Here is a 521,316-nt window from a genome sequence, read left to right as displayed (position 1 = left end):
TTATGTACACTGAGAGCATATGCACCAAGACAAATTCCTTGTGTGTCCAATCACACTTGGCCAATAAAATTCTATTCTATTCTATTCTATTCTTTAAAAGAAAGTGAGAAAGGAATGAGGGAACGCATTTGCTCTCTATCCTTCCTTTAGCAGTTGAGTTAAGACTACATTGGAAAAATTGCTTTCAAGACTAATTTTCTCTTCCTATCAGAGGCAATAAATTTGAAAAAGAAGTTGAAAGAATCAACCAGATGTAAACATTATAAATAAAATATTTCAAGAATAATTATGATGCCCTTTTTCTTAAAAAAACCCCTGTCCTTTAGAGGTACTGTATGCTGATTGTATACTGTTGATGTAACAGTAACATAAATTGCAGGGGTGCTATTCAGCAGGTTCTGACAGGTTCTGGAGAACCGGTAGGGGAAATTTTGAGTAGTTTGAAGAACCAGCAAGTACCACCTCTGGCTGACCCCAGAGTGGGGTGGGAATGGAGATTTTGCAATATCCTTCCCCCAGGAGAAGGGAGGAAATAGGGATTTTACAGTATCCTTCCCCTGGAGTGGGGTGGGAATGGAGATTTTGCAATATCCTTCCCCTGCCATGCCCACCAAGCCACACCACGCCCACCAAGCCATGCCCACAGAACCAGTTGTAAAAATTTTTGAATTCCACCACTGATAAATTGCACATCTGTTGCAACTGCCTCATGGCCTCTTTGAGTAGCTATTGTCAAAGTGTCCCATAAAAGCTAAAAACAAATGAAAAATTAAAAGTGGCCATATCTTTTTCTTTGACAAACCTAAGAGCTTAAGAGACTTCAAAAGCTAAGAAAATGGAAAACTATTTTTTTTTAAAATAATTTCTATCGTTGCCCACCCAGTGACTCTGGGTATGGCATTATAATTTATAAATACCTTATAATTGAATATTATAGAATATTATAAGGGAGAGGAAACTGAATAATTGGCTTTCCTATACATAAACTCAAAATGGTAGCTACTACATTATAACTTAAAAGAATTTTTTTAATGAGATGATGATGTGCCATAGTCATTTAACACCTGAAAAATTGTCAAAGATATACAAGGGTATGTCAAATATATGTAGGAAATGTAAACAATCTAAAGATACTTTTTATGAGCTCTGGTGGTCATGTAAGCAAGCTAAGACTTATTGGAATCAGATACAGTATTGAAGAATTCAGAGAATTATTAAATTGGAATGTACAACTGAAGCCAGAGACTTTTTTTTTGGTTTGATGGACAGGTTGGAAAAAAAAAATCATGGGACATCGTTGTTATATATGACAACAGCAGCAAGGCTTCTCCGTACTCGGAGATGGAAAAACTTCCATTATATCCACAACGGAAGGATGGATGGTAAAATTAATGGAGTTGGTAGAAATGGTGAAATTGACTGCTTTGATTAAAAAAGAGACTTTGTCTAGCTTTGTTTTTATCTGAAAACCATTCTTGGATGTATTTTTTTTTACTTGAAACTGAAAGAAATGAAATTTTAACCTTGGATTTTGATGACTTGTTTATGATGATAGAAGTATTGTTATGCCTATTGTTATGGTTTATTTGAATTCAAAGAATTATTGATTTTTAGACGTTTATCTGTACTGAAAAAAGACTGAAGATTTTTTTCTATAGCTTTTTTCCCATTTGTTTGCGCTCCCCAATTCTGCTTTTTCCCTATCCTTCCCTCTTTCTTTTTAATTTGCTTTTTTGTATTTTATATTTTTCTGAAATTTAATAAAGTTTACACAAGACCCAAAAGTAAAATAAATTAAATTCATCAGTTCAATCTGATGGGATCCTTCCACAATAAGACCATGCAGCACAACTTTGCGGTCTAATCCTAAAGATTTTTATTCAGAACTAAGACCGAGTTCAGATCATTAGATACAATCCTTAGGACTCAGGATTGCGTCCCAATTCTTTTGAGAGGAGCCATAATAGCTCAATTGTAGAGAGAAAAAATGTATCTATAGAAGGTACCAGCCTTGGCATCTTCTGTTAATAGCACCTAGAACTGTGATGGCGAACCTATGGGACGCATGCCACAGGGTGCACATGTATTCATATCAGTGGGCACGCAAGCTCAGTTCCGGCTTCAGAATGAAAGTTGGCAAATGGGCTGTTTTCGGCCTCTGGGGGGCCTCCAGGGCATGGGGAAGGCCATTTTTACCCTCCCCAGACTCCTAGAAAGGCTCTGGAGCCAGGTGAGAGAGAAAAATGGGCATACCCGGCTATCGCATGCCAGGAGCCGGGGGGGGGGGAGTGTCACATGGGCAGGGGCGGGGCACATAGAATTATGGGTGTGGGCAAGTGTGCATGTGACCACCACCCCGGCACGCAATGGCAAAAAGGTTAGCCACCACTGACCTAGAACATACTCCCTATTTGAGATAGTAACAATATAATACGGGTTTAAATAGAGGAAAGTCCTCATTAAATTAAATTAGTTTCTTTTGGCAAGCATATTGGAAAGTGTCATGCTTGCAATAGCTTAACGATATGGGAAGAATGAAAGTCATAAGACATTTGAGTTCCATTTGGCAATTCCAGTAGAAAAAAAACATCTCTTATATAATACTTATGTAATAGAGCAGAGACTCAAGGCCTGATTTATTGTTGCTGTTTCCAGTCCGATACAAAATGTTAGATGTTGTATTATCACTCTCAGACTCGGTCGGCAGCTCTGGGCACTTCTCGTCTTGTAATGGATTTAGAGGCATCCCACTGAGGGTTTGCAAAGAGGCCAGTTTAAAAAAACAACAACCCACAAGAGACCAGAGAAATGAGAAAAAAGCTACAAGGATGTAATTTAGTTGGTGCATATATTAACCATTTGGCATCCAAAGGCTTTATCTCAATGTATGAATAATGACATTCAACATTTCCCCAGGGTTTATTACTGAAATTGTTTGCTATCGCAAAAAGCAAACTGTAACCTACTATTTTCCCAGATGCAAGGCCATTGGAAAACTAGGCCAAGGGATCCAGTATAAATATTTATTGTTCCTGCCAAAACTTTTGCAGCCATCCATCTCATTTAAAGTAATAAGTGCTACAGAAATGGGTGAAGAAAAATCCTTGTTTTGAGCCTCCACAAATACTTTGCATTTTGCAAAGCGAGTTCTGTTTTTGCTGCTTGTAACACAGAGACTGTAAATGCTGTCTCACTGCAACAGGACAAACCAGAGAATTCAATTTTGATAGCCTCATTCAAACAATTTGGAAGAATAGTGTGGAGTTGGTGGGGGGGAGAAGGGGGAACTGTCATCTCTAGTACCCTGTTTCCCCGAAAATAAGACCCAACCGGAAAATAAGTCCTAGCATGATTTTTCAGGATGTTCATAATATAAACCCTACCTCCAAAATAAGCCCCAGTTAAGATTGTCAGTCAGATGGATGCATTTAGTACCGCATTTCCCCAAAAATAAAACCTAACCAGAAAATAAGCCCTAATGCATCTTTCAGAGCAAAAATTAATATAAGACCCGGTTTTATTTTCAGGGAAACACAGTTTTGAAAATAAAATATCTTGTCCAGAAGACTGTGAATAAAAATTTGACTGCTATATATGCTTGAAGAACAGTTCCCTCTCGGTTAGCACTCGTGTAGTTTGGAGGATGACCCAATGAAGAACATAGATTTGAGTATGTTTCATGTATGTTGACTTGGAGACTTTTCACCTCTCAGCATATGTTAAAAGAGGGCAGAACTGAGACACAAAGGAAACAATTTGTATTTGGGGAAAAAAAAGAATTTGTATCTTCATCTCCAACTTGTGTGTAGGCTCGTTACCTTTGGAACTGCAGAACTGCAGAGTAAATAAATAATATGAAACAAAAGTGAAGAAGGTTGTAGCCCTGTTATCTGAGATACCCTGAAGATCCAAATTCTTCCTCTGATATCTCACATTTTTCTTTAATAATGTGATAATGACGTCAGAATAGAAATACACTAAATGTGAGTAAACTGGTATATATCTTCCTACAAGTACACACTTGTAAACGTAGTGCTTTCAGATGCTTTGAGAGCTACTTTTTGAAGATACTTTATTCATTTCTAAAAATTGAGGCTGTCCAACTAAAAAACAAAATTGCTTGGAGAGAACAAAAAAACCTCCTTCACATCAGCCCAATTCTCCCCACAGGACTGTTGTGGGGAAAATAGGAGCAGAAAGATATGTTGGGTATGTTTGCCACCTGGAGTTATTTGTAACTCCAGGTGGCAAACCTGTAACAGGAAGCAGCAGGTGAAGCTAAACACGATTACATCAGATACCTGTGCAATTAGCAAAGGGGCCCCCCAAGGCTATGTGCTCTCCCCACTTCTCTCTGTGTACCAATGACTGCATCTCCAATAATCCATCTGTTAAAGTACTGAAGTTCACAGATGACACAACAGTGATTGGTCTCATTTGAGATAATGACGAATCCGCATATAGACGAGAGGTCGAACGACTAGCCTCGTGGTGCGACCGAAACAATCTGGAACTGAACACACTCAAAATTGTAGAAATGGTGGTAGACTTTAGGAGAAACCCTTCCATACTTCCACCTCTCACAATATTAGACAGCACAGCATCAACAGTAGAAACATTCGAATTTCTAGGTTCTATCATATCGCAAGATCTAAAATGGACAGCTAACATCAAAAACATCATCAAAAAAGGACAGCAAAGAATGTTCTTTATGCGCCAACTCAGAAAGTTCAAACTGCCCAAGGAGCTGCTGATCCAGTTCTACAGCGGAATTATTGAGTCTGTCATTTGCACCTCTATAACTGTCTGGTTTGGTTCTGCAACCCAACAAGACAGACACAGACTTTAGAGGATCATTAGAACTGCAGAAAAAACAATGGCTACCAACCTGCCTTCCATTGAGGACCTGTATACTGCACGAATCAAAAAGAGAGCCGTGAAAATATTTACAGACCACTCACATCCTGGACATAAACTGTTTCAACTCCTACTCTCAAAAAGACGCTATAGAGCACTGCCAACAGAACAACTAGACATAAGAACAGTTTTTTCCTGAAGGCCATCACTCTGCTAAACAAATAATTCCCTCAACACTGTCAAGCTATTTACTAAGTCTGCACTACTTTTAATCTTCTCATCGTTCCCTCACCTATCTTTTTCAACTTATGACTGTATGACTGTAACTTTGTTGCTGGTAATCCTTATGATTTATATTGATATTGATTGTTCCTGATTGCTTATTATGTACCCTATGATTATCATTAAGTGTTGTATCATTAAGTGTTAAATTGTACCCTATAATCATCATTTGTGTTGTAAATGTTGTATCTTGATGAAGGTATCTTTTCTTTTATGTACACTGAGAGCATATGCACCAAGACAAATTCCTTGTGTGTCCAATCACACTTGGCCAATAAAAAAATATATTCTATTCTATTCTATTCTATTCTATTCTATTCTATTCTATTCTATTCTATTCTATTCTATTCTATTCTAAAACTAATAAAGATGGAATAAGTACAAATGAATAGGATAAAAAATAAAAATATCCTTATCCCCCAAGTTAAAGGGGTCCACTATAACTTAAGACCTCAGAGAAGAGACGGGTTTTAAAGGCTTGTTTAAAAGGCCAGTAACTGTTTTGTATTACGTTCTGGAGAAGGAAATGAAACATTATTTGAAGTGCATCCTGTAGCTAATAATTACATACTTGTTACGGAAACATGTTATACAATAGTTTTGGATATTCACTGTGCTCCCTTATCTCTTGAGGGCATTTCTCCAAAATCTGTCCCACTGGCTGAACCTGTATAGCCCAGGGATGCAGCTGAGGTCAGGCCCCTTCATAAATCCCCACACCACAATCCTCACAATTGTCTTGTTTTACCCATGTCTTATTTTTTTTCTTCCATTATCTCATTTCACCGCTGCTTTATCCCAGAGGACCTGAAGTGCAGTGAAATAAAGTAGCAGTGCGCAGAGCAGTCTTGCAGCTTGGCTCCTAGAGCTGTTTTAGTCTACCTAGTGCACATCTCCCTTGAGACAGCCATAAAAGAAATCAGTGTTTGTCAAACTTGGCAACTTTTAAGATGGCTCGGCTGACTGGGAAATCCTGGGAGTTGAAGCCCTCCCACCTTAAAAGTTGCCAAGTTTGAAAAACATTGAAATAAATGGAGACAAAAGAGAACCTTAGGCAGATATTACAGAATGGTGTTAATAAAATCTGTTACCTGCCCTGCTGGTAAGTGGATCTTACTGCTTTGAGGGAATGCAGTTCTCCATCTTGAAAGCAAGCATTAAGAGTGCTTTGTTTTGTCTTTGGTTATTCGGGTTTTCTCCCACGTAAAATTGGAAGTGTCTTGGTGACGTTTCGATGAAATCCCATTCGTCATCATCAGGCTAGGTCCTTACAGCTTCCTATTTCTAGGAAAAAATCTAGCTTCCTATTTCTATTTCTCCTAGAAATAGGAAGCTGTAAGCACCTAGCCTGATGATGACGAATGGGATTTCGTCGAAACGTCGCCAAGACACTTCCAATTTTACGCGGGAGAAAACCCGAATAACCAAAGACCTACATACAAACACCCGCGAAAACCTCAGAAAACACACACACACACACACACACACACATATATATATATATATATATATATATATATATGTATATAGGTCTTTGGTTGTTCGGGTTTTCTCCCGTGTAAAATTGGAAGTGTCTTGGCGACGTTTCGATGAAGTCTCATTCGTCATCTTCAGGCTTCAGCTTCGTGCTTCTGGGAGCAATGTGTGATCGCAGCTATTTTACACGGGAGAAAACCCGAACAACCAAAGACCTATATACAAACACCCGTGAAAACCTCAGAAAACATATATATATATATGTACTTTACAAAATAAATAAATAAAAATAAAATAAAATAAATATCGCTACAGTTCAGACTACAGTTTCTTTTAGGACAAGGAGCACTCTTCAGAAACAGATCTAAATTATGGACCACTCTTCAGCCTCCATTACTCTCAACCAGGGGTGAAATGCCACAGGTTCGCACCAATTCGAGCGAACCGGTAGTAATAAAAGCTACTGGTTCAAATGAACTGCTAGTAAAAAAAAAGCTACTGGTTCATGTGAACCAGTATTTCTGACAATCAGCTATGCCGCGCAATTTATATTCGCTAGAAAGCAGGAAATCAGCACAGCTGTTCCCCCCTTGCTGTTCTACTTACCTTCTTAAGCCTCTGTTTTCCACACACAGTGTGCGTTTGGTGCACAGTGCACTTGTGCACAGAGTGAACCAGTGGCAAACTGTGGAGGATTTCACCACTGCTCTCAACTATCGTCATTACTGGCTAGGAGCAGGGGTGAAATGTAAAATTTGTTCTGTGGGCGTGGCTTGGTGGTGGGGGATAATGTGATGGTGGGTATGACCAACTTTTGTTTTTTTTACTTTTAAAAGCATTTTTTCTACAACCTCTTCGGCTGAAGAGGTTGTAAAAATATGCTTTTAAAAGCCTCTGATGATCAGGCAACTCAGCTGGGATCATCAAAGGAGCCTTTTAAAAGCATTTTCTTACAATCTCTTCGGCCAAAGAGTTTGTAGAAAAAATGCTTTTAAAGAGTTCTGACGATCCCAGCTGAGTTGCCTGATCGTCAGAACCTTTTAAAAACATTTTTTTTACAACCTCTTTGGCTGAAGAGGTTGTAGAAAAAATGCTTTTAAAAGGCTCTGACAATCCCAGCTGAGCCGCGCGATTATCAGAGCCTTTTTTTTTTAACTTTTAAAAGCATTTTTTCTGCCGACGAAAAAATGCTTTTAAAAGTAAAAAAAAACAAACCTCTGATGATCACGCTGTTCAGCTGGGCATTGGGGAGAGGCAGGAATTTTTGCTACCAGTTCTCCGAACCACCTGCTGCCATCGCTACCAGATCGGGTGATCCGATCCGAACTGGTAGCATTTCACCCCTGGCTAGGAGTTGATGGAATTTCTATTTCATACTGATTGAAAGGCATCCAGTGTTTCTCTTTTTGTTTATTGCAGCTTCAATGCATTTTGTTTGTTGCATATTATGTTTATTTCAAAAGGCAGGTCTCCACTCCTGAATAATTTCATCCACTTATTTGCAATGAGTTGCACTGGTTTTATGTTCCAGTATCTTAATTTTAGAAAGCAATGTTAGTAATTATTAGTAATAATTATTACAATGTTAGTAATTATTAGTAATTTCTGAAAATGAATCCAGTTATTTTTCCATTTAATACTGAATACCCATCTCTTAAAACAGTGTTTTCCCGTCTTATAAATGAATTGTTTGTCTCTTCAGCCAAGCCTGCCTTGTTTATTGAACTTGACTCTCTTTTTTTTTTTTTGCCTTGGTTATAAAATATGCTTATGCAATTCAAACCACCAGACTGCTTGTATCCTGTTCAAACTTGTTGTGTTTGTGAAGCTCTTGCTGTTGTCATCTAATTTTCACTATGTTCCTGCCAAGTATTTCAAATATAGGGCATGGGTCTTATATCCTAACATGACAAAAATGCCTATTCTGCCACACATATTAGCAGCATTATATCGCTCAAAACTTTTTACTTAGTGATGCCGCAAAAATAGTTGAATTGACATGTTGTTCTTCTCTCAAAGTATCCACACAAATAAAAAAATAAATTTACAAGGTTGGGGTGGGACGGAAGTACAAAAAAGCTATTCATCCCATGTTTTAGATCATAAAAATGACAAAATTCCATTCTGGTTCTGCTTTGACCATTTTGTTCAGAGGATTAAAAATAAGATGTTCTCTGTAGATATTGACAGAGAAAACAATTTACTTGGGAACCAACATCTTATCTGGAACTGAACACACCCAAAACCGTAGAAATGGTGGTAGGCTTTAGGAGAAACCCTTCCATACTTCCACCTCTCACAATACTAGACAACACAGTATCAACAGTAGAAACCTTCGAATTTCTAGATTCTACCATATTGCAAGATCTAAAATGGACAGATAACATCAAAAACATCATCCAAAAAGGGCAATAAAGAATGTTCTTTCTGCGCCAACTCAGTAAGCTCAAACTGCCTAAGGAGCTGCTAATCCACTTCTACAGAGGAATTATTGAGTCTGTCATTTGCACCTCTATAACTGTCTGGTTCGGTTCTGCAACCCAACAAGAAAGACACAGACTTCAGAGGATAATTAGAACTGCAGAAAAAATAATTGCTACCAACCTGCCTTCCATTGAGGACCTGTATACTGCACGAATCAAGAAGTGGGCCGTGAAAATATTTACAGATCCCTCACATCCAGGACATAAACTGTTTCAACTCTTACCTTCAAAACGACGCTATAGAGTACTGCACACCAGAACAACTAGACACAAGAACAGTTTTTTCCCCGAAGGCCATCACTCTGCTAAACAAATAATTCCCTCAACTATTTACTAAATCTGCACTACTATTAATCTTCTCATAGTTCCCATCACCAATCTCTTTCCACTTATGACTGTATGACTGTAACTTTGTTGCTGGCAATCCGTATGATTTATATTGATATATTGACCATCAATTGTGTTGTAAATGTTGTACCTTGATGAACCTATCTTTTCTTTTATGTACACTGAGAGCATTCCTTGTGTGTCCAATCACACTTGGCCAATAAAAATTCTATTCTATTCTATATTCTATTCTTAGTATGATCGGGTGACCAGCTCTTGGAAGAGTCTTGGTTGAAGAAAAAAACTGAAATATCATAGTGGCATAAATATTCAGACTCTTTGCAACAGCACTTGAAATTTGTCAGGATGAGAAAACCTTAAAAAGATTTGCTCTACAGAGATTTATAAAAGACATTCTGCTAAATTCTAGGATTCTGTGCATGTTATCTAGAATTTCTTTTGTGGGTTTAGTTCAGTGGTAGGATTCAGCCAGTTGTGCGAACTTCGGGAAAACCAGTTGTTAACTTTCTGAGCAGTTTGGTGAACTGGTTGTTGGAAGAAATCATTAGGGCAGAGAACTGGTTGTTAAATTATTTGAATCCCACCACTGGTTTAGTTGTCTAACCCAGTGGTCATCAACCTTTCGGACCTCAAGCACCACTAAATTCATAATTTTCAATCTCGCGGACCACTAATATGATCTGCCTAATGACCGGCTGGGGGGGCATGGCTAAGCGGTCATGGCCAACTCGATGCCATTCATATCAAGGGGTGCCTCACCAGCCTCTACTCGCCCCTCCCTTCCCAGCCACTCCTCACCTGCCTGCTCGGGCTCCTTAGGGCACCAACAGGTAGCAGTTGTTGGAACTAAGCAGTCACCATGAGAAAGAGTCCATAGTTTGAGGACCCCTGATTTCATGCAATATAAAAAATGCAAATAATTTTTCTGCGGACCACCAAAATTTTCTCATGGACCACCGGTGGTCCACGGACTACCAGTTGGTGACCACTGATCTAACCTAATACAGTCATCCCTAATCATATGGCTGTTGATTTATTCTCTTCTATTGCCAAACACCAACGCACCAGTTGTAGCTGAGCCACCACCAGAAATTCAAACAAAGCTGGAACAATTGCCAACACACCAATGTCTCAGGACTATTTACGATGTCTTTCTAATCTTATAATTACTCACTACTGTAACTATATTAGCCTGTTGTAGCAACTGGAACAATAAACCTGGTGGCAGTTTAGAAATTAGAAAAGAGATTGATAACACTGTTCTCTCTGGAGTGAGACAATGCCTAGAGATAGTTCCTTTCCCTAACTGGTTTTAAAGTCTGTTTTATTTTAAATGTTTTGAAGTATGTTTGTTTTAAAAAATAACTAGAGGAGTCTGGCAAGCTGTAAAAATGAAACCGTAACCCAGTGATGGCTAACCTTTTTGTCGCTGAGTGCTGAAAGCGCGCACGTACACCCATAATGCAATGTGTGCATGCCCCCTGCCCCCCGTGCATGTGCGGTCGACCCCACCCTGCGTGCACCCTGCCCCCCGGATGCACACGTGTCTCTCGCATGTGTCCCTCCCCCCCGTGCATGCGCAGCAGAGACCTGAAAAACATCTGGCTGGCAGGAGGCATGCGTGCATGTACGGTAGAGCTGAGCTGGAGTGACAGCTCGTGTGCCCACAGAGGACTCTGCTTGCCACCTGTGGCACTCGCCATCATGGCTCTAGCCTCTATAACAGGGATCACCAATCTTGTCAACTTTAAGACTTGTGGACTTCAACTCCCAGAGTACCTCAGCCAGCTTTGCTGGCTGAGGAACTCTGGGAGTTGAACTCCACAAGTCTTAAAGTTGACAAGGTTGGAGACCCCTGCTCTAGAATTATCTTTGTTTTCCAAAATACATCTTTGGTCTATCTAAGGCATAGAAGAATTGGAAAATAAACAGAGATGGGTAGTTGCCACAATTGCTTTATTTGTGCTTTATTAAAGCAAAATCAAATCAAATCAAATCAAATTAAATCAAATTAAATCAATCAAATTAAATCAAATTAAATCAAGAAGAGGGCCGTGAAAATATTTACAGATCCCTCACATCCTGGACATAAACTGGTTCAACTCCTACCATCAAAACGACGCTACAGAGCACTGCACACCAAAACAACTAGACACAAGAACAGTTTCTTCCCGAACGCCATCACTCTGCTAAACAAATAATTTCCTCAACACTGTCAAACTATTTACTAAATCTATACCACTATTAATCTTCTCATAGTTCCCATCACCAATCTCTTTCCACTTATGACTGTATGACTGTAACTTTTTGTTGCTATCATTAAGGTTAAATTGTACCCTATGACCATCATTTGTGTTGTAAATGTACCTTGATGAAGGTATTTTTTTTTCTTTTCTTTTCTTTTTCTTTTATGTACACTGAGAGCATATGCACCAAAACAAATTCCTTGTGTGTCCAATCACACTTGGCCAATAAAAAAAAAAAGAGAGAGACAATAGTAAATTGGGGTCTTAGAAGGCCAGAGGTATAGCAAGGAGCACTAATAGGATGACAAGGATGATGTAATATCCATAATTCTTCTACAGTAATGTTTGGATTACTTATTTACATTTCCTAAACTAAAGGCTTAAATTATAATCCTTATGATTTATATTGATATATTGACCATCATTTGTGTTGTAAATGTTGTACCTTGATGACTGTATCTTTTCTTTTATGTACACTGAGAGCATATGCACCAAGACAAATTCCTTGTGTGTCCAATCACACTTGGCCAATAAAGAATTCTCTTCTCTTCTCTTCTCTTCTCTTCTCTACTCTACTCTACTCTTTTCTTCTCTTCTCTTCTCTTCTTTTCTCTTCTCTTCTCTTCTCTTCTCTTCTCTTCTCTTCTCTTCTCTTCTCTTCTCTTCTCTTCTCTTCTAATTCCTTTCTAACTGGAAATCCAGCTTTCTACCATGTTTCCATAATATATATTTCTACCCATCTCTTAATCTTCATTATGAATTTAAATTTATTAATTAGAATATTTGGATTGTGCCTTGTGTCAGTGGATCTCCAAGTAGGATAATCATGAATGGAACAGTGAAAAATGATCCACACACAATAACGTAGTAAAGGATTGCGTATCAAACTAAGATGGAAAGTTACTACTGAGCTACAGTCAAGAATAGGTAAATAGGTTTTTACACATAGCATTGAAATGAAATAAATGTTGGTATTGAAAGGAAATAAATGTTGGCATTGAAATGAAAGAATAGAATAGAATAGAATTTTTTATTGGCCAAGTGTGATTGGACAGACAAGGAATTTGTCTTGGTGCATATGCTCTCAGTGTACATAAAAGAAAAGATATGTTCATCAAGAATTCTAAGGTACAACACTTAATGATAGTCATAGGGTACAAATAAGCAATCAATAACAATATAAATCGTAAGGATACAAGCATGTTGGCCTGTGAGAAGAGAGCATTCCATAGTCAAGATGCCATAGTCAAGAAAACATTCTTGGGTCTCCAACGTACTGTAGCCTATGTTGGGACACAGAGCACAGCCTCTAAATGGATCTTCATATCTGAGCAGTTGTAGAGAGATACTTAAGTGTATTTCCCCCTCCCTATATATTTCCAGATGTACTAGGATAAAATTGCTTAGCTAGTGGTGAACCCTGCTCTTCCAACACTTTGGTTGATATTGATGTAGGGCTTAAAACATGTCATAACATAACATAACATAATATAACATAACATAACATCAGAGTTGGAAGGGACCTTGGAGGCCTTCTAGTCCAACCCCCTGCCCAGGCAGGAAACCCTACACCATCTCAGTCGTCATCAGTATGAAATGAAATGTCATCAGTAACATTTCAACTCAGTTCAGCAGGTCTTTGTTTTACATTCCTGAGCATAACTGGGATCTTTTTCAGTCCGAAATCATACTAGCAGCAGTATTCTTCACTTCTATGGATTCATCATACCAGCAGCCTAAGCTATTTTGATGATTAATGACTGAGTTAGACTGCAACACTCTCATGGGTTACAAAACCGTAGATAAAAGCTTTTATTCATGAGGAAATAAGAAGTAAAATTACTCTGCCAGCTGTCTCATTTCCAATTTTTCCTGTGCTGTGACGCATCATAAATGGCGAGCAGAACCCTGTTTACTTCTTTCAAACACAAGCAGGGCTTGTGACATCGAGCAGAACCAAAGGGTTTTAAATGTGTTTCAAAGTCTCTGATGAGAAGGTGAGGTGTGCTTAGGCCACATCTGATGTGACATAATAGAAATACATGGTCTCCTTTTCAGAAAACTAGCTTTTGCCATAGGCCCGTGATGGCAAACCTATGGCATGCGTGCCACAGGTGGCACACAGAACCCTTTCTGTGGGCATGCCAGCTGTCGCCCCATCCCAGCTCCACCGTGAATGCACACGCACCTCCCTCCAGCCAGCTGATCTTCGAGTCTCTGCAATGCATGCACGGGGGGACAGGGTGCATATGGGCGACGCTCGCATTGCATTTGGGACAGGGGTGAAATGCTCCCGGATCGGACGGGATCGTGCGATCCAGTAGCGATGGCGGCTGCTGGTTTGGAGGACCGGTAGCAAAAATCCCTGGCCCCGCCCCCCCTGCCTCTGCTGAGCCGCCGGTTTTGCTTCAGCCAAAACAGGCCTTTAAAAGTAAAAAACAGCAGAACCTTACTTGTACTCTTACTTGTAGAAAACATGTTTGCTACAAGTAAGAGTAGAGATTCTAAGGCACTTACCTGATTACTGATGAACACATGGCTCTCTTTCCAGCCCGAAAGCAGTTTCCGTTTCAGCCAGACAGAATCAATCGCTCAGCTAATCTATTTCCTCGGTGATCAACTGGCTGGCTTTGCTGGCTGAGGAACTCTGGGATTTGAAGTCCACAATAAAATAAAATATAATAAAATAATAAAATAAAATATTTGTGCAGCTTTCTGAGATTTGGTGTGTTTCTGAAGTGTTTCACTCTAACTACACAAACACACAAAATCTCAGAAAGCTGTATGTGGCATATTGTGTGTGTGTGTTAGTTGTGTGTGTGTAAAGTGTGAATGTTGGTTTTTGAGCTTTTTGTGGCTGTGTGAAGTGTGAAGTGCAGCTGCTTTTACTTTGTGTGTGAGTCAGTTGTGTGTGTGCAAAGTGTGAAAGTTGGTTTTTGAGCTTTTTGTGGCTATGTGAAGTGTGAAGTGCAGCTGCTTTTACATTGTGTGTGTGTCAGTTGTGTTGTGTGTGTGTAAAGTGTGAAAGTTGGTTTTTGGTACCTCTTATTGTTTTTTTATATTTTGTTTGTTATTTTTATTATTTATTGTTATTGGCCACGCCCACCAAGCCATCTGACCACCAAGCCACACCCACCAATTAAGCCACGCCCACAGAACCAGTAGGGAAAATTTTTAGATTTCACCCCTGATTTGGGGGGGGGGTTGTGCGCGGGCCCCCTCGTGCCCTATTTTGGGCCTGGAAGGCCTTCTGCACCAACCTGGAAGCCAAAACAGGGCACCGGGGGAGGGGGGGCACATGCACGGGGGTGCTGGGGCGCATGCGTGGGGGCGGGGTGATTTCCCAAAGAAATCGAAGCTTCTTTGAAAATGTTGCTGACAACTTTTGTAATGTCACTGTTGTGTTGTCAGCTAGTATGAAATGAAAATAATTTCCCAGGAATGACTAGTCCAAAGTCGCTCAGTGAGCTTCTTCCGCAGTGGTGATGATTTGGCCAAATGTCTTCACTGGTAGTTATTTTATTTTATTATTGTATATAAGATAGTCTTTTTCAAATCAAGCTCAACCCCTGTTTGTTTGTTTTCTTTCCGATCTACTTTGCAGCCCCGCCCAGGCCTGGAACTGTTTTGTTTTCACAATTTAACCAAGGTTGTCTAGAAGTCTATGACTGCTACAGATTTATAAATATACAAAGGATTTTTCTCTTTTACCTAGAGATTAAAGATGTATCGAACTCTTTCAAGAAATGATCAAGTAAGTTAATGAAAAGATGAATCTTTTAAATCAAATATACAAATAGCTATAAGGATATTCATAAGCATCTTGGAGGAGCAGTTTGGTGTAGCAATAAAGGCAGGCTAGAAACCAGGAGACCATGAGTTCTAGTCTCACTTTAGGCATAAAGCCACCTGGGTGACCTTGAACCATTTACTTTCACTCAGTCCCAAGTATTAGATTGTGGCAAAGCACTTCTTTGCAGTCACCAGGACTTAAGATTGACTTGAAGAGATACACACATGTACACACTTGCACAGTGGACACACACGCACACAAACACAGACACAAAGACAGAGAACAAACGTTTAATGTTGTATCTTTCTTCATTTATGGAATTTTGTATAAGGAAAGGATCCATTTACTATCACGCACCATTTGTAATCCTGTCAATTTCCCACCTTCTGCCATTCTCTTCTACAGAAAACCCACTGGATGTTGTATAATGGAAAGGAATTGAATGGAATAGAAGAGAAGAGAATGAGAAGAGAAGACGAGACGAGACGAGACGAGACGAGAAGAGAAGAGAAGAGACGAGACGAGACGAGACGAGACGAGACGAGAAGAGAAGAGAAGAGACGAGACGAGACGAGACGAGACGAGACGAGAAGAGAAGAGAAGAACAGACTTGGAAGAGACCTTGGAGGTCTTCTAGTCTAATCTCCTGCTTAAGGTAGGAGATCTTATACCATCCTGGAAGAATGGCTGTCCAATATTTTCTTAAATACCTCCAACACCCACAACTCCCAAGAGGCAGTCTATTCCATTGATTAATTGTTTATGCCGTCAGGAAATATTTCCTTAGTTGCAGATTGGACTTCCCTCTGACACGTTTCCATGCATTGCTGTTTTCAGGTGCTTTGGAGATTAAATAAAACCTCTTCTTCCCTTGAACAGTCCTTCATGTAATGGAAGATGGCTACCATGTCACCCCTAAGTTTTCTCTTCATTCAGCTAAACATATCTAATTCCCTTAGACTAGTCCTTTTTAGTCCCTTGAACTAAAAAACATCCAAAGTCCCTTTCAGTAGCCCTATGGTCTACGGTTCTATGAAATTTCTACACTGTCCTCTCACCTATGTGACTCTGGGTAGTTTAAAACAATATAATAATATAAAAACATGATTAAAAGCATAGTTAAAGACAACTGTAAAAACAAGGTTAAAATTTACAAGTTAAAAGTAAGAATCAAAGCTTAAAAGCTTGCACAAAACGTATGTAAAATATAATCTGCAGGCAATGGTTTCAGAGCTGATGAAGGCAGGATAGAGGGGAAGAGTGAAGATCAAAGCAGTGTTGCAGCATTGGCACATGGCAGCCCCAAAGGGGGTGGAGCTTACCCAGTGGCGAAATGTAAAATTTATTGCTATAGGTTGTTGCCAACTTTTTTTTTTCTTTTTTAAAGCATTTTTTTACTACCAATTCGGGTGAATAGGTAGCAAAAAAATGCTTTAAAAAAGTAAAAAAAAAAGGTTCTGATAATCACAGCTGTGCCGTGCGATCGGCGGAACCTTTTTTTTTTTTTAACCTTTTTAAAGCATTTTTTTTTACTACCGGTTCATTCAAACCAGTAGTTTTTATCATTACCGGTTCTCCCCAACCGGAGTGAACCTGTAACATTTTAGCCCTGAGCTTACCTTATGTCTGTTGACACTCTGAAGAAAGCTTGAAGGATCCGTTTCCATGGAAAGCAGCCATTGGATGTAATAGGGTGGCTAATCTTTTGTCACAGGGATAACACTGTCATAAATGATTTCAATATAATAAATAATGTTTGTTTCCTTACTGCAAACCAGGGTTGAAATTCAAAAGGTTCTGACAGGTTCTGGAGAACCGGTAGCGAAAATTTTGAGCAGTTCGGAGAACCGGCAAATACCACCTCTGACTGGCCCCAGAGTGGGGTGGGAATGAAGATTTTGTAATACCCTTCCCCCAGGAGTGGGAGGAAATGGGGATTTTGCAGTATCCTTCCCCCGGAGTGGGGTGGGAATGGAGATTTTGCAGTATCCTTTCCCTGCCATGCCCACCAAACCACACCACACCCGCCACGCCACACCCACAGAACCGGTAGTAAAAAATTTGAATTCCACCACTGATAAATCGCACATCTGTTGCAACTGCCTCGTGGCCTCTTTGAGTAGCTGTTGTCAAAGTGTCCCATAAAAGCTAAAAACAAATGAAAAATTAAAAGTGGCCATATCTTTTTCTTTGACAAACCTAAGAGCTTAGGAGACTTCAAAAGCTAAGAAAATGGAAAGCTATTTTTTTTTAAAAAAATAATTTCTATAGTTGCCAACCCAGTGACTCCGGGTATGGCATTACAATTTATAAATACCTTATAACTGAATATTATAGAATATTATAAGGGAGAGGAAACTGAATAATTGGCTTTCCTAGGCATAAACTCAATATGGTAGCTACTACATTATAACTTAAATGCCCACAGAACCGGTAGTAAAAAAAATTGAATTTCACCACTGTTGCAAACTAATGATGCATCAACTAGTTTTTCCACTTTGTTCTTTTGTGCCACTTTCATTCCGGCTTATCCGTGGAAGTGCTGTCACCTAGTGGCAAATATCCTTTTAAAAAAGAAGCAAGCCGGTAATGGGAAAGCTGCTCTAAAATTCAGTAAATGCTGATGAATCTAGGATATAATTCCATTCTGTCTAAGCTGGAGGATGTTCTTGGAATTTACCCTCCTCCTGATCCCACAGAGGTAAATGGAAAGATAATTAAATTATTGTTGGTTTTCAGCAATCACACATATAGATAATTATCTCATTGGTTTGTTCGATTTGCATCCATAATATGATTCTCACAGAAATTCGGAACAGGAAGTCCACTATTAAACCCAAAATTTCTGTTGCTAAGTGAGACATTTGTTACGTGAGTTTTGCCCATTTTACGACCTTTCTTGCTACAGTGGCTAAGTGAATCACTGCAATTCTTAGTTATATAATTGTTAAGTGAATCTGGCTTTCCCCATTGGCTTTGCTTCTCAGAAGATTGCAATAGGGCCATGATGTAAAACCTAGGGCATGCGTGCCACAGGTGGCACACGGAGCCAGTGTGCATGTGTGCGCCTGCCAGCTGATTTTCGGGCCTTTTGGGCCCACCGGAAGTTGGAAGTTTCTGGCCTTCCGACGGCCTGCAGATGGCCAGGGAAGGCCGTATTCGCCCTCCCCAGGCTCCTAGAAAGCCTCTGGAGCCTGGGGAGAGCAAAAAACGGGCCTTCCAATCCCACTGGAAGTCAGGAAACAGGCCATTTCCAGCCTCCGGGGGGGTAGGGAAGGCCATTTTTGCCCTCCCCAGGCTCCTAGAAAGCCTCTGGAGGCTGGGGAGGGCAAAAAACAGGCCTACCGGGCCCACCATGCCATCGCGTGCCAAAAGCGGGAGGAGTGTTGGGGTTGCACATGCATGCATGGGGGGCAGGGGTGCATTGAATTATGGCCGCGTGTGTATGACCCCCCCCACTCCCCCTGCTTTTGGCACATAACGGCAAAAAGGTTAGCCATCATTGCAATAGGGGATCATATGACCCCAGAACACTGCAGTCGTAGAAATATGAGTCAGTTACCAAGGACTACTTGCATTTACAATTTATTAAACACTATTTGTAGATGGCTGTTACATAATTTAACTTTGTAAAATGACAATTTCTCTTTTTAAAAAATAAATAAATAAAACCTGAATAAATGCTGAACTGAAAGGAAGCCTCCACCAAATCTGACTGGTTAAATACACTGATATCCACAGTGTTAATATTTATAAAAGGCTTGCTGAGTGTCTGAAAAAAAAAATCATACATATTTTATCTTTGCAATCTTTAAAATATTCATGAAAGGTTTGCCAATATTACTAATTCCAGGTTCGATGGAGGAAGCTGAGACATTATCATCTGTTTAAGGTCACTGCTGAATTAATGACTGATGAGAAGTTTGAATCGGGGATTTTCTGACTCATATTTTTTTGCATTATTTGTAAAGATACCCAATCCCATATCATGGTTTTCTAATTCTATAAATGTCCTTCAGAAGAGTTAAACAAGCAGTGATACTTAAACTATGATCTGGGAACCATCAGATGATCCACTTTTGGTATTCATTGACTGTAACTGGCTGGCCAGAGCTCACTTACCAGATTCTTATGTCCAAATGATAATAGCAAAAGCAATAGCACTTAGACTTATATACCACTTCACAATACTTTCCAGCCCTAAGCGGTTTACAGAGGGCTATAATATTGCCCTCCCCCCAACAATCTGGCTCCTCATTTTACCGACCTCAGAAGGATGGAAGGCTGAGTCAACCTTGAGCCTGGTGAGATTTGAACTGCCAAATTGTAGGCAGCCGGCAGAAGTAACCTGAAGTACTGCATTCTAATCACAGCGCCACTATGGTGCAATAATACAAGAAGTGATATGAATATGAATATTTGGAAAACTGATAATAGTGAACAGGCCTTGAGTCTGCCCTAAGTCTGCATGTGCTATGCGAGGGAAATTTGTGAACTCTTATTTGCACTCAAATAATTATAAAAAAATAATTACTAAATTAATATTTAAAAACAGGACTTAATTGGATTGGAGATCCATTTACCCAGGGGTGAAATGCTCCTGGTTCAGACCGGATCGCCCAATCCGGTAGTGATCTTGGCTGGTGGTTCGGAGAACCTGTGGCAATCGCGGTGTGAGGCTCTGCCCACCCACCTGGCTGTCGTTACTTCCAGGTTTTAACCAGGAAGTAATGTGTTTTGTACCTTCTACACATGTGCAGAAAGGTTTTCCGCATGCACAGAGGGTATATGTGCCCATGTGATGCGCGTGTATGAGCACTTCCGAACCAGTAAGGAAGGTAAGTAGATTTCACCCTTGCACTTACCCCTAGCTTCTTACTACCGTAGCTTACTACTGAATAATATTTTTAACCAGCATGTTTGCATCAAGAGCGGTTATTATTTTGTTGTTAAGATAATTTGAGAGGTAAAGAAATGCTTAATTTTGGATTATTTTTAAAATTCAAACTAAATTAAATTTACTTGTAAAAGACATTTAAAAACAGGGAAACACACAGAAATGCAGTTATAATCATGTTCTTATTCTCCAAAACCAATTGATAGACAAAAATGTACAAGAGTAGATGTCTCATTGAATGGGCCTCTCCATTTTCTCATTGGTCCACAATGTAGAATTAACCACAGGCAGTGGGATTCAGCCAGTTCGCACCACTTCGGGAGAACCGGTTGTTAATTTTCTGAGCAGTTTGGCAAACTGGTCGTTGGAAGAAATCATTAGGGCAGAGAACCGGTTGTTAAATTATTTGAATCCCACCACTGATCATAGGGCATTCTGAATGTCCATATCCAACATTTCTGGATGTCTGGATATTTTGATGCATCATCCCCTGTCTAATAGCAGATTCTGCAACTGGTTACTAGTCATATTGAGTTGCATACAGGTAGCCATCAAATTATATCCGAAATTTAAGCTGGAACTAGGGTTGTAAATCATGCCACTTCTTAAGTAGAACACCCTGTGATCACGCCTGAGTTTATGAGCTTTTTTTGCAATGGTTGTTAAATGAATCACCATGGCTGTTAAGTGAATTTTGACAGAATAGTCTGCAATGACTGGTTTTTTGCCAGAAACTGGATGTGGTAACTTTGGAGAGTTAACTAAGCAGCCGGCCATAAGTCAAAGACTACCTATATTGTAGATACTTCTGAGTGATTGCAAACCATGCCTCATATAGTTTTGGCTTCTATAAAATGTCTTGTGATCATGACATTCACACAGAATATTTCATCTCTTAAAGCAAGGAGGTATTTTTATCATTTATGAATTATATCAGGAATACATGTATTGTACCTTGAATCAAAAGTGTTTCTTTTTAGTTTTGGCAGCTTTAAGACTCTGGATTGCAGGGTAATCCTTATCACGTATCTGATAAGGGAAAAAGAAAGAAAGAAAGAAAGAAAGAAAGGAAGGAAGGAAGGAAGGAAGGAAGGAAGGAAGGAAGGTGTTGTGTCTTGCCCGCTTTCACCGCAGCCGGGGCCTTCTTATCTGCTTCCGAACGCTGAGGAATGTCCTAGTATGCCTCCCGGCCCCAGCCCTGGCTCCATGCCCAGACAGGCTGAGGAGGAGGAAGCACCTCCAGCCCCCAGCTCTGGCTCCATGCCCAGGCAAACGGAGCAACTAGACCCCTCCCCCTCCCCCACAGCATGTAAGCCTGAGGGAGGTCAATTACCAACAGCTGCCGACTGGAGTGACACTCGCTTCAGAAGAATTGATAGGTGGCGGCGACAGAAGGAAGGGAGGGGCAGGCCTGGATAAGTGTTGAGTCATGGAGCCACACCCCATGGCCTATATAAAGGATCTGATTTCTGGCAGTCTCTGAGTCAGGCAAAGTCGAACATATCTTGCTGAAGTCACTTTCTGGTCTCCTGCCTGCCTTGAGAACTTTGCTAGGACTTTGGCAGAGCTGCAGAGGCACGCCTGATTCGGATTTCCCTGACCCGGCCGTCAGCGGAGGAGTGGGACACGACAGAAGGAAGGAAGGAAGGAACCAGAATGTGGCCTGAAATGGGTGTGGGGAAAAGTGTTGAAGAATGGTGTTAGAAGAATAATTTGGTGTTTCAACTCGAGCCAGGGTTATGCAAGAATAAATAAAAATGAGATCCAGACATCTGTGAGGAAAGAAGAAATATTGATTCCTAAAAGCAAACAGTTTGCTTTTAGGAGCGGCTGCATAAGTGGGGTACAGCAACAGATATTTATAGGGGAGCTTGTCCTGGTGTGGAACTGTCTATGTGCTGATTCTAGGGTGACACATGAGGTGTGTGTGTGTGTAGATATGTATTCTTGTGACCATGCAGTTCTGCTGGGAGATTCTGTTTGTGTTTACAGACCTTATCTTTTGATATGTAAATTAGGTGTGAGTAACTTATTTGGGCTTTTGAAGACCTTTAAGTAACCTTTGCTATTTTAGTTTCAGCTTGACTGTCAATTATCTAGTGGAGACACAATTCTCAGTCCACTGTGGATTCTGTTAATGTTTTTTAAGGGAAGATGGAAACAGTATAAAGAATAAAATATATTTTGATATAAAACTTCTCAGAATGACCACGAGGCATCCTGTTTATCTGAACTTGATAGGGAGAAATATTCTTATTTCTGAAAACCAACATGTGTCACTCGCATAAAATTGCTGTTGCAAAAATTGCAATTCAGATAAAATTGGAAAAATTGTAAACTGTTCCATTGCAACACACTAATTCATGAGTATGGTTAGACAGGAAGCCCAAATACATTTTTTTTTAAAAAAATGAGCTCTATCTCTTCTTTACAGCCCTGAGCTGAGGGCGGATTTAAATTAGCAAAACGAATCATCAAATAATCTTCAAGATGTCTTTTTCTTCAAAAATAAGATGTTGCTGCCTCTGCAATGTGACCCCGTGTTTAAAAATGCTTGTTAGCCTTTCAAACAGTATTTTAAAACCACTTTATCCTTGACTGCTTGTGTGATCTTTGAAAGTTGACTCAGAAAGGATGAATCAGTGAGCTTCGCCACTGGTGGTCTTGGAGATAAGGAGCGAAAGGAGCGTTGGGAGAAATGTCCTTCTTGGTTCAGTTCCAAGTGGGGGAAAAAAGACACTAGAAACATGGAGACTGCTTGGAAAGATGGTTTAACGGTGGACAGAATCGCATGGTTTGAGTTCCTGAACAGAAAAGGGCAGAGATGCTGAGAATCCCTGGCTTTTATACCCTCTCTGGCTTTGAACTTCCTGGGGCACAGGAAGAGTATCCTGATTGGTTGCTGTCAGAGGTCATAGCTAGCAGTGGTGGGTTTCAATTTTTTTTACTACCCGATTCTGTGGGTTTGGCTTGGTGGGCGTGGCAGGGGAAGGATACTGTAAAATCTCCATTCCCTCCCCAATCCAGGGGAAGGATACTGCAAAATCCCCATTTCCTCCCGATCAGCTGGGACTTGGGAGGCAGAGAATAGATGGGGGCGGGGTCAATCAGAATTTTTACTACCGGTTCTCCAAACTACTCAAAATTTCTGCTACCGGTTCTCCAGAACTGGTCAGAACCTGCTGAAACCCACCTCTGATAGCTAGTCTTGCTGGCTGATTATAATCTCCCCAGGTGCCATATGGGGAGTTTCTGTTGCTAGATGGGTCCTATTGTGTTGCAGATGATGGTCTATTGACAAAGGTGGGGGGAGGGGAGGCAGGAAGATGGGAGCTGCTTTGTCTTTAAAACATGTTTCTTCATTTCTCATCCAGGGAAATATATTCTGCCTTTTTAATATTTCCTAAAATATTTCATTCTCCTAGGAGAGGGGTGGGTAACTTCCTACAGAAGGATGTCTACATTGTGACATGCAGTCTAATGACCAGAGGCAGAATTAACAGAAGAAAAATGTTTTGACCATAAGTGTTTGACGAATTACATTATATGCAGCATGCGCTGCCGTCTGTGATTTAGAGATTTAGAATAGAATAGAATAGAATTTTTATTGGCCAAGTGTGATTGGACACACAAGGAATTTGTCTTGGTGCATATGCTCTCAGTGTACATAAAAGAAAAGATACGTTCATCAAGGTACAACATGTTGGAAGAAATATCCATCTGGGTTCAGTTCCAAGTGGGGACAAAGACACTGGAAACGTGGAGGCTGCTTGGAAAGATGGTTTAATGGTGGTCAGGATCACATGGCTTGAGTTCCTGAACAGAAAAGGGCCTGAGATCCTGTGTGCTCCCTGGTTTTATGATTTTTCTGAGCTTTGACCTTTCTGGGGCACAGGAAGAGTATCCTGATTGGTTGTCAGACTCCCAGGGGGTGGGGGTCTTAGCTAGCCTTGCTGGCTGTCTCTCAAGCTTGCTTGAGCCTTGCCATGTGGTGAGTTTCAGTTGTATTGTGTTGCAAATCATGGGGGGATTGAGTGAGCTTGGTTGAAGCCTTAATTGCCCATTGACAAAGGTGGGGAGAATGAGTGAGCTTAGCTGAGGCTTTTAATGGCCCATTGACAAAGGTGGGGGGGAGTCAGGAAGTTGCAGGGAGCTCCTTTGTCTTTAAAATATGTTTCTCCATTTCTCATCCAGGAAGGTATAATATTCTGCTTTTTAAAATATTTCCTAGAATATTTCATTCTTCTAGGAGGGGGGTGGGTGCTAAATTCCTACAAACATTTACAACACAATTGATGGTCAATATATCAATATAAATCATAAGGATTGCCAGCAACAAGTTAGAGTCATACGGTCATAAGTGGAAAGAGATTGGCGATGGGAACTATGAAACGATTAATAGTAGTGCAGATTCAGTAAATAGTCTGACAGTGTTGAGGGAATTATTTGTTTAGCAGAGTGATGGCCTTCGGGAAAAAACTGTTCTTGTGTCTAGTTGTTCTGGTGTGCAGTGCTCTATAGCTGCTTTGAGGGTAGGAGTTGAAACAGTTTATGTCCAGGATGCGAGGGATCTGCAAATATTTTCACGGCCCTCTTCTTGATTCGTGCAGTATACAGGTCCTCAATGGAAGGCAGGTTGGTAGCAATTATTTTTTCTAAATTATTCTTCCATTTTTATTTAATAATGGGGCGGGCAGGGGTACTGAGAATGAGAAGAGGACACTTAAGTCTTCCCTCTTGGTGAAGATTCTTCCTCCCAACCTAACCATACAGGTAGCCCTTGACTTGCAACACTTTGTTTAGTGACCGTTCCAAGTAATAACGGCACCGACAAAAGTGACTTATGACCGTTTTCCACACTCATGACCACTGCAGCATCCCCGTGATCATACGATCAAAATTCAGGCTCTTGACAACTGACTCATATTTATGACGGTTGCAATGTCCCGGGGTCACGTGATCCAGGGGTGGGTTCTACTTACCTTTACTACTGGTTCTCAACAGGACATTGTTTGTTTCAAATGGGATGCTTGTTTCGCTCGCGCTTGCTTGCTTCTATGCATGCGCAGAAGCTTTCTGATGATGTCAGGGTCGGTGGGCGGAGCCTCCCCCCTGGTTTTACTACCAGTTTGCAAGAACCGGTTTGAACAGGGGGCAACCCACCACTGACGTGATCCCCTTTTGCGACATTCTGACAAACATAGTCAGGGGGAAGCCAGATTCATTTAACAACCGCGTTACTAACAATTGCAGCGATTCGCTTAGCAACTGTGGCAAGAAAAATTGTAAAATGGGGCAAAACTCACTCAACAAATGCTTTACTTAGCAAGAGAAATTTTGGCTTCAATTGTTGGTTGTATGTCGAGGACTACCTATATGTGGAAAAGAAAACCTTGCTGCTACCAATAATAAATATTTCTGTTTTGTATTTTTATCCTCTTAAAAGTAATTTCCACGCTAGAGATAAATGTGAGGAATTTTCCCGAAAGATATAGCTTGGCAAAAAAGAATGACATGTCCAAAAAGATATATAGTATGACTTTTTAGAATGCATAGTACAGATAATTCCTTATTTTCAGTTTTAAATGCATACTAGCTGTACAGCATCTTGCGAATTATGTTATGATGATGTTATTAATATTATTGTTTATTAACACAACAATATTATTGTTTATTAATACAACAACATTATAATAGCAACAGCAATAGCACTGAGACTTATATATTGCTTCACAGTGCTTTACAGCCCTCTCTAAGCAGTTTACAGAGTCAGCATATTGCCCCCAATAATCTGAGTCCTCATTTTACTGACCTCGGAAGGATGAAAGGTTGAGTCAACCTTGAGCAAGTCAGGATTGAACTCCTGGCAGTCAGCAGAATTAGCCTGCAATACCGCATTCTAACTGTTGTGCCACCACGGCTCTAATAATCAATGTAAGACATTTGCAAGATATTTATTAATACACTATCATCAATATAAGCAGTTCCTGGCTCAATTTTTAGATTATATTAAATAACACAAAAGCAGATGTTTCCGGCACCATAAATATCCTGCAAAAAATAATATTTCAATGAGATGGCAATTAGACCATAAGGAAAAACAAATTAATCTTGGTTGCGTTACTGAGGTGAGCAAAGCGGAGCATGAATTGTAATCACGTTTTTCATCTCATCGGGCATGTCTCTGTGCACATGTCTGAAGATCACCACCAACAATTTGAACTGACTACATGCCCAAAATTTACTATAACAGATAGTGATATATCAAGAGATTAACCCATAATTGATTAGCATCTTAACAAATTTAACCTTCCAACCAAATTGAATCTCAAAATACAAGGAACCTTAACCATACTTCCATCTTAAAATGGATCCTGGCAGACAATCTACACTGAAGATTCGTTACCACTAAACAAAAACTCACCGCAAGGCTATCCTACCATTAAAATTAACCAATGCTTTCCTGAAATCCAAATCTCAACCCTAACTCTTATTTTCTCCTACTACCAAAGGAAATATTCTGCTTAAAAGTTCTCCTGGGACAATATTATACTGTAAAATGAATGTAATACAACCAGTAATTAAAAAAAAAACTCATCCAAAACTTACAGCCAGGGGTGAAATTCACTTCCCTTCCCTACCAATTTGCAAACGTGCATGCGCCATGGTCCACGCATGTGCAGAAGCTTAAAATGTCATAAAAAATTGACATCATGATGTCCATGGGGGTGGGCAGAGCCTCCCGCACCCTCCGCTACCGGTTCATCTGAGCCGGAGAGAACTGGCTGAATTTCACCTCTGCCCACAGCTAAATTTTCCTATACACTTCATGTAAAACTAACCCTAAACACAAATTCATCAAGTACCAATGAGTTACTTTATATTGACCTAAACAGTATTTCTGGGGACGCGATGGCTCAGGGGCTAAGATGCTGAGCTTGTCGATCGAAAGGTGAAAGGCAGTTCAGCAGTTCGAATCCCTAGTGCTGCCGTGTAACGGGGTGAGCTCCTGTTACTTGTCCCAGCTTCTGCCAACCTAGCAGTTTGAAAGCATGTAAAAAAAATGCAAGTAGAAAAATAGGGACAACCTTTGGTGGTAAGGTAACAGCGTTCCGTGCGCCTTTGGCATTTAGTCATGCCAGCCACATGACCACAGAGATGTCTTTGCACAGCGCTGGCTCTTTGGCTTTGAAATGGAGATGAGCACCGCCCACTAGAGTTGGGAACGACTAGCACATATGTGCGAGGGGAACCTTTACCTTTTAAACAGTATTTCTAAAATATCCCAAATATATGACTATCACTAACCGCAAAACTCCACACAGATTAAATCTCACAACAACTGAACATCAGACCCCATAAAAACTTATGTGTAATATTATTTTATCCTTATAATAAAAGTTCCATTTTTATCTCATATGTTAACCTGGCAGGCAATGGCTACAGTAGGATGACGAGATGACAATAATTAATGATAAAAAAATCAAAAACTCATCCTTCTCTTAAATTTAACCTTAGATATCAAAGAAGCCTAATTTCACAGTTCTCCTAATGTACTTTTTTTATTTACCAGAAATGTTTGCTAGGAATCCTCTCTATACCAGGGGTCTCCAACCTTGGTCCCTTTAAGACTTGTGGACTTCAACTCCCAGAGTCCCCCAGCCAGCAAAGCTGACTGAGGAACTCTGGGAGTTGAAGTCCACAAGTCTTAAAGGGACCAAGGTTGGAGACCCCTGCTCTATACAGCACACTAATGTGAATTGCATGCATATCAATTACTGAATTTCTAAAAATACTATTTAAAAATACTATCTGTCCTAATATGTGCCGATACCTTCTTGATTCTTTTTCATTTAGATATTGCTTTTATGATTCTCACATTGATTTCAAAAAAGAACTATTTTATTTAAAAAAAAATAGATTAAAAAAGGCAATCCTTTTCTGTAACTGTGTTTGCATTTGCCATTTATTCATTTATTAACCCTTCCTATGTGCATGCCACCATTCCACAGCAGTGTTTAAAACAGACAAATTAAAACATCGCCGGAAAAAAATTATTTAAACTGGAACAATAGGAAATCCGAAAAAGAAAAAAAATGAAAAGGAACTGTGTTTCCCTCACATTTTATAAAGTAGGTAAGGGTGCAAATCTGTTTAACTGCTGTCCTTTTCACTACGTTTTTCTCTTTATTATACTGCAGAAAAAGAATAGAATTTTTTATAGAATAGAATTTTTTTATTGGCCAAGTGTGATTGGACACACAAGGAATTTGTTTTGGTGCATATGCTCTCAGTGTACATAAAAGAAAAGATACGTTCATCAAGGTACAACATTTACAACACAATTGATGGTCAATATATCAATATAAATCATAAGGATTGCCAGCAACAAGTTATAGTCATATAGTCATAAGTGGAAAGAGATTGGTGATGGGAACGATGAAACGATTAATAGTAGTGCAGATTCAGTAAATAGTCTGACAGTGTTGAGGGAATTATTTGTTTAGCAGAGTGATGGCCTTCGGGAAAAAACTGTTCTTGTGTCTAGTTGTTCTGGTGTGCAGTGCTCTATAGCGTCGTTTTGAAGGTAGGAGTTGAAACAGTTTATGTCCAGGATGCGAGGGATCTGCAAATATTTTCACGGCCCTCTTCTTGATTCGTGCAGTATACAGGTCCTCAATGGAAGGCAGGTTGGTAGCAATTATTTTTTTCTGCAGTTCTAATTATCCTCTGAAGTCTGTGTCTTTCTTGTTGGGTTGCAGAACCGAACCAGACAGTTATAGAGATGCAAATGACAGACTCAATAATTCCTCTGTAGAATTGGATCAGCAGCTCCTTGGGCAGTTTGAGCTTACTGAGTTGGCGCAGAAAGAACATTCTTTGTTGTCCTTTTTTAATGATGTTTTTGATGTTAGCTGTCCATTTGAGATCTTGCGATATGATAGAACCCAGAAATTTGAAGGTTTCTACTGTTGATACTGTGTTGTCAAGTATTGTGAGAGGTGGGAGTATGGAAGGGTTTCTCCTAAAGTCTACCACCATTTCTACGGTTTTGAGTGTGTTCAGTTCCAGATTGACGGAACATTCCCCCCCACCCTGTGCATTTTCCCTTTGAAATTAACCAGCCCTGGCATCATTAAAAAGAAGAATCTACTTGTTGTCATTCATTAGCTCCAGCCTCAGCTGCTTCTGTCTCAGCATTCCTTTGTGGAGTATTTCTGCTCAGATATAAACCACGAAATCTAACTGCAACTCCCTGCTAGGCCCTCTTTTTAAAATGTATATTTTTAAGCCTAAAAAAACCTTGGGAAATTTGAAAACTCCCTTACTCTCCTATTATAGGGTAGATTAAGTTTGAGTTATGCAAGGCTCAAATAATGAATGTGTTCAGGAGCCCAGTTTATAATGACCATTTATTTATTGATTTATTCATTGATGGCCTTCAAAGGAAGCAGGGAGATGAAACCAATTGCATTTGTTCCTGTTCTTTTCTTAGCCCACGGCTGGCCATCGCCAACAAGTAGTTTAGAATGAGCTGAGACAACACACCGGTTAATTTTAATTTGCCATCTACGTTAAGGACGGTTGTTACTGCATTGTGGGATGCCGTACCCAATAGAATGCAAATCCTATTCAAAAAAGGTTGGCAGTAAACCGCCGGACATCTACTGTGTCAAACTGTTGGAAGAAATATCCATCTGGGTTCAGTTCCAAGTGGGGACAAAGACACTGGAAACATGGAGGCTGCTTGGAAAGATGGTTTAATGGTGGTCAGGATCACATGGCTTGAGTTCCTGAACAGAAAAGGGCTGAGATCCTGTGTGCTCCCTGGCTTTATGCTTTCTCTGAGCTTTGAACTTTCTGGGGCACAGGAAGAGTATCCTGATTGGTTGTCAAACTCCCAGGTGGTCTAGGGATCTTAGCTAACATTGTAGCTAACATTGTAGGTTGTCCCTCAAGCTTGCCTGAGCCTTGCCATGTGGTGAGTTTCTGTTCTATTGTGTTGCAAATGATGGTCCATTGAGGAAGGTGGGGGGATTGAGTGAGCTTGGCTGAAGCTTTAATGGCCCATTGACAAAGATGGGGGGGAATCAGGAAGCTGCTTTGTCTTTAAAACATGTTTCTCCATTTCTCATCCAGGGAAATATATTCTCCCTTTTAAAATATTTTCTAAAATATCATTCTTCTAGGAGGGGGGTGGGTGCTAAATTCCTACAAACTAAAGTTTAATGTATGGTAAATAGCAGGCAAACAAGGGAGGTAAGATATGGAAATAGGGCTAGTAGGAGTTATAGCAGTCTAGCTAAAAGGAAACTGGCGGGGAGGGGGGGGAATACCATACAATTGGCACAAAGTTGGGGCAAAGGTTACTAAATTGAAATGATATTAGTAACATTTGCCAATTATATCATAGTGAAGGGGTTCAACTATATAACTAAATTTTATAATTTTTGCCAGAGGCTTTTTCCACATCTAATGGTGCCGATAGAAATTGACCTTTCTGTTTATGGTATTACTTCCACAACTAATTTGATGTTGCATGCCGCCTGCTTCGTTTTTTATAAACCCTGCACTATCATTTTGAATAATGAACATATAGCTTTTATATCAGGGGTGAAATGTAAAATTTGTTACTACTGGTTCTGTGGGCGTGGCTTGGTGGGGAGGGGTGTAATGTGACTGGGTGGGTGTGGCAACTTTTTTTTTTTACTTTTAAAAGCATTTTTTCTACAACCTCTTCGGCTGAAGAGGTTGTGATAAAATGCTTTTAAAAGGCTCTAACGATCCCAGCTGAGTTGCCTGATTGTCAGAGACTTTTCTTTTCTTTTAAAAGCATTTTTTTGCCTTTAAAAGAAAAAAAAAGCCTCTGACGATCAGGCAACTCAGCTGGGATCACCAGAGCCTTTAAAAAGTATTTTTCCTACAACCTCTTCGGCCAAAGAGGTTGTAGAAAAAATGCTTTTAAAAGGCTCTGATGATCCCAGCTGAGCTCCGCAATCAGAGGCTTTTTTTTTACTTTTAAAGCATTTTTTCGGTCGAAGAAAAAATGCTTTTAAAACTAAAAAAAAAACCTCTGATGATTGCGCGGCTCAGCTGGGCATGGAGAGGGGAGGGATTTTTACTATGGGTTCTCCAAACCACCCGCCGCCATCGCTACCGGATTGGATGATCCGGTCTGAACCCATCAAGGTAATGTCATAGGCATCAAGCAGGTTATTAATGTTTCTTCCTCCAACTTTTAAATCCTAGTCCTAATCCCAGTGGAACCATTAGTTTTACTTAGGGAGTGAAGGTTAAACAAATTGTTTTACTGTTTTGGGGGGTTCTGATATTATAAGATTGAAGAAAGGATTCATGCTTTGATACTCGGGTTTCTAGTTTAGCATATTGTGTGAACCCAGTCATATCTAAGCAACTTGTTATATTTGTTTGGACAAGGACTTTGTCTCTCCCTAGTTCCCTAAAATTGTTTATGGGAACAATCTACATCTGGAAGAGTAATCCAATGTTTCTTAAATATAGGAAGAATTCCCATTTGAGGAAATGTATCTCAAGTCTTTCTTTAGCAATCATGTGTAATATTTTTCTTGGAGGGAGGGAAAGAATCAAGACAAAAATCATTCTTCTATAAGCCAATTAAATAATGATTCTCATGCCAAAGTGGATAGGGATAGGGAGCTAACACCTGTGGAGTTTGTAATATTATACTGGATAAATTTCAGCGGGCTTAATACCTCTGAAAACAGCAGTTGCCTTAGCAACTCTCTGTAATAAATGGTGTTCATTAATAACATTTCCCCCCAAAGAATTCTTCTAATTCTCCAGAAACAGCACTCTTTGTTTCTCATTTATTCTTGTCATACGTTTTATTTTTTCATTTTGTAGATCTTGCAAACAGGAGACAATACAAAGAATCTTTCAGAAAACCAGAACACTGTTAAACATCCAATTTCATATATTCTGTTGTGAATGCTCTCTTTTTAAAGTCGCTGGCTTCCTTACCTGGTCTTGTAATTCTCCTGATTTTTATGTTGTTTATGAATTATACTGCTTCAGTACAGTATCATCATTATTATACGGTATCTATAATTTCAGAATTAACAGACACCAGTAGGAAGGTCCTTCCGTATCCAGGTCTTGCTAGCTTTTAGAAGCTGTAGGGTGACTCTTGGAGAACATTAATATTGGGCTAGACAGACCTTTGGGTCTGATAACTCTTCTTACACTGTTAACCGGGGGCTTATTTTTCCATAAAGAACTCCCCAAATGTGTAGGCTTCTTGCCAGAGGTGGGATTCACGTACCTTCCTTACCGGTTTGCAAATGTAAGCACGCCCACTTTCTGTGCATGCTTGGCCTTCTGTGGATGTTCTTTGCTCGGGTGCGTGCCTTCCACACATGCGCACGGCCTCCAAAACGTGGCATTACGTCAGAGGGGGTGGGCAGGGCCTACCGCAGTCGCCGTTACCGGTTCGCCCAAACCGGCTGATTCCCACCACTGCTTCTTGCTATAAACTAGCAACATGCAGCAGTTTAGGTCCAAAGTTGAAAAGGTGCTCCAGAGTGGATGTGCAATGTTGTACCTTGATGAACGTATCTTTTCTTTTATGTACACTGAGAGCATATGCACCAAGACAAATTCCTTGTGTGTCCAATCACACTTGGCCAATAAAATTCTATTCTATTCTATTCTATGTGTACATCCTATCTGACACCTTACAGAAACTGTGTCTTTTCCTTGCATCTCGTGCTGGCTGTGCAATCCAAAGAAAATGGGTGTTTGAGTTGAGAAGGTGCTGACAAAGTATGAGACATACAAGATACTTTGAAGCAAGTGGGGGGCATTCATTTCACATGCTGATGCCTCTTTAACTCCAATACATATTTTTTTGGGGGGTGGTGGTTTCTTACCTATACTCAGAATAGAATAGAATAGAATAGAATAGAATAGAATAGAATAGAATAGAATAGAATAGAATTTATTGGCCAAGTGTGATTGGACACACAAGGAATTTGTCTTGGTGCATATGCTCTCAGTGTACATAAAAGAAAAGATACCTTCATCAAGGTACAACACTTACAACACAATTGATGGTCAATATATCAATATAAATCATAAGGATTGCCAGCAACAAGTTATAGTCATACAGTCATAAATGGAAAGAGATTGGTGATGGGAACTATGAGAAGATTAATAGTAGTGCAGATTCAGTAAATAGTTTGACAGTGTTGATGGAATTATTTGTTTAGCAGAGTGATGGCCTTTGGGAAAAAACTGTTCTTGTGTCTAGTTGTTCTGGTGTGCAGTGCTCTATAGCGTCGTTTTGAGGGTAGGAGTTGAAACAGTTTATGTCCAGGATGCGAGGGGTCTGTAAATATTTTCACGGCCCTCTTCTTGATTCGTGCAGTATACAGATCCTCAACGGAAGGCAGGTTGGTAGCAATTATTTTTTCTGCAGTTCTAATTATCCTCTGAAGTCTGTGTTTTTCTTGTTGGGTTAAAAGATAAAAAAAAAGATAAAAGCCTTCCTTCCAATCTGCCAGCAAAAGTTAATATCAACTTGCAAATACGGGTAGCCCTCGACTTTACGACCACAATTCAGCCCAAAATTTCTGTTGCTCAGTGAAACATTTGTCAAGTGACTTTTGACCCATTTTACCACCTTCCTTGCCACAGTTGTGAAGTGAATCACAGCCGTTATTCCGTTAGTTGCTTCTAGCCATGGCAGAGAGGGTGAGAAAGGGCGATCTTAACCAGAGATATTTTGAACGTACCATGACTCCATGCTTTGCTGCCACTCTTACGAGAAATCAGAGAGCTACTATTTTTTTATTCCCCTTGGATGGCAGCCCTCCAAATTGAATATTATTCCACAGAAATTGAATCTAAAGGTTGGACGTGCCGCTTCGGTAAGCACAGATCCATTGTAACTTCATAATCTATTGGCTACTAGAGGAAATACCGTACTTTTCGGAGTATAAGAAGCACTTCCCCCCCATAAAAGTGGATGGAAATGTCTGTGTGTCTTATACACCAAATGTTGCTGAAGCCCCGCCTACCCAATGGCCCCCATCTTTCTGCCATTTTTTGCCTCCGCACGTTGCCTTTTCAGCCTCCGCACACTCCATTTTAGACCCGTTCCAGGCTGCGGAGATCGCCACAGCACATCACCACCGATTGCCGCCTCTATGCGTCGCATTTTCGGCATCTGCACATCATGTTTTCGGCCTCCGCATGCCCTGTTTTTGGCCTCCGCGCATCTCATTTTCGGCCAGTTCCAGGCATGGAACTGGCCAAAAATGCAATACGCAGAGGCCAAAAACGGGGCATGCGGTGGCCAAAAACACGAAGCGTGGAGGCGGTGATGGTCTGTGGTGATCCCCGCAGCCCCGGAACAGCTGATTGGTGGTATTCCAGGTGGCTGAGCCAGATGGGGACTCCTGGGAGGGGCGAGGTGGGGCCAGCCAGGAATGGGATTTGGAGGTTCTCTGAACTGCACAGAATTTTAGCTAAAGGTTCTAGCGAACCCCCAGCAGCCCAACCCTGGTTTAATGATGCAAGCAGTCTGCCTTAGTTTGGCAAGATTTCTGTGTATAGGTGAGGAACAATAAAGGAAACTGCTTAGAAGAACCTCCAAAGTGTCTTTCTTGGGTTTTTTGATCCTGACAGTGAACATAAACTGATTGCATGGGGCAGAGGGGGGTGTCAAATGGATCAGATTGCTGAAAGTAGCACAAGTCTGGGGACACTAGGGACGTTACTTTCATATTCTGATGAGGAAAGGGACAGTGAAGGAGTGAGAGATCACCTTACCAATTGAAAAATAAGATAGAAGCAGAAGTGGTATTCAGCCGGTTTGGACCGATTCAGGCGAACCGTTAGTGGCAACCTGCGGGTGGGCCCGCTCACCCACCCGGACAAAATCCTGTCTTATATCGCTGTGTTTTTGACGGTGCATGCATGTGTGAATGGTGTGCACAAGCCAATTGCTGTTGTTGTGACCCAGGCCCAAGTAGGTAGTAGTAGAACGCAATCAGTTCAAAAACAAACAGACTTTATTAGAACAGCTGAGAATTAACTCATTCTCAGCATAGTCCAAATTAAATCAAAGCAAATTCTTCATAACACAATTCTTCAGTCTTATCACCAACCTTGGTCTAATTAGGCAAACCGCCAAAGGCTTTTCTTGGCAAAAGTTCAAAAGCAGAAGATGCCGACAAGAAATAAAAGCAGCAAGACAAGGAGCAAGGCTATCTATGTTGTTTTCAGGCAAAGAGCCCAACAGCCGTTGCTCGTCTTTTAAACCTTATGGGAGGGGCCAATCATCTCTTGGCCCTACTCCGAGTCGTCCTCTTTGCTTTAGCTGCTCTTGCCTTCTGGCAGCTCTTCTCATGCATGCACTAGGAACAGGCTCCTCCTGTTCCTCTGCCTCACTACTGTCAGCCTCTGGAGGCTCTGGAGTCCGCACATCACTCCGATGGCCCTGGGCCCACCTCAGCCTCTGACACAGAGCCCTCATCCGGGCCTTCCCCAGCCTCCAGGACTGGCCCATGTTCTTATTTATTTATTTATTTATTTATTTCGTCATAACAGTATACATAAGCATTAACATGAAATAACTATATAATATATAAGCATATATATGAGCATAAGTATGTAATAACTATATTAATTGGATATAATGAAGAGGAACAATAGGACAGGGAACGGTAGGCACATTTGTGCTCTTATGCACGCCCCTTATAGACCTCTTAGGAATGGGGTGAGGTCAATAGTAGATAGTTTTTGGTTAAAGATTTTGGGATTTTGAGAAGAGACCACAGAGTCAGGTAATGTGCTCCAGGCATTAATAACTCTGTTACGGAAGCCATGTTTTCTGCACTCAAGATTGAAGCGGTTCCTCAGCCTCATCGCTGTCCGACTCCATTGCCATCTCCACAGACTGCTGGCAGACCACAACAGCCGTGTTTTGTGATGCCACACGCATGTGTGGACGGCATGTGCGAGTGAAGCGAGTGTGTGCATGCGCGCGCTCACATTTTTGATGCTGGGTGAACCGGTATGCTATGGTATGTGAATCCCACCTCTGGGTAGAAGTCTCTTCCTTAACCAAGAAAAGAACGTAGCGTATCTGTTAGTGTATCTTTAAAAGTTAGCATATCTTTAAAAGTTTAGCATATCTTTTTAAAAGAAAAGAAAAAGCTGACTGAGATACTCTGGGAGTTGAAGTCCACAAGACTTAAAGTTGACAGGGTTGGAGACCCCTGGATTAGACTGATATGTCCATGTTCGTAATCATTTCCAATTTCTCCTTATTCCCAAAACTTCCTTTCCCCGGCTTTGGTACTCTGAAGTTGATAAAATTGTCAGCTTCCTCTGGTCTAGCACAATACATGGTCTTTCATTCTTTTCTTTCTTAAAATACTAAACCTAGCTGTATTCAGTTGAAACATAATTTCCTCACAAAATGTTCTTTAAAAAAAAATATCTAATAAATTCCACTTTCCAAAAATCCTTCTGCAATTTACTTCATTAATTTTATTCCTTTTCGCAGGCATATTCAACGACCCAAAAGTATTCCCACATTAAATATACTTCAGATTTTCAGTTTTAATTCTTAAGAATTCATATTCCTTCACTGATTTTTAATTTGTCATAACTTGCAAGGATTACAATTCCCAGAATTCCCACCAATGATAAAATATCAACTTCAGTCAGCTTAGAAATATGACTGCTTTGCTAAAATTGCTTTGTTTATTAGTTGAAATTATTTTTATATCACTTCTCACTACAGAGAACAACAATCATCGTTCCCATCATCCATCTCCTCCCATTTATGACTGTAACTTTGTTGTTTGTATCCTTACAATTTATATTGATATTGTTTCCTGATTGCTTATTTGCACCCTATGACTATCATTAAGTGTTGTACCTTATGATTCTTGATGAAGGTATCTTTTCTTTTATGTACACTGAGAGCATATGTACCAAGACAAATTCCTTGTGTGTCCAATCACACTTGGCCATAAAAATTCTATTCTATTCTATTCTATTCTATTCTATTCTATTCTATTCTATTCTATTCTATTCTATTCTATTCTATAGTTGTGTTGTGCTCACAGAAGAGAAGTTGAAGTCAGTGGTTACAACAATTTTATTGTTTTCAGAGAAACTAGTTAGCCTCTTTTTTAGGAATAACATATTATCATAGGGTCCAACTGTAGGAAATTAGCACCCATCCCTCTTCTAGGAAAATGAGGTATTGTAGGAAATATTAAAAGGGCAGAATATTTCCCCTAAAAGGGAGCAGAAACTCAGCACCTCACCTTTGTCAATGGGCCATTAAGGCCTGGGCCAGTCTATTCTACATAACAAAGATCTACCTCCTGCAGGCAGAGCCCTAGTAGGAATTGAAAGGATTCCTACTAAAGGATGTAAAGCCTTTTCATTACATCATCACCCAGCAAGAGTCAACCAAGCCTGGGACTCAAAAGACAACCTACAGATCACCCATTAATATATATGATTTATAATCCCAAAATACTATTCTTTTATGTAAAAACTTGAAAAAATTTTCTTGTTGTTGATTCGGAGCATAAACTCCTATTAATAATGTCTTCTTTCCCTCCAACAAAAGTTCAATAGCAATGTATCTTCCTTGCTTATCCACCTCAATTAATTTTGCTGATATATCCTTCTTTATATATATAACTAAACCATTTTTTTCTCCAAAGAGGAGGCAACAAAATGTACTCCCAGTTTTGAATTTATCAAATATTTCTGGTCTAAAGATCTAATATGTGTTTCTTGTAAACAATCAGAACACAAGCTCAAATTCAAAGCCCAACAGAGGGCATACAACCCAAGGCACTCTCAGCATCTCTGCCCTTTTCTGCCCAGGATCTCAAGCCATGTGGTCCTGTCCACCATTATACCACCTTTCTAAACAGCCACCATGTTTCCAGTGTCTTTCTCCCCACTTGGAACTGAACCCAGATGTACATTTCTTTCAACACAACCTTAAGGATATGGAAGAAGTTGTGAGTGCTCCAACACTGGAAGTTTTTAAGACGATGTTGGATAACCATTTGTCTGAAGTGGTGTAGTGTTTCCTGCCTAAGTAGGGAGTTGGACTAGAAGACCTCCAAGGTCCCTTCTAACTGTGTAATTCTAAACTTCTGAATATTCCTCCTTCTTACCTGGTACATCTTCTTTTCAGAGGTGATGTAATTTTTTTAAAATTTGCATTTATATCCCACCCTTCTCTGAAGACTCAGGGCGGCTTACACTATGTTAGCAATAGTCTTCATCCTATCTGTATATTTATATACAAAGTCAACTTATTGCCCCCAACAATCTGGGTCCTCATTTTACCTACCTTATAAAGGATGGAAGGCTGAGTCAACCTTGGGCCTGGTGGGACTAGAACCTGCAGTAATTGCAAGCAGCTGCTGTTAATAACAGACTGCATTAGCAGTCTGAGCCACAGAGGCCCCTATTGCAGCATCTTACTGAGTACTGTAAAGTAGTTTTATAAATAGCCTCAGGAAGTACCTGTGTTGAGGGGAAAACAAACCACAGAATTTCTCCAGGACCTTAACTAAACAAATATCAATGTTCCACTCAAACCTAATTTTGCATAGCTTCTTTTCCAAAAACACCACACTACTAACCAGAGCATATAAAACATTTGCTAGACCAATTCTAGAATACAGCTCACCTGTTTGGAACCCTCACCACATCTCTGACATCAATACAATTGAACGTGTCCAGAAATATTTTACAAGAAGAGTTCTCCATTCCTCTGAAAACAACAAAATACCTTATCCCACCAGACTTGAAATCCTAGGCTTAGAAAACTTGGAACTCCGTCGCCTTCGACAAGACCTAAGTTTAACTCACAGAATCATCTATTGTAATGTCCTTCCTGTCAAAGACTACTTCAGCTTTAATTGCAATAATACAAGGGCAACCAATAGATATAAACTTAATGTAAACCGCTTTAATCTAGATTGCAGAAAATATGACTTCTGCAACAGAATCATCAGTGCTTGGAATACTTTACCTGACTCTGTGGTCTCTTCCCATAATCCTAAAAGCTTTAACCAAAAACTTTCTACTATTGACCTCACCCCATTCCTAAGAGGACCATAAGGCGTATAAGCGCGCAAAGCGTGCCTACCGTTCCTGTCCTATTGTTTTTCTTTTCTTCTTCCTATATATGTTTATATGTGTATATACTATATAATCTTTTTGTATGATATTGTGACAAAATAAATAAATAAATACGTAGCCTACAGTGTTAATGTAAGTAATGTTTTCTATCTCGGTACAGTTACTGAAGTATTTTAATATACTTGGCATATTTTTGTCCTGTTGCCAAACCCTAATAGTTTCATGTTGCATTTCTCCCAAAAGAAAAGACCTTCTCTTTGTGTCACATGATGTGCTTTCTAACTGTTGTGTAAGACACATCTGTGGATCTGCTGAGATTTGTCACTCAGTCAGTGTGTTCAAAACTGATGGAAATTTTTCTTCAGAGCACAATTAGGCTCTAGCTTATGATAAGAAACAAGCAATGCTGTTCTCTTTCTTTTGTTAGAACAGCTGCTATGATTTTCCCTAACACAGGAGATCTTGCCAAAATACCGCAATGGGTGAGGAGAACGATGGACCTAAGACAATTGACATTTTTCTTTAAAAAATCTTGAACAACTGAATGTCCCTCAAGTGAGCATAATTGGAGCTTCTCATAAAAAAACTAAAGAAATCTGTAATTATCATTTGTCTCTTCCATAAGCTGTCAGCATCATGTATATGTATGTACTATGCAAGGCAATTTGTGGGAAAATTTGTTGGCCAGGGTCTGATTATAGTTTAATAAAGAATAAATATTCTATTCTGTTCTATTCTATTCTATTCTATTCTATTCTATTCTATTCTATTCTATTCTATTCTATTCTATTCTATTCTATTCTATTCTATTCTTTATTTACAGATCCCTCACATCCTGGACATAAACTGTTTCAACTCCTACCCTCAAAAGGACGCTACAGAGCACTGCACACCACAACAACTAGACACAAGAACAGTTTTTTCCCCAAACACCATCTCTCTGCTAAACAAATAATTCCCTCAACACTATCAAACTATTTACTAAATCTGCTCTACTATTAATCTTCTCATCGTTCCCATCACCCATCTCCTTCCACTTATGACTGTATGACTGTAACTTTGATGCTTGTATCCTTACGATTTATAATGATATTGATTGTTTCCTGATTGCTTAATTGTACCCTATGACTATCATTAAGTGTTGTAAGTGTTGTACCTTGATGAAGGTATCTTCTCTTTTATGTACAACTGAGAGCATATGCACCAAGACAAATTCCTTGTGTGTCCAATCACACTTGGCCAATAAAAAATTCAATTCAATTCAATTCTATTCTATTCTATTCTATTCTATTCTATTCTATTCTATTCTATTCTATTCTATTCTACTCTACCCTACCCTACCCTACCCTACCCTACTCTACTCTACTTTACCCTTCCCATTCCCATTCCCATTCTATTAAATGCAAATTGCTCTTGATAGTCCCTTATAGATATTGATGTACATCTATTGATGTACAGATAATCCCTTATTGAGTTACATCAATGTTATTCAGCTTTTGCCCTGTATTATTTTGGAAAAAGCAATATAGCCATTAATTTACTGTTATTTGAAAGGAACCCTGAAATATGATGGGAATATGAAACCTGGGAGGCAATGCTGGTCATACAGGGTCTTATTTAAGCCTGGTCCAATAAGGAGTCAAGGTTGAAAACTTAAACCTAGCTCCATTTAAAAAATATTGCTTTTCCACAAGTCTCTATGAATGGTCCAAGCAACAGAGAATAGATACACAAGGCCACATGACATCAGGGATGTTCATACAGTATTGTTCATATTGCATTCAGTTTTGGTCACCACGATGTAAAAAGGATGTTGAGACTCTAGAAAGAGTGCAGAGAAGAGCAACAAAGATGATTAGGGGACTGGAGGCTAAAACATATGAAGAACAGTTGCAGGAATTGGTATGTCTAGTTTAATGAAAAGAAGGACTAGGGGAGACATGATAGCAGTCTTCCAATATCTCAGGGGTTGCCACAAAGAAGAGGGAGTCAAACTATTCTCCAAAACACCTGAAGGCAGGACAAGAAGCAATGGGTGAAAACTAATCAAGGACAGAAGGAACCTAGAACTAAGGAGAAATTTCCTGACAGTTAGAACAATTAATCAGTGGAACAACTTGTCTGCAGAAATTGTAAACACTGGAAATTTTTAAGAAAATGTTGGATAGCCATTTGTCTGAAATGGTGTAGGGTTTCCTGCCTGGGCAGGGGGTTGGACTAGAAGACCTCCAAGGTCCCTTCCAACTCTGATATTATTATTATTAGTATGATTAAAAAAAGAAGTCAAGACGGTGAGTGTGATGGTGACATCAAAACTCCGTGACACACAAAAAAACCCAGGGTGCGCTTCAATCACCACTGCCGCAGCCACCATCTTGATTTTTCTAGGACAAAACAGTGGAGGGAATGGACAATCACAGTTGGATTCAGAGCTCAAAGCAACACAAGCTTGACACATCGAAACCAGATGAGGGTTCAAGTCAGGTCAAAAAGTGCAGGCGAATGAACTCAACCGAAAGGCATTTCCAATCCTGATCTGTTGTAGTGCAGTTTTGCATTCCAGAGCTGTCACACCTTTGAGGACAGGATCTGCTCCGTTGGGAAGAATGTAAAGAATGCAGGAAGTCTGTAGCTCCAAGAGAACAGTCTTCCAGAAGTCCTGGGACCCCAATGTGGGTGCTAATTAGCCTGAGGCCCCAAAGAAGTTATGGCATTTTGCAGGTAGCTAATGGAACAGATAGCACCCCACCTCTTCCTTCTGCGTATTTTGCTCCCTCCCTCTCCATCTTTGTCAATCTTATTTTACCTGAATTTTAAATTTAAGATCCCTATTTATTTTTTTTAATTTTTTTTATAGGGCATTTCAATCAATGTCTAGAGTTGCTGTGATGATATGAGTGGTGTATAAGTTTGGCAAATAAATAAATGAAATACAATGGCTTAAGCCACTATTCTGTCGCCAGGCCTTAAGATAGGATCTTAGATATGCTGCATATCTTTGAGGACATGCTGGAACAATAACTCGGCAGCAGATTTCCAGATTGTGGCATTGGGTGCCCGAAGCTCAGTTAAATGTAACTGCTTTTAAACTACTGTATGACATAGAATAGAATATAATTTTATTGGCCAAATGTGATTGGACACACAAGGAATTTGTTTTGGTGCATATGCTCTCAGTGTACATAAAAGAAAAAGAAAAAGAAAAAAAAATACATCAAAGGTACAACATTTACAACACAAATGATGGTCATAGGTTGCAATTTAACCCTTAATGATAGCAACAAAAAGTTACAGTCATACAGTCATAAGCGGAAGAGATGGGTGATGGAAATGATGAGAAGGTTAATAGTAGTGTAGATTTAGTAAATAGTTTGACACTGTTGAGGGAATTATTTGTTTAGCAGAGTGATGGCCTTCGGGAAAAAAATGTTCTTGTGTCTAGTTGTTCTGGTGTGCAATGCTCTGTAGCGTCGTTTTGATGGTAGGAGTTGAAACAGTTTATGTCCAGAATGTGAGGGATCTATAATATATAGGTTTTCGCGGGTGTTTGTATGTAGGTCTTTGGTTATTCGGGTTTTCTCCCGCGTAAAATTGGAAGTGTCTTGGCGACGTTTCGACGAAGTCTCATTTGTCATCTTCAGGCTTCAGCTTCGTGCTTCTGGGAGCAAACCAGAATAACCAGAATACGTGGGAGAAAACCCGAATAACCAAAGACCCATATATACGTTCGGGTCTTTTCCTGTGTAAGATTGGAAGTATTTAGGGAATGTTTCGATGAGATCTCACTCATCATCTTCAGGCTTTGCTTTGTTCTTATGTGAGCATATGTCATATATATGTCATATATATATATATATATATATATATATATATATATATATATATATATATATATATATATATATATATATGTAATATGTATATGACATATGGTGACAGGTGGTAAGAACACCTTAAATAAACAAACTAGTTGGACGTTGGGGTTATATATCATTTGGTACTAAAAGATTTGCCAGATCCGATAGAGAGGCAAGTAATTGCATTTTAGTATTGAATGTTAATATAATATATATATATACAATTATACAATTATTCTCCTAAGCTCCTGAAAGCAGGATGAAAAGTAATGGATGGAAACCAGTGGTGAAGTCCAATTTTTTTTACTATCGGTTCTGTGGGTGTGCTTGGTGGGTGTGGCGTGGCGGGCATGGCATAGCTTGGCGGGCATGGCTTGGTGGGTGTGGCAGGGGAAGGATACTGCAAAATCTCCATTCCCTCCCCACTCCAGGGGAAGGATACTGCAAAATCCCTATTCCCTCCCTGCTCCTGGGGGAAGGATATTGCAAAATCTCCATTCCCACCCTACTCTGGGGCCAGCCGGAGGTGGTATTTGTTGGTTCTCCGAACTGCTCAACATTTCTGCTACCGGTTCTCCAGAAACTGTCAGAACCTGCTGGATTTCCCCCCTGATGGAAACTAATCAAGGAGAGAAGCAACCTAGAACTAAGGAGACAGTTAGAAGAATTAATCAGTGGAATGAGTTGCTTTAAGAAGTTGTGGGAGCTCCAACATTGGAGATTTTAAAGAAGAGATCAGTCAACCATTTGTCTGAAATTGTATAGGGTTTCCTGACTGAGCAGGGAGTTGAACTAGAAGACGTCCAAGGCCTCTTCCAACTCTGTTATTCTGTTGGGACCCAGTATGAGTTTGCTTTGGAAGACTGATAAGATGCTTCAATGGATGCAGTACAAAACATCTGGTTAATTGCAGTAATTAGCATTAATTAGTAATTAACTAATTAATTAATTAGTAATGCAGTAATTAGTAATTCAGTGGTTCGAATCCCTAGTGCTGTGTAACGGGGTGAGCTCCCGTTACTTGTCCCAGCTTCTGCCAAAACAAAGAAAACAAACAAACAAAAAAACCAACAACAGAAGATATCCTCTGAGCATCTGTAACTATAACAATGTGATTTGCTTCAAAGATGAAGTTGGCACTTTTGCTACCCCTGTAATTTTTAAGAGTATTCATCAGTGATGTATCTATCCGGGATGCAGTGGCTCAGTGGCTAAGATGCTAAGCTTGTCGATCGAAAGGTCGGCAGTTCAGCGGTTCGAATCCCTAGTGCCACGTAACAGGATGAGCTCCCGTTACTTGTCCCAGCTTCTGTCAACCGAGCATTTCAAAAGCACGTAAAAAAGGCAAGTAGAAAAATAGGGACCACCTTTGGTGGGAAGGTAACAGCTTTCCCTGCGCCTTCTGCGTTTAGTCATGCCAGCCACATGACCACGGAGACTTCTTCGGACAGCGCTGGCTCTTTGGCTTTGAAACGGAGATGAGCACCGCCCCCTAGAGTCGGGAACGACTAGCACATACGTGCGAGGGAAACCTTTACCTTTAGCTCCAAGGAGGGCATTGCAACTTTGTTCATTGTTCAAACAGCTTTGCCAGGTCTCCATTTATTTTCAAGCTCAGTTTGGAAGGATGGGTTTAATCTTTAAAATCTACAAAACTCTGTGTCATTTGTGAGCAGGAACTTCAGCCATGATTCCTTTCAGTACACATATTTCTTAATATTCTGTTGGCACCACCTTGGCTAAGGAATTATTCATCCCTCTCTCTTTTCACTCTGGGGAAGTAGCTCTCCTTCTGTTCTGCCCACTGAGTTAAGGCAAGACTCTGGGATGCCTAATCAATCCTGCTACCTCTTCTGCTTTTTTGGTTTCTTTCTTAAAAAAGAAATGCCTGCGACCTCCTGTGACCTAAGAGACCTTAGTACTTTTATGGTGTACTAAGCCCCACAGGAGATGAAAAATTTAAATGGCTGCAGGAAAAGCAGGAAAGGTGATGAGTTTGGAAAGCTAGTTGGTTCTCCAGGTGAATACTGGATTAAAAAGAAGCTTTTATTTTGCTCTCTCTCCAGAGATTACCATCTCTAGCCCTACAGGGTTCTTATAAAACATTCTTGTATAATTCCTTTCTGGTATTCAGAGCACGTTGGCAAGTCAGTAAGTGCCAAAGGTCTTTTTTGAAATAGCTTTTCTTTTAACATCCAAAGAGGATTTCCCCCCCGCCTTTTTCTGAAAAGTGAATGTTTAAAGATGGAAAAGCCTGTGTAAACCAGAGGTTTGCTACTAAAATTTGGATGAACGTCTTTCCTTAAGGCAGTGCTTCTCAATTATTTTCTGTCATGCCCCCCTAGGAAGAAGAAAACATTTTTCGCGCCCCCCCGCGCGACTGTAAACACGGGGCTTAGCTTGTTATGACAGTGTTTGCCGAGGTCAAACGCGCCCCCCTTTATGGAGCCTCGTGCCCCCCCTGGGGGCCCCGCCCCACTATTTGAGAAGCACTGCCTTAAGGGGACAATCTTCTGCTCTTTAATTAATCAAATGCTCCTCTTTTATATACTAGTTATTTTGAAGGAGCATGACATATCCTGAGGCACATTTATTTATTTATTAAATTTATTTGCTGCCTATCCAGTGGTGGGATTCAACAACCGGTTTGCTGAGCACGTGCTTTGCGCGTACCTGCTGGTTCACTCACACGCACACCAAACACGAGCTCCGCGCGTGCTCCGTGCGTTTGAAAACAGCGCTAAAGCTTACTTTCTACTGCAGCCCCGGTGAGTAAAACAGCTGAGGTGTGGCAATCCGCTCTGCCGCGTCTATCAGTTGGGTGTTCTGTCCCCCCTCAACCACCCCCCAGAAGACACACGAGCTGACTGTATTTGCCAGCAATTTATTCTTGCTACAGATATCAGCTCTGGCAACGAACCTGCGATTGCCAGCCAAGTCCTCCTTATCTCTTCAATGCTACTGCGTTCTGTTGCTGGAGCAACCCAGAGTTTAGAAGTAAACAGAAATCTGAAAAGCCAATTCCTGAGTTTCGCAATAAAGCAGCCAAAGTTTCCAAAAGTCAGTTTTTGTCCATCACGGAGCTCAAAGGCAGCTCCACCCACTTTTATACCCTGTGGGGTGTGGCTCCGTGACTCAGCACTCCCTGGGCCAGCCCCTTCCTTTCTTTCACTGCGCACACTTCACTCGGCGTTGCTGCCTTGCATCTAGCCACAATTGATCCTCCTCAGCTGGCTTTTGGGGCGTTGCCAGGGGGAAGGAAGGGTCAGGGGAAAGAGGCCGTGTCAGCTCCTCCTTCTCCTCCTGGCCTGCCTCTGGAATCTGGAGCGGATCCAGAGAGGAAGTTTCTGCAGAAGGAAGCCCTGACAGCTCTTCCCCTTCACTCTCTGAGTTACTCTCTGCCAGGAAGCCTGGGTCAGGGCCCGCAGACACAACACTGGGCTTCAAACAAAGGAAATATAGGCCCAGCTCAGTGGTGAAATATGAACTGGTTTACTACCGGTTCTCTGGCTGCGCAGGTGCGCTGCGCATGCATGTGCACTGAGCACCACCCACCAAATGCAAGGTGGGTGCGCATGTATGCATGCAGTGCACACCAAAAGGAGGCATGGGATAAGTATAAGTATATACTTATACTATAAGTATAAGTATAGCGCGCAGAGGGGGTTATCAACTGTGGCATGCGATCTTTTTAGGTTGTAAAAAAATGCTTTCAAAAGGTAAAAAAAAAAAGAAGAATCCTTGGTGAATATTGGAAGATGGAACGTTGTTTTGGTACTGATTGATGAAGGTTGGATATTAAAAACTATGTACTTTAATGAAGAACAAATACGAACTCAATTGGAAATTTCTGAGATCGGGGAGTTGAGGTTTTAAGGAGTGACTATGGATTATGATTTATGTTATATTTTAATTTTTGATTGTTAGTTTTATACCCTGTATTCGGTTCTGGGAAGTCCTGGGGGGTGGGGGGAGGGAGGGGAAGGGAGGGGAAGGGGGGATGAGGTAGAAAATGGATTGATGGTTAATGTACAGAGATGATTGAAGATGTATAATCAATGTAAGATCGGAGCTGCCTGGCTATCATTTCAGAATGATGAGAAGGAAGGAAGTAGAAGAGAGAAGGAGGTAGGAAAGAGAAGAGGAGGAAGAGGAAAGGAAGGAAGAGGGATAGAAGAGGGAGAAGAAAAGAGTAGGGAGGAAGGAGGAGAGGAGGTAGATAAGAGAAGGGGAGGATGGTCGTGGAAAGTAGAAGAAGGTAGAGAAGGGAAGAGAGTAGGAAAGGGGTGGTGACCGGGCAGGTCCGATTAATTGTATATGATGGTACATTAAATATGTTATTGGATATGAATGTTAAAATAAAACTTTTTATAAAAAAAAAAGGTAAAAAAAAGGCTCTGATGATCACAGCTGAGCCGTGCGATCGTCAGAGCCTTTTTTTTTACATTTTAAAAGCATTTTTTTAAAAAGAAGCGGCAAGCGGGGAAGCAGGCGACTGGGCATTGGGTAGGCATGGGTGGGGTGGGGGCCAGAGATTTTTGCTACCGATTCTCTGAACCACCCGCTGCCATCGCTACCAGATTGGCTGATCCAGTCCAAACTGGGAGCATTTCACCCCTGGCCCAGCTGATCGTCGGAGTGAACCAGTTCACTCTCAGCTGATTGTCGGAGCTACCGGTTTGCCTGAACTGGCTGAATACCACTCCTGTAGCCTATCTCACCATAAGTGGAAAAAAATGAAAGGTGTAAACAGAATAAACAATAGAATAGAATAAAACAATGGCAAAGGAATAGAAAGAGAATAAATACATCAATATCATAACCAAAGAGATGGATGGCTGGAGAGCAGAGAGCAAGAAGGGGGATGGGGAGTCTGCCATCAATCCCGCAGCCACTGTCTCCTTCAATACCAAAAACCCATTTTTTTGTTCTCTGCATCTGAGATATTGCTTATATTGTTCTTTTCCTGGTGCTTCACTCTAGGATCAAACCTTGTTTTGCTACCACAGAAACAAATACATTGGTTTTCCCTTTCCGAAAGATTTGAGTTTAACTCACCTGGGCCATGACCTTTGGGTATTATGTCTTTCATCTTTTGATCTTTGGCTTCACCTCTCTTTAGTTGTGATGGACTACTTATGGCTACTTCATCAAATGCTTCTAATATTGTTTCCTTGGCAGCAGATATTTTAGACGTGTAGAAAACTGAGTACTTAGAGACTGTCACCACCCCTGGAATGTGTTGTGTCTCGCCCGCTTTCACCGCAGCCGGGGCCTTCTTATCTGCTTCCGAACGCTGAGGAATGTCCTAGTATACCTCCAGCCCCCAGCTCTGGCTCCATGCCCAGACAGGCTGAGGAGGAAGAAGTACCTCCAGCCCCCAGCTCTGGCTCCACGCCCAGGCAAACGGAGCAACTAGACCCCTCCCCCTCCCCCACAGCATGTGAGCCTGAGGAAGGTCAATTGCCAACAGCTGCAGACTGGAGTGACCCTCATTTCAGAAGAATTGATACACGGCGGCGACAGAAGGAAGGGAGGGGCAGGCCTGGATAAGTGCTGAGTCATGGAGCCACACCCCATGGCCTATATAAAGGATCTGCTTTCTGGCATTCTCTGAGTCACGCAAAGTCTAATATATCTTGCTGAAGTCACTTTCTGGTCTCCTGCCTGCCTTGAGAACTTTGCTAGGATATTGGCAGAGCTGCAGAGGCACGCCTGATTCGGATTTCCCTGACCCGGTCGTCAGCGGAGGAGTGGGACACAACAGAATGCTTCAAATCAATGGAGAAAACCTAAAGAAGGTGGACATTTTTTGGTATCTGGGATCCCACCTCAAAGGCAATGGAAAGATCCATGGCGAGGTGTGAGCAACGGTGAAGCCTGGATGCGTTGGCGGGAACTCACTGGTGTCTTACGTGGCAGACAAATGCCAACCCGTCTTAAATCTGAGATTTACAAGACAACCATCAGTCCGGTTGCCAACAAGTGTATTTGCTTGGCATGCGCGGAAGCCTGTTACATGTTTTTCATCTGTGGGCCCCCCTGAAATAATCCTAGGTGTTTCGGGGGACCATATGATGTCCAGGTGAGAAGGGTTGTGCTAGACCTTGAATACATTAGTTTCAGAGGTTCAGCATCCAGCTGGAACTATCTGAATTTTTTTTTTTTTATTGAAAGAGTTTTTAAAAAAACGAAGACATTTTCCCCCTTTTTCCCCCCTCCCTCCCAAAAAACCCCCTTCCCCCATCCCTTCCCCCCACCCCGGCTTCCCAGGTCAATCACAAGGTATTGTTATACATAAACCAAACATAGAATAAAATTTTCCCTTCCAATCCAATTAACCACATCCAAAGCTTTTCATCTCCCAACCCCCTCCCCATTACATAAAATAACTTTCTAATTATTCAAAGGCAATCTGATATTTCTTAATCTGATATCTATTTTGTAGATAATCAATCCATTTTTTCCATTCAATTAAATATCTTTCCTGCGTATTGTCTTTTAAAAAAGCTGAGATTTTAGCCATCTCAGCCAAATTAATGACTTTCAGTATCCATTCTTCTATTGTAGGTACCTCTTCTTTCTTCCAGTATTGTTTTCCATATATCTCTAAACTCAAAGTCTTCCATCATTTCAAAAAAGGATTTTGGTAGTTTTGCATGTATAGGTATCTTCTAGGAAGAGGTTCTCTTATCACTTCTTGTATCAATTACTCCATTCCAGTCTCCTAATAAAATAAACGAACTATAATCCCAGAGGATCAACCTCTCGTGTAACATTTTATAAAACTTTTCTTGTTGCTGATTAGGTGCATAAATACCTATCAGCAAAGTCTTTTTTGCATCTATCACCAGTTCAATAGCAATAAATCTTCCTTGAATATCTGCCTCAATTAACTTAGCTGGTATATCCTTCCTGATATATACAACAATTCCATGCTTCTTTTCCAAAGCTGATGCAACAAAATGTTTACCTAATTTTGAGTTAATTAAGTATTTTTGGTCTGATAATTTTATATGTGTCTCTTGCAGGCAAATCACATCATTTTTGGAACTATCTGAATTTTGATTACCAAGTTAATTAAGTAGAACTTAAATCTTCAAAATCCAATTCCTCGAAATATCTTTCTAGTCTTTCCTACAGGAGTGAAATGCTCCCGGTTTGGACCGGATTGCCCGATCCGGTAGCGATGGCGGCGGGTGGTTCGGAGAACCAGTAGCAAAAATCCTTGCCCCCCCCCCATGCCCAGCTGAGCTGCGTGATCATCAGAAGTTTTTTTTTTTACTTTTAAAAGCAAATGCTTTTAAAAGTAAAAAAAAGCCTCTAATGATCGCGTGGCTAAGCTGGGTGCTAGCCAAAAAACGGGTGTGTGTGTGTCAATTTTTCCTCCCAGCAGGCTTCAGGGAAACCAAAAACGGGGGGGGGGGCGGAGTCCGTTTTTCCTCCTAACAGGCTTCCCATCCCCCCATTTTTTGGTTTGGCTAGCAGGCTTCAGGGAAGCCTGCTGGGAGGAAAAACAGACTCCCCCCTTTTTTTGGGTTTCCCTGAAGCCTGCTGGGAGGAAAAACTGTGTGTGTGGGGGGGTTCATTTGAAAGAGAGAGAGAGAGAGAGAGAAAGGAGGCAGGGAGGCAAGGAAGGAAGGAAGGAAGGAGGAGAGGAAGGAAGGACTACAAACCTGGCACTAGACGCAGCTTCAGAGGATAATCCAGGAAGGGGTCTGGAGGTCATCTAGTCCAACCCTGCTCCAGCAGGACATTGCTAGTGAGTTTCTGTATTTTGATCCCCAGTCACATGGTTACATAGCCACGCCCACCCAGTCATATGACCACCACCAGGCCACGCCCACCAGGCCACGCCCACAGAACCAGTAGTAAAAAAATTAGATTTCACCCCTGCTTTCCTCCCTGTTGTGACTCGTCCTCCCTCCTCTCCTCAGCCGGGCCCTTCCTGTCTCCAACCGGGTCTTTTATCAGACTCTGAGTCTGATAATGAAGATGAACAGCCTGTCATGCCTCCAGCCCCCGGCCCTGGCCCCATGCCCGGAGAGGATTCCAGGAGTGAAAGGAAAAGCCCGATAAACCTCATTCATACAGCGTGTGTTCCTTTGGCTCAGCCATCAGAGCAGGAAGCCAGCCAGGTGCTGGAATTACTCGGCCCTACTCCCTCTGACCCCTCCCTTTCCCTGACAGCAGATCCAGCTGAAGACAATTCAAAATAGGAGGACCCTCGCTTTCGGAGATCAGAGAGGCGACGCCAGCAGAAGGAGGGGTGGGGCATGCCTGGATAAATGCTGAGTCATGGAGCCACACCCCACAGCCTATATAAAGGACCTGCTTTTGGCATTCCAACCTTGAGTCAAGCAAAGTCTTATCTAGTTTGCTGATATCGGACTCTATCGCTGAAGTCACAACTTGGACTCCTGCCTGCCCTGATAAACCTCGAAGGAACTTGGCAAGCTGCAAAGGCATCGTTGCCAAGTTTGTTATGGACTTCCTTGACTTGTTCGTCGGAGTGGGAGTGGGACACGACACTTCCCTTCTTTTTGCTCATTGGCTACATACCAGGGGTAAAATTCACTTACCTTCCCTTCTGATTCGCAAATATGCACGCGCCATGTACATGCACACTACGCTTGCATGCGCAATCACCCGCGCATGCACAAAGCCTTCTGCACATGAATAAAGCCTTCTGTGCATGCGCAGAGGCTAAAAATCATCCCAAAAAAGGGACGTCATGACATCTGCCTGGGTGGGTGGGGCTTTGCTCAGTCAGCCCTACCGTATCACGTGATCCAGAAAGAAGTGGCTGAATTTCACCCCTGCTACATGCATTTTTGTGACTGCATTCATAACGTCAGTTTATGAATTTTCTTACGAAAATTCCCTGAATCAGAAAACATTGCTTTGGGCTCAATGAACCTCTTAAAGAATGTTCAAAAAGGGATGGACTAATAACGTTAGTTGGTTGATAATACAAGAATACAAGAATACAAGTAGGTTGATAATACAAGAAACTTGTCTTTTTTAAAAAAAATCTTGAATATTGTTTACTATTTATTGCTACGGTTTTGTTTGAGCTCCAAAGAAAAGCAGCCCTTCTCATTTGCTTTCCTTTGAGGATTGCTGAGCTGGTGAAGACAAGGCGGCGGTTTTTTCCCCCCACAATGGGCCGGCAGTTAGACAATTATTTATTATATGTTCAAAGGAAAATCTGTGGGGATTCAGAAAAAGTGCACTACCCAGCGTTGGTCTCCATTTTATGGAATTATTTCTCTCCACAGATCAGGCAGGCACCCCTCACTGGTAGTTTTTCAAAAAGCTGCCAAGATGATGTGCCAATGTGTTTCTGAGAATTGATGTTGCTCTCTGCGTTTTATAAAGTTTCCTATGGATCTAAATTGTCTGTTGAATTTGTTGTGTGCGTGTGCGTGTAATTTGTGTGATGGGTTTATGATTGTAATTTGCCAGGAGATCTACGATGTGGAGGCACAGTGTGTGAATGAAATTAAATTAATACCGCTTTGACCTCAAATGCTACTGGGACAAACACAAAAGTCTATGTTTTGAAAAAGATGGATTGAATGAACCTCTTTAATGCCATTCTTATTATAAATATTAGCATACCTTTTCTGGTGCTTAAAATTAATTATTTCAGAAATAAATGCACAGGGTAACTTGGCTCTTTAAAGAACGGGGCCAGTCAGTTTCAGACAACATAATTCATATTTTTGTACTCCTTTGTGATTTTTATGGACCAACTATTTAGCTTTCATAATGCTAGAACATATGAGTCATGCCTTTTCAAACCATTTCTTCATATAATTAGGTTCATAATTCCTAGTGCCAAATAAAGGATGTAATTAAAGAAGCACATTTTACAAGCATTTGAACTCTATTAACCTTCCAACTTTGTTAGAAAAAGGACCATATTAAGAAAGAAATATATGACAACAGAGCGAATTGCATTAACGATTGCATTAAGCTTGCATAACAGACTGATGGGAGGCAGGGGTAACATTTACATCTTGCATATCTTGAAGAGACCAAGGCTGAGGAACACTGATTTGGATGTTCATGAATCCATTCATTTTGGATGATCCTGGTAGATCCAATTGATTTAGAAAAGCTGGTATGATTTATTGGGGACAAACTCTCAGCCATGCAGGAAGACTCATGAGAATAGAAGAGAAGGCCTCAAACATTAATGGTTAGGAAGGTAGCATGAGGACTTGCCTATGGACCAACCCTGAAACCTTTTCCTACATTGATCCAGAAGTCCCTAATGAATGAAAACTTCATTAATGAAAATGAATGAAAAAAATGTAGGATGTAATGTCATGGTATAAGATGGTAGTGCAATGATAGTACTGCCTAGTAGTAAGGTATGTCACTAAGCAAACATTTATTAAATAAAAAAAATATTCCTGTGAAACAGCTACTTTACTTTGGCTAGTTAGCTGACTGAATTTTCCTTAATTTAATTTAAGTATGCATATTTGGTTTTATTACCAGGTCAAGAGGCACTATTTTTTTTTTAATAGTTTGACTAGTCTAGCATATAATCCAGGAAACCCACTAAAAGCTGCCCAAACCTTGTCTTCTCTCCCCATTCTTAGTGAGTAGAGAGTTATTTCTTTCCTTTGGTTGTTTTTTTTTTGCCTGTTTGTATGTTGCTTTCACTACTCTTCTCCCCTTGTGTGGAATCCATCCGTCCGTCCATCCATTCATCCATCCATCCATCCACCCATCCACCCACCCATCCATCTATCTATCCTTCTTATCTACCTACTTACCTACATACCACAAACTTGCTTGCTACTTCATTGTTTTTCCCCCTTTCTTGCCTGGCAGACTCTCATAGCGGGGCACTGAGATCTTAGGATCTGTCTTTTCTCTCCCTTAAACTGCCTCAACCCCTTGATCCATCATCCCTGACCAAAACCTCACTTCTCCATTACCCTTATCTGGAGCCACCTCTGAAGGGTGAGTGATACGTGTACAAATATTACACAGGGGTGCTATTCAGCAGGTTCTGACAGGTTCTGGAGAACCAGTAGCAGAAATTTTGAGTAGTTTGGAGAACCGGCAAATACCACTTCTGGCTGGCCCCAGAGTGGGGTGGGAATGGAGATTTTGCAATATCCTTCCCCCAGGAGTGGGGAGGGAATGGGGATTTTGCAGTATCCTTCCCCCAGGAGTGGGGTGGGAATGGAGATTTTGCAGCAGCCTGCCCTTGCTACGCCCACCAAGCCACGCCCACAGAACCGGTAGTAAAAAAACCTGAATTCCACCACTGATATTACATCTACATATTTACAAGATAATAATATATAACACAGATGAAGCAGTCTGAATATAACAAATACATATGTTATATATTTAGTCTGTTATAAAAAATATAACAATTCTGAGCTATTCTTTTTATGAAGGGATTTTTTAGAAAACAGTTAAACTAGGGACACACTAATGCTGTTGATGGAAAAGAACTAGAATTGATAACCAGTAGGAGGGTATAAAAAGTATTTTAGGAACTGTACATAATGTTTAGTTGAATTAAATGCTGCAAATACATTGACTTAAATCAGCAGGTAAAACCTTTGCTCTTAGCATTATGCAGCTACAAAAATTTGAATATGTTTATAATTTCAATGATTTGCAACAGTGGTGAAATCTGAACCGGTTTACTACCGGTTTGCTGGCTGCACATGCACCATGTGCAAATGTGAGGTGCATGCGAGGTGCAGTGCATGCGAACAGGATGGATGGGGTAAGTAGAACAGCACATGGGTATGTGTGTGTGATCAGCTGTGGTGCACAATCTTCGGAGCCTTTTTTTATTTTTAAAAGCATTTTTTTACAACCTATTTGAGCAAATATTACACCAGCTGTGGCATGCAAGAGCCTTTTTTTTAACCTTTTAAAAAAGGCTATTTGGGTGAATAGGTTGTAAAACAATGCTTTTAAAAGATAAAAAAGAGGTTCTGACAATCAGAGCTGTGGCACACGATCGTCAGAGTCTTTTTTTAACTTTTTAAAAGCATTTTTAACAACCTATTCGGGCGAAAATGTTGGATAACCATCTGACTGAGATGGTGTAGGGTTTCCTGCCTGGGCAGGGGGTTGGACTAGAAGGCCTCCAAGGTCCCTTCCAACTCTGTTGTTATGTTATGTTATGTTATGTTATGTTATGTTATGTTATGTTATGTTATGTTATGTTATGTTATGTTATGTTATGTTATGTTATGTTATGAATAGTTTGTAAAAAATGCTTTTAAAAGGTTAAAAAAAGGCTCTGACAATCACGTGCCACAGCTGTGATTGTCAGAGCCTCTTTTTTTACTTTTTAAAAGCATTTTTACTACTGGTTCCAGAGAAGCGGTAGTAAAAAAATACCTAAAACATAAAAAAAAAAGTTCTGACAATCGTGTGTCACTCACCTGACCGTTGGAATTTTTTTTTTACTAGTGGTTTGGTGAACCAGTAGCCTTCTTTACTACCGGTTCAGGCGAACTGGACCGAACCGGGAGCATTTCACCCCTGCTTTGCAAGAAATATGTGTTTGAATGGATTGACCAGATTGAAATCATTCCCGCCAAAGATTGGAATAAGACGTTGTTACAGAATCAAAACGCTTCGTGTTTCACACAAAACAGTGAATGTTGCCTTGTTAGAGTCAGAAGGATTTTCTCCGCAGGGTTTTGGTATTATATGAGGAAGTAAAATAATTTATTAACTGCAACTGCTCAACAGAAAAACCGGTTGTATCTGAAGAAAAAACAGATGCCTGTTATGCACCCTTGATTATAATGGGGAGTGCCAAAATACAGATAGCTAGAAGTGTTAGGTAGTTCTCTTTTAGTACTAAATCTAAGGAAATTCAATGAGACTTAATGCCTAAGAAATTCATTTAAAATTACATTTTCTCTTCTTACACTGACTGAGAAGGTTCAAAGCAATCATCTGGAACAAATCATCCAAGTGGCTTTCTGTCATTTGTAACTTCTACACACACATATTCTATAGATTTTCAGGCAAGTAGCTACTATTAGAAATGACATAAAATAAGTCCTTCATTAACGATTAAACCCCCAGGTATTCTGAACTCCCATGTTGATTCATACAGCCTGCAGATGACGTCAAACCAACATACTGAAGCTGCCTTTATTTGATTTCAATCTGGCTTTTCCAACTAAAGAAGTTCAACTAAATGAGGGTTTAAGAAGCATTGCATGGACAAAATTGCTAAAGCATACACTTCCCTCATTCTTTTTCTTCAATAATGCCACCACACATTGCTCTTGCTGACCCATTTTCAGTGATGGGCTTGCTCTGCTAGAAAACAGGTAACAGATTAACAGAGTTGGAAGGGACCTTATAGGTCATGTAGTCCAACCCCCCGCCTAAGCTACATCATTTCTGACAAATGGCAGTCCAATCTTTTCTTGAAAGTCTCAAGTGATGAAGCTCCTACAACTTCCGAAGGCAACTTCTGTTCCACTGGTTGATTGTTCTGACTGGCAGAAAGTTCCTCCTTATTTCCAGGTTGAATCTCTTCTTGATCAGTTTCCATCCATTATTCCTTGTCTGGTCCTCAGGGTGCTTTGGACAATAGCTTGACTGCCCCTCCTCTCTGTGGCAGCCCCTCAAACATTAGAAGACTGCTATCAGGTCTCCCCTGGTCCTTCTCTTCACTTAGACTCGCCATGCCCAGTTCCTGTAACCGTTCTTCATATGTTTTAGTCTCCAGTCCCCTAATCATCCTGGTTGCTCTCCTCTGCACTTTTTGTAGAGTCTCAACATCTTTTTTTATAGTGTGGATGCTGTACTCTAGGTGTGGTCTTACTAAGGCTTTATAGAGTGGTATTAGTACCTTACTTGATCTGGATTGTATTCCTCTGTTAATGCAATTTAGGATTCCATTGGCTTTTTGGGCTGCTGCTGCACACTGCTGGCTCATATTTAGTTGGTGGTCCACTAAGACTTCTAGATCCCTCTCACAGTGAGCCTCTTTACAGGGCAGACTTGCCAATCCAACTAGCAGTCGTCCAGTGTGCTAGCTGCAAACATAAAACATAAAATGAGCACTATTTCTCCGCAGCAGCATGTTCCATTATTCTCCCAGATTCTGGGAGGTGGTGGCTATACAACGAGAAAGAGTGCAGAGAAGAGCAACAAAGATGATGAGGGGACTGGAAGCTAAAACATATGAAGAACGGTTGCAGGAACTGGGTATGTCTAGTTTAATGAAAAGAAGAACTAGGGGAGACACGATAGCAGTGTTCCAATATCTCAGGGGCTGCCACAAAGAAGAGGGAGTCAAGCAGGGATAAAATTCAGCAGATTCTGACAGGTTCTGGAGAACCGGTAGTGGAAATTTTGAGTAGTTCGGAGAACGAGGAAGTGTCACCTCTGGCTGGCCTCAGGAGTGGGGAGGGAATGAGGATTTTGCAGTATCCTTCCCCTGAATTGGTGTGGGAATGGGGATTTTGCAGTATCCTTCCCCTGACAAGCCCACCACGCCCACCAAGCCACGCCCACAGAACTGCTAGTAAAAAGATATGGATTTCATCAGTAGAGTCAAGCTATTCTCCAAAGCACCTGAGGGTAGGACAGGAAGCAATGGGTGTAAACTAATTAAAGAGAGAACCAACCTAGAAATGAGGAGGAATTTCCTGACAGTGAGAACAATTAATCAGTGGAACGACTTGCCTCCAGAAGTTGAGGGTTTTTAAGAAGAGACTGGACAACCATTTGCCTGAAATGAAGTACAGGGTTTCCTATATCCAGGTCCCTTCCAACTCTGCTATTCTGTTAAAAGAGAGCAAATCGCATCAACTTTTGCCTACCGTGAAAATAGCGTGAAGAAAATTCCACATTAACTCCAGAGTTTCTAACTTTTTTGCAAGTCCTATAATGAAAGAGTGTGGTGCCAATGGAACAGGGGAGAGAAAATAGCTTCAAAGGATAAAATTTGCAGTTCTGTTACATCATCATGGGATATTCAGCCAGCAACCCTGAGAAGCTGCCCTAAGAATGTGAACCAAAGTAGACAAACAGTTGGGAAGCTGTGACTTAATTTCCTTTAAATTTATTTTCACAGCCATCGTGGATACAACACAATGGACTGGAGCCATAACTCTAGGAAATCCATACGTTTCCTCCATATCCTTCTTCTTCAGCTTGCTCTGAGAGCTCAGCAGCTTGAAAAATAAAGAGAGAATGTTTTGACTCACCGTTTTTCATTATCTTACCAGATAACAGAAGAGCAGAATAGCAGAACAGCAGACTTGGAAGGGACGTTGGAGGTCTTCTAGTCCAACCCCCTGCACGAGCAGGAAACTTTACACCATTCTGGGCAAATTGCTGTCCAATCTCTTCTTCAAAATCTCCAGTGATAAGAGTACCCACAACTTCTGAAGGCAACCAAGTTCCTCTGGTTAGTTAGTAAAGGCTTCTAGGGAATGCAGATTTCAGTGTAGCCAATTAGTTTCGGAGTAGCTTTGCAAACCTAAACAGCAGCGGTGAAATTCAATTTTTTTTTTACTACCAGTTCTGTGGGTGTGGCTTGGTGGGTGTAACAGGGGAAGGATACCGCAAAACCTCCATTCCCTCCCCACTCCTGAGGGAAGGATACTGCAAAACCTCCATTCCCACCCCACTCCAGGGGAAGGATACTGAAAAATCCCCATTCCCTCCCCACTCCTGAGGGAAGGATACTGCAAAACCTCCATTCCCACCCCACTCCAGGGGAAGGATACTGCAAAACCTCCATTCCCACCCCACTCCAGGGGAAGGACACTGCAAAACCTCCATTCCCACCTCACTCCAAGGGAAGGATACTGCAAAATCCCCATTCCCTCCCCACTCCTGAGGGAAGGATACTGCAAAACCGCCATTCCCACCCCTCTCCAGGGGAAGGACACTGCAAAACCGCCATTCCCACCCCACTCCAAGGGAAGGATACTGCAAAGTCTCCATTCCCACCCCACCCTGGGGCCAGCCGGAGGTGCCATTTGCCGGATCTTCGAAGTACTCAAAATTTCTCCAACTGGTTCTCCAGAACCTGTCAGAACCTACTGGATTTTACTCCTGCTAAACTGGAAGGGACAGCAATTCTTAACACCAACAAATGAGGAAATTTCACTAGGGTTGGTTTGTTTTGATGTTTTGGCAGTTGGATTGAATTTGTCCCCTCTCCAGGGTCACCAGATTAATGGTGCAGACCAGGGCTGTGGTCTTGACAATTTTAAATCCTGTGGACTTTAATTCCCAACATTCCCCAGCCAGTCATGCCCCGATCTAGACTTCAGATAGGTTGAGTTCCAAATTAAAGGACTGTTGCTGTAACACACTTTATGCATCTGTGTTAATACAATTTTGAATGATTAGACAAATCAAGTATTTACAGGTTTCCTGAATAACAAATACAGCCACCATAAAGGGTGTAAATGCACTTTTTTCCCCCCCACAGGAGAGATTTTTCTTACTTTTCTTCAGGATTCATTTTCTCCAACGTGGCTTTGCATATTTACTGAATCATGAAAATACAAGAGCCCTCGCTTCACTGGTTAAGTATATTGGTTCTGGGGTTATCGGTAAAAAGAAATCCCTATAATACCACAAGTTTTTGCAAACCTAGACAGAAAGCATGCAAACTAGAAAAGCTTAATATCTGCTTCAAGAGAGGATTGGCTCACAATCTCCCGAAACCTGTATTTTTAAAGAAACAATAAAGGACCCTCTAGTCAGCAATAGGGATGCGGTGGCTCAGTAGCTAAGACGCTGAGCTTTTCGATCGAAAGGTCGGCAGTTCAGTGGTTCAAATCCCTAGTGCTGCGTAACAGGGTGAGCTCTCGCTACTTGTTCCAGCTTCTGCCAACCTAGCAGTTCGAAAGCATGTAAAAAAAAATACGCAAGTAGAAAAATAGGGACCACCTTTAGTGGGAAGGTAACAGCGTTCTGTGCACCTTTGACGTTTAGTTATGTCGGCCACATGACCACGGAGACGTCTTCGGACAGCACTGGCTCTTCAGCTTTGAAACGGAGATGAGCACTGCCCCCTAGAGTCGGGAACGACTAGCATGTATGTGCGAGGGGAACCTTTACCTTTTAGTCAGCAGGAGGCATGGGGTAAGTAGAACAGCGAAGGAGATTGATCAGTTGTGGCATGCAATCTTTTTTTTTTTACTTTTAAAAGCATTTCTTTACAACCTATTTGGCCGAATAGGTTGTAAAAAAATACTTTTAAAAGTAAAAAAAAAAGGCTCTGATGATCGCACAGCTCAGCTTTTTAAAAAATCTTTTAAAAGCATTTTTTAGAAGAAGCAGCAAGCGGGGAAGCGGGGAAGCGGGCAACTGGGCATTGGGTGGGCATGGGCGGGGTATTAGTGGTGTCAGGGATTTTTGCTACCGGTTCTCCAAACCACCTGCCACCATTGCTACCGGATCGGTTGATCCGGTCCGAACCGGGAGCATTTCACTCCTGGGTGGGACTTGAACTCATAGTCTCCCACTTTCTAGCCTTTCTAGACCAAACTGGCTCTCTCTCTATTGTGTACCTGAAGAAAGAAACAGGATTTAAATCTTTAAGTAATAAATAAAGGACCCCGATGGATATAAAGCACATCAAGGAGGCTCTCTCCATCCAAATATTGCTGGGTCAGAATTCTTGCATCTCATCCTTTTCCATGTTGTCTGGAGCAGCTGGAAAACCAAGTTCTACACCAGCGGTTCTCAACCTGTGGGTCGCGACCCCATTGGGGGTTGAATGATGATTTGCCAGGGGTCACCTAAGACCATTGGAAATATGGGAAGTATACTTGCGAGTTGAAGAATCATGCTCCAATAGTTGACTCCACAAGCCAGCTGCAGGCTCTTCAAATAGCTATCCGAATTCGGCTTCAGGCCCAATGAATTAAAAAAGAGAGAAATGTTTGCTCTGATGTCTCCCTCTCAAGCCAGCTGTAATACCTCCGTCCTCAAGGCAATCGCAAGCAGTTCAGATCGCTAGCCAATACGGCTTCAGGTGCGATAAATTCAAAACGAAAATAATTTTATGGTTGGGGTCGCCACATCATGGGGAATTGTATTAAAGGGGTCGGAGCACTATAAAGGTTGAGGACCACTGTTCTACACCATAGAAAAGGCCACAACTTCCTCATTTCTGCTTTAAAGGGAAATCGGGCAACGTCCTCTCCACGCAAGTGGTTAGATCACATCCAGCTTAGCCTACAGAGATCAGGCACAGATCCTCCAGCCCGACACCTAACGGGTTAATCTGTAAATAATCCTAAACCCTCTGACTTTCTGATTAGCTCTCTGCTGAAACGAACCAAAGGCAGGTCAAATGAATAAGAGCTCTTAATCATGTACATAAAAAGGCATGCTGGCAGCAGCTATAATCATCCTTACATTATTTATAGCACAGGAAGCGAAGCTTGTTAACATCTCTTCCGTCGTCCCTGTTATGCAAGAAAACGGGGCTAGGTTTCAGTTCCTTGGGTATCTGGGAAATGGCACTTGATATCTTATTTAAGAACGGAAGTTATTTTTAATCCACAAGCTCCTTTTGTGCATCTGCTGACTGCCGGCTGCCAGCAGTTTGGCAGATTGAATCTCACCAGGCTCGAGGTTGACTCAGCCTTCCATCCTTCCAAGATGGGTGCAATGAGGACCCAGATTGTTTGGGGCCAATATGCTGACCCTGTAAACCGCTTAGAGAGGGCTGTAAAAGCACTGTGAAGCGGTATATAAGTCTAAGTGCTATTGCTATTTTGAGCTGACACTTGCTCACAAGGATATCAAAGTAAGCGATAGCAACTGGCAAGAGGGTTGATCTTGAAAAAGCTAGTCGGTTCTGTCGTGTCCCACTCCTCCGCTGACGGCCGGGTCAGGGAAATCCGAATCAGGCGTGCCTCTGCAGCTCTGCCAAAGTCCTAGCAAAGTCCTCAGGGCAGGCAGGAGACCAGAAAGTGACTTCAGCAAGATATGTTTAGACTTTGCCTGACTCAGAGAATGCCAGAAAGCAGATCCTTTATATAGGCCATGGGGTGTGGCTCCATGACTCAGCACTTATCCAGGCCTGCCCCTCCCTTCCTTCTGTTGCCTCTGCCTATCAAGTCTTCTGACGCGAGGGTCACTCCAGTCGGCAGCTGTTGGCAATAGACCTCCCTCAGGCTCACATGCTGTGGAGGAAGGGGAGGGGTCTAGTTGCTCCGTTTGCCTGGGCATGGAGCCAGAGCTGGGGACTGGAGATATTTCCTCCTCTTCAGCCTGTCTGGGCATGGAGCCAGGGCTGGGGCGGGAGGCATACTAGAACATTCCTCCGTGTTCGGAAGCAGATAAGAAGACCCGGCTGTGGTGAGATTGGGCGAGACACAACAGGTTCTTAGGTAGGGTCCTCTGGTCCAGGGTCTCTAACCTTGGCATCTTTAAGACTTGTGGACTTCAACTCCTAGAATTCCTCAGCCAGCTTGAAGTCCACAGTTCTTAAAGTTGCCAAGGTTGGCGACCCCTACTCTGGTCTGTAGGCTACATTGGGAGATTGTACATTGGGAGATAAAACTGTCTACCATTGACCTCACCCCAATCCTAAAAGGACTATAAGGGGCGTGCATAGGTGCACAAAGTGCCTACCGTTCCTGTCCTATTGTTTTCTTTTTTCTTTCATTAAAAACTGTGCCTTCATAGAAAACAATTGAAGCTGACTTTATTACAGCCACAGGACAACCATCTCAAAAATAAAATAAAGCGCGAAGCAACATGAGAAGCCCAATAATTATAACTGTGTGATGTATTTTACAAATGATAAAAGAAAGTCTAGTCAGTTTAGGAGAAATCATGTTGATTGGATAGTAGCAGCCGTAAATAAACCAATCTGGATGACTTGGAAACCCAATCCAATGTGTGTGATTAAGTACACTGGACATCTTTGAAATAGGAGCAATATGACAAGATAATGAATTGGGGTTTCAGGAATACCTTCACCACAAGGGGAGTCTTTCTTCAAATTAGACATTCTACAAATTAGACCCTTGTATTTGGAAAGCAATGACAAATTACACCCATTATCGCCATGGATTAATTTGGATGCAATATGTCAGAGGTCAACTTTGACTTTCCTATACACATTTCTCTGCTCGGGATAATTTTCAAAATATTGAACCAATTTAGGGAGCCATGCTGCTTCTAATGCTCCTGTGTACGTATGAATGTACACCTGTGAAGTTCTACGGTATGTGCTGGCCCTATAGACAGCATCCTGTGGGTACCAATACTGTTCCCAAAGCAACTGCTTCTCTTTCTTAATCTCAGAGGTTACTGAGGGTAGAGATGAGGATTAAATTCTTACTTAATTGAAAGTCAGGGTAGATCACAAGAAGGAGATCTGACTGCTCAACATGAACAGAAGTATCTGTAGTGTATTGTCAAAAAAAGGTGTGACACACCTAAAAACAGGCAGTTTCCTTGACCTTGGCACTGATTAGTCCCTCTTCTTCTGCCCACCATATTTCAAAATCCATCCAGCAAGTTCCAACAAACTATGAAGTCGTTGCTAGGTCTACTGTTTACAAATGAACCATTCATTGTGCCCACTTGGTTGGCATCAACAACCTTGTTAAATATTAGCTGAATGATCAAGAAACTATGGCAGCTAGAAGCTACCTGAAGGTAACATATGAGCTATTTGCTTTTATTGTGTATTAAGTTTATGACCTCTTTTCTTTGCTGGGGCTTGCTCAGAATAGAAACATAGTAGGAACCCAATGGGAATTCTGGAGAAGATATTGACTTTTGGTTTGTGACTCCATCCCCTTTCTGACCCAGAATTCAGCTTATTGTTTTGTCCTGCTAACCCAATGAGACCTATTATTGTAAGAAGCAAACTTCACATTTCCTTTATGTGAAAGCAAGAAGTATCCTGCTGGATCTTTTGAAGTCTATTGAATCCAACATTCTGTTCCTATAGCAGCCAACTATGTGTTGAAAGAAAGCCAACACTAGCAATGAACACAATAGCAATGGCCTGCTTATGCTTCCCAGCAATTATCTGTTTGTATGTGCAAATAAGGGACATGGTGGCTCAGTGGCTAAGGCGCTGAGTTTGTTGATCAAAAGGTTGGTAGTTCAGTGTTCGAATCCCTAGAGCCGCATAACAGGGTGAGCTCCTGTTATTTGTCCCAGCTTCTGCCAACCTAGCAGTTCGAAAGCACATAAAAAAATGCAAATAGAAAAATAGGGACCACCTTTGGTGGGAAGGTAACAGCGTTCCGTGCGCCTTTGGCGTTGAGTCATGCCGGCCACATGACCACGGAGACTTCTTCGGACAGCGCTGGCTCTTCGGCTTTGAAACGGAGATGAGCACCGCCCCCTAGAGTCGGGAACAACTAGCAAATATGTGCGAGGGGAACCTTTATCTTTATCTGCAAATAATACGGACATGGGCACTACGTGATTATATTCAAAGCATATACAGGCAGTCCTTGACTTACAACCACAATTGAGCCCATAATTTGTGTTGCTAAGTGAGTCAGATGTTAAGTGAATTTTGCCCCATTTGTATGACCTTTCTTGACTCAATTGTTAAGTGAATGACTGCAATTATTAAGTGGGTAACACCGTTGTTAAATGAATCTGGCTTCCCCATTGACTTTGCTTGCCAAAAGATCACAAAAAGATGATCACATAATCCTGAGACAACTACAATTGTCATAAGTACGAGTCAAGCTTCTGAATTTGATCACGTGACCACGGAGAACCTGCAATGGTCATAAATATGAAAATCTCTTTTGTTACTTTTTTTGTGAGGTTGTAACTTTGAATGGTCACTAAATGAACTGTTTTAAGTCGCGGACTACCTGTACCACAACACTGGATACTGGATACTCTTGGAGTGGATTAAAAAAAAACTATATCAGTTTCAAAGTTGAAAAGAAGGAAAGATTTTCTTATTGGAAAAGTCTAGGGCAATACGAGCAATTCAACTGAAAACACTGACGGATTAGCCCAACCTTCTCACTGTTTTTCCCTCCACTTTTTCCTTCCGCATTGAAGTTCATTCTTTCCTTTGGCCTTTCATGTGCTTTCAGTCCATTTCGCCTGCGTAAATGAAATTAATCTGGATCAAACCATCCCTAGCTGTAAGGCCAAACTGCAAAACAAAAAGAATGGGAGACAGCAAGGAAATTCTGGCTAACATAAGGTGTTACAGTTTTACCTTGTGCTAATATTTTATCAGATTTTTCATCTTGTGTTTATTAGACTAAAATAGAATAAAATGGAATGGAATGGAATAGAATAGAATCTGGAAGGGACCTTGAAGGTCTTCTAGTCCAGCCCCCTGCTCAAGCAGGAGAACCTATACCCATGATGGCGAACCTATGGCACACGTGCCACAGGTGGCACACAGGAGACATATCTATGGGCACGTGAGCGTTGCCCTAGCTCAGCTCCAGTGCGCATGTGTGGGCCGGCCAGCTGATTTTCAGGCCTTCCGGGCCCACTGGAAGACGGGAAACGGGCCATTTCCAGCCTCCGGAGGGCCTCCAAGAGTGGGTGGGGAAGGCCGTTTTCGCCCTCCCCAGGCTCCAAGAAAGCCTCTGGAGCCTGGGGAGAGCGAAAAACGGGCCCACCGTGCCATTGCATGCCAAAAGCGAGGGGAGCACGGGGTGTGTGTGGTCCTGTACATATGTGTACAATGTGTGGGGGAGAGGGGCTCATTGAATTATGGGTGTGGACACACATGCACGTGACCCCCCCCCCCGCATTTCCGTTTTTGGCATGCGACGGCAAAAAGGTTAGCCCTCACTGACATATACTATCTCAGATAAGTGTCTAGTCTCTTCTTAAAAACTTGCAACGATGGAGCACCTACAACAGGGGTGTCAAATTCACGTCTTCACGTGACATATTGGGACTTTTTCCCCCTCCGCTAAACCGAGCGGGGGTGAGGCCAGCATGTGACTCACGTGGCCCACAGCCCACGAGTTTGATACCCCTGACCTACAATGTCTGAAGGCAACTTCTGTTCCACTGGTCAATTGTCCTCACTGTTAAGAAGTTTCTCCTTCATTCCAGTATGCTTCGTAACTCAGACGGGTGACTATACCTAATAGTCCTTCCTTCTGCTATTTTCCCCACAACAATATGAAGTAAGTTTACGGTCTCCTATTTATCGTTTTGAGGGGACATGCAATGTGTTTAATTTGATCTTGGATTGTATTGTATTTTTTGGGCTGAACTGTAATAGTAACCTTTGGCCGCTCCCAATTCATCTTGAAAAACCTCTCGGGAGTCAGATGTCATAGGATGAACCACCACCAGGAAATCTATGGAAGGCAAGGAAGAACCATCTGGAAGAAAAGAGGCCCAAGCTTATTGCTACCCAGAAACTAATATGTAACCATCAAAGTCCACAGAATATGGTAAAAAAAGTGAAGATGTATCTGAGCTTGCTTGTCTTTCTACTTATACAGGTGATTCTTGAGTTTCAACACTTTGTTTAGTGATTGTTCAGTTACAACAGCACTGAAAAATGTGACTTACGACCATTTTTCACACTTATGACCTTTGCAGTATCCCTATGAACATGGGATCAAAATTGGCAACCAATTCACACTTATGACCGTTTGGTGCGTCCCAAGGTCATCTGATCAACTTTTGCAACCTTCTGACAAGTAAAGTCAATGGGGAAGCCAGATTCCCTTAACAATCAGGTTACTAATCTATCATTTCACCACCCAGTTGTTAAGTGAATCACTGCAGTTAAGTTAATTACATGGTTGTTGACTTCGCTTGTCAGGTCGCAAAAGGGGACCGCACGACCCCTGCAACGGTCATAAATAGGAATCAGTTGCCAAGTGCCTGAATGTGGATCCCCGTCACCACGCCGATGCCGCAAAGGTCGTAAGTCTGGAAAAACGGCCATCAGTCCCTTTTCGCAGTGCCGTTGTCACTTTGAAATGGTCACTAAATGAACTGTTGTAAGTCGGGGGCTACCTGAGGTGCCAGCAGCCGGGCTTGCTAGAGACTGCTACTCTCCTCCTGGTCTTTTGAGAGGGTAGAAAACTGGGACTTGGACTTTTTTCTCTCTCCAAGCCTTGTATCTCTCCAGGGCAAACGCAGGACCGTGTGAACCCGCAGGATTTCAAGCCAGAAGTTGCACCTTAATGTGAATGGAAGGTGGGGGTGGGATCTTTCCCACGGTTCCTGGTCCCGGTCCCGTTCTCGCTCCTCTTCTTTCAGGGAATACCCACCGCTTCCCCTCCCTTCCCATTTCTGTCACGCGGGCTCATCCCCCCCCCCACCCTCACCCCACCTCCCCTCCAGCCGGCCGAGACCTTCCCGACGCTCCGCGCGCGCCCGACTTTCTCCGACCAAGGCAAACGCCGGGCGGACGAGGTGGGGGGTGGGTGGGAAGCGCGTGCGCGCGCACACTGCAACCCCCCCCCCCCCCCACTCCCTCTTTCGCGCGCGGCTTTCCCTGCCGGCGTCGCCGCCGCCGCCGCCGCCGCAGGAGGCCGAGAGTAAGAAGGGGCCGCGGGCTGTGCGACGGCAGCCCCTCACCGGCAGCCGCTCCGGGTCAGGTACCACCTCCTCCTTCTCCCCCACCCCAACCCAGACGGGATGCGGCAGCAGCGACTGGCAACCGGCAGCCTGCGGCGCACGAGGGGCGGATGAGGCGGGCTCCGCCCTGCCTCCTACTGGCCGGTGCAGGTAAAGGTGGGAAAAAATAATAATACAATCGTGGTGTTTCCCCCCCACCCCCAGCGATGCTTTTGAATACCTACCACGTCCGTTTGCGGCTCTGCTAGGTGGTTTACGGTACCCAGTCGGTCTCTCGTATGGCGCGGTCTCTTTATGGGAAGGGTTGACAGACTTGCTGCGCGTTATGGGTACGGGGGGGAGGGCTGCGCGTTATGGGTACCCCCACCACCACCACCACCTCAAAGCCTTCTTGCTGAAGAAAAGCTTCCTGATGCCTGATGGAGGAATTCCTTTGGGATCCAGGCTGCGAAAATTAGCCTGACCACGATTTATGGGGTTTTACTACTGTTCTCTTCCACTTATTCTTGCACAACAAAATAATCCCGAAGTTTGTCGCTTTTCCTTTGCCTGTCTCCTAAATCTTGATGAGCCTTTTTTTAAATCGGATCCTCCCAACAACTTCTCCCTCTGGGGTTTTAATTCATTCCTCCACTGGCTCTCCATTTCTATTTTGGGAAATGAAAAAAAAGAAAGAAAGAAAGAAAGAAAGAAAGAAAGAAAGAAAGAAAGAATTCTCTATTGATGCCTGGCATATCCTCCCCCCCCCCTCCATCCTTTGATCCACGGGGTTTGTTTTGCAGGCTGCCAAAATCTTAAAATAGCTCCCAGCTTTGGGTTGGGGCTGGACTTTCTTGTCTTATTGGCAGCTTCAATTCTGAAAGAAGCTTTTTCAGCATCCTTTTGGTTAGAGGCGTTTTTTTTGCTGCTCTGCCTGTTTACCTTCAGGATCGCTTGCTGGCTTGGAAAACTTCCATTCCCAGCCTTGCAAGATTGCCAGTTGCTTTACAAGTTGATTTCTTTGGCCGTCCATTACAGTAATGGGTGAAACGGAGCTTGCTTCCTCAATGCTAAAATCCATCCAGATAGATAGATAGATAGATAGATAGATAGATAGATAGATAGATAGATAGATAGATAGATATAGATATTGATATAGATATTATTTCAGAATGGAAAAAGTGAGACAATAAATGCCAATCCTTGTATAGCTGTAACAGTTCTTGAATAGCTTCCCTTTTAGCCTATCATGCTGGGTTTTTACCCCCGAAAAGGGAGATTCCCTCCTTTGACCAAAACTACAAAATATATTAGCCCCAAGTAATAAGTAATAATTGCCCGTGTGTGGCTTTTCTCTGCCTCATTTTCTTCCATCGCATTGTTTACAGTTTGTTCTTTCCTTCCCATGAGACATTATATGCATTGGCAATGTGAGACTGGACAAATTCAGAATGCAGAAATGAACAAATTAACACTAGCAATTAAGGAGAAAGAACAAACTGAATATTATATGATATGAGAAATATTCTATCAATTTTTTTCGAGAGTAAAAAGGGAAACTGGAAATAAAAGAAGAAGATTAAAGAAGAATAGAAAATAGGTTAAGATAGAGGTTTAAATAAGATAATAATTGTTACTATTAGGATGATACTATTAGGATAGGTTAAGATAGAGGTTTAAATAAGATAATAATTGTTACTATTAGGATGAGGAGGATAATTATGTGTAATATTACTATTATTGTATTTTTACTAGAAGACGTGTTAAGAGGAAAAACAAATAGGCTTATAATGTTTAACTGTTTAACATAGTATAAATTTAAAATTAGAGAATTATATTAAGTGAATGATGTTGTAAATGTTGAAGATTGGCGCACAGAGATATTTGAACCCAGATGATACACTACTTAAGGAAAGATGGAATGTTTATATTTTGAAAAATAAAAAATAAAAAACTTAAAAAAAAAAGACTGGAAGAATTAGATTATAATCCATAAAAGCCTAGGCTAGCAAGTATCTTGGTTTTTTTAACAGGCCATTTGTTGTGCTAAGGGACCGCAAATTTGGTAGAGTTGGTGAGATGCATAAATTCATCCTGGTCCAATTCTACAGAAGAATTTCATATCCCTCCCCAACAAAGGGAATGAAATGTAAACTTGTTTGCCAAAAAGGTAGCTGGCTTCCCACGAATGCCATGTTCTCCTTTTGCTTGTTTTCACCTTTTTTTTAAAAAAAATGCCTTGATGCCTTTGAGAATCTGTCTTGATTCCTGGCAATTGCCTGGAATTGCCTACAAGTCCCTGCAGTTTTCTTGGCAAGGTTTTTCAGAAGTGATTTGCCATTTCCTCCTTCTGCGTGCTGAGAAAGAGTGACTGGTCCTAAGTCACCCAGCTGGCTTCGTGCCTAAGCTGTGTCTGGTATTCACAGTCTCCTGGTTTCTAGCCTGTCGCCTTAACCGTTACCCTAAACTGGCTCTGTATTTGTTTAACTAACCCAGCATTTTTTCCAGCTGGACAGCATCTTTTCAAGGCTGCTGGAATGTCCCTTACACATCAGTTCTAGTGTGATCCTTTTAACTGGGAATAGAAGGAAGGAACCTGGACATCAGGTGCACAACTGCTGTCCAGTTACTGATGCTATATTAGAATTTTGTAGAACTTCCTCCCTTGTTACATGAAGTTCTGAAGGTTTAGACCAGTGATGGCTAACCTTTTTGCGGTCGCATGCCAAAAGCGGGGGGAGTGCAGGGGATCACGTGCGTGCGTGCCCACACCCATAATTCAATGCACCCTGCCACCCTGTGCATGCCCACATGCTCCCCTGTGCTCCCCCCGCTTTTGGCACACAATGGCATGATGGGCCCGGTAGGCCCATTTTTGTTTTTGTTTTTTATTTTTTTTAATTTATTTATTTTGTCACAACATTATATACAAGCACATATATTGAAAGGAAACAATAGGACAGGAATGGTAGGCACTTTTGTGCTCTTATGCACGCCCCTTATAGTCCTCTTAGGAATGGGGTGAGCTCAATGGTAGACAGTTTTTGGTTAAAGCTTTTGGGAGTTTGAGAAAAGACCACAGTCAGGTAGTGTATTCCAAGCGTTAACAACTCTGTTACAAAAGTCATATTTTCTTCAATCAAGATTGAAGCGGTTAACATTAAGTTTGAATCTATTGTTTGCTCTTGTATTATTGCTATTGAAGCTGAAGTAGTCTTTAACAGGAAGGACATTGCAATAAATGATTCTGTGTGTTAAACACAGGTCTTGTCGGAGTCGGCGGAGTTCTAAGTTTTCTTAGGATTTCAAGTCTGGTGGAATATGGTATTTTGTTGTTTACAGAGGAGCGGAGAACTCTTCTTTTTTTTAATTTATTTTTATTTGCATTTATATCCCGCCCTTCTCCGAAGACTCAGGGCGGCTTACACTATGTCAGGCAATAGTCTTCATCCAATTGTATACTATATACAAAGTCAACTTATTGCTCCCCAACAATCTGGGTCCTCATTTTACCTACCTTATAAAGGATGGAAGGCTGAGTCAACCTTGGGCCTGGTGGGACTTGAACCTGCAATATTGCAGGCAGTTGCTGTTAATAACAGGCTGCATTAGCCTGATGAGCCACCAGAGGCCCTTGTAAAATATTTCTGGACTCGTTCAATTGTATTAATGTCAGAGATGTGGTATGGGTTCCAGACAGGTGAGTTGTATTCAAGAATGGGTCTGGCAAATGTTTTGAATGCTCTGGTTAGTAGTGTAGAATTTTTGGAAAAGAAGTTACGCAGAATTAGGTTTACAACTCTTAGAGCCTTTTTTGCTATGTAGTTGCAGTGGGCTTTGGCACTTAGATCATCTGATATGAAAACTCCAAGGTCTTTAACAGGGTGGGGGTCATCTGTGAGGTAATGTCCATTAAGCTTGTACTTAGTGTTTGGGTTCTTTTTTCCAATATGTAAGACTGAGCATTTGCTGGTTGGGATTTGGAGTTGCCAAGTTTTAGACCAGTCGGATACAAAGTCAAGGTCTTTTTGAAGGGTAGTAGTATTGTTGGTGGTGTTAAATAGTTTGACATCGTCAGCAAAGAGAACACAATAACTTGAGATATGGTCACAAAGATCATTTATGTATGGTATGAAGAGCGTTGGACCAAGAACGCTGCCTTGAGGAACGCCACTTTTGACAGGGACAGGATTTGATAGAGCATTGCCAATTTTGACCACTTGATGTCTGTTTGACAGGAAAGCTCTCCCCAGGCTCCAGAGAGTTTCTAGGAGCCTGGGGAAGACGAAAACGGCCTCCACCCCCTCCGGAGGCCGGAAATGGTCCGTTTACCAATTTCCGGTTGGCCTGGAAAATCAGCTGGCTGGCACGTGCATGCGCGCTGGAGCTGAGCTAGGGCAACGCTTGCGTGCCCACAGATATGGTTCCGCGTGCCATAGGTTCGCCATCACAGGTTTAGACATTATTCAGGTATTTGGTTATCATCAAATTTTATAGCTACCTTTCTTCCCTTTCTCTTTAGAAAAGGAAAACGACTCCAGTTGTTGCTTCCCATTTTGCTACTGGAAACCAGTTTTTCCCTCCCGTTGTCCTGAAGGAAGCCTACTCATTGCTTCCAGTGTTTTGCCCACTGAACTGATCACCGAACCCTTTAGACACTAGCCCTTGTATTGCATGAAAATTACAGGATTTTAAATATGAGGCCCAAAGTATTTAGAATGTTGTTTTTCAGTGGCGTAGAATATGCTGCAAAGAATTCTTCTGCCCAATTATTTCCTCTTTTATTTTTATTTTTTTGCTTGCTTTCGGCATTATGTAACAGAAATGTATGAACCATCCGAAGACAGAAAGGCTGTTCTGTTTTGCAGCAACACAGAGTGCCTTTAAATATCCTGCCAAATTAGGTCATTTGTTCTTTTACGGTTTGCAAAGAAAGAGATAAGCAGAAAAAGATGAGTACTGTTCTACACGGGATAAGCGGCCACAGGACAACATTCTGCCTGAACATTTCATTCTGCCGACTCTGCTTGGCAGTGATGGAAAACTGTCTTTAAGTATGCACATCTCTAGGATTTTAGGACAGACATTTGCAGGAGTAAGGAGGCTAGCGATGCACACAAGCATTATGCAAAAAGCTTTGCATGAAAATCACCAGTACTTTTCTATGATTGCTTATGCTCTATTCTGAAAATAAACCCCAGAAGAATTGTGGTAAGATCAGGGGTGAAATGCAGCCTTTTCTAGCTGGCTCGGGCGAACTGGTAGTGCTGGGGCAGGAGCTCCGCCCACCCGCCCAGACGTCCCACACATCCCGCTTTTGATGTTCTGTGCATGTGCAGAAGGTCCTGCGTACGTACAGAGGGTTCCCATTTGTCAACCTGTAGCAAAGGAAAAGTAAATTTTCGAATCCCTAGTGCTGCCATGTAATGGGGTGAGCTCCCGTTATTTGTCCCAGCTTCTGCCAACCTAGCAGTTTCGAAAGCACGTAAAAATGCAAGTAGAAAAAATAAGGACCACTTTTGGTGGGAAGGTAACAGCATTCCGTGCACCTTTGGCGTTGAGTCATGCCGGCCACATGACCACAGAGACGTCTTCGGACAGCGCTGGCTCTTCGGCTTTGAAACAGAGATGAGCACCGCCCCCTAGAGTCGACAACGACTAGCACATATGTGCGAGGGGAACCTTTACCTTTACCTTAGCGAAGGAAAGTGGATTTTACCCTTGGGTAAGATATTCACCTTGTTTAACCTGGAGTCTTACAGTCATGCTTAACTTCAGCTTTCTATTTCCCAACTCCACATGTCTCAGGATGGGCTGCTTTGGATTCTGTCCCTAAATCTCTCGGAGCTCGGTTTGACTCCAGGTGGCTCCAAAGATCAATCCAATCAGTTTTCTTGGGACCAGTATGTAAGTTTAATCTATACCCTTTCTGGTCTCCCATTCTAACCAGGTCTAGCCCCTTTTATTTTTGGTCCTGATAACATGTCCTGCCACCTGGCAAATACTATTCGTTAGTAGCAATAGCAATAGCACTTAAGACTTATATACCACTTAACAGTGCTTTACAGCCCTCTTTAAGAAATTTACAGAGTCAGCATATTGCCCCCAACAATCTGGGATCTCATTTTACCGACCTGGGAAAGATGGAAGGCTGAGTCAATCTTGAGCTGGTGAGAATCGAACTGCTGGCAATTGGCAGAGTTATCCTGCAATACTGCATTCTAAGCACTACACCATCAGGGCTCTTGATTGTATGCCTTATTGTAACTTGAGGACAAATCGTGTCAAATTTGGTATTCGACGTGTTTTAACTCTACAATTCAATATGTTTTTTAACATAAATTTTTATTAAATTTTTTTACAAAGATCATAAAAACTAGAAGAAACTAATAAAAAGAAAACAGCAGAAAAGGGAAAGGAAGGGAAAAAAAACCCAAATGTGTAGAAAGAAAGAAGAAAAAAAGTAGAAACAAAACACTTCAGATTTTCTTTCTAACAAATATAACTACAATTAAAAATTTATCTCTTACTCTATACTTACTTTTATCTGTTATCCATTTTTTTAAATCAAAATCACGAATCATAAGTGCATTTTTTTCATTTTATGTATAGGTCTCTAGTCATCCATAAATGTAGCTATTGTTTTCTCTTTAAGCAAAGGAGTTAATTTATCTCTTCAAGTTCCATCATGTTAACCAACCCTTTCTCCATTGTGGGTATTGTTGAAATTGTCCACTTTTGAGCATATAGTAGTCTTGCTGAAACTTATCATATCACAAAGTTCCATGGTTTTTTCAAATTGCTTATCCATTAGTTCAGAGGCTGTGATTTCAATTATATACATTACAACATGTAGAACTGGGCCTGTTAGTGTAAAGATTTGCAAGAGATATTTCTTAGATTACCATTTAATTATGCTGACATGAAGATGGGAGTTTGTGATGACTTCCCCCTGGACGCTTCCCCAGATATCTCTCCAGATGTCAGCTCAGAGGAAGATGAACCAATTCCAGGCACATCTGGAGGGGAGTTGGCCAATGGCTCCAAGCATCTATCTGAGAGGGATTTGGCTGAAGCACAGCTGTAGCAGGACAGCCGTAAGGCTTTAGGTGGGGAAAGCATGCAGATGGAGCCATTCAGCGATGAGGAAGAGGAACTGCCTTCTGTAGTTGATCCAAGAACACATAGGGTAGAGAAAAGGCTGGAGCAGAGAAGGTCAGCCAGATTACTTGCGAGGAGGCAGCCTCACCCTTCTTGATGGGATGCACCAGAAGCTGGCTATTTAGCACAGCAGACAGATGGATGCTGGGAACAACACATTCATTTCCTAGCTGTTGTGTTTTCTGGCTGTTTGCGATTCTTGCCTTGTTTTGGATTGACACTGTAGGTTGACTTTGGAACAGGCCGTGGAACTCTGGAGTCACCTCGTGAACTCTTTTGTATTGTAGATTTAATTTTGCCTGGTGGGTTTATTTTGATTGGGACTCTTTCAAGTGCCTTGTGGACTTATTGGCCATAGTTCTGGGAACTAGTATTGGTCTGTTTGTGTCTGGAGTTAACGTAATTGGGACAGTTCTGGGTTTTTGGTGCAGGGAGTTGCAGGGGAATATTAATAAACTCACTAAACCACAGTTACGTGTGTGTGTGTGTGTGTGAGAGAGAGAGAGAGAGAGAGAGGGAGGAAGGAAGAGAGGGAGGGAGGGAGAGAGAGGGAGGGAGAGAGAAAGAAAGGGAGAGAGAGATAGGGAGGGAGAGAGAGGAAGGGAGAGAGGGAGGGAGAGAGGGAGGGAGGGAGAGAGAGAGAGGGAGAGAGGGAGGGAGAGAGAGGGAGGGAGGAAGAGAGGGGGAAGGAGGGAGGAAGAGCGAGAGCAGGACATTACAGTTTTTGGGAGATTATCATATCCAGAATGATATCCAAGAATAGTTTATTATAGGAGAGACTTAGAAAATGATATATTTCTTGTCATCTACAGCTGTAATTAAAATAATACAGCATCCTCAGTGATCTATAACTCATCCCAAATCTGTGCTTGTCTCCAACTGCATCTCTACTAAAATAATCTTAAGGTTTGTAATATAATGAAATCTCCCTCAGCTTGGAAGTTGTGATGGATACTTCAAAGGATGAATCATATCCAAAAGAAAGTAGATCAATTCATATTTAAAAAAGAAAGAAAGAACCAAATGGCAGCAAATGCACTTTTAATTAGTCTGGTAGAATTAACATATAATCACATCCTGTGAAGAGGATGACATTTTGGAAGGGAAAAAGTACAGACTATTTTTGCTGCTTTTTATAAAATATATAATTGCTACTTGACCTTCAAAGTGCAGACTGTAATTGTTGCTTTATATAAAATACCATCAATACAGCAGTTCATCATGTTTAATAATATAGAACATGTCACAGCCTTAATCATCTCAATGGAAGTTTAGGTCAAATTCCCCCAGCTTGGTGCTTTTCCAGGGATTTGGGCTTCATCCTCTGTAATCTTCAACCAAAATGCCTCTTGGTCATGTTGTTTTAGAATTATGAAAATTCCAAAAAATTTGAGAGACTTGTTTGGAAAGGGCTGCCTGAAAACTTCATGAAATGCCCCTCTGGTATGTTGATAAAACCTCTACTCAATTTCCAAATTTATGTTTGGTAAAAAGATTTCTTTATGTGGCTGGTGGAGAACCAGTTTCAATCTGCCACCTTGGCATGCCATACATGCTTTTAAAAAGCGAATGACTGGCAAAAATGGAACGGTCCGATCAAGCTATATTTCTGTTTCTGAACTCACTTTGTCCAAGGCACAGAATTCTATCACACATGCCAGAGCTGGGAGAATGCTGTGTGGATAATTGAAAGTTATGCTTCAAACTGTTGCTGGGACATCTATGTTGGCAGAGTGATCAGAATAGGGGTTTTTTTCCTCAAGACAACAGCACCTCACTATTCTAGAGAGACTGGACTTTTCTCTATATAATAATAATAATAATAATAATAATAATAATAATAATAATAATAATAATAATAATAATAATTATTATTATTATTATTATTATTATTATTATTATTATTATTATTATTATTATTATTATTATTATTATTATTATTATTATTTAATTTCTATACCGCCCTTCTCCTGAAGGACTCAGGGTGGTTTACAGCCAGGTAAAAACAACAATAAATAAATACAATACAGTTAAAACCAATGTTAAAAAGCTTATTCAATTTGGCCCATAATTAAAATAATAAAATAAAAAATAAAATTAAAATAAAAAAAATAAATTAAAATAAAAATAAATTAAAATACATTACAATCATAAAAACCCCATTAAAATTAACAATAATAATAATTATTATTATAAGAAGGAGGGAGGGAGGGAGAAAGGAAGGAAGGAAAAGGAAGGAAGGAATGAGCCTTATTATATAGTTGAGTGAGCTCAGCAGGGATGGGCTTCAGAAATTTTAGCAAGGGGTTCTCTGCCCGGTTGCTGGGTGGGTGTGGCCATAGTGGGTGTGGTCTAGTCGGCCTTCTGCACCATGGCAGCTGGGGGCGAGGTCATTTTTGCCCTCCCCGGGCTCTGGAGGTTTTCTTCGAGCCTCCGGGAGGGCGAAAATGGCCTGCCCAGGCCATTTTCTGGAGGCCCTCTGGAGACTGGAAACGGGCCCATTTCTGGAACTTCCAGTAGGCTCATTTTTTGCCCTCCCCGAGCCTCCGTGCACGCCCTGCACTTATCTGCATCCAAAACGGGCCGTGTGGGGATTTGTGGGAGGGGAGGGGCAGGGGGGGCGGGGCGGGGCGGGGCCAGCCAGGAGTGGGATTTGGGGGTTCTCCGAACTGCACAGAATCTTAGCTAGAGGTTCTCCCGAACTCCTGAGAACCCCTAGCAGCCCATCCCTGGAGCTCAGCCTACTGTAGAAAATGCAAACATCATTTAATGAAGGGCAAAGAATTGACATTAATTTGTTAATATGAAGCATGTTTGTGTATTTGTATGTTGGAATGACTTTGGGGGGACTGGCATTAAGAGACATGGAGTAGTCAGATCAGAGACAGCATGGCCCAGATGCATTGTGGGTAGAGCAAAAAGCTCAGGAAGAGCACTCCTTATGTTATTGAGTTGTAAAGATGATGGCAGAAAAACTGTACTTTCAAACTTGTAAGATTTTGTTAATGTAGTTTTACAATAAAGTCAAATTAGCTTAACAGGCCATGTTTCCTATTTGGTTTACCCTGTAAGACTGACAGTTTGTCAATAATTGGAAAGAGCTCACTTGGAACAGAAGGAGACATCACTAATATGATGCATGTCAGACTTTATAAACAAATCTGTTTTGAATAATTTTCACCTAATATTCTAACAGACAACTATTGCCTTCAGAAGTGTCTAATCAAGGACCTTCCTATTAGTTGTCCCTTACCTATGCACTAGGGACGCGGTGGTTCAGCGGCTAAAACGCTGAGTTTGTCGATCGAAAGGGTGGCAGTTCAGCGGTTCGAATCCTTAGTGCAGCGTAATGGGGTGAGCTCCTGATACTTGTCCCAGCTTCTGCCAACCTAGCAGTTCGAAAGCACGTAAAAAATGCAAGTAGAAGAATAGGGTCCACCTTTGTTGGGAAGGTAACAGCGTTCCGTACGCCTTTGGCGTTTAGTCATGCCGGCCACATGACCACAGAGACATCTTCGGACAGTGCTGGCTTTTTGGCTTTGAAAGGGAGATGAGCATCGCCCCCTAGAGTCAGGAACGACTAGCACATATATGCGAGAGGAACCTTTACCTGTACCTGTTCTTCATGACTGTGGTTTATACTACAATGCCTATCAATTCCAGCCAGTGTGTCATTTAATTAATCTGGAGCATGGCTGTCCAATCTTTTGGTTTGCCTGGGCCACTTTTGAGTGAACAGGAATTGTCTTGGACTACATGTAAATATATATAATATAGTTAATGTATAGAAAAAAACAATCTTCCTTTATTATTTTTTTACATTTTTTATTATCTTGTGGGGCCACATTATTATTTGTCCGGGGTTACATGTGGCCATGAGCCATAGGTTGGACATGCCTGATCTATAGGCAAGTGGGGAAGACCTTGAGTTTGGAGATTCCTATTTACTTCTGAAATCAACCACGCTTATCTCATATACTGTATTAATCTGTATAGTTTTTGGTGTATCAGAACTGCAACACTGAAGTCATGTAACAACTGTTGTGACCCAGGCCCAAGGAGGTAGTAGGAAACTCAGTCCGTGAAAAAACAAACAAACTTTATTCGAACAGCCGAGAATTACTTCATTCCCAGCGTTGTTCAACTCAAATTAAAACAAATTCCTCCCAACACAAATTCTTCAGTCCTATCGCAAACTTGGTCCAATTAGGCAAACTGCCAAAGGCCTTTCTTGGCAAACGTTCAGAAGTCACAAAAATAAATGCAAGACGTAGACGAAGCAGAAGATGAAGCTACCAACGTTGTTTTCCGGCAAAGCATTTCATTCCCCGATGGCCCTGGCCTCACCTCAGCCTCATCGCTGTCCAACTCCGTTGCCAGATCCGCAGGCTGCTGGCGGACAACAACAACAGCAATTCTTGTTTTCCCATTGCTGCCACACTATTATGGAAATTCTGCCTTGCTTGGTATAAATTGAGTGGAATAGAATTTAGAATTTTTTTTTTTATTGGCCAAGTGTGATTGGACACACAAGGAATTGGTCTTGGTGCATATGCTCTCAGTGTACATAAAAGAAAAGATACGTTCATCAAGGTACGACATTTACAACACGATGGTCAATATATCAATATAAATCATAAGGATTGCCAGCAACAAGTTATAGTCATACAGTCATAAGGTGAAAGAGATTGGTGATGGGAACTATGAAACGATTAATAGTAGTGCAGATTCAGTAAATAGTCTGACAGTGTTGATGGAATTATTTGTTTAGCAGAGTGATGGCCTTCGGGGAAAAACTGTTCTTGTGTCTAGTTGTTCTGGTGTGCAGTGCTCTATAGCGTCGTTTTGAGGGTAGGGGTTGAAACAGTTTATGTCCAGGATGTGAGGGATCTGTAAATATTTTCACGGCCCTCTTCTTGATTCGTGCAGTATACAGGTCCTCAATGGAAGGCAGGTTGGTAGCAATTGTTTTTTCTGCAGTTCTAATTATCCTCTGAAGTCTGTGTTTTTCTTGTTGGGTTGCAGAACCGAACCAGACAGTTATAGAGGTGCAAATGACAGACTCAATAATTCCTCTCAATATGTAAGCAGAAATGACAACCCCAGATTTAGTCACTTCCCCCTCCCATCCCAATCCAAGGAAGATGGGTTTTGCTTCCAGCACCTTCTAATAATATTTGCAAGCAATCTTGATTTGAAAATGTTAACTGGATTAAGGGAAGTTTCTTGCCTGGCACTGGAAATTCACTTGATTTTTGTGCTTGCTTGATTTTTACCAGACTTTGTTCTTCAAGAGTGACAGCAGAGTCTCCATCTGTCTTGAAGCTTGAAATTAGATGACTTGGTATACCGTATTTTTCAGAGTATAAGACGCACCTTTTTTCCCCAAAAAAAGAGGGTGAAAATCTGGGGGTGTCTTATACTCCGAACGTAGCCCTGCCCAGCTTCTCAAATGGAGATTTCAGAGGCTGAAAAAAGCATCAGAAAAGAAGCTTCAGAAAAGAAGCCTCCAAACAGAGCTTCAGAAAAAAGCCTCCAAACAGAGCTTCAGAAAAAAAGCCTCAAAACAGAGCTTCAGAAAAAAAGCCCCCAAACAGAACTTCAGAGGCTTTTTTCTGAAGCTGTTTCAAAGGCTTTCAGAGGTAGAAACAGTTTCAGAAGTTTCAGAGGCAGGAAAAAAAAAGCAAAAAAAAAAAAAAGCAAGGCACAGAGCTTACAACCAAGGAACCCATTGCTAAAATTCACCTCTGGGAACAGCTGATTGGGAGTATTCCGGGAGGCCAATCCACCTGCCAATCAGCTTTTTTCTTATTTTCCTCCCCAAAAACTTATACTTTGAAAAATACAGTAATGGTACTTTTCCTGAAACCTCTGTAGAAAGTAGATAGTTGGTTGCTTGGCTAGTAAAATAACCTTGAGTTCATAAAAAAAAGGGAAAGGTTTGTGGACTTTTCTTGTTCAGACTAATTTTCCATCAGGAAAACTTTGTTCCAAATCTTTTAGTACAAATAGTTCTGCAATAAAGAGATTTGATGCACATTCTTGGGATTTTGTCATGGAAAGGGGAAAAGAAGAAGAGATTATAGAAGAAAAAGACTCTGGAGAATTGCTATGCATCGAGAGAAAAGAGTCATCCATCTAAATCTGAAGGGAAGATTTACGGTTGGGCAAAGAGAAGCTATATTCATCTTCATCTTGAATTCTTAATTTTTGTGAAAATGTACTGGGAGCATTTTGAATTTTAATTTGAAACCCAGTTTCCTATCATTCATCCACAGTTAACCTTATTTATTCCGAAGGACTCTCAGCTACATGGTGACTTTTGCCCTTGATAACTTATTCATATCCATGTTTGAACAAACCTGGACTTAGAGCAGAAGATAAGCAGTCTCAACTGAGTTACTCCTGGGAGCAAACCTTCGCTCCTTCTTTTGCTAACCAATAACATTGTAATGTAATGGATGAATTAAGCTAGCACTTCCCCAGCGTATATCTAATTTGATAGAATACGTGACAAATTTTGAAAGCTGAAAAATTTATAGGCCCAACCCAAAAAAATGGATATCCTGCACTGATTTTTAAAAATATCCTAAAGTTGGTGTGTGTTGAATGTATGCAGGTGGGGAAATTGCAAATCTGTGTACACATATTTATTTTATTGTTACCCTGTTTCTCCAAAAATAAGATCCAACTGGAAAATAAATCCTACCATGATTTTTCAGGATGCTGGTAATATAAGCCTTACCCTCAAAATAAGCCCCAGTTAAGATTGTCAGCCAGATGGATGCATTTAGTACCATACCTGTATTTCCCCCAAAATAAGGCCTAACCAGAAAATAAGCCCTAATGCATCTTTTGGAGCAAAAATTAATATAAAACCTGGTCTTATTTTTGGGGAACACAATAGAAAAAGATTAAACCTGACATTCTGAAAAGAGTATGAAATGTAGGTATCTCAGAAGTTTTGGAAATTCCTTGCTGATTTTTCCCCCTATAGTAATACGTAGAAGTTGTATGGGATTGAGGGATATGTGTGAGAATAAGAGAAAGAACGCAACAGTCATTCTTTAACTTTCCAGCTGGACCAATTCCTTTTTTTTTTAAAGTTTTTTCTTTTTTCTTTTTTCTTTTCTTATACACATGTTGTAAATGTACATTCTCTTGTCCATAAATACTCATACATATTTTCTCTGAAGAAAGCACGAAGATTCAGCTGGACCAATTCCTGCAGTGGCTCCTGGCAAAGGTTGCTGCCATGCAGACTTAAGTCCAGATTCAACTAGCCTCATATCCTGAAAGCTTCATGTGGATTTTCACCCCCAGTGGCCAGATGGTAGCTTTTGTTCATTCCGCATCCCTGACGGGAATCAGAAAATCAATTTATTGATCAAATTATGTTTTCTTCCTACTGCGGTGGCCTTTGGACAGACTGCTGATATTATTTTGATGTCATGGTTGATGCCAGATGACAAGAATCTCATCATCATAGGGTGGCCCAAACTATCTGGGATAGAAGCCAATATCCTTGCCATGCTCTCTAAGAGGTATAGAGAAAATTTTTCTAAATGGGAGCTGGCCCAATTAATTGGGCTCTGTTAATTTAGAAATCTTCAAAAGTATGTAGGTTACTCTACTTGGAACGTCCTTTTCTGTGCTCTTTGACCAAGTAGATTGAAAGTTGATCTGCCACAGAGGTCATGTAAACCTTTCTCTTCGGTTTGGTCCTTAAGTACTAAGCCATCTTTTTTTTAAAGATGGAATTCCAAGCTTCTCTTCCTTGTCTAAAATGCTGATTGATATTTCCTGATTTTTTTTTTTGTTTAAAGATAATGGTTTGTTAACTGAACTTCAGTGACTGAATTCATAATTTAATCTAAGGAATAGGAACCAGGTCCATAAACACTGCCATAAACTGCAAATGAAATGGCTGATGATGATGACTTGGTGTTATGTGTGGACCAGTTCTGCACATCCTTTAGCAATACAAACAATTATTTAAGCATGTTACTTATATCTGGGGTTCCTAAATAGCCTAGGGCTGCTCTTTATTTCAGTATCTATTGAATCGCACTTCACATGCTACCTATTTATCCAGAATTTTTTCGGGCATCCACGTCAACCACTGAAGAATCCCTAGAACAGGATCTGCAGCCTTAAACACTCAAAGAGCCATTTGGACCTGTTTCCCACAGAAAAAAAAATACCAGGAGCCACAAAACCCTTCCTGTGCTGACTATTTCTTGAGCCGCCACAAAACTAGCATGTAGTTGAATTAAACGTTCTGTTTTCTTCTGAAACTTTTCTTTTCTTGGATTTATCCATGGTTGGCCTACTGGGGTTTGAAAAGCTCAATAAATCGCATGCCAGCGGGTGTCACATATTGGCGGTTGTGACAGGGAGCCGCAGAAGAGGGGTGAAAGAGCCACATGCGGCTCCAGAGCCACAGGTTGCTGACTCCTGCCCTAGAAAAAGTTTGTGTTGACTTTGGGCTTTGACCGAAGACTTTGGTTTTGATTTTCAGCCAAGAAAATATAATGCACTTTTGGCATTGGCTGGCAATTCTCTAAAGTGGTTTGAATTCAATGTGAGGGGCAGTTTGTTCCAGGGAGTAGAAGAAAATATTTCCAGAGCACAGAAAAGGATACTTGGATGGTTCTTTATGAACTATTCAAGCAGCTTACAGGAAAGCTTTGAAGAGTCTTACTTGTATTGAACCCCCCACTATCAGCTGTTCAAGGTAACTAAGTTATGAAAGATATGAAAAGAAACATTAGAAGTCTGTTTTATTGAGACTGCTATCTAGGGTATAGTACAGAGGTGGGTTTCAGCGGATTCTGACCAGTTCTGGAGAACCGGTAGCGGAAATTTTGAGTAGTTCAAAGAACCGGTAGTAAAAATTCTGACTGGCCCCGCCCCCATCTAGTCTCTGCCTTCCAAGTCCCAGCTGATCGGGAGGAAATGGGGATTTTGCAGTATCCTTCCCCTGGAGTGGGGAGGGAATGGAGATTTTACAGTATCCTTCCCCTATCATGTCCACCAAGCCACGCCCACCAAGCCATGCCATGGCCATCAAGCCACACCCACAGAACCAGTAGTAAAAATTTTTGAAACCCACCACTGGCATAGTATCAATATAGAGTAGATCCGTGATGGCAAACCTATGGCATGTGTGCCAGAGGTGACACACAGAACCATCTCTCTGGGTATGCGAGCTGTTGCCTGTTGCTGTTCTGGGTTCCGGTGCACCAGCCAGCTGGTCTTCACGTGTGCAGGAGCACGGGAAACTGGACGAGCAGGCACCCGGTATGCCTGTGCGGGCTGGGTTGCTGCAATTCTGGTTTCCAGCACGTATATGCACAAAGACCAGCTGGCCAGTGTGCATGTGCACGCTGGAAACCGGAAGATCATCTTCCCAGCGCGTGCATGCGCACCAGGCGCCTGCTCTTCCGGTTTCTTCTGGCACCTGCTGTTCTGGTTTCCGGCACACATGCGTGTACATGTGCACTCCCATTTCGGCACTCAGTGCCTAAAATGTTCCCCAACACTGGAGTAGGTTATAATAATATAATCAGTTTACAGTCAGAATAGAGCTGGAAGGGACCTTGGAGGTCTTCTAGACCAGGGGTCTCCAACCTTAGCAACTTTAAGCCTGGCGGAATTCTGGGAGTTGAAGTCCGCCAGGCTTAAAGTTGCCAAGGTTGGAGACCCCTGTTCTAGACCAACCCGCTGCTCAAACAGGAGACCCTACATCATTTCAGACAAGTGGCTGTCCAGTCTTCTCTTAAAAACCTCCAGTGATGAAGCATTCACAACGTCTGACGGCAAGACCTTCCACTGGCTAATTGTTAACTGTTATGGAAATTTCTCCTTAGATACAGTTTTTTTTCCCCCCAAGGCCCTCTCCATTCCTCTTGTGTAGCGACAAATCAGGACTGCAGTGAGACAAGTCAAGTGTCCCACTGCAGTATGAAGAATGGTTGCAGGAACTCGGTATGCCTAGTTTAATGAAAAGAAGGACTAGGGGAAGACATGATAGCAGTGTTCCAATATCTCAGGGGTTGCCACAAAGAAGAGGGAGTCAAACTATTCTCCAAAGCACCTGAGGGTAGAACAAGAAGCAATGGGTGGAAACTAATCAAGGAGAGAAGCAACTTAGAACTGAGGAGAAATTTCCTGACAGAACAATTAATAAGTGGAACGACTTGCCTGCAGAAGTTGTGAATGCTCCAACACTGGAAATTTTTAAGAAAATGTTGGATAACCATCTGACTGAGATGGTGTAGGGTTCCTGCCTAGGCAGGGGGTTGGACTAGAAGGCCTCCAAGGTCCCTTCCAACTCTGTCATTATGTTATTAAGTGGCTCACTTGCAAGATGCAGTCGATGTAGATGGGATGAAGATTGCAATTGGCCAATTATTAGGTTCCCTTTGAGAGGAGGAAAAAAAAAAAAAGGACCAATTGCATTCAGGGGATGCAAGTTGTTCATCCTGATATAACGGATCGACCGTTATTATTATTCCCGTGTTTCTAGAAATTAAGCACAGTCTGTAGATTTGTTGCTGTTTTAACACATTACTCAGTCTTTGGTTTCTTGTAGAATGGAACACGAGGCCTTCCAGCTGGAAAAACAGCATGTCCATCAAGTCTATGAAAGCACAGCCTCTTATTTCAGTGACTTGGAAGGCAAAGCCTGGCCTCGCGTCCGGCAGTTTTTACTTGAACAGAAGCCTGGCAGCCTGATTGCAGATATTGGTAAGTTCTGGAGTTTTTGATTATAATTTTTTTTTAAATAAAGCTCTTCCATCTCTCTGAATGAGATGGGAGGAAAAGAAATGACAAGAGCATCTCAACTGTGTGAAGAGCTGATAGGCAGGATGGCAGGTTGGGATGTGGGGTGGAGAACGATTGGAAAAACCTCCTAATTCCTTGTTCTGAATTATATTCAGATCACCAGAAGGTAAATATTACTTAACTAGATTTTTCTTAATTGGTCTCCTCAGATGTAGAAAGGCAGAATGTTGTTCCTATGGTTCAAACTCTCTCTGAGGAAATGAACTTATTATCTGTGTACTTTAGATCAGGGGTCTCCAACCTTGGCAACTTGAAGACTTGTGGACTTCAACTCCCAGAATCCCTCAGCCAGCAAAGCTGAGCTGAGGGATTCTGGGAGTTGAAGTCCACAAGTCTTCAAGTTGCCAAGGTTGGAGACCCCTGCTCTATAGTACATTTTACAGATAGTCCTTGATTTACAATCAAGCAAATCAAAGCTGGCTGAGGAACTCTGGGAGTTGAAGTCCACAAGTCTTCAAGTTGCCAAGGTTGGAGACCCCTGCTCTATAGTACATTTTACAGATAGTCCTTGATTTACAATCAAGCAAAGCAAAGCTGGCTGAGGAACTCTGGGAGTTGAAGTCCACAAGTCTTCAAGTTGCCAAGGTTGGAGACCCCTGCTCTATAGTACATTTTACAGATAGTCCTTGATTTACAATCAAGCAAATCAAAGCTGGCTGAGGAACTCTGGGAGTTGAAGTCCACAAGTCTTCAAGTTGCCAAGGTTGGAGACCCCTGCTCTATAGTACATTTTACAGATAGTCCTTGATTTACAATCAAGCAAAGCAAAGCTGGCTGAGGAACTCTGGGAGTTGAAGTCCACAAGTCTTCAAGTTGCCAAGGTTGGAGACCCCTGCTCTATAGTACATTTTAGAGATAGTCCTTGATTTACAATCAAGCAAAGCAAAGCTGGCTGAGGAACTCTGGGAGTTGAAGTCCACAAATCTTCAAGTTGCCAAGGCTGGAGACCCCTGCTCTATAGTACATTTTACAGATAGTCCTTGATTTACAATCAAGCAAAGCAAAGCTGGCTGAGGAACTCTGGGAGTTCAAGTCCACAAATCTTCAAGTTGCCAAGGCTGGAGACCCCTGTTTTAGATCTTACAGGATCTACATTGTCTAAAGCACAGGAATCTACCTCTCCTTGAGGAGCAGAAGTGGAAGTCATATAACATCCCTCCTCCTTTGTCTTGAGGGCCCATTTTTGAACCCTCTGGGGGCCTCTGGTGGCTCAGCAGACTAAGTCTGTCTGTTATTAACACAGCTGCTTGCAATTACTGCAGGTTCAAGTCCCACCAGGCCCAAGGTTGACTCAGCCTTCCATCCTTTATAAGGTAGGTAAAATGAGGACCCAGATTGTTGGGGGCAATAAATTGACTTTGTATATAATATACAAATGGATGAAGACTATTGCTTAACACAGTGTAAGCCGCCCTGAGTCTTCGGAGAAGGGCGGGATATAAATTCAAATAAAAACAAAAAACAAAAACAAACCCTACATTCTTCACACAGAAAGATCTGATGATGGAAACCGATCCAAAACAACCCTACTGTTGAATGTCTGTCAGGCCTCCTTTTCATTGGCAAGTCTCTGGTCCATTTCCAGCAGGGAGGGGTGTCTTAAGTTCTTTTCCCAGCATCCCCCACCCCCGATGTTAGAAAACCCATCATTATTCCTGATGTTCAAATGAAAGTGGAGAAATCCTGGGACAACTGGCCAAGTTTTAGGTTTCAAAGATGTTCAAGGGGGAGCTAAGCAGGACTCTGTGGTGTTGGCCCTGGTCATCTTCCTAATTTCTTGGTTTCTTTTTGTATATATAAAAAAATTGTCACGAATGAAGGCAATCAATTTCACACACAAATTCTCTTTTTGTTTGGTTTAAGGTTGTGGGACTGGAAAATACCTTGACGTCAACCACCTAGTGTATAATCTTGGATGCGATTATTGTGGCCCCTTAATCGAGATTGCAAGGAACAAAGGCTGTGAAGTGATGATCTGCGATAACCTACACCTCCCTTTTCGGGATCTGTGCTTCAACGCCATCATCTCGGTGGGAGGTAAGAGATTTGAATAGCTGAGATAGGAGGAAACACTTTCAATATGCGCCACGTGACACTACATTAATATGTCCTAATTTAATTATTATAGGAAGATTAGATCAGGGGTCCCCAACCTTTCGGACCTCAGGGACCACTAAATTCATAATTTTAAATCCCACAGACCACTAATATGATCTGCCTAATGACTGGCTGGGTGGGCGTGGTTAGGTGGTCATGTGACTGGGTGGGTGTGGCCAACTCGATGTCACTCACATCAAGGGGTTCCTTGCCGGCCTCTGCTCACCCCTCGCCTGCCTGCCCGGGCTCCTTAGAGTCCCACAGGAAGCAGTTGTCAGAGTTAAGCAGCCACCACGAGAAAGTGTTGGCCAAACAGCTCAGTTCAAATTGGATCTGACCAAGAAGGCGGCTCAGCAGAAGCACCTCACTGAGGACTCGGAGCATAGGCTTTCCAAGCAGAGGGAAGACCTGCAGGAGTGAAAGGCCAGGTACCGGCATCTGGAGGATCAGCGGGCTGAGATGGTCAGCCAGTTCCAGGCCATGAGGCCGTCCCATTAGAACAAGGCCCTCCGCCTCCTTGCCACCAGTGGAACTTCCCTCCAGCCTTCGTCCAAAGCCCCACAGCAGGAGGCTGAAGCAGACTCCATGTTGGAATTTCTGCTCCCCTCCAACCCACACAAAAAGACCCTGAAGGGGGAGACTTTCTGCAGCAATGTTAATTGCACGTATCGGGCCCAAGAGCCGTAGTTTGAGGACCCCTGATTTAGGGCAATATAAAAAATGCAAATATTTTTTCAGCGAACCGCCAAAATTTTCTCACAGACCACCAGTGGTCCACAGACCACCAGTTGGTGACCGCTGGATTAGATAATAGGAAGTCGGGCTTTTTGTCAGTCCAATTCAGGGATTTTATATAAACCCGTGATGGCGAATCTATGGCACACATGCCAGAAGTGTTACTCTTCCAGGTTCTGGGTTCCGGCGCACCGGCCAGCTGGTCTTCCTAGCATGCGCACGCTGGGAAGAAGATGATCTTCTGCAGATATTCATGTGCGGTGGGCGGCTGCTCTTCCGGTTCCCGGCACATGCACGTGTGTGCGTTCCCATTTTGGCACTCGGTGCTGAAAAGGTTCACCAACACTGATTTAAACATTCTTGAAAAAACAAGAAGGTGCATGGCTACAGAGGAAAAAAAAACCCCAAAGAATATTCTGAGGGTATCATTTTCTCTGGGTAGCTTATCTATGAATCAGTCAATTTTTCCCCATTGAGAGCGCATCCAGGGACACACCCTACACCTCGTTCCTGGAATTGCCAGTTGAGAAAAGTTGCCCTACCCCAGTAGGCTGAAAAGAACTGATGTTTGGAAATTTTAAGCAGGAATGTTTGTCAGGTTTTGTTTTTTTTTTGCAGCACAAACAAGCAGACTATTAAGCGGGATTCAAATGTCTTTATATCAGTGGTGGAATTCAATTTTTTTGTGTGGGCGTGGCTTGTTGGGCGTGGCAGGGAAAGGATACTGCAACATCCCCATTCCCTCCCCACTCTCGGGGGGAAGGATATTGCAAAATCTCCATTCCCACCCCATTCTGGGGCCAGCCATAGGTGGGAATGGAGTTCTCTGAAGTACTCAAAATTTCCGCTACCAGTTCCCCAGAACCTGTCAGAACCTGCTGAATAGAATCCCTGCTTTATATACATAACAACACATAAGGCATACAATACCCTTGTACGTTTTTCCACGTTGTAGAGAAGAGAAATAGCAAGTACAAACACAGCACAAAATGGAAGCACAAAACCAGTGGTAAGATTCAAGTAATTTAACAACCGGTTCTCTGCCCTAATGATTTCTTCCAACAACCAGTTTGCCAAACTGCTCAGAAAGTTAACAACCGGTTCTCCCGAAGTGGTGCGAACTGGCTGAATCCCATCACTGCACAAAACGGAGAAGGCAAAATGGAGGAGGGAGAAGCTAGCGCCCTCAAGCTTATATACGGAACAGTTAAGCCACGCCCAGGCTCCTTGCTGTCTGAATGAGCAGACAGCCGCCATTGGCTGACCTTGTTGCTGTGTCCTATTCCAGTTCATGAATATACTCTGACAATGTTTCTCTTCATTTTATTACCAATCTTTTTTAACTGACCTTATTTAGGTATAAGCAAACTCACAATCTTGCAAAATAAACATCCATAAAATGATTCCCCTACGCTTAGAAATAGGGAAGGGGGCACAGAATAATTTGCTTGGGCTTGGAAGGAGCAAGAGGATGCAAAGTTTTGTTGATTAGAGAGCGTGATATATCAGTAAGTTATAGAGGTGAACTGCCCGGGTACATCGCGGGCAGAACTGAATTAGAAACAGCTTTAGTTGTAAAGCTGCAACAGCATGGGAAAATGAGAAAAATGGGGAGTGGGAAAATGGGTTATCCATGACAAAGGGGAAAAAAGGTTGTTAAGGAATCTAAGCTACAATATGCATTTTTGCCCCATGCCCCGTGCCCTATGCACGGTCACTCACGCACTCGTGACGTCTCGTCTGGATTACTGCAATGCTCTCTACATGGGGCTCCCCTTGAAGGGCATCCGGAGGCTGCAGTTAGTCCAGAATGCGGCTGCGCGGGTGATAGATGGAGCCCCCCGTGGCTCCCGTATAACACCCATCCTGCGCAGGCTGCACTGGCTACCTGTGGCTTTCCGGGTGCGCTTCAAGGTTTTGGTGACCACCTTTAAAGCGCTCCATGGCATTGGGCCGGGTTACTTACGGGACCGCCTACTGCTACCGAGTACCTCTCACCGACCCGTCCGCTCTCACAGAGAGGGTCTCCTCAGGGTGCCGTCGGCGCGGCAATGTCGTCTGGCGACACCCAGGGGAAGGGCCTTCTCTGTGGGGGCCCCCACCCTCTGGAATGAACTACCCCCCGGACTTCGTCAGCTCTCGGACCTCCGGACCTTCCGCCGCGGGCTTAAAACGTATTTATTTAATTGTGCAGGGCTGAGCTAGATTTTAAATTATTGGTTTTAAATTGGGTTTTATTTGATATTTTAATTCTAAATTTACGGGCTTTTTAGAATCAGTTTTTTAATTGTTTTATATTGTATTTATATGTCTTTTAAATGCCTGTACACCGCCCTGAGTCCTTCGGGAGATAGGGCGGTATATAAATTTGAATAAATAAATAAATAAATAAATAAATAAAAACTGGCATCTGCAAAGATGAAAAGTGATTATAGTGCATTAGACATGGTCATCTGAACTGTGGTGGCGCAGTGGTTAGAATGCAGCATTGCAGGCTAACTCTGCCCACTGCCAGCAGTTCAATTCTGACCGGCTCAAGGTTGACTCAGCCTTTCATCCTTCCGAGGTCAGTGCAATGGGGACCCAGATTGTTGGAGGCAATAGGCTGACTCTGTAAACTGCTTAGAGAGGGCTGTAAAAAAGCACTGTGAAGTGATATATAAGTCTAAGCGCTATTGCTGTTGCTATCAGGTAAAATCTCAGAAAACAGGTGACATGAAGTCTTGCTTTCGGCCTTTGAATTAGCTTTGCAATGAAAAAGAGGCAAGAAAGAAGAGGATAATAAGGTTCTGTATAGTATCTACCGGTATGTTCAGTGCTTTGTTCCAAAATGGGGAGCAAATTTAAGAGAATTAAATCGTTCCCATAGCCTGAATTTTAAACCTTAAATATAATTGGGATGTATTTTGCATGTCTATGTTTTTAGTTCTGTTTAGTTTCCTGTTTAAAGTTTTTTATTTTATTTATTTTCATTTTCATTTTTCCATTAGTTTAACATGAATTTTTTTTCACCCTATAGGTTTTTCTATACAGTGGCTTTCCAATTTGAAATATATAGTTTTTAATACAACAGATACATACATATTTTGTTTATATATAATATCACATATTAATAGCTAGCATTTTTCCCCGCAAGAAATGTTAATCTTTTAAAAATTTAATTTTAAAAAAAGTTTAAAAAGATAAAGTCTCTTTTGATTCAAGCTTGCTCTGGTAGCCACACAGACATACCAGTAATATTATTATGATGGTTAGTCACTCAGCCAGCCAGATGTTTTGACTGGATTTGGCATTTTTATCCACCTACCGTATTTTTCGGAGTATAAGATGTACCTTAGTTTTTGGGGAGGAAAATAAAAAAAAATGCTGATTGGCAGGTGGATCGGCCTCCTGGAATACCCCCAATCGGCTCTTCCCGGAGGTGAATTTTAGCAACAGATTCCTTGGTTGTGAGCTCTGTGCCTTGCCTTTTTTTTTTTTGCTTTTTTTTTCTGCCTTTGAAACTTCTGAAACTCTGTTTCAGGAAAAACTTTTTTTTTGCCTCTGAAAGCCTCCGAAACAGAGCTTCAGAAAAAAAGCCTCTGAATCTCTGTTTGGGGGCTTCTTTTCTGAAGCTTCGTTTCTGATGCTTTTTTCAGCCTCTGAAGCCTCTATTTGAAAAGCTGGGCAGGGATACATTTGGAGTATAAGACGCACCCAGATTTTCACCCTCTTTTGGGTGAAACTCTGAAAAATCAAGTTTTTCCCAAGGACTTTAGATAGGCAGATGTTCTTATTTGATGGTATTAAAGGTATTGTAGGAATTTAGCACCCACCCCCCTCCTAGAAGAATGAAATATTTTAGAAAATATTTAAAAAGGCAGAATATATTTCCCTGGATGAGAAATGGAGAAACATGTTTTAAAGACAAAGCAACTCCCCCCCCCACCTTTGTCCATGGGCCATTAAGGCCTGAGCCAGTCCATTGTCTACATGACAAAGATAGGATTAGCCCCTACCCATCTAGCAACAGAATCTTACCACATGGCAAGGCTCAAGCAAGCTTGAGAGACAACCTACAACATTAGCTAAGACCCCCACCCCCTGGGAGTCTGACAGCCAATCAGGGTACTCTTCTTGTGCCCCAGAAAGTTCAAAGCTCAGAAAAAGCATAAAGCCAGGGAGCACACAGGATCTCAGCCCTTTTCTGTTCAGGATCTCAAGCCATGTGATCCTGACCACCATTAAACCATCTTTCCAAGCAGCCTCCATGTTTCCAGTGTCTTTGTCCCCACTTGGAACTGAACCCAGATGGACATTTCTTCCAACAGTATAATTGCAGGATGTAAGCTGTTCCAAGTAAAGTTGCCTTCTGCAATTGACTGATGGTGATATTAACTATGCCAATGGTGTATTATTAATGTTTTCGTAATAATATTAATAGTAGTATTGCTGTTGCTACTGCTGCTAGTGGTAACAGATGGAAGCCATCTGCTATTATCTTCTTACAGTTTTATTTTCTTTCTCCTTTTTTTTTTTTTTTTTACTTTCCAGTCTGGTCCCTAGTGGCATTTCTGTAGATCTCCCATAAACCGAAAATAGAAGAGTTAAACAAATTTTATGAGATGGTTATTTTTTTTTTCGCCCTCTAATATCGGTCAAGGTTATTCTTCCTTTTTATCATGCAACATCGTAGAACCAAGATTTAATTTTGAAAATACCGAAAACGCTACCTAATGAACAATGCCTCGGGTACATGATTATAAAGACATTTAATTTAAGATACGCATATCCCTAACGGACATGTTTCCTCTTCTTTTTTCAGTGATTCATCATTTCTCCACAAAACAAAGACGAATCCAGGCGATCCAAGAAATGGTCAGGGTGCTGGAGCCAGGTGGCCAAATGATGATTTACGTCTGGGCCATGGAGCAAAAAACCCGACATTTTGAGAAACAGGATGTATTTGTTCCTTGGAACAAAGCTTTGTGTTCCCGTTTGCTTTCAGAATCCAATAAATCCGGGCCCAAAACTAATACTGCACCCCCTATAGAATCTCATACGACACACTCAAAACCCTCGATGGGTTCAAAATGTGGCCAGCCCGGTCCCTTTGATCAAAACCCCCCTCTGAGATTGGGTAACTGCCTCTCTGGATCCTGCTGCGTGAAAATTTCTGAAGACGAAGAAAAAAGATTCTACGGTGCCGTGGGGAGATCTTTTCGTTCCTGGTTTTCCTCCCGATCTCTTGATGAGTCTGCCTTAAGAAAGCAAAATGAAAAGATGGAACCCTTGAAGGATGCGGTGGGATGGACAAGCAACGCCATTTCCGTTCAGCCCCTCAGGCATTGCAGCGTAGACTTAGGGTGTCAGTCGGCACTGCTGGAAGGACGACAGCTAGATCACTATGACGATGTGTTTACAAAGTGTGTGGCCTGTAAACAAATCCAATGGTTGGCAGCTTCCGGGTCCCTGAGGGGTTTTGACGGGGAGCCGGCTACCTTAGTCCAACACCGCAACGGGGAAACCTCGTTTCTAAGGAGTTCTGTGGAAAATGTCAAGAATAGCTGTAGCCATCAAAGCAATAGTCACTCCTTTGCAGGAAAGCCCTTCAAAAGGATTTCATCCGTTGGCTCTAGCGAGTCTGTGGTAGAATCAGCGGTGGCGGTAGGAGACTGTGCGGTTAATGGACAGGACACCAGAGCCTTTATGCGCTATTACCATGTTTTTCGCGAAGGGGAGCTGTGCTCTCTGCTGGAAGAAAACGTTCCTGAGGTTCGCATAGTAAGTTCAAGCTACGACCATGGTAACTGGTGCATTATTGTGAAGAAAACAATACGCAACCGCTGAAAAGTTAGGCTTTCCGAAGCTGCCATCGAAGGAACGTTATACATTTTGCCAGCCTTTTATCACCTATTCTGCGTGCACTGGTGCAGTTTGCATACAAAGATGCCACTATGAAAGAATAGCACTTAACGGTTTGTTGAAAAACAAGCTTTTCTTTTCTTTTCTTTTTTTTTTTACAAATACCCATCCTCAGTTGCTTTTTAAGAAATTTGGGAGTGAGGTGTTTTTTTGTTTGTTTTGTTTTTTAAAAACCATTTTATAAATAAAACTTTTTACAAGTGAAGGAAGGAGACATTTCTTCATTTCCCCTCCTCCCCCATCCCCTGAAAATACAGGTAGTCCTCGACTTAGAACCACAATCGAGCCCAACATTTTTGTTGCTAAGTAAAACATTTGTTAAGTGAATTTTGCCTGGTTCTACGACCTTTCTTGCCTCAGTTGTTAAGTCACTGCGGTTGTTAAAACGAGTAAGCGAAGCTGGCTTTCTCCCATTGACTTTGCTTGTCAGGTGGTTGTAAAAGAGGATCATGTGATCTTAGGACACTGACTCCGTCATAAGTATGAATCAGTTGCCAAGCATCTGAATTCTGATCATGTGTCCGTGGGGATGCTGCAAACGGTCATAAGTGTGAAAACCGGTTGTAAGTCACATTTTTCAGCGCCGTTGTAACTTTGAATGGTCATTAAATGAACTGTTGTGAGTTGACGGTTACCTGTAGTATCTTCCCAAAGAAATGGCAGTACAGTTTGTACTTGTGGTTTACCGTCTGAGCCTTTTTTGATTGGGAATTTGGTGAAATACACTTCTAATTTTTAAAATGCTCTTTTAAGGAAATCTTATTATCTAAATTGGGCGTCAGCAACCTGCGGCTCCAGAGCCACATGCAGCTCTTTGGGCCCTCTGCTATGGCTCCCTGTCGGGTGATCCCACCACTGGCTGGCCCCACCCCTCGCCCTCCCTTCCCAGTCATTCCTCACTTGGCCTGATAAGGTAAGGGCAATGGCGGGGGATGGAGAAGTGGCCAGGACAGAGAGATACAGAGAGAGAGAGAGAGACATAGAGATACAGAGAGAGGGGATGAGGGTGGGAAGGAGGGAGAGATAGAGAGATGTCAAAAAGGTTTTGTGGTTCCTGGTGTTTTTTAACAACCGGTTCTCTGCCCTAATGACCAGCTGGGTAGGCGTGACTGGGGGGGGCTCATGTGAATGGTGGAAGTGAGTAACTTGGAGTTGGCCACACCCACCCAGTTTTTTTGGCTCCCAGTGTTTTCTTTTCTGTGGGAAACGGATCCAAATGGCTCTTTGAGTGTTTAAGGTTGCAGAGCCCTGATCTAAATAGATTGCAGAGAACTAACAGTGCAAAAGGCACTAAAAAATAAAAGCTACTTCCTGTGGAATTTTTAAAGAGGTGAGGCAGAAAAGGCCCAGATACCAAAAGAGGGCAAAAAGAACCGTCCAGAAAATATCTCCAGGAAAAACAAGCAATTAATCTCCGTAGAAGAGTTGCTGATGGCAAATACTCAGCAAGAACGTGATTTCTAATCTGTAACTGGAGTGTCACAACAGCCATAGATAGTCCCTGTTTAACAACAGTTCAGTTATGATGTTGATGAAAAAGTAACTTTATGACCAATGCCTGCATTAACAAACTTTGCAGGTCTGTAAAGCAAAGGGAAGCCGAAATAAGATCATAAACACTGTCGCAGTTTCACTTAGCGACCACTTTGCTTAAGGACCGAGTTGCCAGTCCCAATTGTGGCTGCTATTGGAGATCTGAGCAAATTTGGTGAATGTTTCTTGTCTAAAGCAGAGGTCTCCAACCTTGGAAACTTTAAGACTTGTGGACTTCAACTCCCAGAATTCCTCAGCCAGCTTTGCACTGTTATTGGATGAGCTGCAATATTTCAAACACTCCAAAAACTTAAATTTTCCATGTCCATCATTCAGCAACAATTTTCTTTGTGTTTCCAACTTCAAGCCATATTCTATTATCCTTGTTTTCCCCAAACCTTACTTTTAGTGCCAAACGCTGTGGCTTAAACTCTGCTACCTAAAAATGGAAGTAAAAAAGTTCCCATCTTCCCTGTGATGCCAACTCAAAAAATTAGAGCTAGAGGAAGAAACGATTCTATGTCTGTATTGCTAAATCATTGTTTAGTATTAAGCTCAAATAGTGTCTTTCCTTGCAGTGAGTTAACTGAGTCTTAGACTATCCAAACCATTATCATTGAATGTCTCTTTTAGATTTAGTTGTTGCATCTGGTCCTTCAGTGTATTCAATAACAAGTTACCGTATATACTCGAATATAAGCCGATCCGAGTATAAGCCGAGGTCCCCAATTTTACCCCAAAAACTGGGGTAAACTGGGGACTCGAGTATAAGCCGAGGGTGGGAAATGAGGCACCTACCGGTTGGGGAAACCCTCCCTCCCTCAGCTGAGAAGGCTGGCGGCTCCCCCGCCCCGCCCTCTCACTGCACCGGCAGGGCTTCCCCGCGCCGTCCGGTAAAATGTGAAAAAAAGAAAAGAAAAAAAAACTCGAGTATAAGCCGTATATACTCGAGTATAAGCCGAGGGGCTTAAAAAAAAAAAAACTCGAGTATAAGCCGTATAGACCCGAGTATAAGCCGAGGGGACGTTTTTCAGCACAAAAAACGTGCTGAAAAACTCGGCTTATACTCGAGTATATACGGTAATCTGAAAAAAAGGGGAAAAATCTGTTTCATATGAGGTCTTGATAAACTATCTAGAACAGGGGTCTCCAACTAAGCCTGGAGGACTTCAATTCCCAGAATCCCCCAGCCAGCTAAGCTGGCTGGGGAATTCTGGGAGCTGAAGTCTGCCAGGCTTAAAGTTGCCAAGGTTGGAGACCCCTGATCTAGAAGAAGCAGTTACTTAAATTCACAGGATAAAACTAGTGATTTTTTGTTATCTGATAGCATGTCATCAAATAATACCTGGTTTTATCTGATATATAAGAACATTAATTAGAGATAAGCAGTTCCTAAAACCTTAGTTTAATACTGGAATTTTGTACCCTTTGAAAATAATTGTTTATTTGGAAGGTTGCTATTTCAAATAGAATGGGGTTTTTTCCCTCCTGGGTAAAGATGGTGAACATTCTAATTCAAAGAAAAGAATAAATAGAGGTTTACAAATACATTTTTAGTTTCAATTGGAACTATTTTCCCCCTCTGGTACACCAATAAGATGGCCAGAGTCACGTGATAGTGAAATGGGTGGCATATAAATTAAATAAATATATAATCTCTACTTTTATAATAGGGGAAATTGCTTTCTGCTGTATAATAATACCGATTTATTAACATTTTTGACTTCTATTGAGAACAAACCCAACTTCTTCAGCATAAATTTCAATTTATGAAAAGCTGAAAACACAATTGATGCTTAAAGTGTCTAATTCTAATCCAAACTCTGGAGGTTAGCTTTAAAGGGCAAGCGGCTGTAAGCTATTGAGTTTGTGAGGACTTTCCAACAGACAGGATCCCACGTACGTTAAAATCAGCGTGGGAAAAGACAGAAGTTCAAAATTAGGCTGAATGTTGAATCCTTAAACTTTGTATTTTTAAAGTTCAGTTATAACTGAGACAATCGTCGGAACGCAAAGCAGGTCAAAGGAAGGTGGCACCAGCTAAGCACCCAATTTGTAATCATCCCAGTCTCTTATTTCAGATAATCTGGAAACGCTCTGATTGATTCCAAGAAAGGTACCAACCAAATGTGGTTTGTGGGATGAAGTGATCTCCCAATTATCTCCCAAGATCATTACAACCATGGTTGCTTTGTCTAGACTAGGGGTGTCCAGCCTTGGCAATTATAAGACCTGTGGACTTCAGCTCCCAGAATTCCCCAGCCAAGGGAAGTCTTGAAGTTGAAGTCCACACGTCTTAAAGTTGCAAAGGTTGGACCACTCTAGAGTCTAGAATTTACTCAGCGGTGTTAACTACATTCTGGGGTTTTTTTGTCAGAGTGTCCTGGGTCTTAGCTCACACTACAGTTGGCAGAGTGTCACTCACCGTTCAGCCACACGACAAGCTGAAAGAGATGATCCATGTTCTTTTTTCAAAGGGAGGTTTGGAATTGAGTTCCATTCCCTGGCGAGGGCAAGAAAGTGGTTCATCATTGCCTTCTACTGGATGTTTTCTCAAATCACCAATCTAGGGTAGAATCCAGGGATTTCATGAGGGGTTCTCACCTAGGTCCTCACTATTATGACCCCCCTGTTTGGCTTTTTCAAGATCAGATGATCAGGCTTGGATAAGTGGTATGAGACCATTTTATTTATTCTACAAAATCAGTTTTGTAGAATTTTGAAAGGCTTTGTTGGATCTTCAATATTGCATTGCCATTCTTTATTGTGTTTTCTTCCTCATAGTAACCTATCTTGATGCATTTTAAAAAAAATCCAATTCATGCCATTTTTTCCCCTCTCTGAATAGAATTCCATTAGAACGTGCCTTGTTTTTGAGGCATCATTGAAGTCAGGAGTGAAATCCAGCAGGTTTTGACAGGTTCTGGAGAACCAGTAGCAGAAATTTTGAGCAGTTCAGAGAACCGGCAAATACCACCTCTGGCTGGCCCCAAAGTGGGGTGGGAATGGAGGTTTTGCAATATTCTTCTCCCAGGAGTGGGGAAGGAATGGAGATTTTGCAGTATCCTTCCCCTGCCACACCCTCCCAGCCATACCACGGCCACCAAACCACACCCACAGAACCGGTAGTAAAAAAAATTGGATTTCAACACGGATTGCAGCGGGTTATTTCCCCCTACTTCTACATCACAAATGAACATGTTGAGGAAAAATCTACTCGGAGCACAATCAACGGAACCTCATAAATAACAGTGCTGTAATTGCAGGATTTCTTGGAGGAATTCAAAAAGTTGTGTACATTACTTGTAGTAGTAGGTTGATTGCACGTTACAAGTCAAACACGGGGCTCCAAAGATGGAAGAAGACTCCAGTCTTACTGCTTACTCATGTTAACTTTAAAAATGAAATCTGGTCAATATATGTGTGCCAAAGTAAAAAGATGTTTTGAATCTGTTCACAGCTGGCCAGTTATGAAAGCATTTAATCTCAAAACCAAGAAAACAAAACTGAGTTGACTACGTCACCTGTTAAAGGAGGACAGATGCAAAACAATCCTAGATTTCCTGTCTACCAATTCTTCCCTTCCCTATCAGCTCAGTTAAGTGGAAGGAGCCAAAAAAGAATAAAAAAAAGATTCAAAACAGGTTCTGCTGTTTTGAAACCATTTGAGTTGGCCCTTAGATGCAACATTGCTTGGTTAGGACACATCTAAGTCATTAGCACTCAGAAATCCTGAAACTCAGAAAAGCCACAAATTGCAAGGGTGGGGGGAAACACTGGGTTTTAGAAATTGGCATCGTATAAGGATAATAAGCTGGTAAGGTGTTCAGTGCCTGGCAGTGGCCCAGATATTTACTGAACGGGAAAGAATCCCTAATACACATTTAGTCAGGAAATATTCTATACCAGGGGACTCCAGCCTTGGTCCCTGTAAGACTTGTGGACTTCAACTCCCAAAGTTCCTCAGCCAGCTTTGCTGGCTGAGGGACTCTGGGAGTTGAAGTCCATAAGTCTTAAAGGGACCAAGGTTGGAGACCCCTGTTCTATACCCTCTGATATTTAGTCAGGGGATACTTTTGCCTTACAGGTAGTCCTTGACTTATAATCACAATTGGGGCCGGAATTGGGAGTTATTGAGGTCATAAATCTGGACTTATGACCTCAATAACCTCACTGACCACCTGACTGGACTTGATTATGCAATTGTTTTTACAAATGTCATTAAATAAGTTATAGTTGTTAAGAAGACCATGTGGTTATTAAGTGAACCTCGTGGTTATAAGTGCCAACCCATTGCATCCACTGGACAGTCACTTGTCTGAAATGGTATAGGACAGGCATGGCAAACCTTTTCAACACTGAGTGCCAAAAAGGTTGTGTGGAAATGTTGCGCGCGCAGTCACATGCTCGTCGGGGGCAGGCAAAGCCAAAATACGAGTTCTAGCGTGCATGCGGACCTGACAATCAGCTGGCTGGTATGTATGTGCAGGTCAGTTTTCGGCACTGCCACACGCACGAAGGGATCGCACTCCGGAAATGCCGAACTTCTGGATTCTAGTGTGCATGCGCACCCAACGATTAACTGACGGGCGCACATGCGCACAGTAGTTTTCTGCACTACCGTGCGTGCAAAGAACAGCTGATTGTCACGCATGCATGCGCACCAGAAATCTGAAAGACAGGCAACGCCTCACGTGCCGGGCGACATGGCTTCGTATGCCGTTTTTGGGCACACTTGCCATAGGTTTGCCATCATGGGTATAGGATCTCCTGCTTGAGCAAGAGGCTCAGCTAGAAGACCTTTAAGGTCCTTTTCAGCTCTATTCTGATTCTGATTTTATCCAATGATTATTTTTTGTTGGAAAATGCCAAAAAATGTCATGACATATGGCACATCTAAAAAGGGAAGGGGCTTTAATCATGCAGTCACATCTGCAACCTCAACTTTTTTGACGTCCTCTTGCAAACCCCACTTTCTGTTTGCTAGATTATCAGCAACACTTACAATTTATTTTAGAATGATGTATAGAGCTTGCTGTTTTTTATGTGCATTGCAAACATTTCTGATTTTAGGTTATAGATCCTTATTTTAAGTATCTTCCGTGAACTTCTAAGCCAATGATAAGCGTTTCATACAATGATTCCAATAATTCTACGAAATCAAAGTAATGATCCTTCCAGCTCTTTTGGCTGGAAGGATGTTACAATTGCTGCTCTTCATCTAGAACAGGGGTCTCCAACCTTGGCAACTTTAAGACTTGTGGACTTCAACTCCCAGAGTTCCTCAGCCAGCAAAGCTGGCTAAGGAACTCTGGGAGTTGAAGTCCACAAGTCTTAAAGTTGCCAAGGTTGGAGACCCCGTGATCTAGAACTCACAGTGATCCCAGGACCAAAGTATGGAGCTGAATTATTTTATGATTTACCCCTTGATGAGTTGGGTGTTGAGACTTTAGGGAAACCCCATTTCTCTGGTAGACAGACTAGGAGGACAGGACTTCCAAAGTAAAGGGAGTGGAGAATGGAATATCTTTTCTCTTTTGCAAGACAATCATCCTCAGCATTCTGCAGAGGGAAAAATCTCCAATATGCAATTACTGTTCCTTTGTAACCCACTTTTGCAATCTGGGTGCAGAAGATTGGACAGCACCTTTGGATAAATAGACCCAAGTACCAGAGGTGGTATTCAGCAAGTTCTGACCAGTTCTGGAGAACTGGTAGCGGAAATTTTGAGTAGTTCAGAGAACCGGTAAATACCGCCTCTGTCTGGCCCCTCCCCCATCTATTCTCTGCCTCCCGAGTCCCAGCTGATCGGGAGGAAATGAGGGTTTTGCAGTATCCTTCCCCTGGAGTGGGGAGGGAATGGAGATTTTACAGTATCCTTCCCCTGGAGTGGGGAGGGAATGGAGATTTTACAGTATCCTTTCTCTGGTGTGGGGTGGGAATGGAGATTTTACAGTATCCTTCCCCTGGAGTGGGGTGGGAATGGAGATTTTACAGTATCCTTCCTCTGGAGTGGGGTGGGAATGGAGATTTTACAGTATCCTTCCTCTGGAGTGGGGTGGGAATGGAGATTTTACAGTATCCTTCCTCTGGAGTGGGGTGGGAATGGAGATTTTACCGTATCCTTCCTCTGGAGTGGGGTGGGAATGGAGATTTTACAGTATCCTTCCTCTGGTTTGGGGTGGGAATGGAGATTTTACAGTATCCTTCCCCTGCCACGCCCACCAAGCCACACCCACCAAGTCATGCCCCCAGAACCGGTAGTAAAAATATTTGAATCCGATCACTGCCAAGTACACTTGACTCCTGATTTAATGGATACAGTATTCCATGTTGGAATACCGTTAGGCAACACCATGGAAATGGTTGGCCACCTCCGCCTCCCAGGATATTTTTTAGCTTCCCAGTCCAGCCAAAACTCATGACATTTAATTGTTGGCAAGTAACAACAATGCTTAGCTTTCTGAGATCAGCCAAGTTCAGCCCGATGTCACCACCAGCTGTGTAAATAAAGCCCTACGCAACTAAGTTTAGATGGAAGTTAATATTTATTAACTATAAATATTACACACATACACACACGCCTACAGTAGCAAGCTTAGAGAGTAAAACTTAGCAATAATTTTAGGCTTGTGTGTTTTCACCTGTCTTTTCTACCATATAAGAAGAAAGGCGAAGAATATAAATATTTGCTTCCATTTGTTGCTATGTATAAATTTAGGATTATGACTTTTCTGAAGTAAGATATATGGAAACAAATCTGGACCAGAAACCAGAATTTAAAAGATACCGTCAGTCAAAAAAACAAGCCATGTTCAAAGCCATATAAACTCTGTTTTGTCCTAATTACCACAACAGTTTATCCATTCTCATAGTAGAAAATATGTAGAATTCTGTTTTTTTTCTTGTATTGAATTAAGAAGAGATTTAAAAAAAAATCAAGATGGCAGCCATGATGGGATACTTGAAGAGCCGTTTATTACATATATGTTGCCTAGGTTGTCTTAAATTTTTAACCATAAACTTGGGAAAATCCTGGTTGAATTGTTTTGTTAAATTGTTTTCTTTTAGACTGAAGACTAAATTTAACATTTGATTTTTCTTTTTCCATTTAGTTCCTCACTAAACCAAAACCCTAACCTCATGTCTACATATCAATTGCCTTTTTCACCTGGTCTTTTTTTCCATAGGGTAGTTATGAAATAAAAAGATTTGAGAGAAATTGATCCATTCGGTACATAAAGTTGGAGATGGCAATGTTGTATGTTTGTGGGTGGATTTGATTTTTAAACAAGGATAATGTTTTCTTTGTTTAGTTATTCCGTAGATAATGACTCTCCTTCTGGGGTGCTAAAATTACAATTAGGATAAATATAAGAGGACTACTTTACACTCAAGATTGCCAGTGCTTTTCTATCCAAAAACAAATTTCTTAAAATAATTTTGTTGAAATTATGTCTATACCTCAAAGGATGTGCTTCTCGGCTTTGTAATCAAAATGGGAGTTCTTGCTTTTTTTGTGAACTGCATGATACGTCAGCTAATTGTGAGATGCAAGATTTCTGTATCTTTTACAAATGGCCATTTATAATGACAGAAGTGTATTCTAGTTGCTATTGCTTGCTTGTGTAAATGTGTGTCCTCCGATACCACCATTGACTTCACCTGTTGCATTTGAGCTGTGCTGGCGTTGACTCCATATCCTGACTCACAAAACATGCCCGTGAATGTCAGAAAACCATCTTACCTCCCTGAATGAAAGGAATTTGCTAAGAAAAACTCAAAAGGAAAATATTGAAATCTCATATTAGACCTTGCTGAAGTTTAAAAGATACAAAATTTTGGTACAGAAATAGAACACAAATCAGAATACAAGTGTGGAAAAGATGCCGTCCACTGTGTTAAATTTTTAAAAAAAATAATCCTGGGTTTGTAGTTTTTGGCTTGGCAGAACATGAAAATGTGGAAATTATCACCCTGCCTTAGGAATTGTGATCTTAAGACAGACAAATTGAGACTGACTGACTTCATTTTATGGGCAAACCAGGCCATCGTGTGTTACCCTGCCAACCCATCAAATATTTTTGTATACTTCTTCATGGCAACTAGGCCATGTCTAGCAAACCATTTTTATGGGGTGACACAACGATGATACTTAACTGTTTTAAATATTTTTTCTTTAGCTTCTGATGCTATTTCAGTAGCATGGGGTGGAGATTCTACTTATTCCTGACATCACCATGTATGTGTACGCATGTATAGCACTCATGGTCACACGCTTCCAGGAGATGGACCATTTCAGGATTTAATGCCTTCCAGCTTTTAGAAGTCGGTAGCAATAGCAATTAGACTTACAGTATATACTGCTTCACAGTCCTTTACAACCCTCTCTAAGCAGTTTACAGAGTCAGCATATTTGCCCCCAACCATCTGGCTCCTCATTTTACTGACCTCAGAAGGACGGAAGGCTGAGTCAACCTTGAGACGGTCAGGATTGAACTCCTGGAGTGAACAATGAGTTAGCCTGTAGTACTGCATTCTAACCACTGCACCACGGCTCTTAGTGATGATATTCCTGAAGCATTCTTTTTCACATCCTAACAGATCTAGTTTGGCTTAGTTATCGTGGCAAACAATAGTTATTCTAGCATACAATAATCTGGCATAGATATATATTTTTTAAAAATGGAGCCCCACCTGTAAAGACCCACTTTTTAAAAAAAAAAATCTATTAACTTGTGCTGCCTGTAAAAATGGAGTAAATTTTGTCTGCCATCTTGTTTTTTTTCCCTCACACTACTTTCCCCTGCATGTAAGAGTATATTTCTGGGCTAGTTTTTAAAAAAATTACAGTAAAACACAATAATGGGAATAATGGCTGAGATCTTTAGTCTTTGTAGGCTATTATCAGCATTTAAAGTTGGGCTCAGGAAGTAACATTTTCCCAAACAGCCTCCCTCTCTCTCAATGATCCATCTTGATTGAGTCATCTCCTTCTGTTCTGTCCTGCTACTTCAATAAATACAACACACCATTGGTCAGAGTGAACAAATTTTAACTTTTGGAATCTTTCTTCCACATGATTGCCTTTGATGAAACGAGAATAGTGATATTTATTCTGTAAGCAGGAGGCTGGATTGGCTTTCTGCAAACAGTATTGACAAGGGGCCATGAGGATTCAAGTTGGTGGCACCGGTTGGTGGCCCGTCAAAACTATAGTTGCTTTTTGTGGCAAATGTTCTCAATCATTCTTCATCATGTGTCTGCTTTGTGCATCTTTTAATATGGAGATAATTGGCACCTTTTGTGAAGAATTAGACTTCTTATTTTATCCAAATGATAGGCAACTATTCTTGAAATTGCATTTGTAGTGATGAATTCATATAGTCCAAATTCACTGGATACCACACTATAAGATACTGCTGTGCACCTCAGAATGACAGAAATATCATCGCACATTTCATCCAAGCTATTAAAAATTTAGAACTCAAATGCCAGTTCATTACTGGGTAACTTCTTGCCATGTATTTTGAGTAGCAATTCTCAATAGCTTAATTGCCAACTTCGTACCAAATATTATTCTGTGACTGTCTTAACTGTCATTTAAAAGTTAAACATCATTTCATTCAAAATGTCCAGATTTTCAGTGATTCTATGGTAACTAATAAAATGTATATATTAGACTGATCATGAATGTCTGTATTTTGTATTTTGTTTCATTAAAATACAACAAAGCTTCAATTTTTTAAAAAACATGTATCTAAGAAATTCTTAAGTCTACAGGTCAGAAAATGGGGTTGAAATTCAAACACAATTGGAAGACTCCCACTGAATAATTCTGCATTGTCATCATAAAAAAAAAATTGGCTGGTGCACTAAAAGTTGCAAATTAGGAATGACAGTGACCGAAATATGTCTAGAGCTATAAATGTTCAAGAAGCTGATTTTAGAGGGCCCTCTTCTGGACTATAAAGACCCAACATTACTTGATTTTACAAATTCCTATTCACTAAGATCTTAACCTAAAAAATATAGGAGACGCACATAAGGTCTAAATTGCAACTAAAAATACAGACAAAATATTGTCCTAGGTCAGTGGGGAAATGTGGATTATTTGTACCCTATGACTATCATTAAGTGTTGTACCTTAGGATTCTTGATGAAGGTATCTTTTCTTTTATGTACACTGAGAGCATATGCACCAAGACAAATTCCTTGTGTGTCCAATCACACTTGGTACTTTCCTTTTAATGTGACACATCTACTAGCCAACCCAATCTCAAGGTTACCTTTTGCCTTGTCGATTGCCAGTCAAAACAGCTGCAAAGACCTACCTATGTTAAGTGTATCTAGTGAAGTTGATATTGTATGCCATGCCTATGCAAGAGTGACATATCCCAACACAGTCTTTGAATGCTTGCTCCTTTGAAATCTGGGCATAGGAGTAGGCTGTATATACTTCAAATGAATAAACAGCACACATGATTTAAAATATAACTGCTCTCTTGCTGTGGCCTCTGTTGGTCCTTTCCCACCTGATCTCTTTGCATTTAAGATTATTATGAGGTAAAATTTAAAATGTAGAGGTAGCCCTCAACTTACAATCACAACTGAACCCCAAATTTCCATGAATAAACAAGGATGTTACTGAGTTTTGCCTCACTTTATGGCCTTATTTTTTTTTTGCAAATCAAGGACTATCTTATTTTGTGAATACAGTATAGCAGGGGTCTCCAATGTTGGCAACTTTAAGCCTGGTGGACTTCAACTCCCAGAATTCCCCAGACAGCTTTGCTCAGAAAATATCCTAAGAGAAAGACTTTGTTCCTAAAGTAAATTAACCAAAATTGGGTAAAAGTTTTTTTTTTGGGGGTGGGGTGGTTAATGTCACACAAACCTATTATCCAATAACTACAGGGATATTTAGACCCGTGGTGGCACAGTGATTAGAGTGCAGTACTGCAGGCTACTTCTCCTGACTGCCAATTGCCAGCAGTTTGGCAGTTCGAATCTCACCAGGCTCAAGGTTGACCCGTCTTCCATCCTTCTGAGGTGGGTAAAATGAGGACCCAGATTGTTGGGGGCAAGAGGCTGACTCTGTAAACTGCTTAGAGAGGGCTATGAAACGGTATATAAGTCAAAGTTCTACTGCTATTAAAATAAGGATTTTAACTTTGACTGTAACTTTGTTGCTGGCAATCCTTATGATTTATATTGATATATTGACCATCAATTGTGTTGTAAATGTTGTACCTTGATGAACGTATCTTTTCTTTTATGTACACTGAGAGATGTTTTTTTTAAGGGTTGTTTTTTAGTATTGTATGTATTGTTTCTTTTGTATTTTATTTTGGCTGTTCACCGCCCTGAGTCCTTCGGGAGAAGGGCGGTATACAAATTAAAATATTATTATTATTATTATTATTATTATTATTATTATTATTATTATTATTATTATTATTATTATTATTATTATTATTATTATTATTATATGCACCAAGACAAATTCCTTGTGTGTCCAATCACACTTGGCCAATAAAAAATTCTATTCTATTCTAGGCAACGAAGGAGAAAGTTGGAAAGCACTGGTCTAACCACTCAATGCATTTGGTGAAGTCAACTGCTCACAAAATACTCCTTTTAACAAAATTTGAGAACCAGCGTTTCTCTTTCTGCTCATAGACACGTTTGCTGATTTTATTTCTGTTTATAACATCCAGGGGCAATTATTCAGGCATCGAACAATTCCACACAAGAGTTATGAAATGGCGAGTAAACGTTTCAGAAAGGTTGGGTGGCTTGTTTTCCACTAGAGGGCACTCAGTCTATTGAGGAAGAGCAGTGGATTGTGCACCATATTAGCTACAGCATAAAAAAAACCAGGCCTGACAGACAGCCAATTTTCTAGTGAATTTCCTTCAGAAGATATGATACTTGGCAGGAAAACATAACGAGTAATCATCCCGGTCAAGAAGTCAGTACAAATGGACAGATGTTTCTTTTGCGGATCATTTGCTAGTGAAATTCCTATCATCTGATTTGAGGATAGGCGATGCAACGTGGTACATCTAGCTACCTTGGAGTGCAATGCTTATACCGCGTTTTCCCGAAAATAAGACCCTGTCTTATATTTTTTTGAACCCTGAAAGAAGCGCTTGGCCTTATTGCCATGCGTTCGAAAAGCCCGATTGGGCTTATTATCAGGGGATGTCTTATTTTGAAGGAAACAGGGTATGTTTGGAACTGGCCAGCATGGCAAGGGGTATGAACGTGGCAATCCAAATGCATGTAGACAGCATCAGTTTGGATCCTTTTATTCTGTCTTTCTTGGTTGACAGAATTGTCAGTTGCTTCTGGTACGAATAACACACCATTCAGGACTCCCAATTATTGACAATATGAAAGATGGGGGCTATCATATTTCTTACCTGACTCATTCCATCTTCTTTGTGAAAGCAAAATTACAGCACAGCATACACTGGAAAATTGTTGTTTTACAGACTGAGTGCTGGTTTTACAGAAGGCCTCAGCCTGTCGGTACTGAGGGTTAAAAATCAGCGTCCCTTGGATGCCTGTTATTTCTACATCTATTTTCATTGGCAAAATTGTTCTCAAAGGCCTTTGAAATACAACTGAGGCTCGGCCTCCTTAAGAATCCTAATTAGACAATAGAATAGAATAGAATTTTTATTGGCCAAGTGTGATTGGACACACAAGGAATTTGTCTTTGGTGCATGTGCTCTCAGTGTACATAAAAGAAAAGATACGTTCATCAAGGTACAACATTTACAACACAATTGATGATCAATATATCAATATAAATCATAAGGATTGCCAGCAACAAAGTTACAGTCATACAGTCATAAGCGGAAAGGGATTGGTGATGGTGAAGAGGAGCTAGTTAGAAGTGAATAAACAAATACAGATATTCTTGTTAGTTACTGTTATCTTCAGCCTAGTTTGTGTCTTCACCTAAGGGATTAAATCCGCTAAAAGTCTAAATGCAGGTCAACAGAACTGGAGGAAAGGAACTTCTTAGAATCTTACGATTTTATTTTTTTACCTTCACCCTAATTAAAAAAAAGAGGCAGGGCTATAATCACCTAGCCATAGCTGTCTTGACTTTTTGGATTTCCCCCGCTTGAATCTTCCTCCAATGATGTGTAAGCATGTGACTGTGGCTATATATGATTTTTTTTTTAAAAAAAAATAACCAGAATGTCCCAAATGGAACTTATTTCCAGGGCACAAAAAACGGTTGTTCTCTCTAGTGATTGCTTTCTAACATTTTGTAGTTGACCTTCCTCAATACCGTACTTCTACCCCGTTGAGAATGACAAAGACCAAAGCTCTGCTTTTGGCTTCCTTCCTTTGCTTTCACCAGTTTAGCGCTGGGGGGACTTCCCCCTGCTTTTTGTCTTTTGTTTTGAAGGAACCTTCGCATTTCCTGGACAGACCAGCAGCATTTCCTTTGTGCTTTTGAACAATTTTTGTTTAAACAGCTCTTACATTATTATTCTGATGAACTAAAAAAAAAATGAGGATGTAGCCTGCTTATCTGGGTCTTTATGCAATTGGATAAACTGAAAACCCTGCACGGACAGCCCTAAATTGTTCAAGTGGAGGCCTTAAGAGCTGTTTTTACAAGCTTGTTCGCCTGTTCAAACCTCTGCATGGGATTATACTTCAAGAGGGGTTTTGTTCCTTTAAAGTTTGGAAAGGACTTTGCTAGTTAAAAGAGGATGTGATTACAGGAAGCTGAACAACACTAGAAATATCTACAACAAACTGTGTGTTCCAACATCAGGATTAAAAAAACAACAACAACGTACATTGACACGATCTGCATGTATGGTAAGACACATTTGAGACATCTGGTCCATGGATCAAATGCCACTTTTTTTCCTTCTTGGGTAGACTCTACAGTTGCAAAAGGCCACAGAAAATGGAGAAGAATTCAATATATCACACAAACACAAACACTTAATAGTGCATTTATTGACTATGTTCTGTACGGGCATATAATAGCAAGCTATAAACCTTTTCTTCTTTTATCTTTTTTTTTTCTTCAGTTGTGTAGAACATATTTACACTGGAGGAAAGGACAGCCAAACTTAAGATTACAAACACCCTGCCTCTCCTTCAAAGAATATCTGAGGTATAAATACAAGTACATCTTAAATAATTATCTCCATGCTTTATCTATGCTGGACAATAAAGTGTGAACACGTTTACAACAGAATGGTATGTACAACATATTTTTTTTTACATATTTAAAGAAATGAAAAGTATACAAAGAATACACAATTCACCTATTGATGAGAACTGTAAATGGCACAATACCTAAAACCTTCACCTGGCAACACATTTTACAAGGACATCAGTGGAATGACTGCCAGGGTCTTTAGCTAGGAATAAGGCTGCCTTTATTCACCTGTTGCCCTCCAGATGCAAATGGCAATTGAAGGGCATCAGATCAAGGAGCCTTACAGCCTAAGACTACGCTTCATGTTTGAAGTACAAAACATTTGGAAAGCAGGTAGTCCTCAACTTACAACTGGTTGCTTAGCAATTATTCGAAGTTACCATGGACACCCCCCAAAAAAAAGATAACTTACGACCCAGTTCTGAAGCATTTTGGGCAATCGGCCACATGGCTGTTTGCAGTGTCCTGCAATCAGGTGACTGTAATTTATGACTTTTTTTTTCTGGAAACAGGAATTTACTTGCAGTTTCCAGGAAAAAAAATTGCCCACAGAGAACAACAGATTCGCTTAATGCCTGCAAGCATTTGCTATGTGGCTCCCAGGTCCCATCACTTGCGGTTTACAATTGTAATTGGCAGGCACAACTATGTTTATAAGTCAAGGATTACCTGTAATGGGAAGATATAACCTAGGACACTTCCTGTCTCACCCCCATTGCACTCCCCCTTCCTGTTTCCCTGAAACAGTCAGTACCAGTCTATTTTTGATTCTGGTGATGGTGTCCCTTGTAATTATAATTTATTTCTTTGAACAGAGCAGCATGCTTGTCCCAAGAACAGGAAGATCTTGAAGGACACTGTCTTCTGAAACAGGGGTCTCCAACCTTGGCAACTTGAAGACTTGTGGACTCCAACTCAATTCTGGGAGTTGAAGTCCACAAGTCTTCAAGTTGCCAAGGTTGGAGATCCCTGTTTTGAAGCGTATACAAGGAAGAATTCTAACCTACCATATAGTCCCTCTCTTGACATAACACTGCTTATAGACTGAACACCGAGACCAAAGCTACCCAAGGCATAGTACAGGTGAAGAATTAGGAAGAGCTCTTCCCAATACTCTCAAAAGTAATCTCAAACACTCTATGAAAATAATAATAATAATAATACTGTCAATGGTATCTAAGAGCTTCTTCTAAATATGCCACAGTCCCAAGGCTGGGAAAGAAGACCAGGTGAAAATTGCACAGGTCTTTTCTGAATGAACAAAGCACGCCAAGTGCCAATTTCCACATAATCTTTGGTGACAACATACATCTTGGCAGTAATTTAAAGCTATGAGGGGCTGGTTTTAGTTATCCAAATGGATCCATACAATGATTTTATTCCAAATATACAGATAAATAATCTTTCGTTTTAGTTCATAGCATTCACACCTGAGACTTGCATCCGTCAATCAGAGTGTGATTTTTGTAGTGGGGCACCATAGCAGATTTGGAAAGGGGTAAGGGCTGGATTCACAACAAGACATGAAGTCCTGCTTTTTACCCTTGAATTACATGACAGAAATGTTATTTAACAGCATGGATTACAATGATTTTTTAGTCTTCATATCAGCCAATGCACTGGAATAAAATACATATATTCTGTAACAAGGAAGGAAGGACAATATTTATCTTCCCTGTGCTTTGTTGTATTTACAGTAAAATCTATTACTGAAACAGTGTCATTCTCTAAAATCTTTTTAAAAAGATTCCTTACTAATAATGCTCATTAAGATGTGCAGAAACTGTTGACAAATACTACATGCAAAATAATAATTTGACTCCCTTCCATTCCCCCCCAAACATTGGATAACTAATCTGTAGTTTTTAGACTGGTAAAATGACAACATTCTACATGTATCTTCCTATTTTCATTTACTACTGCTACCACAGCTCTGCTCTAGCTTATACTTCTGGGATGTCTTATACAAAGGTCACCAGAGAACCCTTGGTCATTTTAATCCGTTTATCTTATCCTGCAGTTCTTTGCATTATGTCCTATAATTTTGTGGCACGAATATTTGTTTTTACCCAACTACATTGCTTCTAATTTTGGGGGATAATTTCCTCCAAACCTTGTCGATAAATGAGGTTATATGATTACAATGGAATGGGTTATATGAATAACTCCTAGGAGTATCTGCTATGCGGAAACATTTTAGAACTTTATAATGTTCCAGTTATGAATATTTTTCAGTGTTGTCCTTTCCAGCTACAGAAAGGAGTTTTGGCCCTGTTGTCAAACTACAAGCATTTATTCCTATGTTAATTAAACCAAGATGTTGCTTAGGTTTCTATTTGTTATCTTAACATATGAACGGATATTAAAAGAATAAGCGGTAGGAAAAGTGACTTCATTCACATTTTCTTGAGATGCTCTTTACAGATTGTTAAGAAAGTATTCCAAGCAATATGAAGTCTGGGCGTGGCCAACGCGTGGCCAGTATTCTCCTGGGGCAGCTATGAAAAGCTGAGACCTTTCAACTGGAAGCACATACAAAATTACTGCCATACAAAAGACACACACTGAAATATATCTGGCATTTTTAAAATAAGTTTCAAGTGTTCTGCTTTTCACCATTCTTTGACCTGGCTGATGTAGACCACACTTTTCAATTTTTAGAAACACATATGAATAATAAGAACTCAGCGGAATGAAGAGTTGATGCTCGTAATGGGTCTCTCAGTCAAATTCTAGGCCGATTCTCTTCCCACCTGCTAAATTCTTCCCAATGCCTTCCAAGTGTACCAGACACTCTGTTTCTGCCATTTTGGCTCTTCATACTCCAGTCAACAAGTTAGACAATCATTCACACCTTCACCTTCGTGCAAACCTTCCTTCACTTACTCTCGCGAAAATCCACTTGAGGAACACACCAAATCCAGTGGCTGCTGCAGTCCCTCCACAAATGACATACAGATACATAGATAAAAAGCTAACGTAATATAGGAATGAATAATTTTCACTATATTTCAGAAATATATTTCAGTCTTAGAGCTTTGCTTCTCAGAAGCAATTCACAGCACCTAAGCAAACATTAATCTTACCTTTAAAAAAAAAAAGTTGCACCATCCAAAATTTTCCAGTTAAGATCTACACTATAGGCCTAACACAGACAAAAAAAAAGCAGCTTTAAAAAACACTAGGGATTGTCACTGGATTTTGATGGACAATCTCAAACCCATTCCAGAATGTTTCTCTTCAGGACCTAATGGATATCTGTTCCGTCCTAGGGTGGATAATCAACCTTCCCTCAAAATCTCTAGATAGGCTGGTGCTGTGCTGGTCCACTTGATCCATCACCTGGATGTTGCTTCCTTAGCTTCAAGATTTTGATTAAGGAAAGAGTCTCTAATCCTCACAACCTCAGCTGCGCACAAGTGCCCAAATGCTTTTGTGTACCAGTCAGGCTTGTGTCCCCTGTTTCAAAGAAAGAAAAGATGGGATTTAGATAGGTTTTCTCCAAATATCCTGGACATAAATTGCTACAACTTCTACCCTCAAAAAGACGGTTTAGGGCAGAGGTCTCCAACCTTGGACACTTTAAAATTTGTGGACGTCAATTCCCAGAGTTCCTCAGCCAGAAAAGCTGGCTGAGGAACTCTGGGAGTTGAAGTCCACAAATCTTAAAGTGGCCAAGGTTGGAGACCCCTGGTTTAGGGCACTGCGCACCAAAACGATTAGACACAAGGACAGTTTTTCCTTGAATGCCATCATTCTGCTTAACAACTAATTCCCATAACACTGTCAAATAATTTACTAAGATTGTATTACTATTATTCATCTCTTCCTTTCTAGTATCTATCTTTTCCCACTTATTACTATAACCATGTTGCATGTATCTTTCAATTATACTGTTTTTGTTTCCTAGTAAGATTTGATAGCTTATTAGTAACCTTGACTATCGCTAAGTTTTGTATCTTTTTATTCTTGATGAATGTATTTTATTCTCCTTATGTATACTGAGAGCTTATGCACCAAAAACAAATTCCTTGTGTGTCCAATCACACTTGGCCAATAAAGAATTCTATTCTATTCTATTCTATTCTATTCTATTCTATTCTATTCTATTCTATTCTATTCTATTCTATTCTATTCTATTCTATTCTTTTTTCCTACTCTACTCTACTCTACTCTATTCTAAACAAGTATGGAATAGAAACAACCAAAGGGGTAGGTAGTAAGGCTGAGTTAAGGAAAGATTGCCTTTTAGAATATTATGTATTTCCCCAAAAATCTCCATTTAGGTTCCCAAAGAGACCTCGAAAAGCACAATTTGCAAAAACTGACTAAACCATCTTTTTGTAAGCAAATCTTTTGAGCTGATTTGAAAGCATGCTGTGGGCACTCAAATAAAAAGGCAGCCGTGGTACAGTAAGCAGGTAAACAAATTAATTGCAAACAAAAGAAGGCAACAAGCAAGGTTGCTCTGTTCCATCTGCTCTTGTTCCCAAGGAACGTGTTGCCCTTGTTAAAGGAACATCTACAATACTACCTCTGGCCTGACTTTGGCCCCAAATGCATTCTTCAAAAACAGAAGCATGGTTTCTGTTGTTTAAGGCATTTAAACAACATTAAACAACATTTAATTTTATTCAAAGGTTCTTAAAAAAAGTAAATTGCCAAGTCAGGTAACAAGGGATATTTCTTTGGAACCATTAGTATCAATAAGCCAACAATGCTGATTAGTAATCAAAAGTAACCAAATTAGTTTTAATTGGCTTTTTTACCATGGAGTGGCAAGTGCCCTTCAGAAGTGGGGGTCTTTAATATACACAATCCCTTGCCAATGACCATATAGAGAATTATGATTATCCAAGATATCTGGAGGTCACTGTTGTTTATGCTGTCTTACAATATACAATAATTAGTTTTGGGCACTGTAACTTTTTGTTCCCCAAACAATTCTAGAGCAGGTGTCAGCAACCTGCAGCTCTTTGGACCCTCTGCTGTGGCTCCCTGAAAAGTGTTCCCACCACTGGCTGGCCTCGCCCTTCACCGTCCCCTCCCAGTCACTCCTTGTCTGGCCTGAGAAGCTAAGAGTGACCGCGGGGGATAGAGAAGCAGCCTGGGCAGAGACAGAGAGATATAGAGAGAGGAGGAGAGAGAGACATAGAGAGATACGGGGGGTGGGGAGAGGGGGGGAGGAAGGGGGAAAGAGAGAGAGATGTCAGAAGGGTTTTGTGGTTCCCGGTGTTTTTTAACAACCGGTTCTCTTCCCTAATGACCGGCTGGGTAGGTGTGGCTAGGGGGGGGTCATGTGATTGGTGGAAGTGAGTGACATCGAGTTGGCCACGCCCACCCAGGTTTTGCGGCTCCCAGTGTTTTCTTTTCTGTGAGAAATGGGTCCAAATGGCTCTTTTGAGTGCTTAAGGTTGTAGACCCCTGTTCTAGAGATCGAACTTCCCGCCCAACCTAAGGAAAATAGAGGACAAAATTTACCTTAAATCAATTCGGCACATATATGTGAGTTTGGATTTTCCTATCCCGCAAGGTTCAATAAGATATCTGGACAACAGCACATTCACTCTGACACCAAGGATGGGCGCACGGTCATGTTCCACTGAGAAACCTAAGAGCGCGCATGCTCCCTTAGAGAGATTGGTTCTCCAAGTCCTGTTAGAATCAAGCACAACTTCTGTAAGAATGGATGAGGGTGAAAGGAAGATGAGCAAGTTTATCCAGATGCGTTTTTATTCCCAGCTGCTGAATGTTAAGAAAGATGTTTTATGGATACAGTCTGTATAGTTTACCTGAGGATGACAAAGTCTCTTGCTGGGTGTGGCGCCATATTGTTTTGTACAAATTGATAAACATCCGTCTGGCTATCCAAAGTCTCAATGACTTTAGCGTCTAAAAGATCTTCATCCCAAAGATGCTGTTCTTTGGCGATACGGTTTAATACTTCTTCAGGCGTCGCAGGGATTTCAACCACGGATTTCCACAGCCGTAGAGGTGGACCTTCACAAACCTGCAAGTACATCGTTGCTAAAGAGTTTAATCATCTTTATTGCAACAGTCCTTTTCTTGAATGATCATGATTATGGATAAATGGAACCGCACTGACTCAAAACAAAATATCAAGTCATTTCTGATTGTTCTATATTGCAATGAAAATTTTGGGCCAGCCAGTTTGGAGAACAGAGTGCACAAAATGATACCAACAACAGCCTTATTTAGCGAGAGAGAGCGAGAGAGAGCGAGAGAGAGCGAGAGAGAGAGAGAGAGAGAGAGAGAGAGAGGGAGAGAGAGATTGTCATATTTATGGATTAGAATATTTTATTTGGCCAAGTGTGATTATAATAATAATAATAACAGAGTTGAAAGGGACCTTGGAGGCCTTCTAGTCCAACCCCCTGTCCAGGCAAGAAACCCTACACCATTTCAGACAAATGGTTATCCAACATCTTCTTAAAAATTTCCAGTGTTGGAGCATTCACTCACAACTTCTGCAGGCAAGTTGTTCCACTGATTAATTGTTCTAACTGTCAGGAAATTTCTCCTTAGTTCTAAGTTGCTTCTTTCTTTGATCAGTTTCCACCCATTGCTTCTTGTTCTACCCTCAGGTGCTTTGGTGAACAGTCTGACTCCCTCTTCTTTGTGGCAGCCCCTAAGATATTGGAACACAGCTATCATGTCTCCCCTAGTCCTTCTTTTCATTAAACTAGACATACCCAGTTCCTGCAACCGTTCTTCATATGTTTTAGCCTCCAGTCCCCTAATCATCTTTGTTGCTCTTCTCTGCACTCTTTCTAGAGTCTCCACATCTTTTTTACATTGTGGCGACCAAAACTGAATGCAATATTCCAAGTGTGGCCTTACCAAGGCATTAGATTAGATACACAAATAATTTGTCTCCGGTGCAGAAGCTCTCAGTGTACATGCACACCAAAAGAATGTGATGATGATGACAACAACAACAACAAGAGGGGGTAGCAAGGAAGATAATAAGGAGGATAATGTTAATACTACAGCCATACTACAAGGGTAAATATGCCCAGACATTAGACAGCACTGTGAGAATTAGATATTCAGCAGAGTGATGGTCCAAGGGAAAAAAATGCCTTTGTGTCTAGTTGTTTTGGTCTGGAGAAGATGAAAAGTTTATGTCCAGGATGTGAGGGTCTATAGATATTTCTCAGCTCTCCTTCTGACCTGTGCAATGGAAGTCAGGCTGGTTGCAATTGTTGTTGTTTTTTGCAATCCATTTGAGTCTGTGCCTGGTACCAAACCAGACTGTTATAGAAGGTATATATGACACACTCAACAATTCCTCTGTAAAACTGTATCAGCAGTTCTTGGGGCAGCCTGAATTTCCTGAGTGGGACCAGGAATGGAAGTCAGGCTGGTTGCAATTGTTGTTGTTTTTTGCAATCCATTTGAGTTTGCAAATTGAGGAAGAACATTCTTTGTTGTGCCTTTTTAATGAGTTGTAACTGTGCCTTTCCAATCCTGGGAATCCCAAAATCTGATGGACTCTGCTGCTGATACTATGATGTCCAATGTGACAAGAGGTGGTAAAACACAAGAGTTTCTCCTAAAATGGGCCTCTGGTGGCTCAACAGACTAAAACAGTCTGTTATTAACACAGCTGCTTGCAATTACTGCAAGTTCAAGTCCCACCAGGCCCAAGGTTGACTCAGCCTTCCATCCTTTATAAGGTAGGTAAAATGAGGACCCAGATTGTTGGGGGCAATAAAAGTTGACTTTGTATATAATATACAAATGGATGAAGACTATTGCTTAACACAGTGTAAGCCGCCCTGAGTCTTCGGAGAAGGGCAGGATATAAATTCAAATAAAAAAAAAATCCACTCTCATCTCTACGGTTTCAAGCTCCAGATTGTTACAGCTGCACCACAGGACCAGTGGCTTAACCTCTCATCTGTATGCAGGTTCATCACCATCTCGAATGAGGCCGACAACTGTTGCATCATCTCCAAATTTCAGAACTTTAACAGAGGTTTCCTTGGTAGTCATTGGTAGAAGGAAAAGACCAATGGTGAGAACACACAGCCTTGAGGGACACTTATACTCTCTGTTCGGGTACTAGATGTAATTTTCAGCCTCATCTGTTGCTTCCTATCTGTCAAAAAAACTGATTATTCACCTACAAATATGAGCAGATATAGTAAGCTAGATCAATTTAGAGAATTTCTGAGATGGTGGTATTGGATGCTGAGCTAAAGTCCTCAAAAAAAGGCCCTGGGGATTGGTCACCAAATACAGGACACAGAGGTTTTGTCATTACAAACAATGGTTTATATACATGACTTCTATATGCAAACATACACATGGTAGGCATACCAGAGAAGCAATCAGTCTTCTCAACTCTACACGGAGAACTACAATGCAGGTACACGACGAGAGAGAGAGAGAGAGAGAGAGAGAGAGAGAGAGAGAGAGAGGCAAACTGACAGGCAAACTGAAGGGGTCTATCAGTGGATCTGTGACGAGTTTCAGGTGGGCCAGCAATAGCATCTCGAAGGTCTTCATGAATACGGAGGTAAGAGCAACCAGTCTGTAGTCATTTAGCTCCCTGATGGGACATTTCTTAGGAACCTGGATGATGGTAGAGCGTTTAAAGCAAGAAGGGATATAGATCACCGCCACTGATTTATTAAAAATCTAAGTAAAGACAGTGGCCAGCTGTTTAGCACAGGCTTTCCGTCAAGAATGTCTATGGAGAGTCTCAATCATCCAGGTCAGGGGTCTCCAACCTTGGTCACTTTAAGACTTGTGGACTTCAACTCCCAGCTTTGCTGGCTGAGGAACTCTGGGAGTTGAAGTCCACAAGCCTTAAAGTGACCAAGGTTGGAGACTTCTGATCCAGGTCATAGTTGTCCCAAAGGTGCTTTTTCAAGAGGCAACTGGACTTTCTTATTTTTTCTTTGAAGACGTTTCGTTTCTCATCCAAGAAGCTTCTTCAGGAATGGAAGAGTTTCCGTCACTGCATCTGGCCCTGGAGCTTTTCTGATCTTTTGCCTATTGATTAGACCTTCCACATTTTTTTCTGGAATTGCCAGAGGGATTGAGTTAGGTATCAGAGAATGGTCTACTGTTGGTGGTGTATTGGATTACTTTATAGATGTAATATTTAAGTCAGTGGTGGACTCATGACAACCACAAATCAAAATGTTAGGATTTGCCACAACCTTCATTTTTCATTCAGTTCTTCTAATGAAGAATGATAGAAAAGTCTTAAAATAAAACATGCCATGTCTTAGAATGCATGCATTACACAAACATCTATGCATGATCTAAGATTACAGAAAGACAATGCATGAGACTGAAGGAATATTAACCATTTACATTAAATTTGGTCTGTTAAAATCTATGCACAAACGCTAGAAATATGCCAATGTACCATACCTTTTTATAGGCAAGTTCTGCTGGTTCTGGCGTGGCACAACTGACCCAGCCCTTAAATTTATCCTTTATTTCCTTGAAAAAATCATCCATACAGTCCTGGATATAAGAATGGTAACTAGCAGACTCCGAGTTGTTAGTTTGTCCCAGGTCCTCAAAGCTGAGAGGTCTAAGATCTTGTTCCGTATAAGAATTCCGACATCTGCTCATTTCTTCTGGGATCTAAGAGTTAGGAAACGAATAGAACAGGGAGTAAATAACTGGAGGTTCACATGATGAGCCAACATTTGCTTTCTTTTCTTTGTTCTGAAAGTGGCTGTAATTAATATTGTAGCATTTCAGTGACAGCAGGACCATATCTAATCTCCCCAGAAATATGATGTACCGTATTTTTCGGCATATAAGACGCACTGGAGTATAAGATGCACTTTAGTTTTTGGGGAGGAAAATAAGAAAAAAGCTGATTGGCAGGTGGATTGGCCTCCCAGAATTCCCCCAATCAGCTGTTCCCAGAGGTGAATTTTAGCAACAGGTTCCTTGGTTGTGAACTCTGTGCCTTGCTTTTTTTTTTTTTTTGCTTTTTTTTTTCTGCCTCTGAAACTCCATTTCAGAAAAAACTTTTTTCTGCCTCTGAAAGCCTCCAAAACAGCTGCAGAAAAAAAGCTCCATTTGGGGCTTTTTTTTTCTTAAGCTCCGTTTCTCATGCTTTTTTCAGCCTCTGAAACCTCCGTTTGAGAAGCTGGACGGGCTACATTTGGAGTATAAGACACACCCAGATTTTCACTCTCTTTTTTGGGGGGAGAAAAGGTGCGTCTTATACTCTGAAAAATACGGTAGTTCTACCATCACCAAAGTGCAAGCACAGAAACCCAAACTCACATACACAGACAGATACACACACACAGAGTTCACAAATTATTTTGAAGTGGGAATAGTGCAGATTTTGACGGTTGCCCGTTGTAAGTCCTTATGTTGCTTTCCAGCAGGGGCAACAGCCAGAAAAAAACATTAGGTGCCAAGAACAAAGATACAACCTCTACAGAATACTAGTTCAAGATGTTAAAATGAACAAATAGACAAATATTCACCTGGAAAAGCTTCTTACACTCAGCAATCATGTGGCCTAGGCCTTGAGTTGCAGCCAAATTCTCATTTAGGTCTTTCTGATCTGGTTTTCCCAGACTCTGTTTCCTCTGCATTACCCTGTCAAAGAATGAACAAGACTAATCAATAAAAGGAGATCAGAATGCACTAATAGTCTGGGATGTAAATGAATAATTAAAGCAAAAGCTAAGGACTGCATCGAAAACCTATTTTTATATCTGATTTTCTGCATCCAAGTGTATTTATTTTCAGCTTGTCTCATGGATTTCTACTTGTCATGGGTAGTATAACTGATGGAAATGACCCTGATTAATGTTCTCATAATCCACATCTATATGTACTGAAATAGAAGTAAGCTCCATTGATCTCCTTTGCAATCTTATATGGACATTAAAAACCACCTACAGTAGTGGCCAAAATTGTGGAAACCTTTTGGGGAAAGTGTATTTTTGAGGTTTGATGGCTAATAACACCACTCTTTTTTTGGGGAGTTTTAAGATAATTATATTCCACTGCTGGAATGGTCTGGGAATAGCCCAGACCTTAACCCAATTGAAAATCTATAGAGCCGACTAAAGAAACTTGATAGTCAGAAGTGACCCAGCAATAAAACCCAGTTAATAGAAACCATCATTCAATCTTGGTTTCACATGATAACAGTTACAGAACTAAAAGACTTGGTTAACTTCATGGGAAGACGTTGTAAGGCTGTAATTCATGCTAAAGGTTACCCAACTATTAACTGATGTGATAATTTTTGTATATCTCGTTTTTTCTATGGGGATAATTTTTGTATATCTCATTTTTTCTATGTGTTTCATTTTTCTTTTTTATACTGTAACTGCTGTTCTAATAGCAAATCCTTCATAAAAGTTATTGCATTACATTCTTGATTAAATTATCATTCCATTGATACATAATTTTATGGTACTACTAAAAAAAAAAGTGGCGTTATTAGCTAGTTTTAGAAAATACACTTTTCCTAAAAGGTTTCCACAATTTTGGCCACTACTGTACAACCACCTATCAAACACCACTCACGACAATGAGACTTCCTTCAAGTTTTTATTCATCGGACTATATTGTTGTTTATTTTTATATAACATTAAGATAATTCACGAGCCAAAACCAACCTCTTTGATCAGGCTTTGATCAATTTTTGAAATATCAATGTAGACTGGATAACCATTTGACTGGGATGGAATAAGCCTCCTGTCTTGAACAGGGGCTGGACTAGAAGACCTCTGAGGTCCCGTCCAGCTCTACAATTCTAAAACCTTCACATACAGATGCTGGGTAAATTTCTTTGGTAAAAGAACTGAGAGATGACATAGGGGAATGATAACATGCAATGCTCAGGCTCTGAAATTAGGTAAAGGTTCCTTTCGAACATATGTGCTAGTCGTTCCTGACTCTAGGGGGTGGTGCTCATCTCCGTTTCAAAGCCAGAGAGCTAGGGGGCTCTAGGGGGCGGTGCTCATCTCCCGACTCTAGGGGGCAGTGCTCATCTCTGTTTCAAAGCTGAAGAGCCAGCACTGTCCGAAGACGTCTCCGTGGTCATGTGGCCGGCATGACTCAATGCCAAAGGCACACGGAATGCTGTTACCTTTCCACTAAAGGTGGTCCCTGTTTTTCTACTTGGATTTTCTATGTGCTTTCAAACTGCTAGGTTGGCAGAAACTGGGACGAGTAACGGGAGCTCACCCTGTTACGCAGCACTGGGGATTCGAACCGCTGAACTGCCGACCTTTCGATCGACAAGCTCAGCGTCTTAGCCACTGAGCCACCTGTATCCCCAATCTCTGCAATTGGTGGCTTACAAATCATAGCCCTACATAAATAAAACCAATTATCTTATAATTTTTTTCAGGATGGAAAATTAAATACAAAGCAGTTTAATAGATACATTCCCCCCACCCCCCACCCCAAAAAGAGCCACAGAGTTAAAAGCAAAAGCTTCTTCAACGGGGTAGCAACCCGCTAGTTTTGGAACCCGGGTAGAACCAATAAGGAGACTCACCTTGGAGAAGAATTTTCTCTTTTAAGGGTGTTCAGGTGGAAAAGAGAAGGTGCTAAACACACCGCCAGGTTTGTTGGCGTCATCTGGTTTTCTTTCACAGCAGCTGTGACGTCACTCAGAAAATACAGAAGAATCTGTAGGACTTCTCTGTTCTCATCTGGTAGAAGCATAATGGCCGCTTTGATTGCCTGGAGGCGCTGGTCTTTTGGCACATCTGCACAAAATTAGCAGTCCTCTCATCAGCTCACTGATTTTCCACCCATGCAGCATGAATGCATCCCAAAACAAACTCTTTAACTTTGGCTATTTTTGACTTTAGTCTCAAGCAATTTCCTTTAGTGTGCTACATACCATTCATGGTCAATGAAAGAATGTTCATATTTTTTTTTTTGGGGGTCAACAGCATAACTGCCCTCAGGTATTTCCTGCTTAGCCAGAGACTCAAGGGTAAAACAAAGCCCTGAATATGCCAGAGTTAAATTTAGAATTTAATTTGGGAGAGCAGCAGAACGGCTAAAAAAGGGATTTCACAAATTAGATTGTTCAGTTTATGAACCAGGCGTAGCAACAGATACTTTTATCATTATAAACTCCATCGAACAAGAACTGAAATCAAAGATACAGCAGTGAATTATATTCCTCAACTGGAAAGCCAGTTAAAATAAGTAGCCCTTAAATCAGGGGTGAAATCCAGCAGGTTCTGGAGAACCGGTAGCAGAAATTTTGAGTAGTTCGAAGAACTGGCAAATACCACCTCTGGTTGGCCCCAGAGTAGGGTGGGAATGGAGATTTTGCAATATCCTTCCCCTGGAGAGGGGAGGGAATGGGGATTTTGCAGTATCCTTCCCCTGCCACGCCTACCAAGCCACGCCCACAGAACCGGTAGTAAAAAAAAATTGGATTTCACCACTGCCTTAAATCTATTCCTTATTTGACCAGACAAAATATTCAGGCTGCACTTCAACAAACAGATGAACTATGACAGAGCAAAGAAAAGAATCTGTAGTTGTAGATATGACCATCACACAATGCTTTGGTTACAGGGCACAACAAATACTCTAATGCCACACTTTGCCTTGGTTTACTGCATAAAATTCGATAAAAGGGAACTAAGTTGGAAGAGAAGCTGATATATTTCGGTACACTTTAATGTACACTAAAGGAAAGATATGTTATGGCTTGCCAGCAGACCTGGCAGTAGATTCAGACAGTGAGGAGGTTGGGGAGAAACATGGGCCAGTCCTGGAGTCTGGGGAAGACTCTGATGAGGGCTCTGCATCTGAGTCAGAGAGGGGGCTAGTGCGGTATGCCAGTTATCAGTTGGCTTCAGAGTCAGACATCAGTAAGGCAAATGAACAGCTGGAGCCTGTTCCCCGTGTGCACATGCACAGAGTTGCCAGACGAAAGGAACAGCTAAAGAACAAGGGTCGACTTGGGAGTAAGGCCACAGGTGGACGATGAACGGCCCCTCCCAAAAGAAATAAAAGAGGAGCAAAAGGGGAGTGGAGTTTTCAGGAGACAATTAGTTCGCTTAATTGGTTCGTGACTCCTTGCCAAGTTTTGAAAATATCGGCCTGGCAGCTCTCCAAGCCAGATAAGGTCTGTGACTGTAAATTCTCCCTTGAAAGACTTTGCTGGATGTGAATGAGAGGAATTCATAATAACTTAATAAAAAGTTTCTTTTTTGCCGGGACAAGGAGTCTGCTTCATGCTCAGTTACCTTCAGTTACAAACCCCCATAGTAAAGTCTTCTTGGAGGTGGGAAATACTTACAGAGGGGAACGTAAATCCACGGGAATATATATTCTTGGAAATGATAATGTCTCCATCAATCAATGGATTAAAGTTACCTATTAAAACAGCAACACTGGCTGACCTGATAAGGACTTATTTATTCATCCCTTTTGTACAGCTGCCCATCTCTCATAGTGACTCTGGGCAATGTATATAATCAAACAAAATGCATAAAAGTAAAAACCCATAAAACCCAATAAAACTACAAGTTATGTTAAAAATAATTCCTCTGCCTGGGCCAGAGGAAAGGGGAGTTATTTGGGAACGACTGAAACGACGAACATGAGTGACTTACACTGGTAGATTTGTAAGAATGTCTCTGAAAGTTTGTTGGTCATTAGAGGTTCCGACAGGTTGCGGAAATACTGTTTGAGCATGTCGGCCACATCGTAAGCAGACTGGCCTTCATAGTTCACTTTGCCTATTGCATTCTCGTTCATCTGTCGTAATGCCTGGATTCTTGACTTGACTCCAGATTTTCGGAAAAGGCCAACCTGCGCGACAAAAGGAAAGCGCTCGCGTTACACAAAACAGGAAGCTGTTACCAATCACACTTTTACCTATGGCACTGGGATTAGATTCAAGATCTGATTTTGGTGAGTAAATAACGTATTTTTCGGAGTATAAGACGCACCTTTTTCCCAAATAGGTTGTAAAAAAATGCTTTTAAAAGTTTTTTAAAAAAGGCTCTGATGATTGCGCGGCTTTTTTTAACCTTTTAAAAGCATTTTCTACAACCTATTTGGGTGAATAGGTTGGTAAAAATACTTTTAAAAGTAAAAAAAAAAAGGCTCTGACGATCAGCTGTGATCATCAGAGCCTTTTTTTAACCTTTTAAAAGCATTTTTACCAACCTATTTGGGCGAATAGGTTGTAAAAAATGCTTTTAAAAGTAAAAAAAGAGGCTCTGACGATCGTGCGGCTCAGCTGTGATCGTCAGAGCCTTTTTTTTTAACCTTTTAAAAGCATTTTTTAAAGAAGCAGCAAATTGGCAATCAAGTGATTGGTTGGGCATGGGCGAGGGATTTTTGCTACCGATTCTCCAAACCACCCGCCGCCATCGCTACCAAATCGGCTGATCCGGTCCAAACCGGGAGCATTTCACCCCTGAAATGAACATCTCTATCAGTGGAAGATCTCAATCCTAGACCAATGCAAAGACACTCACCTGATCCAAACAGTTGTTACGAAGGTATCTCATAGCTTGCTGTATGTTCTGTGGAAGAGGTTGCCCGGTACGCTGAACATTAATTATTAGGGGAACGCCAAACACATTTCTGTCTTTATAATCTGGGACTTTTATCCTTTTCATGAACTTTGGCACAGCCCTGTGGAAGATCAGAAATAATCTCATAAACAAACTTGGTGTTTTTATAGTCTCCTCTTAAAAATCTCCAGTGATGGATGCCCACAATTTCTTGGTTCTCTCAAATGTGTTGCTTCTCTCAAATATGCCCCATTTGGTTCTGTTCCCAACTCTTTGGCTGTGGGTTAAAAAATGTGCCAGAAAACATTTCACACGACTGAAAATAGCAGCACAGAAAACCTGATTAAGGCACTGAAATTTTCAACATTCTGCAATCTTCAGAGAAAGGCATGGGGGGGAAAAAACCCTTAAAACGTAAGTATACTATTAGGGAGAAAAACCGTGAACCCTTTTAAATTATTTTCACAAGTGTGAAGTAATTACTTTATTAGTATAGGTAGTCCTTGACTTACAACAGTTCATTGTTACAACGGCATTGAAAAAAGTGACTTATGACCGTTTTTCACACACTTATGACCGTTGCAGCTTCTCCATGGTCACATGATCAAAAGTAAGATGCTTGGGAACTGACTCACATTTATGATTCTTGTATGGTCTTTGGGTCACGTGGTCTCCTTTTGTGACCTTCTGACAAGCAAAGTCAATGGGAAAACCAAATTCATTTAATACTTAAGTGAATTTATTAATTTAAGAACTGCCATGATTCACTTAACAACTGTGGCAAGGAAGATTGTAAAAATGGGGCAAAATTCACTTAACAAATGCCTCACTTGGGCAACTAAAATTTGGGGCTCAATTGTGGTCATAAGTCGAGGGCTATCTGTACTTTAATCAGTGCTGTTATTGTTGTTAACTTATATTGTGTGAGTAATCTACACTTAGATTAACAGTTAAAACAGATGGAAATTTTTTATTATTATTATTATTATTATTATTATTTATTAGATTTATAAACCGCCCTTCTCCCGAAGGACTCAGGGCGGTGTACAGCCAAAGTAAAAAGAAACAATGTACAGTTAAAATAAAATTAAAAAACTTATTATACAGTGTGGCCGAAATTAAAATAGTTAAAAATCTAGAAAACCCCAATTAAAACCAGAGAGAAATTTAAAATTTAAAACTAAACAATTTAAGAAAGCCCCGCACGAACAAACAGATACGTTTTCAGTTCGCGGCGAAAAGTCCGAAGGTCAGGTATTTGACGTAAACCAGGGGGAAGTTCATTCCAAAGAGTGGGGGCCCCCACAGAGAAGGATCTTCCCCTGGGGGCCGCCAGCCGACATTGTCTGGCGGACGGCACCCTGAGAAGGCCCTCTCTGTGCGAGCGTACGGGTCGGTGGGAGGCATGCGGTAACAGAAGGCGGTCCCGTAAGTACCCAGGTCCCAAGCCATGGAGCGCTTTAAAGGTGGTAACCAGAACCTTGAAATGCAAGGTTTTACTAATTCAAACCAGCATCTAAGAATATAAACAATTCCAAGAATGATGGTTTTGTTTAAAGTTAGGATATTCAGGTCTCATAAATGCAATATTTCCAGATACTGTGGGAATCCTTTAGGTCACGGGTCTCCAACCTTGGCAACTTTAAGCCTGGCGGACTTCAACTCCCAGAATTCTGGGAGTTGTAGTCCGCCAGGCTTAAAGTTGCCAAGGTTGGAGACCCCTGCTTTAGGTATTACTTTGAAGTCTTCTATCATCATCATCATCATCATCATCATCATGCAATCTAGTTAGATTCAGTCTAAGATTGAGGTAGAAATTATTATTACAAGTTGTCCTTGACTTGCAACAGTTCATTTAGTGACCGTTTGAAGTTACAACTGCACTTATGACCATTTTTCACACTTATGACTGTTGCAACATCCCCATGGTCATGACAACTGATTCATATTTACGACAGTGGCCACTTTGATCCCTTTTGCGACCTTCTGACAAGCAAAGTCAATGAGGAAGCCAGATTCATTTACCAACCGTGTTACTAAATTTAGCAACTGCAGCGATTCACTTAACAAACGTGGCAAGAAAAATGTTTAAATCGGGCAAAACTCACTTAACGGATTTCTCACTTAGCAATATATATTCAGGGCTCAATTGTGGTCGTAAGTTCGAGGACTACCTGTATTGGCAACAAGGATTTTTTGGCTCTGCATTTCCACAATATTTCAATATTAGCCACACAGGGCAGTAGAAATTTGCAATAACTGGAGAGTCAGCACTTTCATTCGTTTTCAAAAATCCAGCAGCAGAGCTTTGAAAAGCAAGCAAATATACTCTTCATTTGCATCATCACCGTCCGAACTAAAGCTGTTGTATTTTCCATGAGTTTCCCTCAACACTGTCGAACTATTTACTAAATCTGCACTATTATTAATCTTCTCATCATTCCCATCTCCTTCCACTTATGACTGTATTACTGTAACTTTATTGCTTGTATCCTTATGATTTATATTGATTGTTTCCTGACTGCTTAGTTGTAGCCTATGACTATCATTAAGTGTTGTATCATTAAGTGTTAAATTTGTACCCTATGACTATCATTAAGTGTTGTAAGAAGGTAACTTTTCTTTTATGTACACTGAGAGCGTATGCACCAAGACAAATTCCTTGTGTGTCCAATCACACTTGGCCAATAAAAAAAAAGTTTTATTGACTGCCTTTCCTTTGAAATCCATCCATTCACTTAGCAAATCATTTCTCTCCCCTATGCCAAATCAGTACAGACTTTTTTTTTTAAAAAAAGCAAAAAGCAAAATCCATTTTGAATTTCGGGGCCACACCAGGACAAATTAGCTGCTCACATTTAAAAAAAACAAAATAGTCTTAAGAGCTTACCAGAGAATAAATCAATGAATATAGTAGTAATTGCTCAGTTAATCTGCCAGGTCAATAGGTAGAGGAGAAAATGAGGGTGGCCATGACAACACAAATAAGAATCAAATACAGATCTAGCAGTCAATGACCCTTTATAATCTTGCTTGTTCAGGACTCTTGAGAGAAGACGGACACGTGAACAATGAAGTTTCTGTGTACTAAATGGTTTGCTTTAGAAAGCCCTCAAACATGTTCTACCACCCACCAGCTCGTGTCACAGCAGGAAATTGATGTAATACATGGGTGTTTGCCAGAAATAAACTTCATTTCGACAAATGGCCTTTTCAGACACAGCCCCCCCCTTCGACCTCCCCCCCCCCCCGCCTCTTCCTTTCCAACCACCTCTTTCTTACCCACTTGGGTAAAAAGGCCTTTCCGATCGCTTTCAACTATCCAATAAATCAGAACCTTGCTATTTTACTTAAATCATTTAAGGATTTTTAGTGGAGAGCAACCAAAAAGCTTTTGCCACACGGCAGACCTGGGAATGTCAAAAGCCAAAGGAATTCTAACTCAATGGCATGATTATTTTTAGGTCTATGAACGACTAGTTCACATGCGAGCACCCCGCCTCATTTATATTTCCACAGTTTGAAAGCGTGTTATTGATACAAGCCTATGCGTAGCTTTCATTTTGTTAAAATGCACAGGGGTGGAATGCAATGGAAAATGAAACAGACGCATATTACGATGCCCGCCGAGAATCTCAAGCATGCAAACTGCTCAGCGCTTATTTCGGTCCGTCAGGACAAACAACTTCTGAATTTAGCACAGGATCCCTTAATAACAGCATTTGAATAGGAAGAGCTTTGATGATGGACTTAAAATACTCAGTCCTAGACAAAGTGGGTGGGGGGAGGGGAAGAGAAGGGGTCAGCCAGATGTTGAAGTAGCAATTAAATTTGATACCCCCCTGCAAAAATTCTTTGTACTTTTTGGGTGCTACGAATGGAAATTATGAAGTGATTTTTTTTTAAAACAAACATTTTTTATCTGGAGTGCACTATTTAGCCAATGGACATAAATGTTTGTATATTCTAATGTAATCCTTAAGGTCAGGTAAAAATGGTAAAGGTAAAGATTCCCCTTGCACATATGTGCTAGTCGTTCCCGACTCTAGAGGGCAGTGCTCATCTCTGTTTCAAAGCCAAAGAGCCAGCGCTGTCTGAAGACGTCTCCGTGGTCATGTGACCGGCATGACTAAATGCCAAAGGCGCAAGGAACGCTTTTACTTTCCCACCAAAGATGGTCCCTATTTTTCTACTTGCATTTTTTACATGCTTTCGAACTGCTAGGTTGGCAGAAGCTGGGACAAGTAACGGGAGCTCACCCCGTTAGGCGGCTCTAGGGATTTGAACTGCTGAACTGCCGACCTTTCAATCAACAAGCTCAGCGCCTTAGCCATTGAGCCACCACCTCCCTGTTAAGGCCAAGTAGTGCCTGTCAAATGTTCTGGATTTTATCCTATTTTCATGGCCATTGGTAAAAGACTTGGGAACGGTAAATAAAATATCTAGAGAGCATCAGCCTGTCCATTTCCGTTTTAAGGTAATGATCATGCATTTATCAGCAAGTTGGAGTTCCAATAGGATACAGATAGATTTATTAACAACTGATACCTTTTAGTTGTGAAATTCTTCCCTTTAGGTATTTAAAAAAACAATACTTAACCTTCAGAGCCAATGCACTTCCCCCCTTTGGAAAAAAAAAAATCAGTTGGGTTGGATAGGAATTTAGACTCAAGAATTATCAGTAGATGGGGAGGGGGTTGGGAGATGAAAAGCTGTGGATGTGGTTATTTGGATTGGAAGGGAAAATTTTATTCTATGTTTGGTTTATGTATAACAATACCTTGTGATTGACCCGGGAAGCCAGAGGGTTTTTGGGAGGAGGGGAAAAAGGGAAAAATGTTTTTGTTTTTTAAAACTCTTTCAATAAAAAAAAAAGAATTATCAGTAGGTCTTGTGATTCGTATTTCCTATTATTTGTAGGTTCTGACTAGTCAAAGGCTTGCTAAAGATGCACACAGCTCCTTACCAGCTGAAACCATGTTTGTTGGAAGGTGTGTATTTCTCCAAGAGTGCAGTTAATTTCAGAAGGGAATACTTCTGCAGCAAGTTCATCTGTGCGACGGACTGACAGTCAATCTGTAAGGCAACGGAACTTAAGCTGGGCCGATGGGAACTCTGAAAGCTATGCCACCTCATTCTTTGCCTTTAAAAACAGAAAGAAACAACACTGAATGACTGTGAACCACAAAGATGGGTTTAAACATAGAGAAAGCCGAAGCAACCGAGTGGTTTGGCATCGTATCCCAATACAGGCAGTCCTTGAATTACAACAGGTCATTTAGCAACCGCTCAAAGTTAAAATGGCATGGAAAAAAGTGACTTATGACTTTAACAGTTATGACCTTTACAGCATCCCTACGATCACGCGATCAAGATTCAGACGCTGAGCAAGTGGTTCATATTTATGACGGCTGCAGTGTCCCGGGATCACGCGATCACCTTTTGAGACCTTCTGATGAGCAAAGTCAATAAGGAAGCCAGATTCACTTAACGAGCGGGTTACTAACTTATCAACTGCAGTGATTAACTTAACAACCATGGCAAGAAAGGTCGTAAAATGGGGCAAAACTCACTTAACACAGGTCTCACTTAGCAACAGCAATTTTGGGCTCAGTTGTGGTCATAAGTCGAGGACTACCTGTATAGATTTTTCCTATGGGAACTATGACACTCTTGCTTCAGAATCTCAGATTTCTATGATATTAATTTTTTTTAATTTGTGCAGAATGTATGGTACTAGAGTTTGTTTGAATTGTCAAATGTTTGAATATTTACTGTACTTAAGGCACTATTTATACTGTAAGAATTTTATCTGTACTGACCCCATTGAAAGTATGCATGTTGATAAACCAAATGTAGAAAATTTAAATTTGATTGTTCACCTGAACACAAACATCTGAACAAAGAATTCATATAACATAACATAACATCAGAGTTGGAAGGGACCTTGGAGGCCTTCTAGTCCATCCCCCTGCCCAGGCAGGAAACCCTACACCATCTCAGTCAGATGGTTATCCAACATTTTCTTAAATTTTTCCAGTGTTGGAGCATTCACAACTTCTGCAGGCAAGTCGTTCCACTTATTAATTGTTCTAACTGTCAGGAAATTTCTCCTTAGTTCTAAGTTGCTTCTTTCTTTGATCAGTTTCCACCCATTGCTTCTTGTTCTACCCTCAGGTGCTCTGGAGAACAGCCCAACTCCCACTTCTCTGTGGCAGCCCCTGAGATATTGGAACACAGCTATCATGTCTCCCCTAGTCCTTCTTTTTGTTAAACTAGACATGCCCAGTTCCTGCAACCGTTCTTCATATGTTTTATCCTCCAGTCCCCTAATCATGATCAATTTGATCCAGATCGAATTTTGATCCAGATCAAAATTTTCTCAAAGGATTTTGTAATAAAATGACAGAGTGGAGGAAGAGCTATCTAGACATTCAACGAACATGAAAACAACTTAGCATAACCTAGGTCTCCTTGTGTTCCGTGTTTCTCAGATAATCCCCGACACAGAACATAACCGAAAAAAATAATTTGGCATTCAGCGATAACATAATCAGCAATATTAGCCAGCTACACACCACCGTACTTGGATAATTGATCTTTTCTTATTCTATGGAAAGTAATTAAGAATTATTTTGTGTCACTCTTACTACAGAATCTGCTCATCCCTTTTTATAGAGAATTTTGTAGCTTAAGGAAAAGGCAATTAATTTCTATATAGCTTCTGCAACATAATCGCCAAGTATAAAAATCTTGTTGTCTAAAACAGGGGTCTCCAATCTTGGCAACTTTAAGGCTTGTGGACTTCAACTCCCAGAATTCCTCAGCCAGCTTTGCTGGGAGTTGAAGTCCACAAATCTTAAAGTTGCCAATGTTGGAGACTCCTGGTCTAAAAAATTACCAGTTTGATTATTTTAGAAAAATCAAAACATCACAGTTGTAATGTAAAGAATATATTGCGCTATCCTTTATCAAGCCAAAAATATTTTGATGTGAACCATTTCCAACCCAGCAGATGACTTCTGGCTGCATCGATCTGTAGCTTTTCAAGAACATGCCTACAAGTATTCATCTTCTTTTTTGGAGAACATGAATACTGAAAACTTTTCTCGATGCCTCCCATCACCGCATATTTTAAAATTATATTTGGAAGGCATCTCCCACAGAAGAAACAAGGATGAACAAGCGGATTTCATGGCGTTGTTTCCAATTACCCTTTTCCCCTGCCTCGTCTGTTTATTTATTTAGTAACTATGAAAGGTATTTTGAATTTACTTTTCATTTCATAAAGTCCTGAAGCTTCCTTCAAACAATCTCGAGAGTTATGCACGGCAGGCGGCTGACCTAAGTTGATTCTTGACCTTGAACTTTTCTACCTTCTGGCGTAAAAAGCAGGATAATAACTTTTCTACGCCCGACACCCACCTTTGATTAATAAAATCAAACATTAAAAACATGCATGCGCTAATGAATAAACAAACGTGTACTTTACTCTGATACATGCTACTCTTCTTAAGACTAAAATCTCTGTCCACTGACCTGTTGGAGCGGGTCAGTGATGCCCCCACCCCAGAATCCCTTCTCTCTGGGATTCCTACAGCCTCCTCAGTTTCATTCAACGAATTTCCCGTGCTGTCCAGATCACTAGGGATGGTCCTATCATTGTCCACATCTAGCAGGATTTGCTTGGGAGACGAAGGGCATGGAGAAATGGAGTCCAAAGCTGAATCAGAGTCCCCTTCGTCAGAAAATTTCTCTGACCACTGGTTCACAATTTTCTGCATGCCTTTGACATGATACAGGATGTCGTCGAGTTCAGGGAAGAGGTCCTCATTCTCCAGATCGGCCAGATTTCCTGTGCTGGAATACAATATGGAACCTGGCACGTTGTCATAAATGCTGAGCCGACTGCACACCGAACTGGAGGAGTTGCGTCTCCTTCCGATGCTCATATCTTTGGAGCTGTCGGAACTGTTCTCACGCCGGAGCGAAAGATGTCCGTGCCCATGGAAGCTTCCCGTTCTCCAGTTCACCGAACTATTCTTTGGTGGTGCAAAATTGCCATTGGAGAGGGCTTTGGGAAACGTTCCAGGTTTGTGATCTTCAGGGATGAAAAAGACCGTCTCTTCTGCAAAGCTATCCCTGTTTTTAAAGTTCTGTTCCATGACATCATTAAATGTCGATTGGTTGAAAGGATCAAAGCCTTCTAGGTACATCCCCACGCGCTTATTGTAGGCGCCCAGGCTCCGGGTCCTTGTGATGGGGCTGGGAGTGCTAACCACACTGCTCGTCTCCGATTGGCTGCTGCTACTGCTGGTCTGCGTGGAATTGGAAACGCTTCTTTTGCGAACCATCGGGAAATTGATGTGGTTGCCGTTGAGAGTGGAGATCTCCACACAATTGAGTTGCTTCAGTTTCTCTTCGCCCATACCTTCTTGCAAGATCGGACCACTGATTATCAAGCCGAGTTTTGAAGGAGCTTTGCTTTTCCCAGGATGGGATCCTTTTATCTTCAGACTTTCCATCCTCTTTAACAGGCTCCTTGTTTTGGATTTGGTGTTCTTCTCGCTGGCTTTCATGCGGCAACTGAAACTCGATAACTCTTTGGTGGAGGGCAGCCTGCCCTCGTTTTCCACAAGTTTTCCCGAAGAGGTGATGCTAATGACGGAGTTTGTCCTGGTGGTGACTGCATCGCTCTGGGAGGTAGTCGGCTGGCTGTTGTTGCTGCTCATGCTATGGATGGAAGCTACCTCCAGATGTTCACTCTGCTCCATCAGCATGCTCTCATGACTGGTGGCATTGCTAAGATGAGCCACTTCCAGGGATGTGGAATTCATATCAAATTTTGGAGGGAAAATGTTAAATTCTTCCAGTCTGGACCATCTCTTGCTCTCTCTCTGGAACATCCACTTCCCACTGATTGCACAAGGCTCATCTTCATCTGAATCTTCACTCTGCAACGAAATAGGGTACCATGAATAAGCTCAATCGCTTGCTAAGGGATTGCAACCGGCATGGCTGAACTAAGTGAGAATTCTAGGAACTGGTCCGGCTACAAAATTAGGTATACATTTGTTCTCGTGGATCCTATACTTTCTTGAAAATCAACTCGGCTAAGAACTAAAGGGATTCATTTAGTTTCAGTCATGAACCATTACTGCACATCTAGTCCCCATATTCCACTTATCGCACCCAAGTGGGTGGTTGATTATGTATTTCAGATTTTTTTTAAAAAAAGTTATCCATGTGGCATTATAGAGGTCACAATGTCACTGACTCTCAATCCTTTGAGAACAATTTAAAGTGCTGATCATTATCTATAAAACACTAAAGTTCTTAGAATCTGGGTGTGCCTAACCACACAAACATGCCACAAAATTCTTCAGTTCCCGTCACCGCCAAGACTTTTCAGATGGAGAAATATCTGAAATGTCCTTCAAGAAATCTTAATCAGAAGCTAGCCATCCCTATGTGGAACTCCAGGTTAACTAATGACTATTGTAACTTGAGCTGTTTTTGAAAAAGACATCCAGCAATTGGAACTAAATGCTTCTGCTAAGTATTGGCTCAAATAAGGCCACTGGAATGTATCCTGCATTGATTTTTATATGTATTTGTTTATTTCTGGTTTCTGACCTAGATAACTTAAGGCAGTGGTCTCCAACCTTGGCAACTTTAAGACTTCAAGCAAAGCTGGCTGAGGAATTCTGGGAGTTGAAGTCCACAAGTTTTTTACCGTTTTAGTGATTTGGCGGTTATAATATTTTGTTTTAATTGGGTTTTAAATGGCTTATTTATTATTGTTGTATTTTTAATATGCCTGTGAACCGCCCTGAGTCCTACGGGAGATGGTGCGGTATAAAAGTATAAAAATAAATAAATTAAATAAATAAGTCTTAAAGTTGCCAAGGTTGGAGACCACTGCCTTAAGGGGTGGCTGCCTGTTCTCCCTTCTTTCATGTAATAACATTTCTCACCTGTCGAATAATCAACTTCTATAAATATACAACCAGCCTACTACGACCGTATTCAGTTCATTTTTCGATAGGCTTTTGCCTTTATATTCTGTTCATCATCTGAGCTCCCATACTAGTTTCTTTGATTGATAACTTATTAGATAGCAACTAAGCACTGAGATGAAGAGCAGAGATTCCTATCCTAGAGGATTTTAGGTGGTTGGACCAATGGGATTTTCATTAAAACATAGTAACACATTAAAAATTCCTTCCTTCCTTCCTTCCAGAGGTGGGTTTCAGCAGGTTCTGAAAGGTTCTGGAGAACTGGCAGGGGAACTTTTGAGTAGTTCGAAGAACTGGCCAATACCAACTCTGGCTGGCCCCAGAGTGGGGAAGGGAATGGAGATTTTGTAATATCCTTCCCCTGCCATGACCGCCACACCAAGCCACGCCCACAGAACCAGTAGTAAAAAAAAACCTGAATTTCACCACTGCTGTAAAGCATTATGAAGTGATATATAAGTCTGCTATTGCTATTGCTACTGTGGTATGTTTGCCACCTTGAGTTATTTATGAATATAATAAAGGCAGGGGGGGAAACTTTTTTAAAAGTATGACTAATAAGACCAAAGAGAGATTTTTCTTGAAGCTAAGGCCTTGTAGTCTTTCCTTTCCCTATTCCAGTTTTGTCCATAGCAATATAAAATTGTGCTTTTCAAGCTTCACTTCAGATGTTTAAAAAATATTTCACTTGACTGCATTGGGAGAAGCAGACACAGTATCCACATTACATTCCAGGAAGCCCCCCCCTCCCACCCACCCCAATTATTTATTTAGAGACTGAAAAAAAAGAGAGGCATTTTAAAACACGAGGATCTGACTGACTTTTAAATTAGAAAATTAAAGCACAAACTTTTCAGAACTGATAAGCTTGGCTTTCCATTTGCATACGTTTTCCTAAGGGTGGGGAAGAGCTATGTGGATGGCCTGGTCAGGCTTCTTCCTTTAGGGCATAGTTTTATTCCCCAGTCCCTGAAAACGTGCTTGCTAAAACGTGTTGCTTCCATTGGCAATACCTGCACTGTGACAACATCAGACATGTAAATGGTATTGTCTTGGGTTACAGAGCAGGGGTCTCCAACTCTGGGGAATTCTGGGAGTTGAAGTCTGCCAGGCTCAAAGTTGCCAAGGTTGGAGATCCCTGCTTTAGAGGACTCACTGAGGACAGAGAGAAGTGAATTAACCTGGCTTTGCTTCTCTCTTCTCTTATAGAACAACCACAAACCAGTCTCCTAAATGTGGAATTGGTTCCAGGGAAGGAGAAGAGTTCTGAAAGACGATCAAACCAGGGGGGAGTTTTGGCCGGCAATTCAGAGTGAGCTTTGCTCTAGCTCAGGGGTCGGCAACCTTAAACACTCAAAGAGCCACAAATCAGAAAGCCCCCTTTCAATTCTAGAGCAGACTGGGAGTCCGGTTCCCCCACCATAGAGTCTCCTCCTAGCGCGGTGTCTTTTTTCCCCTCTGCTGACTCGAAGTACAGATTCCAGGAACGAACAAACAAACCTGATAAACCTCACTCCTACAGCGTGTGAGCAGGAAGCCAGCCACATGCTGGAATTACTGACAGCAGATCCAGCTGAAGAGAATTCAAAGTGGGAGGATCTTTGCTTCCGGAGATCTGAGAGGCGATGCCAGCAGAAGGAAGGGAGGGGCAGGCCTGGATAAATGATGAGTCATGGAGCCACACCCCACAGCCTATATAAAGGACCTGCTTGTGGCATTCCAACCTTGAGTCAAGCAAAGTCTCATCTAGTTTGCTGATATCGGACTCTATCACTGAAGTCACAACTTGAACTCCTGCCTGCCCTGATAAACCTCGAAGGAATGTGACAAGCTGCAGAGGCTTCGTTGCCACGTTTGATACGGACTTCCTAGACCCGGTCGTCGGAGGGGGAGGGGGACACAACACTAATTGTCTGAGTGGTGCTTCCTCTAAAAGGAGACCAATTGTGCTTCTATGTCAGGGTTGTCAAACTCGATTTCATTGAGGGCCGCATCAGGGTTGTGTTTGATCTCGGGGGCGGGGGGGGGGCGGGGGGGGGGGATGGGCATGGCCGGTGCAGCCAGGGTGGGCGTGGTCAGTCTATGTCACTTATGTTGGGGGCACCTGTGGTGGCCAAGTGCTAAGGCAGGACTTCATTCAGATTCTCCCTCACTTCCTTCCTTCTTCCTTCCCCTCTTTCCTTATTTTTCCTTCCTTGCTCTCTTCCCATCTTTTTCTTTGTCTTTCCTCTTTCCTTTTCTCCTTTCCTATCCCTTCTTGCATGCTCAAATGCAAAAGGGGAAAGATTTCTCCTTTTGTTTTGTTTTTAGTTTGTTTTCCTAGTCCTCTGCCAGCGAAAATGGATCACGGGGGTGCGCGAGCTCCGTTTTTGCTGGCAGAGGCACCGCGGGCTGGTTTTTTGCTGTTTCTAGGGTGGCCTGGTGTGCCAGATCTAAGCATCCTGCGGGTTGGATCCGGCCCGCGGGCCTTGAGTTTGACACCCCTGCTCTATGTCAATATATAAAGATGTGGCTTAGAAGAACGTTTTCAGGGTCATTCCCATCAACTACGTACAATATTGCAATAGTTTTGTCAAGTACACTTACCCGTTTCCTGTGTGGGCTGATTTCTAGTTTCATCATTGCACACTTGTTTAAAGTATTTAAACGCCTACGGAGAAAAAACAACAACAACCAAATAAACATGATGAACGGTAAATAACTCACTGAGTGCTACCTGCTCTTCCAACTAAAGGATTACCGCAGAAGCTGTCGCTAAGGTTATTTACATAGAAATTAGGGAAAGAAGATCCTAAAAAAAGTAACATTTCTGTTTAATTAACTCCATGATACATCAGCTGGAGACCAGATTTGGCGGAGTGGGTGGGACAGAGAGGCAAAAACAGAAACATCCTTACTACATCAGATTCCTTCTGAATCAAAGCCATAAAGGAGAACTTGTTCAATCAACCAGAAGTCATTACACTGGAATAGCTGCAATGCAGTAAATATAAGGTTCTTGTTCCCATCGTGGAAAACTACTAGTGCCTTTCAGGGACAGAAAACTTCAGCAATGCTGCACTTGATATTCATGATGATAGTAAATTATTCTGCAATAAACATCCTGCTTTCGTATACGACTAAGAGGAATTGAAATAGAATGACAATGAATTTCAAGGCACTTCAAGAATTGTTAGTGCTATTGAACCAACAGAAATCCAGTCCCCTGGGGGTTTTAGTTACATCGAGCTATTCTATATCAATGTAGGACGTGGTGGCTCAGTGACTAGGACGCTGAGCTTGTCAATCAAAAGGTCGGCAGTTCAGCGGTTCGAATCCCTAGTGCTGCGTAATGGGGTGAGCTCCCGTTACTTGTCCCAGCTTCTGCCAACCTAGCAGTTCGAAAATAGGTAAAAAATGTAAGTAGAAAAATAGGGACCAACTTTGGTGAGAAGGGAACAGCGTTCCGTGCGCCTTTGGCATTTAGGCTGGCCACATGACCATGGAGACATCTTCGGACAGCGCTGACTCTTTGGCTTTGAAACGGAGATAAGCACCGCCCCCTAGAGTCAGGAACGACTAGCAAATATGTGCGAGGGAAACCTTTACTTTTACGTTATTCTATATCAGCACTCCATCACATGCAAAAACAGTACACAATTGATTTTACAGGGCCACAGATATACCTGATCTGCACTATTTTATGTTTTAGGAACCCTTTTCTTTCTTCCCTTCAAGAAAGCTGGACGGATGTTAGATTCTGGAAGTAGTAGTAGTTGAGCAGCTCACTCAAACAATTCCATATTTGGTTGTGTGTTTGATGTGAACCATTTGCTGGATTATACGCTGAATCATCAAGAAAAATAAATATTTTCTAACAACCAAAGGATAAGTCCCTTTGTTAAGTGAACTCTCAAAATACCAAAAATCGTAACTCAACACCAGTATGATTTTTATTTACATAATACAACTTGCCGGCAAGGCAAAGGCACAACTTTTGTTTTTCTGGGGACATCACACAGAAAAGAACTACTTCCCATCAGTGGGTGTCACAGCTTTTATTGATTGTCCTATACCTGTGATGACGAACCTATGGCATGCATGCCAGAGGAGGCATGCAGAGCTCTCTCTTTGGGCATGTGAGCCATCGGCCCAGTTCAGCTGCACTGCGCATGGGTGTGCGCTGCTCGCCGCCCAGCTGGTTTTCAAGTCTGCGGGGGGCTGGCTGCATGCGGAGGTGTGCAAGCGCAGGGAGGGATGTGCGGGGCCCATGCATGCATATGCTGGGGTTGGGGCTGCATGCATGGGGCCGTGCACGATTGCATTTTGGGGGCTTTGGGGCACACACATGCAGTCATGTGTGCACGAGCTTTGGGCACTCGGTCCAGAAAAAGTTAGCCATCACTAACCTATACCAGCAAAACTCAAAAAAGGAAAATTCATTTTCTAGACAAAAGGCATTCATATTGTTCTTTATATGTGTTATTACCTTGTCTAATACAATTATTTTCACTATAGCTCCAGGTGAAAAAGGTAAAGGTTCCCCTCGCACATACGTGCTAGTCGTTCCCGACTCTAGGGGGCGGTGCTCATCTCCGTTTCTAAGCCTAAGAGCCAGTGCTGTCTGATGACAATTCCGTGGTCATGTGCACCAAAGGCGCACCAAACGCTGTTACCTTCCCACCAAAGGTGGTCTCTATTTTTCTACTTGCATTTTTATGTACTTTCGAACTGCTAGGTTGGCAGAAGCTGGGACAAGTAATGGGAACTCACCCCGTTACGTGGCATTAGGGATTCGAACTGCCGAACTGCCGACCTATCTGATCGACAAGCTTAGCGTTTTAGCTACTGAGCCACTGTGTCCCCTATAGCTCCAGGATACTCCTGCTAATTTGTCAAAAGAAAGGAAAACAAACCCATCACACCCTCTCCAAGCTTGGTCATTTTCTCATATTCTCTTACAACATGTGTACAAGCTGTATGTTTCTATCTCTGTATTATCTCTGCATATTGAAACTACTATTTAGCTACAATGCTGAGGTTTTTTATTTTAATCTAGAGTGGTTCAGCGAAATATATATTTCTGGGGATCTTAATTTAAAAAGTAGGATAAATATGCATTCCATCTGTATGTGAATGATATTATTTCCTATAGCAACTATTAAACAAACACAGCTTATCTTAATTTTGATTTATTGAAAACAAAAAGTAATCTGAAAAGAATAGTGTAGATTGGCCTTTACACCCCCCCCCCTTCCTTAACTACAGTTAGATGAATCATAGATAGGTTCAGACTGAATGAATAGCTGTGGTTAATAATAAATAAAAGCAAAAGCTTTTGAATTCTTTCTTGTCGCTGCAAAATAGTTTAGTACAAAGTCCTAAATAGGCCAGGGACTTGACACACCATCCAGGATATTATTCCGAGTATTATATTACAGTTTTCATTTGACTCACCTCCTAGAAAAATACTATTTTTTATTTATTTATTTATTTACATTTATATCCCGCCCTTCTCCGAAGACTCAGGGCGGCTTACAGTGTATAAGGCAATAGTCTCATTCTATTTGTATATTTACAAAGTCAACTTATTGCCCCCCCCAACAATCTGGGTCCTCATTTTACCTACCTTATAAAGGATGGAAGGCTGAGTCAACCTTGGGCCGGGCTTGAACCTGCAGTAATTGCAGGCTGCTGTGTTCTAATAACAGGCTTCTTACCAGCCTGAGCTACCACGGCCCATTGTTAGTGTCACTACTACACAGTCCTCAATTACTGACCTTTTGAAGTTACTTAGGACCAGTCCTTGAAGTTTCAACCAACCAATATCCCCCCCTCAGTCACATTATTGAGATCTGGACACTTGTCAACTGATTCATACTTAAAACAGCTACAGCATCCTGCAGTCACATGATCGCCATTTGCAATCTTCCCCACTAGCTTCCCACAAGCAAAGAGAATGGAGATGTTGGCAAACTCTCTCCTTTCACTTTTTCTCCCAAGGAGCGCCTTGTTGTGGTCCGCCAGCAACCCGCGGAGCTAGCAGCGGAGTCTGACAGTGAGGACACTGGGGAAGATAATGGGGCAGTCTTGGAGTCAGGGGAAGACCCAAACGAGGGCTCTGCGTCGGAGGCAGAGATGGGGCCAGGACCATCTGGGAGCGATGCATGGACTCCGGAACCTCCAGAAGCGGACAGCAAAGAGGCAGAGGAACAGAAGGAGCCTGTTCCTAGTGCATGCATGCGAAGAGCTGCCAGAAGGCAAGAGCAGCTAAAGCAAAAAGGACGACTCGGGAGTAAGGCCAGGAGATGATTGGCCCCTCTCATAAGGCTTAAAAGAGCAGCAATGGCTCTTGGGTTCTTTGTAGGAAAGCAACGTTGCTGCAATTGTTTCTTATCTCCCGTTTCTGAACTTCATGGGGTTCTTGCCAAAGAAGACAAAGGTTTGTGATAAGGCCAAAGGACTTTTTCTGAAGGACTTTGTTTTGGACTTAATTTGGACGAAGCTGAGAATGAAGTAGTTCTCAGCTGTTCTAATAAAATATGTTTAGGACTGATTATGCCTGGTAATAAATACTTGTGCCCCTCCATACATTTTGCATTTCTGCTTTGCAGCAGCATCCTCTCCTCAGCCCACACCATCTCACTTGCACTTGCCTCAACCCCCCCCCCCCGCTTCACCTCATCATACTCACCTGCCCGCCTGCCTGCTTGTAAGCTGGCTATAATTTGTGAATTCCTGTTGGCTTTCCCAGTGACTTTCTGGAAAGCCAGCAGGAAATCGCAAGTTGCTGCAAAGCGAGGCATTTGCTTAAAGGCAAGAACAGGAATTGGGGAGATTGTTGATGCTAAGCGATGAGATCAAATGATACCGTGCTTTACCACAGCATTGTTCAACGATGGAAATTCTGGTTTCCATTGCTGTCGTTAAACAAGGACTACCTGTGCTGCTATTCTTTCCATAACTCGAAGCATTCATTTGAGCTGCTAAAAAGGTATATACTGACTTCAACATTTGAATTACACACCAGGAGCTCTATTAAAAAAAAAAAGCATGAAAGAAAAAGCATGGCCTTCACATCAAATTAAAGACTTAATTTAGTTGCAATTAAATGAAAAGTAGGCCCATTAAATACAGCCAATACTATATGAATTTTATAATCTTCCACTGCCACCTTTTCATCATTATCAGTGGTCCCTTAGATTCATTTAACAAATGTGCTACTCACTCAAACAACTGCAATAATTCACTTAACAACTGTGGCAAGAAAGGTCATAAAATAGGGCAAAACTCACTTAACAAACGTCTTACTTAGCAACATAAATTTCAGGCTCAATTGTGGTTGTAAGTAAAGGACTATCTGTATAGATAAAGCAGGAGATCTTACACTGGTCTGAAGACAGAAATCAGAGTTAATCTTACAAATGTACCAATCCAGAATTTCCCATTTCATTTTTTCCTGAAAGTTATAAGAATTAAATGGTTGGATCAAGGAAAACCATCTCATCACTCCAGAAGTACATTCTGCCTTGCTCCCTTACTAACTTCGGACTAGTTTACAATTAATTAAATTTCCAGTAAAGGGAATAAAAAAGTAAGCCATTTGTTTCGGGAGGAGGTGATATTTGATTACAATATTGTGAGTATCGTAATTAACTTCCGATAATTAAAAACTGCTCTTCCATCCTTTCTGTACAAATGATCTCTGGTAAATCTGGATTTCCAGATTGCTTTAAACCAATAAACACGCAGACATTTTACAATATTAGTGTCTCTCTTCAAGTTTATCTAATTCCAGCCTGTTGCATTCAACCAGGCCAAACTCTTTGATCTGTTGGAGAAACAAGTTTCCGGTTGGCCTGATAAGGGAGCAAAATATAATCTGTTTTAGAAGAAATCCTTTTTTAAAAAAAAGACTGTTGTGCAACTGAGCCAGAAAAGCGGATACTCTAAAGACAATTTCCACCGAACTGTCTTTACAAATAAATTGTACACCATAAAGAACATTTTAACAGAAAGACAGAGAAAAAAATATGCACTAAGAAGAAAAGAAAAAGGCTTTTTAAAAAACCTATCACAAAGTAAAGTCTTTGAGGTTCAAACAGCTTACTTACATTTACTTTTAATGACCACTTGAAATTACAACTGTCTTGGAAAGGGTGCTTTATGGCCAACTTTCCCAAAATGTTGTGTCATTCCTCCCGCGATGGTATGATTGCAGTCTAGGCACTTGGCAACCTGTTCGCTCGTATGACTGGGTAACAAGTATCCCAAAATTGTGATCACTATTTGTAATTTGCCCTGCTGGATTCCCCTGAGAGTCACTACTTTTTTTACATAATTTACATAGACTTCTGCAAAGCCTTTGATTCAGTGGTACACGACAAACTACTGTTAAAACTAAACTCTTACGGCATTTCCGGATCCCTGCATAAGTGGATAGCTGCGTTCTTATCAAACAGACAAGTAGTCAAAATAGGGAGCGCCCTACCAAACCCTGCATCAGTTAACAGCGGTGTCCCCCAAGGCAGCATTTTAGGACCCACACTCTTTATACTTTACATAAATGACATTTGCGACCTTATTATAAGCAGCTGCGTCCCCTTCGCTGACAACGTAACACTATTTAACACCACCGACAATGCTGCTACCCTACAAAGTGACCTTGACTATGTGTCAGAATGATCAAATTTTGGCAACTCCAAACCTCAACCAACAAATGCTGTCTTACACATTGGCAAAAAAAATCAGAACACCAAATACAAGCTGGACGGATACAACCTCGTAGACGACCCTCATTCTGTCAAGGACCTTGGAGTACTCATCTCAAACGATCTAAGGGCCAGAGCTCACTGTAACAGCATTGCCAAAAAGGCATTAAGAGTTGTTAACACAATTTGACATTACCTACATATTTGAGGCAGGGTGCTATTCAGCAGGTTCTGGAGAACCGGTAGCGGAAATTTTGAGTAGTTCGGAGAACTGGCAAATACCACCTCTGGCTGGCCCCAGAGTGGGGTGGGAATGGATATTTTGCAATATTCTTCCCCCAGGAGTGGGGTGGGAATGGAGATTTTGCGGTATGCTTACCCTGCCATGCCCACCAAGCCACACCCACAGAACCGGTAGTAAAAAAAATTGAATTCCACCATTGATTTGAGGGCTCAGTTCACATTAGCTCCTTAATCATCCTTAGAATTCTTATTATTTTGAAGCATTTGCTCCCTTTGGTCTTACATCAGTTTTCGCACTCCGACTACAGTATATATTTCTAATAGCAACACACGAGAAGAAGACAGAGTTACAATGGATTTTCATTACAATTAGTAGAGGTATTACTACAGTACTGTGGTGCCTGCAATCATCATATACCATTGAAAACCATACTTTCAGTTGCTATCTAGAAAACTTGAGATACACAAAGTTTATAAAGTTACTAGCCTATGTTTGGCAGCTCAAAAATTAAACCATGTTCCCTTTTGATAACATTGCACAATCAATCAATTTCTATCCTTTCCTGTAATACAAAAAAGACACCAGAGTACAGAGCACCTGTCCCGTAAATAATAGGCTCCAATCTTGTTTTCTTCACTTGGTGTTAAAATTTCTGCCGGAAAAGGTAACCTGAATCTGTGCAAGAAGCAACAGTTTTATACAGAACAGTAAATGTTTAGCACAAGAACGAACAGGTTGCTTACCTGTAACAGAATAAATGTGATTCTTCAAGCGTTCAATTGTGCATTCACGCTCATTGGTTTCATGCTTGCTGAAAGTCTCAATCAAGAACTTGCCATATTTGAGGCAGGTTTGAAGGACAGTGCGTTGAATGCATTTTGAGTCACTTTTCTTTAGTTTCCATCAACCAATGGAGCAAAATATAGACTTCAATGTACTTACCAAGATAGGCACTTAAGAGAAGAAACGTGAATGGATTTAGTTCATTCATATATAATAACCACCTGAAGAACCACAATTACAGGTTAGCTGCCTGTTCCTCGTCTCGGCGGCATGTATGGATAAGAAGCAATCTTACCTAACGGTTGAGGGATGAATGACCATTTATGCCAACAAGGACAAATCAGACCATCCCAAGAAGCATCTCTTCTGGCTTCAAAGTCCACATAATTGTGCTTAAGAAATGTCATCAGCCAGAACTGAAAATCTGTCGAGCACAGCCACGGATGTTGACACTGTCCTCATGGAATGTGCTCAAAGAAATTCAGCAACAGCTGCTTTGCCAAGGCATTATGGAAGAGTATTGGTTTCCATCACCCACTTAGCTACTTGTTAAGTGGAAACTGGAAGTCCTTTCTTATCACCTCCATAGCATATAAATAGTCTTTGAAACTGACAAATCTGATCGAGATTGAAGAACAAAGCGTTATGAATACCAAACAAATGCAGCAAATCCTCCAGCAGGATTATTGGAGATAAAAAAAAAAGGTGGAGAGGAAGGAAACAGCGATTAACTTAAAATTTAGGCATGAAGACAATCTTTGGGGAAAGTGTAAGGTTTCAAAATGAGCACATGGAAATGAAATTGAGCATATAGGTAATCAATGTGAAGGATACCTGCCTGATCTGCTTAAGTTATTGCCATTAAGGATACCACTTGGGGTTAGTAATTTAAATTCTGGAAAAAGTTTCACATGATATCCAATGGGCTTTGAGAATTAGATCAACGATCCATTTCATAAAGCATTCACTATAGAGATCTAGGAGAAAATGTTGGTCCAATTAGTGATTCTGGTCCACCCTCAATGGGTTGCATGCAAGGGTGAAATCTATTTTTTGCTACCGGTTCTGTGGGCGTGGCTTGGTGGGGGTCATATGACTGGGTGGGCGTGGCTATGTAACTGGTGATCAAAAGACAGAAACTCACTAGTAATGTCCAGCTGGAGCAGGGTTGAACTAGATGACCTTCAGGTCCCTTCCAGCACTGGATTATCTTCTGAAGCTGTGTCTAGTGCCAGGTTTATACTCCTTCCTTCCTCTCCTCCTTTCTCTCTCTCTCAAAAACGAACCCCCCCATATACACCCCGTTTTTCCTCCCAGCAGGCTCTGCTAGGCAAACCCAAAAACGGGAGTGGGGGAAGTCCATTTCCTCCCAGCAGGCTCTGCTAGGCAAGCCAAAAAACAGGGGGTGGGGAGTCTGTTTTTCCTCTCAGCAAGCTTCAGGGGAACTTCAGGGAAGTTGGGAGGAAAAATTGACTCTCCCCCCCACCCACCCCCTGTTTTTTGGCTAGCACCCAGCTGAGCTGCACGATCATCAGAGGCTTTTTTTTACTTTTAAAAGCATTTTTTCTTTGGCCGAAAAAATGCTTTTAAAATTTTTTAAAAAGCCTCTGATGATCGCGTGGCTCAGCTGGGCATGGGGGGAGCAGGAATTTTTGCTACCGGTTCTCCAAACCACCCGCCGCCATCGCTACTGGATCAGGCGATCCGGTCTGAACCGGGAGCATTTCACCCCTGGTTGCATGGATATCTAAAAAGATGGGAACACTTGAAGGCCTGATTTTTTCCCCCCCCAAAACATCGTATCTGAACTGAACTCTACCTTGATGGATGGGCAGTTCTCATAAACATTATCAGAATTCTTATGAGTCTACTCAGAGTCAAGATGGGAGGATTTGGGATGGAAAGCCTAGGGCAAATAGCAGAATGTTCTTGTTCTTATGTTGGGATGGTTTATAATCTGAAAGTATGCAACTCTATTGATGCATGTATGTTCACCCGGTGGACTAGGAAGTTGATGTGCTTGACTAAAACAGACGGAATCATTATGCACTTTAGGCAGGTATCTTGTTATAGCAGTACATATATTTCACCTCTTGATCCAAAGAATCTGGATCAATGTTGGTCAAACTTTGAAAGACACTGAGTTCCACTGTTGGAAAAACAGCCTGTTATAGCCTGTTAGAGATCAGAATAAACATTCACGTTTTGATGAAGATGGGCTCCTATGAGCTTCCAACATGAATCAAGAAACCATGAACAAAAGGCAGAATGTATAAACCTATAGCTGGGTCAAAGGTACCACCTGGAAGAATTTCCAAATTTTGTCTTACAGGATGACTTTGTTCAAGAAGGAGGAAAGATCTGGAGTTTGAGGAATCAAAAATTGAGAGGACGGTAGAGAATTAATATTAATTCTGAATATATAGGCGCTCTGACAAGAGTTTATTTTTTTGCTGTGTCATTACCTTGATATAGTAAACCTTCCTGAGAAAGACTGGCTGATCACAACCAATTAACCTAACTCTGTTGTATATCTGGCTATGTTGATATTTGTTTTGACAAATCTATAGATAAGAGATGGGACAGAGGATGAAGAGATAAATATTTGTAACTTTAGAGAGGATAAAGAGTTACCAAATAGTGATAAAAGTGGAAAGACACTTCTTTATATATATTTACTTTTTTCTTTCATTTTTACTCCTTCCATTTTCCAATTTTTTTCTTTAAATTTGGCTTACATTAGATTTTATAATTTTATTCATAAACACTTTTGAATACAGTGTAGTCAGAGTATACCATTTACAAGAAAAAAAAGGCCAAATAGAAAATAGTAATAAATATTAACACATGAACTACCCTGTTTCCCCCAAAATAAGTCATCCCCTGATAATAAGCCAAATTGGGCTTTTGAGCACATGCGCTAAAATAAGCCACCCCCCGAAAATAAGCCCTACTCGAAAATATTTAAACACAGAGCTGGAAATCAGGTAAGATGGCAAGAGGAGCCCCATCTTGCTCCATGCACCCCAATATAAATAAGACCTCCCTGAAAATAAGGCCAAACACTTATTTCAGGGTTCAAAAAAATATAAGACAGGGTGTTATTTTCCGGAAAACAGAGTAATAACAGCAATAATAATATAATAACACATGTACTGAGAATAACAGTAATAATATAACCAAATAATTTTAACTAGGTTTCTTTATATATTGGCTAATTTACATTTTTCTTAATTATGATGATTGCAGTTATAAGCCATCTCTATTGTTAATATAAACATCCATAGTCTTTCCTCCAATTTCTACCTCTATCTCCCTCTAAGAGGTAGATTTTACTATTCTGGGAAGTGACTCAACAGGCTAATGCAGTCTGTTATTAACACACACAGCTGCCTGCAGTTACAATTACTGCAGGCTCGAGTCCCACCAGGCCCAAGGTTGACTCAGCCTTCCATCCTTTATAAGGTAGGTAAAATGAGGATCCAGATTGTTGGGGGGGGGCAATACAAGTTGATTTTGTATATAATATACAAATGGATGAAGACTATTGCCTTACACAATGTAAGCCGCCCTGAGTCTTCGGAGAAGGGCGGGATATAAATTCAAATTAAAAAAAACCTATTTTAATCCGAAGGCAGCACACAGTAAAACTGTGTGAGGTTATACAAAGCTACAATTACAAAAGACAGCGCTGGCTTCAGAAGGATGGGAAAAAAGTAAGAAACATCGCCAGAGTAGCCTGGCTGCAAAGCATGAGGAGCTGGGAAAGGAGGGTAATGGCTAAATGATTGCTTGCTGGCACTTGCTGGACTAAGCAGGGGCAGTTGAGGCTTTTTGGGGACTGACAAATAGCCCTGGGGCTGCTTGTCGTCCCACAGGGGAGGATGCTCTAAGGCTGAGACAGGCAGCTGGGGGAAACTGGAGGCAGTCCCTTACCTTGTTGAGGCTTAAAGTTGGAGGGAACCAAGCCTGGAATGGCTTAGATTGGGGTAGTTAGTCATTTAATGACCTGCAATTCTTGGTTAATAACTGCACAGGGAAAGCTGCGATTGTTGTCATAAGTCACTGAGGTCACATCTCACTTTACAATTGCAATTCTCTCAATTGTGGTCATAAATTGAAGACTACCGATTAGGTATGTTTGGTACTAAGGAGACAGCTGGTATATCTCTGCTACCAAGGAGAGACATATCTAGTTTTATTCATGATGGGCGCACAAACATTCATTTATCATTTCTGAGACCACAAAATTTGAACGTTCTGAGTGTTTCCTACATTCATCTTAGTCCCAAATACGCTCGCCTTGTAAACTATCACTACACAAAGCCCGTAATCCTGTACCAGATGTGGGTTTCAGCAGGTTCTGACCAGTTCTGGAGAACCAGTAGCGGAAATTTTGAGTAGTTCGGAGAACCAGTAAATACCACCTCTGACTAACCCCGCCCCCATCTATTCTCTGCCTCCTGAGTCCCAGCTGATTGGATTTTGCAATATTCTTCCCCTGCCATGCCCACCAAACAATGGGCACCAAGCCATGCCACGCCCACCAAGCCACGCCCACAGAACCAGTAGTAAAATAAATTTGAAACCCACCACTGTCCTGTACCACAATATTAACAAAGTTACAAAGCAGGGGTGAAATGTATAATTTGTTACTATCAGTTCTGTGGGTGTGGCTTGATGGGTGTGTGTGTAATGTGATGGGTGGGTGTGGCCAACTTTTTTTTTTTTTACTTCTAAAAGCATTTTTTCTACAACCTCTTCGGCCGAAGAGCTTGTAGAAAAAATGCTTTGAAAGGGTTCTGACAATCCCAGCTGAACCGCGTGATCATCAGAGGCTTTTTAAAAAAAAACTTTTAAAAGCATTTGTTCGGCCAAAGAAAAAATGCTTTTAAAAGAAAAAAAAAACCCTCTGATGATCGCGCGGCTCAGCTGGGCATACGGGGGGGGGGGGGCAGGGATTTTTGCTACCGGTTCTCTGAACCACCTGCTACCATTGCTACTGGATCGAGTGGTCCGGGTCCGAACCGGGAGCATTTCACCCCTGTTACAAAGTCAATTGCAAATAGCAATTCCACTAGACTAACATGTAAATTACATTTTATAAACAACAGCTAATGAGGTGACTGTAGAAAAACAATAAATAACAATGGCTGATTTTTGAAAATAAAACCATGTCTCCAGGATTTTGTTTCTTTAATTAGAAAAGTCTCCCAACAGATTTTTTTCCCCCTTCAAGTTTGTAGAGCATGCAAAAAAAATCACATCTGCATTTATGGATTTTGTTCTTGTCCTGAAGGGTAAAACATCCTCTTTCTCTTTTTCCAGGACACAAAGACATGTAACTTCAATAAGAATACAATATTTACATTTCAGGTAAAAATTTAACTAAGGTTTAGGCGGATAACCTTTTCCGAGGCAATGAAGTATTAGTTTTCAATCATGGCTCTACATTTAATAAAACATTCATTTAATAAAATATTAAGTTTTGAATTCTGGGTATTACAATCAGCTGGAGGAATTGGAAATTGGAAGGAAAAGGAAAGAACAAGAGACACAGGGATTTCTTCAAATATGTCACATAATCTTGGTTATCGAATGTCTTCAAATTGTTGTGGTCCACCAGCAGCCTGCGGAGCTGGCAGTGGAGTCGGACAGTGAGGAGGCTGGGGAGGACAATGGGTCAGTCCTGGGTCAGGGGAAGGCCTGGACAAGGGCTCTGCATCGGAGGCAGAGATGGGGCCGGGCCAGGGCCATCTGGGAGTGACGCGCGGACTCCGGAGCCTCCAGAGGCAGACAACAGAGAGGCAGAGGAACAGGAGGAGCCTGTTCCTAATGCACGCATGCAAAGAGCTGCCACAAGGCAAGAGTAGCTAAAGCAAAAAGGACAACTCGGGAGTAAGGTCAGGAAATGATTGGACCTTCCCGTAAGGCTTAAAAGAGCAGCAATGGCTCTTGGGCTCTTTGTAGGAAAGCAACGTTGCTACATCTGCTTTGAGTTGGTGTCTCTTGTTTCAGAAGCTTCTTGTTCAGAAACTTCGTGGGGCTTTGCCAAGAAAGGCCTTTGGCAGGGTGCCAAAGAAGATAAAGGTTTGTGATAAGCCTGAAGGACTTGTTTTGGAATTAATTTGGACTAAGCTGAGAATGAAGTAATTCTCAGCTGTTCTAATAAAATATGTTTGTTTAGGACTGATTGTGTCTGGTAATAACTACTTGGGCCAGAGTCACAACACAAAGAGGAAAGGAACAAGGATATACATATATATTATTATAGTAATATACATTTAATCCAAAATAAATTCTCCTGGTAGCATATTGGCAGATAGGTGTTATATGCACATGCCAAATCTCATCTAAGAGATTTTTATTTTCCTTACAGATGCATAAATCAGCTTTTTAGAGGGCTGGCTTACTATACGTATTTAATTATGAAGTATAGTCTACATCTAACTTAGAAATTTTCTTGTTAAATATATTTTTATTTCTCCATACTTCAGATCACGTAACAGGTTTTTTTTAAAAAAAATCATGAATGCTTTCTACAGATAAAGAAATTTGCACTTATTTAGAATTGTTTACTTAGATATTTCCGGATTTAAGAATTTAGGGAAAAGAAATTCACATGCTAAGCCTTTATGGTTGAAGAAACATGGAGAGTGACCATGTATAACAAAATGTGCGTAGAGAATAACTGAAATGTATTATGTACACATATACATGTGCATTGTACTTTGGAGCGGCTTGTGTGCAATCCACAAAGTTAAAAGATTAGCTTAAATTTAACTCAAAGCTTATTTAAGCAATGCATTCAATGCAATGCTATTTTAAACAGCTTTATCTGCTCAGCAGATTGAATGTGATAGCAGAGTTAAGTCAATGTTAAATTATACTAGAGAGCAACCTGGATATGCCAGATCTAAGTCAACCCAAATTAAAATGCACAAAACCACTTAAATATGATCCTGCTACAAACAGCTTATTTAATTTTATCCCTTCCACAGACTTGTGATAACCTTCCTTTACTGCTTTTTCTTCACATGTGCACCTCTGGAACTTAAAACGTGATGAAAGCTACCAAATTACGATGCTTTTAAGATTAAACCCAAGCACAGAAGATACAGTTAGCCGTCATGAGCGTTATGCTTCTGAAATATCTAGAGTAAATAATGCGGAATTGCCAGCATTTGTCAAATTATTATTCCATTCCAAATACACGATGGACTTATGACCATTCATGGAATGGCAATTCGAAGTTACGACAGAGCTGAAAAATACTCGCAGCTGTGACCAGCACAGTGTCCCTGTAGCCACATGATCAAAATTTGAGCACTTGGCAACCGGCATGTATTTATATTTGCAGTGTCCTGGAGTCATGTAATCACCATTGATCACATGACTTTACTATATCACATTAATTCAGTGTAAGTAAAGGTAAAGGTTCCCCTCGCACATATGTGCTAGTCATTCCCAACTCTAGGGGGTGGTGCTCATCTCCATTTTTAAGCCGAAGAGCCAGCGCTGTCCAAAGACGTCTCCGTGGTCATGTGGCCGGCATGATTAAGAGCCAAAGGTGCACGGAATGCTGTTACCTTCCCACCAAAGGTGGTCCCTATTTTTCTACTTGCATTTTTTACCTGCTTTCGAACTGCTAGGTTGGCAGAAGCTGGGACAAGTAACAGGAACTCATCCCATTACGCGGCACTAGGGATTCGAACCGCTGAGCTGCCGACCTTTCGATCGACAAGCTCAGCGTCTTAGCCACCGCGTCCCATTAATTCAGTACACTGTTCTTCAAATGATCAGAAAAAGCCTGTCAACAAGTCAGTGGGGGAAGCTTGATTAGCGTAACATCCACATAATTCACTTAACGACCATGACAAAAAACAACAACACCACCACCTTGTGTTCCTACCTGCAGGAAGTTCCTAAAGCAGCCTTTTTTACATACCTGCACAAGGCTTCAATGGCATCTTTGTCCAGAAAATCATGTTCTCTCTTCACTGCAGTGATGTCAATGGGAAAGATAAGATCTGTAAAAGTCAAGATGGAAGAGCAATCAGGAAAAAAATGTTCTTCCCATAGATAACTTCTTTCAAAGAAACCATCTCTCCAAGATGCAAGTAACCAACTGCGACAATAAAAATTTCTACCCCCTTGGGTGAAACGTAAGAGGAGATTGAACATCTCCATGTGTTACAGCAGCGGTTCTCAACCAGTGGGTCGGGACCCCGCTGGGGGTCAAATGACGATTTGCCAGGGGTCGCCTAAGACCATCGGAAATATGGGAAGTATACTTGCGAGTCGAAGAATCGCGCTCCAATGATTGACTCCACAAGCCAGCTGCAGGCTCTTCAAATCGCTAGCCGAATTCGGCTTCAGGCGCGATGAATTAAAAAAGAGAGAAATCTTTGCTCTGATGTCTCCCTCTCAAGCCAGCTGCAATCACTCCCAATCGCTAGCCTAATCTGGCTTCAGGCGCGATAAACTTAATAGGGGAGGAGTCTCCGCTTTAATGCCTCCGTCCTCAAGGCGATCGCAAGCAGTTCAGATCGCTAGCCAATACGGCTTCAGGCGCGATAAATTCAAAACGAAAATAATTTTATGGTTGGGGATCACCACATCGTGGGGAATTGTATTAAAGGGGTCGCAGCACTATAAAGGTTGAGAACCACTTTGTTACAGGAAGGAAAAGTCAAAGGGAAAGGAAGGTATAGTGTAGGAAGCCATATGCAGAATAGGGTGAGCTGTGAAAATCCAAGCTGGCCCTTAAAACAAATAATTAACATTATGAAGAAACCTTCCAGGGGTCTGGATGTACCGGAGGTGGGCGGCATATGAATTAACAACCAGTTCGCTCCAGCACCAAAAATGTGAGCATGCGCGCTCCCATGCTTGCTTTGCTTGCGCCCCTTCCACGCGGCCTTTTGCGCATGCGCTTTGTTCGCGTGCGTGCTTGAATTGAATCCCGCCCCTGGTATGTACAGCATTTAGGTAGTAGATTTGCAGTTCCAGCAACACTGAAAAGCAACAAAGCAAACATTTAAAAAAAACAAAGTTTATCAAGGCAAGAAACAAATAAGTATTTTAAAATACAGTTGTCCTCGACTTATGACCACAACTGAGCCCAGAATTTATGCAGCTCGGTGAGAAATTTGTTGAGTTGACATCTTTCCTTGCCACATTTGTTAAGCGAACCTCTGTAGCTGTTAAATTAATAACGCGTTTGTTAAGTGACTCTGGTTTCCCCCGCTGCCTTTGCTTGTCAGAAGGTCGCAAAAGATAAGTCACATGACCCTGGGACACTGCAACCATCATAAATACGAACCAGTTGTCGAGCTGTAAATCCTGAGACCGCCGGGATGCTGCAACAGTCGTAAGTGTGAAACATGGTTGTAAAAATCACTTTTTTCAGTGCTGTTGTAACTTTGAACGGTCACTAAACAAACTACCTATAGACCGATAGTAGCGTCCTGAATAAAAGGATCAACTGCTATCAGTTTTATGTTCTCTCCTGGGGGTGGTCGACCCATCAAGCAAAAGGCAGTCTTACTAGCCTGTGTGTGGTAATTCCACATGGGTTTAGTTAAGTCTATTCTTTGTGTTGCCTGCCCAGGCTGCAAAAACAACGGGCTTGACAAACACCTGCTTGGCCACCATGCACGAGGGACAAGCATTTGCTTTGCCAGTTGTGCAAACCTGCCTTAGGTAAACACTTGGAAGAGAGCAAGAACGAAGCAACAACAGTGACAATCTGAAAAGAAGCCTGGAAATTTACCAGTAACCCCACAGTGGTAAATAGAGGATAGTAGGATTTTCCACCAGCTGCAGATCACTGAGTGGCAGATGGCCCTTGATCCTGTATTCTACAGAACTGACAACAGCTCTAAATCACAGATTACAGATGTGTATTTGGCTTCTCTAGCTTTCCTCCAGGAGCTTGAGGCAGTTGGCAAAGTTCTCCCCTAGCAGCTTTGCCAATTAAGTTAAACTGACACAATTACGGGAGGAAGAGTCAACCAAAAAGCAAAATTAACTGAACCTGGTCTCCCTTGTTACCAGCTTCTATGCTCCTTGGTGAATTCTAGCACGTTCTTTTGAAAACGTGTCATTTATTGTCGCCCCACCACAAGACTTTTGGATTACTGCACAATCTGCATTTTATCAAAGCCAGATGGAGCATGGGCCCATGTCAAAAGCTTAGTGAATGTCCTGGTTTGCTGCCCTTCATGAGGTACTTTGGCGTTACCATTGTTATGCCTTTTCTTTAACAATAGCCCAAGACTTACATATTGCTTCAATCCTTTATATCCCTCTCTACATATTTCCTCCCAACAAGCTGCGTCCTCATTTTACTGACTTTGGAAGGATGGAAGGCTAAGTCAACCTTGAGCTGGTGAGAATCGAACTGCTGCCAGTCGGCAGAATTAGCCTGCAATATTACATTCTAACCACTGAGCCACCACGGCTCCTATCTTGATTTTCTTATCTTAGCATTCTATCTCGGCATACGAAAAACTAGTTTCCCTATCTTGGTATCCTTCAGATGAGTGGGAACTACACATTCTCCTCAATTTTTTGGCAAACAATCGCCATATTGACGAAAAAATATTTGGAGTTCTAAATCTCCTTACGTTTTGCTCCGCAGTATTGATGACTGCGGCAGCAACTTGGCTTCTATCATGGCATCGTAGGAAGATTCTTATTTGCAGAAATTGTGAAAAAAAAAGCAAAAAGTTCACGCTTGTTTTGAAGGAAAACTTCCTAGAAATTTTGGCAAGAGCAACAAAATCAAAGCCAAATATAGAACGTTGAAAAAAAAAAAAAAAGAGAGATTGACAATAGCTAGAGCTATCCTGCTGAGATATTCTATATTAATGTTATTATTACTTTAATTTTCTAAAATTGACCCTCCTTGGTTTGGTCTTTGGCCCAAATCTAAAGAATATAATAGGCAGAAACTCATTTCTTAAACAGATAAACAAAAGAGCTGCCAAACATCTCTGGGAGTGCCATTATTCTCTACGATTGCCAATGCAGCTGTGAGTTAAAGCCTTAAATCAATCATTTCTTAAGAACACTCTGCTTAGCTGTGCTAAGTTGTCCAACAGTAAATAGTGAAACATCTCTATTCAGTTAACCAAACAGCTGTGATGAGATGCTGATCCCGAAGTTTTCTTCCAACTACAAGAAAACTTCTGATCTCTGCTGTAGATTTTTAGAGAGCGAAAGACAATGAAAAAGCTTTCCGAGTCACACTGACGTTAACCAACGCTAGCATAGTTTTAAAATAGTTTATCTCTTCTTAAATCTTGCATGGTCTGGCAAGTATAACTCACCCTGAACATTCTAGCTGTAAATTCTCAATAGAAACTCACCTCTAAATTTCTATGTTCAAGCTTTTAACAGGGTTACCAGGTCAATACAGAAATATCTAGATGTTGCAACGTTTAAAGAACTTTAAAACTAAGAAGCTTTACAACAATCAGGAAGAATTACTCGTAACAAAAGAGCGGAGTATATAGGGATGCAGGAAAATACAAATTACAGTATCCATTACTTTATTTTCAGACTTAAAGCTTAGAAATGTTTTAAGGTGCAGGTTGCAAGATGATCCAGAATTAAACTAGGAAATGAATTTTAAAAAGATTTCCGTTACATATAAAAAAAAGTTAAATCAGTATAGAATAGAATTGTGACAGGACTGGAAGCTCAACACGCAGCTTCCGTCTCTGTCTTCCCAATTTTTCCCCATTCTTTTTGTGTCTGCATAATAACTCTTAAACCAGATTTTTCCTCCCATAGAAAATTCCCACTCCAGAAAGCTTCAAGGAAAAACGACTCTATAGCCATTTGAGTGTGTGTGTGTGTGTGTGTGTGTGTGTGTGTGTGTATGTCTGTCTGTCTGTCTTTGGTTATTCGGGTTTTCTCCGGCATAAAATTGGAAGTGTCTTGGTGACGTTTCGACGAAATCCCATTCGTCATCTTCAGGCTAGGTGTTTACAGCTTCGTGCTTCTAGGAGAAATGTGTGATCGCAGCTGTTTCTTCCTTTTAACTGCTAGTGGGGGTTTGAACTGATTGGTTGAGAGCTTGGCTGTGTTCTGATTGGTTGGGGGTTTGGCTGTGCTCTGATTGGATGGTGGGGTTGGCTGTGCTCTGATTGGCTGGGGGTGTGTCGCCAAGACACTTCCAATTTTCCGTGGGAGAAAACCCGAATAACCAAAGACCTACATACAAACACCCACGAAAACCTCAGAAAACATATATATATATATATACATACAACCAAAGACATATATATATATATATATATATATATATATATATATATATATATATATATATATATATATATAACCTTTTCATTCTTATGTTAAGGGCATCAGCAGTTTTATATGGTTAATTATTGGAAAAGAGAAGGCTTTATTGGCCCTTAATCCTTATCTTACAGCTTCTGGGATTCCTGGTTGTGAATTCAATGCTTGTCTTAGAATAAGGGTAGATTTTTTTTTCAATGAGAAATCAGTTATTTTTTAAAAAATGAGCTGGCCACTCATGAACCATGATCAGAAGTGGAATTCAGCCGGTTCAGGGGAACCGGTAGCGCCAAAGATCAGTTGGCCCCGCCCACCCACCCCCACTCTATCCTATCCTTTATTTCCTGCTTTGTAGCTCATCTCAATCGTGCAGCACAGCTGATTCTCCCCCTTACTGTTCTACTTACCGTTGCTGAGCTTCTAAATGCTCCATTTTCACGTGTGCGCGCATGCAAAACGCGTGCTCGCCAAACTGGTTGTTAAACCGGCATTCCACCACTGACTAATGTAACTCAAATGGAGAAGTGAAAATTCTCAAACCTGGTTTTTTGGTGCACCACCTCTTTTTAATATTTAGAATAGGTAAGTACAGGTAGTTCTCAATTTACAACACTTCATTTAGTGATTGTTCAAACTTACAACGCCACTGGGAAAAAAACAACTTATGACCATTTTTCACACCTACTATTGTTGCAGTATCCCCATGGTTACGTGATCAAAATTCAGACCCTTGGCAACTGGTTCATATTTATGACCGTTGCAGTGTCTTGGAGGTCATGTGATCCTATCTGGTGACCTTGAGATAAGCAGAGTCAATGGGGAAGCTAGATTCACTTAACGACCGTGTTGCTAACTTTAACAACTGCAGTGATTCATTTAACAACTGTGGTAAGGAAGGTTGTAAAATGGGGCAAACTGCACTTAACAAATGTCTCACCTAGCAACAGAAATTTTGGGCTCAATTGTGGTCGTACGTCGAGGACTACCTATCGTATTTGGCACTCTATTTCACTTACCACCCCCCAAAAAAGGAATACTTTACCGTTAACATCCAGCCTGCATCACAATACTGCAGTCTGTCTGCCAGTCTAAATACCAAGACATTTTATGAGTTTGAGTATCTACTTTTTCTCAGGCAAGGAATATACATGGTTTCCTTCAATCCCTTCCCACCAGACCAGGGGTCTGCAACCTTAAGGCAGGAAGGTGAGTCCAAAGAGAAAACCCCCAAAGGGCTTCTAGAGAAAAAAAGGCATCCTCCAGCCTTTTATCCTATATATAGAAAGTCATGCTGTTATATATGTTTGTTACATTTAGGGTGTAAGGAATATGCCTTTGATGGAGACATGCAGACTTGGTTGCCAAGGTGACTGGGATGAAAGCATTTTTAAATCCAGAAAATTCAGGTTAACGTTAAGAAGCCGTCTCCATAATCTGGGCAGCCATTTGTCTGGAATGGTCTCCTGCTTGAGCAGGGGGTTGGATTAGAAGCAGGGGTGTCATACTCATGTTGTCATGGCAGCATCATGTGACGTATCAGGACTTTCCCCCCCCTTTGCTAAACTGGGCGTGAGCAGCGCATGATGCATCTGGCTTGTGGGCCGCGAGTTTGACAGCCCTGGACTTGAGGATCTTATTGTGTCTGCGCCCCCCGAGCCGGCCCTGCTGCCAGAAAGTGACTTGGAAAGTGAGGGGGAAGGGCTGTCAGGACTTACCTCAGGAGCACCGACTCCCCTGGCTCAGCTCCAGGAGCCAGAAGCAGGCCAGGTGGAAGAGATAACGAGGCCTCCGTCACCTGACTCTTCCCCCCCCCCCAAGCCACGCCTGCAGACCCAGCTGACAGTAATCAGGCTTGGTTGAATCCTAGGTTTCATAGGCAGGAGAGGAGGGAACAACAGAAGCAAGGGTGGGGCAGGCCTAGGAAGTGCTGAGTCATGGAGCCACACCCCACAGGATATAAAAGGCAGCAAGAGCTGCTGTGTCTCTTTGTAACAGGCAAATCCACTGACAGACTAGAGCTGAAGTTTGTGACTCAACAGTGTCATGGAAGATAACAAGGGCTCTTGGCAGACGCTGGCTCTTTTGCCGCCAGAGCTGAGGCAGAGGAGGACAGAACAGATCTCTAAATCTCTTCAAACCCTATTATTCAATGTTCTCTATGGAATAAAAGGTACTGCAAAACCAGTCACTGAAGATTCTGTATAAGACAACCTCAACAGTAGTTGGAAACATCCTGTAGAACTGATTTCATGGTCTAATCTATCTAGTGTTATTATCATTTTGCTGCTGACTTTTGGCAGCATACTCTTGGTAAACGGCGGGGTTGTATAAAGTCCTTACTTAGGACAAAAGAACAACATGAATTAAGACAACATGAATTAAGAGGTCTTCAAACTTGGCAGCTTTAAGACTTGTGGACTTCAACTTCAATTAACTTAACTTAACTAACTGTTCAACTAACTTAAAGCTGACAAGTTTGAAGACCCCTGAATTAAGATATCACTTAAAATAATTCCAAAATCTTTAATCTGTTTACCTTATCAGCAGTCTGTCTGAAGTCTGTCATCTAACACAACAGGGATGTTAATTTTATCGAATACACAGAGATCATAGATGGAAATTAACATTGATACCATGACTTTCTAACTTGTCTACAATTATGATCTATTCTATGTAAAATAGTAATGATGATACAATCATACCATTATTAGGAATATTATTATAGAATAATATAATAATAGGAATAATAGGAATAATAATATTCCTATTATTATAGAATGGTGAATTGCATCGTTACCTACCCTCATAAAGCTGAACATACTGGGGGAATCCTGCTGCTTGCAGCCAATCGCATGCTTCTTTCGCTTCAATCTCTGAAAAAGAAAAAGAAAAAAACTTCCAAGTTGGTAACTATGAAAGCAAACTTTAAATACATATATATCTTAAAACACTACATGTGGAAAATGTGCACCTATAATAATAGCTATAGCACTTAGATTTATATACCACTCCAAAGTGCTTTAAGCACTCTCTGAGAAATTTGCATTGTCAGCATATTGCCCCCAACAATCTGGCTCCTCATTTTACTGGCCTCAGAAGGATGAAAGGCTGAGTCAACCTTGAGACGGTCAGGATTGAACTCCTGGCTGTGGGCAGAGTTCTCAATACTTCATTTTAACCATCGTGCCACCAGGGCTCCTATACAGCATAATGGTTTGAACTGAAATGCAACTTATTGTCCAAGTGTAATTATTTTAACTTTTGATTACACTTCTGCTTTTTCACAGCTTTATAGAATGACGTAATTCTACTACTCTGTGACCAAGTCAAATTAAGCCAAGCTTTGCAACGTTCTTCATATTAAATAGCTACAATCCAGTGAAGAGCGATTTATGCACGTGGTGTTTTTGCTGCAAGGTGTGGTAAAGGAAGCTTCTCGTTTTAGAGGCTAGTCCTTGAGACTTACAACCATTCATTTAGTGACTGTTTGAAGTCACTAAAGGAGATAAAAAATGACTTGTGACCGTTTTCGCAGTTACGACTGTCACAGCATTTCCATGGTCAAATGATCAAAATACGAAACCTCGGCAATTGGCCTGTATTTATGATTGTCGCAGTGCCCCTGGGTCATGTGATCACCTTTTGTGAACTTTGGACAAACAAAGTAAATGGGGAAGTCGTATTCACTAATCAACTGTGTTAGTAACTTTACAACTGCAGTGATTCACTTATCTGTGGCAAGAAAGGTCATAAAATGGAGGGAAACTCTTAACAACTATCTTGCTCAGCAATGGAATATTTGGACTCCATTGCGATTGCATATTAAGGATTGCCTGTAATTGTTATATATACTTTAACCCAATAACAGGCCATTCTCTGAACATAAGTGAAAATCAAAACAAAAGATATTAAAACACATAGGAAAAGTGCATAATGTATAAAGTACAAAAAACTCACTGGAACAGAGTAGTTACTCAAAACAATAAAACAGACTATTAAAAAGTATCCAAAATGGAAGAAAAAAAAAAAAGCATCTAACTAGCACCAAGAAGAAAGCAAGTTGTATTTGCCTTGGAATTGTATTTTTTTTAAAGGTGTTATAAACAAGAAGTAATCTTCCATGGAAATGCCTGAGACAAATTGCTTTCTTTTAAATGCAAAGCTCAACATATGTCTCTTTGTGCTTTCACAAGTCTTATAAAAAACCTTCCAACCATTCGTGAGTATTAGTAAATGATGTTTTTTTGATACACAATAATCTACTTGCAAAGTGAAATACTGCATCTAATAAAGGTAACACCCACTTTTTATAGCATGTAAATAACACTAATTGACTCTGATCCTTAGAACTAAGGCATTGTGTTACGTTCAATCAAGAATGTGTTTACTATTCGGGTTAACAGTAAAAAGAGTCATGTAACACTACAACATTTAAGAATTATTCCATCTACATCCAGCTTATTCGCTTCAACTCTGCTTTCCCTTGTTCAAAATACTGCTTGGTACAAGGGGCCAGGAGAAAGGGAACATGTAAAAATCTTTTGATTTTCTTATCAAGTGTGCCAACATTGCTAAATTATTTGGGTACTGATCCCAGAAAACAGATTGAGGTTGGCAGGAAAACTAAAAAAAACTAAAAAAAAAATATATTGCTCGAAGAAATTTAAAAGCTCTTTTCACAGCCTCACATTTCCAAGCTAAAATGAAAATATACATTTATTTTCAGCCTAAGGAACATATGCATTGACAGAAGAAGGCAACAGACAAATAGCTTTTCTATTCTTATCATATGGACTTGTCCATGAATTCATGAAGAGCTGAGCTTAATTTGAAGATTAGACCTTCCAACTCAACTTCAAAGAGCTATGTGGCATGATATAAAGTTGATTATTGAAGATATAGGTATCGATCCTTAAGCCTAACTTTGCCCTCAGACTCAACTTAGGCTACAAAAAGGCAACTGCAGGAATTCTAACCCCTAAGGATAATCTAACTCTTGTATAATAGCTTCATTCTTGCTCCTTTGCTGCCTTTTCTTCATACTATTTGCATATCTGAGGACAAACTGGGCACCTGAGGCCAAAGAATTGAATCAAGATTTTTCATGCCCCAGAAAGAATTTGGTGACGGGATTAATCCAATGAGCAGCCAAGCAAACCAATGGGTAGTTAAAAGAATTCCTCAGCAGAATGTTACCATCCCATTCAAGGCTTTTCTTCTCTTTAATGACAGTTCAAATTTTTTCCCCTCCCATCAAGATTTTAGCTGATTGAATAATTGTGGCCAGCAGTCAATTTTTACTGTTTATAAGACTTTGTCCATATCTAATCTTTTTTAAGACTAGGATAGAAAACCTCAAAAACAACTCAACCATTTTGAAAGCTACTTCAATCTAAGGATGCGATTTCCCTCACGTTTTTCTGAAAGTGCAATTATGATGCGTAAGGCAATTTCAGAAATATTAATTACAGCAGTTTTGTTTTCTGTCATTCATTCATTCTCAACTGGACCTGATGGACATAATTTCTTCTATCAGTATCTGCTTCTTCTGAGCTCTTACAAGGGTCTGATTGTGTCATCAGTGATAATATTTAGACACCAAGTCTTTGGTCATCTTCTTTTCCCATAGCCTTTTTAATTTCTCAAACATCAGGGTCTTTGAGCAGGCTTGACTTGAGGTAATTTAATGAAGGCCTTATTAGTTTTCTTCACAACAGTACAAAAGTGGTTTGTCATTGCTTTATTTGAGAATTGCTTTCCTACTTGCCAGGCTATCCTAAGGTTTCTTATTAGTCACCTATCCAGGTATAACTCAGGTTATCTGACCTTTAGCTTTCTGAGATAAGATAGTCAAGATGTTCCCACAAGGCAAGGAGGTTGGCTATTCTTGGCTTAGCACAGCAGTTAGCAACCTGCGGCTCTGGAGCCGCATATGGCTCTTTCAACCCTCTGCTGCGGCTCCCTGTTCCTGGTGGGCTCCACAATAGATAGGGCTTTCGGTTAGGACAGGTAGAGGAAAAGGGATGCCGAGCTGGGAGGAGACTTTATGGTGGGGAAACTGGACTTCTGGTCAACAGAAAAAAAGGACGCCACGCTAGGAGGAGACTATGTTGTGGGAACCGGACTTCTGGTCGGCTCCAGAATTGAATGGGGGCTTCCGGTTAGGACCTTTGTGGCTCTGAATGTTTAAGGTTGCCGACCCCTGGCTTAGCATTTACACATCAGGTGAGCTGCAATATTAGGTTTCATTCATTCTGTTACATTTTATGCTAGGTATATATATTTGTGTAATATCTCTGTCATACACATATTTTGCAATCATTCTATTTCAGAATATTGCAGAATCAAGTCAGCAGAACACCTTGCTCCCTTCCATATGAGAGGTACATAGACATCAAACTAAGTAGAACCTGCTAAATTTCATACTACTATCTTGAGGTGTACCAATGTAACACTGTATAGGACAGTCATGGTGAACCTTTCACTCACCGAGTGCCAAACAGGTACACACTTCGTGCACATGCCATCCGCACTAACGTGTGGCTCCTCTCCCGTGCGCTGTGCACACAACTGCACCATCTGCGCATGCACATGGTTTTTGCATCCGCACCCCTGTGCGATGCACATGCAAGGCTTGGGACCTGGGTACTTACGGGACCGCCTGCTGTTACCTCATGCCTCCCACCGTCCCGTACGCTCTCACAGAGAGGGACTTCTCAGGGTGCCGTCAGCCAAACAATGTCGGCTGGCGGCCCCCAGAGGAAGATCCTTCTCTGTGGGGGCTCCCACACTCTGGAACGAACTTCCCCCGGGTTTACGCCAAATACCTGACCTTCGGACCTTTCGCCGCGAATTGAAAACATATTTGTTTATTCGCGCAGGGCTAGCTTAAACGTTTTTAAACTGTTTTAGCTTTTAAATTTTAAATTCTATTTATATTTTAAATTGGGGTTTTTTAGATTTTAATTATTTTAATTTTTTCGGCCAGTTGTGTAATAAGTGTCTTAATTTAGTTTTTTTAATATTGTATATTGTGTATGTTTTTTAGCTTGGCTGTACACCGCCCTGAGTCCTTCGGGAGAAGGGCGGTCTAGAAATTCAATAAATAAAAATAAAAAATAAATAAACCACACCACCTGCATATGCACACGAGTTTCACGCGGCTCCCCCCGTACTCTATGCATGCAATTGCAGCATCTGCGCATGCAAGTACTCTCGTGAGCATGGGCAAAATGCAAATGCATGCATATGTGCACGAGAGCTTCAAAGACCAGCTAGGTCCTCTGAATACCAGGGACGTGGTAGCTCAGGCTGGTAAGAAGCCTGTTATTAGAACACAGCAGTCTGCAATTACTGCAGGTTCAAGCCCGGCCCAAGGTTGACTCAGCCTTCCATCCTTTATAAGGTAGGTAAAATGAGGACCCAGATTGTTGGGGGGGCAATAAGTTGACTTTGTAAATATACAAATAGAATGAGACTATTGCCTTATACACTGTAAGCCGCCCTGAGTCTTCAGAGAAGGGCGGGATATAAATGTAAATAAAAAAAATAATTGCGCGAACACCAGCTGGGGCGCACACGCATGTGCAGCTGCAGGTGAGTTGGGCGACAGCTCACGTGCCTGGGAAGATGGCTCTGCGTGCCACCTCAGGTATGCATGCTATAGGTTCGCCATCACGGGCATAGGAGCTCTGCACACATGCGCTAAGCATTAAAGAACAAGGTATTTATGAAAGTACGGAAACACTCAACAAGAAAAACCTATCATGCATTCCAGCATCAAATTCGTAATTCATTTCACCCCAAAACCAACCCTGGTTTCTCTGCAACCATTCCCCTTCCTCCCCTTTTTTGCTTATTCAACTTATTTGATGGAGGGAACGTTTTTACTGTTTTAGCCAAGAGGAAACCATAAATACACTGATTCATTGCAAATTAACAAGAAATCTGTCACTCAGCCCCCAGAGTCCTTTATAAACATTGGAGTAGAGAGCGAGACACTCCAATTCTACAAAGGCCTGTATTTTGAACCAAGCTTGACTTGAACAGGCTAATTAAATGCATCCAAAGCATGGTTTAACTTCATATAAAATGCAATTATTCACACATAAAGAACCATATAGAACAGGGGGTGGGCTGGCTCAGAAATCCTGGGAGTTGAAGTCCACAAGTCATAAAAAGGCCATCGTTCCCCACTCCTGATCTAGAAAAACCCAGGTAATTATAAAGGAAATCCTAAACCAGTGATGGCGAACCTTTTCAGCACCGAGTGCCCAAACCGGAGCGTGTGTTCACGTGCATGCGCCAGAGCACAGGAAACCTGAAGACCAGCTGGCCGGCGCACACATGCCTGCTTTTCGGACCGTTTTCAGGCTGTTTTTCAGGCCGTTTTCAGGCTGGTTTTGCCTGAAAAATGGCCCGAAAAAGATTTGTTTTTTGGCTGTATTCTGGCCAGTTTTTCAGCCTGAAAAACAGCTGGAAAATGCCCCAAAAAAGCCCCTCCCCCCCAAAAAAAACAGCCTGAAAAAGGCCCAGAAATGGCCCGAAAAAACAGCCTGGTTTTTGGCCATTTTCCGGCACTCCGGTGCCCGTGAAAACCAGCTGGCTTGCGTGCATGTGTGCGCAGGAAACCAGAACAGCAAGTGGCAATGGCACGCATGCCCACAGAGGGGGCTTTGCGTGCCACCTCTGGCACACGTGCCATAGGTCTGCAATGATACTACTAATTATTACAGGCCGACGGAAAATCCGCTCAATAGCAACAGAGAGCAATGAAGTAAAGAGAAAGAAGGCCAAGTTTTTTTTTAAAGTTTAATTTTTTTTATTTTAAACACATTAAAACGAAAGACAAAACATACAATATTTATATAGATATCACTGTTTATCAGCTATTCAAGACAGTCCATTCCTATTATTTATACATATTTTAATTCTATCTTATTCTATTTTTATTTATCTACCGTTCTTTATTTCATCTACATTTTACCTTGTTCAATTTTCTTATCTTACCTATTTTCTAACCATTCATACAATTTGCACCAGACCTTATAATATTCTGTGTCCTCTTTCTTTTGTAAGTTTGTCCATCTCTGCAAATTCTAGTATTTTTTTAATTCTTCCTCTGTTGGTGGATTTTCCGAAGGCCAAGTTTTTTTCCAGCCTATTTCTGTGCTGGTTGCTAAATCCTTCCCCTTTATAAATTAAAAAAAAGACAAAGAAATAGTTCAGGTATCTAGCTGTCTATTTCCACCCTTGGGCTATGGCTGAACAACCTGAGGAGAGATCAGATGTACTTGTAGACAATCAAATGTGGCTTTATCTTGTATTCAAAATTCAGATTTTAAAAGAAGCAATATTATGAGCTGGGTGTGTGATAACCAGAGGCCTAGAGGGTTATGTAATTGCTTCCTCTGCTTCAGTCCTCAGGAAAAAAAATCTACTTTGATGGGATCTGATTCATTTGGAAAGGATAGGGATATTTTCCCCAAAGAGATCTCTTAAGGCTGCGCTGCATTCTTCCTTCACATCTGCAGCATCCATAAAGATTAGTCCTTTGAGTTGATGTTATTTGATTTTTTTTTAAAAAAAGCTCATGTAATAAAGTAATAATGTGTTTAAAATTACGCTGAGCCTGGTTGCTTGACTGCAAACTCAAGAGCACAAGAAAATATTGTGCATTTTATTCATTCATTCACTTTAGCGATCACCCTACTCCAGATACTGTGTTGATCATTTTGCTCAGTATTTAAATGGCGGAATGGGACTTTTCGCCTCAAACTCTTGGTTCTGCCTGTTTCTCCACCAGGGTTTCGCCTCCATGTTATTACGCCTTGGCACTTCGGGCCACGGCCCTTCCGTCCCAGTACCTTCGCCGTGGCCCATTCGTCGCAGTACAATTCGTGTTGGGCTTTTGGGCACCCAGGACAGTTCAAAGACAGCCAATTGGTGCAGGGCTTTGGGGGCTTTGGGAATAGAGCAGGGGCTGCAGTTCAGAGGGAGGGTCTGTCAGTTTGAGCCTCCCAAGGCGGTGGTGAGCAGCGCAGGGGAGGGATCCAGCCACAAAAGACTGAGGGGTGGGGGCTGTAGAGGAAAATTCCCAGAAAAGGGAAGGAGTTTACTAGGACAAGGCCAAACAGCCTCAGTCGCTTGTTAGGAGAAGGAAGTGGGGGGGGTGGAAGCTCCCCTATACCTGATCCTGCCTCCCTGACACCTAACGGGAAGAGAAGAGCAGGTGTGGGGTGGGGGGAGAGAAAGAAAAAGAAAGAAAAAGAAAAAAAGCCCCTGAGCCACCGATTGGCTGGCTTCAAACTGTCCAGTCCGCCCAAAAGCCCGGCGCGAACTGTACTGCAACGAATGGGCAGCCACAAAGAACTGGGACAGAGGGGCCATGGTCCAAAGTGCCAATGCGTGATAACGCGGAGGCGAAACTCTGGTGGAGAAACAGGCAGCACCGAGAGTTCGAGGCGAAAAGTCCTAGATTCTTTAAACGGAGTCAGAAATGTGAATATTGTGCCTCGCTCGACCCCCTCTCCACAGCCGGGCCCCTCTCATCTCCTGCCAGACACTGAAGACGAATGGCCTGACATGCCTCCAGCCCCCAGTCCTGGCACCATGCCCGGACAAACGGAGCAGCTGGGCCCCTCCCCCACAGCATGTGAGCCTGGGGAATGTGAAGCCAGTCACGAGCTGGAATTGCCGACAGCTGGAGGCTGGAGGGACCCACGCTTCCGGAGAGTGGAGAGGCGACGTCAGCAAAAGGAAGGGAGGGGCAGGCCTGGATAAGTGCTGAGTCATGGAGCCACACCCCATGGCCTACATAAAGGATCTGCTTTCTGGCATTCTTTGAGTCAGGAAAAGTCTAACTTGGATTGCTGAAGTCACATCCTGGTCTCCTGCCTGCCCTGAGAACTCTGACAGAACTTTGGCAAAGCTGCAGAGGCTTTGCAGCCACGCTTGATATGGACTTCCCCGACCTGGTCGTCAGAGGAGGAGTGGGACACGACAGTGAATCTATCTCAGACCTTTATGCAGTTAGGTTATGTCAGACAACACTAACATATACAGACAATTATGACAGCAGCCTGCAAACATTCATAAACTAAAAATACACAGTAGGCAAATATCTGAATGTTGAAACCTAAGGAGTATTAAATTTTAGCTCTTTTATGAAGTTGAAAATTATACCATTTTTAAGGGAAACTTCCTAAACAATTTCCAAAAATATAAATTAAACTGCAGGAACACTTTAAGTCAGCGGTCACCAACTGGTGGTCCATGGACCACTGGTGGTCCACAAGAAAATTTTGGTGGTCCTAAAAAAAATTATTTGCATTTTTTTTATATTGCACTAAATCGGGGTTCCTCAAACTATGGCCCCTGGGCCAGATACGTGTAATGAACGGTTGAATTGCTGCAGAGACTCTTCCCCTTGTGTGGGTCAGAAATTCCAACTTGGGGTCTGCTTCAGCCTCCTGGGGTGGGGCTTTGGGTGAAGGCTGGAGGGAAGTGCCGCTGGTGGCAAACAGCCGGAGGGCCTTGTTCCAGTGGGACTGCCTCATGGCCTGGAACTGGCTGACCATCTCAGCCCGCTGAGCCAACAGGCGCCAGTACCTGGCTTTGCACTCCTGAAAGTCTTCCTTCTGTTTGGAAAGCCTATGCTCCTAGTCCTCAGTGAAGTGCTTCTGCTGAGCCTCCTTCTTGGTCAGATCCAATTTGAACTGAACCAGCTGTTTTGCCAACTCTTTCTCATGGTGGCTGCTTAGCTCCGACAACTGTTTCCTGTTGGGGCCCTAAGGAGCCCGGGCGGGCAGGTGAAGAGTGGCTGGGAGGGGAGGGGTGAGTAGAGGCTGGTGAGGCACCCCTCCATGTGAATGACATTGAGTTGGCCACACCCACCCAGTCACATGAGCACCTAGCCACGCCCACCCAGCTGGTCATTAGGCAGATCATATTAGTGGTCCACGGGATTTAAAATTATGAATTTAGTGGTCCCTGAGGTCCGAAAGGTTGGTGACCCCTGCTTTAAGTGATTCACATATCCTTGGGATATAACTATCTGAATTAAGCAACTTTCAAGTTAAGACCTGCAATCTGGAGACCAGCTTCTCGAGTCAAATGAAATCAATAAACGTATCAAGTGAAATGGATTGAGATACACACACACACACACACACACAAAACTGGTGATTAAACTGGTTTGTCCTTAAGGGACCACATGATTCTTAGTATTTGATTCCAAGGGCATCTGCAGAGAGTAAAAATAAATAAATAATTTCTTTTAAAAAAATAATCAAGATTACAGGTAATCCTTGATTTACAACAGTTCCTTTAGTGATTGTTCAAAGCTACACCAGTGTTGAAAAAAGTGACTTATGACCATTTTTCACACTTACGACCATTGTAGCATCCCCATGATCATTCAGACTCTTGGCAGATGACTCATATTTATGACGGCTATAGTGTCCCGGGGTCATGGAATCGCCTTTTGCGACCTTCTGACAAGCAAAGTCAATGGAAAAGCCAGATTCGCTTAACAACCGTATTACTAATTTAACACCCGCAGTGATTCACTTAACAACGGTGGCAAGAAAGGTCATAAAACGGGTCAAAATTCATTTAATAAACGTTTCACTTAGCAACGTAAAAATTTTGGGCTCAGTTGTGGTGGTAACCCGAAGACGTAACTCGAGGACATCACCCTATAAAATCCAATCCCCTTACCGAAATGTCTGACAGATAAGAAGAGTGGGGCTTTAATCACAGCTGCCAACTGTGATGCTGACTGAGATTCTGCGTAAACTTTGCATAATTCAATGGTTAAGTCAGATTAATCCATTGAGGCATTAAATATCAACTTCTTTTCCATTCTATCTTGCCAAAACATCATTAGACACATTTGTCACTAGCAAGCAGAGCACAGGCCTTTCCAGGACCAAAACACGCTTTCTAGAAAGCAAGCTTCAACAGCAAAAAATAAAAACAAAAGAAGGTTGCCAAAAATAACGAGAGCGTCTCCGAATGATATAATCATGTAATGGAGGGGAGAGGAAACAATAGAAATTAGCATTTAGTAAGCTACAAATGAATAGAAGCTGGAGTTGTAGTAGAGACTTGCAGATTTTCTGTCTCATGGGGATTGAAGGCAAAGAAAATACGATAAAAATCTCAAAATGGAGTTTATTGCTAGTTTAAAGCAAAGAAGGCTTCCAACATAAAAAGAATCATGTTTCCTTGAAAATGAAAAAAAATTCTGCTACGAAGGATCTGTCCTCTCCCTATCAAAATTTGAGCACTTGGCAACTAAGGTCCACTTACAATAGTTCACTTAGTGACCATTCAAAGTCACAACGGCCCTGGAAAAAGTGAGTTGCGATCATTTTTCACCCTGACGACCACTGCAACATGATCATGTGATCAAAATTCAGATGGTTGGCAACTGACTCATACTTATGACCGTTGCAGTGTCCTGGCGTCGTGTGATCAGCTTTTTTGCGACCTTCTGACATGCAAAGTCCGTGAGAAAGCCAGGTTCACTTTAACAACTGCGGCAAGAAAGGTTGTTAAAAAAGGCAACATTTACTTAACGAATGTCTCACTTAGCAACAGAAATTTTGGGCTCAATTGCAAGGACTACCTGTATTTACCGATGGTTGTAGCATCCCAGGGTTACATTTGAAATTTTCCTAACCAGTTTTTGATAAGCAGTCAATTGGGAAAGCTGGATTTGCTTAATAACTGCTTGATTTATTTAATAAATACAGTGATTGTGTTAACTTTGTTGTTTAACTTTGTTGCTTGTATCCTTATGATTTATACTGATATTGATTGTTTCCTGATTGCTTATTTGTAGCCTATGACTCTCATTAAGTGTTGTATCATTAAGTGTTAAATTTGTATCCTATGACTATCAATAAGTGTTGTACCTTATAATTCTTGATGAAGATATCTTTTCTTTTATGTACACTGAGAGCATATGCACCAAGACAAATTCCTTGTGTGTCCAATCACACTTGGCCAATAAAAGAATTCTATTCTATTCCATTCCATTCCATTCCATTCTATTTGCTTAGCCACTGTGGAAAAAAGGGTTGTAAAATCAGGTGCGACACAGTTACCCTGCTTAACAATGAAAAAATTCTGGTCCCAATTGTGGTTGAAAATTGAAGGCTTCCTGTACACCCTTCTTCACAATCCAGTCTAAAGTGTGTAATCTTTTTCCTACTTATACTGCCCTATCTTGCTCTTCATATGTCAATTGCAAGCTAGTAATTGTGTACAGAATTCTACAGAGAAAGCAATTATTCAAGCACTGGAAGGTCTTTTGATATGAATTAAAGAGACTGACCCATGCAATCACAATCACATCTGAAAGCCAGCCTCAATCATTACAGAGTAGGTAACACATTGCATGGAATTATACATATTACATCATACCATTTGAAGCAAGTTGTAGAATTACATGAAGTCAACAGTTAAATAATATAGGTACTTCAATTAGTCATGAAGTTGCCACAAAGATAAACTGCACTGTACGTCGATCGGGTCATCATGAAGTCAGAATGCAATTTTTTGTACTATGCCGTTCATCCAGCCCAGAGGTGGGTTTCAGCAGGTTCTGACCAGTTCTGGAGAATCGACAGCGGAAATTTTGCGTAGTTCGGAGAACCAGTAAATACCACCTCTGACTGGCCCCGCCCCTATCTATTCTCTGCCTCCTGAGTCCCAGCTGATCGGGAGGAAATGGGGATTTTGTAGTAACCTTCCCCTGGAGTAGGATGGGAATGGAGATTTTACAGTCCCCTGCTATGCCCACCAAGCCCACCAAGTCACGCCCACAGAACCAGTAGTAAAAATTTTGAATCCCACCACTGATCCAGCCCCAGATACCTATGTGCAATTATTTAATAACCATTAATTCTGGAGAAGAACTTACACAAGGATCATGAACTTTCTTAGTATATCTGATTTTTGAGAACCAACTTTTACTATCATTTGATGGAACCAACCTGAGAACTAAGAGTTTGAAGAAAGAATGAGTAGAATCATTAAGAAAGCAAGATTCCTTTTGTAGGACTGTGGTTAGAACAATTGAAAAATCCAAGATGGGCAGGGATATCACAATGAGATCAGAAGTTGAAATAATAATAAAAAAAAAAACCTTGGAAAACTGGATGCAGAAGCAGCTGAGTATGGAAGGTTCTGAAAAGCAATTCCAACTATCTGACAAACACACATAAACACTGCATGGATAGAAAGAGGGCTTAGCAAATTAGCAAAATATTAGCAAAGCAAATATTCTAAAATGCTCTGAATATTAATCTGCCTTGGTGACAGTTTGCTCAATAGTAAAGGACTGTGGCAATTGTCCAAAATATCTGCAGAACAACAGCCTCCATTTCTGCCTCTTTTGTCTTGAAATTTGTCAATATTTTAAAAGTGTCAGAAGCCTGGAATAAGGAACCAGAAAAGGAAACTGATCTTCTAAGGAATCAAGGAACAGGAGCTAAAAATGAGAACTAAAACCAGAGGATTGAGCAATTCTAGGAATATAATGATTTGATTGTATTCTCTTGTTGTCCCAACATAAACTCAGCAATGTGAATTCAAACATATTTTTTAACAAAACTTGGCTCTTCACTCCTACTAAAAATTGACCTAAAAAACCAATTGTCCCTCAAACTTATTAGAGAAAGAAACAGATCAGGAACAAAGTTTACATTCTCTATAATGGTGGTTATGACTTTGACTCTGTGACACTACAACCATCAAAAATACAGGCCAGTGGTACATTTAAAAGAGTCAGTAATCTTATTTGTACCTTCCTGTCTTGATTACTAAAAAAATATAAAAATAACCTAGTCTCTATTAAGTAGTATAAATAGTAGTTTCCCTTTCTAAATGGTCTGAATACACAGAGGTTAGCCAAGTACCAACTAGGATCATATCCACCGGCTGAGTTTCAACAAACACTAGCAGATTTAAGAGAAAATCATATTGGGCAAATTTCATAGTTAGCATTCATGACACTTCATAAAGAATTTATTTGGCCGAGTCCCAAGGATTCAAATGTTGCATTTATTATAAGACCAAAACAAAATACTGCCATCACAGCTACTTTTGCTGAAATCATGTAGACTTTCAAGTAGATGTGTTGATGACTAAGATACATGGCAAGCTGTCAGATTCTCAGTCAGCAAGTTAAGAGAAGGAGACAGTACATCATCACTTGCAAAAGGTTAGGCAGAATCATTCCTTCTACCCTTCCGTTACAGGCAGTGGTGGAATTCAATTTCTTTTACTACCGGTTCTGTGGGCGTGGCTTGGTGGGCGTGGCGTGGCAGGTGTGGTTTGATGGATGTCGCAGGGGAAGGATACTGCAAAATCTCCATTCTGACCCCACTCTGGGGGAAGGGTACTGCAAACTCCCCATTCCCACCCCACTCCCGGGGAAGGATATTGCAAAATCTCCATTCCCACCTCACCAGATGTGGTATTTGCCGGTTCTCCGAACTACTCAAAATTTCTGCTATCCGTTCTCCAGAACCTGTCAGAACCTGCTGAATAGCACCCTTCTGCCGGACATGTTGATTCTCCAGTAATCCTAGTTTATTCCTACAGGTGAGATTTATGTACAGCACTCATATCCAGTAACCTCTAGAACAGATTGTCCCCTATGGTGTACCCTAAATAGCATGCAAGTGTGAACCAAATGGACTAGCAATAATAGACAACAACTACTCTCTACTAATAGTAATGTACCGTCGCCATGCACTAACTAACTAACTCACTCACTCACTCACTTACTCAAACAAACAAACAAACTCTAGAACAGAGTTCCTGGTCACTGCCTAGGCGGTGTTGTGACCTAGGCTCCTTGTATCATTAAACCTCTTTTATTGCAACAGCTGTGAATTATGTTCATTCACAGCTGTATCCTAATTAATTGCAAAAAGTCCTTCGAGCGAAGTCCTTTGGGGTAATCACCAACCTTTATCTCCCTTGACACACTGCCAAAGTCCTACTTGGCAAAGCCACATGGAGTCTAGAATCAAACAGAGATGCTGACTGGGAACAGAATTAACAACGTTGCTTTCCTGCAAAGGGCCCACATGCATTTGCTCCTCTTTTAAACCTTATGGGAGGGGCCAATCATCTCCAGGCCTTACTCCCGAGTTGTCCCTTTTGTTTTAACTGTTCTTGCCTTCTGGCAGCTCTGCGCATGCACACACTAGCAACAGACTCCTCCTGTTCCTCTGCCTCTCTGCTGTCCGACTCTGGAGGCTCCGGAGTCCGTTCATAACACCCAGATGGCCCTGGCCCCATCTCTGCTTCCATTGCAGAGCCCTCATCCGGGCCTTCCCCTGACTCCAGGACTCGCCCATTGTCCTCCCCAGCCTCCTCACTGTCTGACTCTGCTGCTAGCTCTGCAGGCTGCCGGCGGACCACAACAGACGGCATAAAGAATACAGCAATGTCTTCATTATGGCTGTTGCAGAACTTGAAACCCCGGATAAATTCTAACCCAGTTGGTCAAACCCCCCACTGCTATCCATCCAGAAATTGTGCAAGCTCTGCACATCCACTCACGGCTGGGTCTTTGGTGGGTGCATTTTAGCAGATTTCAGCAGCAGCCTGAGATCAAGGTGCCCAAAATTTGAAAAGAAGCAACTTAGACCAATGTGCAAGTCCCACTTCTATTGTCCTCCTTCCTTTGCTCTTCACTGTCTCCTATCCCTAAGCCCTGGCTGCTGGATTCCACCTATTTATGATCTGCAAGCTGGGTCCCACCTAGGGGTACTATTCAGCAGATTCTGACAGGTTCTGGAGAACCAGTAGCGGAAATTTTGAATAGTTCGGAGAACCGGCCAATGCCACCTCTGGCTGGCCCCAGAACGGGGTGGGAATGGAGATTTTGCAATATCCTTCCCCTGGAGTGGGGTGGGAATGGAGATTTTGCAGTATCCTTTCCCAGGAGTGGGGAAGGAACGGGGATTTTGCAGTATCCTTCTCCTGTCATGCACACCAAGCCACACCCATAGAACTGGTAGTAAAAAAAATTGAATTCCACCACTGGTCCCACCTATTTATGATCTGCAACCTGCAAGACTGCAAGCTTTCTAAACCCCACATCTATCAAAAAACAGCAGCACACCTTTTGCCTCATCATCTATCTCCCCACTCTGAATGCATAACCCCAATACACACCCACACACACTCTTCCAGAAGGATCTTATATAGAACATTCCTCTGCCATGGTACACTATAGTTAATAATTCTACTTCTAAAGGTACACATTATCTTATTCCATTATTGCTGGAAAGATGAAATTTCCTGAAGGATGAGAGTAAACACATCAAAAATTATATGTGTAAACTTGGCTTAAATAGCATAACCCATCCTACTAATCTACCATTCTTCCTGCTGGAAAAAAGAGCAGCCTTCACATTCCTTGATATTTATCAGCCATAGAATCAAAAATAAACAAAGTCAGGTCGACATTCTTCACCGCACAGATTTATTTTAGTCACTGCGACCCTGTGAGCACAAAAAAATAAGGTAAGAATCATGACTGGAATGGTGTAACTTAATGAGATTAATTGGGCCAAACTGAACACTCAGTTCATGAATTCTAAGCTTTAAAATATCTAGCAAATCATGAATGCTCAGCAAATATTGTTTGTGCGTGTTGTGTGTGTATAAATACACAATGCAGAGCTGCCGCAACTCACAGCTGACTGGGAGCGAAAGACTTTCTAGGCAGGCTAGCAAAACACTGCACCATCTCCGAGGTGTGTTTAAGAGACCACTTGAATGTTCACAGAAAAATTTAGGCTGGCATGGCATAGCCCCCTGATGGTAAACCTATGGCATATGTGCCACAGGTGGCACGCAGAGCCTTCTCTGCGGGCACATGAGCTGTCGCCCAGCTCAGCTCCACCACGCATGTATGCGCGCCTCCCACAGGCCACTGATTTTCTGGTCTCTGGCGCGGGGCGCATGTGGGAGATGCGTGTGCATGCATGGTGGGAGCATGGGGGTGCGGTGTGCCTCTCCATGGCCCTTGTTTGGTCCCAGGAGGCTTCAGGGAGGCCTACTAGGCCCAAAACGGGCAGTTGGGGGTTGCGCGGTGGGAGCATGGGAGGGTTGTGCACGCATGCGCAGGGACGGGGGGAGCATGAGGGGGTCACACACGCATGCGTGGGAGGGCAGGGTGCACAGGGGAACATTGCGTTATGGGTGTGGGCACGCGTGAGTGCTATCCCCCCGCGTTCCCCTCGCTTTTGTCACGCGATGGCAAAAAGATTTGCCATCACTGGCATAGCCTGTTGCGGCCTAACAGAATAGCCTATTCTTGATGATTTCTTCCTTGATGACCAAGGTGATTGTAAATTGTACTATTACAGAAAGAAAACAGATGACTAAAAAGCTTTTTTCCATGGTTACCCAAGAAAGGATTAGGAAACTTTTCTGAGCAAAGCCAGCACTTTTGTATCTTGCTGTGTGTAATTATCTAGTCCAAACGTTCATGTGGAAAGCCGAAGCAAAGATGGCAAGATACAGTAGGGGCCAAAATTGTGGAAACCTTTTAGGGAAAAGTGTATTTTCTAAAACTAGCTAATAACACCACTTTTTTTTGGAGTAGTGCCATAAAATTATAGATCAATGGAAAGATAATTTAATCAAGAATGTAATGCAATAACATCTATGAGGGATTTGCTATTAGTACAGCAGTTACAATATAAAGAAGAAAAGTGAAACACGTAGAAAAAAATGAGAGATACAAAAATTATCACCATAGAAAAAACAAGATATACAAAAATGTCAGTTAACTGGGTAACCTTTAGCATGAATTACGGCTGTTATAATGTGAAACCAAGATTGAATGATTGCTTCTATTAACTGGGTTTTATTGCTGGGTCGCTTCTGACTAACAAGTTTCTTTAGTCAGCTCCATAGATTTTCAATTGGGTTAAGGTTTGGGCTATTCCCAGGCCATTCAAGCAGTGGAATAAGATTATCTTGGGGGAAAAAAGTGATGTTATTAGCCACCAAACATCAAAAATATATTTTTCCCAAAAGGTTTCCACAATTTTGGCCATTGCTGTACAATAAACGCAGACGTGAAAAATGTCCAGTTAAGACCCGGATGCTGCATTTGATTGTACAAAATGACACCTCCTGATCCAAAAAGTCGATGCTGCGAAAAAAACATTAGTATGATGATGATAACTCTGTGTGTAATTATCTGCTGGTCTCACCTGGATTACAGAAGAAAAGTGACACGGTAACAATTACTTGGTTTCTTATTATTACAATTGTCCCAATAAATTGAGGGTCCCCACAGTATGTAGTTCTTGGGCCCACTTCAAAACTTATTAGTTCTGAAAATGGATAGCTTTTATTTTGAGATAGAAAACACACAACCATTCTAATACCTAGCCCTAGTATAATCTTCATGAAGTTAAAAGAAGAAGAAAAAAGCTAAGTCCTTTTTACATCAACCAAAAGAAAGCAATGGCAAGTTTCACCCAACCTGAATCATTCTGAATCATCCTCCCCCCCCCCCCAAATAAAATTGTGTCTCTCATTCGCTTTTAAAAATGCTAAGTGGTCTCAATACTGTAGGTTGTTCATCCCAATGTTGTATACCAAACTGGAAGCCAATAGGATGCTACACACTGGCCTTTGGTAATACTTTTGAAATAAGCTTAAAGAGGAAGGGGAAACATCTGAAGTTATTTTTGTGCCTTTAGGTCTTTGGTGATCCACTAAAAATGTTAGGGTGGGTCTTGCATTGTCTGGAGCCTGTCAGTTCTGTTGCATAGTCTCATTTCCTTCTTCCTGTTGCTAGAGAAACTTTTGTTTACAGTACAGGACCATCCTGTTTAACCTTCGTATATTACAGATTGCGGGACCACGCAACTGAAGTGAGACACAAAACTGCACATAATAGTCTTGGCCCACAAGCAATACAAGAACTTTTCCTGGTACTGATTGCTTCACGCTAGAGATTAGGAAGATTTTCAATTTGTTGTTAGTTGCAAAGTCATGTCTGACCCATCGCAACCCCATGGACGATGTTTCTCCAGGCCTTCCTGTCCTCTACCATCTTCTGGAGTCCATTTAAGCTCATGCCAACTGCTTCAGTGACTCCATCCAGCCACCTCATTCTCTGTCGTCCCTTTCTTCTTTTGCCCTCAATCTTTCCCAGCATTAGGCTCTTCTCCAGTGAGTTCTTCCTTCTCATTAGGTGGCCAAAGTATTTGAGTTTCATCTTCAGGATCTGGCCTTCTAAAGAGCAGTCATGGTTGATCTCCTCTAGGACTGACCGGTTTGATCGCCTTGCGGTCCAAGGGACTTGCAGGAGTCTTCTCCAGCACCAAAGGCTTCAATTCTTTGGCGCTCAGCCTTCCCTATGGTCCAACTTTCACAACCATACATTTGAGCTGGGAGCACCATAGCCCTGACTATACGCACTTTTGTTGGCAGGGTGATGTCTCTGCTTTTTAGTATGCTGTCTCGATTTGCCTTAGCTTTCCTCCCCAGGAGCAAGGGTCTTTTAATTTCTTGGCTGTAATATAACCTTTTCTTTTCCCCCACTATGTTTTTAATGTAAAAAAGTTTAATAAATTTATAAAAAAAAATAATTTCTTGGTTGTAATCCCCATCTGCAGAGATATCAAACTCGATTTTATTGAAGGCCGCAGCAGGGTTGTGTTTGACCTCAAACCGGGTGGGGGGGTAGTGGGGGCTGGCGTGGCCATGATGGGTGTTACACGGGACTCGTGTCAGGGGAACCTGTGGTGGCCAAGTGCTCCTACAGCCCTCGGTAAGTGACAACGGAGAGTGGCCCTACTGAGCTCTACTTTCACTAGCAGAGGCACCGTGGGCCAGGGGTCTCCAACCTTGGTCCCTTTAAGACTTGTGGACTTCAACTCCCAGAGTTCCTCAGCCAGCTTTGTTGGCTGAGGGACTCTGGGAGTTGAAGTCCACAAGTCTTAAAAGGACCAAGATTGGAGACCCCTGCCATGGGCTATTACCTTTGCTGCAGGCCTTGAGTATGACACCCCTGCTCTAAAGTATATCTCCTAACTAAATTACATGCATTCTGAACATTATGCTCTTTTTCCATGTGCTGTCTGGGCAACTCAGTATAGAATTTTGTGGGCCTTGGGAAATGTTTTGGCCCTGTTGTACATTTTAGCACCTGAGGAAAATATTTATATCACCACTTGTAGGAAATGTATACATTTTCCTCCAAATTGCACAATGATTTTTGCACTTATGGCTCCAAAATTGGGAGAAGGCGGCTGATGCCGTTTGGCCTGTGAATTGCCAGAGAGAAGTTCAGCCAGACTTGATTTCTTTAAAGTATCTAGGACATACAAATATTTTTGAAAGGAAGATAATATCACAAGCAAATGTCCAGGTTTTCTTTTTTCAAATCACTTTCTTTCTCTCAGGTATTTATTTGATAGGCTTTAAAAAAAGGCTCTGGTCATACTTAAAGTCTATGTGTACCAGGCTGCCATAAAATAACTTGAAATATCCTTATTAAGATCATCCCAGTACCGCATTTCATTTTAAATCCATGAACTTTAACAGTGGCTTTGCATGAATATCAAAGATTAAGAACCATTCCAGACATCAGAAGCCTCAGCAAATATTGAGATTGAAATATTCAAGCATAAAAACATTTTTAATAATAATAATAATAATAATAATAATAATAATAATAATAATAATAATAATAATAATAATAACAACAACAACAACAGAGTTGGAAGGGACCTTGGAGGTCTTCTAGTCCAACCCTCTGCCCAGGCAGGAAACTCTACACCATTTCAGACAAATGGTTATCCAACATTTTCTTAAAAATTTCCAGTGTTGGAGCATTTACAACTTCTGCAGGCAAGTTGTTCCACTGATTAATTGTTCTAACTGTCAGGAAATTTCTCCTTAGTTCTAAGTTGCTTCTCTCCTTGATTAGTTTCCACCCATTGCTTTTTGTCCTGCCCTCAGGTGCTTTGGAGAATAGTTCGACTCCCTCTTCTTTGTGGCAGCCCCTGAGATATTGGAACACTAATATTATGTCTCCCCAGCCCTTCTTTTCATTAAACTAGACATACCGAGTTCCTGCAAACGTTCTTCATATGTTTTAGCCTACAGTCCCCTGATCATCTTTGTTGCTCTTCTCTGCACTCTTTCTAGAGTCTCAACATCTTTTTTACATCGTGGCGACCAAAACTGAATGCAATATTCCAAGTGTGGCCTCACCAAGGCATTATAAAGTGGTATTAACACTTCACGTGATCTTGATTCTATCCCTCTGTTTATGCAGCCCAGAACTGTGTTGGCTTTTTTAGCAGCTGCTGCACACTGCTGGCTCATATCTAAATGGTTATCCACTAGGACTCCAAGATCCCTCTCTCAGTTACTACTATTGCGCAAGGTACCACATATACAGTATCTGTGCATTTTGTTTTTTTGGCCTAAATGTAGAACCTTACTTTTTTCACTGTTGAATTTTCCTTCAAGATTTTTCATCACATGTATTTCTGAAATAAATCTGAAACAAGACATCCCAAACGTCTTGCAAAATCTTCTTGGCAAGAGTTTTTCTTGCTTTCTCTTGTGGGAAACCACTTGGAAAAAGCCACATAATCCAGGATTATAACAATCTGGTCACTGGTCACAGCTATCAATTGCTTCCAGGCAAATGCATCGTCTGTATTTTCTTCCTTTTAGTAACAAAGCCTCAATTTGTGGAATATTTTCAAAGCTGTCAATTCACAGCTGAACTTTCTCCTGGATTTTTTTTTTTTTAAAAAAACTTCCTAGGTAGGTCAAATATGTCCCTTCCATCTGAACCAACAAAAAAGACAACAGGGTAAGCTCCAAGCAGAAAGTTAAACCACAAAGACAATTGACTTCAGTTTGAAATATAGTTGATCAACACATTTACAGGCCAGATGGACGCTTAAACTAATCCAGCTCTGAACAGTGGATACACTTACACCCAAACACACAACTTCTCAATCTGTTTGGCTATTATATTCTTTCTAGTTCATTACAAATAACGTTGCAAATGTAACGAGAGCTTCAGCATCTTTCCTCTTAGGGGAATTTCTCCATCCATCTGAGACTCCCCATAGCTCAAGATAGAAAATCCATCTGTAACTGATGTCTGGGATAAAGTTACAGCCTGACAAACCACAAATGCTGCACTTAGGGAGGGGGAAAAAGAGAATAGAGAGAGGGGGGAAAAACGACCATTACTGAGAGATAAGATGGAAGCCAAAAGCTGGGGTATACTCCTAACAGGCAAAACCTTCTGCTCTAGGGCCTGAAATTTCATCTTCACGGGTAAGGTGAGGCAGGGCTGGGGGCTGCATTATCTGGACAAAGTCATTTATCTTGAAAATGCTTTGCTTGCCTGGGGCACAAAACAGTCTAACCCCTTCTTGTCGATCGAAAGGTCGGCAGTTCAGCGGTTCGAATCCCTAGTGCCGCGTAACGGGGTGAGCTCCCGTTACTTGTCCCAGCTTCTGCCAACCTAGCAGTTCGAAAGCAGGTAAAAAATGCAAGTAGAAAAATAGGGACTATCTTTGGTGGGAAGGTAACAGCGTTCCGTGCGCCTTTGGCATTGAGTCATGCCGGCTACATGACCACGGAGACGTTTTCGGACAGCGCTGGCTCTTCGGCTTTGAAACGGAGATGAGCACCGCCCCCTAGAGTTGGGAACGGCTAGCACATATGTGCAAGGGGACATATGTTTACCTTAACTGAATTATGAGAGGCAGTTTGGTGTAGTGGTTAAGGCTTAAGGCTGAAAACTGGGAGACCTTGAGTTCTAGGCAGAAAGCTAGCTGGGTGACTTTGAACCAGTCACTTTCTCTCAGCCCTAGGAAGGGAAGCAGTGGCAAGCCACTTCTGAAACACTTGCTAAGAAAAGTGCAGGAGCTTGTCTGGGCAGCTGCTGAGAACTGGACATGACTGAAAATAATAATAATAATAATAATAATAATAATAATAATAATAATAATAATAATAATAATAATAATAGTAGAGTTCAAAAACTCTGAACCATAGGTAGCAAACTTAGTTTGGAATTGAAGGAGGTACATGCATACATCTCAGTGCTTATATTAATCTACATCAGGGCTGTCAAACTTGCGGCCCATGGGCCGGATGCATCATGCAATGGCCACACCCACGCCTGGTTTAGCAAAGGGAAAAAAAGTCGCGATACGTCATGTGACAATGTGAGTTTGACACCCCTGGGTCCAGATCTTCCATCTTAAAAGATCTCCCTCTCACCCCCTAGGTACTTTTCAACTCCTTGGAAGAATTATGGTAACTATTGTGAGGAATGAGGGAATAAATTAAAAAACCACTAAACGGAAAAGCCAGTTGCTATGTGCATTGGCTCATTCTATGCCTCTCTTGAGGTGGGGCTTATGTGGATTATCTATAGTTTCTTGCTATGTGCATTTTTGCTGAAAACTCACTAGCAAAATGCACAAAACCTAACTTTAAGGTTTCACAATGCATGACTAGGATCATATCTCAACGTGCCAGGAAAACAAAACATTTTATGTTATTAGTCCTGGGGCCAGAAAAAGCATGGTTTTTGACAATTCACACAAACTTATAAATGCAGGGAGTGTGGCTGCTCACTGCCTTTCCTGGCCATGCAACTCATAGCTTTGAAAGGAACTGAAAATGAATGAAATTAAAAGTAAGCGGACCTACTGTACTTTGAAGTATTCAACTGATAAATTTCAAATTCAATCCTGGGCACCTACATTTAAATGTCTCAAGAAAGTACAGTTGGAAAACCCAGGACATGCAACAAGCAAAACCGCAGATTAGATGGAACAATGATCCATTTCACCTAAAAGCAGCCTTGAAAATATCTTTCTGGATCGAACCCAGAATCTATCTAGTCTTAACACTTTGCATCCAGATGCCAGGAAAAGTTCAAGAACATTACCTACGTGCAAAAAGACCTCTTTGCAGTAACTTCACAAACAGTATTCAAAACTTGTGATAACAGAGGAAATCCGAAGCAGCATTTCATTTACTTTTCCTCTAAGCCTCTCTTTTTGCATATTTCAGAGTCCTGGAAGGCTGCTGAAAACTTTTAATGACTGGACCACTAAATATTTGTAGTATAACCATTAAAAACTGGTATTGTACTTTCATGTTGTTTTGAGATGGGGAAAATGCAAAAAGCCACTGAAAGCCTGAAAATAAATCTGATACTGTTAAGGACGGTCCCCTCCTCACAGGAGCATACTTCAAAAACTGTTTTCACATCATATATCCTAACTTTGTTTCACTGTCCTGTCTACTGCCATCCTCCTTCGCTTAAATGTTAAGAATGGGCTGGACTCTTAAAAAAGAGTCTTATTAGGGGCAAACGACCTCAAGGATATTTATTTGTTGCTTTCTGCGTATAACCATTATGAAAATAACGGAACAAATAACTTAAAAGATTTTTTGTTAGAATAGAATAGAATAGAATAGAATAGAATAGAATAGAATAGAATAGAATAGAATTTTATTGGCCAAGTGTAATTGGACACACAAGGAATTTGTCTTGGTGCATATGCTCTCAGTGTACATAAAAGAAAAGATACGTTCATCATACGTTATAACCTGGTGGTCACCCTTCTAAGTGCTAATGAGGCTTGATAGTGCCTTACTTTCAAATACAGACAAAGTGCGGCAAAGTGCTGCCACCTACTGAAAAGTAAATCTATTGGACAATTAAGTAGCTCTTCAATCTCTTGAGCTAGCTAGACCAAACTTATGCTGAGTTAAGACTTTTCCAACTTGGTGCAATGCACCAACAGCCATGTCCTCTCACTAAATGAGAATTCTGGAAACTGTAATCGCAAGACATCTAACACAAAACCAGGTTAAGAAATACTAGTTAACCAGTGCACTAGGATGATATTCATAACTAAGTCATCAGTTTGGACAAGCTTCTAGTCAAATAAAAATGCATAGAATTTTGCTTCTGCTTTGAAAAACCCCATAATCTCTTGCTCATTTTTAAAAGCAAAATTATCAGAATAACTTCCAACTTTAAACTCATCTCCAAATGCTTTATTTTGTCATTCGGGGTTTACTATTTCAAAAGGGAGACCAGGAGAGAGAGAGAGAGAACAAAATGTGAGAGTTAATGTAAATATATCATCTCCAATTTACTGCTATTAGGGATGATCTTCATTAGCTCAATGGAATCATTTTGCTTACAATGATGCCACAAGTATGTAATTGACATGTTTTTGTGATAATAAAAAGCAGAAATGAAGGTGGTACTGAAACACTGGAGAACAAAAAGAATTTGTTTTCTGTTTGTGCTGGAAATACAAGGCATTGTTTACTACTGGCAGGGGGTGTTACTCCTTGAAAGAGATCAAAGGCTCCTAAAATGACATCAGGAGCTTGGGCACCAGAGGGGGGGGGCTCTGGCTCCTAGAAGCCACCAGACTAATTACTGGAAAACTTCAAAAGGGAACTGTAAGCTTTCCGTTCTTTGGCACTTAACACCCACCCACCCAAATTTAACCCTTTCTCCTTTTAAATATCTACCCACTATCCTTTCCAGTTGCTTGAGACTTGATGAATGGCACGTTGGAAAGTATTGTGGCTGGAAACTGGGGAGAAAAAAAAAACCCTACTAATTTAAAACACATTTCAAGGAGAAGCGGCCACATGGTTTCAACCAAGCAAGGATTCCTTCCTTTTTCCTGTTTCTTTAAGCAGCCTTAGGCTGCTAATGTTAAATATAGAAGGGAAGTTTTTTCCTCCTTATGCTCAGATTGCTGGACTACAAGGCCTGTAATTCCCAGCCGGTATGACTGATGGCTATAGAAATGCTTGAAATTATACATCTGGTTGATGTATACTAGATTGAGTGGATTGACTGTCTTCTATCTATCTATCTATCTATCTATCTATCTATCTATCTATCTATCTATCTATCTATCTATCTATCTCATTAAATAAATCAGGAGTTGGAGGAAAGAAAGTATGTTAAATAACAGTATGCATCTCAGCCTTAATTACTACTACTACTACTATTATTACCCTTATTTTCTCACTTGGCTCATTGAACACTCTTTAATTCTTTTTTTTATTGAGTTTTATTGGATTTTAACAATTAAACAATTTTCATTCAATTCTTGTGCATGACTGTGACCATTTTACATATCATCCCATTAGTGTTCTCCTATAGTCTATATAATATTACTAAATTATATTACTAATTCTAATTAGAATTACTAGTTCTACTATCTGTTATTTCCCCTATTTTCCTGTTTTTGACCCAATTATACCATTTGCACAATGTTGGCGAAGCTCAAATACACCCTCTGAAGAGTTAATAATTAGAAAAATATTGGATTGCGCCCGTGATGGACAAAAATGACACTTGAACTGAAAAGGACAGATGGATTCGGATTTTTATGTAACATGGGAGAAACGGGAACACTTTTTAATTCTATCCTAGCGGTGACCTTTGCAAGAAAGGCCAGAACTCAACAAAACCATTCAGAATGCTCAAAAAGCACAGCAGTGAACAAAATCCTGCAGAATATTAAAAATATTCACAGGCGGGCCTTCCACGTTTGCATGAGATAAAATGGGACAGCTAATAAAGAGCAACAGCTCAACGAAGCCCCAAGGAACGACAGGGCAACGTTGCATTAGTGAGGGGAAAAAAGCAAACCGCAAAATAGGTTTACAACCGAGAAGCCAGAGGAGGTTTAAGCGGGAGCAGACGTGGGGTGTGTGTGCGCGTGTGAAATAAACCAGACCCGTCGAGAAATGCAGATCGAGGGAAGCCTTTGCAAAGCCGCTTGCCTACGTGCGGAAGGGAAGGTCGCCCTTTCGACTCTGCAACTCTCCGGAGAAACCCACGCTTCAGACTCGCGTGCGCAAAAATGAAGAGGGATCCCTCCTTCGCAAGAGCTTCTCCATTCGAGAGATCCCCGTGCAAAAAGGATCCCCGGGCGCCAGGGGAAAAAAAACAAAACACCAACCCATGGAGGATCCTAAATGCAGCCGAGTTGTCACTCATTACAGGACAAGTTTCCTCTCGCCAACAACTCCCTTAATAATTGAACCTCGCCGTCTCCGCTCTGCATGGTTGCACCAGCTTGGTTCAACTACCATGGTTCGGGATCGTGCCCCCCCTTTTTTTCCTCCCCCTCCGAGCATGTGCAGAGTGCCAAAACAAAAAACAAAAAAAACCCAACAGCGAAGTTTCTCTCCACCACCCCCACTCGCCTCCCAGCATCCTTATCCCCAACTTGTCTTCCAAAAGAGGCAAGGCGGCTGGGAGAAGCCACTTCAAACCCGAGCCCCGCCGCCTTACGTGTGAGGATCATGATCCGCCGCCGCTTGGCTGCCCACGCCCGGGAGAAGAAGGTCGCCGTCGGCGCCAGCTGCATGCAAAGAGCGGGCTCCGTCCGTCCCCCCAGGATCTCGCTTCCCTCCGCCGGCTCCGCGGGGCAGCGCCTTCTCAGCTCATCTTTCCTCTCGCTCCCGCGCGCGATTCACTCGACGGCCGCCGAGCGTGCGAAACCCTTCAGGCGCCAAGCAGGCAAAGGCGGCGCCGGGCCGGCAAAAGCCCATCGCCCCACCTCCTTTCGCTCCAGCTTTCCTTCCCGTCAAGGAAGCGGCGCGGCGGCCGCCTCCGGGCCCATCCCGCCGCCCACCCAACCAACCCACCCACCCACCCTCCGCAGGGGGCTCCGCCGAGGAAAGACGGCGGGGCGCCTCTCGTGCGGTGGGGTCGGCCTCGGAAACCGCCGTCGCTGCGGCCCGTTCCCTCTACGGACCAGAGTGGGAGACGCGGCAGCTGCGCTCCCAATGTTTCATAACAACAGTGACTAGACTTGGAAGGGGCCTTGGAGGTCATCTAACCTCCAGCAGGGGGTTGGACTAGATGACCTACCAAGGTCCCATCTAACTCTTGTTATTCTGTTATATACAATAAACACCCCTTGGCGAGACCCTCTGGCTCTCCTTGCACATTCAAAGGAATTCCCACCGATCCGGAAAGTCGCCTTCTTTCCAATATAGCTACTCCTTGTATATAATAGAATTTATTGGCCAAGTGTGATTGGACACACAAGGAATTTGTCTTGGTGCATATGCTCTCAGTGTACATAAAAGAAAAGATACGTTCATCAAGGTACAACATTTACAACACAATTGATGGTCAATATATCAATATAAATCATAAGGATTGCCAGCAACAAGTCATAGTCATACAGTCATAAATGGAAAGTGAATACTGAATAATAGAATATTGGAACAGTTGGAAAGGGCCAGTGGTGGGATTCAAATAATTTAACAACCGGTTCTCTGTCCTAATGATTTCTTAACATAACATAATAACATAACTAGACATAACTAGACTTGGAAGGGGCCTTGGAGGTCATCTAACCTCCAGCAGGGGGTTGGACTAGATGACCTACAAGGTCCCATCCAACTCTGTTATTATGTTATATACAATAAACACCAGTGGCCCACCCCACAAACCCCCGCGTGGGCTCCACTGAGGAGATCCAGGCAGAAAGACGGTGGGGCGCCTTGGCTTCGGAAACCGCCCTCACTGTGGCCCGTTCCCTCCACGGAAGAGGAGGACCAGGGTGGGAGATGCGGCAGCTGCGCGCCCAATGTTTCATAACAACAGTGACTAGACTTGGAAGGGGCCTTGGAGGTCATCTAACCTCCAGCAGGGGGTTGGACTAGATGACCTACCAAGGTCCCATCCAACTCTTGTTATTCTGTTATATACAATAAACACCCCTTGGCGAGACCCTCTGGCTCTCCTTGCACATTCAAAGGAATTCCCACCGATCAGGAAAGTTGCCTTCTTTCCAATATAGCTACTCCTTGTATATAATAGAATATTGGAACAGTTGGAAAGGGCCAGTGGTGGGATTCAAATAATTTAACAACCGGTTCTCTGCCCTAATGATTTCTTAACATAATAACATAACTAGATATAACTAGACTTGGAAGGGGCCTTGGAGGTCATCTAACCTCCAGCAGGGGGTTGGACTAGATGACCTACAAGGTCCCATCCAACTCTGTTATTATGTTATATACAATAAACACCAGTGGCCCACCCCACAAACCCCCGCGTGGGCTCCACAGAGGAGATCCAGGCAGAAAGACGGTGGGGCGCCTTGGCCTCGGAAACCGCCCTCGCTGTGGCCCGTTCCCTCCACGGAAGAGGAGGACCAGGGTGGGAGACGCGGCAGCTGCGCTCCCAATGTTTCATAACAACAGTGACTAGACTTGGAAGGGGCCTTGGAGGCCATCTAACCTCCAGCAGGGGGTTGGACTAGATGACCTACCAAGGTCCCATCCAACTCTTGTTATTCTGTTATATACAATAAACACCCCTTGGCGAGACCCTCTGGCTCTCCTTGCACATTCAAAGGAATTCCCACCTACCCCGGAAAGTCGCCTTCTTTCCAATATAGCTACTCCTTGTATATAATAGAATTTATTGGCCAAGTGTGATTGGACACACAAGGAATTTGTCTTGGTGCATATGCTCTCAGTGTACATAAAAGAAAAGATACGTTCATCAAGGTACAACATTTACAACACAATTGATGGTCAATATATCAATATAAATCATAAGGATTGCCAGCAACAAGTCATAGTCATACAGTCATAAATGGAAAGTGAATACTGAATAATAGAATATTGGAACAGTTGGAAAGGGCCAGTGGTGGGATTCAAATAATTTAACAACCGGTTCTCTGTCCTAATGATTTCTTAACATAACATAATAACATAACTAGACATAACTAGACTTGGAAGGGGCCTTGGAGGTCATCTAACCTCCAGCAGGGGGTTGGACTAGATGACCTACAAGGTCCCATCCAACTCTGTTATTATGTTATATACAATAAACACCAGTGGCCCACCCCACAAACCCCCGCGTGGGCTCCACTGAGGAGATCCAGGCAGAAAGACGGTGGGGCGCCTTGGCTTCGGAAACCGCCCTCACTGTGGCCCGTTCCCTCCACGGAAGAGGAGGACCAGGGTGGGAGATGCGGCAGCTGCGCGCCCAATGTTTCATAACAACAGTGACTAGACTTGGAAGGGGCCTTGGAGGTCATCTAACCTCCAGCAGGGGGTTGGACTAGATGACCTACCAAGGTCCCATCCAACTCTTGTTATTCTGTTATATACAATAAACACCCCTTGGCGAGACCCTCTGGCTCTCCTTGCACATTCAAAGGAATTCCCACCGATCAGGAAAGTTGCCTTCTTTCCAATATAGCTACTCCTTGTATATAATAGAATATTGGAACAGTTGGAAAGGGCCAGTGGTGGGATTCAAATAATTTAACAACCGGTTCTCTGCCCTAATGATTTCTTAACATAACTAGATATAACTAGACTTGGAAGGGGCCTTGGAGGTCATCTAACCTCCAGCAGGGGGTTGGACTAGATGACCTACAAGGTCCCATCCAACTCTGTTATTATGTTATATACAATAAACACCAGTGGCCCACCCCACAAACCCCCGCGTGGGCTCCACAGAGGAGATCCAGGCAGAAAGACGGTGGGGCGCCTTGGCCTCGGAAACCGCCCTCGCTGTGGCCCGTTCCCTCCACGGAAGAGGAGGACCAGGGTGGGAGACGCGGCAGCTGCGCTCCCAATGTTTCATAACAACAGTGACTAGACTTGGAAGGGGCCTTGGAGGCCATCTAACCTCCAGCAGGGGGTTGGACTAGATGACCTACCAAGGTCCCATCCAACTCTTGTTATTCTGTTATATACAATAAACACCCCTTGGCGAGACCCTCTGGCTCTCCTTGCACATTCAAAGGAATTCCCACCTACCCCGGAAAGTCGCCTTCTTTCCAATATAGCTACTCCTTGAATATAATAGAATATTGGAACAGTTGGAAAGGGCCAGTGGTGGGATTCAAATAATTTAACAACCGGTTCTCTGCCCTAATGATTTCTTAACATAACATAATAACAGATTTGGAAGGAACCTTGGAGGTCTTCTAGTCCAACCCCCTGCCCAGGCAGGAAACTCTATACCATTTCAGAAAAATGGCTATCCAACATTTTCTTAAAAATTTCCAGTGTTGGAGCATTCACAACTTCTGCAGGCAAGTTGTTCCACTTACTGATTGTTCTAACTGTCAGGAAATTTCTCCTTAGTTCTAAGTTGCTTCTCTCCTTGATTAGTTTCTACCCATTGCTTTTTGTCCTGCCCTCAGGTGCTTTGGAGAATTTCTGACTCCCTCTTCTTTGTGGCAACCCCTGAGATATTGGAGCACTGCTATCATGTCTCCCCCAATCCTTCTTTTCATTAAACTAGACATACCGAGTTCCTGCAACCGTTCATATGTTTTAGCCTCCAGTCCCGTAATCATTTTTGTTGCTCTTCTCTGCACTCTTTCTAGAGTCTCAACATCTTTTTTACATCGTGGCGACCAAAACTGAATGCAATATTCCAAGTGTGGCCTTACCAAGGCATTATAAAGTGGCACTAACACTTCACGTGATCTTGATTCTGTCCCTCTGTTTATGCAGCCCAGAACTGTGTTGGCTTTTTTAGCAGCTGCTGCACACTGCTGGCTCATATCTAAATGGTTGTCCACTAGGACTCCAAGATCCCTCTCACAGGTACTACTATTGAGTCCCTTGGGAGATAGGGCGGTATATAAATACGATTAAATAAATAAATAAATAAATAATAAATATTGAGCAAGGTACAGTACCTGTGCATTTTGGTTTTTTTTTTTGCCTAAATGAATGCTTACCTTACTTTTTTCACTGTTGAATTTCATTTTGTTAGTTAGCGCCCAATGTTCAAGTCTTCTTCCAACAATCAGTTCACCAAACTGCTCAGAAAGTTAACAACTGGCTCTCCCGAAGTTGTGCGAACTGGCTGAATCCCATCGCTGGAAAGGACCTTGTAGGCCATCTAGTCCAACCCCCTGCTCAAGCAGGAGACCCTACACCATTTCTGACAGATGGCAGCCCAATCTCTTCTTGAAAACCTCCCGTGATGAAGCTCCCACAACTTCTGAAGGCAACTTCTGTTCCACGGGTTGATTGTCCTCATTGTCAGAAAAATTCTCCTTATTTCTACACCCAATCTCTCCTTTGATTAGTTTCCATCCATTATTCCTTGTCTGGGCCTTCAGGTGCTTTGGAAAATAGGCTGAACCCCCACTTCCTTTCTCTGGCAGCCCCTCGACTTACAACAGTTCTTTGAGTGACTGTTGTAAGTCGAGGGCTGTTGTAAGTCGAAGTGACAACAGCGCTGGGGAAAGTGACTCATGACCATTTTTCACACTTAGGACCCTCGCGGCATCCCCATAGTCGCGTGATTTGCGTTTGGATTCTTGACAACTGACTCATATTTATGACGGTTGCAGTGTCCCAGAGTCATGTGATCCCCTTTTACGACCTTCTGACGAGCAAAGTCAAGGGGAAAACCAGGTCCGCTTAACAACCGTGTTACTAATTTAACAACTGAAGTGATTCGCTTAACAACGTGGTGAGAAAAGTCGTAAAATGGGGCAAAACTCACTTAACATATTTCTCACCTAGCAACATACACTTTGGGCTCAATTGTGGTTGTAAGTTGAGGACTACCTCTACTGGAACCTGACAGCTTTCGGCGGTGGGAGCAGCACCCATCCTCCCTGTTGGCCTGACTACAGATAGTCCTCAACAACCATTCCTTCCGTGACTGTTTGAAGTTAAAATGGCACTGAGAAAAATGACTTTTAACTGGTTTTCACACAAACCGCAACTGCATATTCCCATGGTCATGTGATCCAAATTTGGACACCGGGCAACTGGCATGTACTTATGACAGTTGTACTATCCAGGGGTTATGTAATCACCATTTGTAACCTTCCCAGCCGGCTTCCAAGAAGCAAAGTCAATGGAGGAAGGCAGATTCACTTAATGACCGTATGATTCACTTAATAGCTGTAGAGATTTTACTTCACTGTGGCCCATAAAGTTGTAAAATTTAACACGTGTGGACTTCAACAGTCACTTAACAACTGCCTTGCTTAGCAACAACAGTGTTGAGCTGAGTTGTGGTCATAAGCTAAGGACTATTTGTATTTTTTACATGGGATTAGTCGTCGTTTTCTAGGTGAGGTCCCGAAAACCATTTTCTCCAGCCACATCTGAAGGTACTGGTCCAGGAGTGGGTTTTACATATTGTTGCCACTTCGCTCATGCATGCGCCTTCCGCGCATATACCTGGCCTCAAAAACATGACTAAATTGGACAGCATTACATCCGGGTGAGTGGATGGTCGCCGCTACCAGTTCGCCCGAACCGATCAGATCCGAACTGACTGAATACCACCTCTGTACTGGCCGCAACAACTGAATTTGTTGGAGTGATAATTAAATGGGAAAGGTTTTCTAGTTTGCAAGTCCCAAAGCAACCATAGCCGACTATGTTTTGATTTCTTACGTCTTGTGTACTTGCTCCTTACCCCTAATTTATGATTTATTGGGTTATGCAAACTCAGAATTACTGGGATAGTTGTGTTCACCTTTGCATAGAGACAAGGCTACAGTTCAGTGTTGTCAACACTATAGACTCTTTTTTATCCTGCACCACCCATATTAATTCGCACAGTGACTCATGAACGACAGTGCACACCTGGTGCAGGCTACCTCCAATGTTTCTTCTGTTTCATTAGCACCTTTGAAGGGCAAAACGTAACGTGTGGACTTTAGCCACTCGTAACGTGTGGACTTCAACTCCCAGAATTCCAAGCTGGCTGGGGAATTCTGGGAGTTGGTCCATACATTTTCGTTGTATGGTCTACACAGGTCACTTGCAATGCATATTACAAGTTGGCAAGTTGAGAAACACTGCAAAAGGAGTTCCAGGTGATGGAGAAGACCTCCTTCCCTACGGCTTAGATCAGCGGTCACCAACTGGTGGTCTGCGAGAAAAGGTTGGTGGTCTGCAGATAAATAATTTGCATTTTTTATATTGCACTAAATCAGGGGTCCTCAAACTATGGCCGGATACATGCAATGAACATTTGTGTTGTTGCAGAGAGTCTCCCCCTTCGGGGTGTTTTTGTGTGGATTGGAGGGGGACAGAAATTGCAACTTAGGGTCTGCTTCAGCCTCTTGGTGTGGGGCTTTGGGCGAAGGCTGGAGGGAAGCGCCGCTGATGGCAAAGAGCTGGAGGGCCTTATTCCAGTGGGACTGCATCATGGCCTGGAACTGGCTGACCATCTCAGCCTGCTGAGCCTCCAGGCGCCGGTACCTGACCTTGCACTCTGGCAGGTTTTCCCTCTGTTTGGAAAGTCTATGCGTGCATAAGAGCACAAGCGTGCCTACCGTTCCTGTCCTATTGTTTCCTTTCGTTATATCCAATTAATATAGTCATTACATACTCATACTTATATATATGCTTATATATTGTATAGTTATTACATGCTTATGCTTATATATACTGTGTGACAAAATAAATAAATAAAATAAAGTAGGTGCTTCTGCTGAGCCTCCTTCAAGGTCAGATCCAATTTGAACTGAGCCAGCTGTTTTGCCAACTCTTTCTCATGGTGGCTATGTAGCTCCAACAACTGCTTCCTGTTGGGGCCCTAAGGAGCCCAGGCGGGCAGGCAAGGAGTGGCTGGGAGGGGAGGGGCAAGTAGAGGCTGGCGAGGTGCCCCTCAACGTGAGTGACATCAAGTTGGCCATGCCCACCCAGTCACATGCCCACCTAGCCACACCCACCCAGCCGGTCATTAGGAAGATCATGTTAGTAGTCCACGAGATTTAAAATTATGAATTTAGTGGTCCCTGAAGTCTGAAAGGTTGGGGACCCCTGGTTTAGATATTGGTCTTAAAATTTTTTTATTTTCTGTAATTCAGAATAATGGCTGAACCATGCAAAGAGGAAGTTGAACCGATGAGTGTGTTTATTCCTCCACACACCCTGTCTCTTGTGACCCATTATTCTGAGTCACAGAAAGTAGAAAAGCTTAATATCTAAGCAGTAGGGATAGAGATCTTCTTCATTAGCCTGAACCCTTTGTAGTGTTTATCAACCTTAGGAAATTTAACATGCGTGGACTTCAACTCCACTCCTCCACACATCCCATCTCCTGAGGGATCAAATTTATATCTCATAAAGGACCATGATGTCATGATATTTCAAGCTTTGGTTGTTGAGAACAAGGCCTGCCAAATGAATGCTTGTTCTGTGCCCAGGCGTCACTATTTGATTTATAATGTATGTTTTCTCTGTTCACAATTTTCTCTTCAGTGCCATCCTGCTAAAAGGTAGCAATGCACATCAACGGGCAGTTTTGATTGGATTGTCGCAGTGGCCATTTTACTTTTTATGACCACACCCTGCATACATCTCTGCTTCTTGGTATCAGCGGGGGTGGGGGTGGGGGGGAGAGGGAGGGAGGGAGAGAAAGAGAGAAGGAGAGAGGGAGAAGGGGAGGGAGATGGAGAAAGAGAGGGAGGGAGAGAGAGAGAGAGAGGGAGAAGGAGACGGAGAAGGAGAAAGAAAGAGAGGGAGGGAGGGAGAGAGAGAGGGAGAAGGAGATGGAGATGGAGAAAGAGAAAGGGAGGGAGAGAGAGAGAGAGAGGGAGAAGGAGATGGAGAAGGAGAAGGAGAAAGAGAAAGAGAAAGAGAGGGAGGGAGGGAGAGAGAGAGATGTAAACCTCAACTTACAACCACAATTGAGGCCAAAAATCATGTTACCAAGTGAGGCATTTGTTAAGTAAATTTTGTCTCATTTTACAACTTTTCTTGCCACCGTTGTTAAGTGAATCAGTTCAGTGGTTAAATTAACAACACTGTTGTTTTAAGTGAATCTGGCTTTCCTAGGGACTTTCCTTATCAGGATTTCCCAAAAGTTGATCACATGACCGTGGGACATTGCAACCGTCATAAACATGAGTAAGTTGGGAAGCATCCACATGTAAATATGTGTGTGTGTGTATATATATATATATATATATATCTGAAGATGACGAATGAGACTTCGTCGAAACGTCGCCAAGACACTTCCAATTTTACGCGGGAGAAAACCCGAATAACCAAAGACCTACATACAAACACCCGCGAAAACCTCAGAAAACATATATATGGGGTTTTTTTTGGGGGGGGGGGTTGTGCTCTGGTTGGCTGGGGGTGTGTCCCCACCCAAACAGGACACACCCCCAGCCAAGCTCCCACCCAATCAGTTCAAACCCCCACTAGCAGTTAAAAAGGAAGAAACAGCTGCAATCACACATTGCTCCCAGAAGCACGAAGCTGAAGCCTGAAGATGACGAATGAGACTTCGTATATATATATGTATATATATATATAATATATATATACATATATATATGTATATATGTATGTATATATGTATATATGTATATATATATATATATATATATATACACACACACACACACACACACACACACACATATAAATATGTATATACAATTATATAATTATATAAAATCCAAAAGAATACAGCTGTCTATGAACACATTTTCCTCCCACTTCTGGAATAGAATTCAGGGAGGATCTACTAGGCAGCTTAAAATTTCATACAGATCTCTGTGAGTCACATAAAAGTACTTTGGGACCAGTTGAAGCTGACTGGTGCTCTTCATTTGCCCTAGCTTAATGCCACTGGCATCTATAACAGCGGAATAGATGTATCTTTCCCTTGAAACTAAACCTACTTGTCCTCAATTTAAGTTTAAAAACTTCACGATCAAACCCAAAACCTAAATGTATGTGATAAAACAAACACATCAGGAATCAAAACACAAACATAATCATGGTTCAACTACATTGTCGTCCCTTAATAATAGAAAAAGACCCCAAAAGTATTTTACATGAAATAGTTTATATTGGTTACACAGGAGCAAGTGATGTTAAAAATCCACACCTTAATTTTTGCAGCATGTCTCACTTAAGATTTTTGTTTTTGGAAAGGTATGTTGTACTCACAGGCCCACCTGCTTTTTTAGACTTGTGTCTAAGGCAATCATTCCTGTGCTTCGGAAGTGTATGAAGCATTGATGCTACTTTCCCAAATGCTGTTCTGATTCATACTAGGGCTTCTGCACTGAAGATCTGGGAGGTGGAGGGTGGGGGGGTGTTAGATCTGATTCACTACGAAAACGTTTGTTTTTGGTTGTTTAACTGAATACTTTTAGCATAACTCAGCTTTCAGGGATTTGGTAGTGCTAATCTGACATGTAAAGACCAATAAGGCATGCCACCCTGCGCAAGTGAAGCAAACTTTATTCCTTCTGACATGCCTTCTTACTTAGATGGATTGCGACCTATTTGTTTTAAATAGAGGAAATTGCAGCTTCGTTCTCACCTTAATTCTTCAATGGCTGACTCTGCAGCATTAGTCACAGGATCACTATATTCTTAAAATTGATTTCCCTAATACTGCGTAGTCAGTGGTGGGATTCAAGTAATTTAACAACCGGTTCTCTGCCCTAATGATTTCTTTCAACAACCAGTTTGCCAAACTGCTCAGAAAGTTAACAACCGGTTCTCCCGAAGTGGTGCGAACTGGCTGAATCCCACCACTGTGCGTAGTGTTAGCAATGAGAGAGCACCGCTTGGCGTAATTCATAGTTGGCTCAGGATTTTCAATCTTCCTCCGAAATTTTTGCTTTATTCTCAACAGGGCTGTCTTGCTCATTGTGCTGACATATATATCAGTGATGGTGGGGGGGGGGTGCAAGGTGTGTGTGTCACACATGTGTGTGCTCACACCATAATTATATGCGCCCTGCCCCCATGCATGGGTGTGCGCTCCCCCCCGCTTTTGGCACACAATGGCACAGTGGGCCCAGTAGGCCCTTTTTTTGCTCTCTCCAGGCTCCAGAGCCTCTCTAGGAGCTTGGGGAGAGCAAAAAAAAAATGGGCCTTCTGGTCCCACCAGAAGTTGGCAAGTGGGCTGTTTCCAGCCTCCAGAGGGCCTCCAGGGGGGTGGGGAAGGCTGCTTTCGCCCTCCCCAGACTCCTAGAGAGGCTCTGGAACCTGGGGACAGCAAAACCTGGGCCTTCCCTACCCCACCCCAGGCCCTCTGGAGGCAGGAAACAGCCTGTTTCCCTACTTCTGGTGGGCCCAGAAGGCCCGAAAATCAGCTGGCTCGCGTCCCCACCAATATGGTTTCACGTGCCACCTGTGGCACGCGTGTCATAGGTTCGCCATCACGGATATATATACTGAGGGTGCCATTCAGGGGTGAAATCTACTTACCTTCCATACCAATTCGGAAGTGCACGCGCCCCGCGCGCGTGCTCGCAACCCTCTGCGCATGCGCAAAGGGTACAAAACACATTACTTCCCGGTTAAAACCAGGAAGTAACGACAGCCGGGCCAGTGGGCAGAGCCTCACACCGCGATTGCTACCAGTTTTCTGAACCACCGACCAAGATTGCTACCGGATTGACCGATCCGGTCTGAACCGGGAGCATTTCACCCCTGATGCTATTATATGAACAATACATGATTTTACTGCCCTCTAGTAATTATAGTTTAAGGCCTTAACACAGAAGGTGGTAAATCAAGATGGTATCCTTTGTTTTGTGATCTATTGCCTAAGACACATATTAATCACTCATGCGCTCGTTACCTCTCGCTTGGATTACTGTAATGCTCTCTACATGGGGCTCCCCTTGAAGTGCACTCGGAGGCTTCAGTTAGTCCAGAATGCAGCTGCGCGGGTGATAGAGGGAGCTACACGTAGCTCCCATGTAACACCACTCCTGCGCAGACTGCACTGGCTGCCTGTGGCCTTCCGAGTGCACTTTAAGGTGTTGGTTATGACCTTTAAAGCGCTCCATGGCTTAGGACCTGGGTACTTACGGGACCGCCTGCTGCTACCACACGCCTCCCACCGACCCGTACGCTCCCACAGAGAGGGACTTCTCAGGGTGCCGTCTGCCAAACAATGCTGGCTGGCGGCCCCCAGGGGAAGGGCCTTCTCTGTGGGGGCGCCCACACTCTGGAATGAGCTTCCCCCGGGTCTACGTCAAATACCTGACCTTCGGACATTTCGTCGCGAACTGAAAACACATCTCTTTATCCGCGCGGGGCTGGCTTAAATTGGGTTTAATGTGAAATTTTATCAATTTTTAAACGGGGTTTTTAGTTTACGGAAATTTTTAATTTCAGGCTAATTTAAATAAGTTTTTAAATGGTATTTTAATCTGTATATTGTATTGTTTTTATCTTGCCTGTACACCGCCCTGAGTCCTTCGGGAGAAGGGCGGTATAAAAATCAAATAAATAAATAAATAAATAAATAAAATAAAAAGTGAAAACTTTTTAATATGGATATTAGATCTGGGCTACAAAAATCTGCATATCTAGTAAAAGGTAAAGGTTCCCCCACACATGCGTGCTAGTTTTTTCTGGCTCTAGGAGTGGTGCCAGAACTGTCAGAAGACGTCTCCGTGGTCATGTGGCTAAACATCATGTGACTAAACGCAAAGCAGTGGTGGGATTCAAATTTTTTTACTACCGGTTCTGTGGCTGTGGCTTGATGGGCCTGGCATGGCATGGCATGGCATGGCTTGGTGGGTGTGGCTTGGTGGGCGTGGCAGGGGAAGGATACTGTAAAATCTCCAGAAGATAGATGGAGTCTGGGTCAGTCAGAGGTGGTATTTACCGGTTCTCCAAACTACTCAAAATTTCCGCTACCGGTTCTCCAGAACAGGTCAGAACCTGCTGAATACCACCCCTGAGGCAAAGCCACTTAACAACCATGCTGCTAACTTAACAACTGCAGTGATTCCCTTCACAACTGTGGCAAGAAAAGTCGTAAAATCGGGCAAAGTTCACTTAACAAATTTCTCACTTAGCAACATAAATTTGGACTCAATTGTGGTCATATGTTGAGGACTATCTGTACTATCCTGATTGATACAGCCTTGCTCTGTAAGTGATGAGAGAGATGCTTCTTAAGATACATGCTACGTTTTTCGTATTTATGCATTATGGCTTGATTTGAAAAAGGCATTATTGTGCAATCTGAATAAGCCATTTTCTGACAAAAATGCAGACCTTACTCCATCTGTGCTGGCAGGTTACATTATCGTTCCTGGAAACCCTTGGAAGTAACATAACATAATAACAGAGTTGGAAGGGACCTTGGAGGTCTTCTAATCCAACCCCCTGCCCAGGCAGGAAAACCTACATCATTTCAGACAAATGGCTATCCAATTTTCTTAACAATTTCCAGTGGTGGAGCATTTACAACTTCTGCAGGCAAGTTGTTCCATTGATTAATTGTTCTGTCAGGAAATTTCTCCTTAGTTCTAAATTGCTTCTCTCCTTGATTAGTTTCCACTCATTGCTTCTTGTTCTACCCTCAGGTGCTTTGGAGAATAGTTTGACTCCCTCTTCTTTGTGGCAGCCCCTGAGATATTGGAACACTGCTATCATGTCTCCCCTAGTCCTTCTTTTCATTAAACTAGACATACCGAGTTCCTGCAACCGTTCTTCATATGTTTTAGCCTCCAGTCCCCTAATCAACTTTGTTGCTCTTCTCTGCACTCTTTCTAGAGTCTCAACATCTTTTTTACATCGTGGCGACCAAAACTGAATGTAGTATTCCAAGTGTGGCCTCACCAAGGCATTATAAAGTGGCACTAACACTTCACATGATCTTGATTCTATCCCTCTGTTTATGCAGCCCAGAACTGTGTTGGCTTCCCAGATCATTAGTTTGCTTTAATAGATAACAAGAGAATGAAACCCAAAGTTTATCTTTTCATGGATTATTGTGTCTGCCAATTATCTTTGTCATGTTTTTAGTGGTTTAGCTATATTTGCCTATTGTTGACAATTATTCAGAATAGTTGAGGTTTAGGATTTAGCTGACCGACGGGAGAAAAACGTTCCTAGGGGTCTACGTAATACCCTATCATAATAGTTGGTGTGCTGTCTTAATTTGTAAGGGGAGATGTTGGGTACTTGAGCTGCCAGCATTATATTTCAGCAGAAAGGCAAGGGTTTGGGGTTTTTTTGAGTCAATGTATCCTGGTGACGAGGGACGCGGTGGCTCAGTGCTAAGATGCTGAGCTTGTCGATCAAAAGGTCGACAGTTCAGTGGCTCGAATCCCTAGTGCTGTGTAATGGGGTGAGCTCCCGTTACTTGCCCCAGCTTCTGCTAACCTAGCAGTTCGAAAGCATGTACAAAATGCAAGTAGAAAAATAGGGACCACCTTTAGTGGGAAGGTAACAGCATTCCATACGCCTTTGGCGTTTAGTCATGCCGGCCACATGACCACGGAGACTTCTTCGGATAGTGCTGGCTCTTCAGCTTTGAAATGGAGATGAATACCGCCCCCTAGAGTCGGGAACGACTAGCACCTATGTGCGAGGGGAACCTTTACCTTTACCTATCCTGGTGACTGCCATTTCAGAAGTTTTCTTAGGAAAATTTTCAGAAGTGGTTTATCATTGCCTGCTTTCTAGGGCTGAGACAGAGTGACTGGCTCAAGATCACCCAATTGCCTTTATGTGGGATTCAGTGTCTTCTGATTTCCAGCCTGATGTATTTAGACCAGGGGTCTCCAATCTTGGTCCCTTTAAGACTTGTGGACTTCAACTCCCAGAGTCCCTCAGCAAAGCTGGCTGAGGAACTCTGGGAGTTGAAGTCCACAAGTCTTAAAGGGACCAAGATTGGAGACCCCTGCTTTAGACTATGCCAAAGTGGCTCACAAGGAGGCAAGTTACAGTTGTTAACTATATCAACTGAGACCAAATAAACCTCTCTTTTAGGGGTTCATCTTAGGAGAGGTTCATGCAGGGGTGAAATGCTACCGGTTTGCACTGGTTTGTGTGAACCGGTAGTGATAAAAGCTACTAGTTCGGGTGAACCGGTAGTTAAAAAAAAGCTACCAGTTCATCCAAACTGGTATTTCCGATTATCAGCTGTGCCGCGCGATTTATATTCTAAATTTAAATCTAAATCACACAGCACAACTCACTCATTCAGCTCACTAAATGAATGAAGTCCAGGACTACCTGTATTTTAAAGTGTATTGATTGTTTATTTTAGGGTGTGTTTTTTTGCGTGGGAAATAAACCTGCTGCATATATACAACTGAATCTTAAGTTTTTTATGATTAAGTTGTGTGTTGTCCATCTCAGCAATGTTATAATTCTTTATTAAGAAGTAATTTCTCTTTCTTAATTGTTCTCAATAATTTGGTTTGATAATAAAAAGTAGGTACGGAAGATAAGTAGAAAAACTTTACACAGAAGCAAGTAGTAGTTTTTGCTTCAAAAATATAGCACTTGTAGTGGTGATTATTTGTGTCACATTATTTCCACATTATCTTTGTTCTTGGGGACATCTAGCCTGACTTGGGCACAGCTCTGGCACAACCCCAGCAAATCTCAAAGTCACAAAAACTTCCATTTCAGATTACAAAAAAAAAACCAACCCCAAACCAAAACAAAAAAACACAACCCTTTCGAGAAGTTGTCTCTTTAGACTGAGAATGTTTTAAAGACCAAAACAGCAATAGCAGCAATGTTGCCTTTGTTCTGAGTGTGAACGATGCTATGAATCGAGACACTATTTCTTTTGTATTCAGGGATTTTAATATTATTAAGTGGCCTGCCCCGTGGAAAATAGTTAACGATCATGTACTGATTTGTAGGTCATGCCTATTGACAAAAGGGCGATCCCTTCAAAGGGCCGTAGCAGTGTGTTTAATGGAGTCACAAAAGTTCACGAAGGATGGCAGAGTATTTACGAAAGTGCCCTATAGGCACGTTAATTCCCTCTGAGGTACATTGTATTTTCGGTAGCCCTTGCAGGATGGAAAATTGATAATAAGGACTGCATTGTATCCTCCTTTCCCTTTAAGGCCCAAGTGCCCCCCCACTTTCCTCCCCATTGCTAAATGCATGCTTCTAATCATTGCATCTTTTAAACACCGGCTTCAGAGGGGTAGCAGTTGGTAGCAGACCTTATGATTCCCTATCATTAATGTGGAGTTGTGAAAGATATTAGTCCATTTCCACAAATATAGTATAAACATCTTCCAAGCATAAAGTGGGTTTGATGAGGTCTCATGAGACTTCGGGCTGTGTTTTTTTGGTTTGGTTAGGCTGTGTCTTTGCCGATGACACGCTGCATACTCAGAATTTCTCTTTCTTAATTGTTCTCAATAATTGTTCTCAATAACTCCTTTGATAATACAAATGTAGGTGTGGAAGATAAGTAGAGAAAGTTTATACAGAAGCAAGTAGTTGGTTTTGCTTCAAAAATATGATGTGGCAGTGATGATCATTATTTGCACCACATCATATTTTTCTTCCAGAAGCTCAAAGCATTTCTTTTTTGTTCCATTGATTGATTGATTGATTGATTTTGTCAATCATATATAAGATAACAGGTAAAAGTATAAACATAATTTGGATATATGAAACAAATAAGTAAAAAGGAATATTAGGACAGGGACGGTAGGCACGCAGGTGCACTTATGCATGCCCCTTACAGACCTCTTAGGAATGGGGTGAAGTCCAGCAGGGGGTTTCCCTCCATCTGATCCTTCTCTTCTTCTCTTCTATGTTCCTTCATCTCTTCTATGATCCCTTCCCACCATCTGATCCTTCTCTTCATCTCTTCTGTGTTCCTTTATCTCTTCTATGATCCCTTCCCACCATCTGATCCTTCTCTTCATCTCTTCTGTGTTCCTTCATCTCTTCTATGACGCTTCACCTCTTCTATCTTCCCTTCCCACCATCTGATCCTCATAGCAATTGTAAAAACTTAATAAGACCACAGATGGAATACTACTGTGTCCAGTTTTAATCACTACATTACAAAAAGATGTTGAAACTTTGGAAACTTTGGAAAAAATGCAAAAGAAGAGCAACTAAGACGATTAAAGGCCTGGAGACTAAAACGTAACAACAGAACGGTTGTAGGATTTGGGTATGGTTAGTCAAGAGAAAAGAAGAACTAGGGAGGATATGATAGCAGTATTCCAGTATTTGAGGGGCTGCCACAAAGAAGAAGGGGGGGGTGTCAACTTATTTTGCAGAGCACCAGGGTGCAGGACAAGAAACAGTGGAGGGAAACTAATCAAGGAGAGAAGCAGCCTGGAATTAAGGAGAAACTTCCTAACAGTGAGGACAATTAACCAGTGGAACAGAAGTTGCCTTCAGAAGTTGTAGGGACTTAATCACTGGAGGTTTTTAGAATAGAATAGAATAGAATAGAATTTTATTGGCCAAGTGTGATTGGACACACAAGGAATTTGTCTTGGTGCATATGCTCTCAGTGTACATAAAAGAAAAGATACGTTCATCAAGGTACAACATTTACAACACAATTGATGATCAATATATCAATATAAATCATAAGGATTGCCAGCAACAAGTTATAGTCATACAGTCATAAGTGGAAAGAGATTGGTGATGGGAACTATGAGACGATTAATAGTAGTGCAGATTCAGTAAATAGTCTGACAGTGTTGAGGGAATTATTTGTTTAGCAGAGTGATGGCCTTCGGGAAAAAACTGTTCTTGTGTCTAGTTGTTCTGGTGTGCAGTGCTCTATAGCGTCGTTTTGAGGGTAGGAGTTGAAACAGTTTATGTCCAGGATGCGAGGGATCTGCAAATATTTTCACGGCCCTCTTCTTGATTCGTGCAGTATACAGGTCCTCAATGGAAGGCAAGTTGGTAGCAATTATTTTTTCTGCAGTTCTAATTATCCTCTGAAGTCTGTGTTTTTCTTGTTGGGTTGCAGAACCGAACCAGACAGTTATAGAGGTGCAAATGACAGACTCAATAATTCCTCTGTAGAATTGGATCAGCAGCTCCTTGGGCAGTTTGAGCTTACTGAGTTGGCGCAGAAAGAACATTCTTTGTTGTCCTTTTTTAATGATGTTTTTGATGTTAGCTGTCCATTTGAGATCTTGCGATATGATAGAACCCAGAAATTTGAAGGTTTCTACTGTTGATACTATGTTGTCAAGTATTGTGAGAGGTGGAAGTATGGAAGGGTTTTTCCTAAAGTCTACCACCATTTCTACGGTTTTGAGTGTGTTCAGTTTTAAAAAGAGACTGGACAGCCACCTATCTGAAATGCTATAGGGTCTCCTGCTTGAGCAGGGGGTTGGACTAGAAGACCTCCAAGATCCCTTCCAGCTCTATTCTTATTGGACTGGGGATAATCCAAGGGATAATTGTGACTGTGTGATGGTGACAGTTTGAAAATTGGCTGATCTCCATCATCATTTAAACTTGACTCGCCCCGATTTTAATCTTAACTAATATGAGAGATTGAAATTCAGAAGGCAAAGAGGAACCAGAGTGAAAAAGATACATCAGGTAGGATATATCAAGGCCGTTCTAATCACGTGAAAAACGTGAAAGGACATTCAATTAAAAAAAGTTCTTGGAAGATTGGCTTTATATAACTAACTGCAGCAAAGTCATATGCACAAAGATGCACAAAGACTACAGAAACACAAATAATTTAACAGATTAACAGAGTTGGAAGGGACCTAATTGGTTATTTAGTCCAACCTCCCGCTCAAGCAGAAGACCCTATACCATTTCTGACAAATGGCAGTCCAATCTTTTCTTGAAAGTCTCAAATGATGAAGCTCCCACAACTTCGGAAGGCAACTTCTGTTCCACTGGTTGATTGTTCTCACTTTCAGAAAGTTCCCCCTCATTTCTAGGTTGAATCTCTCCTTGGTCAGTTTCCATCCATTATTCCTTGTCTGCCCTTCAGGTGCTCTGGAAAACAGCTTGGCCCCCTCCTCTTTGTGGCAGCCCCTCAAGTATTGGAACAGTTCTCTTCACTAGACTAGCCATGCCCAGTTCATGTAATCGTTCTTCATATGTTTTATTCTCCGGTCCCCTAATCATCCTGGTTGCTCTTCTCTGCACTTTTTCAAGTTTCTCAACATCTTTTTTATAGTGTGGTGACCAAAACTGGATGAAATACTCTGGGTGTGGTCTTATTAGGGCTTTATAGAGTGGTATTAGTACCTCACTTGACCTTGATTGTATCCCTCTGTTAATGCAATTTAGGATTGAGTTAGATTTTTAAGCTGCCATTGCACATTTTTGACTCATATTTAGCTGATTGTCCACTAAGACTCCAAGATCCCTCTCACAGTCACTGCTATTAAGCCTGGTTTCCCCCAGTTTATATGTGTGCATTTGGTTTTTCTTACCTAAGTGTAAGACTTTACTTTTCTCTACATTGAATTTCATTTTGTTAGATAGGGCCCAGTATTTAAGTCTGTCAAGATTTATTTTTATTTTATTTATTTATTTTGTCACAACATTATATATAAACACATATAATGAAAGAAAACAATAGGACAGGAACGGTAGGCACTTTTGTGCACTTATGCATGCCCCTTATAGTCCTCTTAGGAATGGGGTGAGGTCAATGGTAGAGAGTTTTTGGTTAAAGATTTTGGGAGTTTGAGAAGAGACCACAGAGTCAGGTAGTACATTCCAAGCATTAACAACTCTGTTACAGAAGTCATATTTTCTGCAATCAAGATTGAAGCGGTTAACATTAAGTTTGAATCTATTGTTTGCTCTTGTATTATTGCGATTGAAGCTGAAGTAGTCTTTAACAGGAAGGACATTGCAATAGATGATTCTATGAATTAAACACATTAATTCTATGAATTAAACACATGAATTAAACACAAACACCTGTCGGAGGCGGCGGAGTTCTAAGTTTTCTAATCCCAGGATTTCAAGTCTGGAGGTATAAGGTATTTTGTTGTTTACAGAGGAGTGGAGGACTCTTGTAAAATATTTCTGGACTTGTTCAATTGTATTAATGTCAGAGATGTGGTATGGGTTCATCAGGATCCATCTGGATCCTGAGCCTATCTTCTAGGATGTTAGCTATTCCTGCCAGCTTAGTATCATCTGCAAATTTGGTGAGTTCCCCTTCTATTCCCTCATCTAAGTCGTTTATAAAGACATTGAAGAGTATTGGGCCTAAAATGGAACTTTGTGGCACCCCACTGCTTACTTCCCTCCATGTAGATGTAGTTCCATTAAGGACTACTCGTTGAGTACTGTTTGTCAGCCAGTTGTGAATCCATCTGGTGGTGAAGCTATCTATCCCACTTTTTTCTAGCTTATGAAGAAATAGGTTGTGGTCTACTTGGTTGAATGCCTTGCTGAAGTCCAAGTATATTATGTCCACAGTATTTCGCTGGTCTACTAATTTAGTCACTATGTTGAAGAATGAGATAAGGTTGGTTTGGCATGATCTGTTTTTAACAAACCCGTGCTGACTGCTAGTTATTATTTTACTCATTTCTAGGTGTTGGCAGATCTGGGTTTTTATTATCTTTTCCAGTATCTTCCTGGGTATTCATGTTAGGCTGATTGGTCTGTAGTTTCCTGGGTCTGTTTTTGGAGAAATGAATTTGTGAAGATGACTGAGTTTGCAAAAATGGCTATATTGAGGAGAGAACTACCATTATTTTTAAATCATTGTGGAAAATGAATGAATTCTTCCTTATCAATATTGTACTCTGTACATTGTAAAACACCAGAGCGACTATTTTTCATTTAAATGTAACCAAGATAGGAAGTTAATCCATCTCTTTCAAGGTGTCTTGAAGAGAATCAGTACTTAGATAAATAAGTTTTTCAATGAGAATGAAATTTGCCTGCAGAAAATTAGCAGGTAGCAATTTTGCTCCTTGTAAGAGAACAGTCTTGATCTGAAAAATGCCACATAAGATACAGTCAATCTTCTTCAAGGTGCCAATTTTCACCATTCTTATGATAGTCGTGTTACTAAATCACAGTTGATTCAGGGAGCAAGTCATAACTTCTCCCAATTTTTCCTTTGGGTCTTTTCTTCCATTTCCTTTATTGAGTGTGACAAATAGACAAGAAATTAGATAGAGAGGAATAGCTTTACTTCTCAATATATGGCCAATTTCCAGGCAACCTTAGAAAAGGTTTTGGCATAGTTAATCCATTATGAAAAAGAAATATTGAAGCCTTTCATACATGAACTCTGTAATAATACTAATTAAAGCTTATAGCGAAAAACAGACACAATCGATAAAAAAGCTACAAGTAGCACAAAGAGCCACAGAAAGATACATGCTTGGCATCACAAGGCTAGGTAGAAAGACCTGCACATGGATTAGAAAACAAACGAAAATGTACAATACCATCAAGAGTAAAAGAATTGATATGGAAATGGGCTGGTCCCATAACAAGAGCAGCTGATGGCAAATGGACAAAGGCAGTTACGGAATGGATCCTACTTGATAAAAAGCATCCACAAAAGATGATGGATTGATTGACACCAGCAAGTATTGCGGGCTCAACTGGCAAAGGAAAGCTCAAGACCGTATTGGTTGGAAACATGCGGAAGAGGCAGGGGTGGGCTGCCGGGGGTTTGCAGGGGTTCGGGAGAACCTCTAGCTAAGATTCTACGCAGTTCAGACAAACCCCAAATCCCACTCTTGGCTGGCCCCGCCCTGCCCACTCCTCCCCTCCCAGGAGTCCCGGTGCGGCCTGTTTTGGATGCAGGTAAGTGCAGGGCACGTGCAGAGGCTTGGGGAGGGTGAAAAACAGGCCTTCTGAAAGTTCAGGAACTTCCAGAGGGCCTCCAGAGCCTGGGGAGGCCGTGTTTGCCCTCCTGGAGGCTTGAGGAAAGCCTCCGGAGCCCGGGGAAGGCAAAAACTCTCCCTGCACCGTGGTTCAGGAGGCCGACTAGGCCGCGCCATGGCCATGCACACCCAGCAACCGGGCAGAGAACCCCTTGCTGAAATTTTTGAAGCCCACCCCTGGGAAGAGGCTTCATTCCTCAGTGGATAAAACAATGGCTAGAATGATGATGATGATGATGATGATGGTGATGAATCCATTATGATAAAGGAATACAGAAGCATTTTTTTTTAATTCGCATTTATACCCCGCCCTTCTCCGAAGACTCAGGGCGGCTTACACTATGTTAGCAATAGTCTTCATCCTATTTGTATATTTATATACAAAGTCAATTTATTGCCCCCAACAATCTGGGTACTCATTTTACCTACCTTATAAAGGATGGAAGGCTGAGTCAACCTTGGGCCTGGTGGGACTAGAACCTGCAGTAATTGCAGGCAGCTGTGTTAATAACAGACTGCATTAATCTGTTGAGCCACAAGAGGCCCATTCATACATGAATCCTGTAATAATGCTAATAAAAGCTTATATCTTTTCTCTTCTCTTCTCTTCTCTTCTCTTCTCTTCTCTTCTCTTCTCTTCTCTTCTCTTCTCTTCTGTAATGTACATCGAGAGCATATGCACCAAAGACAAATTCCTTGTGTGTCCAATCACACTTGGCCAATAAAAAATTCTATTCTATTTGTGCTGAGCTAGGGTTCATTTGGAGTAATACAGCCTAGCTATTCACCAAGGCATTCAACATCCAATATAAAGCTCCACACTAATGGAATTTACTGCAGATCCAAGATTCTGAACAGCTAACAGTATCTACGGTATTATTAGCAATCACAGAGATCTTAGCCATTTGATTTTTTTCTTGATGGAGGACCCAATGCTTTGTAGTCCAGTGATTTTCCCCCCTCCCACCTCAACCATTAAGGTTATTTCCTCTGGAGGAAATAGGAATAAGCATTACCTAGCATAGCTGGCCAATTATAGGAAAGGCTGCTGCTCATTTGGACCCCCCGGGGTGAAACTGTAGGATAGAGGAAATCATTTTAAACCGATAACTCAATAAAGCCCAATCACTATGATAATTGAAACAAGTTCCCCTTCGTAGCTACTTTCATCACAGTTTTAAACAAAGCTTGTTTTGTGTGTGTGTGTTTTCTATTGGGGAGAATAAGATGTAATATTTAAAATTAGCTCATGGATTCAAGGATATGGAATACTATTAGGACAAAACGACCCAAAAAAATAAAAATAAAAACAAAACTCCCCCACAACTCACAGAAATACTTGAGAGAATGTATATGAATGAGCTTGATCTGCATTTACCGGATGAATAAATGAATAGGAGCTTATTCTTCCTCTGGCTTTTACATTTCTTCAGTGACATTCTTAGCTAGAAATGAATGTATATAATCGTATAAAATAAAACGTATAAAATAATTTTTTTTAGCAAGGGGTTCTCTGCCCGGTGGCTGGGTGGGTATGGCCATGGTGGGTGTGGCTTAGTCGGCCTCCTGCACCATGTTGGTGTGTGTATGTGTTGCCCTCCCAGGGCTCCACAGGCTTCCTCCGAGCCTCTGGGAGGGCAAAAACGGCCTCCCCAGGCTCTGGAGGCGTTCCTGAACTTTCGGTAGGCCTGTTTTTTGCCCTCCAGAGCCTCTGCATGCACCCTGCACCTAGGTAAAGGTAAAGGTTCCCCTCGCACATATGTGCTAGTCATTCCCAACTCTAGGGGGTGGTGTTCATTTCCGTTTCAAAGCCGAAGAGCCAGCACTGTCCAAAGACATCTCTGTGGTCATATGGCCGGCATGACTCAATGCCAAAGGCGCAAGGAACGCTGTTACCTTCCCACCAAAGGTTGTCCCTATTTTTCTACTTGCATTTTTACGTGCTTTCAAACTGCTAGGTTGGCAGAAGCTGGGACAAGTAACGGGAGCTCACCCCGTTACACGGCACTAGGGATTCAAACCGCTGAACTGCTGACCTTTCGATTGACAAGCTCAGAATCTTACCCACTAAGCCACCACATCCTGCACTTACCTGCATCCAAAACGGGCTGCATGGGGACTCCTGGGAGGGGAGGTGTGAGGTGCGCGTGGCCAGCCAGGAGTGGGATTTGGGTGGTTCTCCAAACTGCACAAAATCTTAGCTAGAGGTTCTCCCGAACCCCTGCGAACGCCCGGCATCCCACCCCTGTATATAATTCTAAATTGTTACAGCTTCAGAAATGCTGCATTTTGTAATTTTGGTGGGACAAATTAATATAGAAACAGTAGGGAAAAGAATTGTGGATGAATGGGCATAACAGTGACACAAATTCAAGTCAACTGATTGTTCTGTTTCTGCCATATACGGCTTTCCCTTCTGAACCAGGAACACGAGTATCAAAGCATGTTCCTGTTATAATGTTAGCATTTGCGAAGATTGTGGTTGTACCATGTTTAAGATGTTCCAGCCAGATAATCTGAGAATTGGGCCGTAGTGTATATACAGTTTAGTCTGGTACTTTAAGCCCACCCACACTTAAAATCAAGCCCTTGTATTCATTCTTTTGCATTTCTAAAATTTGCTCCTCTCCTAAAAGTGTTGCAATTGATGGACAGTCAAGACAACTAATAGATTATTCAATAGAGCTTCCAGAAAGAATTCATATGTGGAATGGAAATCCTGGAGGCAAAATTGCAAGCTCAAGAGGGAGACATTCCCACTGGACATAAAATGAGTCTTACATGAAGACTGTCCAATTTGCATCATGCCAATGAAGTTCATATGAGCCTTTATCTGTATATGATGGTATACAGCTGGACCTTAACTTACAACCGTTCATTTATTTCACATTCAAAGTTACAACAGCTCTGAAAAAGTGGCTTGTGACTGCTACTTAGAGTTATGACCAGGGGTGAAATCTAAATTTTCTGCTACCGGATCTGTGGGCGTGGCTTGGTGGGCGTGGTTTTGTGGGGGGGGGTCATGTGACTGGATGGGCGTGGCTATGTGACTGGGGGATCAAACTCACTAGCTATGTCCTGCTGGAGCAGGGTTCGACTAGATGACCTCCAGGTCCCTTCCAGCCCTGGATTATCCTCTGAAATTGCATCTAGCGCCAGGTTTGTACTCCTTCCTTCCTCTCCTGCTTCCTTCCTTCCTTGCCTTCTTTCTTTCTTTCTTTCTTTCTTTCTTTCTTTCTTTCTTTCTTTCTTTCTTTCTTTCTTTCTTTTTCTTTCTCTCTCTCTCTCTCTCTCTCTCTCTCTCTCTCTCTCTCTCTCTCAAAAACAACCCCCCCACAGCCTGTTTTTCCTCCCAGCAGGCTTCCCTGATAGCCAAACCAAAAAAAAAGGGGGGGGAGTCTATTTTTCCTCCCAGCAGGCTTCAGGGAAACTTCAGGGAAGCCTGCTGAAAGGAAAAACCGCCTCCAGCCTCCTGTTTTTTGGTCTGGCTAGCAGAGCCTGCTGGGAGAAAAAACGGACTCTCCCCCAACCCCCGTCTTTTGGCTAGCACCCAGCTGAGCTGTGCAATCATCAGAGGCTTTTTTTAAACTTTTAAAAGCATTTTTTCGGCCGAAGAAAAAATGCTTTTAAAAGTAAAAAAACCCGCCACCTCTGATGATCACATGGCTGAGCTGGGGCGGGCAGGGATTTTTGCTACCGGTTCTCCGAACCACCCGCCGCCATTGCTACCGGATCAGGTGATTCGGTTCGAACCGGGAGCATTTCACCTCTGGTTATGATTATTGCAGCATCTTAACGGTCATGTGATTAAAATTTGGGCCCTTGGCAAGTAATGCTAATGATTCCTGTAGTCTGCAATTGGGAAGAACGCTTTTCGAATGATAAATCATACGAACAGATTTCCAAAGAAGGAAAAAATTGCAGACTGCAGGAACCAGGAACACTACTCAGGTGACCCTGAGGACACAGACAAACCTCCAAGTGCTTCAAGGACCCTCTAAAAGGATACCAATGACCAGCTGTCTGCAAGGAATATAAATCCTTCCATTCCCCACCATCCAGTCAGAGTTGAAGAAGCTTCTTGGATGAGAAGTGAAACATCTTCAAAGAAAAAACAAAACAAGAAAGTCACTTGCCTCTTAAAAAAAGCACCTTTGGGATTGTTGTAGACTACTTGTGTATAGAAGTATCTTGACCGACACGGTACTTTTCAAATGAGGTGGACTTCAGTTCCCATAATTCCATTGATTTAGCATGGGATGTGTATGCCAAGGTCATAGGCAAATAAACCTGCGACTCTTTTTGTTCCTGGTTATGTTTACTTCCTGATTTCTGCTTTAGTGCCTGAATCAAGCATGCCTTAGCAGTGAGATGTCCTTTCATTATTGCTTTTTGGAAAAACAGAAGTATTCTTGAAGCTTCTCTGACAGCTAATTTGGAGTACAAATGGGTAGAAAATAATGGCGCCCGGTGCCAAGATGAAAGAAATAATAATAATAATAATAATAATAATAATAATAATAATAATAATAATAATAATAATAATAATAATAATAATTTAATTTTTATACCGCCCTTCTCCCGAAGGACTCAGGGCGGTGAACAGGCATATATTACAATAAAAACACTCTTTAAAAAACTTATTCAATATGGCCTAAAATTTAAAATACAATACAAAATATAAAATAAACCCCAATAAAATCCATATATAAAAAACCCTATTTAAGCCAGTCCTGCTCGGAAGAATAGATACGTCTTCAGCTCGCGGCGAAAGGTCTGGAGGTCAGGAAGTTGTCGAAGTCCTGGGGGAAGCTCAACCATTGCTACCAACCTGCCTTCCATTGAGGACCTGTATACTGCACGAATCAAGAAGATGGCCGTGAAAATATTTACAGACCCCTCACATCCTGGACATAAACTGTTTCAACTCCTACCGTCAAAACGACGCTATAGAGCACTGCACACCAGAACAACTAGACACAAAAACAGTTTTTTTCCTGAACTGCCATCACTCTGCTAAACAAATAATTCCCTCAACACTGTCAAACTATTCACTAAGTCTGCACTACTATTAATCTTCCCATCGTTTTCATCACCAATCTCTTTCCACTTATGACTGTATGACTATAACTTGTTGCTGGCAATCCTTATGATTTATATTGATATATTGATCATCAATTGTGTTGTAAATGTTGTACCTTGATGAACGTATCTTTTCTTTTATGTACACTGAGAGCATATGCACCAAGACAAATTCCTTGTGTGTCCAATCACACTTGGCCAATAAAATTCTATTCTATTCTATTCTATTCTATTCTCTGCTAAACAAATAATTCCCTCAACACTGTCAAACTATTCACTAAGTCTGCACTACTATTAATCTTCCCATCGTTTTCATCACCAATCTCTTTCCACTTATGACTGTATGACTAACTTTTTGTTGCTATCATTAAGGGCTAAATTGCAACATATGACCATCATTTGTATTGTTAATGTTAATTGTTGTCCCGTGATGAAGATATCTTTTCTTTTATGTACACTGAGAACATATGCACCAAGACAAATTCCTTGTGTGTCCAAACACCCTTTGCCAATAAATTCTATTCTATTCTAGTCTAGTCTAGTCTAAAAGAATGGAAAGCACACAATTTTAATTTTGTTATTGTTATTAATAACAAAAAAAGAGAAAAAAGCAAAACACAAAGATAAAAAGTGATGGAGATGCATCCATTATCAAAGAGAAGAAACAAACCCAAAAAGTGCTTTAACAAAAAAGTGAAAGAAACACGACAAAAAGGGGGAAAATGTTACAGAATGGAAATTAAGTTAATACTTAATTTTTTTTAAAAACCATTCCATCAGAGGCAAAACGAAAACAATCCAAAATCAAGGCTGATTTTTTTTTTCACAGCTGGATAAGATTTATCATAGTTTTCCCATTTTTCTTTTGTACATGTGTTACATTCTATTTTGATAGCTCAAGGTGGCTGCCACAAAGAAGAGGGAGACAACCTATTCTCTAAAGCACCTGAGGGCAAGACAAAAAGTAATGGATGGAATTGTATCAAAGAGAGATTCAACCTAGAATTAAGAAAAATGTTCTGACAGTGAGAACCATTAATCAATGGAACAATTTGCCTCCAGAGATTGTGGGTGCTTCCGCACTGGTGGTTTTTCAGAAGAGATTTGACAACCATTTGTCTGAAATAGATTCAAACTTAATAACTTAATAACTTCAATAGATTCAAACTTAATGTTAATCACTTCAATCTTGATTGCAGAAAATATGATTTTTGTAACAGAGTTGTTAACGCTTGGAACACACTGCCTGACTCTTCTCAAACTCCCAAAAGCTTTAACCAAAAACTGTCTACCATTGACCTCACCCCATTCCTATGAGAACTATAAGGGGTGTACATAAGAGCACAAAAGTGCCTACCGTCCCTGTCCTAATATTTCCTTTCATTATATCAAATTAATACAATTATTACATACTTTTGCTCATATATATGCTTATATGATATTTTGCCGATTTATGTTGATGCTTGTATATGCTGTTGTGACACAATAAAAAAAATGTTATAGGGTTTCCTGCCTGAGCAGGGAGTTGAACTAGAAGATCTCCAAGGTCCTTTCCAACTCTATTCTGTATTCTGTATGGTCTTCAATTTCATCCACACAACAGCTACCCAATTTTGAACTACATACTATAGAATATAGACAATCTTTTAAACTTTATCGCCTTTCCCCACAATTACCACACATCATGCATGTATTCTTAGAGCTAAACAGCTTTCATGTTACTTGCTTGATAGCAAGAAAATTATACTTGCTTGGTAGCAAGAAAATAAAATTGGTTCTGCAACCCAACAAGACAGACACAGACTTCAGGGGATAATTAGAATTGTAGAAAAAACTACCAACCTGCCTTCCATTGAGGACCTGTATACTGCATGAGTCAAAAAAGGGCTGTGAAAATATTTACAGACCCCTCACATCCTGGACATAAACTGTTTCAACTCCTACCCTCAAAATGACACTATAGAGCATTGCATACCAGAACAACTAGACACAAGAACAGTTTTTTCCCGAACGCCATCACTCTGCTAAACAAATAATTCCCTCAACACTGTCAAACTATTCACTAAATCTACACTACTATTAATCTTCTCATCATTTCCATCACCCATCTCCTTCCGCTTATGACTATATGACTGTAACATTGTTGCTGGTATTCTTACAATTTATATTAACTGTTTCCTAATATGATTTGATTGCTTATTTGTTCCCTATGACTATCGTTAAGTGTTGTACCTTATGATTCTTGACTAATGTATATTTTCTTTTATGTACACTGAGAGCATCTGCACCAAGACAAATTCCTTGTGTGTCCAATCACACTTCGCCAATAAAGAATTCTATTCTATTCTATTCTATTCTATTCTATTCTATTCTATTCTATTCTATTCTATTCTATTCTATTTTCTATTCCATTCCGTTCCGTTCCGTTCCGTTCCGTTCCATTCCATTCCATTTTCTATTCTATTCTATTCTATTCTATTCTATTCTATTCTATTCTATTTTCTATTCCATTCCGTTCCGTTCCATTCCGTTCCGTTCCGTTCCGTTCCATTCCATTCCATTCCGTTCCGTTCCATTTTCTATTCTATTCTATTCTATTCTATTCTATTCTATTCTATTCTATTCTATTCTATTCTATCGCCCCCTTTGAGCTTATATACATTTGAAAGATCAGTGAGATGTATGGATTATTCAGTTAATGCAAAGAATCTCCAGAGCCCATATAGCGAGGGATACTGTATATTGAGTGTACGGAATTCTTTAATCAATCTGGGGCCAATTGTGTTTCCAAAGATAAACCTAAAAGTCAGGTGTGCTTCCTGAATTGTCTTCTCCTTAGTCAGATCATGCCAATACGTCCTGAACATAACACATTAACTTATCCAAGTTGGCTTTTAAAAGACAGTTTGATGTAATGGTTAATAGAATAGAATAGAATAGAATTTTTTATTGGCCAAGTGTGATTGGACACACAAGGATTTTGTCTTGGTGCATATGCTCTCAGTGTACATAAAAGAAAAGATACGTTCATCAAGGTACAACATTTACAACACAATTGATGGTCAATATATCAATATAAATCATAAGGATTGCCAGCAACAAAGTTATAGTCATACAGTCATAAGTGGAAAGAGATTGGTGATGGGAACGATGAGAAGATTAATAGTAGTGCATATTTAGGAAATAGTTTGTCAGTGTTGAGGGAATTATTTGTTTAGCAGAGTGATGGCCTTCGGGAAAAAACTGTTCTTGTGTCTAGTTGTTCTGGTGTGCAGTGCTCTATAGCATCATTTTGAGGGTAGGAGTTGAAATAGTTTATGTCCTGGATGTGAGGGATCTGTAAATATTTTCACGGCCCTCTTCTTGATTCGTGCAGCATACAGGTCCTCAATGGAAGGCAGGTTGGTAGCAATTATTTTTTCTGCAGTTCTAATTATCCTCTGAAGTCTGTGTTTTTCTTGTTGGGTTGCAGAACCGAACCAGACAGTTATAGAGGTACAAATGACAGACTCAATAATTCCTCTGTAGAACTGAATCAGCAGCTCCTTGGGCAGTTTGAGCTTACTGAGTTGGCGCAGAAAGAACATTAGTTAAGTTAAGGTGGTAGTTAAGGTGGTAGCCTAGAAATCAGGAGACCCTATTAGTTCTAGGGTTCCCTCAGGTATGAAAGCTAGCTTGGTGACTTTGGGACAGGCCCTCTCATCCACTTTATTTTACTACATTGTTATGAGGGAAGGAGGAAGCAGGAGCATTAAATACGAGTGGTGCCTTGGCTTGACCAAATAGAAGAAGAAGAAGAAGAAGAGGAAGAGGAAGAGGAAGAAGAAGAAGAAGAAGAAGAAGAAGAAGAAGAAGAAGAAGAAGAAGAAGAAGAAGAAGAAGATCGTTAAAGCAGAGATATCCAACCTTGGCAACTTTAAGACTTGTGGACTTCAATTCCCAGAATTCCTCAACCAGCTTTCATGCCTGAAAGTTGCCAAGATTGGACACTCCTGCTTTAGCCTATTGGAAAAATCATGCCATAGCATACCAAGGGAGTAGTGAAGTAGCTTAAGCAGAGGCATATGCCAAATGGGCCCTAACTCCTAATCTTGCTGCTAATTATGTGAAAAACTTCTTTATGGACCTGGACCAGATAGTGCAGGATGGTAGATCAAACTATCTTTCTGTGTTGGAAATTCTGTAGTCTTAGAAGAGCTGTAGCACATAGGCTTATATACCACTTCATAGTGCTTTATAGCACACTCTGAGCGGTTTACAATGTCAGCATATTGCACTCTCCCCCCCCCCCGCCATCTGTGTCTTCATCTTACTGGTCTCGGAAGGATGGGAAGGCTGAGTCAACCTTAAACCTATCAAGATCGAACTCCAGGCTGTGGGCAGAGTTAGCCTGCAGTACTGCATTCTAATCATTGCGCCACCAGGGCTTCAAGGCCCAAGATTCTGGGGGGAAAAAACCACCACATTTAACAGTGCAATTTGACTTGAAGACCAGGAAGGATCAAAAGGATCAAAAAGGCCAGGAAGGATCAAAATGGGCCTCTGGTGGCTCAACAGGCTAATGCAGCCTGTTATTAATAGCAACTGCTTGCAATATTGCAGGTTCAAGTCCCACCAGGCCCAAGGTTGACTCAGCCTTCCATCCTTTATAAGGTAGGTAAAATGAGGACCCAGATTGTTGTGGGGCAATAAGTTGACTTTGTATATAGTATACAAAATGGATGAAGACTATTGCCTGACATAGTGTAAGCCGCCCTGAGTCTTTGGAGAAGGGCGGGATATAAATGCAAATAAAATAAAATAAAAAAATAAAAATAAATAAAAAGACCCAGAAAGCAAAAACTGGTGCTGGTTTGCATATTTGCTTAATCAATTTAAAGAATTAAAATATGTTGCACAGACTTTTGCTTAAGGTCATTGTGCAGACAATTACCCATGGTCATTTGATGTTGACAGCAATCTTACATCACTGTATGAAAAACTAAATGTCACTTTCTCTAATCAGGTTTTTGTTTGTTTGTTTGTTCTTCTTTGCAATAAATTGATCCCTATTTCAAAAAGCCACCGGGGATGTGTAAGAAATTTTAGAGCTTCTGTTGAGAGTTCTTCTGTCCACCCAGCAAAGGGACTATTAGTATCTTCAAAAAACAATACAGACTTGAACCGAGATCTGATTTCTAGACAGGAAGTATAAACAATGACTTGAAAGGTATGTATATAGACCTTTCGGACTGATTTAGTGGTACCTTTCTAGAATCTGTCATGCGTGCCACATTGACCTCACAAACTTAATTACTGTAAGATGGAAGAGAAAGAAAATAAGCCTCCCAGCCCACTGACATGGACATCAAAGGACAGGTTATGGAAGGATAAGCAGATCAACTGGAGAAAAGCCATCCCCTCCCCCAATTCAAGATTTGTAGAGATCTTACACCTGGAGAACAATATAGACCTTGAATATGTTGAAGCAGAAGGTCCCAGGAGAGAAATTTTGATTATTCTCCATCTTTTACTTTTTTTTTTTTTTGGTAGAAGAAAAAAAAAAATACAGGTCACTCAGTGGCATAGGTCTTTGCTTTGAATACTTGAGGAAAACAGTCCCAAAGTCTCCAGTAACAGAACTAGGAAGGCCTAAGTTGAGTAATGAAATGGATTGGATCAATGGTGATTTTTTTTAAATTACTAGTTCTGTGGGCAGGGTTTGATGGGTGTGCCAGGGGAAGGATACTGCAAAACCTCCATTCCCAGCCCACTCTGGGACCAGCCAGAGATGGCGTTTGCCGGTTCTCCACTACTGGTTCTCCAGAACCTGTCAGAACCTGTTGGGTTTCACCCCTGGATTGGATGCTTAAAATTTTGCCCATCACCAACCTTTTAAAATAATTGCATTTTGAAAATTGAAGGAAGCATGAAATATTCAGAAAATATTTTTTAGTTTTTATCCATCTTTATCCAACCATTTCTAACACGTGGGCTGTCAGACATATAATTATTTGAATGTAGTCTAGTTAAAGGTAGGGAAGGATGGTTTAGAACAGGGGTGTAAAACCTGATTTCATTGAGGGCTGCATTGGAGTTGTGTTTGACCTCGGAGGCGGGATAGGTGTGGCCAGGGTAGGCATGGCCAGCTTGATGGCACTTGTGTTGGGGACGTCTGTTGTGAATCAAGTGCTCTGCCAGTGAAAACGGTTTTTCAGCTGCAACTGTTGTGGCCCAGGCCCAAGTAGGTAGTAATAAACTTAGTCCGTGAAAAAACAAACTTTATTCGAACAGCTGGGAATTACTTCATTCCCAGTGTCGTTCAACTCGAAGCAACACAAATTCCTCAGTTATCTCACAAACCTTAGCCCAATTAGGCAAACTGCCAAAGGCCCTTCCTGGCAAATGTCCAGAAACCCCAAAAACAAAGACGTACATGAAGCAGAGGACGCAGCTACAATGTTGTTTTCTGGCAAACCTGAAAAACCAGTGCTGGTCTGTTTTAAGCCTTATGGGAGGGGCCAATCATCTCTTAGCCTTATTCCTGAGTTGTCCTCTCTGCTTGAGCTGCTCTTGCCTTCTGGCAGCTCTTCTCATGTGTGCATTAGGAACAGGTTCCTCCTGTTCCTCTGCCTCACTACTATCAGTCTCTGGAGGCTCTAGAGTCTGCACCTCACTTCCGATGGCCCTGGTCTCACCTCAGCCTCATCGCTGTCCAATTCCGTTGCCAGTTCTGTAGGCTTTTGACAGACCACAACAGCAACGGCCTCTTGCTGCCCTCTGCCAGTGAAAATGGAGATCCATTTTTGCTGGCAGAGGCATCATGGGCCGGTCCTTTGCTGTTTCTAGGGCGGCCCTGCGGGTCAGATCTAAGCACCCTGCAGGCCAGATCCAGCCCCCGGGCCTTGAGTTTGACACCCCTGGTCTAGAACACAAATAGCCCACCAAATAAAAGTGTGCCTAAATTTTCTTCCATTTAAATTTGAACGATTTACAATTAAATCCAAATAACTACTGTCGGTGGCTAGTTAGGATGTGTTTGTGTCTGCATGAAACATCTTAGAATGGACAATACATTTCCCCCCCCCCCTTCCTTGTAGCATTCTTGAAAGTTTGCTGACACTACCAGCCACATTTCTTCCAGCACAACTTTTGTTTTTCCCCCTAGGGAAGAAGAAGGAAAACTGATGTCTTATTCTCCGGGCAGCTATTTTTTTGCTATTTCGTTCCTGCTTGATAATGCCAGGAATCAAAGCACATCTTGAGAACAGTAAGGCTTTTCATCGTGGCCTTTTATCCCTGCACGGCAAGTCACCACATCAGCTGAGAAATGAATTTCTAATAAAGGCTGGCTTGGAATCAGTGAATTCTCTCAAAAAAGCCTTGCGGAGTGTGCCCAGTTTTCTGCGGAGCGTATAACACTGAAACAGGCTTCATCTATTTGAACATCTCTAACCTCAGTGAACCTTCAAGTGGAATGCTGACATTGAGTGGCTCTCAGAAATGCTAAACCCAACCACTGGGAGGAATTTTCTTCTATATACCCCAAAGTATAAGGCAATCCTATTATTTGTACAAGCTGTGCACAAATTGAAAATTCACCCATGCTTTAAAAGCCTTCTGGGGCTTTTCCTAAAATTGCCGCCAAAGAAAGATTTTAAATGTGATGGCAGGGAGAAAAAAAAAAAAAGACAGGGAATAAAATAGTAGAGTTGTGTAAATCCCACGGAAGAGGTTTTTGGGTTAGGTGCATCCAGTGTGGGATTCATATAATTTAACAACCGGTTCTCTGCCCTAATAACCAGCTGGGTAGGTGTGGCTCAGTGGTCATGTGACCATGTGGGCATGGCCAAGTCAACGTCACTCACGTCGATGGGCGCTTTGCCTTGGCTGTTACAATGTAGTAAGGATTAAGCAGAGAGGCAGTTTCTGTAAGCAGGGCAATAAAGATTAGGCTAGAAACAACACCAGAATGTTTCCTTCCTGCCTTCCTTACAGGATTAGCCCTGTAAAGTGGGGGAAAAAAAACAAAATAAGATTTTTTCCAACAACCGGTTCTCCAAACTTCTTTGAAAGTTAACCACCGGTTCTTCCGAATAGGTACGAACTGGCTGAATCCTACCCCGGGTGCGTCTCTTTCAAAGTAGTTGTGTCTTTTTTTCTGAGTTTGTTGACCTACTTTGGAATCTGATGGCAGCCATCTTGAAATAAAGCGATGTATACTTCAGCGGCACTTATTTTTTTGGATGCAGAGAAAGCCTTTGATCGATTGCATTGGGATTTTTTATTTAAATTAATAGAGAAAATGCAATTTGGAGACTGTTTTATTAGAATAATTAAAGCGATTTATGGAGAGCAAACAGCACAGATTATAGTAAATGGTAGTTTGACAGAAGTTATTAAGATTGCGAAAGGAACAAGACAGGGATGTCCCTTATCACCATTATTGTTTGTTTTGACTCTGGAACCATTATTAGATAAAATACGAGAATTAATGAAAATAGAGGGAATTAAGATTAGACAATATGAGTACAAAGTTAGAGCTTTTGCAGATGATGTAGTGGTTACGTTAATGAATCCTATAAATTCAAGTAGATTTTTGTTGGAAGTAATTGATAAATATGGAAAGGTATCAGGATTTAAAATAAATCAGAATAAAACAAAAGTGATAATTAAAAATATGTCTATACAACAGAAACAAAAACTAGAGGAAATGACAGGATTTGAGGTAGTAAAAAAGGTTAAATATTTAGGGGTCTATATTAGCTCATCGAACAAGAAACTTTATAAGAATAATTATGACTTGCTATGGCAAAAAGTTCAGAATGATATGAGTGGCTGGAAGAAATTGCAGTTATCCCTATTGGGAAGGATTGCGGCTATTAAAATGAATGTGTTACCTAGATTTTTGTTTCTGTTCCAGATGATACCTATAATTAAAAAGGATAAAAATTTGGAAGATTGGCAGAGTGGGATTAATAAATTTATATGGCAGGGTAAAAAGGCGAGGGTTAAAATGAAAATAATACAGGATTCACGGGAAAGAGGTGGTTTAAGAATGCCTAACTTTAAACTATATTATGAAGCAGTAACCCTTTCAGTAATAAGTGACTGGTTTAACTTAACAGAGGAAAGAATTTTGAATATAGAAGGTTATGACTTGTTATATGGATGGCATGCGTACTTATTTTATGGAAAAAAGTGGATAGGGCTTTTAAGAATCATGTGTTGAGAAGTGCTCTTTTTGGTCTGGAATAAATATTCCTATAAATTAGATTACAAGATTCCTATATGGGCGAGCCCTAGACATGCAATAGAGAATATAAATATAGAACAGAAACAGGAAATGATTACATATAAAGAACTTTTGTATGCTGAAGGAGGTAGATTGCAATTAAAATCATTACAGGTATTAAATGAAGAAGGGAGGAATTATACTTGGTTTCAATATGGGCAAATAAGTGCTAGATGGAAAGAAGATCAAAAATTGGTATAATGCAAAGGAGGAAAATTTAATAAAGCAAATTAGAAATCAGACCCAGGAGCATATAAAGAGATTGTATAATGTGTTGCTTGAAATAGATTCGGAAAAGGATTTGGTAAAGGATTGTATGATAAAATGGGCACAGAATATTCAGGAACCAATAATGTTGGAAACATGGGAGAAAATTTGGGTTAGAAATGTTAAGTTTACACAAGCACAAGGGAAAATTTTTATAAAATGTTTTATAGATGGCACTTAGATCCCAAAAAATTATCATGTATGTATCCTAATATCCAAGCGAAATGTTGGAGGTGTGATTGTGATGATGCTACATATTTTCATATTTGGTGGACTTGCAAGAAAATTAAGGTCTTTTGGATAAGAATTTGGTGGATTATTCAAAATGTACTGAAGAAGAAGATAAAGTTCCTGCCACAATTTTTCCTTTTGGGAATTATAATGGATTGTACAGGGATTGAGACTAAATTGATTTTGAACTTAATAACAGCAGCAAGACTGTTGATTGGACAATACTGGAAGAAAGAAGAGATACCTACAATAGAAGAATGGATATTGAAAGTTATTAATTTGGCTGAGATGGCTAAAATCTCAGCGTTTTTAAAAGACAATACGCAGGAAAGATATTTAATTGAATGGAAAAAATGGATTGATTATCTACAAAACAGATATCAGATTAAGAAATATCAGATTGCCTTTGAATAATTAGAAAGTTATTTTATGTAATGGGGAGGGGGTTGGGAGACGAAAAGCTTTGGATGTGGTTATTTGGATTGGACTTTACCTTGTGATTGACCCGGGAAGCCGGGGGGTGGGGGAGGGAGGGGGGTGTTTTGTTTTTTTTTGGGAGGGAGGGGGAAAAAAGTTTTTGTTTTTTTAAAACTCTTTCAATAAAAAAAAAAAAAAGAAATAAAGCGATGTGGTATGTGGGCCTACGTGAAGCACAGTGGTGGGTTGCGCCCGGTTCGGACTGGTTCTATAGAACCGGTAGTTAACCGGTGGGAGGCTCCGCCCACTGACCCGAACGTCATCAAAAGTGATCTGCGCATACGGGCACGATGAGAACCAGTAGTGAAAGTAAGTAGAACCCACCTCTGGCGAAGCAGCCATAGAAGTCAAGACAAATGCATGGTTGCTCTAACAATATGAAAAGAGCTCTTTTATATGGGCTGTTCTGCTTTCGGAGGCATTTGTTTCAAAGAAATTGCACATGCCACAACGAACTGTACTTGGTTCATTTAATTTAGGTTAAATATAAACAAAAATTAAATCACATCGGAAATATAGACAGAATTCCTTATCTGATCTGCGTGGTATAAGAACAATATGTGACATAATAACAGCCGCAAGACTTTTGATTGCTCAATATTGGAAGAAAGAAGAAGTACCTACAATTGAAGAATGGATACTTAAAGTATCAAATTTGGCAGAAATGGCAAACATTTCTGCATATTTGAAAGACTATACACAAGAAAAATATATTTCAGAATGGAAAATGTGGATTGACTATATTCAAAATAAGTATCAGATAAAAAAAAATCAAATAGGATATGAGTAAAATTAGGAATTGTTTTGTATTAGATATATATATTAGATATATGTTCAGAGGAGAGGGGAACTGAGAATGTGATGATGGGTAGAGTGGCTAGAGTATATAATTTAAGATTTATTCTGGATTATGATTGTTAGTTTTGATACCCCGCATTTTGTTCTGGGAAGTTTCGGGGGGGGGGGCTAGGGGAGGGTAATAAAGGGGGGGGGGGAATGAGGTTATTAATGGATTGATGGTTAATGTACAGGGATGATTGAAGATATATAATTAATGTAAGGTCGGGTCTGCCTGGCTACCATTTCAGAATGGTGGAAAGGGAGAAAGGAGAAGAGAGAAGGAGGTAGGAAAGAGAAGAGGAGGAAGAGAGGATAAGAGGAGGAAAGGGAAAGAGAAAGGAAGAAAGAGAAATAGAAGAGGGAGAAGAAAGGAGTAGGGGGGAAGGAGGAGAGGATGTAGATAAGAGAAGGTGAGGAAGGTTGTGGAAAGTAGAAGAAGGTAGAGAAGGGAAGAGAGTTAAAAGAAGGGGGGGGGGCGGGCAGACCCGATTGATTGATTGTGTATGACTGTACATTGAATATTATTGGATACGAATGTAAAAATAAATCTTTTTCATACAAAAAAAAAGAACAGTATGTGACTACCGTAACAAATGTGCTATTGTCACAAAATGATTTTTTTTAAAAAAATTGTGAAACCAATAATTGCTTGAAGCTTTGTATACAGAGTTAGAAAACAAGCAATCAAATAATTAAAAGGTGCCAAAGAGGGAATCAATATTGGATTTGGAATGGGGAACTTTTCAAGGTGTTTTCCAGAACTCCGGAGAGTTTTTCCCCATATTTCCCACCTCATAAAGTACTTACAGTCAATATTTACCAAGACTTCCTTCCTTCTATCAGTGGGCAAGACAGGAAGTAGCTTGGATGGGTGGAATGTAATGCTGTGCAACCATGCACAATATTTAGCTACACAAATTAGCAAAACAAACAAGCCTCCTCCCATTTAAATAAATTTAAAAAAACAACAACTATCATTATCTTGTGCCTCAAATAAATATTTTCCTGCTCCTTATTATGCTGGTTTTCAGAATGTGATAACATAACGTGCAGACTGCTGCTGGTACGCCTTTCACTTCCTAAAGCTTATTCCTGAGCTGCATCTGTGGACCAGAGGCAGTGTTTTTTTTGTGACAGTGGCTCAGGAAATGATGTTGAGATAGCGAATTCCATTGAAGTCAATGGAGTCTATTTCCAAATCATATTTTACAGACCTTGCCAATAATTTCTTTGCTTTTCCAGGAACGTTATGTTTTAAAGAAACCGAACAATTAGATGTTCCTAAGAGAGCTAAATAAAGTCCTCAAGTCTAGGATGCTTCTTTTTTAAGGTAAACATGAGTCACACTTCTGACCACTGGAAAAGAAGAGTGCAAAGTCATAATTTCCCCCCCCCTGGATTAAGCCTGGTTAATTATACCCACAGGGTTTAGCAAGGAAAGCTCTACAGATTGTTTTTAAACTGAAGGTTCACCCACCTTATAATGGTGGCCAGTAATGGCAGTTCTATTGTTCCTGTTATGAAACTACAGCTGCCATGCTACACAAATTGATCATTATGCTGGATTCAATAGATGCACTGTCAGAACTGAGCAGCCGATTGTGAAACTGAGTGACAAGAAACAAAGGAACCTCAAAAGAAAACCCCAAGACATTGGACCTCTTGTTCATAGACGGAAATCTACTGTCTCCGACCAACTCTCATGTGCTTGTGCTTTGATCTGCCTTTTCCAATAGTCAGAGATAAAATATTGATGTAATGTTTTTCATTTCAAAGTTCATTCAGTAACATTATGCATCGTTCCATAGCAACGAAATACATGGTTATGGCTTATGTAATAAATTCTATGTAAACTACTTCACTGACACCAAAGTAAACATGGACAAGCTGTATCCAGAAAAGATTCAGCGCTCACTCCTGAATCTTGAAAGGGAAAAATGTAAGCTATATGTTCCATTATACTAAAGTGACCAACAATGAGAAGGAGGACACAAATAATATTTATTTTTATCATGTCATGTTTCGGTAAGAAGTAAACAAAGCCACTTGCATGCGGCACACTCTCTCAAAACAATTCTCCTGTGCAGAGCGCCTGTGTCTCATAATCGCGTCTCGCTGCACTGTACCGAGCCTTCAGGAATCGTCATGTCAAATACAAATACGTCACATCACACGCAATAAGCAGCTCGGCATCAATCGAATAGGGAGATTTACAGATTAGTCTTCAAATATCGAAAAGGAGGACATGTAGGAGGACACTTTTCGAGAGAGGACAGAACTTACAAAAGAAGGACTGTCCTCCCTAAAGGAGGATGATTGGTCACCTTAATTATACCTAATAATTTAAATGCTATAGTGGTATTTTGTACTGACAATTCATTTGTAAGCATGGAAAATCAACAAGGATCAAACTTTTAAATGTGCCTTTTCCTAGAGATAAAAAATACTAAAATTGAATGGTATTTTTGTAGCCTTTGTTTATTTCACCCTTGAGTACAGGAGAAAAGGAAGGAAGGAAGGAAGGAAGGAAGGAAGGAAGGAAGGAAGGAAGGAAGGAAGGAAGGTCATTTTAAAAGCAACTATATATTTTCTGTCAGCTTTCAAAATTCAGATCCCTTTTCTTTTGATCAATATTTGCAAAAATATTCCTTTTAGTGTTTATCAAAGATTTGGGACATTTCCAGAATATTGTACCAATCAACAGTCACAAGACTATTAAGCCTACATCAACAAATAAAAAAGTCTAGAGCATGGTGAATATATATCTTCCATTAACCACTTATTTATTTTTAATCCCACTTTTAAGTGGCATTAAAGCATTTTTTGAGGTGTTATGCGGCACTCCATTACTGAAGTCTGTCTGTCTGTAAATCTCAAACATGCAGAGAGCAAGGAAGAAAGAATAAGAATATTTCTGGGCTGTTAAGAGTTCTCCAAGAAAGATTAGGAAAAATGGCAAAAGCAAATAAACAAATAACAAAAAGCCAGAACAGAATAGAATGACTTTTAGCTGGCTATTTGGAAGCCATTATATTTTGCCAAAGAAGATATTACAAAATACTGAATGAAATGAGGTCAAACTCCTGTACCTGCCATATTTATTATTTTCTTGCTTTGAATCTATTGGTAACTATGTCTTCATATTTGGGGAACAATGTTGTGTTTAGCTTTGGACCATGTTAGTTACTGATTACTTATAGATTCATTGAAACATACAGTTAACTGGGGTATCTAAACTATGGCATACAACTTTTTGGATAAGGAAAACTTTGTGATCCAAGTTTACTATGTTTGTATTTCTAAAAATGTTCTCTCCACTGTATAATTGCAGAGAAATCTCTCTCTTTCTCTCTCTCTCTCCTCCCCTCTCTTCTGTCTGTCTGTCTGTCTGTCTGTCTGTCTATCTATCTATCTATCTATCTATCTATCTATCTATCTATCTATCTATCTATCTATCTATCTATACATACATACATACATACATACATACATACATACATCATTATCTATCCATCCATCCATCCATCCATCCATCCATCATCTCTCTCTCTCTTACTGCCCGAATAATTTTCATCTTCTAATACTATACGAAACCTTTATTTCTCTGTTAAATCCAATAGTGTTTGGAATAAAAGCAGATGTATTTGGAGAGGTGGGAATAATGTTTATTTCTGTGGGTGGAATACTATGAAGACACAGGAAAGGATTGCAAAACTTGTGTAGTGCTACACTAGAGAATCAAACAAATGCCCTGTTCATCAGCAATAGTGGTTCATACCCGACTCAAGAGGTGTAACATTATTCTTTCATTTAATCTAAAAGATTTAACCAGGCTGGAATTGCAAGAATTATGTGCTGGAGACAGGGATTCACAATTCATTACAAAAAAGATTTGTTGCCCTTTCTTATATTTGATAAAAGAAAAGAATAAGTACCCACAACCATTACAACCTTATACTCTTTTTTTTTTATAGAAAGTTTTGTTTGGCCTCTTCACTTTTAATGAGACAGCTAATTTTCAAAGAAAGAAATTCAAAGAAGTTATTTCCTGGGTTTTGCTAAAACAAGGTATCAGAGGCAGACCAAAAATGAAGATTCTGCAGTACTGACTTCTACGTTGGACTAATCCAAAATACTATAAAAGTTCCAGTGTCTCATATAACTACAGATTTATTCCAATTGGCTTAACACCTGGAAGCAAGATGAGGATGGAATTAAAGAAAAACAAATCAAAGTGAAATGAACTCCTTTGAACTCTAAAGTCAAGACTTGTTGGTTCACTCAGAGTTCAGTTTAATTTCTTCACAAGAAGATCCGTAAAAGAATCTTATACACAAACCAGTAGAAAGTCTGTTGATTTTTCCAAAGAAACATGAAGTTTCCCTTCCCTCCCTTTCCCCCCAAAAATCTCCTTATTTGATTTTAATGAGATAAATTTGAGTTTAATGAGAAACTCAGAGCAGAAAATGATGAAAGTGTCTGGAATATTATTTTAAGGTGTAGTGTAGCGGATAAGATACTAGACCAAAAGCTAGGAATCCAGCAGTCCTAATCCTGCCTTGGAGATTAAACCAACTGGGTGACTTTGGCCCAGTCACTCTCTCTCAACCCTAAGAGGAAGGCAATGGCAGATCACTTGTGAAAATGCTGCCAAGAAAACGGCAGGGATTATTAGTTCAGGCAATCGCCAAGAATCAACATTGAAAAGCATCGGTGTGCATGCACATACACACAGCGAAAAAGATCTTTAAAGCCCTTAACAAGGTCCTTCACTGAATCTGTGGCAGATGCCCATCTGAAGACGGTTATGCTGCTGGAAACTTAACAATTGGTACATGGGAAATGACTACGTTCTTCACCGGAGATATTTGATGGGATAAGACCACCTCAGGAAATTCAAATGCTACAGGAGAAGACAGACTGGTGTTGTGGCTGAATAGTAAGTACTTTACTATTTAATCCATTGTTATTTTATTTATTTACTTATTTTATTTATTTATTTATTTTGTCAAGCATATATAAGACAACAGGTAAAAGTATAAACATAATTTGAATACATGAAAAGAGTAAGTAAAAAGGAACATTAGGACAGGGACGGTAGGCATGCTGGTGCGCTTATGCACGTCCCTTACAGACCTCTTAGGAATGGGGTGAAGTCAACAGTAGACAGTTTACGCTAAAAGTTTTGGGGGTTTGAGGATGTAACAACAGAATCAGGTAGTGCATTCCAGGCATTGACCACTCTGTTGCTGAAGTCGTATTTTCTGCAATCAAGTTTGGAGCACTTTACCTTGAGTTTGTATCTATTATTTGCTTGTGTATTGTTGTGGTTGAAGCTGAAGTACTCACTGACAGGTAGGACATCGTGGCAGATAATTTTATGTATTATGCTTAGGTCAGACTGAAGTCGACGTAGTTTTAAGTTGTCTTTGGAGTCTGGTGGCATAAGGTATTTTATTACGGATAGAGGAATGGAGGACTTCATTGTTTGATAATAATAGTAGCAGCACTGTACATGAACGTTTTGACATTTTTAAAAAAGAATTTGGAGTGTAATCTGATTATTCTAAATTTTTTGGAAAGCAACGTGGTAGACACAAATGGAAGCATCAGAAATGAATTCAGGACCCAGGAAATTTTCACTTAGCATCTCACCTCAGCCCTCTATGTATTCTCTACAAGCTGTATAAAAATTTCCTTCAATATATATGCTTAGTGTATCTCTATTTTTTTTTAAAAAAAAAAATTCAAATCAAATCAAAAAAAATTAAAGGCTTTTAGGTCAGGGAGCAGAAAAATAAAATACATAAACCTCTAATTATTATGAATAAAACTTAAGAAGAAAAAAGGGGTTAAATAAATAAAACAGAGAGGAGAGCAGAATAGAGCAGAGGAGAATAGCATAGCTAAGGTACAGCAGAGTAGAATAAATATTTTGTACAGTCATCTTCTCAAGAGTAGGACTTTTATATTTTCTCTAGGAAATCACTGCAGTATATAGTCTTCTGCTTGAGCAGGGGTTTGGACTAGAACAGAGATCTCCAACCTTGACAACTTTCAGCCTGGCGGACTTCGACTCCCAGAATTCCCCAGCCAGCTTTGAGTCGAAGTCCGCCAGGCTGAAAGTTGCCAAGGTTGGAGACCTCTGGACTAGAAGACTCTTTCAAACTTATTATTCTATGTTCTATGACCGTGATGGCGAACCTATGGCACGCATGCCCAAAGCGGCACGGGGACCCATGTTGCTTGGCATGCGAGGCGTTGCCCATTCCTCTTCTGGGTTTCTGTTATGCATGTGCTTGAGATGATCAGCTGGCCTTTTGGCATGAGGCAGTGCCAGAAACTAGAAAATCTTCTAGCTGGTCTTCCATTTTCCTGTGTGAGCATGCGCGCCAGCCAGCTGATCGTTGTGTGCACATGTGCGCCAGAAACCCGGAAGAGTAGCTGGCTGAAACCGGAGGTTCAGTAACTGAAACAGGAAGTTCCTTTTCAGGCACGTGCATGCAGCTCCTTGCCATCACTGTTCTATGAATTAGGGTTCATTCTGACCACAAAGATGGCTTCTGTCAGTGAATCAGAGATGCTATTCAGCCAGTTCTGACAGGTTCTGGAGAACCGGTAGTGGAAATTTTGAGTAGTTCGGAGAACCGGTAAATACCACCTCTGCCCCAACTATTTGTTGCCTCCCGAGTTCCAGCTGATTGGAGTCCCAGCTGATTGGTCTTCTTTTGTTGCCCTACACAGGAGAACGAAACTGGAAAGCAGGTTAGTGGGGTGGGGAGGGAATGGGGATTTTACAGTATCCTTCCCTTGGAGTGGGGTGGAAATGGAGATTTTGCAGTATATCCTTCCCCTGGAGTGGAGTGGAAATGGGGATTTTACAGTATCCTTCCCCTGCCATGCCCACCAAGCCACACCCACCAAGCCACACCCACAGAACTGGTAGTAAAAAAAAATTGAATACCACCACTGCAGTGAACGGGATTCTACCGTAGCTTCCATCTAGTAGCACAGAGAGTAAAGCCTTGATATGATACAAATGGAAAGCTTAAGATGATGCTGCACAACCAAGATTGAACATGTAAGTATAAAGAGTCTCCAAGTCAGAAGGCACCATTAAAAATTGTCCACAACACCCAACTCCGTCTCTAATAGATCTCAGCTTTAGAGTTGTCCCTAAGCCCAGGGGAATAGCAGAGTGCATAGGGAGGGAGGCTGCAATAATAGCATAGATTGGCTACATTTTTTACTTTCTTCTTGGGTGAAAAATCATTAAGGAGAATTAATAAAACTAGTAGAACACTGAAAAAAAATGAGAATTTAACTTAGTAAAAGAGGCAGGGCCAGATGGTGAAAACACAGACAATTTCCAGGACGTGGGTTTTTTTCCCGACCCATAGCTTTCTATCCTGCAGATCCATCTGGATTCATTACACAAACCAACAATCTCTCTCTCTCTTTTTTTCCCACTTCTTTAAGTCCCACAGCAATATCACTGATACGTTCCAAAAAGCCCCGAGTATCCTTAGACGTATACATGAAATATAGAATGAATCATATTAATGCTTTTTTCTGTCTCAACGTTTAATCCTTTTCAGAATCCTTACCCAACTTTTATGCCCTTTATATGTTCGGAACTTAAACCCCACCATCCATCATAAGCATTGCTGTCTTGGGACTCTAGGAATGCATTGCAATCCATCTGAAGTTTGTCAGGCTGAAGAAGGGCTGCCCAAAAGAGTGACTTTGGACAAGGAGGTTTGGACAAAGAAGTACAGATACAGACACCCCCCCACACAATGTAATTACAGCACGTGCTGCCATCAAAGACGGTTGTCTGTTGACACTTGCAATGTCGCATTTGTTCCTTTAGCACTGCTGCTGTAGAATGCTAGGCTAAATAGATTTTGCCATCCTGCTGTTTTATTCAGTGAAAATAGAGGTGTATGCTGTTCCAATAATAGAATTATTATTATTATTTATTTATTATTATTATTATTTATTCACATTTTTATACCGCCCTTCTCCAGAGACTCAGGGTGGTGTACAGCAAGTAAAACGACAATAATCCAAAAACCATTTAAAATACCATAACAAAATTAAAAATCTAATTAAACTGCTGTATACTTAAAACTATTAAGTAAAAAATACAAAAGATAAAAACCCCTGTTAAAAAAACCCGCTAAAATCCCCAAATATTAAAATCAATCAATCAGGCCAGCCCCGCTTGGTGAAAAAAGAAAGTCCTGAGCTCGTGTTTAAAGGTCCGAAGATCAGGGAGAAGACGGGGTCCCTCCGGCAGCTCGTTCCACAGAGCCGGCCCCCCCACAGAGAACGCTCTTCCCCTGGGGGCCGCCAGCCGACATTGACTAGCCGACAGCACCCTAAGAAGACCCTCCCTGTGAGAGTGCCCTGGACGCACCGGACAATGGGAGGTAACTGGCGGCAGCAGGCGGTCCCGTAAATAGAATAGAATAGAATAGAATAGAATAGAATAGAATAGAATAGAATAGAATTTTTATTGGCCAAGTGTGATTGGACACACAAGGAATTTGTCTTGGTGCATATGCTCCCAGTGTACATAAAAGAAAAGATACGTTCATCAAGGTACAACATTTACAACACAAATGATGGTCAATATAAATGGAATCTTATGCATTCTGTCTAACATGAACTTCCACATTCGTTGAAAGAACTCATAGCTATAATACTACGGTTGAACACAAGTTTTATGAGAAGTGCCTGAGAGCCATTGACAACAAGAGGCTGACTTTGCTGTCTATACTATTTGTTATGTATTCTTGTATGTACCTTTAAATATTTGGGCGGGAAATCAGCACGATGCTGATTGGACGAAGCCGCCAGTAGAACTGTATAAAAGGAGAGGTTTTTCCCCAGCCTGTTGCTGGGTTCACCATATATTAAAGAGCTGTTGTCACTACCCTGGTCTCCAGCCTCGTTACTTCCAGAACTTAACACTGGCGACGAAGGTGGGATCTCGAGGCTAAGGAGAACCAGAACCGAGCTGAAGCACGATGGGCCGAACCCAGCAAACACAGGGCAGAAAAGCGGAGATGGCCAGTTACACTCCGCCCGCACCGTTTGACCCGGCTAAAGAGAAATGGGGAACGATATGACCCGTTTGAGCTTTCTAAAGCCAACGAACTGCAAGGAGTTCCAGATAACCGCAAAGGGCTTATTTCTTAAGCCACTGTGGTCCGGAGGTCATTGATATCGCGGAAGCCCTGGCAGAGCCAACGCCGATACAATCGGTATCGTGGCCAACTCTGCAGACCTTACTAAAAACCATTTCGCGCCAACGCCGTCCAAATCGTGCGGTTTGAATTCGGAGGCGAAGGCAGATGGAGGCGAATCCATCGGTGACTACATGGCCGCCCTAAGGAAGCGTCCAAGGACTGCGGATACCGTGACCTGGGCGAGGTGCTCCTCGAGCAACTCATCCGAGGTCAGAGACATCCGTTTGCGGCGGCTGCTAGCAAGAGCAACCTAACGTTGGCCAACGCTCTGGGCGAAGCCAGAGCACATGAAATGTCCACCCAAGCGGCAGAGACACTGCAAAAGCCTCTCCACCAAAGGCGAGCACAAAGCCAACTCCAGTGCACCAGGAGGAGGTTCAGACCGAATCCGGCGGTGAAGATGAGGAAGGGTCTGCCGAACCGAGAAACGCGACAAAGAGGACCGAGGCGAATCACGGAAGCTGCGGAGGTCAACACCAGCGCCAACGCTGCAAGTTTAAGGACGCAACATGTCGGTGCGGAAGAAAGGGCACCTAGCTCAAGTTTGTCGAGCGGCCCAACCTTCCCGCCGAAAATTCAAATCGGCCAATCAGAGCGCGGAATCGGCAAGGCGACCCGCGATTGGCTCAAACAAAAAAGGCGCGGATTCAAACCAAACGACTGTGGTCATAGGCCGCGCCTCGACCCGAGTGGAGAAGAAGATCTTCACCAAACCCAAAATAGAAGGAGTACGGTGCCGGCTCGAAGTAGACACGGGATCAGCGATCACCATCATGTTCTGGGACACTTTGGCGAAGTCACTGCCGTCAGTCGCAAAGCGCCACCTGCAAGCACAACGGATACGAGTCCACGACTACCAAGGGAATCGCATCCCTGTTCGAGGGACCACCTCCGTCCGAGTCGAGTACGGACCACACAAGAAGACCCTGCCCATCACGATCGTCGAAGGGACCCTGCCCAGCCTGTTGGGACTAGACTGGTTTCGTGCCCTGGGCATGGGAGTGACTGGCATCTACAGAAGTGACTGTAACCTGAAAGACATTCTCTTTAACGAGTTCGAAGATGTCTTCAAGGACTGCCTGGGCAAGTACAAGGGGACCCCTATTTCCTTCAACTTAGACCCCAGGTAGCTCCCATTAGGCTAAGGCGAGGAGGTCCCTTTTGCCCTAAAACCAAAAATTGACAAGGAGCTAGATAAGCTCATAAACCAGGGGATTTTGGTGCCAGTCGATCACGCAAAGTGGGAGACGCCAATCGTCACCCCAATAAAATCAGACGGGTCAATTAGAATTTGCGCTGACTACAAGGCGACGCTTAACAAAGCCTTACAGAAAAGCGCTTACCGGTTCCGTGGTGCAACACTTGCTGCACTCTTTGGGGCGAGGGCAAGTCTTTGCAAAGTTAGACTTGGCTCAAGCCTACCAACAACTGCCCGTGAGCGCCCGCTGGCGAAGCCCAAGCGATTGTAACTCACAGGGGGGCCTTCAAGTGTACCCGATTGCAATTTGGGGTGAGTGTGGCACCAGGGCTGTTCCAAAACCTAATGGAACGACTTCTGCAAGGGCTCCCAGGGCTAGTTCCCTACTTCGATGATGTCTTGATTTCAGCAGAAAACGTAGAGGAATTGGGGGAGCGTTTGAGAAAGGTTCTGGGCATTTTCCGGACAGCCGGATTAAAATTCAAGGTAAACAAATGCCAAATAGGGGTCGAATCCGTCGAATTCTTGGGCTACCGGATAGACAAGAAAGGAATTCACCCCACTGAGAGCAAGGTCAAGGCAATTAGAAAGGCTCCAGCGCCCAAAAACAAAGCAGAGCTACAGGCATTCCTGGGGCTAGTGAATTTTTACGCGGTCTTTTTAAAAAACAAAGCGACCGTTGCTGAAACGCTGCATAGGCTTCTAGGGAAAAATACTGTTTGGTCTTGGGGAAAGTCGGAGAACAGGGCTTTCGAAGCAGTAAAAAACCTGCTCTCGAGCGATAGCCTGCTCATCCAATATCATAACTCATTGCCCCTAGTGCTGGTTTGCGATGCCTCCCCTTACGGGGTGGGGGCTGTACTCAGCCACAGACTTCCAAACGGTACAGAAGCCCCTATAGCCTTCTACTCTAGAACAATGTCCTCCCCAGAGAGGAACTATAGCCAATTAGATAAGGAAGCGCTAGCAATTGTGTCAGGGGTAAAAAAATTCCACGAATATGTTTTTGGGCGGGATTTTGAAATTGTGACTGACCACAGACCGCTGTTGGGAATACTAGCCGGCGACCGCCCAACGCCTGTGGCACTGTCGCCACGCTTGACTCGATGGACTATTTTCTTAGCCGCTTATTCTTACAAGCTACAGCATCGACCAGGGAAAGAAGTGGGGCATGCGGACGCGTTAAGCAGATGCCCACTACCAGGGGCGATCGAAGACCCCACTCCGGGGACGCCCATCCTGCTTATTGACTCTTTGGACTCTGGCCCAGTCACATCTAAGGAAGTGGCTCGGGCATCATACCGGGACATTATGTTGAGGACTGTACTCGGTTGGGTACAAAGAGGGTGGCCCGCTGCGCCGGGCGAACGTTTTAAGGAATTTGTTAAAAAACGTGATGAGCTCTCAGCTCAAGGGGGGTGCCTGTTATGGGGCGATCGTGTGGTAATTCCGGATAAATTAAGGGGAAAGGTACTGGACCTCCTCCACGAGGGTCACCCAGGGATCGTAAGGATGAAGGGGCTGGCAAGAAGCTATGTGTGGTGGCCACTCATGGACTCAGAGATTGCTGAGAGGGTAGGGAAGTGCCAGGCTTGCCAAGAGTCCAGACCTCTACCCGCAACGGCCCCAGTCAGGGAATGGGAAAAACCCCAAGGGCCCTGGTCAAGAATCCACATTGATTTTGCTGGCCCTTTCCATGGCCAAACTTTCCTAGTGGTTGTCGACGCATTCTCTAAATGGTTGGAGATCATACTTATGAAATCCACTACGGCCGAGGCAGTAATCGCAGCCCTGCGCCACCTATTCGCAACCCATGGGTTACCTGACACTCTGGTGTCCGACAACGGCCCGCAATTCACGGCAGCCCAGTTCGAAGAATACTTGGCAGAGGAGGGCATCCGACATGCCCTCTCTGCGCCTTTCCACCCTGCGTCGAATGGCCTTGCAGAGCGTTCCGTCCGGGCGCTAAGGAGGCATTGTCCAGGCTCAAGCCAGGTGACTGGCAAACAAAGATAGATTTCTTTCTGGCGGTTCAGCACAGAACCCCAAGCACTGCTACCGGCAGAAGCCCAGCGAATTATTGATGGGGCGGAAACTCCGGTGCCCACTTGACCGTTTGAATCCCATTACACACCAGAGGGTTACAAGGGAAATAGACAAAACAAGGGAATTGGGCATAGGCGACCGAGTGTGGGCCCGCAACTATGGGGACGGCCCAAGTTGGCTCGCAGGGCAAATCATAAAAGCAACCGGCCCAAAGTCATACTTGGTCGAATTACAAGACAACCGAGTATGGAGGCGCCACATAGATCAGATAAGGAGACGAATAACTGAACAAACCGAGCCACATAAAACAAATCATGACCACTCCTTATTTAAACCCACAGCTGACCATGACCCGGGGGAGGCGCAAGACTTAGCTGAGGTCCCGGAGGTCCAGCGACGCCATCAGGTTCCCGAGGGAAACGACAGGGAAAATTACAAAAGTAATCCAGGGCCGGATGGCCAAGAAAAAGAGTCTGCAAATAATCCAGGGCCCGATGGCCTAGAGAAAGAGCTGGGAGGAGAAAACAGACCCTCCGAACAGCTCAAAACACCACCCAGGACTGAACCGCGCAGGTCCGAAAGAACTAGGAGACGACCAGGTTATTTGCGTGACTACGTCGAAAAATAACATGTAAATAATATGTAGATAGAGGCAGAGTGTTTTCTGGGAGGGGAGGAGTGTTATGTATTCTTGTATGTACCTTTAAATATTTGGGCGGGAAATCAGCACGATGCTGATTGGACGAAGCCGCCAGTAGAACTGTATAAAAGGAGAGGTTTTTCCCCAGCCTGTTGCTGGGTTCACCATATATTAAAGAGCTGTTGTCACTACCCTGGTCTCCAGCCTCGTTACTTCCAGAACTTAACACTATTCATTATGGTCACTCTTATAAATGGCCAGACAATCAGTTTTGGAAAACTGAATAATGTTGCATAACTTCTTTTGTTAGATATTACTACGGTAGATCAGGAGGAGAAACTAGATTGATTTTTTAGCAGTCAACAGTGTGCCCTCCCCACTGCAAAATTTGATTCCAACCTTAAAGTTTCCTTATAATTTTAAGAAAAGTAGAATAGAATAGAACAGAACAGAACAGAACAGAACAGAATAGAATAGAATAGAATAACAGAGTTGGAAGAGACTTTGGAGGTCTTCTAATCCAACCCCCTGCTTAGGCAGGAAACCCTACACCACTTCAGACAAATGGTTATCCAACATCTTCTTAAAAACTTTCAGCGTTGGAGCATTCACAACTTCTGCAGGCAAGTTGTTCCACTGATTAATTGTTCTAACTGTCAGGAAATTTCTCCTTAGTTCTAGGTTGCTTCTCTCCTTAATTAGTTTCCACCAGTGATGGGTTGGGAGAACCGGTAGCCGTGGCGGCAGGAGGCTCCGCCCACCTGCCCGGCCACTTCTGCGCATGTGCAGAAGTGTTGTGCGCACGCATGCACATGACCAAACCAGTAGCAAATTAAATTGAAACCCACTACTGGTTTCCACCCATTGCTTCTTGTTCTACCCTCGGGTGCGTTGGAGAATAGCTTGACTCCGTCTTCTTTGTGGCAACCCCTGAGATATTGGAACACTGCTATCATGTCTCCCTTAGTCCTTCTTTTCATTAAACTAGACATATCCAGTTCCTGCAACTGTTCTTCATATGTTTTAGCCTCCAGTCCCCTAATCATCTTTGTTGATCTTCTCTGCACTCTTTCTAGAGTCTCAATATTGCTGCTGATATTCTACATAAAAAAGGAGGAAGTCTTAAGCAGTTGATACTGGACATATTTAACATGTTACCGGTTACTAAAGCAAATACCATTTGTTATCTAAAATCGTGATACAGTCTACAGCTGTTGGAAATGGCATCTCAATTCCAAATGAGTCAGAACGTCCTTGGCTAACAGCCAGCTACAATTTTAGAAGAACACCTTCCTTCTTAGGAGCCACTGTTTCAGATAAACTTTCCAATCCACAACCATAGCTGTGCAAAAATAAAACATTAGCTTTAGAATTGTTTTTTTTTTTGGGAGGGGGGAGGGAGGAGAGCAACCCAGGATATTATTCATCTCTTCATCTTTGAGCACGTTGAAAATCTGGAATAAGACACAAAAACAGCTCTATGTATTTCATAAAGAATGTCAGGCTGTTTCAGATACTCCCAGGACAATAATTGAATAGCTTTGTACTTTGGGCTGGAATAACTCCAATATTCTACAAATACTGATCAGCATGAGTCAACACACCTGATCTTCAATTCTGGCTGTATTCAGAAAGCATTGATGTAATTATTCACACACACACACACACATATGCAGGTATTATAGAAAGTTAAAACCCACCCCTCTCCTAGAAAAATGAAATATTTTAGGAAATATTAAAAGGGCAGAATATTTCCCCTAAAAGGTAGGCAGAAACTCAGCCCCCCCCTTTGTTAATGGGCCATTAAGGCCTGAGCCAGTCCATTCTACATAACAAAGATCTACCTCCTTCAGGCAGAGCCATTTAATTGCCCTTCATTGCATCAACCAGCAAGATTCAACTAAACTTAACACACAGACAACCTGAAAAGTTAGCTATGACCTCTGACAGCAACCAATCAGGATACTCTTCCTGTGCCCCAGGAAGTTCAAAGCCAGAGGGTATAAAACTATTTACTATCCAACTATTTACTAAATCTGCACTATTAATCTTCTCATCGTTCCCATCACCCATCTCTTTCCATTTATGACTGTATGACTGTAACTTTGTTGCTGGCAATCCTTATGATTTATATTGATATATTGACCATCAATTGTGTTGTAAATGTTGTACCTTGATGGAGGTATCTTTTCTTTTATGTACACTGAGAGTATATGCACCAAGACAAATTCCTTGTGTATCCAATCACATTTGGCCAATAAAAAAATTCTATTCTATTCTATTCTATTCTATTCTATTCTATTCTATTCTATTCTATTCTATTCTATTCTATTCTATTACCCAGGGACTTTCAGCATCTCTTCCCTTTTTCCACCCAAGATCTCCAAGGCATGTGATCCTGTTCATCAATAAACCTTCTTTCCAAACAACTTCCATGAATCCAGTATCTTTCCCCCCACTTGGAACTGAACCCAGAAGGACATTTCTTCCAACAGTATGTATATAGGTATGAATGAATTTCATTTGAAAATGTATCTTTAACACATTTGTTATCAGATTTAGCGCCATGCTTGGCTTTGAGACCATATCTATATCCAGATTTGGAATTTCCCCCCCCCTTCCATTGGGGTTCTCTGACATTTGTTATGGTTGCTGAGAACAGAGATGGAGAAGACAGAATGTCCTGATCTGTAGACTATACAAAACGAATGGCCAAACCCAAGATATTGTACCACTCTGGTTAATTCCATGTTGTTTGTCAGTTGAAGAGACTAATGTTGCACAATAATGTTTTCTTCCAATACCTGGAGGAGTTCTGTGGTCTGAACCCACACAATACTAGGTAGTGCCTCAACCACAAGAGGGACAAGCTCTTATTTCAAGTGACTAAATCCCACACAAGAATACAAATCCCATTTAGAATACAATTTTTCTATTATTAGAAGCACTGTGGCATAAAGAAAGGAAATTAGGTCCTGAAATTATTTAAAAAGCAATAGCATTTAGACCAGGGGTGAAATGTAAATTTTTTTACTACCGGTTCTGTGGATGTGGCTTGGTGGGGGTGGGGGTAATGTGACTGGGTAGGTGTGGCCAACTTTTTTTTTTTTTTTACTTTTAAAAGCATTTTTTTCTACAACCTCTTCGGCCAAAGAGCTTGTAGGAAAAGATGCTTTGAAAGGGTTCTGACAATCCCAGCTGAGCCGCGCGATCATCAGAGGCTTTTTTTTTAACTTTTAAAAGCATTTTTTCAACCGAAGAGAAAATGCTTTTAAAATAAAAAAACCTCTGATGATTGTGTGGCTCAGCTGGGCTTGCGGGAGGGAAGGGGGGGGGCAGAGATTTTTGCTACCGGTTTGCTGCCACCCACCGCCATCGCTACTGGATCGGGCGATCCAGTCCGAACCGGGAGCATTTCATCCGATTTAGACTTATATATCCCTTTCATAGTGCTTTATAGCAGTCTCTAAGCGCTTTATAGAGTCAGCATATTTCCCCCAATAATCTGGGCCCTCATTTTACCGACCTTGGAAGGATGGAAGGCGGAGTCAACCTTGAGCTGGTCAGGATTGAATTCTTGGCTGTGCGCCGAGTTAGCCTGCAATACTGCATTCTAGCCACTGCGCCATTACTGCTCAACAGCTAAATAGTGATAGTAGTATTGTTTTTTAAATTGGCATGGATATAGATGCAGTAAATGTACTATCTACACAGTGTAATCTGCAAATCAATTAAACATAGCTACTTTCCCCCCCACCCCCGATCTTAGGTTACTGAGTAACATTTAAGAATGGGGAAAAATTGTCTGACAGAACAATCATGGTTTCTTCAAAACGAAAGGACAATATTTAGTCTTTAATACCTCGCGTCTGTTAATAACCACAATAAACTTAACTAAGTAAGTCTTTAATACCACCAATTTAATACACGGTAAAAGGTTCCAAACTAGATTCAACATTCAGAATTTGTAACTAGATAATACTTTTATAAAACTATACCAACTAAGAACATACAAACACAGCAACATGGGTGTATTTCTTATGCGCTCTGATGTAAGGCGATTTCCCATGTTCCTATCTCATTGTTGTTGTTTTTTTGAATATTTTTTTTTATTTTATAAACAAACAAACATTTAATACATCAGTCATTCCTTCCGTGTGACATCTCGGTGTTTTCTTCGTGGCTCCATCTTTTTTATTGTTTTTTCTTGCTTTCTTTTAATTTAATCTATTACAATTTTTTCACAAGTACAATATTCTAATTATACCATTTTCTTACATAACTATCAATTTGCTTATCAATATCTTTTTTCTAACCCATGGTAAAATTGATCCCATATCTTAAAATATTCTGAATCCTCTCTTTCTTTGATCATCAAAGTTAATCTATTCATTTCTACACAATCTAATTTTTGCCTTTTTTCTCCTTCCAGAGGCTTGGCGCGTAACCACAGTATCTTTCCATAGATGCAACATACTCAAAATTAATCTGGTTCTCTATGAAACCAAGGTAATAAGCAAAACAAAAATAAAAAGCACTTGTGGTTAGGGTTAATCGGGAAAAAAAAGTGCCTAGTTTCTTTCTTCAATAATATATATATGCTTATATAAGGTAAAGGTAAAGGTTTCCCTCGCACATATGTGCTAGTCGTTGCCGACTCTAGGGGGCAGTGCTCATCTCCATTTCAAAGCCGAAGAGCCAGCGCTGTCCAAAGACGTCTCCATGGTCATGTGGCCGGCATGATTCAATGCCAAAGGCGCACGGAACGCTGTTACCTTCCCACCAAAGGTGGTCCCTATTTTTTCTACTTGCATTTTTACGTGCTTTCAAAACTTCTAGGTTGGCAGAAGCTGGGACAAGTAACAGGAGCTCACCCCGTTACACGGCAGCACTAGGGATTCGAACCGCTGAGCTGCCGAGCTGCATATATATATGCTTATATATCGTATAGTTATTTCATGCTTATGCCTATATATACAGTTGTGACAAATAAATAAATGAGTAAAAATAAATAAATATATGTGACTAGACAAGTTTCTAGTCGGTAGTAATCTTCAAAAAAGACTTACTTTAGTTGTTTATGACTCCATTGGCACGTTAAGAACAGAGCAACATAGATGTTAAATGATAGCACTGTGGGGGACAGGATGCAGCTATAAGTACATAAGAACGATAGTCAGTGTGTTTTAATCAACTTGCCCATTTGTTGTTGTAAATAAAATGCTAAGGAGAAACAGGATACATTTGAGAAAACAACGAAAAAGGAATGCTCAGAGAAAATGTACAGGGCTAATCTATCAAGCAGAAGATGAAGAGCTAAAGACATGAAGACTGGATCATAGACATTAAGTGTGAACTTACAGTAAATACAAGCCTTGAAGAAAGCACATTCTCTAAGAGGAATTTACAATCAAATATTTGACAGCAGGCAGAAGTGGAGTCTAGGCAGACAGCAGAGCAGAGCAGAGCAGAGCAGAGCACTACAAGCTAGGAAGGTAAGCAAAAGCAGATGTCACCAGAATGCACAAAAATCCACATAAAATAACACTTTAAGAAAAAAAACAACCCCAATATCCTGGAATGGGATGAATTGTCTGAAGAGAGCGAAGGTATCGCTTGACCTTAAGCTTTTGAAAAGACCGGCTCAGAGTATACAAGGACACTTGGAATCCACTTCAATCTCCCTCCGCCCTAAGAAGCCTGCAGGCATGTTATTAAACAAGAGGATAAACATGTCTCGAATGCTGAGAAACAAAGCTATTTATACAGAGCAAGAAAACTCAGGTTGATGATCAGGAAGTTAACAAAGGTAGAGAAGTAACAAAAAGGTCAGGGGGCTCATAAAGCTAGCAAAGAAAATTAGATAATGTGTGTTTCAACAGATGTAGGTCTGTGGAATCTACGTCAGCGCTGATGTCAGGAACAAGATATTTTACATGTATGGATGGATTCACATATAAATGTGGGTTGTAGTAGCTATCCCATTAATATTGTAACTTTAAATACAAGCCTACAACTGAAGTGCTGTAGATCATAGAATAGAATAGAATAGAATAGAATAGAATAGAATAGAATAGAATAGAATATTCAAAATATTCTTCTCCTAAAACTAAAATCCTACGGCATTTCAGGACCTCTTCACAATTGGATAACTGCTTTCCTGTCAAACAGACGAGTGGTCAAAATTGGCAATGCTCTAGCAAATCCTGTCCCTGTCAAAAGTGGCGTTCCTCAAGGCAGCGTTCTTGGACCAACGCTCTTCAAACTATACATAAATGATCTCTGTAACCATATCTCAAGTTATTGCGTTCTCTTTGCTGATGATGTCAAACTATTTAACACCACCAACAATACTACTACCCTTCAAAAAGACCTTGACTTTGTAACCGATTGGTCTAAAATGTGGCAACTCCAAATCTCAACCAGCAAATGCTTACATATTGGAAAAAAGAACCCAAACACTAAGTACAAGCTTGATGGACATTACCTTACAGATGACCCCCACCCTGTTAAAGACCTTGGAGTTTTCATATCAAATGATCTAAGTGCCAAAGCCCACTGCAACTACATAGCAAAAAAGGCTCTAAGAGTTGTAAACCTAATTTTGCATAGCTTCTTTTCCAAAAACTCTACACTACTAACCAGCGCATACAAAACATTTGCTAGACCTATCCTTGAATACAGCTCATCTGTACCCATACCACATCTCTGACATTAATACAATTGAACGAGTCCAGAAATATTTTACAAGAAGAATTCTCCGCTCCTCTGTAAACAACAAAATACCTTATACCACCAGACTTGAAATCCTGGGACTAGAAAACTTAGTACTCGGCCGACTCCGACAAGACCTGTGTTTAACACACAGAATCATCTACTGCAATGTCCTTACTGTTAAAGACTACTTCAGCTTCAATCGCAATAATACAAGAGCAAACAATAGATTCAAACTTAATGTTAACCGCTTCAATCTTGATTGCAGAAAATATGACTTTTGTAACAGAGTTGTGAATGCCTGGAATACACTACCTGACTCTGTGGTCTCTTCTCAAACTCCCAAAAGCTTTAACCAAAAACTGTCTACCATTGACCTCACCCCATTCCTAAGAGGACTATAAGGGGCGTGCATAAGTGCACAAAAGTGCCTACCGTTCCTGTCATATTGTTTCCTTTCATTGTATGTGCTTGTATATAATGTTATGACAAAATAAAATAAAATAAAAAGAATAGAATAGAATTCTATTCTATTGGCCAAGTGTGATTGGACACACAAGGAATTTGTCTTTGGTGTATATGCTCTCAGTATACATAAAGAGAATAAAATAAGTGAAATTCTGTATAATATTAAAATATGATTGTTTTGTCCCCTAAGAAGTATTTGCTGGTCCCATTTCTTTAGAAACAGGCAGTTATTCTTAATTAAGGGAGGTGGACTGAATAGAGCACACAGCCCTTGGCATAATTGAAGTTTTGTTCTCCTGCTATCAGATAAATACAACAGAACATGTTGACCTGTCAACCCTCCATGACTAAACTGTTTGCAAGGTTAAAAGGGAAAGGGAAAGGAGAATCTGTGTTAATCTCTTGCAGTCCTAATTTTAATAAAAAGTAAATATTTTTGTAAAACCATTTCAAAGTCTTCCACTTTCAACTCTGCGGCAGGTTGAGATTAGCAAAAAGCCCCAAGCGGCTCTTAAGCTTAAACATGCTATTTGTTTCTGTCTTTCAAACATCTGAGTGTGTTTTGCAGATAAGTATAAACCGGGCAAAGCTCAAACTCCTTCCCTTTGACTTTTTACCTAGAAATAAAAAGCAGTGGGTGAAAAAAAAATTAGCAGTAATCCCCCTTCACATATTATTAATTGTGGTCTTCTCCCGTTTCCAAAACCAATCAAGCATTTTATTTTGCTAAGGAAGCAGATTCTCAAAATTCTCATTCCAGTTGCTGCCAAGATGCTTATAAACTAAAGCAAATAATTGGTCACTGATACTAGGTAATTCCAACCTAATTTTGTAGGATTCACCACATTTTCGTTGGGGTGGTTAACTGTTTCTTTTTGTTTTATACCTCACACAAAGAAGAAATTATATGTTCAGATATGTAAAGCCATCAGCTATGAAGTATCATGAATCTTAGACAGATTTGAGTTTATTAAGTCTTGGCAAACATAGCACTGAATTTCAGTAACAAATAATGGTTGCCACACAACCTGTTTAACCCAGTGCAAAGAAGTCCCACGTTGTCTGCTAAGGAATGTCCACACATTGTGGCTTCCATCTCATAGACCAGGGGTTTCCAACCTTGGCAACTTTTAAGACTTGTGGACTTCAACTCCCAGAATTCCTCAGCCAGCTTTGCAAACATTCTGGTGTTCTTTCTAGCCTAATCTTTATCGCCTTGCTTACAGAAACTGTCTCTCTGGTTAACCCTTATTACATTGTAACAGTTAAGGCGAAGCGCCCATCGACGTAAGTGACGTTGAGCTGCCCACGCCCACATGGTCACATGACCACCGAGCCATGCCTACCCAGCTGGTGATTAGGGCAGAGAACCGGTTGTTAAATTATTTGAATCCCACCACTGCCTACCGTAGATAATCTGAGACAAATGGCTGTCCAGTCTCTTCTTAAAAACCTCCAGTGGTGAAGCACCCACAACTTCCGAAGGCAACTTCTGTTCCACTGGTTAATTGTCCTCACTGTTAGGAAGTTTCTCCTTAATTTCAGATTGCTTCTCTCTTTGATCAATTTCCATCCATTGTTTCTTGTCCTGCCCTCTGGGGCTTTGGAAAATAAGCTGATTGGAAAATCAATATGACAGCGATGTTGGCTTCTGCATATTAAGCCTCCATATTAAAAAGAGTGGGAGGAGGAGTCTTTCATATATTTTACATCTACATGAGCTCCTGGCAGGAAAAAACAATCCTATGTGTATCTCAACAGTCTTTGAGCTTTAAGGAAGATTAGAATAGAACAAATTTTTTTTAACATGGTCCGGATTTTTTGTTTCTGTAATCTCCATACAGCTGGAGAAGTATTGAGTTAGAAAAAGAGGAGTTAATACAGAGTAACTCCTGCATGATGCAAGAGAGTTAGCTCAATGTTAAAGGGGATTGTTAGGAGTGATATTTAATACTTCAGTTACCATTAAATGCTGCGCATCATCAATCAATCAGAATAAAGCTGGAAGGGACCTTGGAGGTCTTCTAGTCCAACCTCTTGCTCAAGCAGGAGACCTACCGTCAGTGGTGGGATTCAGTCAGTTCGCACCTATTCGAGAGAACCGGTTGTTAACTTTCAAAGCAGTTCGGAGAACCGGTTGTTGGAACAAGTCTTATTTTGTTTTTTCCCCACTTTACAGGGCTAATCCTGTAAGGAACTGAAACATTCTGGTGTTCTTTCTAGCCTAATCTTTATCACCTTGCTTACAGAAACTGTCTCTCTGGTTAACCCTTATTACATTGTAACAGTTAAGGCGAAGCGCCCATCGACGTAAGTGACGTTGAGCTGCCCACGCCCACATGGTCACATGACCACCGAGCCATGCCTACCCAGCTGGTGATTAGGGCAGAGAACCGGTTGTTAAATTATTTGAATCCCACCACTGCCTACCATAGATAATCTGAGACAAATGGCTGTCCAGTCTCTTCTTAAAAACCTCCAGTGGTGAAGCACCCACAACTTCCGAAGGCAACTTCTGTTCCACTGGTTAATTGTCCTCACTGTTAGGAAGTTTCTCCTTAATTTCAGATTGCTTCTCTCTTTGATCAATTTCCATCCATTGTTTCTTGTCCTGCCCTCTGGGGCTTTGGAAAATAAGCTGATTGGAAAATCAATATGACAGCGATGTTGGCTTCTGCATATTAAGCCTCCATATTAAAAAGAGTGGGAGGAGGAGTCTTTCATATATTTTACATCTACATGAGCTCCTGGCAGGAAAAAACAATCCTATGTGTATCTCAACAGTCTTTGAGCTTTAAGGAAGATTAGAATAGAACAAATTTTTTTTTTATTGGACACGTGTGATTGGAAACACAAGGAATTTGTCTTGATGCATATGCTCTCAGTGTACATAAAAGAAAAGATACCTTCATCAAGGTACAACACTTACAAGACTTAATGATAGTCATAGGGTACAAATAAGCAATCAGGAAACAATCAATATCAATATAAATTGTAAGGATACAAGCAACAAAGTTACAGTCATAAGTGGAAGGAGATGGGTGATGGGAACGATGAGAAGATTAACAGTAGTGCAGACTTAGTAAATAGTTTGACAGTGTTGAGAGAATTATTTGTTTAGCAGAGTGATGGTGGTCGGGAAAAAACTGTTCTTGTGTCTAGTTGTTCTGGTGTGCAGTGCTCTATAGCGTCGTTTGAGGGTAGGAGTTGAAACAGTTTATGTCCAGGATTTGAGGGGTCTGTAAATATTTTCACAGCCCTCTTCTTGATTTGTGCAGTATACAGGTCCTCAATGGAAGGCAGGTTGGTAGCAATTGTTTTTTCTACAGTTCTAATTATCCTCTGAAGTCTGTGTCTGTCTTGTTGGGTTGCAGAACCAAACCAGATAGTTACATATTAAATGTTGCCTAGCTAACGCGAGGAAACTATATAGTTTTAAAAAAATATTATTTGCATGGACAACAAACCATAAAGTCCATTCATGTGAACAGCTGCACTGTGGATGAAAAACTACACATAGCTCTTCTCCTTCTGATTACAGAAACTACGTACATAAATATACCAGACACAATTCCTGACTAGCAACTTAGATCATAGCTAAACAATGCAAAGAATGCAAATTGCATTTGTTATACAAATGTAATAGGCAGGACTCTTTGCTGACATGGATTTCTGTGAGATATCCCATTCTTCTTTGGGTGATGTCTTTTCGTTGGAACAGAAAATGGTCATAATTAACTAACTTTTAGGCCTCAATGTGATTTGATGGTTGAAGACTTATCTGTTGATTTACTGAAATTTATGGCCCAGTAGCATGCAGACTAGATTAAGCCTTATATTAGCCTTACTGAAAATATTTATGGAAAGAAGATAGTTATAGAGCTCAGATGTCCAAATTAAAATCTTGTAAATCCATAATAAAACTAAGAATGGAAAGGAATTTCCTTCCTCTGTATATTTTACAAAAGTCAACACTACGACGAGACCGATTTAAATTTAACCAGGAGAGAATATCACCAAGGACAAGCTAATTTTTTTTTTGTTTGTTTGTTTACATTTATACCCCGCCCTTCTCCGAAGACTCAGGGCGGCTTACAGTGTATAAGGCAATAGTCTCATTCTATTTGTATATTTTTACAAAGTCAACTTATTGCCCCCCCAACAATCTGGGTCCTCAGAATGACAATATTCTGATTTGTTTCAACTGATAAAGGTTACCATTGGTACGGTTTAACAAGGTCTTCACAGCTTGTCAAAGCTTTTCATTGTGGCCTCAGGATGGGATGGAAATTATGTAATGGTGTTTCTTAAGGGAGATCTTTTAAAGAGACCATGTATTTCAGAAATACCTGAGTGAGTTCACTATAATGGACTTTTTTAAACCAGAGTGGGCAAGGCTTCAGACTTGCAGAACCTACTTCATTTTTAATTAGCATCTTAAGATTCATCCATAAAGTCTTTTATGTACAGGCGCATTCTAGAATTAAGATACAGGAATTTATGACAAATAACTAGAACCAAACATGCAAGCCCTTAAAATCTGAGAAAGTAACTTATTTATTTATTTGTTTGTTTGTTTGTCAAGCATATATAAGAAAACAGATAAAAGTATAAACATGATGAATATAGGATAATGATACAAATACATGGGGACAGTAGGACAGGGACGGTAGGCATGTTGGTGCGCTTATGCACGCCCTTTACAGACCTCTTAGGAATGGGGTGAGGTCAACACTAGACAGTCTAAGGTTAAAGTTTTGGGGGTTTGGGGAAGTAACCACAGAGACAGCTAGTGCATTCTAGGCTTTGACCACTCTGTTGCTGAAGTCATATTTTCTGCAATCGAGTTTGGAGTTTGGTTTACCTTAAGTTTGTATCTATTGTATGCTCGTGTATTATTGCGGTTGAAGCTGAAGTAGTCATTGACAGGTAGCTGGGACTTGGGAGGCAGAGAATAGATGGGGGCAGGGCCAATCAGAATTTTTACTATGGGTTCTCTAAACTACTCAAAATTTCCACTACTGGTTCTCCAGAACTGGTCAGAACCTGCTGAAACTCACCTCTGGTTCATATCTGAAAGATTCATTTTTATAAACTTTATTAAATGAAGTGAGTTAAACATCATTGCCTCTGAATTCAGCTGCATTTCAGCTTTTCATCTACACCCCCATCCAAACATTTATTATTTAAGATATCACCAGAAATGAAATAAGGCATCCATTCTTTTTATAGCCTTTTCTGATTGAGTGTGCTGTAAATGGTTTGGGATTGCAACTCCCCAAATTTCCAACCAAAGAGCTAACTGGGAATGTGAGGGGTTGCGGTCCCAGCAGCCTTGTGGGGTGACAGGTTGAAGAAGACCACTCCATTACAGCATAGATGGGAAGTCAGCGTGCAAATCCTTCCCACACTAATTGGTAAGGGTGAGAAGAGCAGCTAAGAGTAACCACCGAGGGGTAAGCCTAAGGTGTGCTTGATAATGTCCGTGAGACCACATGGGGGTGGGGGTGGGGGTGAAGTGCTGAAATGCAGAATGGCATCCAAGGGTGTTGGCTGATCTCTCCTGAAACTGAACAGTGCAGCATTCACCAAGGAGAGAAAAAATCCCACCCAAGTCAGTTCCGGATCCATTCCAACAAAGAAGGATTACTGGGAGTGCTAAATGCTCAGGCAACTTAATGCAAAATGCCCAAGATTTTTTTGAGGATTTGAATATGTTCTGCTGATATCTGCTGATGTCTGTGTATTTGCCCACAAATGTTACAACACTACTTTACTATTTCATTATAAAAAGAGTATATCTCTCTCTCTCTCAAACACACACACATCTCTCATCCATCCATCCATCCATCCATCCATCCATCCATCCATCCATCCATCTATCTATCTATCTATCTATCTATCTATCTATCTATCTATCTATCTATCTATCTATCTATCTATTTATCTATCTATTGACACAGTGAGAGCAATCAACCAAAGGAAGAAGCTTGCCTTCAGAAGTTGTGGGAGCTTCATCACTGGAAGCTTTCAAGAAGAGACTGGACTGCCATCTGTCAGAAATGGTGGGTTCTCCTTGGGCAGGGATTGGACTAGATGACTGACAAGGTCCCTTCCGACTCTGTTAATCTGTTATCTGTTATCTATTTCTCTGCCTCTATCTCTCTATGCCTAGTTTAGCTCAGCATTCCTGCAGCAAATGGCATCCCATTACTTTTTTAATTTTATAACGTATAATACCCATCCCGTTTGTCTTATGAAAATTCATCACAAAGAGAGGCTGTGCATCTCTAGACGATGAATCTCTAATTTCTTTCACATTAAAATGGAGAAAAAAAGGCATAAGGAATATAGAAGTGTTTCCCCTAACTTTCCAGAATTAATGCTTGATATTTTGAATAACAAAATCATGATTGAACATTTTCAGGTAATGATAAATTCATAATAGATTTCAGAAATAAAGGTTGTCATACCGTTTCAACTGCAAACTAATCTATCGGCTTGGTAGGTTCAGTAACTTGGTAGGTTTAGCAGTATGGTTCAGATTTTTATTGTGTGATCCACTTATATCCAACTATGCAAGCCTTTTATGCCCACTAAGTGAACTTCTGCTGATGATGTCAAACAAGAACCTAGGTCTCCCCCTCCAAGTCTACATTTTGACCACATTAGACCAGTGGTGGGTTTCAATTTTTTTTTACTACTGGTTCTGTGGCCGTGGCTTGGTGGGCGTGGCAGGGGAAGGTTACTGCAAAATCCCCATTTCTTCCTGATCAGTTGAGACCTGGGAGGCAGAGAATAGATGGGGGCCGGGCCAGGCAGAATTTTTACAACCGGTTCTCCAGAACTGGTCAGAACCTGCTGAAACCCACCTCTGCATTAGACCTCCTAATATTATTTTTACAAACTTATGTTGCTTTTACCTGCTCTCTTGTATTTGCATACCACGTAACCAAGGATGAGCTGCAGTACTATAGTGTTTTATTTGAACAGCCAGAAGTATTTTCAGTCTTTTCCAAACCCACATTTGCCTCAAATTTCATACATGAAGATCTATTTTTAATTCCATTTCTTTAAAACAATATTAACAATGTACAAGGGCATGCCTCTTTGGGAGGATCATATGAAAGGAACACGATCAGTTTGTATGATGAACCCTGCCCCCATCAGCATTTTAAACCTCTGTTTTTAAATTTCTGCAGCAGCTATTATAAGGTTGACTCAGCCTTCCATCCTTCCGAAGTGGGTAAAATGAAGACCCAAATTGTTGGGGGCCATAGGCTGACTCCAGGGGTGAAATGTAAAATTTGTTAGTACTGGTTTTGTGGGTGTGGCTTGGTGGGTGGGATAATGCGACTGGATGGGCGTGACCATCTTTTTTTTTTACTTTTAAAAGCATTTTTTTACCACCTTTTTGGCCGAAGAGGTTGTAGAAAAAAATGCTTTTAAAAGGCTCCTCTGATGATCCCAGCTGAGTTGCCTGATCGTCAGAGACTTTTTTCTTTTAAAGACAAAAAAAATGCTTTTAAAAGAAAAGAAAAGCCTCTGATGATCAGCTAACTCAGCTGGGATCGTCAGAGGAGCCTTTTAAAAGCATTTTTTTCTACAACCTCTTCGGCCAAAAAGGTGGTTAAAAAATGCTTTTAAAAGCCTCTGATAACCCCAGCTGAGCTGTGCTCAGAGGCTTTTTTTTAAACTTTTAAAAGCATTTTTTTGGCGGAAGAGATTGTAGAAAAAATACTTTTAAAAAGCTCCTCTGACGATCCCAGCTGAGTTGCCCATTGGGGGGGGGCAGGGATTTTTGCTACCAGTTCTCTGAACTACCCGCCGCCATCGCTACCAGATTGGCTGATCCGGTTCAAACCCTGGGGATTTCACCCCTGGCTGACTCTGTAAAGTGCTTAGAGAGGGATGTTGTTGTTGTTGCTGTTGTTGTTAGTTGTAAAGTCATGTCCAACCCACCGCGACCCCATGGACTACATTCCTCCAGGCCTTCCTGTTCTCTACCATCCCCTGGAGTCAATTTAAGCTCATGCCTACTGCTTCAATGACTCCATCCAGCCACCTCATTCTATGCCGTCCCATTCTTCTTTTGCCCTCAATCTTTCCCAGCATTAGGCTCTTCTCCAGTGAATAGAGAGGTAAAGCCGTACATAAGTCTAAGTGCTATTGCTATTCCTATTGAAAAATAGGAAAATGACATCATTAACTGGATCAATTTAAGCTGCTCCAACACCACTATTGAATAACATAAGGCATATCAAGCAAAACACCCTCACCTTTTCTACACTCTTGTTTACAGTTAACATTATCTTTACTTCATTTGATCATTTTACTTTACTCCATTTGATCATTTAAGGCAGGGGTCTCCAACCTTGGTCCCTTTAAGACTTGTGGACTTCAACTCCCAGAGTCCCTCAGCCAGCAAAGCTGGCTGAGGAACTCTAAGAGTTGAAGTCCACAAGTCTTAAAGGGACCAAGGTTGGAGACCCCCGATTTAAGGGAACCTTACAGTCTGACACAGAATTCAGATCACCAGCTAGATGCCACCAAAACACCAGCATCTATTTACATGAAGCTCCACAGGCGGCCCTCATGTCCTGCAAAGCTGAATATCTCTGGGGCAATTTAAGCAAAACAAAGGACGTATTCTACTCTCACTTTCACAGCCTAAACCAAGTACAACCAATTCTTCCAAAGGTCAGAGGGGAAATATATAGAAAACCAGCACATGATTTTGTCTAAAGAACACGAGACGCTAAATCGCCCAGCTGTAGGCCATAATACGTGTGGAGAGTAACTGTTTCAATCGTGAAAAGCTACCGATAGTTCTTACAATAAACTAACTATTAGTCTTGGAAAACATTCTGTGTGCTTATTCTATAGCCAGTTCAGGGCAATCTCCAAGCAGGAATTCCAGCCTAGTTTGTGGATCAGGGCCAATACAAGTATGCCTTTGTCTGCTGCTACCCTATACTCACCATCTGTCACCTGAGGCAGTCAGTCTGAAGGGTCAACTCTGTATGTTTATGTATGCATTTGGGGTTTTTTGGGGGCGGGGTGGGTCTTTGACAATTTTTCATGGAAACTTTAACCCACACTGAGTCATCGGCTCAAGAGGAAAAAGGACACTGTAGAACACATCCACAGAAGGATAGCATCAAGATCATGAGAAGTGATAATACCAGGGGTGAAATGTAAAATTTGTTACTACCGGTTCTGTGGGCGTGGCTTGGGGGGAGTAAGGTGACTGGGTGGGCGTGGCCAACTTTTTTTTTACTTTTAAAAGCATTTTTTCTACAACCTCTTCGGCCGAAGAGGTTGTAAAACAATGCTTTGAAAAGCCTGCGATGATCAGGCAACTCAGCTGGGATCACCAGAGGGGAAAAAGCTTTTAAACGGTTCTGACGATCCCAGCTGAGTTGCCCGATCGCCAGAACCCTTTCAAAGCTTTTTTTTTTCCAGCCTCTTCAGCCGAAGAGCTTGTAGAAAAAATGCTTTGAAAGGGTTCTGACAATCCCAGCTGAGCCCCGGGATCATCAGAGGCTTTTTAAAAAACTTTTAAAAGCATTTTTTTGGCTGAAGAAAAATGCTTTTAAAAGTAAAAAAACCTCTGATGATCGTGCAGTTCAGCTGAACATGCTGGGGGCGGGAATGGGGGGGGCAGGGATTTTTGCTACCGGTTCTCTGAACCACCCGCCGCCATCACTACCGGATCAAGCGATCCGGTCTGAACCAGGATCATTTCATCCCGGATAATATTTTTATTTTTTTATTTTTATTTTATTAAATTTTTATACCGCCCTTCTCCCGAAGGACTCAGGGCGGTGTACAGCCAAAATAAAATACAGAATATATACAATTAAAAGAATTTAAAATGAACTATTACTAAACGGCCGATAATTTAAAAAAATTAAAATTTAAAATATTACTAAAATACCACTTTATACCACACTAATGAGGCCACACTTTGAACAGTCCGGCTTCCGACCCGGATACAGCACGGAGACAGCTTTGGTCGCATTGGTGGATGATCTCTGGAGGGCCAGGGATAGGGGTTACTCCTCTGCCCTGGTCCTATTAGACCTCTCAGCGGCTTTTGATACCATCGACCATGGTATCTTGCTGCGCCGGTTGGGGGGATTGGGAGTGGGAGGCACCGTGTATCGGTGGTTCTCCTCCTATCTCTCCGACCGGTCGCAGACGGTGTTGACAGGGGGGCAGAGGTCGATCGCGAGGTGCCTCACTTGTGGGGTGCCACAGGGGTCGATTCTCTCGCCCCTTCTGTTCAACATCTATATGAAGCCATTGGGTGAGATCATCAGTGGCTTCGGGGTGAGATACCAGCTCACCCTGATGACACCCAGCTGTACTTTTCCACCCTGGGCCACCCCAATGAAGTTGTTGAAGTGCTGTCCCGGTGTTTGGAAGCCGTACGGGTCTGGATGGGGAGAAACAGGCTCAAGCTTAATCCCTCCAAGACGGAGTGGCTGTGGATGCCGGCATCCCGATTCAGTCAGCTGCAGCCGCAGCTGACTGTTGGAGGCGAGTTATTGGCCCCAAAAGATAGGGTGCGCAACTTAGGTGTCCTCCTGGATGAATGGCTGTCGTTTGAGGATCATTTGACGGCCGTCTCCAGGAGGGCCTTCCACCAGGTTCGCCTGGTTCGGCAGTTGCGCCCCTTCCTTGATCGGGATGCCTTGTGCACAGTCACTCATGCGCTCGTTACCTCTCACTTGGATTATTGTAATGCTCTCTACATGGGGCTCCCCTTGAGGTGCACTCGGAGGCTTCAGTTAGTCCAGAATGCAGCTGCGCGGGTGATAGAGGGAGCTACGCATAGCTCCCACGTAACACCGCTCCTGCGCAGACTGCACTGGCTACCTGTGGCCTTTCGAGTGCACTTTAAGGTTTTGGTTACGACCTTTAAAGCGCTCCATGGCTTAGGGCCTGGGTACTTACGGGACCGCCTGCTGTTACTGCATGCCTCCCACCGACCCGTACGCTCTCACAGAGAGGGACTTCTCAGGGTGCCGTCCGCCAAGCAATGTCGGCTGGCGGCCCCAGGAAGGTCCTTCTCTGTGGGGCTCCCACACTCTGGAACGAGCTTCCCCCGGGTTTACGCCAAATACCTGACCTTCGGACCTTCCGTCGCGAACTGAGGACACATCTTTTCATTCGCGCGGGGCTGGCTTAAATTTTATCGATTTTAAATTTTCTATTAATAATTTTAAATGGGGTTTTAGTTTATTATATATTTTAAACTTTTTAGGCTAATTATAAAATAAGTTTTTTAATTTGCATTTTAAATTGTACATTGTATTGCCTGTTTTATTTTTTTGCCTGTACACCGCCCTGAGTCCTTCGGGAGAAGGGCGGTATAAAAATCAAAATAATAAATAAATAAATAAATAATAAAACACTACACCCATTTCTGCTGAGCATGAAAATGTGACCAGAAATGCTGAAACCTTACTAAGTTTGCAGAGAAAAACAACAAAGATCATAATGAGTCTGGAGATTGTATAATGAGCCTGGAAATTGTATAATGAATGGTTGAAGGAGCTCGATAAATCTATCAAAGAGATAGATTTATCATCACCTGGTGTCAAATCATCACACCAGGGATGATGTGATAGCTGCCTTATAATATCTGAGGAGGTGCTGTGACAGAGAAGATGGAGCATAATTATTCTCCAAAGCACCAAATAGCAGGACAAGAAGAAGAAACTGGATAACCACTTGACTGGGATGGTATAAAGTCTCCAGTGTTGAACAGGAGGTTGGATTAGAAGCAGAGGTGGGTTTCAGCAAGTTCTGAACAGTTCTGGAGAACCGGTAGCAGAAATTTTGAGTAGCTCTGGAGAACCGGTAAATACCACCTCTGACTGGCCTCGCCCCCATCTATTCTCTGCCTCCTGAGTCCCAGCTGATCGGGAGGAAATGGGGATTTTGCAGTAAACTTCCCCTGGAGTGGGGAGGGAATGGAGATTTTACAGTATCCTTCTCCTGCCATGCCCACCAAGCCACAGAACTGGTAGTAACATTTTTTGAAACCCACCACTCATTAGAACAAGGGTCTCCAATCCTGGTCCCTTTAAGATTTGTGGACTTCAACTCCCAGAGTCCCTCAGCCAGCAAAGCTGGCTGAGGAACTCTGGGAGTTGAAGTCCACAAGTCTTAAAGGGACCAAGGTTGGAGACCCCTGGATTAGAAGACCTCTGACATCCCTACCACTCCTATGATTCTATGTTCTATATTCTAGATAGGGACCTTCCCATGAACAAACAATCAAAACAATTGAGAAGCCTCCTGCTGCTGCTCCAATTTGGATTGCTGAAAAACTGCCCAAGGGGAAAACCAAGAGTTGAGGGTGTGTGAAACACGCCTGCTTCATTTTAGTATTGTTCATAAATTTGTGGACCAACTTTAAACTGTCTGACATTGTATCTAAAACTGTACACTGGAATTGGATGGGATCCTAAAACAGGATTGTCTTAAAGGCATTTGGGAGATGGATTATTAATCTAAAACAAAAACGAAGGTTTGGATTTAATTTGGCAACTGGCTTTGTGTTAATCTGGGTTTCATTTCTCAAATATGAAGGAAACAATTTTAACAGTAGGTCATAAATTCGAAAATCAATTTCATACAGATGTAGTGGTTTTGTAAAAGGATTGCTATTTAGGGGGGGATATCAGCCTTCTGATCTGAAATAAAGTTACTAACAAGCAAATGGCACTATTGGTTTTGCTACAAATTTGACGAATACCTTATAGCCCATTTATTTATTTCTCGGTATGTTATTGTCTTGTGTGATGTGGGTGGTTCAGATGTTTTAACAAAGTTTAGCAAATTGCAGTAATAAAAATGATTATCTCTATTTTTTAATTTTTGTTATTTTACGAAGATGATTTTTGATAGAAAATCGATCATGAACTGATATACATTTACCTAAATTATAACGGTTACAACTTGAAGTGGCTCAGAAGTTCATGACCATCATTGGACCTGTGCCAAGTCATTGAGGGCTTAATGCATTGTGGGAATCACATGCTAGATCTGGTGTTTGTCTTGGGGGAAGTGGAGATATGATTTGGAGTTGAGGGATATTGTGTATTATGTTATCATGGACAGATTACTTTTGATTGCTTTGTAGTTCTCATGGGAAGATGTACACATTTGATTGATTCATTCAAGACACCTCATGGACCATATCAGTGGTGGGATTCAAATTTTTTTACTACTGGTTCTGTGGCCATGGTTTGGTGGGCATGGCAGGGGAAGGATACTGTAAAATCTCCATTCCCACCCCACTCCAGGGGAAGGTTACTGCAAAATCACCATTTCCTTCCGATTAGCTGGGACTCTGGAGGCAGAGAATAGATCGAATCAGGGCCAGTCAAAGGTAGTATTTACCGGTTCTCTGAACTACTCAAAATTTCCTCTACCGGTTCTCCAGAACTGGTCAGAACCTGCCAAATACCACTTCTGGACCATATCCAATTTCAGAGGGGACTTGGAGAAGCCCCTGAGGATCTGGGATGTAGTTCCACTGAGATGTGTCACTTCTTGGAAGGAGAAGGTGGTAATTAAATATTCTTCTGTACTTACTACATTCACAAATTGCATTGGTGACTGTTTAAAGTGACGTAGTGCCTTTTAAGGAAAGTTAGTTTGATGTGGTGGTTAACATAATTGGCTAAACGCTGGGAGATCATGTCCCACCTTTGACAAGTCACTCAACCTCAGCCCTAGGAAGGAGCAATGGCAAATCATTTCTGAAAACACTGCCAAGAAAACTGCAGGGACATCTCCTGGCAACACTGTCTTGAAGGCACCACCATCCAGTGGTGGGTTTCAATTTTTTTTACTACCGATTCTGTGGGCGTGGCTTGGTAGGCATAGCAGGGGAAATCTCCATTCCCACCTCACTCCAGGGGAAGGATACTGCAAAATCCCCATTTCCTCCCAATCAGCTGGGAGGCAGAGAATAGATGGGGACAGGGCCAGTCAGAATTTTTACTACCGGTTCTCCGAACTACTCAAAATTTCCGCTACCGGTTCTCCAGAACTGGGCAGAACCTGCTGCAACCCATCTCTGCCACCATCAAAAACAAAGATGTGCCACTTAGGGAAGGATGGGTCAGAAAATAATCTGAAAAGCCATGGTGATGATTATCCAAGGCATCTGTTAAAGTTGCTTAGATCTGAAATGAACGCTAGATATGCATAGCTAAGTAAGGCATAGTTAAATAAGTCTGGCAAAGTTCAACATTTTGAAGTAAACAGTGGTCACAAAGCTGTTAGCATGGCCACCTGTATTTTAGTTTAATGAACCTTCTGGTTAGAGCTGAGGTGGTGCAGTGGTTAAAGTGCAGTACTGCAGGCTCCTTCAGCTGACTGCTAGCTGCAGTTTGGCAGTTCAAATCTCACCAGCTCAAGGTTGACTCAGCCTTCTATCCTTCCGAGGTGGGTAAAATGAGGACCCTGATTGTTGGGGGCAATATAAACTGCTCTATATTGCCTCTATAAACTGCTTAGAGAGGGCTGTAAAACACTGTGAAGCGGTATATAAATCTAAGTATTATTGCTATTGCTATTGGTTGGCCAAGGCCTCCTGAGAGTTGATGTGTTGGTTGTAATATGTTGTTCCAAGCAGTGATGAATTCATCCTTGAGTTAGGGGATGCTTCTCCCTGCCCTTAGGGACATAGTGGTGCTCCCGTTATTCAAGAAGACATCATTAGACCCAACTATTGGACACCTTTAAACACATTCTATTTTGGGGGAAGTAATTGGGCTTTAACTTCAAAAGGCTATGGAGGAAATGGATTATTGGATGTTTTTCTGTTTGGTTTCAGGCCTGGATAATCAGAACCTGTAGCTGCTCAGAAAACAGCAAGGTAAAAATACTATTAGGAGCATTTGAGTGTGTCCATGTGTCACTGCTACTTCCAGGTGTGATTTAAGTTGGGGGTTGTTTCTCTTCATGGCATAAGCCCTGTTTTATAATTTACCTATCTCTGTTTATTTCTCCTGTCCAAGAAGATCTGATCTTATAACTTAGGTCTTGGTTGGACCCAAGAGATAAACCTTCACTCTTGCTGTGCCTACTGTGGGAAGCATTTTAATATGGGTCTGATCTGCTCTGCCTTTTGGAAGTATCTGAAGATCTGGGTCTTATTAGATGGGTCTTATGTCCATCTTGATTATTTGTTGTTGTTAGTTGCGAAGTCATGTCCAACCCATCGCAACCTCATGGACAACTTTCCTCCAGGCCTTCCGGTCCTCTACCATCCCCAGGAGACCATTTAAGCTCACGACAACTGCTTCAGTGACTCCATCCAGCCACCTCATTCTCTGTTGTCCTCTTCTTCTTTTGCCCTCAATCTTTCCCAGCATTAGGCTCTTCTCCAGTGAGTCCTTCCTTCTCATTAGGTGGCCAAAGTATTTGAGTTTCCTCTTCAGGATCTGGCCTTCTAAAGAGCAGTCAGGGTTGATCTCCTCTTGGACTGACGGTTTGATCACCATGCAGACCAAGGGACTCGCAGAAGTCTTTTTTTTATTTAATTTTGTCATAACAGTATACATAAACATTGTCATAAGTAAAAAACATATCATGAATATATATATGTGTGTGTGTGTGTGTGTGTGTGTGTGTGTGTGTGTGTGTAAAGAATATGCATTAGCTATATTAATTAGATATAATAAAGGGAACAATAGGACAGGAACGGTAGGCACTTTTGTGCTCTTATGCATGCCCCTTATAGTCCTCTTAGGAATGGGGTGAGGTCAATAGTAGACAGTTTTTGGTTGAAGATTTTGGGATTTTGAGTAGAGACTATGGAGTCAGGTAATAAGTTCCAAGCATTAACAACTCTTTTGCAGAAGTCATATTTTCTGCAATCAAGTTTGAAGCGGTTGACATTAAGCTTGAATCTATTTTTTGCTCTTGTAATATTGCGATTGAAGCTGAAGTAGTCATTTACAGGAAGGATATTGCAATAGATGATTTTGTGAGTTAAACACAGGTCATGTCAAAGTCAACGGAGTTATAAGTTTTCTAATCCCAGGATTTCAAGCCTGGTGGTATAAGGTATTTTGTTGTTTTCGGAGGAGTGAAGAACTCTTCTACTAAAATATTTCTGGACGCGTTCTATTGTATTTATGTCAGAGATGTGGTGTGGGTTCCAGACTGATGAGCAGTATTCAAGAATAGGTCTGGCAAATGTTTTGTATGCTCTAGTTAGTAGTGTAGAGTTTTTGGAAAAGAAGCTGCGTAAAATTAAGTTTACTACTTTTAGAGCCTTTTTTGCTATGTAGTTGCAGTGGGCTTTGGCATTTAGGTCATTTGATATGAGAACTCCAAGATCTTTGACAGGGTGGGGGTCATCAGTAAGGTAATGACCATCAAGTTTGTACTTGTTGATAGGATTCTTTTTTCCAATATGTAAGACTGAGCATTTGCTGGTAGAGATTTGGAGTTGCCAAGTTTTAGACCAATCGGAAACTAAGTCGAGGTCTTCTTGAAGGGTAGAAGTATTATTAGTGGTATTAAATAGTTTGACATCGTCAGCAAAGAGAACACAATAACTTGAGATGAGGTCACAGAGATCATTTATGTATAGTATGAAGAGCATTGGACCAAGAACACTACCTTGGGGAACGCCACTTTTGACAGGAACAGGATTTGATATAGCGTTACCAATTTTGACCACTTGTTGTCTGTTTGACAGGAAGGCGTTTATCCAATTGTGAAGAGGTCCCGAAATGCCGTAGGATTTTAGTTTGAGGAGTAGTTTATCATGTAACACATAGTTCAAAGACCTCAATTCTTCATTATATCTGGATTGTTTGGTTGTTTGAAATTGTTTCTGATGGAATATGATTTATTACATTTAGTTTCTAGTTTTTTCGCACTAATTTTAATTGCATGTTGACTTGGCACCTAGATAAATTGGTATCATCATCATCACCATCACCATCACCAAATGATCTATATCATCATTTAAGGGAAAGTTAATTTGTGGGTAAATAGGTGATTCAGAAGGTTTTGTTTTTTATCACTTTCCTTTTATCCCTTTAACTTAATGCAGTTTGCTTAGTATTTTTAAAAATTATAATTATGTGATGGCTCTTATCCAAGATAGTATCTACCAACAGACAAAGCAGAAACTGTTTTGGCTGAGGTCTTTTGATAATCCCTAGATATGGTTTTCTGTAACACTTATATATTTATTCTTATATTACCCTATGCACATCTATTTTAAAAAAAAAATTGCTTTGTGAGCAGCCAGAACCCAGTATTTTTTGTCTCTATGGGTGGTTAATCTTGGGATTCTAGTAAAAATAAAAGTAAATCCTACAGGCTTGAAATAACGTTCAGGCTACATCTTGAATTTATATATTTGAAGAAGTGGAAAAACGGTTGCCTTGGCATATGCTTTAGCTCTGGAAATTTACGTATAGATAAAAAGCATAACTTGGTTATCTCCATCAGAGGTATATTTTCTTGTCTTTTCTCCACTAGGCTAAATGTTTATTTTAATAATCTAGTTATTTAATAATCTAGTTATTGAACATAACACTATTTAAATGATAACATAATACTTGATGGAATCACTCACTCAGTGCAAATTAAATATTTTTAATATAAATTTATCTGACTGACATTGCTTTTGTTTTTGATGCATTTAATCTAGGAGCAGGGGATCTTTTTAGCTAGGAGGGCAGCATTGCCATTTTTTAATTTAAAAATATTTTGGCCTCCAAAAACTGCAAGGGTACTTGAGAACGGGACATTAATAGAGACTAGGTAGGATGAAAAATTTAGCTCTCTCTCTTTTTAAGTTGAGGAAGTTCTCTCTCTCTCTCTCTCTTTGAATGGAGGTGGATCCAATTTGTTTAACATGTTAATTCTCATTTTTACTGTGATTTTTAAAAAGCCGAAATCTGTTTCTACTGAAAATTGACTGTTTTCTTGCCAAATTCTAGCAGTAGGATCTGGGGTGGTAAATACATTAGAAAATGGGGAGTGGGAATGCAAACTTCACACTCATGATTTAATCAATCCCAGATAATTCATCATGAGCTAGCAAACATTATTTTATGCCAACATTAAACATTCCATCTTTGCCCAGTCACTGACTGGTATATCACTTCTGGTCTTATTAATAACAGTGACTGTGAGAGGGATGTTGGAGTCTTAGTGGACAACCAGCTAAATATGAGCCAGCAGTGTGCAGCGGCAGTCAAAAAAGCCAATGCAATCCTAAATTGCATTAACAGAGGGATACAATCAAGATCATGTGGGGTACTAATACCACTCTATAAAGCCCTAGTAAGACCACACCTAGAGTACTGCATCCAGTTTTGGTCAACACCCTATAAAAAAGATGTTTAGACTCTAGAAAGAGTGCAGAGAAGAGCAACCAAGATGAATAGAGGACTGGAGGCTAAAAGATACATGAACGGTTGCAGGAACTGGGCATGACTAGCCTAGTGAAGAGAAGAAGCAGGGGAGACATGATAGGAGTCTTCCAATATTTGAGGGGCTGCCACAAAGAGGAGGGGATCAAGCTGTTTTCTCAAGCACCTGAAGGCCAGACAAAGAATAATGGATGGAAACTGACCAAGGAGAGATTCAACCTAGAAATGAGGAGGAACTTTCTGACAGTGAGAACAATCAACCAATGGAACAGAAGTTGCCTTCGGAAGTTGTGGGAGCTTCATCACTTGAGACTTTCAAGAAGAGACTGGACTGCCATTTGTCAGAAATGGCATAGGGTCTTCTGCTTGAGCTGGGGTTGGACTAGATGACCTATAAGGCCCCTTCCAACTCTGTTAATCTTTCTGTGTTAATCACTATTTTGAAGAAGGAGAGACTGAATGAAGTCTTTTGCTTCAAATCATCCAAAGAGATGATTTGTGTAAACGAGTCAATTTCTATAACACCTTTATGCTTTGGCCCTTGCTTGGAGAATCATAAGGATGCAGCATACTTCCAATATATGGAGAGCTAAAGAACAGTATTTAATTTTTTTATAAACTAATTATCTGCTCAGTATGAAAAGGTAGGGGAAGAAAAAAAAGTTCCAGAGAGATGTTAACAACATTGGAAGAAATCAGCTTTAATAAGTAGCTGTGCCCGGAGAACAGTTGGGAGGTTATTTCCTTCTGCATCGAATTTAGCCCAAATTCCCATGAACTTTATATTATGTAATCCTTGGAATAGTTTCAGGCGAAGAAGACGTATGAAATATTTCACACATGAAAACAACTTTGTCCTGGAAACATTAGCAAATACAAGGGGGAGGTCAGCCAATGTACAAAAGGAAGAAGGGAAGTAGATATGAATCTTGAAGAGAACTTATAAAGCTTCTACAGAAATATCCTTATTTCCTATCCATGGTTATCAAAATTCACCAAGAAATGTGGGGGAATATCATAAAAAGGGACAAACAACTTTGATTACAGTTCATCGCCTTCTTTCTTTTTAAGGGTACTTATACAAAGCCAATGGCCACACCCTTCTGGAGCACTGTTGCGTTGTTATGTGAATGTCCTTACTACTAAGAAAAAGGAAGATGGAAAGTCCATCTAATTATGAATGAAAGGACAGAAAAAAATGGTGTTCCCGTCAGCATCCTGGCTCCAGCCATATTGTTGCTGCTTGGCAGCGACGGGAGGAAAAAAATAGGAATGACTCTTTCCACAGTAATGGGGAAACTGACCCTCTAATCCAGGGCTTTCAAACTACACTCACTCTCTCTCTCTCTCACACACACACACGATGGCTCAGTGGCTAAGATGCTGAGCTTGTTGATAGAAAAGTTGGCAGTTCAGAGGTTCGAATCCTTAGTGCCACATAATGGGATGAGCTCCTGTTACTTGTCCCAGCTTCTGCCAACCTAGCAGTTTGAAAGCACGTAAAAAATGCAAGTAGAAAAATAGGGACCACCTTTGATGGGAAGGTAACAGCGTTCCGGGCACTTTTGGCATTTAGTCATGTCAGCCACATGACCATGGAGATGTCTTTGGACAGGGCTGGCTCTTCGGCTTTGAAACGGAGATGAGCACCACCCCCTAGAGTCGGGAACGACTAGCACATATGTGCAAGGGGAACTTTTACCTTTATGGGCCAGATGTGGCCCACGGGATGCTTAAATCTGGCGGGGCCGGCTTGAAAATAGCAAAGGACTAGCCCGTGGTGTCTCTGGCAGCCAAAATGGGGCATATGGCCCCCAGTGCTCCATTTTGGCCAGCAGCATGCTGCAGGAGGTGTGCATCCCATCTCCCCTAGCCACCCCCACCAGCCGACAAGAACTGCAATGCTGATCTGGCCCCCGAAGAAATCCAGTGTGAGACCCCTACCCTAATCCTAATCAAAATAATGGGGATGATGCTTTGGTTTGAGGAAGAATGAGCTCTCTGAAGTTGAGAGATTGCACAAGGCAGGTGTAAGAGTTGGTTCCCGGATTGAAGATTCAGGAGATTATTCTAAGTACAGCCATCTGCAAGCTTCTTCATATTTGTGAGAAGAATTTCACAAATGGAACACAGCTAGAAAGAAATTGAAGAAGTCTTCAACCCAATGTACATTACAGCAGATTGTTTCTAGATATGATATAATTCAATTGCTGGAATTTTTGAAGCACCACTCACCTCTTTTCAATAAATCTTGCCGTGAAAGTATCATGCTTGGAAAGCATCACTTTTTGGTTTTAGGTAGATGCCAACTAGCCTAACAGCAGGAATTCTCATTAATCAAACACCTCCCACAGCAAATTCTGCAAAATTGTTTTTAGAGTCTTTCCTTTGGAGTAAGAGCTGAGTCGGAAGACTTCTCCAAGTTGGACACCTTTGTAGGGGTCAATGCAGCTTGGCACCGATACCAGACTGGGGAAGCTCTTGTGTGTAGAAATGGTGTACGTTTTCTCGTGAGCGAAATATTTGCCTTGTCAAGGAAGAAGGCCCTGATAATCCTTCATTATCAGTTGCTCGGTGAAATGCATCACTTTTTGCTTGAAGCTAATGAAAAAATATGGCACCCAAATTTTCATTCCACATACCAAAGCTGACTGGAATGGCAGATAAATCTTATTTCAAGAAGAATAGTAGGACAGCGTTCTTCCACAAACCTGAATTTATGGGAAAGATGCTTCCCCAAAGGTACTTCTCCTCTCCAGCAGAGAAGACCATAATTATAGGGTCTACTTCCTCCGAAACTTGCCCCCAACCATCTGCGTCCTCATTTTACCCACCTCGGAAGGATGGAAGGCCGAGTCAACCTTGAGCTGGTGAGATTTGAACTGCTGAATCAGCTAGCTAAATTAGTTCAGAAAAATGGACCATTGCTTCCTCTTTCTTTCGCCATATCTCCCCATTTAAACAAAACAAAACCTTCTTGGATCTGGATATCACCCAGTTCTTCCAAGAGATACTTGTCACGTATTCACAGAGCTTATTATGATTGCTAATGTCGGAATGCCATAAATGCCAGTGGTCTGAATTTCAGACATGTCCTCATGGCTATGTATTAAGGAAGGCAGGCTGAGGCATGTATGATCTGTGTTTTGCAGTTAAAATTAATGATGCAGTGACTACATCATAGGATGGCCTTAGGTTACAAGCTGCTATACTTAGAAGACGCTAATTTGTTTATGCACTGCTCTTTTTCCTTCCTTAACTGAAGGGATTTCCTTCAGAACAGAAGTTTGCTTAGTTACAAGCCAACCTGGAAAGTTCCAGGCAAGTTATCAGCAGTTTCCATAAGTGGCACAAGGATCTCTGGATTTCCGACTCCATCTTCTTCAACTTCTCGAAAAGTGCTGAACTCAGAATTCAAATACATGGCTCAGGAAAAGCTGTTGCGTTCAAAACAGGTTTGCCAGAATCATCAATCTGCAGAGGTTTTTATTAAAAGAACAACTGGCATCGACAAAATCTGATCTACCACTATGAACAAAAAAACACAAAAAAACAAGTCACTGAATCACAGAACTGCAAAGGAACTAGTAAAATCTGGCAGCCCTTGCTTGTACTTACAAGTAAGGTGAAGAAAGGATAAAAGGTTTTACTGCAATAAAAATCTTGTTTAAACATTTAGGTCATAATATAACATATTATCGACAAAATATTTTCAACATATTCATATTGTGGTCTTGATTTGAATAACAGTAAGATACAAAATATGGTGCTAAGATTCTGGCCTTTGTCCAACTCTATTCTCAGTACAGGACTCAAGATAGAGAATATCTTCAATAGATATTCAGCCAATCTCTCCAACAATCTGTCAGATATCCCTTACACTTAAAACGTGTTTTTTTCCCCCCTGAAGTTCCACCCAAATTTATCCTGCTCCAGCTAAAATAGATTAAATTTAATTCAACCATTGGGTCAGGAGGGAACTTGTTTTCTTCACTCTTCTGGTATCTGAAGATTGATCTCGTGTCCCAGATGCCTTGATGATGTGAGCTGAAGCTTATGACAGCTTGTGACTTTTAATAACATTTCTCAGTTGGCAAAAGGGCCAACCCAACTCCTCCTGATTTGATTTTTCTTTACCATTGTAGACTAACAGAACACTTCTTCTAAAAACCAGCCTTCATGTCTGTACGTCTTTTAAATTTCTCCTCATGGTTTTCCATAGATCAGAACTTATGCCACATTTTTCTCTTCAACTGAACGTGACTCACATTTATTGTCCCTGGAGCCACTGTTTATCTGTCACTGAGATTTGGCAATGCTGAATTTTAATAGCAATCAAGCCGTATCTGTTCAGATGATCCTTGTTTAATACTCATTCAGCAACTTAAATTATAACAATGTTGAACGTGGTAGTTATGACTAAAGCTGGTACTTATGGCCAGCACAGTATTCTGAGGTCACATCAGGGGTGAAATCCAGCAGGTTCTGACAGGTTCTGGAAAACCAGTAGAGGAAATTTTGAGCAGTTCGGAGAACCGGTAGCAGAAATTTTGAGTAGTTTGGAGAACCGGCAAATATCACCTCTGGCTGGCCCCAGGAGTGGAGAGGAAATGGGGATTCACCTTAAAATGTACAGCTGTCTAGTTTGCTGAACTGTAGAGAGCAATATTTCATTTCCTCCAGGGTACTGAGATGTCATTTCATGAAAGTTCCAAAATATATAATTTTGAGACATAATCATCTGTTTATGGGACAATAAACAAATATTTTTTTCCATGAGCAATGAACTTCTCCCACTTGCTAATTGTATTTGATTTAAAGCTCTGAATTAAATTTGTAACTCACTATGTGGCAAAAGGAAAAATGCTGTGGGGAACAAACAGATTTAACACAGGAACAGCTAGATTAGTTAACATTCTTTCCTGTTTTCCTGTTGACCTTTATCTAAACACAGAGTTCTTTGGATTCTCAATTTCCATTACCAGGTTTCAAATATTTTGGAAAAGTAAAAGAAGACCTAAATAATCAGCTATGGTTTCCTTCTTCCTACTTGTATTCTTCCCACATCTGAAAAAGGTAGATTTAGATGGAGCAATTTTTAGCTTCAAAATTTAATGGTGGGGGGATGTAAACGGTCTGGCTCCAGTGAGACCAGCATTTTAGCCACCATAACATTTCCACAAATGGAAAGAATGGGGTGAAATGTTTCCCTCCTGCCATTCTAGCTGTAGCATGTCACTTAAGAACATCTTAAGTGTTCTTAGGTTCTCAGATTCCTAGGAATCGGAAACACCATAATGCAGAGGCCAGGTTTGGCCAAAGCCTGAAGATGACGAATGAGACTTCGTCGAAACGTCGCCAAGACACTTCCAATTTTACGCGGGAGAAAACCCGAATAACCAAAGACCTACATACAAACACCCGCGAAAACCTCAGAAAACATATATATAAATCAACACATTACAAATAAATTTTTAAAGTGTTAGATATACAGGTAGTTTTCAGTCTACGACCACAACTGAGCCCAAAATTTCTGTCGCTAAGCAAAACATTTGTTTAGTGAATTTCGCTCAATTTTACAACTTTCCTTGCCACAGTGGTTAAGTGAATCACTGCCATTGTTATGTTAGTAACACAGATGTCAGATGAATTTGGACTCCCCACTGACTTTGTTTATCAAAAGGCTGCAAAAGGTGATCACACCACCATACTAGGACACTGCAATTGTCATAAATACATGCCAAGCTGGGGTGAAATGCTACCCGATCGGACCAGATCGTGCGATCTAGTAGCGATCGTGGCTGGTAGCAATCCATAGCAATGGGGGAGCAAAGCTCCGCCCAGCCACCTGGGTGTCATTACTTCCTTGTTTTTACCAGGAAGTAATATGTTTTTTACCTTCTGCGCATGCAGAAGGTAATATGTTTTTATGTTTTTTAATATAATGTGTTAATATGTTTTTATGTTAATATGTTAATATGTTTTTTACCTTCTGTGCATGCAGAAAAAGAATCACTTTTTTCCATGCTGTTGTAACTTTGAACGGTCACTAAACAAACTGTTGTAAGTCAAGGACTACCTGTTTAATCCAGGCTCATCACATCTACTTTTCTAATGAAAGTCAGTGTACTTCAGGAGCATAGAAGAAGTTAGAACCTGCATGCAGCTCCCAGACTGTTTATTATTGGTCTCAGTGTGGCATAATCTTGGCAATTTCCTTTCAGAATGTTTATATGAGTTTACAGAAAGTCTGACTCCAATAAATTTTATATCTTCTACAAAGAAGATATTTGTATCTTAAGCAACATACAAATGTGCTGTAAATTGCACAACAGCTAATAATGTTGAAGTCTTAAATGTACTAAATATTAAGTAAAGGTAAAGGTTCCCCTCGCACATATGTGCTAGTCATTCCCGACTCTAGGGAGTGGTGCTCATCTCCGTTTCAAAGCTGAAGAGCCAGCGCTGTCCGAAGACGTCTCCATGGTCATGTGGCCGACATGACTAAATGCCAAAAGCGCACGGAACGCTGTTACCTTCCCACCATAGCTGGTGCCTATTTTTCTACTTGCATTTTTTACGTGCTTTCGAACTGCTAGGTTGGCAGAAGCTGGGACAAGTAATGGAAGCTCACCCCATTACGCGGCACTAGGGATTCGAACCGCTGAACTGTCGACCTTTCGATCAACAAGCTCAGCGTCTTAGCCACTGAGCCACCGTGTCCCCGTACTAAATATTATATGCTATTAAATGGCTCAGCTGTTATTGCTAAGTAAAACAAGTTCAGGACTGCAGGACAACTCTCATCAGTAAGAGTTTAAATACTATAAAATAAAGTTGAAAATACCATAAATAAATGCATGGAAGTAATTTTCCTATTATAAACTAGGAAAGCATTTAGGTAGATAAGTGGGTAGAGAACGAGAAGAATGTGTTGATATTAGACAGAGAAGTAGGATATTTCCATTCCTTGCACTTCTCATCTGCCTTTATGAAATGCTCTTCTGTAGAAGCTTCTATGTATACATCAGAAAACTGTTGTCTTTTTTTTCCTCCCCTAGAGCATGAAGCAATAGATAAAATGGCCTATGGCTTACACAACTATACATTCACCTTATTTGCTACCACTTTTCCCTACCCCAAAACTTTGCCTTCTGTTCCAATCTCACACGCCCTCTTCAAGTATGGAAGGAATTTTCTTGGCATGTGAATCCATTCCTTGGAGATAGCATGTGGCAACTGTAACTTGTTCAAGATACTATCAATGTCTGAGTAAGACAAATCTTAAAGTTGACAGACGTCACAGGAAGCAGGCAAGAAGTATTTAGCCACAATCACTTTGGCCGTTCCCCCCCCCCTTCACTATCTGAAATTAAACTTATTTGAGTGATGCCTCTGCTGTGGGAAGTCTATTTAAAGCCACTTTTCTGCTTTTATAACTCTCTAGTGCTCTAATTCTAGACACTAATAATTATCTATTCTCCACACGGCATAATTCTGGCACCTCATTCATTTCCTGAAATCCACCCTACAGAGACAATTTAAGACTACTGGCATTGCAAACTCCTGAGAGGGCAAATGTTTCCAGACAAGACCGCCCCCCCCTCACCAAATAGTTGTTTTTAATGTTTCCTACTGGTCAATCTGACTCAGTACTTACTGTGCAACCTGAATTGCCTCATATTTCACACATCATCCAGAACAGGGGTCTCCAACCTTGGTCCCTTTAAGACTTGTGGACTTCAACTCCTAGAGTTCCTCAGCCAGCTTTGCTGGGAGTTGAAGTCCACAAGTCTTAAAGGGACCAAGGTTGGAGACCCCTGATCCAGAAGATGACATTAAAGAAGCTAAAATATTGTTCCCTTGACTGACAACGGACATTCAGAACAACAACCTTTTAAAGATTAAAGATTCTTTAATACCATGTTCTGGATGATGACAAATTGTTCCACTCCTACCGCCTCCACTTGAAAATAACCCTCGGTTAGTTTGAGAATCAACAAACCCTTCTTGTTATTTGAATATATATGAAGGCCAGGTGGAAATTAACTCTAAGCTAACCCTTATAAGCAGGCAACACTCATTTCTCTACAAGGAGTGCCATTCTCTAGGGCCATTCAGAGTTTCAGATCTGATTTCCAGAAGGTGTTGTGGAGTGTGTGGGATTGTAAACACTAAAGGCTGCTGTGGGTGTATTTACTCAAGTCCATGGCAGGAAAATGCAGGAGTTTACAACAGATGGCAGAGGGAAAAAATCCAAAATGTTATATATCAATTTAATAACAACGGATTTGGTGGAGAAATTAATGAATCTTTAAAAAGGTAAAGGTTCCCCTCACTCATATGTGTTAGTCGTTGCCGACTCTAGGGGGCGGTGCTCATCTCCGTTTCAAAGCCGAAGAGCCAGCGCTGTCCGAAGACGTCTCTGTGGTCATGTGGCCGGCATGACTAAACGGCAAAGGCGCACGGAACGCTGTTACCTTCCCACCATAGCTGGTGCCTATTTTTCTACTTGCATTTTTTACGTGCTTTCAAACTGCTAGGTTGGCAGAAGCTGGGACAAGGAACGGGAGCTCACCCCATTATGCGGCACTAGGGATTCGAACTGCTGAACTGCCGACCTTTCGATCGACAAGCTCAGTGGTCTTAGCCACTGAGCCAATTTAGAAGCTCCCATCACCCTATCCTTATTACAAGCAAATTGTCATTCCTTTTGAATTCAATGTCAATTAGGCTTAAGTTTTGAATTCAAAGTTTAATTATGCTTGATAATTGGCCAACCTTACCATCAGTTGTTAAAACATTCATAATTGGATGGTTAAAATCTGCTGCACTCTCTGTTGAAATCTCTCTTCAGATGTCAGTCAATCAATCAATTTTTATTTGGACATAGATCAGCAAATAAAACAAGAAAATCACAATTAATTAAAATAAAAAAGATAAAAAATGAATTGTTTTAAAATATTAATTACTAATATTACAGTGCATTGTACAAATTATAGAACCTTACAGGTTCTAATACAATTACAACTATAGTTGAACCTGGAATTACGGTTGTAAGTCATTGCCATCATAAGTTGAAGCATCACATGAGTTGATCTGACACTATGACTGGCTTTTATGATAGTCAGTAAGTGAAACCTGCAGTCATTAAGTGAATGTGATGGTTGTTAAGCAAATCTGTTTTCCCCAATGGACTTTTTTTTCGCTGGAAATGAGAAATGAACATTAGAAAATGTCAAAAAAAAATATATGTCACAATAGGGAGCAGAGTGCAAAGCGCCCAAAATCCAATTATGTGACCATGAATATGTGTTATAAATAGCTCTGAGGAGGTCTGTTGTTAAGTGACCAGTGGTAAATTGAGTACCAGTTGTACTTTGCTATGGTCAAAGAATTAATATCAGATCATCTGATAATAAGATAAAACAAGCCCAAACAATCACGCCCTCGTCACTTCCCGCCTGGACTATTGCAATGCTCTACTACATGGGGCTCCCTTTGAAGAGCACCCGGAGGCTCCAGTTAGTCCAGAATGCGGCCGCGCGGGTGATAGAGGGAGCACCGCGTTGCTCCCATATAACACCTATCCTGCGCGGCCTACACTGGCTACCGGTAGTCTTCCGGGTGCAATTCAAGGTTTTGGTTACCATCTTTAAAGCGCTCCATGGCTTAGGACCGGGATACCTTCGAGACCGCCTTCTGCCGCCGATTGCCTCCCAACGACCCGTGCGCTCCCACAGAGTGGGCCTCCTCAGGGTGCCGTCGACCAAACAATGTAGGTTGGCGACCCCCGGGGGGAGGGCCTTCTCTGTGGCGGCACCAGCCCTGTGGAATGAGCTTCCTCCGGGATTACGACAACTCCCTGACCTCCGGATCTTCAGACGTGAACTGAAGACTCTATTATTTCAGCGTGCGGGACTAGCCTAAGAACAAAATGTTTTAGCTAAATTTTAATGGGGGTTTTATTGGTTTTTACTGTTTTAGTGATCAGGCTATGATAATATTTAGTTTTAATCTGGGTTTTAAGGTTTATTTATTATATTGTTTTTATATTGTTTTAATATGCCTGTGAACCGCCCTGAGTCCTACGGGAGATGGTGTGGTATATAAGTTTGATAAATAAATAAATAAATAAATAAATCAAGGTGTTTAGTGATGACCAAATTATTCCTCTGCCACATGGACACATACTTTATGCTGGAAGGAAGGAAGGAAGGAAGGAAGGAAGGAAGGAAGGAAGGAAGGAAGGAAGGAAGATCTCTACAGTTTTTGGCAAGTTATTTATGCATAGTTCCAGATATTTAAAACGAGGATCCATGGAAGGCAGATCAGATCTAGACAATAGATCTATTATTTATTCCATAGAGTATACTGCTGAAAAAACAATGCTTGAGAAAAATCTCTTTTTCTAACAACATTCCTAAGCTACTCTAGGCTTTTCTAATTACTCATTTCTAAAGATCTAAGTGGCAGAGCCCACTGTAACAGCATTGCCAAAAAGGCATTAAAAGTTGTTAACCTACTTGTGTAGCTTCTTCTCTTGTAATATTGTACTACTAACTAGAGCATACAAAACCTTTGCTAGACCAATTCTCGAATATAGCTCATCTGTCTGGAACTCACACTGCATATCGGACATAAATACAATTGATGGAGTCCAGAGATATTTCAATAGAATACCTTATGCCACCAGACTTGAAATTTTGTGCTTAGATAACTTAGAACTATGCCACCTTCGGTCTGACCTAAGTGTAGTATATAAAATTATCTGCTACAATGTCCTACCTGTCAATGACTACTTCAGCTTCAACCACAACAACACACGTGCACACAATAGATACAAACTCAAGGTAAACCGCTCCAAACTTGATTGCAGAAAATACGACTTCAGCAACAGAGTGGGCAATGGCTAGAATGCACTACCTGACTCTATGGTTTGTTCCCCAAACCCCCAAAACTTTAACCTTAGACTGTCTACTGTTGACCTCACCCCATTCCTAAGAGGTCTGTAAGGGGCGTGCATAAGCGCACCAACGTGCCTACCGTCCCTGTCCTACTGTCCCCATGAATTTGTATCCTTATCCTATATTCAAAATCATGTTTATACTTTTATCTATTTTCTTATATATGCTTGACAAACAAACAAACAAGTTACTTTCTAAGACTTTAAGGGCTTGCATATTTGATACTAGTTATTTGTCATAAATTCCTATATCTTAATTCTAGAATGCACCTGTCCATAAAAGACTTTATGGATGAATCTTAAGATGCTAATTAAAAATGAAGTAGGTTCTGCAAGTCTGAAGCCTTGCCCACTCTGGTTTAAAAAAAGTCCACTATAGTAAATTCACTTTCCAGATCAAAAAGAAAATGAATGGTAGAGTACTTCACGAATTCCTTTTCTATTAAATCATTATTACTAATAGTCATTTAGCAGCGGTTTTAATGATGTTTTTATAACTAAGCATACTATAAACCAAAATTAATACTAAACAACTTTGCAACAAACCATTCTGTTTTAACTGATTTCAAGTCAGTCTATTTTTGTAACGCTACTAGGCTAATTTAAGGAAATCCTATTTCTCTCCAATTCTTTCTCACACAAAAGCCAAACAGAACAACTCCATCTGTATGGAGAATTTCATCCAGCTGTTCGGTATGAAAAGGCAACGCTTGAGCGATCAAATCTTTCTATGTAAGCTCAATAAAATGCATTATCACCACCCATCAGGCTAGTCAGAGTAAGCTGCCGTAAACAGCTGACTCTGTTCATTAAGCAGGCCGGTCTCATATACAAAAAGGGGAAACAAATAATTGTCCAATGCTTTAGGACAGGGGTCTCCAACCTTGTCAACTTTAAGACTTGTGGACCTCAACTCCCAAGGCTGCCGGCATGACTAAACTCCAAAGGCGTATGGAATGCTGTTACCTTCCCACCAAAGGTGGTCCCTGTTTTTGTACTTGCATTTTTTACGTGCTTTCCAACTGCTAGGTTGGCAGAAGCTGGGAAAAGTAATGGGAGCTCACCCGGTTACGCAGCACTAGGGATTCGAACCGCTGAACTGCCGACCTTTCGATTGACAAGCTCAGCATCTTAGCCACTGAGCCAACCTGTCCTTCTTTCATAATCTTTTGCAAACAAGGAAGGAAGGCGGGTAAAGATGCTCATTGATGAACTTCTCACATGATAAATTATTACAGGAAATGCAAACAAAATGGGGAAGAAAGATCCCGTGATGAAGGTGGTATTACCATGTGAATACTGCAATAGATAGTAGTACATACCCTACTTTCTGACTTCATCAAATCGTGTTGATAGGATATCAAGAATAGACATGGGATGTCTCTTGTTTGGATGATTGGAAACTAAATTTAAGAAGTGATAAAATACTAAAGGGTATTGTCAAGACTCGGAGACTTAGGGTGGCTCAGTGGCTAGGATGCTGAGCTTGTCGATCAAAAGGTCGGCAGTTCAGCGGTTCGAATCCCTAGTGCCGTGTAACAGGGTGAGCTCCCGTTACTTGTCCCAGCTTCTGCCAACCTAGCAGTTGGAAAGCACGTAAAAAATGCAAGTAGAAAAATAGGGACCACCTTTGGTGGGAAGGGAACAGCATTCCATGCACCTTTGGTATTTAGTCATGCTGACCACATGACCACAGAGACATCTTTGGACAGCGCTGGCTCTTTGGCTTTGAAACAGAGATGAGCACCGCCCCCTAGAGTCGGGAACGACTAGCATGTATGTGCGAGGGGAACCTTTACCTTTAAGCCTCAGAGAAATCAGAAGATTCAGGCAGTTCAAACAAATATCAAGGTTTTTTGCAAGCTTAAGCTCTACAAGAATCAGACCAACCAGCAGTCAAGGAATGCACAGGAAATAAGAAGGTGGGCTGGACTTAGATCTCTTACAGGTGCACAAGGAGTCATGACACATTTTACTCCTTCCTTGAGCTCAACCCCATCATCTCCTACAGGTACTTATCCAAAGGTGTCCCATGCATATCTTGCTAAAATATTCAAAGGCCAAAGACAAAATTCTTTTAATATTTTGAACTGTATTGCTCTCTAAAGCTGAATATATTTAAGGTTATGCTTTTCAACCTCAGTAACTCTACAATTTGAGGATTTTAACTGCCCAGGATTCCCCGGACAGTGTATTTAGTGAGAAAATTACCTTTCCAGTGGTGAAATTCAATTTTTTTTACTATCAGTTCTGTGGGTGTGGCTTTGTGGGCGTGGCAGGGGAAGGATACTGCAAAATCTCCATTCCCACCCCACTCCTGGGGGAAGGATATTGCAAAATCTGCATTCTCTCCCCACTCAGGGGCCAGCCAGAGGTGATATTTGCCGGTTCTCCAAACTACTCAAAATTTCTGCTATCGGTTCTCCAGAACCTGTCAGAACCTGCACCTTTCCTATCAAATGTCATAGACTTCAAGTAAATTGATCATGGCAAAAGAAGCAACATGATTTGGTAACACTCTTCTCCTATCTTGTCCTTCTTTGTGTGCAATAATTCTCAAGCTAGATCAGTGTTTCTCAACCTTGGGAACTTGAAGATGTGTGGACTTCAACTCCCAGAATTCCCCAGCCAATCATGCTGGCTGGAGAATTCTGGGACTCGAAGTCCCCACAACCTCAAGTTCCCAAGGTTGAGAAACATTGACTTAGATGATTAGAAAGGATAATAATGCAAATAATGAAGTAGATCTTCAATATGAAATGGAATACAAAGAGACAACTTTTGTGCCAATGAAATCTGATGGCCTCTTCATTGAATTATTGTGGTGGGCGCCGCTTGAAATGCCCGCATCCCTCAAATCCATCTCTGATTTTTTTTCAAACAAAACCACTCACTTATATATATGAACGGGAGGTTGAATGAATATTGACCTGTGTGATAAATCAGCTGAACAAAAGCTAAGATTGTCATTGGGCGTTATTTTGCTTTTTTGTCTACAATAGAGATGCTAAGTTAACTTCCACAAGTTTATAATCAAGTCATTTGATCATAGCTCAGTTATTAATCATGACATAGAAAGAATCTAGATCCATGTTTTTCAACCTTGTCAACTTTAAGATGTGGGGACTTCCACTCCCAGTATACCAGTGGTGAAATGTAAAATTTGTTACTACTGGTTCTATGGGCGTGGCTTGGTGGTGGTGAGTAATTTGACTGGGTGGGCGTGGCCAACATTTTTTTATTTTTAAAAGCATTTTTTCTACAACCTCTTCAGCCGAATGCTTTTAAAATGCTTTTAAAAGGCAAAAACAAAAATGCTTTTAAAAGATAAGAAAAGCCTCTGACGATCAGGCAACTCGGATGGGATCATCAGAGTCTTTTAAAAGCATTTTTTCTACAACCTCTGCTGAAGAGGTTGTAAAAAAATGCTTTTAAAAGGCTCTGACGATCCCAGCTGAGCCGCGCGATCATCAGAGGCTTTTTTTTTTACTTTTAAAAGCATTTTTTTGGCCGAAGAAAAAATGCTTTTAAAAGTAAAAAAAAACCCAACCTCTGATGATCGCATGGCTCAGCTGGGCATGGGGTTGTGTATGAAGGGATTTTTGCTACTGGTTCTCCGAACCACCCGCCACCATCCCTACCAGATCGGACGATCCGGTCCGAAATGGGAGCATTTCACCTCTGCAGTATACCCCAAATAGCATGCTAGCTGGAGAATTTTGGGAACTGACGTCCATGCATTTTAACGTTGTCAAGGTTGAGAAACGTTGATTTAGATCAGAGGTGTCAAACTCAAGGCCCACGGGCCGGATATGGCCAGTGGGGTGCTTAGATATGGCTTGTGGGGCCGCCCTAGAAACAGCAAAGGACCGGCCCCAAGTGCCTCTGCCAGTGAAAATGGAACAGAAGGTTGCAGAAGGCCACCACAACCAAAAACAGAGCTCAGGAGCCGGTTTTCGGTGGCAGACCGCTTGGGCTACCACAGGTGTCCCTAACATGAGTGACATCGAGCTGGCCACACCCACTCGGGTCACATTCCCCCCCCCCGCAAGGTCATACACAATCCTGATATAGCCCTCAATGAAATCGAATTTGACACCCCTGATCTAGACTATAACTTATGTGTAAATGATTGGCCACTTTCTGTTTAATCTCACACACACACTTGCCAAGACCAAGCACAATGATTGGCTGATCTTCACATGATTTGGCATCAGTCTTTAAATGTCTAAGCTACTTTTAGAAATTTTAGCTGAACTGTACAGAATTTCCCATTTTTATACAATTCAAATTCACTACAAATATTTTAGAAAACATTCCCCCATCCTGGGGCCAAGACTTACATTTCTATAATCCTCAGTTCATAAAATTTATCTAGAAAAATTTGACCATGGAAGACTGAAATTGAAGATCGGAGAATACAGAACAATTCTTTAACTGCTAATTCTTCTAAATATTTTGCCAGAAAATTGCTCCAAGCTTTGCCCAGATTGGGAGGGGAAGAAAACCTGAAAAAAAAATACTATTGAAATAAACTATTAATAAAAGCAAATTATCACAGCATTGGCGCTATTCAAACTAAATGCGTAAAGAAAACAATGTGTTTTTCCATTTATTGCATCACATAACAATCCTCCCAGGTATATATAGGAAGTTACTATCAGAGTAAGAGTTATGCAACTGTTCTCACAATGTACTTTTTTAAAAAACTCCATTGTTTTCCAGATCTGGAAGGCATCCATTAGAGGAACAATTATTTTCCAGTATGTTTTTTTAAAAAAATCAGAAATACGTTCATTGTTCATTTAATGGATTAATTCCCCTTTCTGAATTCCTTATTCCTTGCTTCTATACAACAGTTATAATTTTCAAAATATATACATACTGTACTACATTTTCACAATTCAGATAATAGATTTAGTTTCTTAAACTGTTTCAATTTTAGTTAAGCATTTAAAAAATAATTAGATTTCCAGAGCTTGTGTAAAATAAACTGGGGGCATGATGGCCTAGGGCAAGGGTGTCAAACTCGTGTTGTCATGGCATCATCATGTGACGTATTGTGAATTTCTCCCCCTTCACTAAACCAGGCGTGGCATGGGCAGCACTTGATGCATTTGGCCTGTGGGCCGCAAGTTTGATAGCCCTGGCCTTGGGGTTAAAGCAGTCGTGGTATTTAGTCTGTTATAGCCGGTTCGGGCGAACCAGTAGCAGCAGATGCAGGAAGCTCCGCCTGGATGTCATCACATCCCATTTATCCACATTTTTGACGCTCTGCACATGAACGGAAGGCCCTGCACATGTGCGGAGGTGGCCTGTGCGAGCGAAGCACGTGCTCACATTTGCAAATTAGTAACAAAGGTAAATGAATAACACCCCTGGGTTAAAGACACTGAGCTTGTCAGCTGGAAAGCTGACACTCTGGGTTTGAGACCCGAGTACTGCATGACAGGGTGAGCTCCCGTTATTTGCCCCAGCTCCTGCTCACCTAGCAGTCTGAAAGAATGCAAATGCAAGTAGATAAATAGGTACCACTTTGGTGGGAAAGGAACAACATTCTATGCACTTTGGTGTATAGCCATGCTGGTCACGTGACCACGGAAATGTCTTCGGACAACACTGGCTCCCTCAGCTAAGAAACAGAGATGAGCACATCCTGGTGTCAGACACGACTGGATAGGGGAAACCTTTACCTTTATAGCATAAATTAGATGCAGAGTGTAACCCAAGAGCCATTCGGTGGAAATTTTGTGAATCAACTTCAATTTTGGATATTGCCTTCATGTACTTCGGATCATTGTGGGGTTGATAGATGGTTGCTTGACCTAGGTTTTTGTAATAAGACTAAGTCTTTTTAAAGTCAGTTTAGATAGCTTGATTACTGTATGCAGTTAAACACAAACATTATCATGTAAGATGAAAAATGAAGTCATGCTTAATCAACTGGCTATCAAGAAATTATTAAATTTGCAAGGGGTTCTTTTGCCACAATGAGTAACGACATCTGTGTTTGCAATACTCTGATGCAAATATAAACAGAGAGAACTGTTTATTGTGGCACGATGACCATCATTTTACTATTACTGTTGTTATGAACAAATTTCTATACTGAAAGAGGCACATGCTTTGTACAAACTCCTACTCCATCTCACTTTTGCAGAAGTCCTGATAAAAATCACTCCTCATAAACCAGGGGTCTCCAACCTTGGTCCCTTTAAGATTTGTGGACTTCAACTCCCAGAGTCCCTCAGCCAGCAATGGAATTCTGGGAGATAACAACAACAACAACAACAACAACAACAACAACAACAGAGTTGGAAGGGACGTTGGAGGCCTTCTAGTCCACCTCCCTGCCCAGGCAGGAACCCTATCCCATCTCAGACAGATGGTTAGCCAACATTTTCTTAAAATTTCCAGTGTTGGAACATTTACAACTTCTGCAGGCAAGTTGTTCCACTGATTAATTGTTCTGTCAGGAAATTTCTTCTTAGTTCTAAGTTGCTTCTTTTCTTGATTAGTTTCCACCCATTGCTTCTTGTTCTACCCTCAGGTGCTTTGGAGAATCGTTTGACTCCCTCTTCTTTGTGGCAACCCCTGAGATATTGGAACACTGCTATCGTGTCTCCTCTAGTCCTTCTTTTCATTAAAATAGACATACCGAGTTCCTGCAAATGTTCTTCATATGTTTTAGCCTCCAGTCCCCTAATCATCCTTGTTGCTCTTCTCTGCACTCTTTCTACAGTCTCAGCATCTTTTTTACATCGTGGCGACCAAAACTGAATGCAATATTCCAAGTGTGGCCTTACCAAGGCATTATAAAGTGGTATTAACACTTCAGGTGATCTTGATTCTATCCCTCTGTTTATGCAGAAAAAGTTGAAGTCGACAAGTCTTAAAGTGACCAAGGTTGGAGACCCCTGTCCTAAACTATTGGCATTGGGGGGAAAAATCCTCATTGGGATTAGGAAATTAAGCTTTTCATATTCCCTGACTGATTCTTCTCTAGCATTTGCATGCCAGGTATTGCTGCAGTCCAAGTTTAAGCTTACCTGAGCGACAAAAGGTGAATTGGGTTTAAAACACCTACTTTCAAACATCCAAAATTTTACTTCGTGTTGCCATTATCCTTTGAAAAGTCTTTGCTTGCTTGAATGGGAGGATTTATTTACTTATTTGTCATTTCTTTGCTTGTCTACTGTGGTAGTTTACAAGCTGTTTTATTTCTGACGACTCCAAGTAGTTTAGGAATAAGAACATAAAAATCAATATATAAGAAGGGCCAGGCATTGTGGCCACTCACAGCAGCAGTAATCTTCAGTTGTTTCCAAATGCCTTTTTGCAAAGACAGATTTTATAGCTAGAAATCCCCGTGACACCATTCCACAATGTTTCCGCAACCAGCGATTTAATTAGAAAATAAGAAATAAGCACATGACTTGCCTTCAGTAATTAAATTTCAGTTTCCACACGCATCTGGTTCCCTAACAGTAGAATGAGAACAGGTTGTGAAAGTGACCCTGCTCTAAATATGCAACCCCTCCAAAATTTCTGACTCCCCCCCCCTCAAATTTTCTTAGGGTCTTGGAACAACAACTGAGGAGCTCCTTTTATCCATCCACAATAGAAAGCATCCTCACTTATTCAGTGGTGAAATCCAATTTTTTTTTACTATCGGTTCTGTGGGCGTGGCTTGGTGGCAGGTGAAGTCTAAAAATTTTTCCTACTGGTTCTGTGGGCGTGGCTTAATTGGTGGGTGTGGCTTGGTGGTCAAGTGACTGAATGGGCATGGTCAATAATAATAAATAATAAAAACAATAAAGTATACAAAACTTGGGAGGCACCCGTCTACCTTCTTTAAAAATAGAGGCCCCAGTCTACCAATTGCCTTTTACTGAGAGGCTCTGGTCTACCAAGTGCCTTTTTTTTGGAAGGCACCAGTCTACCTTCTTTAAAAATAGAGGCACCGGTCTACTAGCTGCCTACAGCACTGATCAGCTCTTTGAAGTGCTGCGGCAGTCATTTAAGGCCGTTTGCAGCTATATCATCACTGAGCGCTTCAGGGGCAGAGAAGAGGAACAGCGAGGCATGGCAGAAGGGGGGGCAGGGATTTTTATTAGCGATTCTCCGAACTACCTGCCCCCATCGCTACCGGATCGCGCAATCCGGTCCAAACCGGGAGCATTTCATCCCTGCTTGGTGGGTATGAAGTGGCTTGGTGGGTGTGGCAGGGAAAGGATACTGCAAAATCTCCATTCCCTCCCCACTCCAGGGGAAAGATACTGAAAAATCCACATTCCCACCCACTCTGGGGCCAGCCAGAGGTGGCATTTGCTGGTTCTCCAAACTACTCAAAATTTCCACTACCGGTTCTCCAGAACCTGTCAGAACCTGCTGGATTTCACCCCTGCACTTACTTAATCATGGTATGGCATGCCGGTCTGACAGCTGCGAATAGAAAAACATTACAGAGGGTGGTGAGCACAACACAAAACATCGTGGGCTGATACCACTAGATGAGATCACTAGGACTCGCTGCCTTAGAAGAGTGAGGAAAATTCTCAGGGACGACTCTCACCCTGATCACCACTTCTTTACCTTCCTACCATCTGGAAGAAGCTATAGAAACATAGCCAGCTGCACAAACAGGCTGAAGAACAGTTTTTATCCATGGGCTGTCAGACTCCTGAATGAGAAATAACATTATAACTACATAGTATGATGGACTGCAGGGCCAGTGCAACGTGTAACATGTTCACACTGGTGCAATAGGACTGGGTGTTTTGTTAATATGATTTATCGGGTTAGGGATTTTCTGTCTTCACTGTGAGTTGTATTGTGTTGGTGGGGGGCGCACTGAGGGAGCTCAACCAATCTCATTGTACATATGTTGTGCACTGACAATAAAGATTTTAATTTGAAATTTGCTCATAACCCCATAAGAAACCCTATCATCTATCTCCAGTCTTACAGGACACAGTCCTTTCAACAGTTCCAAGAAGGCTCCACACCCATTTGCACCACTCAGGTGACTCTGATGGCACAGATAAACTTCAAAGTGACTTTAACGACCCACTTAACTGACCATCAATTGTGTTTTAAATGTTGTACCTTGATGAACGTATCTTTTCTTTTATGTACACTGAGAGCATATGCACCAAGACAAATTCCTTGTGTGTCCAATCACACTTGGCTCTGGAAATCCAGAAACGGACCCATTTCCAGTCTCCGGAGTGCCTCCAGAGCCTGGTAGAGGCCATTTTTGCCTTCCCGGAGGCATAAGAAAAACTTCCAGTGCTTGGGGAGGGCAAAAATGCCCTCCCTCCACCGTGGTGCAGGAGGACAAGTAGGCCATGCCCACCCAGCAACCGGGCAGAGAACTGGTTGCTAAAATTTTTGAACTCCACCCCTGATCTGTACCTGGGAGACAATTCCAGGCATTAGCAGCCAAAGAAAGCAGACATTCTTAATGGAGCTTGGTGTAGCCGATAGCATTCTTGGAAACGTTTGTCATAATTTTCTCATAAATGTCCTCTCCATAGGAAGAAGTTTTAGGAAGACAAGGAGTGAAACAATCATTAGAATGCAACCTATTCCGGTTCTTCTCATTCTTTTGCTTCCTGCTGTCTGGATAGCTTAGCGTTCAATGCTTCATCTTAGGCGGAATTAGCTAATTATTCTGCAGCTCCTTTTAACCGAATGTAGTATTTCATTAAAAATTTCTCCTTATCTCAGAACCAACCTTCTCACAGACTGCACATCCTGTAGCAGGCTGAACCTGCTGATGATAACAGGAAAAGTTCAGCTAGGCCTGGCTGGATGCCAAAGACTAATTTTATTTCCCACTCTCTTCCAATAACACTCATGTGCAGAAGAAGTTGGATGCAGCGCACGAAACAGAGAGACCCGTGCTGCTTGGAAGTTAATCAAAACATCAATAAGTCATACACATCTGGAAACCATCACCCAACAAGTGACGTCAGCAAACCATCAGAAGTTTGCCGCCGGTAGTGTGTGTTGTAGTATCTGTTGAATTTGGTTCTTTCATAAGCTTTCCCTTTCAAAAAGACTGAAAGAAATCTAACAGCAAAAGGTAAAGCGATTCAATTTAGGTAGGGGGGAGTTAGATTGTTTCCCATGCCAGGCCAAATGCATTCCTGAACTTTTGTTTGCCAAAATAGCTCAAACGAAGGAAATGAAGGTGAAACGGTTTAGCAGGAGAAAAAGAGCGGAAGAGAGAAGTTCTGATGATTCTTCTCTTTAAATCATTTATTTGAAATACCTCCATTCTGTCTTCTAAAATGAACTTCGGTGGCGCAGTGGTTAGAGTGCAGTACTGCAGGCTACTTCTGCTAACTGCCGGCTGCCTGCAATTTGACTGTTCGACTCTCACCAGGCTCAAGGTTGACTCAGCCTTCTATCCTTCTGAGGTCGATAAAATGAGAATCCAGATTGTTGGGGGCAATATGCTGACTCTGTAACCCATTTAGAGAGCGCTGTAAAGCGGTATATAAGTCTAAGTGCTATTGCTAGTATTTCATAGGTGCTTATTTTTTTAAAAAATAAATATATAGATGGTCTTTGACTTATGACAACAATTGAGCCCAAAATTTATGTTGCTAAGTGGTTGGTTAAGTGAATTTTACCCTGTTTTACGACATTTCCTGCCACAGGAAGTTAAGTGGATTGGTGAAGTTAAGTTAGTGACACGGTTGTTAAGTGAATCTGGCTTTCCCATTGACTTTGCTTGTCAGAAGGTCGCAAAAGGGAGTCACGTGACCCCGGAAATGGCAACCATCATAAGTATGAATCAGTTGCTAAGCATCTGAACTTTGATCATGTGACCCTTGGGATGTTGCAATGGGCATAGGTGTGAAAAACAGTCACAGTCCTGAGTGCTCCATCACTGGAAGCCTTTAAAAAGAGACTGGATAGCCATTTTTTTTGAAATGGAATAGGGTCTCCTGCTGGATTAGAAGACCTCCAAGGTTCCTTACAACTCTGTTTTTCTGTCATTTTGTTAAGATCATTCAGACTAGTATTAGCTTAAGAGTTATTTTTCTATCCCTGTTCTGCTGTTGGAATTCCCTTGAACATGGAGCTGTTACTTATTCTGGCCCATTTTATGCCTCTGTTATGGTAAGTATAGTTTTTGGAGGGTTGGATGATAAAAGATATTAAATAAAAATATACACTATTTCTTGCATTGTTTTCGAGATGGATTGGTTTTATCTGTATTGGCAATAATTGACTCAAGGTTGACTCAGCCTTCCATCCTTTATAAGGTAGGTAAAATGAGGACCCAGATTGTTGGGGGGGGCAATAAGTTGACTTTGTAAATATACAAATAGAATGAGACTATTGCCTTACACACTGTAAGCCGCCCTGAGTCTTCGGAGAAGAGCGGGATATAAATGTAAATAAATAAAATAAAATAAATAAATAATTGCTGTTCGCATAGAGAGCATCTCTGCCTTCATTATATATTTATCATATACTTCTCATCGTTCCCATCACCAATCTCTTTCCACTTATGACTGTATGACTGTAACTTTGTTGCTGGTAATCCTTATGATTTATATTGATATTGATTGTTCCTGATTGCTTATTTGTACCCTATGCTTATCATTAAGTGTTGTATCATTAAGTGTTAAATTTGTACCCTAAGACCATCATTTGTGTTGTAAATGTTGTATCTTGATGAAGGTATCTTTTCTTTTATGTACACTGAGAGCATATGCACCAAGACAAATTCCTTGTGTGTCCAACCACACTTGGCCAATAAAGAATTCTATTCTATTCTATTCTCTCTTCTCTCTTCTCTCTTCTCTCTTCTCTCTTCTCTCTTCTCTTCTCTTCTCTTCTCTTCTCTTTTATTCTATTCTTCTATTCTATCATATATTTAATTCTTCATCATATACTTAATGCCCAAAGGGTATCTTCTCTCCAGTCAGAAATGTTTCCTCTTTTAAGGTAACGGGGGAACAATTCAGATTTTTCACATAAGCTTCTTGCTTTTCCTGCCATTTTCTTAAGAGACAATTATCATTATATTTTAAAGTAAGCTTTACTGTTCCAGAATGCGTTTCTGCTGAAATTTTTATTCCGGCCTCCATGCTCTTGTATTAATGGAAATGTTTATTATTCATTTAAAGAACTTATATGACTGTCTATTTCATATAAGGAGCATTGGTGGCTAATGATCCTAGGCTCATTTTTAGAATTTTATTTTTGTCACAATTTTTGGAACACCGTTGAGGAAAAAAAAATGTGTGTTTTGAATACACGGTTTCAGAACTTCTCTGAACTTGGTATGGAAGAACAGGAAGTACAAATGCCTCATTTTTCTTATCCCTCCTCTATCTTCAGCTCATCAAAGGAACAATGCTTGGCATCCCATATGGAAATGCAGAAATTGTATACTATCTATGTAGCCAGAGGCCTGTGGCCAAACAGTGTTGAAAGAAAAGGATGTCCAAAACTATTTCAAAATATTGTGAAAATTGAATACATTGATCGTTTTAGAATTCTCTTCTTGATCTAAGGCAGTGGTTCTCAACCTTTATAGTGCTGCGACCCATTTAATACAATTCCCCACGATGTGGCGACCCCTTTAATACAATTCCCCATGATGTGGTGACCGCAACCATAAAATTATTTTCGTTTTGAATTTATCGCGCCTGAAGCCGTATTGTCTAGCGATCTGAACTGCTTGCGATTGCCTTGAGGATGGAGGCATTAAAGCGGAGACTCCTCCCCTATTAAGTTTATCGTGCCTGAAGCCAGATTAGGCTAGCGATTGGGAGTGATTGTAGCTGGCTTGAGAGGGAGACATCAGAGCAAAGATTTCTCTCTTTTTTAATTCATTGTGCCTGAAGCCGAATTCGACTAGCGATTAGAAGAGCCTGCAGCTGGCTTGTGGAGTCAACCATTGGAGCGTGATTCTTCGACTCGCAAGTATACTTCCCATATTTCCGATGGTCTTAGGCGACCCCTGGCAAATCGTCATTCGACCCCCCAATGGGGTCGTGACCCACAGGTTGAGAACCGCTGTTGTATACTATCTATGTAGCCAGAGGCCTGTGGCCAAACAGTGTTGAAAGAAAAGGATGTCCAAAACTATTTCAAAATATTTTGAAAGTTGAATACATTAACATAACATAACATAACATCAGAGTTGGAAGGGACCTTGGAGGCCTTCTAGTCCAACCCCCTGCCCAGGCAGGAAACCCTATACCATCTCAGTCAGATGGTTATCCAACATTTTCTTAAAAATTTCCAGTGTTGGAGCATTCACAACTTCTGAAGGCAAGTCGTTCCACTTATTATTGTTATTATTATCATTGATCATCTTAGAATTCTCTTCTTGATCTGAGGGAACATTTCATACATTACACCAGGGGTCTCCAACCTTGGTCCCTTTAAGCTGGCTGAGGAACTCTGGGAGTTGAAGTCCACAAGTCTTAAAGGGATCAAAGTTGGAGACTCCCTGCATTACACTATGTGTGCGTGTATACACAAGACATTGACAAAATGACAAAATTAGTAGACCAGAGGAATGCTGTCGATATAATTTACTTGGATTTCAGTAAAGCATTTGATAAAGTAGACCATAACCTACTACTAGATAAAGTAGAAAAATGTGGGTTAGACAGCACCACCACCAGATGGATTTGTAACTGGCTGACCAACCGCACTCAACGTGTAGTCCTCAACGGAACTACATCTACATGGAGGGAAGTATGCAGTGGAGTACCCCAAGGCTCTGTTTTAGGCCCAGTACTCTTCAACATCTTCATCAATGACTTGGACGAGGGGATAGATGGGGAACTCATCAAATTTGCAGATGACACCAAGCTGGCAGGAATAGCCAACACTCCAGAAGATAGGCTCAAGTTACAGAAAGATCTTGACAGACTTGAACATTGGGCGCTATCTAACAAAATGAAATTCAACAGTGAAAAAAGTAAGGTTCTACATTTAGGCCAAAAAACCAAAATGCACCAGTACCGTATATGTGGTACCTTGCTCAATAGTAGTACCTGTGAGAGGGATCTTGGAGTCCTAGTGGATAACCATTTAGATATGAGCCAGCAGTGTGCAGCAGCTGTTAAAAAAGCCAACACAGTTCTGGGCTGCATAAACAGAGGGATAGAATCAAGATCACGTGAAGTGTTAGTACCACTTTATAATGCCTTGGTAAGGCCACACTTGGAATATTGCATCCAGTTTTGGTCACCACGATGTAAAAAAGATGTTGAGACTCTAGAAAGAGTGCAGAGAAGAGCAACAAAGATGATTAGGGGACTGGAGGCTAAAACATATGAAGAACGGTTGCAGGAACTGGGTATGTCTAGTTTAACGAAAAGAAGGACTAGGGGAGACATGATAGCTGTGTTCCAATATCTCAGGGGCTGCCACAAAGAAGAGGGAGTCGGGCTGTTCTCCAAAGCACCTGAGGGTAGAACAAGAAGCAATGGGTGGAAACTGATCAAAGAAAGAAGCAACTTAGAACTAAGGAGAATTTTCCTGACAGTTAGAACAATTAATCAGTGGAATAACTTGCCTGCAGAAGTTGTGAATGCTCCAACACTGGAAATTTTTAAGAAAATGTTGGATAACCATCTGACTGAGATGGTGTAGGGTTTTCTGCATGGGCAGGGGGTTGGACTAGAAGGCCTCCAAGGTCCCTTCCAACTCTGTTGTTATGTTATGTTATGTTACACACAAAATGCATACATGCAATGCCAAAACTTTTGCTGGCAGCAAACATGTGTCTGAAGACTAGGAGGGAAGAATTGTTTTATTTAGGCTGGTAATAATTTTTACTGATTACTGTTTGTTTTTACTGGATATTCCTGAGACATATATCGAATAGGGCACTATTTAAAAATTGGAAAGAAATCAATCAATTTTCATTTACAAAGCGATATAATAATATATGGCATTCAAAGACAACAAAACATACTTTGCCATTAAGTAAAACAGGGTTGTTATTTTTTTTAAAAAAATCAACATTGGAAGTGGTGCGGTGAAAAAAAAAATAGGTCTGCAAAATTTACGTTTCTCCAATAAGTGAGCGGAGATATATTGTGACCCACTAAGTGCTTGAAACATATATACCCTGTTTTTACAATCCCAAACAGTCATCAAACCAAGACATTTATCATACGGGGTATCATACTTGTCTGGTGTATTTGGTTTGGTAGGCCAGAAGCACCGTAGGTCAATATATTTAAAAGAAAGAGCCAACGCTGCCATGAACAGTAAAGGCAGAAAGCTTGAGGTTTTGCCATTAGTCACTGCCAGAATAAATGTTTTGAATGGGAGTGTGATTAATGTGCTGTGTATACTGTAGCTCACCAATATAATTAGCAGACCTGATTACAGCCAATGATGTATTCTTGTTCTCATGGCCTTCTGCAAAAATAACAATAATAATTTTGGCAACCTGCGCTAAATGTAATTGTTGTGGTAACCATCCACTTTTCCTCCGCTCCTTTGCAAACAGAAATTCAAAACACAACCGAGCACTTCGTCCTTCCATCAATAAAAACTGACAGCATGATCATATTTCTGTCTGTGCCTACCCAGGCATTGGCAGAGTGACATGCAAAATTAATTATACAGAGAAGCATCAGGCTATATATCCTGGAGGTTTTTAAAAAAAACCTTTTTCAATTATAAACCACGTTTCCATGGAGATAATCTATTGGGAGATGCATAATGGAAATGGCCTAAATAAGTATTGTAGGCCAGAGTGAGTGGGGACCACCTATGCTCATGTAATATTTTCCTCTCCTCTTTGATATCCCTTCTTTGCTCTCTCTTCCAAGTTACAGGCTGCTGAGAAACCAGAGTGGTCTACCAGAGGTCTACCTGACTCAATGCTAAGTTGATGTCTAATGGAGTTGAAAATGGCAGGTTGCCTATCGCTAATTTAGGCAAATTTAAACAGGTTCAGTGTAGTGGAGGGAAGATTATTAATGGTTGTAGGCGAAGAAGAGGCAGAACCTGAGGTGGAGTTAAGAGAGGACTCAGCTTAGAGTCGTTACGTGTCCATAAATGGTCCACATCCAGCCCACCTTTGAATTCTGTTAACTCTTATGCAGTGCATCTTCTAAACTGGAACTTATGTGTGATTCTGATTCTTTACGCCTGACAATGGTATTCAAAACTGGAACTACACATATTGAGTCAAGAGAGAAGGCTGAGGAGCCAAGTGATGTTACTTTTTAAATATTTGGAAACCTCTTAAAAAGGAGAGAGAAAATATTTGCTTTCTGCTCCTATAGAGGGCAGGTTTCAGCAAATTCTAAGGTAATGGTAAAAGTCCCCTTGCACATACGTGCTAGTTGTTCCTGACTCTAGGGGGCGGTGCTCATCTCTGTTTCAAAGCCAAAGAGCCAGCGCTGTCCGAAGACGTCTCCGGTGGTCATATGGCTGGCATGACTCAATGACAAAGGCACATGGAACGCTGTTACCTTCCCACCAAAGGTGGTCCCTATTTTTCTACTTGCATTTTTTACTTGCTTTCGAACTGCTAGGTTGGCAGAAGCTGGGGCAAGTAACGGGAGCTCACCTCACTACACAGCACTAGGGATTCGAACTGCTGAACTGCCGACCTTTCGACTGACAAGCTCACTGTCTTAGCCACTGAGCCACCGCATATTAGGAATTATTATTACTATTATTATTAGGAAGTATTAGGAAAACTGTAATGGCCATATGAATTTAACAATGGAACCAATTTCCTAAAGGTTAGTGATTTCTCCCTTACTGAAGGATTTCTTGATAGGTATCTTTTAAATACATTTAAGCATAAAATTTTATCCGGTTATCCCTAAATATGACATTCTCAATATGGAAAATTAACAGATTTATTCTATGGTTGTTCGGCCTCAGTGATTAATCAGCCACAAATTTGGGGATTTCTGTGATGTTTGTGGAACTAGAAAAGATTCCTTTTTGAAAACAATAACGCAGTATTCTAGTATGTTGATGATTTAAATGTTTCAAAAATCTGAAACAACAACAACAACAACAGAAAATCTTCCTTGTTTTGAAAGCCACTGTCTGATACATTTGGGCTGAATATTCATTTACAAGATTCATGATAAAACGAGTATACTACCAGTTGTAGGGTGGCAGGGCTGTTGGAAAGTTCACATATCAGCCTTCAGTTGAGAAGGCCAAGGGTGTTGAAAAAGAAAACATTCCAAGAGCTGAAGATAAACAGCACTAGATTTGCACCACAACCTCTTCAGAGAAAAATGTGAAGGAGTATTGGAAAGCATTGAAGAGTGACAATTTCAAGGGAAGGCATTAAGGCAAGGATACTGGCTGATTTTTATTTCAAGCTGGCTGGACATTTTGGTGAAACCTCTGACTGCAGTCATTCTTACACATTTAGTATGAACTATAAGGAGTCATTAAGGCAGCGGTTCTCAACCTGTGGGTTGCGACCCTGTTGTGGGTTGAATGACGATTTGCCAGGGGTCGCCTAAGACCATTGGAAATATGGGAAGTATACTTGCGAGTCGAAGAATCGCGCTCCAATGGTTGACTCCATAAGCCAGCTGCAGGCTCTTCTAATCGCTAGTTGAATTCGGCTTCAGGCGCGATGAATTAAAAAAGAGAGAAATCTTTGCTCTGATGTCTCCCTCTCAAGCCAGCTGCAATCACTCCCAATCGCTAGCCTAATCTGGCTTCAGGCGCCATAAACTTAATAGGGGAGGAGTCTCTGCTTTAATGCCTCCGTCCTCAAGGCAATCGCAAGCAGTTCAGATCGCTAGACAATACGGCTTCAGGTGCGATAAATTCAAAACGAAAATAATTTTATGGTTGGGGTCGCCACATCATGGGGAATTGTATTAAATGGGTCGCAGCACTATAAAGGTTGAGAACCACTGCTCTAAAGGGACGCGGTGGCTCAGGGGCTAGGACGTTGAGCTTGTCGATCGAAAGGTCGGCAGCTCAGCAGTTCGAATCCCTAGTGCTGCTGTGTAACGGGGTGAGCTCCTGTTACTTGTCCCAGCTTCTGCCAACCTAGCAGTTTCGAAAGCATGTAAAAATGCAAGTAGAAAAAATAGGGACCACCTTGGTGGGAAGGTAACAGCGTTCCGTGCGCCTTTGGCATTGAGTCATGCCGGCCACATGACCACAGAGACGTTTTTGGACAGCGCTGGCTCTTCAGCTTTGAAACGGAGATGAGCACCACCCCCTAGAGTCGGCAATGACTAGCATGTATGCGCGAGGGGAACCTTTACCTTTACCTTTTATAAGGAGTCTCTAGTCATAGCTCCTCCAATATCACTGAGGGCCTCCTGTTTTGTTCTACTCTGTATCTAGCCTTTTTGAGTTCTCTCCAGCTCTCTTTGAAATGCTTTTCCTGATGTGTTGGGATAGCAACTCTTAGTTATACGGACATGAAATTCTGGGAACTCTAGTACCAAAATATCAGGAGAACATCAGATTGGGAAAGTAGCAGGGGTGAAATGCTCCCAGATCGGACCGGATCGCACGATCCGGTAGCGATCATGGCCGATAGTTCGGCGATCGGGTAGCAATGGCGGAGTGAAGTTTTGTCCACCCACTCGGGTGTCATTACTTCCTGGTTTTTAACCAGGAAGTAATGCATTTTTTACCTTCTGCACATGCATGTGACACCTGCACATCTGTGAGCAAAGTAAGCGCATGCGCATGGTGCGTGCACTTCCGGACCGGTAAGGAAGGTAAGTAGATTTCACCCCTGGAAAGTAGGTAGTTTTCTATTGTGCTGTTGACAAGAAGCAATGGAGGGAAAACTAACCAAGGAGAGAAGCAAATTGGAACTAAGGAGAAATTTCCTAACATTGAGAACAATTAACCAGTGAAACAGCTTGCCTTCAGAAATTGTGGGCGCTCCATTACTGGAGGCTTTTAAGAAGAGACTAGACAGCCATTTGCAAGAAATGGTATAGAGTCTCCTACTTGAGCAAGGGGTTGGAGTAGATGACCTCCAAGGTCCCATCCAACTCAGATGATGATGATGATGAAAGCATAGATCAAGTGTTGCTGTACTAGATAGCAATAGCACTCAGACCTATATACCGCTTTACAGTGCTTTACAGTCCTCTTTAAGTGGTTTACAGAGTCAGCATATTGCCTCCAACAATCTTGGTCCTCATTTTACCGACCTCAGAAGGATGGAAGACTGAGTCAACCTTGAGCCTGGTGAGATTTGAACTGCCAAATTGCAGGCAGCCGGCAGTCAGCAGAAATAGCCTTCAGTACTGCACTCACAGTATGAAATATGAAAATATTATTTGCTTTTTTAGTTGTCTCTTGACCTAGGTTTTTCCTATAGGTGAATGAATGCTATGTATATAGTATAGATGAACGTATATTTTCTTTTCTGTACACTGAGAGCATATGCACCAAGATAAATTCCTGGTGTGTCCAATCACACTTGGCCAATAAAAAATTCTATTCTATTCTATTCTATTCTATTCTATTCTACTCTACTCTACTCTACTCTACTCTACTCTACTCTACTCTACTCTACTCTACTCTACTCTACTCTATTCTATTCTAATTGCCTCGTATGAATAAGTCCATCTGATTTTTAAACTAAGAAATTATATTCTACTAAATCAGGACAGCATCCCACGTATCTTGAGATTTCAACTGCACCCTGGCAGAAATTTCCCAGGAGATTCAGGCATAGTATCTTGCTACTCGAGATCGTAAGGATTCAATCTGGGACTTTCTGCAGGCACAGAATGTACTGTATGCAGAGTTTTTAATTTTTACCTTGTTGTCTTTTGCCTGCAAAAAAAAAAAAGCTAACCCTCTTATACTAGAAAACTTTACTGTTTAAAAAATGTTCAGAGGCATCTACCCAAATCCATGAAAAAAAAGGTATGAGGTGCTAATATTGCAGAGGGCAAGAACTTATAGCATGTTAAGCGTACGAGTTGTAATGTTGGAAAATGTTTTGCTTATCTCTTAAGCTATTTTTTAAAGCATTAGATTCAAGGAAAGACAACTTGCCTACTAACGAAAGATCTACTAACACTAAGCATTCCGAAAATGTTTGAACTGAATGGGGCAATCCCTCTTCCCACAGGTACACAAAATCTCCTCAAATAAACACACAGAGGTGTGAAGAGTAGGCATGCATCTCTCAACACATCCAGCAGCTACACAGTGATACATATAATTCCATGTATATGCCCCAGCATTTTTTTTATTTATTTATTTATTTTTATAAATTTTTAACGTTACAAACAAAAAAAGAAAATACATTTTCCACCCTTGTGCTATACATAAAAAAAAAGGAAGATTTGGGTCTTCGGATATATCCTCATGATTGCCAAAATCCACGTTCTCGAGGTACAGGTACCGAAGCGTCCAATGTTCCAAGCGCATAGTCCACAAATGGTTTCCAAGTCTTCCAGAAAATATCTTCTTTATACACACCACTTCTAATTTTAATATCACATGTCATTTTATCATTTAAAGCTAATTTCCACATTTCAGAATTCCACTCTTCTATTCTAAAAATCACATCTAGTTTCCAATATCTAGCTATTATAATTCTACCTATTATAATCATAATTCTAATCAATTCTTTTTCATATTTTGTTAATTCTATTTCCTTAATTACCAACAATAATATAGTTTCCACTCTCAATGTTATTACTTTCCCCATCATTTCAAATATCATTTTCTCCAATTGTTGCCAAAACTTTTTAACCTTATCACATTTATACCACATATGTTCATAAGTCCCCAATTCCATTTCACATCTCCAACATTTTTTACTAATTTTTTTATCCATTTGTGACAATCTTACTGGAGTCAAATACCATTTCCAAACAACTTTATAATTATGCTCTTTATAATTATGCTCTTTCAGATTGGAATGTGAATTGGAATAGTAGAATTATGGGAACCTTATCTATAAGGATTAAAGATGCCCCAGCATTTGAAGATTAGCATTATTCTTTCACATTTTTTTTGTTTTGTAGCACAACAAACTCCAATGAAACACTAAGGTAAGGATAAACATGATCATATACAATACAGGGACGCTGACTTACAACAGTTCATTTAGTGACCATTCAAAGTTTCTTTCATCACTGAAAGAAAAGTGACTTATGACCATTTTATCATACTTACAACCACTGCGACATCCCCATGGTCACATGATCAAAATTCAGGCAGTTGGTAACTGGTTCATATTTATTAAATATTTCATATTTATGACAGCTGCAGTGTCCCAGGGTCACATGATCCCCTTTTGTGACCTTCTGACAAGCAAAGTCAATGGAGAAGCCAGATTCACTTAACAACCGTGTTGCTAATTTATCAACTGTGACAAGAAAGGTAAAATAGGGCAAAACTTGCTTAACAATTGTCTCACTTAGCAACATAAATTTTGGGCTCCATTGTGGTCGTAAACTGAGGACTACTTGCAATTCTGAACCCTAAAGATCAAAATAGTTTCTAGCGTTCATTAATTCACATCAAAAACTGTTACATGGAAGGAATATATAGATTATATTTTGGCAGGACCTTCCCTCAACAAATATCCTCCATGTAGCTCTACAAACAAATAATAATTTCTACAGTATCAGATTAAAAACAGAATGACGATTTAATCCCAGTTTGTTAGTGCCTCTTTTGTTTTAACTTCGTGCACACCATGGCTCAGTGGCTAAGATGCTGAGCTTGTCGATCGAAAGGTCGGCAGTTCAGCGGTTCGAATCCCTAGTGTCGCATAACGGGGTGAGCTCCCGTTACTTGTCCCAGCTTCTGCCAACCTAGCAGTTCGAAAGCACGTAAAAAAATGCAAGTAGAAAAATAGGGACCACCTTTGGTGGGAAGGTAACAGCGTTCCGTGCGCCTTTGGCGTTTAGTCATGCCGGCCACATGACCACAGAGACATCTTCGGACAGCGCCGGCTCTTTGGCTTTGAAACGGAGATGAGCACCGCCCCTTAGAATCGGGAACGACTGGCACATATGTGCGAGAGGAACCTTTATCTTTGTGCAACTACTAAACTTTGAAGAAACAGGATAGGAAGAATATTGGTGCTTTTGAACTTTGATCTGGAGGAAGACTCCTGTGGCCAGCTAAGAGAACAGATAGATAGATCACTGAACAAATCGACCCCAAATTCTCAATTGATGATCAAGCTTAAATTTAAGGTGTTGGTTACGACCTTTAAAGCGCTCCATGGCTTAGGGCCTGGGTACCTACGGGACCGTCTGCTGTTACCACATGCCTCCCACCGACCTGTACGCTCTCACAGAGAGGGACTTCTCAGGGTGCCGTCCGCCAAACAATGTCGGCTGGCGGCCCCCAGGGGAAGGGCCTTCTCTGTGGGGGCTCCCACACTCTGGAACGAGCTTCCCCCAGGTTTACGCCAAATACCTGACCTTCGGACTTTTTGCCGCGAACTGAAGACATCCGCGCGGGGCTGGCTTAAATTGAATTTTAAATGTCAAATTTTATTAATTTTAAATGGGGTTTTTTAGTGTATGGTAAATTTTTAAATTGTCAGGCTAATTTAAATAAGTTTTTTAAATTGCATTTTAATTGTATTTTGTATTGTTTGTTTTATTCTGCCTGTACATTGCCCTGAGTCCTTCGGGAGAAGGGCGGTATAAAAATCAAATCAATAAATAAATAAAATAAATAAATAAATTGTCCTTTGCATGGACACATTATGCAAAGATCTAGGTTTCTGGAGAAGGGGAGAGGTAGAAAGAAAGTGGAGAAGAGGATTTTCAGCAACAAGGTGTATGGACTTAGTTGCAGTAGTGATAAGTGAGCCATTGGAAGATTTGAAGCGTCATGCAGGAAATATGTGGTGCTAGGAGTAAAAACTAACTTGACGGCATCTAATCAAAATCAGTCAATCAAAACTGCTAAGTACAATGTAAATTTAAAAACAATCATATAAATTTGGCTTCTTTGGTAAGTAACATAGGAAATGGTCCGTTCATACATAATATTGCATCTGTTTTAAAATAGTGGCACCATCTCACCCACCATAGAAAGTGCTCAGAAAGCATTAATATTCCTAATATCTGTAAGAATTCAACTGTAAATTGAATCTGTAAGAATTCAACTGTAAATTGTCAACAAGAACTTTTGAAGAAAAAAAAAACACCTACAATCTTGTAGGCTCCAGTACATTTACATACAGTAAAGTCACCAAATCAGTGGGGGTTGAACTCTTAAATTAGACAAGCTTGAATCAAATTGCCATTTGACCATGCAACAGACTATAATAATAACAACAGAGTTGGAAGGGACCTTGGAGGCCTTCTAGTCCAACCCCCTGCCCAGGCAGGAAACCCTACACCATCTCAGTCAGATGGTTATCCAACATTTTCTTAAAAATTTCCAGTGTTGGAGCATTCACAACTTCTGCAGGCAAGTCGTTCCACTTATTAATTGTTCTAACTGTCAGGAAATTTCTCCTTAGTTCTAAGTTGCTTCTTTCCTTGATCAGTTTCCACCCATTGGTGGAACCCATTCTTGTTCTACCCTCAGGTGCTTTGGAGAACAGCCCGACTCCCTCTTCTTTGTGGCAACCCCTGAGAAATTGGAACACTGCTATCATGTCTCCCCTAGTCCTACATTTTATTAAATTAGACATACCGAGTTCCTGCAACCGTTCTTCATATGTTTTAGCCTCCAGTCCCCTAATCATCTTTGTTGCTCTTCTCTGCACTCTTTCTAGAGTCTCAGCATCTTTTTTACATCGCGGCGACCAAAACTGAATGCAATATTCCAAGTGTGGCCTTACCAAGGCATTATAAAGTGGCACTAACACTTCACGTGATCTTGATTCTATCCCTCTGTTTATGTAGCCCAGAACTGTGTTGGTTTTTTTAGCAGCTGCTGCACACTGCTGGCTCATATCTAAATGGTTATCCACTAGGACTCCAAGATCCCTCTCACAGGTACTACTATTGAGGAAGGTACCACATATATGGTACCTATGCATTTTGTGTTTTTTTTGCCTAAATGTAGAACCTTACTTTTTTCACTGTTGAATTTCATTTTGTTAGATAGCGCCCTGAATGACTGTTTAGCCTATTATTTCTCAAGTCTGCAGTGAAGACAAAAACTGGATAATTCCATGTGTTTTTTTAAAAAAAGCATAAAAATAAACAATTAAAAGTAAGCGTTTTTTTTTTTTTTTAGAAAAAGGAAGACATACAGTTTCTTTCTTTTTTAATTTTCATTTCCAGAATTTCAGAGGGCACTGAAAATCCCTCCTTCTTTTAAAAATAGATTTCAGACAAAATTTAGATGCTGGATTGGGTGCGGCCACAGGTTGATGAATGATGGCTACATTGCTAAATGAAAACCAGGCAGATTATTATTGTACCTGTCAACTTTAGAGCTCTGCCTGACTCTGGAAAATCCAATGCTCACTGGTTTTTTTTTGTTTTTTTTTTGTTTTTTACAGTCCTCCAACATCTAATCTCTCAGGAGAGGAGGCTTTTTGAAAGAAGAAGAAAAAGAAAGAAACCCCCCCCCCAACTGATTGTAAATGTCTACCATCAAGAATATAAATGTCCATCCTTATCAGTATACACCAAGAGGCCTGGGGAGGATGGCTCTGGTTTCATTCTAGGAATGTAGAAGTCTCTGTAACAAGCAGTCTTAATACTTTCCAGCCTAAATTGTTGGCTTTTTTTTTTTAAGAAGGGAAAGAAGAAATATGCAGACTTTGACACTTGTTTTGCTTTGATAACACCTACCTTGTTTCAAAAGTATGTCATGGAAGGTTCAAAGGTACCGATTGCAAATACCTTTACATATCTCTCTGCAAAGAACTGAGGAAAAGCAAGGTACAAAGATTTGCCTAGAGAAGAGTGTTAGTGGAGGTTGGGCAGATGTTCCTGGAAGCTGCTGACATCAGCGGCCAATGAAACTGAGCTGTGAACAGCTTTTACTCAAGCACCTCCTGGAAGGATCTCCAACTAGGTGGATACAGAAGCAGAAATTGACCTAATCATTGTCTGCGGAATAGTCTGCTATTCCCTGTGCTCCATGTTTTATTCCATTAACTTAGTCATAAGAATTGATCTCAGGCAAGCATAGGCAGAATATTTATCATACACGATCATTTATGACTTTGATTAGAGAAAGGACAATGTCTATGTTTATTGGTTACTAGAAACCCTTATTGAGGGTTTGTTTGTTTGTTGCAAATAAATACATGTAATGATTGCAATTTTGAGGCAGGACAGTATAGACCATAGAAAGAAGAGTGTTATGGTGTAAGTTTAGAGAGAGAGGTTAAAATACCATTTTACTTACAACTGTTATAAAGGATATGGGAAACTATTTCTTTATTATCTTTCTCTTTTTATATTTTCTTTTTTCTCTTACTGTCACTTAGCCTTTTCGGGTTATTTCTCTTTCTATTTCATTTTCTCTGTTCTATTTTAATTTGCATAAGATATTATAATTGCTGTTAAAGGAATTATAATATCTAATGTTAAAGGAATTATAATATCTTCACTTACCTTTGCTACCGGTTTGCAAATGTGAGCATGCGTGCCTCCTCCCTGCATGCACAGAGCCTTCCGCGCATGCGCAGAGGGTCAAAAACAGGATGTGATGGTGGGTGGGCAGACCCTGCTGCCGCCAGCGTTACAAGGTCGTACGATCCGGATAGATCCGCCTGAATTTCACCATTGGTGTGTGTGTGTGTGTGTGTGTGTGTGTGTATGCTTTAACAGAAAAACACTTTGTCTGTGTGTGTCTCTGTGTGTGTATGTGTAAATATATATGTATATATATATTTTTCTGAGGTTTTCGTGGGTATAGATGTCTTTGGTTATTGGGTTCTTAATGGAGGTATGGCGACGACTTTTGACATTATTCATCATCTTGAGCCGTGCTTCTGGGAGCAATTGCTGAAGCACGAAGAAGCAATTGACAGAAGCACGAAGCTGAAGCCTGAAGATGATGAATGAGAATTTGTCGAAACGTCGCCAAGACACTTCCAATTTTATGTGGGAGAAAACCCGAATAACCAAAGACCTACATATACATACATACATACATACATACATACATACATACATACATACATATATATATAAAACAAATGCTCATTCTTGTCCTATAGAATTCACCTGCAAAGGATATCCTAGAAAAAAATATTATCCCAATCTGATCTTTTCAAAATATGTTGGGCTATCTCAGATGGCGAAAATCTCAGCCTTTTTGAAAGACAATACGCAAGAAAGATACTTAAAGGAATGGAAAAAATGGATTGACTATATTCAAAGTAGATATCAGACTAAGAGTTATCAGACTGCCTTTGAATGATTAGGATGTATTATTTCTGATTGTTTTGGGGGAAGTTAGGAACTGTTGAGAATTGTAGGAGTATAATTGAGTTGGGAGGGAAATTTTTTTTTAGCATATGTTTGTTTTATTTTTAACTATACCTTGTGTTTGTTCTGGGAAGTTGGGGGAGGGGAGGGGGTTTGTGAAGGGAGGGGGGAGGAGGGGAGGGGGGGTTGGGGGGAAGGGTGGGAAAATTTTGTAAAACTTTTTCAATTAAAAAAAAATATGTTGGGCTACACATCTAATTACTGTTGACCCACATATGATACTGATAGAATCATATGAAAATATAAGAACAGAGTTCTGGGCAGCTTATATGAAGGGCATACTATATCTAAGAAAATAATTCTATTTACAATACAGTTTAACAGGTTTTGATCCAACAAGATTCGAAAGCAGGTAAAATATAAAAATCATCCGGAAAATGCAGAACGGCTTACTTACAGCTATTCTCCTGCTGTATCTCAAATGCCATTTAAATAGTATTTTAACTGTCTTAAATTTTACAATCATTGTTTTCTCTTTATTTATCTAAAAGAAAAAATAATTGCTACCAACCTGCCTTCCATTGAGGACCTGTATACTGCACGAATCAAGAAGAGGGCCGTGAAAATATTTGCAGATCCCTCGCATCCTGGACATAAACTGTTTCAACTCCTACCCTCAAAACGACGCTATAGAGCACTGCACACCAGAACAACTAGACACAAGAACAGTTTTTTCCCGAAGGCCATCACTCTGCTAAACAAATAATTCCCTCAACACTGTCAGACTATTTACTGAATCTGCACTACTATTAATCGTTTCATAGTTCCCATCACCAATCTCTTTCCACTTATGACTGTATGACTATAACTTGTTGCTGGCAATCCTTATGATTTATATTGATATATTGATCATCAATTGTGTTGTAAATGTTGTACCTTGATGAACGTATCTTTTCTTTTATGTACACTGAGAGCATATACACCAAGACAAATTCCTTGTGTGTCCAATCACACTTGGCCAATAAAATTCTATTCTATTCTATTCTATTCTATTACTATTATTTTAAACTTTTAAGACATCTTAAGGCAATAAACAAGGATATATACTTAATTTGTACAGATCTACCGTGCATATAATTTGTATTAGATGGCACAAACCCTTAGGTTGAGGGTGTCTAACTTTGGCAACTTTAAGACTTGTGGAGTTCAGCTCCCAGAATTCCCCAGTCACCCGTGTAATAAAAGAGGAATTCTGGCTGGGAAAATCTGGAAGTTGAAGTCCGCAAGTCTTAAATTGCCAAGATTGAATACCCCCGCTTGAGATAATGATTGGTTCAAACTGCTATGGAAGTATTGAATATTGGAGCTGGGAGGGTCTAGGGTCTTCAAACTCGACAGCTTTAAGACTTGTGGACTTCAACTCCCAGAATTCCTGAGCGAACATGACTGGAGGAGGAATTCTGGGAGTTGAAGTCAAGTTCGAAGACCCCTGGTCTAGGGGGACAGAATAAACAAATTGCAATTAATATCTTATGTGGAAGGATGAATGACCTCCTCTGTGAAATAGAGAAGAACTACACAACTTAGAGGATAGCAGTATCCAAATACTGAATAGATTGAGAAAAGAACCCAAAGGAAAAAATAGCTTAATAATGTACTTTGAAAAGAGGGATAGAATTTAGGAAAAAGAAATACAGGCAAAAAAGAGCTGTTCACACAAGAATCCTGGAGAAAACCTCACAGTTTTTAAGATTGGGGATATTACTTCAATGTTCACTGGAGTGCAGGAATTGGGTATGTCTAATCTAGTGAAAAGAAAGACTAGGGGAGACATGACAGCAGTATTTCAATATTTGAGAGGCTGCCACAAAGAAGAGGAGGCCTTCGTATTTACTAAAGCACTAGAAGGCAGGATAAGAAGCAATGGGTGGAAGCTAATCAAGGAAAGAAGCAACCTGAAATTAAGGAGAACCTTCCTAACAGTGAGAACAATTAACCAGGGGAACAGTTTGCCTTCAGAAGTTGTGGTTGCTCCATCAACGGAGGCTTTGAAGAAGAGACTGGACAGCCATTTGTCTGAACTGGTCTCCTGCTTGAGCCGGGGGCTGGACTAGAGGTCCCTTCCAAATTTGTTATTTTATGTTATATGATACGAAACCAGTGGTGGGTTTCAAAATTTTTTACTACCAGTTCTGTGGGCATAGTTTGGTGGGCGTGGCATGGCTTGGTAGGTGTGGCTTGGTGGGCGTGGCAAGGGAAGGATACTGCAAAATCCCCATTTCCTCCCGATCAGCTGGGACTCGGGAGGCAGAGAATAGATGGGGGCGGGGCCAGTCAGAGGTGGTATTTACCGGTTCTCCGAACTACTTAAAATTTCCGCTACCGGTTCTCCAGAACTGGTCAGAACCTGATGAATACCACCTCTGTATGAAACATATTAAGGAAGCAAGCAGACGGGAATCCCAGCTGGCTGATTTTCTGCCATGAAATCCCATGGCTTCATTGAGTTTATTGATATACTGCCAAACAAATGAAAAGCATTTCAGAGCAGCCTGTCTAGCTTTCAAAAACCAGCAGGACAAATTGGATAACAACAAAACCTAACTACTTTCCACCCAACTCCCACAAGTCTCAGATTTTTAGTCTTGCGGCATGACAGATCTTCTCCTCCTCCATCCCTCACTTTATCTTTATCAATAATAAACCAAGAGTAGATAAGCTGCATCCCTACAGATGATATGAATCAGTGGTGGTATTCAGTCGGTTTTATCCGGTTCGGGAGAACCGGTAGCGGTGGCTGCAGGAGGCTCCACCCACCAACCTCGATGTCAGCATGTCCCGTTTTTGACGCTCTGCGCATGCATGGAAAGCTCTGTGTATGCACGGAGGTGGCTCACATTCATATGCGCATGCTCACATTTGCGAACCGGTAGAGAAGGTAAGTCAATACCACCGGTTCTCTACCCTAATGATTTCTTCCAACAACCAGTTTGCCAAACTGCTCAGAAAGTTAACAACCGGTTCTCTCGAAGTGGTGCGAACTGGCTGAATCCCTGGTCTGAATTCTCAACATCACCCTCCATTGTGGACAATAGCAAGGGACACCAGGAATTGCAGCGCAAAAGTTAATATAATCAATCAGCTGTTAAATTGTACAAAAAATTAGAGAATATATGAAGATGGAACATCAACCTTTCCTGCTTCTAGAAAGTAATTAAACCGTATTCTCAAAATGATATGACGATTTATTTTATTCGTATGAACACCCATCTCATCTATGTAACTCCTGGCTTAATAACAAGTAAAATCAACAGAGAAATGGCATACAAATTTAATAAATAAAATAAAAATAAGTAAAAACCATCCAATAAAAACAAGGTAACAAGATTTTTGCGAAGACTAAAGGACAATTGAATGCTTGTTTCGTCACTGCAAGATGAAGGCCAAATTTACATAATTAAAATATGTATTATTTTACATTCATTTCCCTGTCATCATTTCTGTCTGCCACAACAGCGCAAAGATCTGAATCTGAAAGGATACGGAGACTCCTTTGTTACAGATTCTTAAGCCGCCAACCCAACTTCATAGTATTATAAGTTGATTATAGAACGGAACATTTATCTTAGAAGAACAAGAGTAGGCTACATGAAACAAGCTACAGACCTAATTTCTGTAAGCAATAAGATCAGAAATTTGGCAAGAGTAAACTATGCCTCCCTGAAAACATGATGGGTGGGAAGGAAAAGAGAGGGGGCCAAAAAGAAAGGGAAAAAAGGGAGTGATAGTAAAAGAAGAAGGGATACCTTGCTCATAATTCCTTCTGACCCTTCCCACTTATGGCATGCTAGTAAATTACTCCCAAGGAAATATGGCTCCCAAACAGAAAGATAGGCTTCTCAGCCTTCTCCCCCTTGCAAATTTATAAGTTTCAATGTTTGGCAGATGTCCAGCAAGACACCCCATGTCTCTGAAAAGAAATATACTCATAATGCATTGAACTCTCTTACTCAATGTATTTTCACAATCCATCCACAATCCATCACAATTCTATCCTCTTTTCCATACAACAGTGTTGGGGAACCTTTTTGGCACAGAGTGCCAAAACGGGAGTATGAACGTGCTGGAAACCAGAAGGTCAGCCGCCCGGTGCTCAAGCATGCACTGGGAAGGTAATCTTCTGGTTTCCGGCACACACACACACACACACATTGGCCACCTGGTCTTCCAGATTCTGGTGTGCATACCGTGCAAAGACCAGGTAGCCGGTGTGCATGCATGTGCCGGAAACTGGAAGAATCACCTTCCCGGTGCGTGCATGCATACTGGGCAGCTGCTCTTCCGGTTTCCGGTGCTCCCATGCATGTGAAGACCAGCTGGCCAGCGTGCCAAAACCTGGAAGAGCAACAGGCAACAGCTCACGTGCCATAGGTTTGCCATCACGGCTATAGAGCAGGGGTGAAATCCAGCAGGTTCTGACAGGTTCCGGAGAACCGGTAGCGGAAATTTTGAGTAGTTCGGAGAACTGGTAAATATCACTTCTGACTGGCCCCAGAGTGGAGTGAGAATGGAGATTTTGCAATATCCTTCTCCCAAGAGTGAGGAGGGAATGGGGATTTTGCAGTGTCCTTCCCCTGGAGGGGGGTGGGAATGGGGATTTTGCAATATCCTTCCCCCAAGAGTGGGGAGGGAATGGGGATTTTGCAGTATCCTTCCCCTGCTAAGCCACGCCCACCAAGCCACAGCACACCCACCAAGCCACGCCCATAGAACCGGTAGTAAAAAAAAATTGGATTTCACCACTGTTATAGAGGCTTATATTTCAGCAAATTCAGATTGACTTCCGGTATACATCTACTGATCCTATAGAGGAAAATTTTACACCCTAAAATTTACTTTTAAAGAAGCCAGCATAGATAGGTATCTGCTCTTAGAATTACTTCAGAAGTTTAAACCTCTCCATGCAGTAATTTTTTCCATTCATTTTAAATATAACATGGAAATTAGTTAGCAGCTTAAAATGATGCTAGAGGGAGGGAGGGAAGGAGGAGGAGGAACTATTTAGTCATACTAGTTACTGACTGAATACTTACAAACAATTTGTAGGAGAAAAATTGAGGCTATCTAGTTCAGGAAGAAACTAGCACAGCTATAAAAAGAGTTTGCCTTGTTGGCCTCTCCCTATTTGGTTGAAATTAAAGAGAATTCACATTTTCTTTATAATATTCAGCTTGCTGTCTTGTATCAGGAATAATTTCTCAGCTTTTCTGCTTAAAAAAATCCTGACAATATATCCAAATAACATGTCGTCTCCTAATGCTATTAGATCTGGGTTGCAAACTACCGGATGACCATTAGATAGTAGCAATGAGATAAGGAATTTGTGACTTTTCTGGTTTTTCTTCTGGATTGTGGTCTCAAATCTCACCAACAACTTCCATGAGATTGTCAACACAATCTAATTTGCATATTAAGTGTCTGCTAGTGTCATCAAGGACATCTGTTTGCATATCATTGGGGCGGGGGGGGGGGGAACTAGCTCCCAGTCTCAAAATATTCTGCCCAGAGACTTTTATCTCACTATTGGCAAGGGACAACCATTCTTAAGGCAATCCAATGAAGCAAGCAATTTCAATATAAGGCACATGGGGCATGTGTTCTTTGCAATGAAAAAAAAAATGCTAGGACAAAATCCGAGGGCATAAGATGTGGAATTCTTTGCTAATATTTTTTCTTATTTTCAAGAAAGCATTTTTTTTTTAAACAAGCCCACCACTGCTGAACCTTGCAACAGATAAATCACAATCCCGAATGCTTGGACGCAGGAGGGCCCAGGAGAAACTGCCGGGATCAACATCTTCTCACTTCTGTCCGGTTGCATCTCTTACTATCACTTAGGGAAACACGATTCCCTTGGTAAAAAGAAAAACCCGTTTCCAATCAACCTCCTCACCTGCCAGACGTCGGTCTCTGGTGCTCTTCCAGATAGTATCCAAGGCTCTAGTAGTGGAGTTCTTGATATGATCACTGAATGATCTTCTCAAAGTGGGTCTTATTGCGTGGTGATCCATAACGCCAGACAGGAAAAAAAATAAAATCTCACATCCACAATACTAAAACAAGTCAGGCCTTGTGAGAAAAAGGTATGTTTGTTGGTGCTGTTGTTTCCTGGATAATTTCTGTGTGAGGTGTGGGTTCATGACAGGGGGGGAGAGCTTTGCCATCAGCTGTGTTTTCTTTCAAGATCCGAGCATTGCAGCTCTCCTCACTGCAGATACAGAGAAGCAGAGAGACTGCAGGCAATCTGTTGGCAGGCTGCCAAAACGTAAGGCTGCTGCCCGTCACATCTGGAAAGGCTTATCAATGTGCAGTCTCTCGTTTAGCTCTGGAGCCCAAGCACGGAGAATCGCAATTGACTTCAGGCTTGCTGGTTCAGCGAAGTAAAACACTAGATCTCCCCTCCGTTCACACATGACCCTTTCCCCGAAAAGCAACATGCCCTTGCTGTGCTGACATTTGGTGATTTCTCTTTTCGTTCTTTTTTTTAAAGAAAAGACAGGCACTGAAACAGAGCAACCCCAGACCCCCAGGCCCAAATTGGAGAACTGCCTTTTCCTGATATGGCTTGTTTGTTTTGCTTCCCATCATTTCTCTCTCCTTTCTCCCTCCCTCACACATGCTATCAATGGACCCTCAGAAAGAGGCTTCATTCTTCAGCTCCTTCTGTCAAAGGAAAGAATGATTTGCAGTACTTCATGCTAAGACGGTGACACATCACCAGGAATCTGGACAGCTGGTCTGTACAACTTTAACTTGTGGATATCCAGGGTGATATTGCTGATGACTTCTTTTCCCAACATATAGATATCCAGCGCTTATTCAGACTATGGTTCAAACTATGGCACAGATTAGGTAAAACTAGGGGTGAAATGCTCCAGATTCAGACCAGATCTCCCCTCCCATCCCCAGCTGAGCCGCTTGATCATCAGAGGTTTTTTTTTTTTTTTAATACTTTCAAAAGCATTTTTTCTTCGGCCGGAAAAAATGCTTTTAAAGTAAAAAAAAAAAGCTTCTGATGATTGCGTGGCTCAGCTGGGATCGTCAGAACCTTTTAAAACTATTTTTTTCTACAACCTCTTCAGCAAAAAATGCTTTTAAAAGGTTCTGGCGATCAGGCAAGTCAGCTGGGATCGTCAGAGCCCTTTAAAAGCTTTTAAAAGGCTCCTCTGGCGACCCCAGTTGAGTTGCCTGATCACCAGAGCCTTTTAAAAGCATTTTTTTACAACCTCTTCAGCCAAAAAGGTTGTAGAAAAAATGCTTTTAAAAGTAAAAAAAAAAAAAAAGTTGGCCATGCTCACCCAGTCACATTACCCACCCACCCCAAAACCATGCCCACAGAACCAGTAGTAACAAATTTTACATTTCACCCCTGGATGAAACGTGTCTCAACAGCAATAACTGTGAAAAGGACTTTGGAATCCCAGTGGACAATCACTTAAATATGAGCCAGCGGTGTGCTGCAGCTGCCAAAAAAGCCAACACAATCCTATGTATTAGCACTATCCCTCTGCTATGCAATGCATTAGCAGAGGGATAGAATCAAAATCAGGAAAAGTGATACTATCACTTTATAATGCCTTCGTAAGACCACACTTGGAATATTACACCCAATTTTGGTCACGACAATATAAAAAAGGATGTAGAGACTCTGGGAAGAGGGCAGAGAAGAACGACAAAGATGATGGGGAGGGGGGAAATGAAGGTTAAAACGTATGAAGAACGGTGGCAGGAATTGGGCCTCTGTGGCTCAGACTGCTAATGCAGTCTGTTATTAACAGCAGATGCCTGCAATTACTGCAGGTTCTAGTCCCACCAGGCCCAAGGTTGACTCAGCCTTCCATCCTTTATAAGCTAGATAAAATGAGGACCCAGATTGTTGGGGGCAATAAGCTGACTTTGTATATAAATATACAAATAGAATGAAGACTATTGCTAACATAGTGTAAGCCGCCCTGAGTCTTCGGAGAAGGGCGGGATATAAATGCAAATAAAAAAAAAAAGTCTAGTCTAGCAAAAAGAAGAATGAGTGGTGACATGACAGCAGTGTTCCAATACTTGAGGGGCTACCATAAAGAAGAGGTGGTCAACCTATTTTCCAAAACATCAGAAGGCAAGATGCAATGGATGGAAACTGAACAAAGAGAGAAGCAACCTAGAAATAAGGAGAAATTTCCTGACAGTAAGAACAATCAACCAGTGAAGCAGCTTTCCTTCAGAAGTTGTGGGTACTTCAACACTGGAGGCTTTTAAGAAGAGACTGGGCAACCATTTGTTTGAAACGGTATATGGCAGGGGTGTCAAACTCATGTCGTCACGGCCGCGTCATGTGACATATTGGGACTTGCCCCCCTTCGCTAAACCGGGCATGGGCGTGGCCAGCGCATGACATATCCAGCCCATGGGCCAAAAGTTTGACAGTCCTGGTTTTTGTCGTCCTGCTTGAGCAGGGGGGTTAGACTAAAAGACTTCCGGGGTCCCTTCCAACTCTATTATACTGTTATTTTGAGAAATACGAAAGCAAAAAGTAAGTGGCTGACCCATCTATAGGACTCTATAGGCAATGTCAGCTCAGTGGCATGTGAAAGTTATTGTGGACTGATTTATACGGCAGTATTTAACAGGAGTATTCAGACAACAATCACTATTACCTCATGGCCATAGCCCAGCCCTGCCATTTGAAACTGAGAAAGGAAAAGCAATTGGGACGTCCGACTGGGTGGCTCAGCGGCTATGACGCTGAGCTTGTCGATCAGAAAGGCTGGCGGGTCGAATCCCCAATATAGGTCTCCTGTGTGAGCAGGGGGTTGGACTAGATGACCTCCAAGGTCCCGTTCAACTCTGTTACTGTTATTTATTTATTAATAGAAGTGTGCTTTCCAGCTTCAGAGCCAGGTGCACCAGAGTTTTGATAATGTATACGACAGGTAGGTACTAAGAGCCTCTCGATGTGGCTGAAGAAGGAGAGTGCAAAAGTTGGCTTGAAACTCAACATTAAGAAAACTAAGATCATGTTATCTGGCCCTCTCAATTCCTAGCAAATAGATGGGGAAGAAATGGAGGTAGTGACAGATTTTATATTCCTGGGCTCCAAGATCATCGCAGATGGGGACTGCAGCCAAGAAATTAAAAGATGCTTGCTCCTGGGGAGGAAAGCTATGGCATACTAAAAGCAGAGACATCACCCTGCCAACAAAAGTGCATATAGTCAAGGCTACGATGTTCCCAGTTGCAATGTATGGCTGTGAAAGTTGGACCATAAGGAAGGCTGAGCGCCCAAAGAATTGAGGCCTTTGAATTCTGGTGCTGGAGAAGACTCCTGCGAGTCCCTTGGACTGCAAGGCGATCAAACCGGTCAGTCCTAGAGGAGATCAACCCTGACTGCTCTTTAGAAGGCCAGATCCTGAAGATGAAACTCAAATACTTTGGCCACCTAATGAGAAGGAAGGACTCACTGGAGAAGAGCCTAATGCTGGGAATGATGGAGGTCAAAAGAAGAAGGGGACGGCAGAGAATGAGGTGGCTGGATGGAGTCACTGAAACAGTTGGCGTGAGCTTAAATGGATTCCAGAGGATGATAGACGACAGGAAGGAGTGTTGTCCATGGAGTCATGATGGGTCAGACACAACTTCACAACTAACAACAATGAAGACAGGTAGCGTTAATTTAGCATGAATTGGTGAAAAGTTGTGATGGTTGGGCTGAAATTATTGTGCAAATATTATGTGGAATTCTTCAGTCGATTCTTGGGTTTGGAAAAGAGGGACAGCATTAATGCAAAGAGGAAGCACTGAGCTTCCTTCTGAACATGCTCAGTAGTTGTGTACTCATGATTAACAATCAATTAAACACAGTCCAAAGACTCAAATGTTGCACTAATTATTACTTCACACATTCCAGAGCCAAAGTCTTTGTTAGAATGAGCAAAGGTTTGCTTATCATCGAGGGGCTAAACAGAAACCTGATATTTGCACAGACAGTGGACCTTGCTCAATGACAAATATATAGTTTGGGGAGATTAGGAGCGAAATAAGGAACAAGTTGTAAATAATTTCTTTGTCTCTTCAGGTATTTTCCTTCCATTTTTAAGTTGGTTGCTTTTTTCAAAAGGAGAACTTTTATGTATCCAAAATTTTGGACTCAGTAACAATGATATAAAAGTCATATGAGAGAGAGAGAGAGAGAGAGAGAGAGAGAGAGAGAGAGAGAGAGACACACAGAAAGAGAAAGAAGAGGAATATATCATTTGTTGATCCTATTGAATATTTTTATAGAACACTAGACCTATAAAAGACATTTTATGAACTTTTGCTGAAAACAGAATAAAGTAAAATGACAATTGGTGGATTTGCTGATTGAAAAAGGAGGTCAATAAAGGGCAGAAGAAATCTCTTTTTGTTAAGTTCGGGAAGTAATGAGGCTGGAGACCAGGGTAGTGACAACAGCTCTTTAATATAGGGTGAACCCAGCAACAGGCTGGGGGAAAAACCTCTCCTTTTATACAGTTCTGCTGGAGGTCTCGACCAATCAGCAACGTGCTGATTTCCCGCTCAAATATTTAAAGGTACAACACTAATACATAACACTCCTCCCCTCCCAGAAAACACTTGCCTCTATTTACATAAATATTTACATGTTATTTTTCGACGTAGTCACGCAAATAACCTGGGCGTCTCCTAGTCCTTTCTGACCTGCGCGGTTCAGTTCTGGGTGGTGTTTTGAGCTGGTCGGAGGGGCTGTTTTCTCCTCCCAGCACTTTCTCTGGGCCAACGGGCTCCGGATTATTGGCCGACTCTTTTTCTTGGCCATCGGGCCTTGGATTACTTTTTTCAATTTCCCTGCCGCTTTCCTCGAACCTGATGGCGTCGCTGGAACTCTGGGATCTCAGCTAAGTCTTGCGCCTCCGGGGTCATTGTTGGCTGTGGAATCAAATTGGTATTGATCATGATATGTTTCGTTTGGTTCAATTTGGTCGGTTATTCGTTTCCTTAACTGGTCTATGTGGCGCCTCCACACTCTGTTGTCGGGTAGCTCTACCACGTATGATTTTGGGCCAGTTACTTTAATTATTTGTCCTGTGAGCCAACTAGGGCCGTCCCCATAGTTTCGGCCCACACCGGTCGCCTATGCTCATTTCCTGGTCTTTTCTAGTTTTCCCTTGTAACCCTCTGGTGTGTAATGGGGATTCAAGTCCAGTGGGCACCGGAGTTTCCGTCCCATTAGCAATTCGGCTGGGCTTTCGGTGGCCGTGCTTGGGGTTCTGTGCTGGATGGCTAGGAAAAGTCTATTTTGTTTGCCAGTCACCTGGCTTGAGCCTGGACAATGCCTCCTTAGCGCCCGGACGGAACGCCTGCAAGGCCATTCGACGCAGGGTGGAAAGGCGCAGAGAGGGCATGTCGGATGCCTTCCTCTGCCAGGTATTCTTCAAACTGGGCTGCCGTGAATTGAGGCTCATTGTCGGACACCAGAGTGTCCGCAACCCGTGAGTTGCGAATAGGTGGCGAGGGTTGCGATTACTGCTTCGGCCGTAGTGGATTTCATGAGTATGACCTCCAACCATTTAGAAAAGGCATCCACAACTAGGAATGTTTGGCCGTGAAAGGGCCAGCAAAATCAATGTGGATTCTTGACCAGGCCCTTGGGGCTTTTCCCATTCTCTGACTGGGGCTGTTGGGGTAGAGGTCTGGACTCTTGGCAAGCCTTGGCATTTCCCTACCCTCTCAGCAATCTCTGCCCATGAGTGGCCACCATACATAGCTTCTAGCTAACCCTTCATCCTTACGATCCCTGGGTGACCTCGTGGAGGAGGTCCAATACCTTTCCCTTAACTTTTCAGGAATTATTACACGATCACCCCATAACAGGCACCCCTTGAGCCGAGAGCTCATCACGCTTAACAAATTCTTTGAACTGCTCGCCCGCGCAGCGGCCACCCTCTCTGTACCCAACCGAGTACAGTCCTTAACACAATGTCCCGCATGATGCCCGAGCCACTTCCTTAGATGTGACTGGGCCAGAGTCCAACGAGTCAATAAGTAGGATGGGTGTCCCGGAGTGGGGTCTTCGGTCGCCCCTGGTAGTGGGCATCGGCTTAACGCGTCCGCATGCCCCACTTCTTTTCCTGGTCGATGCTGCAGCTTGTACGAATAAGCTGCTAAGAATATAGTCCAGCGGGTCAAACGCGGCGAAAGTGCCACAGGCGTTGGGCGGTCGCCAGCCAGTATTCCTAGTAGCGGTCTGTGGTCAGTCACGATTTCAAAATTCCGCCCAAAAACATATTCGTGGAATTTTTTAACCCCTGACACAATGGCTAGTGCTTCTTTATCTAATTGGCTGTAGTTCCTCTCTGGGAGGACATCGTTCTAGAGTAGAACGCTATGGGGCTTCTGTGCCGCTTTGGAAGTCTATGGCTGAGTACAGCCCCACCCCATAAGGGAGGCGATCGCAAACCAGCACTAGGGTAATGAGTCGTGATATTGGATGAGCAGGCTATCACTTGAGAGCAGGTTCTTTACTGCTTCAAAAGCCCTATTTTCTGACTTTCCCAAGACCAAACAGTATTTTTCCTAAGAGCCTATGCAGCGGTTCCAACGGTTGCTTTGTTCTTTAAAAAGACCGCGTAAAATTAACCAATCCCAGGAATGCCTGCAGCTCTGCTTTGTTTTTGGGCGCTGGAGCCTTCCTAATTGCCTTAACCTTGCTCTCAGTAGGGTGAATTCTTCTTGTCTATCCGTAGCCCAAGAAATCGACGATTCGACCCTATCTGGCATTTGTTTGTCTTGACTTTTAACCGCTGTCCGGAAAATGCTCAAGACCTTTCTTAACCGCCCCCAGTTCCTCCATGTTTTCCCTGAAATTAGGACATCATCAAGTAGGAACTACCCTGGGAGCCCTGCAGTAGTCGCTCCATCAGGTTTTGAACAGCCCTGGTGCCACACTGACCCCAAATTGCAATCGGTGCACTTGAATGCCCCCGGCCACAATCGCTTGGGCTTCGCTGTGCGGGCGCTCACTGGCAGTTGTTGGTAGGCTTGGGCCAAGTCTAATTTCGCAAAGACTTGCCCTTGCCCCAAAGAGTGCAATAAGTGTTGCACCACGGGAACCGGGTAAGCTTTTCTGTAAGGCTTTGTTAAGCGTCGCCTTGTAGTCAGCGCAAATTCTAATTGACCCGTCCGGTTTTATGGGGGTGACGATTGGCGTCTCCCACTTTGCGTGATCGACTGGCACCAGATCCCTTGATTAATGAGCTTATCCAGCTCCTTATCAATTTTGGTTTTAGGGCAAAAGGGACTCTCCTCGCCTTAAGCCTAATGGGGGCTACCTGGGGTCTAAGTTGAAGGAAATAGGGGTCCCTTGTACTTGCCCAGGCAGTCCTTGAAGACATCTTGAACTCGTTAAAGAGAATGTCTTTCAGGTTACAGTCACTTGTAGATGCCAGTCACTCCCATGCCCAGGGCACGAAACCAGTCTAGTCCCAACAGACTGGGCAGAGTTCCTTCGACGATCGTGATGGGCAGGGTCTTTTATGGGACCATACACGACTCGGACGGAGGTGGTCCTCGAACAGGGATGCGATTCCTGGTAGTCGTGCACTGTGAGTTGTGCTTGCAGGTGGCGTCGACGGACGGCAGCGACTTCGCCAAAGTGTCCCAGGACATGATGGTGATCGCTGATCCCGTGTCTACTTCAAGCCTGCACCGTACTCCTCTATCTTGGGCTTTGTGAAGATCTTCTTTCCACTTTGGTTGAGGCGCGCCTATAATGACAGTCGTTTGGTTAGACTGCGCTTTCTTGTTTGAACCAATCGCGGGCCGCCTTTCCGGTTCCGCTCTGATTGGCCGATTTGAATTTTCGCGGAAGGTTGGGCCGCCTCTGCAGACCTGAGCTAGGTGCCCTTTCTTCCCACACCCGGCATGTTGCGCCTTTAAACCTGCAGCGTTGGCGCTGGTGCTGCCCTCCGCAGCTTCCGCACTGCCACGGTCCTCAATGTCGCTTTCGGTCCGCAGACCCTTCCTCATCTCGCCTCACCGCCGGATTCGGACTGAATCTCCTCCTGGTGTACTGGCTTGGCTTTGCGCCGCCTTTGGATTGAAGAGGCTTTTGCAGGGTCTCTGCTGCTTTAGTAGACATTTCGATGTGCTCTGGCTTCGCCCAGAGCGTGGCTAGTGTCAGGTTGCTCTTGGCTAGCAGCCGCCGCCAGGCGGATGTCTTGACCGGATGAGTTGCTCGAGTAGCACCTCGCCCAGGTCTCGTATCCGCAGTCCTTGACGCCTTCTTAGGGCGCCATGTAGTCACCGATGGACTCGCCTCCATCTGTCTCCGCTCCTCGAATTCAAACCGCTGCACGTATTTGGACGGCGCCGGCGCGAAATGGTTCTTCAGCAAAGTCTGCAGAGTCGGCCACGATACCGATTGTATCGGCGTTGGCTCTGCCAGAGCTTCCGCAATCTCGATGACCTCCGCCCACAATGGCTTAAGAAGTAAGCCCGCTTTTCGGTTATCAGGGATCCCCTGCAGTTCGTTGGCTTTAGAAAGCTTTCAAACGGGTCATATACGTTCCCATTTCTCCTTGACCGGGTTGTACGGTGCGGTGGCGTGTTTGCCATTTCCGCTTCTGCCCTGAGTTTGCTGGGTTCGAACCATCGCTTCAGCTCGGTTCTGGTTCTCCTTAGCCTCGAGATCCCACCTTCGTCGCCAATGTTAAGTTCGGGAAGTAATGAGGCTGGAGACCAGGGTAGTGACAACAGCTCTTTAATATAGGGTGAACCCAGCAACAGGCTGGGGGAAAAACCTCTCCTTTTATACAGTTCTGCTGGAGGTCTCGACCAATCAGCAACGTGCTGATTTCCCGCTCAAATATTTAAAGGTACAACACTAATACATAACACTTTTAATGTAACTTGAGGGAGGGAGGAAGAAGGATTTTTTTCTTGGTAACAATCAAAAACAAGATCAGAAGTCACTTCTTTAATTATCTTTTTCTTTCTTCAACTATATTGCTTTCTTCACTTTATAAACCTTTTTTCTTTCTTTAAATTTATATATTTTGATATAAATTTATTTATATATTTATATATTTATATTAATTTATATATTTTAATATAAATATATTTTATATAAACAGTTTCAAGAAAAATTATACACACAGAGATATATATTTGTATGTGTGTGTGTATTATCTGTGTATCTGTCTGTCTATCTATCTCGATCATCTATCTATCTATCCATCCATCCATCCATCCATCCATCCATCCATCCATCCATCCATCCCTATCTATCTATCTATCTATCTATCTATCTATCTATCTATCTATCTATCTATCTATCTATCTATCTATCCTACTTTAATGCAGAATTCTATTTGTCACTGTAGCCAATTGGATTGCTGTGAGATGCACATAACAGGAAATCAAGATATACAGTAGAACCTCAGGTCACAAACGCTTCTGACTACGACCAAATCGGGTTCCGCTCAAAAAGTTCACATATTTTTTTCGCGGCCAATTTCCTCTTCCGCGCCATTTTTTTTGTAAGCGCCAAATTTTCAAAATTAGGTTCGGATCACGATCAAATCGGTTTGTGACCAAAGTTATGGAACGAATTATGGTCATGACCAGAGGTTCTACTGTACTCTTCTCTTGCCATTGTTTACCTGAAATGCCCAAGTTTACCTGGACTACTTCAGGAAGAAATATTGTTAGCTGGAATGTCTTGCCTTCAGGAATTGTTGGTGCCCATTACTGGAGTCTTTTAAGAAGATACTGGACAGCCACTTGTCTGAAAGGGTATAGGGTCTCCTGCTCGAGCAGGGGGTTGGACTAGAAGATCTTCAAGGTCCCTTCCGATTCTGTTATTCTATATTCTATGTTCCCTACATTGTATTGGTCACTTCACAAATGAACAGGTGCTCAAAACTTCTGGACCAATGGAGAGAACACTTCCGCAGAGAGAAGAAATTCAAGCAGACCACAATATATTTCTCCATCCTCAACCCTACTTGTCTGCAATCCTAGCCTATCACACAATAACCCATCAGAATTGACTACTCTTGTCACCCTCTGTCAGAACTCCATGATACAACCAGTAGTTTCAACCAGGATTAAATTCTGAATAGCAGATGTCTTATCAGCACTCAGATGATGTAATTTTGAACAACAGATTGGGTTGGAACACCAGACTGTGGTCTACTTGCTAGGCAAAAGTTTCAGATAATTATAGCAGCAATATATACCTACACAGTGGTAGGATTCATCTGCTTCAGGCCGGTTCGTGTGAACCGGTAGTTAAATTGCTTGCTGGCTCTGCCCCTCCCCACCCCTCCCCTTCCAGGAGTCCCCACGCACCCGATTTTGCCTCCCAGGTAAGTGCAGGGAGGCCTCCTAAGCCTAAAATGGGGCATGAGAGAGTGTGGTGCGCCCCCCGCAGCCCGTTTTCACTCCCAGGAGGCATCAGGGAGGCCTCCTAGGCCCAAAACAGGGCGTGGGGATGGTGGTGCCCCTCTGCAGCCCGTTTTTGCTCCCAGGAGGTTTCAGGGAGGCCTAATAGGCCCAAGTGCTGCCTGTCACACCCCCTGGCCATGCCCGCCATGACCATGACCACCCAGCCGGTCATTAGGTGGAGAACCGGTTGTTGAATTATTTGAATCCCATCACTGCACCCACAGGATTCATTGCCTGAACTAAAAAGAGGCACTGTGAAGGTCAGGAAAAATACATTTTTGTCATTTTGAATAAGAAATAACCTGATTCTTGCCTCGGTTGTGTGAGAGTATACAGAGCAAAAACTTTCTAATTATGAAATACGAGATAAATGTACCATGCAACCAAAACTGGTGAGGTTTTTTTGCCACCAATACCTTGTAGCAGCACTAAAAATCCATCCATCTATCCATTCATCCAGCCATCCAGCCATCCATCCATGCACCCACCGACAGACAGACAGACAGACAGACAGACAGACACACATGAATTTACTACCCAATTTCCCAATACTTTCTGTTGATCTGAAAGAGAACATAGTTGCTGTGATATTTTCAGATTTCTCTGAAAAACCAAAACAGGCCCTTCTTCCTCTTCTCCTTGTCCACATTCATTCAGCAATCAAGAACGCTCAAGATATTTACACTGACTACTTCATTCCATGGAGTTGGCTCATCTTGCAAATTTCATAAGCCCTTGTAAAGAAGCAAAATGTTTATGCCACTCTGTTGTTTTTCCCCTTCTCCTGTTCCTGCAGCAACATGCTGCCCTTTAGGAATGTGCTCCTATTCCCAAGAATGGGAATCCTTGGGTATTGCACAGATCCTTCTACGTGACGCACAGTTAAGGCTTTATTTCTCTTCCTTGCAAACGCTAGAGATTATCTGTCTCTTAAGGGCTGAATACAAAAAAATTACTCTGCAAAATAACAATGCTGAGATTATTCAATTTCTCAGTTGCTTGTGGTGGGCTGTAAGCCTGTTATATAAGCTGTGGTTTGTTTTTTGCTTTCAAATTTTTTCTGCTGTCTTCAGACAGCCTCACTTCTCTTGGCAAAAAGTTCACTCTCTCAATCCATTTTGTATGCTTCACCTGGACATGGAAGAAAATTGCCTTTTGTCTGTTAAATCCCAATGGTGCCTTTATCCCATTACGAGTACACATTCTTCCCCAAAATGCCAAGGCAGCAGGAGCAGAAGAGCACAATCTGCTTGTTATGGATTGTGCATTATAGTGCCAGTTCAACACATTGACAAGGAGAAAGATGAGCTCCAATTATTAAAACCATCACCGCCACCACAACCAAATCCACATCGTTGAGAGAAAAATGTGGCCTGTGTCTTAAGTGCTCTTCTGGATCGCTGCCTGAATTTGAATCTGATACACAGAACGAGTAACAAGCACTGTTGACTCCTTAGGTGAAGGTGAAAGGAAAGTCACCTTCTCAGACCTAAGCAAGACTAGCACCACAAACACGCAAAAGAAAATCAGTCAGGCATCAACTCTGCAGGGAAAACAGGCATCTTATTTACTTACTCCTTACATCTTACTTACATTTTATCTTACTTACTCCTTCATGGTAGGAGAGAACAGGCATAAAATGTCAGCCTGCATCTTCAGGCTGGTTTCACCTGTTAGGTTCAAGCCATCAGCCGTAAGCCATCCTCATAGAATTAGCCCTTGCCCAAATTGTTGGTAGTCACTTTTGAAGTTGTATGCATTAGCACAGGGGTCTCCAATCTTGGCAACTTTAAGACTTGTGGACTTCCACTCCCACAAAGCTTTGCTGGCTGAGGAATTATGGGAGTTGAAGTCCACAAGTCTTAAAGTTGCCAAGATGGAGACCCTTGCATTAGTGAAAGGAAATAAGACCAGGGGTGGGCTTCAAATCCTTTAGCAGTGGGTTCGCTGCCCTGTTGCTGGGTGGGCATGGCCATGGTGGGTGTGGTCTAGCCCACCACTTGCACCATGGGGGGGCATTTTTCGCCCTCCCCAGGCTCTGGAGGCTTTCCTCAAGCCTCCGGGAGGGTGAAAACTGCTTCTCCTGGGGTCCGGAGGCCTGCCGGAGGCTGGAAACAGGCCTGTTTCTGGACTTCTGGAACCTCTGGTAGGCCCGTTTTTTGCCCTCTCAGACCCTTCATGTGGCCCCTGCACTTACCTGGAATGATGAACAGGCCGCATGGAGGGCTGGGGTGGGGTGAGATTGTCTAGCCAGGGGTGGCACTTGAGGGTTCTAGCTTCCTTGGCTAGAGGATCGCCCAAACCCTGCCGAACCCCCAGGAGCCCACCCCTGAATAAGACAGGTATTGAAAACTGTGCCATGGTTCCAGACAAGGTCCTAGAAACCGTAAGAAAGTTATTAAAGCTCCATTCATCTGAACCAATGTGGGCCAGAGCTGACTTCTGTGGAATCAGACAGCGGTGATCAACAGAAGCAGTTTTAGACTAGATCCATTGAGTTCCAGGCAGGGGATAATGCAACCATCTCAGACCCTCAAGAACTTTTCTGCTTATAATTTCTGGAATTCTTCAATGGGTCTTGACAAAGCCACTCCCACAAACCATGGAGCTTAACTTTAAGTCATTTACAATGGGTTGTGCTGCATGTCTTTCTTCATCAGTATCTAAAGCTGGATATCCATCTTGTTTTCAAGTAAAAACCTGTAAAAAGCTTGGAGACTAAAACATATGATGAACCATTGGAGGATTTGGGTTTGGCTAGTCTAGAGCAAAGAAGGACCAGGAGTGACACGATTACAGTATTCCAGGATTTGAGAGGCTGTCACAAAGAAGAGGAAGTCAACTTATTTTCTATAAAGCACCAGAAAGCAAGACAAGAAGCAATGGATGGAAACGAATCAAGGAGAGAAGCAACCTGGAATTAAGGAGCAACTTCCTAATAGTGAGGACCATTAACCAGTGGAACAGGTAATCAAAATGCTTGTCTTAGAGTTAGAACCTCCATAACTCTCTTGGTCAAATATAGTTGCTAACAGGGGTGGGTTCTACTTACCTTTACTACCGGTTTGCAATGAGAGCACATGCGTGCTTGCGCTTCTGTGTATGCGCAGATCATCAAATGTGATGTCAGGGCGGGTAGGCGGAGCCTCCCACCATTTTTATTTTATTTTTATTTTATTTTTTTATTTTGTCACAACAGTATATATAAGCATAAGCATGAAAATAACTAGATAACATATAAGCATATATATAAGCATAAGTATGTAATAACTATATTAATTGGATATAATGAAAGGAAACAATAGGACAGGAACGGTAGGCACGTTTGTGCTCTTATGCACGCCCCTTATGGTCCTCTTAGGAATGGGGTGAGGTCAATAGTAGATATTTTTTGGTTAAAGCTTTGGGGATTCTGAGAAGAGACCACAGAGTCAGGTAGTGTGTTCCAAGCATTAATAACTCTATTACAGAAGTCATATTTTCTGCAATCAAGATTGAAGCGGTTAACATTAAGTTTAAATCTATTGTTTGCTCTTGTATTGTTGTGATTGAAGCTGAAGTAGTCTTCAACAGGAAGGACATTGCTATACCCATTCTCCAGAACTGCACAGAACCGGGAGCAACCCACTACTGGTTGATTACCAATAGGAATCTTCTTTCTTTCTATGGACTCAGATATATGTTTCTTCCAGGTGTTCTCCCTAAAAATTTAACTACATACACCAAGATGAATTTGCTTCTCACTGTATTACAATGTCTCGCTCCATATACATGACACTTTGCTGCATTTCAAATCTGGTCCTGAATAAAATTTTGTCAACCATACTATGCTTCTTTTCAATATTTATATCAATAATCCAGCTGCAATTTGGGCAGGTTCCCTGCATATATCCAATGTTCACATCCGTTAAACAGCATCAGTTTACAAAATGGCGCCATTTATAATAATAATAATAAGTGTGTGTGTGTGTGTGTGTGTGTATGAGAAGGGCATAGCTGTTAAGAATGCAAACTCACTGAATTTCAAAATAGTCCACCATGAAAAAAAAATCAGGCTATATAATTGTCTTACAGAAAGCTGTTTGATAAGATTGTATACAGTTTGAATTTGGAGCAGTGGTGGATTTCAAATTTTTTTACTACCGGTTCTGTGGGGATGGTTTGGTGGGTGTGGCATGGTTTGGTGGGCGTGGCTTGGTGGGCGTGGCAGGGGAAGGATACTGCAAAATCCCCATTTCCTCCCTATCAGCTGGGACTCTGGAGGCAGAGAATAGATGGCCAGTCAGAATTTTTACTACCGGTTCTCCGAACTCCTCAAAATTTCCGCTATCGGTTCTCCAGAACTGGTCAGAACCTGCTGAAACCCACCTCTGATTTGGAGTTATATTAGATGAATAGAAGATGAATATAAGATATATTAGATGAACACTAAATGTTCATCTTTGTTATTAGTCTTTTACTCTTCCAGTTTTTCCAACAAAAATTTGTACTAACTGCTTAAAAATTACAAGTTCCAGAAACTTGTTTTAAAGATAAACAATATCTGCCCCCCCCCATTTTCATGTCAGTTTATTCCAGCAAGGGTAGAAGCTGAATCATTAAAAGTCAGACACAATTATCCCAAAATGACTAAAGCAATTATTGCATTAGCTAAAAACATACTTATGCAACCCACAATAAAGACCCTGTGAACAATGATGTATCAAACATTCATGGAATACATCCAACCATTGTTTCTATGAAGATAAATTCAAGATGATTCAGATATTATGACTTTAAAACACTGACAGTGCTTCCATACAGGAAAAAAAAAAGGTAGAAATTGCATGTACAATTGTCATAAAAAATCTAGGCACAAAATCTCATGTTTTTCCCCACATGAAAGCATATTAGAGAATTTTTCAAGTTATCCTAAAATTCAGCCCTTACAAGAGCAAACAATTAATCTTTTCTAATATAGTCTATGAATAATGATCTATATTCAATTATAGAACATAGGACATAGAATAATAGAGTTGGAAGAGACCAGGGAGGTCTTCAAGTCGAACCCCCTGCTTGAACAGGAGACCCTATACCAGGGGTCTGTAAACTTGGCTCTTTTAAGACTTGTGGACTTCAACTCCCAGAGTTCCTCAGCCAGCTTTGCTGGCTGAGGAACTCTGGGAGTTGAAGTCCACAAGTCTTAAAAGAGCCAAGTTTGCAGATCCCTGCTCTATACCATTTCGGATAAATGGTTGTCTAGTCTCTTTTAGAAAGCCTCCGGTGATGGAGCACCCACAACTTCTGAAGGCAACTTCTGTTCCATTGGTTAATTGCTCTCATCATTAGGAAATTTCTCCTTAATTCTAATTTGCTTTTCTCCTTGGATTATTTCTATCCATTGTTTCTTGTCTTGCCTTCTAGTATTTGTGGAAATAGTTTGATCCCCTCATCTTTGTAGGATCCCCTCAAATATTAGAATACTGCTATCATGTCTCCCCTAGTCCTTCTTTTCATTAGACTAGAGATACCCAATTCCTGTATCCATTTTTCATATGTTTTAGCTTTCAGCCCATTAATCATTCTTGTTGTTCTTCAGAATCTCAAATCTTTTTTTTATATTGTGGCAACCAGAACTTGATGCAATATTCTAAGTGTGGGCTTACTAAGGCTTTTTTTTTTTGTTTGTTTACATTTATACCCCGCCCTTCTCCGAAGACTCAGGGCGGCTTACAGTGTATAGGGCAATAGTCTCATTCTATTTGTATATATTTTTACAAAGTCAACCCCCCAACAATCTGGGTCCTCATTTTACCTACCTTATAAAGGATGGAAGGCTGAGTCAACCTTGGGCCGGGCTTGAACCTGCAGTAATTGCAGGTTTTGTGTTCTTAATAACAGGTCTTAATAACAGGCCTTACCAGCCTGAGCTATCCGGCCCTGAAAAGAGATATTAGAAAAGCTATCCGGCTTTGAAAAGAGATATTAGAACTTCTATCTGGAATTGATTCTATTCCTCCATTAATGCAGTCTAGGATTGCATTGGCTTTTTTTGGCTGCCGCTGCACACCACTGGCTCATATTTAAGTGATTGTCCACTAGGACTCCAAGATCCCTCTCACAATTACTGCTATTGACCCAACATCTGCGCGGGACTGGATTAGATTTTAAAGTTATGGGTTTTAAGGGGTTTTTATTATTTATACTATTTTTAAATTTGGCAATAGAATAAGTTTTTTAATTGTCGTTTTTAATCTGTATTTATATGTATTTTAACTGCCTGTGAACCGCCCTGAGTCCTTAGGGAGATAGGGCGGTATATAAATTTGAAAAATAAATAAATAATAATAAATAAATAAACTTTCCACCTAATCTGTACATCTACATTGGTTTTTCTTGCCTATGTGGAAAACCTTACTTTTATCTATGTTGAATGTCATTTTCTTAGATAGGGCCCAGTGTTTTAAGTCTGTCAATATTCAGTATTGTCACTTATTGAAATTGTCAGTATTCAGGTATGTCAATATACAGTAAATGTTATTTACACATAGATGAAAGATTAAATTCAATTATTTAAACCTGAAAGATGAAAGCTTCACAACAAACTGCATTTCACTGATAGAGGAGTTGTAGAATACATCATGATATAAGCAAACTCTGCCCTGGATTCTCCCCATTCCTTACAATCCACATCCCACCTCTTGTAATTTGACCAAGTTCCATATCTTTACCATTGTTTGCATTCTTCTCAGTAATAAAAGTTTAGCCCAGAGAAGCAAAGTTCTCAATCTTATTCTGTCAGGTATAGTACTAAGTTACAGTAGTTTTCACGTTGTACTTCTGTTTATGACAGGATATTATAAATAAATTCAGAGGTAATCAAGTAAAGATTATTGATAAGCATATTATTTCATACTAGTAATTGTATATTTTAGTATTTTGCAACTTTGAGATGTGTGGATTGCAACTCCCAGAATTTCCCAGCCAGTATGATTCCTTCTTGACCATAAACATCCCTTTGCATCATCATGTTTTTACTTTACAGACATTCCAAAGTTTATTCAAGGATATTTAAAAGAGATAACCCTAACCTTAAGCCCAACAGCCAGAGGATTAAAAAGGTAAAGGTAAAGGTTCTCCTTGCATAAATGTGCTAGTCATTCCTGACTCAAGGGGGAGGTGCTCATCTCTGTTTCAAAGCCAAAGAGCCAGAGCTATCCAAAGACGTCTCCGTGGTCATGTGGCCGGCATGACTAAACGGCAAAGGTGCACGGAACGCTGTTACCTTCCCACCAAAGGTGGTTCCTATTTTTCTACTTGCATTTTTTATGTGCTTTTGAACTGCTAGGTTGGCAGAAGCTGGGACAAGTAACGGGAGCTTCACCTCATTATGTGGCACTAGGGATTCGAACCGCTGAACTGCCAACCTTTCGATCGACAAGCTCAGCGTCTTAGCCACTGAACATAGATGGATTCCTACCTCATCATACAGTTTTAGGCTCTTCAGTGCTACAAAGAAGTCCGGAGGATAGAAAGGATTTGGATAACAGCAACATAAATTATTGAAAAGTAGATGAGATTGGTTTACCCAGAAATACTGAAGCAGCTAAATATAAATCCAGCTTAACCACATGACGGCTAATGGAGTTACAAGGTGAGGATACATGATAAGTTTTTCCAGATATTTTGGGATATCCATCTCTAAGGAGAAGAAGTGTCTAACTTTGAGGGAAGGGAGATGGGTGGTCAAGAAATACAGAATACAAATAAATAAATAAATAAATTATTTAAATTATTTAACAAGAGAGCAAGAATAGGAATAAGGAGGGAGGAAAAAAAAACACCCAAGAGGTAAATTCACGTTCTGGAGGGATTTTTTTTTTTTTTTTTGTAGTGAATACCTGTGAACGGAGCAGGAAAACAATTGAATAAAATAATGGAATAGAAAAACCAGAATAGAAAAGGAAGTCCATTAACCCTAATAATTCATATATAGCAATGATGGCTAACCTTTTCCGGACCAAGTGCCCAAAGCATGCACGCGCCTGAACCCCCAAAATGCAACAAGTGTGTGGCCCCAGCGCATGCGCCCTGCCCCCATGCATGCGCATGTGGCTCAGTGGATGTGCCCCACCCCCATACATGTGCATGCATCCCCCCACACACCCCACCCCCCCCACATGCACGTGTGCCCCCGCACGCGCCCCACCCCACGCGCATGTGCGGCAGAGACCTGAAGACCAGGTGGCCAGCAGGAGCTGTGCAAGCATGCGCAGCAGAGCTGAACTGGAGTGTCAGCTAACGTGCCCACAGAGGGGGAACTGCATGCCATCTCGGGCACACGTGTCATAGGTACGTCATCATGGATATGTAGTATATTCACCAAATATATAATTTTTGGCATATCAAAAAATGGAAAAGTGATAAAAAATAGCATATGATGCACCTTACTATTTGACCCATTGGCCTTTATACAACTTCCCTTTTCCATGAATGAATACTACTGTATATTACCTTTTGCTACCCTTGATCTAATTCTGAATATCATTTTTCTCACCTTTTCACTCTGGGAATCATTGCGATGTTGCACCTTTATAGGTGGGAAGATTTTTCAAGTTTATACTCTTGTTCAGCCATAAAAGAGCTTGAACAAAGCTTTGTATCTATTATCCTGGATAGATAGAATTTTTAGGAAAATAGAAGCAGAATCTCACATGGTATCATAAATGTAAATGGAATTACAAAGTGATAGGCAGCTTTTAAAAATGGCTTTACAAATTCCTGGCCTAAGGCATAAAAAGACAAATTTGTGGCATAGGCAAAGTTTTCAAATTTTTCCAGGCCACCAAAAATATTACTTAATTTCCCCCAGAAATTTGACCAAAAGTCCTAGTGATAGAAAACTGGCTGTTGGTGTGTATTTTTTCCTTCCCATTTAATCTGTCCTGGGAACTTATTAAGTCCCATGAAAAAACTTGTTCTAGATGGGCCCAATGACCAAAAATTAGACCCATCATGATGTCAATGAAAAGGAATATGCCTTCTAACTTTAGAACGCTGGGTTGAATTCAATGAGTTCTGCAGTTACCTAATGTCATTTTCTACAAAATTTATTTTGATATTCTCCCCATAATTTTTTCTGCCCCATATCCTAAATTTGTTCTAGGCCATTGGAGAATGGCCAGATGCAGATCAGTAGGCCATAGTCTATAAAGAAGAACAACTGGCTGTCCTGTTGCACAAATTATATTTATTTTACCGTATGAAAATAAATATAACATTGTAGAATTCTTTATTACTATATGCATAGTGGATTGAAGTCAACTAATTCAGTGCAGCATGGCCACATGAACCTTTTTTATAGTATTTTTTAAAAAAGGTTTTTCAGTGGCTGGGCCAATTTTTTTTTTTACAACTGAATATTAACAGCAGTATTTCTCATTTTATAATGTACAAAGCTGCAATGAAACCCTTCCCTGGTAATGAAATAAATGAAAAATGATCCCACTTATTTAATGTGAATTGACTTCATCACTCCACCCTCTGTGACTGCTAACTGCTGGCAATCATAGAGAAAGGGTATAGCTAAGGCTGCTTGCCTCAGTCTATTTAGAAATTTGCAGCAGCTTGAAAAACCATGAGTACATCACCATGTACAGACTTTGCAATCAAATCCAAGATAGCATTCAGCTGTTTATCGAGCAGGAAGATAAATTTCTGCTAATATGTTGTGTATCTTACCATGTGCAAAATGAATATATGAAAGATGACAGAATGCTTACCTCTAGATGTCTGAAAAATGAGGTCAGAATTAATTGTGTACAGGTACCCAGAAACACGGTGGCTTAGTGGGTAAGACACTGAGCTTATCAATCGAAAGGTTGGCAGTTAAGCGGTTTGAATCCCTAGTGCCGCGTAACGGAGTGAGCTCCCATTACTTGTCCCAGCTTCTGCCAACCGAGCAGTTCGAAAGCACGTAAAAAATGCAAGTAGGAAAATAGGGGCCACCTTTGGTGGGAAGGTAACAGCGTTCTCTGAGCCTTTGGCATTTAGTCAAGCCAGCCACATGACCATGGAGACGTCTTCGGACAGTGCTGGCTCTTCGGCTTTGAAACGGAGATGAGCACCGCCCCCTTGAGTCGGGAATGACTAGCACATATGTGCGAGGGGAACTTTTATCTTTACCTTTACCCAGAAACACTGGGTAAATATACATCCAGCTTAACCACATGACAGCTGATGAAGTTGCAAGGAAAGGATAAATGATAAGTGTCCCCAGATATTTTGGTAACGTCCATCTCTAAGAAGTGTCTTACTTTGAGGGACCTGTTTCCTAATCCTAGACTTACAACAATTCATTTAGTGACCGTTTGAAGTTACTACAGCACTGCAAAAAGGAATTATGGCCATGTTTCATACTTATGACAATTGCAGCATCCCCATGGCCATGTGATCAAAATTCAGATACTTGACAGCTGGTTCATATTTAGGACAGTTACAGTGTCTCAGTGTCATGTGATCCTTTTTTGCAAAACTTCTGACAAGCAAAATCTATGGGGAAACCAGATTCACTTAGCAGCTGTGTTACTAATTTAATAACTGCAGGGATTCACTTAACAAATGTAGCAAGAAAGGTCATGAAATGGGACAAATCTCACTTAACAAATGTTTCATTTAGCAAGAGAAATTTTGATCTCAATTGTGGTCATAAGTCAAGGACTATCTGTATAATAACATCTTTTAAAAGACTAGAAAAGGTTAACAATGTAAAGAAGCTGGAATCTGTGCCCAGAAAAATACGGTACTTCATTCACACAACCATGCATAACAATGAACAATACCAGCTATGTTAAATATTTCATTTATGTATGTGATGGTATTTGTGATATACAGCTACATTGCTCTAACTTTAGAAGCCATAATCAGCCAAGATTCATCTAAGCTCGTTTGGATCATTAATTCAAATAATGAATTGTGCTAAAAATTGAATAAATCATCTGAAATATCTAGTGCTGATCGGGACAGTTTCTGAAAGACCAACACAACTTAGATGAGATTGGTGGTTTATGAATGTCATCTAGTCAGCGTGCTTCATACAACTATTTTAAGTCTTTGAAATTCATCCAGAAACTGAAACACTTCTGGAGATTACATTAAGACGTCTCCAACCATTGAGCGCAGCCATGCTCTATGCATTTTCCTACAACTGCTGAGCAATGGATTGCTCAGCTGGTGTTTTGGACGAGGGCTGTGTTTCCTTTTCCTTTATTAAATGCACAATAGAAGGAAAAATAGAAGCTGTATAATACAATCCAGGTGAGTTGACCACCTGGGTCTCTCTCTCAAGTCAAAACAAAACCACCATTTAGTTCTGATAAAACAAAACAAAGCAAAATAAACTAGACAAGCAGAAGGGATTTCTTGTTTAGAGAATTAGAAGTTACAAAATTCTGGCTTGGTATTGCTTTAAGTATTGCCGAGTATAGAATAGAATAAAAGAGTTGGAAGGGACTTTGGAGGTCTTCTAGTCCAACCCATTGCTCAGGCAGGAGACCTTATAACATTTCAGACAAATGGTTGTCCAAACTCTTCTTAAAAATTTCCAGTGTTGGAGAATTCACAATTTCTGGAGGCAAGTTATTCCACTGATTAATTGTTCTAACTGTCAGGAAATTTCTCCTTAGTTCTAGACTGCTTCTCTGATAGATTAGTTTCCACCCATTGCTTCTTGTCCTGCTTTCAGGTGCTCTGGAGAATAGCTTGACTCTCTCTTCTTTGTGGCAGCCCCTGAGATATTGGAACACTGCTATCATGTCACCCCTAGCCCTTCTTTTCATCAAACTAGACACACCCAATTCCAGCAACCATTCTTTATATGTTTCAGTCACCTAATCCAGTCCCCTAAAATCATGTATGAGATACATGATTTTGTAGTTTGAGACAACTACATTGTATATTCTTGTAAAAATAATTTTATCAAGTAGTCATTTCAAGTGTTAAGACCATTCATAAAGAGAACAATTCCATAATCTCTGAGCTTTAACTCTCTCAACCCAGGGGTGAGCTGCTGGGGGTTCTCAGGGGTTCGGGAGAACCTCTAACTAAGATTCTGTGCAGTTCGGAGAACTCCCAAATCCCACTCCTGGCTGGCCCCGCCCACCCCTCCCCTCCCAGGAGTCCTCAAAAATCCCATTTTGGATGCAGGTAAGTGCAGGGTGGGCACAGAGGCTCAGGGATGGCGAAAAACAGACCTATCGGAAGTTCGGGAAGGCTAGAAACATGCCTGTTTCCGGCCTCCAGAGGGCCTCGGGAGTTTGGGGAGGCCATTTTTGCCCTCCCAGAGGCTCGAGGAAAATCTCCGGAGCCCAGGGAGGGTAAAAACGCCTCACCTGCTGTGGTGCAGGAGGCCATTTAGGCCACACCCACCATGGCCACACCCCACCCAGCAACCGGGCAGAGAACCCCTTGCTAAAATTTTTGAACCCCACCCCATCTCAGTCCCTCAAGTTATTTGGCAATCTGAAAACTTCATGGCCAAATGACTGTTATTTATCAAGGTGTAAGAATATTTGCTCTTATTATCTAAGGGTCAATCAGTATACATTAGTTTAATTTATTTCATTTTGCATTGTGAGATCTTGAAATATGCTCTTCTATTTCTGGAAAGGGAAGGAAGGAAGCGGCATCTCTCCCTAAATGGATTTAAATATCAGCAAGGAGAGTAAGTAACAGAATCCCAGGAAATGAAATGATTCTGCTATATTTAGTTGCATTAGATGAGTGTATCTCAGAAACCAAATGTTTTTTTTTTCCTGTTAAGAAAACAGGATAAAGGTAAAAGAATGATTGGAACTGGTGAAGAAAGCAACAACAACCACCAAAACAAATATTCAAACATAGATGTAATATGAGATTTTCCAGATGTTGAATTCAATTTCTTAGAATCAAGTCATCCAACTTGGCTTGCATAAACTGTAATTTTTAATTTAGCGGAGAAACTAATTCGCACAGATTTTTAAATCTAATAGTAATTGACTTTCTTAACTTTTTTTTTATAGCATAACAACATTTATAAAAATAAGCATGTCCCTCATTCCAGTAATTTCTTTCCCTTTCATAGATTTTCAATGTGCTAATTAGCACCACCAGCTAAATTTCCCACAATGCATCTGGCAAAATGTATTTCTTTTGACTCTAAATAAATTGGAATGATGACTCCAGGAGATTCCATTCTCTGTCCCTGCTACTGTTATCACCTTTAAGGGTTGAAATCCAGTAGGTTCTGACAGGTTCTGGAGAACTGGTAGCGGAAATTTTGAGTAGTTCGGAGAACCAGCAAATACCACTTCTGGCTGGCCTTAGAGTGGGGAGGGAATGGGGATTTTGCAGTATCCTTCCCTTGCCACACCCACCAAGCCATGCCCACAGAACCAGTAGTAAAAATTTTTGAATTCCACCACTGGATGAAATGCACTACGAAGCACTTCATTAAAGAACACTCTCAGATGAATATACAGTAATCTTGGATTACTCCAAGTTCTAGATATAGCTATTTTTTGGAGCTTTTAATAACTTGCTTTGAGTATTCATAAAATAATAACTAGACTTGGCTATTTTATTTAGTTCCTATTATTTTAAATCTCATAAACAAAGAAGTCCCTTTCTTGATTGTGCATCATCAGTTCAGTATTGACTCTTAGCAACTGCATAGATGGATTTTATACAGGGTGATTTGTCCCTAACTTTGTCCTTCAAGTTTTTCACTGATGTACCAATTGCCACTGAATGCCACTGAATCCATCCACCTTGCTACAAATTGTCTTCTTCTTTTCTTTCCTTCCACCTTTCTTAGCATTACAGACTCCTCTCTTCTCCCCTCCCTTCTACCATACCATACCATACCCTACTCTACCTTAATCTACCCCATCTAACCTAATTGTTTTTACTTTTTAAATTGTAAGATGTCCAGAGTCATCAGAAATTGGAAGGCCTCTGACTATACAAATCCTTAAATAAATATATTTGTCACCATATTTAAAAGCTTCTGTGAAGAAACTATTGTGTGATTGAAAGACAAGTAATTAATTCCCCCTTCATGTATTCCCTGATCGTTTTATTTATTTGTCAATCATATATAAGATAACAGGTAAAAGTATAAACATAATTTAGATACATGAAAAGAGTAAGTAAAAAGGACAACAAAGAATGTTCTTTCTGCGCCAACTCAGTAAGCTCAAACTGCCCAAGGAGCTGCTGATCCAATTCTACAGAGGAATTATTGAGTCTGTCATTTGCACCTCTATAACTATCTGGTTCGGTTCTGCAACCCAACAAGAGAAACACAGACTTCAGAGGATAATTAGAACTGCAGAAAAAATAATTGCTACCAACTTGCCTTCCATTGAGGACCTGTATACTGCACGAATCAAGAAGAGGGCCGTGAAAATATTTGCAGATCCCTCGCATCCTGGACATAAACTGTTTCAACTCCTACCCTCAAAACGACGCTATAGAGCACTGCACACCAGAACAACTAGACACAAGAACAGTTTTTTCCCGAAGGCCATCACTCTGCTAAACAAATAATTCCCTCAACACTGTCAGACTATTTACTGAATCTCCACTACTATTAATCGTTTCGTAGTTCCCATCACCAATCTCTTTCCACTTAGGACTGTATGACTATAACTTGTTGCTGGCAATCCTTATGATTTATATTGATATATTGATCATCAATTGTGTTGTAAATGTTGTACCTTGATGAACGTATCTTTTCTTTTATGTACACTGAGAGTATATGCACCAAGACAAATTCCTTGTGTGTCCAATCACACTTGGCCAATAAAATTCTATTCTATTCTATTCTATTCTATTCTAAAAAAGAATATTAAAACAGGGACGGTAGGCATGCAGGTCCACTTATGCACGCCCCTTACAGACCTCTTAGGAATGGGGTGAGGTCAACAGTAGACAGTTTAAGCTTAAAGTTTTGGGGGTTTGGGGAAGAAACTACAGAGTCAAGTAGTGCATTCCAGGCATTGACCACTCTGTTACTGAAGTCACATTTTCTGCAATCAAGTTTGGAGCGGTTTACCTTGAGTTTGTATCTATTATTTGCTCGTGTATTGATGTGGTTGAAGCTGAAGTAGTCATTGACAGGTAGGACATTGTAGCAGATAATTTTATGTACTACACTTAGGTCAGATCAAAGTCGGCGTAATTCTAAGTTATCTAAGCCTAAAATTTCAAGTCTGGTGGCATAAGGTATTCTATTGTGAGCAGAGGAGTAGAGGACTCTTCTTGTGAAATATCTCTGGACTCTCTCAATTGTATTAATGTCCAATATGCAGTGCGGGTTCCAGACAGATGAGCTGTATTCATCTTGACTTTAGCAAACTGAGGAGGGTAGAATCAATTTTAAAAAAAGAAAAGGTATGTATGCTTTGAATCTCATGCGTATACCAAGGAACAGAAAATCCTTCTAAGTGTTGCATTACTTAAAGTTGCATTCCATCTAAGATATTTCTAGACACCAGCCATCTACAAGAATTAACATACCAAAGAAAAGCAGAATTATGCTTCGCTAAGTCAAAGTATTAAATACTTTTTCTTACATTTTGTTTTTAAATCCTGCCTTTATTATTTTTATAGAACAACTCAAGGGGGAAAACATATCTAATATTCCTTTCTCCTCTTATTTCCCCCACAACAACAACTCTGCAAAATGAGTCGGGCTGAGAGAGAATTACTGTCCCAAAGTTACCCAGCCAGCTTTCGTGAGTAAGGCTGGACTAGAACTCCCAAACTCCTGGTTTTTAGCCTTAATGACTAGACCAGGGGTCTCCAACCTTGGTCCCTTTAAGACTTGTGGACTTCAACTCCCAGAGTTCCTCAGCCAGCTTTGCTGGCTGAGGGACTCTGGGAGTTAAAGTCCACAAGTCTTAAAGGGACCAAGGTTGGAGACCGCTGGACAAGACCTCCTAATCCAGGCCCTGATGTTATATAAAGACAGTCATGATGTCTGTACGTTAGCTGTTGATTCTGCAAAGGATCTATATTATCTGAAATAATATGCACCTTGTGGGTCCAATCACACTTGGCCAATAAAGAATTCTATTCTATTCTATTCTATTCTATTCTATTCTATTCTATTCTATTCTATTCTATTCTATTCTATTCTGAGAAAGTTTCATTTATGTCAGGTACATAACAGGTATCAATTTGCTAACAGACATTTTCCTTGATATCAGCAAGGATTCCACTCCATATAACTTTATAAAAAAAAAACCTTTTGTTTCATTAAATGGAAGCTTGGGAAATCAGAAAGCATGATTTTTATTTCTGAGAACGTCATCACAAAAGCCCTGCAGGTATTCATAGAAAACAGTTTGAATGGGCAGAGTGAGGAGAGTAAATAAGGGGAACATTGCAGTACTTTATTTGAAAATAAGACTTCCTGTCTATCAAAAAAAAAAAATGAATGTAATGAGGAGGTTGTCTTTAAATGATAAAATGGCTGTGTTGCAATTGTCACTCCTGTTGTGGAAGTCATATTCGATGAGATACTTCACAATATTATACAGTAGTAAGATCATTGCCTACTGCTCTGTGAATGATGTGAACCTTTTGCAATTTTTAGCCTTATGGTTTGCATAACTCTTTGCCCCTAGCATGTCCTACTCTCTAGCTTACTAGTATTTTTTAAAAAGGTTTTTTAGAGAGACGTGTTATGGTCTGCCAGCAGCCTGCGGAACTGGTAATGGAGTCAGACAGCAATGAGGCTGAAGAAGAGCATGGGCCAGTCCTGGAGTCAGGGGAAGGCCTGGATGAGGGCTCTGCATCGGAGGCAGAGGTGGGGCCAGAGCCATCGGGGAGTGATGTGCAGACTCCAGAGCCTCCAGAGGCTGATAGTAGTGAGGCAGAGGAACAGGAGGAGCCTGTTCCTAATTCACGCATGAGAAGAGCTACTAGAAGGCAAGAGCAGCTAAAGCAAAGAGGACGACTCGGGAATAGGGCCAAGAGATGATTGGCCCCTCCCATAAGGATTAAAAGACCAGCAACGGCATTTGGACTCTGCCGAAAAACAACGTTGATAGTTTTGTCTTGTTGCATTTGTTTCGTATTGGTGTCTTCTGAACTTTTGCCAAGGAAGGCCTTTGGCAGTTTGCCTAATTGGACCAAGGTTGGTGATAGGACTGAGGAGTTGTGTTGGGAGGAATTTGCTTTAATTTAGTTGGACTACAGTGAGAACGAAGTAATTCTCAGCTGTTCTAATAAAGTTTGTTTGTTTGTTTTTACACTGACTAAGTTTCCTACTACCTACTTGGGCCTGGGTCACAACAAGAAGATCAATTCGTACTGTCTTACTGATTGCAAAAAAAGATTGGCTTTGTCTTGTTGAGGTGCCATGATTTGCCTCATCAAGGGAGGAGGCAATGTGATTCTTCTTATTGAGGTTCTCCACATCGTCTCCTCAGCTCTGGAACGCCAGATAAAATTTTGGCACTCCAGGCAAATCTGAAATGAAGGGACTTTGCTTTCACTAGGACAATGTTTATGGAAGAAATCCAAAGGGATTCTTCACAAAAATCTTCATTGAAGCCAAGTCTTCCTTTGAAGCTTTGCAGAAATTATCTAATAATGTTACTGTCACACAACACATTTGATATTATCAAGTTTCAAGCTGACTTGAAGAATAAAAGTGTATACAAAATGAAACTAACACAGAAAGTGCTTTGCAAATAAAATTCCACTTCCAACAGAGTTTGAAATTATTTCCAGGTGATTGGCAGTTTTTTATTCCCCTTCAGGAATCTAATTTATCAATAGATGAGCAGGTTAGTAGGAATTTTTTAAAAGTGTTCCATTTGAGAGCTCACACACTGAACACAACCACTCTTGTTATCACTCAGTCACTTCGTAGACTTAGTTCCTCTCACCATGTGAGGGCACAGTTGGTTCATAGGTCATTGGGATTGTGTGACTGAAAAAAAGCTCGACAGAGTTTAAATCACATTTAATTATCTCTTTATTTTAATTCTTGCCAATCGAAGGTGCCACAGAAAATGACTGGCTTAAGATTTCAGTGCTGACTAAAGACTAATATGAAATATTGAGTGGCTGTTGGGGGGAAAAATCACTTTCAAAGGCAGATTCTAGTGGAGATAGAATTCCATTTTATGAAGAAATTAAATTTTATTGATGGATTGAAGAGCTAAAGTATTATGTGTAGAGTTCACTGAAGATAAATGACCTGAAATCAATGGAATCCCGACATCCAAATGATGTCATTGTGTCTTAAAACCTAAGAAATTGATTCTGTGATAAACTTCTGTGACTTCCCATCTACTTCATTAGATAAATGAAGTAGTCCTTCGGGAGAAGGGCGGTATAAAAATCAAATAAAATAAATAAATAAATAAATAAATAAATGAGGATTATCACATGTTAAGCCTGTCAGACTGATTGGTAAATCTAAGTATTTTTTTCCTCCACGGAGAGATAAGAGATGAAAGAATGAGAAGTGAATGGAAGAAGTTTTTTTTCCAGCTTGCAGATAGTTGTCATAATAGTAGCAACACAATAGGAGTTAATTTATTCACTGGGCTTGGGACTCAGGTAGCCATTTTTAATTATATATTTAAAAATATTAATTAGAAACTCCCAAAATGAAGAATCATAGATTCATCTGGAATGGGAGTAAGAACAAGAAAGGTTAGTTTTTGAAAACATCATGCACTTCAAATTTATAATCTTAGATCACTAACATGTTTGTTTTCCATTTATCAATTGGATAAATGGAATCATTTTATTTGAATGAAATTAAATAAATTTAAATAAAAAAAGAAATCAATAAAATTCTGCGCGTACTCAAAATTTGGCAATATGTTTGAAAACAAGGCTCCATGATTTATGAAATTTAACATTGATTTCCTTGGAAATGAATTCTCTCCTTTTCAGCTCTGTATATTAAAGCGATTTAAAAAAGAGTATGTAGAATAACCCAATAACCCATGAGATGAGCCACAAAGCAGGAAATAAAGGACAGGATAGAGCAGGGGCAGGTGAGCAGGGCCAACTGATTGTTGGAGCTACCGGTTCTTCCAAACCCGTCTGAACCAGCTGAATACCATCTCTGCATTTAAGGGTCTACCGCACAAAATGTAGTTCTACTCCTTCTTCAACCGTTTATTGAGCACAATCAACCCTTTATTGAAGTAGCCAAATCATAATCGATTTGAACTTGGAAAAATGTTATAAAGTAGCAATCTAAAACACTACCAAACTGGATAATATTTTCTTTTCAAAAGTCATCCATCATAATAAAGTTACACTAAGTTCTTAGTGAAAGAGAATTTTTTTCAATAATGAAGAGGCTTTAAAGTGTAATTTCCAACTATGTGCAGAATGCCTGATGATCCATCAAAAGCCATTTAGCTATCTGCATATGGGTTCCAAATTGCTATTACATGCTTTCTAGACAAAAGTACCAACAATAAAATGATCCAGAAGACAATTATTTCTTTGTTACTGAACATTAAGAAAGCAAGATCCCAGCCTATTATATCAGATTTTGTCTTTCTGACTGATCATTGGCCATATTGCTTCAGGCCAAATTTAGCTTTTACCAGGACTGATCTTTCAACTTTGTGAAAAGCTTTACCACCAATGTATACCACTGTTTTCCACAGTGGAGTGAAAACACAGATTATTAACAGCAAACACTTAATATTTGTTAAGTTCGAAATTTGCACCTTCTGCTGAAACTGTAGTTCAAGCCTACTTGTTTCTTTAGGGATATGTAAAGTAATATTGCACAAAATCAGTTGAAGAAGAGCAAAAGAAATATGCCTTTATTCACTCACCAGCCTTCACCTTTTCTGTAATAATTGGAACAGCCTGGAAAAAAAAATAACATTGTTAAATTTTGTACCTCCTTATTTAACACTTTTTAATAAATGTTTCCTATTGTTTCTAAGATTCTACATGACCGTGAGATAACAATGAGATCTCTTTGCAGTAAGTGCACATAATTTCCTAGAACCCAGCAGACAAGTAATCCATCTTGAAGTAAGAGCGTAACAACAAATTTAAGAATGAAAAGGTTAAAACATTCATAGACACTGGTAGCACACATTTTAGGAACTATCCAGGGGTGAGCGTCAAAAATTTTAGCAAGCGGTTCTCTGCCCGGTTGCTGGGTGGGCATGGCTATGGTGGGCGTGGCCTAGTCGGCCTCCTGCACCACGGCGGGTGTGTGTGTGTGTTTTTTTTCCCTTCCTGGGCTCCGGAGGCTTTCCTCAAGCCTCCAGAAGGGCGAAAACGGCCTCCCCAGGCTCCGTAGGCCCTCTAGAGGCTTTTTTCCAGCCTTCACAAACTTCTGGTAGTGTCGTGTCCCACTCCTCCGCTGACAGCCGGGTCAGGGAAATCCGAATCAGGCGTGCCTCTGCAGCTCTGCCAAAGTCCTAGCAAAGTCCTCAGGGCAGGCAGGAGACCAGAAAGTGACTTCAGCAAGATATGTTTAGACTTTGCCTGACTCAGAGAATGCCAGAAAGCAGATCCTTTATATAGGCCATGGGGTGTGGCTCCATGACTCAGCACTTATCCAGGCCTGCCCCTCCCTTCCTTCTGTTGCCTCCGCCTATCAACTCTTCTGACGCGAGGGTCACTCCAGTCGGCAGCTGTTGGCAATTGACCTCCCTCAGGCTCACATGCTGTGGAGGAGGGGGAGGGGTCTAGTTGCTCCGTTTGCCTGGACATGGAGCCAGAGCTGGGGGCTGGAGGTATTTCCTCCTCTTCAGCCTGTCTGGGCATGGAGCCAGGGCTGGGGCCGGGAGGCATACTAGGACATTCCTCCGTGTTCGGAAGCAGATTAGAAGGCCCCAGCTGTGGTGAGATCGGACGAGACACAACAGGTAGGCCCGTTTCTCACCCTCCCTGAGCCTGCACTTACCTGTATCCAAAACAGGCCACGTGGGGACTCCTGGGAGGGGCGGGGCGGGGCCAGCCAGGAATGGGATTTGGGGATTCTCCAAACTGCACAGAATCTTAGCGGTTTTCCCAAACCCCTGCTAACCCCCAGCAGCCCACCCCTTGAACTATCCTTAGATACATCCTTAGAAGTGTCCTTAGATTCTGATTCTAAATTGTGCTTATTTGGCATGTTTTTTTTAAAGTTGAAAATTTGCTCCCTCTGCAGCTTCTGATATTTGACATTTGTTCTCTACTTACTTGATGTTTGCTGCTATTTACCTCTCAATAGCTTTGACTGGTATCCCTATCCTACGGATCTTCCAGCTATATTACATATCTCCCATAATTCAATTCTACAGGGAATTAGGAGAACTGTAGCCAACATAATGGAAAGTCAAAAGAACAAGCTTAGGGCTTGTTTGCATAGCAGCTCTCAGCTCTTGTCTCCTCTACTTGGTTACTCCTCTACTTAGTTACTTGGTTACTCCTCTACTTAGTTACGTCTCGCTTGGATTATTGTAATGCTCTCTACATGGGGCTCCCCTTGAGGTGCACTCGGAGGCTTCAGTTAGTCCAGAATGCAGCTGCGCGGGTGATAGAGGGAGCTACACGTAGCTCCCACGTAACACCGCTCCTGCGCAGACTGCACTGGCTACCTGTGGCCTTTCGAGTGCACTTTAAGGTTTTGGTTACGACCTTTAAAGCGCTCCATGGCTTAGGGCCTGGGTACTTACGGGACCGCCTGCTGTTACCGCATGCCTCCCACCGACCCGTACGCTCCCACAGAGAGGGACTTCTCAGGGTGCCGTCCGCCAAGCAATGTCGGCTGGCGGCCCCCAGGGGAAGGTCCTTCTCTGTGGGGGCTCCCACATTCTGGAACAAGCTTCCCCCGGGTTTACGCCAAATACCTGACCTTCGGACCTTCCGTCGCGAACTGAAGACACATCTTTTCATTCGCGCGGGGCTGGCTTAAATTTTATTGATTTTAAATTTTCTATTAATAATTTTAAATGGGGTTTTAGTCTATTATATATTTTAAATTTTTAGGCCAATTATAAAATAAGTTTTTTAATTTGCATTTTAAATTGTATATTGTATTGCCTGTTTTTACTTTGCCTGTACACCGCCCTGAGTCCTTCGGGAGAAGGGCGGTATAAAAATCAAATAAATAATAATAATAATAATAATAATAATAATAATAATAATAATAATAATAATAATAATAATAATAATAATACTGAAAAGGGCTAATAAAACCAGTTTAAAAAAACTGGTGTTGCGTTTTAATATGTTTTTCAGATTTGGCAAATGCACACCATCAGTTAATATATCTTGACCAGTTAACAGATTAACAGAGTTGGAAGAGACCTTGTAAGACATCGAGTCCAATCCCGCCCCCCAAGCAGCAGACCCTGCACCATTTCTGACAGAGGACAGTCTAGTCTCTTCTTGAAAGCTTCCAGTGATGAAGCTTCCACAACTTCTAAAGGCAACTTCTGTTCCAAGAGTTGATTGCTCTCACTGTCAGAAAATTTCTCCTTATTTCCAGGTTGCATCTTTCCATGTTCAGTTTCCATCCATTATTCCTTGTCTGGCCTTCAGGTGCTTTGGACAATAGATTGACCCTCTCCTCTCTGTAGCAACCCCAAAAATATTGGAACACTGCTATCATGCCTCCCTTGGACCTTCTCTTCACTAGACTAGCCATGCCCAGTTCCTGCAACCGTTCATCATATGTTTTAGTCTCTAGTCCCCTAATCATCCTGATTGCTCATCTCTGCATTCTTTCTAGAGTCTCAACATCTTTTTGATAGTGTGGTGACCAAAACTGGATGCAATATTCAAGGCGTGGTCTTACTAAGGCTTTATAGAATGGTATTAGTACCTCACTTGATCTTGATTGTATCCCTCTATTAATGCAAGTTAGGATTACATGGGTGAACTGCCATGTCTTTAACTCTCTCCCCAGTGGAAAGCAAGGACCACTTAGTTTCCTTCCAATCATGGGTCTTTAATACCATGTGATTTCCATCAATATAGCTCTTGTACAAGCCCCCACTATAATTGACATCTGTCTATTCATCTCTCTGGATTGAAAAGAAAACAACTATAGTTTTGCAATATTCCTATTACTTGAAGTGGAAAAGGAATTTCAGAATTCACTTGCTTAAAAAATAGAGTGCCAAGAAGAAAATGAAGTGTAGCTGCTGGGCCACACAACATCACTATGCAGCAGAAAATAGAAAACACTGCTCTTAAGATGAAGTGAGAAGGATGGTGAGAAGTTCCCTTTGCAGCAGACCTGGGTGGCTTGAGGACAACATACATTCTTACAAAACTCCTTGAGTTGGGAGAAATAGGACATACAAGCAAGCCTTTAGTCAATTATATTTCAGTTGCCAACATACAATGCAGAGAGCATTGTCTCATACATTCTTCAAACAATGTGATATCAGTCCAAGCACCCAATATTACTTAATTATCAAATATACAAAAATATGTCCGCCATATTCTATTATTATCAGCAGTGTTAGAACTCCGAGACTGTCACATTGCATTTCAGTAGCATATTCCTGTCCTGTTTCATAGCTCATGTGGAAATATCACCTGGAAACTATTACTTGCATTAAAGACCAAACAGCCAAACAGAACTCTGATCACATCATCTTGATCAACTGTCTATATATTTGCCAGTAGTTCCAGCCAACTTCTGAAATTTCAGAGAATTATTGAAGAAAGATGCTTTCTGGAGTCAGAAAAGCTATCCCCAAGTGTTGTGACCCAGGCCCAAATAGGTAGTAGTAAATGCAATCAGTTCAAAAACAAACAGACTTTATTAGAATTAACTCGTTCTCAGCATAGTCCAAACTAAATCAAAGCAAATTCTTAATAACACAATTCTTCAGTCTTATCACCAATCTTGGTCTAATTAGGCAAACTGCCAAAGGCTTTTCTTGGCAAAAGTTCAAAAGCAGAAGACGTCAACAAGAAATAAATGCAGCAAGACAAGGAGCAAGGCTATCAATGTTGTTTTCCACCAAAGAGCCCAAACGCCATTGCTGGTCTTTTAAACCTTATGGGAGGGGCCAATCATCTCTTGGCCCTACTCCCAAGTCATCCTCTTTGCTTTAGCAACTCTTGCCTTCTGGCAGCTCTTCTCATGTGTGCATTAGGAACAGGCTCCTCCTGTTCCTCTGCCTCACTACTGTCAGCCTCTGGAGGTTCCAGAGTCCACACATCACTCCCAAATGGCTCTGTCCCCATTTCTGCCTCCGACGCAGAGTCCTCATCCATGCCTTCCCCAGCCTCCAGGACTGGCCCATGTTCTTCCTCAGCCTCATCGCTGTCCAACTCAGTTGCCAGCTCCGCAGGCTGCTGGCGGCCCACAACACCATGGTCTGCTTGTCCAAAGAGCATTTGGACAGATAAAATACTTTAATCCATACAGCAGTTGACCTGGAGCATTCATGATGACAAAATGTCTAACAATCTGATCTAGAAGAATCGAAAGAACCAACTGAAATAAAATTCATGGCAAAATTAGGCTGGAATCAACATTTTCCAGAGGGGAACCACAAAACAGAACCAGTATAATTTTGCTGAGAAGTGCAATTTGTCTGCTCTGTTATGCAGGATTAAATGAAGTATACAAATGGTGATTTCCCCCCCAACCCCAAAGTTCAACCCTACCTAACCGTGGTAGTAGTGGTGGGTAAACAGTACAAACCTATTGTAAACCTATGGTCAACATGGTTCTGGCCTGGAGAAAGACTTGGTGATCTATTCTAGTCCCCCACCCCACCAAAAAAAAGCCCAAAACCCTATATGGATCAGCTCAAAGATGTGGAAGGTATGGTATGGAGCAGCGAGTTTCCCTTGCTGGGACATACCAATAAAGATGTAGGGGAAGAGCCAAAAGAGACTATCATAGTAGCAAGAGCATCCACGACATGGATGGGGTAAATCCTAATGCGCCCCCACCAGCTGTTGCTGCAGCTCCTAGTGAAAAGAGTCCTGTCCCGAGTCCCGTAAATATTGGCTTAAAATTAAAATCTGGCTACAGGAAATTACTAACGAACAAATAGACTTAGAACTGGAACACTTTCTACTCGGGATCTTCAAAAAAATAAAAAAATGTGAAGAGCACAAAATATCTAGTACTACACATATTAACTGCCGCCAGGATGGCCTTCGGTCATTGTTGGAAACAGCCATGTATACCTACAGAGAAGCTTGTTATACAAAAGGTCATGAACTGTGCAGAAATGGACAAATTAACGCTGAGTTTAAAAGATAAAGAGACATCGGTATTTTATAATGTAAGGGAACAGTGGTATAAATCAGGGGTCTCCAACCTTGGTCCCTTTAAGACTTGTGGCTGGCTGAGGAACTCTGGGAGTTGAAATCCACAAGTCTTAAAGCAGCGGTTCTCAACCTGTGGGTCGGAACCCGTTGGGGGTCGAATGACGATTTGCCAGGGGTCGCCTAAGACCATCGGAAATATGGGAAGTATACTTGCGAGTCGAAGAATCGCGCTCCAATGGTTGACTCCACAAGCCAGCTGCAGGCTCTTCAAATCGCTAGCCAAATTCAGCTTCAGGCGCGGTGAATTAAAAGAGAGAAATCTTTGCTCTGATGTCTCCCTCTCAAGCCAGCTGCAATCATTCCCAATTGCTAGCCTAATCTGGCTTCAGGTGCGATAAACTTAATAGGGGAGGAGTCTTTAATGCCTCCGTCGCAAGCAGTTCAGATCGCTAGCCAATACAGCTTCAGGCGTGATAAATTCAAAACGAAAATAATTTTATGGTTGGGGTCGCCACATCATAGGGAATTGTATTAAAGGGGTCACCACATCGTGGGGAATTGTATTAAAGGGGTCGCAGCACTATAAAGGTTGAGAACCACTGTCTTAAAGGGACCAAGGTTGGAGACCCCTGGTATAAATGGATAGAATGGAGACAGATTAAAAATAGTTAATTATTAAATATAAGCAAAAGATAAAACGAGAATGTAAATACACACAATTTAATTTTTGTAAATAATGCACGGAGTATTGTTATAAGAAAAACACCACAAATAGCTGTTAAGGGATATAATTTTTTATGTTTTTAATGTAATAAAAGTTCAATAAAAAAAGGATGGTAAAACAAAAGGTATTGTTGATTTCTTCTGACAAGCTCCATATGACTTAAGGTTCAGGGGTGGAGTTCAGACATACTTTGTTAATTCTCAGCCCGTTAGGACATCATGCCTTACCATTACTTATGAAAAATGGCTACATCTAACAAAAAAAATCTTTGAATTCACAGTGGACCTTCTCCAGTGCTTTCCATATGTTTTATATTAATTGCATTCCCAGGAAGTGATATAACCTTTTTGGCAAAAGAGCAATTAAGTGGGATTTTCCTGAACAGTCAGATGGGTCTAATACAGTTTCAGATTATTCCTAACTCCTTAAACATGATGAAACAAAAGAACAATTCTAATACCTTCCATATGATTAAACAATACACTATCAGTTTTTCCCCGTTTCATATTGTCCATATTGTATGATTAGAAAAATAAAATAAAATTACTAGTTATGTCATTCTCACACACTTTTTGTTTCCTAATAAAATTCACTACCATACTATAACTAATAAAGCTGTCTATGGTTTTAAAATAATAATTTGCCTGTGTAATAATCATTTAACAAGAGATATGGTTTTTCGAGTCAAGGATCACAATATAAGGTCACCTAATATTTTAACAAAAAAGAACACATTAAAAGGAATGGGCAACTTGGACAGCAGCATTCCAATATTTGAGGGGCTGCTACAAAGAACAGGGTAATTGTCAACCTGTTCTCCAAAGCAGTGGTCACAAACCGGTGGTCCGTGGACCACTGGTGGTCCGCGAGAAAATGTTGGTGGTCCGCAGAAAAATCTTTGCATTTTTGCATTTTTTAATATTGCACTAAGTCAGAGATTCTCAAACTATGGCCCCTGGGCTGGATACAGCCTGCCAAAGCAATTAATCCCGCTTGCTGATGGGATGGAGTCCTTCAGGCATTTAGCTTGGCTGCCTGTTTATTAGTTCCAGCTTCTCCCTCCCTCCTTGGGAGTCCAGGTGCTTCAGTCCGTGGTGCACAAAACGTCAGCTGGGCTCCTCGAGAGACAGAGTTTGCAGGAGGGGGGAACAATCTAGCGCCCGGGTTGGCTACAAGACAAACATTCATTCTTAGTCATATTTGAGATTTCTAGCTGCAATGGACAGCAAAGCTAGGGTTGACCCCGGGTGCTTCTCTTTGCTAACAGGCGGCCACACTAAGTGCCTGAAGGACCCCGTCCCATCACTAATTCATATTAGTAGTCCATGGGATTTAAAGTTATGAATTTAGTGGTCCCTGAGGTCTGAAAGGTTGATGACCCCTGCTCCAAAGCACCTGAAGGTAGGACAAGAAATAATGGACGGAAACTAATCAAGGAGAGAAGCAACTAAGAACTTCCTAACAGTGAAAAAATATTGACCAGTGGAACAGCTTGCCTTCAGAAGTTGTGGGTGCTTCATCAGCTGGAGGTTTTAAGAAAAGACTGGACAGCAGCTTGTCTGGAATGATATAGGGCAGTGACGGTTAACCTTTTCGGCACTGACTGCTGAAACTGGAGTGTGCGCGCATGTGCACGTGCTGGAGCGCCGGAACCTGGAAGAACAGGTGGCGATGGCACACATGCCTACAGAGAGGGCTCTGCGTGCCACCTCTGGCACGTGTGTCATAGGTTCGCCATCATGGAAATAGGGACTCCTGCCGGAGCAGGGATTGGACTAGAAGATCTCTAAGGTCCTTTCCAATTTTGTTATTCTGTTCTGCTATTCTGACAAATATCAATTTTAAAATAATCCTCCGTGAGTTGGTGTTCACTCACCCGGTATTCAATATTTTGTCCAATTCACCGCTTCCAGCACAGTCTTATGTGGCCGTCCTGACTTTGGCAGCTTGTAATGGCTGCGAGTCCTCATTGCTGGGTTGAAGGCTAAAGGCTGGTGCTGCAGGGAATTTGCAACTTCCCTGTTTGCTTCGGTGGCTCCTTCTGTCTTCACTGTCCCTGCAGGACAGCTATGGTCTGTTACGGACCCCCATAACGATGGGGATATCGGTGCTCCCACCGGAGCTCCCAGGATTCATGACCGTCTCGTCGTGACGCTGGCCACGCCTCTGCTATTCTGTTAGTATATAGATAACATAATCAAGATCCCTATCTGAGTTTTGTACAACCAGTTTTGTACGGATCTTTCTCAATGCCAGGGGTCTACAAATTTGGCTCTTTTAAGACTTGTGGACTTCAACTCCCAGAGTTCCTCAGCCAGCTTTGCAAGTCCACAAGACTTAAAAGAGCCAAGTTTGCAGACCCCCCTGCTCTATGCTGTTGCTCTGCAAACTAAGCCCAGGCGACACTAACATTATTTTTATATCTCTAATTTACCAAAGCATATTGTAGTTGCTGTTAAGGGTTTTTGAAGTCACTGAGTTATCCTTCCATTTAAAAACTTCTTGCAAGCACTGAATTGCTAGCATATATGCACTCGCATATCAAATTTATGTAGCAGTAGCTTGAAAAAAAACAACCCTAAATCAGCAGCCTAGCCTTTGGAAACTAGCTGAGCTTTTACTGGAAAGGAAGAAGAAATAACTTTTCTATTTCACTTAAAGTCCCTTCAGCTGGGGTATTGGAGTGTTCAGTGAATGATGGACTATTAGCTACAAGGATACACGAAGAGTCAAAACAGCTTGGACCAATCAAACTTTTTAGCTTGGAATCAACAGGATGGCATGCACTTGTCTGGATGCATTTCAATTTTTTCCCCAAAAAACATTAAGTGGTCTCCTTGAAGGAGGACCTGGGAAGCCATTAAGATATTTTTTTCCTCTAGGGACCCATGGACAGAATGTTACACCAGCTGAAGTCCAGCAGCCAGGAAGTGGAGTGTAGCAAGAGTTCCCACCACTGGGAAAACAGACCATATAGCTCTGCATATTTTCATTATTACAAACAGAAAAAACTGTTGTTGTAATTGTGGATGTACCACAGCTGAATCAGAAATTAATCTGCTCAATTGCTGAACGTAGACAGTAGCCGGTTTTGAAATTCATCCTGGAGAAATGCAGAATTCCTAGGTAAAAATGCTTTTTAGAATAAGCAGAAGAGCCACACAACTCCCAAGGTGCCTTTATTTAAGGGAAGTTTGCATTTGAATCTGTTGAAATCCTTTGCTCCTGAAACCAAGATAATCTCCACCTTTTAGCACAGAGGTGGGGAACAATGGCCCCCTTTATGACTTGTGGACTTCAACTCCCAGAATTTCTGAGCCAGCATGCAAATAGGCCAGATCCTGTGATATCTGCAACATCCATACAATCCATATTGATATGGTATCATATGAACCCCTAAGGAGCCGTATCAATCAGAGGTGGGTTTCAGCAGGTTCTGACCAGTTCTGGAGAACTGGTAGCAGAAATTTTGAGTAGTTTGGAGAACTGGTAGTAAAAATTCTGACTGGCCCCACCCCCATCTATTCTCTGCCTCCTGAGTCCCAGCTGATCGGGACTCAGGAAATGGGGATTGGGGTGGGAATGGAGATTTTACAGTATCCTTCCCCTGGAGTGGGGTGGGAATGGAGATTTTACAGTATCCTTCCCATGCCACGCCCACCAAGCCATGCCATGCCCACCAAGCCACACCCACAGAACCGGTAGTAAAAAAATTTGAAATCCACCACTGGTATCAATCGAGCGACCAACCAACAATGGCATGGACCATCTCTCCACTTGGTGACCTTCACACATAATGACCAGTTATATGTGGTCACCATGTCACATAGTGTGACGAGCTGGTTACATGATCCACTGATCACATGAGATCAATACAAGCGGAGAAAAACAGAAAAAATTCTCGAATACAGCTCATCTGCCTGGAACCTGCACTGCATATTGGACATTAATACAATTAAGCGAGTCCAGAGATCTTTCACGAGAAGAGTCCTCCACTCCTCTGCTCACAACAGAATATCTTATGCCACCAGACTTGAGAATTTTTTGGCTTAGACAACTTAGAACTTCAGTCTGACCTAAGAGTAGTACATAAAATTATCTGCTACAATATCCTACCTGTCAATGACTACTTCAGCTTCAGCTACAACAACACACAAGCACACAATCGATACAAACTCAAGGTAAACCGCTCCAAACTTGATTGCAAAAAATACGACTTCAGCAACAGAGTGGTCATTGCCTGGAATGCGCTACCTGACTCTGGTTACATCCCCAAACCTCCCAACTTTAAAATTGAATCATCTATTGCAATGTCCTTCCTATTAAAGACTACTTCAGCTTCAATCACAACAATTCAAGAGCAAACAATAGATTTAATTAATATTAACCGCTTCAATCTTGATTGCAGAAAATATGACTTCTGTAACAGAGTTATTAATACTTGGAACATACTACCTGACTCTGTGGTCTCTTCTCAAAATCCCAAAAGCTTTAACCAAAAACTATCTACTATTGACCTCACCCCATTCCTAAGAGGTCTGTAAGGGGCGTGCATAAGAGCACAAACGTGCCTACCGTTCCTGTCCTATTGTTTCCTTTCATTATATCCAATTAATATAGTTATTACATACTTATGCTTATATATATGCTTATACATTATATAGTTATTTTCATGCTTATGCTTAAATATACTGTTGTGACAAAATAAATAAATACAAATAAAATAAATAAATAAAACTTTAATCTTAGACTGTCTACTGTTGACCTCACCCCATTCCTAAGAGGTCTGTAAGGGGCGTGCATAAGCGCACCAACGTGCCTATCGTCCCTGTCCTAATGTCCCCATTTATTCGTATCCATTTCCTGTATTCATAATCATGTTTATACTTATATCTGTTACCTTATACAGCACATGTTTGACAAATACAATAAATAAACAAATAAACAAAATACTTCAACTAACAGAGGATCCTCACAAAAAGATCCCATCTTCTCACAGATTCCTTCCACTTGTCAGAGGCACCATATTGCCATTCTCATTGTGATTGTTGCTACTGGAATTCCAGGGGGAGGTCAAAGTTAAAAAAAAAACACCATCCATGATTGCCTCCCCCCCATTTCCTGGTTAGATTTCCATAGGGACTAAATGACCCCAGAGAGTCCTGTGTTTGCATTCTCACTGCTGATATCCTCAATCTTCTTTTCTTTCTGAACATTTTCTTTGTAAGCTTTGCTTTCAGAGGTCACCCGCAATTGTCAGTAGAGAGGGTAAGATTCAATAGGCAGAGATATACCCTCATAGATGATCTATGGGCCAGGAGTTTCACCCTGTAGATTTATAGACTTTCCTTCTTCCACAGAGAATTCATAACAGCAAAAACAAAGCTAACTGTGTATCTTTGAAGATCAACCAGCTGTATAACCTTAGGATTTTTTAAAGGGTATTTAATTAACCATCTAAAGCTCTAGTTAATTCTTGACAAAATCTAACATTTTAATTAACTAAAACATTTTAGCCTAATTAAAGCCACCTTTCCAGGGCTTTGAACTGTTTATGTGACAGGCAGAAAATATGCAGGCGCAGGCTTTATGGCAACACGTCATTATTGTGCTGAATAAAGCTTTGCCTGCTAAGGAGTAGTTTACGAAGTCTCATCCAAAGAAGCCGTCTTAGTTGTAGAGGAAAGACAGTTCCCTATTTAGCTGCTTGTAAAACAGGACCATTAAGTGACTTTCTATACTCAAAACGCTAAATAAAACCGACGAAACACGATAATAAAAACAAGAACAAAACACATTGTAAAACAAAAGTACGGAGCACAAAAGACAACCTTAAAATAGAAAGATGAACAATAGAACTATATTTGCAACAGGACTATTAAGTTGCAGCAGAAGCCTTCTGAAAAAGGAGGCTTCGCCGTGGCCCAAGTACAGCTGGAATATATGACGCCACTGACAGAGCTTCTTAGTGACCAAAACAAAGCCCTTTCCAGTAATCTTAAGCAATAACAGAGAAAGATTGAAGCCTTCTTCCAAAAAGCTATAGGTCTGATAGTTTAATAGTAGTATTAAACACAGTTACTACTCAATAGTAGTAACTGTGAGAGGGATCTTGGAGTCCTAGTGGACAACCACTATATGAGCCAGCCGTGTGCAGCAGCTGCCAAAAAAGCCAACACCGTTCTGGGCTGCATAAACAGAGCGATAGAATCAAGAACACGTGACGTGTTAATACCACTTTATCATGCCTTGGTAAGGCCACACTTGAAATACTGCATTCAGTTTTGGTTGCCACAGTGTAAAAAAGATGTTGAGACTCTAGAAAGAGTGCAGAGAAAAGCAACAAAGATGATTAGGGGACTGGAGGCTAAAACATATGAAGAATGGTTGCAGGAACTGGGTATGTCTAGTTTAATGAAAAGAACGATGGGGTGACATGATAGCAGTGTTCCAATATCTCAGGGGTTGCTACAAAGAAGAGGGAATCAAACTATTCTCCAAAGCACCTGAGGGTAGAACAAGAAGCAATGGGTGGAAACTCATCAAGGAGAGAAGCAACTTAGAACTAAAGAGAAATTTCCTGACAGTTAGAACAATTAATCAGTGGAACAACTTGCCTCCAGATGTTGCGAATGCTCCAACACTGGAAGTTTTTAAGAAGATGTTGGATAACCATTTGTCTGAAGTGATGTAGGGTTTCCTGCCTGGGCAGGGGGTTGGACTAGAAGACCTCCAAGGACCCTTCCAACTCTGTTGTTGTTGTTGCTGTTGTTGTTATTAGTTTAGAATTCCAAACATTTAAATTAATACTTTGAGCTATGCCTCTGACCACACAGCTAAACATGCAATTATTTGGAAACAGGGATTATAAATTTTTATTATTTTTATTAGAATGACAAATGTCATGACATACGTGCTGTTCCTTATGTCCCTGTATGCAGCTTCAGAATGCACGCATCACAGGAATAGATCTTGGATCACAATGTCACAGCATTCATTTTGTTATTTACTCCATTCCATGGAGTCACAGGTGGGAAACTAAGGCCCCTTTACTACCTGTGGACTTCAACTCCCAGAATTCCTGAGCCAGCCTGCTCAGGAATTCTCTTATGTGTGGAGAAATAGTTCTTTACTTTTAACAGACAAAACTGATCAAGATTACAGAAGAAGACAAAAATCTCGCACTGATCTTTTGTATTATTTTGTCTTGTTTTTTCTTTGATGCCTGTCACTTTGTGTAGTCATAAATACACAAGTACACATGAACATTACGCTTTGACTTAAACTACACATGAACATCACACTTTTACTAAATAAATGTGATTTCTCACCCCAAAATGTTCAAATGTTGGAATGAGGCCAAGTTCAAAAATGACGCCATAGAACACTGCACACCAGAAAAACTAGACACAAGGACAGTTTTTCCCCAATGCCATCTCTCTGCTAAACAACTAATTCCCACAACACTGTCAAATTATTTACTAAGGCTGTATTACTATTCTTCTTCTCATCCTTCCTAGAACCTATCTCTTCCCACTTATGACTATAACCATGTTGCTTGTATCTTTACAATTTATATTGTTTTATTTGTTTCCTAGTATGCTTTGATTGCTTATTAGTAACCTACGACTATCACTAAGTGTTGTATCTTATGATTCTTGATGAATGTATTTTATTTTTCTTTATGTACACTGAGAGCATATGCACCAAGGACAAAATCCTGCATCCAATCACACTTGGCCAATAAAGATTTCTATTCTATTCTATTCTATTCTATTCTATTCTATTCTATTCTATTCTATTCTATTCTATTCTATTCTATTCTAGACTCAAGATACAGAAGGATCTTGACAGACTTCAACATTGGGAGCTATCTAACAAAATGAAATTCAACAGTGAAAAAAGTAAGGTTCTACATTTAGGCAAGAAAAACAAAATGCACAGGTACTGGATATGTGGTACCTTGCTCAATAGTAGTAACTGTGAGAGGGATCTTGGAGTCCTAGTGGACAACCATTTAGATATGAGCCAGCAATGTGCAGCAGCTGCCAAAAAAGCCAACACAGTTCTGGGCTGCATAAACAGAGGGATAGAATCAAGAAATTGTGAAGTGTTAATACCACTTTATAATGCCTTGGTAAGGCCACACTTGGAATATTGCATTCAGTTTTGGTCGCCATGATGTAAAAAAGATGTTGAGATTCTAGAAACAGTGCAGAGAAGAGCAACAAAGATGATTAGGGGGCCGGAGGCTAAAACATATGAAGAATGGTTGCAGGAACTTGGTATGTTTAGTTTAATGAAAAGAAGGACTAGGGAGACATGATAGCAGTGTTCCAATATCTCAGGGGTTGCCCCAAAGAAGAGGGAGTCAAACTATTCTCCAAAGCACCTGAGGGTAGAACAAGAAGCAATGGGTGGAAACTCATCAAGGAGAGAAGCAACTTAGAACTAAGGAGAAATTTCCTGACAGTTAGAACAATTGATCAGTGGAACAACTTGCCTGCAGAAGTTGTGAATGCTCCAATACTGGAAATTTTAAGGAAAATGTTGGATAACCATCTGACTGAGATGGTGTAGGGTTTCCTGCCTGGGCAGGGGGTTGGACTAGAAGGCCTCCAAGGTCCCTTCCAACTCTGTTGTTGTTGTTGTTGTTGTTATTGTTGTTGTTGTTATTATTCTATTCTATATATATTTCAAGATTTTCTTGAAATTCTTGAGATTTGGCCTTTTGTCATAATCTGATTGTTCCCATAGATTCTTGACTCTAAAAATACATTTGGTTTGTATCATTTCAGGTGGCCTTCACATTAGTGCCTTAAGTACAATTCCTTTTGGATTTATGGCCAAGCAGCTTCCATAAAACAGCTGCAATTTACCTCTTTTCAACATCTCAAACTTTTAAAATATAAATACAGAATCTGTTTTGCCTAGCTAGCCTGTAAATACCATGAAGAAGTGGCAGATATAATATATTAAATAATAGTGGGACACCCAAAACACAAAATCTCACTGGATGGCTTTCGGCTGCTCCCATGTTCAGCCGACCCTACCCTCAAAGGTTTGCTGTAAAGACAAATGGAGGAAGGAATGTTATGTATGCCAATAGTCATAAATGCATAGAAATATCATATGAGAATGTCATAGGTATGTTTAATAACATATAAAGACTGTAAGTTTTCTGAATGGAAATTTCTCAAGTAACTGTAATTTGAGAAGATTAGGTTATAGTATATTACATGCATCGCTGTATCTCTCACTGGCCACGAGTTATTTTAGTTTTTACTTTATCATTATTGGATTATTCAGTGGAACCAGTATGAAGCATGGCTTTGTTTTAATCTTCACTCTATCAGAAATACGATGACGACCAGCTAGCCAGCATTAGGAAAACAGAACTGAACTAGACATGATATGAAAACCATTTAACAGCTTTCATGGTTTCTGTGGGAACTAGCACATGAAGAAACCCAAGGCAGTTATGGAGGAATTTCTCTTATGCTTTGAAAACAAAGTCCATATACCACAAGGGTTTATGCAATGTGAATTATTGAGAGCAGTGTGGCCACCTGTCATTCTGGAAGATGATCCTGTGGAATTTAATGCTCTAATGGTTGATCATATTATTAGCGCACAAGACAGGAGGGAATGCAAATGTGTGAGAGTTTTTACCCTTGCTTTATTTATTTATTCACTTTACGTTTTATTTATCTTTTGTTTAAAATATATATTCCTAATTTTCACACACACATGCACACACACACAAATAAACAAGCACACACACGGTATGAGAATATCTAACTTCCCAGAAAAATCTAAGTAACATTTTCAGAGGAATTTATGAGATATCATTCTGCTTATAAGCAGAAAGTGATGAAACAGGAAATACTCTATATTTAATACTCTATATCTTATAAGCAGAAGAACAGCGACATTGGCATCCCCTTAAATTCCACTGAAGATGTTACCTAGCCTGGTAATGAATGTTCGGAAACCAACCCATAAGCTCAGAGAACGAACCTCCATCCTCAATTTAGAATTATTAAGGTCAAAGTTTCTGCCTTGAATAAAATCTAGAAATGTACAGGTCCATATGAACCTGCCCATGACTTGAGACCAGCATCTGAAATCCTATTAGCTTACCTTTCAAATTATCAGATACTATGAGCCAAGTCTACTCACTGTAACATTTTTCCTAAATGCCTTTTGTCTAGTCCTTTTACTCTTGGCTTTTTAGAAAATAAGAGTATTTCCTATTTCATCGCTTTTAATTGCTACATTTTAACATTTTTTAAAGCTAATAGCAACTTGTTTGTACGATGGAATTATATTTAATGTACTGTTTGTCTTATTATTGTAAAATTTGTGTTTATATTATTGGTTACAAGATTTAATATGTCCAAAAGGACAGTTCGTTATTATCAACATCATCACCTGTCACACAGTCTCTAGGAAAAATCCAAAGGTAAATTCAGATATCTGTTGTTTGTGATGATATACCCTGTTTCCCCAAAAATAAGACATCCCCTCACAATAAGCCCAATCGGGCTTTTGAGAGCATGCGCTAAAATAAGCCCTCCCTGAAAATATTTAAATGTATGTGCAGGTCCCCACCATTTCCTCTGTTTAGGATTAGGGAGACAGAGTTGAAAATAGGTAAGATGGCAAGAAGAGCCCTATCTTGCTCCACACGCCCCAAAATAATAAGACCTCCCCGAAAATAAGACCAAGCGCTTATTTCGGGGTTCAAAAAATTATAAGGCAGGGTCTTATTTTCAGGGAAACACGGGTAGTCTTCTAAGGTGTCTCGCTACTTCATATTTCATATGTATCTTTCATGAGTGGCAGGTTTATCACACCAAGATCTTGGCACCAAATGGGAGATACATGTTCTGCAAAAAACACATCTATTTTCGCCCTTAGTAATGTGAGCTTTTAATGCAACTCATAATTTGGTGTGGGCGGGAGTATGACACAATTGATCCTTTTTCATGAAATATAAGAAGATGATACAAGCATATCAGAGAGCAGAACCATGCCACAGAATAATGATTGTAAATCATCTTTAAATCATTTATTTGACATGCCATCTGGCCCCATTAGAAATGTGCACCCTTTAAATGATTATTCTTGAAGATTATTACCATTAGCGACATGACTCAAGGACATGTATTTAAATTGAGAACTCTATAACTTAATACCTCTTGATCATTAGTTCCTGTCAAAACAGTCCTGGTGAGATGATCTTTAGCTGAGTGTGACTTTTGCCTTAAATAAACCAAATTAATCTTAAAGTTTGCAATGCTTTCCCAGCTTTTGAGATTCTGAGTTCAGGAATTTCCTGTATACCTCAGAAGCCCACGAGTGTTTTTTTTTTTTTTGAAGTGTTAAGTATCAGTAAATAGGGACGGAAAGATATTTCTTCAATTTTGTAGATTTGAACCAATTTGTAAAATGAAATGGAGCTGTTCTTCACAATGCAGTCTTCTTGTTTAAAATCTATGTGTATTTTAATCATTTTTTCCAACCATGTGTGGATTCTAGTCCAGAAGTTTTTTTATTGGGGATCATACCCGAAACCTATAATAGAGAATTGAGATATTTGATTGTGAATGTTGTAACAGTGGCTGGGATTGTGTTTGCTAAAAATTGGAAAAATGAAAAAATACCAACGCAAGATGAAATTATTAAGAAAATAATGGAATGTGCAGAAATGAGTAAATTGACATTTGAAATTAGAGAGTGGGAAGATAAACAATATTACAAGACATGGGATTTATTTTATCATTGGTTAGAAGGAAAAACATGTTAATGAAGTCTGAGAGAGGTTTTTACAATGGAAAAATGGTTGAAATACATATTGATTTAAGAAGAATGAATGATATAATATGATTTATATAAAACCGAGAATACTTTACATGAAATGAGGGAAAATACTTATATTTAAGCAATGATTAAACCAATATATTTGGAACATATCAGATTGATAAAATGTAAAACTAGATAAATCTTATGTTATACATTTGCTGAAATTGCACAAAAGATTTGTAATCAACCAACCAACACATATTTGTATTGAAGATGTTTTTATGTTTGTTTAAAAAATAATTTTTTTCAAAAAAACAAACAAAAAAAATACACTCTTCTTCAGGTTTTACAATTCAGTTCTCCAATAAAAAATGTGTACGTAAACACTGAAAACAATGCAAATAAATGTGTATTAGGAAAAATAGCTATGGAAACTTGCATTCAAGTGCATGCAAATCCTTGTAAAAAGTTAAAAAAATGTTTTAACTTATAAAATGGAACCAGTAGTTGGTGAAGGTTGCAAAAATGAGAAATGGAAGGATAGCAAAATGGTAGAGTCTTTCATACATATTATTCATCGAAAAGGGGGGAAATAAAAGAATTGGCATTATAGATTAGTCAAACTCTGTTTTCTGGCATAATCAAGACATGCTGGAGAAACAAATATTTGTATAAATCTCAACCCATTGGAACAATCTGCTGAGAATCTACCCTGGCTTTTATTTCTTTTCAGATAGCACGGTGTGTATACTTGATCCTCATTCTGCAAAAATGCCTATTTTACATTTCTTACGGACTATTAAAATTATTCCAGAAATCTATATTGTGTTCCTGGAATCTTGAAATATCTTGATGTTGCTGATCTAGCTCAGATCCTGTAGGTGGGACTGAAGTTGTACTCTTCCACATAACATCCATGTGCATGACTGGAAGATAAAATTAGCAGACAATTCATACAAACCAGTAGTGGGTTCCACTGACCTTCACCACCGATTTGGAACCGGGAGAGTTCATGTGCGGTGCTTCTGCGCATGCCTCGCCACTACCGCCACTACCGTTTCACCCAAACCGGGGCAAACCAGTAGAAACCCACCACCGATTCAAAGTGCTAAAAACTGAAATATGATAAAGTTGTAGGAAGTACAACTTCATTGTACTTCTGTCTGCTGGAGTGCATTGTATTACATTGTAATGTATTGTTTACAATACATGTAAAATATATTGTTTCATATAAGGCAAGCTATACACTTTGCAAATATCTGACAGGCGTCCAAGGACATATTCCAGCACAATCTTTGAACAGAACCCAGACAAGAAGATTGGGTAAGGGATAAGGGAGGACTGGAACATGTTAAGCTACCTAGACTAAATAGGGAGCAAAAGTTCAGGTGCTTCCTTATGAAGCTGGCAGTTCTCCTGTCTTGGAACAAAAGGCATGATAATCTCAGCTTGACTGGGTATAGTTGCTGGGTATCCCAACTGCCTTCATCCAGACAGCAAGATCTACCTGGCTTAATCATTTAACACTTCGTGCCAATCACAATCTCTCCAAGATAGCAGGACAAAGGAGAGGGAAGAACTATGCAGTTTTGTGCCATTGGATTGATGACACGCTATTGGGGAAATGGGAAACTACACTTTACATTGATTTTCTCTCATAATAATGCTCTTCTTTTTTGGTGGTGGTGGGGGGAAGAATGCACAAATCCTTGACAATGTGGAAGTTAAAGCTGTGAGATGTAAGAGATTTGAATAAAGTCTGCCCCTGGAGTTGATAAACATATGTAGGAAAATAAAAGATAGAATTATGAATGTGGCTTAAAATATAAGTCAGAAAGTATGAATTGGTTCCCTTCTTTCTTAAACTAATACATAATAATTCCTAACTTCACTCAAAAACTAATTGATATTTTTTAATCTGATACTTATTTTGAATATAATCAATCCACTTCCTCCATTCCAATATATATTTTTCTTGTGTACAGTCTTTCAAGTAGGCAGAAATTTTTGCCATTTCTGCTAAATTTGATACTTTACTAATCCATTCTCCAATTGTAGGTAAGTCTTCTTTCTTCCAATATTGTGCAATCAATAATCTTGCAGCAGTTATTAAATTCAGAATCAGTTTTGTCTCTATAACAGTGCAATCTGAGATTATTCCTAATAAAAAGAACTGTGGAACAAACTTGATCTTCTTTTTCAAAATGTTCTGCATAATCCACCATATTTTTAATCCAAAAGGCTTTAACTTTTTGCAAGTCCACCATATATGATAATAGGTAGCATCCTCACAATCACATCTCCAACATTTTGCTTTCACATTTGGATACATACATGACAGTTTTTAGGATCTAAATGCCATCTATAAAACATTTTATAAAATTTTCTCTTAAATTTTGTGCTTGAATTTAACATTCCTCACCCAAATTTTTCCCATGTTTCTAACATTATAGGTTGTTGAAAATTTTGTGCCCATTTTACCATACAATCTTTAACCAACTCCATTTCTGAATCAATTTCAACCAATACATTATATAATCTCTTTATATGCTGTTGACCTTGATCTTTTATTTGTTTTACCAGATTATCATCACTTTGCCTTATACCAATTTTCTGATCTATTTTCCATCTAGATTGCAATTGTCCATACTGGAACCATGTATAATTTCTTCCTTCATCCTCAATTTCTCCTAGATTTCAACTGTAATTCCCCTTTTCCATAGTCAAAAGCTCTTTGTAAGTGATAACTTCCATTTTTTGTAATATATTTATATTCTCTATCATATGTCTGGGGATGGTCCATATTGGTATCTTTCCATCTAACTTATATTGATATTTTTTCCAAATCCTCAACAACGCACTTCTGACCATATTATTCTTAAATGTCTTATCAATTTTCTTGTCATATATTACATATGCGTGCCATCCATATAACAAACCATAACCTTCTATATTCAAAATCCTTTCCTCTGTTAAATTAATCCAATCAGAAATTAAAGTTAAAACAACTGCATCATAGTACAATTTCAAATTAGGCATTTTAAACCCCTCTTTCCTAACGTCTTGCATTATTTTAACTTTATCCTCGGTTTTTACCCTTCCATACAAATTTATTAATCCCTTTTGCCATTCTTGTAAATTTGCATCTTTCTTCAAAATTGGAATCATTTGAAACAAAAATAAAATCTAGGCAAAACATTCATTTTATAGCTGCCACTCTTCCCAACAATGATAATTGTAACTTCTTCCATTTCTCCATTTCTTTAATTACTTTTCCCCACAATACCTCATAATTGTTTTATATAATTTTACATTCGATGCTGTAATGTATACTCCTAAGTATTTAACCTTTTTAACTACTTCATATCCAGTTATTCTTTCTAATTCTTCCCTCTGATGTGTATTCATATTTTTACTTATCATTTTTGTCTTCTGTTGATTCACTTTAAACCCAGATACCTTACTATACTGATCAATTGTCTCCATCAAATATACAGCTGAATGTATTGGTTGAGATAAAGAAACAACCAAATCATCTGCAAACGCTCTTAATTTATAATCTTGATTTTTAATTCTAATTCCTTTTATTCGATCTAAACCACGTATCTTACTCAATAATATTTCCAAAGTTAGAATGAATAATAATGGTGACAAGGGACATCCTTGTCTAGTCCCTTTCTCAATCTTGAAAGATTCTGTTAATCCACCATTTACTATTATTTGAGCTGTTTGCTTTTGATATATAGCCTTAATTGCTTGAATAAAATAATCCCCAAATTGCATTTTTCTATTACTTTAAACAAAACTGCCAATCCAATCTATCAAAAGCTTTTCGGCATCCAAAAAGAGGAATGCTGCTGAAACCTGGCTGTTTCCTTCCAAATATTCAAGTAAATTTACAATTTGTCTCATATTATATCTCATCTGTCTCCCCTTAATAAATCCTGATTGGTCATTATGAATTAATTGATTCATCAGTGGCATCAATCTATTCGCTAGTATCTTAGCAAATATCTTATAATCAGTATTTAAAAGCGATATTGGCCTATAATTCTCTGGTTTAACACCATCTCGATCTTCTTTAGGTATTAATGAAATAAAAGCTGTCCTCCATGAAGGAGGAGCTTCTCCTCCCCTTTGTATTCTGTTAAATAACTCCTTAAGTGGTACAATCATCTCATTTTGTAAATTTTTATAATAAGTAGTTGTCAAGCCATCTGTACCTGGTGCTTTATTCGCTTTAAGCTGCTTAATTGCAAACACTATTTCCTCTGAAGAAATTAATTGATTCAACTCTTCCCTTTGATCTACTGTAATTTCTAAAATACCGTGGTCCTGTAAATATCTATCTATATCTTTATCACTAATCACATCTCTAGAATATAACTTAGTATAATATTCTAAAAAAGCTTTTTTAATCAAATTTTGCTGATATACTTCCTTACCTCTATATTCTATTTTATCAATTATCGTCGTTTCTGTTTCTTTCTTAATAAATATGCTAACCACCTTCCAGGTTTATTAGAATTATTAAACAAATTATGTCTTACATATTGTAAATTAGTTGCCACCTGATCTGCCATTAACATATTAAATTGACCTCTTAATATATTTATTGACTCTTTTGTTTTACTATCTCCTGGATTGCCTACCAATAACTGCTCCTTCCTTTTAATTTCCTCTTCTAGTTCTTTTCGCCTTTTGTGCAGTCTATTTCTATATTTATTATTCATCTCTAATAAAATTCCCCTCATATAAGCTTTACTGGTGTCCCAAACTATCTCTATAGGTGTCCCTTTATCCATGTTCAAAGAAAAAAATTCCTTCATTAGAGTTTTACATTCATTTACATTTTGTTCATATTTAAACAAGTTCTCATTCATCCTCCACGACCTCCTGGCCTCTTTTTCCCGATCTAACTCAATCCATACCGGCTATGATCAGACAAGGTTCTAGAACAAATTTTTGTCTTCTTCACTCTGAAAAACAAATCATTAGTAATTAAAATGAAATCAATCCTAGAAAAAGATTGATGTCTGTCAGAAAAAAATGTAAAATCTCTCTCTTTTTCATTGCGTTCTCGCCATACATCTCTCAATTCTAAATCTTCCATCAAATCAAAGAATGCCTTTGGCAGTTTTACACGATTGGAAATATTTCTAAGACTTCTTTTATCTTTCTGGGTATCCATCACTCCATTCCAATCACCCATTAATATATAAGTTTTATAATCCCAAGATGTTATTCTTTTATGTAAAAACTTATAAAAATTTTCTTGTTGTTGATTTGGTGCATAAACTCCTATTAAAAGTATTTTCTCCTTCAATAAAAGTTCAATAGCAATATATCTTCCTTGATTATCCGCTTCAATTAATGTTGCAGATAAATTACTCTTTATATAAACAACTAGTCCATTCTTCTTTTCTGTAGCAGATGCAACAAAATGTATTCCCAATTTCGAATTTATCAAATATTTCTGGTCTAATGTTCTAATATGTGTTTCTTGTAAACATACAATGTCATTTATAAATTGCTTCAAATAATGAAATATCTTTCTTCTCTTTTGTGGTGAGTTTAATCCATTGACATTCCAAGATAAAAGTCTAATTGCCATTATCAGCAATCGAAACTTTTGAAGCACCAGCCGCAAATCATATCTTTCTTTGGGCCTTGCTCCTCCCACTGTTTCCGTCTTGGTAATAGCAGATTGAGCCTGTTGAGCCTTTTCTTCTTGTTCCTTGCGTTTGACAGCTGCTCTTGTCATCCTTGGCTCTTTTGGAATCTCTGATCCCATCTTAGACACATCCAACGCTTGTAAATGGTCTTCTTCCATTACTATCACTTCTTTTTCTTTAATTTCACCTTCCTTTCTCCTACCATCCGGAGATGGTGGACTTCAGCCTTAAGCACATAAGCATAAAACTCTTGTGCTTTACTGACTGTATTAAGACGATGTGCTTTCCTTCATAGTAAACTATTATACCAATTGGGATGTCCCATCTATACTCAATCTGACGTTTTTAAGTTCGTTCACCAAAAGCAAACTCCTTCCTACCTCTCAACATTTTGGGGAATTTCCTTTAGTATTAAAATATCTTGGCCGCTTGAATCTTGTCTCCTTTAAAAAAGCTTGTAAAATCTCATTTCTCACTGTTCTAGTAGTAAAATAAATAACAATGTCTCTGGGAAGATTTCTTTGTCTTGCTATCCAGGAATTCACACGATAAATTTTATCAATATAAAAGGCCACATCTGCTGGCGAACTGCCAAAATCTCTGCAAAGGCCTCCGAAAAATTTGCTTCAAATTCTCATTTTACATTCTTTAAGTCCACGGATTTGTAAAGCAAGTTCCATTGCTCTATATTGTACCAAAACAATTTCATCATCAACTTTATCCATTTTACTTTGAACTGCCTCAATCTTATTTTCCAATTTTAAATTAACTTTCTTTATTTCTTCTACTTCCTGCTCCAATAAAATCACATTTGATGCCAGACCCTGTACTGCTGACACCAAACCTTCTTTAACTTCTTTATTTCCAGTTTGAATTTCTAACATCTGTTTTTCATCTCTGACATTTCTTCTGTAATTAATTTAAACTTATCCTCTATCTGGGAAGTTTGCCAATTCATAGCATCGTTAAGAGATTCTTTCACAATTTCTTTGGTATTATCTAACTTTTGTCCCGTGGCAAGTTGTTCCGTGGCAAGCTGGCTGCAGCAAGATGGCTGTGGCAAATTGGCCACAGTGAGTTGGCAGCGGTGAGTTCTCCCCGCTTCAAACCAAAAAAGGAAAGGAGGCCGGTTGCCATGATTAAACGTTCAGACAGCTCTAACTGGTTGACTGAGAATATTTATTGACAGGGGTGTAAATCGGCAGAGGTGGGCTTCAAAAATTTTAGCAAAGGGTTCTCTGCCCGGTTGCTGGGTGGGTGTGGCCATGGTGGGTGTGGCCTAGTTGGCCTCCTGGACCAGGGCATTTTTGCCCTCTCCGGGCTCTGGAGGCTTTCTTCGAGGCTCCGGGAGGCCTCCCCAGGCTCCAGAAGCCCTCCTGGTAGGTAGGCCCATTTTTTTTTGCCCTTCCTGAGCCTCCACATGCGTCCTGCACTTACCTGCATCCAAAATGGGCCGCCTGGGGACTCCTGGGAGGGGTGGGGTGGGCGGGGCCAGCCAGGAGTAGGATTTGGGGGTTCTCCGAACTGCACAGAATCTTAGCTAGAGGTTCTCCCGAACCTCTGCGAACCCCCAGCAGCCCATCCCTGGGTCTATGAAAAAGATTCCAACAACCTATCTACTGATTAAGGCCTAAAAGTTGATCCCCCGGGAACCATAAAAATTTCAAAACCTTTAATTCTTCACACAAATACAGGTAGTCCTTGACTTACAAGAGTTAGTTTAGTGACTTACAAGAGTTTAGTTTAGTTTGGAAATTGCAGCAGCACTGAAAAAAGTGACCATGATGCTATATTTCTGAAATCTCTATTGTAAATTGCAATAAAAGAGTACATGCCTGACTGTTTCTATTCTCTAGAATTGCAGGTACATACTCTTTCATGTATAGGTATTTTATGATATCTTTCATAGAGAAGGGCAGAAAGTAACACAGTAAGTCTCACTCTGAAAAATTCTTTCCTTAGGTTGGAAAGAGAGAATATGTTCAGGTAATTCATAGGTTTCCAGATATTCAGGGTGATGAGTAGTGCCAGAAAAGTTACACTTTTAGATGCCACCAGATCCCACTTGGTAGTACTTTAATTCATGGGTTAATTCTGCAAACAGAGGTTTTCCTCCAAGAAACTAAAATGTGCATTGCTTGGCTGGAAAATAATTTCTTTGCCTTTTGTTTTCAAAATTCTAGAACACTATTACACAAAAGTAATGTTTTCCAGCATTGTTGCATATTAATTTCTACTATACCCCAGTCATCATAGTCATGTTGATTGGTGTATAATTGAACTGAACTCTAACATATTGGGAGGAGATCAGATTGAAATACAAATCCTTCCATCCCCCCCTATCCAGTCTCAACTGTCAGTACCTATCCTTCCATCTCTCCACCATCAGAATTAAAGAAGCTTCTTGGATGAGAAGCAAACTATTTTTTCCTTCCTCAAAGAAAAAATAATCCAACTGCCTTTTGAGACACCTTTGAGACAACTATGACCTGGATGACTGAGACTCTCCCCAGACATCAACACTGTACCATCAGCCTAATCTTTTCATCTGGTTTTATTTGTTCAAACAAATTAGTTTATACCACTAAATAGACAGATATATAAAGGTAAAGGTAAAGGTTCCCTCGCACATATGTGCTAGTCATTCCCGACTCTAGGGGGCGGTGCTCATCTCCGTTTCAAAGCCGAAGAGCCAGCGCTGTCAGAAGACCTCTCTGTGGTCATGTGGCCGGCATGACTCAACGCCAAAGGCGCACGGAACGCTGTTATCTTCCCAAGAATAACTGTTTGTTCTTTTGTAGAGAATTATGGAAGAATTATGTTTATGAAGTTATTGATAGCAAGTGGTTTGGTACTATCTTCTCCTTGGAGGTTTTTTAAAATTCTCAATCTGACCTATAGTTACAGACTTCCTTAGTAATCTTTCTAAATTGCTTGCTCCAACTGATTTTATTAGCCAGAGGATTTTGAAAAGGAGGAAAATCTTCCAACTTATTTCTTGTGAAACAGAAATATGAATATAAAGCAGAATGAAATATTTACTAAATATTTACTTCCAGTAAAACTATTTAAATGTCATAGACTTACCATCCTTATATTTGGCAAATAAAATTTCTATGTAAACCAAAGAGATAATTATTTAGAGTTAGAAGAATTTAACTTGCATACTGTTGTGACATTTTCCGTATAACTTTATACTCAGTTGCTCTTTCATACAGCAAAATAGCCATTTAGATTATTTAAAGCTAAGATAAATGCCACTTGTTTCCAACTTAAAGCCATTAATTCTATGTATGTGTTTAGCTAAAAAGTAATATATTCAACTGTATGTAATAAATGCACAAATAAATGTGAACAGCTTATAAACAATATAATTAACATTACTCTGGATAAAGTAATCTTTGAAGATCCTAGCAGGTTTGCTCTTCTAATTAACACCTTTAGGCAGTAGATGGCACCATTCTGTGAACAACTGAAAACGTGGAATTACTCATATGTTACAGCAAGACTAAATATTCAATATGAATAGAATAGAATAGAATAGAATAGAATAGAATAGAATAGAATAGAATAGAATAGCTAGAAGGGACCTTGGAGGTCTTCTAGTTCAACCCCCTGCTCAAGCAGGAGAACCTATAACCATGATGGTGAACCTACGGCATGCGTGCCACCAGTTGGCACATGGAGTCGTATCTTCGGGTACGCGAGCCGTTGCCCTGCCTCAGCTCTAGCTGATTTTTGGCTGGCCCCAACCGCACTGCCCCTCCCCTCCCAGGAGTCCCCATGCAGCCAGTTTTGGATGATAGGTAATTACAGGGTTCGTGTGGAGGTTCTGGGAGGGTGTTTTTGACTCCAAAGGACCTCTGGGTGATGGTGGTGGGAGAGGCTGTTTTTACCCTCCCCAGGCTCCAGGAAAGCTTCTGGAGCTTGGGGAGGGCAAAAACCAGACCTACCAGGCCTACCAGAAGTCTGAAAATGGGCCGTTTCCGGCCTCCAAGGCTTCAGGTAGGTCTGCTAGGCCCAAAATTGGGTGCAGGGGGTCGTGCACATGGGAGCATAGGGGGGGGTTGCATGTGCATGCATGGGGGATTGCGGGGGGAGTGGGGCATTGAATGCACATGCACGACATCTCCCTGCGCTCCCCCCGCTTTGTTAGCCATCACTCTCCTATACCATCTCAGACAAGTGACTACCTAGTGTCTTCTAAAAAACTTCCGCTAATGGAGTGCCCGCGATTTCTGGAAGCTATTCCACTGATTAATTGTCCTCACTATTAGGAAGTTTCTCCTTAATTCCAGGTTGCTTCTCTGTTTGATTAGTTTCCAACCATTATTTCTTGCCCTGCTTTCTGGTGCTTTGGAGAATAATTTGACCCCCTCATTTTTGTGGCAGCCCCTCAAATACTGATATACTACTATCATGTCACTCCAATTCTTCTTTTCTTTAGACTAGCCCGACTCAAGCAACATTGAAAACTTTACTGAAAATGTAATATCTCTTAATTGTGGCAAGTCACTTCAAAGAAGTTCTTTCTTGTCTCTTTTTAAATTGATACTTGTATGATTCAGAAGATATTAAAAATGTACCGTGCTAAATTAGTGTGCCAGTGCTATTAGCTGTAAAGAATGTATTAAAGTATTCTCTGTAATAAGGTCAAAATAATGCCATGTTTTCAGATATTTGAAGGGGGAATGAGTTCATTACAACTGTACTGCAGGGATCAAATAAAATTATCAGATCAAAAATATGCAACCTCGTCAATATTGCATATGATTATAGAATAGAATAGAAGAATAGAATACTTTATTTGGCCAAGTGTGATTAGACCCACAAGGAATTTGTTCAAAATCTCTGCAAGTAAAGAAATCAAACACATTATGGTAAGAGATGGATTTCTGAGTGAAGTCAGGGCCTCTGGTGGCTCAACAGGCTAAGTCTGTCTGTTATTAACACAGCTGCTTGCAATTACTGCAAGTTCAAGTCCCACCAGGCCCAAGGTTGACTCAGCCTTCCATCCTTTATAAGGTAGGTAAAATGAAGATCCAGATTGTTGGGGGCAATAAAAGTTGACTTTGTATATAATATACAAATGGATGAGACTATTGCTTAACACAATGTAAGCCGCCCTGAGTCTTCGGAGAAGGGCGGGATATAAATTCAAATTAAAAAAAAAGTCTCTCTCCCTCCCACTCTCTTCTCTCTCTCCCTCCCTCCATCTCCATCTCCATCTCCATCTCCATCTCCATCTCCATCTCCATCTCCATCTCCATCTCCATCCCTGTCTCTTCCTCCCTCTCTCTCCTTTTCCCTCTCCCTCTCCCTCCCTCCCTCCCTCTCCCTCCCTCTCTCTCTCTCCCTCCATCTCTGTCTCCATCTCCATCATCTCTCTCTCTCTTCCTCTTTCTCTCTTCCTCTGAAAGGAAATGCTCTACTGCCAACTTGCAATGAGAGAGTGGGGGAGGACTACTTGGATTAGGACAAAATCTTCCTTAATAAGATGTGAAAAATAAGCACCTTGGGGCTTTGGCAAACACTGTGTTCTGCATTGCTAACAATCATCACTTAGACGGACACCCAAAATTGTGACTGGAAAATTACAAGGTGTCTTTTTTATAGGCATTTCTCATCTGTCCGTTGAAAAATTGGCACTGAGCCCTAAGCTTCTGAAATCAATAGGCATTACATCCTGTGTATATATTTATTTGTAGGACCGAAATGCTCCCGTAGTGTGAAAAGTTGAAGACTTATGATGATTTCAAAAATGTTTAAGAATATTGAATTATGAAATAACAATCACTATTAAGAGAACAGAATAGAATTCTTTATGGAATTCTTTATTGGCCAAGTGTGATTGGACACACAAGGAATTTGTCTTTGGTGCACATGCTCTCAGTGTACATAAAAAGAGAAGATACATTCGTCAAGAATCATAAGATACAACACTTAATGATAGCCATAGGGTACAAATAAGCGATCAAATCATACTAGGAAACAAACAATATAAATCGTAAGGATACAGCAACAAGTTTTCTTGTGTTATCATCTTTAAAGCGCTCCATGGCTTAGGACCGGGGTATCTACGGGACCGCCTACTGCCACCAGTAGCCTCCCACCGACCAGTGCGCTCTCACAGAGAGGGCCTCCTTCGGATACCGTCAGCCAAACAATGTCGGCTGGCGACCTCCAGGGGGAGGGCCTTCTCTGTGGGGGCTCTGCCTCTGGAACGAGCTGCCTCGGCCAACTCCCGACCTCCAGACCTTCCGCGCATGAGCTGAAGACGTTGTTGTTTCCACGTGCAGGACTAGCTTAAACATAGTTTTAAATTGGGGTTTAAAATTGGGGTTTTTAAATGGGCTTTTTAATCGTATTTAAAATTTTTAGGCCATATATCGAATTAGTTTTTTATACTGTTTTTTAATCTGTATTGCGGTTTTTATTGGCTGTGAACTGCCCTGAGTCCTTCGGGAGAAGGGCGGTATACAAATGTAATTAATAAATAAATAAATAAATAAATAAATAAATAAATAAATAAATAAATAAATAAATAAATAAATAAATAAATAAATAAATAAATACAGTCATAAGTGGGGGGAGATGGGTGATAGGAACAATGAGAAGATTAATAGTAATAGTAATGCAGAGAAGAAGAGCGAATGCAATGCAAATTATAAATATGGAATACAGAAAGCTTTTGTTGTTGTTGCCATTCAAATTTGGGCAAGTTTCTCTTTCCATTTGCCAATGCTTTCATGGCTTCTTTTTTTCCCATCCATATAAACATCACAGTCAAATTTCTACTGCCAGTTCAGAGGCAGGGATTTTGTGGTTGCTTTGAACCCTGCTTTTTTTTGTCTTAAAAAGTTTTATTTTGACATTCTTATCCAATAACATATCCAATAACATATTTAATGTACCCTCATATACAATTAATCGGATCTGCCTGGTCACCACCCCCTTCCTTTTCCTTTTACTCTCCTTCTTTACCTTCTTCTACTTTCCATAACCATCCTCCCCCTCTCTTATCTACATCCTCTCCTCTTTCCTCCCTATTCCTTTCTTCTCCCTCTTCCCTCTTCCTTCCTTCCTTTCCTCCTCCTCCTCTTCTCTTCCTCCTTCTCTCTTCTACTCCTTCTTTCCCTTCATTCTAAAGTAGTAACCAGGCAGGTCCGATCTTACATTAATTATACATCTTCAATCATCTTTGTACATTAACTATCAATCCATTTTCTACCCCTCCCTCCCTTCCTTCCTCCCCACCCCCAGGACTTCCGAGAACCGAGTACAGGGTATAAAACTAACAACAAAAATTAAAATCTAGCACAAATCATAATCCATAGTCGTTCCTTAAAACCTCCACTCCCCTTCCAAAGACAAAGAAGATACTTTTCTTCCACTCCATTATATATCAGACCATTCCACTCCTAGAATTCTCAAAAGTTTCCGATTGAGTTAGTGTTTATTCTTGAATAAAGTACGTATCCAACCTTCATCAATCAATATCAAAACAACGTTCCATCTTCCAATATTCACCAAGGTTTCTTCTAAAATGTCTTTCTTCCCTTAGCAATCTCTCAAAAATAGTTCATATTTCCAACTTAGTTTCTTTAATTTTTCTGTCCAACCTTCAGGGGTAAGCAATAGTCCATCTTTTCACATCTTTAACATTTATATATACAACAAATAATATTACAAATATCCAAAGTGTCAATTGTAATAATTAAAATCTTCACTTTACCTTACTTATGTCAAATAACATTGTTAAAATTACACCTATATCATCCAAAATATATCTATTATAACAATTACATTCTAATTAACATTACATGAACCCTGCTTGATGCTATCTCTAATGTACTGTAGTAGACTGCAAAAAGGATAACTGTAGTTTTACAGTCACATAGACTATACATTTCGCTAAATGCAAGGAAGAGCTATGGTAGTTGCCCGGAGCTGTGTGACATGTTTCTTCATCAGACAGTGACATGTGGCGTATTTATCTCCTTTCCCCTTGTCCTTGTTAACTTTGCTTTCTTAAACTTTCTCATGCTTACTGGGGCAAAAGACTGCTGACTCTTGTGTTTTCCAGACTGATACACATTCCTTTGTGGCTTAGAATTGCCAAATGCATAGTTAAACGTTTAGAAATCGGCGTCTGTGTCATAGGCTGGCAAATAAAAGCCTAAAGTGATTAAATCAATAACATACAGATGACCCTGAAAGCACATACCAGGCTAAACAACTATCTTGTGGTGAACCTCTTTCACAGCTACAGTAAGATACATCTTGGCTTACCAGATATGGGCAAAATGGAATACATCAAAATTAAATGTGTAATGTGGTGGTTAAACAAGAGGTGGAGAAAGCCAGTCCATGTTCAGTTGTGAAAATCATTAAGTGACCGTAGAACAGTCACTTAACAGAATAACAGAGTTGGAGAGTGTTAGATCGGGTGAGTGAGGAGGCTTGAGACAAGTGAGTGACAACAGCTCTTTTATTTAGTGTGAGACTTCAGCGAAAGTACATACGTTAATACGTTACGTTAAAGTGTTAATACCACTTTATAATGCCCTGGTAAGGCCACACTTGGAATACTGCATTCAGTTTTGGTCACCACGATGTAAAAAGGATGTTGAGACTCTAGAAAGAGTGCAGAGAAGAGCAACAAAGATGATTAGGGGACTGGAGGCTAAAACATATGAAGAATGGTTGCAGGAACTCGGTATGCCTAGTTTAATGAAAAGAAAGACTAGGGGAGACATGATAGCAGTGTTCCAATATCTCAGGGGTTGCCACAAAGAAGAGGGAGTCAAACTATTCTCCAAAGGGTAGAACAAGAAGCAATGGGTGGAAACTAATCAAGGAGAGATGCAACCTAGAACTAAGGAGAACTTTCCTGACAGTTAGAACAATTAATCAGTGGAACAACTTGCCTGCAGAAGTTGTGAATGCTCCAACACTGGAAATTTTTAAGAAAATGTTGGATAGCCATTTGTCTGAAATGGTGTAGGGTTTCCTGCCTGGGCAGGGGGTTCGACTAGAAGACCTCCAAGGTCCCTTCCAACTCTGATATTATTATTATTATTATTATTATTATTATTATTATTATTATTATTATTATTATTATTATTATTATTATTATTATTATTATTATACAGGCAGAAGGGTCCCCCTTTTATACACACCTAGCTCAGGTACCAGCCAATAGGATTTGAATGTTTTCCCGCTGGAAATTCCCACCAATAGGATCATACACAACGGAGAGCTTCTAGTCCAACCACTTGCAGAAGCAGGAGACCTTTTACCATTCTGGACGAATGGCTGTCCAATCTCTTCTTAAAAACCTCCAGTGATGGAGCACCCAGAACATCTGAAAGCAAGCTATTCCACTGGTTACTTGTCTTCACCATCAGGAAATTTCTCCTTTGTTCTAGGGTTGCTTCTCTCCTTGATTAGTTTCCATCCATTGCTTCTTATCTTGCCTTCTGGTGCTTTGGTAAATAGGTTGACCAGCCTCTTTTTTGTGAGAGCGCCTCAAATATCAGTACACTGCGATCATGTCACCTCTGCTCCTTCTTTTCATTAAACTAGCCATGCCCAGTTCCTGCAAACATTTTTCATATGTTTTAGCCTCCAGTCCCCTAATCATCTTTGTTGCTCTTCTCTGCACTCTTTCTACAGTCTCAGCATCTTTTTTACATCGTGGCGACCAAAACTGAATGCAATATTCCAAGTGTGGCCTTACCAAGGCATTATAAAGTGGTATTAACACTTCACGTGATCTTGATTCTATCCCTCTGTTTATGCAGCCTAGAACTGTGTTGGCTTTTTTGGCAGCTACTGCACACTGCTGGCTCATATCTAAATGGTTGTCCACTAGAACTCCAAGATCCCTCTCACAGTTGCTACTATTGAGTGAGGTACCACATATATCGTACCTGTACATTTTGTTTTTCTTGCCTAAATGTAGAATCTTACTTTTTTCACAGTTGAATTTCACTTTGTGAGATAGCGCCCAATGTTCAAGTCTGTCAAGATCCTTCTGTATGTTTTATCTGCACATTTGCTGAGTTCCCTTTCTACTCAGCCCAACATTTCACAGTGTTTTTATTGTAAAGAGGACATGACATAGCAATTCCTCTTGCAATTGACATCCATAATGATTTTTTTTTAAAAAGCGAAAGCCAATGAGTGATATAATTTCCTTTAATATATGAAATGGGTACTGTAGTTTTATAACTTGAATAAATTTATAAGTTTCCTAACCTATAGTAAATCTAATGGAGATTGATGGCTGCCTGGGATTAAGTCTAGGAGGTATAGAAAAACCACTACTTTTTATTGAACTCCTTTTCCTGGTGTTATTTTCGCAATTCCAATTTTTAAAAAATTGTCAGTCCCGTAAACCTATTATTTCAATTAGTAGTGCATCCATCTGGGATTGTGTCTTTCATTTTTAATCTGAATATGCCTGAGTACCAGTTGTTAATAGCAAGAAATAATTAATGATCATGAACTATGGCCTTTAAACAATGAGTGCTTTTTAAAGGGGGGTTGATATGGTTGATGAGCTTTTCAAGCAGGCATTGTGCTTTTCTACTGTGAGACTAAAGAGAGCTGCTATGGTCACCATTTAAAAATGTCCTTATCTGTGCTTTGAAAGCGGTGCTGATACACAATGACCTGATGATTTGTGCATGGTGAAATGCAGATATCCATCTAGATCAGATGTACATTTTCTTATCCAGCAAAATGTTTATTTGGGAAGTTAAGTTCACAGCAACAGTTATTGGTTTCTTAATCAATGTTCACAGATGGAAAAGACTTGGGATGCTTCCAGGCAAAGTTTTATTATGAAGCCATCATACTTAAATCATGCAATTTTGCAAGCAATTCAGATATCATATTCCATTTGTAATTCTTATTTTTCCCATAACTTCTTCCAAATTGGATTGATATTACTAAGAGTTACCTGAAAGGCCTTTGTCTCTGGATGTTCCTTTCCTCACTTAGGCATATGCATGCTTCCAGATGCCTGGACGTTGAGTCATGACAACCTGGACTTCTTTTCTTGTTGGTTTGAAACATTTTGCTGCTTTATCCAAGTAGCTTCTTCAATCTGAACCTAGCCAACTCATACAGACTGAAGAAGCTACTTGGATATGGAGTGAAACATTTTGAACCTGTTAAGTTTGGGCAATAACGAGGCAGGAGACCAGGGTAGTGACAACAGCTCTTTAATATACAGTGAACCCAGCAACCAGTACTGGGGCAAACCTCTCTTTATATACAGTTCGGCCGGTGGCCTCAACCAACCAGCAACGTGCTAATTCCCGCCAAAACTTTTAAAGATACATTACACTCCTTCCCTCCCAGAAAACACTTTACTCATATTTGCATACATTTAGCATATTATTTCTCGTGTAGGCCGCGAGTGGCTGGGCGTTTCCTAACTCTCCGGACCTCGCGGTTCATTTTCTGGGAGTGAGTCGAGCTGACGGGAGGGACTGCTCGTTCCTCTCAGCTCCTCCTCCAGGCCATCCGGCCTTGGATTACTTGCCGAGTCGTGCCTGCTGTCCTCAGGAAGGACCGGATGGTGTCGCTGGACCTCGTCTGAACCAGATAAGTCCCCCGTTTTTTCTCGGCTTGAGTCAGCTGTGGGTTCAATCAATGAGTAGTCAGGGCCCGTCCCATCTATCTCTGGTCGAGTGTTAATTCTATTTCTTAGCTGATCTATGTGGCTCCACACCCGGCCGTCCTCTATCTCCACGAGGTACGACTTGGGGCCCGTGGTGTCTATGATTGTTCCCTTTAGCCAGTTTGGGCCATCACCGTAATTGTGTGCCCATACATAGCTTCCTATGGCCAGTTCTCTTGTTTTGCCTGGTGTTGTTTTGTACCCGTCTGGCGTGTAATTCGGGTTTAAACGGTCTAATGGGCATCTTAGTTTTCGTCCCATCAGTAGTTCTGCTGGGCTGCGGCCAGTGGCCACACAAGGGGTTCTGTGTTGTACCGTTAGGAATGCATCAATTTGTGATTGCCAATCGCCTGGGCCACTTCTGGACAATGCCTCTTTCGCGCTCCGGACGAAACGTTCAGCAAGGCCGTTCGTCGCAGGGTGGAAAGGCGCCGAGAGGGCATGTCGGATGCCCTCTTCTGCCAAGTACCCCTCAAAAAGTGTCGCAGTGAACTGTGGCCCATTGTCTGACACTAGAGTGTCCGGCAACCCGTGCGTTGCGAAAAGGTGCCTTAGTGCTGAAATGACAGCTTCAGCGGTTGTGGATTTCATTAGGATGATCTCCAACCATTTGGAGAATGCATCCACCACTATTAGAAACGTTTGGCCGTGGAAGGGGCCGGCGAAGTCTATATGTATACGGGACCATGGGCCTTGGGGTTTCTCCCACTCCCGGATTGGGGCCGTAGGTGGTAGTGGTCTGGACTCCTGGCACACTTGGCATCTGCCAACCTTGTCGCTAATCTCTTTGTCCATTAGGGGCCACCACACATAGCTCCTAGCTAAACCCTTCATTCTCACGATCCCAGGGTGACCTTCGTGCAGAAGTTCCAGAACTTTTCCCCTCAGTTTCTCTGGAACAACCACCCTATCTCCCAGAGCAGGCAACCCCTTGCACTGATAATTCCCGCTTTTCTTAACAAATTCTTTGAAAGCTCGCGGCCAGAGCCACCCTCTTTGAACCCAACCAATTACAGTTCTCAAAGTAATGTCGGTATGAAGCCGAGCCACCTCCTTAGGCGTGACTGGGCCAGAGTCCAGAGAGTCAATTAACAGTATGGGTGTCCCGGAGTGGGGTCTCGATCGCCCCTGGCAGTGGGCATCTGCTTAATCGTCCGCATGCCCCAACTCCTTTCCTGGCCGATGCCGCGGTTTATAGGAGTAGGCAGCTAGAAAGATAGTCCATCGGGTCAATCGGGCGAGAGTGCCACGGGTGTTGGCGGTCGCCAGCCAGCAACCCTAACAGTGGTCTATGGTCTGTAACAATTTCAAAGTCTCGACCAAAAGCGTATTCGTGAAATTTTTCACTCCTGAAACTATGGCTAGGGCTTCCTATCCAACTGACTATAGTTCCTCTCTGCCGAGGACATTGTTCTGGAGTAGAAGGCTATTGGGGCTTCTGTGCCATTTGGAGTCTATGGCTGAGCACAGCCCCCACCCCATAGGGGATGCATAAACTAACACCAATGGCATTGTGCTATTGTACTGGATCAGTAAACTATCGTTCGATAGTAGGTTTTTACTGCCTCGAATGCTCTAGCTTCTGCCTTTCCCCAAGACCAAACAGCATTCTTTCCCAGTAACTTATGTAGCGGCTCGGCAACAGTTGCCTTATTTTTAAAAAGACCGCGTAAAGTTCAATAGACCCAGAAATGCCTGTAGCTCTGTTTTGTTTCTGGGGCTGGGGCCTTTTTATTGCCTTGATTTTGCTCTCTGTGGGGTGAATTCCTTCCTTGTCTATTCGGTAGCCCAAGAAATCTACGGATTCTACCCCTATTTGGCATTTGTTCAATTTAACTTTTAGACCGGCTGACCGGAAAATGCCCAAAACTTTTCTCAAACGCTCCCCTAGTTCTTCCAAATTCTCGGCGGATACTAACACATCATCAAAATATGGTACCACCCCCGGGAGCCCTTGCAGAAGTCGCTCCATTAAATTTTGAAAAAGGCCAGGTGCCACACTCACCCCAAACTGTAATCTGGTACATTTAAAGGCACCTCTGTGTGTTACAATTGTCTGGGCTTCGGCTGTGTTGGCATCTACGGGCAGCTGTTGATAGGCTTGGGCCAAATCTAATTTGGCAAAAATGTGCCCTTGCCCCAGCGAGTGCAGCAAGTGTTGCACCACTGGAACCGGGTAAGCGCTTTTTTGCAAGGCTTTGTTTAAGGTCGCCTTGTAGTCAGCGCAAATTCGAACTGACCCATCTGGTTTTACTGGGGTGACGATTGGCGTCTCCCATTTTGCATGATCGACTGGTACTAGTATCCCTTGACTAACTAGTTTGTCTATTTCCCGGTCAATCTTGGGCTTAAGGGCGAAAGGAACCCTCCTCGCTTTTAACCGTATGGGGGCTACCTGAGGATCTAAGTTGAAAGAAATAGGGGTCCCCTTGTACTTGCCCAGGCAGTCTTTGAAAACATCTTCGAATTCTTCCATGAGGGCGTCCTTTAGGTTAAAGTCGTTTCTGTAGATGCCAGTCACTCCCATGCCCAATGCTCGAAACCAGTCTAGTCCCAACAAGCTTGGCAGGGTCCCCTCGACTATCGTGATGGGCAGGGTTTTCTTGTGTGGTCCGTACTCGACGCGGACGGATGTTGTCCCTCGAACAGGGATGCGATTCCCTTGGTAGTCTTGAACTTTTAGCCGCTGTGTTCGCAGTTTGCGCTTGGCGATGTTCGGCAAAGCTTTCGCAAAAGTGTCCCAGGACATGATTGTGATCGCTGACCCTGTGTCCACCTCCAGTCGGCACGGCACTCCTTCGATTTTCGGTTTTGTGAAGATTTTCTTCTCTACGCGGGTCGCTGCCCGACCCACTACCACGGTCGTTCGATTTGACTTCGCGCCCTTTTTGTTTTGACCAATCACGGGTCGCCTTGCCGATCCCGCGCTCTGATTGGTTGGTTTGAATTTTCGGCGGGAAGGTTGGGGTGCTCGACAGACTTGAGCCAGGTGCCCCTTCTTCTCGCACCGCCGACATGTAGCGTCCTTGAACTTGCATTGTTGACGCTGGTGTTGCCCTCCGCAACTTCCGCATTCATCGGTCTTCTTTCTCGGTCTCGGTGTGGAAAACTCCTTCCTCATCCTCGCCGTCTGATTCGGTCTGGATTTCTTCGTTGTGGACGGAGTTGATTTCGCTCGCCATTGGTGTGGCGGCTTTTGTAGGGTTTCCGCTGCTTGGGTGGACATCTCATGAGCTCTGGCTTCGTCCAGAGCGTTTGCCAGCGATAGGTTGCTCTTGGATAGCAGCCGCCTCCATAACGAATGTCCCTGACCCCACGGATGAGTTGCTCCAACAGTTCCTCATCCAAATCTCGGTACCCACAATATTTAGAGGCTTTCCTTAGGCGGCCATGTATTCGCTGATGGACTCGCCCTCTTGCTGTCTCGCTCTCCAAATTCAAAGCGTTGCACGTATTTGGACGGTGTTGGCGAAATGGTTCTTCAATAGGTTCTGCAGAGTTTGCCACGATACCGATTGTACCGGCGTTGGCTCTGCCAGGGCTTCTGCGATGTCGATGACCTCGGGACCGCAGTGGCTCAGGAAATATGCCCTTTTTCTGTTGTCTGGAACTCCTTGCAGTTCGTTCGCCTCGAGGAAACTCTCGAAACGGGTCATGTATGTCCCCCATTTCTCCTTGGATGGGTCAAACGGCGCGGGAGGTGTGTAGCTGGCCATCGCTGCGTTTCCGCCCTGAATTTGCTGGGTTCGGTCCTTGTCGTGCGTTCAGCTCTTTCCTGGTGCTTTTAGCCTCGGGATCCCACCTTCGTCGCCAGTGTTAAGTTTGGGCAATAACGAGGCAGGAGACCAGGGTAGTGACAACAGCTCTTTAATATACAGTGAACCCAGCAACCAGTACTGGGGCAAACCTCTCTTTATATACAGTTCGGCCGGTGGCCTCAACCAATCAGCAACGTGCTAATTCCCGCCAAAACTTTTAAAGATACATTACAGTTAGCACGATGGTTTCAAGGCAAGAAATCCAGAGAGGCAAAAGATCAAGGCAGCAATAAGGCAATGAGTCCAATGGGGCAAAGGAACGAGGCAGCAATAAAGCAAGAAGTCCAGCAAACTCCAGACATTGGCAACGGCACACAAAACTCCATGAATTCAGCGATTCTTCCCAACAGACACCCCTCCCCACAGCATCTCCTTAAGTCTCAGTCCCCAGGTGTGCCTTGTGAAACAGGGTGCAGTGTTCTCCTCCCGAGTCGTCGAGCCGGCCTATGCTACTCCCGCCTCTTCTCCACTCTCCGTGCTCAGGGATCAGGAGGGGCGATCCTTGCTGGTTGCCTGAGCTCTGTTATTCCTCATCTCCATTGCCTGTCCTCTCTTCCCCATGCTCTCGGTCATCCTGCCCCCATTCTTCCCTGCTGGCAGGCCATCCCAGGCCTGAGGGACCCAGGGCTACCTTGTCCTGCTCCTCCCCACTTTCCTCCGGAGACAAAGAGGTTGCCCCCTTGACCTCTGGCTCATCCTCCTCCGCGGACTCAGGCTATGACGGGGCCATGATAGCTTCCTTTGCTTTCCTCACCTGTCCCCACAGTATTGCAATTTTGTCCCCTTCTCTGTTCAAATCTTTTCAATCTAGTCATGTTGAAATGGAAGTACAAGTTTCACTGAACAGTTTTATCACTGAACTATAGGTTATTTATTCACCCATTCATTCTATTTATGTAGTCATCCATCTCAGAACAAGTGACTTTAGACAATTTCCCTTCCTTGCAAGAAAGTTTCTATGGAAGTACATGAAACGTAGGAATGAAGGAGCAACCTGTTCCTTTTGTTTTAATCACTGTAGCATCAGAGCAACAATGGTACAATACGGTGGGTGTGGGGAAAGAAGGAGTCTGTAAATATTCTGTGTAAGAAAAAGCGAATGGGGTGTGAAAGGAAGAAGGAAACAGTGCCTAAAAGAAAACTACAGGCAGATTCATCCAAACTGGAGCCACAGAGCCAGCAAAGTTTCCCTTCTCCGCATGTATGAGAAGGAAAAAGAAACAGGAAAGAGCCCCTCAAAACCTGCACTAGTGATAAATTCAAATTCAAAATCAGAATAGAGCTGGAAGGGACCCTTGAGGTTTTCTAGTCCAACCTCCTGCTCAAACAGGAGACCCCCATACCCGTGATGGTGAACCTATGGCACACGTGCCACCAGTTGGCACATGGAGTCGTATCTTCGGGTACGCGAGCCGTTGCCCTGCCTCAGCTCTAGCTGATTTTTGGCTGGCCCCAACCGCACTGCCCCTCCCCTCCCAGGAGTCCCCATGCAGCCAGTTTTGGATGATAGGTAATTACAGGGTTCGTGTGGAGGTTCTGGGAGGGTGTTTTTGACTCCAAAGGACCTCTGGGTGATGGTGGTGGGAGAGGCTGTTTTTACCCTCCCCAGGCTCCAGGAAAGCTTCTGGAGCTTGGGGAGGGCAAAAACCAGACCTACCAGGCCTACCAGAAGTCTGAAAATGGGCCGTTTCCGGCCTCCAAGGCTTCAGGTAGGTCTGCTAGGCCCAAAATTGGGTGCAGGGGGTCGTGCACATGGGAGCATAGGGGGGGGTTGCATGTGCATGCATGGGGGATTGCGGGGGGAGTGGGGCATTGAATGCACATGCACGACATCTCCCTGCGCTCCCCCCGCTTTGTTAGCCATCACTCTCCTATACCATCTCAGACAAGTGACTACCTAGTGTCTTCTAAAAAACTTCCGCTAATGGAGTGCCCGCGATTTCTGGAAGCTATTCCACTGATTAATTGTCCTCACTATTAGGAAGTTTCTCCTTAATTCCAGGTTGCTTCTCTGTTTGATTAGTTTCCAACCATTATTTCTTGCCCTGCTTTCTGGTGCTTTGGAGAATAATTTGACCCCCTCATTTTTGTGGCAGCCCCTCAAATACTGATATACTACTATCATGTCACTCCAATTCTTCTTTTCTTTAGACTAGCCCGACTCAAGCAACATTGAAAACTTTACTGAAAATGTAATATCTCTTAATTGTGGCAAGTCACTTCAAAAGAAGTTCTTTCTTGTCTCTTTTTTTAAATTGATACTTGTATGATTCAGAAGATATTAAAAATGTACCGTGCTAAATTAGTGTGCCAGTGCTATTAGCTGTAAAGAATGTATTAAAGTATTCTCTGTAATAAGGTCAAAATAATGCCATGTTTTCAGATATTTGAAGGGGGAATGAGTTCATTACAACTGTACTGCAGGGATCAAATAAAATTATCAGATCAAAAATATGCAACCTCGTCAATATTGCATATGATTATAGAATAGAATAGAAGAATAGAATACTTTATTTGGCCAAGTGTGATTAGACCCACAAGGAATTTGTTCAAAATCTCTGCAAGTAAAGAAATCAAACACATTATGGTAAGAGATGGATTTCTGAGTGAAGTCAGGGCCTCTGGTGGCTCAACAGGCTAAGTCTGTCTGTTATTAACACAGCTGCTTGCAATTACTGCAAGTTCAAGTCCCACCAGGCCCAAGGTTGACTCAGCCTTCCATCCTTTATAAGGTAGGTAAAATGAAGATCCAGATTGTTGGGGGCAATAAAAGTTGACTTTGTATATAATATACAAATGGATGAGACTATTGCTTAACACAATGTAAGCCGCCCTGAGTCTTCGGAGAAGGGCGGGATATAAATTCAAATTAAAAAAAAAGTCTCTCTCCCTCCATCTCTGTCTCCATCTCCATCTCCATCTCCATCTCCATCTCCATCTCCATCTCCATCTCCATCTCCATCTCCATCTCCATCCCTGTCTCTTCCTCCTCTCTCCTTTTCCTCTCCTCCCTCCCTCCCTCCCTCCCTCTCCTCCTCTCTCTCTCTCCCTCCATCTCTGTCTCCATCTCCATCATCTCTCTCTCTCTCTCTTCCTCTTTCTCTCTTCCTCTGAAAGGAAATGCTCTACTGCCAACTTGCAATGAGAGAGTGGGGGAGGACTACTTGGATTAGGACAAAATCTTCCTTAATAAGATGTGAAAAATAAGCACCTTGGGGCTTTGGCAAACACTGTGTTCTGCATTGCTAACAATCATCACTTAGACGGACACCCAAAATTGTGACTGGAAAATTACAAGGTGTCTTTTTTATAGGCATTTCTCATCTGTCCGTTGAAAAATTGGCACTGAGCCCTAAGCTTCTGAAATCAATAGGCATTACATCCTGTGTATATATTTATTTGTAGGACCGAAATGCTCCCGTAGTGTGAAAAGTTGAAGACTTATGATGATTTCAAAAATGTTTAAGAATATTGAATTATGAAATAACAATCACTATTAAGAGAACAGAATAGAATTCTTTATGGAATTCTTTATTATTAAGTGTGATTGGACACACAAGGAATTTGTCTTTGGTGCACATGCTCTCAGTGTACATAAAAAGAGAAGATACATTCGTCAAGAATCATAAGATACAACACTTAATGATAGCCATAGGGTACAAATAAGCGATCAAATCATACTAGGAAACAAACAATATAAATCGTAAGGATACAGCAACAAGTTTTCTTGTGTTATCATCTTTAAAGCGCTCCATGGCTTAGGACCGGGGTATCTACGGGACCGCCTACTGCCACCAGTAGCCTCCCACCGACCAGTGCGCTCTCACAGAGAGGGCCTCCTTCGGATACCGTCAGCCAAACAATGTCGGCTGGCGACCTCCAGGGGGAGGGCCTTCTCTGTGGGGGCTCCTGCCCTCTGGAACGAGCTGCCTCCGGGGCTTCGTCAACTCCCCGACCTCCGGACCTTCCGCGCGAGCTGAAGACGTTGTTGTTTCGACGTGCAGGACTAGCTTGAACATAGTTTTAAATCGGGGTTTTGAATTAGGGGTTTTTAAATGGGCTTTTTAATCGTATTTAAAATTTTTAGGCCATATATCGAATTAGTTTTTTATACTGTTTTTTAATCTGTATTGCGGTTTTTATTGGCTGTGAACTGCCCTGAGTCCTTCGGGAGAAGGGCGGGATATAAATTCAAATTAAAAAAAAAGTCTCTCTCCCTCCCTCTCTCCCTCCCTCCCTCCCTCCATCTCCATCTCCCTCTCCTTCTCCCTCTCCATCTCCATCTCCATCTCCATCTCCATCCCTGTCTCTTCCTCCCTCTCTCTCCTTTTCCCTCTCCCTCTCCCTCCCTCCCTCCCTCTCCCTCCCTCTCTCTCTCTCCCTCCATCTCTGTCTCCATCTCCATCATCTCTCTTTCTCTCTCTCTTCCTCTTTCTCTCTTCCTCTGAAAGGAAATGCTCTACTGCCAACTTGCAATGAGAGAGTGGGGGAGGACTACTTGGATTAGGACAAAATCTTCCTTAATAAGATGTGAAAAATAAGCACCTTGGGGCTTTGGCAAACACTGTGTTCTGCATTGCTAACAATCATCACTTAGACGGACACCCAAAATTGTGACTGGAAAATTACAAGGTGTCTTTTTTATAGGCATTTCTCATCTGTCCGTTGAAAAATTGGCACTGAGCCCTAAGCTTCTGAAATCAATAGGCATTACATCCTGTGTATATATTTATTTGTAGGACCGAAATGCTCCCGTAGTGTGAAAAGTTGAAGACTTATGATGATTTCAAAAATGTTTAAGAATATTGAATTATGAAATAACAATCACTATTAAGAGAACAGAATAGAATTCTTTATGGAATTCTTTATTGGCCAAGTGTGATTGGACACACAAGGAATTTGTCTTTGGTGCACATGCTCTCAGTGTACATAAAAAGAGAAGATACATTCGTCAAGAATCATAAGATACAACACTTAATGATAGCCATAGGGTACAAATAAGCGATCAAATCATACTAGGAAACAAACAATATAAATCGTAAGGATACAGCAACAAGTTTTCTTGTGTTATCATCTTTAAAGCGCTCCATGGCTTAGGACCGGGGTATCTACGGGACCGCCTACTGCCACCAGTAGCCTCCCACCGACCAGTGCGCTCTCACAGAGAGGGCCTCCTTCGGATACCGTCAGCCAAACAATGTCGGCTGGCGACCTCCAGGGGGAGGGCCTTCTCTGTGGGGGCTCCTGCCCTCTGGAACGAGCTGCCTCCGGGGCTTCGTCAACTCCCCGACCTCCAGACCTTCCGCCGCGAGCTGAAGACGTTGTTGTTTCCACGTGCAGGACTAGCTTAAACATAGTTTTAAATTGGGGTTTAAAATTGGGGTTTTTAAATGGGCTTTTTAATCGTATTTAAAATTTTTAGGCCATATATCGAATTAGTTTTTTATACTGTTTTTTAATCTGTATTGCGGTTTTTATTGGCTGTGAACTGCCCTGAGTCCTTCGGGAGAAGGGCGGTATACAAATGTAATAAATAAATAAATAAATAAATAAATAAATAAATAAATAAATAAATAAATAAATAAATAAACAAATAAATAAACAAATAAATAAATACAGTCATAAGTGGGGGGAGATGGGTGATAGGAACAATGAGAAGATTAATAGTAATAGTAATGCAGAGAAGAAGAGCGAATGCAATGCAAATTATAAATATGGAATACAGAAAGCTTTTGTTGTTGTTGCCATTCAAATTTGGGTAAGTTTCTCTTTCCATTTGTCAATGCTTTCATGGCTTCTTTTTTTCCCATCCATATAAACATCACAGTCAAATTTCTACTGCCAGTTCAGAGGCAGGGATTTTGTGGTTGCTTTGAACCCTGCTTGATGCAGCAAAAAGGATAACTATAGTTTTACAGTCACATAGACTATACATTTCGCTAAATGCAAGGAAGAGCTATGGTAGTTGCCCGGAGCTGTGTGACATGTTTCTTCATCAGACAGTGACATGTGGCGTATTTATCTCCTTTCCCCTTGTCCTTGTTAACTTTGCTTTCTTAAACTTTCTCATGCTTACTGGGGCAAAAGACTGCTGACTCTTGTGTTTTTCAGACTGATACACATTCCTTTGTGGCTTAGAATTGCCAAATGCATAGTTAAACGTTTAGAAATCGGCGTCTGTGTCATAGGCTGGCAAATAAAAGCCTAAAGTGATTAAATCAATAACATACAGATGACCCTGAAAGCACATACCAGGCTAAACAACTATCTTGTGGTGAACCTCTTTCACAGCTACAGTAAGATACATCTTGGCTTACCAGATATGGGCAAAATGGAATACATCAAAATTAAATGTGTAATGTGGTGGTTAAACAAGAGGTGGAGAAAGCCAGTCCATGTTCAGTTGTGAAAATCATTAAGTGACCGTAGAACAGTCACTTAACAGAATAACAGAGTTGGAGAGTGTTAGATCGGGTGAGTGAGGAGGCTTGAGACAAGTGAGTGACAACAGCTTTTTTATTTAGTGTGAGACTTCAGCGAAAGTACATACGTTAATACGTTACGTTAAAGTGTTAATACCACTTTATAATGCCCTGGTAAGGCCACACTTGGAATACTGCATTCAGTTTTGGTCGCCACGATGTAAAAAGGATGTTGAGACTCTAGAAAGAGTGCAGAGAAGAGCAACAAAGATGATTAGGGGACTGGAGGCTAAAACATATGAAGAATGGTTGCAGGAACTCGGTATGCCTAGTTTAATGAAAAGAAGGACTAGGGGAGACATGATAGCAGTGTTCCAATATCTCAGGGGTTGCCACAAAGAAGAGGGAGTCAAACTATTCTCCAAAGGGTAGAACAAGAAGCAATGGGTGGAAACTAATCAAGGAGAGATGCAACCTAGAACTAAGGAGAACTTTCCTGACAGTTAGAACAATTAATCAGTGGAACAACTTGCCTGCAGAAGTTGTGAATGCTCCAACACTGGAAATTTTTAAGAAAATGTTGGATAGCCATTTGTCTGAAATGGTGTAGGGTTTCCTGCCTGGGCAGGGGGTTGGACTAGAAGACCTCCAAGGTCCCTTCCAACTCTGATATTATTATTATTATTATTATTATTATTATTATTATTATTATTATTATTATTATTATTATTATTATTATACAGGCAGAAGGGTCCCCCTTTTATACACACCTGGCTCAGGTACCAGCCAATAGGATTTGAATGTTTTCCCGCTGGAAATTCCCACCAATAGGATCATACACAACAGAGAGCTTCTAGTCCAACCACTTGCAGAAGCAGGAGACCTTTTACCATTCTGGACGAATGGCTGTCCAATCTCTTCTTAAAAACCTCCAGTGATGGAGCACCCAGAACATCTGAAAGCAAGCTATTCCACTGGTTACTTGTCTTCACCATCAGGAAATTTCTCCTTCGTTCTAGGGTTGCTTCTCTCCTTGATTAGTTTCCATCCATTGCTTCTTATCTTGCCTTCTGGTGCTTTGGTAAATAGGTTGACCAGCCTCTTTTTTGTGAGAGCGCCTCAAATATCAGTACACTGCGATCATGTCACCTTTGCTCCTTCTTTTCATTAAACTAGCCATGCCCAGTTCCTGCAAACATTTTCATATGTTTTAGCCTCCAATCCCCTAATCATCTTTGTTGCTCTTCTCTGCACTCTTTTCTAGAGTCTCAACATCTTTTTTACATTGTGGTGACCAAAACTGAATGCAATATTCCAAGTGTGGCCTTACCAAGTCATTATAGAGTGGTATTAACACTTCACGTGATCTTGATTCTATCCTTCTGTTTATGCAGCCTAGAACTGTGTTGGCTTTTTTGGCAGCTACTGCACACTGCTGGCTCATATCTAAATGGTTGTCCACTAGAACTCCAAGATCCCTCTCACAGTTGCTACTATTGAGTGAGGTACCACATATATCGTACCTGTACATTTTGTTTTTCTTGCCTAAATGTAGAACCTTACTTTTTTCACAGTTGAATTTCACTTTGTGAGATAGCGCCCAATGTTCAAGTCTGTCAAGATCCTTCTGTATGTTTTATCTGCACATTTGCTGAGTTCCCTTTCTACTCAGCCCAACATTTCACAGTGTTTTTATTGTAAAGAGGACATAGCAATTCCTCTTGCAATTGACATCCATAATGATTTTTTTTTTAAAAGCGAAAGCCAATGAGTGATATAATTTCCTTTAATATATGAAATGATAGAAAGATTACAGCTGTGTTGGATTTTATTCCAACATTAAGTACTGTATTGACTATGATATCTTTCTGCACTTACAGTGGAACTAATTAAATCCATGTTTGCTGAATTTTGCTATAACAGAATCATAGATTTTTAGTAATTTCTACTTTGAGTTTGGAATAGTTATAAAAAATACATCTGTCCAAATTGATCATAGAGTTGACTGTCCATCTCCAATAGACAGTGATGTCTACTTCAATGGATGGCCTGAAGTGCCTCTTTCCCTTTTAGTGAAGTCTCAACTTCAGTTGGGTCTAGCATTTGGTTGGGTTTCCTCTCCTTCAACTACAGTATTTCATCCTGCTAAGAGTGGAAAGGAGGCGGGAATAGTTGTCCACTGATCAACAGCTGCCATTTTTATTATCTTGCAGTTGATACAAAAATGGCCCATTAAGTCAATTAACTTTTCCTTGCTCATGTTTTCACACGTGTCTTAAAGCTCATTACTTCCTTCAACTTTTTACCGGATGGAAGTTTTTAAGAAGAGGTTAGGCAATCATTTGTCTGATTTCATTTGTAGGTTTCTTGCTTAAGCACGCGGTTGCACAGGTTCCAACTCTGTTATTCTGTGATGACCCAGGGCAAGGCATGGAGGCAACACAGCCAGTTGATCGTTCAAACTCCACTTTATTGCACAAACTTTTCTTTAAACACTTCTACATTTATGGGAAGTCCCAGAGCAAAGTGTTCACACACACCTCCAGCAGCCTCTGGCTACGAGTAGTCCAGCAAAACAGTTAGCACAATGGTTTCAAGGCAAGAAATCCAGAGAGGCAAAAGATCAAGGCAGCAATAAGGCAATGAGTCCAATGGGGCAAAGGAACGAGGCAGCAATAAAGCAAGAAGTCCAGCAAACTCCAGACATCGGCAACGGCACACAAAACTCCATGAATTCAGCGATTCTTCCCAACGGACACCCCTCCCCACAGCATCTCCTTAAGTCTCAGTCCCCAGGTGTGCCTTGTGAAACAGGGTGGGGCGTTCTCCTCCCGAGTCGTCGGGCCGGCCTATGCTACTCCCAGCCCTATACCATTTCAGACACGTGTCTGTCCAGTCTCTTCTTAAAAACCTTAATCCAGAATAAGCACTACCATGGGCGTCTTGAGCCAACATACTGCAATTCAGACCAGCAGGTAGTCTGTACAGGTAGTCCTTGACTTACAACAGTTCGTTTAGGGACCGTTCAAAGTTACAATGGCACTGAAAAAAAACTGACTTATGACCATTTCTCACACTTACGACTGTTACAGCATCCCCATGATCATGTGTTCTACATTCAGATGCTTGACAACTGGTTTATATTTATGATGGTTGCTGGGTCACTTGATCCCCTTTTGTGACCTTCTGATAAGCAAAGTCAGTGGGGAAACCAGGTTCACTTAACAACCGTGTTACTAACTTAACAACTGCAGTGGTTCACTTAACAAATGCGGCAAGAAAAATTGTAAAATGGGGCAAAACTCACAAATTTCTCATTCAGCGACATAAATTTTTGGCTCAAATTGAGGTCGTAAATTGAGGTCTATCTGTATCTCACATTGGATTATGATTTGGGCAGACAGCCACTCTATGAAACAAGGAAACGTTAGCCTTTGCTTCCTCGCTATTAATTCCTAAATTAGCCCAATCTGCAGTTTATATGATGCCTGAAAACAATTGGGACGTGCAGTTTTGACTATGTGGGGAATGTGCTTCCATTGGACTGAAGCAAGAACCGGATCATCTGGTAACCGCTATTTTTTGTGGGGGTGTGGGATGAGGACAGTGGCAGCTAAAGTATGTGGGACACAGACAATTTTGGTCACATGAACCGTCACCCTGCAATTCTGAATAATTATACCATGCATCTGGTACACGCAGATATTTTTCCAGGAGGAGAATGAGATGCAGTGATTTTTGTACCGTGTTTCACAGCATAACAGAATACTGAACTACTGTCAGGTTTCTAGCTGAAGGATGACAACATGATATCTGGAAATCTTCCAAGATGTGTTTTGTTACCTAAAAGTAGACATGTCTGTGTATGTTAATGGAGGTAATGTGAGGTGAGTGATTGTTTGGGAGACTGAAAGGCAGACGGGGATGCTCAGCTGGTCTGAGGAGAGGCAACACACTCCAGATGTGACATCTGTGGGAAGGAAGCATTTCAAAGAGACTCTGCTTTAATTAACTCATTATAAGCCTGGCTGGAATTTTCCATTTTTAAGCCTTTTCTATTGCTTTTGAGGATTTTATGTTGGCTTTTGATGCTATAAATAGGAGTAGACTTTGGCAAAAGCTTCCGTGGATTGTTGTGGTTTTATTCTTATCAGAAGCCTTTATAGGAAAGGAACTAGATGTGAGGAATATTTTTTCCAGAGATATTTGATTAAAAAGATACCCATTCAATATCCAAACAGAATTTCAATTCTGACTTCATTTTGGTTCAGTTTTTATGTTGATTCTCTAATTTCATCCTGAAATGAAGCTAACTTCCATTCCCCAAAGATACCCTGTTTCCCCTAAAATAAGACATTCCCTGATAATAAACCCAATTGGGTTTTTGAGTGCATGCGCTAAAATAAGCCCCCCCGCCAAAATAAACCCTCCCCAAAAATATTTAATAGCCGGTCCCCGCCATTTCCTCTGGTTAGGGTTAGGGAGACAGAGCTGGAAATCAGGTAAGACGGCAAGAGGAGCCCCGTCTTGCTCCTTGTGCCCCAAAGTAATAAGACATTCCCGAAAATAAGGCCAAGCACTTATTCCGAGGTTCAAAAAATATAAGATAGGGTCTTATTTTCAGGGAAACACATTAGCTGAATAATTTTTTCCCCAACTCTACTGGATAATACAATGATTCTTTCTTTTACTGAAAATGGCTTCCCTAGCGGTTTGAATTTTTCTCTTAGGAAAAAGGCTAAATTTCTCATCTTCCAAAGACGTTATAAGGCATATACAGTAATTAGTGAATTATTGGACAATGAATAGAACAGAGCAAACTTGTCAGTAAATATTATGTACTACCTCAGATTGCAATATCAAACTGCTTGGCTTTATCCTTCTGAATCTCCATGATACCACAGTCTACCTGTCAAGCTGAATATACGCAGTGAAAATAGCTAATAAATTTCTACAGTCATCAACCTTATCTACTATCAGTGAAGGCAAGGGCCGCCTTCTTTCTTCTAAGGCAACATAAATGGTTAAATAGTGTGTGTGAGACATGGCTGTCCAGACTGATGAGGACTTAGGAAAAGGTCATGACCCATTGGCAGAATTCTTGTAAGTTGGCAAACTATTAATGTGGACTTTGCCATAAAAGCGAGGATGGCACTTTTATCGAACCTCTGTGGGCATTTCTTTCTCTGAATGGCATTATCCATGTGGCTTCAGAGAGGTGGGATAAATTGAAAATTTCCTAATATCCTGCCAATACTATAGAGATGTACGTTTATCACTTGATATTTCAATTCTTGTATGTCATCCCAGCATATATGCTGTATACACTTGGAATATTGCATTCAGTTTTGGTCGCCACAATGTATAAAAGATGCTGAGACTCTAGAAAGAGTGCAGAGAAGAGCAACAAAAATGATTAGGGGACTGGAGGCTAAAACATATGAAGAACGGTTGCAGGAACTCGGTATGTCTAGTTTAACGAAAAGAAGGATGGAGTGACATGATAGCAGTGTTCCAATATCTCAGGGGCTGCCACAAAGAAGAGGGAGTCGGGCTGTTCTCCAAAGCACTTGAGGGTAGAACAAGAAGCAACGGGTGGAAACTAATCAAGGAGAGAAGCAACTTAGAACTAAGGAGAAATTTCTTGACAGTTAGAACAATTAATCAGTGGAACAACTTGCCTGCAGAAGTTGTGAATGCTCCAACACTGGAAATTTTTAAGAAGATGTTGCATAACCATTTGTCTGAAGTGGTGTAGGGTTTCCTGCCTGGGCAGGGGGTTGGACTAGAAGACCTCCAAGGTCCCTTCGAACTCTGTTATTATTATTCTTTCTTTCTTTCTTTCTTTCTTTCTTTCTTTCTTTCTTTCTTTCTTTCTTTCTTTCTTTCTTTCTTTCTTTCTTTCTCCCTCTCTCTCTCTTTCTCTCTCTCTCTCTCTCTCTCTCTCTCTCTTTCTTTCTTTCTTATTTATTTATTTATTTATTTTGTTCCTGCCTGATACAAACCATGAAATAACACTTTAGGGTATAGCATTTTGCTATCTTGAGTTTATTAGAGTTTTAATTTGTATTTAGGGTCTTTATAAAGGGACATGGTGGCTCAGTGGCTAAGATGCTGAGCTTGTCAATCAAAAAGTAGGTAGTTTAGTGGTTCGAATCCCTAGTGCTGCATAACGGGATGAACCCCTGTTACTTGTCTCAGCTTCTGCCAACCTAGCAGTTTGAAAGCACGTGAAAAATGCAAGTAGAAAAATAGGGACCACCTTTGGTGGGAAGGTAACAGCGTTCTGTCTACCTTTGGCATTTAGTCATGACCACAAAGACATCTTTGGACAGTGCTGGCTCTTCAGCTTTGAAATGGAGATGAGCATCACCCCCTAGAGTTGGGAATGACTAGCACATATGTGCGAGGGGAACCTTTACCTTTACCTTTACTAAGGGTCTTTATTTACATTTCAATTTATATTTTGTACCAAATGGTCAGACGCAGAGCCTTCATCTGGGCCTTCCGCAGCCTCCAGGACTGGCTGGGGAAGGCCCGGATGAAGGCTCTGTGTCGGAGGCAGAGATGGGGCCGGGGCCATCTGGGAGTGATGTGCGGACTCCAGAGCCTCCAGAGGCTGACAGTAGTGAGGCAGAGGAACAGGAGGGGCCTGTTCCTAATGCACGCATGAGAAGAGCTGCCAGAAGGCAAGAACAGCTCAACCAAAGAGGACGACTCAGGAGTAGGGCCAAAAGATGATTGGCCCCTCCCATAAGGCTTAAAAGACCAGCAATGGCATTTGGGCTCTTTGCCGGAAAACAGTGTTGATAGTTTTGTCTTGTTGCATTTGTTTTGTATTGGTGTCTTCTGAACTTTTCCCAAGAAAGGCCTTTGGCAGTTTGCCTAATTGGACCAAGGTTGGTGATAGGACTGAGGAATTGCATTGGGAAGAATTTGCTTTAATTTAGTTGGACTGTGCTGAGAATGAATTAATTCTCAGCTGCTCTAATAAAGTTTGTTTGTTTTTACACTGACTGAGTTTCCTACTAGCTACTTGGGCTTTGGATCACAACATTACTGCACAGTTGAATAGACTTGTTTATACCCAGTCAAGGTCAACTGTCCTAGAATAGCAGATGGATGAAAACACCTGAAGGTGTGCCCCATATGACACCATATGGGTTGGAGATTGAACATTCAGCCTGGCTCCTTGGGAGGAGGGATTTGGGGATACTTTCAATATGTAACTTTTGCGCTTTTTGCTTCAGATCTTTTCTTTCATTGCTATCATTTCAAACTCAGTAGAAGTACCTCTTCTCTACAACCATGGAGTCGAGGGTTTTCTTTTTGGGGTTTTGAATGGAGACACGCCTGACACCTATACCTGCCCAGCCCATAGAATTGCTATATAGGCATTTTCTGTTCAGAAGGTTCATAGAATATCTGGAATTTCCAGCATTAGCTTTTTTGAGGAATATTTCCCCAAACAATGGATTGAACCATATAGGTAGATAGTCCTTGACTTAATAACTGCAACATTTGCTTTATGATTGACATGTTTGCTTAACTACCATCACACAAAAAAAGTCATAAAAACAGGTTCAGGCATGTAGTGACCCACTTTACGACTGTCATGACTATCATAAAGGCCAGGGTCAATTACCATTGTAAGTCAAGGACTATCTGTATTGAAAGATAACGATCGCCACCCACCCACACTATTGTGTGGGCAATTGTATTTATTCAACCTATTAGTCAATTGTACTTGAATTATGTTGAACAAGAAATCGCTGCAACAAACATATATGAAATATATCATAATTCAATATTTAACAACTAAAATGTTCAAATAAAAAATGATTAAATTTTTCTTGGTTAGGGCATCCAGTACAAAAAAAGCAGGAAAATCTCCCTTTAAGCATTCACCACTGATTGCAATGGAAGATTTATCACAATGCTGTTTTAAAATAATGGACAAGCCTTCTTTCTAAAGCCCAAGTACAATGGGTAATTTAATAGATAATGAATGCATTATTCCACGTTACTGCAGTCAAATACAAAGAGTAATTGTTTTGGAGGAATGTAAGAATAGTATCCTGTTACAAGGGTAGAGAACCCTACATATTAGAAACCCTTTTAATTTCAGGTTAAGATAGAAACTGAGAAGAGCCTATGATATAGTTACATTTCTTTATGCATATAGCTTGAATAATTGAAAAAGTAGTTTATTCCAGTATGTCTGATTATTATGTTCATTTATGTTCATTTATATAATTACCAGCCTTGTGAGGTGGTCAAGACAAGAAGCATACCCAAGGGGAGAGACAAGTTAAGGGACTAGAAGACAAGCTATTGTCTTCTAACCACTGAGCCGTGGTGGCGCAGTAGTTAGAATGCAGTCTAATTTCAGCTCACTGTTCAATTCTGACTGGCTCAAGGTTGACTCAGCCTTCCATCCTTCCGAGGTCGGCAAAGTGAGGATCCAGATTGTTGGGGGAAATAGGCTGACTTTGTAAACTGCTTAGAGAGGGCTGTAAAGCACTGTGCAGCGCAGTGGTGAAGTTTGCTACCAGTTCTGTGAGTCCACTACTGAATGAGTGCTAAAAAAGGAACATTCAGAGTCTGCAAAGGTAAGTAGAACAGCAAGGGGGGGGGGGAGAATCCACTGTGCCACACGATTTAGATTAGCTAGAAAGCAGGAAATCTGACAATTCTAGCTAATATAAATCACACGTCACAGCTGATCGTCGCCCAGCTGATCATTGAAAATACCGGTTTGCCTGAACTAGTAGCATTTTTTACTACTGCTTTGGGACAACCGGTATGAACCGGTAGCATTTCACCCCTGGTGTAGAGGTATATAAATGCTATATGAGTGCTATTAGTAGCGCTAAATGCTATTATAGTTAAAAACCCAGACTATCTTCTGAAAAAATATGGGTAAAATAAGGAACTGATTTTATGACTTACTAGTTATTATATTTAATAAATAATCTACATCCCCAAGATAATAAGAGCTGTGTGGAACATAATGCCTGTGATAGTGTTTCGTATTTACCAAAGAGTAAATACAATCATTACTTTCTATGTGCACTGACTGCCAGCTTTCCAAATACTTTGATTTTTTTAAAAAAACAAACTCCTTCTCCATCTCGTTCTGAATCAGGCAGGGAAAAAGAACCTTAGCTGCACCACAGATTTTGACAGTTTCTTCAAAAATAAACTATACAAATGTATAAAAACTATAGGACGGAACCATGGTTTGAGATCCCTTTCCAAGCACACACATATACATTAAAAGTTGTTTTTTTTTTTAGCTCACCCCAGTCTTTGGTTTTGCTCCAGAACCAGCCATTGGAATAGGAAATACTTTATCTGCACCATAGAGAGTAGGAGGAAGAGGAGGTGTTGGTGAGTTCATTTGCTGGCTGTTGATGTCAACTGTGCCTCTAGGAAGTGATTCTGAATCCTTTAAAAGAGAAGTCAAATTCTTTATGCTGTGTAACTTTGTGGAATACATTAAAGCATATTCATTTCTTTCCCCCGCCTAACAGCGCTGCCCATCTCTGCTCTTCTGTTCCTGAAAAGTACTTTAAAGATCAAAGCTTTGGTGTCCTACAAGAAGAAAAGAATAAATGTAGTTTCGTTCAGGAGTTTGGAGTTTCAAAATTCTGGCATATTTCCTCTTGATAATTCCTGTGCGTATCATGTTATATCTTCATCTTTTGTCTTTGGAAGCATTTGAAACCTTTTGTAACATCTGGAAATCTTTAGCCAGTTGGAGTGACATCATCAGAGGGAACCTTCGTGCAGGTGAACTCTCTTGTTGCTTCTTTTTTTCCCTATTTAAAATGCGAAGCAACATCTGATAATGTTCATTCCCCACCCCCCCAAGGTTTTAAGCCCTCTGTACTGTTTACAGGAAGGACCACAAGCCAACACACATCCATTGCATACAATGAAGTCCCTTTGAATAAAGCAGGACATGCACATCAAACTGTATATTGCAAGGGTCTCCAACCTTGGTCCCTTTAAGACTTGTGGACTTCAACTCCCAGAGTCCCTCAGCCAACTCTGGGAGTTGAAGTCCACAAGTCTTAAAGGGACCAAGGTTGGAGTACCCTGCTGTATTGGGTTATAGGGGGTACTTATGAAGTAGAATGGGCTATATTCAGGGGTGGGCTTCAAAAATTTTAGCAAGGGGTTCTCTGCCTGGTTGCTGGGTGGGCGTGACCATGGTGGGTGTGGCCTAGTTGGCCTCCTGCATTGTGGTGGTGGGGAACATTTTTTCCTTCCCTGGGCTCCGGAGAATTTTTTTGAGCCTCCAGGAGGGCGAAAACAGCCTCCCCAGGCTCCGGAGGCTATCTGGAGGCCCGTTCGTGGCCTTCCCAAACTTCCTGTAGGCCCATTTTTCAGCCTCTCCTGCACTTACCTGCATCCAAAACAGGCTGAGTGGGGACTCCTGGGAGGGGTGGGATGGGCGGGGCCAGCCAGGAGTGGGATTTGGGGGTTCTTTGAATTGCACAGAATCTTAGCAAGAGGTTCTCCTGAACCCCTGCGAACCCGTGTGAACCCCCAGCAGCCCACCCCTGGCTATATGCCGTTTCAAATTGATGCATTTTTTATGATGCAAATCAATGCATTTTTTAAAAAAAAGATATGATAATTAAATACGTTTCCAGCTGCATAAGATAAGACAAAAATTCTTGTAGGGAATCATTCAAAATATGCCAAGATCTTGAATTTTACAAATGATTAGGTCATTTTCTTCCCGCTTAGTCTTAGCAATATGCATATGTCATTCAATTATCTTGCTTTATATATAAAGTTAGCTTTTGTAGCCTTTACTGGGAGGACTTTATAGCGAAAGATGTCATGTAAATGCTTTAAAGAACCCAATAAACAAGTATTGTATGTAGTTGAATCTCTGCAATACCACATTTTCCGCAATCTAAAGAAATCTAATTTAATCAATTTAAATAGCACCTGACTTAATCCAATCCCTAAATATTATTGAATATTATAGAAATAATTACTTATCCTTTCTCTATAATCCTTTGGGCACAATAAATCCGGGTGGACTTATTTGGGACCAGACACTGAAATTCTATTTAGAAAGGCAGGATTTTAAAGCAGGATTTTAAAACTTAATTTCAAATGTATAATAGGTAAACTGAGGAAAGCTGCATCTATACTTCTGAAGCATTTCGAATTCAGCACCAACCACATCAGATGATGTGATTGGTTTGACTTTAATTCCACCTTTAAAGATAGAGAAGCTCTGGCAAGTTTGGAAAGCTTAGACAAGATTTGGTCTAAGGGTCTTATCATTCCTTATCTGCTAAACAAATAATTCCCTCAACACTGTCAAACTATTCACTAAGTCTGCATTACTAATACTATTAATCTTCTCATCATTCCTGTCACCCATCTCCTCCCACTTATGACTGTATGACTGTAACTTGTTGCTGTATCCTTACAATTTATATTGATTGTTTCTAATATGATTTGATTGCTTATTTGTACCCTATGACTATCGTTACGTGTTGTACCTTATGATTCTTAATGAATGTATCTTGTCTTTTTATGTACACTGAGAGCATATGCACCAAAGACAAATTCCTTGTGTGTCCAATCACACTTGGCCAATAAAGAATTCTATAAAGAATTCTATTCTATTCTCTTAATAGTGATTGTTATTTCATAATTCAATATTCTTAAACATTTTTGAAATCATCATAAGTCTTCAACTTTTCACACTACGGAAGCATTTAGGTCCTACAAATAAATATATACACAGGATGTAATGCCTATTGATTTCAGAAGCTTAGGGCTCAGTCCCAATTTTTCAACGGACAGATGAGAAATGCCTATAAAAAAGGCACCTTGTAAGTCACAATTTTGGGTGTCCGTTTATTGTTAGCAATGCAGAACACAGTGTTTGCCAAAGCCCCAAGGTGCTTATTTTTCACATCTTATTAAGGAAGATCTTGTCCTAATCCAAGTAGTCCTCCCCCACTCTCTCTTTGCAAGTTGGCAGTAGAGCATTTCCTTTCAGAGGAAGAGAGAAAGAGGAAGAGAGAGAGAAAGCTTTATTATTAGCCAATAAAGAATTCTAATCTAATCTAATCTAATCTAATCTAATCTAATCTAATCTAATCTAATCTAATCTAATCTAATCCAATCCAATCCAATCTAATCCCTCAAGCATGGAGAAAGACCAAAGGCAGTAACAGAAGCTAGGTCTGTCTTGTTGTCTCCAGATATTCGAGACGACGTGTCTCCAACCTTGGCAACTTTAAGACCTGTGGACTTCAATGTCCAGAACTCTGGAAACTGAAGTCCACAAGTCTTAAAGTTGCCAAGGTTGGAGACCCCTGTTCGAGACTATAACTCCCAGAAGGCACAATGAGAACAATAATTCTGTGCCTCTGGAAGACAGAGCTAGATCTAAGAAACAGGACAAGGAATCTGTCTTGGTGTTTAGAGGTTTTGGAAAACTGCAGATATTTCAGCTGAAAGGACAGTGGGAGAGGGTGGGTGGGTGAGAAAAGTAAAAGAAGCAACAACAAAAAAACATGGCAAGTAAATATAAACAACTGGGGGGAAAAAAGAAGAAAGTCGAGCAACCAGACTTACAGGGATGGGCTTTTGTGGTTGTGTCAATGTGCTGGAAGGCGAAGAGCTTTCGCTGAGAGCATTTTCAATATCCTGATCGAGCTGATCCAGTTTCAGAATGAGTAGTACCATGGAGTCCAGTCGTGGCTGATCTTGGTCTCTGGCTTCCTGGGGATTAGAACACGCAGTTACAGAATCCGAAAGGGCACTTCTGGGAAGGAATAAAAAACTCTCTGTTCTCTAATTTAACAAAACAGGGTTGAATAATAGGCAACAAGCTCACATTTGGGGAGAAAAGGAGGAGGAGGAGGAAAGGGGTGGAGGCAGCACTGTGCTGCATTCTCTCATCAGTGCATTCTTCACTCCAAGCCTTGACTTCACTGAGGAGTATTTTCCCTCCATTTTGCATCTCTGCCTGGAACTTGACAGGAACTAAGCTAGCTTAGCTGAGACCAATACCTGTAGCCTGATGCTTCCTTTCCTTATTATTTCCCCCTCCCTTGTTCTTGCTATCTGAACACCTGCCCGTTTTGATCAGGCAAGGCACAGGTAGGGAGCAGCAGACTCACCACTGATGTTGTGTCTGCGCCCCCCGAGCCAGCCCTGCTGCCAGAAAGTGCCTTGGAGCCGGGCCTCCTGCCAGAAAGTGACTTGGACAGTGAGAGGGAAGGGCTGTCAGGACTTATCTTGGGAGCACCGGCTTCCCTGGCTCAGTTGCAGGAGCCAGAAGCAGGCCAGGTGAAAGAGATAACGAGGCCTCCATCCCCTGACTCTTTCCCACCCAGGCTACGCATGCAGACCCAGCTGACAGCAATCAGGCATGGTTGAATCCTAGGTTTCATAGGCAGGAGAGGAGGGAACAACAGAAGCAAGGGTGGGGCAGGCCTAGGAAGTGCTGAGTCATGGAGCCACACCCCACAGGATATAAAAGGCAGCCAGAGCTGGTGTGTCTCTTTGTAACAGGCAAATCCACTGATTGACTAGAGCTGAAGTTTGTGACTCACCAGCGTCGTGGAAAATAACGAGGGCTCTTGGCAGACGCTGGCTCTTTTGTCGCCAGAGCTGATAGTGTCGGCTAATTAAGCCATCATTCGTACGGAGGCAGAGGAGGACAGAACAACTGAGTCCTGCGGATTCATTGGAGAACTCGGAATTAGGTATTCTGAATTCTGGCATGAAATAGGAACGGTGCCTTATTTTGACTGCAGTCCGCCTGGTCTCATTCTATAAGGGAATCATCCCGCACGAAACATCCCATTCTAAGGCCAAGGCATAACTGATGAAGACTTGAATCATAATTTAGCAGACGGATATTACAGTCCAATATGGCTAAAGCCTATGTCGTTCATTCCAGAGGAGTCAATGCTACAAGACCATGTTTATTAAGATAGCAATAGCAACAGCACTTAGACATATATACCGCTTCATAGTGCTTTTACAGCCCTCTCTAAGTGGTTTACAGAGTCAGCCTATTACCCCCAACAATCTGGATCCTCATTTTACTTCGGAAGGATGCAAGGCTGAGTCAACCTTGAGCCTGGTGAGATTTGAACTGCCGAACTGCAGCTAGCAGTCAGCTGAAGTAGCCTGGAGTACTGCATTCTAACCACTGCGCCACCTCGGCTGTAGATCAACCTGGACTTAATTCTGACCAGGAACATACAAATTCCTTGTGTGTCCAATCACACTAGGCCAATAAAGAATTTCTATTCTATTCTATTCTATTCTATTCCAAGGATACATTATGCCTGATAATATGGGGACATTGAAATATCATGTAATAGCTGCTATTCTGCTAGCCAAGCTTCGCAAGCCTGACATTAGCAACTGGAGGGAGGGAAGAGAGGATTGGAATGTAGGGAGGAAGTGGGGGGGGGATGGAAATCGAGCCATGCTGGTCCAAGATGTGAGAAGCACCAGCCAGCCCAAGGTCAACCATCAGAATGCAGAACTGGAAAGCCCGCAAACTGAGGGTCCGTTACTCAAACACCTAATTGGACATTAACTGATAATAGGGACATTAACTGGTAACTGGAGAAAAGGAAAATTTAATTGCATCATTTGCTTGCAAATCGCCAGATCCAGCTTCGCTACTTCTGTAGCCACTTAAGCTTCAGTGAAGTCTACCCTTGGTAAAACAATGGGCCAGGAGTCTTTCTTTGCTAGATGATGGAGTGGGATGGTTGACATATCAACTTTCTCGCAAGGCTTCGTTGGAAAGGATGAGTGTCTCAAAAACATCCTTTTGCTTCAATTGGTAAACTATGCAAAGAGAACAAGGTAGGGAAACATGTAGAGCTTGGCATCTGGAAATGCTGCCATCCCCTTTTTAGCTGCTATCATAGGAGGCAACTGTATTTCCTTTTGAATAATATCTCACATCTGTTTCTACATGTACACATTCTCTTACCAGGGACTATCACCAAGGCATGTGTATAAGTTCATATAGCTGGCATATGCAAGTATGAGAAAATTCCTAAAAGTAATTTCCAGTTTAATTTCCACCCAGCACATTCCCAGTCAATCCAGATCAGAGCAGGCATGCAGGCCACTCAGTGCAGCTAGCCAAAAATATAGCTTGGTGTTTATTTATCTACAAACATCAAAAACAGTTCATTGCCAAAAAAAGGAACAACAGCAACAACAAAAAACACAGGCAAAAGTAGGGACAGAGACATGAACAATAAGCAAGAGATAAAAAAGGGATTTAATGTCAATCTCTGAAAATCTATATATCAATTTATCTCAAACCTATATGTCAAAAGGACAGAACTTTCCAGAGTCACTGAAAAAATACTGGAATATTTACACAGTCCCAAAGAGAGAGATACAAAGTCTGAAAGTTGGCATCACACACTGCCCAGAGCCTACCATACGAGGACAAATCAAGCATTGCAAAGATTGCTTGGAGGTAGAAGATATTTCCAATGTAATCTACTGGATCCCCTGCATAGATTGGCCCTTTGACTATGTAGGATAGACAGGAAGTTGCTAAACACTGAATTGCAAGAACACAAGTGAGCAGTCAGATGAGGAGAGCCATTGGTAGCCACACATTGCAATGAACAAGGACGTACATTCAATTTCACAGCTACTTAGATTGTTGGCTGAGCAAATACAAAAATAGCCAGGGAAGTCATCAGTCAACAGGAATGCTGATTTACCACTAGCTTATCAAGTACTTATGAACTCAGGACTCAGCAGCAGAAGGAAACAACAATCAATGACATAATAGCCAGCCATCAACACCCCAAAAAGAAGCCACACCCAACCAGATACCACATAAATATTACACATAGAATAGGCCAACACACACTTTGGAGAGAAGTTTCCTGAGTTCAGCACGAGTCCGAAAACTTGGAAGGCTAAATCTCTGTTCCTGGTAACTGCTCCAGACTGGATTCTAGAATTCCGAACTTTAAAGTATCAAGCTGCACATTATTTCTTACAGAGCTGTGCAGCCTTTACTCAAAACATGGTGGTGATAATAATTGAGATGATGCTAATGCCAATACAAGAGAAGTGGAGATTTCAACTTCTCTTCATAGCCTGATTCCTCTAAGGTAGAATTATCAACAAGGGTAAAATTTTGTCAAACTTTCACTGCTTTACAGAAGATCATGCATTTGGGGAAGGGCAGTATTGAACTTCATGTCCTTCACCTTTATTAACATTGCTTCCCTCTTTAATTTTTATTTTAAAAAAATATTGTAGGATATGCTATATATTCGGGGGTGGGATTCTACTGGTTTGGACTGGTTCAGGAGAACCGGTAGCTCCGACGATCAGCTGGGAGAGAACCGGTTCGCTCTGACAATCAGCTCGGCCTGCCCATCTGCCCCTGCGCTTTACTTACTTTTATCTTCTCAGCTGACTGGCGCGGCAGAATGGATTGCCATGCCTCAGCTGTGTTGCTCCCAAGTGGTAACACAGAAGGTTAGTATTTGTAAAACTGTGCACACGTGTGACGCAAGCGATCACCGAACCGGTTGTTAAACAGGCAGCATCCCATCACTGTATATATTTAATGCAAAGTATAATTGGACACTTATTGTTCTAGTTCACATGTTATTCAGATCTCATAATATTCTGGAAAAGTGTTGTGGTCCGCCAGCAGCCTGCGGAGCTGGCAAAGGAGTCAGACAGTGATGAAGCTGAGGAAGAACATGGGCCAGTCCTGGACGCTGGGGAAGGCCTGGATGAGGGCTCTGCGTTGGAGGCAGAAGTGGGGCCAGGGCCATCTGGGAGTGATGTGCGGACTCCGGAGCCTCCAGAGGCTGACAGTAATGAGGCAGAGGAACAGGAGGAGCCTGTTCCTAGTGCACGCATGAGAAGAGCTGCCAGAAGGCAAGAGCAGCTAAAGTAAAGAAGACAACTCGGGAGTAGGCCAAGAGATGATTGGCCCCTCCCATAAGGCTTAAAAGACCAGCAATGGCATTTGGGCTCTTTGGTGGAAAACAACATTGATAGCCTTGCTCCTTGTCTTGCTGCATTTATTTCTTGTCGGCGTCTTCTGCTTTTGAACTTTTGCCAAGAAAAGCCTTTGGCAGTTTGCCTTATTAGACCAAGGTAGGTGATAAGACTAAAGAATTGTGTTATGAAGAATTTGCTTTGATTTAGTTTGGACTATGCTGAGAATGAGTTAATTCTCAGCTATTCTAATAGTTTGTTTTTGAACTGATTGCGTCTACTACTATTTACTTGGGCCTTTGTCACAACAAAAAGCTTATTTCTGCCCCGTGTCACCTCAACAGAATTTCTATTTCCAATTTCTCTGCTTGTCCCTAATTTTCCCTTTGTTGAAACAAAACATCAAGAATAGAGGGGGGGGGAAGGGCCATCAGCTGGTGAGTAGCTTTGAACCAAGGAGACTAAATTTGAGAGTTCTCCAGGTTGCAGACTGTTGAGCAGAGTCTTCTTTGCTTATGAACATCATGGACCAGCTTTCAGAACTGATGATCCCAATTTCATTATCATACCAAATTCTCTTTTTCTCCATGATAAATACAGGCCATATTGTTTGCTCCACTATATACATTCCTGCATATAGAACAGGAAACTCCGCATGCTTTTCCTCACATATTTTTCGATGCATTCCAGTCTGGAGGAAAAAGGAAATATACTTCTTTGGAATAAGCAAAGCATTCTACTGAAACATATTTTTTTTTGCTGTATGCCCCAAATTCCATATAAGAGCTTTGTTTTTCCATGGTAGACTCAGGAAGTCCACATAAAAAAATTTGAGGTTTAGCCTTTCATAGTTGAAGCACAAGAAAATGTCTTGACTTTCTTTTGATCACATGTTGCCTGCGTTGAGTACTATTTGCAACCCTTGAAGCTTTTTGGTGCTATGGAAATATTTATTCAGACATAATGTAAATCACGAAGTCCAGAGTGGAATTTATTCCGCAATTGGACAGTGAGAATTAAGAAGAAGGATTCACCAGTGTTGCTAGCTACAATGGGAATCTTAGTAAAATTTATGTGTAATGTTATTGCCATATTCATTGCTTTGATGCTCTTGAGCTCAATATATCCCAGCCAAGCAGACTGGGGATTATGGTAGTTGCAGTCCAACACAGATTTCCCAGTAAAAAGTTGGGACTCTTGTCCTTAAAATTATGTACAGGACCTTCATAAAATGAACTAAATCTTAAAATCAATGAAATATATGTTTTTCATTTTTACATACAGTGGATTTAAAATCAGGAGAGTGACACCACAATAGTAAGCATGCTTTACATTTATATTGTGTATTGTAGGTTCATAAGGGGTGCAGTGGCTCAGAAACTAAGATGCTGAGCTTGTTGATCGAAAGGTCGGCAGTTCAGGAGTTCAAATCCCTAGTGCCATGTAATGAAGTGAGCTCCTGTTACTTGTCCCAGCTTCTGCCAACCTACCAGTTTGAAAGCACATAAAAAATGCAAGTAGAAAAATAGGGACCACTTTGGTGGGAAGGTTTTCCATGCGCATTTGGCATTTGTCCGGAGACGTCTTCGGACAGCGCTGGCTCTTTGGCTTTGAAATGGAGATGACCACTGTCCCTTAGAGTCGGGAACCACTAGCACATATGTGCGAGGAAAACCTTTACCTTTACTGTAGGTTCATAATGCTTGAAACAGCTTCTACGGTTAGGTGTCCAGGAATTCTTCCATATACTATAATCAGGAATTTTGCTTTCCACATAAAAATAACTTTTTATGTGAGGCACTATACAGACAGTAAATTAAATGCATGCATGTTAGAAATGATCCTGCTGAACCCCTTCATAAGCACAGATATGAATTGACTACACGGAAGAAGCTAATTATGTTTCTGTTTCTTTTTATTATATTAGGAACTGTAATGATGAGAGATTTGGCCCAAGTTATCATTTCTTAATAAATGAAGACAGGATTGTTCTCCTCTACTCAGAGAAATATATGAGAAACCATTGGATCTATCCAGTGGTGGTTTTTTACCAATTTGCCCCAGTTTGGGCGAACCAGTAGTGGCGGTGGCAGCAGCAGGAGGCTCTGCCCACCCGCCCGGACGTCACCACGGATGCTCTGCGCATGTGCAGAAGTGCTGCGTGCATGCTCCCGGTTTGGAACTGGTAGCAAAGGTAAGTGGAACCTACTACTGGATCTGTCCCACCTTCTTGAAAATGGCCACCAATGTGCTTGGGTGAATATATGTGAGCTTAAAGTGCAGAAGGATACACAGCTGTTCCTGCACACAAGTTCCACACATCCAGGTTTCACTTCCACTTTGCTTGTGTTCATGATTAGTTAAAGAGAAGAACTGATTGAAACTTAGAATGTAGAATAATAGAGTTGGAAGGGACCCCAGAGGTCTTCTAGTCCAACCACCTTCTTGTACAGGAGACCCTAAACCAGGGGTGCCAAACTTGATTTCATTAAGGGCCGCATCAGGGTTGTGTTTAACCTCAAAGAAAAGGGAGAGGGTGGGGCATGGCCAGAGGGCATGGTGTGACATGGGACTTGTGTTGGGAGCACCTATGGTGGCCAAGTGCTAAGGCTAAGGCAGGACTTCTCTGGAAACAGCAAAGGACCAGCCAGTGGTTCCTTTGCTATTGAAAATGGAACTTGGGGAGGCGGGGGGGCATGCATGGCCTCCCTGAGCTCCATTTTTAATAGCAGAGGCACTGCGGGCCAGTCCTTTGCTGTTTTCAGGCTGGCCCCACAGGCCAGATCTAAGAACCCTGCAGGCCGAATCCGGCCCGCAGGCCTTGAGTTTGACACTCCTGCCCTATATCATTTCAGACAAATGATTGTCCAATTTGTTTTTCAAAGCCTCCAGTGATGGATCGCCTACAACTTCTGAGGACAAGCTATTCCATTGGTTGATTGCTCACACCGTTAGGAAATTTCTCCTACCCTGTTTTCCTGAAAATAAGACCCAATCGGAAAATAAGGCCTAGCATGATTTTTCAGGATGCTCATAATATAAGCCCTACCCCCAAAATAAGCCCCACTTAAGATTGTCAGTCAGATGGATGCATGTAGTACTGTATTTCCCTCAAAATAAGACCTAACCAGAAAATAAGCCCTAATGCATCTTTTGGAGCATAAATTAATATAAGACCCAGTCTTATTTTGGGGCAAACATGGTAAGTTCTAGGTTGCTTCACTCCTTGGTTACTTTCCAACTATTGTTGTATTGTTTCACTTGCTCAGCATCACATAGATTAGCTTGCTCATCTCACAGAAATTCTTTGATGTTGCTGTTGTTGAAGTACAACTTGTTTGCCAGTAAGTTCATTGGAGAGGTTGCCATTTTGTCTTTTATCTTAGGCAGCAAAATACCTCAGGATATCCTAAAGAGTTGAGCAGAACCTTTTTTTCAGAAATCCCTACAGTACTGCACACAGAAGGAGAAATACTCACATTCAAGAATTTGGCTAAAGGCACGTTCAGAAATTCAGGTCTCTGATCGCCAAGTATGCTGTGAAATACTTTGGTTTTTATTTGAATTCTACTTCAGGCATTAAAACAAATATTTTGCATTTATTACTTTTCCACATGGTATACTGCAGAGTTTTAAACAGCTAGTAAATGCACTCGTAAAAAATTAGAAGCTGATACACATAAAAACCTATGTAGAAAATCTTGACCAGAATGTTGAAAGGGACAGCATTCATATCTGTTTATATGCTATGTCGATGTTGCCATATTTGAATCTGGTAAAGCATAGAAAACTAAATCATGATTTACTGTGTCACACTGATTGGAACCAGTGGTTTCACGTAGAACTAAATCTAAATCCAGCTGTTATCTCCTAGTGAGACAAATATTTCTTTTCTGTTCTCAGGACCAGTTTCTAATTTGAAGCTGCCTTTATTTCCACACACAAAACACTTCACAAATTCAAATGATTGACTTCTACTCAGTTACATTTGGAGTGACATAATACGTGTGATATGGAAAGATAGTTCTGGCGACCATGGTTTTCTGGGAAATATTATACGGTGCATATTTTCTGACATGGAAGATCTGATGTAAGATTAAAATGGTAATATTATAAATGCCACAGTTGATTAGCATCAAAGTTGAGTCTGGGTTGGTCACAGTTACCCTGAGATTTTCAACATTCCTTTATTTAAATGTAAATTCTGCTTCTGATGTAACACTTGGCAATTTCCACTATTTTCAGTAATGATCCCATATAAGCATGTGGAGAAAACCAATTGCGTAATGGATTGTGTGTGTTCTTCTTGAGGCTAGGGATAAAGAGAAATCTAGAAAATGTGCTGAAAATACATTCTTTACAGGAAGCCAAAGAGATTTTTAATAACACTAGTGCCTCAAATATACTATTTTGTATTTTCCATTATCAAAGTCAGTTGATGAGAGAATTTCCAGTATCACAAGCAGCTCCTGAAGTTTTCTGGTATAAGGATGACTTGTTATTGTTGTATTTCCAGACATATTCAAGGGCAGCTTAAACACACAGGCAGGAAGCAGGTGTGTTGAATTTAGGCCAAGAGCACCTGAGTTCTAAACTTCAGTCATTAGGTGGCCTGAAGCCAGTAACTCCCCTGCAATCCAACCTATTTAGTAAGAAGTCTTCTAAAATAGACCTTCTACAAATTATTCATGCTCCTTGGAGGAAAAGCAAGAGCAAAATATAGTTCTACAAAAGCCAAAATAAATAAATAAATAAATAAATAAAAATCAACAAAATAGCTTAGCAATTATAGAGTTATTTTCATTTTCATGAATCCCAATGAAATAAACACACAAACAGATGCACAAACAAATAGCCTTACAAATCTTAACCATTTCATTGAAAGCAAATTCATTTGAAACACTGCAATGTGATGAACTCTGATGCTTTGGTTCTTATGTCGCAGATGTGCTGTATATGTACAAGTAGCATAGGGGCCTTCTCTGATTCTTGGATGTGTGTGTGTGTGTGTGTGTGTGTGTGTGTGTGTGTGTGTGAGAGAGAGAGAGAGAGAGAATTAATTAATTATGAATGAATTAGGGCATCTTTTGGAAACTTCACAGCCTTTCAGTTAGTATTGATTCCTTGCAACTGTGTGTACCAGTTCCTACAGTTTTCTTGGCACGTTTTCGGAAGTGGTTTGGCATTGCTTCCTTCCTAGGATTTTTTCAAGAGGCAACTGGACTTTCTGGTTTTTCTTTGAAGACGCTTCTCATCTCATCCAAGAAGCTTCTTCAGCTCAGACATGAAGAAGCTTCTTGGATGAGAAGTGAAACGTCTTCAAAGACAAATCAGAAAGTCCAATTGCCTCTTGCAAAAAGCACCTTTGGGACAACTATGACCTGGATGACTGAGAATCTCCATAGATATTCCTTCCTAGGGCTAAGAGAGAATAACTGGTCCAAGGTCACTCAGCTTTCTTTGTGCCTAAAGTGGGATTAGAACACACAGACTCCTAATGTCTAGTCTGATAGCATGATCTCCATATCAGATTGGCTCTCTGTCATCTGCAGCCCCAATATGTGAACTATGTTTATGATGGCACTGACCCAATGGATTTTTCCCACCTAAGTATCATTTGACTACAAGAGAGTATCCAGATGGTATTGGAATTTGTGCCCAACTTGATGACTCATCACATGTGCAACTGGTGGTTCTCATTCCATTGTAGCTGTCTATGAGAAATTGGATCAAGTATTCAGACCTGTAATATAACGTCTTTGGTATCTAGCAAGCTTTATATTTTCTTATTCGTAACCAGGAGTCTCCAAACTTGGTGACTTTAAGCCATGGAGGATTCTGGGAGTTGAAGAACCTTCGCGGCGAAGGTTGTAGAGAGTATGGTGGCATATCAGTTTCCCCTGCACCTGGATGAAACTGTCTATCTAGACCCGTTTCAGTCCGGTTTCCGGCCCGGTTACAGCACTGAGACGGCTTTGGTCGCGTTGGTGGATGATCTCTGGAGGGCCAGGGATAGGGGTTGTTCCTCTGCCCTGGTCCTATTAGACCTCTCAGCGGCTTTTGATACCATCGACCATGGTATCCTGCTGCGCCGGTTGGAGGGATTGGGAGTGAGAGGCACCGTTTATCGGTGGTTCTCCTCCTATCTCTCTGACCGGTCACAGACGGTGTTGACGGGGGGGCAGAGGTCGACCCCAAGGCGCCTCACTTGTGGGGTGCCGCAGGGCCGATTCTCTCGCCTTCTGTTCAACATCTATATGAAGCCGCTGGGTGAGATCATCAGTGGTTTCGTGTGAGGTACCAGCTGTACGCTGATGACATCCAGCTGTACTTTTCCACACCGGGCCACCCCAACGAAGCCATCGAAGTGCTGTCCCGTGTTTGGAAGCCGACGGGTCTGGATGGGGAGAAACAGGCTCAAGCTCAATCCTCCAAGACAGAGTGGCTGTGGATGCCGGCATCCCGGTACAGTCAGCTGAGTCCACGGCTGACTGTTGGGAGCGAGTCATTGGCCCGATGGAGAGGGTGCGCAACTTGGGCGTTCTCCTGGATGAACGGCTGTCTTTGAAGATCATTTGACGGCCGCCTCCAGGAGAGCTTTCCACCAGGTTCGCCTGGTGCGCCAGTTGCGCCTTTCTAGACCGGGATGCCTATGCACGGTCACCACGCCTCGTGACGCCTCGCCTGGATTACTGCAATGCTCTCTACATGGGGCTCCCTTGAGGGCATCCGGAGGCTTCAGTTAGTCCAGAATGCGGCTGTGCGGGTGATAGAGGGAGCCCCTCGTGGCTCCCGTGTGACACCTATCCTGCGCAGACTGCACTGGCTACCTGTGGCCTTCCGGGTGCGCTTCAAGGTTTTGGTGACCATCTTCAAAGCGCTCCATGGCATAGGGCCGGGCTACCTACGGGACCGCCTACTGCTACCGAATACCTCTCACCGACCCGTGCGCTCTCACAGAGAGGGACTCCCCAGGGTGCCGCCAGCGAGACAGTGTCGTCTGGCGACACCCAGGGGAAGGGCCTTCTCTGTGGGGGCTCCCGCCCTCTGGAACGAACTCCCCCCAGGACTTCGTCAACTTCCGGACCTCCGAACCTTCCGTCGCGAGCTTAAAACACATTTATTCATCTGCGCAGGACTGGACTAGATTTTAAATTTATAGGGGTTTTAATTGGTTTTAATATTTATACTATTTTTAATAATTTGGCTTTTAGAATAAGTTTTTTAATGGTTATCTTAATTTGTACATATATGTTTTTATTTGCCTGTGAACCGCCCTGAGTCCTCCGGGAGATAGGGCGGTATACAAATACGAATAAATAAATAAATAAATAAATAAATAAATATTTCTTAAAATTTGGAGACTCCCTTCAAGACCAAAAACAATACAGAAAACTGCTAGTAGATAATAGCCATACCAGAGATTCAGACCGGTTCGGGCAAACCGGTAGCTCCGATGTTCAGCTTGCCCCTACCCACCTGCCCCTGTCCTATCGTGTCCTATTTTTCCTGCTTCCTAGCTCATCTCAATTGAGTGGCACAGCTGATTCCCCCACCCCCTCACTGTTCTATTACTGTTGCTGACTTGGAAGGTAAGCAGCTGAGCTTCTAAATGCTCCATTTTCAGCACGAAGTGCGCACTCCCCGAACTGGTTGTTAAACCGACAGCATTCCATCACTGAGCCATTCTATTTTTGATATGGTAAACAGCAAGTGGAAGATACTGCGTAATACCAGGCACTGTCTTGCGGAAAGTTTACAAAGTGCACTATAAGTTCTAAGTCTTAATGAAACCGATTTCTAAAAAAAATGCATAAAGGTTTATACTGTACTATAAGCCTTCAGTTCTACCAGCAGTCACTTTTCTGGATTGGCAAAGCAGTCCTTGCTTACCCATCCTCAGAAGAAAGAGCTCTTTTACAAAGATTGTTGGCAAAAAAAATCCTTGAACATCTTTAATCTGGTGCCAGTTGGACTCGATTTAAATTTTGCACTAATATTATACATTGCATAAAATGTGGATTTTTCTCATCCCTGTCTTGCTTTGCTTAATGTTGGGTTACTCCAGCAGAACTAGAGAGTTATGCAAGTTTTTCTTCAACTGAACTGACAAGAGAGACAAGCAAAAGACAACACTCTTCATCCCAATTCAGAGCTATCTGCCCTTTTCTGCAAACAATCATATAAATCAGATGAGGTTGATTTTAAATTCTTTCTTCACGGAACAACCACCATCTTTAAGCTGAGAAACTGATCTGGGTGTTTTGTCTCTCTCTGATAAAAGGATAGAAGGGGGTTACCTTTCATTAGATTCCACAGTAATAATGATGTTGTATGTGACAAGAACAAAAGTAAGCTTTTAAGAGTCACGACATAAGCCTTTTTACATGTTAAAAGAATTGTGCAGGTATCACGCTGTATTTTCTACTTCACAAAGGCTATATAATCAACTCCAGTCTTTCCACAAACTTTTAGCCTGATACCTAGAACTGGAATAAACCAAAGTTTCTCAAGAGAAGTTGAGTTTTTCATTCCCTTTGTGTCACAAATGATAATGTGCTCTGTAGAATATTTGCAGTCTTCTAAATTATTATTTCAATCCGGCACGGGAAAGCTGAGAATTACCAGCAGCCATCATCAGCACAAACAATGGAGAGAAGTGTTACACATTGTTCTTCTGCGGGTGCATCCCCCCACAGCCCGTTTTTGCTCCCAGAGGGGTGCAGGAGGCCCAGTGCTGCCTGTTGCACCCCTGGTCACATCCACCAGCCATGCCCACAGAACCGGTAGTAAAAACTTTTGAATCCCACCACTGGGGTTGGCCCTACTCAGAGAGATCAGGTGTACAACTTGAGGGTTCTTCTCGACTTGCAGCTTCTGCTCAAAAACCAGGTGTGCAATCGTGGCCAAGCGAGCCATTGCATAACTTTGTGCGGTGCATCAATTGTGCTATTTTCTGGACTGTGAGGCCTTGTCATTCAGGCACTGATCATCTCCCACTTGGATTATTGCAACATACTCCTACATGGGACTTCCTGGAAGAGTATTTGGAAGGTACAATTGATCCAGAACACAGTGGCATGAACAGTGTTGGAGGCTCCTAGGATGGCACATGAAGTGCCACTGCTGAGTGAGCTGCACTGACTTCCAGTCTGCTTCCAAGTTTACCTTTATTTGCCTTTAAAGCCATTTATGGTCTGGGTCCAGGATATCTAAGGAACCGTCTTTTGCCAAAGGGACTGGCTTATCACACTCATGTTGGCAGAAGGGGGCTACTGGGGATCCCATTAGCCAAGGAATTTTGGCTGGTGGGATACAGGACAATCTTTTCTGCCATGGATCCTTTCTTCTCATTCAAAACCATAGAAATGGTGATAGACTTTAGGAGAACCCCTCCCATATTACCACCTCTTCCAATACTAGACAACACAGTATCAACAGTAGAGACTTTCAAATTTCTAGGTTCTATCCTATCTCAAGACCTAAAATGGACAGCTAACATCAAAAACATCATTAAAAAAGGACAACAAAGAATGTTCTTTCTGTGCCAACTCAGGAAGCTCAAACTGCCCAAGGAGCTGCTGATCCACTTCTACAGAGGAATTATTGAGTCTGTCATCTGCACCTCTATAACTGTCTGGTTTGGCTCCGCAATCCAACAAGACAGACACAGACTTCAGAGGATAATTAGAGCTGCAGAAAAAACAATGGCTACCAACCTGCCTTTCATTGAGGACCTGTATACTGCATGAGTCAAAAAGAGGGCTGTGAAAATATTTACAGATCCCTCACATCCTGGACAAAACAGTTTTAACTTCTCCCCTCAAAATGACACTATAGAGTACTGCACACCAGAACAACTAGACACAAGAACAGTTTTTCCCCGAAAGCCATCAATCTGCTAAACAAATAATTCCCTCGACACCGTCAAACTATTTACTAAATCTGCAGTACTATTACTATTAATCTTCTCATCATTCCTATCACCCATCTCCTTCCACTTATGACTGTATGACTGTAACTTTGTTGCTTGTATCCTTACGATTTATATTGATTGTTTCCTAGTATGATTAGATCGCTTATTTGTACCCTATGACCATCATTAAGGATTGTACCTTATGATTCTTGACAAATGTATCCTTTCTTTTTATGTACACTGAGAGCCTATGTACCAAAGACAAATTCCTTGTGTGTCCAATCACACTTGGCCAATAAAGAATTCCATCTATCTATCTATCCTGGAACATCTTGCCACAAGAGGTAAGAACTACTCCCTCTCTTTTAGCCTTCAGGAGAAACTGGCTTTGCTGGCTGGCATGGAATCCTGCAGGAGAAGCTGAGATCTAGTGCAGTAGCAGACAAGGCAGCACCATGCCTCTACCCGAACCCATATTTTTTAGTTTGTTTTAATTTTTTATAATTTTAATATGCTTTTATATTTATAATTATTTATAATTATAATTATCACTGTAAGCTGCTTAGAGTCACCTTGAGTTACAAGATGGGTGGCATATAAATTTAATAATAAGTAAGTAAGTAAGTAAGTAAATAAATAAATAAAATAATGTGTCCTATATTGTTCTCTATTATGAACTATATCATAATTGATTAAAACATCTTAAATTCTTTTCCTCCCCCCTCCTCCTCCACTTCTCCTTCTCCTTCTCCTCCTCCCTCCTTCCCTCTTCAGAAAAAGAGGATGGGTGAGAGGGAAGAGAAGTTTAATGAGGTCCTAAGAGAGGGGGATATGGGCAGTGGTGAAATCCAATTTTTTTTTACTACTGGTTCTGTGGGCATGGCTTGGTGAGCATCGGCGTGGCTTGGTGGGCATGGCAGGGGAAGGATACTGCAAAAACTCCATTCCCTTCCCACTCCTGAGGGAAGGATATTGCAAAATCTCCATTCCCACCCCCACCTTGGGACTAGCCAGAGGTGGTATTTACCGGTTCTCGGAACTACTCAGAATTCCGCTATCAGTTCTCCAGAACCTGTCAGAACCTGCTGGATTTCACCCCTGGATATGGGTACTAGTGACACTACATGCTAAGCTTCTCCTGATTATGCATCAAACAACCAGAAGGCTATCCAAAAAAGGAGAAGAAACAATATTAGAGAGTCCCCATGGTTTTTTTTGCAATTGCAGTTGCTATCATCAGCAATGTAGGTTGTGAGAAAGTACAGGATACAAACCAGTAAACTGAGTACTGAGTACATAACTCTGTAATCAAAATCCTCCAAGCAATATGTCAGTAGAATCTGTTGTCAACCATGTGAATATGTGTATATCTGTGTGGCTTTCCTTTATGGTTCTCCTGAATTGAGTTATGAAACTGGTTATACAATCAATTCTTTTATTACATTTTATTAGGGATTTGATCTCTGTCCCATGATTATTAGCCTTTTAATGTTAGCCTTTTAATGTCAGATTCCAGAAAACTCTTGGCATAGATCCATGCTTGTTTGATGTTATGTGCAGAGTGAAAAGTGATCAACAATCAGAAGCATTCTTGTAAATCTAATTTCATGAGCGGTTTCCAACTTTGTCCATTTCCACTTAAATCACTGTTCTAAGACAATTGAAACCAACTGCATAATAATGAGAAAGTCACAGTATATTCAAGTTTGAAAACTGAAGGTGAAACTGACTGGGAAATGAGAAAGGGAACTACGTTTCAAGACACAGAACAAAACAAAATAGTTATTTAGTTCGGCATTTGCAATCATACTTGATCATTAAGAATTTTGCTAAGCCTCCAAGATAAGCACAGTTTTGTCTCGATCAGGAGAATTGTAGCCAACAATCATTCATAATGGAAACTGAAAAGAAATAAAAAGCCAACTCTGTCCGGATTGATCCTCAGCCAAGGACACATCAGTGTGGGCAGCTGCTCATGAAAATCGCAGATTTTACATAGAGATATAATTTTATTACAATTACTACACTATAAAAGAAACTATTAAGATAGCGTCCAATAGATTTGATAGGATTTCTTGCATCGTCAAAAAATAGAATTGGGAACAGAAAAGAAGCTTGACACCTACACTTGTTCATCTGTGGTGTTTATTTCAATAACCACCTTCAATATTATGTTTGTGTGCTTTGTAACACAAGTTGGAAATCTTGAAAAGTTGCAGATACAATATTCGGCTGCTGAATTTATCTCTCAGTGTGATTCCTAATTTGTCATAGCCAATGACAAATTATTCTTATGTAGGATTAAGAATAAGGCAATTCATTTGCCAATTATGTGTTGTTTGTGAACAACCAGAATATTTTACTACAACTATAAGGCATAGAGTAATCTTCTCCCACCTTGTGCCCTTCATAAAAGTTAATCAACAAATCCCAACATTTTCCAACTTAGTGCACATTGGGAAAGTTAATACTACAGGACACTTTTTAAAAAATAATAATAATAGTTGTTTAATGATGTTCTTGTCTGGGATAGTTTATCACATTCAGATCATTCTAATCTAGAACCAAAAATATTCATCTGAAAAAAATCAGGTGCCTAAATCGAAGTGAATCTGTTCAAAGTGGAACACCTGAATTCTAACTCTCCTGAAGCCCATATTTTTGGGAGTGTAAGATGCACTCCCCCCCTTTCACCTTTCAAAAGAGGGTGAAAATTTGGGTGCGTCTTATACACTGAATGTAGCCAAAAATGCGATGCATGGAGGTGGCGATATTCTGTGGCAATCCCTGCAGCCTGGAACAGCTGATTGGGGGTATTCTGGGTGGCCGATCCATCCGCCAATCAGCTGCTTGTGCTGAATCAGGCTGCAATAATGTGCTGAAGCTGACCTGCCTGTTTGCTATTTGCTGCAAGGACTGTCAGAGTTTGCAGCAGCATTCACATCCAGAAAGCACACACAAGTAACTGATTCAGCAGGATTCAATAGCTTCTCTTTATATATAATACAACACAAAGTAAATATACAATACCAAAAGCAGGTTTTCCAACGTGGTAGTAAATACAAGCAAAACACAAGCAGAGGAGAGGAGTTTCAGTTTCAGTTTTAGTTTCAGAGCTCAGCACAACCTGCAGCTTTAGTAGGAGAACAGTTGAGGTAAGCCACAGCCAGGCTCCTTGCTATCTCCTTGTTGCTCACACAGCAAATACTGTTTCAGTTTCCAAACAGCTCTCAACTCTCACACACTGACAGGACGCTAGCCATATGAATAACAATGGATGCTGGTAGGCAGAGGTGGAATTTTTTTTCTTATTTTCCTCCCCAAAAACTAAGGTACGTCTTATAATCTGGAGCATCTTATACTCCGAAAAATACAGAAGAAATCTCTTTCAGACATACAGTCCTTGACTTACAACTATTCATTTAGTGACTGAAGTTACATGGGCATTGAAAAAAGTGACTTATAACCAGTCCACACACTTATGACCATCACAGCATTTCCCCACAGTCATGTGACCAAAATTCAGATGTTTAGCAATGGGCAGCATCCTGGGGTCATGTGATTGCCATTTGGGATCTTCCTAGGGGGCTTCTGACAAGCAAAATCAATGGGCCAGAATTGCTTTACGACCATGTGATTCACTTAATAACTGCAGTGATTTGCCTAACAACCGTTTTCCATCTGTTAATTTGCTTGATAGTTGTACAGGGGTGTGTGTGTATGTGGGTGGGATAAAGTGGAAGAAAATTTCCCTCACGACCCTCTCATAGCTATTCTCCTTCTTGCCTTATTCTTGTTGTGACTCGTCCTCCCTCCTCTCCTCAGCCGGGCCCCTCCCGTCTCCAACCGGGCCTTTTATCAGACTCTGAGTCTGATAATGAAGATGAATGGCCTGTCATGACTCCAGCCCCCGGCCCGGCCCCATGCCCGGAGAGGATTCAAGGAGTGAAAGGAGAAGCCCAATAAACCTCACTCATACAGCGTGTGTTCCTTTGGCTCAGCCTTCAGAGCAGGAAGCCAGCCAAGTGGTGGAATTACCCGGGCCTACTCCCTCTGACCCCTCCCTTTCCCAGACGCTGACAGCAGATCCAGCTGAAGACAATTCAGAGTAGGTAGACCCTCGCTTCTGGAGATCTGAGAGGCGACGCTAGCAGAAGGAACGGTGGGGCTGGCCTGGAAAAATGCTGAGTCATAGAGCCACACCCCACAGCATATATAAAGGACCTGCTTTTGGCATTCCAACCTTGAGTCAAGCAAAGTCTTATCTAGTTTGCTGATATCGGACTCTATCGCTGAAGTCACAACTTGGACTCCGGCCTGCCCTGATAAACCTCGAAGGAACTTGGCAAGCTGCAGAGGCTTCGTTGCCAAGTTTGTTACGGACTTCCTTGACTTATTCGTCGGAGTGGGAGTGGGACATGACAATTCTTCTTTTTGCCTTGTGATCTGTCAATTGGGTTATTTCTGAACCAGGAATTTATTTTTATTTATTTATTTTTGTCAAGCATGTATTTTATAACAGATACAGGTGTAAACATAATTATAAATACATGTAAAGGGTATGAATAAAAGAAAACATTAGGACAGGGACGGTAGGCACACAGGTGCTCTTATGCACGCCCCTTACAGACCACTTAGAAATGGGGTGAGGTCTACAGTAGACAGTCTAAGGTAAAAGTTTTGGGGGTTCGGGGAAGAAATCACTGAGTCAGGTAGTGCATTCCAGGCATTCACAACTCTATTACTGTAGTCGTATTTTCTGCAGTCTAGTTTGGATCGGTTTACCATGAGTTTGTATCTATTGTATGTTCTTGTATTGTTTTGCTTGAAGCTGCAGCATTCATTGGCTGGTAGGACATTGTAGCAGATTATTTTATGCTTCAGTCAGACTGAAGAGGGCGAAGTTCTAAGTTGTCTAAGCCCAAAATTTCGAGTCTGGTGGCATAAGGTATTTTGTTGAGAGCAGAGAAGTGGGGGATTCTTCTTGTGAAATATCTCTGGACTCTCTCAATTGTATTAATTTCCAATATGCAGTGCAGGTTCCAGGCAGATGAGCTGTAACTCTGAGTCAGGTAGATTCCTTAAAGAATTGGATACATCATATTGGCACAACTGGTGAAAACCGACTCTGAACGTTCCTGCAGTTTTCACTTAATTAAAAAGTGAAAGTTTCCCCCTTTCCCCAAATCATCAGTTACATTGTTCAATAGAGGTGCTGGCCGGTTGCTTGGTTACTTCACTCCTCCTTTCCCAGCCACCTGTTGGAATGACCTTGGTTCCCACAAGAAAACTTTTTGTTTTGACTGTAAAGCCCCAGCCAACTATTCCCCCTCCCTGTCCCCTTTTCTGCCTTGTGGCAACCCTGAAGTCACAAAGAGGGCCTGAGCCAGGTTTCTCTTCAGGGTTGGATAATATTTAGTGCCACCAAAGATAAAATGATAAAGCCCACTCCCCAAATTCCCACTAAGAGTAACAAGACTTGCCACATAAAGACCCTTGATGGCATAAAAAGCAGAAAACCTGCCATGCACCCAATGATGACAGAGCCAACAACAAGCAGTTGGTAGCATCTAGATGTCTTTCTTTCTTTAACTCAGTCCTCAGTGTATTTCAGAATGAGTGTAATTTCTGTTTTTAAATACAGCCTTCAAAAGATTGCAACACCTGCTTTTCCAAACAGGTCTAGCATTTTTTCCCCCCAAAGAGCACTAAAACTCTATTTATGAGACGCCCGCAGAAGAATTGACAAGTGCTATGGAAAGTGTTGGTCAGGCATTACAGGCAAATGTCTCTGTAGAAGCCAAGCATCCATTCTTGCCAACAACCACAACATTGATGAAGTGTTTTAAACTCCTATCCATGGTTGGGGGGGTTGGGGTTGGGGAGGGGATAAATGGAAAACACTATTGAAAACTAGAACTAGAAAACTAGAAAAACAGCTATTTATGAGTTTAAATGGCCTCTATGGGCTGGGAAATAAGAAGAAAGCAATATTCTGGGGACATGACAGAAGGCATAACAGTTTCGCTTCTAACAGAGGAAGGCAGGGAAGAGCCCTAAGCAGGGGTGGGCTGCTGGGAGTTCGCAGGGGTTCGGGAGAACCTCTAGCTAAGATTCTGTGCAGTTTGGAGAACCCCCAAATCCCACTCCTGGCTGGCCCCTCCCACCCCACCCTGCCCCTCCCAGGAGTCCTCACGTGGCCCCACCCTGCCCCTCCCAGGAGTCCTCACGTGGTCCTCTGGATGCAGGTAAGTGCAGGGTGTGTGAGGAGGCTTGAGGAAGGCGAAACACGGGCCTACCAGAAGTTTAGGAAGGCCTGTTCTGGCCTCCAGAGGGCCTCCGGAGCGACTGATTTCACATTTCCAGAGGCTCAAGAAAAACCTCCGGAACCTGGGGAGGGCAAAAATGCCCACCCCCCACGGTGCAGGAGACCAACTAGGCTATCCCCACCATGCCGACATCCACCCAGCAAGAGGGCAGAGAACCCCTTGCTAATATTTTTGAAACCCACCCCAGCCCTAAGTAAGTCTGGATGCATTTCTTTCCAGCTCTCTCTATAACGATAACACCAGATTGGAGAAGAGCGAGAGAAATATACCATAGTGCTATCATCGGAACCCTTGCTGAATAAATTTACTAGGTCTCTCTTATATGTGTAGGTATTGAAATTATACGTTGAAAGTTTGCTCCAGTACATTGAAGTCTTTGTTCTCTCCCTTAGGAGTAAACAGCACTCCCTTAGGAGTGAAACAGGGTTTCAAATTTTTTTACTACCGCTTCTGTGGGCGTGGCTTGCTGGGCATGGCATGGCTTGCTGGGCGTGGCTTGCTGGGCGTGGCAGGGGAAGGATACTGTAAAATCTCCATTCCCACACCATTCCAAGGGAAGGTTACCGCAAAATCCCCATTTCCTCCCGATCAGCTGGGGCTCAAGAGGCAGAGAATAGATGCGGGGCAGGGCCAGTCAGAATTTTTACTACCGGTTCTCCAAACTATTCAAAATTTCCACTACCGGTTCTCCAGAACTGGGCAGAACCTGCTGAAACCCGCCTCTGGCAGTAAGGATATTGAAAGAAGGTTGGTGGAGTTTCTACGACCATGGAGCATTATGAACGAAAAGCCTACTTGGAAAAGGCTAAATATGACGTCCTTTTGCCTCCATATTCTCCATTTTTTCCCTTGCATTTTCTACATGTTAACCGTATACCAATGCTTCCAATTGAGTTGGAAGAAAACAAAACAAAACGCCTTTTCTGCTTTGGTTTATCTTCAGAACTTCTTGAACATCCTTGCATTTATCAGGGAGGGAGGGAAGGAAGGAAGGAAGGAAGGAAGGAAGGAAGGAAGGAAGGAAGGAAGGAAGGAAGGAAGGAAGGAAATCACCAGGGGTGATATTCTCTTACTTTTCCTACTGGTTTGCAAATGTCCATGCATGCGCCCGTCCTTCCACGCATGTGCTTTGCTGACGCATGCGCCTTCTGTGCATGCGCCCGGTTTCAAAAACGTGCTTAAATAGGATGGCATAGAGCCAGGACAGGTGGGCTGGCCCACCCATGATTTCTGCTACTGGTTTGGGTGAACTGGTCCAAACTTGCTGAATACCAGCTCTGGAAATCACCCTCCCGTGCAAATTTAACAACTAGCGTTCCTGAAAATAGAACATATATTTATTTGCTCTTGGGAGTGTTTAGGATTTTTAGTCACATTTATTTCAATGCTATTTTTCAATAAGTTCAAAGGCTTTGGGGTTTTTGGGTTTTGTTTTGTTTTGCAGTTATAGTAAGGCAAGACAGATATTTGGATTTCTGAACTGAATGTTCAGATTTAGTCCCTAAGTGGAATTACACAGCACCCAAATTGATCTGAGGTGAATTAAGATGCATGTGACATCACAGTGTAGTAAATAGGATGAGATTTTGTTTCCAAAATGCTCAGATACTGAAAGAGTTAAAAGAGAGAAGCTGGTTTGTCAATCCACATCATGGAGAAAACAAATCCAGTGAATGTAGACATCAGAGTAGATCAGTGAATCTAGTTATGGTGTAGGAGATCCTATTTTATTTTATGAGCTGGGATCTGGTTGGGTGAATTTGTTTGGATGCAAAGATTTTTTGCATATTTGTTCCGATTTTGTTCGGAATTTGTTTGGATGTATGTCAATGCCTGGAACGCACTACCAGACTCTGTGGTCTCTTCCCAAAATCCCCAAAGCTTTAACCAAAAACTATCTACTATTGACCTCACCCCATTCCTAAGAGGTCTGTAAGGGGTGTGCTAAGAGCACAAGCGTGCCTACCGTTCCTGTCCTATTGTTCCCTTTGATTGTATCCAATTTCTTATAGTTATTACATACTTATGCTTATATATATGCTTATATATCGTATAGTTATTTCATGCTTATGCTTATATATACTGTTGTGACAAATAAATAAATAAAATAAAATAAATAAATAAATTTCTATGAAGTTTGGATGGAGAGACCAGAGGACCAAAACCAACCTTTTCCAAAAACAATTTATTCCTTCTCCTTTTTTTGGTCTGCTCTTGATAAATATAATAGGCATTTAAAATCCTGCCTTTAAAAAAAAATCAGTGTTGTGTGGGTAGAAATACAAAAATAGGAGGAAAAAACCCATCAAGATTAAAAATTGCTACAGTTTGATTTTTTTAAAACACAGTTAAGAAAAAGACTTTGTACTGATACAATCCCCCCACTTTCCATTCTGATTGTTTCCTCAACCACTAGCCGCAGTTTAAATATTTAAACTTTGCATCAAAGATTAGTAATTGTTGTTAACTCCTACTTAAGCCCTACAAACCATATTCCAGATGTCTAATTGAGCTTTGCTCTGTGATATATTGTGTACAAGGGAGCTATTCCTGCTTGGATTTTGTTAAACTTCTATTGGGGATATATATATATATATATATATATATATATATATATATATATATATATATATATATATATATATATATGTCTTGGCAACGTTTAAGTCTCATTCGTCATCTTCAGGCTTCAACTTCGTGCTTCTTCGTCGAAACGTCGCCAAGACACTTCCAATTTTACACGGGAGAAAACCCGAACAACCAAAGATCTACATACAAACACCCGTGAAAACCTCAGAAAACATATATATATATATACATATATATATATATATATATATATATATATATATATATATATATATATATATATTTCTTCCTTTTAACTGCTAGTGGGGGTTTGAACTGATTGGGTTGGCTCAGAAAACAAATCTAAATATATATATATATATATATATATATATATATATATATATACACACACACACACACACACACACACACACACACACATAAAGGGACGCGGTGGCTTAGTGGGTAAGACGCTGAGCTTGTCAATCAAAAGGTCAGCAGTTCAGCGGTTCGAATCCCTAGTGCCATGTAATGGGGTGAGCTCCTGTTACTTGTCCCAGCTTCTGCCAACCTAGCAGTTTGAAAGCACGTAAAAAATGCAAATAGAAAAATAGGGACCACCTTTGGTGAGAACACCTTTGGCGTTCCGTGCGCCTTTGGCATTGAATCCACAAGCCACAAGACCACGGAGACGTCTTCAGACAGGACTGGCTGTTCAGCTTTGAAACGGAGATGAGCACTGCCCCTTAGAGTCGGGAACGACTTGCACATATGTGCGAGGGGAACCTTTACCTGTATGTGTATATATGTGTGTGTGTGTGTGTGTGTATCAATTTTAAGCTTAAATGGACTCCAGAGGGTGGTAGAGGACAGGAAGGAACATTGTTCATGGGGTCGTGATGGGTTGGACATGACTTTGCAACTAACAACAACAATAACTGTCAATTTCGCCTTGCAGTGTATTTTCCAATGTTAGTCGCTCACTCTGAAATCATAGGCAAGGTATCTCTTTTCCAGCATTGTGCTAGATTTATTCAATGAACCAGCGGTGCTCATTCTAGAAAAGGATTACTCCCACAATTAATATATGCCAAATAAAGATAAGTTAATTGCACAGAGGCTTTCTGGGAGAGGGGGGAAATATATGGCAGCAGCATATACCAAATGAAGCAGGATTATGAGAGGAGTTTTGGAGTCCCTACAAGGTAGTTGGGGTGGCATGGTGACTTAGCAGTTAAGATGCTAGGCTTGCTGTTAGGAAACCTGACAGCCTAGGTTTGATACCTGAGTTCCATGCGATGGGGTGAGCTCCTATCCTCGTCCCATCTCCTGCAACCCTAGCAGTTCGAAAGCATGCAAATGTGAGTAGATAAATAGGTACCACTTCAATGGGAAGGTAACAGTGGTCCATGAGGTCATGCTGGCCATATGATATGTAAATGTTTTCAGACAGTGCTGGTTTAATGGCCTTGAAATGGAGATGAGCACCATCCACTATAGTTGACCATGACTAGTAAAGTCTGCAGGGACTCCTTTATCTTTACCTTTTACAATGGAGCTAAATCTACTTTATAGTAGTGTCCAAAATTGTGGAAACCTTTTGGGAAAAGTGTATTTTTGAGGTTTGATGGCTAATAACAGTACCTTTTTTTGGAGTTTCAAAATAATCATATTCCACTGCTGGAATGGCCTGGGAATAGCCCAGACCTTAACCCAATTGAAAAATCTATGGTGCCGACTAAAGAAACTTCTTAGTCAGAAGCAACCCAGCAGTAAAACCCAGTTAATAGAAGCTATCATTGAATCTTGGTTTCAATTTATAACAGCTGCAGAACTAGAAGACTTGGTTCATTCCATGGGAAGACATTGTAAAGCTGTCATTCATGCTAAAGGTACCCAACTATTAACTGATGTGATAATTTTTGTATATCTCATTTTTCCTATGGTGATAATTTTTGTGTATCTCAATTTTTCTACGTGTTTCACTTTTCTTCTTTATACTGTAACTGCTATTCTAATAGCAAATCCTCCATAAAAGTTATTGCATTACATTCTTGATTAAATTATCTTTCCATTGATATATAATTATATGGTATTACTCCACCCCAAAAAAGTGGTGTTATTAGCTAGTTTTAGAAAATACACTTTTCCCAAAAGGTTTCCATAATTTTGGCCACTACTGTAACCTCTGTGCAGCTACTCTGTTACTAAAGAAATGAGGGTAAAAATTAAATCATGTGGTCATTAGGTATCCTTATTAGAAATTTAAAACATCTTTCTATTTCCCATAAGTGCTACCGTGAGTTGACATCTCAGCGGCTTTTGTTGGCTAGCAAGATAACTTTTGTGAGGGGAATCACAGCTGGATGCTGGCTTCAAGCTGGCATAATTTCCCTGGAGAAAAGGAAATAACTTTAAGCTGCTTCTCCTGAGTAGACCATGGAAACTGCTGTTTTTATAGTTGGCTAATGAGCAGAGTGACTAGGAGTTGGGAATTACATCAAGTTCGCACTTGCAAAGCAACCATTAAACTTTGCCAAGCCTTATACCTTAGTTACTTTTTGGGGTTTTTTAAAATTTCTTTCTATATTAGAAAGATTATGACCGTTTGAACTGGGAAGGTTTTACTGTATTTATTTGGTGAGTCTGCACCTCCTTTTAAAAGGCAATGCTGTAAATTTTATTTTAAACATTTTAAAAATATATGATTTCAACTCTGCAGCAAAAGGAGGCTTAGCATGTGGATTTTGAAAAGTTAACCATGGATTAAGGCAGGGTGTGACAAACTCGATTTCATTGAGGTCTGACCTCAGGGGGGGCAGGGGGCGTGGCCAGGGTGGGTGTGGCCAGCTCAATGTCACTCATGTCAGAGGCTTCTGTGGTGGTCCGAGCACTCTGCCAGTGAAAATGGAGCTTGGGAGGGTCATGCGTGGCCCTTCCAAACTCCATTTCGCTAACAGAAGCATCGCAGGCCGGTCCTTCACCATTTCCAGGGCTGCCCCGAGGGCCAAATCTAAGCACTTCATGGGCCGGATCTGGCCCCCAGGCCTTGAGTTTGACACCCCTGGATTAAGGGACCAGAGAGATTACAGTTTTGAATTATTTAGAATATATTTTTGCATTGAAAAATGGAGATTGCTTTTTAAAAAAAAAAAAAATGATAAGGAGCCCTTGAAGACTGGACACTAGCACCAGGGAAAAAAAGAAAACAGAACAGAAATCATTCAGGTTTTTGGACAAAATGGTTGATCAAATTAGCAAAGCGTATTCTAATGAAGTTGCAAAATAAGAACAAGCTGCAGTGGATGTCTATGAAATCAATGAGAAGGGAGTTTCAAATGTAATACTAATCAATACCAATGGATTGCTTATTCCTTAAAGGGGACGAATAAATGTTAAAGAAGGAAACTGTTTTAGGTTTTTCTCTCTCTCTTCTGGATAGGCAAAAGAGCTCTGCTAAGATTCGAAAGGACTTTTTCAGAAGTGATAAAGGAGTAAATTTTACTTACCGATACAAAAGAAATCTGTAAAAATGGGTTTTGCTTTGAAAAACCTCACCAGCAAATTACCTCTGAGACTTTTTTTGAACAAATTTTAAAAATTTAGGGAAGGTTTATAAGATTAGCTTGTTTGATCAGCCTTAAAAGAAGAAAATAATTATGTCTGTTTCCTTACAGGACTGTTACTGTCAAATACTGATTGTATAGCATTTGGTCTTTTTTATATTTAAGAGTTTATCTAAGAAATGAACAGAAGGAGAAGATAATTTTATTTAGAGATAGTAATAAACAAGTAACATTGTTTTTACCTAAAGGAATAAGGTTTTTTTCTCCATCTTTTTCTCTTTTTTCTTTCCTTTTTTTCTTTTTCACACCCAATTTTTCTTTTGGTACTTTTATGTTTGTATTTTTTGTAGCTGGTGTCAACTTATTCTTTCCATTTATAATTTTTGATAAAATTATTTGGAAAAAAGAAATTCAAGACATCTTTCACAATATTAGCTACCTTTGGGTGTGAAGATTCACAGTGTGAATGTTATAGTAATAACTTGCTTCTTTTAAACATAGATATTTAAAAAATGAAAATTTTTGTGATCTGTATTAATTTTGGATGTGTTCATACAATAAGCATGTTCTGTTTCCTCATCAGTCTGTATTTTTTCATAAACTTCACATTGTTATATTTTTACCTTAACACACACTGTTTTCTATCTATTTATATTAAATGATGTGTTTTTATACTTAGAATACTGGGCTTTTTTAGAGCTCACTATTTCTTTTGACTTCAGAATATATTGGATTGTGAGGTTGAAACAGTCTGTAACCCCAGCTCCCAGAAGATTTATTTGTAGGCCCCTGCAAAGGAAGACCTCTGTTTGCTATTAAGTAGACATTTCAAGAATCTAAATGACAGATCAGTAAAGTTTATATCTGCAGGACGCACCTAAGAAACCTGACACTATTGATGGCTTATTTAACCTGAATTGGATGAGACAAGTAGCATTTTTTTCCTCAGAATTGGACATGAAAGTTGGTATTAGTGGTTTTGGCAGAGTTAATTTGGGTTCATCAAATCTAAACCTCAACTAGAGGCTTAGAAGGAAAAAATCAAGTGTCATAAGAGAAATGACTGAACTTCATTAGGCACCAGATTAAATAGCTGACCTCTTAGAAAGCCACATTCCAAAGGGCGTTTTTTATTCTGTGGTCCAAATTCATCACTGATGATTTCATGAAATTCCTGCTTGTTTTATGCGCTGTGATAGCAAAAGAATAATTCTGTCCCACCCACCAACTTCCTTTTAATCTTCATTTGGGACTCTTACTTTCCACTCCTAAGGTGCTGTCATTGACCCTGGTAGCTTGACTCACAATTTGACATGCTCGGCCAGTTTTATGGTCTGAAGTTCAGAAATATGCATATTATTCATCATGAACACTATCCATTTGGCAGCAGTAGCAAATGATGGAAAACAGTTAACTCTGTCGAGAGACTAGTAGTTCCATTTGATTTCTACTTTTCCCTCAGTTGTCATCTAATAGCAGCTACTCTGTTGAAGAATCACTACCGTTCTTAAGTTAGTAACACCGTTGTTAAGTGAATCTGGCTTTCTCATTGACTTTGCTTGTCAAAAGGTTCCAGAAGTTGATCACATGACCCTGGGACACTGCTACTGTCATAAATATGAACCTGATGTCAAACATCTGAATTTTAGCCAGGTGACTATGGGTACACTACAATGGTCATAAGTGGGAAAAATGGTCGTAAGTCACTTTAGGTAACTTTTCAAGATTTAAGAAAGATGTAATCTGCAAATGAATACACGGACCTGTCAGAAAACTATGAAGCATCCTTGATACATATGGCCATATCAGTCTGTCAGTCAACCTGAATGATGATGCTCTACGGACAGCTACAGTATATTCCTATAACTTAAATGCATTGTGGTAAGTGTTACAGTGGTTGTAGGATTTATGTTTGTAAGTATGAGCCTTGACATTGACGATGAAATATATGTTAACCCTACAACTAAAAAGCTCATTAGAAAGATTTTTGTGATTATATCTTTAAGTAAAGGTTCCCCTCACACATAAGTGCTAGTCGTTCGCGATTCTAGGGGGAGGTGCTCATCTCCGTTTCAAAGCTGAAGAGCCAGCGCTGTCCAAAGACATCTCCATGGTCATGTGGCCAGCATGACTAAATGCCAAAGGCACACTGAACGCTGTTACCTTCCCATCAAAGGTGGTCTCTATTTTTCTACTTGCATTTTTAAAGTGCTTTCGAACTGCTAGGTTGGCAGAAGCTGGGACAAGTAACGGGAGCTCATCCCGTTACGCAGCACTAGGGATTCGAACCACTGAACTGCCGACCTTTCAATGAACAAGCTCAGCGTCTTAGCCACTAAGCCACCGCATTCATAAGTGAAATATGAGAAACCATATCTCTTGGTCACCCTCTAAATAGTGTAGATAAGTGCAGAAATACCACATACTGTATACTTATGAGAATTTGAAATTCTTGTTGGAATTTTTTTTTCCTTCAAATTAAATGATGACATTGATAGAAAAATGCAGGAGGATTTCTTTTCAACAAATAAACAAATACTTTATCAGAAAAATTATTCCAGATTATTTAAATGAAGTAAGGAACATGGAGATGGAAGATCTTCTAGTCCAACCCCTTTCTCAAAGCAAAAGATCTTACACCATCCCTGTATAATAGTTGTTCAATCTATTTTTGAAAAACTCCAGTTATGGAACAGCTACAACTCCAGGATGTAAGTTGTTCCATGATTATTTGTTCTCATGTTCAGAAAATTTCTCCTTACTTCTAGGCTCGGTCTTTCTTTAACAAGCTTCCACTCGTTATTTCTTCTCCTGTCCTCTAATGCTTTGGAGCAGCGGTCACCACTGACCGTGGACCACTGGTGGTCTGTGAGAAAATTTTGGTGGTCCCCAAAAAATTATTTGCATTTTTTTATATTGCACTAAATCAGGGGTCCTCAAACTATGGCCCTGGGCTGGATACGTGCAATGAATGTTTGTGTTGCTACAGAGAGTCTCCCCCTTTGGGATCTTTTTGTGTGGGTCAGAAGGGGCCAGAAATTTCCGACTTGGGGTCTGCTTCAGCCTCCTGGTGTGGGGGGGGGCTTCAGGAGAAGGCTGGAGGGAAGGGCCGCTGGTGGCGAAGAGCCGAAGGGCCTTGTTCCAGTGGGACTTCATCATGGCCTGGAACTGGCTGACCATCTCAGCCCACTGAGCCGCCAGGCGCTGGTTCCTGGCCTTGCACTCCCACAGATCTTCCCTCTGTTTGGAAAGCCTATGTTCCTAGTCCTCAGTGAGGTGCTTCTGCTGAGCCTCCTTCTCGGTTAGATCCAATTTGAACTGAGTCAGCTGTTTTGCCAACTCTTTCTCAGGGTGGCTGTTTAGTTCCAGCAACTGCTTCCCGTTGGGGCCCTAAAGAGCCGGAGCGGGCAGGTGAGGACTAGCGAGTAGAGGCTGGCAAGGTGTCCCTCGACGTGAGTGACATTGAATTGGAAACGCCCACCCAGTCACATGACCACCTTGCCACACCCACCCAGCCGGTCATTAGGCAGATCATATTAATGGTCCACGGGTTTTAAAATTATGAATTTAGTGGTCCCTGAGATCCAAAAGGTTGGTGACCCCTGCTTTGGAGAATAAGTCAATGCAGTGTTTGCTGTGACAGCCCCTCAAGTATCAGAAGATGGTTATCATGTCCTCCATAATCCTTTCTTCAATAGGCTAGACCAGGGATCTGCAAACTTGGCTCTTTTAAGACTTGTGGACTTCAACTCTTAAGAGTTCCTCAGCCAGCAAAGCTGGCTGAGGAGCTATCGGAGTTGAAGTCCACAAGTCTTAAAAGAACCAAGTTTGCAGACCCTTGGGCTAGACATACCTAGTTCCCTCAACTGTTCATCATAAAATTTAGCCTACAGACCCTTCACCGTCTTTGTGGGTCTTCTCTGCACACTTTTACTGCAATAAAACTTTCAATAGAAAAAAAAAAGAAATGGTGTTGTATGCAGAGATCATATCAGGCCACTAAATTCTGATAATCTTCTGACTTAAAGTTGTCAAATGATGAACTATGTCATCCTACAACCTATCTGGTTCTCACAAAAATATCAAACTGTATCTGTTTTGTATTTAATACGCTCTTTTACATTTCGTGACTTCCAATTCTATTGGCAGATCTGTTGTGACCCAGGTTCCTGGACCCAGACTCCTGGACTCGGATGATTCAGAAAGTGAGGGAGAAGACCTGGCAAGCCCTGCTTCTCTTGAGCCCTCTCCCTCCCTGGCACCCACTCAAAGGGAGGAGGAGGGGCCGGCAAGGCCTGATTCTCTGGAGCCTTCTTCTGATTTGGCAACGCCCCAAGAACAGTTTTGGAGTGATGCAAGGCTGCGGAGGCGTGACCGACGCGCGCAGCAGAAACAGCGTTGGGAGGAAGCCAAGTCATGATTGTCATGCAGTGACATCTGCAGAGATTATAAATAGGAGGCGGGACTTCCTGGTTTTTTGTCTTGGACAAAGTAATGAATTGGCGCGAGCTAACTGTCTCAATGGAGGGAAGAATATATTCGTGAGTAATTCTGGACTTATCTATAATTTCCTCGTTATCTCCAGAAACTTGGCAGGCCCGTGGGTAGACGTGGCCAGGACATGTATCTATGTAAATAAAAGGAAAAAAGAAGGCCTCTGACGGACTCTTTGCTGGGAGTATTAGGGGGAGGGAAACAGAACAAGATCTTAATTATGAAAATATTTTATGTATAACAATAAGTATGTTCAAAGAAAAAAAGATACATTGACAGATATATGAAAAAAGGAGATTGGAAAACGGAGAACATAAATGAACAGAAAATATGAAAAGAAATATAAAGTAATGACTTCTAATCTTTCAGTAGTTACACATGCAGTTATAATTAAACCTCACAATTCGCTTCTTTCTATAACTGTTTATTTTCTAATCATCAAAGCCAAAAGTTTAAAAAAAACATTTTCTTTTTTAATGCAAAAAGTCCATAAGGGGTTTCCAATAATGAGTTCTCTTTAATTAAAGGAGTTAGTTTGGCTATATCAGCAGATTCTGTCAGTTTCACTAATCATTCCAGTGAGTGACAGATCTTAATGATTTCAAATAGGACTGGGTATTTTGTTAATATGATTTATTGGGTTAGGGATTTTCTGTCTTCACTGTGAGTTGTACTGTGTTGGGGGCGGGTGCACTGAGGGAGCTCAACCAATCTCATTGTACATATGTTAATGCTTGGAATACACTACCTGACTCTGTGGTCTCTTCCCAAAATCCCCAAAGCTTCAACCAAAAACTATCTACCATTGACCTCACCCCATTCCTAAGAGGTCTGTGAAGGGCGTGCATAAGAGCACAAGCGTGCCTACCGTTCCTGTCCTATTGTTTCCTTTCGTTATATCCAATTAATATAGTTATTAAATACTCATACTCATATATATGCTTATATATTGTATAATTATTTCATGCTTACGCTTACATATTGTGTGACAAAATAAATAAATAAATAAAAAATAAAATGTTATGCACTGACAATAAAATATAAGAATACACTTTCCCAAAAGATTTCCACAATTTTGGCCACTCCTGTAGCTACAATTAGGCTACTGGTATATTAGCATGCACCAAATGGTTAAAAAAACCCTACTGTATATTTCTGCCCATAGCATATAAAATGCTCATAATTAATTCAGGTTATCATCTGGTTTTCTATCTTGGTCATCCAACTATCTCCTGCAAACTATTCCTTTCTTTGCTGTTTTTTGGGAGTGTCTTGCATGCAGAAACGAGCCTTGTGTTTTGAATTAAAAGACAGCCCTGTTATTTTGGAATTTAAATGTTTGCTCCAGATTTCAGGGTGTAGAAAAGATTGACTTGATTTAGGGGCGGGTAGCCCAGTGGTGTAACTATGCATACATAGTCAGTAAGGTAATATGTGTAAAGCTGTTCTTGGTTTCCAGTTTGTCAAGAATATTTCCCACATTGCTAAATTGAATCAGATGTTTAAAGATTCCTTTCTTTTTTTATTTTTACTCCATTTCTCGCTGTAGTCCATGGGAGCTATATTCTTGAAGGGAAATAATTATATGAGCTGTTTCAACATAATGTTGACAGATAACTCACGATACCTAATGCTTCCCCCCCCACCCCTGTTTTTCACATCTAAGGGAAGAGGTGTGTATTTCAGGCAGAAAAAGAGCTTGAAAAAAAGGACAAGAAAGAGGCAAAGCATATGGCCAATAGAAGTATCTGTCCCAAGATTGTTCCCGCCCTCAAAAAAACTGGGCGTGTTAATTTTGAGTAAGCAAGGATTATTTTCTCTTTAAAAAAAATCCCCAAACAATTATGTGTGGGTTGAAACTGGTTAAAAGCATTTGCCTCCAGAAACTTTATAACAAAACAAAGCATAATTGAAAACTAGGAAACATCCACAGTTTTGTTTTCTTCTCCTTGAGAAAAAAAACAACACACCCCGAAACTTAGAAAATACATGTATGGTGCAATTCATATAAATTAAATGCATACTACGACTTTTGTGGACTTTCCCCCTTTTTATCAGAGGGATACAATCAAGATCACGTGAAGTGTTAATACCACTTTATAATGCCTTGGTAAGGCCACACTTGGAATATTGCATCCAGTTTTGGTCGCCACGATGTAAAAAAGATGTTGAGACTCTAGAAAGAGTGCAGAGAAGAGCAACAAAGATGATTAGGGGACTGGAGGATAAAACATATGAAGAACGGTTGCAGGAACTGGGTATGTCTAGTTTAATAAAAAGAAGGACTAGGGGAGACATGATAGCTGTGTTCCAACATCTCAGGGGTTGCTACAAAGAAGAGGGAATCAAACTATTCTCCAAAGCACCTGAGAGTAGAACAAGAAGCAATGGGTGGAAACTGGTCAAAGAAAGAAGCAACTTAGAACTAAGGAGAAATTTCCTGACAGTTAGAACAATTAATAAGTGGAACAACTTGCCTGCAGAAGTTGTGAATGCTCCAACACTGGGAATTTTTAAGAAAATGTTGGATAACCATTTGTCTGAAGTGATGTAGGGTTTCCTGCCTGGGCAGGGGGTTGGACTAGAAGGCCTCCAAGGTCCCTTCCAACTCTGTTGTTATATATATATATATATATTATCGACTTACGACTCACAATTGAGGCCAAATTTTCTGTTGTTAAATGAAACATTTGTTAAGTGAGTTTTGCCCCATTTTACAACCTTTCTTGCCACAGTTGTTAAGCGAATCACTGCCGTTGTTAAGATAAGTAGCATGGTTGTTAAGCGAACCTGGCTTCCCCATTGACTTTATTTGGCAGAGGGTCACAAAACGGGATCACGTGACCCCAGGACACCGCAACCGTCAGAAATATGAGTCAGTTGCCAAGCATCTGAATTTTGATCACATGACCGTGGGGATGCTGCAACGGTCATAAGTATGAAAAACAGTCATAAGTCACTTTTTTCAGTGTTGTTGTAATTTTGAACGGTCACTCAACGAACTGTTGTAAGTCAAGGATTACCTGCAATGGTATATTATATTACTTCAATGCAGATTCCAAAGCAGGAATGTTTATATAATGCAAATCACACCATTAGTACTATATTATTTAAAAAGCTTAAATAATTATTAATATTAATATTCATTGCTATTGTCAATTAATATTGTACTGTTCAGTATTACAGCCAGAGGTGGTATTCAGTTAGTTTGGACCAGTTCAGGTGAACCGGTATGGCGACCTGCAGGCGGGGGCAGTCTGGGCCTGCCCTCTCCGCCCGCCTTGGTGTTATGTTGTCCTATTTAGCCACGTTTTCTAAGCTGTGCATGCTCACATTTTCAGTGTGTGGTGAACCGGTGGTAAAATTATGTGAAATCCACCTCTGGTTACAGCCATAAAATTATTTAACCATGTCACTATGATATTGTAGTTAAGTCTTGGGGTGACCATAGGAAGGTCAGGGTTCGAATCTATTCTCAGCTAGAGAGATTCACTGGGTGAATCGGACTAGCCACGCTACCTCCTCCCAAACTACCTCACAGTGTGGTTGTGGAGAATAATTGAGACAGTTGTTGTGTCTTGCCCGCTCTCACAGCAGCCGGGGCCTTCTTATCTGCTCCCGAACATGGAGGAATGTATGCCTCCCGGCCCCAGTCCTGGCTCCATGCCCAGACAAGCTGAAGAGGAGGGGGCACCTCCCGGCCCCAGCCCTGGCTCCATGCCCAGGCAAACGGAGCAGTTAGACCCCTCCCCCTCCTCCACAGCATGTGAGCCTGAGGAAAGTTTATTTCCAACAGCTGCTGATTGGAGTGACCCTCGCATCAGAAGATTGGATAGGCGGAGGCAACAGAAGGAAGGGAGGGGCAGGCCTTAATGAGTGCTGACTCATGGAGCCACACCCCATGGCCTATATAAAGGATCTGCTTTCTGGCAGTCTCTGAGTCAGGCAAAGTCGAACTTATCTTGCTGAAGTCACTTTCTGGTCTCCTGCCTGCTCTGAGGACTTTGCTAGGACTTTGGGCAGAGCTGCAGAGGCAAGCCTGATTCAGATTTCCCTGACTCGGCCATCAGCGGAGGAGTGGGACACGACAACAGTCCTCCTATGTATGTCACTTTGAGCTCCTAACAGAAAGATGGGATATAAATATAACGAGTATTCATCCGTTGCTTCTTAAAGATAGACGTGTCTACGGAGATTCTCAGTCATCCAGGTCATGGTTGTCCCAAAGGTGATTTTTCAAAAGGCAACTAGACTTTATTTGTCTTTCCTTGAAGACATTTTGCTTCTCCAGTTCACCTCAGTCAAGGAAAAACAAAGGAAGTCCAGTTGCCTTTTGAAAAAACACTTCTGTGTTAGACAGTTTTAAAAACAAGACTAATTGAAAGTGTAACTTTTAGAATTATTAATAAGTAATAGAACATTGAATGAGATGATAAATACCTGGAATTTAGAAAAAAATATTTTTAAAATGGTGAAAATTTTTATCCAGAACAAGTTTGTGGCAACTTAGTTACACATACATACACCTTAAATATGATGATGCATAATTTAAACAGATAGATGCTTTTTTATGACAAGAACACTTATAGTCCTTATATTTATGATGAATGACGCATATTATTTTTCTAACACATTATTTTTTTTATAAGAGGGAGGATGCCTACAGAAGAAAGGAAATCTTGATTCAAATGATGAGAAAAATCTTGACAAAGTGAACCAAGGGAGATCTTCTCCAAAAGTAACATACATACCCATCCTGCTATTATTTTTGCGATATCCAATATTATGCAAAGCGCATAAAAGGGACAAGAAATAATAAGCAAAGGAAGCGCAACGTATGAGATAAGAGAAGAAAGGGAAATAGCTCACATCAACAGCATTCACTGTACTTCTCTATACCTTTCTATCTTGCAAAACATCCTTGTTTCACCATGACCATGCACTGTTTCATAGACCGCTTTTTGATCTTGAATTTCTCACTTCTCTCTCTCTCTCTCTTTTTTGAGGATCTTCTCAAATCCATCCAAATATAACTATTTTGGATTTCCCCTTCCTCTTCAACATGTACTCATGCTTTATATATTTGCTCTACAATTCAAGTCTTACCCAGTGGTGGGATTCACTTACCTTCCCTACCAGTTTGCAAATGTGTGTGCACGCTTCACTTGCCACGCATTCTTGGCCTTCCGCGCATAGTCTTTGCTCACATGCGTGCCTTCCGTGCACGTGCACAGCCTCCAAACCGTGTCTAAATAGGACGGCATTACGTGCGGGCAGATGAGCATGGCCTATCGCAGTCGGCGCTACCAGTTCGCCCGAACCGGACAGAACCGACTGAATCCCACCACTGGTCTTATCCAATGTCAGTGGCGATTGCATTCTGCAACTGAAATTGACTTATGTTTCCTGGAAGAAGCTGTTAGTAGGACCCCTCTTCTGTGAAGTAAGGGGCCTGAGGAACTGAGAAGTGGAAAACTTTTGGAACAGTCTATCCAACGAGTATAAGTTGGCCTACTTGGTGTATTGATTTTGGGAGACACTGAAGATGCAGTTCTTCCAAACAGCTTTTTGGCGTTGAGCTGATGCTTTTTAGGTTTCTGTTTTATTGTTTTTCATTTGTTTCAAAGGATATAAATATATGGATATTATATTTAGATTTCCATGAACGTTCTAAGTCATGCATTAAAGTTTGTTAATCATCCAGGAGTGATTAACATTATGGCTGATTACAAAGATATATAGGTAGAAGACAGACAGATATATTTTTATTTGCTTTGTACTTGGTTACTCTTTTTATGTTTGGTCCTCAGTGAGCCAACATAGATTCATTCTTGACCATATCTTTCCTTGCTTCTCCTGTGCTGCTTTTATAACTTAGTTTCATATTTCTGCTTATATACCCAACTTTCACTTCCATGTAGCAATGTGACCAGAAATACATTCTTATACCCAGACCTGTTTTTTTTTTAATTCTTTCAACACTTATTCATTTCTTATCATTTTATCTGTATTGGCCTGTCTTAAATTTCTCTAGTTTCCCATTTACATAGACATTTTTTTCGAAGAATACAGCTTTCCTTACTTGCTCTACTTTTTTGTGTATGTGCTATTTTTGGAACAATTTGTTCCATTTCCCCTGTCAAACACAACTAGTTAGGTCTTGGTATATTAATATTCAAATCCATTACTCCATTTATGTAATCTATCTAACATCCACAATGAAGCATTCAAGTTCTCAGCTAATAAGATAGCATCACTCACATGCAAAAGTAGACATATACTGTGTCTCAAACCAATACATTTCTACACATAAGCATCATTATACTTTTATCCATTAATATATTTCCCTTGACTTACTCTCTGCTCAGTGTTGAATCATTTATGGCAACCATTCTATTCATGTGTACTTCCATTATGTACTACTTTCATTAGAGTCAGCATTCAAACTTCAACTCCATGTTCATACAAAACACAACTCAAGCTGATTCAGTTATCATATATTTTACTCAAAACAAACACACAATACACTTTCTGTGGCTTTTCCCAGCTGTTCAGTTAGCTCAAGAATCTCCTCAAACTTTCAGCCATCCCAAAAGACAAATAATTCAGATGATAGATGAGGGAAGATCCACATAACAGACTGAATTCTACTAAAACCCAAAGTTGAAAACAACTAAAATGGCCGAAATAACATGCATTATTTTTCGAAAAACATATCCCACTGGTCAATACGTTTATCACAATTTGTATAAATGAATGATACTTCTGGAATTCACTTACAACGGAATCAATTAGAAAACAACCCCAATCCCTCATGAAAACACAGATGTAGAAGAAAAAAACAACACAAAACCTACAGATGTAAAATGTTAAAATGTGCTGTTAAAGCATCAGCAAGGGAATAGAGCAGCAGCTGTGAGGCACATGATATCTAAGCTTTCGAGTTGAGGTAATAAATAAAAATAGAGACCAAAAAAAAAGTGAGGAAATCCATTCTATAAATGGAGGTTACACAGTAGGAGTTTAAAACACCTGGTTGTCAGCACAAAGTTACAATAAAGACAAAGGGGTACTTCACACAATATGTCACACTTCTGTCTGAATAAGGCTAAAAAAGTAACCAGACATTATCGAACCTTGCTAAACCTGTTATCTTAATTATATGTCAAAACTAGGCAGCTGTAAGATACTCAAAACAGCAACAACAACAAAATAATCAACTCATATTTGTATTTTTTTCCTCTGTTTTTTTTAAAAAAAGAGTACCTTATTTAGCCTGATTGAAAAAGAACATCTTCCTCTTTTGCTAGGAGAGTCATATTTCAAGAGTAAAGATTACTTAAGATTACTTAAAGTAATCTGAATGAACAAATTCTGGTCAGAGATAATAATTTTTAAGAGAATTATAAAGATGGCCCTGAGAGAAAAGGGCTTTGTAGAAATTCTACTTTCTATGGCATTTACGTAAACACACAAATCTTTTTTAAAATATTTCCCAATGTTGAACAGACATAGCAGTCTTTCCAAACAAACCTGTTGTTGGGAAGAGACAATGTAAACCATTGTCCTGATCCTCGGATATGGAAAATCAACATTGATATTTTTTTTTTAGCGTGTGTTTGCTGGCAGACAAAAGTCCCAACTGCAGCACATTTTATTATTTATTTACAGTGCTTTTAGGTCACCCAACATAATCAGGCCCCAGGCTGTTCACAAGCCACAAAATAAGAATTAGAAACATCAACAAATAAATATAACATAGCATAATCGAGTTGGAAGGGACCTTGGAGGTCTTCTAGTCTTACTCCCTGCTCATTCAGATAAATGGTTTTCTAATCTCTTCTTGAAAGCCTCCAGTGATGGAGCACTCACAACTTCTGAACACAAGCTGTTCCATTGGTTGATTTCTCTCATTGCTAGGAAATTTCTCCTTAGTTCTAGGTTGCTTCTCTCCTTGGTTAATTTCTATCCATTGTTTCTCATCTTGCCTTCTCATCTTGGTGCTTTGAAAAACAATCTGACCCCCTCATCTTTGTAGGAAGTCCTCAAGTATTAAATCACTGCTATCATGTCTCCCCTAGTCCTTCTTTTCATTAGACTAGATATACCCACGAGACATGTAACGGCTCTTCAGCCCCCTGATCACTCTTCTTGCTCTTCTCTGCATTCTTTCCAAAGTCTCAACATCTTTTTTATATTGTGGTGATCAAAACTCAATGTGTGGTTTTGCTTAGGCTTTGTAAAGCGGTACTAGAACTTCATGGGAACTTAATTCTATCCCTCTATGATTCTGTCCTTCTATTAATGCAGCCTAGGATTGCATTGGTCAGAATATGGTGCAGTGGTCACCTAAACACTCAAGGAAACAATCTGAATCCCACATGCCCATGCAATCACATACACTTCTGGGGATAAGTTATAATGAAGACCAGAATGCCTTCAAGCCCAAGATTATTTATATTCACTCAGGAATATAAATGATCCTCAGTGACCTATCCTTCAAGTTAAAGGATTTGACAGAGTCCACCCCAAGAAGGCAGTTGCAAGGTTTATCTAAAGCTTATCTCATGTAGGACTTGAGTTCAGTTAAACTGGACCTGGAAGTCCAGGGGTGGGATTCAGCCTGTTCGGATGGGTTCAGGAGAACTGGGTGTTAATTTTAATCTGGTTCACTGAACCAGTAGTTCACGCCCAACCCGTCCCTCCCAGGAGTCTCCTTGCGGCCTGTTTTGGATGCCAGGTAAGTGCAGGGCCCGCTCGGAGGCTCTGGGAGGGTGAAAATTGGGCCTATCGGAAGTAAAGGAAGTCCAGAAATGGGCTTGTTTCCAGCCTCTGGAGGGTCTCCGGAGCCCGGGGGAGGACGTTTTTGTTATGTATTCATGTTTGTACCTTTAAATATTTGAGCGGGAAATCAGCACGTTGCTGATTGGTCGAAGCCTCCAGCAGAACTGTATAAAAGGAGAGGTTTTTCCCCCAGCCTGCTGCTGGGTTCACCCTATATTAAAGAGCTGTTGTCACTACCCTGGTCTCCAGCCTCGTTACTTCCAGAACTTAACATTGGCGACGAGGATGGGATCTCGAGGCTGAGGAGAACCAGAACCGAGCTGAAGCACGATAGACCCGAACCCAGCAAACCCAGGGCAGAAAAGCGGAGATGGCCAGTTACACTCCGCCCGCACCGTTGACCCGCTAAAGAGAAATGGGGAACGTATGACCCGCTTTGAAAGCTTTCTAGAAGCCAACGAACTGCACGGAGTTCCAGATAACCGGAAGAGGGCTTATTTCCTAAGCCACTGTGGTCCGAGGTCATCGATATCGGAAGCCCTGGCAGAGCCAACACCGCTGCAGTCGGTGTCATGGCCAACTTTGCAGACTTTGCTAAAAAATCACTTTGCACCAACGCCGTCCAAATACGTGCGGCGGTTTGAATTCGGAGAGCGAAGGCAGATGGAGGGCCAATCCATCGGTGACTACATGGCCGCTAAGAAAGCGCCCAAGGACTGCGGATACCGCGACTTAGACGAGGTGCTCCTCGAGCAACTCATCCGAGGGGTCAAAGATATCCGCTTACGGCGACGGCTGCTAGCAAAGAGCAACCTCATTGGCCAACGCCTGGACGAAGCCAGAGCACATGAAATGTCCACCCAAGCGGCAGAGACACTGCAGAAGCCGGTCCACAAAAGGCGCAAAGGCAACCCCGTGCACCAGGAGGAGGTTCAGACCGAATCCGACGGTGAAGATGAGGAAGGGTCTGCCGCACCGAGAAACGCGACAAAGGGGACCGAGACGAATGCGGAAGCTGCGGGTCAACACCAGCGCCAACGCTGCAAGTTTAAAGACGCGACATGTCGGCGGTGTGGGAAGAAAGGGCACCTAGCTCAAGTTTGTCGAGCGCCCAACCTTCCCGCCGAAATTCAAATCGCCAATCAGAGCGGAATCGCAAGGCGGCCCGCGATTGGCTCAAACAAAAAGGCGCGGATTCCAACTAAACAACTGTGGTCATAGGCCGCGCCACCAAAGTGGAGAAGAAGATCTTCACCAAGCCAAAATAGAGGGAGTACGGTGCCGGCTTGAAGTAGACACGGATCAGCGATCACCATCATGTCCTGGGACACTTTGGCGAAGTCGCTGCCGTCGTCGCCGCCACCTGCAAGCACAACGGCTACGAGTCCACGACTACCAGGGAATCGCATCCTGTTCGAGGGACCACCTCCGTCCGAGTCGAGTACGGTCCACACAAAAAGACCCTGCCCATCACGATCGCCGAAGGAACTCTGCCCAGTCTGTTGGGACTAGACTGGTTTCGTGCCCTGGGCATGGGAGTGACTGGCATCTACAAGAAGTGACTGTAACCTGAAAGACATTCTCTTTAACGAGTTCAAGATGTCTTCAAGGACTGCCTGGGCAAGTACAAGGGGACCCCTATTTCCTTCAACTTAGACCCCAGGTAGCCCCATTAGGCTTAAGGCGAGGAGAGTCCTTTGCCCTAAAACCAAAATCGATAAGGAGCTGGACAAGCTCATAATCAGGGGATTTTGGTGCCAGTCGATCACGCAAAGTGGGAGACGCCAATCGTCACCCCCATAAAACCGGACGGGTCAATTAGAATTTGCGCTGACTACAAGGCGACGCTTAACAAAGCCTTACAGAAAAGCGCTTACCCGGTTCCCGTGGTGCAACACTTATTGCACTCCTTGGGGCAAGGGCAAGTCTTTGCGAAGTTAGACTTGGCCCAAGCCTACCAACAACTGCCAGTAGACGCCCGACAGCCCAAGCCCAAACGATTGTAACGACAGGGGGCCTTCAAGTGCACCCGATTGCAATTTGGGGTCAGTGTGGCACCAGGGCTGTTCCAAAACCTGATGGAACGACTACTGCAGGGGCTCCCAGGGGTAGTTCCCTACTTCGATGATGTCCTAATTTCAGGGGAAAACATGGAGGAATTGGGGAGGTTAAGAAAGGTCTTGAGCATTTTCGGACAGCGGATTAAAAGTCAAGACAAACAAATGCCAGATAGGGGTCGAATCTCGATTTCTTGGGCTACCGGATAGACAAGAAAGGAATTCACCCTACTGAGAGCAAGGTTAAGGCAATTAGGAAGGCTCCAGCGCCCAAAAACAAAGCAGAGCTGCAGGCATTCCTGGGATTGGTTAATTTTTACGCGGTCTTTTTAAAGAACAAAGCAACCGCATGGAACCGCTGCATAGGCTCTTAGGAAAAAATACTGTTTGGTCTTGGGGAAAGTCAGAAAATAGGGCTTTTGAAGCAGTAAAGAACCTGCTCTCAAGTGATAGCCTGCTCATCCAATATCACGACTCATTACCCCTAGTGCTGGTTTGCGATGCCTCCCCTTATGGGGTGGGGGCTGTACTCAGCCATAGACTTCCAAACGGCACAGAAGCCCCTATAGCTTCTACTCTAGAACGATGTCCTCCCAGGAGAGGAACTACAGCCAATTAGACAAAGAAGCACTAGCCATTGTGTCAGGGGACAAAAAATTCCACGAGTATGTTTTTGGGCGGAATTTTGAAATCGTGACTGACCACAGACCGCTACTAGGGATACTGGCTGGCGAATCGCCCAACGCCTGTGGCACTTTCGCCACGCTTGACCCGATGGACTATATTCTAGCCGCTTATTCGTACAAGCTGCAGCATCGACCAGGAAAAGAAGTGGGCATGCAGACGCTGCTGAGCCGATGCCCACTACCAGGCGCATCAAGACCCCACCGGGACGCCCATCCTACTTATTGACTCGTTGACTCTGGCCCAGTCACATCTAAGGAAGTGGCTCGGGCATCATACCGGGACATTGTGTTAAGGACTGTACTCGGTTGGGTACAGAGAGGTGGCCGCTGCGCCGCTAACGGTTCAAAGAATTTGTTAAAAACGAGATGAGCTCTCGGCTCAAGGGGTGCCTGTTAGGGGTGATCGTGTAATAATTCCTGATAAGCTAAGGGGAAAGGTATTGGACCTCCTCCACGAGGGTCACCCAGGGATCGTAAGGATGAAGGGTTAGCTAGAAGCTATGTATGGTGGCCACTCATGGACGCAGAGATTGCTGAGAGGGTAGGGAAATGCCAGCTTGCCAAGAGTCCAGACCTCTACCCCCAACAGCCCCAGTCAGAGAATGGGAAAAGCCCCAAGGGCCCTGGTCAAGAATCCACATTGATTTTGCTGGCCCTTTCACGGCCAAACATTCCTAGTGGTTGGTGGATGCATTTTCTAAATGGTTGGAGATCATAATCATGAAATCCACCACGGCAAGCAGTAATCGCAACTCTGCGCCACCTATTCGCAACTCACGGGTTGCCGGACACTCTGGTGTCCGACAATGGGCCCCACCACGGCAGCCCAGTTTGAAGAATACCTGGCAGAGGAAGGCATCCGACATGCCCTCTCTGCGCCTTTCCACCCTGCGCGAATGGTTGCAGAGCTGCTCCGTCCGAGCGCTAAGGAGGCATTGTCCAGGCTCAAGCCAGGTGACTGGCAAACAAAATAGACTTTTTCCTAGCCGTCCAGCACAGAACCCCAAGCACGGCCACCGGGAAAAGCCCAGCCGAATTGCTAATGGGACGGAAACTCCCGTGCCCACTTGACCCTTTGAACCCCCATTACACACCCGACGGTTACAAGGGGGAACTAGAAAAGACAAGGAAATGAGCATAGGCGACCGGTGTGGGCCCGAAACTATGGGGACGGCCCTAGTTGGTTCGCAGGACAAATAATAAAGATAACCGGCCCAAAATCGTACGTGGTAGAGCTACCAGACAACCGAGTGTGGAGGCGCCACATAGATCAGTTAAGGAAACGAATAACTGACCAAACCGAACCAAATGAAACAGATCATGACCAATACCAATTTGAATCCACAGCTGACAATGACCCGGGGGAGGCGCAAGACTTAGCTGAGGTCCCAGAGTTCCAGCGACGCCATCAGGTCCCCGAGGGAAGCAGCAAGGAAAGTTCAAAATTAATCCAAGGCCGGATGGCCAAGAAAAGAGTCGGCCAATAATCCGGAGCCCGTTGGCCCAGAGAAAGAGCTGGGAGGAGAAAACAGCCCCTCCGACCAGCTCAAAACACCACCCAGAACTGAACCGCGCAGGTCAGAAAGAACTAGGAGACGCCCAGGTTATTTGCGTGACTACGTCGAAAAATAACATGTAAATAAATATGTAAATAGAGGCAAAGTGTTTTCGGGGAGGGGAGGAGTGTTATGTATTCATGTTTGTACCTTTAAATATTTGAGCGGGAAATCAGCACGTTGCTGATTGGTCGAAGCCTCCAGCAGAACTGTATAAAAGGAGAGGTTTTTCCCCCAGCCTGCTGCTGGGTTCACCCTATATTAAAGAGCTGTTGTCACTACCCTGGTCTCCAGCCTCGTTACTTCCAGAACTTAACAGTTTTTGCCCTCCCAGAGGCTTGAGGAAAGCCTGTGGAGCTTAGGGAGGGCAAAAAATGGGCCTACTGGAAGTATCGGAAGTCTGGAAACAGGCCTATTTCCGGCCTCCGGAGGGCCTGTAGAGCCCAGGGGAGGCTGTTTTCGGTCTCCTGGAGGCTCGAGGAAAGCCTCAGAGCCTGGGGAGGGCAAAAATGTTCTCTCCTGCTACGGTGCAGGAAGCCAACTAGGCCTCACCCCCATGGTCATGCCCACCCAGCAACTGGGCATGAACAGTTACTAATATTTTTCAGTCTCACCCCTGTGGAAGTCTATTGACAACCAATGCAGCAACTGGAGGATATGGGTTAATATTCATGTAACAGTTCTTACCTACATGGACAAAGAACATAGGAGCATGCCAACTTCACTCTCTCAAAACAGCAGGGAACTTTTACACAATGGCTAGATGTGGCCAGTTATAAGAAGCCAAACTGGTGAAATAACTTGTCTCTCTAGTCCTTCAGAATGTTGCCTAGCAGTGTCCATTTACTTCTGTCCTTTTATCTTACAGATAAAATACTTCCAGGCAAAGCACCTTTTTATTCAACCATTTTTTTTCTAAATAGGTTCCAGTTGCATTTTTGAAAATAAAAATGAGGATAGAGGCTGAGACATTGTTTTGCAGTTTTCCATAACAATTTAAAATTATGGGGAAGGGAATCTGATGGGCATCAAAGGTCCACATAGATGTTGGTGACTACCAGTGCCATAATTGACCTCTTATGGACAGCTAACATCAAAAATGTCATCAAAAAAGGACAGCAAAGAATGTTCTTTCTGTGCCAACTCAGAAAGCTCAAACTGCCCAGGGAGCTGCTGATCCAGTTCTACAGAGGAATGCTTGAGTTTTGTCATCTGCACCTCTATAACTGTCTGGTTTGGTTCTGCAACCCAACAAGACAGACACAGACTTCAGAGGATAATTAGAACTGCAGAAAAAACTATGGTTACCAACCTGCCTTCCATTGAGGACCTGTATACTGCACGAGTCAAAAAGAGGGCTGTGAAAATATCTATAGACCTCTCACATCCTGGACATAAATGGTTTCAACTCCTACCCTCAAAATGACACCATAGAGCATTGCACATTAGAACAATTAGATACAGTTTCTTCCTAAACACCATCACTCTGCTAAACAAATAATTCCCTCAACACTGTCAAACCATTTACTAAATCTGCACTACTATTAATCTTCTCATCGTTCCCATCACCCATCTCCTTCCACTTATGATTGTACGACTGTAACTTTGTTGCTTGTATCCTTACGATTTATATTGATATTGATTGTTTCCTGATTGCTTATTTGTACCCTATGATTATCATTAAGTGTTGTACCTTAGAATTCTTGATGAACGTATCTTTTCTTTTATGTACACTGAGAGCGTATGCACCAAGACAAATTCCTTAGTGTGTCCAATCACACTTGGCCAATAAAAAACTCTATTCTATTCTATTCTATTCTATTCTATTCTATTCTATTCTATTCTATTCTATTCTATTCTATTCTATTAGTGCCAGTGATTAAACCTGCAGCAGACAAGTGCTGTATCATTTAACCATGGTTCCCACACATACTATAACACACTCAGTCCAGCAGAAAAGCTTTCATTTGTCTAAAGACTAAGTTTTCTGGCAAACTTCGCTTCCTGGTTTGGATGTGTAAAGAGGATCAAATGTTCAGGCTTTTCTGCCATTTCTAAACTGTCCTTCATGCTTGACTCCTTGCCAAGATCACACACATGATAGATCACAACAATTCCATTGTCAGACCCAAGGAACCTCTCATTTTGTCTTCACAACAAGTGTATGAATCAGGATAAGCCAGCCCAATTATTTTCATGGATTCTGGGGGCCCTGAGACTTCATCTGAAGGTCCGATTGAACAATTAGGCTGTACCTTCATGCTGTGTCATTAGAAGAGTTTTTAATTATCGAGTGAGAATAAGAGACACACACCGAACTGAAATGTTGAACCTTCTTCCTGACAATGGCCGTCATTTCCCAGAAGTCTTAATAAAACGTGCAGACCATTTTTATCCTATAAAAGGTCACTGTAGTGAGAGTTAATGCACTTCCTGTACTACAGTCTTTATTCTGATTGGCAGCGTGATGTTGCATTAACACCTCTGTCTCTCTCTCTCACTCTCTCACTTTCTCTCTCTCTCTCTCTTTCACTCTCTCTCACTCTCTCATTCTGTCACTCACTCTCACTCTCACTCTTTCACAAAACAAGTGACGTCACATTTCACAATAAAGGAACAGAAGACTCAAATGGAGGAATTAGAGCTCCAAAAAGGTTTCCCAAATATTTTTGGTTTTTAGAAGCGGGAAAATTTCTCCTCCTTTCAAAATGCCAAATAATTTAGCCCTGCTCACACAATCTTTGTGGGGCTGCCAGTTGCTAGGGAAACACCCCCTCCAGCCTCCTTCTGAGGGGTCCATTCAAAATAACAGAATAGCAGAGTTGGAAGGAAACATGGATGTCTTTTAGTCCTCCTGCTCAAGCAGGATCCAATATCAGATCCAATATCTTTCCAGACAACGGTTATCCAGTCTCAACTTAAAAACCTCCAGAATTGGAGGTTTCCACGTCAAGATTATAAAGCCTGGTTATAATGTAATCCACAGCAAGATTATGAGCTCTGTTTATATTATTTATTTGTTTGTTTGTTTATCAAAATTTATGTTGCCACCTATTTGCCCATGGTGACTCAAGGCAGTTTACAGAATATAAAATCACATTTAAAACAATAAAAACTAAAAAAAAAGAATCAAATTAATTAATATAGTACAATATAACAAAATCACCCCACACCTTCCACTCACCGCCCTGTCAAAAGCAGACCACATGAGCCATTTAATGGGCTCCATCCTGCTTTGGGTTCCCCAGGCCTGCTGGCAGAACCTTCTAGAAGACTGTTAGAGTGGGGGCCATTCTAATCTCTGGGAGAATGATGTTCCAGAGAGAGGGAGCCACCATGGAGAAGGCCGTTCTTCTGGGTCCCACCAGATGTATCTCCCTCACGGATGGGACCCACAACATTTCCTATTTCCCTACTCTGATGGGTCAGGTAGATGTGACCGGCAAGAGATGGACCCTCAGATATTTTATTATGTAAAATAAAATCCTGTTTATAATATAATCCACAGAAAGATTGTATATCCTGCTATAATGTACCAATGGTTAGAATATATAGATCAGTGGTAGTCAACCTGGTCCCTACCGCCCACTAGTGGGCGTTCCAGCTTTCATGGTGGGCGGTAGGGCTTTTGTCCGATACTGAAACACTTTCCTTTTGTTTAATTTAATTGACTTTTTAAAAAAAGCATTATTTAAAAACATTTTCATTAGGTTTTCATAAAATTCCCCGTGACAATTTAAATTTCTGAAAATATACTATTTGTATCGCTCGCGCATAAGTTTAGTTCACGTTACATAAGTGAAACTAAATGGCGCTATAGTGCGACTGCAAACAAAAGAGCCTCATCCCAGAATTGCTCGCGCATCTCCCCCACACCACCCAGCTGTAACAGACAAGCAGAGCTGGTAGCCGGCGCCCCCCACAACCCAATCCACGATGTGCAAGAGGCATACACAGACGACGATACACAGCACATTACTGTGGAACCGGTGGGCGGTTAGAAAATTTTACTACTAACAGAGATACAAAAGTGGGCGGTAGGTATAAAAAGGTTGACTATCCCTGATATAGATGATGTAAATATTGTGCCAAAAAAAATTAATCTTTGTTCAACCCAAGAACTCTATTCACAGAGTGCACTACATGGAAAATCTCGGTTTGGAAGTTGGATGCTAATTCAGCAGCGTATTTCTTATACGAAGAGGAAGTGCCAGCATGGGGCTGGAAATGATTGCTCCTGTACATCCTACTGTTGCCAAACTTTAAATCAGTATGTTAAATACAATCCATCTTTGTGTAGTCTTCTTCCCTTTTCTTTTCTTTTCTTTCTCTTACTCTTCTCTCCCTCCTTGAGAACTCTACTTAACAAAAGATCCATTCCTTCAAATGCCACCCACTTCCACAAAAGTCTCTCTGGAGACTTTTAAATCCTGTTCAGCTTTATGTTTACCAGACTTTCTCCAAATTCTGGGACAGGAAATTGAGTGGGGGTGTTGACCTCATCTGGAGCAGGAGGTGGTCTATTCAAAAAGATTCCACAACTCTGCTCTCTTCCTTGATTTATCAGATCGTTAGATCAATAAATAAATTCTCTTCTATGCTTTCTTCTCAGTTGTAAAATAACAAGCCGAGTCCTTTGAGAGCTAATTACTGGATCCTTTTTCTTTTAAAGGACCATGGATTAGCTTTCTGCTTAGCAAATTCCACTGCAGTGTAATTTAATTGAGACAGTCTACTTACAGGAGCCCTTGGAACTGAAGAGCAGTTTATTCACATGAAATTTAAACTTCTTCTCTCCCGCCCCTGGCTTTATAAAATAAATTCTCCCAGACCAGCTACTAGTAATTTTCCCATGGATTCAGGGCTGTTTTGCTATTTAGGGCAGAGGAAAAGTTGTGAATACCAAAAAACAAAAAAAGAAAAAAAGAACTCAACAGGAGGCATATAACAGAAAGCAAATAATGGGATTTGTACGGAATAATTTAGAGGTGAAGGCAGGTAAGAATAGTCTATCAAAGTTGAATATTATGTTTTCAGAATTTGTTCCCCCCCCCCACAATTTTTTTAAAAATAGAATTTGTTCCTCCTAATAGCTTGCTTGATGTCTTCTTCTTTTAAATTAGGGGACAATAAAAAAGTTCTTTGTCCAAGCCAACCCAAAACTTTCTCTTTTGCTTTTTATCTTAATTTAGATGGGACTAGACAACTTGTTCCATTTTGGAACATAATTTCAGATCATTTAGAAGGCTACCAACCTGCCTGCCATTGAGGACCTGTATACTGCACGAATCAAAAAGAGGGCTGTGAAAATATTTACAGACCCCTCACATCCAGGACATAAACTGTTTCAACTCCTACCCTCAAAACAACGCTACAGAGCACTGCTCACCAGAACAACTAGACACAAGAACAGTTTTTCCCTGAATGCCATCACTCTAGTAAACAAATAATTCCCTAAACTCTGTCAAACTGTTTACTAAGTCTGCACTACTATTAATCTTCTCATCGTTCCCATCACCCATCTCCTTCCACTTATGATTGTACAACTGTAACTTTGTTGCTTGCATCCTTATGATTTATATTGATATTGATTGTTTCCTGATTGCTTATTTGTACCCTATGACTATCATTAAGTGTTGTACCTCAGAATTCTTGTTAAACGTATCTTTTCTTTTATCTATACTGAGAGCGTATGCACCAAAGACAAATTCCTTGTGTGTCCAATCACACTTGGCCAATAAAAAAAAATCTATTTTGTTACCTAACAAAGAAACAGAATATCCACGGGTGTGCAAAAACCAGTGGCAGCAAGAGTGACTTCTGACTTCCTGCTGGCTTCCCCATTGAGTTTCTTGTGGGGAATTGGCAGAGAACATCTAAAATCCCTTCCCCTCCTCTCACCTCCCAGCTCCTTCCCATTCTGTTTACCTCCAAGCAGGTAAATGGTTGCTGTTGTGTGGGGAGGGTTTGCAAGACTGACTGGGAAACTGTAATAATAAGTGTAAACCTGTTTTACACTTAGGCAAGAAAAATCAAATGTACAGGTACAGATTAGGTGAAACTTGGCTCAATAGCAGCAACCGCAAGAGGGATCTTGGTGCTGCAGCTGCCCCAAAAGCCAATGTAGTCCTAAACTGCATTAACAGATGGATAGAATCAGAATCACGTGAAGTATTAATACTGCTTTATAAGGCCTTGGTAAGTGCATCCAGTTTTCGTCACAATATAAAAAAGACGTTGAGACTCTGGAAAGATTGCAATGAAGAGCAACAAAGAGGCTAAAACAGATGAAGAATGGTTGCAGGAATTGGATATTTCTAGTCAAGTGAAAAGAAGGACAAGGGGCTACAAGATAGCAGTATTCCAATATTTGAGGGGCTGCCACAAAGAAGAGGGGGTCAACCTATTTCCCAAAGCATCAGGAGGCAGGAGAAGAAGCAACGAATGAAAAGTAATCAAGGAGAGAAGCAATCTAGAACTAAGGAGAACTTTCCTGAAAGTAAGAACAAAAAAACAGTGGAATGGCTTGCCTTCAGAAGTTGTGGGTGCTCTATCGCTGGCGGCTTTTAAAAAAGAGATTGGACAGTCATGTCTATAATGTCTCCTGCTTGAGCAGGGAATTGGACTAAAAGACCTACAGCTCTGCTTTTCTGTATATTTATTTAAACTGTCAGTAACGTTGAGCATGATACTTACATGACTGCAGCAACAGCCAGTAGAGCTGGAGCAACCACAACTTTCCTAAATTCCCATTTCCTCCTGAGTCATGAGTCTCAGTTTTTGGACACATTCTGTAAGATAGCCCATTTAAGGTAGTCTGGTTCAAAAATTGTTGGCCTATGATGCGCTGTTACTCCCAGTTAAAGGTCATGACAACAACAGCTCTAGTAGTACGTAGATTACAGAGCAATATGTTACATTTGCTTTTCACATTCTCTAAGCAATAAATGCATTCCTTCTGCAACCCCTTTGTTTTTATACATGAACTCATCAGGTACTTAAACCATACTTTCACAATGTTCTGTACATAGCAGACTTCTGAAAGGAATGATGATCTGCCCCTTTTCTAGCCTTTTGTACTAAAGAGAGTCAGAAAAGTGGAAGAAAATGCTTTTTTTAAAAGCAAAAGAATCAATATGTTCCTCATACAATTTTGATCCTGGCCTTGTCTCACTCTTCAAACTCTCTTGTATAAAGTCTGTGGGAATGAAATCCTCAACAAAAGGATATACTGTCAAGTTTTATTTTACTTAAAGTCATGGTGTGATCTTATAGTACTATACTAGAGATCTAAAATGGACAGCTAACATCAAAAACGTCATCAAAAAAGGACAACAAGAGTGTTCTTTCTGCGCCAACGCAGAAAGCTCAAACTGCCCAAGGAGCTGCTGATCCAGTTCTACAGAGGAATTATTGAATCTGTCATCTGCACCTCTATAACTGTCTGGTTTGGTTCTGCAACCCAACAAGACAGACACAGACTTCAGAGGATAATTAGAACTGCAGAAAAAACAATGGTTACCAACCTGCCTTCCATTGAGGACCTGTATACTGCACAAGTCAAAAAGTGGGCTGTGAAAATATTTACAGATCCCTCACATCCTGGACATAAACTGTTTCAACTCCTATCCTCAAAACGACGCTATAGAGCACTGCACATCAGAACAACTAGATACAAGAACACTTTTCCCCCGAATGCCATCACTCTGCTAAACAAATAATTCCCTCAATACTGTCAAACCATTTACTAAATCTGCACTACTATTAATCTTCTCATCGTTCCCATCACCCATCTCCTTCTTCTTATGACGTAACTTTGTTGCTTGTATCCTCACAATTTATACTGATACTGATTGTTTCATGATTGCTTAATTGTAGCCTATGACTATCATTAAGTGTTGTAAGTGTTGTACCTTGATGAAGGTATATTTTCTTTTTATGTACACTGACAGCATATGCACCAAGACAAATTCCTTGTGTGTCCAATCACACTTGGCCAATAAAGAATTCTATTCTATTCTATTCTATTGTATTCTAGGTACCACATTGCTGATACATAATGATGTGACTTGGTAATGACAAGGTGTCATCACATGTGTTTACAAGAAGAAGAAATACATCAAGATCTTGAAGTTATTCCAGCTCTAGGTCTATTATAGGGCCCAAATTACAAAGTAGAATTATATCATAAAGTCCTTGAACCTCTTACTCTTTATAGTAATTAACATTTCTAAATGTAGCTATGTAATTACACTGTTTTGGGGCTCCATCTGAAAAAATAACCTAGGTACACAATACAGCTTGTGATGTGTTTTACTTTCACTTGGTTTTGGAAAAAAAAATGCATGGAGAACAATATGGTTGAGTTTTTTTATCTTATCCAGCTCAGTCTGCAGCCTACAGATGTTGACAAAGAAGATCAAAAAGATGATATGCTAGTATAATGATATACTTGACTATATATTTCTAAGGGATCAAGAACTCAGATCCAGGGTTCCTGACATTGTATTTGTAACACGAGAATGAAAGAACAAAATAAAAAAATGAGCCTAAACCCCTGAAAATTGTTTATGCATATTATATTCAAAGTGACTTTGATAGGCTACTCAGCAAATATTTTGTTAGTAGAGTGTTACATCACACTGTACAGTGGGTAGTATACCAATAAAATAGAATATTTGTAGCTCAGGGTTGAAATGAGGGGTCCTTGGTGCTCTCTGAGTTTGTAGCAGGTAAAATAAATGTATTTCTATTCTTGCTAATTTTTTTTAACTTTTTAAGGGAGAAAATTCTATATGAAAGGATTTTAAAACAGAACATAGTTTTTTTTCCCCTTTCAAAGATTAAACTGGGAGTTTTGTGTTGTCTCAATTTTTACAAGTTAAAAAAGGCTAACCAGTAAACCTGCTTAATAGGTTTTCCACATAAAATATTTCCAAATAATCCACAAGTCAACTTTCAAATCACCTGCTGATCTACTATAAATGAATAGGAATCAATAGGACTTTTTTGACCTTGTGAAGTTACCCAATGTTAAGACATTGTTCATTTTTTTCTCAGACTGCTTATATAATTAGTGTCTCCCTATATAGCCTACAGCAAGGGTCTCCAACCTTGGCAACTTTAAGACTTGTGGACTTCAACTCCCAGAGTTCCTCAGCCAGCAAAGCATGGCTTGGTAGGCGTGGTTTGGTGGGCGTGTCAGAGGAAGGATATTGTAAAATCTCCATTCCCTCTCCAATCCAGGGGAAGGTTACTGCAAAATCTCCATTTCCTCCCAATCAGCTGGGACTTGGGAGGTAGAGAACAGATGGGGATGGAGCCAGTCAGAATTTTTACTACCGGTTCTCCAAACTACACAAAATTTCCGCTACTAGTTCTCCAGAACTGGTCAGAACCTGCTGGAACCCACCTCTGATCTGTATATACTACCATAGATGGATAAATTATTTGAGGATAGGCTGATTTAAATTACTGAGCTAAGGCATTTCTAGTTCTTTTTGAAGATATTCATGCCATCAATTCCTGTTCCAGTTCTTTTATTCAATAATAATATAATATAAATGTGATATTATGTGGGTTTTCAAGTTGAGGCTGCAAAATTCCTGTCATGTAAGACCAGAAACCTTTTCTGCCATATCAAAATTATCTGGATTGTTGTGGCTTAATCAGGTTGTGCTAAATATTCCTACCCAGCCTTGCTTGAATTCCTTACCTTTTATAAGAAATTTATGAAAACGCAGTCACACGATATACGATGCGAGGAACGTTTTATCTTTCACTGTCATAAATGCTTAGCTCCATGGAATTTATATTTAATTGTCAGTTTAATCCCAGCTGGGTTTCTGTTGTCTGGTGTGAACTATAATAAATGGGACAGGTGTGATTATACACACTGTATACAGATAGTGTTTCTAAAAAATAAATTCTGCCTCCATGATCAGATTTCAGCTTTTTCTCCTTTTTTTCCTGGATGCAGGAACACTAAGTAGCAGTAAAATGTAATGAAGTTTATTGGCCTTAAAGCATTGGCTAATTTTTTCTCTCTCAGAAAGGAACCTTTGTGGTGACTGTAAGTAAATACTTCAGTGATAACTGGAAAAAAAATGCTAATTTCCTTTTGCATATTGCTCCTAAGAGTTCTGAATCAAGCTCCCAGCAGTCTTTTCTTTCACAATATGAGATGACATCACTGAGGTGAATAGCCACTGGAGGCTATTTCCCGAGTTTTAGACAACAAAACTGTTGGTACTTCCCAATTGGAAATCATAAGTCGATGCAAAAATCACAATTCTAGCATACTACGGAAAGCTTATCTCTGAAAAATCTTTTCCTAGTTTAGTTGCGTTATTAAGATGGAAACATGGGAAAATCTATAAACATGACAAAGACATTTCTACTGTGTGTAGTTGCTCCTACAATATTGTAAAGCATTTTTCTTAAAGGACAAAGGCCATATTTCCCCCCCCCAACAGCAAAAGTTATTTTTAACTTTCACAGGAAATGATTGAGTGAGCCAAAATCAGTTGTCCTTTCACCTTAAGAGTCTTGATTTTATTCCAGCCAAATAAACTCAGTCATTGTTCTCACCACAAATTATTTTCCCTTGTACTTTAAGAACTAAAAACTAACAATGCACGCCACTGTCTTTGAATGTGTTCAAAGACTCCTTGGAATATTATAGTATTCTTAGCATTAACAGTACACAACAATTTGAGATCAAGGACAATTCTATTTTGTATGTGAATATAGAATTACCATAATTCAGTATTTTGAACTTCAACTTCTGACAATAGATTTCTTTTGTCAATGTTGTTATTAATTGCAAAGTCATGTCTGACCCATCGTGACCCCATGGACAATGTTCCTCAAGGCCTTCCTGTCCTCTACCATCCTCTGGAGTCCACTTAATCTCATGCCTACTGCTTCAGTGACTCCATCCAGCCACCTCGTTCTCTGTCGTCCCATTCTTCTTTAGCCCTCAATCTTTCCAGCATTAGGCTCTTCTCCAGTGAGTCCTTTCTTCTCATTAGGTGGCCAAAGTGTTTCAGTTTCATCTTCAGGATCTGGCCTTCTAAAAAGCAGTTTACAGCATCAGACTTTCCTTTCACCACCAGAAAATCCACAGCTGAGTGTCCTTTTGGCTTTGGCCCAGTCGCTTCACTCTTTCTGGTGCTACTAGTACCAACCCTCCGCTCTTCCCCAGTAGCATATTGGACACCTTCTGACCCGAGGGGCTCATCTTCCGGCGTCATATCTTTTTTCCTTTTGGTACTGTCCATGGGGTTTTCATGGCAAAGATACTGGAGTGGGTTGCCATTTCCTTCTCCAGTGGATCACGTTTTATCAGAACTCTCTGCTATGACCTGTCTATCTTGGGTGTCCCTGCATGGCAAGCACATAGCTTCATTGAGCTACGCAAGCCCCTTCGCCACAACAAGGCAGTAATCCATGAAGGGGTCTTTTGTCATTAACATATAGCAAATGCCCACTCCATAGTTATCCAGATTTTTGAACTCCAGATGTGGAAGTGAGAAAAACTAAAGCTAATTTTGGGCTTATGGTTAGATGCTTCATCTTTAATTGGGCATTGTGAAGGTTTATCACAGTCACAATTCAACATTAGCAATGAGTATTTAAAGACTTTTATCTTCCTTTTATTACAAAATGTTTTCCCCTCTGATCTATGTGAAGGCTACCAATGGTAATAAAAAAGGCAACTTATGTATTTTAATGAGCAATCTTCTGAGTCGACAAAGGAGCCTGATTCGGGAAGCATATCTTGCACTGGGTTCTGTAAAATTAGATTCCTGAAATATATCATATTCTTCACAACTAATAAAAAGAGTTTAAAGAGTAACAAATACGTAGTATTCTGTGTTACACTGATATGGTGCATCCTACTATTGCATTGTGGGACGCAGTGGCTCAGCGGCTAAGATGTTGAGTTTGTTGATCAAAAAATTGGCAGTTCAGCGATTCGAATCCCTAGTGCTGCATAATGGGGTGAGCTTCCGTTACTTGTCCCAGCTTCTGCCAACCTAGCAGTTTGAAAGCACGTAAAAAATGCAAGGGGAAAAATAGGAACCACCTTTGGTGGGAACGTAACAGCGTTCCGTGCGCCTTTGGTGTTTAGTCATGCCGGCCACATGACTACGGAGACGTCTTCTGACAGCACTGGCTCTTCGGCTTTGAAACAGAGATGAGCACCACTCCCTAGAGTCAGGAATGACTAGCACCTATGTGCGAGGGGAACCTTTACCTTTTTACTGTTGCATTGCAAGTGGCTGTTGCTTAGCTAGGATTCAGTTTTAAATGAACAGTTATAATTTTTGCAACATCAAACATATTTGAACAGGCTGAGCTCAATCAGGTTAAATTCAGACATTGGGAAGATTTTTGGCCCATTACCAGTATGAGCCACCCACTCTTGGGATGCAAAAATAGACATTTTCCTCTTCCCTCTCCTAACCCATTGCAAATGTACTTTCCACATGTGTTTTCCAGCTTTAATTTTCTGTTTTCTGGTGTTTAATACTCAAAAGAAATGTACTCATCTATTAGCAACCCCACATTCGATTGATCTGGGGCTGCATATCAATAGCCTGGCATATCCATTTCTTCCAGTGGTCACTGCCCTGGGCATCTGTTTTTTTCTGTGCTGTTGTTGATACACTGATGATCAGTTAAATCAATGAACTGTCCTCACTTTTACAAGTTCAAGTTTCATTCAACCTTTGCATTCTGACCATCTTTTCAGTTTTGCTCAGATTAGACAAATGGAGATTCTCATTCTCGTCTCATTCTGTCCTCCTGAAGCTGCTTTTTCAAAAGGCAACTGGACTTTGTATTTTCTTGAAGACGTTTCACTTCTCATCCAAGAAGCTTCCTTACTTCAGAATTGAAGAAGCTTCTTGGATGAGAAGCAAAATGTCTGCTCATGAAAAACAAAGTTCAGTTGCCTTTTGAAAAAGCACCTTCGGTTTATGCTCTCTTTGGTTTTCTACTTTTCCAGTTTACAGTTCTGCAAAGCACTCTTCCCCCCACTTTTCCTTTAAAAAAAATATTAAGTTGCAACATAGAAATGTTGTACCTTAGTTCTACTAAATTGAATGAGCAGCCCTTCTTTGCTGCAAAGTTTTAATAAACTTGCGAAGAATGTAGGAATGAAAACACCACATGTCATTCTCTTTTGATTTGATTATGGGATCAGAGCAATGTTGGTGCCTTAAGGGGGCTGGGAAAAGGCTCTGCTGTAATGTCAAAGCAGATAATGTGATAAGAGGCTAATGTCAAAGGAGGCAATGTGGTAAGGAGGTGTGTAAACATCTGGAAAGTAAAACAAAGCAAAAGTGAGACATGAATAATCTCTAAAAGGAAAAACAGCATTGGTAGACTGGTCTACACAGAAGCCAGCTAGTGTGTCTTGCCTGCAGCACAAATGGGGAGAACATGAATCGGAGGAATGACCAATCAGCCATAATCTACACTGAGCACCAGCCCAACCCAATGTCAACCAGTTGCATCCCAATCTGGAATTTCAGAGGTTGTCTTAAGAAACAGAAGGGAACATAATGGAAGAGAACCCAGATTATGCTGCAATGTGGAATTGCCTTACTCTTACTAATATCATTGGGAACTTCAGTTAATTGTGAATAGCAGTGACTGTGAATATAGTGCAGGTAGAATATAGACTAAATTATTTAGTGGGTACCTAATGAGTCAAGGTTGACTCAGCCTGAGGTGGGTAAAATGAAGACCCAAATTGTTGGGGGCAATTGGAGTTTTCATGTCAAATGATCTAAGTGCCAAAGCCCACTGCAACTACATAGCAAAAAAAGCTCTAAGAGTTGTAAACCTAATCTTGCGTAGCTTCTTTTCCAAAAACACCACACTACTAACCAGAGCATATAAAACATTTGCTAGACCAATTCTAGAATACAGCTCGCCTGTTTGGAACCCTCACCACATCTCTGACATCAATACAATTGAACGTGTCCAGAAATATTTTACAAGAAGAGTTCTCCATTCCTCTGAAAACAATAAAATACCTTATCCCACCAGACTTGAAATCCTAGGCTTAGAAAACTTGGAACTCCGTCGCCTTCGACAAGACCTAAGTTTAACTCACAGAATCATCTATTGTAATGTCCTTCCTGTCAAAGACTACTTCAGCTTTAATTGCAATAATACTAGAGCAACTAATAGATTTAAACTTAATGTCAACCGCTTTAATCTAGATTGCAGAAAATATGACTTCTGTAACAGAATCATCAGTGCTTGGAATACTTTACCTGACTCTGTGGTCTCTTCTCATAATCCTAAAAGCTTTAACCAAAAACTTTCTACTATTGACCTCACCCCATTCCTAAGAGGACCATAAGGGGCGTGCATAAGCGCACAAACGTGCCTACCGTTCCTGTCCTATTGTTTTTCTTTTCTTCTTCCTATATATATATGCTTATACCTCCTTATATTTACTCATATAAGTGTTTATATACTATATAATCTTTTTGTATGATACCTACATATATTGTTGTGACAAAATAAATAAATAATAAATAATAATATGCTGGCTCTATAAACTGTTTAGACAGGGCTGTAAAGCACTGTAAAGCAGTATATAAGTCTAAGTGCTATCACTATTATGTGTAGAGTTTCCTGAAGTGTAGAGTTTCCAGAAGTGTTAATTACAGTACTGCCTTAAGTTAGTATTCCAGATCCCTAATGCCCAATGTAATTAATAGTGTCATCCACAAAGTATCATTGTTTGCATTTGTTGGGAAGGAATCTTTTTGACGTAGCAAAGGAGGACAGGAAGAAGGAAAGGGCAGGAAATAAATATATACAGAAAAGACTGAGGGAGATTAGCCAAGAGGGGAGGCATCACAGAGGAGAGGATGAGGGGAAAGGCATTGAGGATGTGGGAATAAATAATGATGTAAGTAAATAAATAATAGATGAACAAATAGGAAAGAGAAGGAAGGGGAGAGGAGAGAGGAAGTGAGGAGGGGAAAGGAGAGGGAAGGAGAAGAGAGAAGGGAAGGGAAGGGAAGAAAAGGGTTAATAGTCAGGAAAAAGAGATAGAGATAGATGAGAGGGGGGGGAGAGAGAGAGAGGGAGAGAGAGAACTTGTAAAAGTCAGAGTTGTGACTCAAAATAGATCTCACCAGAGAATAACCTTGGATTTTAAAATCAGGCTTCCCTCAGAAGTTATACCTATATTTTACCAGCAGCAGCCCTGATTAACTGAATTAATGAATTAAATTATATTTTATAGCACATCATCTTTATTTTAGTCCGTGCCTAGCATGTGGAACTGACTAATTATAACACAAAATAGTCTACACGAAGAACCAGTAAAGGCAGTAATGAAACAGTTAAAAGTTGGTTCAGTAAATCTATAAAACTAGAAAAAAATATTAAAAAGTTGTGATTGATTACATACCATCAAATCATTTTCAACTCCTAGCAACCACATAGAAAGATTTTTTTTTCCCCATGATGATTTATCCCTCATCTGTTCTTTCAGGACTCCCAAAGGTAAAATTGTAGGTTAACTAAAAGTCATAGATTGACTGAAATTAATTAAAATTTAAAAAATGAGTAAAATATAAGATGCTGTACTGTACGGCCTACTTCATGTTTGGTTAAGGGAATTCATATATTCCTTTCTAAAGTAAACTCAATATTTTAATTGTTTTCTTTAAATTGTTTTTTATATTTAATGTTTAACCACCCACCATAATGTCCTGTTAAGGGACATCCCATGGTAATACTATTGATAGAACTGGAAAGGAGCAATGCCCACCATGTGCATGAAAAAAGTGGGATATAAATGCAGTTAGGTAGCAATGAAACTTGATAAAAATCACACAAAAGTGACATTTATACTCAAGAAAATATGGGTCAAATTGTGGACCGAAGAGTCTAATGATTTCCATTTGCAAGTAGCAATTTCACTGAAGAATTGTCAAATTTTTCCTGCTGTTATCGGAAAGTAACTTTGTAGTTATTGATTTTATTTTTTTTCCCATTTGTTTGCTCCATTATCAGAGCATGTTAGTCAAACTGTACTTCTAACGTTGACTCAGCCTTCCATCTTTCCGAAGTGGGTAAAATGAGGACCCAGATAGTTGGGGGCAATAGGCTGACTCTGTAAACCGCTTAGAGAGGGCTGTAAAAGCACTACGAAGCGGTATATAAGTCTAAGTGCTGTTGCTATTGCTATCTTAATAAACATGGTCTTGTAGCATTGACTCCTCTGGAATGAACGACATAGGCTTTAGCCATATTGGACTGTAATATCCGTCTGCTAAATTATGATTCAAGTCTTCATCAGTTATGCCTTAGCCTTAGAATGGGATGTTTTGTGCGGGGTGCTTCCCTTATAGAATGAGACCAGACAGACTGCAGTCAAAATAAGGCACCGTTCCTATTTCATGCCAGAATTCAGAATACCTAATTCTGAATTCTCCAATGAACTCGCAGGACTCATGGTGAGTCTGCTGCTCCCTATCTGTGCCTTGCCTGATCAAAACGCAAAGGTGTTCAGATAGCAAGAACAAGGGAGGGGAAAATGATAAGGAAAGGGGGCATCAGGCTACAGGTATTGGTCTCAGCTAGGCTAGCTTAGTTCCTATCTAGTTCCAGGCAGAGATGCACTGGTGGGTTTCACTTACCTTCGCTACTGGTTTGTTCATGTGCATGCCCTGTCTGCACATGCGCAGAAGCTCCTGCGCATGTGCAGAGCATTTTTGATGACATCTGGGTGGGTGGGCGGAGCCTCCTACTGCCACCACTACTGGTTCTCCTGAATTGGGGCGAACCGGTAGCAACCCACCCCGCTGTAAAGCACTGTAAAGCGGTATATAAGTCTAAGTGCTATTGCTATTGCTATATGTTATACAGGTACTTCTTAGGTTATGATCACTCACTCAGCAAACATTCAAAGTTATTATGGTGCTGAACAAAGGAGATTTAGAACCGGTTCCTGAAGTTCCACTGTAAAGTGGCCATGTGTTCTGTCCCCCCAACCACAATCAATTAGAAACGCAAACTGACTAGATGTGCCAGCAATTTATTCTTGCCAAGTCCTCTTATCTATCAGAGCGATTGCAGTCCAAGCTGGAACAATCCCAAAGTTCAGAAGGAAACGAAACAGAGTCCAGGAGTCAAAGTACAGCCAACGTTTTCAACAGTCAATTGTTTGTTCATCACAAGAACTATAGGGCAGCCCCTCCTGCTTTTATATCCTGTGAGGTGTGGCTCCCTGACTCAGCATTCTCTAGACCTGCCCCACCCTTTCTTTTGATGTTGCCATCTCTCCTGTCTGCAATACGGGGGTCCAGCCATGACTGATTGTCAGCAGCTGGGTCTTGAGGCATGGCCTGAGAGGGAGGAGATGCAGGAGACAGAGGCCTCGTCATCTCCTCCACCTGGCCTGCCTCTGGGACTTGGAGCGGAGCCAGAGAAGGAGGCTCCGCAGAGGGAAGCCCTGTCAGCTCTTCCCCCTCGCTCCCTGAGTCACTTTCTGCCAGGAGGCCAGGTTTGGGGGGGGGGGCAAGACATAACACTGTGATTTTCAAAGTACTCCACCAGCTTTCCACAAGCAAAGAAAACGGGGAAGCTAACAGGGAGTTGGAAATATTTTTTTTTGCCTTCCTGTGCTCCATAGTGCCTGCTCTTCCTGCCCTCTCTCACCCAGTGCTCTCGCCCACCAGCTTACTTGCATGGGACTCCCATCTATTCCCATTTAATCACTTGAATGGTCCTGATATTACCCATAACCTGAGGATCACGTGTATGCAATTTATCCAAGGTAAATGCAGAAAATGAGTAATCAATCATTGTTGATTGTTGTTTGTTTTACCAGATAAACCTGTTAATAAGTCCCAAAGGTGCTTTTTCAGGAGGCAACTGGACTTTGTTTTTTCTTTGAAGACCTTTTGTTTCTCATCCAAGATGAGAAGTGGATGAGAAGATGGATGAGAAGCGAAACATCTTCAAAGAAATAATGAGAAAGATCAGTTGCCACCTGAACTGGATAACTGATAATCTCTACAGACCTTTAGCTATATACAATTTGGGATGAACGCCCTTTGAATGGTGTGGGAGTAGGAATGGATTTCTAGAGAAAAAATTGTGGACTGCAGGGACCAGGAACCCTACTCAGGTGACCCTGAGGACACTGATAAACAGCCAAGTGCTTCACAACCCTCTAAAAGGATGCAAATGACCAGCTGTCTGCAAGGAGTATAAATCCTTCCACTCCCCAACTATCCTGTCAGAGTTGAAGAGTTTCTTGGTTGAGAAGCGAAACGTCTTCAAAAGAAAAAATAAGAAAGTCCAGTTGCCTCCTGAAAAAGCACCTTTGGGACAACCAAGACCTGGATGACTGAGAATCTCTACAGACTGTTAATAAGCTTTAATTAATAATGTCTTAATATGATGGTGTTTGGGTATGCCTTCCAAAACCTAAACCAATTATGCTACGAAAGGCTGATTTAATACCTAGAAGTCTTCTACAACTTGATGTCCTAGATAAATTTTATTAGTTGCTTCAGAGGTCCTTTATTACAGGGGTCTCCAAGCTTGGCAACTTTAAACCTGAAAGCTGGCTGGGGAATTCTGGGAGTTGAAGTCTGCCAGGCTTAAAGTTGCCAAGGTTGGAGACACCTGCTTTATGAGGAGAAGTCAAATGGGTTGCTTTCATTCTACGGCACAGCCGCTCCTTTTCCTAACATACAGTCTTGCTGAACCTGTAACCACCACAGCTGTGGCTCCTCAAAGGTTCAACTGGAGTATTTTGGTCTAGCGAACAGCAGTTCCTTTTAAGGTTTATGTCCTATGTCCCTTCACATTTCTAAGATTGATTGGTTTTATTCCAAGCAAAACAGGAAGGAGGAGAGATAGAAGCCTTGATAGTTAAGATTTGAAGAAGGTCATGGTCCACAGGGCAGGCATGAGGAGATTCTAATTTAATTATGAAAATTTAATAGCAGAAGTTAAAAAAAAAGAATCTATTGTAGGAAAGTCCTACTTAAGCACTGGCAGAGGTAAGATGAGGCTTAATACAGGAAATGTGAGGAGGTAAGAACGATACCACAACAAATGCTATTTTGGAAGTGTGGGTTGATTCTAGCTCCGATATAAAGCACATCTCCAGTTAGTATATACTTCACGTGAATTCCTATATCTCCAGATCATAGTTGCAATACGATATGAATATCTAGAGCCATTTAGGAAGTAGGAGCATAGAATGTCCTGAGGTGGGCCCATGCCAAGAAAATTTGGAGCGGAAAGACGGACAAGATGAAAATAAATTCCTGTATCTTAGGGTTTTTTGTTTTTTGTTTTTGTTCGCTTGTACAATTCATCTAAATTTTCTTTTGCTTTCCTGACCAGAGAATCGAAGCCAGGCTGGAATGTCAATGAAAAAAAATAATCCTGTGAGAATCCAGAAAAAAAAAAAATCACCCAAGGCAAATATTAATTCAGCTTTATTTGTTGAACTTTTTTTTCTTCTCGCCCGTCTTTTTGTTTCCCACTTGACATTGTAAAATATTTGCAGAATCTGACAGTAGACATGAAATAGCAGGGAGGAGGTTTGGCTGGGAGTTCTGGAAATGAACACGCCACATTGAAGATGACACAATCTGGGAATGGCCTATTCTTCAGTTATGGATTGCTGGCCCCCTCCCTTTCCCACTGCTGTAGTTCTAGATGTCGACAGCTAAGACACAAGAACAAGAATTTTCAAATAAAAAGTTCTGAAGCATTAAAAATGTGTAGTCCCAATTAGTTCCTGTTAGATGAACTCTTCCAGTCATTACCATACTGTGTGACTATTCCATTTTTTTTTCTCCTCAAGGTATATTTTTGTAGGAGAAGAAAAGAATGGGGAATGCAACATCAAACGAACCATGAAGAAAATAATGCAGAAAAGCAGATTGCATCATTTTTTTTTAAAAAAAAGCTCATCTCATCAACAAACAACCTAAGGTTTATTTCATAATTACATGTTCTCCATCAAGAGTCAGTGGGATAAGCAGTAACCTAACAAAAAGATACCGTATGTAGCCTCAGAGATACTTTTAATATGGCTGGGTTACAGTCCTCGACTTATGGCCACAACTGAGCCCAATTTTTTTTGTTTTTTATTTATTTTATTTTATTAATTGCATTTGTATACCGCCCTTCTCCCGAAGGACTCAGGGCGGTTGACAGCCAATTTAAAAGGTACAATAAATACACATTAAAAAACAGACTAAGAATTTATATAAATAATGGCCAAAATATTAAAAAACTAACTAATACAAAAACTAAAACCCCATTTAAAATTACTTAATCAGGCTAGCCCAGCTCGATGGAATAAAAGAGTCTTCAATTCACGGCGGAAAGTCCGAAGGTCGGGGAGTTGGCGAAACCCCGGAGGCAGCTCGTTCCAGAGGGCAGGAGCCCCCACAGAGAAGGCCCTACCCCTGGGGGTCGCCAGTTGACATTTTTTCACCGACGGCACCCCAAGGAAGCCCTCCCTGTGGGAGCGCACAGGTCGGTGGGAGGCTGTTTGTGGCAGTAGGCGGTCCCGTAAATAGCCCGGTCCTAAGCCATGGAGCGCTTTAAAGGTGGTAACCAACACCTTGAATTGCACCCGAAAGACCACCGGAAGCCAGTGCAGCCCGCGCAGGAGCGGTGTTATATGGGAGCCACGAGGTGCTCCCTCTATCACCCGCGCGGCTGCATTCTGGACCAGTTGGAGCTTCCGGGTGCTCTTCAAGGGGAGCCCCATGTAGAGAGCATTGCAGTAGTCCAGGCGAGATGTAACAAGGGCATGGGTGACTGTGCACAGGGAAACCCAGTTGTTGCTAAGTAAAACGTTGAAGTGAATTTTGTTCCATTTTATGACCTTTCTTTCCACAGCTGTTAAGTGAATTCCTGCAGTTTTTAAATTAGTCACATGATTGTTAAGCGAATCTGGTTTCCCCATTGACTTTGCTTGTCAGAAAGTCATAAAAGGAGATCACATAACCTGAGGACTCCGCAACTGTCATAAGTACATGCCAGTTGCCAAGCGTCTGAATTTTGATCACATGACCATGGGGAAGCTGCAATGTTCATAGGTGTGAAAACATTCGTAAGTCACTTTTTCGGGTGTCACTGTAACTTTGAACGGTCACTAAATGAACTGTGGTAAGTCAAGGACTACCTGTATTCTGAAACTATGTATCTTTTTTTCCAAAAATGTGGTTATATTATTGCTTATAGCAGCATCTTCTAAAATACTGAAAAATAGTAAAAATGGTTACATTAAAAAAAAACACCTTTCATAGCGGCTGTGAAATTCTTTCTGTGAAATGTCCATGCAAGGGGGAAAATGGCATAACCCCCCCAATGTAGGAATTGGGCCATTATTTTTCACTTTTACCTTTAAAATAGTATCTGTTCCAGGGGTGAAATGTACAATTTGTTACTACCGATTCTGTGGGCGTGGCTTGGGGGGGGTTAATGTGACTGGGTGGGCATGGCCAACTTTTTTTTAAAATTATTTTTAAAAGCATTTTTTATACAACCTCTTCGGCTGAAGAGGCTGTAGAAAAAATGCTTCTAAAAGGTTCTGACAATCCCAGCTGATCATCAGAGGCTTTTTTTTTTACTTTTAAAAGCATTTTTTCAGCCAAAGAAAAAATGCTTTTAAAAGTAAAACAAAAACAAAAACACACACCTCTGATGATCGCATGGCTCAGCTGGACATGAAGGGGGGTGTTATAGGGATTTTTGCTACTGGTTGTCCGAACCACCCGCTGCCATTGCTACTGGATCAGGAAATCCGGTCCGAACTGGGAGCATTTCACCCCTGATCTGTTCACATCAGCAGGGACTACTATGTTCTAAAGTTCTGGAGATAGAAAAAAACCCCAAACCCTCTTCATTTCCTTTAGCTGCTGATTAATTGGAAATTTCTGATTGCTGAAAACTTCCCAAGAGAAAATTTTGAGGAAAAAAATTCCCAAGAGGAAAAAAAAATGTACTTGGGAAATCCTTGTGGCAGGATAGGAAAATCCCTGCGTTGGAAGTCATTGTGATAATGAAAGCCAACTATGATTTACAGGAAATCTTGAGTGATAACAAAATCGACTACAAGTTAGAAGAAGTCTTAAAGCGGCCAAGGTTGGAGACCCCTGCTACATAGAACAAAAGATTGGTCTTTTGTGACGCTGTCATGATGAAATGACGTACTCTCCTAGCCTATAAGCCAGCGTTTTTTTCAACTTTGGCAACTTTTAAGATAAGTAGACTTCAGCCTAGGTGCTGGCTGGGAAATTCTACCTTAAAGTTGCCAATAAATCCTGCTCTAAAGGTATCTTGAAAAATTGAGGCAGGAAGAGGAGATTAGAATAGGGAATAACTATAGCCAGAATAATTTACCTACCGGTTCGCCCAGCACCAAAAATGTGAGCGTGCACGTATGCTTTGCTCGCACATGTGCTTTCCACGCATGCTCCCAGCCTCAAAAATGTGCCTAAATAGGTCAGCGTAAAGCCGGGGTGGATGGGTGGGCCCACCATCTGTGATTTCTGCTACCGGTTCGCCCGAACTGCTCTGAACCGGCTGAATATCACCTCTGACTATAATGTTATATATTTGGAATAGGTAGGAAATTAGGAAAAGATGGCCTTAGTGACAAAGAGATATAACTTCATTAGGGAACTTTGTTTTCTGAAAGAACTGAGAAATAATAATTTATACGTGGTGTGTCCAACTCTGGCGATCTTAAGACCTGTGAACATCAACTTCTGGAATTCCCCAGCCAGCGATGCTGGGAGTTGAAGTCCACAAGTCTTAAAGTTGCCAAGGTTGGACACCCCAAAAGCATGTGAATTCGCTCCTAAAAATGCCTTCTTTCCATTTAACATGACTACACATATGGGTACTACAGGATTACATGAATCCTTAAAAATAATATATGATTAAATATATACATGCATACACACACACATACATTCAGCAGGAAATAATCAGAGAAACTACAGTAGATGTTTTGAACGATTCGTCTACATTTTAAAACCATAATCCAAATTAACGAAATCCTGGCACGTGCTTCTAAAGTCCTATATAAAGCTGCATTTATTACCATTTTAGGCAGCTGAAACTCAAATATCTCCTGACTTGGGGCATAACTGTAGTCGTATGATTTTTTGGGTCCACAGTCTAGACAAAACTGGCAGTCTGTAAAATTTATCACCGTCTGCTGTCACAAAAATGTGTCAAAATTCAAATTTGCATAAATGTAGTGGTGTAATGGTCTAGGATCATCCCATCACTAACTGTGTTTTGTTCGGCATTTGTTTTAAATACTTTTCAGATTGTTTGGAATTCATCATTCTTCTATCCAAACATGGCCAAAATCTGTGGGATAGCATTCCACAGCTTCCAAAGGGACAAAAATAATATTTATGGCTGTTTGCGGGTAAATTCCAAGTAGAAATTGCATAGTAATCTAAATAAATTTAACAAGGGTACAACAAAACATAAATTTGAATTAAATCAGCTGAGTGACAATTTTTTTCCCCGTTAGGTCCCTTATCCTGTTGATCTCTTCCCCCCATTAAAAAAAAAAATAGCCTTAATTATGTCCTGTATGCTTTCCATAGATTTTTAGATTTTTCTCATATGAACACATTTTATGTACCGATTAAAGTGAAATGAAATGATTCCCATGCATTTGTGAACCAGATTGCACTATTACTATATGGTGGATGGGGTGGAGTTTGCATTATGACATCACAATGGTCTATCTACCGACTTCTCAGTTTTGACCTCCCCCCGATCTTTTTGACATTTCATTTCTAGGAATAGATGAGAACATCTTAGGGTACTGCAATGGTGAAATTCAATTTTTTTTCTACCGGTTCTGTGGGCGTGGCTTGGTGGGCATGGTGTGGCTTGGTAGGCATGGCAGGGGAAGGATACTGCAAAATCTCCATTCCCACCCCACTCCTGTGGGAAGAATATTGTAAAATCTCCATTTCCACCCCACTCTGGGGTCAGCCAGAGGTGGTACTTGCCAGTTCTCCAAACTACTCAAAATTTCCGCTACCGGTTCTCTGAACTGCTCAAAATTTCTGCTATCAGTTCTCCAGAACCTGTCAGAACCTGCTCGATTTCACCCCCGGGGTACTGAAGGAACTTTATCTGAAGATCACATAGACCACAGGTGGGGAACTATAGTCCCTTTGTGGTGTGTGGACTTCAATTCTGGCAGTTGAAGTCCACACGTCATAAAGGGGCCATAGTTCTTCACCCCAATATACTGTAGACCCAGACCAGTAAGTACCTTGAAAACTAGACTCTAAATTTTTGACTTCAGGAAACATTTGAAACACTGAATAACAAGCAGGTTAAGTTTTTTTGGCAACTTGAGTGGATACTTGTCTATCTGACAATTATGATGACAATGAAGACTCTTCGAGCAGCGGCTCACTTATTCCAACTATAAAATCAATTCTGAATTGTGGTTGTCACTTAGGAATACTGAGATTGAACCTGATAGTAGAATTTTAATTTTCCCCTTTCCTAATGGATCTACGTACAGTATCTTATTTCATTTATAGCTTTATTTCCAATTAAACAAGTTATTTTAAGCATGCTCATGAAGTCTGAATTTTATTCTGGATTGGACTGATTGTTTCACTGAACTATATCATCAAAACTTTCTGCCTAGTCCAAGACAATAAATAATATCTTTTTGATTATCTATCTATCTGTCTGTCTGTCTGTCTGTCTGTCTGTCTGTCTGTCTTCCATCAATTATCTATTTATCTATCATCCATCCATCTATCATCCATCTCTCTCTCTCTCTCTCTCTCATCCATCCATCCATCTCTCTCTCATCTGTCTGTCTGTCTGTCTGTCTGTCTGTCTGTCTGTCTATCTGTCTATCTATCTATCTATCTATCTATCTATCTATCTATCTATCTATCTATCTATCTATCTATCTATCTATCTATCTATCTATCTATCTATCTATCATCTATGTCCGGAAACATGAACTTACCTTTTTTTTGCGCAGGACAACTTGGCAGTCTGTAGGTTGGCATATGACTGTTTTATTCTTTAAATCAGATACTTCCGAGACCAAGGGTGCATTCAGAATGCATTCATCCTGAGCATTTGTAACATTATGCACATCCACTTTAGTATCCTCTGGCCAGATGTGAGAACCAGGTGAGTGTGCAAGAGAATTATTGGAATTTCTTATAATCGCATCATTGCCACGATGCTGAGAAAGCCCATCTTCATCATGGAATAAAGTATCATCATTCTTCTCATCTAATTTTTCATATTGTAGGGCTGTAGTTCCATAAACTGTCTGCTCTTCCAATATACTTTTTTCCACAGAAGGTTCCCATTTTTTTGCTTTTGAGACATCTTTGCTTTCATGAGAGTTGTTGTATCCAAGTATGATAACTTCTTCTCTGCTATTGTTTTTCATTGCTCCCTCATAATGAGAAGTGCTCATTTTTTCAGTTGGTTCAGCAGTATGATCGCATGGTTTCTTTGCTTCTACTCTTGAGATGATCTTCACTGAAGATTCCTCTAAACTGTTCTTTTCAGCTAACAATTTATCTTCCACAGGGATAAACTGGCAGTTGATGGTCTCCAATGGGAGATCCATGTTCTTGCTGTCACTGGTGCCATCATCGCTTCCAACCGAAACATTGACTAAAGTTTCCACGCTAGCTTCAAGTGAGAGAAATTCTCCTTCTTCTTGATGATTTTCATTTTCATCTAGTTCTTTGGAAACGTTGCTGAAAAGCTTTGAGGGGAAGGCTACCAACTCTCCAACGTGACAGCAATCTGGCAAGGAAGCACTTTTTTCTTTCAGATTTTCACACCGAAGTTCATTCTTTTCCATTCCGGCTTGCAAGTTGTCAACTACTAAGCCATGTCTGCATAATATATTAGAATCAAGAGATCCAAAATGCAAGCCCATCCACTGGGTCACATGTTCTTCCCAGCTCCTTTTTCTGATTGCTAGAGACATGTCATAGCATTTAACAATTGGTTCCGAAGTGTGACGTAATATACGCTGGAGGAAACATTATGGATTCGATAAACTTTTCCATCCAATGAAATGGCTCTTGCATATCTGTATTTTTTTTTTAAAAAAAGATAGAATTCCGGTGTAAGAAGCAATGAAAGCATTTATATATTCCTTAAACTTTTAGGAAGAAATGGTTTTGTGGAACAGTTTTAATAGTTTGCAAACAGATATAATCAAGCATATCCTCTTTGCTGAATCCTCCCTCAATGAAGTAAACAGAATTTTATAAACAACTCTATGAGAACATAACAGGTTCCTTAAGCCAAATTTTGACAATGACTCTTTTTCATCGATTCAGTCATAAGACAACCATTTTCCATGGGTTTCAAAGCTATCAAATCTTGTGAGTTCATGATACTAGTCAACACTGCAAAATAACCAAGCATAGCATTATTGTCAAAAAGCTGGGTTTTAATGACTCTTTTATGTTTTAAATGGTCATATTTATTACACTAGTAAAGCTATGCCCGAGTAAATGGAATAAAAACCTACCTAAAACCTTTGAAGAAAATTAGATTTGATTAGGATGCTAACAATTAGGGACATCTTGCTAAGTCGGTTGTTAATTAAAGTAGGTAGAATGCCTACACTCCCATTCTAAACCTGTGCATTTGATTTTTATTTCCAAAGTAAAGAATGTTGTTTCTGTTTTTGTACAATTTCGTTGTGTTACTTTCAGCCTGTTTCTCCAAGGTTGCATTTTTATTCTTGATAAAGGAAGTATTCTATGATATGTTTCTGTCAATCTCAAGCTTCAGTCCTTCTCTTTCAAACAATATATATATATGTATGTAGATCTTTGGTTATTCGGGTTTTCTCCTGCATAAAATTGGAAGTGTCTTGGCGACGTTTCGACGAAGTCTCATTCGTCATCTTCAGGCTTCAGCTTCGTGCTTCTGGGAGCAATAACCAAAGACCTATATACAAACACCCGTGAAAACCTCAGAAAACATATATATATATATATATATATATATATTTTTCTGAGGTTTTTGCGGGTGTTTGTATGTAGGTCTTTGGTTATTCAGGTTTTCTCCAGCTTCTGGGAGCAATGTGTGATTGCAGCTGTTTCGTCCTTTTTAACTACTAGTGGGGGTTTGAACTGATTGGGCGGGAGCTTGGCTGTGCCCTGATTGGATGGGGTTTTTTTTTTTGGTGCTCTGATTACCTGGAGCTGTGTCTTGTTTGGGTGGGGGCTTGGTTGTGCTCAGATTAGTCTGAGCTGCAGGGGGATTTGAGCTGGTGAGCTGCATTGCTGTTGTTTGGCTTCGTGTTCGTGGTACATCTTCATATTGGGTGTCAGTCTGCTGCATGTGTGGATTGGAGGGATTTGAAATGGCTAATGTTGCAGCTGCGGTCTGGCTTCTGGTCCTTGGTCGTGCTTCCTGATCAGTGTGGGTTTGGGTCTGCTTTCTGGGTGGATGTGTGGTGGTGACATCCTGTGTGGACCTTCTGAGTGTGGGTCTGGTCGTCGCCAAGACACTTCCAATTTTACGTGGGAGAAAACCCGAATAACCAAAGACCTACATACAAACACCATGAAAACCTCAATATATATATATATATATATATATATATATATATATATATATATATATATATATATATATATATATATATATATATATATATATATATATATATATATATATATATATATATATATAATTTGAAAAACCTGAATAGGGGTGGATTAACTCTGGTTTTCCTCTTATTTTAATGGATATGTGATGTGTAGATTATCATAGTGTTCCCTGTGACAGTCTATGGAAGCAAAAGTTGGACTTTGAAAAATCAGGATAGGAAACATATTGTTGGAGAAGACTCCTGAGAATGGGAGTACAGAGAAGTACAGAGAAGAGCAACAAAGATGATTAGGGGACTGGAGGCTAAAACATATGAAGAACGGTTGCAGGAACTGGGTATGTCTAATTTAATGAAAAGAAGGACTAGGGGAGACACGATAGCAGTGTTCCAATATCTCAGGGCTGCCACAAAGAAGAAGACATTAAGCTATTCTCCAAAGCACCTGAGGGAATGGCAATGGATGGAAACTAATCAAGGAGAGAAGCAACTTAGAGAGTTAGAACTTAGAAATTTCCTGATAGTTAGAACAATTAATCAGTGGAACAACTTGCCCCCAGAAGTTGCGAATGCTCCAACACTGGAAGCTTTTAAGAAAATGTTGGATGACCATTTGTCTGAAGTGGTGTAGGGTTTCCTGCCTAAGCGTGTGTGTGTGTGTGTGTGTGTTGGACTAGAAGACCTCCAAGGTCCCTTCCAACTCTGTTATTCTATTATATCCTGAACAGCCAAGAAAACAAACCAATGGGTCATGAAACAAACAGAGTTTACACTGGAAGCACAATAACCAGGCCCTACTTTGGATTCATTTTGCAAAGACCCAGCTTTATGGGGAAAGGCTCTAATAACAGGAAAGGTGGAAGGAAGGTGAAGAAGTGGATGACCAGGAGGAAGATGCATGGAGTCAGTTGAAATGGCAATCAATCCATCATTGGGAGGCAATAGATCGTCAAGGAGAAAATCTATCTATGTAGTTAATATTAGTCAAAAATGACTTGATGGCACATAATCAATCAGTCAATGGATATGTGACTTAATTCAATTCTGTTGACCGGAACATGAGGCCTTCACTAAATGAAGATGGAGTTGCTACAGAGCATCTCTTAGATACGTGACATCCTTGTATAAAACTATTGTTTCCGCTGAGGAAATAAACAAACAATCCAGCTGCTTCATACAAAACCTGTCTTTTCATGTAGAACAGACAGGTCTCAAACTCAATTTCATTGAGGGCCGCATCAGGACTGTGGTTGACCCAGGGGGCTGGGTGGGCGTGGCCAACTGGGTGGGTATGGCCGACTGATTGGGTGTGGCCAGCTTGGCACCACTCCCCAAACTGCTGGCATGTTTCCTCTTCGCACTGGGTAAACTGGGCCGAAGCCACGCTGGCCCAATGTTTCCTCTTTGCATTGGGTAGACTGGGTCGAAGTGACACCAGCAGACTGGGCTAAAGCAAGGTGGGACAGCCCCTTAACTTTTCCAGGACAGCCTTGCGGGCCACATCCAACCACATTGCGGGCTGGATCCAGCCTGTGGGCCTTGTGTTTGACATCCCTGATGTAGAAGAGCTAGCATAGGCTACTATCTAATTTCCAGGTCCATCTATGTAGCTTGGATGTCTTCAAACAAGAAGAAATGAACAGGAGTTTCATTGAGAGAGAGGATTGCAACAGAAGAGAGACACACCCCCCCCACTTTCCTGCCTGCTCTTTCTCCCAATTCCCCTTTTATAGCTTTCTCAATCCAGATTTTTAAAGTCACATTGATATATCAGCCAACTCCCATAAAACCATTCCCCCGTTCCTTCTGAAGAAAAAACAGAAAATGGATATTAGACCGTGAAATGCACGGAAAGGATCGAGAATATATTGGGAAGATTTTTTTTTTATCAACAATAAATGGAATGTTTGGGGAGAAAAAAACTAAGAAGCAAAAACTTTTTTTGGGATTCAAATAGCCAACATCTTTCTCAAATTGAGTTGATTACAAGGACACGTCTATATCCTTTTCTATGACATTTTTTTGTTCATTTTTGCCATCCTTAATATAACCTTTTTGTCGTGTCCCACTCCTCCGCTGACGGCCGGGTCAGGGAAATCCGAATCAGGCTTGCCTCTGCAGCTCTGCCCAAAGTCCTAGCAAAGTCCTCAGAGCAGGCAGGAGACCAGAAAGTGACTTCAGCAGGATAAGGTTGACTTTGCCTGACTCAGAGACTGCCAGAAAGCAGATCCTTTATATAGGCCATGGGGTGTGGCTCCATGACTCAGCACTCATTAAGGCCTGCCCCTCCCTTCCTTCTGTTGCCTCCGCCTATCCAATCTTCTGATGCGAGGGTCACTCCAATCAGCTGTTGGAAGTAAACTTTCCTCAGGCTCACATGCTGTGGAGGAGGGGGAGGGGTCTAGCTTCTCCGTTTGCCTGGGCATGGAGTCAGGGCTGGGGCTGGGAGGTGCTCCTTCTTCTGCAGTTTGTCTGGGCATGGAGCCAGGGCTGGGACCGGGAGGCATACATTCCTCCATGTTCGGGAGCAGATAAGCAGACCCCGGCTGCGGTGAGAGCGGACAAGACACAACACTTTTGGGAGGAATTGTTAACTTCACATCTACATAAAGATTTGGGATTCCTTGTGGTTCTCCATCCAATTACTAAGCAAGCCTGACTTTGTTCAGCATTTTAACGATCAAGTTGTTATATGCTGCAATGCAGGGGTGAAATCTACTTACCTTCCCTACTGGTTCGGAAGTGCACGCACATGTCACATGCAAAGCCTTCTGCGCATGTGCAGAGGGTCAAAATCAGGTTATGTCCTGGTTAAAACCAAGAAGTAATGATGTCTGGGTGGGTGGGTGGAGCCTCAGACTGCTGTTGCTACTGGTTCGCTGAACCACCCGAACTGGTGCTATTGGTTCACCGAACCACCCCAAACCGGTGCTACTGGTTCGCTGAAGCACCCGAACCGGTTCGAATCAGTAGCATTTCACCCCTGCTGCAATGGCTACTGTTATATTAATTGGTATTAATGTATTATTTTAATTTGAGCTGAACTGAACTAGTGCTTTACACCAGCAGCCCCCAACCTTTTGGGTACCAGACACAGAGAGGGGTTTTTCTATGGACAAGAGTGGGTGTGGTTTTGTGTACTGGGCTTCGCTTGTTTGTGCAGCCCAGTTTCTGGAATGCCGGGGACTGATGACTAGAGACCTCTGCTTTACAGCATACAAAGTTTTTCCCTTTCAGCTGTACCTTATTTTTTTAAAAAATGTATCCCATCATTAGTATTTTGAAGAATACCTTTCACAACAGCCTCGTTCTTCCCTAAATGCCCTTGTATAACTTCTTCACAAATGAAAATATTTAAAAAGTTTCAAATGATCTCACTCTGGGCTTTTCTTTGTATGACTGTTCCTGGTACTGATTGGTTTTTGCAGATACATCCATTGTAAATGTCTTATTTGCTCGTGAGTAGTATTAATTGCCACTGTAAAACAAGGTGGGTTGTTGTTGGTTTGTTTCCATTTTGACAGAAAATATAATGTCTACAAGAGTTGAATCCTAATCTGAAAACAGTACCTGGATCATTGATGCCCAAATTATTTTGAATTCTGTACAGTTGTATACAGTGGTGGGATTCAGCCAGTTCGCACCACTTCGGGAGAACCGGTTGTTCACTTTCTGAGCAGTTTGGTAAACTGGTTGTTGGAATAAATCATTAGGGCAGAGAACCGGTTGTTAAATTACTTGAATCCCACCACTGGTTGTATATATTCAGGATCAGTACACACTGATCAATTTCATCCATTAATCCATTGCTAAAATGTATTGTCTTAAAAATTATAGTGGCTCCATTGCTTGGATTTTACTTACCTGAAAAATTCTGAAGTAATTTTCTTAGTAATTTAGTAATCCAAGTTTTGCTTCGGTAGAAATGTTTTTTGCAAGAGTGAGGCCCATGAATCTGTCACAATCTTTACTTTTTTGAGCCAAGATTTAGAATGGATTTTTTAAAGATATCTATGCCTAGAAGAGCCTAATGCTGGGAAAGATTAAGGACAAAAGAAGAAGGGAAGGCCAGAGAATGAGGTGGCTGGATGGAGTCACTGAGGCAGTAGGCGTGAGCTTAAATGGACTCCAGAGGATGGTAGAGGATAGGTAGGCCTGGAGGAACGTTGTCCATGGGGTTGCAATGGGTCGGACATGACTTCGCAGCTAATAATACATAGTTTCTTCATATTGACATTTTTTCTTTCATAGTCTATTCCTTCTTAAAATTCCAGTTATCTTGACCATTTTACTTTCCTATTTAACTACTTTTGTTCTAAACCATTCATTAAAGTAATTTTGTCTTTTTTTAATTGGAGAGGACTTGGTGCTGGATTGCAAACCTACAGAACAAATTTTGATTAAATATCTATTATTTATTTATTTTGTCAAATACATTATATATATATATATATATAATTTGAAAAAACCTGAATAGGGGTGGATTAACTCTGGTTTTCCTCTTATTTTAATGGATATGTGATGTGTAGATTATCACAGTGTTCCTTGTGACAGTCTATGGAAGCAAAAGTTGGACTTTGAAAAATCAGAATAGGAAACACATTGTTGGAGAAGACTCCTGAGAATGGGAGTGCAGAGAAGTACAGAGAAGAGCAACAAAGATGATTAGGGGACTGGAGGCTAAAACATATGAAGAACGGTTGCAGGAACTAGGTATGTCTAATTTAATGAAAAGAAAGACTAGGGGAGACATGATAGCAGTGTTCCAATATCTCAGGGCTGCCACAAAGAAGAAGACATTAAGCTATTCTCCAAAGCACCTGAGGGAATGGCAATGGATGGAAACTAATCAAGGAGAGAAGCAACTTAGAGAGTTAGAACTTAGAAATTTCCTGATAGTTAGAACAATTAATCAGTGGAACAACTTGCCCCCAGAGGTTGCGAATGCTCCAACACTGGAAGCTTTTAAGAAAATGTTGGATGACCATTTGTCTGAAGTGGTGTAGGGTTTCCTGCCTAAGCGGGGGTTGGACTAGAAGACCTCCAAGGTCCCTTCCAACTCTGTTATTCTATTATATCTTGAACAGCCAAGAAAACAAACCAATGGGTCATGAAACAAACAGAGTTTACACTGGAAGCACAATAACCAGGCCCTACTTTGGATTCATTATGCAAAGACCCAGCTTTATGGGGAAAGGCTCTAATAACAGGAAAGGTGGAAGGAAGGTGAAGAAGTGGATGACCAGGAGGAAGATGCATGGAGTCAGTTGAAATGGCAGTCAGTCCATCATTGGGAGGCAATAGATTGTCAAGGAGAAAATCTATCTATGTAGTTAATATTAGTCAAAAATGACTTGATGGCACATAATCAATCAATCAATGGATATGTGACTTAATTCAATTCTGTTGACCGGAACATGAGGCCTTCACTAAATGAAGATGGAGTTGCTACAGAGCATCTCTTAGATATGTGACATCCTTGTATAAAACTATTGTTTCCGCTGAGGAAATAAACAAACAATCCAGCTGCTTCATACAAAACCTGTCTTTTCATGTAGAACAGACAGGTCTCAAACTCAATTTCATTGAGGGCCGCATCAGGACTGTGGTTGACCCAGGGGGCCGGGTGGGCGTGGCCAACTGGGTGGGTATGGCCGACTGATTGGGTGTGGCCAGCTTGGCACCACTCCCCAAACTGCTGGCATGTTTCCTCTTCGCACTGGGTAAACTGGGCCGAAGCCACGCTGGCCCAATGTTTCCTTTTTGCATTGGGTAGACTGGGTCGAAGTGACACCGGTAGACTGGGCTAAAGCAATGTGGGACAGCCCCTTAAATTTTCCAGGACAGCCTTGCGGGCCACATCCAACCACATTGAGGGCTGGATCCAGCCTGTGGGCCTTGTGTTTGATATCCCTGATGTAGAAGAACTAGCATAGGCTACTATCTAAATTTCCAGGTCCATCTATGTAGCTTGGATGTCTTCAAACAAGAAGAAATGAACAGGAGTTTCATGGAGAAAGAGGATTGCAACAGAAGAGAGACCCTCCCTTTCCTGCCTGCTCTTTCTCCCAATTCCCCTTTTATAGCTTTCTCAATCCAGATTTTTAAAGTCATATTCCCATAAAGCGAACTCCCATAAAACCATTCCCCCGTTTCTTCTGAAGAAAAAACAGAAAATGGATATTAGACCGTGAAATGCAGGATCGAGAATATATTGGGAAGATTTTTTTTTTATCAACAATAAATGGAATGTTTGGGGAGAAAAAAACTAAGAAGCAAAAACTATTTTTGGGATTCAAATAGCCAACGTCTTTCTCAAATTGAGCTGATTACAAGGACACGTCTATATCCTTTTCTATGACATTTTTTTGTTTGTTTTTGCCATCCTTAATATAACCTTTTTGTCGTGTCCCACTCCTCCGCTGATGGCTGGGTCAGGGAAATCCGAATCAGGCTTGCCTCTGCAGCTCTGCCCAAAGTCCTAGCAAAGTCCTCAGAGCAGGCAGGAGACCAGTAAGTGACTTCAGCAAGATAAGGTCGACTTTGCCTGACTCAGAGACTGCGAGAAAGCAGATCCTTTATATAGGCCATGGGGTGTGGCTCCATGACTCAGCACTCATTAAGGCCTGCCCCTCCCTTCCTTCTGTTGCCTCCGCCTATCCAATCTTCTGATGCGAGGGTCACTCCAATCAGTTGTTGGAAGTAAACTTTCCTCAGGCTCACATGCTGTGGAGGAGGGGGAGGGGTCTAGCTGCTCCGTTTGCCTGGGCATGGAGCCAGGGCTGGGGCCGGGGGATGCTCCCTCCTCTGCAGCCTGCTTGGGCATGGAGCCAGGGCTGGGACTGGGAGGTGCCCCCTCCTCTGCAGCTTGTCTGGGCATGGAGCCAGGACTGGGGCCGGGAGGCATACATTCCTCCGTGTTCGGGAGCAGATAAGCAGACCCCGGCTGCGGTGAGAGCGGACAAGACACAACACTTTTGGGAGGAATTGTTAACTTCACATCTACATAAAGATTTGGGATTCCTTGTGGTTCTCCATCCAATTACTAAGCAAGCCTGACTTTTTTCATCACTTTAACGATCAAGTTGTTATATGCTGCAATGCAGGGGTGAAATCTACTTACCTTCCCTACTGGTTTGGAAGTGCACGCACATGTCACATGCAATTTTAGACCCTCTGCACATGCGCAAAGCCTTCTGCGCATGTGCAGAGGGTCAAAATCAGGTTATGTCCTGGTTAAAACCAAGAAGTAATGATGTCTGGGTGGGTGGGTGGAGCCTCAGACTGCTGTTGCTACTGGTTCGCTGAACCACCCGAACTGGTGCTATTAGTTCACCGAACCACCCCGAACCGGTGCTACTGGTTCGCTGAAGCACCCGAACTGGTTCGAACCAGTAGCATTTCACCCCTGCTGCAATGGCTACTGTTATATTAATTGGTATTAATGTATTATTTTAATTTGAGCTGAACTGAACTAGTGCTTTACACCAGCAGCCCCCAACCTTTTGGGTACCAGACACAGAGAGGGGTTTTTCTATGGACAAGAGTGGGTGTGGTTTTGTGTACTGGGCTTCGCTTGTTTGTGCAGCCCAGTTTCTGGAATGCCGGGGACTGATGACTAGAGACCTCTGCTTTACAGCATACAAAGTTTTTCCCTTTCAGCTGTACCTTATTTTTTTTAAAAATGTATCCCATCATTAGTATTTTGAAGAATACCTTTCACAACAGCCTCGTTCTTCCCTAAATGCCCTTGTATAACTTCTTCACAAATGAAAATATTTAAAAAGTTTCAAATGATCTCACTCTGGGCTTTTCTTTGTATGACTGTTCCTGGTACTGATTGGTTTTTGCAGATACATCCATTGTAAATGTCTTATTTGCTCGTGAGTAGTATTAATTGCCACTGTAAAACAAGGTGGGTTGTTGTTGGTTTGTTTCCATTTTGACAGAAAATATAATGTCTACAAGAGTTGAATCCTAATCTGAAAACAGTACCTGGATCATTGATGCCCAAATTATTTTGAATTCTGTACAGTTGTATACAGTGGTGGGATTCAGCCATTTCGCACCACTTCGGGAGAACCGGTTGTTCACTTTCTGAGCAGTTTGGTAACCTGGTTGTTGGAATAAATCATTAGGGCAGAGAACCGGTTGTTAAATTACTTGAATCCCACCACTGGTTGTATATATTTAGGATCAGTACACACTGATCAATTTCATCCATTAATCCATTGCTAAAATGTATTGTCTTAAAAATTATAGTGGCTCCATTGCTTGGATTTTACTTACCTGAAAAATTCTGAAGTAATTTTCTTAGTAATTTAGTAACCCAAGTTTTGCTTCGGTAGAAATGTTTTTTGCAAGAGTGAGGCCCATGAATCTGTCACAATCTTTACTTTTTTGAGCCAAGATTTAGAATGGATTTTTTAAAGATATCTATGCCTAGAAGAGCCTAATGCTGGGAAAGATTAAGGACAAAAGAAGAAGGGAAGGCCAGAGAATGAGGTGGCTGGATGGAGTCACTGAGGCAGTAGGCGTGAGTTTAAATGGACTCCAGAGGATGGTAGAGGATAGATAGGCCTGGAGGAACGTTGTCCATGGGGTTGCAATGGGTCGGACATGACTTCGCAACTAAAAATGCATAGTTTCTTCATATTGACATTTTTTCTTTCATAGTCTATTCCTTCTTAAAATTCCAGTTATCTTGACCATTTTACTTTCCTATTTAACTACTTTTGTTCTAAACCATTCATTAAAGTAATTTTGTCTTTTTTTAATTGGAGAGGACTTGGTGCTGGATTGCAAACCTACAGAACAAATTTTGATTAAATATTTATTATTTATTTATTTTGTTAAATACATTTTTGATAATATATATAAATATAAGCATGAATTGAATACATAAAATGAATATAATTAAAGGGAACATTAGGAGAGGGACAGTAGGCCCGCTGGTGCTCTTATGCACGTCCCTTACAGACCTCTTAGGAATGGGGTGAGGTCAACAGGGGATTTTGGGATGAGACCACAGAGTCTGGTAGTGCATTCCAGGCATTAACAACTCTGTTACTGAAGTCATATTTTCTGCAATCAAGATTGGAGCGGTTCACATTAAGCTTAAATCTATTGTGTGCTTGTGTATTGCTGTGATTGAAGCTGAAGTAGTCTTCAACAGGAAGGACATTGTAACAGATGATTCTATGAGTTAAACTCAGGTCATGTCTCAGGCGGCGGAGTTCTAAATTTTCTAAACCCAGGATTTCAAGTCTGGTGGCATAAGGTATTTTGTTGTAATCAGAGGAGTGGAGAACTCTTCTTGTAAAATATTTCTGGACACGCTCAATTGTCCAAAATTGAGGTATGGGTTCCAGACAGGCGAACTGTATTCAAGAATTGGTCTAGCAAACGTTTTATATGCTCTGGTTAGTAGTGTAATCTTACCGGAGAAGAAGCTACTATATTGGGAGAAATCTTTTGATGGCATGATGTATACAACCTCTATTTATAGGGGCTGTAGATTCTCCATCTCCATCTCTGGACGTTTCTAAGAAGAGCCTGGATAGTCTACTCTTGAAGATGGTTTAATAACTTTTCCTATGTGAAAGGTTGGATTATATGACGCTTGTAGTCACTTCTAACTCTACAACTCTATGTTTCTGTAACCCATGATTTCCTGCAAAATTAAGATTGGATGTGATATCTTCCAATGCCACTGAATGTTTCTTTCCCCTTGATATAAGCATAAAGAGACTCTACAAATATCCACATTGCATAGATGTAAAACTAACAAAATAATCTCTAAGTAATAAATTTAAATTTAAATTCCATTGAGGATCTGTATATTTGCATGAGTCAAAAAGAAGGCTGTGAAAATATTTACAGATACCTCACATCCTGGACATAAATTGTTTCAACTTCCACCCTCAAAATGATGCTACAGAGCACTGCACACCAGAACAACTAGACACAAGGACAGTTTTTCCCCCGAATGCCATCACTCTGCTCAACAACTAATTCCCACAACACTGTCAAAAAATTTGCTAAGACTGTATTACTATTATTCTATTCTTCCTCACTAGTATCTATTTCTTCCCACTTATTACTATAACCATGTTGCTTGTATCTTTCAATTTATATTGTTTTTATTTGTTTCCTAGTGCGATTTGATAGCTTATTAGTAACCTTGACTATCACTAAGTGTTGTATCTTTTTATTCTCAATGAATGTATTTTATTCTCCTTATGTACACTGAGAGCATATGCACCAAAGACAAATTCCTTGTGTGTCCAATCACACTTGGCCAATAAAGAATTCTATTCTGTTCTGTTCTATTCTATGAATGATGCCTATAGGTCTATGCATATTTATTTTTATTTATTTATTTATTTGATTTTTATACCGCCCTTCTCCCGAAGGACTCAGGGCGGTGTACAGGCAGAATAAAACGAACAATACAAAATACAATTAAAACAGAATTTAAAAAACTTATTTAAATTGGCCTGAAAATTTAAAAATTTACCATACACTAAAACCCCTTTTAAAATTAATAAAATTTAACATTTAAAATTCAATTTAAGCCAGCCCCGCGCGGATAAAAAGGTGCGTCTTCAGTTCGTGGCGGAAAGTCCGAAGGTCAGGTATTTGGCGTAAACCTGGGGGAAGCTCGTTCCAGAGTGTGGGAGCCCCCACAGAGAAGGCCCTTCCCCTGGGGGCCGCCAGCCGACATTGTTTGACATACCAAAGTGGGACATACCAAAGCCTAGTGTCCCTAACTACGGGAGGGATCGGTCTGGACAGATTCAACCTCAGATACAAGTACCTGCTGCAGCACCCTACGGCCAAAGGCAGCTTCAGCCGAAGCATACTTGTCCACTCTGTAGTGTCTAATAAACGGAGAGGTCGACGACCAGGTGGCTGCCCTGCATATCTCTGGCAAGGATGCCTGAGTAGACCAGGCCGCTGAGGTAGCTGCACTGCGAGTGGAATGCGCTGTTAAATGCGGGGGCCTAGGCAGGGATCTCATCTCGTAAGACTTAGCTATCGTATGCCTAATCCATCTGCCTATAGTGGACGATGTCACCTTACGCCCTAAAGAAACAGGAAGGAAAGACACAAACAAGGACTCTGTTCTCCTTAACTCTGCTGTTCTCTTAATGTAAATTCTCAAAGCTCTTCGAACATCTAAAGTATGCCAATGGTGCTCTAACCCGTGAACTGGGTGAGGGCAAAAATTAGGCAAATTAAGTTCCTGCATGCGATGGAAAACTGAATTTACTTTAGGAATGAATGAAGGATCCAAACGGAGCACTACTCGATCCGGATGGAAAACACAAAGATCACTGCGTACAGAGAGGGCAGCTAATTCTGAAATCCTTCTGGCAGAGGTGATAGCCACCAAAAAGGCAACCTTACAAGTTAATAGCCTCAGAGAGGTAGACCTCAATGGCTCATAAGGAGGCCCTGTTAGGGAATTTAGGACCAGCGAAAGATCCCAAGTGGGATATCTGTGGACCACGGGAGGACATAAATTTTTGGCCCCTTTGAAAAACCTCCTGATGGAAGGATGTTGAGACAAGGAAGTCAGTGGATCACAGGATAAAACCGTGGAAATAGCTGCTACCTGTCTACGAAGTGTGTTGGGAGCTAACCCCTTGTCTAACCCTTCCTGCAAAAATTCCAATATATGCAAAATGGAAACCCAGAGTGGAGAAACCCCCGCCCTTTGACACCATATGTGTGAATCAGAGGTGAGTTTAGCAGGCTCTGACCAGTTCTGGAGAACTGGTAGTGGAAATTTTGAGTAGTTCGGAGAACCGGTTGTAAAAATTCTGACTGGCCCCGCCCCTGTCTATTCTCTGCAACCCAAATTCCCAGCTGATCGGGAGGAAATGGGGATTTTGCAGTAGCCTTCCCCTGGATTGCAGACGGAATGGAGATTTTACAGTATCTTTCCCCTGCCACACCCACTAAGCCATGCCCATCAAGCCATGCTACACCCACCAAGCCACTCCGACAGAACCGGTAGTAAAAAAATTTGAAACCCATCACTGGTGTGAATACTTATACCTGCTCTTTATGCTGTTATGCCCAGGAAAAACAACAACTAGCTTTTGATGAAATAAGTGTAATGAGAGTAAAGAGTTTTATTGGCTGTAACATTTTACAAGTTCAAGGAACAGCTATTTTTTCTTTTTCAGCTCCCTCCGTAGGAACTGTCAACACTTTGCATGGATCTGCTTATTGATTTCAGCAATAAAGCAGATTAACTACTGCATTTGTTCTGGGTCATTTCATTCTACCAAGGGAAGCTCCAATTGCATAGTCCAGACCACAAGACTGTCCTGACAAATCACATGCCTAAAAGTAGAAAAAGAGGCAGCCTTGAAAGAAGGGCAGAATTATGTCCATTTGACTGAGTTTCAGTAAGGATATGCTAGGACAAAGTGATTTTTACCATGTAGTGTCTGGCTGCACGGAAGCCTTTAATCTCTTTTTTAAAGACTGTCCTATTTCTATCCTGCGTTCACATTGTTATGTCTGCAAAACAGAAGACATAGACAGGCATGTAGAGGTGACAGGATTCACTCCCTATTCTTGGACACTAAAAATGTCTTTCCTCAATGCATTGAATCAGACCAAAAAATGAGAGATTTGCTAATCGTGGCCTTCCACAAGAAAAACACTTCTATGATCTTTTGAAAGAGATAGATAGTGAGAGGAAGTTTCCAGACAGAGCAAAAGTGGACCTACATGCTATAAATAGCAGAAGGTCCTGCTCAGTGGTAGGTTGCTACCAGTTCACCCCGGGTCAGGCGAACTGGTAGCAGCAGCGGTGGAGGCTGTGCCCAGCCACCCAGACGCTTCTGCGCATGCGCAGAAGTGTCATGCACGCACACAAGTGCACGCGCACACATGAGCGAACCGGTAGCGATGGGTTTTGAAACCTGCCCCTAGTCCTGCTGAAAATTGCACTCCCCAAGTCACGTTCCCCTTTCTTTCTCTGAAAAGTGCAGTTCCGTGAGCTACACTTCTCGACATAACTGCTCCACCATCCCTTCCGATGCTCATTTTATGGTGGATCAAGAAGCACATGGAAAAAGAGCATCAAAACATAGATTAGGCATTTTTTAAAAAATTATAAGGTCTCTGCTGAGAGGACAGACTTTTCACAAGTATCTGTAAGAGCAAGGAAAAGTTTGAGGAGGTTGAGAGGAAATTCAAATTATACAATTCGATGCCACTTTGGTGAAGATTCCTTAGAACTCTCTTCTACTATGATTTTCCACTCCGAGCCAATAAGTAGAAAGAAGACATGCTTAACAACAAAATATTCAAAACAAGATTAGACAATTTCTATATATTTCATTTAATAAATAAAAACAAAATATCCCAGAATGTTCTGGAAAACTTTACAGATGATCCTCACTTATTGATTGCAATTGGGACCAACAACTTGATTATTAAGTGAAGCAAACACTAAGGGAAAAATTATGATTTTATAATTTTACTTCAGCTTTCCTTTGTTTTACAGATATTGCTACCATTAGACATTTATAGTTTAAAAACCTTACCTCAGCACTACACTTCCTCCTGTAGTGGACCACAAATGTAATGTTCTACCAGAAATATAATGTTCTACCGGATCTGATTTAGTTAAACTATATATTATGGAAGAAAGGGGAAAATGTGAACTATCTAGCTAGATGTATGTATGTATGCATTTTTATCAGTGATTCTTAAAGAAAATACATACATAAATACATATATACATACATACACTGGAAACAATAGAGAATAGAATAGAATAGAATAGAATAGAATAGGAAGGAACCTTGACACCTTGCTCAAGAAGGAGACCCTATACTATTTCATATCATTCCCATCACCCATCTCCTTTTACTTATGACTTTATGACTGTAACTTTGTTGCTTGTATATTTAGATTTGTATTTATATTGTTTCCTGATTGCTTATTTGTACCCTATGTTTGTTTATTTGTACTCTCATTAAGTGTTGTACCTTAGAATTTTTGATGAACGTATCTTTTCTTTTATGTACACTGAGAGCATATGCACCAAGACAAATTCCTTGTGTGTCCAGTCACAAGGGCCAATAAAAATTCTATTCTATTCTATTCTATTCTATATAAGTGGTTGTACAATCTCTTCTTAAAAGCCTCCAGTGATGAAGTACCCACAATTCCTGAAGGCAAGTCATTCCACTGGTTAATTGTTCTCGTTGTTAAGAAATTTCTTTTTAGTTCTAGATTTCTTGACTGGTTTTCATCCATTGCTTCTTGCCTTGCCTTCAGGTGTTTTGATAATAACCCCCTCTCCTTTGTGGCAACCCCTCAAATATTGGTACACTCCTATTATGTCACCCCTAGTCCTTCTTTTCTCTAGACTAGCCATACTCAATTCCTGCAACCATTCTTCATATGTTTTCGTCTCCAGGCCATGGCCCTCACTCCTATTCCAGACAATTATTGTAGCTGATAGTATTGAAAGCTGTAGAGACATCTAAGATGGCAGGAACAGAATGCACCGTCATCATGACCCTTTTAAAAGTCACCCACAAGTATGACCAGTGCTGTGTTAAAACCTGGCCTGGAACCCAACTAAAAACGGTTCAGAAGATAATTCACTTCTTGCAGCTCGCCTCCCCTCACAACTTGTGCAATTTCAAACTTTTCGCCAACCTGCCTGAGACCAGAGAATGATTGAGAAGGAAAGGATGGAAACTGGATGAAAATTGTGCTTTCCAAAATCTGACGATCAGCAATTTTTTAAAAAAATTTGAATTTATATCCCGCCCTTCTCCGAAGACTTAGGGCAGCTTGCACTGTGTTAAGCAATAGTCTTCATCCATTTGAATATTATATACAAAGTCAACTTTTATTGCCCCCAACAATCTGGGTCCTCATTCTACCTACCTTATAAAGGATGGAAGGCTGAGTCAACCTTGGGCCTGGTGGGACTTGAACTTGCAGTAATTGCAAGCAGCTGTGTTAATAACAGACAGACTTTAGTCTGCTGAGCCACCAGAGGCCCTATAAATTAAATACAGTTAATGTGTTAGCTCCCCTACATTTAATAATTTTTCTCCGCCACGTGTTTAATTATAATTTTATAGAAACTTTTGTAAGTTTACTGGGCGTTTTAAGTGGGAGCATTTTTCCTGAGCATTGAGCCCTGTATGCTCTCTTTCATTTGGAGGTCATTTGGGGGTCAAAATGAATAGGAAGCCTTTGAAAACATGAAAATACTTATTTCAATGTGATCCGAGTTAAACTCTTAGCATCATATTCCATTCCAAATAAACATTTCAAGCATCTCATTTTTTTTAAAAGAAATACACATAGCGATTTGTAAATAAGGTAAGGTAAAGGTTCCTCGCGCACTTATGTGCTAGTCGTTTCTGACTCTAGGGGGTGGTGCTTATCTCCGTTTCAAAGCTGAAGAGCCAGCTCTGTCCAAAGAAGTCTCCGTGGTCATGTGGCCAGCATGACTAAACGCCAAAGGCTCACGGAACGCTGTTACCTTCCCACCAAAGGTGGTCCCTTTTTTTCTACTTGCATTTTTTACGGTCTTTCGAACTGCTAGGTTGGCAGAAGCTGGAACAAGTAATGGGAGTTCACCCCATTACGCAGCACTAGGGATTTGAACCGCTGCACTGCCGACCTTTTGATCGACAAACACAGCGTCTTAGCCACTGAGCCACCATGTCCCTTGTTTTGTAAATTGGTCTTCTTAAAACCAGGAGACTAAGTTTAAACCCTTTGTCATTTAGGAAGATCACTGAATAGCCCGATTCTAGTTCCAAGACTTCCAGACTAATTCTCGGTATGTCAAATGAGGAAAACCCATGATTAAAATTTTAATTAACTTTGCAATCAACTGCCCTAATAGAAGAATGTAGAAGCTGCTGGGGGTAGCATTATGTAATGTAAATAAAAATAATAATAACCCTTTTTAAAGAAAGGATAAAATGTAAGTAAAATCTACCATTTAAAACTTAAGGCGAGAAAGCTATTTAAAAACAAATTAGCATTTCTGCATCCACAAATTGGAGCTCGAGGAAATACAGCAGCTACAAAGACAGAAAAACGAAGTAGTTAAATGCAAATTCTGATTAAGATTGTGGAGTCACTTAACTGTAGCAACATATGAACTACTACCAATCTATAATGTAATTGTTTTTTTTAAGTGATAAACAGAAATTGTGTTTCAAAAGAGGGAGCTCACTCGCACATTTATAGCCTGCTAAATTTTTGCTTAACTTTAGAAATAAATAATTATGGTTAAACAGTGTACATTGAGATCATTTCAACCCATTTACACAAACAAGACAGCCAAACAGTAGCACGGTTCATTTTACACTACACGCAGAGCAGAAATATATCATAGAACAGGATAAATAATTCCTAAAGACTGACAGTAAGACCACGTCAAATATAAATAGAAAATCTCAACATACTAGATCTTAAATGACATACCATACAATCATGAACATTTTTGCCTGTATGTCCATATGCTAAACCATAACAGTGTTGAAATGCCAACCTTTCACTACACATTTATGCAAAATTACCATCATATTCATATTAATTCCATTAAGTGAAAAGCTTATTAATTGACAGTCTGGCTGAAGCAGAAAGTATAAAATGTTTTCAAGTAGAAGTTTCTTGTTCTAATTTCATTTGAATTGGATCCTTCCATGTCTGATGCAGAGACGAGAACCAGGAGGAAGATGAATTCTTGGAAAGAATTTCCTTTATGAATTGGAGATTATCTGGATTTTGAAAGATTGGAGAAAAGTCAATTCAAGTATGTCAGGGCAGGAATGGGAACCAGGTGCTTTCCACATGTCCTAGACTTCAAAGCTCATTAAAAGGCAAATGTTCCCCTCGCACATATGTGCTAGTCGTTCCCGACTCTAGGGGGCAGTGCTCATCTCCGTTTCAAAGCCGAAGAGCCAGCAGTCTCCGAAGACGTCTCTGTGGTCATGTGGCCAGCATGACTAAATGCCAAAGGCACACGGAAAACTGTTATCTTCCCACCAAAGGTGGTTCCTATTTTTCTACTTGCATTTTTTACGTGCTTTCGAACTGCTAGGTCAGCAGAAGCTGGGACAAGGAACGGGAGCTCAACACGTTACATGGCACTGGGGATTTGAACCGCTGAACTGCCGACCTTTTGATTCCCAATATCAGCGTCTTAGCCACTGAGCCACTGAGCCTATCATCAAAGCTTATTAGATTCAACCAAAAAGACCAATTAGAAGCAACTGAGATATTCATAGCTCAAACATCTGGAGAGCACCACGTAGCCTATTGCTGTACAAAGAAACAATTCCCATTTTGAGCCGGACTCTGTTCTGCTTGAGAATAGGCTGACCCAGAAGCTAATTTACATTCTTGCGAAATACAATAATAGCATAGCACAACTAACAGCTTGTTTTTCAAGAGAAAGATGGCCATTCATAAGTTATTCAAGAAACTGTGGAAAGTAAATAGTGCTATTCACAAATATAGCTTTTAAACAGCAATTTATTTATTTATTTATTTATTTATTTATTTATTTATTTTTCAAATTTATATACCGCCCTATCTCCCTAAGGACTCAGGGCGGTTCACAGGCAGTTAAAATACATATAAGTACAGATTAAAACAACAATTAAAAAACTTATTCTATTGCCCAAATTTAAAATAGTATAAATAATAAAAAACCCTTAAAACCCATAACTTTAAAATCTAATCCAGTCTCGCGCAGATGAATAAGTGTGTTTTAAGCTCGCGACGAAAGGTTCGGAGGTCCGGAAGTTGACGAAGTCCTGGAGGGAGTTCGTTCCAGAGGGTGGGAGCCCTCCTTAGTAGTTCCTAAGGTAGCCTTATAGGGACGTGGTGGCTCAGTGGCTAAGATGCTGAGCTTATTGATCGAAAGGTCGGCAGTTCAGCAGTTCAAATCCCTAGCGTCGCTTAATGGGGTGAGCTCCCGTTACTTGCCCCAGCTTCTGCCAACCTAGCAATTCGAAAGCACATAAAAAATGCAAGTAGAAAAATAAGGGACCAGCTTTGTAGGGAAGGTAACAATGTTCCGTGCACCTTTGGCATTTAGTCATGCCGGCCACATGACCACGGAGACATCTTCGGACAGCGCTGGCTCTTTGGCTTTGAAACGAGATGAGCACTGCCCCCTAGAGTCGGGAATGACTAGCACATATGTACGAAAGGGAACCTTTACCTTTAAGGTCGCCACAGAGAGAATCAGACAGGAGATAAGGAGTGAAATTGGTCAAAGGGAGACACAATATTTCCTTGGACTGCTTCTGAGGAGGAAAAAGGGGGAAATTGAAGTTGGAACCAAAAAGCAAAAGGGAAGAGAGTTGTGGATATTTTTCTTTGTGTGGTGCCCAAATTCAGGGAAGGAGCATTAGTAACCTTGGTGTTAGAGTCAAGGAATGAAGGAGAAAGTAAAAAAGGAAGTCAGCATCTGATTAGGCAAATCTTTAGGATAAGCTACATTGAAAATGGCAATCATCATTTATCACAATAATGACTTCTAAAATCATTCTGAGTTACGGATGAAGATTCAGTAACAAGCAGTAGAGATTAGTAAAACAACAAAGGAGTGTAATATTTCTCTGGTTATAGAACTTAAAAATAAAAATAAGGTCATTCAAAAAGGGTAATTCTAGGTCCAAAAAAGAACATTTGTCTTGTTACCACAGGAAGAGAGCTTAGTTTTTTGGCAGAATTTGAAACCCTTTTTATTCTTTTCAACCCAACAGAATGTTGGAAAGAAATCACATAAAAGATCCTGGATCTTAAGCAGAGCATCAGTCTGAAAAGAAGAATGGAATTGGAGCAGCTTTGAGGTGAGGAAGAAGCTTGCAAAATAAAAATTTGAAAAAGGGCCAGATCTAGTCAAGAGCTGTGTGGGGAAAAATAATAATAAAATAAATTATCCCCCAGTTCATCCCTTGGGAGAGGCAACTGGGTTATGACTCAAGTGCAGCCATATGTTCAAGCCCCCTTCTCTTCTCCATCTAGTCACATGACCCAAGATGGAGTATAAGTAATAGCAATAGCAATAGAATTTAGGACTTATATACCACTTCACAGTGCTTTACAACCCTCTCTAAACAATTTACGGCATCAGCATATTGCTCCCAACAACCTGGGTCCTCATTTTACCAACCCCAGAAGCATGGAAGGCAGAGTCAACCTTGAGCTGGTCGCAATCGAACCCCTGACAGTGAGCAGAGTTAGCCTGAAATACTGCATTCTAACTGCAGCACCATCACAGCAACTCCTTTTGTATTTCGCAATGTCCACACATAAATACAACATGAGAGAGAATATAGATAAAAGTCACACACACACCTTTCCTGAACAAGCTTTCATTGGTAAAGATACACATAGGCAACATGTAGGCACACATCCTTCTTAGAGCCTGGAGAAAAAGTGTACCTAGGTGTAAATTTCTACTTCCTTAAGAGAGAGAAAAATAGAATTGACTCCTGTGCAAAGTGCTGGAAACTTCCTGGAATAAATACTTGCAGATACCTCAGTCCACATAATGTATTATCTCTCCACAATGTTTCAGAGAAATGTTTAGGGAAAGACAGAGGAAAAGGCAGCAGCCTTTTCTGCCACATGTCTGTGCCCAGGTTATGGTTATCTCAAAGGTGCTTTCCCCCCCACCCAAAAGGAAATTGGACTATGACTTTTTCCTTGAGCAAGAAATGTTTTTTTTCCTTGAGGAAGAAGACATTTCCCTTCTCATCCAAGAAGCTTCATCGGTTCTGACTGGACGGTGGGGGGATGCAAAGATTAGTTCTGGGGGATTGAAGCAGAGGTGATATTCAGCAGGTTCTGACCAGTTTTGGAGAACTGGTAGCGGAGATTTTGAGTAGTTTGGAGAACCGGCAAATACCACCTCTGACCGCCCCCGCCCCCATCTATTCTCTGCCTTATGAGTCCCGGCTGATTGGGAGGAAATGGGGATTTTGCAGTAACCTTCTCCTGGAGTGGGATGGGAATGGAGATTTTACAGTATCCTTCCCTTGTCACGCCCACCAAGCCACGCCACGCCCACCAAGCCACACCGCGCCCACCAAGCTACGCCACGCCACGCCCACCAAGCCACGCCCAGAGAACTCGTAGTAACAATTTTTGAATCCCACCACTGGATAGAAGGATTGAGTTCAGAACTGACGAAGCTTCTTGGATGAGAAGCGAAATGTCTTCTTCCTCAAGGAAAAAAACATAGTTCAGTTGCCTTTTGAAAGGAAAAAAACAAAGCACTCTTGAGGCAGCAGCCAATAGGTAGACACATCTTCCCCCATAACACAGACTGCAACTGTTAATTCAGGAAAGAGCAAAATCACTATAAAATATGATTAGAAATTGAAAAGAAACCCAAAAGCCAAGCTTTGCATGCTTCGCATACCTAACCAATTATTCAGGTCATGGGAAGTCTCAAGTTCTCCGTATCCAATCAAGGCTTTCTATAGAGGGGTTTTGATTAGATTTAAGGAAGGCCGGGCTTTCAACGCATCAATTCTACACTGATGTAGCGTGGGCTGTGATGATCTGAACAACTTTCTTATTCATATCAACAGAAACTTATAAGGGAAAAATCACAAAGTTGCATTATGTTAGTTGTTATTACTCACAAGCCTAGGGAATTCTTTGTGCCAAAGGGTTTGTGACAGCAAATTCTAAATGCCAGTGGAATAAATAGTAAGCTTGTGCGTGATGGCCAGATTTGACTTGATCAGTTGCAAGGCACTGTGGACGTAACATTATTCATCTTGTCAAAGTACTCTGCATCAGTCCTGCATGGCCAGAAGACAGTTCTATATATATGTTACATACAAACTTTAGCTTCTTCTAGCTGTTGGACATGCCAGGACAAGCAGTTGGGATTATTTGGGACTATACCAGAGGTTCCCAATCTTTTTCACCCGCGGCTCCCCTGGAAATCCGACCTGCAACTGCGCATGCGCACAAGACGCCCCAGAAATGGCGCATCAGCGCCAGACCCAGCGGGCGCAGATATATTCTGCGCGCCCCATATAGCGCGGCTCCCTGGGGGGCCGCGGCTCACACTTTGGGAATCACTGGACTATACAGTTCTCTTTAGAAGCAAAGTGGACATTTGCAATATTTGCTCCTTAAAAGCAAGGTGGACATTTGCAATATTTTTTTTATTTTTTTTAAATTTTTATTCACATTTATACCCCGCCCTTCTCCGAAGATTCAGGGCGGCTTACACTATGTTAGCAATAGTCTTCATCCTATTTGTATATTTATATACAAAGTCAACTTATTGCCCCCAACAATCTGGGTCCTCATTTTACCTACCTTATAAAGGATGGAAGGCTGAGTCAACCTTGGGCCTGGTGGCACTAGAACCTGCAGTAATTGCAGGCAGCTGTGTTACTAACAGACTGCATTAGTCTGTTGAGCCACAGACTAATTCAAAACTGTTGAGTTTTGAATATTGCTTCAAAACCAGTTTCAAAGGAGCTCAAAGCATCGTCAAAGAAAACTGCACCTTTGAGGCTGTACAAAGCCTTAATAAAGGTAAAGGTAAAGGTTCCCCTCGCACATATGTGCTAGTCGTTCCTGAGTCTAGGGGGCGGTGCTCCTCTCCGTTTCAAAGCTGAAGAGCCAGCGCTGTCCAAAGACGTTTCCGTGGTCATGTGGCCGGCATGACTAAACGCCAAAGGCGCACGGAACGCTGTTATCTTCCCACCAAAGGTGGTCCCTATTTTTTCTACTTGCATTTTTACATGCTTTTGAAACTGCTAGGTTGGCAGAAACTGGGACAAGTAACGGGAGCTCACCCTATTACGTGGCACTAGAGATTTGAACTGCTGAACTGCCAACTTTTCGATCAACAAGCTCAGCATCTTAGCCACTGAGCCACCACATCCCACACAGACTTAATAGATAGTACCTGATAGATAGTGCTCTGGAACAGCAGAAAGGAAGAAACAGTATACTTTAGTCTCTGTAGACTATACAATGTGGACAATGGTTGATTGAAAGGACCTGTTATGACCCAGGTTCCTGGACTCGGACTCCTGGACTTGGATGATTCAGAAAGTGAGGGAGAAGACCTGGCAAGGCCTGCTTCTCCTGGGCCCTCTCCCTCCCTGGCACCCACCCAAAGGGAGGAGGAGGGGCCGGTAAGGCCTGATTCTCCCGGGTCTTCTTCTGATTTGGCAATGCTCCAAGAACAATTTTGGCTTGATGCAAGACTGCGCAGACGTGACCGGCGCGCGCAGCAGAGGAGGCATTGGGACAAAGCCAAAGAATGATGAGTCATGCAGTGACATCTACAGAGGCTATAAAAGCAGGAGGCGGAATTGCCTGGCTTTTTGTCTTGGACAAAGCAGTGAATTTGCGCGGGCAAACTGTATCAATGGAGGGAAGAATATATTCGTGAGTAACTCTGGCCTTATCTATAATTTCCTAGTTATCTCCAGAGACTTGGCAGGCCCGTGGGTAGATGTGGCCAGAACATTTATCTATGTAAATAAATTAGAAAAGAAGGCCTTTGACTGACTCTTTGTTGGGAGTATTGGGGGAGGCAAACAGAACAGGACCATTGTTTTGCTTTACTTGGACTTCCGTATGATGGAATGACTTCCATCATTTCATTTTTGCTAAAGAAGATGCAGACTCTTTAAAACAGGGGTCACCAACCTTTTGGACCTCAAGGACCACTAAATTCATAATTTTAAATCCCGCGGATCACTAATATGATCTGCCTAATGACCAGTTGGGTGGGCGTGGCAAGGGGGGTTATGTGACTGGGTGGGTGTGGCCAACTCAATGTCACTCATGTCAAGGGGCGCCTCACCAGCCTCTACTTGCCCTTCCCCTCCCAGATGCTCCTCACCTACCCACTCGGGCTCCTTAGGGCCCCAACAGGAAGCAGTTTTTGGAGCTAAGCAGCCACCACGAGAAAGAGTTTGCAAAACAGCTCAGTTCAAATTGGATCTGACCGAGAAGGAGGCTCAGCAGAAGCACCTCACTGAGGACTAGGAGCATAGGCTTTCCAAGCAGAGGGAAGACCTGCAGGAGTGCAAGGCCAGGGACCGGTGTCTGGAGGCTCAGCAGGCTGAGATGGTCAGCCAGTTCCAGGCTATGAGGCAGTCCCATTGGAACAAGGCCCTCCGGCTCTTCACCACCAGCGCCTCTTCTCCCCAGCCTTTGCCCAAAACCCCACACCAGGAGGCTGAAGCAGACCCCAAGTTGGAATTTCTGCCCCCTCCGACCCACACAAGAAGACCCTGAAAGGGGAGACTCTGCAGCAACATAAATATTTATTGCACTTATCCGGCCCAGGGGCCATAATTTGAGGACCCTTGATTTAGTGCAATATAAAAAATGCAAATAATTTTTCTGGGGATCACCAAAATTTTCTCAGAGACCACCAGTGGTCCACGGACCACCAGTTGGTGACCGCTGCTTTAAAAGACTGAGTTGCTAAGAAAGAAAAAACACACTTACAAAAAGACTCTGGAAAGAGTGCAGAGAACGCTCTTGGATAGAGTATTCTCATAAAAGCTACCCCGAGTCTCACAAAGTTCAAAGATGAAGGGTTTTTTTAAAATTGGAAAATGACAAAAGTACAGTGTGTCACATGGAACACAATTTTCCACACATGGAAAATTAGAAGCATTAATATGTAATTAAATCCAAATTTATTTGAGTAAGTCCTTTCTAAAGCTATTTCTGAGTAAGCATGTACAGAATTGCAATGGGCGCGGGTGAGTGGACATGTCTCGATGTGTGAATTAAAATATAGACAACCTGAAGGAAATCAGTCTATTTATTATTTGCCACTTAGGAGGAGCAGTCTATTATATGCTGAGCAGTGGTGGGTTTCAGATTATGTTACTACTGGTTCGCTGCGTATGTTTGCTTTGTGCGTGTGCCCGGTTCACACACATGCTTGCCTTCTGTGCATGCATCTGGCCTTCTATGCATGTGCTTTGCTCTCACATGTGCTTTCCACGTATGCACCCGGCCTCAAAAACATGCCTAAATAGGATGGCATAGAGCTGGGGTGGGTGGGCAGGCCTACCTGCAATTTCTGCTATTGGTTCAGGAGAACCAGTTCAAACCAGCTGAATACTGAACTGCAATATATGTGAATGACTGCATGCACATGGAAACTGTTGTATAACCGTATGGAAGAAATAAATACCGTGGAAGCAAGAACAGTTCTTGGAAGGAAAAACCTCCAACTTAATAGTCTTTTATAAACTTGTATTCAGTGTTGGGATTCAGCCATATCGCACTACTTCGGGAGAACTGGTTGTTAACTTTCTGAGAAGTTTGGCAAACTGGTTGTTAGAAGAAATCGGCTACCCTTCAAAAAGATCTTGACTTTGTGTCGGAATGGTCAAAAATCTGGCAACTCCAAATCTCAACCAGCAAATGCTCTTCTTACACATTGGAAAAAAGAATCAGAACACTAAATATAAGCTCGATGGTCATTACCTTGTAGATGACCCTCACCCCATTAAAGACCTTGGAGTTTTCATATCAAATGATCTAAGTGCCAAAGCCCACTGCAACTACATCGCAAAAAAGGCTTAAAGAGTTGTAAACTTAATCTTGCGTAGCTTCTTCTCCAGAAAAATTACACTATTAACCAGAGCATATAAAACATTTGCTAGACCAATTCTTGAATACAACTCACCTGTCTGGAACCCACACCTCATTTCGGACATTAATACAATTGAGCGTGTCCAGAAATATTTTACAAGAAGAGTTCTCCACTCCTCTGAATACAACAAAATACCTTATGCCACCAGACCTGAAATACTAGGTTTAGAAAATTTAGAACCGCCGCCGCCTTCGACATGACCTGAGTTTAACTCATAGAATCATCTGTTACAATGTCCTTCCTGTTGAAGACTACTTCAGCTTCAATCATAACAATACAAGAGCTAACATTAGATTTAAGCTTAATGGGAACCGCTCCAATCTTGATTGCAGAAAATATGACTTCAGTAACAGAGTTGTTAATGCACTACCTGACTCTGTAGTCTCTTCCCAAAATCCCCAAAGCTTTAACCAAAAACTATCTACTATTGACTTCACCCCATTCCTAAGAGGTCTGTAAGGGGCGTGCATAAGAGCACAAGCGTGCCTACCGTTCCTGTCCTAATGTTCCCTTTGATAATATCCAATTCATATAGTTATTTTATACTTATGCTTATATATATGCTTATATATTGTATAGTTATTTCATGCTTATACTTATATATACTGTTGTGACAAATAAATAAAATAAAAAATAAATTACTTGAATCCCATCACTGCTTGTATTGGCTGATAGACTGCCCAGGAAACAGTGCTTCTGGAAACACAGTTTTATTCTTATTTCTACCCAGTTCAGCTACATTCCTGTTCCATAGTTTTATAGTCCACTTTCAAACTTTTTGGAGTTATTATCCTATGCAGAGGCTGGTGGTGGACATGATGTCTCCTACAGGCAATAGGATTCTTCTCTTCCCATTTCTTCCTTCCATTATAACTTAGGATGGTTATTTTGTTTTTGTCTTGTCAGCAAGTGATTTCATCTAAATTCTCCTACTTATGATTATTATTAGATTTTTACCTCATCTTTTAATATAGTTTGGGAAACTCAAGGTGGCAGCATATGCACTTTTAGTTTACCACAACAACTACCTTGTGAGGTATGCAGGGTTCTGTGACCTAGGCCCAAGTAGTTATTACCAGACACAATCAGTCCTAAACAAACATATTTTATTAGAACAGCTGAGAATTACTTCATTCTCAGCTTAGTCCAAATTAATTCGAAGTCCTTCAGAAAAAGTCCTTCAGCCTTATCAAAAACTCTTGTCTTCTTTGGCACCCTGCCAAAGGTTTTTCTTGGCGAGAACCCCACACAAAGTTCAGAAACAAGAGACAAGAAACAATTGTAGCAACGTTGCTTTCCTACAAAGAACCCAAGAGCCATTGCTGCTCTTTTAAGCCTTATGGGAGGGACCAATCATCTCCTGGCCTTACTCCCGAGTTGTCCTTTTCGCTTTAGCTGCTCTTGCCTTCTGGCAGCTCTTCACATGCATGCACTAGGAAGAGGCTCCTCCTGTTCCTCTGCCTCTCTGCTGTCTGCCTCTGGAGGCTCCGGAGTCCGCTTATCGCTCCCAGAAGGCCCTGGCCCCATCTCTGCCTCTGACGCAGAGTCCTCATCCAGGCCTTCCCCTGACTCCAGGACTGGCTCATTATCCTCCCCAGCCTCCTCACTGTGTGACTCTGCTGCCAGCTCTGCAGGCTGCTGGAGGACCACAACACAGGGCTAAGAGAGAGTTCCTGACCCATACTCACCCAGTTGGCTCTCATATCTAAGGGACGCCTAGAATTTACAGTCTTCTGGTTTCTAAGCTGGCACTTTAACTACTAGACCAAATTGGCTCTCAGTATTCGTGTATCACTTAATTATATCAGATAGGCCTGTATATTGAAAATTGTTTACCCAATTTATAATTTCTTCACACTGCTCAGAAGCCTCAGATGGCTAACATGTGAATTTTCTTCAGGAAAAGAAGCAATGAATTCAAAACAAGCTTTATTACTGAGCAAAAAAAAAAGATGCCAGCACAGCTGATATTTTTTCCCCCATCTGGGTCTTTCCAGCCAGCCATTCATGTACATTGCCCAGAATTGCTCTGTAAGTGAGATGAGTGGTTTCTAAATTTGATATATGCATAAAAATAAAATAAATAAATCTTTCACTTGCTGGAACAGCAATGCACAGCTCATAGAAGACAATCAAGTTTATGGTCAATCTTTGAGTTACATTTTGTCATGTTAGATACCTGAATTGCATCTACGTGTACCATTTTGACATAGCCTACAAAGAAAGCTTTCATTGTTTTTGTTTTTTTTAATGTAGTGGTAATGCCAAATTAATCCAGATTTTTCTTCCAGGAAATCCAAATTGTGCATTGAAAACAAATCACACAAGTTAAGTATATTGGCATACATTCCCTGATTTTAGTTTATTTGGCTTACAAAATGTGAAGCACCAAAGATTTCTGAAGTAAGGCCAACAGGAGAATAGGCAAGAAAGGAGACAAAGGGAGAAAGGGAAAAAGGTGATGTAGAATATATTCCGTTGTGCAACACTGTACTCTAAGTAGCACAGAATAGGATAAAGATCTAAACACATCTAATCACGAGACTTATGTAAAGAACTAATAAAAAAGAAAAGCCTTCCTGATGGCCAAATCCATGGAGCCTACATAAAAATGGTGCTTAGCTTTGTTGGTAACAATATAAAGAGTTTTTTCTTCTTCTTTTGCTAATGCCTTCTTCCAAAACTTTTATTTCCCAGTCTAATCTATAGTAAGGAGGATGTCCTAATGGTCTTCCATTAGATCAGTGGTGAAATCTTCCGAGGTTTGCCACCGATTCGCTGTGTGTGCATGTGTGGTGCGCGCCAAATGCACGCTTCGCATGGAAAAAGGAGGCTTAAGAAGATAAGTAGAACAGCAAGGGGGGGGAACAGCTGTGCTGCGTGATTTAGATTCTCTAGAAAGCAAAATTTCCTGCTTTCTAGTGAATATAAATTGTGCAACACAGCTGGTCATCGGAAATACCAGTTCGGACGAACTGGTAGCATTTTTTTAACTACCAGTTCGCCCAAACCTTTAGCATTTATTACTACCAGTTCGTCTGAACTCATGTGAACCGGTAGCATTTCACCCCTGCATTAGATCCACTCTGCTTAGTTCCCCCCACCCCACCTCCCCAATCTCTCAGGTTTGGCTGTGTGCTATTCTTTGCTGTGATGGAGTCCCAAAATCCAAAGCCTGGTCCCCACATTTTGTTCATCTTTAATGTAACATTTCATAAGGAAGCATTTTAAATTAAACTTGCAATCCTTAGAAAGCGGTCAAATAACCACTTCTGCATGAAAGCAGTGCAGAACAATTGTCAGTTTCAAGGGCTTCTACAACTATTGAGATTATATGCTTATTTGTTGTACCGATTTAAGATTTTTTAAACAAATTATACGGTAGAGACATGCTGTATTTTGGGTATACAACTGTATTTCTCAATGTCAGCAACTTTAAGAAGTGTAGACCAGGGATGAAATCCAGCAGGTTCTGACAGGTTCTGGAGAACCGGTAGCAGAAATTTTGAGTAGTTTGGAGAACCGGCAAATACCATCTCTGACTGGCCCCATTCCCATCTATTCTCTGCTTCCCGAGTCCCAGCTGATTGGGAGGAAATTGGGATTTTGAAGTAACCTTCCCTGTAGTGGGGAGGGAATGGAGATTTTACAGTATCCTTCCCCTGGCATGGGGTGAGAATGGTGATTTTTGCAGTATCCTTCCCCCAGGAGTGGGGAGGTAATGGAGATTTTGCAGTATCCTTCCCCTGCCACACCCACCAAGCCCTGATTAGTTTTGGTGTAGACTACAATTCCTAGGATTCCCCAACCAGCATGCTGGCTCTGAAATTTTGGGAGTTGAGATTGCAGAAAATATGACTTCAGTAACAGAGTTGTTAATGCTTGGAATAAACTACCTGACTCTGTGGTCTCTTCCCAAAATCCCCAAAGCTTCAACCAAAAACTGTCTACTATTGACCTCACCCCATTTCTAAGAGGTCTGTAAGAGCACCAGCGTGCCTACCGTTCCTGTCCTAATGTTCCCTTTGATAGTATCCAATTCGTATAGTTATTTTATACTTATGCTTATATATATGCTTATATATTGTATAATTATTACATGCTTATGCTTATATATACTGTGTGACAAAATAAAATAAATAAAAAATAAAATAAAGTTGCTGAGGTTGAGTAACAATGGTATACCTTGATAGGATCCTCTATTCCCTGGACGGGTCCTTCTGCTTTACAAGTCATTTTGATACCATAAGGTGCATTGCTTCATGGGACAAAGCACCGAAGGAGCATTCCTTTTGACATTCTGCCTTAAATCATCAGAAATGACTTGCATTCATGTGCAAAACACATGTATTGTACAAGCTACTTTCATTGATTGACCAACTGCACAGATATGACGTTTTGCAGTAGAACTTATGAAGGACGGTTGCAGGAATTGGGCATGGATAGTCTAGACAAAAGAAGAACAGGAGGTGACATGATAGCAGTGTTCCAGTATTGCAGAGGCTGTCACAAAGAAGTGGGGGGTCAACTTATTTTCCAAGGCACCAGAAGGCAAGACAAGAAACAATGGGTGGAAATGAGAAGCAACCTAGAACTAAGTAGAAATTTTCTAACAATGGAAACAATTAACCAGTGGAACAGCTTGCCTTCAGTTGTGGGTGCTTCATCACTAGAGGTTTTTAAGAAGAGACTGGACAGCCACTGAAATGGTATAAGGTCTCCTGCTTGAGCAGGGGTTGGATTAGATACCTCCAAGGTCCTGTCCTATCCTATCCTATCCTATCCTATCCTATCCTATCCTATCCTATCCCATCCCATCCAGTGGTGGGTTTAAAAGTTTTTACTACCAGTTCTGTGGGCATGGCTTGGTGGGCGTGCCATGGCTTGGTGGGCATGGCAGGGGAAGGATATGTAAAATCTCCATTTCCTCCCAATCAGCTGGGATTTGGGAGGCAGAGAATAGTTGGGGGCGGGGCCCGTCAGAATTTTTACTAACAGTTCTCCGAACTACTCAAAATTTCCGCTACCGGTTCTCCAGAACTGGTCAGAACCTGCTGAAACCCACCTCTGATCCCATCCCATCCCATCCCATTTCTTCACCTGTAGAGGATACATTAAAGTTAAAGGTAAAGGTTCCCCTCGCACATATGTGCTAGTCATTCCCAACTCTAGGGGGCAGTGCTCATCTCTGTTTCAAAGCCAAAGAGCCAGCGCTGTCCGAAGACATCTCCATGGTCATGTGGCCGGCATGACTAAATGCCAAAGGCGCACGGAACTCTGTTACTTTCCCACCAAAGGTGGTCCCTATTTTCCTATTTGCATTTTTTACATGCTTTCGAACTGCTAGGTTGGCAGAAGCTGGGACAAGTAACGGGAGCTCACCCCGTTACGCGATACTTGGGATTTGAACCACTGAACTGCCAACCTTTCAACTGACAAGCTCACTGTCTTATCCACTGAGCCACCACGTAATGTATGAGGGTACATTAGGCTTTGTCAAATTGAAGCACTCCATCAGAGCCCTGCATAACGGGTTATGTATGGCTTTCCACACATAATTGGTCTATGGTTCATACCATCTGACAAAACTGGTGATAATGATTAGCACCACAACGATGAGCAGTGCCATTCCTTAACTGATCCCTACCAAGATGTGTGGCCACATCTAGATAGGTAACTTTATAGCAGTTTCTTTATAAAGAGCCTATTCTCAAGTTAGCAGCAGAAGTAAAATAAAATAATTTAGCGAACAAATAATTTAATATAGAGAGATACTTCTAGCAGGGGTTCTAACAGCTCTGGTTGCAGAATAAAGCCTTTATGCCCTCTGATATCAGCTGCTGGAAGCAGTCAGCCAGAGTTATCTCTACACACACACACACACACACATACACACACATCTGTCTGGCTGCTGATGGAAATAGGATGCTCAGCAGACACTGCATGACCCTAATAAGTTACTCACTCATAAAATTTTACTCCAAAACAGATCTCCATTGATTTCAATGGAGCTAATATCAGGCAAATATCAATTAAACTCAGAATGATACGTGAATTATTTCTACCACTATAGAAATAGATCAGTAACAAGAACCATAGCTTATTTTTAAACTAAGTTTAGCTAAACATTATAGTGACCATCCAGCATATCATAAAGTACGAACACTGTAATAAGTTACGGTCCGTAGATTCCAAACTGTAATCAGTTAATATTTGTTCATAAACAACACTTAATGACATATGGAAAACTTCATACATTTCGTCCATCATCTTTTTTTAAGACCAAGAAGGGAGAGGGATTGATAGATATGGCATTTTTACTCAGAATCATTTTTTAAATCTAAGTTTCTCTCAGACCTCAACACACATTTGATAACCAGATAAACCTTCATTAATCAGTGGGTGGGATTCTTGCGCAAATTTTCTTTGCAGCTAAGATTTAATGTATGAGAAAGAATCTCAGCTTTGTAATGGCTCCATTTAGGGCACAAAACAACTTTTGCACTTGGAAGAAATTAAAAGGAATTTTGAATGAAAACTTTAGACTGTACTATAGGCAATGATTTTGGTATCATGATAAATAATTTCTTAAATTATATGTACCATTAAAACAGTTCCTTGTTGATTACTGCATTTGATAGTGAATGCTGTTCAATTTGATAACTTCACATTCAAATACTGAATGACAAACAGACTTATATCACAATTTGTGTGTTGGGGGTTGAAGAAACCAAACTCAGAGGACAGATAGCTGATAAGAACAGTAAAGGGTGAAATTTTCTTTCTAAATAAGCATCATAAATCAATGTGTTAACCAAAGGGTTGCGTGACTTTTTCTTCCAGTGCCTGTTTTTCTTAATAATAAAAACAAAAGAAAACACAAAAAGAAAATATTTTCTAATTTCTTGGCTTTATATTCATTGTAAAGATCATTGTGAATGCTACTTATACTGTAAACGGGTTATAAATGTACGGAATTTGACGCTTAAAAAAGAGAAAAGAAGACTTTGGTTTAGGTACATATGGGGGTGTCAGGCATAAAGATTTAAAGATACTGTTGGCATGCAAATTCCACTTACTGTGACTTTTTTTCAATCCACTGACAGAATCCTCAGCGCTGAAAGATTCATTACAGAGTCCTAGTATTTGGCTTAACGGATTTCAGAAAACTTCTGTGTATTTCAGATCGACTTATATTTTTTAAAAGGTAAAACCTTCCAGAATTGACCTCACAGAATGGCAAGGGAGGTAGAAATAGTCAAAATTACTTCTCTGAATACTCTGGCTGTGTATACAAAAAAGGGAGGGAAGGGAAGAAAGGGGGAACCCACCCAGAATCCGTCTCAGCCACCACTAGCATAAAGTTCAGATTTCATAGCTGAGATCATTGCTCTATTCTCAGCACTTTTGCTCTATATGTGTGATTCTGACCAAAACATACTCTGCAGCTGGAAGGAGCCTTAACTAAATGGAATTTAACCAACCTTTCTTTCCCTTGTTACTTTTGTCTACTAAACGTAGGCTGATGTTTTATGAGACGGGGCCTCTGAGAAGTAGGTCCAGATTGCTGGAAAAGTATTTCCTGCTGTTGAGTTGTAGGCATGTGAAAGTGTGTGCATGTGGGTGTGTGAAAGAGAGAGAGAGAGAGAAAGAGGGAGGGAGAGAGAGAGAGAGAGAGGGAGGGAGGGAGAGAGAGAGGGAGGGAGAGGGGTGGGAATGATTACACATTAAAAGCCTGATTTACCGTATTTATTGCAGCATTTCCTAATTTCCCAAATTTTTCTAAATGTGGCATTTCACGAACACAGGCACATATAGTGAACGCTGATTTCCTTAATGCAAACACAACGCTGACAGGACGCAGTTCATACATGCTACACACAGAGCAAACTTTTAAAAGCAATTTAGTACACCCAGCAAAGAATGAGACAGAGAACAAGAAAGATTTTTTTAAAAAATGGATGGAAAATAGCTAAAGCTTAGGCGGATTAATTTCAGTGACAATGTTCTAATCAATGAACTGACCGAAACGAAGAAAACTGACAGAAAGAACAACAAAAACTGGCATCAAAATTAGTTGCAGTTCATACGTGAATGTACCACGTTACCTCTACAGAGAATCCTCCAAACTCTGGGAAAGCACATAGATAGACTCCATCTTGATCACATTTCAATTCAGATGACATAAAACACTTGTAATTCCTCTTTTGCAATCTGACTAGAGGGCTTGAATCCTATCTCTGAGGCTGCCCACAGCAACTGCATCCTCCATTCTGTACAGATTTGGTGAAACTATCTGCTGTTTATCTTTTCTGCGTCTTCTGCCTCCTCAAGAACGATTTCCTCTTACTTGCTCCAGCCTGGGAACTCAGATTGACATTTGGTTTTGATTAAAACCAGACAGACAGCTCTGTCAAAATTTGTGAGTAAGTTAATGGAAAGCACTGGCATGGTTTTAATTAAGAGTATCAATTAATAATAAATGTTAACTATTTACGTTGCACATGCTATCAGAAAGAACTCTTGTCGTTTCTAAAGAGAAGAACGCTGTAATTGGGGAGGGGGGTTTAACTAGTTAACCTGTTTGTTTGTTTGTTTGTTTCAATTTAATACAATGCACTAAAGAAAGGAGCTTTCTTATGAATGCCAAACTTAGGATAGACCCGAATTTGTGGAAAAATGTTAATACCGAGTCCTGTAAAATTGTTGAAGCTACAGGAAATATACATTTTGTATGCTCACTTGGGAAGTATTGAAATGCATGGAAGGTAAAGGTAAAAGTAAAAGTTCCCCTTGCCCATATATGCTATTTGTTCCCGACTCTAGGGGGCAGTGCTCATCTCCGTTTCAAAGCCGAGGAGCCAGCGCTGTCTGAACACGTCTCCATGGTCATGTGGCTGGCATGACTAAATGCAAAAGGCACCCGGAACGCTGTTACCTTCCCACCAAAGGTGGTCCCTATTTTTTTACTTGCATTTTTTTTTTTAACGTGGGACAAGTAACGGAGCTCACTCCATTATGCGGCACTAGGGATTCGGACCACTGAACTGCAGACCTTTCAATCGACAAGCTCAGTGTCTTAGCCATTGAGCCACCGCGTCCCTGTAGGACGCATGAAAGGTATTGCACTACAATTATTGTGGCTGCAGATTTACTGGTTGTAATCAGCCATTAAGGACTGGAATGAGGCAGAAGGTTAAGGGAGGAACTCATGTCATTGTAGAATGGAAAAAGCATGAGGTTACAGAGGACTTCACTCTCAGTTGCAAATTATAAGATCCTAGTGGAACACCTTCTGGTTCTACTTTGGAAGAACTGGAACAGGATAGCCAAGGAGTTGCACTTCATATAAAAAATTGAACCAGATTGGTAAGAGTGAGGAATACCAATAGTTAGAATATAATAACAGATTTGGAAGGTCTTCTAGTCCAACCCCCTGTTTAGGCAGGAAACCCTACACCACTTCAGACAAATGGTTATCCAACATCTTCTTAAAAACTTCCAGTGTTGGAGCATTAACAACTTCTGGAGGCAAGTTGTTCCACTGATTAATTATTCTAACTGTCAGGAAATTTCTCCTTAGTTCTAAGTTGCTTCTCTCTTTGATTAGTTTGCACCCATTGCTTCTTGTCCTGCCCTCAGGTGCTTTGGATAATAGCTTCACTCCCTCTTGTTTATCAGATATTGGAACATTGCTATCATGTCTCCCCTGGTCCTTCTCTTCACTAGACTAGTCATGCCCAGTTCCTGCAACCATTCATCGTATGTTTTAGCTTCCAGTCCCCTCATCATCTTTCTTGCTCTTCTCTGCACTCTTTCTAGAGTCTCCACATCTTTTTTACATCATGGTGACCAAAACTGAATGCAGCATTCCAAGTGTGACCTTACCAAGGCATTATAAAGTGGTATTAACACTTCATTTGATCTTGATTCTATCCCTTCAACAACTGCTCCCCATTCATGTCATACAATACAGGACCTTTTATCTTGAATATGTCTTGGGCTCAAGCCCCAAAGTAGGTGTTGAACAGATAACTTGAAAGCTATTAGGTAGAAATGCTTGTGCGTTTCACTTTAGTTTTTGTAGAAGAATAGACTCCTGGCTAAATATGTGGGCAGTTGCTTCTGGCTGGGATGACGCAGAGGAAAACGGCGTGACCACAAACTTTAAAAATTCCATCCTATTTTCTGGGTGCAATAATTTAGATATTTCTTTGTTAATTGGAGGGGATTGTGGATATGTTCCCAGGGAGTGTGATTTGTAAAGGGTGTGTGTCTTTATGAGGGAGTTCAACAGGGGAGGAGGACACTGCCTAGTCATATCCAAGCTTAAGTACCAAATTAGGGTTAACTACTGGTAAGGAAGCCAGGATAACTAGTTCCAGGAGAACAATAGGGTAGGGAATTGGCCTTTATTCCTTTCCAGTTTACAAGAGCTTCAGAGACGTTTAGTTGGCGACTGGGGAAGCAAACTTTTGGAATAAGCTGGATCTTGGTCTGACCCAGCAGCGTTGTTCTTATGTTCTTAGGACCAAGTCCAGCATTCGGTTCACAAAAGAGCTGTGAGGTCTAAGTATTTGAAATGTCAGTCTGCAGGAGGAAATATTTACGGTTAAGACTGAAGATTGCTCTACCAGAGCAGTTCAAAGCCACTGTGAGAAGCATTTGCCAGAATCATTTCAGCTCAGTGAATGCAGCCGAGTAATTAGCCTAATCTAATAGTTTGTTCTGCTGAAGAAAAAAAAAGGAAGAAGAGGTAGCTTTAGTTTGTAGTGAAAGACTTTAATGATTTAATTGCTGAAGCCACATCTTTTGGTAAAGGTAAAGATTCCCCTTGCACAAATGTACTAGTCGTTGCCGACTCTAGGGGGCAGTGCTCATCTCCGTTTCAAGGCCGAAGAGCCAACGCTGTCCGAAGACATCTCCATGGTCATGTGGCCGGCATGACTCAAGCCAGAGGCGCATGGAACGCTGTTACCTTCCCACCAAAGGTGGTCCCTATTTTTTCTACTTGCATTTTTACGTGCTTTCAAAACTGCTAGGTTGGCAGAAGCTGGGACTAGTAACGGGAGCTCACCCCGTTACACGGCAGCACTAGGGATTCGAACCACCGAACTGCTGACCTTTCGATCGACAAGCTCAGCTGTCTTAGCCCCTGAGCCACAGCGTCCCCTAGCCACATCTTTACCTAGGAGTAAAGGAAAGTTTCTGTGAAGGTCAGACCTTAAATAGGAAGCTCTCTCTTTGAAAAGCTGCCAGGCTTTCATTTCCAGCTGAGTGAAGCAATAATGAATACAGTCACCCCAAAATTAATAGATAGGTTAGTTTAAGCCTAACAGGGTTTGAAAAACACCAGAAGGCAGGACAAGAAACAATAGTTGGAAACTGATCAAAGAGAAAAGCAACCTAGAATTAAGGAGAAACTTCCTAACAGTAAGGATAATTAACCAGTGGAACCAGCTTGCCTTCAGAAATTGTGGGCGCTCCATCACTGGAGGTTTTTAAGAAGAAACTGGAAAGTCCCTTGTCTGAGGTTGTATAGGTTCTCCTGCTTGAGCAGGGGGCTGGACTAGAAGACCTCTAAGGTCCCTTCCAGCTCTATTCTATTCTATTCTATTCTATTCTATTCTATTCTATTCTATTCTATTCTATTCTATTCTATTCTATTCCAACCCAACCCAACCCAACCCAACCCATCCCTAACAGGGAAAAACAGTGGAGACAAAGCAAGTCATAAAAGGTTGACTTATATCAAATCAAAGCACTGATCCATGTAGCTCAGATTTGTCCGACTTTCAGACGTGAATCATTCACCAGTAATTGAAATTACAAGAATCGAAACTCCACATTCTGGAATACACACCAACGTTCACTAGTCTCCTGTCTCCATCTTCTTTTGTTATTCTGATTGTCTGGAGACCCTTTCTACCTTAATGGCCCCCCTTTTTTTATAAGTGGCAGAAAATGTCAAGTGTCAAACTAATAACTCAATACTAAGTAAAGACCCTAAACTGCGGACACATAGCTTGTGAATGCTGTTTCAAAGACAGCAGTAATCTTATGATCTATTTAGTGGCAGCAGGAAAAGCCACATGATGTTTTTAACGTACCACATCATTATATTAAGCCTGAAATTAGAGCTGAATCACAAACAATGAACAATTGGCTCAATCTCAATGAGGACATATCAAATCAAGAAAATTATTTTGCCCCTACACATGAAATGAGCATGTGTCTTCAAGTATTTCCTTTGGAATGTTACAGGAATGGCAAAAGACATCTTAACTAAGATTATTCTTTGTGCAGCCATGAAGATTGTTCAAGAAGGAGTGGGGGTTCACAGGGAGGATAGGAGCTTGTGAGCATGATTAGATAACCCAGTGCCTTGTTCAACAACACAGAAATGCTAGCTCAGTAGACTAGCAGATGTTCTTCATGTAGGACATTCTAACTTTAAACCTGTAATGAACAGAATCAGGTGACTGATAAACAGAAACACTTCCAAGAGGATATATTAGCCTGAAAATATGATACTTGTAAAAGTAGACTGTAAAAAGCAACTTGATTTGTTCCTAATAAGGGTATCAGATTTTTTTAAAAAAACAGTGCAAATTCAATCTATCTATCAGGTAATTTCAACAGAATTCAGTTATTGCTTTGAAAAGCACATTTCTTTATATTTTTCAAAACAGTTGGCAACTGTGTATGTATTCAAGGTTTTTGTATATCCTACCCAACTGATAAACACAACAACTTTATATGCCAGGGGTCTCCAACCTTGGCAACTTTATGACTTGTGGATTTCAACGCCCAGAATTCCTCAGCCAGCGTGCACTGGCTGAGGATTTCTGGGCGTTGAAGTCCACAAGTCATAAAGTTGCCAAGGTTGGAGACCCCTGTTATATGCCATCTTATTCACAGCCTTTCTGGGCTGTTGATACACCACTATGGGTAGAAGTGCTTACACAAATGTTTTCTTGAATTTTTTTGAATTCTAAAAATTTTCACTGCAAAATTGTAAGATGTAAGGCTAATGACTAACATGGAATGAGTGCAGACTCTTGGTATGTCATTACTTTCTAGATTCCTGAGGTTAAGGGGAAAAAATGGAAGATTTGGACATTTATAATGAATAGTGGTATGGGATAGACTTTCTAAGATAGCTCTCAGACATGAACTAACTACAATTTTATTTTTCTATTAGCTGACATGACCAACACATATTTTGCTTTAATGTTCATAGATGTCATAAATGTACGTTAAATAAATTTTGTAAAACTTTAAAATACATTATGGGCATGGAATACCACTCTCGCGTACTTTTCTCAAACCAATACATGAAAGGCAACACTTACACAAAAACCGCCTTTCTGGATTGGATTAGTCCCCACCATGGTTATCAAAGTGAAGGAACACCATTTCTTGAGGAAGCAGACTAATGGTTTTAATTTTAAATGTTATAACTTCTGGGATTAGACATTCTTTCAAAATAATAGAATAGAATAGAATAGAATAGAATAGAATAGAATAGAATAGAATAGAATAGAATAGAATAGAATAGAAAATAGAATAGATTAAAATAGATTATATTATATTAGAATAGATTAAAATAGATTAGAATAGAACAGAATAGAAAATAGAATAGATTAGAATAGATTAGATTAGATTAGATTAGAATAGAATAGAATATAGAATATAGAATAGAATAGAATAGAATAATAGAATAGAATAGAACAGAATAGAATGGAAAATAGAATAGATTAGAATAGATTATATTATATTAGAATAGATTAAAATAGAACAGAATAGAAAATAGAATAGATTAGATTAGAATGGATTAGAATAGAATAGAATAGAATAGAATAGAACAGAATAGAAAATAGAATAGATTTGAATAGAATAGAATAGAGAATAGAATAGAATAGAATAGAATAATAGAACAGAACAGAATAGAAAATAGACTAGATTAGAATAGATTGTATTAGAATAAATTATATATTATATAATTTATATAATTATTATATATAATTATATATAGAATAGAACAGAATAGAATAGAATAGAATAGAATAAACTAGAATAGAATAGAATAGAATTCTTTATTGGCCAAGTGTGATTGGACATACAAGGAATTTGTCTTTGGTGCACATGCTCTCAGTGTACATAAAAAGACAAGATACATTCGTCAAGAATCATAAGGTACAACACTTAATGCTAGCCATAGGGTACAAATAAGCAACCAGGAAACAATCAATATCAATATCAATCTTAAGGATACAAGCAACAAAGTTACAATCATTGCTTGACATAGTGTAAGCCGCCCTGAGTCTTCGGAGAAGGGCGGGATATAAATGCAAAAAAAAAAAAAAAACCAAACAAAAAAAAAATCATACAGTCATAAGTGGGAGGAGATGTGGGATGGGAATGATGAGAAGATTAATACTACTGCAGATTTAGTAAATAGTTTGACAGTGTTGAGGGAATTATTTGTTAGCAGAGTGATGGCGTTCGGTAAAAAACTGTCCTTGTGTCTAGTTGTTCTGGTGTGCAGTGCTCTATAGCCTCGTTTTGAGGGTAGGAATTGAAACAGTTTATGTCCAGGTGTGAGGGATCTGTAAATATTTTCACAGCCCTCTTTTTCACTCGTGCAGTATACAGGTCGTCTGACAGAAGGGTAATGAATGCAGCAAAATGTCCTGGCCTAACACTGTTTAGGTTGTGGCCCATTTGAGAACCGACAGGCTATTTATCTATCAATAATTCAGTATTTTGTTCTTTATTTTCTTGAACTCACCTAATACATTTTTGTTATAATCACAGCCTGTGGTGAGCACCAAATGCTTCATCTGAAAAGAAGTATCGGGGCTGTTTTCAATCTGCCGCATTTCATTGAGTACCACCTAAATCTAATGAGGTCAAAGGGTTCTCCATCTGTAAGTGTCTGCAGACCAAACCTGATTTTCACATGGCTATTAGGAACATTTTTTTCTTCTTTTTGCTAAAAAATTCTTCTGTACAAAATGCATTTCTGTACTGTTTGAAAAAAAGGGAACTCTTGGATATAGAATAGAATAGAATAGAATAGAATAGAATTTTTTATTGGCCAGGTGTGATTGGACACAAGGAACACAAGGAATTTGTCTTGGTGCATACGCTCTCAGAGTACATGAAAGAAAAATATATCTTCATCAATATTGGATTAAATATACCTGTCACATATTGCAGCTAGGCCATTTGGCAATACCTCATTATATAAAGCAAAATGAAAACATTCAGCTAACGTTAGCCTCAATGATTTATCGGTCAATGAGGCATATCAATAATGCCAATTTTAAATGAATCTTTGTGTAATAGTTTTTGTTTTTTGGGGGGGGGGGTTGGGGGTTGGAACCTTGAGAAATGTTTCTGAAGCTGCCGTGAATTGGGCTCATTGTCGGACACCAGAGTGTCCGCAACCCGTGAGTTGCGAATAGGTGGCGAGGGTTGCGATTACTGTTTCGGCTGTGGTGGACTTCATAAGTATGATCTCTAACCATTTGGAAAATCGTCCACCACCACTAGGAACGTTTGGCGTGAAAGGGCCAGCAAAGTCAATGTGGATTCTTGACCAAGGCCCTTGGGGCTTTTCCCATTCTCTGACTGGGGCTGTTGGGGTAGCGGTCTGGACTCTTGGCAAGCTTGGCATTTCCCTACCCTCTCAGCAATCTCTGCCCATGAGTGGCCACCATACATAGCTTCTAGCTAACCCCTTCATCCTTACGATGCCTGGGTGACCTCGTGGAGGAGGTCCAATACCTTGCCCTTAACTTAACAGGAATTATTACACGATCACCCCATAACAGGCACCCCTTGAGCCGAGAGCTCATCACGCTTTTAACAAATTCTTTGAACCGTTCGCCGGCGCAGCGGCCACCCTCTGTACCCAACCGAGTACAGTCCTTAACACAATGTCGGTATGATGCCCGAGCCACTTCCTTTGATGTGACTGGGCCAGAGTCCAACGAGTCAATAAGGAGGATGGGTGTCCCCGGAGTGGGATCTTCGGTCGCCCCCGGCAGTGGGCATCGGCTCAAAGCGTCTGCATGCCCCACTTCTTTTCCCGGTCGATGCTGCAGCTTGTATGAGTAAGCGGCTAAAAATATAGTCCATCGAGTCAAACGTGGCGACAGTGCCACAGGTGTTGGCCGGTCGCCAGCCAGTAGTCCCAATAACGGTCTGTGGTCAGTCACAATTTCAAAATTCCGCCCAAAGACATACTCATGGAATTTTTTGACCCCTGATACAATGGCCAATGCTTCTTTGTCTAATTGGCTGTAGTTCCTCTCTGGGGAGGACATCGTTCTAGAGTAGAACGCTATAGGGGCTTCTGTGCCGTTTGGAAGTCTATGGCTGAGTACAGCCCCCACCCCATAAGGTGACGCATCGCAAACCAGCACTAGGGGTAGTGAGTCGTGATATTGGATGAGCAGGCTATCACTTGAGAGCAGGTTCTTGACTGCTTCAAAAGCCCTATTTTCTGACTTTCCCCAAGACCAAACAGTATTATTCCCTAAGAGCCTATGCAGCGGTTCCATAGCAGTTGCTTTGTTCTTTAAAAGACCGTAAAATTAACCAATCCCAGGAATGCCTGCAGCTCTGCTTTGTTTTTGGGCGCTGGAGCCTTCCTAATTGCCTTAACCTTGCTCTCAGTAGGGTGAATTCCTTTCTTGTCTATCCGTAGCCCAAGAAATCGACCGATTCGACCCCTATCTGACATTTATTTGTCTTGACTTTTAATCCGCTGTCCGGAAAATGCTCAAGACCTTTCTTAACTCCCCAATTCCTCCATGTTTTCCCTGAAATTAGGACATCATCAAGTAGGGAACTACCCTGGGAGCCCTTGCAGTAGTCGTTCCATCAGGTTTTGGAACAGCCCTGGTGCCACACTAACCCCAAATTGCAATCGGTGCACTTGAATGCCCCCTGTGCGTCACAATCGTTTGGGCTTGACTGTGCGGGCGTCTACTGGCAGTTGTTGGTAGGCTTGGGCCAAGTCTAACTTTGCAAAGACTTGCCCTTGCCCCAAAGAGTGCAATAAGTGTTGCACCACGGGAACGGGTGCGCTTTTCTGTAAGGCTTTGTTAAGCGTCGCCTTGTAGTCAGCGCAAATTCTAATTGACCCGTCCGGTTTAATGGGGTGACGATTGGCGTCTCCCACTTTGCGTGATCGACTGGCACCAAAATCCCTGATTTATGAGCTTGTCCAGCTCCTTATCAATTTTGGTTTTAGGGCAAAGGACTCTCCTCGCCTTAAGCCTAATGGGGGCTACCTGGGGTCTAAGTTGAAGGAAATAGGGGTCCCCTTGTACTTGCCCAGGCAGTCCTTGAAGACATCTTGAACTCGTTAAAGAGAATGTCTTTCAAATTGCAGTCACTTCTGTAGATGCCAGTCACTCCCATGCCCAGGGCACGAAACCAGTCTAGTCCCAACAGACTGGGCAGAGTTCCTTCGACGATCGTGATGGGCAGGGTCTTTTGTGAGGGCCGTACTCGACTCGGACGGAGGTGGTCCCTCGAACAGGGATGCGATTCCCTGGTAGTCGTGGTACTCGTAGCCGCTGTGCTTGCAGATGGCGCTTGACGGACGGCAGCGACTTTGCCAGAGTGTCCCAGGACATGATGGTGATCGCTGATCCCGTGTCTACTTCAAGCCTGCACCGTACTCCCTCGATCTTGGGCTTTGTGAAAATTTTCTTTCCACTTTGGTTGAGGCGCGCCTATAATGACAGTCGTTTGGTTAGACTTGGCGCCTTTCTTGTTTGAACCAATCGCGGGCCGCCTTTCCGGTTCCGCTTTGATTGGCCGATTTGAATTTTCGGCGGAAGGTTGGGCGCTCTGCAAACCTGAGCTAAGTGTCCTTTCTTCCCACACCGCCGGCATGTTGCATCTTTAAACCTGCAGCGTTGGCGCTGATGCTGCCCTCCGCAGCTACCGCACTCGTCACGGTCCTCAGTGTCGCGTTTCTCGGTCCGGCAGACCCCTTCCTCATCCTCGCCTCACCTTCGGATTCGGACTGAATCTCCTCCTGGTGTATTGGCGTTGGCTTTGCGCTCGCCTTGGATTGAAGAGGCTTTTGCAGGGTCTCTGCTGCTTTAGTAGACATTTCGTGTGCTCTGGCTTCGTCCAGAGCGGTGGCTAGAGTCAGGTTGCTCCTGGCTAGCAGTCGTCGTCGTAGGCGGATGTCCTTGACCCCTCGGATGAGTTGCTCGAGTAGCACCTCGTCTAGTCTCGGTATCCGCAGTCCTTGGGCGCTCTTCTTAAAGCGGCCATGTAGTCACCGATGGACTCGCCCTCCATCTGTCTCGTTCTCCAATTCAAACCGCTGCACGTATTTGGACGGCGTCGGTGCGAAATGGTTCTTCAGCAAAGTCTGCAGAGTCGGCCACGATACGATTGTTTCGGGCGTTGGCTCTGCCAGGGCTTCCGCAATCTCGACATTACCTCCGGCCCGCAATGGCTTAGGAAGTAAGCCCGTTTGCGGTTATCCGGGATCCTGTAGCTCGTTGGCTTCTAGAAAGCTTTCAAACGGGTCATATATGTTCCCATTTCTCCTTGCCGGGTTATGCGGTGCGGCGGCGTGTTTGCCATTTCCGCGTTTCTGCCCTGAGTTTGCTGGGTTCGGAACTAGCGTGCTTCAGCTCGGTTCTGGTTCCCCTTAGCCTCGAAATCCCACCTTCGTCGCCAATGTTAGGTTCGGGAAGTAACGAGGCTGGAGACCAGGGTAGTGACAACAGCTCTTTAATATAGGGTGAACCCAGCAACAGGCTGGGGGAAAAACCTCTCCTTTTATACAGTTCTGCTGGAGGCTTCGTCCAATCAGCAACGTGCTGATTTCCCGCTCGAATATTTAAAGGCACAACTGTTAATACATAACAGCCCCTATTTTTCTACTTGCATTTTTGACATGCTTTTGAACTGCTAGGTTGGCATAAGCTGGGACAAGTAACAGGAGCTCACTCCGTTACACAGCACTAGGGATTCGAACCGCTGAACTGCCAACCTTTCGATCGACAAGCTCAGCATCTTAGCCACTGAGTCACCGCATCCTTTTTTTTTTTAATCCTGGTATTTCCCACAATTTAAGACTTTTTTTTTTTGCCTTGTGGTTCTGATTGTCAAGATAAAGGTGGTAGGCAATTAGTATGGGTAGTAACGTCTTTGCAGAATTGAGGTGAAGGAAGCATCAGATGGGCCATTACAGAGGTAAGAAAAATTCTTATCCTGGAGGCAATTTTGACTTTCAACTCACTTGCTTCATTTCAGGTGGCTGGACTGCTGAATTACTTAAGCTCAAGATGCTGATGATGAACAGCAGCTCTGTAATAATAACACGCCCATCTGCTGTTTGTTGGTGAATGAAACACCAACCGTAGACTGAGCATTTATTTTATTTTTTTATTTTATTTATTTCTCAAACACAACAGTATATATAAGTATAAGCATGAAATAACCATACAAATTGGATACAACCAAAGGGAACATTAGAACAGGAACGGTAGGCACACTGGTGTTCTTATGCACGCCCCTTACAGACCTCTTAGGAATGGGGTGAGGTCAATAGTAGATAGTCTTTGGTTAAAGCTTTGGGGATTTTGGGAAGAGACCACAGAGTCAGGTAGTGCATTTCAGGTATTAACAACTCTGTTACTGAAGTAATATTTTCTACAATCAGGATTGGAGCGGTTCACTTTAAGTTTAAATCTATTGTGTGCTCGTGTATTGTTGTGGTTGAAGTTGAAGTAGTCTTCGACATGTAATACCAAAACCTCATTAAGCGAAGATGACTATGTTGCTTCGTCTGAAATCTGCCCCGCTGGACTGCAGTCCTGTAGTATACACCTGTATACACCTATGGCAATGTCATTCTTTTTCCCTTTATTATTAACCCATATAAAAAGGGATGCGGTGGCTCAGTGGCTAAGACACTGAGCACGTCGATCGAAAGGTCCTGAAGCTTCCTCACCCCAAACAACCCTTCATTATCCAAGCAGACGCCAGCGACGTGGCAGGTGGGAGCAGTGCTACTCCAAAGAAATAGCCAAAGAAAAACTACACTCCCCATATAGGCATCGAACATGATCGATAGAAATGGTAGGAACTGTAGAATTAATCTATCTGATAGCGAAAGTCTGGCAGAGGAAAGTGTTACATTGCTTTCTCCGTTGGAAAAGCACTATTTTCAGGGGGATTAGGAGAAGAAGGGCAAAGATTTATATAAATCACTTTGTTTTGCTAACTCCCACAATCTCAATATGCTGCAAAAAACAACAACAACAACAACAACCCTAGGGAGAAGTAGGGAAGAAAGACAGGATTCAAGCTTAGATCTTTAATCATTTTATCTAATTTGACTCTGACCTAATTTGATTTGCCATTGTCTACACCAGATGGCACCATAATGTATAAAGCACAAATGAAATTCTCAGGCTACATTAGCATAAGTGATATCGCATTTGTTAGCAGGCACAGGTTAATGAACCCTGCCAATTTAAAATTACTTTTTCTGGTATTGGCGCCTCTCTGAGATTCTGGAAGATGTTACCTAGTGAAACCCCTGACAATATATTTGAGATTCCTGGTTGTGTTGTGTTGTATTGTGTTGTATTATGTTGTGTTGTATTGTATTGTATTGCATTGCATTGCATTGCATTGTATTTATTGTATTGTTTTACACTTCACTTCACTTCACTTTAATTTAATTTACTTTACTTTGAGAAGTGGCAAGGGAAAGGGATATTGTAATGACATGGATGTGTAACATAGACACAAATGAATTTCAAAATATTCTATTTGGGGAGATAACTTCTACATGCTGAGTATTTATATTCCTGTCATTTTTAAGCCTTATTCCAATGCAGGAATCTCTCATGGAGTCATTTTACTGCCTGATATTTTTTTTTTATTTGCATTTATATATGTAAGCTCAAACTGCCCAAGGAGCTGCTGATCCAGTTCTACAGAGGAATTATTGAGTCTGTCATTTGCACCTCTATAACTGTCTGGTTCGGTTCTGCAACCCAACAAGAAAAACACAGACTTCAGAGGATAATTAGAACTGCAGAAAAAATAATTGCTACCAACTTGCCTTCCATTGAGGACCTGTATACTGCACGAATCAAGAAGAGAGCCGTGAAAATATTTGCAGATCCCTCGCATCCTGGACATAAACTGTTTCAACTCCTACCCTCAAAACGACGCTATAGAGCACTGCACACCAGAACAACTAGACACAAGAACAGTTTTTTCCCGAAGGCCATCACTCTGCTAAACAAATAATTCCCTCAACACTGTCAGACTATTTACTGAATCTGCACTACTATTAATCGTTTCATAGTTCCCATCACCAATCTCTTTCCACTTATGACTGTATGACTATAACTTGTTGCTGGCAATCCTTATGATTTATATTGATATATTGATCATCAATTGTGTTGTAAATGTTGTACCTTGATGAACGTATCTTTTCTTTTATGTACACTGAGAGCATATGCACCAAGACAAATTCCTTGTGTGTCCAATCACACTTGGCCAATAAAATTCTATTCTATTCTATTCTATTCTATTCTATCCCGCCCTTCTCCGAAGACTCAGGGCGGCTTACATTATGTTAGCAATAGTCTTCATTCTATTTGTATATTTATATACAAAGTCAACTTATTGCCCCCAACAATCTGGGTCCTCATTTTACCTACCTTATAAAGGATGAAAGGCTGAGTCAACCTTGGGCCTGGTGGGACTAGAACCTGCACTAATTGCAGGTAGCTGCTGTTAATAACAGACTGCATTAGCAGTCTGAGCCACACAGGCCCCTTTGCATTTCTCGCAGTTTGGAAGTACCCGAAAGGCAGGTTCACAGAGACGCTCTGAAGTAATATTTGAAAATGGCACGTATTTTTTTTTTTTAAAAAAAGAGTTTATGGCACACTCCGAAATGAAACCCATATTTGCCAAATGAACTTCACTTTGCTTCTCAGTGAGCTCGGTTTTAATTAACACAATAAGGGGCATGCATAAGAGCACAAACGTGCCTACCATTCCTGTCCTATTGTTTCCTTTCATTATATCCAATTAATATAGTTATTACATATATATGCTTATATATTATATAATTATTTTCATGCTTATGCTTATATATACCGTTGTGACAAAAATAAATAAATAAAAAATAAATAAAAACAATATCGCTTTGAGACACTATGGAGACCTAAGGAAAAGAGAAGGAGTTTGAAGTTTCCTCTCTTTTCTCCTTCTGCCAACCCCCACAATATGGCCATCTGTGGTATGCAACCTTTCCCTAAAGGCTCAAGCTTATCCCTTCTCAGTTTTTCCCAGCCCATCTCATTTTCTGGACTGCACCCGAAGCACATGGCTGAAGGACTTACAGCAATCCTTGGCAGCATCTCCACTCGGAGCTCGCCTGCTGCTCTAATGCTGAGGTAATGCTCCCTGAAGACAAATGTTTATGAAGAATAAATTACATCTGGTGTATAAAATCAGCGCTTAAGATGTGCAGGAAAGGTCTCCAACTGTGGGAATCTAACCAGCTTCCAACCAGTTTCCAACTGTGGGAATATAACCAAAAAATCCCCTGGCTTTGATTGTGGGGCTGGGGGGAAGTAGTGCCAACAAGCCTTTCCTTTCCACACTATTTACATTTATCTGTAAAGAAAGAAAATGCATAAGGCGATTGTAATTATCTTGATTGCCTTCAGTAATGAGAGCTTCCCTGCAACTGTCCCCTGGCTTGGCTTTATTTTAGTGTGGTGACTTTACTGAGATACACATTATGTAAGCATTCCTGAAATTATTATCGTATTCCAACACTGAAGGCTAAAATAGGAATTTCAATATCCAATTCGTATTTTACTTTTTGTGCCTCTTATTTCATCTTACTTACTGCTAATTGTTATTTAGATAAAGGTAAAGGTTCCCGCCCCCCGCACATATGTGCTAGTTGTTCCCTACTCTAGGAGGCGGTGCTCATCTCCATTTCAAAGCCAAAGAGCCATGGCGCTGTCTGAAGATGTCTCCGTGGTCATGTGGCCGGCATGACTAAATGCCAAAGACGCACAGAACGCTGTTACCTTACCACCAAAGTAGTCCCTATTTTTCTACTTTCATTTTTTACCTACTTTCAAACTGCTAGGTTGGCAGAGGCTGGGACAAGTAATGAGAGCTCACCCCATTATGCAGCAATAGGGATTCGAACCTCTCAACTGCCAACCTTTCGATCGATAAGCTCAGTCTCTTAGCCACCACATCCCTTGCAAATTGTTATTGATAAAACACTAAATTCACTTTTCCTTTCTTTTCTTTTCTGTAAACTTAAAAACGTGATAACAAGAAGAGATGAACTCTGAAATGACCATATTTCTCATGAGGCAAGAAGGAAAGCCAAGCATAACGCAGCAGAGTGCAGGCGGATTAATATTTCTAACATCACCACTGACCTACCATCTTGGATAGACAAGAGACCTCCTGAGGAAAACTGAGGCTGTTTCATGTTGAAAAGAAACTGTACTTTGGTGGCTATATTTATCTCTTAACCTACATAAGTCACAGAGCTACACTTTCTCAAAGAAAGTATTCACCACAACAGTGGTTTAGTTTTAATGGTACTTATTCATCTCTTTCACATGTTTAATATTTTTAGTTTAATATTTTTTTTAATACTTTTTATTTTTAAAAAACAACAAGACCTAACAAACACTAACATAAAACATATACTTCTTCTTTACATCAGCTTTGTATCGGTATTCCTCTATTATTTACATTTTCCCCCTCTCGTTTTCTTTAATTATACTTATCTTTTTGTCCCATTATCCCTTAGTTTAATATTTTATGTGGCAATTAGATATAAATATTAAAAATGGCTGTTCTGGATCCTCTCATTCGCCTTGCATAGAAAATTAAAATTCCTGGGCATCATTATACATGGATTTTTAGACCAAACTTTTAATATATATATGCCATATAACTCAAAGTATCATCTTCTGCTGCCATTTTCTCTGTTTTCAAAGTATTTTATACACAGCATGTCAATATTCCTTATAGAAAGTCTTTTGGTAATACCTCATAGTCATTTCATCTCCTTAATACAGGTGCCAATAGACCCTTCGGATTTACCAGATTATTTAATTTGGGAATATATACTTTAGGGCCTTCAAATCAGAGGTGGGATTCACTTACGTTCTCTACCAGTTCGCAAATGTGAGTGTGTGTGCTAGCTTTGCTCCCACACAGCACCTCTGCGCATGCACACAGCATTTTGCGCATGCGCAGTTGCACCTACATTATGTCCGGGTGGGTGGGCGGAGCCTCCTGCAGTCACCACTATCGGTTTGCCTGAACCAAACTGGCTGAATCCCATCACTGCTCCAAATGTTTTGGATTACAACTCATGTTTCAGCCTGCAATGATCAATAGAATAGAATAGAATAGAATAGAATAGAATAGAATAGAATAGAATAGAACTTTTTATTGGCCAAGTGTGATTGGACCACAAGGAATTTGTCTTGGTGCAAATGCTCTCAATGTACATAAAAGAAAAGATACATTCATCAAGAATCATAAGGTACAACACTTTATGATAGTCTAGAATAGAATAGAATAGAATAGAATAGAATAGAATAGAATTTTTATTGGCCAAGTGTGATTGGACACACAAGGAATTTGTCTTGGTGCATATGCTTTCAGTGTACATAAAAGAAAAGATACTTTCATCAAGGTACAACACTTACAACACTTAATGATAGTCATAGGCTACAAATAAGCAGTCAGGAAACAATCAATATCAACAGTAAAAGATCCTTGATCTCTGTTAGAATTTCTTTTGATTTGGAAAGATCAGTTCATTTTTCTATCTATAGCATTTACTGTAACTTATTTGGCCTCAGATTCTCTGAACCAATCAACTCTTTGCATCATTATTAGCATCATACAAGTGAGATCTACTCTTACTGGACTATTTATATCAGGGGTCTCCAACCTTGGCAACTTTAAGACTTGTGGACTTCAACTCCCAGAATTCCTTAGCCAGCAAAGCTCAGCCAGCAAAGCTGGCTGAGGAATTCTGGGAGTTGAAGTCCACAAGTCTTAAAGTTGCCAAGGTTAGAGACCACTAATTTATATAACCCCTCTGCACCACATATTTATCTATTTTGGAAGGTCATTGTTATGTATCCATCTGTTAGAGAGGGGAAAAAAAGAATGATATTGGATGAACGGAGGAAACTGCCACTGCTTTTTCACTGCTATCCCAAAGTGAGGAAATGTACTATTGATTTAAATCAACGTGGGTATCATTCTACTTCTTTTGTGAAGAGTTGCATCTCCTTAGAGCGCTTGTAAAATAAAGCAACTCAACAATACATTCCGTAGTCCATGCAGTAGAGAGATTTTAGTTCCCAGCTCCCAGAGTTCAAATAATTGGGTATTATTTGAACTCTGGGAGCTGGGAACTTCAAATCTCTCTACTGCATGGACTATTTGATGAATACAAAGGGAAAATTCTAACAGAATAAGGTATTTGTTTATTATTCATTTTGACTTCGAAACATTTCTAGATAGGGTACACAATTAAAGCGGTTTGGAATATTATGAAACAGAAAAGCACGTTGTTTATCCAAGATGGAGAACGATAGAAACACATCCTTTAGGCATAAACCTTCCCACAAGATATCTACTGTTGCCATTATGTGATGGCTAAGGCAAGACCCAAGTTTTAAGGGCTTGTTTCAGTGGTAGGTTTCAACCGATGCTACCACCGGTTTGCTTCATGCCTGCGCTTCATGCGTGCTCCGCACAAGCACAGTGTATTACAGAACAGCTGAAATGCAGCAATATGCTCTGCCACGCCTTTCAGCTGGGCTAAAAACGACCAAATATAAGATATGTAGAACGCAGGGTGGGTGGGTTGGAGGGCCAAGCTAACCATCAGAGAGAACCAATTTGCTCTCAGCTCACCATCACCACTACCGGCTCACCCGAACTGGGCCGAACCAGTAGAAACTCACCACTGGCTTGTTTATTTAATTAATGGGACCTCAAGCATGGCACTATTATTGATTTGAACTGAATAAACATGCTACAGAGATAGACTGTACTTCAGGTAGACAGTCCCTATGATATGAAGATTTTCTAAATAATAACCAGGTACCTTTAATTGTACTTGGAGATCTTGTTTCATTAGTACAACTAATGAAACAGATGTGTTACATAGGTAACATGCCCATATCTGCCTGTAATGGACCAGTTGAAGCTTTTGAGTGGTTCTAAGGGCCCTCCCATTGAGAACCATCCACAGTTTGATGATCAAAGAGTGAATAATTGTTTGCAGAAGGTTTGTAAAGGGCTTCCTGGCTGTAACTGCCATCTGCTCCTCAAACAGGAGCTGAAAGTTCAAAAAGACCCACCCAAATTATACATCAATCTCAAATATACTGTAGAAGTGCAACTTCATTCACAAGTGAAAATGGCAGGTCTCTGGTTCCAGATGGTCTAAATATACGCAGCCACTTTATCTTGTCAACATTGAGCCTGAGTGTCGTCCTCCTCATACAAACCACCCACATCCTCCAGGAACTGGGAAAAGGTCCTTGACAGCTTCCCTTTGTCAGTTCAAAGTTGAGAGATCCACCTGGGTATTATCAGCATGCTGATAATAACTGACCCCTCCACCTGCACATGACCTCAACTACTCAGTGGCCTCATGTAGATATTAAACAGGACGAGTGTTATGGCACCTGACACATCAGAAGTTTTGGGTTCAATCTTCACTCTCTGCCAACTCCAATTGAAACCAAACACAGAAAAAGAAAGATAACTAACACAATGGAACACCATAACACTGTGTTGCCTCACTCCTAAATCCTATAGCTGGTACCATGATCTATGGTATTGAAAGCTGCCGAGAGAGGAGAAGGACCAGAATGGCTGCACCACCCCTGACTCAGCTGCTCCAAAACTCTTCATCAAGTGTGACCAATGCCGTTTCAGCATAATGTTGAAGTCCGAAATCTGACTGAAGAGGGTCCAGTTACTTAAGTTCTTTCAGGGCTCTGAAATTATCCCTGACTACCCAAAAAATTGAGCAAAAAATTATTCAGAACTGTTGGGCCCAGCAATAGTTTCCATTAGAAAAGACAAACCACCTTCTTCTTCAAGGAAGTTGGACTCCCACACCACACCAACAAAATTCTCTTATTTTTATTTATCTCTTTCACATCGTCAGGGTGGCGTCACGTTACGTATCAGGACTTTTTTCCCCTTTGCTAAACCGGGCGGGGGAGTGGCCCCCGCATGATGCATCCAGCCCACAGGCCGGGAGTTTGACAGCCCTGCTCTAGAGCAGGGGTCTCCAACCTTAATAACTTTAAGGCTTGTGGACTTCAACTCCCAGAGTTTCTCAACCAGCTTTGCTCTAGTCCCAGGAACTCTGGGAGTTGAAGTCCACAAACCTTAAAGTTACTAAGGTTGGAGACCCCTGCTCTAGAGTGTCTCAAAAAGTAGGATATAATAAGTATAACTAACATGTTTCATTGACATTGTTATATATCATGAGGAGAACAGTAATTCTGTGCTAGTGAAAATACAGATTAGATCTATCAACGATTTATTTGTGTTGCAAATAAATTCTAGTAAGAGCAATTTAACTGTTGAAGAAGCAAATCTGCTAATCATTAGGAAAGCAATTCAGAACTGAACTGTTAATATAAAAACACCCTTATATCAATCTATGGTTAAGATTACATTTGGAGCGTTATGTACAGTTCTAATCCCAAATATCACATCAAAATATGAGGAGCCAAAATTAGGAGACAGCTGATGGGTTTACAGCACCTGATATATTTTTTTTAAGCTTTAGAAAAGGGGAGGCATAAAGAGATATATAAAACAATGCACATCATAGATAGCAAGACAACCCAGAGTTTTTCTCCCTAACTCTCTCAAAATCTTACAATTAAGTCATTTCATGGAACTAAATGTGTGGGGATCAGGGCCAGCAGAAGGAAATCCCTTTTCTCCCCCATGGTGTCAGAGGTGGTATTCAGCTGGTTCCTACCAGTTTGGTCAAACACGTAGCGGAGATCGCGGGTGCTGCCCCAACTCTATGCTGTGCTATTTAGGCACATTTTCGAGGCCAGGAGCATGCGTCGAATGCTGGACGCATTTGTGGAAGGCGTGCACACGCGCGGCAAACCAATAGTAAACATATTGGAAACCCACAAGTGCATGGTGTGTAACAGTAAAATTGTGGCAATGGCACCAAATTTGGACTGTTTTTACACAGAGAGATTGGAGAGGTTCATTGAGAATCAAGTTATCAATGGATGTTTACCATTTCTTGAATCACAAGCGGGATGCATTCTGCTTTGATTTCTGAGAACTAACAATGGAAGGGATTTGTCATCCTCCAGTCCAGGGAAGGTGACCCTCCTGTGGCATGATCTAAAAAGGTTTTTCTTGTGCTGTTATGTTCTTAAACTTTTCTTGACCCCTGCCAGGTAGCAGATAGAGTGATAAAAGGAAACTTATGCTGGCAAACGAAGAGAAAAGCCTTGAGAATGAAACACCTAGTAATTTGCTTGGTGTTACCTTACGGAAGCAATGCTGTGCTCGCCAAAATAAAATTTCTTCGCTAAAATGCCCTGTTGATTTTATGTTGAAAATAGGACCTAGTGTGGCTTCTCATCTCAAACAACTTCCGCTACCCACGACCAAAGAATAAACCTCCTATTCATCGCTTGCTGGTGTTCTTTCTCTAATGAAAAGTTTTAGTATTTTCCTTGGCAATCCTGGTCTTCGTTTGGTATTTTCAAATGAAACAGCCTCCCCCATACTTACCAAATTGTTTCTCTCTCTCTCTTTTTCCCTTGACTTCCCACCTTATAACCTCAATACTTTTTTCAGATTAACTCCCTTTATGCTGACTACCAAGAATGTTGGGAGTTTTACAGCAGTGGGTTTCAAAAATATCTTCAAAGATCTTGGAGTTCTCATATCTAATGATCTTAGTGCCAAAGCTCACTGCAACTACATAGTGAAAA

At 41.3% G+C, this 521,316-nt stretch overlaps 3 protein-coding genes across 10 annotated transcripts; 2 read left to right on the top strand and 1 right to left on the bottom strand.

Annotated features, from left to right (window-relative positions):
- The first annotated feature begins 15,065 nt into the window (after positions 1-15,065).
- Positions 15,066-16,247, top strand: LOC131203472 (synaptic vesicle membrane protein VAT-1 homolog). The gene is made up of 3 exons (XM_058193763.1): positions 15,066-15,202; positions 15,408-15,446; positions 15,891-16,247. Exons 1-3 carry the CDS (start codon positions 15,191-15,193, stop codon positions 16,125-16,127), a joined length of 288 nt encoding a protein of 95 aa, XP_058049746.1. The 5' UTR covers positions 15,066-15,190; the 3' UTR covers positions 16,128-16,247.
- A 51,483-nt stretch (positions 16,248-67,730) lies between these two features.
- Positions 67,731-95,299, top strand: TRMT9B (tRNA methyltransferase 9B (putative)). Of its 5 annotated transcripts, none has more exons than XM_058193762.1 (4): positions 67,731-68,129; positions 85,717-85,871; positions 87,834-88,007; positions 93,607-95,298. In XM_058193762.1, the coding sequence occupies exons 2-4, from the start codon at positions 85,718-85,720 to the stop codon at positions 94,629-94,631; spliced, it is 1,353 nt and encodes a 450-aa protein (XP_058049745.1). In that variant the 5' UTR covers positions 67,731-68,129; position 85,717; the 3' UTR covers positions 94,632-95,298. The 5 variants fall into 5 exon arrangements, with proteins under 5 accessions (XP_058049745.1, XP_058049741.1, XP_058049742.1 ...); XM_058193758.1 differs by having other exon boundaries at positions 68,006-68,129; positions 85,700-85,871; positions 93,607-95,299; XM_058193759.1 differs by having other exon boundaries at positions 68,063-68,135; positions 93,607-95,299.
- Positions 95,300-110,217: 14,918 nt separating this feature from the next.
- Positions 110,218-500,536, bottom strand: DLC1 (DLC1 Rho GTPase activating protein). Of its 4 annotated transcripts, none has more exons than XM_058193744.1 (18): positions 500,338-500,472; positions 464,902-465,996; positions 395,497-395,643; positions 392,180-392,326; positions 337,321-337,354; positions 160,831-160,902; positions 153,663-153,744; positions 138,584-138,647; positions 133,518-134,932; positions 130,945-131,121; positions 125,940-126,099; positions 125,067-125,265; positions 122,978-123,191; positions 120,942-121,056; positions 119,857-120,075; positions 116,238-116,455; positions 115,927-116,100; positions 110,218-113,904 (listed from the first exon to the last, which is right to left on the bottom strand). In XM_058193744.1, exons 2-18 carry the CDS (start codon positions 465,889-465,891, stop codon positions 113,784-113,786), a joined length of 4,548 nt encoding a protein of 1,515 aa, XP_058049727.1. In that variant the 5' UTR covers positions 465,892-465,996; positions 500,338-500,472; the 3' UTR covers positions 110,218-113,783. The 4 variants fall into 4 exon arrangements, with proteins under 4 accessions (XP_058049727.1, XP_058049728.1, XP_058049729.1 ...); XM_058193745.1 differs by lacking the exon at positions 500,338-500,472 and adding an exon at positions 499,309-499,433; XM_058193746.1 differs by lacking the exon at positions 464,902-465,996 and having other exon boundaries at positions 500,338-500,536.
- Between the last annotated feature and the right edge of the window lie 20,780 nt (positions 500,537-521,316).

Source organism: Ahaetulla prasina, chromosome 8, assembly GCF_028640845.1.
Source record: "Ahaetulla prasina isolate Xishuangbanna chromosome 8, ASM2864084v1, whole genome shotgun sequence".
Lineage (NCBI taxonomy): Eukaryota > Metazoa > Chordata > Lepidosauria > Squamata > Colubridae > Ahaetulla > Ahaetulla prasina.
This window is presented reverse-complemented; position numbering and strand designations above follow the sequence as displayed.

Bases quoted from the DNA above. Each gene is read 5' to 3' on its own strand.
- DLC1 (XM_058193744.1), bottom strand. From the start codon at position 465,891: ATGTCTCTAGCAATCAGAAAAAGGAGCTGGGAAGAACATGTGACCCAG. The intron at 123,192-125,066 runs GTAAGTCACTCA...AATTTTGTGCAG, and splicing joins ATTCTTACAAATCTACCAGT to ATGTGCCAAAAGACCAGCGC. The intron at 113,905-115,926 runs GTAAATTTTGTC...TCTTTGAAACAG, and splicing joins ATGTGCCGAATTGATTTAAG to GGGACACAAGCCTGACTGGT.
- LOC131203472 (XM_058193763.1), top strand. The intron at 15,447-15,890 runs GTAAGTTAATGA...TCTCTTCTACAG, and splicing joins CTCTTTCAAGAAATGATCAA to AAAACCCACTGGATGTTGTA.
- TRMT9B (XM_058193758.1), top strand. From the start codon at position 85,718: ATGGAACACGAGGCCTTCCAGCTGGAAAAACAGCATGTCCATCAAGTC. The intron at 85,872-87,833 runs GTAAGTTCTGGA...GTTTGGTTTAAG, and splicing joins CAGCCTGATTGCAGATATTG to GTTGTGGGACTGGAAAATAC. The intron at 88,008-93,606 runs GTAAGAGATTTG...TTCTTTTTTCAG, and splicing joins CGCCATCATCTCGGTGGGAG to TGATTCATCATTTCTCCACA.